Below are 510939 nucleotides of genomic sequence, written 5' to 3'. Positions count from 1 at the left end.
AATTTTACAGGCCGTGATGTTCAGCATATCAACACTTAAGTCCCTTCACAGATCATACATGAAGTACATGAGTAGTCCCATTGACTTTGGGCTACTTACGGGCTTATAGCTAGGCACATGCTTCTTTATCTTGATGAATCAGGGCCTTGTGGAACACTCCCAAAAGTGAATGTTGTGACCTTATAAAGAATTCTAAACGATGAGCTTCCTATCCAGGATTCTCCTGCTGATCATAAGATGATGGAATGCAGCCAAGCTAAACTCAGAGTTATAAAACAAACCCTTTCAAATTTGTATAATAAAGAGAAAGATTTTTTATAACAATTTGAGTTTCCTTAGAAATCAGAAAGTAAATTCTAAATCAAAATGAAATGGACAGTTGGCTTTGCTCTGCATCAGAATTCTGAATTATTTGTTACAGTCATAATAAGAATCCACAAGCTTTAGAAATGAAAGGCAGGCCATTACTCCTCAGATGCACTTAGCAGTTTGTATCCAAGTACTGTGATGAGCATAGCCTAGTTACATTTGCTTTTGTATAGAAGCAGCAAAGCTATTCTTATGCTCCCAGGTATCGCTATTTATAAACTTTGATACCGATCACTTTTCTGTATTTTGGTGACCATCTACCTGTTCAAGTAAAGTAGTCCATAATATATACATACACATTACTAAGGGGGAAAAAACAATATTGCTCTAAATCACACAAAATATATCTTTTTCTTAAAAGTACAGGTGACCTGCAAGGGGGAAAAAATGAGCTTGTACCCTTTTTGCTTTCTTTATAATGTATAAATAAATGGAGCTTGACTATTATGTTTTGTTTTTAAATTTCTACTAGTTGTTTACATGAGAAATTCAGGTTGTATCTGTTCTGAAAGACTCAATGGCAACTAGAGAACTAGAGAAATGATGATATCACAAAAGAAAAGAGTGAAAGCTTAGCCAAGCACTTAAGCTGGGAAAGAATTTTTAGACAAGACTGTTTAAAACTCTTTGGGTGTTTATTTTTTGTTAACACCAACATAACGTCAACAACTAATGAACATTTGGAGAAAAAGACTTCTTGATACAGAATTTTACACCTCACACATTCAGCTAGGGTGAGAGATCTTGCATGTGCTCCAAGACATCCAAGCAATCCTCCAGGAAGCCAGACTTGAATTCCTAATATTTCAATGGTTAAAAAAAATACTGTTCCATTGGAGTCCATTATCAGCAAGCACTCATTAGAGCAGCCTAAAATTGGACTGGATAGATTGTGCAGGACCCTGCTGGGGTGGGAAAGATGTCCCAAAGGATCAAGGCCATTATGCCCATGTTTATCTCTAGGTCACCCATGGTCCAAAAAGACCCTTACATTTTTTTTTTTAATTTATAGTAAGTTAAACCAAAGGCCACCAAAAACCTCAGATAATTAAATTATATAGACAGAGTTAATCAGGATTGTGTAGTGAAGGACACTTGTCTTATTCCTGAGGGCATTCTGCACCAAATAATTAAAAATTCTGTGCCAAAAAATAAAAACCCTGTACACTATATTTTAAAATTCTACAAAATTCTGCAAATTTTATTTGTCAAATAAATGCGGTGGCTCCAGCATGGCATTGGGGAGCACAGACCACTAGCTGCACAGAGGTGGGAGATCACTGTGCAGCTCCCCTCGGGACATGTACTCAGCAGTAAGGCTGCACCCAACCCTGACACAGCGCAAGGACCGAGCCTGCCCCAGAAACACCCCAGGGCCCTGCCCCTCCATGCCAGGTGGACCACGTGTGAGCAGGCATGCTCAGCAAGGCAGGATCCAAGTGTGGAGGGGCTTAGTATGGGGGGGATCCAGGTGTGTGTTAAGAGGGTTCTGTGTGGGGCAATCTGGGTGCGGGCAGCTCAGTGGAGGAATCTGGATGCAGGGGGGATCTGGATGCAGAGGGGCTTGTTGGGGGATTCTGGGTGCAACAGTAATGGGACTCTGCAAGGGGGTCCAGGTGCAGGTGGTTGGGGCTCAGTGGAGGGGTGGGGTCTGGCTGTGGGGGGCATAGAGCTCGGCATGGGGCTCTGGGTGTGGGAAGTCCAGATACTGGGGGAGTGGGGCTTAGGGGGTGGGGATCCAAGTGCAGCTTGTTAGGGGTCGGTGGGGTGGGGATCTGGGTGCAGATGGCTCGTTGGGGTGGTCTAGAGGCAAGGGGAGTGGGTTCTGAGTATGGGGGGCAAGACTCAGTGGGAGGGTCTGGGTATGAGGGGGTCTGGATGCACGGGGGTTGGGCAGATGGGGGAGCAGCTCCCTGTACAGCGATCCCTCCCCTGGCAGCTGAGGAGCAGTGGGTGCAGGAAGCGTGGTGGGAGGGTAGTTTGCGGAGCTTCCTGCAGCCAGGGGAGAAAGCTGGGGATAGGCATGTGACCCAGCCCAGATACCATGCAGGGGAAGAGGACATCATATCCTCCCCAGCCCAGCTGGGACTAGCAGCTGGGTCCGGTGCAGGGTAGGAGCCACCAGCCGGGTCTTTCCCAGTCCCGCCTGCTGCATCCAAGTGATTTACTTCTCTGCTGGAGTCCCAGGGCACCCGAAACATACTGCTGAGGAGGGTCATAGGACTGCTCTTGTGGCTTCCCTTTGCTTTCCTGTCAGAAAGTCATTTTTCTGTGGGGAAGCAAAGAAATTTGCAGGGTACATAAATTCTGCACATGCACAGTGGCACAGAATTTCCCCAGGAGTATTTTCTGTATGACCCCTGCTTTGTTTGTTACAGAAGTTGGAAGGTATGCTGTGAATGAGATAGGGGACTGTAGGATTGTCTTGTGATTATGATAGTTGAATGCTATCCTGGAAAAATGGATTCTATCCTTGCCTCTGCTACTGAGGTCCTGAGTAACACTAGTCAAGTCACTTAAACTAAAATTTTCACAAGTGGTCACTAATTGTGCATGCCTCATTTTCTGGGTGCCTGACTTGAGACGATCAGGTCTGATTTGTAGGAGTGCGGAGCACTCACAGCTGCAACTGAAGTCAATGGTATCACAGAAGAGTAGGACTGGAAGGGACCTCAATAGATCATGTAGTCGAGTCCCCCGCATTCAAGGCAGGACTAAGTAAACATAGAAGACCATCCCTGACAGGTGTTTGTCTAATCTGATCTTAAAAACTTCCAGCGATTTAGATTGCACAACCTAGCTAGGCAATTTGTTTCAATGCTTAACTACCCTGACAGGAAGTTTTTTCCTAATGTCCAACTTAAACCTCCCTTGCTGCAATTTAAGTCCATTGCTTCTTGTCCTAGCCTCAAAGGTTAACAAGAACAATTTTTCTCCCTCCTCCTTTTAACAACGTTTTATGTATTTGAAAACTGTGATGTCCCCCTCTCAGGCTTCTCTGCTCCAGACTAAACAAACCCAGTTTTTTCAATCTTTCCTCACAGGTCATGTTTTCTAGACCTTTAGCCATTTTTGTTGCTCTCCTCTGGACTTTCTCAAACTTGTCCACATCTTTCCTGAAATGTGGAACCCAGAACTGCAGACAATACTCCAGCTGAGACTTATCAACACAGAGTAGATCAGAATAATTACTTCTTATGTTTTGTTTACAACACTCCTGCTAATACATCCTAGAATGATGGTCGCTGTTTGTGCAACAGTGTTACAGAGTTGACTCATATTTTGCTCGTGATCCCCTATGACCCCCAGATCCCTTTCCACAGTACTCTTTCCTAGGCAGTCATTTCCCATTTTGTATGTGTGCCACTGATTGTTCCTTCCTCAGTGGAGTATTTTACATTTGTCCTTATTGAATTTTATCCTGTTTATTTCAGACCATTTCTCCAGTTTGTCCAGATCATTTTGAATTTTAATCCTATCCTCCAAAACACCTGCAACCCCACCCAACTTGGAAGCTGTGCTTTGAACATATAAAATACTATCTATTGCTACATACTCTGAAAAATCAGGTCCTAGACATCTCCGATTGGGCCCCCAAAATGAGTGGCTACTTTTGACCTTAGTCACTCTGTGCCTCATTCCCTATCTGATAAATGGGAATAATACTCTCTAATCTGACAGTGTGTTGTGAAAATAAATTCATTAACCTTTATGAAGCACTCCGATACTACGGTGACAGCACCACAGAACCAGAAGTTGGTCCAATAAAAGATATTTCTCATGAGAAAATTAATAATTCTGTCTTCAGAGTAGGGTTTGAATAGTGTGCAGGAAATATGGCATAAGGCCCCCCCCATTGAATGAGGAGAAAATAAAATACTAATAGCTCCTCATTAGGTGAACACTGTTCCTTTGGTGCATAGAATGAGGTGGGACCCTGTGGAAAAACAGCATATGACTATGTAATTAAAAACTTTATCATAATACATGTACACAAGGACGCTGAATTAAGGTTGCACTGGCACCTGTGACCCAATTTTCAAACATGCTAAACATCTGCACCTCTCACTGCCTTTAGTTGTGGGTGCTGAGCACTTCTGATAATCAGGCTGTAGGTGTTTCAGGTTGAACCCCCCCAGAACCTCCAAAGTATCCAAAATGTTTGGATCCATTTGAATATTTAGGCATATTATATACATTATACACAAATATCACATGTAAAATACTGAAATTTTTGCACCATTCCTGTGAGCTGTGCTTCGTATCATGTGACCTTTTTGCAGGTGTAGAAACAGTTGGAGGGAGTGGTGTGTGTGGACTGTGTACAGAAAGCAGGCTAGTTAACATGAACACACTAAACCATCTTGCCGGAACATAATGCACTAGGAACGCTTAGCTGTAATATTGTAATCTTGACATTCCCTTTGACTTCAATGGGCCCAGAAAGTCACCCTGAATCTTTTAAAACAGGTTTCTAATAATAACAGACCTGTCACCATTGACTGTTTTAAAAGGTATTTGGCTTGATACTCTAATACACTTTGTTCAGATTTCCTGGTAGATCCTACAAGCAAATGGCTGGAATAACCAGAGAAGATTTGAAGAAGTAAAAATTCACATAAAACAGATTCAGAACAGAATTCACATAGACAAAAAGCTAGACATATGCCCTTTGAAAGATTCAGTGCTAAAATAGGACATACTACAAACAAATCCATAAATTTGCCATGAAAAATCAGATACTAGCTCTAAAATACATACCCAAAACAAAATACCCAAACAAAAGACCACTGATTTTAATTTGTTCCTGTTCACTTAGCTGTTATTCATGTACTGCAGTTTTTGGGGTGGGATGTTTGTTTCTATGTTATGCATGTAAGGGTAGATCTCATGATAGTAACATGGGTGTGATTATGCCACGAGTTGTGTTAAATTTCTGAGCATACCCAGTGTGAACTAGACCAGTGGTTCTCAATCATATCAGGACATGTACATGGGGACTTGCATTCCCCTAGCCCCAGTCTAGCTAGGATCTCCCTCCTATTTAACAATATGGGAATAGCATGATAGTCACAGCCCCCTGACACCTGTGACTCCTTAGCAGAGAACTCTTGTACTAGAGGTTTCCACACACCTTAGCAGTCTCAATCTGAATTGAGTACTTGTGCAATTAATAAAGGTTCTGTGCCTTTTCTCCGAACAAATATGACTCATGAGGAGTGTTAGAGTAAGGAGAGCACAGATTCTTCCTCCCACCTCTGGAGCTCACTCTCTCCCTCTCCCCAATGACTCATCAGGCAGGGGACTATGAAGTGGGAGCAAGAGGAAAGCTAGTGCCTGGCTGAGGAGTTTCTGGGTCTCCCAATGTTTCCTGTTACTAGGTGGAGTAGTAGCAGCAGTTGATGGGGTAGGGGAAAATGAGTGTTCTTAGCCCTCTCCTCTGCAGAAAGATCTGTCCCTGTAGAAAGCAGAACTTTACCACAGTCACACCCCTTCACAGCTGGGCATAGCAGACTGTCTTCATCTTGTCCCTCCTGCCAATTATCACTCCAGTCCCTGAAGAGGCCTGCCTCATCTCCTTATGCAGTCAAGCAGCCAGGTCACATTTAGTCCCATCCCTTGTAGAGCAAGGGAAAAGAGTCCAATAAACTCAAATATCGCATTTCACTCCTATCCAGACTCCTCCGCAGACTCTTCACCCCCATCCTGGGCTCTGGGGGATTGTCCTCCTCTTCTTCTGTGGAGCAACACCTCTCAACACTTTGCCCCTGGAGGCCAAGACCCTATAGTCCTTCTCCCCCTTGCACTAGGGTATTTCCACACCACCTTCTTCCAGTGGCTGAAAGGAGAATCCAGGCCATTCTGGGTTCCAGTCCAGGGATCCTGTGGCAAACAGCTACGGTCTGCTTCCTCACACTCACTACCTCTCTGGACTTCTTCCAACCTTGGTTTTCCTTCAGACCCTTTTTCAGAGCCCCTCCCTGGGTTGTGTATCTATCTGCTCACTCTAGGCCTTTCCTCCACTCCCTAGCAACCAGAGGCACTGCAGAGTTCCTCTCTCTATAGCCTCCTTCTCATCTAGGCTTCCTCCCTTGATGCTCACCACTCATCTGCTCCCCCAGCTGGGCTTTCTCTACAGTTTGGCCTAACTCATCTTCCACGAACCATCAGATGCCTTAATTGAGCTCTCTAACTCCAGAACCCCTTTTAGGGCCAGGGTGGGGTTTATATCCCACCACAATTCCCCTGCCAGCTCCAAGGAGTAGACAAAGAAGGAAATTCCAGATGTCTTCCCCTAAGGGTGGGGGTGATAAGGGCTGAGGGGGGACAGAAACAGATAAATAATGCCTAATAGATGTGATTTTATGCAAAGTCTCTCTTCTAAAATGTCTTAAAGGCTTTTGAAATGCAAACAATTTCACTGAGTATTTATTTCCAAATTTTCTGGGGGAGGGGGGAAGAACCTCCCATTATTATTTGATTTTACAGCAGCAGAGATCCTCCACTCTGGTCAAGTCCAGAAAATAACAGTAGGGTTGGAGTGTAGCAAGACTGTACCTCTACACACTCCACATACACATGTACTTTTCATTTGGCTGACTATGGACCCTCTTGAGGACCTGGACCCTTTCAGATACAGTTTTGTCTTGTCTTCATTGTCATCTTTATGCGTCGTAACATTAGAAGAGGATGTAATGCCACATCTCTATATAACATCAAGATCTATGATGATGGCTCCCTTGACTGGAGGAGCTCTCCCTCCTATTTTGGTCTGCTTTAGCCACTGGCCATGACTACTTCCTAAACATAACAGTGAATGTTTGTTACTACCAAAAGTCAAGCTTATGTTTCCAAATGCCATAGCCTGCCAGAATTAGCCTTCATTGTTGCTCACTGAAACTCAGTTTTCTCAGCCTGTGATGTTTTGCTTCAGCAATCTCATTTAACTGTGTAAACATTAGTGAAAGATGAACATGAAAAGCTGAGCCGCTTGTTTGGTTTGAATAAAGATGCAAAAATTCAGATGCTAATATCTTGTGACATTTCCTGTGTCCTTTTCTCCTACCAGCCAGTTCTTTGTATCTTTCCCCTACCATTGTGTTCCCCAGTAATTTCCCAGTCCATTGAGCCCCGCCCCAGCAGGCCTCCTTCTGATCCTCCAAGAAGCATTCTCCCAACAGGTAAACAGACCTAGCTTCCACAATCTGACCCCATATAGGCCCTATCCATAAGGACTTCCCAAGTTCAGTTCCATCCATCAAACTTCAAAAGGCACTTGAGGCCCTGCCCACAATGCCTTCCCCAATTTCAACAGGCACCTGAAGCCCCACTTCCTCCTGACATCCAACCAGCCTCCCCCCATGCCCATAAAACACTGTGTCAGTCCATTGTCAAGTGTGGCACCATCTCTGCTAAGCTCTGAAAAACTGGTCTTCTCAAATCTTGCATTCTTAAGGGATAGATGTCAGAGATGCCTCAGAATATACCATCCTTTACCCCTTGCCCACAGTGATCCTTGGAACTCATGTGGTTTTAAAGGTAACAGTGGGAGAGACTGTCAGACATCCTGAGGCTCTAAGATAGCTTTCAGCCAATGAGGCCTACTGAGAAGGGGAAGGAAGCTGCTTGTTCAAACCTATCAAAAGGTTTGGGTTCAGGTTGAGATTTCAGCTGAGGTCTAATGCAGCTCTTATGTTTTTTGTCCAAATTAGTTTGCCTATCAACTTAGCCAACTGAGATAGGGACCCATTCTGCTAGGCACTGCACAAACACATAGTAAAAAACAGTCCCTGCTATGGCTGGGCAAAATTTTTCAACAGAAATTTTTTGCGGTGAAAAATAAAGATTCGTGACATCAAAACATTTCACTAATTTGTGCTGAATTGGTCACTTTATAAAAAGCGCAAATAATTCTGAAAAAGTGTAAATGTTCTGATTTTTTGATTCAAACAAACATTTTGGTTTTAAAATTTCCTTTAATTTTTTTTAAATTAAAAAGTTAAAAAATGCTCAAAAGAGAATGTTTTGTTTTGAATCTAACAAAACATTTCATTTGACCCAAAACATTTTTTGACTTCTTCAGAACGTCCAGTGAACCCAAAAATTAGTTATTCACACAGCTCTAGTCCCTGTCCCATGGAGCTTGCAGTCTAAATAGACAAGACAAAGGAAATATTATTATCCCCATTTTACAGGCAGAAAACTGAGAAAGTGATGTCACAAGAAGCCTGTAACAGAGCTGGAAACGGAACCCAGGTCTTGAGTCCCAGTCTAGTGATCTAATCACAAAACCAACCTTCTTCTCCCATAGCCCTCTATGGCCTTGTTACACTGTTGAAATCAAGCCCTTAATTCATCACCAGTGCAGCTCCACAGTGGAGGCAACAGTAGAAGTGCATTTCCCTTGATTTTTTTTTAGCAGGGATATTTACATGGAAACAAGGAACCAAAGTCATTTTTTTGGTTTAACTCCACCAAAATCAATATAATTGCAGTAGAAATTAATTGGCACAAAATATTATGCTCTTATTGCACTTGTCCATTCCCCAACAGCTGAAAAACAAAGATTCTGTTTTAAAAAAGCAGCTGTACTCAGAGACTGAAAAGTGAGGAAACCATAAAAAACAAACATGGTAGCAATTCCTTATAAACAGGCAGAGATATTTCTAAAAAGAATGCTTTTCAAATTTTTCTGTGACGTGTCATTGTCGCTTTAAATGCAATACCTTCTGGTGCTGTCTTCTTAATATCTGGCAGAACATCTTGTATGTAATCCAACACTGTTTTTAACATACTTTTTTTAAAATTCTGTCTTATCTGGTAAGTGTAGTGTAAGATAAATGTTAAACCTGTTAAGGAACTTCCTACACAGAAATTGAAGAAACATGTACATAACATTTTCTGTAGTTATCAACTTAGTCTCTCATTAAAAAAAATTTGCAAAGTAAAAATTTATATTTTAAAAGATAATTGTGTCTCAGTCTCAAATCCTTAGTTTGCGGGAGGGAGAGGAAAAAGACAGAACAATCAATCAAAAATAAAGAGAGACTAAGGAAAATAAAAAGAATAACGAAGGATGAGATTGGGGTGCTATGCAGTGTGGATGGGGGCAGGGGGAGATTTAAGATAACGTAAGTATGGCCCAAAAGTTAAATGAATCCATTGCTTCAGTTTTCAATAAGGATGCTAATATGGAACATCGGCATACAGGCAGGACAGCTGATGGAAATGCGTGTAACGAAATGGAAATTACCACATCTGAGGTGGAAAAAAAGCTCAAAGAATTTAATGTGCTCAAATCAGGGGAAAGGGGGAATCAGATAATTCTCATCCCAGAATACTGAAAGAACTGGCACATAAGAGTGCTGGTGCAGTAGCAAAGATTTTTAATCAATCAGTCTATTTGGGAGTAGTTCCATATGACTGTAGAATAGCTAATGTCAGACCTATATTTAAGAAAGGGAAAAAATCTGACCTGGGTAATTACAGACCTGTTAGTCTAACCTCAGTAGTATGAGAGATTTTGGAACAAGTTGTGAAGGAAAGAGTGATTAAATTCATGGAGGTAAATGGAAAAGGGATGTAACACAACGTGGGGTTTCCAAAAGTAGATGACGCCAGATTAACCTAATTTCCTTCTTTGAGAAAATAACTGAATTTTTAGATACGGAAAATGCAGTAGACCTAATATACTTGGACTTCAGTAAAGCATTTGAAACAGTAACACATGGAAAATTATTAGTTAAACTAGAGAAGGGTGTAAGTACAATAATTATAAAGCAGATAAGGAAGTAGCTAAAGGGGAGAAGGCCATGGGTTATGCTGAAAGGTGAACTATCAGAATGGAAGGAGGTAACTAGTGGAGTTCCTGAAGCATCAGTCTTGGGACCAATCTTATTCAGTATTTTTATTAATGACCTTAGCACAAAAACTAGGAATGTGCTAATGAAATTTGCTGATGTTACAAATTTGGGAGGCATTGACAATGTAGAGAAGGATCAGAATATTGTACAGGAAGATCTGGATGCTCTTGAAGACTGGAATCAAAGAAATGGCATTACATTCAATAGTGCAAAGTATAAAGTCACACACATAGTATCTAATAATAAGAATTTCTGATACAAGCTAGGGCTCACCTGGGTGTGTTAGTTGATCATAGGATGACTATCAGTCACTAGTGTGATGCAGCTGTGAAAAAGGCAAATGACATCTTAGGATGTATTAGGCAAATATTAATGCCATTATACAAGTCACTGGCAAGACCTCATCTGGAATACTGGACACCCATGTTCAAGAAAGGTGAATTCACACTGGAACAGGTGCAGAGAAGAGCTACTAGGATGATCAGGGGGATGGAGGGCCTGTTTTATGAGAGGAGACTGGAAGAGCTTGGTTTGTTTAGTTTAGCAAAAAGAAGTGTGAAGGGATATGATAGCTCTTTATAAACACATTGTGGAGTAAACACTAGGGAGGGCAAAGAGCTATTTAAGCTAAAGGACAATGTTGTCACAAGAACAAAAGGGTATAAACAAATTCAGGCTGGAAATTAGAAGAAGGTTCCCAACTATCAGATGAGCGAGGGTCTGGAACAGGCTCCCAATCGGAGGGTGGCCAAGGAACTTCATTCTTTTTAAGAGAGAGCTGGACAAATGTATGAATGTGATTGTATGACAAGCTTGCTTGTGATGTTGGGGGCGGAGGGGCAGGGCTCGGCAGTCCTGGGGCTCACTTCCAGGTTATGTCTTATGTCCCTAAAAGCTAATACTTCAGCCAACTGCTTGCAGGACTCAGAAAGGGATTCTCCCCCCAACCCAAGTGTGTTCTGAGGTTGTTGGGTTTTGTTTTTTGTCTCCTTCCTCTGAAGCATCAGGGATGGCCCTGTCTGGAGATGGGACACTGTACAGGTGAGCCAGTGGTCTGAGGTGACACCAGCATTCTCTCTCCCAGGTGCTTGGCTACATGGTTTTTGTTTACATGCTCAGGGTCTAACTGATTGCCCTATGTCGGCTCAGAAAGAAATTTTCTCCCAGCTCAGGCTGGCGGTGAACTTGGAGGGGTTTTGCCTTCCTCTGCAGCATGCAGGTATGGGTCACATGCTGGGATATCTCACTTAATCTATTCCTTGCCATTGCAGGGTCCTTGGGCACTGGTGCACCTCAGTTCCTCCTATTCTCTGCCTGTGGCACAAAATAATTTAGTCTCCTATGAGCTGTAATACTTTGGTCTAATTTTAGTTATTGGGTTTAATGAGCAGGTGCTGGGTGGTGTTGGTGGCCTCTGAGATACATTTGCCCCAATGATTGGATGATCTGGTGATCCCTTCTGGCCTTAAACTCTATGACTCCTGCTAAGCAACCAAATAAGTGCCAAACAAATAAAAACCACCTACCATTAGCCCTGAGCCCCCTCCTGCACCCAAACTCCCTCCTGGAGACCACACCTCCTCCTGCACCCAAATCCCCTGCCCAGTCCTGAGCCCTCTCCCGCATCCCAACCCCCTGCCCCAGTCCAGTGAAAATGAGTGTGAGTGTGGGAGAGCGAGCACGGAGGGAGGGAGGGGAGATGGAGTGAGCAGGGCCTTAAAAGGAGCGGGCCGGGGCGGTGGGGCAGGGGGCGGGTCAAGGGTGTTCAGTTTTATGTGATTAGAAAGTTGGCAACCCTAGCATAGCCCCTTTGCCTTCAGGGGAACTACTTGTGTGGACATGCATAAATGTTTCCAGGATTGCGGCCTAGTAAAGTAGTGGAAGAGAAAACCAGCAGACACAATATTAAGTGTGAAATTAAATTCCAACAAGAGTGTTTGTAAGAGATCTCCCCTGAAGCCACCACATCTTTGCTGGTAGGGGCAGGTCTCCCACAGGATTCTAACAATTTTTGCACATCATAATAGTCTTGAATATAGTGAAGCATGATCAGTGACTTGCAGCTCAGCTAGTTGGAAAGCAGAGGTTTCAGTACCAACATTAGCACATCAGATTTGCACCTTGTCAGTAATGATTTACAAGCCAGAGAACCAACCTAGTGAACTCTTGGCTCTCCATGAATTAAAAGAATAAGTTTAAGCATAGAAGTGCTGGTTAGCAGAGAACTGGGAGTATATACTGCACCCTCATCACAAATAGTTCAGCAGTGGTGTTCCCCCTGCTCTGTAGAGCTCTGAGTGGTACTGTGTCCCACTGTTATGTATAAAGGGGTATACAGCATTGGACCCACATCCCCAGAGTCCATTAGACAGTGAAGCTGAGGAATTGGGTTTGTTGTTTTTACTTATCTGATGATGATACAGCCTTTTTGGACTATATTTTCCTGCTAACATTGACACTAGGCTTCTTACACTCAGTGGTTCCTAAACATACTGCCTGGTTTGTTGGAAATCATGGTTTGGGCAATATCAATTTCATGCCATGTGTTCAATCAACTTTCTTTATAATATATGGTCTCTTGGAAAAATAAACATCAGTTCCTAGCCCAGTTATCAGGAAAAATAAAAATAAAATTGTTGTATCTACATGTTTCAACCTTTTCTTCCTTGACAACCCTCTTCCTGTTAAATCACCCTTTCTAGACAATGGAGCAATGATGTGTTTAATCATCTTTTTTGGGGAAAAAATTCTATCAGAAATAAAATCAATATTGAATGTGGCCTCTAACATTTTGTTACATTGTTAAGGTTGCATTGTGATAATCATATTTGGGATTGGAAATCACCCCTAACCCCACCCTTTGGTTTGTCAGAGTCTGGATTTGTTAACCTTCCAGGCACACTGTAAAGCCCATTGTCAGAGAGAGAACACCACCCAAGCACACACCTCCCCCAGCCAGAGATTATGCTACCGCACTCTGCCTCAGTTTCCCTTTTTGGACTCCTCAAGAACTCCACATCACAGTCCAAAAGGTAATGAAAACACTCCAATTTGTTTAGTCATTATACACACTGGCCCTCTAGGCCTCTATCCCAGTTCAGTGTACCTCTTCCCAAACCTCCTTTCTAGAACAGGGTTACAGTTTAATCTCTCCCACTCCAGTCAGGAGTTTGCCCATCCAAGATCCAACCCCAGTTCAATCTCTCCTCCTCTCCCACTTAGCTAGGGAGTTCCTAGCCCTCCTTCTCAGAGCAGGATCCCATTTACTTTATTCTCTGCTTTCTGTTGTCCTTCTCCCTTATAAGAAACTTGATAAGGTCACCTGATTTACTGGTCACATGACCTTCATTTCCCCCATCTGTAGAGGTGAGTTAAGCTTGTCACAGGTGGATTAAGGCCCACCTCCCCTGAAAGGGCCAGCCATCCTGTGACACCAATCTTTTGTCAAGCTGTTGAGGAGGAAGAAACCCTCCTGTAGCATTTGGTGTGTTTTAACCTATGGGATAGGTGACCAGGGCATAGGATGAGCACCTATCACTGTTGTGTTTTTGACCCTACTTAAATATTCTTAGTATTAAAACTGTGGCTCTGATCTTGCAACTGAAAGTGCCCAGGCAGACTGCAGCACCTGTGCACAGCCACATTTAAACCAAACAGGGTTGTATGGCTGCCGCAGTCTACCAAGCAACTATCTACTATGCTCCCAAGAGAAAGTGCAGGATACTCACCATAACACACTTAAAACCGCCTTCAACAAACAAGGACACTCCACCAGAGAAGTAGATCGCATCACGGAATGGGCCACCCAAATGCCGCAAGAAAACCTGCTTCAGCACAAAAATAAACCGCCTTCCGACCACACACCCGTGGTTGTCACCTACGACCCCACACTGGAACCCAAATGGGGTATTATTAAATAACCCATACTTGATGGGGACCACATCCTGAAATAAATCTTTCCCAAACTCCCTCTTCTGGCCTTCACCCCCAGCCTCTCCAAACTCATCATCAGAAGCAAGCTCCCCACAGACCAGGGCACACCAACTCAAAGCAGCACCAGACCCTGCCATAACAACAGATGCAAAATCTGCAGACATATCTCCACTGCTACAATGATCAACACTCCCCCATAACACACCTTTCAAGATCCTATACATGCCTATCACAACATGTGGTGTATCTCATCCAGTGCACTAAATGCCCCAACAACAACTATGTGGGTGAAACCAGACAATCACCACTCTCTCGAATGAGTTCACAGAGCAAAATGATAAAAGACAGAAACACCATATCACCTGTGGGTGAACATTTTTCACAAAACAATCACTCTATATTTGACCTCTCAGTCCTCATTCTCAAAGGAAATCTGCACAACACTTTCTAAAGATGAGCCTGGGAGTTAAATTCATAACGTTGCTTGACACTAAAAATCATGGATACTGGATTTATGGCTTAGTCTAGGGGTAGGCAACCTGCGGCACGCGTGCCAAAGGCAGCACGCAAGCTGATTTTCAGTGGCACTCGCATTGCCTGGGTCCTGGCCACCGGTCCGGGGGCTCTGCATTTTAATTTCATTTTAAATGAAGCTTCTTAAACATTTTAAAAACCTTATTTACTTTACATACAACAATAGTTTAGTTATATACTATAGACTTATAGAAAGACATTAAAATGTATTACTAGCACGCAAAACCTTAAATTAGAGTGAATACGTAAAGACTTGGCACACCACTTCTGAAAGGTTGCCAACCTCTGGCTTAGTCCAACAAGCTATAACCCTCTAACACCAACACTGCCCCCCAGTGCCTTTTTTCCTCTCTCTCCCTTCCATTCCCCACTACAACTAGAGAAATATTAACAGGCTGCTTCTCCTTGAATGGTCCCTTGAAATACCTGTTAGCTACTTGTGCTAAGCAATGTTCCACCTTGTATTTAGCTGTGATACTAAGTACATTTCCCAGACCTGAAGAAGACCTCTGTTCAAGCGTGTCTCCCTCCCCAAGAGAAGCTGGTCCAATAAAAGATATTACCTCACCCACCTTGTCTCTCTAATATCCTGGGACCAACACGGCTACAACCACACTGAATACAATGATTTATTATGGGTAGACAGGAGCTGCCTATGATGGTTCATAGCAATGCACAATGAGGTCTCTCCAGTAAAAAATAAAGTCTATCACAAAATAATTCATCTTGCATTTCATTTTAAATCTCTCCCACACAAGTGGCAGAGTGTGTCATGATTCATAATACTGCAGAAACAGCAATAAGTGGCATTTGTTAGTTTAATTGTTTTAAATGGATGATTTCTCTTCTTTTGTGGGAACGTGTCTGACTTCAGCTCTAGTCCCTTAAGCACCCTGGTGAAATTTACCTATAGAGCTCATCTTCATCAGACGCATAACAAGACCCACAATGTTCAGGGAAATACAGTACACTCTGCAGTGTCCAGACAGCTAAGCCATCATCAGTCACATCAGACATGCCATTTTGTTCAATCTTTGTTAAACATAAGAAGGAAAAGGAGGTGGGGCTAGAGGTAAGAAGAGAACACTGGGAACCTGGAGCCATGGGGTAGTGGGGCTTGCTGAGGGGCAAAGCCTATGGGGAACAGGCGCACGTGGAGACACTGCTGTTGGGAAAATAGAGTCAAGCAGACAATCATTCCTGTTCTTCACATGGTGTTTTAATCAGCAGCTTTAAGAAAGTGCTTCTGTTTCCTGGGAGTCTCAAGCTCTCATTAGCGTCAAACTTGGGGACAATTTCTGTACCTGTCCCTTCACAGTCCTGGGAGTTAAGCCGCCCTGAAATGGGGATGACAACAGTGACCCACCTCACAAACATGTTTGGTTTCCATTTTAATGAAGTTTTCTTGTACAAAATTACTGCTTGCTGGCAATACATTAAGCCAATGCTAAGTGGTGTTCAACTAGAAGTGACTTTCTAATAACTGGTCCTTTTACACAGAAATAGACAAACAAAATTTAAAAGAAGAAATAAGTTGAAATGCCACTTGGATTCAGTATGGTCTTTTCCTTCATATCAAACCTTTTCAGACATTTTAAGAGTCTTCCCTTTATCGGGCCAGATGATTAACCAAGGCAATATGCCATCCATGAGAATGTCCCAGTTTTGTTCCAATTAATTTTTTAATCTGTTCTGATATTATCACAATCTTATATCTTGAAAAATCTGGGTTGCCTGCATAAAAAAGCTTTTTAATGTCCTGTATTGATAATTTCATGGAAATTACACAAGAAAAATCTCAAACAATGCTTTCCTCATAATTCACTGTTTCCCCACCAGACTCAGCACTGTCATCTCCCCAGACATGCCACTGGATACTTCTCATTTTAACACTGCCAGATTAGCAGCCATCTGTAATGGCGGGCTCTGAGTATTTAAAGATGTTTCTAGAATCTGTACCTGTAATATTTCAGTGCATTCACCATGTAAACAGCTTTTATGTGGCAGTTTGGCTTTCTTGTTAGCAACAAGGTATGAATGGGTAGTTTAGCAATTACCTCATTTAAAGGTACTTAAAATAGATCTGAGCTCCAGCGTTATTTATTAAGAAATACATGTGCATGCATAGGAATATAATTACCAGGCATGCTTTTTAGCTTGTGACATCTAACAAGCTATCCAATGAGTTTTCTCTCATTTAAATTACAGTGTCCCAGACAGATACATGGAAATACAAACTGTGTATTAGAAACAGAAATAAGAGTAAAACCAAAGCATGTTTGTATGTTTCAATACATCAGTCTCACTGAATGGTTGGTTTATTTACATCATTCAATGGACTGCTATGCTGACCATAAAGTGAGTAGAATTTGATCCTAAATCACTGTTTAACCAACCCATATGCTCTCAGGGCACCAACAGTGAGCCTGGTAAATAAAGAAGGGGGAAGAGAATGTCGGAAGGAGGAAGCAAAAATGCTCAACAAATCATCCTCAAAGTGCTGTTGTGCACCCATTTGGTGATAAGCGACTCATCCAACTCCTGGGAGGTGAGGAGGGAATTTTAGTGCTGAGTTCAATAGGAACAGGAGTTCAATAGGAACATAAGTAATAATAAACCATTGCTAGAAATAACAGGCTTTTGCAATTCCAGTGATAGGAGGAGAGAGGAAGAAATGTGACATACATTTTCTGTTTTTGAAATACAGTGCAACTAAAGTAGCATTAGGAACTGTTTAATAAACAGAAACACATACAAATGCAATTCCAATTTGCCCTTTAGCTCAAGGTAGCCTTCAATTTTACTTTGGTAGGGAAGACCACAGACCACACACAAAATAACGAGGCTCCCCCGAGACCACTCAAATCCACTCAGAGTTCCCTGGCAAGCCTTCCCTTAACCATATTGTGTTGTGTGAAATCTACACTGCTAGAGATACGATGGGATTTTCCCTGATCTTGATGGAAGCTGTGTGGATCTTTGGAAATGATATTCATACTTTGCAGTTGTTTGCAACAAATTAACAGAGTTTGTCCCTCTAATGGCAAAACAGTCAGTGGTAAATATGGATGCATGAGAAGAAAGCAAAATGCAAGTGATTAACATAAACTTGAATATCATTGACCATATCCTGACTTCAGACATGTATAGCATGCTCTGACTCCATATTCACAGCCAAAATATGGCTCTAGAATCTCTAGATAATAACAATTTACTCCAGAGCTGGTTGGGAAATGTATTTTATTTTAAAAAAATATTTAAAAAACTAAATTTTTACAGAATTGGTCACATTTTTTTAAAAAAAAAATCCAGACAGCATTTTTTTTTCAAAAAAAAAAATTTTTTTTTTTTTTAAGGAAAAGGTCTTTTATGGTGTTTTTAAAGAAAACCTGAAATTCTCTCACTAAAATGGATGTTTTTTCATTCCAATTTCCATTGCAATAAAAGGGAATTTTTTTTGACCAGCTCTAGTTTACACACACAATTCTTCTTCTTATGCCTGGTCTACACTACAGATCTATATTGGTATAACTCAGTCACTCATGGGTGTGAAAAATCAACACCCTTGAACAACATAGTTATACTGACCTAATCTGCAGTGTAGACACCGCTATGTCGTGGGAGAGCTTCTTCCACCAACATAGCTACTGCCTGAGGGCTTGTCTACACTTACTAGAGGATTGATGCATCGGCAGTCGATTTAGTGGGTCTAGTGAAGACCCGCTTAATCGACCGCCGATTGCTCTCCCATTGACTCCTGTACTCCACCTGATCAAGAAGAGCAAGGGGAGTCGATGGAGGAGCGTCTCCCGTTGAGGTCACATAGTGTGCCCCCTGCAGTAAGTAGTCCTAAGCTACGTCAATTTGAATTACAGTATTCACATAATGTCCTCAAAGGAAACCACTGGTGCAAGTACGGTGGTACGGTCTGGTACGCTGTACCAGTAAGATATTTATAGCTGGTATGGCATACTGGAAAGACACCGGAGATGGCCCCAGCCCTTCCACGCAGCTGCGTCTCCTGAGTCCTCCTGCCGGGGTCTGTACAGCAGTCTTGTCAGAGAACAGGGCTGGGGGCAATACAGCAACCGTGCCGGAGGAGCTGCCGGCAGCCCCATGTTCTGCTCCTTTCCCTGCTGTGATTCTTGGGAGAGCCCTGAACCACAGGCCTATCCCTGGAACTGCAGCAGGGAAAGGAGTGGAACGTGCAGCTCCTCCAGTGCAGCTGTACTGCCCTGACTCCTTCCCCTGGCCCTGTCCTCCGGCAGGGCTGCTGTACAGACCCTAGGCAGGAGGACTCAGGAGACGCAGCTGTATGGCAGGGCTAGGGGCGGGCTCCTCCTGTGTCTATCCACTATGCCATACTGGCTATAAATATCTTACTGGTATGGCGTACCAGACCGTACTTGCACCACTGGTTTCCTTTGAGGATGAGGTCAGATATAGAATGATCACTTTGTGAAAAGTGTATAAACTTCAATAGTAGATTCCCAAACTCCCTTATCAGGAACAAAGGAAGGGAAAACATTGTGGGTCATGTGTGTTAAAGATGTAACTGGATACTAACTATCCCAGATGGGATACCTCCCCCTAATGGTCCAAACCCCCATATTAAGTTAGAATTTATTTCGGTTTATTTTCTTTATTGTTTCTTTCTTTTTTTGTCATGCAGTCCCCTCTGGATGTTGTGATTTATACAGGAATTGTTGCATGGACCAGCAAATGGAGCCAGACTGAGTCCATACTTCATTATGGGCAAGCCCTCTGGAATCTTTCAGTTACAGCCAGCAGCTGCCCAGAGGCTCCTGTCTGCATTAGTTACCAGTGATCTTGGATTTTGCTCTTCTTTAAATATGTGTAATAAACATCAACAATACAAATAACGAAACCCCTACAGCAGCTGAAACATAAATGAATAGAACCAAAACACTGAATAGTATGAAACCACCGCTCTCATGACGACATTGGACAAATATGCAAATGAAACAACCTTATCATGGCCTGTCACACCCTCATGTTAAAGGCAAAATATTTCCTTTGGGGGCTTGTCTACATGGTGCTTTATTCCGCACCAGAGGGTGTGTGAATTCTAGCGTAGCATGTCACGCACTAATTGGCCAGTGTGGACCTGTTGGTGCATACTAAAAGTTCCCTACTGTGCATAAATGTAGTGCTGTTTGAAATGGGACCACATTAACACACACTAGGGAACCTTTAGTACATGCCAGCAGGGTCCATGCCGGCCAGTTAGCGTGTGACACACTAATGTACACTAGAATTCAGACCCCCTCTAGTGCAAGGTAAAGCACCATGTAGACAGGCAACCTTAAATAATGCTGGGCTTTCATTTTAAAATATAAATCAAACAAGGGGGGAGGGATAGCTCAGTGGTTTGAGCATTGGCCTGCTAAACCCAGGGTTGTGAGTTCAATCCTTGAGGGGACCATTTAGGGATCTGGGGAAAAAATTGGGGATTGGCCCTGCTTTGAGCAGGGGGTTGGACTAGATGACCTCCCGAGGCCCCTTCCAACCCGGATATTCTATGATTCTAAGATTCTATGAAAACAAGAAAGTTGGGGGAAAAAACAAAACCAGAAAGTCAAAGTCAAAACAAAACACTGCATTTTGGTTTAGAATTGTTTCAAAATGTTACCATGGAAAATCATGGAAAATGTAATTAAAATTGATGAAATGGCGTTATCCAACAGAAACCTGTTCCATCAAAAATGTTTCAGCCAGCTCTAGCTCTAACAGTGAACTCTGCGGTCTGGAGCAAATTGGCCCATTGGATGATTTCCGTCATCACTCATTCTTGGAAAGGCCAGCCACTGACAGCAGCACTAGCCAGCATAGTCCCTTGCACGACCTGACCACAAGGACTCTCATTCTGCTCCACTTCTGCAGGGCAGGGATGGAATCCTTGTTTCTCCTCCCCTCCATTGCACACTGGCACAGGAGTTAGGCACAATCTAGACCCAAATGAGTAAAGAGGGAAGGATAACCAATTTACATCCAGAAAGGTAATGGTGGAAGAGGAATCAAATAACTTCACAGAATGTAACAGAGATGTAAGTTCTGCTGCCTGCAAAGCACACTGCTACAGATGATAAAAAAACCCAACAACCTTAGGGTCACTTGAAAATAATTTGTGGCAAATTCACACTATAAAAATATTTGGAACTAAAAGCTCATGTCAATTGTGCACTTGGCATTTCTAACACCAGCTGATGTACTTCCATCTTGATAAAAACTTCTCTTTCCTCTCCCTGTTTAAGATTATTATTTGAATTAAGGCAGCACCTAGGAATCCCAATCAAGACTAGATAAGTGCTGTAGACACAAAGAAGTCATTGCCTTCCCCAGAAAGCTCACAGACTAGGTGTCAGACAGGATGCAAGAGGTGGACAAAACAGGCTACTAGGATGTGGGTGGATGAGAAGACAAGGTGATGAGAAAATAACAGAATTTAGAAGGAAAGCAGAAGTCACATCTCATCATTTGCCTAACCAATGCCTTTAACATGAGGGTGTGACAGGCCATGGTAATGGACCGTGTTGTACAATATGCCACGGGGCATTTGTTTATCATTGTTAAGGCTATGTTTTAGTCATGCGTATTTTTAGTAGAAGTCATGGACAGGTCACAGGCAGTACACAAAAATTCACGGCCCATGACCTGTCCGTGACTCGTACTATATACCCGACTAAATCCTGGGAGTGCCGTGGGCGGGAGGGAGGGAGAAGCCTGGTGAGGCGCTGCAGGTGCTGGAGCAGGGGGCATGTGGCCTGGGGCCCCAGCTTGTGCTGGGGGCAGGAGATGGGACATTGGCGAAGCTGGCAGGCTCCCTATCTGGCTCCTTGCAGCTCCTGGGAAGCAACATGTCCCTCCCTCAGCTCCTAGCTCTGCATACTTACCCCACTCTAAACACCAGCTCCGCAGCTCCCATTGGCTGAGAACCACGGCCAATGGGAGCTGTGGGGGCGGTGCCTGTGGGTGGAGGCAGCATGTGGAGCTAGGAGCTGAGAGAGGGAGAGACATGCCACCACTTCCAGGGAGCCCCCCAAAGTAAGTGCCGCCCGGAGCCCTCATCCCCTCCCGTGCCCCACCTTGCAGCCCTGAGCCCCCTCCAACCCCAAACTCCTGCTGCTTCTCAGGTGGCCATGGGCCAGCGTACCGGCTGCTACAGAAGTCACAGAGGATCTGGAAAGTCACCGAATCAGTGACTTCCATGGCCTCCATGACAAACTCACAGCCTTAGTCATTGTCTACACTCACTCAAGGGAGGCGTTCAGCAGCCAGACTTTGTTGATGATACTTGAGAGTGTGAAAGAGGCTTTCTGATTTCTGAACCTCATTTAATATACAAGGATGTGTAGCTAAACTGGAAAACTGGAGAACCCTTCCCTCTTGTCTTTGTTTGAAGAGGTCACTGAGAAGAAGAAAGTCTTCATTTTACACATCTGGCTAAAAGTGCATCTGACCTTTTAATATTAAACTTGTCTAATACGTAAATCATCATAAAAAAGCAGTATTCAGTGCTATCACTGTAGGAGGTTCTATCTGTTTTTTGCAATTATTTCAAGTTAATATCTTCCTATGAGATCCCAAACCAATTTGCCTATGAATCCATCATCTCTCCTTTATTAGTATCAACCATTACTGCTTCATAATCAATTTTTCCCATTCTCTGGTAGATTGCTTGTCCTCTTTTTTAATCAGTAAACTCGTCCCATGAGTCAGAATCTGTATAAACAATACCTAACTTTGTTAAGGTTGATATTGAAAACCTCACCTCATAAAACAGACTCCATTTTATAGCCTGATCTCTGAGTCATGGTCAGGTGAGATGTGGGAGTGCTTAGAGAATCAGAAGGAATTTGTGACAATTTTTGTAAGAGAAAGGGTCACAAACCCAGTGGCCTGCCTAAATTCCAACTCAGGTAGTTATATGTTACCAGCCTAAATCCCACCTGCAGTAGGGAATGGATACAGTATTCCTATTTTATAGCTGTGTAGTGTGACTGAGCACTGATTTAAAAGAGTGCAGCAGCACTCTCTTTCAAAGGTGACTGCATTTTAGCAGGGAATGGTGTTGGGATTCCGTCCGAGAACTTTTCCAGTCCACTTATCCAGATCACCTTGTCCAGTTCTGGGAGAAAATTGCACCCGGTTCTCCGAGATCCCAAAACACTCAGTCTTGTCACTCAGGTTACTTTATTAGGCATGTAACAGTTCTTTTCCCATGCTCGCCAGGCCCAGACACACGTGGCTTAGGACGGGGTGATACCACAATTCCAGTTCATGTCATACACCACACAGTTACATCTTTCCTAGCTACTGACCTCTGTGGTTTTGCAAGTAAAGACCAATTGCTTTGCAGATTGGATAAGGCAAGCTTATCTCTTCAGGGTGTTTCTGCCTTCAAATCATATAAATCTTTCGCCTTTTACTAAAGATTTCCGTGGAGAGGAACATTTCCGAGTTTCTACCCAATTTTTTTGTTTGTTTACTATATACATACCCACAATAGTTAGTTGAGTTAATTTCTGCTTCCCCTATTTATTACAAACATATTCACAACAGTTAGTTATTTCAGCAATTACTTGTCCAGGCATGTCTTGTTTAACTTTGGCCTGCTCATGTCAGCTAAACCAGCCCTACAGGGGATTAAGTAATCCCTCTGCATCCATTACTGCCTGATAAGTGCTGTGAGGCTTTGAGATACTCTAGCATAGAATAGAAGAGAATGGTCATTAGTATAAATATTACCATTCACTTACCAGACAAATACCAGTTCCACTGAACAGACTGATAAATCATTTGATAATTTGTTCCCTTTATTAATAAAAATGGAGGTACTGCTTTTAACTACAGGATGTTTTCAGTCATCACTAAATATACAGAGATCTCCAACCATAAAGAGGCTATAGAGAAGGGCATGCCACTGTCCTTAGACAACTGTGGACCCTGAATGTGCATGGAGATCCTAACTTCCTGGGACCTCTAATGGGATTAGGGCTCCAAGTAGATATTGTTCTCATGATTTTGAGAGGGAATGATGGTCCCAGTTTGGTTGTCTGTAGGGAACTCCCAGTCTCTTATTGGAGCCTGCCCTGCTAGTAACAAAAGACAGGATCCAGAAGAGATTTAGGTGCCTAAACCAATCTGTGGCACCACTGCAGTTCACAAAATTTCAGCTGCCCCGGTCCTGTAGTTACCGATACTCTCTGGGAGCCTAACTTTTTGCCATCAAAGTTCCCTAGATGCCTAATTGAAAAAGGGGAAGATGAGGAAACAATACAACAGGGTAATAACATAAGCCACAAGCAACAGAAAACCTAGGTCAAACAATGTAAGCTTAAAAAAAAATTAAATTTCCACCTGGTCCCATACTCCAAGTTAAAATGCATAGCTCCATATTATACAGTTAAAAGGTGATACGTTAAGAGAAAAAATGATGTAGTTCACTCTCTTGGCATATGTTTCACAGTCGGATATTTGGGTTTGGTGGTCTTGGTCAACCCAAGAGAGGCGGACCCTGGTCAGTTCAAACCGTGGCCATCGGGCTGCTCATTGAGGTTCAGTCACTTCCCCATTGACGTAGGCCAACTGTTCACAGGCCTGGCTGAGGGTGGGGTCCTCTCTTTGGTCCCAACTTTGTCTAAGGGTGCTTCTTCTATGGGCAGCATGTGCGTAGCATCTCTCTCTGGCACAAATAGGCCCCAGGATTGGGCTAGCGGGTCCCCCAGCTTGGCCCTCCTGGGTCTCCCTTGAGGACCGTCTGGGCATGCAGGCCTTGGAGGCTCGCATCCTGCAGGATTCCAGTGAACCCTGGCCAGTGCTGCCTGAGAATGACTGGGTAGGGCAACTTTGGGGCTAGACCCACCATCATTAACCCTGGTCACTCTGTTCATGGTCACTGAGACCCAAGCACTGGGGTAGGACTTCACATCGCTGTGGATACACAGGAGTTGGATCTTGCCTAGCCAAAGGTCAGTTGGAGGGAACAGCCCATGGCATACATGACAGCAGCCCGAGTCCACCAGGGCGGAGACCTTTTTCTCGCCTAGGCCCACTGCGATGGTCAACTTGGCAGCAGGATGTTGACAGACACGGGACTCCCCCGTGCAGATCTTGCCAAAGGTGTAGTCCATTGCCTGGCATTGTCGCTGAAGGTGGTCGAAGTGGCTACAGGTGAAACCAGGCCCAACCTCTGAAGGGCTGGGCCAGGTTTCAGGGTTCCATGGATGATCCGGTGGGCTCAGATTCACAGCCCTCCGTCCCCTGCCACTACCCAGGATGCCAGGACAGTCCACAGAAGATGGCTGCTGGTATGACCCTCATCACAGTTTGGGTTGGATCGAGAATCGGCATTAGGGCTGGGGGGTCCTCAGCAAACCTAGAGGGTTCCTGGCTGGTGTCATAGCTTCAGCCCCCAGTGCAACCAGGGCCTCCACCGCCAGAAAGTATTCCATCAAGCCCACTGCCACCCTCAAGATGGCAGGTCGATGTCGAAGAACCCAGGCCCTCCTTGGGGCGGAGGCATGTGGACAAACTGCTCAAGGGTGACTTGCTCAGCCATGTCTGTCGTGGCATGCCGCTCAGGCTGGAGCCACCAGCAGCAGGTATCTTTAAGTTCTTGAGCCATGACCCGAGATCAGGCCCCCGACAGGTACGTCTTCACCAGAAACTGGAGTTGAAAGGCCTCGGGGGTAATGTCCAAGGCATTGAGTATGGACACCTTTACTTGCCCATAGTCTCGGGCCTCATCATTTGGTAACTCGCGATAGGCAGCCTGAGCTGTCCTCATCAGGTATGGGGCCAAGAAGGTGGCCCATTGGTCTGGCTGTTACCTGGCCATTGAGGTGACCCATTTGAAAGCCACCAAGAAAGCTTCCAGGTCATCCTCGGGCCCCATCTTTGTGAGCTGCCCGGTCATTGCTCCTTCAGGATTGGAGCCGGGGGGATGGGGGGCAGCCAGCTGCTGGAAGCACTGCCACTGCTGTTCTTGCCATTGGGCCCCGCCTCCTGGATCAGCTGCTGCTACTGGGCTTCTAATTGCTGCACCAGCTGCTGCTGGAGCTGGGTGGACAGCTGCTGCTGCTGGCTTTCTGCCCACCACTTCATCAGCTTGACCACCTCCATTCTAGCAGATTGGGCTGGTGGCAAGTTGGTAGTGCAACAAAGCCTCTCTTCTCAGGGGTGGGACACTGCCTGCATTCTCCACCATGTGTAGTGGTCTGTGGCCATCCCGCACTGTCAGTCTCAGAGGGAGGCCACACCCCCTCACTACATTGTACCTACAAGTGTAATGCTCAACAGGGGAATTGGCAGACTAACGTCTCTGGCCCTCTGGGCAGGGCAGAGCAATAAGCAGTCTATGGCCTAGCTCTCTGGCTGGGGCAGACAGTAGGCAAATGAAGACCATCCAGCCTAAGGTGAGTAGGCAGCCACCCCAGGGTTGGGGCTGACAGCAGGGGCTAGGGGGACCCTGTCCCACCCTACTCCACTAGGTCCGAGCCCAGGGACCTGACAGTGGTGGAGGGTTCTATCACTGGATCAGCAGGGATCCGTCACTGAACCCCGCTGACCTTGACTCTGGCAACACAACCTGACTAATGTCTGGTGTCTCTGGGCTATTTCCTACTACCCCTTCTGAGTGTTCCTCCATCTCCTGAGGTTCCTCGGTTTCCCTGGGGCACACGGCCAGTGGGAGTCCCAGTAGCTCCTCTGGGTATTGGTCAGTTGGCAGTCCCGGCACCTTCTCTGGGTCCTTGGCATTGTAGAGCTTGGTCTCTGGTGCAGAGCTTGGCAGCGGGCAAGGGATATCCGCTCCCTTCCCTGGGTTTCACATCCATAGCTTGGATGGGTCATTCAGTCCTTTGTTCAGAACTTCGTTTGTAGAAAAGTTACTCCAGAGGTAAGAAGCAGGAAAGAAGACAAAATGGAGTTGGAGACGATGCAGCTGCCCTTTATATTCCTCTTGCCATGTGGCTTATACTTCCTGTGTCCCAAACACAAGGTTCACAGCATGTGGCATGGAAAATTTAGAGTTCTGTCCATAGGCATGCCCCTACAAGTCTTGTGGACTCGTAAGGTGTAGTCCCTGGCTTTTTCAATGGGTTCATGGGCCATCAAGCAGGCTAGGCAGTGCTGATGCCAATCTGTCTGGGGGTGTCAAACATAGCACAAGTTTGGAAATACAGCTATACCATACGTATCTATAACTTACAATACAAAGGTGATACAAACATATAAACAAGATTATCATACTTGGCAAATTATAACATTTCCATAGACACCTTATATGGCATATATGGTCAGACTCATTGCAATTTTATAATATTGGTATCAACAATATCAAAGTTTCTCCCATATTCCATACAGCATCACACATCCAGTCTTGTAAAACTTGAGTGTATGTAAATAAGCCTTTCACATAGGTCTTTGGGAGTTGCAGGCTACAGCCCCACAGAATGGACAAGAGCTCCCACTACCATTAAAACAGGACCCCATGTTTGCTTTCGATAAACATTCTTTCTATTTTTAATGACTTTGTCAGCATAAAATGAACTGAAATGTGACCACTTATTACACTGAAAATCCTGCATTATTGGGCTGATTCCAAAGCCCATTCAAGCTAATGGGACTCAAGCCACTGATCTCAACAGGCTTTAGATTAGGATCTAGAGGGTTTATATGAGGAGATGGTGTGGTCCAGAGAGGAGGGTATCAGAATGGGACTTAAAAGATGTGGGTTTCCCCCTGCCTTACATGAAGTCACTTCAAGTCTCTGTGCTTCTGTAAAGGTAACTTTGTCTTGTCTACTTACATTGTAAATTCTTCTGGAAGGGGACAGTCTCTCACTGTGCATGTATCCTGGTAATTAATAACTGTACTTGCTAGTGTAGGAGAAATGGAAAGATAACTAAAAATGAAGGAAAAGGTCCAGTGTACTGGATTTGTTAGAGTGACAAGCAAAAGGCAAGTGGCATAAATCTTAAAGTCACTTACAAAACGGAATTCTAAAATTGATCTTCTGTTCTGCCATTTTTATCTTGACTTTGACCTTTCAATACACACACGAGTCTAAAAGAAAATGTTCTGATCTACTGAGTCTATGAAAGTCAAAAACTCCCCAGGAACACACATGAATTAGAATACTGTATAACTCTATGATTCCTAGCTTGCAAAGACTGTAATTCTACTCCCCTTTATCTTAATTTTTTTTTTAGGTGGTACCAAGAAAAACAAACATACATCTTATAAGGAACAGTTAACAAAGGGATGGTCTAGGTGATCTAATAGACCATTTGCATCCTTAATGTCTGATTCAGTGCATCCAGAGAATCATGACCTGTGACTCAACACAGGCCTCCACCCACTGAGCTGAGCAAGCAGCTTCATTAACGAAGGCAGTAAAGGTTTTAATCTAGATGTCTAAGAATTTCTAGTGTGCCCTGCCCCATATGGTAAACATATAAGACACAAGTACTTCTAATGTGTTAGAAAGAAGGGTAACACAAACCAAGGGAATATAAACTATAGACACCAGCTGGGTGTTTCTCTCCAACAGCTGACATGTATCAAAGGAGTTGGACTCCTTTAGGTATAATTAGTGACAGCATCAGCTGTTGGGCTGAGGAATACATAGAATCCTAACCACAGCTCTTTGCAGGTAAGTGAAGGATTTGATTTAAGTTGTAATGATTTGTAACAGCCTGCAGCAATGTTGCCACATGCTTTGGTTCAACTGGGTCAATATTGGGAATGGAAGACCACCAAGAAATACGTGCTGAAAGCAGGATGGCGTTGATGATGCAGTCGATGACAATGACTCTTACCTCTGAGTCAGGACTGAGAGAATACTTGAGAATGAGGCTTGGAAAGGGTCACTTTGATGAAGTTGCTATGCTTTACATGAGACAATAAACCGAAGACCTAGTGATTTGTACTCAAATTAAAGATTCCAAAGCACTTTTCATATTAATAAAAAAAGGAGTACTTGTGGCACCTTAGAGACTAACAAATTTATTTGAGCATAAGCTTTCGTGAGCTACAGCTCACTTCATCGGATGCATACTGTGGAAAGTGTAGAAGATCTTTTTATACACACAAAGCATGAAAAAATACCTCCCCCCACCCCACTCTCCTGCTGGTAATAGCTTATCTAAAGTGATCACTCTCCTTACAATGTATATGATAATCAAGTTGGGCCATTTCCAGCACAAATCCAGGTTTTCTCACCCCCCCCCACACACACACAAACCCACTCTCCTGCTGGTAATAGCTTATCTAAAGTGACCACTCTCCTTACAATGTGTATGATAATCAAGGTGGGCCATTTCCAGCACATATCCAGGGTTTAACAAGAATGTCTGACGGGGGGATAGGAAAAAACAAGGGGAAATAGGTTACCTTGCATAATGACTTAGTCACTCCCAGTCTCTATTCAAGCCTAAGTTAATTGTATCCAATTTGCAAATGAATTCCAATTCAACAGTTTCTCGCTGGAGTCTGGATTTGAAGTTTTTCTGTTGTAATATAGCAACTTTCATGTCTGTAATCGCGTGACCAGAGAGATTGAAGTGTTCTCCGACTGGTTTATGAATGTTATAATTCTTGACATCTGATTTGTGTCCATTTATTCTTTTACGTAGAGACTGTCCAGTTTGACCAATGTACATGGCAGAGGGGCATTGCTGGCACATGATGGCATATATCACATTGGTGGATGTGCAGGTGAACGAGCCTCTGATAGTGTGGCTGATGTTATTAGGCCCTATGATGGTGTCCCCTGAATAGAGATGTGGGCACAGTTGGCAATGGGTTTTGTTGCAAGGATAGGTTCCTGGGTTAGTGGTTCTGTTATGTGGTATGTGGCTGCTGGTGAGTATTTGCTTCAGGTTGGGGGGCTGTCTGTAGGCAAGGACTGGCCTGTCTCCCAAGATTTGTGAGAGTGTTGGGTCATGCTTCAGAATAGGTTGTAGATCCTTAATAATGCTTTGGAGGGATTTTAGTTGGGGGCTGAAGGTGACGGCTAGTGGCGTTCTGTTATTTTCTTTGTTAGGCCTGTCCTGTAGTAGGTGACTTCTGGGAACTCTTCTGGCTCTATCAATCTGTTTCTTCACTTCCGCAGGTGGGGACTGTAGTTGTAAGAATGCTTGATAGAGATCTTGTAGGTGTTTGTCTCTGTCTGAGGAGTTGGAGCAAATGCAGTTGTATCGCAGAGCTTGGCTGTAGACGATGGATCGTGTGGTGTTGTCAGGGTGAAAGCTGGAGGCATGTAGGTAGGAACAGTAGGTTTCCGGTTTAGGGTGGTGTTTATGTGACCATCGCTTATTAGCACTGTAATGTCCAGAAAGTGGATCTCTTGTGTGGACTGGACCAGGCTGAGGTTGATGGTGAGATGGAAATTGTTGAAATCATGGTGGAATTCCTCAAGTGCTTCTTTTCCATGGGTCCAGATGATGATGTCATCAATATAGCGCAAGTAGAGTAGGGGCGTTAAGGGACAAGAGCTGAGGAAGCGTTGTTTTAAGTCAGCCATAAAAATGTTGGCATACTGTGGGGCCATGCGGGTATCCATAGCAGTGCCGCTCATCTGAAGGTATACATTGTCCCCAAATGTAAAATAGTTATGGGTAAGGACCACTTTCCACAGTATGCATCCGATGAAGTGAGCTGTAGCTCACAAAAGCTTATGCTCAAATAAATTGGTTAGTCTCTAAGGTGCCACAAGTACTCCTTTTCTTTTTGCGAACACAGACAAACACGGCTGTTACTCTGAAACCTTTCATATTAATAGAATTTCCCGGTACCCTGGCCAAATTCCACCTTGAATAATTACATTCTAAATTCTCCCAGCAGTTTGACCTAGATATAGTATTGATGCTTTCAGCTGCATTATTCCCCTAGTATCATCCCATGGACTTTCTTCAACTGAAGATGCCATGGTGCAAAAAGGATCACATAAATTTGCAAAATCTTCTAACCTAACAGACAAACTAGGTCTGTGCAGATTGATTAATTGATTTCCAAGGGTCTTAAGCATGTGCTTGGGGAGTAGGAATTTCCTGAATTTGGGGCATCAATTAAAAATAAAATGCTAATAACTATTGCTAATTATGAAATTAAATAACCATGTCTACACACATATACTTCAACCAGTTCTGCCCATTTTATCTACTTAGGAAGGTGATAAAATTAGATGCAAACAAAATATAGCCATCTGCTTTGTGGCAAGGCACCTTCTTTGCCTCACCAGGTTCAGTGCTTCTTCCTCTGGCGGTAGGGGCTAGAGTAAATCAGTCCCATTCTGGAGAGCTTTTATTCTTCAATATTTACAAGGTGGGCCTCAGGGTAGGTCCCAGGAGCACTTTTCAGGCAAACAAAAAAAGTTAACACCACAAAAAGGGAATACTTCTCCCTGCCTGTGCCCTCTCTCGAGTGTTGCCTCATGGTGCTAGCCTCTCGGCCAGTCCCTCCCCAAACAGTCTGTTACCATGTTAGAGGGGAGAGCAGCCTTCCACCCAGGAAAAGCCTTTTCTCCCTGCTGCAGCTTACCTCCCATCTCTCCTCTCCCTTACCGCAAAAGGGTATTTAAAGATCCCAGGCAGACCTTAATTGCACTTACATGTCCCTAGTTAACCGGAGGTAACCTCTTTTCTGCTGATGGGAAAAAGGGTCGTTACCATTCTCGGGCTGATGTACCTGCCTTCCACCGCTTTCTTACAGTTGTCCAGTGTGACTTTGTCACACCTTGTTAGTGAAGCAAGTATCAAGTCAAATAGTCATTGACATGCAAAATACTCCATCAGGACAAAGACTAAATACTGCAGCAATAGCAAAGATGTCATAATATAGAGGGGAAATCAAACAACATCTTAGACTACGTCTACACTACCACTTATGTCAGTATAACTTATGTCACTCAGAGGGGTGGTTTATTCACACCCCTGAGTGACATAAGTTACATTGACCTAAGTGCTGGTGTGGACAGCGCTATGTCAGCGGGAGAACTTCTCCCATAGATATCACCACTTGTTGGGGGTGGATTAATGAAATCAACATGCTCTCTCCTGTCGGCTTAGAGCAGCTACATTAGAGAGCTTGCTTACAGCTCTAGTGTAGCCATAACCTTAAACGTCTTCATACTAATGCAAGTAGTATATGGAATAAACAGGAAGGTCTAGAAATACTAATGAATAATCACAATGACAACATAATTGGCATCACACAGACTTGATGGGATAATTCACACAACTGGAATATTGGTATAGAAATATACAGCTTAATAAGGAAGGACAGGCAGGGAAAAAAGGGAGGTGTTGTTGTCTTGTAGATCAAAGATGCATACACTTACACTCAGGTTGAGATAGAAGTGGGAGGCAGACCTGTTGAAAGTCTCTGAGTAAGGATAAAAGGGATGAAAAACAAGGGTTATAGTGGATCACAAAGTAATGAGAGTCAATGATGGCAAACAGTCAAGCTGGAAGGGTCTATCAAGTGGGGTCCCACAGGGATCTGTCCTGTGTCCAGTTCTATTCAACATCTTCAAAAATGATTTGGATAATGGCATAAAGAGAACACTTATAAGGTCTGCGGATGATACCAAGCAGGTGGGGTTGCAAGTGTTTTGAAGAACAGGATTAGAATTCAAAATGATCTTGACAAACTGAAGAAATGGTCTGAAATAAATAGGATGAAATTCAATAAGGACAAATGCAAAGTACTCCACTTAGGAAGGAATAATCAACTGCACAAATACAAAATGGGAAATGACTGCCTAGGAAGGAGTACTGCAGAAAAAGATCTGGGGTTATAGTGGCTCACAAACTAAATAAAAGTCAATGATGTGACCCTGTTTCAAAAGAGCAAACATCATTCCGGGATGCATTAGCAGGAGTGTTGTATGCAAAATACGAGAAGTAATTCTTCTGCTCTATTCAGCACTGATAAGACCTCAACTAGATATTGTGTCCAGTTCTGGTGGACATCTATGGACAAATTGGAGAAAGTCCAGAGGAGAGCAACAAAAATGATTAAAGGTCTAGAAAGATTGAGAATGACTGGAGGTAAGATTGAAAAAACTGGGTTTGTTTAGTCTGAAGGAGAGAAGACTGAGGGGGGCCATGATAGGTAAAAGGTTGTTATAAAGAGGAGAGTGATAAATTGTTTTCCCTAACCACTGTGGACAGGACAAGTAGTAATGGACTTAAATTGCAACAAGGGAGATAAAGGTTAGACATTAAGAAAAACTTCCTGTCAGGGCAGTTAAGCACTGGAACAAATTACTTAGGGAGGTTGTGGAATCTCCATCATTGGAAGTGTTTAAGAACAGGTTCGACATACACCTGTCAGGGATGGTCTAGATAATACTTAGTCTTGTCTCAGTGCGTTAGACTGGACTAGATGACCTATCCAGTCCCTTTCTGGTCTGCTTGTCTATGATTTCTATAATAAATAATATCATTCACCATTACAAGTGCTTCACATAAACACAATTAATAGTGAAAATAAATAGGACTTTGTGTACTTGGTTGAAACAGTGCAATCTGTATCAGTGTACTATACATTTCAATCCTGTGCAGAAAGACACCACAATGAATAAAGAGAAACCACCACCTTGTTAGATAATTTAATTAATCTTCTCCACAACAGATATAAACAAATATCTATACAAATATATCCTAGCTAATGAGGGAAATAATTATATGTGCCTTCTTAAGGATAAGGCAAATATTTTATTCAAGTAAGATTATTCAAGATAATTCTGGGCCAAATATTGTCCTTTGGAAGAAAATGGAAACAACCAAAAATTTGGAGCTTCTCTGTGTATTCTAAAAAGAGACCCCTTTGAAGAGTCCACTTAAGACGACCCACTGTGGTCAATGTGTAAATTTTAAGCTTATGTCAACTTCATCACATTAAAGTCTACTTTAAACTTATGCTTTAAATTAAGCATGCGCTTAACTGAATAAATCCCCATCCCCTCTAGACTAAACCAAAATCCCACCTTCAACTGCCTCAGCCTCCCATCAATGCTCACTTAAATAGATGGGCTTTGCATCATGCTCTCTTCAGCAGAGAAGCAGAGTTAGGGTCTTTCCTGTGTTTTTTATATAGAATGACAGTTGTCAAGATGAATTTTTCCAGGCAGTGTGGTATGGAATTTCACTAAGGCAAGAAGGCATTGCTATCTGCAGCACCGTGCAATGGTTTAGAGTGAGGATGTTGGTAACTATTAGCACACTGAAGTGTCTATAATGTAGGATTCTGACAAACTTTTTTTGTTAAGGACTATATTTTACATTTTTCAGTTAGGCTATCTATGGCTCAGATTATCCCTCCCTCTAAGGACACTTGGCACTAATGTACAGTGTAAAATGGCCTTAAACCAGCCAGAGAGCTGCAGGAAAGAATCCTCTCTGTGTAAGGAGAATCTTCACTACTGTGGAGCTGGTGGAGGCAGCTTAGCCAGCTCCTATGCTAGCCATCCTAGGATATGTCAGGGCAGGCTGGGGATGTATGTGGCAAGGGTATGGCTGAGCTGAGCTCCACCAGACTCAATCCCGCACTGGGGTAAGGACCTTATCCCTGCAACGTAATTAGAGGAGACACCCTCTTGCTCTAACTTGCACCAGGGCTGATTCAAGGAGATGCAGCTGTCTGCCAGTAGCCCCCCTTTCCACAGTGTCGGAATGTAGCTCTGACATAATGAGGAATCAAGGCCTGCCATAGTTCATTTTACAGGTTTATTTTCTAATGTACCATTGTTAGGAATCTAGGATGCTGTCAACATTAAAACCATGAAGAAATAAGCAAACAATTCAGTTGAAGTGTAAGTGAGTAAACTTCTGTTTCAGCTCTTTTTCAGCAAGACTAACAGGTATAAAACAATGACAAAAACTAATTTTAAACCACAAAATCAAAAGAGCCAAATTCCAGTCAAATACATATGTGCAAATTTATTGAAGACCTGGTCTGCAAAAATTGTAATTAATGGTGATACTCACTGAACGTAGGACAAGGAATAATCAGCTTAAGCTGAAGCAAAGGAGATTTAGGTTAGCTATTAATAAAACTTTCTAATTATAAGGATAGTTAAAAGCAAAGAGTTATGACTGAATACACACATTGAGAGCAGATCTGCTGATTGAGGACCTGATCCAAAGCCCATTGAAAACAACTGGAGAAGAAAGTGCCATTTTCACACTAGAACCTCACTTTAAAGCAGAGGAGATTTGCAGTTGAATTCAGGATTTCTAAATACAAACCCAAGACCAGAGTATGGTTCAAAGAGTTTTTACATTTACAGAAATATTGTTCACCTTTTCCTCCTTCTTTCCTCCTCATGCAAACACACAATATGGTGTCAGAAAAAAATGAAAAGAAAATGGATCAGTTAAAGCCTCCAGGAAAGATACCCTTCAAAGGAAATTTAGCGGAAAATTGAAGAAAATAGAAGCTGAGAGTTCTCTTGTACCTCTTGGCTACAGAAGCAGATAAGTAGAAGGAAAGGCTGCAAGCAGCATTGCTCCTTTCTGTGATGAGAGAGCGCGCCAGATGTATATAATCAATTCAAGAGAGAAAGATAATGAGAAATTAAAAATACTCATGAATAGGTTTGAAGTCTATTGTGCTTAAGGATAAATATCACTGAAGAGGACAGGAATTTTCAACTGAGCCAGGAGTGACAGTAAATCAAATAATCCATATGTGACACACACAAAGAATCACAGCCACACTCCCACGAACTTTTAACTAAGGAGGAGTTTATCAAACCACCATTAAACTTTCAGCAGCATTTCCCCACTGTTGCTGTTTATCAGTGTATTTGGGGGTAAATAAGAGATTTCTCCTTTATATAGCCAGACTCTTCTCCTCCTGCCTATGTCATGCAGAGATGCCACCATCACATTTGTGACCTATCAACTGCCTCCAGGGAGAAGATTTGATGTATAACTTCTGAAGCAACTCCCCTCTCTTCTCTCAACCTGTTGTCCATTGGGATAATTGGAGATATAAATACAGTACTATTTAACTGGACAACTATGCTGAGATGTGAATAAATGAGTTCCAATTGCCCTATTTTAGAGATGAAGAAACTGATGCCAGGAGAGCTGAAGAGCTGGGAATGGAACTCAGGAATTCCTGGCTCCCAATCCTGTACTTAGCTCCCTAGAACATCCTCCTCTAATACAAAGAGATGTATTTCCTTTTCAGTATCTGAGCTAAATTCACTTCCCTGTCATGACAGAGGACCCCAGAAACGGAAAATCTGTGGAGTGCGGGGGGGAGGAAAGAGAGAGAGCTTGCAGTGTTGCAGGCTTCCTCACAATGGGAAGGTTAAGGAATTGCTATAGTCCCAAAAATGGGTGGCACCAGTTTGTGAAGGCAGTGTGGGCAACACAGCAGGGGAATGTACGCATTTAGCACCCTGCCACTGCAGATTGTAAACAAGGAATTGTCATCAAACAGGTCTGTTTCCAGCGGTGTCCTACAGGGATTGGTTTTTGGTCCTACACTGTTTAACATCTTTATCAATGACCTGGAAGAAAACATAAAATCATTACTAAAGTTCGCAGATGACACAAACATTTGGAGAGTGGTAAATAATGAAAAGGTCAGGTCACTGATTCAGAGCGATCATTTGGTAAACTTGATGCAAACAAACAATACGTGTTTTAATACAGATTAAATGTAAATGAATACACCTAGGATCAAAGAATGTGGGCCATATTTACAAGATAGAAGACCATATCCTGGAAAGCAGTGACTCAAAGATTTGGGGATCATGATGGATAATCAGCTGAGCATGAGCTTCCATTGTGAAGTGGTGGCCAAAAAAGCTAATGGGATCCTGGGATGCATAAATAGGGGAATCTCAAGTAGGAGCAGAGAGGTTACTTTACCTCTGGATTTGGCAGTAATATGACCACTGCTGGAATCCTGTGTCCAGTTCTGGTGCCCACAATTCAAGAAGGATGTTGATAAACTGGAGAGGGTTCAGAGAAGAGCCACAAGAACGATTAAAGGATTAGAAAACATGTCTGAGAGTGGTAGACCCAAGGAGCTCAATCTAGTTAGCTTAACAAAGAGAAGGTTAAGGGGTGACTTGATCAGTCTGTAAGTTCCTACACGGTGAACAATTATTTAATAATGGGCTCTTCAATCTAGCAGGGAAAGGCATAACATGATCCAATGGCCGGAAGTTGAAACTCGACAAATTCAAACAGGAAAGGAGGCATAAATTATTAACTGTAATAGTAATTAGTCATTGGAACCGTTAACCAACAATCGTGGTGAATTTTCCATCACTGCCAATCTTTAAATCAAGATTGGATAATTTTTCTAAAAGATACATTCTAGGAATTATTTGGGGGAAGTTCTATGGTCTGTGCTACACAGGAGGTCAGTCTAGATCACAATACTTCCTTCTGGCTTCAGAATCTATGAATCTAAGTCCTGAATTAAAGGCCTCATATACTCCCCTGTGACCCCTGTTGAAATAAGAGTGTTATAGAAGGGGATAGAGCCTGGTGGTTCAGAAGGTTAATTCACTGGAGACATGAGTTCAAATTTGACACATAGGCAGAAGTGAAGTGGGTTTATGGCTCTTAGACCCTTATGGTATTTGTCATTATCACAGCACTGCTGCAGAGTGGATGTTCCCTAATGAATAGAGGCGCACAACTTGAAAAATGGATGTGCTATAGAGCAGGAATAATTGAAATGCAATGGTAGTGCTGTGTGAAAAACTATGCTCAGTATTTGCCTTGTCTCCCCTCTCAAAGGTATTTATAAAGTTCCTGTCATCTTCAAATCTAGGCACCAACTACAGCACTGAGTCTTGCATAAAGTTAGTTCAAAGTAGACCATACATTTGCCACCTCTAGTTCTGACCACTAAGACTTAGAGTTTTGTCTTTTTTCTTCTCATCATCTCTTTCTGTACTGCGCAGTGCACCTGGCTTTAAACAGAGCTATTAGCCCTCTCTTTCGGGAACACCATGTTTTCCCAGTATTCTTCAGACACACATAAACAGCATGAGGATATATACTATAATGGGGCATGGGAGGGGGTGCAAAAAGAAAGATATACCCTCCCTCACGCTGGAAAGTTTGACACAGAAAATGGGGATAGCTTTCTTTATACTGTAACTGGTGTTAGGTAGGGTGTAGCTTCCAAGGGAGCACAATTAGACAAGAAGCTGCTATCCTTCAAAGAGCCAGAGGACTCAATTGCCTGCATTACTGAGCTGCTGCTTTCAATGAGAAGCTTTTACGGTGAGAGAAGGAGTACAAGTTAATTTGCCAGTGGCCAGTCCTAAACCGTTGGTTCCTCACCGGCCCAAGCAAAATGCAGCATGGGGGGGAATCCAAATAGGGTTACAGGAGCAAATGGACACAAGGGCAGCGATCGGTGTTGCTCCCCCCACGCGCACAGACAGCGTGAGAACAGGATATTAGAGAGAGAGCTTCTCAGACTTGAAGAAGAGCTTTATAGCTCAAAAGCTTGTCTCTCTCACCAACAGAAATTGGTCCAATAAAAGATATTACCTCACCCACCTTGTCTAAAAATAAACTCAACATTATGGGTGCATAAATGCACCCCCTCCCCCCAATGACTGAAAATGAATCCAAATTAAATTAAGTTGTTTAAACAGTTTGCTACTTCTGGTTCCTCCATAATTACCATATTCTGAAATAAGTGAGAACAGCTAGTGTATAGTAATGGGAAGGAATTAAATTTAGTGACCCTATAACGATCCAGGATGAAGAAAATGCAATAAAGGAACCCACAGTACTCATTAATGAATAAGATCAGCAGGAAGGGAGGAAGCCAGAATTAACTTAATGAGCACACATCTGATTTAGATCCAGAAGCTGCAGGCAGAAGTAACCTGTGGTTTTATTCTGATAAAGGTCTGAATCATAAATTACTACATTGCACACACTCAATCAGCCTCTGAAAAATCTCCAAATTCCTCATGTACAGAATTTTGGACAAAATGTATTTTTTAAACCCTTCTGCCCTCCAAGTAAGATACAAATATATTTTTAGCCTTTACTCCGAAACACCATTTAGCTAAAAAACCTAATGTTACCCTCACCTAGTTTTACATTACCTACCTTTCTCTGTTTTCCATTGCATTGTTAAACAAGCCAGCCTACTGATTAAAATAAAGAAATCTCTTAGTCTTTCATTGACCTGGACTCTTTTTTTCCCACGCATTATTCTCCTGGGTCAACTGAGTGTTCATGAAAAAGCACAGGCCAACCACTGAGTGGACAGGATTTATGACTTAGCTTTGGGGTTTGAACAAATATAAGCCTAAGAGAAAAGGAAAGATAAAACTCACTCTCTATTATTATTTGATGTTTATAACATGATATCACCTGGATATCTCAGTTATAACTGGGTCCTTATTATGTTAGACATTGTGCTGCAGGCATGTATGAAGATGCAGTCCCTGCCTTCATAAAGCTTACCTGTGACCTCAACAAGCTTTAAAACAAAGCATCTTGCAGCGAAAAGTTGTTTCCATTAACATATTGTTCAAGTCTGAGAGAGAAATTTTGAAAAAGGCAGATTCCTTCTTTGCAGGTACAATTTGCACTAATTGAGTTGTGTCTGCAATTCTGGGTACTTGCACCTGCACCTGATTTGCACCCCAGAGAATCCAGATTGGTCTCAACAGTTCAATCTGCAGTGTGAAAATGTGGGCATAAAGATAAGAGAACAGGCCTCAGTCTGGCTGAAAATATACCCCTCCCTGATCATTATATAATGTAACATTGCATATGTGCTGGCTCTGTTATACTCACCTAGCATTCCTACCTTTGAGGATTAAATGTACACTTGCTTCTGGTGAACAACAATATCTGGTATCCAAAATCTGATTGCGTATTCCAGCTGCTTGATCCATCTACAGATACTATTTTCTTCAGAGCCAGCAGAGTACAGTATTATGTCCTTGTTTTGAGAACAGTGGATAGGGATCTCTTTTCTAAGTCAAAGGTTTAAGGGGTTAAATCCAAAATCAGGAATTATGATGCACGGTTAGTTTTGCCATTTCAGGTGTGATGACCATCATATATGGCACTATGAATTTACACAGAGGGTTACAACCGGTAAAGAAGGATTCTAGGTGGACTCCTCCTGAAGGTCGAGACAGCAGACTGGACTTCTACATAGAGTGCTTCCGCCGACGCGCATGGGCTGAAAGTGTGGAAAAGCAGAATCACTTGCCCCACAACCTCAGCCGTGCGGAACACAATGCCATCCACAGCCTCAGAAACAACTCTGACATCATAATCAAAAAGGCTGACAAAGGAGGTGCTGTTGTCATCATGAATAGGTCGGAATATGAACAAGAGGCTGCTCGGCAGCCCTCCAACACCACTTTCTACAAGCCATTACCCTCTGATCCCACTGAGAGTTACCAAAAGAAACTACAGCATTTGCTCAAGAAACTCCCTGAAAAAGCACAAGATCAAATCCGCACAGACACACCCCTGGAACCCCAACCTGGGATAGTCTATCTACTTCCCAAGATCCATAAACCTGGAAATCCTGGGCACCCCATCATCTCAGGCATTGGCACCCTGACATCAGGATTGTCTGGCTATGTAGACTCCCTCCTCAGGCCCTACGCTACCAGCACTGCCAGCTACCTTCGAGACACCACTGACTTCCTGAGGAAACTACAATCCATCAGTGATCTTCCTGATAACATCATCCTGGCCACTATGGATGTAGAAGCTCTCTACACCAACATTCCACACAAAGATGGACTACAAGCCGTCAAGAACACTATCCCCGATAACGTCACAGCTAACCTGATGGCTGAACTTTGTGACTTTGTCCTTACCCATAACTATTACACATTTGGGGACAATGTATAACTTCAAATCAGCGGCACTGCTATGGGTACCCACATGGCCCCACAGTATGCCAACATTTTTATGGCTGACTTAGAACAACGCTTTCTCAGCTCTCGTGCCCTAACGCCCCTACTCTACTTGAGCTATATTGATGACATCTTCATCATCTGGACCCATGGAAAAGAAGCACTTGAGGAATTCCACCATGATTTCAACAATTTCCATCCCACCATCAACCTCAGCCTGGTCCAGTCCACACAAGAGATCCACTTCCTGGACACTACAGTGCTAATAAACAATGGTCACATAAACACCACCCTATACCGGAAACTTACTGACCGCTATTCCCACCAAATGCCTCCAGCTTTCACCCTGACCACACCACACGATCCATCGTCTACAGCCAAGCTCTGCAATACAACCGCATTTGCTCCAACCCCTCAGACAGAGACAAACACCTACAAGATCTCTATCAAACATTCTTACAACTACAATACCCACCTGCGGAAGTGAAGAAACAGACTGACAGAGCCAGAAGAGTTCCCAGAAGTCACCTACTACAGGACAGGCCTAACAAAGAAAATAACAGAACGCCACTAGCTGTCACCTTCAGCCTCCAACTAAAACCACTCCAATGCATTATTAAGGATCTATAACCTATTCTGAAGGATGACCCAACACTCTCACAAATCTTGGGAGACAGGCCAGTCCTTGCTTACAGACAGCCCCCCAACCTGAAGCAAATACTCACCAGCAACCACATACCACACAACAGAACCCTAACCACATACCACACAACACTAACCCAGGAACCTATCCTTGCAACAAAGTCCATTGCCAACTGTGCCCACATCTCTATTCAGGGGACACCATCACAGGGCCTAATAACATCAGCCACACTATCAGAGGCTCGTTCACCTGCACATCCAACAATGTGATATATGCCATCATGTGCCAGCAATGCCCCTCTGCCATGTACATTGGTCAAACTGGACAGTCTCTACATAAAAGAATAAATGGACACAAATCAGATGTCAAGAATTATAACATTCATAAACCAGTCGGAGAACACTTCAATCTCTCTGGTCACGCGATTACAGACGTGAAAGTTGCAATATTACAACAGAAAAACTTCAAATCCAGACTCCAGCGAGAGACTGTTGAATTGGAATTCATTTGCAAATTGGATATAATTAACTTAGGCTTGAATAGAGATTGGGAGTGGCTAAATCATTATGCAAGGTAACCTATTTCCCCTTGTTTTTTTCTACCCCCCCACCCCGCCAGACGTTCTTGTTAAACCCTGGATTTGTGCTGGAAATGGCCCACCTTGATTATCATACACATTGTAAGGAGAGTGATCACTTTAGATAAGCTATTACCAGTAGGAGAGTGGGATGGGGGGAGAGAAAACCTTTTGTAGTGGTAAACACCCAATTTTTTCATGGTTTGTGTGTATAAAAAGATCTTCTGTACTTTCCACAGTATGCATCTGATGAAGTGAGCTGTAGCTTATGAAAGCTTATGCTCAAATAAATTGGTTAGTCTCTAAGGTGCCACAAGTACTCCTTTTCTTTTAACAGGTATAGAATGCAGCATAGACAGCAGCATGAAAGCAAGAGTAAAATCAGGAGTAGGCATCTGTGCAGTTTTGGGGATCACTCAGACCAGTAAGGGGTCCTAGTGACCATCTGCCCTGTAATCCCAGGAGCCAGCCCCAAAGCATAAGGTCTTATCCAAGCTTCCATCAGCCTAGTTACTCCTTGTTGGATGACACCAACAGGCCTTCCAGTCCTGAGCCTCCTCAAATCTCTTCTTCCCAAGTTCTTAATTACCAGACACTCATCTTTTCCCCCATCACCCCCAAAGGCGTGAATCCATGCCCCCAGACACCAGCTTACTTTGGCACACGCACCCTGTGCAGTTTTCACAACAGAGATCTGCTTGGGGTAAAAACAAACAAAACGTTTATTTAAGAGAAAAAACACAGATTCAAAAATGAAATAGTGAGGAGGCGCACACACATACAAGTTACAGAGTAAATATACATAAACACACAATGGCACAGGCTTTGCATTTCCATATTAGATAAACCCCTTTTCTAATGCATTACCTAGTGCCTTTGAACATTTGTCCAGCATACCCCCAAGCTATAGAGGGATCCTGCATTTCACAGACAGCTTCCTGCGTATAGATTTTCCCTCAGTTTCTGGATGAAAAACCTCAGACACAAGCCTGCTTTTAAATGGCATTTTCCCCCCTCTCCTTTTTTCTTTTCTTTCTCTCAGTCAATGGTGACTCATGTTTATTCAGGTTTCAGAGTAATAGTCGTGTTAGTCTGTATTCGCAAAAAGAAAAGGAGTACTTGTGGCACCTTAGAGACTAACCAATCTATTTGAGCATGAGCTTTCGTGAGCTACAGCTCACTTCATCGGATGCATACCCTGGAAACTGCAGCAGACTTTATATACACACAGAGATCATGAAACAATACCTCCTCCCACCCCACTGTCCTGCTGGTAATAGCTTATCTAAAGTGATCATCAAGTTGGGCCATTTCCAGCACAAATCCAGGTTTTCTCACCCTCCATCCCCCCATACACAAACTCACTCTCCTGCTGGTAATAGCTCATCCAAAGTGACAACTCTCTACACAATGTGCATGATAATCAAGGTGGGCCATTTCCTGCACAAATCCAGGTTCTCTCACCCCTGGATTTGTGCTGGACATGGCCCACCTTGATTACCATGCACATTGTAGGGAGAGTGGTCACTTTGGATGAGCTATTACCAGCAGGATAGTGAGTTTGTGTGTGTGTGTTTTTTTGAGGGGGTGAGAGAACCTGGATTTGTGCAGGAAATGGCCCACCTTGATTATCATGCACATTGTGTAGAGAGTTGTCACTTTGGATGAGCTATTACTAGCAGGAGAGTGAGTTTGTGTGTGGGGGGGTGGAGGGTGAGAAAACCTGGATTTATGCTGGAAATGGCCCAACTTGATGATCACTTTAGATAAGCTATTACCAGCAGGACAGTGGGGTGGGAGGAGATATTGTTTCATGATCTCTGTGTGTATATAAAGCCTGCTGCAGTTTCCACGGTATGCATCCGATGAAGTGAGCTGTAGCTCACGAAAGCTCATGCTCAAATAGACTGGTTAGTCTCTAAGGTGCCACAAGTACTCCTTTTCTTTCTTCATGTTTATTCAGAGTGTGGAAACCCCCTCTTAACTGAGAGCCCTGATGTCTCAATATCTTTCCATTAACTCTAATGCCCCATCCTGGTCTTTTCCTGGGCTGGACAATGGGTTGTTATTTGAAGCTAGTTACATGTAAACACCTGGCTTGGAACGTGTCCCTCCCTGTCTGATTGCTCACTGTTCTGCTGTGAGTTGGATCCTAAGTTCATAAGCCTAGTTCTTTATACACACAAATACATATAACCATAGCCTGAATACATCTCATAATGATTACATTTAGAACATTACATGCTTTTATAAAAGACCGTACTCAACTTATTTTACAGCACAATAACATTGCATACAGTCAGTTGATTCACCTGCTTATTCTTCAGGGTTCAACCCTCCTGTTCTCCTTTTGGGGTGTCTGGAACCTGATTGTCACGGAGATAAAGGGAGCAGGAAAAAGAGAGCGAAAGAGAGAGCTAAGTGTCCCCCAGAGATGTCCAAAAGGGACTGCAACCACATCACATCAAAACTATCGATGTCAAAGCAAAATTTCCAGTGCTCCTTAAACACACACTTCCAATCATCTTACGGAGGATGTGGTCTTTGGCTATAGTGAGACTGTACCTTCACCAGAAATCTGATGACGCCGAATCAGTCTGTGTTATTTTAATCTAGACATTTAATTTTGCCTCCATTTCTGTTGCTGTCAAACTCAGCCCCAGTTCTCCATGAAATTCACCATGTGCAAAGGAGAAACACAAGGCCTAGGCACCACTGAAGTCTCCATCTAACTTCCCAACAGTTTTACAGAATGTTTCTAAATTAACATGACCTGCCAGCTTTCACCCATTTGGGGCAATCTGAGAATCTATCCAAGGGTAGGTTTCAACACAACACACCTATGCAGGGGCATAGGGACTAGGAGCAGGTCCTTTTCCACCTCACTCTTTTGTGAAGCTGCAAGACTGTGCACAGTCAAGCCATTGCTCTCTCCTACTCAGTTTTCCCATCTGAAAAATGGATACGTACAATACTCGAGCTTCCACTGTGAAATTGTATTGCTCAATGTCTGTAAAGCACGTTGGAGAGCAAACTGTTGGTGGCGGGGGTGATCACTGGAAGTTAAAAGATAATTCATATAAACATTCAAATATATGACATGTAATAAACAGAGCTAGTACACGAGAAACATGGAAAAATTCACATTATCCAGAGTGCTTGGTTGTCTACTGTGGTTCTTTGCCATCAGAAACATCCAATTTCCCTGGGGTGGGGGTGGGGGGGGGAAGAAAAGGGGGACTCCCTATATTTGAAAGAAAAACTGAATTCTTATTACAGATAAGGATTTTGGCGGTTATCACAGACAGAAGACTTTGATTTGTATAGTGCTCAGGATTGCTTTGATAGCCAAAGGGGTATAAGGAGCATGGATCCTTTAGATGATTTTGAAAACGCACTTTTGTTCTACAGCTAATGCTACTGGCAGAAGTTAATGAATAGCTCAGTCACTCATCTCCTCTCTCAGTAAAGGGCTAGATGGCAAATGGCAAAGCCATTTATTTTGCAAAACACCATTAGTATTTGATAAACTCTTTGAGAAGAATGGTAATTTCAAATGATCCACCTGAACAAAACAATGAACCTGCATTTTTAAAATGCCATTGGTGTGAGGTCAGGCATGGAATGAGTCTGGCAGTGTAAATTACAACATTTGTCTTCTGTCAGAATCCTCCACTTCGAGCACATAAATTGCTTCCATTAAGTTATTAGCTTGATTGAGACTGAGAGCAGAGCGTTTTTCAATGTTAACAAGTTTTCAAAGGATCTGGAGAAATGGGCTCCTTTAAACTGCTTTCAGACACCACACAGGATTGGGGTATGTGTGTGTATATATAGATATAAGGGTCTGATTGGGGCAGGAGAACTAAGTACCACCTCCTTTAATGGATGATGCTACTTGATTAATTCAGGTCTCTCCCCATTCAAATAAAGCTATATGCATGGTATGACAATCAGGGTCCAGACACTCCAAAAGAGGAACAGTGGGTCTGAACCCCAAGAATAAGCAACTGATTGTATACCGTATTATTGTACTATAAAAATGTATGGAGTAAGGTCTTTTATGAAAACTGGTGACATGCTGGTCATGAATATCATTGTGTGATGTATGCATGGGTGGTGTATAAAGAGTTATGTAAGTGTGCGGGAAATAAGGCACCTCAAATAAGTTGTGGAGAGAGTTGACAAACAAGCCTGCCTTAAACAAAGGTGTGACAGACTGTACCCTTATAATCACCACTTTGACAAGACTATGATACATTTTGTACAAAGTATGCTTTGTGAGATATGATTTGAAAACTGATAATCTACTGAACATTACTGTCCTGGTAAAATGTGTGTCCGCAACACTGTATGTAAAGGTATAAGATTTTACTGTATTACATTGCTGTGACACATTTCAAGGTTAGAAAAGAAGCCCAAACCAGTTCCTTGGAGACAAAAGGCTAGTTAGCACCCTAGCCACATGTCAGCATAATCAAGTAGACTATCACCTGGGTAAATGGTCATTCTTTGACAGGAAGAAGGATGTGAGGGAGAAATTTACATTTTGGCAATGGAACAGTTGGGGGTTCCCGTGTGACAGACTGGCTGTCATCTGTATCCACACTGGAGATAATCCTCAAAGAGGAGAGAAAGGTGTAAGAATAGAGGACACGCAACACAAACAAACACTCTCTCTCTTCCATTCCTCTCTGCTCATGACAGCAACAATGCCTGAAGAAACACTGAACTGGGGAGGGGTCATGGCTGACAGGCTTTCAGCCAGTAAATACTGCAAAAAGCATGTGGTGAGAAAATATTTTGCTTTTAATTAATTTAGCTCGCTAAGGTAGATATTAGTTTGCGTTTTATCTTTTGTTTTCTTTGTAACCAATTCTGCCCATTGTGTCTTGTTATTTGTAATCACTAAAAATCTTTCTTTCTGTAGTTAATAAACTTGTTTTATTGTTTTATCTGAACTAGCATGTGTGTTTGATTGAAGTGTTTGGGAATCTCTATTTGGGATAACAAGATTTGTACATATCATTTTCTATTAATGAAATGACGGACTTTCTATGAGCTTGCACTACTGAGCCAGTGGGGTAACACCGTGGCTTACTGTTCTGGGCTGTCGTATGGAGAGTGTCACACCTGGTATGTACAGTTATTATTATAAGAGAGAAAGTCAGATTCATAAATCCAATATTCTTCAACTTCACTGCTTCCATCAGAGATCCCAAAACCAAATTGTCTTGAGGGCTATGCTATTCACCTCTAGAAATGGCCTTTCCAGAACTGAACACCACCTTCTATCACCACACACACACACACACCCAAAACAAACTCAACACTAACTATATTCCAAACGCAAACCATGTTATTTTCTTCCTTAGTGAGTCTCCTGCATACGGTGGTAAGTAAGGTGGGTTCTGAGGATGTCTGTGTGTACTTTGCAGCAGTGTGGTCAGTAATGAAGACAGTTTGCAAATGATAGCGAATATGTAACATGCAGACATTACGTAGAAAGCGTGTTTGGGTGGTGGTGGGGAAGTAATTTGAAAAGGTCTTGAGCTTATTTGATCTCCATTCTTATATACTATAGTGACAGGTGTTATAGAAATACCTGAAATAGAAGATGGACAGCAACATTGCAGTGTTTGTATTACAGCCTCAGGAGCAACCTCAGGACAACATCCCTTCATCACCTGAGTGTCAGTATAACTAGAGACAGCCCTTGAGCCCAGCACAGGAACAAAATAAATTAAACACTAAATATTGACAGCTGTTGATCTCAGTGCATCTGTGCACCAGGTAATAAAAACATACAGCTAAGCAGTAGGGCAGGCAAAATCAGTTGTCATTTGCCCTCAAACTCAGTCCCTGCCCTCTATTCCCATACAGCGTGAAACTCACCACATATAGAAGACCAAGATGAGTCCTATGCTTTGCTTCAGGCCCCATTTAATGTCTCAAAATGGGGCTTAAGTGGGACTTAAGCAAAGCTTAGGCCTTATGTTGGCCCAAGGTGAATGTCAGCCATGGTGCTCTATTGTATACAGTAGTCAGATAAAAAGTGGTGAATTGCCACAGGGCAATTTGTGAGATTCAGCTGGATTATTACAGAACTACACAGAGCACATCTCCACAAACTGCATCAGTTCAACACACTTTTCAGATGACAGAATTGTGTACTGCTAACACATAAGGTAGGTGATAGCTAATCTGAGAATGGAATCACATAAAACAAATACAGGAGAAGACAGTGAAATGAAGACAAGTGATTCTGACACTGACATCACCCATGAGAGCTCTCTTATGTGAGATGATGTAGCCCAGCTGCACAAAGTGATGCTGTGTATGATTAATCATTTCCATTTCCATTTCCTTAATATTTGTATCAGCTTGTCAGTGAAGAACTCAGTCAGCGAACAAGCATAGCCCAAGCTAGAGAGCAGAGTACTGGCTTCCCTAGTTTAACTTCTCTCCAATTATTGTCCCCTTTCTACCCTCCCAAGATCAAAAATTTATTTTAATAGAAAAATTATTTTTAAAAACTGTTGTCTCTGATCTCTATCTGGCATTAAGATTATGACAAAACCATATGGACATATTTGGGTTCCAAATAACTATGTTTAGTAATTATATACAAATATACAAGACCTAGCTACGTATATATACACTCTTACTGTGTACTGATCTGGTGGCTTCTGTAATAGGAGATGGTGAGCACCACTAGAGGGCTCTCAAACTATTTAAAGGGATATTTCCCAATTCCTATATACTACATAAACCCAAGGAAATTAGCAGAAGTAATTGATCTTCAGCGCCTAGTCAAACAGATCTAAGTCCGGGTCAGATAACTTGTTGCAATTCTTCCATTCTTTCTTGGGAAAATCAACTTGGTTTTCCTTCACTTTGCTTCTCCCTTATTTCTATTATTTTTCACTTGATCGTTTCATTCCTCACTCAGGCAAAACTTCCAGTTCAGTCAATGGAGTTTTGCCTGAGTAAGGAGGATAGGATTGGGCTCTGAAATTGATTTACTGCAGGTTGGAAAAAAACAAAGAGGCTTGGTGGTGGCTTTGACACTGTGGTATCCTGTGTTCCAAATATAGGCCCTGATTCAGCACCTTACTCCTAGTCCTTCTGCTGTCTTTTGTAGGTAGAATAAAGTTTATTAACATGAAAAAAAGGAGTACTTGTGGCACCTTAGAGACTAACCAATTTATTTGAGCATAAGCTTTCGTGAGCTATAGCTCACTTCATCGGATGCATACCGTGGAGACTGCAGACGACATTATATACACAGAGACCATGAAACAATACCTCCTCCCACCCCACTCTCCAGCTGGTAATAGCTTATCTAAAGTGATCACTCTCCTTACAATGTGTATGGAAATGGCCCAACTTGATTATCATACACATTGTAAGGAGAGTGATCACTTTAGATAAGCTATTACCAGCTGGAGAGTGGGGTGGGAGGAGGTATTGTTTCATGGTCTCTGTGTATATAATGTCTTCTGCAGTTTCCACGGTATGCATCCGATGAAGTGAGCTGTAGCTCACGAAAGCTCATGCTCAAATAAATTGGTTAGTCTCTAAGGTGCCACAAGTACTCCTTTTCTTTTTGCGAATACAGACTAACACGGCTGTTACTCTGAAACCTGTTATTAACATGAGTAATTCTTCTGACACTTGAACATGTTTCAGTTCACTTCCTATTGATATTACAAAGCCATTTTAATCTGATACGTTGCAAACATGACTGTAAGTAGGGCAAGAATTGTTTAAACTGCTTTACAGTAATGGAAAAATATTAGGGTGGATTAATACCTGCCATCGGGACTGCAATTGTTGTGCCTTTTTGCTTGTATTACCTGTATGTTAGTTCAGTTCTCAACATCTGCCTATTACAATCCTATTATCCAGTTTCTACCTGGAAACTCTGGCAGCATGTTGGAAAGTTAGTGGGCATCTGGTCTTCCTTATTCTTAATAATAAATAATCATTAATATGTCACAGCACATGCCAGAATGGGCAAGTAAATTTCCAACTATTGGGTGAATGTGACCTTCACAAAAATTTTGGCTGTTTTGATAAAAAGGTCCTATTCAGCAGATCATTAAGCAGTACTTGTCTTGTATGTCATTCTTCTCTACGTACAACTATGAAGGGCTTGGTTCACCCTACCAACTGTATTTTCCAACACTTCTCCCACTATTGGCAGATTTCCTCCCCCTTTCTGGGGCAATCAGCTCACTGTGGTTGTCATAGGGCAGATCAGCTGCCAGGTGATTTCAGCTACACTGTAAATAAGCGAGTCCCATGAGTCACTCATGATCTTTTGCCACCTTACATGGTAGTTGCTCGGAGTCAGTTCAACTGTTTTGTCTGACAGAACCAAAATTCAGGCAAATAATGTAACAATTTAACTATTCTTACCCCATCGGAACAAACAACATCCATTTGTCCAGCTAATCATTTAACAAAAGAAATGGCCATACCTTAACACACATCCAATCCAGACCCTGTGTAGGTCAGCTAAGTGATAGCACGAAGTATTGGTGTGGAGAAAGTCATGACGTAATGTCTTTCAAAGCGGATAGAGGGTGAGGTATTCACAGTGGTCCAGAACGGATTGTGGGTAAGGGGAGGTGTGGGGGTAGCACAGAATAACCATGTGCAATTTGCTTATTTAGTGCAAGTTCTTTATCCTTTATATCATAGAGATAAAACTCGCCAGTTAAGCACTAACACTTGGGTTGCTATGAATAAATGGAGAACTCCTGTATTTGAGACATGAGAGTGGTGGCTAGAGGGACTTCCGATACTTGAAAAAAAGTAACCCATACCTATTCATGGCATCCAGGTCTTGTAACATGTTGGGTTTTCTTAAATGCCTTTTCAAAAAGCCTACCCTTTCATACTCTGGAGGAAGCATTTAGCAGTGCTTATAAAATATCAGTGCTCCTCAAAGGGAAGATATCAGCTACATGGGGCACACCTAGAGTGCATTTTGCCCCATGCACCTGCTGAAGTGAGCTATAGCTCATGAAAGCTTATGCTCAAATAAACTGGTTAGTCTCTAAGGTGCCACAAGTACTCCTTTTCTTTTTGCGGATACAGACTAACACGGCTGCTACTCTGAAACATGTGTTAAGTGTTAAAAATAAAGATTTCTGTTTACTCTGGAGAGAACCACTGAAAACTAGTTCACAGTGGAAGGCAGTAATAGAATGCCACCCTCTCTATTCAATAATAGATATGGCCATGTCTATTAGAGTAAATGAGAAAAAACTAACAATAGAAAAAGAAGGCAGAAAAATATTTTTCACCATATTGAATATTGTGTTGCTCACTGATGCATAACAATATATTTTCCATTGTGGCTTCTAAGACCAGCCCATGCCTTAAAACCTTCAACTCCTCCCTCCACCCCCCGCAACTCTCAAGAGTTTTTCCACCTGTGGTTAGTTTCATTTTCTTTGCTTATTGAAAAACTAATCTAAAATGCACTAAATTCTCCCCAACTGGGGGGGCTGGTCCAGCTGCCTTTAAACAGCAGTGGGAGTACTGCTGACTGTTTGCATCCAAGAATGTCAAAGAAGAATCAGATTCTTGCTTTGATCAGAATTTACTAAAGCCACATTATAGTATGTCAAAAAGTAAATTTCAGACTAGGACCTTTTTGGCCATCCCTCCAACAACTGGATGTAGAACTCTCCCAAAGACCCCTCTCCCATCTGACTTACAGATAGCTGTTTTCTAGGGCTCACCCTTGGTGTCTGATTGGATCTCCAGTTCTGCCTTGCTGCACCAGACTAAACACCTGTGGGAGATTTGAGCAGAGAGAGTTAACTGTTGAAAATCAAGTAGGGATTCTGAGTAAAATTTTCAAAGGCATCTAAATGATGTAGGAGCCTAAGTCCCATTGATTTACATATGTTTCATAATATTTACCCTCTGTGCCCTTTCAAAGACACCGACAGTGCTAACTTCACAAAGAAAAAACATACAGCAACAGGAAGTGGTAGTTGTAACATACCAGAGGTAAGCAAATGCAAGTACAAATACAATGTTGCAGCTCAAGCCTCTTCTCTGCAAACCATGAACGTTGAAAAGCCTATACCTGCTATATAATTTTGTATGGTTCCAGAAAGCTGTTAAGGAATACTTGATCTTTCCACAACTATAAGGTTAAACAAGTATTTAGTCGGAAATACAGTTTGGTTTTTTAGTACGATACAATAATACACGAGGTATTTGCTGGAATTAATATGGTCCCTGATTTTTCACTTAATTACAAAGAAATTTCATAAAGTGGAATGTCTTAAGTCATTTGCATTTTCCATAAATAACCAGCTTAAGTGACTTACTGATAAATGTCTTCATCTGTTACTAGCGTCTGCATGCTGACAGAACAGGGTTCTTTGTCATTCCAACACATCATAATTACCTCTCTCAAAGTGAGGTTTCTATGGTAACATTTGCATTTATTAAGGCTGGATATAGTATTGTAGCTGGACTTGTATGACTCCTCCACAAGCGAGAACAGGCGTAGGAAAAAAAAAAATCCAAAACTGTTCTTATTTATGGACCAGGCATACCAATCCTGCAATAGTTATATCTGTAGTTAAAGATGCACTAGCTCAATCTGGAAAATACCATTACTTGACTCTCAAGAATTCCTATAGCATGAGAGTATTGCCTGGTCAGAGACTTTGGGGTTTTTTTTAAATGGCTTATTTTCTTGCACCTTTGAAAAGAAAAGCTGATGCAAGGGCCCAACACTACTTGGATTAATTTAAATAGGAGTTGAATTAGGCTCTGAGTGAATATTGTATTATGTAGGCAACCTGGACATTTTAACTATAACTGGAATTTACTAACGAGAAACTGAATTTCAGTTTTATAGCATACTTTACAGAATTCAAATATGTAAGAATGTAGTGTACACTAACATCATTACCTTAGGTTGCCATTATATATCATAGGTATGACACCCTGGCACCCCAATATTCACCACTGACATGTAATTAGGATATGTTTTGTACAAAGAATGCCTTATGAGGTATCATTCCAGAAGTCTTGATCAGCTAGACATTGATCTCGTTGGATAGTATATGCTATCGTTGTATAGGAAGTTATGAAGTTTGGCTGTGTACATGTTACTGAAACATGTTGTGAGGTTGAAAACACCCACAAGCAGCCTTTAAGGTACAACAGTAAAAAGGCCAAACAATGTTAATGGTTTATTGAGGAAATGTACAAGCACAGGGATTACCCCAGGAATTGTGTACAACAGAAAGCTCTCAGAGATAGCACTACACCATGGGAACTATTCGACCCAGGTCACAGCAAAAGACCTTTCCAGCAAGTGGAAAGAAGATATAAAAGGGGGAAATGACATCATGATGGTATTGCATTCTCCCTACAACTACACACCTGGAAACACCTGAGGGGCAAGGACTGAACTGCGGGAAGTGATGCTCCCAGGCTAAAAGGAATTTCTAGCCTGTATATAAAAACCTGGGAAACCCACGCTGCAGAGCCAAGGCAACTTGTGCCTTAAGAATCTGCCAGCTGGTTTATCACTCAGGGTGAGAATTTGCTAATTCACATCCTACCTATCTAGTGTGTTACGCTCAGTTTGTGGTTTTGTTTATTTACTAGGTTATCTGCTTTGATCAGTTCGCTATGACTTATCACTTAAAATCTATTCTTTCGTAGTTAATAAACTTATTTTATGTTTTAATTTAAACCAGTGAGCTTTGACTGGAGTGCTTGGGGGAAATCTCTGCATGGTTACCACAAGTGTGCATTGTTCTCTTTACATTGAGGGAGAGGCAGACTGGATATTAAACGTGTTTAGTGGCCAGATTTGACCAGAGCAGGACCGTACTGCTTTGGGCTCCCAGGCTGGGAAGCTGGTGGTTAGAGAGCCTGCGTGTAACTGCACCTGGGCGTATCCCTACCTGTGTGAATGCTGGTGAAAGTGCAGCCTGGAAGGCTTTGTAGCTTGCCACAGCAGTACAGTGTGAGAGGGAGCGAGGTTGGTGGGTCAGGGGTTCAGTGGTACCCCAATTCCAAAACACAAGAGAGCCAGAGCCAACCCAGAACAGCCAATAGATCAGCAGGCAGGGCAATGACCAAGGATGGAGGAGACCCACCTTCAAGTCCCTGTTCTGAATTAGGCAGAGCTGGGACCTGAACTTAGGTATTCCACACTGCCAGTGAGTGTCTCAATATAAAGCTATTGCTATTCTGACGTGGGCAATATGCCCCTTACTGATATTGGGTGTTCAAATGGACATCTTTCCACAAAACCTTTCAGTTTTGACAGAGAAATGTTTTGTAGAAAAGTTTTTGTCCAGCTCTAGGCCTATACACCACCAATATCTTATTTAAGCTCTCAAAATATGACTTGATTTAGCGGTAAGTGGTGCAGGGGCCTTCTGCACAGGGGCAATTTTCAGAGGGTGCATTTCAATGGCTGTAACTCAAAAGAATTTGGATCAGTAACTCCATTGTATGCAAATGTTCATGGAAAATAATGACAGAATTCATCTGAAAAACAAGCATAAAGACTAGTCAAGTGAGTTTCTATTCAGCATGCTATGTATGCTGGGACATTCCATGAAATAACATATCAGGTCATTCTTGTCACTGCCGTAAAAATATTCAAACCAAAGGAAGGAAAAAATCAGAGCTCAGACAATGCAAAGGCCATAGGGCATCCTATCAAAAGAGTAAAGATGCTGCATATGGTTAAACGCTTATAGAATCACAGAACCATAGGGTTAGAAGGGACCGCAAGGGTCATCTAGTCTAACCTCCTGCCAAGATGGATTGTTGTGTCCAAACCATCCAAGACAGATGGCTATCCAGCCTCATTTTGAAAACCTCCAGTGAAGGAGCTTCCAAAACTTCTCTAGGCAGTTTGTTCCATTGTCCTTCTGTTCTTACAGTTAGGAAGTTTTTCCTGAGATTTAATCTAAAACTGCTGTACTGTAGTTTGAATTCACTGCCTCTTGTCCTGCCCTCTGTGGCAAGAGAACAATTTTTCTCCATCTTTTTCATTGCAGCCTTCCAAGTATTTGAAGACCACCATCATATCCCCCCTTAATCTTATCTTTTCCAAACTAAACATACCCAGTTCCTTCTGCTTTTGCTCATATAACTTGCATTCCATCCCTTTGATTATCTTTGTCACTCTTCTGTGGATCCTTTCCAGTTTCTCTACCTCCCTTCTATACATTGGTGAGCAAAGTTGGACACAGTACTCCAGCTGAGGCCTAACCAGTGCAGAGTAGAGTGGTACTATCACCTGCCATAACTTGCATGCTATGCCTCCATTAATGCAATCCAAAATTGCATTTTCTTTTTTTGCAACAGTATTGCATTGTTGACATGTTGCAGTTGTGATTCACCACAACTCCCAGATCCTTCTCAGCAGTGCTGCTGCCAAGCCAGTTATCCCCCATTCTGTATTTCTGCATTTTTCTTCCCTAAGTGTAGCACCTTACATTTGTCTTTGTTGTCTCTAGTCCAGTTTTCCAATTTGTCAAGATCCCTTTGAAATTTAGCTTTATCCTCCAAAGTGTTGGCAACCCCCCTAGATTTGTGTCATCTGCAAATTTGATCAAAATGCTCTCTATTCCTACATCCAGATCATTAACAACGTTGTTAAACAACACCAGACCCAGAACAGATCTCTGTGGAACCCTATCTGAGATCTCCTTCCAATCTGAAATCATTCCATTAATAGTTCCTCTTTGTTTGCAGTTGTTTAACCAATTATCTGTCCACATAATGGTAGCCACCAAGCCTGCATTTCTCCAGCTCACTTATGAAAATGTCATGTGAGACTGTGTCAAAAGCCTTGCTAAAGTCCAGGTATACTATGTCCACTGCATTCCCCCTATCCATCAAACCAGTTACCTTGTTAAAGAAGGAAATCAAGCTGGTTTAGCATGATTTGGTCTTAGTAAATCCATGCTGGATGCAAGTAGATCACTCCTTCATCCTCCAGGTATTTGCAAATTGAATGTTTTACACATTGCTCTAGTACAGTAGTTCTGAACCCATGGCCTGCAGGCCGTTTGCAGCCCAATCAGCACACAGCTGCAGCCCATGTGACATCCTCAGGGCCATACAGTTATTATACATATTGTGTGGATGTGGCTCACCTAACAAATACAGAGTTGCATATGTGGCTCACAATGGTAAATGGGTTGAGAACCACTGCTCTAGTAGCTTTGCAGGTATTGAAGTTAGCCTGACTGGTCTAAAACTCCCCAGCTCCTCCTTTCTCCCCTTTTTAAAGTTGGGCACTATGTTAGGTCCCGGAGGACTGGAAAAGGAAAAGACTGGAAAAGACATGTCATCCATGAGTTTTCAAGTATTATTGCCAGTGGCGCAAAGATTTCTTCTGCATCCTGGGATGAAGAGCATCAGGCTGTGCTGACTTGAATTCATTCAAATGAGTCAGAAGATCTAGGACGTGTTCTTTACTTATCCTGATCTGCATCCCTTCCTCTTTATAGTCTATGATAACTGTGGCCAGACGACTGGCCACATTATTTTTTTGTGTGAAGACTGAAGCAAAGTAGGCATTGAGCAGCTCCGTCTCTTATCTTCCGTTGCCAGCTCATCTTCTCCATTGAGCAGCAGACACACATCATCCCTGATCTTTCTTTTTTGTCTGACATATTTGTAGAACCCTTTCTTGTTGTCTCTAACATTTCTTGCTCACTGTAACTCATTCCTTGCCGTGGCTTGCCTGATTTTTATCCCTACATGCTTGCGCTATTCCCATGGACACTTCCTTGGTGACATGCCCCTCCTTCTATTTCCTGCATGTATCTATCCCATTTGGTTTTTAGATAGCTAAAAAGCTCCTTGGTCTCCTGGGCCTCTTCTTCTCTTTCCTCTGCGTTGGAATAATTTGATATTGAGCCTCTAGTATTATACCTTTTAGGAACTGCCAGCCCCCTTCATCTTCTTTTCTTCCTAATTGGTCTTTCCATGGGACCTTGCCTACCATTTCTATGCATTGGTTGAAATCTTCCTTTATGAAGTCCAGTGTCCTTGTTTTGCTGTTCTCATGTCCTCCTTTCCTTAGGATCTTGAATTCTATTGATCATGATCACTTCCTCCCAAGTTCCCGACTACTTTGCTGTAATAGTCTTCCAACAGGTATCAGGGAAATTAAAATCTCCCATTAATACTAACTCATAGAATCACAGAACTGGAAGGGACCTCGAGAGTCATCCAATCCAGTCCCCTGTGTGTTAGCTAATCTTGTTACCTGCTTGAAGAATGTCTCATCCATTTCCTCTTCTTGATTTAGTGGTCTGTAATAGATCCCCACCATAACATTACTACTATGCTTTTTCCTTTTTATCCTAACCCAGATACTCAGTAGGGCTGCTGTTCACTTCCTCTTGGACCTCGGAGCCAGGGGTATATATTCTTGACATACAATGACAGTGCCATGCCTCCTCCTTTTTTCCCATATCTATCCTTCCGGAACAAGCTATATCCCTCAATGCTAGTACTCCGAACGTGGGAGTTGTCCCACCAAGTCTCTGTAATGCCAATTAAGTCATAAATTTCTTCATATACCGTGATTTCTAGTTCATCCTGCTTGTTCCCTATACTCCTTGCATTGGTATACAGACATTGAAGATATTTTGCAGACTATCCTGTTGTTTTTCTTCTTGCCTCTTTAATGCAGTTTCCAGTCCCTTCTCCAGAATTTAGCTCCTTCTCCTTGTCTTCATTACTTGAGCCTAGATGCGCATTGGCTGGATTTTTGTCATCATCCCCCCAAAGACTAAGTTTAAAGCTCTCCTTATTGTGTTAGCCAGACAGCATCCAAAGATTCTCTTCCTAATATTTGGTAGATGGAGCCCATCCCAGCACAGTAACCCTCTTTCCTGGAACATCAGCTCATTGTTGAAGAAGCTAAAGCCCACTCACAAACACCACCTGTGTAGCCACACATTTACTTCCACGATTCAATGGTCCCTGCCCGGGCCTTTTCCTTCACCAGGGAGGATGGACAAAAACACCACTTGATCCCTAAATTCTTTATCCTTCTTCCCAGGGCCACTCAGTCTACAGTGATCTGCTTAAGGTCATTCTTGGTGATATCATTATGTATTCTCAAGAAATAAATGGGCAGCTTAAGGACAATCCAGTGTATGCAGATCCTGTCTTTTAATACACCAATAATTGCTAAGATGAATGACAGGAAGCTATTTGGAACCATGGGAGATCAGAATAAAAGGGGAAAACACTATTTTTGAGATTCTAATAAATCGCATATATGAAGATTTGATTTTCAAACATTTCTAAATGTAAATCTTTCACAAAAATGAGAATGCATTTCCAAGAATCCTGTCAGTAAGCATGAACAAGAATTAGAAACCCAGAAAAAACCCCAACACAATTCTACCATACAGAACCTCAATTAGAAAGAGAGAGGAAAAAGTTTTTTAATCAAATAGTGTTAATATTACAATCCATCAAAAAAGTAAATGTATTTGTTCAGCTGTTCCTTGGTTAGTTAATGCTTTCATAAAAATGCCTCAAGTTTAAGACCTCTGGGTTATTTCCAAGAAATTAATAAACACAGTTTCGAGATACAGTTTATATGTGCAAAAGCTCTGTGTGCGCACTTGGGATCAGGATCCCTGGCTCACACAACTGGGATCCCACACCCAATCTTGGAATAACTAGGGGTACCTTAAAAATATTACTTATCTTTAACAAAATCAAGAAGCCATCCTATTACTAACTCTGTACACTTGGTGGTTCTGGACCGGAGATGGTCAGGAAATTTTTGACAAAACTATTTTAATCAGAAAATACCGGTTTATTAAAATCAAAATTTATTAGTTTCTATGAAACCTTTGTTGGGAAGGTTTCTTAGGTCCAGGACAGAATTTCTGGTCAGACAGAGAGAGAACCCCCTTCCCCAACGCAGATTAGCGTATAGCCTGGGAATTAGGGCACACATCAGGGATGTAGGATTCAAAGCAATTTGAGCAAAGGTCACCCACATCCCAAGTGAGTGCCCAAAGCACCAGGCTCTTGGCTGTTCTGAGGACGGGGTGTCTGCATCCATTCTCTCTTTCTACATTTTGAAAGGTCTTTGTTTCACTCTAATGCAAAATAAGAAAAACATCTGAAATCTCAATTTTTCTCATGATGGGGAAAAAAAACCATTTCCTGCACAGCTCTACTCTGGATCATTCTAGGTAATACATTCAAGTTGCAAACAATACACTAGAATCTGAGAGAGGCTAAAATATGCTATGCAAAATGGTCATAAAAGGGAAACCTCAGGGGACTGGGAAAAAGGTCCAGTCCAGTGAGATAAGTTATATATTTGCAGCTTTAATCAAACAAACAAAAAACTGCCCAGACCAGTGCTAAAATTTATGTGCAAAATGATGGTTAGGACTACTTAAATTTAATCTACATCCCTCCCCAATGAAATCATTCTCATACCCTTCATATATAAGATACTCCCTATGCCATATGTACACAATCAAACTATCTCACTGTGCTTCTGAAAAATACAATCTCTAGAGGAAATAGTCAGCTCTGAAACAGATGCATTATATTAAGCTGAGCTGCCAGCACCATCATGCACTGATTACACAGCCAGGCAACCTGCAAATATACCTAAAACAGTGAAAAAGTTCTAAACTATAGGGCAGATTCAGTCTCTCTCTGTTTCATGTCAAAAAACAAAACAAAAACCCACAAACATCCTAGATTTTAAGGGTATTTCCTTGATTTCTCTCCTCCTCATTAATGCTTTAAAGTACTAAATCACCAAATTTCAGACCAGTTGTAAGACAGCACCCTCTTGTGTAATGATATGTTAACTTTATAAATTTGGGGGTTGTATTTAGACTTTTTGTCATATGTATACACACATTCTTGCTTTTTTCCATACATCTGTGTAGCAAAACAGAATCATCATCTCTTGTCAGATATTGTTTCTAAAATATGCCACCGGCTTATAGCTGCTCCAGGTTCTTTCCTGAGTTTCACAAGCCAAGGCTCTAGAAGGCATTTACCTTCTGTAAGTATTTACTGTGTGGGAGTTATATAGTGTACACTGTTTCATGACCACCAGAACACGCTGCTATGCTCTGTGACGGGGCAAGGCCAGATGGCTATAGAAAAGTAGTGGGAGACAGATATATTAGCTCCAGGCTAAACAAATCCCTGGTACCAGGATAAGTGAAATGGCAGCTGCTCCAGGTCAATTAAGACACCTGGAGCCAATTAAGAACTTTCCAGAAGGCAGGGAGAATGCTAGGTTGATTGGGACACCTGAAGCCAATCAGGGGCTGGCTGAAACTAGTTAAAAGCCTCCCAGTTAGTCAAGTGGGTGTGCATGTCAGGAGATGAGGGAGGAAGTTGTGCTGTTGGAGAGACTGAGTAGTACACACCATAACAGGCACAAGGAAGGAGGCCCTGAGGTAAGGGTGAAGTGGAGCTTGAGGAAGTGGGGGCTGCTGTGGGGAAGTAGCCTGGGGAATTATATGTGTCATGTTTCTAAAAGGTCAGCTACCATAGCTGATACTATTAGGGTCCCTGGGCTGGAGCCTGGAGTAGAGGGCAGGCCCGGGCTCCCGCCTTTGCCACCTGCCCTCCCTCCCCGCCCCGGATTAATCACTGAGACTGGGAGACAACAGAGATGGTGCAAGGGAGGATAGCTTCTCCTTACCTCCTTCGCTGACTTATGATGAAAATGGCTCAGTAGACTGTGACCCTTGTCTCTAGAGAGAGATGGGTTACATGGAGAGTCACAGTGAGCCTCCGAGGCAAGCAAAATCTGCCAGGAAACGCGGGACCCACAAAGACAAGGACAGAGCTTTGTCACAGCTCCAATACTAGAGTTTTAAACAATGCTGAGTATCCACGTTCCAATACCTGCTTTGCTTAAATTTTACTTCAATTTAAAAAGTTGTATGTTGGGTGACTGGATCCTAAAGCATAGTGGTCTTCTTGATTTAGTAATTTCTCTATTGACAAGCAACAAAGGCTCTTGTAGGACACACCTAATTGAGATCTGGCAACCTATGACAAGGTTTGCGTGCCCATTAAAGCCCATCTTATATTTCCATACTAGTTAATCAGATTCATAGTCTCTTGCACCCCTTAGAACAGGAGTGGGCAAACTACGGCCCAGGGGATGCATCCAGCCCTTCAGACATTTTAATCTGACCCTCGAGTTCCTGCCGAGGAGCAGGATTGGGGGCTTGCCCCTCTCTGTATGTGCCGTGGCTCCCAGAAGCAGGAGCCGGACAGGGGACATGCTGCTATGTGTAGGGGCAGCCAGGGGGCTTTGCACACGAAAAGCTCACAAAAGCTTATGCTCAAATAAATGTATTAGTCTCTAAGGTGCCACAAGTCCTCCTTTTCAGTTTTCAAACTGTGGTCTATAGAATCTTTGCTGGTCACATGCTCCTAGCTCTCCTCATTTCCAGCTGCTAACTCACATTAAAACCAAAACAAAGCACATTTTATTTCTCCTTCTCCATACAAGCAATCGCTGTAGTTGTCACAAGAATGGTATTTGATTAGCAGTCACAGGGGAGGTGATCCACATAATTGTTAACGTGAGGAGAGATGGTCCACAAGACTCTCTCTCGAGATGTGATCCACCTCACAAAAAAGCTGGAGAACCCCTACTTTAGCCAAATCTCTATGATTGTAGTCTCAGACTCAAGAAACAGAAATTACATCTTCATATGCAGAATGGACCAAATGTGCGACAGTGAGAAGAATATATCTGCAAGAAATCAGTATCCACTTTTCAGGGTATATGAAACTATACTAGAGAGACGTATCATGAACCAAACATGGCCTGTACACTAGTTACTGGAAAAAAAACCCTGTAGCAAACCACAATGGGTTCTAGTAGCTGGAGGTAGAATACACATCAATGCACATCTGTCAAATATCCACGCAGCTCAGAAGAGCACCAAGGACACCTCCACATAGGACTCAGATTCCAATTCTACCACCAACTACTCCCTCTAAATTAATCAAGCTCATACCAAGGGATCTGTTAAACCAGAACAAAGTTACACTATTGAACTAAGGTTCCTCAAGAACACTACTCTTATGTACATGGTCCATGGCAGTGTGTTTTTAGAAGACAAACTTTGGCACCACTGTCTATTTCATGTTCTGTTTATTTTGGGGAACAATGAAAGTTGTGATACTTGCAAGAAAGGAAAAACCCAAAGGCACACCAACTTGTGCTGAACGTTTATTTTCATGCTCTTACACAAATGAAAAGCTTACAGCAAAATGTATTTCATGGCAGGTTAAATCCTATACTCCTTGCAGCACATTCACAAATGGCTCTGAGGAGCTCTGCACAGATAAGAATCTTCCACCAGGGTGTTCTATGGCTGTTTCTATAGCTTCAGGGTTACAGCTTACACCCGAAACAGGGTTTGGGCAATAAGGTGCTAGTAGTCACAGTTCAGGAGCCCCCCTTAGGTTTGGGGTCTGCAGCATACATAGGACGCAGTCTCCTTAAGCATGCTATACTAATCCTATCCCCTCAGGAGAGGTGAACACGTTTAACTGGATTCCCGGCTTTTCTTTGCTCACAAGATACGACTGTAAATGTTTTTCTAGTAATCAATTTATTGCCCTGAAACTATTGTTTTCATTAATGTGGGAGAAAAGTAGAATATTTTTCTGAATATGCACTATAAAAGACAATGGGTCATATTCTAATCCATTACATCAGTGTAAATCCAGCGTAACTCCACTACAGTCAATGGAGTTACTGTGGATTTTCACTTGTGTAGCCTGCACAAGATTTTCCAGAGTCCACTGGAAAGCATTTATTACATCAGAAATTCTAAGCAAAGCGCACTAACTTAAAGCATCAGACATGACAAGATGACGACTGACATATTTAAGACAAGTGATAACATGGACACCCCTCCAAAAGAAGGAGGGCGACCTAGAGCAGGGATCAGGAACCTTTTTTTCTATCCGGGACCACTGACCCAAAGAAAAAATCAGTTGCAGGTCACACACAGCCCCATGGGGGGAGGGAGAGGGCGCAAAGGCTCAGGGCTTCCCGCCACAGCGTGGTGAGCCAGCGCTCACAGCTCCAGCCCCATGTCGTGGGGGGCGGGGGGGAAAAGGTGTGGAAGCTCAGGGCTTCTCCTAGGCTCTGAGGTGGGGCCAGAAATGAGGGGCTCAGGGTTCGGGAGAGGGCTCCAGGCTGGGGTGGGGCTGGGGATGAGGGGTTTGGGGTGAAGGAAGGGGCTTCAGGCTGGGGCCAAGTTTGGAGTGTGGGGCGGGCTCAGGGCTGTGGGGTGGGATCTGGGAGGAAGTTAGGGTGTGGGAGGGGTCTCAGGACTGGGGTAGGGGGTTGAGGTGTGTGAGGGGGTGTGGGCTGCAGGCTCCAGGAGCCTCAGGGCAGGGGCTTGGGGTGCGGGCTGGGTGCAGGCTCTGGGAGGGAGTTAGGGTGCGGGATGGGGTTCTGAACTGGGGCAGGGAGTTCGGGGTGTGGGCTCCAGCCAGGTGGCACTTACCTCAGGCAGCTCCCAGTCAGCAGTGCAGTGGGGCTAAGGCAGGCTCCCTGCCTGCCCTGGCTCCACGCTGCTCGCAGAAGCAGCAGGCATGTCCGGCCCCTAGGCGGAGGCGCAGTCAGATGGCTCTGCGCAGTGTACACTGCCCACATCTATAGACACTTCCCCTGCAGCTCCCATTGGCCAGGGTTAACAGCAATGGGAGCTATGGAGGCAGCGCTCAGGGTGGGGGTAGCTCACAGAGCTTCCCTGATCACACCTTCGTCTAGGGGCCGCAGGGACATGCCAACCGCTTCCCAGAGCTGCGCAGAGCCAACTCGACTTTCAAAGGCCTGGCAAGCCTAGCTTCCCCCCACAGGTGGGCGAGCCAGTATTTGCACTGCAGCCCTGTGTAGGGCACTGAGGCTCAGGGCTTCTGGCCTATGGCACGGAGACTTGCTGCGGGCCAGATGAAATTAGGCATTGGGCCAGATCCATCCTGCAGGCTGTAGGTTCCCCACCCCAACCTAGAGAAACATTATTTAGAGCAATAAAGAAGCTAAATCCATCAACATGATGCTCTGAAACCTGAACAGAACAGCACAAGACCAAAATAAGTGGCAGAAACAGGTAGACACCCTATGCACCTGAGGGTGCAGGAGGATAAAGAAATGAAAACCGAATTCACAGGAAATCTATCATTAGGGCTGGACTGATTCTTAGGCACATGCCTTCCACTCCCTCTCTTGTGTCATGTCATGAGAGACATAGGAATGTAAGGTTTTGTTTAAAAGCAAAATGATGTTTTTAGTTCTCACAGTTGGTTGGTTTTTTGGTTTTTTTTTTGAAGAAGCAATTTGATAACTTGACAAGTGTAATCAATGCATTTTGCAAACAGCCTAAAACAACAGCTGATAGATGCAAGCTGTTCTAACCATCTTACCGGGGTGCTGACTTTGAAGCCCACTGGAGCAGAAGGTCTGTTCCACCCCAGGAGAGGAACTGGGGTGCAGGAGGGGTGGTGGGTGGATGACAGGGATTCTCACAGCCACTGCAGTTCATGCAGAGTTCTCCCTCTGGGTGAGTGGGAGCTGAAGATTGAACGAAAGTTTGGGAAGGAGGGAGGCTCAGGTTTCTCAAAAAGGAGCGGTGGGCTCCTCACCCACTCAGCAGACTGCTCCTGTGACTAGCCAATACCACTGTTGCCCAAGCAGGGGGCAAGGCCATGACAGGGGTGTACTTAGGGTCTTAAGTTACTTTAATATAGCTCTGCCATCTATAATATTATTGTATGCAAACATCAGCATAAGGATATGCTTATACCATCATTTGAATTTCCCCCCTAAACCTCTTCCATAATTTGTGTACCCACACAAACGCAGTGCAATTTATTGTTCAACTCATGATCACACACAATCTGAATCCTTCCTTGCTGATCTTATGAAGGTGGCTATGTGCACTGCATCCAGTTAAAACACTGCTTACGTTTCTACAGCTTAGTTCTAACACACCACTGCCCCTTTTTGGTATTCTGAGATGAGCAAAATATGCTACTAAAAAAGACTCATAACAGATCAAAAGAAACACCAAGATTTTCCTAATTCATTATTCTAATTTCTCTCAATCAGAATCAGCTTAAAGAACATGACTTAGTTTAAATTTCACCCATTGCTGGCAAGAGCTGGGATTTGACAATAGCAAATATTAGTGAAATATGCATTAGCTTTTAGTATTGAAGTTTTGCCAGTACCAGGTGATTAAATTACCAAAACCAATTGCATAAAAGATAGTCTCTGATTTAACTCTGAAGTTTAAGTTCCTTTAGAGACATCACAGTATTAGTTTAAGAGTCACATAGGTGCATATTTACAAACTTCAGGGCTATTCATTCACAATAAACATCGCAAGCAATGTAACTTTACTTTCTTGAAATATAAAAAGTAGTAATCAAATAATACTGAGTTTATCTGTAAATTAGAACAAAACCACCTGTCTTAGATTTGTTTATTGTACTGTGAAATAGTCAGCATACATTAGAGACAAAGTATACATGACTTCTAAGAAAAAGAGAAAAAAATAAATTGATGTTTTAAAGTTTTACTCGATATTGCTCAGAAGACTCTATAAATTATCCACTGGAAAGCATTCAGCACAAAAGCTCTGCTTCTACAATTACAGAACATGGAAGAATACAAGATGTTCTGAATCCAACAAGCCACATACCTAAAATTTAACTGTAAAAGCTCTGAAAAGATTAACTGTAAAGTTTATAAGCTTGTTTTCTTCTGAGACAGATTAATTTTATCTCCAAGACTTAGGGCCATTCCCTGTAAGGAAATAAAAAAAGGAAAGACGTTCACACCTTGGCTATTTCATAAAATTACTGTCATCTCAACGCCCCCACCCAAAAAAACCACAACACCACCTCTCCGTTACCAGTATTAACCTACAGTTCCATATATAAAATTCATGAAACTAATTCCATGGAAAAGAGAATATTTCTAATTCAACGACAACATTTTATTTATCTGTAGCTACAGTTCAGTACATAGTTTCCAAAAAGCATGAATAAGCTAGATTTGCGTATAATATCTTGCTGAAATAATGAACCAAAAATAGACTATATTTTTTGATATTAGAAAGCTGTACCACCACTCCAAAAGAGCAAGAGTCAAGAATTTTAACCCTTGATGTTGCACCATTTTAAAATGCGGTCAGTCCAGCAGTTACAAAGGTCAGTCCAAATGGCAGTAATTGAAATTAGGGCGTTGGAAAAGCTCAACACTAGCATAATACATACAAAATTAATACATTATAAATGCAGACACCATCTCTCAACATGCTGAGCCCCCAAAAATCTTTTCCACCTCCATAAAAAATATGAGCCCATAAACAGAATAATGTGTGTGTGTGTGTGTGTTTGTGTTTTAGAGTCTCAGTAAAATTAACAAAAATAAGGAAATTCAAAGTTCCAACTGCTACTCAATCAATAGTGAATTACTCCCTAGGTTAGACCAAGTTGCAGACTTAACTGAACATAGTGTCTTATGTAGGAGTTCCATTGACATTAACGGTTCCATTGTAAACATACTATCCACTTCTATTAAAACCATTTCAAAATTCTTCCAATAGCATCAAGTAAATGGTTCTTTTGAATCTGAAAGTCCTAAAGGAACACTTATGATAAGCTGTATAATATACTTCTAGTTATACATGAGTTTCTTCTTTATTCAAGGTTAAGTTTTATAAGGACCAAAAAATTCCCACAAAATCTCTTTTTTTGGGAAGTGAAAAAAGACAGTTACCTTTTCCGTAACTGGTGTTCTTCGAGATGTGTTGCTCATCTCTATTCCATGACAGATGCGCATGCTCGCCACGTGCACCGGTGCCAGAATTTTTTCTCCTAGCAGTACCCGTAGGGGAGCGCCCCTAGCGACCCGTGGAGTGGCGCCTCAATGGCATGGTATAAGGGGCGCTGTGCACTCCCCCCACCCTCAGTTCCTTCTTGCTGGACAACTCCGACAGAGGGGAAGGAGGGTGGGATGTGGAATAGACATGAGCAACACCATATTTAAGTAGGCTTTTTTTATATACACAGCAAATACATAGACTACCACAAGAATGGCCACACTGGGTCAGACCCAAGGCCCATCTAGCCGTGTATCCTGTCTTCTGACACCAGACAGTGCCAGATGCTTCTGGTGAAATGAATAGACAAGGGCAATTATTGAGTAATGCAACTATTATCGAGTCCCAGCTTCTGGCAATCAGAGGTTTAGGGACACCCAGAACATGAGGTTGCGTCCTTGACCATCTTAGATAATAATCACTGGTGGACCTGTCCTCCAGGAAATGATCTAATTCATAACTTTTTGCCTTCACAACACCCCCTGGTAACCAGTTCCACAGGTTGACAGTGCACTGTGTGAAGAAGTACTACCTTATGTTAGTTTTAAGCCCACTGCTTACTAATTTCATTGGCTGACGCTTGATTCATGTATTATGTGAAGGGATAAATAGCCCTTCCTAGTTCCTTTCTCCCACCATTCATGATTTCATAGACCTCTATCATATCCTTCCTTGGTTGTCTCTTTTCTAAGATCAACAGTCTCAGCCTTTTTAATCTATCCTCAGATGGAAGCTGTCCCATATCCCTAATGGTTTTTGTTGCCCTTCTGTATACCTTTTCCAATTCTAATATCTTTTTTGAGATGGGGTGGCCAGGACAGCATGCCATGCCATACTATGAATTTATATAGTGGCATTATGATACTGCCTGTCTTATTATAGATCCCTTTCTTAATGGTTCCTAACATTCTTATCCTTTTTTTTTTTTAAATAGGATCCTTTATTCCAACTTGAGATGAAAATTAAAATGGTTGTTTCAACACTTTGAGAAACAGTATGTCGGGCAGGTTGGTGGTACATTATGTTTTTTAATAACAAAAGAACATAAGACTGCAAATGGGATGTGTAAATACAGCAAAAATCTTGGACTATTATAATGCACTGCTGTATGAGGCACGTTAATTGTGTTTAAGGTACCCCGTTCCACCTAACTGTTGAAGTGCTCTCCCCTCCAAATAAAAAAAAATAAGTCAACAATCATGCTGTATAAGGGGAGTGGAGATGGACGCTTTTCATTCAGAAGAACCTAGTTTTAAAATTGAGACAGGGATTTTCTTCTTCACCTTGCCTGAAAGTTGCCAATCTAATTAAACAATACTAAAAATTAACCATAAACTACAATGCAAGCTCTGCAAATGTTTATAGAACTCAAATAAAAATTAGAGAGACAAAGCTTTAAAAAGAAACCATCATTACCTGACTCTTTGCACGAATTCGTATGTGGCCAGTGACGGGAGCATCTGGTCCAAGATGAATTGGCTTTTCAATGCTGACATTTGCAAGTGCATCTTCTCCAAATATGGAACGTGCATACAGATTGGCAGCCATAAAGCCACAGTAACCAGAAAGTGCCTAGAGAAAGAACACTTAAATTTAACTCTTACAAAAGGCTAATTGTCCTTTAACAGACACATTTTGATCCATATTAAGCACAACTCAGCAGGTTTTTATATTTAAAACCTATCCTTCTAAATACAGCATTTTGTAAGATACCTAAACTCCAGTTCTGAAGGAAACATTAATAGATCTTTCTAAAATGAAAACTGACAGAGATTTAATCAAGTCATTTAAACAAGACATAACTGGCATTTTCAGGCTCTGAGGTAATGCATAGCAAAAAGGCTTTAAGAAAGATTAATTCCTACTGAAAGGAAGGAAGTCTTGACCTATTGAAAAAAAATTGTGCTGACCATTCTGAAGCAGATACGTTAGCTGACATTTTATTAACTGCTTCTTGCTCAGCTAAAGCAAGAAACTATTTGAAAACGACCCAGTTAACATGAATTTCCTTTTAGCTTTCTTAGAGCATACATTTCTAAAGTGTATTAAATACTAAAGAATACTAACATCTTCCAGACTAAACAAACATCTATAAAATTGGTGGAGGTTTATAAATTTAGAAACTAGACCAGGTAAATAATCTAAAGAACACAAACTCCAAAAAGGGCACCGGAAAATACTATTCTATATAGGTTCCTACACTACGTTCAACATCATCAGTATCTGAGTGCCTTCCAGTAGTGAATTAAGCAACTGGACTACACATCTGTTGTGTAATGTTTGTTTTCTCATCCTCTCTCTAGAGGGACAAGTGTGTGTAGGAGTGAGTCTGTTTGTTAATTTTTTAAATATATAAATATATCTGATGAGAGTTCTCAGAAATTTATCCTATGCAACGTGTCTTGCAAAGTTAGAATAACTCTACATTATTCAAATAGTGCAATCAGTGCCCAAGAAGAATTCAAGAAGGGAGAAAAAAATGCTATATTTTGGAATCCAAGTCTATTTATACTTGGACAGTAATTTTACCCCAGTTTAAAAAGTGCTTGAAGAATTTTCAGCAAGTATCTTACCTTCTCTGGGGTAAGGCATTTCATGTTGGTTGATTTTAGTATGTGCTGTAAGTATTCATTTAGATCAATGATGTTTGTATTAACTGTAACCTTCAAGAAAAAGAACAAGGTGTGATCATTTTCATCAGCTTCTCTGACATGTTTTAAATAATTTTTCTTCTAGGACTATAAAAAAGAAAGCGTCACTGTCATTTATCCTGTAGTAGCATACTGTACTTGTTGATGGCTTTAAGTCCTTTTATATTGGAGAATCTTACATAAAGGTTTCATCTTCCACCATCCAGGGGTTAAACAGGAATGGCCTCTTACTTTCTACCACATATTTAAAAATTAGTCAGAATAAGTGTACATCGTACTTTGCTAAACATGTGGAAAGAGTCCATATCTTGAATGGTTGCTTCAAGTCTAGTTACAGGCTAAATGTGTACATTTGAATTACCACACCAGAACAAGTCAAAGATACATGTAGTCCAGTAGCTTTTCTCTGACTGACCAACGCTAGAGGTTACTTTGCCCTTCAATGAAATACAGCCACCCCTTGAAAAAAGCAGCCATTCAATAGTGTACTATGATACTGTTCAACACTGTACAATGATACTGAGACGGTTTAGGACAAAGTGAAGAGGAGTATTGTATCCAGCTGAAATTGCTAGAGAAATGTAGGTAGGATGATCGTAATTAGAGCAAAAATTTGGAAAAGACACAAAAACTTAATATTCTTAAAGTGGCACTGGAACTTCAATGACTACAAGTGGTAAGGACCTGTTTTATATGTCTGAGAGGCAAGATAGGCTTTAGGTGTTTACTTTAAACTCCTTGGGAGAAGGGGTTTACTATGCTAATTGGCCAACAGAAGCCTGGGTCAGGTAGAACTGCACAGAGGTCAAGTTACTGCAAGAAAGGTTGTGTGGGGCAGTGAGAGTGAGGGTGCATGAATGCGTGTGCATGCATTTTTCCTTTTTTCATTGCTAGAAGCTTTCCCATACCAGAATCAAACTGCCTTTGCTAGATCTCATATCTTGTAGATCCAGGATTACTCGAGACTCAAGACCCAGGGAAGGAACTCTCAGACAAACTGGATGATGAAGTCAAGGGGAGCGAGGAAGGGAAAGGACACAAGTACGGAGGGCTCTACGGCCTCAATATTCCAGGAAGCGCACCACACAGCCTCCTCTCAAGGATCTTTTTATGATGGCTGCCCTAGTACATCAAAGCTTACACAAAAAAATATGACCTTGGATCAAACCTTGCCAAAAGATCCACGTACTTGCTGAAAAGCAGTGCCCAAGGAGAAGGGTGCAGCTGGCACAACAGCCAAATACAGAAACCAATCGCTTTGAAGTTGCTCTTGGGCCAGCTCAGCCACTGCCTGTGCTAACAGAAGAGGGCTAAAGATCTACCATTTGCCTAGGGGAGTTCCCAGCCCCAGTGTTTAGACTCTTATTACCAGACAGAAGAAATTTAGAGGGAGTAGGGGGAAAAGAAAAAAACTGGGGAAAAAGATCTGCCTGAAAAGTATGTGAGCATTCATTTTAGTTGGGTACAATTGTAATTTGCTGTATTACAGACTGGGATTGTACAGATTTTTTCTATGTAATGACCCTAATGAGTTGCCCAATTTGATGTGCATATCACATGCAAATTAATTCCACTCTTTTGACAGGGTTACTGGCCTGTTGGATAGCAGTAAACAGGATATATTTTGATCTAAGCAAGGCTTTTGATACAGTCCCACATGATATTCCCACAAGCAAACTATGGAAATACATTCAAGATTAAATTATTATAAAATGGTTGGAAGATGTTTCTCAAAAAGTAGTTATTCATGATTTGCTGTCAAATTGGGAGGGCAAGTCTATGTGGTCCTGCAGGGCCAGTCCTGGGTCCAGTACTATTCAATATTTTCATTAATAATTTGGATAACGGAGTGGAGAATAGCCTTATAAAATAGGCAGGGAGGGGTTCTAAGTTTGGGGCCGGGGGTGGACAGGGGTGGACGGGGGTGGAGGGGTTAAAAGCACTTTGGAGGACAGCATTAGAATTCAAACCTGCCTCAAAAAATGGGAGAATTGGTCTGAAACCAACAAGACAAAATTCAATAAACAAGTGCAAAGTACGTCATTTAGGAAGGAAAAAATCAAATGCACAACTACAAAATGGGGAATAACTGACGAGGAAGCAATACTGTGAAAAAGGATCTGGGGCAGATTACAAATTGAATACGAGTCAACAGTGTGATGCCGCCGCAAAATAGGCTCATATTCTCGGGCACATTAACAGGAGTGTCATATGTAAGACAAGGGAGGTAACTGTCCCACTCCACTCGGCGATGGTGAAGCCTTACCTAGAGTATGACACCCAATTCTGGGCACCACACTTTAGGAAAGATGTGATCAAACAGAGGACAGCAACAAAAATGATAAAAGGTTTAGAAAACTTGACCTATAAGGAAAAGTTAAACAAACTGGGCATATTTCATCTTGAGGCAAGAAGACTGTGGGGAGACCTGACAGTCTTCAAATATGTTAAGGGCTGCTATAAAAAGGATTGTAATCTATTATTCTCCATGTCCACAGAAGGTAGAACAACAAGTTATGAGCTTAATCTACAACAAGGGAGATTTAAGTTAGATATTAAGAAAACTTTCTTACTATAACTGTACTTAAGCCCTGAAATAGGGTTCCAGGTGAGGTTGTGGAAACCACATCACTGGAGGTTTTAAGAACTGGTTGGACAAACACCTATCATGGATGGTCTGGATTTCCTTGTTCCTGGCTCAGCATAGATGCCTGGACTTGATAACTTCTTGAGATCCCTTCCAGCCCTATGTTTCTATGATTCTCTGAAACCTGAAATACGCTGAGCTTGTAAAGATTTCTGCCATGTCCACAAAAATACGTGACAGGCTTCATACACTATATTGCACCATCTCTGAGCCAATTTTTGCAACTGCAATTGAGTCTCCCTTGGATTGGAGGTAAAGCTCTACATGCGCCTCAGACATAAAGCAAGGCCTGGCTTCAGTAAACAAGTGACAGGAAACCAACAGAAGAATGAGACTTTTAAAACCAATGATCTACATATTTTACAGCTTAGAGACTTCCTTTCAAATCCTGGAGCAGCTTTTCAAATGATGAAGTTTGGCAGAAGACAACAGTACACTAACTTATATAGGGCAAGCTATCTGCAGAATGGAAACAGCTGCAACCTTCTAGTTTTAAAATGAAGCTTGGGTTAAGTAAAAATAACCAATATGTTACAGAAGCACCTACAGTAACAGAAATCATTTTTCACTGATGGTTTTAGTTGCAAAACTGTTGAGGTAAGGTACGAGTGTAAAGCTAGGCAAACAGATCACCACCAAAAGAACTAACTTTGTTTTCCCATTCAAATTCTGCCCACATCTGGCGGAACTCTGCATCAGTACAAGAAGCAGGCTGGATGTAATCCATGATGTCAATATGAATATCACTGAGGACAACACAGTTTCTGTCACTGGCTGCTCCAGATACATCATACACTACAAACAAACAACAAACCACAGGTTTACAAATTGAAAGTGGCTACAGAATTGTCAACACAAAATAAGCATTCAAGTGCGATCTGTCAGTATAACCAACACATGCAGAGTGTTAATCTCTGTCCTCTTCTAGTGGCTGGATCCCAGATGTTTCAAAATCTCCTACACCTTTTGAACTAACAGGTGTGGGTCTTTTAGCTCAGGCAGAAGAGGCTCATGCTTTTAGATCCAAAGAGTCTTAGGCTCAATCCCCACTACTGACCACCCACAGACATTGCGTTACACCAGCATGCTTTTTAAAAAATAGCATATATAAAAATATTACATTCATAATTTTTTTTAAATCCAGCAATAAAACGTTCCTATCTTGTAGAACACATTTCACTTATCTGTCAGCATTAAATGCTTTTTAAAACAATTCTACTTTTCTACAGAAAGTTCAGTATTCTAAATTTTTTAAGGTGGCACACAGAATTGTCTACTTACCAATATTACCAAAAATGATACCATTTTCTGTTGAGGCTACTTTGACATTAGCCTTAATGTTTGCAAAATCATGAGGAGCAAGCGTCAAAGGAGACGGTTTTTCCACTAATTTCAAGTCACCTGTTTAAAAAAAATTTGAAAGAAAAGTTTACGAACAGACAGAAGATAAAGTCCAATTAAAATTTGTTTCAGGACACAGCAGATTACCATTTCTGATCTGAATTCTAAAATCTTACCAAAATTGCCATAAAGTCAATAAATTGTAAACACATTGAACCAACATATTTGACAGCTGAAGCACTAATGAAATTGACATATTAAATGTAAAAGTTAATTAAAACATTAATGGCCTGATTCAAAGCCCACTGAAGTCAAATGACGGTGGACTTTGGCCACTGGGCAGGGAGGGTGGCCTCGGGCATAGGCACAGGTTAACTTCTATTTTTGGGAGTGGGCAGGGCCCACCAGGGCTTGGGCCAGCACTGCATGGCGGGGCCTGGGTAGGGAGCACCACCTCCACCCCCTGACTCACCTCAGCAGGCCACCCAGCCTGTCTGAGTGGGTGGGTGCACAACCAAATGTAACTCAAAGAGGGGGGAGCTCAGCTCAAAAAGTTTGAAACTGTGCACGGAGGGGCTAACTAGGGACTGTGTGCAAGCAGGGGTATAGCTCAGCGTGCAGGCAGAGGTGTAGCTCAGGGTGCATGAAGAGGGGCAGATATGGGCTGTTTGCTGGGAGGGCCTTCGCCTTCGGTCACTGCTCCCCGAGGGCTCTGCCAGCCATGGAGCTGGATCAACCGACTAGGTGGCTCTTACTGGCCGCATGAGCAGTCAGAGGAGGCTGGGAGCTGAGGAGCAGCTGCAGCCTCAGTAACCAGCAGGAGGAGGAGATGGGGGAGTGCCGTGGTTGCCTGCTCCATGGCACAAGCCAGACTTTGCTTCTTGACTCTGACCTGGCCAGGTGGTGGGACAGGAGGAGGAAGTGGGGAGGTGTGGAGCTGCCCCCAACGCTGTCCATGGGCTTGGAGCTTCTGCCCCGCAAGGTATCAGGGCTCGCGGAGCCCAAGTTGGGAACCACTGGTCTATAATATCAATATTGTATCAATATTCAATTGTATAAAACTGATGTGAAGGAAAATAAAGACAGAAAAAACTGCAGCCTCCATGTGATACACTGCAGCCTCCATGTGAAATTCAAGTCATGTGCCTATTCTGATATTTCTTTCAAATTTTAGTCTGAATTTCGTGCTTATGAAAGGTGATGGAACTGTCTAGGTCCCTTATTCATCCACAGAGCAGATAAAACGTGCAACAGCAGTCCAAGTTTCCCCACACTGCCTTAACCCTGACTGCGAAGCAAGCACAGAAAGAAGGCTGCCCAGAAGTTGGTTATAGTTCCCCAATTCTCTGTTCCAGTTCTGGCCCAGGGGCAAGGTAAAGCAGCCTTGGGGCTGCTCTATCATGCATCTGTGGTCAACATTCCCTAAGGGAACCCTATCAGCTGAGCAGAGCTGTAGCACGATGCTCTTCAGCCACTCCTCCTACCCATCTAGACACATTCCTGACCGCTCTCTGTACTTGGAGCTGGGAGGGAAAAGGGTTCAGGAGCCAGCTAGACTGGCTTTATGTATGCTCACTGGGGACTCCCCCATGCAGACAATGTTAGGCTGGATTCAGTGTCCTTAGCACCCTGGGAGCACCGCAAACAGAACGGGGCAGATCAGAGGAAGTGCTAATGTTTCTAGAGGGAAAAAACTAAATAAAAAATTAAGCTATTTTTCTAACTGAAGTGTGACAAAAGTAAGTGTGAAACCAGATACAGAAATATTTTGTGTAGAGGTACATGATCACATTATCAGTACCAGCAGAAAAAAGTTCACTTGGTCCATGAAAAATCAATTCTTTAAAGGCATTTTAAAATACCTTTTAAGATTGTAAGTAGTCAGTTTTATTAAACAATTCTTTAGGCATTTATAATATGAGATGCAACTTCTTGTACTTCAACAATGTCCACTGCTTAATTTCAGACCTAATTATATCAACAAATATTCTTGTTGCACTAGATTATTCCTTACCTAGTGTGGCTAGTTCTAATGTGCAGTTCTGCAAAGTATCACTGGTCTGGTTTACTACAAGCACATCCAATACAATATCATACTGGTTGACATGAACATATGCTTCTGCATAGACAGGATCTGAGAAACCTGTCAACTGAGTAACCTGTCAAGGAAAGAAAATTAACACAAATTATTGAAGTATCTTTCCCCATTCTCAGTTTAAAATGTTGAACATGGTCACACAAGTATAGAGATGGAACAGAAACAATATAAAAAGAGAAAAATATTGAGTAAGACAGATGAGAGTGGTAGTCTAAGACAAAACTGAAGATTAAACAAGAGATCTGTACAAAGAAGAGCTTTAGTTTTGTACTATTAGCTTATTATTTTTGTATTTAAACCCCTGCCCACCCCTGAAAAAACTAACTCTTCATCCTATCAACAGAAGCTTGGTCAACAAACTGATTAATGATTTTTTTTAAAGTAATCAATTTAAGAACCACTAAAAGTTCATAAATTTCACTGTTAAGAGAGGGTCTTCAGGTATGAAAAGATTAACTAAATAGGCAACAGACACCCCACCCCCACCATATGCATACACTTGATTTTGTTAAATGTAAGTTAAAGTTCAGAATACATATCAGACCCTTAAGGATTTAAAAAAAAACCTCTAAACCATAGAATCCCTGCCCTTCCAACTTACAATAATGTTAGTTATTTTGTAAAAAAGCAAACATTAGAAACCCAGGAAATGCTAAGTTATGATTAAACTGAACGAAAACCAAATATTGGAAAGTCGTTTTCTCTGGGAATTTTCTTAGGTTTTTTGTTCATTTTTGATTTTTTAAAGATATTTCTGCTTCCTAGTCCCCAGAGTGGGTAGCGAAGTAGGGGTTCTTTCCCTTGAACCCTCCTGAATGGCTTCTGGGGACTAGAAGGCAGGAAACTGAAGCAAAAAAATACTGCATGGAGCCAAAAGAGCCTCAGGATACGGGGAGGAAGGAACAGGTTCTTCACCCCATGGCACTCCCTGTCGTCATCCTCCCACCACTCTAATAAACCTTACTTGGCTCTTGAGCCATCCAACAAACATTGCACCACCTCACCGCCTCCTGGTTTCCCTTCTCCAATTCCCACCTTCCCCACCCTATGGGGTCAAGAGAGCATCACGAACCACAGGGACAAAAGGATTCATTACCTCTCAGGACCCCACGCCTTCCTCTCCAACAAGGAAACCTAACTGAACTTTTCAGATATGATGAGCTTAATTAGGTTCCTTAGCCCCCACAAACCCAACTGTCAACGTTTGACACTAGGTGTGAGTAATACCCTTACAGAAATAAGATACTGAATTATACATTACCTTGTTGAGTTTGGATGCCAAGGGATCAGCAGCTTCTTTTCTTTGCGTGGTCCCCATTGCTGCCAGAAGGCTCAGCTGAAATTGGTCTTCCTTTGAGTTCATTTCATTTTTAGCAGTAAGCTGCATGAAGGAAATGGGGTCATCTGGCTGAATTGTCACATTCCTCTTCTCTGACTCTTTCTGTGGTAAGAAAGCAAAATATTAATTCTATCTTCTAACGTACACTGAAGTATTGAACTTTATGCAGCTCCTGGAGTATTCCTAGATGTGAGCTTTCTTCAAAATTCAAGCACCCAAAAGTTTAAGATTACACAATGAAATTTACAATATCTCACCTTCTGAGAAAGTTTCTCCTCTTCTAGTTTAGCTGACAGCATATGAGAAAGGGACTGTCTGCATTCCTTGTTGAAAATATCATTCATTAGAGGAGAACACTCTGACAAAACCTTCAGACATAGGGAGATACGATCCACATCATCATCTGTAATTGGCTTCTTGGGAAGAGAGGACTTACCCAAATGGAGAATAGTGGCCATTAGCAACATAGCCTCAGCAATAAAAGACTAAAGGTGGAAAGGAGAGAGGAAAGGGGTTATTAAATCTTACATAGCCTTAAAAGTGTAGAAATATTTAAATTTGTATTCACCTTCAAGTTTAAAATATGGTTAAAAATTAAAACGATATCCCAATAGGTAAGATGATTTGTGTCAGCGACTCGTTGCTTAGATCCCAAGAGACCTGCCAGTCATACGAGTTGGAAAGTAGTAAGAAATGTTTAGTTGAGGTTGATGTTGCTTTGATTCCCAACTGATTTAGTTGGGGTTGGTCCTGCTTTGAGAGCAGGGGGTTGGAATAGATGACCTCCTGAGGTCTCTTCCAACCCTAATCTTCTATGATTCTATTTGGGACTAGATTAATTATTATCTATCAAAAACTCAAGGAATTTAGGCATTTCGTTTTTGGGCCTCTCTCAAAAGCTTATGATCAGATCTGTAAGAACTGCCAGAGGAAATATGACTTACATTTTGTTTCTTCTTTTCCTGAACAAGAGCCATATAGCGTAGAGCAATCTTAGTCAAAGTTGTGGCAAGGGAAGCAGCAACAAAGAAATCCCCATCCAGCAAAAATCCTCGTAATGGAGGTCTGCAAAGAAAGTCAATCATGAGGGGTTGGTTTTGGAAGACAATGTCTCCATCCTCCTTTTTTCCATACTTTACTTTAGCTCTCATATTATGAGATCAGTGTTGTACAGACGGTTTGGAAGGTCTCAACAGACTCAGTGAAGTTTTACATACACTGGCAGTGAGACGGGAAGTGGAAAGAATAAAGGATAACTTTTACTTTTATCATCAAAGGATCTCACAGCTCTATACCAGTATGAGCTACCTAAGCCACAAAATAACTGTGAAGTAGATAAGAGTAATCTTTTCATCCACCAGTGAGATAGAACATGCAACTGTTTAGCAGAGCACAGGAACATTAAGCAGTAATTTAGGTAACAAGTGACAAACACCATACACAATTAAAATCGATGGGGAAATTTAGGTAGACAGAATGTAATTTACCCAAATCGGAATTTGGACAGTACATCAGAGTTAACAAAGTAATTTTACAAGAAATGCCATGTGTTGACTAAAGATCATAAGTGGTCAAAGTATTATCTGGAAGATAATGGCCTTCAGTAGGGCAATGATCTTTACCATAAAGCTCAGGTATTAATTCAGCACCAAACAGAGGGAGAAACTAAAACAGAAAAGGAAAGAATAGTAAGACTCACGGATAAAATCATGGAGAAAAATGGAAGAAACAAAGAAAGAGAAAGAGAAGACAGAAAGTGGAAAATATAATAGAAGAAAAAACTCTCAGATTTCCACTGCCAGTCCACATCATAAAGCTACAGACCAACCCAAGATTAAAAGAAAATATTAAACTAGATCAGTCTATCACAGAAAAATGGATTCCAGAAAAATACACTGTTTTCTGGAAAAGTGGAAACAACTAGAAAATGGGGCTGTTGCTGCTACAGTACCACATTTTGGACAAGTACCAATCCACCCTGGTTTTGTGTGCACACGTAAGAACTAAAGGGGTGATAGACACAAGTTTGCTATTGGAGATTGACATAAGTAAGAAGGATATTGAGGGGCAATAAAGCAAATGAATGTTTCAAAACACACACCAAAACCCTCTCCTAGGAAGAAATGTTTAGCGAAAGAACACGTTCAGAAGTTCCTTTTCAGACGGAAAAGAATTCTGGAAAGGCTTTAGAGTTCTAACCATTTTTAATGTAGCTACCACTAGTAAAATATAAAATGCCTAGTTACCTATCTTCTTCCTTTTTGGCAGGTCGGGAACTACTGAGGGCACTCTGTGTAGCATAGGTGCCCATCTCCGTCACCAATTTTTGAGTTGGACCCACAGTCACCTCCTCTTCTGGTTTCAGTTCACCAGCTTCCTTCTTTATTTCAGATTCCACTATTGGGATCTGACAATGAACAGGAGACATTAAATATATGCTAAATTAACAAAGAATTCAGTAAAGAATTTGAATATAAAGACAATCTTTTTGTTTTAAGGAAAGCAGCCTTTTTTTCATACAAGTGTTGTCACTTTCCTCAGATTCTCCACCTTTTAAACAGGGAAAGGTCAATTACAGCATAATAATTTGGACAATTTTTCTAAATTTCTTCTTGAAGGGGGTGTTAATATACCCAGGAGTTCATCCCAAAACAGGAATAAGCCTTGCCCCCACTATACTGTCTTGGATGCCTTTTACAAATTAAAACCTCATGTACTCCCCATTTGTAAGCAGACACACACTAGTCAAGTTGTACCCTATAATTTCAAATTTGTCGTATTCTTTCCCAATAAGGATTCTTGTTTCCTGTTCTGACAATGAGATCATCAGATATTGCTTCCTCGGAGTATACGATGATGGTTTACGAGTTTATCAGAAGTAAATATTGATGCATGAGGTCATCAATAATTTTTGCTCTAGAGTAAGACTACACATGACAGAGCCTGCAAAAGTCTAGAAGTTCAAAATACTATTGCATCTTATATGTCTTTTTAAATCTTCTCTTGAAACACACATTACATATAAAAATAAAAGCAGAAAGTTTTTTAGACAATACACACATACCTCTCCCAGCGACCTGCGGACTTCTGTCATTACACTTTGTATATCTTCCTTTGTGCTGCAATATTCTCCAAGGATCCACAAAGCTCCCCTGTAAATCCTGAGGTAAGAAACATCATTAAGGCATGTTTTCAAGCACTGCTGAAACTAGCACGATGGGTAATGATTTTTCCATTGTGCTCTAATGCACAATGGGGAAGTGCTACACTGAACAGCTTCATGGGGCTATGAGTTACAGCATGAAGAAAAGAAAACACATTGTGCTTACAGTACGCAACAAGCTAAAAAATATATAATGTGACTGGTCAAGACAATCAGCTTTTTGGCACTGCTATCCTATCCCATTGTATAATAACAAACTCAATAGTCAAATTAAAATAACTATACAAGTAGAGTTTTCTGCTAAGGATTTATTCCCAGTTACATTCATCTTAACATCTGTAAATTCAATTCCAGCACTTTACAAATGCTTAGCTGAACCGCGATGTTATTATGAGGTCAGTTGTGATGTTTCTAATAAACCATACACATTGAAATTGGGTCAGATTTTATCAGGTCAATAAGGAAAAATATATTCTAGGAAGATTTCAATCAAAACAGGTATTGTGGATGAACAATCCCCAGTTGTTCAATTTAGTCCATCTCCTGCCCAATAGGAAGTTACAATTTGATCTGGATTGTAATGAAGTTATGATTCAGATGTGCATTGGGTATCACAATAATAAAAGTGGTATAATGTCATAGAAAAAAACGTGATTACTTCTGCTATGACTGAAGCTCTGCTGGTCCATAGGAATACTAAATTTTTAGTGCCCTGCAAAGGAAGCGTGGACTCCTTGCAGCCACCACTTATTTCATATTCTGCTATGTGGATTGGAATTCTTTTACAGGGAGTTCTCTGGTAACTTACAATAAGCAATTTCTAGTTACCTTCAAATGCATTTAAAATCATGTTGTGGTCATCCCTTGGCAACACTAGGTTATTTTAACAGACACAACATTTTAGATTTAGCCTTCATTATCAATTCTGCCGTCTAGTAAATGCAAAGCAAACAACTAACAACTGCATCATAAAAATGAGATTTATTAAGTCAATGTTCCTCACTCAATGAGATATGAATTCATTATGTTTTTCATAAAAATTTGGAGGGAAAGAAATTCCCCAGAAATAATTTCCTGGCAAATATAAATTCAATTTAAATAGGGATGACTCTACTCTGAAGTTTGCTCAAAATAAAATTCTCTCATCTAATTTCTCCTTTCAAACAGTTTCAAAGTGCATGAAAATTCTTAAATTTAGTTAAAGTGCAGTGTACTCTTTAAAAATATTTTAAACCTACTTGACAGTTTTAATGGCATGAAAGACTTCCAGCATCTTCTCAACAATAAGTAGTCTGAGATTATCAAACCGCTGAATTGCTTCACGCACAAATTCCAAGACATCAGCAGCTGCAGCTTCATTATTATCACTTAGGAACTCCATCAACTAGGATAAACAGGAGTGAACATGAGCTCAAACAGCACAGTTACATAACTTTAAATGGTCACAAGCTTTACAAGAACTATTACAGCACCCAGTGCTGAACAGCAACAGAAGGAACAAGGACAAGAAACAGAAGGGAATATAGTATTTTGCATGTCATTTGCAAACGGATGTCAAACTGATTTAAGGATGAGGTACCCTAAAGTTCTCTCTACTAATTCAGAAGAATAAAGAGTACGAACTATATATCTTTTATATTCATTCCCAGAGATCAAAGTATTCATGCTTTCATACTTTATTCAAACAAAACTTGTGCATTCCAATAAATAAGCACCTTGAAACATTTTTTCTATTTGCATGGGTTACTGTATACCGATAAAAAAAATAAAAAATTGCAGTTCGCGTTCATCAAGAACAGTAAAATGTTTTGGGTTTTTTTGGTGGTTTTTGTTTTGTTTTATTTTTTGCAAAAAATAAAACGTATAGAAGATGGGTAACCTGCAAATAACAAAGAAGCCCTAAACTTTTTAGGGTAATAAAAGTATAATTTACAATAGCACCATTACAAAGAAGATATTAAAAGGTAAGATCTCAGCTTCAGTTATTTTCTTGGAGAAAGTAGCAAGGATTTTGGAGATCACTTAAAACACATTTACTGTAAATATAATTAAATATTTGCATACCACAGGAATCACATTTGCAGCCATATCTGGAAACCGAACGCTGCAGGAATGCAGTGTCCGAACAAGCAACTGCCTGTATTTGTCAGTATCTTCATGCTCTGTCACATTGTTTGTTTTAATCACTTCTTTCTTCAAAACGATCACCAGCTATAAAACATATCAAATAAGTTTCAAAGGAATCATATGCTTCACTGAAGAACAAGCTAGAATGAAACCACACACACAAAAAATACGTATTTACCTCTTCCACATTTCTAGAAGATACAAGATCCAGAGCTAACTGAAGGGTTTTCTTGCGCACTTCTAAATCTGGAGTACTCAGCACTCTCAGTATGTCCATAACCAGATCCTGAAATCAATAAACACACTTAATTTAAGTTTCAAAACCAACATTTAGTCAGACAAAAAAAATATTTTTCTTGCTTTAATTAAGTCTTTTCTTTTTTGTGCAAATATACAAATTCAAATCTATAGTACAGAATTACTGAAGAGATAGTTAAAAAAGATGTGTAAGTTGTGTATAGCATATTGACAGAAAAGTATAATGGTAAAATGATTCTTAGTCTCCATTAAGATTTTTTTTAACTTTTTTTTCCTGTTTTGAGATTAGCATCTGAAGCCTGACTGTTCATGAAGGAAATACAAAATATTTGTCTAATATGCTGTAATTTTATGTAGCATTTTTCAAACAAACTGAATCATTGAAGTTTCCAAAAAAGTCACCCCTTATCACTGTTACTTCTCATGCTATCGAGTAAAACTAGACCTAAACAAAATACTGTGCAGCAGCGTTTCATAAACACACCAATTATTTTAAATGTTGAAAGTACATTATTTTTTCTTACCATAATGACAATATTTTATTTTTATTTTAGTTAACGTAAAATCCAGAATAGGTTTCCCAGGGCGAACAAAAAACAACGGTAGGGCACTTACTTGTAACACTCGTTCATGAGCAGGATGCTCTTTCAGCTCAATCAAGCGATCCAGTACAATCAGTTTCACATTGTTATCACTCTCTTTAATAATCAAGTCAATGTAACACTGAGCTGCTGCCTAAATAATAATAATAATAAAAGAGTGAAAGCATTTTTTCAAAATATTTTAGATACTGTGGGAAAGATAAGAACAACTATTTCTAGGAACCACCAATTCCCGGGGGGAAATCCAATGAAGGAACACACTCTAGAAATATGAGGGGTTATTTTAATGATATGTAAAAGAAACTAGGCAGCTGAACAGTTTTCTAGGATTTCACTGCTGGAACCGTTTTCCAATTTAGGTCTCGCCTGATGACACATTACTGGTAGCCTTTTGTTTGCTACAAGGCAGTTTTACCTATTGAGCAGAGACGCTGGCCAGAAATACCCAGAATTTTTTTTACACTAGCATCCAACTTCAGAAAGTTGCAAAGGCAATGGTGAGGTAGAAAGCTCATCTAAATTAGTTTTGTTCTTCCAGCTCCAAAGGAAATCTCACCAGCCATAACACATGATTTATACTCACACCACAAATTTTACAGGCTAAAGATAGGGTCTGTTTCTACAGTTCCCTCTTCCAAAAAAGATCAAATAAACAAAATATATAATGTGTTCAGCTGCACATTAAGGAGCCAATCTTGCAAGCTTTACTCAAATGAGTAACCCATACCTACACAGGCTGGCCTACTTCAAAGAAGCTACTTGTGTAGATACAGAACACTCACATAAAAATCATACCATTAGGATATCCTAACATGTTCTGCAAGTTCATGACAAAAATTAAACAACAAATTTAAAAAAAAAATCATGCTGATGACAGCTTATAGTACACAGACCTGATCCAAAGCTCAATGAAATGAACAGAAAGACTCCCATTGATTTCTACAAAATTTGGGTCTCCACAATAGACTAAAACCAAACCAGATATGCTAATAGTTGTTGCTGTTTTAAGTATGGTTTTAATTACACGGATTCTAACTATCATATCTCATTTAGCAAAAGTGACTGCACTGCAGCAAGAACATAAAAGAATGAATACTTCACTTGACTTTGAAACTATAGTAGAGTGACAAGGTTGGAGGGGTAATATCTTTTATTGGACCAACTTCTGTTTGTGAGAGAGATATGCTTTCAAGCCACACAGAGCTCTTCTTCAGCTCTGGGAAAGGTATGCCTAGGGTCACAGCAAAATGCAAGGTGGAACAAATTGTTTAGCACAAGTAGTTAGCACATACTGTAAGGTACCATTCAAAGTAGAGTTTTTTTATTTTTTGATACTATATAGTGTCAGGCTGACTGCCCTTTACATCACAGACTTCTGTTTACCCACAAAATGGGCTCAGAAAAGCAAGCAACAGCATAAGATTGCTCAAACCTTCCCTGTCCCATTAACAGACTTCAGTCCTGACCTAAAAGGACCACAACTATGGATGAGAGCGTAATTTAGTCTCTGTAACTATTCAGCATTTGGCTTCATTGCTAAGAGTGCCAAGAAGATTGCAAGTTAGTATCAACTGTGGAGGTGGTTTGTGTAATGTTTACATCTGTCCACTGACAATTGGATAGAGACCACCAACTCGTTTCCTACTGGCCAGTGACATCCAGAGGCTCACTTTAGCCAACCATTGAAAAGGGAGATAGTCACAAGATGGTTGAGTCATTTGTCTAGTGGCAAAACAGTCATGCGACAAAGAAAGTCAATCTTTCAGACATTACACATGTTAAACTGTAATGTATGCTAACCCAGTGTAATGTAGAGAAGTTATTAAAGCATTCTTAAACATCATAAATCACTGCAATACCTTGATTGCTGTTGGTGCACTGGAGAGTGTAACTAGTGTTCCTGCTGCTTCATATTTTACTGCAGGACTAGATGATTGCAATAAGTTGTAAATACAGCGTATAAATCGAGCTCTTTCTGATGGATTAGCATGGCAGACCTAGATGAGAAAACCATAGACAGAAAGCATACTGAAGAAAAATAAAAAGCTATTTTAAAAATACAAGAACTCTAGTTTATCTCCTTAATTGCCTCACTGCAGGAGGCAGTGAAAAGCAGGAATGACCTTGTTTGAGGATAAGAGCCCCTCAGTCTAGGTTGATTGGAACCAGGCAATATGAAGTAAGAGAGTATTATACACCTCTTAAAATCTCAACTTGTAAAGAATGTCCTGCACTAGCTAGTCGTATGGGGTACTCCATAAATAAAAGAGGGAAAAACACAGAAAACAAAAACATACTTATTCCCAGTCCAGGTTAAAGCAAATCAGATGTGTGCAAATTTCATTGCATTAGCTTGCACCTTCTAAGCTTGACCAGTCCATTGCTTTTAAGAGAAATTATATCCAGTTCAGCTAAACAATGAGTCATCATTCCCAAATGGACTAGCTGCTCATTTAAGACTAGATTTCTAGTTATGAAACATCTCACTATCCAGCCAACCTTTCTGAACTGTATTTTTTCAAAATAGAGTGAAAACACACATTTGTTTAAATGACTGCAGTCATTTCCCCATACCTTGTAAATTAGTTCAACAATAACCAGCTGAAGAATGTCACCAAATGTCTGGACTTGGTCTATGCAGGTACTCAAATAATCCAAAGCTCGATCCTATGGAAATAAAATAAAAACAAACCATTCAGATTACTTGAAAGACTAGAATCTGTATTAAAACTTAACAAAATGATCACAATATAAAAATAAAAAGCACAGATTATTCCTTCTGCTACATTCAACTTACTCTTTTAGAACAGCCCATAAAACAATATACAAAAATAAAATTACAAAATAATGAATTTATTTAGGCCCTAAAGAGCATTATCTTCACACAATTATTTGCCGCCAACCAAGCAAATAGGTCAAAACCCCTTATAACCAAAACATTATTGCTGCATAACAAATATTTCAATTTTTGAGCAAATGAGGCAAAAGGCTTCTGAGCCAAGATTGAAAATGTCATTTGAGAAATAAATAGCTAATATACGTTACAAAATGGTAGGTAATGTGGCAAATCTTCATATGGCTAAAAATGATTATGCCTCTCAGTGCCAGTGTATCTCCCTTCCACTTAAGGGGACTGCACCGTTTGAAAACAGAAAGGTGTTAAGGCCTCACTTACCTTCTTCTTCTTCAACATTTCCAAATACTTCCCAAATCTATGAACGGTCTTTAAATAAGGGAGGCAGAGAGGCATATTTGTTGTATTAAAACATCTGCCATATCAAATCGTTTACAAATAGCTCCATTAGCTCTATGTTTAGAGATTTCACACTCTTAAAAACCCTGAAAATCCCCAGCAAGACAGAGATGGACAGAACTGCAGAAGCCAGGGAAACTTTAATGCTTTACTTATTAAGCTGTTTCTGCAAAAATAATGTTGGAAGCCAGTATAAATTCATATTCTGAATAAGCAACCAGTAAATGATATACAGGAACCTATCTTCAGTCAAAATAGAACATTCAGCTACCTCTGCCCCAAGTTAAACAGCCAAGGTATAACCAGGGAAACGAAGCATACAGTACCTCTCAAAAATGTATTCTTTGGCATGACCTGAGAGCTTTCCTACCTCAAATTTCTGTACCATGTATTTTTTATTACCAATGAAACCTTTAAAAATATTTCAGTTCTAGTTTATAATTGTCATGGTTAACTAAATTGCACCTATTTTATGCAAAAGTGAAAATTGAAATTTACACCACTAACAAATCAAACAACAGGTTAGTCAGTCATTAACTAGATGTTCAAAAATAATCTTAAGGAAAATATCAGAACCATGAGAGAATTAAGACAACCAATTTTACCTGATCTGCATGAATTAGCATCATAAATGCATTTCTTTTGCAGCTTGCATCTTTCTCATTCACCAGGAAATCATGGATCAATTCAGGAGCATCAGGTATAAGATGTTCAAAGTTTCTTTTAAAAAAACATTTTGGGGGAAAAATGTAAGAAAGGTAAACAGAGTGATATAGCTAAATACTTAACTGCATGTGTTCTACATAAATGTTTAAAATGTGAAGGATCTGTATTTTTTTGTTCAAAATCCTTTGTGCACTTATGTTAAAAAGTGTGTATATTCCTTACATCCATTCATTCATATTTATTGAATTATTGCTTGTTACTCTGGTAACTAAGACCTCCCTCCCTCAATGGTTTTGGTTTAATTTTAGTTTATTTGTATCACACAAATACAGTTTTCATTTGAGAACAACTTTCACATTACTGCTACTGCATATATAACTAAATCATAAGGTTGTACTACTTAATTTAAAAAAAATAAAAATAAAATTAGCCGAAAGTTGTCCCACTTTCTATGTATTCACAGCAGCTGTACAATCTTCATTCCCAACAACCTAAACTAAGCGGATTTCAGTGGAGCTCTGGGCAGGTGCAGAGGTTTGCCCACTCAAAGTGGCTTGCAGGATCAGGGCCTTAGTTATATTTGACAAAGCTGTAGTGGTAAAAGGTACTATATATTCTAAGCCTACTGAATTAAGCAGGATCAAAAATAAAATTCCAATGAATCTCATATTAGCCTCCTTTTCTATCAGGACTTTCCAGGTGAAAGCCACTGACATTAGCCTGGGCCTCTTGGGTCCAAAGGTTTAAATAATTCACAGTTTTTACCTGTAAATTGTGTAGATTGCCAGGACTGCATTTCTGCGCACATAGCTGTGACGATGTTCTAAACATGCACGAATAGCTGGCATCAAAGGTTCCAGTAATTCTGCTTCTTTCAGCTTGCAAAGAAAACGAAGAGTAGAACCCCGGATAAATTCATTGGGGTGCTGAAGATCCTAAAACAAGAAAAATAAAGTATTTGTGTTTGCTGAAATACCAAGTTTTACCATTTTACAATTTCTCCTCTGAACTAGAGCTAAAATGACTGATAAACTCTCAACTTTGTAATTAAACTAGCAGCTATTGAGATATAGGAGAGATTATTTTATTTTACACCCTATATATGGATTTAGAACCATTGCCACATATGAGATAACAGATCTTTCTCTCTTCAGTGGAGAAAGTGGAATAAGGGAAATCTGTATGTCCAAAACCAAAACATAAAGACAGCTGAAGTCAGGTTTGGTACTACTTGTTATACATGGTAAACACCCAGACGCCTCGGTGGCATTGCTACACTACTTGGGCTCAAGTTTTTAAGCTTTTACTGCTACTTGTAGGGTTCCAATATAGTTATTTTTCCTTATCAACAAAAACAAGCAAATTCCTAAAGTGTTTCAGACCCAGTGGCAACCATGCTGAATGATTCACTACATTACTACATTATTCTGAGTTGAAAATGGCAATTAAAAAAAAGACTAGGAAAAGTAACTGACTATCCATATTTTCATAATTTGAAGATTTCATTGGAAAGAGTGTGGTCTAGCAATGCCATTGTATTACTCCAGACTGTCAACTAGATCTCAAAGTCAAATGTTTCTGATAGTGAAGTTCTCTCACCATTTTTCAAGGATAATGTTAATCAGATTCAGGACAGTCTCAGTGGCACCAAAGCAGTAACATCAGTGCAAAAAAAGAATGAATGGGCAGTCTCTTCCAACAGTTTCAGAACAGTAAATTTCAAATGCACTGGAAGAGAAATGCTCATTCAGCAAGCTGAAGTTATGACCCTCCAAGTGTAAAATGTTTGTGCTCTTTATTGATAGCTATAAATAATGTCTCCTTGAGGGAAGGCAAGTTGTGACCACCCTTAAACACAGGAGGATCTGGTCCCCGCTCAAACAAACTTGCCAATTTCTGAACTCTTTCTGAAGGATAGGTGACAGAATGCCAAAATCTAGCAGCATCCAATATCCTCCTTTTTGGACCATATTCAGTTGGGTCTCAAACCTGGACATGCCACAGAATCTAGTGATGTCAGCAGTCAGTCTCCTCAAAAAGATGGATAAAGGTCAGAAATACAGGTTGATTCTATTAGACCTATGCCACTGATCTTGAGATGGCATCCCACTTCTGCTCTGCCGATGATGCCAGCCTTCACTGTCCGCTCATTACATTTCTGTAAACTTTCATGCTTTCTCTCATGCTCCCACTTTGTATGGGAGGAGTCCCCCATAATGCCTTGCCTTCTTTCTAATCCCTTCTTAAAACTTTTTTGCAATGTCTATAAAAATGTTTTGACATTTGACATTGGGCAACTAATGTGCTGAAACCACTGTCTGTCACACTAATCAGTATTTTCTCATTGTTTCTCACCAATGGAATCCCACAGGGTGCAAAATTGAGGACTCTTTTATTCAGTGTTTCTCAAGCCACAGAGGGAAACATTAAAACCACTATGATGATCAGGTGTATGCCTCTTTTTCAATTATCTCAACAGAGCTATTTCCTGGAACTTCCAGTGAGTGGACAAAAACTAGCTCACAGGCTAGATCTGATTAATACAAAGGATATTAGAGACACAAGGTGAGTGAGGTAACATCTTTTATTGGACCAACTTCTGTTGGTGAGAGAGTGAAGCTTTTGAGCTTACATAAAGTTCTTCAGGTCTCTGTAAGCTCGAAAACTTGTCTCTCTCACCAACAGAAGCTGGTCCAATGAAAGATATTACCTCACCCACCTTGTCTCTCTAAAACCCTGAGACCAGCATGGCTACAACAACACTACATAAGACAAAAGATATCAGCAATGGCCAGAAACATCAACTTTTATCTGCAACTGGCCAAGAAATTACAACCTTTTGTCTCAGATGCAGAGCATGCCACAACAGTCCATGCCTTTAGCACTTAACTACACAAAAACAACTAACTCTATCCAGGGCTACCTGAATGCTCCAGCTAGACCAGACACATATGCCATCTTTTAGAAGGTAAGACAAATTGATAACTACGTATTACACATGGACATGTGTGCTGCAATTTCATGTCCAGGTATAACTGAAGGTGCTGGTTACCATCTGTGAAGTCCTAAATAGCATAGGATAGAGTTATTTCAAAGATAACTTATCCCTTTTATACTCCCTGATAACAATTGCATCAACACTGTTAATCCCCAGAGAAGATATCACAGGAAAAGGTAACAGGGTTGGTCCTCACCACTCAGCTCCACTCCTGCTGGAAAGCAGACAGTGCACATCTTTGTTTAGGCATAATTGAAAGTGTTTGTATTTTCTTGGCAACAGATCTTCCGGCTGGCAATTCCTCAACTCTGACCCATTAAGTTAGAGTAGTTAGGTCACTGAGGAAAAGAATGCAGTGCATCTACTCATTTGGATCAAAATATTATATTACCTGGATATGCTTTATGTAGAGATCGATCAGATACAAGGGTGATAGGGCATAAAAACACAGAATAAACAAATATGTTTACCTTTCTATAGGCATCACATACAAGGATCATTTCTTGCAACAGTTTGCCATCCGGAGTGGTCTTCGGAACTATCTCCCAAAAGACTAACAGCAGTTTTTTGATGGTATGATCTTGAAGAGGCAGTACAAAACGAATAATAGTCATCAGAAGTCCAGGTAGTTTTTCACCATTCAGGATCATGATAATTACTTTCTTCAAGGCCTCTGTTTTGGACTTTACATCTCCTTTTTCTGGTAGAGGGAAGGAGGAGTTCAAAAGCACAGCAATTACAGAAAGTGACAAAGTAACAGGCGCTCCCAGAATTACTTAAATAATCAAGGCTTGTTAAAACAATCTAACAGAAATATTGATCTCCAGCAAATATAAACCTTGCCCCTCAGGACACCACCACATTATTATTTTTTTTGTATTACCATAGCATCTAGGAGTCCTAGTCAAAGACCAGGACCAGACTGTGCTAAAGAGTACGCTAATGAATTCATACTCCTAAATTTAAGAGAATAAAAAACGAGCATGGGAGGTTTAATAAATACAGCTGTAATTTAGCATCCAATGAAGCTCAGTTAATTCCACTACACAGCTCTAATGAAGGGAATTTCATTACTGACAGACCATATTCACACCAGGAAATCACAAAGCATTATGGTGTTGCAGTCATTCTTGCATAGGCACCAATTACTTCTGGGGGAATTCTGCACCACTGCGTATGCACAGAATTTATGTCCCCTGCAGACTTCTTTGCTTCCTCACAAAAAAATGACTTTGATGGGGAAGCAAAGGGAAGCCACAAGAATGGTCAAGCAATCCTCCCCAGCAGTATGTTTTGGGTGCTGAGGGCAGCCAGCAGAGACTTAAATCACTGTGGGGCAGAGGGGCAGGACTGGGAAAGACTAGGCTGGTGGCTCCTACCCTGCACCAGGCTCAGCTGCTAGTCCCGGCTGGGCAGGGGAGGATGGGACTTCCTCTTCCCCTGCACGACATCTGGGGCTGGGTCAGACCCACCCTCAGATTTCTCCCCCAGCTGCCAGAAGCTCTGCAAACTGCCCCTCCCCCCGCTTCCTGCGCCTATCACTCCTCAGGTGCATGGGGAGGGATCCCTCTACAGGGAGCTGCTGCTCCATCCCCCGTGCATCCATATCCCCTCATCCAGACCCTCCTGCCAAGCCACATACCCCGCAATCAGAACCCCCCCATGAGTCTCACTTCCCCTGCACCTAGACCACTCTGACGAGCCACCTGCACCCAGATCCCCACCCCACTGAGCCCCAAAGAGTTGCACCTGGATCCCCATCCCACTGAGCCCTACTCCCCCCAGCATCTGGACCTCCCACTGAGCCTCCCACACCAAGACTACCTCGCTACGCCCAGACCTCCCCACCCCAAGCCTCACCTGGACCCCTCCTGCAGAGTCCCATTACTGTTGCACCCAGAACCCCTAAACAAGCCCCTGTGCATCGAGATCCCCCACTGAGCCACCCACACCCAGACTGCCTCACATAGAACCCTCTCAACCCACACCTGGATTCCCCCCAACACTAAACTCCTCGACCCTTGGATCCTGCCTTGTTGAGACTGCCTGCCCACACGTAGTGTGCCTGGCACAGAGAGGCAGGGCCAAGGGGTATTTCTGGGGCAAGCCCAGTCCTTGCGCTGTGTCAGGGTTGAGTGCAGCCTCATCGCTGAGTCCATGTCCCAGGGATGGGGGAGCTGCACAGTGATTTCCCACCTCTGTGCAGCCAGTAGCCTGTGTTCCACAACATCATGCTGGAGCATCCACGTTTGTTTAGCAAATAAAATTTGCAGAATTTTAAACTATTGTGTGCATAATTTTTAATTTTGGGGGGCAGAATGCCCTCAGGAGTAACCTCTGAGTTAGTAAGAATGCACTAGTACTGGCAATATGTACTGAACTACAAAGCAGCAAAAACTTAAGAACTCCAGTCGGTCAGTGCATTCCTTATTAAATCTACCTGAGCACAAACATGTATTTCCATATATAGGAAAAGAGAGAGAGAGTTAACAGACACAAAAAGACAGACTTGCTCAGATACAATCAAGATAGGATCTATATAAATGACAGGTCATTAGTGGACAGTTACTACCAAAACACTGTAAACAGAGGAAATATTCCCTCAAGTTTCAAAATCTAACATTAATCCAGCAAACCTAAATTCACAGATTGCTGTATACATCAGTATTTAATTAGCAGAGATTGCTAGGGCCATCAGACATTTATTTTGCAACGGACAGACTTCTGACCCAACACATACTAATGTAGGTACTCTTGAATTATGGGGAGGAAATGGTTATTGGAGTTCTACTGGCTTTGGAAATGTTAATTATTTCAAGTGGTTTTTGGAGGTATTCTACTCTTTCCTTTCTCTGCTTTCAAACTGGTTGAAGTATTCCAACATGTTATGTGGTAGAACAGAACTTGCAAACAGGAACTCTCCTTGAAATCTGCATTGTAGGACTACTTTGACTCTCACTGACCTCAATAGGAAGTACTATCTTTCTACATACATGAAATACAGAAAGGTATTACGTTTTACCTTTTTATGCATAGGAGACAGTTTACTTAGTGGATTGAATTTTTATTTGAGTGGCCAAAACGAAGGCTTTACCATGAAGTAACCTCTCTCTATTTCCCATCCTCAAACAGGTCTTAGGATACTTGAGAAGTATTCAAGTCATAAAACAGAATGATAACTTTGTCCCAAGATTTCTTGCTTTTAAATTGTAAGGCATATTCTGATAGGTGCTTTAGATCCTATATTCACCAACTAGGGCCTCAATTCAGCAAAGTATTTAAGTGAGTGAGTAGTCCCACTGAACTCCCATGCTTAAGTACAGGTCTGTATCCTGACTACCTTTTTACTGGACTTAGAATAGTAATGTTAAGTTATGGATAAAGGTTAAATTTTTCAATTACCAAATTAAGTTTATTTAAACATAATATTACAGTTATGTACTTTTTAAAATAATTATAAAAGCAATTAGTTTAAGAGAGATTGGTTTTATATTTTACAGTAAGTATTACATTAAAGGTTATCATATAATGAGAAAGAAAAACAAGTGTTAATTCAAGTAAAACTGAATAGCCTGTTAGCCATAAAGTACATTACTTGCCTAGGTCATTTTTTAAGCTGATTTCAGATGGTGGTTCTGAATCCATTGGAACATTAATCAACGTATAACATACATTCTCTGCAGCTGTCATTGTTCTTGGTCACAAATACTTTCTTAATAGAAGAACTACTTCCGACAAATATCAGGCACTCTAGAAAAAACAAAATGAAATTAATGGAACTTGTTAATAACTGCATAACAAACAGCACAAAAGTATGCTATTGCAATTTCCACAAAAATATTAAATACTCAATTTCTCTAAAAATTTGGATTTAAAGGACTTCTAAACTACATTATTCAAAACCTCTCCCCGAAGAGTTAGATCTCCTTTCACTTTATAAATGTTCTTATTAATAGTGTATTAAAATGTTAAAATAAGTATGCAAAATCCCCAAAGAAAAAGTAATATGCAAAATTCTAATGAACATGTGAACTACTTAGATATTAATGAACAAGTTTTATAGGGACAGCTAGGGTCTAGTGGATTGAGTATGAAGATGCAAAACACTTTCAGATCTATGAATGAAGACTGCTGTAAGAGCAAAGTATAATCGTAAATAAAATAGTAACAAATACTATAACTAAAATTACAAAACAATTTCCTTTAACCCTTTAAAGATTCATTTAAACTGAAACAAGTGTAAAGAAGAACTACTGAAACAAGTTAATTTAATTTAAACTGGAACAAACTGCTGAGGGCAGTTATGGAATCTCCGTCATTGGAGGCTTTTAAGAACAGGTTAAACAAACACCTGTCAGGAATGGTCTAGTTATTATGTACTCTTGCAATGAGTGCAGCGGACTGGACTAAATGATCTGTTGAGGTATCTTCCAGTCCCACACTTCTGTGATCACTGGAAAGAAGAGCCAGTCTTGTTTACTCTAGCAAAAAGGCGGCTGAAAGGTGTATGATTGCTCTCTATAAATACATTAGACAGGTAAATACCAGGGAGAGTAAAAAGCTATTTAAGTTAAATGAAAAATGTTGGCACAAGAATATTCATATAAACTGGCCATGAACAAATCCAGGCTGGAAATTAGAAGGCTTCTAACCATCAGAGGGATGAAGTTCTGGAACAGCCTCCAAATATGAATTGCTTTGCAATATGAAGCTCTCACTTGGGCTAAGCTAACTTGAGAGAAGCTAACTATCCTGTGAAGCTATAACCTTAAATTAGGAGAGTGAAACTTGTAATGTTTGTTAGGCCTTTCACAAAAATCAGAACACATATTGGAGATCACCCTGTAATAACTGAGCATTTTTGGTGTAAGAAAAGTCCTTTTCACTCGTTCTTATTAAGAACTCATACATAAAACAAGTTTGAAGCTTTACATAGTAATGTTTTAATTAAGAGATTCTTTTTAAATGAAAACTGTCACTTTTCCAATATTTTGTAACCATCTGTTCAATTAATTTCAAACTTAAGAATTCTCTGGGTAGAGATTACCCATGACAAATTTATGCAGAAAAGTAGCTTTTTTTTCTGGAAGTTGTATGCAAGTAGTTCAGAATTGGTCTCAAAATGGAAATTGAAATATACCCTTTACTATGGAGTTTTGTGACTGTCTATTTTAATATTTATTAAGCATGCTATACAGTATGAGATTTTTAGCCACTAACAGAGTAGTAAACTTGATCATTTGAGCCCCAAAGCATAATGTATCAGGAAGTTATAAATATGTGAAAACGTGTGCGAACGAGTCAGAGTTTAAGGGCAGAAGGATCATTTAGTCTGACTTCCTATAGCACAGGCCACCAATACTAACAAGCACCCCGCACACTAATCCAGCAACTGAAATGAAATCAAAGTATTACAGCCCATAGGTGACTAGACTATATTATGTGCCACAGTCAGAAAATAGGAGGGACCAAGGAGCACTCAAGGAAAATAAGGCCACTGCAAGAAACTTAATGAATTTTTTGCATAGGTCTTCATGACTGAGTAGGTGAGGGAGATTCCCAAACCCGAGCCACTCTTTTTAGATGACAAATCTGAGGAACTGTCCCAGACTGAGGTGTCATTAGAGGTGGTTTTGGAACAAATTGGTAAATTAAACAGAATAAGTCACCAGGACCAGATGGTATTCACCCAAGAGTTCTGAAGGAACTCAAAATTGCAGAACTACCAACTGTGATATGTAACTTATCATTCAAATCATCTTCTGTACCAGATGACTTGAGGATAGCTAATGTGATGCCATTTTTTAAAAAAGGCTCCTGAGATGATCCTGGCAGTTACAGGCTGGTAAGTCTAACTTCTGTACCAGGCAAACTGGTTGAAATTATAGTGAAGAACAGAATTATCAGACACATAGATGAACACAATTTGTTGGGGAAGAGTCAACATAATTTTTGTAAAGGGAAATTATGCCTCATCAAACTAGAATTATTTGAGGGGGTCAACAAGCATGTGGACAAGTGTGATCCAGGGGATATAGTTTACTTAGATTTTCAGAAAGCCTTTGACAAAGTCCCTCACCAAAGGCTCTGAAGCAAAGTAAGCTGTCATGAAATAAAAGGGAAGGAACTCTCATGGATCCGTAACCAGTTTAAAGATAGGAAACAAATGGCAGGAAAAAATAGTCATTTTTCAGAATAGACACACATAAATAGTGGTGTCCCCCAGGGATCTGTCCTCGCATCAGTACTATTCAACATATTCATAAATGATCTGGAAAAAGGGGTAAACAATGGAGGTGGCAAAATTTGCAGATGATACAAAACTGCTAAGGATAGTCTGCTTTGAATTTAACTACAAAGAGATCTCTCAAAACTGGGTGACTGAGCAACAAAATGGCACACAAAATTCAATGCTGATAAACTAAAAGTAATGCACACTGGAAAACATAATCCCAACTATACATATACAATGGTGGGGGTCTAAATTAGCTGTTACCCCTCAAGAAAGAGATCTTGGAGTCATTGTGGATAGTTCTCTGAAAACATCCACTCAATGTACAGCGGCAGTCAAAAAAAGCTAACAGAATGTTGGGAATCATTAAGAAAGGGACAGATAATAAGACAGAAAATATCATATTGTCTCTATATAAATCCATGGTACACCCACTTCTTGAATACTGAATGCAAATCTCGTCACTTCATCTCAAAAAAAGACATTTTGGAATTGGAAAAGGTACAGAAAAGGGCAACAAAAATGATTAGGGGTGTGGAACAGCTTCCATATGAGTAGAGATTAATAAGATTGGGACTTTTCAGCTTGGTGTTATTCACTCCTCATCATCACACAAGAACTAGGGATCACCAAATTAAATTAATAGGCAGCAGGTTTAAAACAAACAAAAGGAAAGTATTTCTTCACACAACGCACAATCAACCTTTGGAACTCTTTGACAGAGGATGTTGTGAAGGCCAAGACTGTAACAGGGTTCAAAAAAGAACTAGATAAATTCATGGAGAATAGGTCTACCAATGACTATTAGCCAAGATGAGCAGGGATACAAAACTATGCTCTGAAGTGCCCCTAGCCTCTGTTTGCCAGAAGCTGGGAATGGGCAACAGGGGATGAATCACTTGATGATTACCTGTTCCGTTCATTCCCTCTGAAGCACCTGGCATTGGCCAGTGTCAGAAGACAGAATACTGGGCTAGATGGACCATTGGTCTGACCCAGTATGGCCATTCTTATGTTCTATTGGCAGGGAAACTGTTGAGATATACCCAGATAGTCCTAGCAAGCGAGCTGCACCCATATGCTGCAGAGGAAGGCAAAAATCCCAATGTCACTGCCAATGTGACTTGGGGGGAAATTCCCTCCTGCTCCCACATCTGGTGATCAGTTAGATCCTGAGCACGCGAGCCCGAACCAGCCAGCCAAGCACCTGAGAGGATGCTCGATGTTATGCAGAACCCTGGACGACCCCCACCCCCAACGTCCCCTCTCCAGACATGGCCACCTCCTGATGCTTCACAAGACGATTTAAAAAAAACAAAACAAACCTCTTCCATAATACATGGGGGGGGGGGAGGAAGGAAGAGAGAGAGAGAAGAATCTCTTTCTGACCCTGGTGACAAGTTGAAACTCTTTAGGATAAACTTTAGGAATATCTGCGTGTGGGTGATGGCAAGGTGTGGGTGATGGTGATTGCCTGACTTTTTGGCCCTTGACTAGGTCTTTCCCATCACATATAAAGAAAAGTACGAAGATACAGATTTAAAACTTGTTTAAACTGATCAAATTCAACTACTCGTTAAAAAAAAACAACCTACTAATATGAGCATTCCTCCAGAACTTCAGCGTGCCAAATTTGCTAAGCTCTGTCAGAGCTCCCACTGTTATGTAAGCATTTAGTAATAAGAGAAAGGGAGCCTTCTTTGGTAGTTCCTATTTGGAGCACTAGGTTCCATAATGCATTAAGTCTGAAGGTCTGTTAACAAGTTAAAGCTACATCAGAACTATAATAATGGACTACATTAATGCCAACTGTCCGTGTGACCCTGTACACCCACTGAGTTCACCTGCTGGAACTTACTCATTTTGAGAAATTTGAAACATGGTGCTCATGGTCATCATAAGCTCCACAAAATATGCAGGCAGTGCTTATAACTTCTACGTGGTCTCTACAATGACTCTGCTCACACCAGTTACAAGCCTGTAAATGTCTTGAGAATCATGTGAGGCTTCATGGAAGGTATAATCAGGTATTGTTGATCAGTGTACATAAAACACTTTGCCAATATAAAACATTTCACAAGTGCTGAAAATTCTTAAGAGTTGAGTGTAAGAATCATAATCGTTGCACTTTTTGATTTTATTCATTTTAGGTTTTCAGTGTTAACATTTCATGAACACAGATTTTTGCATTTAACTTTTATTTTTAAACTGAGAACAAAGCTGCATACTATGGAGCTGTGCAATTCTCTTTTGCACAAATCTGTTAACTACAACTCTACACTACATACCCTAAACTAGGGGCTCCCAACCTTTCCAGACTACTGCACCTCTTTCAGGAGTCTGATTTGTCTTGTGTACCCCCAAGTTTCACTCACTTAAAACCACTTGCTCACAAAATCAGACATAAAAATACAAGTGTCACAGAGCACTATTACTAAAAAATTGCTTACTTCTTCATTTTTACCATGTAATTATAAAATAAACCTATTGGAATATAAATATTATACTTATATTTTTGTGTATAATATACAGAACAGTATAAACAAGTCATTGTCAGTATGAAATTTTAGTTTGTACTGATTTTGCTAGTGCTTTTTATGTAGCCTGTTGTAAAACTAGGCAAATACCTCATGAGTTGATGTACCCACCCTGGAAGACCTCTGCATACCCCCCAGGGATACACACACCCCTGGTTGAGAACCATTGCCCTAAACCAGGGGCTCCCAAACTTGGTTCACGGCTTGTTCAGGGTAAGCCCCTGGCGGGCCACGAGACGCTTTATTAACCTGAGCGTCCGCAGGTACGGCCGCTCCCAGTGGCTGCGGTTCGCCATTCCCGGCCAATGGGAGCTGCAGGAAGCAGTGGCCCAGCCCACACCACTTCCCGCAGCTCCCATTGGCCGGGAACGGCGAACCGCGGCCACTGGGAGCGGCCGTACCTGCGGACACTCAGGTTAACAAAGTGTCTCGCGGCCCGCCAGGGGCTTACCCTGAACAAGCTGCGAACCAACTTTGGGAACCCCTGCCCTAAAACTATAGAGCTGTATAACTGTGTTTTTCAGCAACTTCACTTATTTTAAAAGTCACTGCTCTGAAGATACAGGATAAAAACATCTATCAAGAATGCAAGGCAAATTTATAATTGCTTACAGCATCAGTTCAAAAAGTTCTCTTTTCATTTTTCCAAGTGACTATTCCTTGATGAGAATTAGCCACATAATTAGTTCAAAGTTTTAAAGTTCAATGTTTTTTATTTCACATTTTTCCTAATTTTTAAGGGGGGGGGGAGGAGAAGATGAACGGCTATAGCCATGGCCGCAAACCTGCAAACGCATTTGCCACTGACTTCAGTGGGAATGCTCCAGCACAAAGCTATACAAATATATGTCTACAAAATGAGAAACTTAAATAGTAAATAGAAATAAAGGTTTAATATATATAAATATAGCTTTTCATTGTCCTTGTATTCACATTGACTCCATAGATTTAACAATACTGCTAAATAACCATAACAAAAAAACCATAGGTTTAAGAACCCAGAAAGAAAACAATCAATTAGTGGAATGGATCTTTGTTGAAACTTTCCACAATTTTATTTGACACAGAAAGTTTCAGTCCAAAAAGAATGAGAATTTTTAGCAAAGGTGAAAAGAAATCATAAAGTAAAGCTGCAATCTCACACCCCGACCCTGCAATGAGTTTTGGGCAGGCAGCCTCAGCGCCCGCGAGTAAGGTGACCAGATGTCCCGATTTTATAGGGACTGTCCCGATTTTTGGGTCTTTTTCTTTTTAGTCTCCTATTCCCGCCCCCGTCCCAATTTTTCACATTTGCTGTCTGGTCACCCTACCCGCGGGAAACCCCAGTTAACTGTACTAGGAGTCCAGAGGGTCAAAGCCAATTGCATGGCGGCGGCCTGAAGTTTAAACCTCTCTGCATCACCTCCCCGGGAGCCTCCCTAGCACTGCACAGACCCGGCCCGATGGCTCCGCGACTGCCTCACAGGTCACGAAACAAATCGGTGGCGGACCGAGAAAGAGAACCCGGGGGTCCCGACGCAGCGGGCCGCGCTACCCGCTGACTCGTCGGCTGCACGGCGACCGCAACCCCCGGGGACCCCCAAGAGCAGGGCCCGGACCGGCTGCCCGCCCAGGGGAACGGCTCCCACCCCCGCAGCCCAGCCCGGACTGCCCGGGAGGCCGCAGGAGCGGCCCAGGGCAGGCTGGTGCCCGTCGAGACCAGGACGAGGCCGCTGGCTCCGGAATGGGGGCGGGGGCCAGTCTCCGGCCGCGGCCCCCAGGGCGACACGGGCCCAGCGCAGGAGTTCGCGCCCTCCACACTCCGCAGCCGCCCTAGGCGCTGTACCTGCCTCCCGTGCTGCCCGCGGCAGGCCCCCTCCAGCCCCGTCTCCCTCCCGGCTGTGCCCGCTGCTCGGCTGTGGCTGACGTGGAACCCCTCCGCGCGACAGTGACGGACCACATCGGTAGTACGGCGGCCGTAGTAGGACACGCCTCCTCCGTACGAAGCAGCGCACAACAAGGGGCTCCAGCGCGCGCACCCCGCGCAGGATGGGAGGGGCCGGCGCGTTTGAATGGGCTAGCCCCAGCCCCGCGCGCAGCCCTCACTCGCCGCGTGACGGTGACCCCTGACCGTCCGCGCCGCCGCCGCCGTCCTGGCCCTGGCAGGTGGCCACGAGACAGCCACGTCACTGCCCCCCGGGTGTCCTTGGCCGGGCTGGGCAGAGCGCGGGGCACGCCCCGGGCAGGCGGCTGGAGCTCACCCCCGCGGCGTGGAAGACAAAGGCCGCGCGTTTAGACCAGCCCGGCGCTGGGGGCGTGCTGGGCCCCGGCCGGCAGCTGGAGCCGCCGGCTGCTAATGAAACTCGTGAGTAGGCCTGAACGCCGCTGCTGCAGAACGGGGAACAAGCCCCGTTAGAAACATTGTGTGCGCCACACAGCTCGCCACAGGCGCCGGTCGGAGCTGGGCCAGTCGGCCTGCGAGCTAGGTAGCGCGCTGTCCGCGATGGCTGAGCCTCCTTGGGTCACAGGTCGCACGCACCCTGACTACTCCGTCTCTGTCAGCGATCAGATCTGCCCTGGGCTAAATCAGGAAGAGAAACATTTCCGGGAAAAACAAGGAGGAGGCCTTGTGGCACCTTAGAGACTAATTTATTTGGGCAGATGCATGGAGTGGAAAATACAGTAGCAGGTATATTTATACCTAGTACATGAAAAGAGGGGACTGACCCCTCCTGCCCCCGCAACCGGGTAAGGTAAAGATTTGTCATGTTCAGTGAGGAGGGTATTTACCTCTGCATGGAGGAGGCCAGCAACAACAGAATAGTGGATGAATCACATGGATCCAAATCATAGTAGTTAATACTGTGTGCATTCACTGTCTCTTACACCATCATACTATACTTCCCCTACCCCCCCCACCCAACTGCCTTCACCTGGACTCCCTTGCAGAGTCCCATGCCCCCTGCACCCAGAACCCCACACCGAGCCCCTGTGCACCTAGATCCTCCCTCTCAGGGTAGATCAATTTAAAAAAATATTTTACAAATCTGATTTTTTGGATAAAATGCTTTTTGAAGAAAACTATCTAAAGATTGTTTTAATTAAGATACATTATAGCTTAAAGATATTGCATCATGGAACAGGGATTATAAATTCTAATTCTATGCTATGAGACAATATATTCATGTAATGTTTAAGAAAAGTTTTGTAAATGAGTTCCAATAGTTCATGGATTAGGGACCCAATCTTATTGGGTTCCAGGGGCTTCTGTATAGATTATTTAGGTTAATCTTTCCATCTACCCACTGGCACTCAGTGCTCAGTCTAAAAGATACCATCAGAGATGCTTAGTTCTGCAGTTCTCAGACTGGATTTGTAACTCCAGAGATAACAGCAAAAACGTTTTAAAATAAATATATAGAGAGGTAATAGACCCCAACCCTACTGTCCCTCTGCCAATTTGTGTACCCAGAGTTAATCCCTGACCTCTCTCTAAAAGTGCAAAATTTCAAAAAGTTCCATGAATAGAAGATTGTTGGGGGCGAAATAGATCTGGACAATGAGAAGAAGTCTGGAGATAAATGTGAGAAGGGAGGGACAGGCAGTAGAAACAGAAGTGAAGCTGTTTGAGCAGCTTTCAGAGTAACAGCCGTGTTAGTCTGTATTCGCAAAAAGAAAAGGAGTACTTGTGGCACCTTAGAGACTAACCAATTTATTTGAGCATGAGCTTTCGTGAGCTACAGCTCACTTCATCGGATGCATACCGTGGAAACTGCAGCAGACTTTATATATACACAGAGAATATGAAACAATACCTCCTCCCACCCCACTGTCCTGCTGGTAATAGCTTATCTAAAGTGATCATCAGGTTAGGCCATTTCCAGCACAAATCCAGGTTTTCTCACCCTCCACCCCCCCACACAAATTCACTCTCCTGCTGGTGATAGCCCATCCAAAGTGACAACTCTTTACACAATGTGCATGATAATCAAGTTGGGCTATTTCCTGCACAAATCCAGGTTCTCTCACTCCCGCAGGACAGTGGGGTGGGAGGAGGTATTGTTTCATATTCTCTGTGTATATATAAAGTCTGCTGCAGTTTCCACGGTATGCATCCGATGAAGTGAGCTGTAGCTCACAAAAGCTCATGCTCAAATAAATTGGTTAGTCTCTAAGGTGCCACAAGTACTCCTTTTCTGTTTGAGCAGCATATTCTAGAAGTCTTGAGGTCTTTCTGAGTGCAGCCTTCATTGATTTGAGATCTACCATTCTCTCACTAGAAGGGAAAACCTATAATGGCAGCAGGCTGTAAAAGAGACCCACTTTGGGAGTAAGAACCATTCAAGAATTATATGTTTGCTAATGTTGTTTTAAAGAAAGTCCCAGTGAACTGGTGGAAGTCACTTAAGCACTTCCATTCAGAGACGGTTGAAGTGATAATCTCACTTTTAACAGCAGTAGCTTCTCCTCCCAGTGTAGGAAGAATATTTTCTTCCTTTGGACTAATTCATTCCAAATTGAGAAATTGTTTGGGACCTGAAAAAGCAGGAAAGCTTGTTTTTCCTTTTCCAGATTATGAACTAACAGGAAAATGAAGATGAAGACGACTGAGTTAGCTACAGAAGTCAATATTTTAAGTTTCTCGTGTTGAGCTGCTGCTGTAGTTGCTTTATTTTTTTTTAAATATTTCATTTACCTAGTTTAGTTTAAAACAATTTTAACAAAAACAAACCTGATTTTAAAAAACGTGAATGTTTAATTAAATTCAAAAATTAATATGCTTGTTTTGTTAAAATACGTTTGCTGTTGAAGAAAAAAATCCAGAATACATAACATTGTTTTAAATAAAACAATTTAAATGTCTGTCTGGTGATGTTCTCCTCCTAATACACCATGGCAAGAAAATCCTCCAAATATTAATAATTAACCTGTTGAATTGGTGATAGTTCACCTCCCAATGACTTCATATCTGCTTCAGTTACCTTTGGTAAATGAAATAACCAATCATTCATTTTCTGATACAGCTGTAAAACTAATCTCAAGAGTTTTCAAAATAAATCAGTTAAAAATGTATTGTGTGTACCTTCTAAAAATGAAACCTACATCTATCTGTGAGTTGTGAAGAATATGTATTAAGGTTATAACAACCAACAAGAATGCACTTTTATGTAGAAATCCATGATTAAATAGAGTCTTCCTGACTAGTGATTTAAATCAAAACCACCCTGCCTCTGTTACACTAATGAAAATGATACCAACAGGATTTTGTAAGAGGGACAAGGCAAATTGCCACGTTTCTGGCAATCTGATGCTCCTGGAGGGTGGTCATAGAACCAGACTCAAAGAACACAGTCCCTGGACCCAGTTGTAGCCAGACAGCCAGCCCCCACCTCAGACCAGCATTGCTGGGAACACAAGGGAGCCAAAACAACAGGGCACTTAACATCAATTCCAGCACAGCCTTTGAAGCTGTGAGAAGCACAGGTGTGCTGCTACAATGTGCCTCTGGGAACATATACAACGATTAGGCTCACAGCAGACAGAGAAGCTGTGACAGACATGGCTCTTAGCCCCTACTAAATAGCGGGATGCACACAGCCCAACATCCTAGGTGGGAAAATATTTACCCTAATAAAAGGAATGTCCAGTAGTCAAAACTTATTGTTTCTCTCCCTTGCAAGTGTAAACTACTCTTGCGAGAGCTGGCGTCGCCCACACAGACCAGCCCCAATTTGGCATAAGAAAGGAGAAAGAGAATAAAGGAGTACAGAGGTATAAGTACGGGACCTACAGCACCATGATTTTTGAGTGCTTTTCACTATCTATCTGCTGGTCAGATAAGTGACAGCCTCCCAAGGCTTCTGCAGCTAAGAGGGTCCCTAAGCCTTGTCCCTTATTCGTCTTTCCGTGGAATTGAGTGACCGATCCTGGCTTGGCACCGCTGGAATTGAGAGATGCAAGGAGGGTAAGAAGCACCCACATCTGATCTCCTATCTTTAGTGTACACATATTTTGAAATAGAGCTCTATACTTTGTTTTCTTTCTTTGGGATTGTGGCTTCAGTTTTGTAACTTGTTTGTGTGTGTAACATTTCTACATTTAAATAAGTAGGCACTAGCAATTTTGTAGCCACATGATTAGAATCTAGTTTAATAAATTTTGGTAACCATTTGTGCATAAGCCTGACTTGTTTCTCTGGTTTACTGTAAAGCAGCCAACACAATTAAAGAACCTCAGCCGTTTTGGCTATAAAGCCTGGCCATTAGGTGAGAGTACTAAGAGCCTAGCCTTGAGTTGTGCCGCCTCCACGGGGGCAAACTCTTGGGGCACCTGTCAGTCAATCCTGACTGCCCCCTGCGAAGGAGCTCTGAGCTCTAGCAGTTAAAGTCACGGGTGTGGAGAGGCTTTTAGTGCTGCCATTGGGGCACCTGTCAGTCAGTGTTGACTGCCCACTGCGAAGGAGCTCTGAGCTCCAGCAGTTAAAGTCACAGGTGTTTAGGACCTTGGGGCATCCGTCAGCCTAACCCGGGCTGCCCGCCGCGAAGGGACAGTGCGTCCTAGCGGTTAAAGTCACGGATGGTATAAAACGGGCATAGCTGGCACCTCACCAAACATCCTTGGCCATCAGCTAACACCAGTTTTTATAGGTCTCTGGTTCAGTACAAGTCTATGGAAGTTGCTTCATCATGCTGAATTTACAATTAAGATGACCATCAATCAGCAGGTGGTACATCCATGACGGCTAGGTGTTATCTTCTTGTTCTTCCTTGATGCGTTCGTTTTAGGTGGATTACGGTTCGCCCTCCGAGGGTCATCCGATTATCTCCACTTTGCATATTCTTCGGACCATCGATATCAAGGTTGAAATTCTTAGGATTAGGCTGGCACCATTTACTATCCAATTATTTCCCTGCTTCAGGCTCATCATTCATTCTTTTACTTCACAACACAACCTATGACTCTTGATTCATTTAACAAGTTTTATCCCACTATCTATTTTTCCCTCTTTGCGTACCAAGATTTACATAGGCATGACAAGGGGCCCCCCCGTGGGGAAGAGCACCAGGGTGTTGTTTTAGAGAACAGTATTGTTTCCTCAAAGTTCTTATCACTTTCCAGCACACTCTTAGTCCTGTACTGGCCTGAAATAATTAGCACTTTGGCCTTGCATTTGTTACAGAGTGAAATTCAACAGCATGGAACTGATGTTCATACCTTTTTACAATACCTATATACTCTTTTGTGTATCTTTATTTCTACTACTACATAATTATAATTCTATCATACTTATTTAACTTTGAGGGCAACCCAACACCTTCACCGAGCTGTCCACACCCAGACTGCATCACACAGAACCCTGGTACTCTTGAGGGAATTCTATACTAAAAATTTAAAAAAATAAAAGTCTGCAAATTTCAGTTTTCAAAATTATATAATCACACCATTTTCAATTATTTGCTAACAAGTATTTTGAAGTAAATTACCAAAATAATTGAAAATAGTGATTGTTATTTTGACAAATAAAATTTGCAGAATTTTAAAATTTTGCGTGCAGAGTATTTAATTTTTTGGCACAGAATTCCCTCAGTAGTAGTACTATTATTGTTGAGGAAATGCCTGAAAAATCACCATGAGATCCTGCAAGCAGTTGACAAAACAGAATACCTTACTTCTTGTGTCTCATGAATTAAGTTATGGATTTTTACTGGACCATCTTCTGTTGGGTGGAAGATACAACCTAGTTCAGTGCTGCTTGAAAGCTTGTACCTTCCACCAGCAGTTTGTCCAATAAAAGGTATTATCTTACCTTCCTTGTCCCTCGTATCCTGGGACCAACAAGGCTACAATACTGCAAACATCTTAATTCATAGCTATCTAATGAATTCTTGTTTTGTATTGCTTCATGATGGCATAGGTTCCTTTAACCAGTAACTTCTCTCATACTTAAGAGGTCCATCTCCCACAGTAAAGTACTAACTAAACCCAAAGAGCGCAGAAGTGCAGGTTTTCTCCAAGGAGCAGCAATTTTTACTTGCTGATTCTTTCAATTCATCTTGAGTGGAATGCTTAGCCTACCTTGCTGACATCTAGACATGTTGAACTCCACTCTTCCGGGCTGGAATATGAATGTACTATCCATGCATAACAAAGCAGAAGCATTCAATAGGTATTTTGGAAATTGGTCTTCTGAATATGAAGAGGAGACTTCTAGTAATTTCCCCTTGTTTCAGATTTTGAGAAAACAGAGAAGCCAACTTGAAAGCACCCATAAATCCGGCAACTGACTTCCACAATCCAGGAACTCAGATATTGGCTGTCTCTGAATTGGCACCATTTAGCTTTAGTTGCTGAAGTTCGAAAGTTCACATTTCTGTTACACCTTTCTATTTTGATGAGTCTTAGCAAAAGTAAAAACGAAATAATTACCTAAAAACGATTGCTCCAGTTCAAGCTTGTGCATAGCATCTTACATCACCAAAACAGTCACATTAAATAGGGGTTTAAAAATGCACTTTCTTTAATTAAAATTTGATTTAAAAAATTTTGTATTTAGCTGATTCTGTTATGTTTACAGTTACAAAAATTTGCCTGGTTAGGATTGGAGGTCTTGAAAGTGGGTGGATTGCACAACAATTTTGAGCCAGATGTTGGGTCTATTAGTTTAGGGAACTGTGCTCTAAATGTAAACCACTCTCCTTCCTGGGTAAGGGCCTGGAAAGCACATATGCATCCTGCAAATGAATACGTGGCTGCGTAGATGGTGTTGATGGGAGGTGTTACATTCCCCTCGTATTATCTGGACCAGTGATCTGCTAGGTCACTCCAATTCTTGAAGCCAGCCTTACCCTGCTCTGCTGTGAGAACCCCCACTCCTGGGCTGTTCACGTGGAGCCTCTGGCATGTAAGCTCCTTGGCTTGTACAACTGAATGACACTAGCCAATATCTCCGGTCCCAGACACAACCCTAGGAACCTCTGTCTTGCAGTGTCCAGTTATGCCTGCTGGACGCTGCAAGCTTATATGAGTTTGTCAATTTAACAAAGAAGTTTATATGTACCAGGCTTGTTATCCAAAGCGGAGTCTCTGACATGCTTCAAACCGAATGCACTGCTTCAGGTAAAACAAACAAATAGCTTTATTAACTACAAAGACAGATTTTAAGTGATAGGCAAAAAGTCAGAGTGGTTACTAAAATAAACTAAAAGCACGCAGTCTAAACTTTCAACACTATTAGACTGGGCAACATCTAGATTAAGCAGTTTTTCTCATGCCACTGGATATTACAGTCCTTAATCTACAGGCTTGTTCCTTAAACCTGGGCCAATCTCCTCTGTTGGAGTCTTGTCTTCTTCTCAGTGTCTTAGTTGCTTGCAGCGAAGGTGGGGGCAGAAGAAGGAACCAGTATGTGTTCACTCTGTCTGTTTTATACCCTCAGTCCATGTGCTTGGGGAGCACAAGTCCAGGCATGTCTGGGGGCATTGCTGAGTCTCTCCAAGCAAGGCTAAGCAATTCCCCTGGTGTGGCCTCATGCAGGTGCATCACTGCATTGTAGCTCCCTTGCTGGACAATGGCTGTTGATAGGTTTTTTGACATCCCTGCCCGGACATTGGTTACTTTCCTTGCTGTTGCCTCTAGGGAGCTAATATCTGGCTGATTCCCTAACTTACAGCATGTTTTAGTGACCTCCATACAATAGAATTCTCATAACTTCATATGCACTAATGATATGCATATATGGATAGAGAAATGACTTTCAGCAGATCATAACCTTTCCCCTGATACCTTGCAAGGCATGCTTTATATGTAAGATCACGCTTATATGAAAATGAGGACTATGGGGGTTTCAGTACACTCCTCCAAGGTGTAGAATGTCACAGGAGGGCTTTGGCTTCCTCAAGCATGGAGTACTGTTCTGGGAGGGAGAACTGCTCGGAAGAAAAGGGGGTTTACCTGTCCAAGAAGGGGGAAAGCATCTTTGGACAGTCACCAGCCTAGTGAGAATGGCTTACAACTAGGTTCAAAGGGGGCAGGTGACAAAAGCCTGAAGGTAGGTGTAAAAAATAGGTGACCTTAACAGAAGACTAGAATGTTGGGGGTGAAATGGAAATTAAAATATGGTCATAGGAGCAACAAGAGGGAAAATGGTGGGGGAATCCACTCAACATCTTAGATGTCTATATGCAAATGCCAGGAGTACAACAGGGAATAAAGCAGGAAGAACTGGACATTTTAGTACAAAAGGTCAGTTATTTAATTGGCATCAGGGAGACTTGGTGGGATAAGTCTTATGATTGAAAAAATGGTAAAGTGTGTCATAGCTTGTTTAGGAAGGACAGGCATGATAAATAGGGAGGTGGTGTTATACTTGTGCCAAGGGCCAGAAGGAAGTAAAAGGCAGCCCAGGTGAAAGTCTCTGGGTAAAGACAAAAGGAGTAAAAAACAGGGGCAATGCCATGGGAGGGGTCTGCTGTAGAGTACCAGATCAGAAGGTGGATAAGGCATTTCTAGAACAAACAGAAATATCCCAAACACAAGACCTGGTGGTAATGGGGGACTTCAGGTACCCCAACATCTGTTGGAAAAATAATATGCCAAAACACAAAGTGTCCAATAAGTTCTTGGAAGACAATGGAGACAACTTCTTGTTTCAGGTGGTGAAGGAAGTAACTGAGGGACAGCCATTTTAGACTTGATTCTGATTAACAGGGATTTGGTTGCAAATCTGAAAGTGGAAAGCAACTGATGAAAGTGATTATGATATAGATTTCATGATTTGATGGAAAGGAATGGGTGAAAGTAGGAGAATAAGGACAATGGATTTCAAAAAGCAGACTTACCTACCAGTTCTGAGATTAAGTCCCATGGGAAGAAAATCAAGGGAGTAAGAGCTGGGAGTTTCTTAAAGAGAAAGACACAAAAGCTGACAATAAGAATAGTAGGAGGTCAATATAGCTCCATCAGGAGCTCTTTAATGAGCTGAGAATCAAAAAGGAAGCCTCAAAGTGGAAACATGGATGAATTAATAAGGTGTACAAAAGAATAGCACAGGCACACAGGGGAAAAAAAATCAGAAAGGCTAAGGCATAAAATGAATTACAATTGCCAAGGGACATAAAAGATCATAAGAAGATCTTCAAATAAATTAAGAGAAAGAGAAAGACAAAGGAAAGTGCAGGTCTTCTACTTAGCAGGGAAGGAATGCTAATAACTGCTGACACCAAGAAGGCTGAAGTGTTTAATGCCTATTTTGCTTTAGATTTCACTAAAAAATGAAATGGTGACCAAATACTCAACACAATATTAGCAACAAAAGGGAAGGAGTGCAAGCCAAATAGGGAAAAAATATTTAGATACATGGGATACACTCAAGTCAGCAGAGCCAGATGAAATTCATCCTCACCTACTTAGGGAATTAGCTGAAGCAATCTTGGAACTCTTAGCACTATTTTTGAGAACGCATGGAAGATGGGTGAGGTCTCAGAAGGCTAGAGAAGGGCAAACATGTACCTGTCTTTAAAAAGGAAAACAAAAAGGACCCAGGGAATTATATACCAGTCAGCTTAACTTAGATACCTGGAAGGATTCTGGAACAAATGATTAAATAATCATGTTATAAGCACCTAGAAGAAAACAGAATTATTAGGAAAATAGGAATAGCCAGCAGAGATTTGTCAAGAACAAATCATACCAAACAACCTAATTTCCTTCTCTAACAGGACTACTGGCATAGTGGATATGGGGGAAGCAGTAAACATGATGTACCTTGATTTAAGTAAGGCTTTTGATGCAGTCTCACATGACATTCTTATAAGCGAACTAGGGAGATGCAGTCTAGATGAATTTTCTATAAGGCGGGTGCCCAACTGGTTGAAAAACCTTATTCAAAGAATAAGTTATCAATAGTTTGCTGTCAAACTCAGAGGGCGTATGTAGTGGGATCCCTCAAGGGTCAGTCCTGAGTCCGGTACTAGTCAATATTTTCATTAATGACTTGGATAATGGAGTAGAAAGCATGCTCATGAAATATGCAGATAACACCAAGCTGGGAGGGGTTGCAAATATTTTGAAGAACAAGATTAGAAGTCAAAACTACCTCAACAAATGGGAGAATTGGTCTGAATTCAACAAGATGAAATTCAATAAAGGTAAGTGCAAAGTACTTCACTTCCTAACTGAAAAAAAAAAATCAGATGCACAACTACAAAATGGGGAATAACTGGCTAGGTTAGAATGAGAGTCAACAGTGTGCTGCAGTTGCCAAACAAGCTAATATTGTTCTGGTTTTCATTAAAAGGAGTGCTGTATGTAGAACACGGAATGTAATTGTCCCACTTTACTTGGCACTGGTGAAGCCTCCGCTGGAGTAGTGCATCCAGTCCAGTAAAGGAAAGAGATGGATAAACTGTGAAGAGTCCAGAGGAGAGCAACAAAAATGATAAAATGTTTAGAAACCTAATCTATGAGGAAAGGTGAAAAAACTGGGCACGTTTAGGTTTTGGTTTTGTTGGTTTTTTTTGGGGGGGGGGGGAGGGGGGAGGGGGATGAGGGAGGGACCTGATAAGTCTTCAGTATGTTAAGGGATGTTTTCAGAATGACTGATCAGTTGTTCCCCATATCCACTGAAGGCAGGACAAGAAGTAAATGGGCTTAATCAGCAGCAAGGGAGATTTAGGTTAGATATTAGGGGAAAAAAACCTTTTTAACTATAAAGGGAGGTAAACTCTGGAATAGGCTTCCAAGGGAGATTGTGGAATCCCCATCACTGGAGGTTTTTAAGAATGGGTTGGACAAATACCAGTCAGGAATGGTCTAGGTTTACTTGATCTTGCCTCAGTGCAGGGGACTGTACTTGATGACTTCGAGGTCCCTTCCAGCCCTACATTTCTGTGATTTTATGAAAATACAAATCCCACTAACATTTTTGAAATAAAAATGTTTTCTTAAGTATTTAAACACTCTCATATAGTGTTTGCAACCCAACATGACAGCATTGTGCGTTAGTGCAAATAACCAATGTGAGATTAGTAACTTACACAACAAAATTTGTTAAAGAACATATTTTTAACCTGACATTTAAGACACAATGAATCCATGCCCCCACCCATTTATATCTTACAAATACCTTTCTTACAACACTAAACGCTAATACAAAGGATACGAGTGTGAAACACGGTGGAAACGAAAATAATGCTGAGTTCATTTGCTTATCACATTTATTGAGCACCATTGTGCTAAGTGAAAAATGTATTTGAAACTCACTAACTTCAGTTGGCATATCAGAATCTATAGCTATGGAATCTCAGTAAGAAACTAGATAAGCTGATCTGTACAACTGTGGCATGGAAAGTCTTGTTATTAAAGGTAATTTAGATTTTATAGCATTCAACTTAAACCCAAACTGTGGCTAAACACGGATTGTGTCATGTGCTGCAGACTGAGATCCATAAAATGCACATAGTTAATAAGTCACAACACAGTCAGGATGGCTTTGGGGCTGGTAACGTCTCTCCTCCCAATCCCACAACTCACCATTTATTTGGTAGAAGAAATGGCCTGTTTCAGGAATAGGAGAATTACGTAAGTTTCCTTCATCAGTTCATTTTAGCCCAGTTAGTGCTCTGAAAGTCCCTACCGACCTGATGATTTTTAGTGGCTCTTGTGAAATGAATTTATTGACTCAGTTCATTTTTAAATGAGCAGGGATCCAACATCATTAAACCACCATCAATAAAAGCTGAGATCATCAAACGGAGGCCTCACCAGAAATGCCAAGAACTGACAGCACAGAGAAGTGAATAACCCTCATTACTAGACTTCCAGGTAAAGGTTGAGACATTGATAAGATGCAGAGAAGCTTATGCTTCTGGATCTGTTCTGAAGATACACAGACCTTAATTTTCCATTTGTCAATTCAGCACCTTTCAAGAGCACTAAATTCATTTTAAAAAAGTAATGAAGCCCACTGATCAGCTACTATTTTAGTAGTGTTAAGGAAAAGTTAGCACATGTGACTCCATTTTGGTTTGGGGCCCACCATTGTTTAAATGCCAGCACATCATACACCAGGAGGAGTAATCCTTAGATATTGAATCCCTGTGAAAATCCTCCTCCTTGTCTCCAGCCTGCCTTGACTCCCAGTATCTGGTTTTTGTCAGTCTCTAATTCCCTGTCTCTTGGCCTTGATGTGAGGCCTCCCATCCTGATAATAAAAGTTACTGATGCATGGCTTTAGGACCATGCTGTGTAATTAACATACTGGTATAGCACGAGGAATGCACCAAGCAGGGATAGGTGGTAGATAAGACAAGGGTTTGTTTATTGGCTAAGGTTTCCAATGCATGAGGGCAACATGCTTTGCTAAAAGGTATATAACCTTTGTATAATCTGCATTCAGGGTCCCCTCCTGGCTAGCAGGGGGGCACCACGCTCGAGCGTAATAAACTTAGTGTCTTTTGGGAACTCTGCAGTTGTGGACTTTGTTTCTGTGCCTCAGCCTAGATTCGAACTGTGCGTGTCCTACCAGGTGTAATTCGCAGCACTGGTGTGCGTGTCCTACCAGGTGTAATTCGCAGCACTGGTGTGCGTGTCCTACCAGGTGTAATTCGCAACAGTAGCTAATCTAACACATGGTCAAATATCTATTGGTACCTAGACACCACTCTGGTGTGTGCCTTGAAAATATATATGAAGAGATAATGCAAGGAATTTGACCAATTATTCTTCTGTGTAACAGATTTAAAACAAATCAATACAGCAAGTTTCAAGAAAGAAAAATTTATTCCAGATGTCCTTGCAAGATAATATGCTCTTCATACAAAACAGATTGTATTTTGGTACTTTAAAAAAAAAAAAAAAAGATTATACCTTTTCTCTGAAAGGAAAGGTATGACAACTTTGATGCCAGTTTAGGGATATTTGAAAATACTCTAGGACTAATTCCCCTAATTACTATAATATGCATTTGGTTCAGGGTAAAGATTACTGGAGGAACATTCCTATATTGTTATATATAGGTTAACACATGGGCTTATCCACAAATATTAGTGTTCCATTGGTTCTTCTGCCTTTTCTGCAGGTTCCTCAGCAGGTGGAGCAAGCTTAAGGAGAGGAATACAAAAAATGTATTTATTTTATTTTATTTTATTTATTTATTTTTTTTACTATAAAAGGGCAGAAGTCAAACAGGAAAGAGACAGCTTTGCACAGGAATATAATACTCCACCTTCATCAGAGGCATGGCAGAACTGCGTGTTGGGACTTACACTATCTGTAAGCTACATCTTTGAGTTAAAAGGTCAGGGTAATAGTATTTTACACTTGTATAGAGCTTGACATGTTCAAAGCACTTTACCAACAGGGTAGAAGCAATCTGCTCTATTTTATGCAAGTTACAAGTGATTCTTCAGCTTCTATCAAGCCTCCATTACCTCCCACTGTCCAAATAATGGACTAAGGATTTAAGAAGTTTCATGCAAAAATACATTTTTTGAAACAGAAGTGTTTCAGCCATCAGAGTAGTTGCTGTGCATCTGTCAATTATGCAAATCCAGGTACTCTAACCAAGGGTCATTATAAAACAATCAAAGAACAGGCTTTTACACAAATCCTTTTAACCCTACACTGATTATGCAAAACTCTGCACTAAGAATTCCCATTCACATACCTACAAAAAACATGCAGCCTCAGCTTCTGATCACCTCCCTACTCCTCCATCTAGATACAAGAGAGATTTAATCTAGAGCTAGCAGGATTAATTAAGGTATGAATGGAGGAGAAGAGTTATGTTAGTTTCCTCAAGAGGTAATGAGTAGACAGCTAATACCGAGACTGGGATTAGGAGGGAATTACATAAGGGGATGGGTTTCAGAAGCTGAGATATCCATTTTTGTTGCAGATATATGAGTGGGAGTTCTGACAGCAGTAGCCAGGCACAGACAAGGTGAGAAGATGGAAACAACTTGAGAGAGCTTTCTGCTAATTCAGACTAGTCTGGTTAAATAGACTTCTTGGCCTTCATCTTCAGTCTTATAGCAGAGGATTATAGATACCACCTCAAACAGGAAGCAACTCAAACTATTTTAAAGATAACTAACTAACTAACTAAGTCACATACCTTCCTCTGTGGTCTTTCTTCAAGTCCCTCCAGGAATGGCGCCACATCATCATCATCATAGATAGTAAACTCCATTTCTTTGCCAACAATTCCAATGGAAACATTCTGTTAAGTACAATGTTAAAAGAACTGAGAAACTGTCTCTTGCGAATCTCTAACTTTATGCAGCTTTTACTTGGGAAATATATCAACTACAGCTTCCTTCTAAGATTAAGATACATTTGGCATAGTGAATCAAATTAAGGAAGGAAATTCTGTACCAGATTTACTTTATGGCAGGCTTCCTTAGAAAAAAGAAAGTGAGCGAGGCTCACTCTCTACAAGGATGCTATCATGTTCCAAAACGTATCAGCCAAAAAGGCAGTTTGATTATTTCAGACAACAGGTTCAGCTCCCTTCGTTTTTTGGTTGTGTTTCAGCATTTATAAACAAACATACCATATGATTTTTTAAAAAGACTGGTTTCAGCATGTATTTAGAGTAAATATTTTAAACAAACAAAACTGTCTAAGATGAAAAGCTTTTATTAACCCTGACTCAAAACCCACTAATGTGCATGACTCTTCCTTTTGGAATTCAATGGATTTTGGTTCAACCCCAAAGAATACCTCAGGAAAACATTACTGTATTAAGTTTCCTGACACCAAAAACAAAATGCAAAACTTATCTTAACATAAACTTTAAGATAATCAAACAGACCTAGGGCCAGATTCTGATGTTAGCAATGCCAGTGTAAATCCAGAGTAATCCCAATGCATTAAACAAACTAGATTTCATTTCAATTAAAATTAATGGAATTTCACGTTATTTATCTGATTACCCAGAGTATCAGTCATCTTCCATAAATCTTTATATATTAAAAGTTGCAGCCTTCTCTCATTGTCTCTTATCCTATGCGTGCACTTGAGTTTCTCAAAGGATATGGGAATGTGATCTAAACATATACTTTAAGAAAATAATAGTAAAAACATATTGGACTATATTATAAGATTGCTAGTAAGGCTAAAATTAGTAACAATTTTAAATTATGCATAGAATTTACTGGACTTCTGCACATCTGATTTAATAAATGATGTCAGTGTGGAACTAAGTATGGTTATTTCACATTTTATTTGGCATTGCTCTAATATCAGATATTTCCGGTCAGGTGTTAAGTTATAGAAATACTGTGGAATCATATTACCTGCCGAGCCAGAATTATATCATCATTTTTATCAGTACATGGAACTACAAAGCCTCTTACGGAATGGACTAAAATTGTCCTAAGTTCTGCAAAGAGATGGGTCCTTAGAAAGAGGCATGACACTTAAAAGAACGGTAAATTAACATGGCAGAACTGTGTAAAATGAATGATCAAACTGAAGAACTTAATGTGATATGGAAACAGAGTTACAAGGTATGGCTTTTTGGTAGAGGTAATAACAACAGGTGTGGAAATTGGCCGAGAAGTTCAAGACTTTGTAAAATGTTTGTTGTGTGTTCATGGTTTGTTATTCACATGTGTAGGTTTACTTATTTAATAATCCACAAAGACTTTTCTTTAAGTCCTCCATATGAGGCACAACGATAACCAACACAAATCGTGTCTGCATCCCTGTGCATCCCACCGGCCATATGCATTTTATCAATAGCCTTGTACTGTACCTGAATAATAATATTGCTAGACATGTAAAATATTTAATGAATACTTGGACGTAGGCATGAATGAACAAACACATTTCATTACTACTTTAGAAATTTTAAGATGCAACTCCAGGTATTAAGTATGTGAAACTCAAAAAGTGTTAATAAGAAAAAGCACATCGAACACAAAGAAAGATGACCAACATAACCATCTGGGATTCCACTGAGCTTGGCATGTGAAAGTGTTGGAAGCACAATTTGCTTCATATTATGCTCAAGGAGCTCTGCAGCAGCTCCAGAATGTGCAAGACTAGGCTAGGCCAAACAAATAGTTTTGAATGGGGGCTAGTAGCCAGAAAGGGGATAAAGAAATTACACAGTAGAATTAAAATAGTTTTTTTTTTAAAGTGACCTTAATATAAGTGTTAAAAAAAAACTGGTTCAGATGAAAAATTCTCATTGACAGTATTTTATGAGCCCCATAGAAAAATTTTAAGATACTAAAATTTCCCTTATACTGAAAAAACATATAAAACCTATCTTATAAACCAAAGGACAAGGTCTCAGGGTCAGAAATCATGAGATAAGACTCAGTGCTCCAGCCCCCTTTATATTGTTTCTAGGGGGAACAGTACAGTGTATTTCAAAAACCCACAAACATGAAGGTAAATACTTTATCTCGAAGAAACCAACAGCAGATTCCAGTTAAAAGTAAATGAACATTTAAGCATGAAGCTGAGTTACTCTATGCTGTAACTAATTTTGCTATGTTCAACAAATCTTAAATAATCATCAATAAAGTTAATAAAATAAAGAAGAGCTATTTTACACAGAAATTTATGAGACTTCACTAACAAGGGAAACAGTCTTTATTTAGCCATAACATTATTCTGTTAAAGTCAAACACCAAAAGTTCAGAAAGTTACACTGTAATCGATAAGATTAAGACTCAGAACTGATAGTACACTGATAGTATATGGAATTAGACTCACACTTAAATATATTGTACCTAAATACTAATATTTGACTCCCACACTTAAAAGGAGGATTACAATACACACCCGTACTTAACATCAACTGTGTCTCGGTAATTTCTAGTAAGGAGGAAGATCCTGGTGTTTACCTTGGTAGTCAGATCCTGTTCTGCAGGAAGGGTCTCTCTGAGAGCCCGCAGACCATGTTTAACTAGCTCATTCAGGTTACCTACAAACAATACATTGTCATCAGAAAAACAGTTAACTGTACAATATTGTTTCCTGAGACCCTTCCCTCCCCCACCTTCCATTCCTAGCTGGAAAAATAGTCTGGCTAGCTCCGTCCCGAAATTGCTTTACTCATGTTGCTTCTTTGATAGGTAACTGGAAATCCAAGTATGCCCATAAGGAACCAATCCTTCCCTGCATTCAAGACAATTAAATCACAAAAGTAGTATTACACTCTAAGCTAATGGCAAATAAATCCATCTAGGTACTTATATGGTCTCTGGGCCATGATACCTGAGCTGCTTTACTCCCCCACAGCTCTTCAGTTACCTCTGATAATTATTAAAAATAAAATTAATTTGGGATTTAAAATCCACTTCTTATTTACAGATTAAATATTGTGCAGACAAATAACATGCATATCTTGAAATACTATCCTCTCTCTGAAATGGAAGGAACATCACTTTCTCTAAAAACAAAATTCATTCTTCCTGTTTAACTCTCTCTCAGGTTCTCCAGGCAGACACTTTTCCTCCATTTGGCCTGCTAAACAACTGAAATAAGTTAGACGTGAAAACCTGCAGTGTTTTGAATCTCGTTTCTTTCTTCCTCCTGATTTACATTGGTTATTTCTATTCAACTCTTATATCTTCGCCTTCTGCACAGAAGTAAATAAATATTACCAGATAAGATGTGATATAAATAAAACAAGCATATATTTAAAGATCATTAGAAAATATAACAGAAGAGTCTCATCACTCACAGTCAACAAACTCAGCCATGTGTCTCTCCAAATAAGTTCGGGCGGACTGTGAACGAGCACCAATGGACATAGCTCTGCAGTCAAAATAGTTTGCAGAAGGACAAGTTTGGAAGATGTGAGGACCCATATCCTGGCAAAAAAGGTGTGAATTTTATAAACTGTTCACAGGAAGGCATGCAGTTTTCTAAAATATTTTTTAGCACTAACTCTGTTACATGATGTTTGTGTCATATATGCATGAAGGTATGTTTTTATACTGTGCTTCACATCGCAGTTATTACATAGTTGCTTCAAGCCTCAATTTTCTAAATTTCCCCTTTTCACTATGTCTTTTAATCAGACGTTTTTATGTAAGTTCAATGGATGGCACTGAAAACCCTGTTTCTCTGTAAAATCCTATAAATTGTACTGATCTTATATTATGAATAGCTCCCATTTTATGACCTATTGAACATATTTCTCAGTGCTTCCCACGTGTACAAATGTACAAACCTGTTCAGGGCTGAACCCTGGCATGCAAGATTCAATCAGGCTGCCCACTACCTTCAACTTGCTTAGTTTGTAAGATCATCAGAACAGTGACTTGTCTGTACTATACAGAACAAACTGGATAACCAATTCGAAACACCTTAAAGGGGCCCTGATTTTCAGAAGTGGTTAACACCCACCCTCTGAAGGTCAAGTCCCCTTTAAGTGTCTCATTTTGGGCCCCAAAATCATTAGCCATTTTTTAAATTCTAAGCCACATGGGTTTAGGTGTGTATATGTATACATATATGCATCAATACCCACTCCAGGGACCTGCAGAAAAATTACCTTCATTTAACATTTATGAGAATTAAGTTTCAGGGTCTAGAAAAAGAGAGGTTCCTCTAGCAAGATGATTATTGATAAGTACTGCTATAGTCAGCCTCCCTCTCAACAAAATGTTAGTTGCTATAAAAGTGAAATATTGTACTGGCTGCATTTTTCTTTTGGATAAATTGAAACGGAAACACACACACAGTGTACTTACATCATAACCTGCAATGAGCAGTCCTACACCATATGGTCTTCTGCCATATCGCTGTGTTGGTATCTGGGTTTCTTAAACAAGCTAAGGACTCTTCACAAAGAAGAAGTTAATACCTTTTAAATGTTATTCTTAATCCAAGTAAAACTCCCTCAGAACTGCTATATGGTTTGTTAGCCATTTCCTGTGGTGAAAAAACTTGTTCCAGAGAAACAGATCTCATCATCTGTCTTGAGCACCAATGGTAAGGTCTTCTTCACCTCCAATCAGACGTATAGCAATTAGTTTCCCCAAACAAAGTGACTGGAATATTCAGGAAAGTAATATGAGTGACTGATTTTATGTTAGTCTGGTCAATTTCATCCCTGTTCCCTTTGATACACTTGCTTTTATCAGGTACAATGATGTACGAAATGCTTAGTGTGTTCCAGAGATAGGCAATTAAGGCATGTAAGTAAGGAATGAGGCAGTAACATTAAATGTGCTCTTTCCATCAGAAAGTGACATTATCTGGGGCTTTTTAAGTGATCCAGAAAACAAGTATTCAAAAAATTGTTTCCAGTTCTACAGTAGGTCTCCTGCACGGCACTTCATTGCCTTGTCTACTAATTCCATGGATGAGGAAAGGATGTCCTCCCAAAGAACAAACAAGATCCTTGCATCTATTTCCTGTAACTTTCAAGGTAATCTTTGCTTGAAATAAAACAAAATAAATATTTTGGTATAAAAGAGTTCTAAACACATCAACAAAGTGAAAACTGAACTGAATTTTAGAAAAGCATGGAGTCATTACATGTCAAATACAGTATATATATAAATATATATCTAAAACATAAAAAGGATACTGCTTCCAATTAGAGACACTAGACGGGACACTGGGAGAGGTCTGTCAAACACAAATCTAGAATCCAGACACTCCTGACGCATGAAATTACTATAAGAAGAGAAAATAAAAATACATGGATCACAAACAGAAGGAAGCTCCTCCAACTTGACATTTTCCTCTTTAAGCTTGTGTGTGTATTTTTATTACGGTTTCAGCATTGCCTATGAAGACCAAAAATGCCACTATAAAATTACATTTTATGAGCCATCATTGTATAGAAGACCACATGCCTGAAAGAATATTGTACAGATGAAACACTATGAATGAAGGTAGAACAGATGTTTATAGAATATGCAGTGAAGAGGGGTTATTTGGATGAAAATGAAAAATGAATAGGAAATACTCCTTTGGAATGTTATTGCAATGAATATGTAAGTGGCTCTTTGTATACCTTTTCTGTCCCTTTCTACCCAACCAAGGAATCCTTCTTGCTCATTTTATATTTATCTCGTTTGCCAGAACCACACAGCCAGCTGAGAGTTCAAAAGAATACCTCTCTAGAGTTGATCTACATCACTAGCTGAAGGAATTGTTAGTAGCCAATGTGTGATGTACACTTCTGAGACTGCTCAGTCTCAACCAGCTTGGGGAAGCAAGACATTGGACAGGGAATAAAGCCGAGCAATTAAACCCTGGCCTGACTGAAACCCATGGGAATTCTGACATTTACTTTAATAGGACAAGGATTTCACCCCTGGTCTCTTGCATATTAGCGCAAGACTAGTAACCATAGGCAAGTTCTCTTAGCTGGCCCCATTAAATGACAGTATGAGAAGTCTGTTTTTTTTACTTCATTGTTACTAGAATACTGTACACATTAGTCACTAAGGGCTCGTCCACATTACCTGCTGGATCGACAGGCAGCGATCGATCCAGCGAGGGTCGATTTATCGCATCTAGTCTAGACGCAATAAAGCAACTGCCTTCCCGTCGACTCCGATACTCCACCAGGGCAAGAGGCGCAGGCGGAATTGACGGAAGGAGCGTCAGCCATCGACTTACCGCAGTGAAGATACCGCGGTAAGTAGATCTAAGTACATTGACTTCAGCTACATTATTCACGTAGCTGAAGCTGCATAACTTAGATCGATCCCCCACCCCCAGTGTAGACCTGGGATAAGAAACTCACCACAACAGTCTTGCATCAGCAGTAAGCCCAGCAATTGAGATGCCAATATGGTTGTCAACATACAGGATTTTTTTCTGATGAGCTGCCAATTCAGACTGTGCTCTCTATACACAAAAAAACCATATTAGTCATACAAATTATTGCAGCACACTTTAAACAATGTGTCAGTCAATAGGGACAATGCTTAAAAAAAATTGTGAGCAACTATCAGTAAGGACTGAACACTTACAGCCCCAAATCTGTAACCTTGCAATAGACATAAGACATAAAGGGCTGATCCCACCCCAATAAGAAATGTACTGAGGAAAAAAAAGCGGATTGTAAATATTTTATATGTATTTATTTCCTCTTTATTTGGGAGGGTCAGTTGAACCAATATATATTTGGCTTTATAACTCGACAATTTCATCAATTTCTTCCATTTCTACCACAGGATTAAGACCCATTTTATCACAGATTAATCAAAATATTAGTAGTTCTACACCAGTGCTAAAACATATGAAAATATGTAAATCTTACTTTCTAATGTATAAAAGAAAAAGAGTTATAAAATTCACCTGCCCCAAACCAGAAATTTACCTCCCCTTATCTGACATTTTAATTGAACAATGATAAAAGCCTTGGATTTACCATGTTTGCGCTTGCAAGAAGAAAAAAGTAATTCCAATGTTTTTTCTTAAATTTACCTTTAGAGCAACCAGAACAGCATGGGTTTTTGACTTCAGCCCCACCGTAGCTGAGCCTTGCTTGACAGCTTCCATAGCATATTCTATTTGATGAATTCGGCCCTACAGAATGAAGTAAATTAACAACTCTAAAATTGATTCTCCATATAAGAAAGGTAGAGACTCTGCAGTAACTACACACAAAGGGTGAAATCCTGGCCCTATTAAAGTAAATGAGAATTTTGCCATGGACTTAAGTGGGCCAAGATTTCACTCAAGATTAATTAAGAACAGAGTTTTCAGTCTCAACTGAAATCAGACCTTTAACTGATTTGTGAGTTTGTTGGTTTTACATTTATCACAACAGTGAAAGATCTACCAGAAATATCTAAAACACTCTTATTTTCCACTGAGATAAGAAGGAATTTCAGTAATAGGGGATAAGACATTTCCTGTCACAGAGTACTTTGAAACCATTATGGGCTGTCCCATATACATCTATTTATTGACTAACAACTGCATGGTTGACACAGAAGATCACAAGTCATGTGTCAAAATCCTTTCCAATCTTTGAAATGTATATTCTTGACTCTAATAGAAAGATTGACAGCATGCACCATTAAGGCCTGATTACTCCTTTATGGTACCATAAACAGCAACAGATCCAAAAAATAATATTATGGTGTCACACCACTGCATCTGCTGCACCACTGCCTTAAGTCCACCTACTAATTTTTATTTGTTTATTTTTTAAAAAACAAGAGTTTGTGGAGAAGTAATTTCAACCTGTGGAGAATAGCTATTTTAATTGTCCTTTTTAAACACATTTTTGTCATAGTATCAAGGTACAACAAAGTATAAACAATATCAGATAAAAAATAAAACTGAGCAGTAGTTAAGGCAGTAATTAGGCACCAGTAACGAATATCTTAAGGAACATTACAGTTTTAAAAATAAAACAGATGTATACCAGGAAATTCAAAGTTAAAGTCACACAGATGAAAAAGTTGGAAAGAACTAAAATGCAGAATTCTGGTACCTAGAATGTGAACTCTGCACTTATATCTCACCCCATATAATGTTTGTATATCACTAACAAGTACCATATCTGATTAAGAGCAATTACTTGGCTGTTCATCCTAGAACACTGGTGCCTGGGGGCATATTAAATCCCGCATGCTTCAGCATTTCACATGCAGCTTCAAACCATGTTTGCTGCAGTTTTCATATGGCTTAGTATACGTGGCATAAACATAAGGGCATATCAAGTTTAAGGTTTCTTCTGTGGATAGTTAAGTTACAACACAACACCAGGGTTTTATATCAGACAGGCAAGATAGGAATTGGTTAGGCCTTTGGCAAACATAGGAGTATAGCACTCACATACTATGGTGATGGGCAACCTTACAGAAGACACAGTGCAGTAACATAATACCTTTCATTCAAGGATCTCAACACCATAGTTTGAAAATTGTACCAGATGTACCAGTCTGCAGTCAATACTACAGAATAGGGAAGGCCCGAGGGCAAACTTGTAAGATTGTAACTGTGGCAATCTGGCTTCTTGACACTACCAAACACACTGCCCAACTGGTTAGCTGCTTTGAAATGAGATCTGTCACTCATAACAGGGCACATGATCTCACAGTAAAGATCTGTGAAGGCAAATCTAAGCCTCACGATTTTGAAATAAACTTAAAACCGAATAAAAAGTAAAACAGACAACACTGCATTGCTTTATGCTCAAGTTTTCAAGGTTATTTTCACGAGAGGCTAGAAAACATTATTAGCTGAAATTTTATTTTCCGGAATTTGTATTTGATTAAAATCTTCACTAATAATAATTGCCATGCAGAAACAGTAATTTTTACAGTTTACACTAACATTAATAAACTTTAAAAATAGCTTACATCTCTGATTTTGCTAAAATCTAGAAGTGAGTCAGTTTTCAGATCTCAAAATTTCTGTAATTTGCTACAAGTATCAGAAAAAGATTGGACTCACTAAAAATTACGCAATTAAGAGGTTTGCTTGTTAGTTTTCAGAAGATTCATTCTGCACTCAAACACTAACCTCTAAGTTTTGAAAAGGTACATTATTCATATCAAATGGTTTAATTCCTGCTACATGTAAATCTCTATGCAGCCTTAACTTGGAGCCATTGTGAGGCCTCCATAATTACATATTGTATATTACAGCAGATACCAAGTAAATACATAGAAAATTGACAAGGCACTGTAACTACAGAATGTTAGTGCATCACAGAGACATCTTGTCCTTTTGTAATTCAACTCTTCAATTCTTTGCATTTTCCCACTCTCCATTTTATGTTTGTAAATATCTCATTCGATATATTAATCAGGGTGGTTAAAAATCAATGATTTTTTTAATCAGATTTTTTAAATTTAAATCAGATTTTTTTGATAAAATGATTTTGAGGAAAAACCCTATCTAAAGATAGTTTTAATTAAGATACATTATAGCTCAAAGATATCCCATCATAGAATAGGGATTATAAATTCTAATTCTATAGTATGAGACAATATATTTATGTAATGTTTAAGAAAAAAGTTTTGTAAATGAGTTCCAATAGTTCATGGATTAGCGACCCAATCTTATGGGGTTCCAGGGGCTTCTGTATAGGAAGATTAACCTAAATAATCCATCTACCCGATGAGACTCAGTGCTTAGTCTAGAACGTAGGCGGGAAAACTACGGCCAGCGGGCCACATCCGGCCCGTGGGACCTTCCTGCCCTGCTCCTGAGCTCCTGGCCCAGCCCCTGAGCTCCCAGCCCCTCCCCCACAGCCTGAGCTCACTGCACAGTCAGCGCAATGCTCTGAGTGACAGAGCTGCGAGCTCTTGCTGCACAATGGCATGGCTGGCTCGGCTGCCTGTCCTAGTGCTCTGGGCAGCGTGGCTGCAGCGCCACCAACCACCGGTGCTCCAAGCAGCACGGTAAGGGGGTAGGGAACAGGGGGGATTGGACAGAGGGCAGGGGAGTTCGGGGTGGTGGTCAGGGGGGTGGATAGGGGTCGGGGCGATAAGAGGGCGGGGAACAGGGGGGTTGAATGGGGCCAGAGATCCCAGGGGGCAGTCAGGAAGAAGGGGGGGGGGTTGGATGGGGCGGTGAGAGCCAGTCAGGGGCAGGGGTTCCAGGGATGGTCAGGGAGCAGGGGTGGTTGGATGACCCAGGGGTCCTGGGGGGGGGCAATCAGGAATGAGAGGAGGGGTTGGATGGGGCGGCAGAGGGCAGTCAGAGGTGGGGGTGGAGTCCGGGGGCAGTCAGGGAACAGGGAGGGGTGGATGGACAGCTGGGGGGAGGGGGGGTCAGGAATGAGAGGAGGGGTCGAAGGGGTGGCGGGGGGCAGTCAGGCGCAGAGGGTCCAGGGGTGGTCAGGGGACAGGGAGGGGTGGATGGGGCAGGGGTCCCGTCAGGGGGCAAGAAGCAGGAGGTTGGGGGGGGGGGGTCGGATAGGGGGCCGGGCCATGCCTGACTGTTTGGGGAGGCACAGCCTCCCCTAACCGGCCCTCCATACAATTTCAGAAACCCGATGTGGCCCTCAGGCCAAAAAGTTTGCCCACCCCGGTCAAAAAGATACCATCAAAGATGCTTAGTTTTGCAGTTCTCAAACTGTGGATTTGTGTCTCCAGAGATAACATGCTTGTTAACAGCAGAAATGTTTTAAAATAAATAAATATAGGAGGTGAGAAATAACAGACCTCAACCCTATTGTCCCTCCACAAATTTGTGTACACAGAGTCAGTCCCTTACCTCTCTCTAAAAGTGCAACGAACAGAATATTGTTGGGGACAGAATAGATCTGGACAAGGAGAAGAAGTCTGGAGATAAATGTGAGAAGGGAGGGACAGGCAGTAGAAACAAAAGTGAAACTGTTTGAGCAACATATTCCAGAATGCACTTTTATGTAGAAATCCAAGATTAAATAGAGTCTTCCTGACTAGTGATTTAAATCAATTTGATTTAAATTTGATTTAAATCAAATCCACCCTGATATTAATTGATGAAGTTGCTTGTGTACACTGATTATATAACTGAATGTTTGTACATTTCACATTACAAAAGCAATCTGAAGTGTTGGATAACTGCCTCTCAGCAATACTCCAACATTAGGGTTTAAAATGAACTAAACATACTCCTGCAGAACATATCTAGTAAATAGTAATATATCTTCTGTACACAAGCAAAATGCTGGTTAATAAAATTATTGTAAAGTCCAATTATAAAAACAAAAATCAAAATTCATCCTCAAAACTGCATATTTAACAGTTCCCTGGTGTGTTAAGACACAACATTATTCATACAGTGCTTTAAAACATCCAAAAGTTGCTTTATGGAGCAGCACCCGCAGCACTATACTCTTTGAGCTTCGAGAACAGGACATCCACTGCCTTCATGCCACTACCATAATAGTGAGAAAAGGGAAAATGGAAAGCAAGTAACACAATTATATTCTTTTACCTGAGGGCTCCAGACAGTGACATCATTGTCATACTGGTTGCGAAACTGTGAACAAAACCAATTCATTAGTATGAAAATAATACGAAACTGGGAAAAGAAAGCCTTTGAGCTTTCAATTATATTAATTTTCTTTGCTTAATCCAACATACACAATTTCTCCAGTCTGAAACAAGAGCTTGACCACAATATATTTTTCTGCACATTTACCATCATTATTTAGTAAACACAACATTACTGTATCAGCATAATACTTACTGTGCTCTGAATTACTTTAACATGAAATGACACCGCAAAACATTTTCAGCATAAGATTACATAGTATACATTTGACTTGCATTGTGAACCTAAAACCTAACTACACTACCTTGGCAACAAGAAATTATGAGACAAATGCTTTTTAAAGATATTTAATCCAAAAGCCATCACCAGCCTGTTTACACACTGATGGGTCTGCATCTGAGCAGCAATCTTGATATAGCTAGTTTGGAGGCAGTGGAAAGCTTCACTGCACTATAATCCCCTGAGAAACATGCAGAAATTCCTATTAATTTCCTGCATGGGTTAACGATAATCCTGTCTGCATTAACTAACACCAATTCTAAATTGTCTACCTATTTTTTGGGTGGGAAGCCAGAGTGTTCAAGCATGGGCAGCCAATCAATGATACCAAAGCTCTCTTAGGAGCCATGTTACTGGTGAGGAATGCCGAGCTGCAGCAAAAAGAAAATTGTTTAGTCTTCACTGCTAGTATTCATTACACAGCGGACAATTGTGAACCTGTCACAAATCAGGTCAATTTCATTCTGCTGTTGCTTGAAAAAAACTAGTACCCAGGATAGGCCCTGGAGCTTTTAACTGTGGTGAGGAGAAATATTTACATAGAGCTTGGGGGGAGGGTTGAGTAGAAGGTGTCCCCTTTCACTTCCCACCTATCAGAATGTTGCAGAAGTTGAAGCAGCAGACACAACCTTAGGGCAGCAACAGGAGGCTGGGGTAGGTAAGTGGAGTCCTCACTCACCCTAGCTACAGACAAGTGGCAAGGAACAGGGAGATGTGGGGTAACAGAAAATACTCTTTTCTACGCATCTAAAGGAAGAAGGGCTTCACATTTATCTTGACACCAAGGTCTTATCTATATTCCATAAATTTATTGTGCTATGAACTTTGTAGGTCCTCTGTACACTTGTAAAACACAGTCGATCCACTCACAAAGATGTTACAAATGATTTACAATGTGACTTATACATTTTGGATTAGACTTTCTTTTTCCAGGGGGTAAATATTGATTTATATTTCAGCCTGCATTGGTTTAGTGCTAGCATGAAGAACACTAAAACAGTTGAAACTAGAGCAATTCAGTCCTCCCACTACTGTTCCACATATGGCCTTTCAAAATCCCCCAGCTCAATTGTTCTGTTCCAGTTCTGTCCACACCTTATTTTTGGTGAATAGAGATGCTGTAGTCCCAAAAATAGACTATACACTCTGACTGAACTACAGCTATTCCTGTCATCTATGCTATAAGAGACTATAGCATAGGATTCCATTGCTATACAAGATGATTTGTAAAATACAAATGTGTCTTACACAGTGGCAGTTTTCTACTTCATTCTTGATGGGTCAATTAAAAGATACTGCCTAATGAATTGTAAGTTTCTAAAGCCAACTGTGATTAAGCTGATTGGCAATGCTAGCTTGCCATGTAAACATTAAAACTTTAGGCCCCTTTCCTGAAATAAGCACCCTACACACAGAATCCTGGGCCTGTGGATAGTCTCAGCAAAATCAAAGGATTACTGTTTAATGCAGGCACATGGACCCATTAACCCAACAGTTCATTGTTCCTAAACTTTAAAGCCCCAGTTCAGCAGGGTACTTAAGCATTTGTAACTTTAAGTAAGTAATGGGGCTACAAACATGCTTAGTTAAGCACATGCTCAGGTACCTTGTTGAATCATTCATGGCTCAAAACTCTGCAATTGTTTCATTTTCTGTGCTCTGATTTTTGTTCTACTGAAAAATAAGTGTTTGTTTCTCCTTACAGGAAGTTAGTTAACTAATGATTTCAAAATGCACTGAAATAAAGAGTTTGTTTGCATTTCAAACAATTATAAGAAAATTATACAACAGCTACAGGTATGTAATTTCCTTATAATGGCTTCTTGTACACAGCTACTATGGGGATTAACCTGAAATGACAGCAAAACGCTACTATTCACATGGCATAAAACATCATAAACGCTTGGATTTACATGATAACTCACACCACTAGCACATAACATAATACATGTACATAATGTTAGGCCCAAATATTTGCACTTGTATTTTTTCTGTTTATATATAGTGACTTGTAAAATATTCTCTCTTATTGCACAGTAAAGCATATCTAAAGTATACAGGGTTTGATTTTATGTTATCTGTTATTCCACTTGTCTTTTCGGAATTAGAAATTAAAAGCTATTATAATTAAACTTGGCTCATGGGGAATGGACTCAGATGGGGAAACAGATTCGGCTTGTGTGGGCTGAGAACATGGGAGGGTTATAGGAGACTGGGGTAGACCTGTGTCTGGGTGTGTGTTGGGCGGGGGGGGTGGGGTCTGTCTGTCTCTGAATGGAGGAAGGGTTGCTGTGGACAGCAGAAGATCTATGTGAAGCGGGAGGTCAGACTGCAGGGAAGGGGGCTGCTCGGGGAGTCAGTCTCTCTGGGGGATGGTCTCCGAAGGGAGGCGGATGCTCTATGGTGGGGCAGGCCGGTCTCTGAACGGAGGGAGCTCGGGGGGGGGGGGGGGTCGGTTGCTCTGTGAAGGGCGGGGGCGGGTTTCGCTGGGCTCGGGCCGGGCGGAGGAAGCCGCAGGACCCGCTAAGAGCGAAGCCGAGCCAGGTTGTCCTCGCCGGTTGCCGGAGCGGCGCGTGGACACCCCCCTCGGCCTGGCCCGGCCGCACATGGGAAGCGCTGACTCACGGCCCCTCCCACATCCCGCCACCGGGTCGGCCCGGGCTCGGCAGCGGTCCAGGGCTCGACGGGTGCCCGCGCCCTGGCCCTGGCCCTGGCCCCGGCCTAGCGACCCCTTCCTCACCATCTTCCTTCCCCCAACTCCGGCGCGAGCTCCTGACCGGCGAGCTGCTCCGCGAGCGATAAGTCTGGGCTGAGAGACTAGAACTTCCGCCCTCTCCCCAGAGAAGAGTAGCCGCTCCCAGATTCATCGATCGAAGGGCGGATGGGGCTCTGCCTCCTGCTCCAGCCGAGGCCCTGCGGAGCCGGAACGCTCAGCGGCTTACGCGGACTGCGCGTGCGCACTGCGTAGCCGGGGGCCAGACCGGGGAGGGGCGAGAGACGTCAGCAAAGCCTGCCTGTGAGGCGCGGGCCGTCTCCTGGGCGGAAGCCCGCTGCTCTCTCCGCTGGGCGGGCAGGTGCTCTGTGCCTGCGCCAGGGCCGACCCGTGACTGGGCCGCGAGCCTGCGCAGACACCGTCACTGCCCCGTGTGTCTGGGAAGCGGCAGTGAGAGGCCGCGTCGCCGGTCTAGCCCTTTTCGTTGCAAAATCACCCGTGACCCCGCTGCCACCCACCCACCCGCCTGCCTTGCCCGGTCATGTCATGTCAACCAGCCAGGGGCCGTCCGCGTAAAGCGTGGCTGGGCCGCCGCAGCGAGCCGCACTCTCCGGGGCGGGCCAGCTCCCTGAAACTTCCTTTGGCTTCTCACCCAGACACGGGCAATGGGTGAGAAAATGCCTGGGGCTGTGTACGCGTCACTGAAAATGAGGTGCCGGCTTTTTCTAAACGGTAGCAGAGGCAGTGCATGTTCTTTGCCAAAAGCAGAGTTGAAGATTTTTTTTTCCCGGATGCACCATTTCCGCTGGGACGTTCTCTCTCAGATCCCCAGGAAAGCAGCATCCAAATGTCTACTTCTCAATTTCTCAGGCTCCAGCGTGACATACCTTAGAACCAAAGGAAACATAAAACGAATGTCATTAGTTGCTTTGTAGCAGCCCTTCAACTCACGGATAACATGGTCCAAAATGGCATAGAACACATTCCTTCTGAATAAAGGCTTAGAGTCATCTGGGGTGATAGAACATGATTCCTCAGGTGTCTCATAATGAAATTGTTTCAGTTTCCTACCTCTCTATTGCCATAAGGGTGGCAAAATTCCCATACCTTTTCTCACAAGGCATGCTTCCAACAGAAGTATGGGACACTGATCTTGAAGTTGCATTAATTCTTCAGTAACATCAGCAGTGAGAAATTACTTTGATCAAGACAGGTTTCAGAGTAGCAGCCATGTTAGTCTGTATTCGCAAAAAGAAAAGGAGTACTTGTGGCACCTTAGAGACTAACAAATTTATTTGAGCATAAGCTTTCGTGAGCTACAGCTCACTTCGTCGGATGCTGCATTGATGGGCTTCTGGCCGGTGCCTACCTTAGGCTAGGGCAGGGGTGGGCAAACTTTTTGGCCTGACGGACACATCTGGGTATAGAAATTGTATGGCAAGTCATGAATGCTCACGAAATTGGGGGTTGGGGTGTGGGGGGGGGCGGTGAGGGCTCCGGCTGGGGGAGAGGGCTCTGGATGGGGATGAGGGATTTGGGTTGCAGGAGGGTGCTCTGGGCTGGGACCGAGGGGTTTAGAGGGTGGGAGGGGGATCAGGGCTGGGGTGCAGGGGTGGTTGAGGCTCTGTCTTGGGGTGCAGGGTTTGGGGTACCGGAGGGTGCTCCAGGCTGGGACTGAAGGGTTTGGAGGGCAGGAGGGGGATCCGGCTTGGGGCACGAGTTGGGGCTCAGGGATGCAGGCTCAAGGCAGCACTTACCTCAAGCAGCTCCTGGAAGCAGCGGCATGCTCCTACGCAGAGGAGTGGCGCCAGCCAGGTGGCTCTGTGCACTGCCCCATCTGCAGGTGCTGCCCCTGCAGCTCCCGTTGGCTGCAGTTCCCAGCCAATGGAAGCTGCGGGGCGTGGGACAGCATGCAGACTCCCTGGCTGCCCCTACATGTAGGAGCCGGAGAGGGCACATGCCACCGCTTCAGGGAGCTGCATGGAAAGCCCCTGATCCTGCTCCCCGGCTGGAGTGCTGGAGCAGGGCAAGCCCCTGACTCAAGGGCCAGATTAAAAATTCTGACAGACCAAACACGGCCCACAGGCCGTAGTTTGCCCACCCCCGGCCTAGGGCCTGGGAAAGTGTATCCATTTTCTACACTTTACTTAGGGCCTGTGTGAGACTATAGTAAAAGTGTGACTGGCAGCTGTGAAATTCATAAATATTTTGTAATAACCAGACAATTTGTGCAGAGTGAATAGTATGCAAACAGTCATGCTGCTTTTATGTATTGTGTGCATACAAGAATGAACACGCAGTTCTGCAGCACTGTTCATATATACTGAAACAGAAGAGGGTGTTAAAAGCTTTTACAGTAGCACTCTCTGGACTGAATTTATTCTTATTTCTCATGTCGAATGCTTACTTTCCATACTCATATTTAACAGGTTCCCACTGCAGAATTCACACCCCACTCTCAAACATTTAAAAATCATTAAGATCTAGTAAGTGTTTGTTTTTTGTTTTGTTTTTTAATTGCCTTATGGTTTCTGAGCCATTAGGGTACACTCAGGTCATGTTTTCAGATTTTTCTCTGTCACCATCAGAGGTAAAAACCTACTTTTTAAAAAATGGAAGCTGAGAATCTCACATAATCACTTTACTCCAGGAGCTGGACCATTAATTAAAAAAAAACAACAAATATCATGAGACATGATAAAATTACAAGAGTTGGCAACACTCTTGTGCAACAGCACTATTGCTCTTGCACAATATTGAAGGTAGCGGGGAATATCTTAGCCCCTATACCCTTACACACTGCATATCCAGGGCTTGGGGTGAGTTTCAGAGGAACAGCCTGGATCTTTGAACTCACCATGTCCCTCTCAAAAGCCTCCATGCCCTCAGCATTATGATCCTTTAGAGATGCCAGTTCAGATCTTTGTTTGCTCCCCTACAGTTGCACCAAGCCCTCTACTGGTAAGCTAAAAATATGCTCTATTATACATCTCCATGGACGGATGCACAGTGTCCATCTTTACTATAAAAAGTATTTTGGATGTTTTTTATAAGAAATTATTGATGAATTGAAATATTGCTTGTTTGTCATGCCAAGGCTTTCTCATGGCCTTCTTTCCATGCAGGCTTTTAACATGATAGGCAGGTGTCACGGAGTCACCGGGCAGTGCTCTGAAACTACTCCATACGAAGCCAGTCAGGACTCTGGGGGAGCATGCCTCCTCTTTGTGAGCATGCTGTCTCCAGGGCAAGAAGCTTACACAGCTTTGACCTTCCTGGGGTTGACCTCAGAGCATCCAGCATCCCCTTCCACACCGTGCGCTTCCCATAGTGAGTCTGCACAGGCGGGACTCCTGGGGAAGCCACAGGGCCCTGCACCCCAATTCCGCAGTCAGATGTGACTCTCAGCCAGCCAATTAAACAGAAGGTTTATTAAATGACAGGAACATGGTCTAAAACAGAGCTTGTAGGTACAGAGAACAGGACCCCTCAGTCAGGTCCGTCTTGGGGGCAGGGAGGCCAAAGCCCCATCTGGGCCTCCTTTCGTTTCCCCAGCCAGCTCCAAACTGAAACTCTCCTGGCCCTCCTCTGGCTTTTGTCTCTTTCCCTGGGCCAGGAGGCCACCTGATCTCTTTGTTCTCCAACACCTTCAACTCGTACCTTGCAGGGGAGGGGCCTAGGCCATCAGTTGCTAGGAGACAGAGTGTCAGCCAGTCTCTGTGCAGACACCAACACACTGGCCCTCTAGGGCTCTGCAACAATCACACACCCTTATCCCACCACCTAGATACTTAAGAAATGCCTAGGGGAAATTGAGGCACCCACCCAGTATTCAGAGACAACATTAAGAACATTCCCACTTCGTCACAGCAGGGCTTATATTCAGCCAGAGCTGTCTGGAGCAGACCTCCGGTAAATATTTTCAGGTGCCTCCTGAAGGGTAGAAGCCCCGGACCCCAGTGTGTCCTGTAGGACAGAAGCCCCCAAGCCCTGGCACACCCTGTGGGGCTGAAGCACTGAGCCCCAGCATGCCTCATGGGGCTAAAACTCTGAGACCCACCTGCCTTGCAGCTGAAGTCTAGATCCCCAAATGGGGAGGAGGGTGTGTGGTGGGCTCCAGAAAATACTATATGAGAATTTATAGGTGTATCTGATGATAGGTGTATCTCTTAAGAGTTATGGATTAGGACTAGTATGTCTACTTTATATGTTCAATATTTTCTGTGCTAAAAGTATGACCTATTCCTTCATATCATGCTTCCCGAGACCAATGCTGCCTGCTGGCTTCCCAGTAAGTTTCTCTCTCCAAAGCAGGGACTCTCCCTAAGAGAGAACTACACAAACCTGGTTCTATAGTGATGAAAGATTGGAACTTTTAACCAGGAATGGTTGCTAATGTTTCCTTTTATAATCACCCCCTTTTGCCCACAATATTGTCTGATGGGGGGACATCCTTCGTCATCACATAGGTGATTTTACAGGACCTTCATCGCTGTACCTCCAAAATTTGCAGGCTTGTCCCAGATGCAATACCTCTAGTTGCTGCTAGGTGGCAATTATTGCCTAGAAAAGCAGATTTATTTAAACTATGATATTTGTTATGCCTTTGTTTAAGGTATATGGGCACCTAGAATCAGTGTCCTCTCTCAACAAATAATTTTTCCATCTTTCCTATCTTGTTTCCTGGTTATGTTTACTAAACCATTTTTTTTCTTTAGTTGTCAAGCAACAGCCATCCAATCTACATCCTTTATGCCAGCAGCCGCCTAAGGAAGAAGAGCAGATGGTCTAGTTTCAGAAACAAAGAGTGCTTTCATTGTTTATGAAACCCTTTTACTTATATAACATTGTAGTGGAGTGTTTGACCTTTGCAAAAGATTAGAGGCAATAGTGTTTGTGTTGTTCTTTAACTTTAAAAAATACTTGTTGATGTCCTGGTTACTTTTTAAAAATACTTGGCTCTTACTATTATGACACATATGTGTTCCCTTTGAGGTACTCCCATCATTTATTACAGTGTGTTACAGGTTGTCAGGATTTAGGACTCTGAAGAAAGAGATAGGCAGGACTATTCTATTGACTCATGTTGGAAGCCACACCAGGCAGGACACATAAGTTCCAGTCCCAGGTATGAGAGTGATTGTAGCTCCTTGAAGAAGGAAGAAGGAAGTAGATGCAGGGAAAAAGCCTAGGAACAAGCCACGCTTAGGAAGTTTTGTCATTCAAGTTAGCTATAAAAGCAAACCTCAGGCAAGAGGTAAGTTCTCTACACTATCACAGTGTGTGTATATAGTGTGCGGGACTGTTCCCAGCCATATAAGGTTTTACAAATTAGTGAATATCTGTCACAAAATTACACATGCATGCGCTTTATTTCAAACTATTTTACAGCCTGAATATTTTGCTTTCCATGAAATGGTTTCAAACTGACATTCCCAAATTTCTGAGTTCAATATGAAAAATGATCTGTTTGGAGGGGAAAATAGTTTAGAATTCAAAAATATTGATGTTTGTGTTGAAAATAGAGCAGTTTTTAAAATTTTACCAATTTGTAAAAGCTGAAAGAATTAAAAACAATGAAGGCATCCAGATTTTGTAATAAAAATATTGCACATCCACTACAATACACCCTCGCTATAATGCCCTTCATAGTAATGAACCTTCAGATATAATGAACCCAGTGCCTGGATCCCACCTCCAGCCCTGCCGCTGCAGCGGTGGCTGGCAGAGCTCTCAGCCCCCAGCACAGCTACGGAGTGCTCCCTCCCCCACAGTGGCTTTCTTGCTATAATAAACCCCTGGCTATAATGAACAAATGGCTTGGATCCTGAGGGGTTTGTTATAGGAAGGGTGTACTGTATTTGCTTTGTTCTTTGTTGTCACATATGTACTGTACTCTGAGAAAATTCACTGGGGCACTTTTCACTTTCTATCCCCAGGACATAAGGAAAGTGTGAGAACAAACCAAAGGGTTTTTCCCCCTAAAGGCATTGTCTAGTTTATATAAAAAAGTTATCTAGTGCTGGTGCTATCATACGTGCATCAAATAATTCAGGTCTTAGTTAGTCTTTTCATTGAACTCTGCATATTAAATACCGCCAAACAATCACCTCAAAAAGAGGTACAAGCGTTTGCTCACGAAAGTCTTAGATTTCTGTGTACACAAATCAGATAGCCATTTAACTATTCGATGGGCATTCACAGATTAGAGTTTTTACATTTTGGAATAGCAACTTTTGTAGAAAAAACATATTGCAGATTATGAATAAAATATTCAGGGCAAAGCCACATAGAATCAGAGAAGTTAAAGTTTGAAAAGATCAGTTAGGTTATCCATTCCATCCCCTGCTGAATACAGGATTGCTACCTCCACTAATGTTTTTCCCAAGCTAGTGTCAAACGTCTCATGTGAAGGTGCTTTCACCACTTTCTCATCTATTAAAAGAATATCTATTTAATGTAGCAGATGTTTATATTATTTAGTTTTTATTAAAACCTTTGCTTTCTTCACTGAAGGGTTTTTCAATCTGCAAACTAATAAGTGCACGCCAGATGTTTCACAACACGGATGTCGACTCAATTGCAACCTCTTCCACACATTTCCTGTGTGACTTCAGGCAAGTCATTTTTTCTTTGTGTCTCAGTTCCCGGGTTGTAAAATTGGGATAATAATGCTTTCTTTCTCTCATCCTGTGTCTTAGTCTGTAAATTCTCAAGGCATGGTGTATCTCTTACCTACCTGCAGCACCTTACACAATGGGGCATTGATTTCAGTTTGGACCTGTAGGTACTACCGCAATATAAATAATAAACAATGGAGTTATATCAGAAATGGATTTTGTTCTTTCATTGTACCATTCTACTGAGACAGTTCATGTTTCTGTCTTTACTTTTATTTCTTTTCTAGTATGAACATGGCAGGTAACCATACTTTTTCCCAGAACTGAGTAGTGACTTTGTGTATTGCTTGTCAGTGGGATGGCTTCTAGATTTGCTATCAGTAAAACTTAGACCACATTGGAGAAGAAACCCATTACTTTTTTTAAAATATAGAGATAAGGGAAGTCAATAAGGGAGTCAACAAAAGAGGACAAGTAGAAGGAGAAGGGGTAGAGAGGAAACAGTAGCAAAGGGGTGGCAGAGGAGAAAAATGGAAGAGTAACACATTGCAGAAATAAGGCTGGTCTCTATTTATCAAGATTCCATTTAAAAAGTTACACATTTGGACTTTGGGAGGTTGAAAGAGACATGATGTCAACTTCCAATTCAGACTATCAACACACAAGTTGAAATCCACTTTTGTGTAGATAGCCAATGTAAAACCTATGTACCACTTAAGTCCTCTTGAGAGGACTTATTATAAGAGCTCAGTCCTGATTGGCAGGCTGTAAAGTTAGAGGGTTCTAGCTCTAGCTGCATGCCAAAGTGGAAATATCTTCTTTTATTGTGAGTACTCAATTTGCTAATTATTGTATCTGCCAAATTGTAATTCAGCTTGAGTTTTCATACAGTATGCTGCTCAGCAAAGAGTATTAAATATACAGGAAGTCAATGACAAAATGGGAAAACCATGAAATTATGTTAAAATTTAATAAAGTGTCGTTGTTAACCAAATGTAACAAATTGAGAATCACACAATTTTTCTGTTTTGAAATTTGGAAAGAAAATTCCAGTTAACAATAAATCCCAGGAATTATATTAAACATTAGTGCAAATTGGTGTTAGCAATGATGTTGGAATAATATTTCAATTTTGTCTTCATTTCCGTGGAGGAAAAATTTGTTTCCTGTATGCATTGTGAATTGGATGCCAAATTAATGATTGACTGAAAACTAACACTGCTGTTGGCATATTAGTTACCACATCTTAAGATATAAATTAGTTTGTCTATGAAGAGTTTAAAAACATTTACATCCACAGCTGAGAAATAATTGCTTGGATGAATGTATTTGGCTCAATGGTGTAATCACACTGTATATGGGACTTTCATTAAGTGGGAGCGCTGCATCTGGAAGAGCCTCAGCCATCCCTGATTATGGGCATCTTTTTGATATTCCAAATTCTGGACCTGACCCTTCTGGGTGCTGGCAGAAATTAATCAAAGTAATCCCATGGTGATGGAAATTATATAATCATTGTGTCAGCATTATGTAATAATCACATACATTCTTTTATTTGTAACAGGTTTTTAAAATGTTTTTGTATGAATGCAGTGTTTTCACAAGGTGCCTCACTGAAGACCTTGAAGACACAGCACAAATAGACCACCAGTACAAGGTCCTTCACACTGCCTCATCAATATGCCTTTAATCTATCCTAGAGGGAACCTCCTGAGGTATATCTTTATGCCCAGTCAGTCCTTGGTGTCTCTGCTGAGACTGTGAAGTAGAGCTAATAATGGAGGTGGTTTGAGATTTGCACCCCTGTCCATTGAGAACTAGATTGAGACCATCAACTCTGCCAACTGTTGTGTTCCTTTAAATGAATACTCTCTCTCTCTACATCTCAAAAGTGGTTCAGAGAAGGCTTATATAGTATTTGTAAATCAAGTATGTCAAGAGAGACAAATAAAAATACTGTATTTTTTAAAAAAGATTAAAGAAGCATATGGCTGCTACAGTGCCAGTCACTCAAATCAATAATAATATTCTATCGGCTCTTGATTATTGTACTCTAGATGGCACATTTATTTATTTTAACATTTGACATTTTTTCTCTTCTATATAACTTGATACTATAATTACAGATTCATCCATAAAAGGTTTAACACAGATCTGATTACAGTAGGCCTAAGCTGTTTGGGGTTTTTTAAGATTTGTGATTAATAAAATTGTATGTGATATGGAATAACTTCCTGTATTCAAAATTGTTTCATCTGCATTGAAATGGAAGCTGTAAACATTTTGATAAGTGGGCTGAAAAGCTTTCAAGTTTTACTCATTTCAGTAAGTACTTCTGTAACCTTTGCTGTAATGCCGTTTTGTAATAACTTCCTACAGCAATAAATGACTTCCAACAGATCTCCCTACACCTCCTATAGTAATAGAACAATAGGCAGATACTTCCCCTCTTTTGACAAAAGCACATTAGTTCTACAAAATGCTATACTATGCCAAGATTATCCTCTATTCATCTCCGTATTGATAACATTATTTCCTGTGCATAGGAAGACACATGAATGGCAGTAAAAAAAAAGCATTATTAAACCTTTAAAGTCCAAACTTAAAAAGTGATAAATTGAAGGTAAAGTTACATAAATAAATATCTTTTGGAAGTTTTTTGAACATAACATAGGTTAATTGGACTATGATTTTAAAATTACATGAGCTTGTTTCTTATACATGAGTGGAAAAAGGACAAACATAAACTAGCAATAAGTCCACCTATTAAAATGCTCATTTCTGGGCGACCTGTGACCCAGCTAGCGTGGGGGCTTGAGGGGGTGCAATGCACCTACTTATGCTCCTATGCAAGCTACTCACATAACAGATAGCAGCACAGGAGGAAAGCAGACTCCATGGAGCCACTATGTCCTCCACTCTCACTGGTAGGCTAGAACAGGCAACCTAACCAGTAGAGCAGAGACTTGGTGGAGTTTGATAGAGTTGCCAACCGTCCAGGATTGTCCTGGAGTCTTCAGGAATTAAAGATTGTGTCACGTGATGAAATCTCCAGGAATTTGTCCAAACCAAAGTTGGCAATCCTAAGCCTTTGACTAATTCCCCAAACACTCCAGCTAACATAACTGCTTCAGGTATAGACCCGGCAGCAGTGGAGAAGAGACTTAGAGGCAGAGACAAAGTTTAGGAACAAGACATGTTCACAGAATCACAGCCTTCCTCCTGGATTTCTCCTGAGACAGTGCAGATATACACTGCAGCTCACTCTGGGCTTCTGACAGCACAACAGTTGAGCTGTAGGGTAGGCCTGTGCAAACATGGCTGAAGCCAATTTATAGGTATTGTATTTCTACACTGTACTTAAAGCATTGATTTAAAAAATTCAACATCTTTATTACTGATACACTCAAATAAACCTGGCATTCAACTCTTAAATACAAAATAAGAAAGAGGCAGAGATGAACAAAGAAAAACAAGACTTGGGGCCAGCTGCATGCAGGCAGACCCTTTGAAAATGTTCAGAGGGAAGTTTGTCTTCTTCTTTCACCAGGAGATGCAAGGGTCATGCTGCTCCTGCCAGATGACTCCAAGAATCATTGAATTGTAGCACTCCCAATGACCCTGCAATTCGGCCTCTAGGGCTACTGTTCCTTGCATCACTATCCCCAAGGACAGGAGCAACACATCTATCATCTCTATGAGAACTAATGTAGGTTTTAAGTGGAGAGGGATTTGTAGGGCTTGAGAGACTTCAGCATCTATAAAATTATCGGCAACCCCCGGAATTGATCAGGGCCCACTAAGGGGAAAATGAGCTTGGCCCCATCCATGGTACATAAATGTAGCTGTACTTGGAAGTGTGGAGAGGAACCACATGTCCTGGATCAGGTTTCCCTCAATGGCTTGGGAATAGTTCAAGAACATAGTGCCCTGGCGGTGCCAGGCTGCCCCCTGGGCTTGCTTATTTCCCAGTTCCTTGCTGATCAAGGTCTGCAATGGGCAAGAGGCAAGGGCATGTCCTGGTGCTCTGCAATAAAAGCAGATTTCAGAGTAGCAGCCGTGCTAGTCTGTATTTGCAAAAAGAAAAGGAGTGCTTGTGGCACCTTAGAGACTAACACATTTATTTGAGCATAAGCTTTCGTGAGCTACAGCTCACTTCATCGGATGCATTCAGTGGAAAATACAGTAGGGAGATTTATATACAGAGAGAACATGAAACAATGGGTGTTACCATACACACTGTAACGAGAAAAGGAGTACTTGTGGCACCTTAGAGACTAACCAATTTATTTGAGCATGAGCTTTCGTGAGCTACAGCTCACTTCATCGGATACATACCGTGGAAACTGCAGCAGACTTTATATATACACAGAGAATATGAAACAATACCTCCTCCCACCCCACTGTCCTGCTGGTAATAGCTTATCTAAAGTGATCATCAGGTTAGGCCATTTCCAGCACAAATCCAGGTTTTCTCACCCTCCACCCCCCCACACGGCCCAACTTGATTATCATGCACATTGTGTAAAGAGTTGTCACTTTGGATGGGCTATCACCAGCAGGAGAGTGAATTTGTGGGGGGGGGGGGGGGTGGAGGGTGAGAAAACCTGGATTTGTGCTGGAAATGGCCTAACCTGATGATCACTTTAGATAAGCTATTACCAGCAGGACAGTGGGGTGGGAGGAGGTATTGTTTCATATTCTCTGTGTATATATAAAGTCTGCTGCAGTTTCCACGGTATGCATCCGATGAAGTGAGCTGTAGCTCACGAAAGCTCATGCTCAAATAAATTGGTTAGTCTCTAAGGTGCCACAAGTACTCCTTTTCTTTTTGCGAATACAGACTAACACGGCTGTTACTCTGAAACTGTAACGAGAGTGATCACTTAAGGTGAGCTATTACCAGCAGGGGTATGTGTATGTGTGAGTGTGTATGGTAACACCCATTGTTTCATGTTCTCTATGTATATAAATCTCTCCACTGTATTTTCCACTGAATGCATCCGATGAAGTGAGCTGTAGCTCACGAAAGCTTATGCTTAAATAAATTTGTTAGTCTCTAAAATGCCACTAGTACTCCTTTTCTTTTTGCAATAAAAGCATAAGTTATTGCACCATTGCCATTCCTTTTCTTCCAGGGTCAGGAATCGGCAGACCAGGTCAACCTGCATCAGTTCATGGGTGGGCCCTGCGGTTTTTGACATGGGGTGTGGGCGAGGCATCAGCAATATTCCCATCGCTCCTCATTTTGCACACCCAGATGGTTGTCGACGTGGAGTGAGAGGTCAATAAAAACATCGAAGTTGGTCAGAGTCTCATACGCTATCCAGTGAGAAAGAGAAGTATATTATATTTCTAGTTCAATATAAATAAGATATGGTGCTTGAGCCATGGAAAGCACTGTTATGCAGGAGTTAAAATAAGAGGCAGTGGGAGGTAGGAGCAGTTGCTGCTTCTTTCCTTGTTTAGGGGAAGCAGCACTTCTCCACAGCTCCCAGCCCCCTGCAGCTGGTGGGCTCAAAGCTCTCCATTCGTATTTCAGTCTCCTTGAATCACTTCTCCTATGTATTGCATTTCTGAAAATCTGTGGAGATTTTGGGTGAAATCCTGGCCCCACTGAAATCAATGGCGAAACTCCCACTGATGTCAATAGGGCCATGTTTTCAAATTTTCTCAATAGCCTACCATGATGCCTAGACTTGTGTCATAAATATAAAGGGAAGGGTAACCACCTTTCTGTATACAGTGCTATAAAATCCCTCCTGGCCACAGGCAAGACCTTTTCACCTGAAAAGGGTTAAGAAGCTAAGGTAACCTCGCTGGCACCTGACCCAAAATGACCAATAAGGGGACAAGATACTTTCAAATCTGGAGTGGGGGGGGAACAAAGGGTTCTCTCTGTCTGTGTGATGCTTTTGCCGGGAACAGATCAGAAATGCAAGCCTTCCAACTCCTGTTAAGTTAGTAAGTAATCTAGCTAGAAAATGCGTTAGATTTTCTTTTGTTTAATGGCTGGTAAAATAAACTATGCTGGAGGGAATGTATATTCCTGTTTTTGAGTCTTTTTGTAACTTAAGGTTTTGCCTAGAGGGATTCTCTATGTTTTGAATCTGATTACCCTGGAAGGTATTTACCATCCTGATTTTACAGAGGTGATTCTTTTCCTTTTCCTTTAATTAAAATTCTTCTTTTAAGAACCTGATTGATTTTTCATTGTTCTTAAGATCCAAGGGTTTGGGTCTGTGTTCACCTGTACCAATTGGTGAGGATTATTATCAAGCCTTCCCCAGGAAAGGGAGTGTACGGCTTGGGGGGGATATTTTGGGGGAAGACATCTCCAAGTGGTTCTTTCCCTGTTCTTTGGTTAAAATGCTTGGTGGTGGCAGCATACTGTTCAAGGACAAGGCAAAGTTTGTACCTTGGGGAAGTTTTTAACCTAAGCTGGTAAGAATAAGCTTAGGGGGGTCTTTCATGCAGGTCCCCACATCTGTACCCTAGAGTTCAGAGTGGGGAAGGAACCTTGACAACTTGCGAGCTCACAGAGACGGGAGGCAGAGGGCAAACTATTATGCCTGAATATGATGCAGATTGAATTAAGTTGAGAATCCCAACCCCGAGTAGGTTTTTGAGTCTTTCCAGACTCAGTACTTTGTAAAACAGATAAAACAGATATTCTTATAGGCAGGACACAGTTATTTCCAGGCAACCACAGAAGAGCAGTTGGCCTTCAGCAAGTAGGAACTGTTATACTGCTAACAGCATACAGTTAACCAACTTTTAACTTTTGTAACATATATTTCATCACTTATAATAGCACAGCTTCCACACCAAAAGCTGCACCTGCACACAAGAGTAATCTATCTCTTCCTTTCTAAAATAAAGAACACACTATTTAACTTGCAACTATTATTTAGATTTGACTGTTAATATTAGGGGGAACAAGTGCTGACTGTGCCTCAGGAGACTAGAAAGGCTCTGCTTTCGGGGAAGAAAGAACACAGGTGAAGTCCACCACCCTAACAATGTCACAGTCCTTTCCAAAGAAAGGTCCCACAGACAGGTGTCTGTGATGGCATGGAAAAAACCCTATTACATCAGTAATATTGCAAGAAGATACTATGTATCATAAGATACTATGACATTGTGTGTGTGTATATATATCTAAATCATGTGTTCTTCTATTGTAACTAATATGTCGTATAAGGCATTGAGCTTTGACAGACCCTGCCATCTGTTACGTTTTGTTTTCCAGTCTTTGGTGCACCCTCTGTTGCATTACATCATATTAGATAAACAGTGATACAATAACAAGCTATAAAGCTATAAACTTTAAAATACTTTAATAAAATTAAACTTCTGAAGGGAATAAAGCTGCTGTGGTAAGGTCCATGGCTGTATGCCAGTGTCACTTGCTATGCATACTTAAGAATGAAGTGTGTGACAATCTAGTAACCTAATGATGGTACAAGCCTGAGATGTGGATGATTTAGTTCATTCAAAGTTTGACTCCTTGTGTCTGAGTCCTGTGGAGAAAGAACCCTCAGACTCTGAGAAATGAAGCACCTTCTAGGTCAATACTAGATGTGACAATAACATTCTCCTTGGATGAAGGGTAACAGGGTCTTTTTTTGCAATGAAGAAAGGGAGTGAATAAAGAAGAAGAAATCTTAGAAGAGTGGCTCTCAACTTTTTTATAAATAGTCCATTACCCATCATATTCCACAATCCTTTGTGGACAGAAATATCAGTCACAGTTGAAGAGCCTTTGGTTTGGTTTGACTCTTCTAGTTGGATTAGATTCAGGCCTAATTTAATTTTAATGAACCATTGTTTCTGACCACCTACGTATTCTAGTACCACCTAACATTAAGAGCCTGATACTCTTCAGGTCAGTGGTAAGACTCTCTTTGACTTCAGTAGTGCAGGATCAGGGCCTTTATGCCTAGAGTATGGTTGGGTTTATAAGGAGCTAAGTGTCCTCATCCCTGTCTGAAAGAAAACATTCTAATTTTTTCCCAGGGGGTGGGATGGGGTGAGATGGGTGCGTTGGGCTTTGTCAAAATAAGATTGAGGTTACTGAAGACTTAAATCAATTGGATGTTGTTATAATATATTCAGGGTTAGTCATTCAGACCAAACAGGTTTTATAAAAGGCCAATTTTAATTTTTTGACCATGTGAACAATCTGTATTTTGATAAAAGAAGCTGATGAATTCCCTCTCCATTAATGGTTGTTTTTTGTTGATGTTGTTGTTGGGTTTTTTGTTTATATGTTTAGTTTTTGTTTTTGTAAATGTAGAAAGAGCATTTCATTCTAAGCATCTGTGTAGGACATTGGTCATATCTGATAACACTTGCATTAACTGGATTAAGGTCTAGGGCAAAATTTACAACAGCTCTAATAACAAATAGTAGTCGACCTTTAAGATTGTTTAAAGGTAACCTGCAAAAGCTCTTAAAAGAAAGAAAACACTACACTTTTGTATTAAACATTCCAAATAGCAAGAGAAACACTGACTCCATAAATGAGCCTAAACTTTTTTTCCCTCTTTTGCAGGCCCCCATAGGGACAACAGCCAGCATGTGTTCCATTGTGACTCTCAGCATATACCTTGCTATAGTTTTGAATTGAAGATGATAGATAAATGCAGTTTTAAAGAGTATACTTTATATTAAAAGAAGGTATTTGTAGCATGCAATATTTACAGTACTGTGTGTAACAATAATCATAACATGTTTATATATATTGCAAGAGGAAGGACTTTTGCATTTGCTGTATGTGTTATAGCAGAAAAATACTTAAAGACACAAATATAAAAAGTTTGGCTTGGATGTTCATAATGCGATAAAAAAACAATATCTCCATAAGGAAATATTTGGAGGCCTTGTGCACACAAATGAATCAAGAATAGTTAGCTTCAACCTGTGTGCTATAGCCCTTCTTTTTAATATTTAATGAGAACCTGTGAAGCTCCAAAGAAAAGGAATGACAATCATTATTTTAAAGTCTTGTGCACACTGGTATAAATGGTCATAAACTCCTAACATGTACATAGTCTTGGTAAATTAATTTTTTTTATTATGAATGCGATAGGATCACTTTGGACATGCATGTTGAATGATTTTTCTCCCGTAATTGATACAAGACCATGTTTCATCACACACTCAACAAACACAGGATGTAACGTATCTTGAGACTGATGATTCAGACATCAGTTCACAGTTCAGTGATACAGTTCTTAGAAGAGACAGTTGTACTCAGCCATGAAACTGAAATAATTTGTCATAGTAGTCAGCAAGGTTGAAGCTGTAATGATGTAATAGTCTTTGTAATTCATGAGGCTGCTGATGGAGCCCATTTCCTTACTACATAGACATTCTTACTATACTGAGCCAATGGGTAGACAAGTAGCAAAGTACTACCTTTTTAACTGCCCATAACTATCCTATAACTATCCTACCAGTATGCACATATGTGTAGTTCAGACAATGAGGGGTTCACAGTGTTTTTCTATTACTGCCAGAAGTCCTGGCTTCAGAAGGAGGGAATACATTCACAACACTGAATAATCAGCTTTGCCTTTATTCTGTGAAACCTGCACCAAGTACATGCACATTTTTTAAAGAGAGAAAACTTCCAGGAATAATGTAACAGTTAAGAAGGCACTTCATGCTGTTTCAAACTATAGTAATTTATATTTGTATAGCATCTCTCAACCAAATATCTAGAAGTGCTATAGAAATAGTATAGTTGTGGACAGTCAACTGCTGTTTATCTAGATGCAGGTTCTCTGGTATTTGGAGATACCGAAACTTTTCAGAAAGTAATTTGGTCCATTTCTTACCACATATTCAGTTTTTAATTCGGAACAACGCTAAGGTACAATTACCGTACAGGAAAAAAATATTAATCTGAATAAACTTTAGTCTTGGAAAGTCTAATTGTCATCGTTCAGCTTTTCATGGTGTTTGACAAGTTCCTGAAAGATTTTGCTACTTTGACTTTAACAGCTTTCTTCTCAAGCAATTCAGTATTTTTACAGGACATGTTTTATTTGGCACTGCCATCCACGTCACAAATGCTCCAAGACTGTCAGCACTGGGAGCAGATATCTGAACCTGTTTTGAGAACAGCAAGATAGCTTCTGCCAATGTAATGTTCTTCTCCTTCAATTGTTTTGACAGATCACAGTGCATCATACATGATGCCTAAATTATGAACAAATTCCACTGATGTAAAGATATTTTTAAATCCAGCATATGTGGCTCAATCCTTGTTTTCTCAAAGTCCTGCCAATGGAAGATTCAGAGAAGTGCCTGCAGGGCTTTAAATGAATTCCGGACAGCATTCCTAGATCCCATACTTGAAACTACCCAGTGAATATCCAAAATATTTGTGACAGCTTTTATTTTTGTCAACATATTTGCGCAGCTGTTATTGATTCTTGGAAGAAGTATACTAAATAAAATACAGCTTTTACAGTAAATATGCAAATTATTAACCTAATTCCCAATGGCTACTGTGTCACCAAACAACAATACTGCCAAATGAAGAAGGACCAGTATATCTGCAGGAAATAGGCCTCATCACCAGACGCTTTGCACAGCATGGTGAAGACATCACTTGAACAACATTTCTAGGAAGATTCCACAGGGGAAAATGTAATTAATAAAAAAATAATACTTTTCATGTGTATTATACCTTTCATCTGACCATCTCAAAATAATTTATAAAGGCATGTAGCCATTATCCCCATTTTACAGATTGGAAAATAGACACATGTAGGTTAGGGCTAAAAATTTCAAAAGTGACTAGTGATTTTGAGAAGCCTCAAGTTTTGATTGCCCAACCTGAGACACCTTAAAGGGCTTGGTTTTCAGAAAGCCCCGAGCACGTGTGTCAAGTTGGGCACCCAAAATGAACAGTCATTAAAAAAAAAAAAAGGGCAAATCACTTGGGCAATTCACAGCAAGTCACTGGAATACGTGCAGTTCTTGTGGCTCCAATTTCTCCGCTCTAATTACTAGTCTTCATTGTCTGTCAGCGTTAGAGAATCCTCAGCAGATATTTGTTAGTTAAATGAGTTTCAGGAAAAAAGTGGTCCTAAAGACTCTCCTGTCAGCACTAATGCAAATAGTGAAGATTACTTGTTTACACAGGGCCTTATGCAAAGCCCATGGAAATTAATGGGAGTATGAGCTCAATACTGCTTATTTATCAATGATTACTAATAGTCTTGCCACAACTTCTCTTTTTTCCCTTTATGTGGCTTTTTATTGAAGTTATATCCATACACCTTTCTTATGCAAATCAGACTAATACTATACTTTTGCAGGATATATTCAACTTGTGTGTCAAACTTGAATTTCTTGTGAGTTTTACCATTAACTTCAATGGAGCCAGGATTTCACGTATAGTTTTTCCTTTGTCATAATACCGCTGGTCTGTATTTATCAAAGAATTTAAATGAAAGCTCAGAATATCAAACACATTTTTCAGATGAAAATGTATTTTATCTACAGAGGCTTATTACACTACAGTGTATTACACCTCAGGTATTCCGTTGATCCATTTAGGTGCTGTGTGTCAGCAGCCAATGACAAATCTCTGAGGGTATGTCTACACAGCATTTTGGACTGAGTAGGAGAGAGCCTCCCAGCTTGGGCCTACAGACTGGTTTGTAGGACTCATACTCATACTCTAAAAATAATTGTATAGACAGCACTTTGAAATTGTAGCTTGGGATGGGGCTCAGGCTCTGAAGCCGAGGGATCAGGGTAGGCTTCCGAGCTGCAACTTCAAAGTGCTGTTTATACGGCTATTTTGAGAACACTAGCATGAGCCCCACTAACCTGCGTCTGTTGACCTGGGCTGAAAGGCTTGCTCCCAGTTAGTCCAAAATGTTGTATTATCATATGAATAGTCTTTTGTTTCCTGGCCCCAGTCTGTTCAGCTACAGAAAAGATCAGCAACTCAACTGCTTAAAAAAAATCAGACAAAATATCATCAGTGGGTGTATGCGTCCATATTTGTTTTTAAAAAAAAAAGGCCAAGAATATCATACCATTGTGTTGTGTGCTGCAGTATGCAAGCATTTGTGGTAGCTTGATAACGGTACTTTTCATTTCTCAGATTCAGCAGTGATTTCACTCTCTAATAAATGTGTTCATTTGTTTTTTATGGGCAGGACATTTAACATTTAACATTATTTGATAACCAATTTACAGCAAAACTAGATGACAGTTTGGCCATGTTTCTTCTGTTTCTGATTAGAAATAAACTCACAGCAATATCAACTTTCTAATAGCATGAGGCAGATGGGAGACATTCATAAAATGCTCCTGGGTATGAGAAAGGTCGCAGTTTAAGTGCCATCAGTTTCTAAGCATCACTGTTTTGCTGTTTTTAAAAATCAGTCAGTAACAGTTCTAATATACAACTATGCTTGCCTGTGGGCTTTTTCTAATTTTCCACAGACTAAATGTGGGGTTAGACTAAGGTCTGGAGGACCTGCTTTAGACATTCACAAGCATTCTGGAGTCTATACACAACATTTGTCCACTCAGATGGGCATTTATGTGCTCAAAACAGGTGTTTGGGTACTGAGTGACCAAATTCATAGGCATCGACTCCATGGGTGCTCCAGGGCTGGAGCACGCATGGGGGTGCTGAGTACCCACCAGCAGCCCCCTATCAGCTTCCACCCCCCCAGCACCTCCCGCCCACAGGCAGGCCCCACAGATCAGCGCCTCCCTCTCCCTCCCTGTGCCCCCACTCACTGCAAACAGCTGTTTCACTGCATGCAGCAGTCTGTGAGGGACGCAGGAGGAGCAGGTACGCTGTGTACTCGGGGGAGGGGGCAGAACTGGGTGGGAAGAGGCAGGGTGGGAAGACATGGGGCAGGGTGGGGCCTTGGGGGGAAGGGGTAGAGTGAGGGTGAGGCCTGGGACAGAGCCGGGGCATCGAGCACCCCCTGGCACTTTGGCAAGTTGGTGACCAAATTAACACCCGCATGTGGTGTTTTGGTTTCCAACTTAGAAAACAGACCTGTAATGATCTTGGGGTTCATTAAATAACAAACCAGTGAATGGCAAAGGAATAAAACTTTAATAAAACAAACTGGAGAGTGTCTCTGGTAAACTGCTGCATACAGCCAAGCAGGGTTTCCAATCCCTACCTCCAGGGCACAGCTCCAAATTCCCACACTCACAACACATTCTCTTATGAGGGAGTGTCTCCAAATCACAATCTTTCATAAAAAGAAAAGGAGTACTTGTGGCACCTTAGAGACTAACCAATTTATTTGAGCATAAGCTTTCGTGAGCTCCAGTTCACTTCATCGGATGCATGCAGTGGAAAATACAGTGGGGAGATTTTATATACACAGAGAGTGGTCTCTTTGGAGAGTGGTCAGTTTGGATGAGCTATTACCAGCAGGAGAGTGAGTTTGTGTGTGTATGGGGGTGGGTTTTTGGAGGGGGGTGAGGGAGTGAGAGAACCTGGATTTGTGCAGGAAATGGCCTAACTTCATTATCATGCACATTGTGTAAAGAGTTGTCACTTTGGATGGGCTATCACCAGCAGGAGAGTGAATTTGTGTGGGGGGGTGGAGGGTGAGAAAACCTGGATTTGTGCTGGAAATGGCTTTTAGATAAGCTATTACCAGCAGGACAGTGGGGTGGGAGGAGGTATTGTTTCATATTCTCTGTGTATATATAAAGTCTGCTGCAGTTTCCACGGTATGCATCTGATGAAGTGAGCTGTAGCTCACGAAAGCTCATGCTCAAATAAATTGGTTAGTCTCTAAGGTGCCACAAGTACTCCTTTTCTTTTTGCGAATACAGACTAACACGGCTGTTACTCTGAAATGAATCTTTAAGGCAGGGGGGATGGGGGGGAGAAGAGACTGTTCTAAAAGTAGTAGTCAGGGAAATTTCTTTTCCTTTTGCCTTAAAGGAAAATCCTGTTGGCTTTGCTGGAGCCCAGCTAGAGCTGGCAAAGCAGACTTCGACATGGAAATACAGGAGGGCTGGGCTTTGTCTTTCACTGCGCTTGGCTCTTCCATGTAGCTTTTTTGCTTTGTTAATCTTGGAATGTTTCTTTTGAGACCTGTGATTTTGACCATAAGATCACTTTTAGGGAGCTGGCAAATGAAGCCTTTCTGCATCATTTACGTATTAATGAAGCTCTATTGTGTACAGAAATAGCTTTAAAATATAATGTAGCCTGCTTCTGGCAGTCACCTGTGAATAACTCAGGTTTTCAATCTGTTGGTATCTATATTAAACACCATAGACAACATGAATGTAGATTCTACAGACAGTCTGTTGGAAGCATGTTAAAGTGAGAAGGATGCAATTAATGGGCCACTACCTAGGCATAAACTATTTCCCCATGTTTATTTCCCCCCCCTACTGTTCCTCACACATTCTTGTCAACTGCTGGAAATGGCCCACCTTGATTATCACCACAAAAGGTTTTTTTTCTTTTCTTCTCGCCTGCTGGTAATAGCTCACCTTACCTGATCACTCTTGTTAGTATGTATGGTAACACCCATTGTTTCATGTTCTCTGTGTATATAAAATCTCCCCACTGTATTTTCCACTGCATGCATCCGATGAAGTGAACTGGAGCTCACGAAAGCTTATGCTCAAATAAATTGGTTAGTCTCTAAGGTGCCACAAGTACTCCTTTTCTTTTTGCGAATACAGACTAACACGGCCGTTACTCTGAAACCAATCTTTCATAAACATATCTCTACAAGGCTATGAACATTTAACTTTGGGCCAGATTTTCATTCATACTAAAGCCCTTTTACACTGTTCTATACCCACGTTAAAGTCCTTTTACCCTGCTAGAACATAGTTTTCCTTAGTTATATTTATTTACAGTCCAAAATTTTTAAAAGTTAGTAGAATCATAGAAATGTAGGGCTGGAAGAGACCCTAAGGGGTCATCTAGTCCATCTCCCCATGCTGAGGCAGGATCAGGTAAACCTAGACCATCCCTGACAAGGATGCTTGTCCAACTTGTTCTTAAAATCCTCCAATGATGGGGATTGCGCAGCCTCCCTTGGAAGCCTATTCCAGAACTTAATAGTTAGAAAGATTTTCCTAATATCTTACCTAAATCTCCCTTGCCGCAGATTAAGCCAATTACTTCTTGTCCTACTGTCAGTGTACATGGAATACAACTGATCGCTCTTCTCTTTATAACAGTCCTTAACATATTATCAGGTCCCTTCTTAGTCTTCTTTTCTCAAGACTAAACATGCCCAGTTTTTTTATCTTTCCTCATAGGTTATGTTTTCTGAAATCTTTTTTGCTGCTATTTTCTGGACTCTCTCTAGTTTGTCCACATCTTTCTTAAAGTGCATCATCCAAAACTGGACACAGTATTCCAGCTGAGGCCTCACCATTGCCAGCTAGAGAGGAACAATTACCTCCTGTATTTTACATACAAGACTCCTGCTACTATACCCCAGAATGATATTAGCCTTTTTTTGCAACTGCATCACATTGTTGGCTCTTATTCAGTTTGGAATACAATATAATCCCAGATCTTTTTCTGCAATACTACTGCCTAGCCAGTTATTCCCCATTTTGTATTTGTGCATTTGATTTTTCTTGTGTGTAATACTTTGCACTTGTCTTTTCTGAATTTCAACTTGTTGATTTCAGATCAATTCTCCAATTTATCAATGACAGGTTTCAGAGTAGCAGCCGTGTTAGTCTGTATCCGCAAAAAGAAAAGGAGTACTTCTGGCACCTTAGAGACTAACAAATTTATTTGAGCATAAGCTTTCGTGAGCTACATCCGATGAAGTGAGCTGTAGCTCAGGAAGGCTAATCCTCAAATAAATTGGTTAGTCTCTAAGGTGCCACAAGTACTCCTTTTCTTTCTGCCAATTTATCAAGACTGTTTTGAATTCTAATCCTGTCCTCCAAAGTGCTTACAACCCTTCCCAGTTTGTATCTTCCACAAATTTTATTAACTTACTCTCCACTGCATTTACTCCTTTAAAGTGTATTCAGAAATGTGTTATTTGTTTGGACCCTGATTATGTATGATGATTTGTTGGGATGCTATTGAATAGGAAGAATTTCTGGATGGATGCTGATAAAAATCATAATTGTTAAAAATGCATATCAGGTATTCCATCAAAGCAGGGCTTAAAGTATTCAGCACATAAATTAGGGTGATTCCTAGAGAGTAAGAATGTATTCTTTTGTTACATTTTCTAAGCTTCCTTGAATTGTCAGATTTCCTTTATTTAACACCAGAATGCTGCTTTTCTCCTCTCTCCACTCTTTCCAAGATTTGCATGCATAAAAGAGATGTGTCCATTCATGTGGGGAAGGGATGTGTTAATAAATCAAATAAAAACCTACTTTATATGCAGAAAATGGTCACTTTCAGTGTTAAAGAAAGCAAACATACCAAATATATACATATTTTTCATGAATAGGGCCATTTATTTAGAACTCCACAGCGGGTAAACTATGCAAAATTAAATAACATAAAGCCTAGATTAAGTCCAACCTTTACCAATATTACCTCATATTTGACAGCCTATTTTAAATGAAAAGTACTGTAGAATTTACAGCACCAATTTGAATACACACTGTAAGAAGCCCTCAGTCAAAGTATGTCACTCAGTTCCTTTGGTATTTGGCTAATCCCCAGATACATGGCTGCTTCTAGAGTTTTTATATATCAAATAATGAAGGTAGTGTGTGGTGATTTTAAATCCCAGAGGCTATCTGCATCTATGCGAACTACATTTGGAAAACGGCTAAATTTTAGTAAGCCTCACAACAATAATGGTTCGTTTCAGAGTAGCAGCCGTGATAGTCTGTATCCGCAAAAAGAACAGGAGTACTTCTGGCACCTTAGAGACTAACAAATTTATTAGAGCATAAGCTTTCGTGGGCTACAGCCCACTTCATCGGATGCATAGAATGGAACATATAGTAATATATATATATATACAGATAAGTTGGAAGTTACCATACAAACTGTGAGAGGCTAATTAGTTAAGATGAGCTATTTTGAGCAGGAGAAAAAAACTTTCGTAGTGATAATCAGGATGGCCCATTTAGACAGTTGACAAGAAGGTGTGAGGATACTTAACTTAAGGAAATAGATTCAATATGTGAAATGACCCAGCCACTCCCAGTCTCTGTTCAAACCCACGTTAATGGTATCTAGTTTGCATATTAATTCAAGCTCAGCAGTTTCTCGCTGGGGTCTGTTTTTGAAGCTTTTCTGTTACAAAATTGCCACCCTTAAATCTTTTACTGAGTAGCCGGAGAGGTTGAAGTGTATAACAAAATGGCTTTCAGCGAAACAGCGAAATCATTGGACACCATTATCCTCTAGGAGTTGTAACCTAACCAATAATTTATATGAAAGTCTATTTTAATTACTATAGGACCTTCAGAGTAGCAGCCGTGTTAGTCTGTATTCGCAAAAAAAAAAATATGGCACCTTAGAGACTAACAAGTTTATTTGAGCATAAGCTTTCATGAGCTACATTGTTATATGCTTATACAGTGTCTATACCAATGGAGCCCTGACATTTTAGCTTTGAATACAATACAAATAATAACATATGGCAAAGTTATTATACTATAAATTGGTATGTAACAGTGAAAGAACATGTAGAACTTGGTACAATCTCTGCTGTTTATCTAGGTTCCAACCCAACTCTCATTTGATATTCTGGACTTCACTGGGAACTGGATCAGTCTTCTTGTTTCAGCTAGTTGTAATGAATGTTGAAAAATCTATAGCAACTCAAAGACATGGAGAAATGAAAAGAGTAGAATGAAGGAGAAGATGGGAGTGCAAATGGTATAACTAGGCCAGTGTTTCCCAAACTTGGGACGCCGCTTGTTCAGGGAAAGCCCCTGGCAGGCCGGGCCACTTTGTTTACCTGCCGTGTCTGCAGGTTCTGCCTATCACGGCTCCCACTGGCTGCGGTTCGCCGCTGCAGGCTGATGGGGGCTGCGGGAAGACTAATATTTTTGCTGTCACGGCACAAGCAATGAAGATATTGAGCATCAGCAACTTCACTTGACTTCAACTGGAGTTGCATGTACTCTGTCCTCTGAAAATCAGGCTGTAAGTTTATTCTTCTGGTAAAGTAAAATAGAAGATGAGTAAAAATGTGACCTTTCCACTTTCTTCTTAAGTGTTATGTTCAAGGCCTTGCTGTGAACTTTTAAATTCACTTTGATGCCCTGTCAACAGTGAAGATTTGAATGTGTTTAGAAGTGAGGTTCAACCTTTAAACTATTTTTAACACAGTTTGGCTGACCAGTGTGAATGAGATCAAACAACTCTAAAATAATGTTTAAAAACACTAGGAGGTAGGGAGAGAGGAGCCAAAACTTTACCTAGGAGTAACTTACCTTGGAGAGAATGCTTAGGTTTAATATTATGGTGAACTTTTCAAAGTTAAAAATATCAAACTCAGAAAGTGAATAATTTTGTGTGTACTCTGTTCAGAGAAAGGCAGTAATGGCACCTTCTTACAGGATCTCTGTTGTAAACCAGTGGGTTTCAAACGTTTTTTCTAGCGACCCAGTTGAAGAAAATTGTTGATTCCTGTGACCCAACGGAGCTGGGGATGAGGTGTTTGGGAAGGCTCAGGGCTGGGGCAGATGGTTGAGGTGGTGGGGGTGAGGGCTGCGGGGTGGGGCTTGGAATGAGGGGTTCAGAGTGTGTGGGAGGGGGCTCTGAGCTGGGGCAGGGACTTGGGGTGCGGGAGGGGGTCAGGGCTCTGGGCTGGGGGTGCAGGCTCTAGGGTGGGACTGGGGACGAGGGCTTTGGGATACAGGAGGAGGCTGCGGGTTTGGGGGGATTCTGGGCTGGGGCAGGGGACAGGCACAGGGTTACCTCAGGTGGCTCCTGGTCAGCGGCGCAGCAGGGGTGCTAATGCAAGCTTCCTGCCTATCCTGGCACCGCAGACTGCGCTGCACCCCGGAAGCAGCCAGCAGCAGGTCCAGCTCCTAGGTGGGGAGTAAAAGTAGGAAGATAAGAACATAAGTTGCTGCAGTATGGAGGCCTGCAGTCACTCTCTCGCCTGAGAGAGGGAAGGGAGGAAACCAGGAAGGGAATAGAAGCTCCGGGATCCTGGCTCTGAGGAAAGGGTGTACCCAGAGGAGGGTGGAGAAAGACCCTGATAAAGGTGAAGTAGGAAGCAGCCCAGGGAAACAGTAGCAAGGTTTGGGACAGTGTAGATCTTGGCTGCTGGTTGTAGGTAGGGTCCCTGGGCTGGAACCTGGAGTAGTGGGTAGGCCCTGGTTCCCCTACCAACAACTGGGAAAGTAGCACAGACCTGGCAGTGGAGCAGAAGACTGCCTAGGAAAATTGTCCAGTGGGACTGTGGTACCTGGGAAGGGGAGAACTACAGTGATCAGCCCGAAAGGCCAAGTCACTAAGAGAGAGCTCCCTGAGTCTCAGAGACAGAGGTGGCAGGCTGCACGAACAAGTGACAGGAGGAGGTGTCAGACCTTGAAGGAGCTAATCCCCAGAGCATCTAGGAGGAGGCACCCTAGTGGTGAGTGTATCCTGTGACTGTGTGCAATTTGCTTGTGAAGTGAATTCACATTCTCACTTGCCTTAAACCCATAGTGAGCAATAGATACTGCCCCTGATAAATTGTGTACAGTGTAAGAGAGTGGAAGCTTCAGGTAGTCAAAGCAGAGGAGAGCTAATATTCCCTGATAAACATTAGCAACAGAAGAATTAAAAAGTAAACAGAACACTGATTAAGAATTTTTTAAATAAAATATGTGCACTGGAGCCTGTGAAGGGGAGAAGTTACTTTTAGCTCAGTCCATAGATTTAAAAAAAATAAATTGGTAGGTCATGGAGTCAAATTAATTTAGTTTCATATACCAGTTTGTAATGGAATTTTTGAGTTTTGAATTAGAACCAGTTTTGAATTAGAACAATGGCTGATCAGAGGATCTGCATGCCCAATGACATAAAATTATTTCCTGGATCTAGGATATGGGTGGTGAGCAGCTGGGTCATAACTAAGGTTTAAAATTAGGTTGATCTAAAAAAATGGGGGTGGGCTTTCCAGGTGTCAGAGCATAGACATGTAGCACATGTACCTGTCATTCTGAGGCCTGTTGATTTTTTCCCCCCCGCTCACAATTTATTTCCATTCATGCTCTGAGTTCCTCCCTTGGCTGGAAGGATGAAATGTATAACCCCTCCAAGACAAATACCTCCCCATTAATGAGCTAACTTGCATTAAAAATGGTTTCCCACCTGTACTGTAACTGTTGTTCTTTGAGATGTGGATGCAGACGTGTATTCCACTCAGGTGTGCATGTGACTAGCGCACCAAAGCTAGAGAACTTTGTCAAGCAATACCTGCAGAGGTAGGGCTCGCACCCTCTGGCCCTCAGGCTCTCTTGTGGCTATATAAGGGTGGTGGCACCCTGACTTCCTTCAGTGCCTTTGCATTGAATGTCAAGAGTAGAGACTCTGATGCAGGAGGGATGTAGGGTGGGTCATGGAATACGTCTGTACCCATCTCTTAAGGAACAGTTACAGTACAGGTAGACAACAGTTTTTAGTTATTCAAGTGGTTCCAGATGCTTATTCCACTCAGGTGACTTACAAGCAATACTCGTAGGAAGTAGGCTTGTAGTCTAGTTAAATAACGACAGGAACACTCTTCTCCCCAAGTCTGCATGTGACTGGATGTCTGAGCAACAGCATAATGCTTGGTAAATCTGTGTATGGAGTACCATGCAGAAGCTCTGCAAATGTCCAAAATTATAACATCATTCAGAAATGACACTGAAGTCGCTTGAGCCCTTGTTGAATGAGCCCGTACAGTTTGTTACAGTTGAGTTACTCTGTAAGCTGTATTAATGCAGGAGGTTATCCATTTGGAAATTGACTGTGCTGACATCGGCTGACCCTTCATCCAATCTGCAAAAGAAACTAAAAGCTGAAGTGATGAAGTGATAAAAGCTGAAGGCTTAGACCTTTCCAAATAAAAGGTCAGACGTTTTCTGATGTTTAAAGTATGTAGCCGTTGTTCATCAGGATTGGAATATGATTTGGGAAATAATATGGGTAAGAAAATAACTTGGTTTAGGTGAAATTGCAATGCTACTTTTGATAAAACTTTGGATGTGGTCTCAAGGATAATTTATCCCTGAAGAACTGTGTCTACAGAGGTCCTGCCATAAGGGTATGCCTTTCACTGACTCTTCTTGTGGAAGTTATTGCAACAAGAAAGGCAGTCTTTTGGGAAAGAAGGGAAGAGTGGGTTGCTATCAGCTCAAATGGAGGACCCATGAGGGCTGCCAGAACAGTATTAAGATCCCACAATGGACCATTTCCTTCACTGATGGGAACAGGTGGATGATATCCTTCAGAAATCTCCCTACCATAGGATTTGAGAAAACTGACTTTCCTTGGCTAGGATGGAAAGCTGAGATCACCCCCAAGTGAATACTTAACAAGCTAAGAGCTAGCCCTGAAGACTTCAAATGTAGCTGGTAGTCTAAAATGTCCTGAATAGGAGCTGACCTGGATTGGAGTCCTTTCGACATTGCCCAGATCAAAAAAAGGTTCCACTTGGCCAAAGAAGTAGACCTAGATGATGGTTTTCTGCTATTAAGCAAGATTTCCCAAATTCCTTGCAAGCATCACCCTTCTTCCTCATCTAGCCATGCACCAACCATTTCATGAAGTGTAGACGGCTCAGCGCCAGATAGGTAACTTGACTATGGTGTTGATTCAGTAATTTGGGCAGTGGAGGAAGGGATATGGAAGGTTGAACTGACCAACTGAGGTCAGAGAGCCAGCACTGACTTTGCCAAGCTGGCACAAGAAGAATCAGCTTCAGCTTGAGAATCCCCTGAGATATCGGTGAGGGGGGGAGAACAGGAGAGAGAGCCCCTCCGCAGCTCAGAGGAAAGGCATCGGTTAGAGACCCTGGACTGTATCCTGCTCATGAACAAAATCAGTGACACTTCCTGTTGCAAAGTGTTCGACTGATGGAATTCCCCATTCCCTGAAGATGGCCTGAGCACCCTTCATTTATTTCGTGGACCACCCATGGCTCTTGGAGAAAGTCCTGCTGAGACGATCGGCAAGCTAGTTTTGAGGACCTGGTAAATGTGATGCTGTAGGCCTGATGTCCTCGCTGATGCAGAAGTGCCAGAACCCTACTGGGTTCTGGTAAAGTTGACTGGAGCAGGCTCCCCCCTGTATTCACTTAATACATCAGAGTAGGGTTATGGGAAGACATGCATTCCATTCCATTCCTTCTGAGATAGGCTGCTACCACTGGCATGCATTTGGTGAAGACACGTGGGACTATGACAGTCTGAACAGGAGAACTGTATACTGATAATGTTGATCAGTGACTAGGAATCTCAGGAACTTCCTGTGGCTTGGGAGAATCACCATGTGGAAACTGAGAGCAGCAAACCAGTCAATGCAAGGCAGGAAGTGTCACAGATACAATAACTATGTGAAATATGATGTATTTGTTGAGATCACAAAGATCAAGAATAGGTCTCACTCCTTCCTTGGACTTGGTTATCAGGAAGTAAAGGGAAAAAATCCCCTTTCCTATTGCTACAGAGGGACCTCTTCCAAAGCTCCCAAAATATGCAGGGTCTGGACCTGCTGAAGTAGCAATGACTTGTGAGAAGGCTCCCTGGAAAGGGCCAAGGTAGGAGGGTGGGAAGGAGAAATGGATAGGAATTGAATGGCATAACCTAGGTGAGGACCACTTGTCTGAAGTTATCGAGCCCCAAGCACTGAGGAAGTGGGACAGCCTGTCCCCAAATGGTGGGGGAGGGGCAAATGCCTAGGACTAGTGCGCTTCTCTCAATGGGCAAGTCAAAATGGCTGCTTGCCAGCAGCTGATGGAGGACATGCTGGCCATTGAAAGCTAGAACCTGAGGGTCATCTCCTATGAGGCTTATGCCTCCTCTTCAAAGAGTCTTGTTGTCTCCTGGAGGGTTGTGTAAAATAATGCTGGGTACTGGCAGAATTGTTGCTGTTGTTGCTGACCCCTATAATGGCATCTTTATGATCCCTAAGGTACCTAAGGATCATAAAGTAGCCATGGAGTCTTTAAACTAAGGTAATGCCTCATCCATCTTATCAGAGAACAAAGATCACCCATGAAATGTTACGTTTTTATAGTTTGCTGTATCAGGAGCAATGTCAGATTTCTGCAGCCAGGACACCTGCTTCATGGTTATAGCAGAGACCATAAGCCTGGATGAGGTGCCCACTACATCACGTGCTGACTGCAGCAAAGTCTTTGTCATTAGATGGCCCTCCGCCAGGAAAGCTTTAAACCTTCCTAGCATCCTCTAGCGACTTCTCCATACATTTGGATAATGTGTTCCAATTAACAAAATCATATTTAAACAAGAGCACCTGCTGATTAGCAGTAAGCATCCGCAAGGACAAGATGGAATAGACTTTTTGGCCCTTTCAATCCAATTTCTTGTCCTCTTTAACCTTTGGGGGAAACTTATATCTGCGTCAACACATCATTTCATTTGCAGCAGTTACCATAAGTGAATTGGGAGCTAGGTGTGAATAGAAACACTCAAATCCCTGCATGGGAATATAGTAACTCTTTTGTTGGTATGTTTTGGCATAGGCAATATTGACGCTGGCGGATTGCACAGGGACTTTACCAGAACCAAGACAGCATTGTTTATAGGGAAGTCTACCCTTCTATGAACTGGAGATTGCAGAATGTCCAGTAGTTTGTGGGCATTCTTGTGGACAAAATCAGCTTGGATACCCCAAACTGATGACGGGGTGGAGGAACAAAAACCTCTTCCTAAGGCAATGGTTATTCCTCCTGCTGTATTGGAATTTCTGCCATTGACACATCAGTCTGTACCTCCCATCCAGGTGGGGCCAGGGTAAAACAACTGGATGGCTCAATCTCAATATCGAGTGAGTTTTTGACCTGGATGTCAAAGAACACAGTGCAACTCATGGATCTCAAAGAGGTAAATGTGGAAGTGAGTATGGCACTGAAGGCCAATAAGCACTGGGTTAAGCACTCATGTCCCCAGAACAATTTCTTTCCTTCAGTCCTTCAAAGGGGATCTAGAGGATCTGTGAGATTGGTCTCTGGAAGGAGACAGAGAAGAAGAGGCTGATCTTGAGCTTGAGTATGATGAGCCCACTGAATAGCCTGCTGGTAATGGTGGAGCTATCCCTGCTCAGGCTACTACATACCCCATCTATCAGCAGTCCAGTGCTGCATCGGAATTTCAGCTGGTATAGAAGATTGCGCAATCACAGATCAGCTACTTGAAGTCATAACATTCAACACGGGGAAAGACATTGGCACCAGAGTCACCATTGGTGCTTTTGGAGATTAAATTTATTTTTAGTATTCAAGATACTGAAGTTCTGATGGCACAGTACACAATTCCCTAACCTTCCTTTCAATACACTTTAGTCCTGAGAGATCTGGACCCTGATCTTTAAGGAGAAAAATTAGCCTATAACTATACTTCATATTATGAATTAAACAAGCAGCACAAATATATTAACATTATTGTCCCTTTAAGGACATTTTTCTGCATAGTGCTTTTTTGTGCCAGTTGTAGCATATTATGAGGCAATGAAAACATCAAGGCACTTAAGTGTTTTACAGGCATAACTGAATGAAAGTAAATCAGCCAAATATAATAGCTGAATTAGAGGTGAGAATGTACAGAATCACGGGACAGATCCTCAATTGGTATTATCAGCTCAACTGCATTAATATACCAATTTACAACAGCTGAGGGTATAGCCTATGATGCTGTCAAGCACATTAATTTTTAGTGGAGAATTATTTTGACAGACTTCAAGACAGTGTGGATTACCAGGAACCCATCTTAACAATTTAAAAGAGTGCCAGAAAGATCTAGAGGAGTTAGGGAGGGCGATTGAATATCTCACCACAAAACTTATGTTCCCCCTCAAATAAATGATCTCTTAAGTTGGACTGCTCATTTGTGCTTTTATGGAATATAATGATGAATCTGGTACTTCTGTGGCAAGAAAGACCTCCATGGCAAACAGAAATGAGACAAAGCTGATCCAACGAGGAGTCCTTGTGGCACCTAAGAGACTAACAAATTTACTTGGGCATAAGCTTTCATGGGCTATAACCCACTTCAGCAGATGCATCATAAATTTGTTAGTCTCTAAGGTGCCACAAGGACGCCTTGTTGTATTTGCTGATACAGACTAACACAGCTAACCCTCTGAAAGCTGATCCAGGTATTTTAGCTATATTTAATCTTCAGTATTACCGATGAATGGATTCCATGAAATGTCTCCATTACAATTTGAAACTGTAACTTCATTTTACAAATTAAAGAATGAATCACAAAAGTATTATTACCATGGTTTCTCATATGTAATGGTAGTTCACGACAAGTGTGGAGTTCATAATTAAACATGATTCAAAATACTGAAAACTCTTAAGACTAATGGTATGTAACATGCAAGCCAATGAATAAAGTCACCTATTCTATATTTTATTGGTAATCTTCAATTCTATGCATACATTGGTTTATTAAGTCTACTTAAATGGTCAGTTTTCAAAAAGTGGTAGCCTGGCAAACATTTCACTGCTACAGAAGCAATTACTTTTCAGTGGTTTATATGTGTGTGGTTTTTTTTTTTTTTTTTTTTTTTTTACTGTCAAGTAATTATGCCACGTCTTTATTCTCCAAATGAGCTCCAGTACAGAAAACGCATCAGCCATAATTAAATGTTAATTCTTCAGATGTGATTTAGAAAGCTAACTATGAAATTTGGATGCCTCATTAGTCTTAGCTTTAAGTAAGTTAGAGATCCAACTCCATCAGCTTTGAAAAAATCTCAGCCTAAGAATTTTTATTTAGTGTCTTCTGAACAGCATCGAAAAAAAGTCATTTATGGAGAGTTTATACTGTTCTCAAGATAATCAAAGTGTGTTATGGTTAAAAAAACCCTTTCATTAAGCCAAATTAAAATATTACAGAGGTTTAAGGGAACACAGAGGCCATCTGCAACCTAACTCTGTATTGCCGTGACAATAGGACTGATGGATTCTGTTTACGTGAAGGAAGAGGACTGAAAAATCAATTATTTGCCCAGCTCTGTTAGGGAGAACCTGGTTTTTTTCCCTGCTGAATAGGAAAGTTGAAAGACCAACAATGTCCTGGGTAGTTGGTTCATAGAAATGTAGGACTGGAAAGGACTTCAAGAAGTCCTCTAGTCCATCCCCCCCATGCAGAGGCAGGATTAAGTATACCATTTTTGTCTCCTTTTATTTTGTTCTGAATTGCAGGTTTATTTAGGTCAATTATAACCTTTCTATTCCAGGCTCCAGTGTTCCTGGAATAAATCCTTGTTGATCTGCAGTTTAGAGATTGCCAGCTCAATGATGTTGCCTCCACTAGAAAAGGGAATCTTCATCCACTAATTGGATTTCATACCTGCTTTAGCCTTCCAGCCTCATTTTAGTCACACCATAGTGCTCTAGTCACTCAAGAGATACACTTGCTTTCTGAACTAATAAAAAACAAGAACTACTCCCCAGTTGTAGGAACATTCTTTTCGCTCCCTTCCCTTCTTTTTCCTGCCTCAGTTTTCTTCACACTATGCTTGTTTTGGGAAAATTGGTTAACAAAACTGAAAGCATGAATAAGCCACTGGTTTGTTATAATTTAGTGTTTCCCATCACATAAGGATTACATTTTGATTTTATAACTTGCAATCGTTCCTGCACAAAGGTCAATGAAGACAGAGGTTTTTAACTATTTATTTAGGAAGTTAACAGGTTTATATAAACCTCTCCCACAAGAGGAGAGGCAACTCTTGATTTAATCCTGAATGGAGCACAGGATCATGTTCAAGAGGTTTTTGATTTAGTCCTAAGTGGAGCACAGGATCAGGTTCAAGAGGTGAATATAGCTGGACCGCTTGGTAATAGTGACCATAATATAATTAGATTTAACATCACTGTGGCGGGGAAAACTCCATAGTGGCCCAACACTGAGGCATTTAATATCAAAAAGGGGAACTACACAAAAATGAGTTAGTGAAACAGAAATTAAAAGTACAGTACCAAAAGTAAAAGCCCTGCAAGCTGCGTGGAAACTTTTTAAAGACACCATAATAGAGGCTCAACTTAAATGTATACTTCAATTTAAAAAACATAGTAAGAGAACCAAAAAAGAGCCACTGTGGTTAAACAACAAAGTGAAAGAATCAGTGAGAGGCAAAAAGGCATCCTCTAAAAAGTGGAAGATAAATCCTAATGAGGAAAATAGAAAAGAGCATAAACTCTGGCAAATGAAATGTAAAAATATAATTAGAAAGACCAAAAAATAATTTGAAGAACAGCTAGCCAAAGACTCCAAAAGTAATAGCAAAAAATTGTTTAAATACATCAGAAGCAGAAAGCCTGCTAAACAACCAGTGGGGTCACTGGACGACAGAGATGCTAAAGGAGCACTCAAAGACAATAAGGCCATTGCAGAGAAACTAAATGAATTATTTGCATTGATCTTCACTGTTGAGGATGTGACGGAGATGCCCAAACCTGAGCCATTCTTTCTGGGTGTCAGATCTTAGAAACTGTCCCAAATTGAGGTGTCATTAGAGGAGGTTTTGGAACAAGCTGATAAACTAAACAGTAATAAGACTCCAGGACCTGATGGTATTCACCCAAGAGTTCTGAAGAAACTCAAATGTGAAATTACGGGACTACTAACTGTCATCTGTAACCTAGCATTTAAATCAGCTTTTGTACCAAATGACTGGCGGATAACTAATTTAACGCCAATTTTTAAAAAGGGCTCCAGAGGTGACCCTGACTACTACAGACCAGTAAGCCTCACTTCAGTACCAGGCAAATTGGTTGAAACTATCGTAAAGAACAAAATTGTCAGACACATAGATGAACATAATTTGTTGAGAAATAGTCAACATGGCTTTTGTAAACGGAAATCATGCCTCACCAATCTACTAGAATTCTTTGAGGGAGTCAACAAGCATGCAGACAAAGGAAATCCAGTCGATATAATGTATTTAGATTTTAGATATTATTTAGACAAGGTCCCTCACCAAAGGCTCTTTAGCAAAATAAGCAGTCATGGGATAAGAGGGAAGGTTCTCTCATGGATTGGTAACTGGTTAAAAGATAGGAAACAAAAGGTAGGAATAAATGGTCAGTTTTCAGAGTGGAGAGAGATAAATAGTGGTGTTCCCCAGGGATCAGTACTGGGCCCACTCCTATTTAACATATTCATAAATGATCTGGAAAAAGGGGTAAACAGTGAGGTGGCAAAATTTGCAGATGATACAAAACTACTCAAGATAGTTAAGTCCCTGGCAGACTGCAAAGAGCTACAAAAGGATCTCACAAAACTGGGTGACTGGGCAACAAAAAGGCAGATGAAATTTAATGTTGATAAATGCAAAGTAATGCACGTTGGAAAACATAATCCAAACTATATATATACAATGATGGGGTCTAAATTAGCTGTTACCACTCAAGAAAGAGATCTTGGAGTCATTGTGGATAGTTTTCTGAAATCATCCACTCAATGTGCAGCGGCAGTCAAAAAAGCAAACAGAATGTTGGGAATCATCAAGAAAGGGATAGATTATAAGACAGAAAATATCATATTGCCTCTATATAAATCCTTGGTACACCCACACCTTGAATAATGCATGCATATGTGGTCGCCCCATCTCAAAAAAGATATATTGGAATTGGAAAAGGTTCAGAAAAGGGCAACAAAAATGATTAGGGGTATAGAACAGCTTCCGTATGAGGAGAGATTAATAAGACTGGGACTTTTTAGCTTGGAAAAGAGGCGACTAACGGGGGATATGATAGAGGTCTATAAAATCATGAGTGGTATAGAGAAAGTAAATAAGGAAGTGTTATTTACTCCTTCTCATAATACAAGAACAAGGGGCCACCAAATTAAATTAATAGGTAGCAGGTTTAAAACAAACACAAGAAAGTATTTTTTCACGTAATGCACTGTCAACCTCTGGAACTCCTTGCCAGAGAGTGTTGTGAAGACCAATATTATAACGGGGTTCAAAAGGGAGCTAGATAGATTCATGGAAGATAGGTCCATCAATGGCTATTAACCAGGATGGGCAGGAATGGTGTCCCTAGCCTCTGTTTGCCAGAAGCTGGGATTGGGTGACAGGGCATGGATCACTTGATAATTACCTGTCTGTTCATTCCCTTTGCGGCACCTGCCATTGGCCACTGTCAGAGGACAGGATACCGGACTTGATGGTCCTTTGGTCTGACCCAGTATGGCTGTTCTTATGTTCTTATGATGTAAATATCAGAGACAAAACAATCATTACAGTGCATTTTTGTTTATTATATTTGTATATTATACAGTAATATAATCAGATTTCTATTTAATAGGGTAATACCATATTATAGAGTGAACATCTTTACCACAACATGTTGTTTCTGGTGATTTTTATTAAAGTGAGGGAAATCTGTGATTACACATTTAACAAACTAGAAATGTCTATCAAAATGTTAATATTTAAAAATTAGACAGGGGTGCAGGTTGGTGGTTTTTTTTTTTTTTTTTTTGCAGGTGAATGTACTTTGTCTGGGTATTAAATAAATCTCTTATGCCTCTCTATTCTGTGTGGAACATAGAACTTCACTACTGCCTTTCATCTTTGCCAGTCTCCTGCTGCAGTCTGGGCTTTTCCCCCATGTTATTTTAATAGCTTCTTTCAAATTCTGCTTCTATTGTGTGTTTCCATGTTATTCTTGGTCCACCTTGTTGCCTCTTGCCCTGGGAGTTCCAGTCCAATGTTTGTCTCATTATGCTATTTGGATCCTTCTTCCAGGTTTCGTTGGAGCAGAACATTGAATAATGGACACTTTCTGGAAGTTTGACATATGCCCTCTGATACTATCAGACCCATGCTATTTCTGTGTACATTACTCCTTTCACTTAGGTCTAGTATACTCTAGTTTATATCTGTCCATTTCTTTTATTACTTTTGACCATTTTACCAGGTTCATACAGCATCCACACATTCCACCTATCAGGTTTGGTAATGGATTTAAGACAAAGTATATTCATCAAGCTTCTTTGTGAGTTTGGCCATTTCATGTCATCATCTCTCTTCTAGGTCTGTCTGAGTTGAGCTGGATTGCATATGTTGTACTAAGCAGTATTTTAGGTTTCCATAATGACTGTTGTTTTTTTTTTAACAGGAGCAGGTTGTTAGTGCACTCCCAACCCCCTACTAGGAGGGCCTGTGAACTGGCAATAGTCTGGCTTCTACCCTTTGACCTGTCTGGCACAAGTGATCCTACCAGCAATGATGGTCTTGCCAGCATAGCTCTCAGGGGCACACAAGCCTTCCCACCATATCGAAGTGCCCACCATGGGGAAGGATTGACTAAATGGTAACCAAAGTATCTATTTATCCTCTGTATATTTTAGTAGGTAAGTACGTGGTACATCATTTTTCCATAACAACGTCCGTTATTTTTTTTTAACCATTCTTCTATTGTTGGAATATTTTTCATTTTTCCACTGAGAGGCTACATATAGTCTAGCACAGGGGTGGGAAAACTATGGCCCGCGGGCCAGATCCGGCCCATCAGGGCTTTGGATCCAGCCCGCGGGATTGCCCCCTGTGGTGCCACAGGCCCCACGCTGCTCTCAGAAGCGACCGGCACCACGTCCCTGCGGCCCGGGGGTGGGGCAGGGGAGGGGCAGGCACAGAGGGCTCCGTGCATTGCCCTTGCCTCCAGGCACTGCCCCCGCAGCTCCCATTGGCCGGGAATGGGGAACCGCGGCCAGTGGGAGCTTCGGGGGAGGAACTTGGAGGCATGGAAAGGGCAGTGCGTGGAGCCCTGTGGGCCCCCCCCCAGGGGCCACACAGGGATGTGGTGCCAGCCACTTGCCAGAGCGGCGCGGAGTGGGGCCAGGGCAGGCAGGCAGGGAGCCTGCCCTGGCCCTGGTGCATGCCGCTGCCACCCCAGAGCCGCTTTAGGTAAGCGGCACTGGGCTGGAGCCTGCACTCCAAACCCCTCCTGCAACCCACCCCCCAACTCCCTGCCTTAAGTCCCCTGCCTACACCCTGCACACCTCCTGCACTCCAACCCCCTGCCCTGAGCCCCCTGTTGCACCCCAACCCCCTCCCCTGAGCCCTCTACCACACCCCGCAACCCCCCTGCACCCCAACTCCCTGTTCTGAGCCCCCCATCGCACCCCACACCCCTCCTGCACCCCAACCCCCTGCCCTGAGCTCCCTCCCACAGTCCGCACCCTTCCTGCACCCCAACCCCCTTCCCTGAGCCCCCTCATATACCCTGCACCCCTCCTCTGCCTCAATCCCTTGCCCTGAGCCCATTCCTGCACACCCATCCCCTCCCACACCCTGCACTCCCTCCCGTACCCCAACCCCTTGCCCTGACCCTGCATACAATTTCCCTACCCAGGTGTGGCCCTTGGCCCAAAAAGTTTGCCCACCCCTGGCCTAGCAGCTAATAGAAGATGAGAGATTAATTCTTCATTTCCTTGTGTGTGACCATTTCCCCTAGTAAGCCACAGGAAGATTACCACAAGATCATTTGCAGAGGCTGCAGAGCACCATTTAAAGTGTGAGTGTGGGAGGCCACCTGGGGAAAGGTCAACTCCTGCTACCAAAGCACATGATGCAGAGTGGTTGGGACCTGCCCCCAGGGTGTGGAAGGTCTCCACAGGTTGGAGAGTGACCCCACTCCCCACTCCCCCTGCAGTAGCTCCTGTCCCACAGGGGTGGCCCAGCTCCATACGCTGGCCCATTGGCTCTCACCACAATGTGCAGGCAGGGCCTTCCCCCAGCAATATCCAGCACTGATCCCTTTCTAACAGTCATTGCCAGAATGCCTGCTGGTCCCAGACTTGGCTGGGGTGTCCCAAAAAGTGATTGGGCCATGGCCAAGCAGTCCCCAACCACCTCACCAGACCTATGCTTTGGTAATAAATAGCCAACAATTTGTAATATTTGATTACTAATTCACATCTGATACTCTCTAGTGATTGGACACGTCCACTATATATGCATTAAAATCTTCTTTTACCATACTTTCTCCAACAGTCATCTCCCTTCACGCTCTTTCTCTCTCTCTCTAAACCTGACAGGAGCCAGGTACCACTGGAACAGTATCTTCAAGAAATTTTCTTTTTTCATGCTACAGACAGGTTGGTAGCCTTCTTTTCCAGATCAGATCTCATTCCTCTGGTAATTTGTCTATCCAGCTTCTTTACCCAGAATATCCTATATGGACTTTTTTGGTTAGGAAAGTTGTCTACAATGATTGATTAGTTATAATTTTTGTTTCTTACTTGACAAGATGCCATCACTTCTATTAAAGTTAGCATTCTGTAGAAGAACATTTCTTTGAAAAGTGAGAAACATAATGCCTAACTTGAAAGTATTGAAACCATGAGAGAGAGGGCCAAATTTCAGACAAATATTTTAATACCTTGTGTTATTAAGGAGTCTAATAGGGTTTGTCCCAACTGCCCATTCTCTGGGTGCCAAAACACCTGTTCCACTCCTTTCAGATCTGGCAAAAAGCAATAACAAAACCCACACACTCTGTAACAGTATTTCCAAGAAGTTCACCATCCCAGGATCTGCTTTATTATCAAACCAAACGTATATCTCAATACTCTTACGGGACAATGCTCCTATCCATATCTTGACATCCATAGGCTTCTGGAGCTCTCTCTCTAGTCCTTCACAACCAAGGGCAGCAGGTTTGTATAATTTTTGGTGGTGTCCAGAACGGGTCCAAGTCCCGCCCCCCCCACCTGCATATTGGTGCACATAACAAAACTAATGGGGTGCGGCCGAGGGGTTTGGAGAGTGGGAGGGGGCTCAGGGCTGGGGAAGAGGGTTGTGGTGTGGGGGGGATGAGGGCTCTGGCTGGGGCTGGGGATGAGGGGTTTGGGGTGTGGGAGGAGCTCAGGGTTAGGGCAGAGTGTTGGGGCGAGGGCTGCAGGTTGGGGCTGGGAATGAGGGGTTCATGGTGCAGGAGGGGGCTCAGGGCTGGGGCAGAGGGTTGAGGTGCAGGGGGGTGAGGGCTCTTGCTGGGGATGAGGGGTTTGGGGTGTGGGAGGGGCTCAGGGCTAGGCCAGAGAGTTGGAGTGCGGGGGTGAAGGCTGCGGGGTGGGGCCAGGGATGAGGGGTTTACGATGCAGGAGGGGGCTCAGGGCTAGGGCAGAGGGTTGGGGGGCAGGGGGCTGAGGGCTCTGGCTGGGGGTGCGGACTCTGGGGTGGGGTGGGGCTGGGGATGAGGAGTTTGGGGTGCAGACAGGCTGCCCTGGGGCTGGGGCCAGAGAGGAGGACTCCACAGTCCTCCCAGCCCTCTCCCCGACCCCAGCAGCACCGTCACTGCAGATGCTTGTAGGGGCTGGGCCCTTCTCAGGTCCAGAAAACCCCCTTGCCTCCCCTGTGGTGGGTGGGTGGGGCTGCCATCACATGTGCGCCTCCTCCCCTCTTCCCTCTGCAGGCAGCACTGCTCCCTTTTGTAGCCAGCAGCGGCCAGCGAGGGAGCGCAGCGCGAAGCGGCAGGGCAGTCACCCGTTGCTCAGGGTGCAGGCAGGGACACTCCAGGGGAGACCGGCGGGCAGCAGGCAGGGCCAGGGAGAGACTCAGCCCTGAACATTGCTGGAGCCGGGCCCCTGTGTCCTGAATTTGGTGAACCATGGGCCCATATAACTCGCCTGTTCACAATTCAAGTCTTGCAAGTGGCCTGACAGCTGCTGCCCCTTCCCAGGCTATTTCCTCTTAAATCTTACCACATAGTTCCCCCCTGACAGAGGGGGGAAAATGTTCCCAGGGTTCTCTATCATTGGAGCAGGGCACAGGCAGTCAGGCTTAGAGGTCACAGTCTGATTGCCAGAGACAAGGAACGAGACAGGACCAGAACAAGGGCTGAAGATCAGAACCACTAGGGTACAAATGCCAGACCCAGGGTCAGAACTGGATTACCCAGAATCAGGGAAAGCAGGAACAGGGCTTGTTCTGAGGCAGGAGCAAGGCTAGTACAAGACTGGACGGGAACAAGGCTGGGTGTAGAGCAGGATCTGGGCTGAAGCCATGGAGGAACAAAGCAGGAGTTGGGCTTGGAGAGAAAAGTACAGGAAATGGGAGTGGGGAGGGACAGAAAAGGCATAGGCATTGAACAGCCAGTGAACTACTGCTGTTGGGCTTAAGAACTGGTCTGCTCAGACAATCCAGCAAGACAGTTCATCAGGCAGCCTAGCTGACTCATTAGGGCGTCAGCAGTACTGAGCAGGTGCAGCTACAACGTTTTACGCCTGACACCAACACAGCTTTCTTCTCCCTTTTGCTCAGAGGAATTGAAAGTTTTTCCTCCCTAGAAACAGCACACCTCCCTGTGTCAAGCCCTTCCCTTCCCAGAACCTTCTTAGGAGTTTTCTATATATCCCTCTCTACAGGGAACAACTTGCCCTGGGAGATCTTCCCAGTTAGCTGATGCTATCATCAGAACCTTCCTCACTCCAAACACTGAGAACTCCTGTAGCCTGTTTCACAACCCCCAGCCAACCTTGCTTACTCCTAGTCACATAAGCCCCCTCAGTCAGGTGCTCCCTCAGGGGACTACACCCAGCCAGGGTGTGAGGACTTTAGGGAGTCAAGACCCCAGGTTACACCTGTTTTTAAAGGAACAGAACATGCTGTTATATGGAGTTAAGTCTGAGATAATCAAAAGACCCTGTCTAGAATTACCTGTGGGGTGAAATAAGTATCATCTAGCTATTCAATAAGTAATGACAGAGTGTGTTACCAGATAGTGTAGGCCTGTAAATATATTTAGGCATGCTTGGGTTTTTGCCTGCAGGTACATACTCTGAAAAACTGTGCTGAATAAGCAAGAATTGGTACTTTTGGAATGATTTAAGATGTGCAAAACCTGATACTCATAAGTACAACAAACTTGCTTTTTTTCCTGATGTTTGGAGTTGTAATATTTTTTAATCTTGCTGCTTAATGATTAAGTTATAATAATTCAGTTTATCTTTACTTATTTTTATACAACTGAAAATGTCAGTTACACAAGAGAGATAAGGTGGGTGAGGTAATATATTTTATGGGACAACTTCTGTTGGTGAGACAGACAAGCTTTTGAGTTTAGTTAACTTTAGTAGGCCTTTAAATCTTGGGACCAACATGGCTACAACAACATTGCATACAAGTTACACTAGAATTGGTTCTACCTGTTGAAATATCTTAGTGCACATCTGGAACAGGTGTTAAATTATGTTAATATTAGCTTCTACACTGAACAGAAAAGTTTAAAAACAAAGGCCCAGATCCACAAAGGGATTTAGGCACTGCGATGCAGAGAGTCATTTGCGCCTAACTTTTTTTTCAGGAGTCTAGAAAAATCACAGGAACAAGAAAGCCTGAGTTAGGCCTGGTCTACACGAGAGGAGGGATTGATCTAAGTTATGCAACTTCAGCTACGTGAATAATGTAGCTGAAGTCAACATACTTAGACCTACTCACCGCGGTGTCTTCTCTGTGGTGAGTCGACTGCTGCCGCTCCCCCGTTGACTCTGCCTGCGCCTCTCGCGGCGGTGGAGTACAGGAGTCGACGGGAGAGCGCTCGGGGGTCGACTTATCACTAACCGCCGATCTGACGGGTAGTATAAACATACCCTTCGGTGCCTAGGCTCCTGTATAAGGAATAGGGAAAGACAGACACCCTAGACTTTGATCCACAAAGCCAGAATGCTAGGCAGGGATAAGCTAAGCTAGCCACTGGGAAACACTGAACAGACAGGTGTGTGGTAGGCCCCACCTCTCTCACAAAGATATGTACCAAAATCTGGGCTGCAGGGAGGTGCCTTGCTTTGCTTGTTATCCACAAACTAGGGGAAGATAGGTAGCAGAATGCCTAAATCCCATATGGGGCCTGAAACAAAACAGCCAGAAGAGGATGACCACCTCCCTTATAATCTTTAACTAGTGCGCAGGGTACTCATGCAGGATATGGGAGACCCCCACTGTCTGATAAAGAGAAGCGATTTGAAGAGGGATCAGCCACCTCTAAAGTGAGTGCCCTGATCACTACTCTATGGAATATTCTGATTGAGGGCTACCTCAATCTCTCCTATTGAAGTTGTTCCACTTCAATTAAGTAACTGAATTATTAACTATGAATTGGGCAAGCGAACGTGTCAGAATGATTCTGTAGCCTTGGGGTTAGGACAGCTCACTTTTGAAGTAATTAAACCCTGTTTAAATTCGTTCAGATGGTTTGTGCACAGAAATCTCACTGTAATCAAGTTTAATTATTCCATGGGTACACGTAATAGTTACAAAACAAGCCCATGCAGACAAACATGTAAGTAAAATAAATATTTTATATTGATTATACTATCTAACTTTATTTCAGTAAGAATGCCCTTCCATGAGTGTCTACTTAAAGCTGAATTAAACAGAACCTAATATTGAAGGATACTTGCATAGTAAGAATGCAGTTCACTTTATAATATTAGCCCCCGGTCATGCCAACATTTATGCAGATGCTTAACTTTACTCATGAATAGTCTTATTGATGTTAATAGTACTACTCATGTGAGTAAAGCTAAATGCAAAAATATAACATTGACTAGATATGTGTTGGGGAAAGTATTTTTTCCCTTATTTTTAAAATATTATTTCCAGTATGGGTTCTGAAGAATGATACTGATAACATGTATACTAACACAGAATTTAAATCCTTCTTTCAAGGAAATGTTGAGCTTTCCACAAGAAAGCGATGGTACAAGAACACTAAAGATTCCACCAATTTGATTTGCTTTCTGGAAAGCAAAGGGTTGCTTCTTTCCAATTTCTTGTGAACTCCAGTTATTCTAAAAGTAAGATCTTTAAAATGTATTTGTAATTCAGTATTGTTTGTTATTTCTGATTAAGATGGTAAATATCAGTTTCTTGCCTCTGCTGTACTTTCCAAATTTGAAACTTTCATTTTGGTTACATTGAATGCTGTTGTAGAACTCTTCAATCCCTTCAGTAATTCTGCTAGATGACTTTTGTGCACATTATTGAGTCATAGGCCCTTATTCTGAAAACATTACTTCATGTGTACAGCATATATGTAAGCATTTGCAGGAATGGGTCCTAAGGCCTTGTCTACACACAAACTGCACTGGTTTAATTAATTTAGGTAAACTGGAAAAACTTGTGTGTGTAGACAAGGCCTAAAGGACAAAATTTTAAAAGTTGCGCTTTTGAAAATCCCAGTAGATGCCTGTCAGTACCTTTTAGTTGCCAAATACTTAAAATCTTGCCCTAAAAGTAATTAATTACATTCACTTCTGAAGGACTAGCCACGTAAGTAAGACTTTTGGTATTGGGCCCTAAATCTGTTCTTTCCAAGAATTTAATTTGCAAGATAGTTTATGTAACTTTCAATCCTAGGTGCACATCTGTGACTTCACAACATCATCAACATTTTACATGTAATGCATAGACTTATACTATGAACACTTCTGACTGCACACTTTGCTGAATACATATTTAAGTAAAAAATGAGAATTTCCCCAACTTAAGAAAACATAATACCATTAACGACTCAGTTGAACAGTAACTGTGTTCATTTTTAAAAAATCCTTTTTTCTTTCAATGTCACCAAGGCCCTGATTCTGCTAGTTGTTGAACCTGGTCAGATCTTTGTGTTTGTGCAAAGCCCCAATTATAGGATCAGGGCCATAGTACAACCAATGGGAGTTAAACAGGTATAAAGGTAAGCACATGTGTAAATGCTTGGAGGATGAGGTCTTCAAGGATTACTCAAATGAGGTGCAGGATCATGTCCTTATTGTTACAGTATTTAATTATAAAACATTACCACAGCTAAATTATTACAGGTTCTAGACAGGTTTTATGGCCATCTCATAAAAAGAACTGAAAAGGAGATCAGAGACAACTGTCACCAGGCAGTCAGCTGAGAGGGAAAAGAGAAGAATGCTTAGTTGCTTGAAGTATTTATATTGTTTATTGCTTCTAGGTACTCGAGTACTGATGGGGAAGCTTCATATGAATTTTTTAAAAAGTAAATTAAGCAAACTTCGTATTATGGCTCTTCAAGCTTGGTTTAACAATTTAATGTCACCTGTACATGTGTAAACATTTTGCCAAAAACTGAAAGAACCAAGAGAAGTTACTGTAAGCCAAACCTCCTCCTCATGTATTTTTATAGCAAAGAAAAGCCTCTAATTCTCTTTCTATGCATGCCAACTATTTCCCGGAGCCAATACATTTTAAAGCAAATATATACCACTTTCTCACTACCTCCCCCAAAATCTATTTGAATGTCCCTACTTTTTTGCCCCAATGTCCTTATTTACAGCTTCAGGCAGTTGAAAGATTATAAACACCTTCAATTTGTGCTGGGAGTGAGGCAAGCAAGTAAAAAGAAAAATAGAAGCGAGAGGAAAGGTAATGTTCAAAGGCAAGAAGAATAAAAGCTGGGTCATCTGTCCAGTTCACTCCAAACCTGTGTGGCCACCGTTTTTAACAGTGGCTGCCTAAATATGCCTGTCTAGATTTTTATATGGGTGTGCAGAACTCCTCACAGCCCTGTTTGGGGGTGAAAATGCTGCTCTCTGTGCCCTGTGAGAGGGGATTCCGGATCACGGGACCAGCCCCTGCAGGCGGGGGGCCCAGTCCGAGTAAGAGCTACGAGCCGCGCGCACACCTCAGGCCGACAGCTTGTGTAAGAGTCAGAGTGGGGGGAGGGGAGTCCGCAGAACAACTCTAGTTACTAGTTAGGGGTGCCAGACGCTGCCCAGTGGGCGCTGTAACCCACCCTTGGGGATTCGCGCGCTCGAGCACACCCCGACACTGGAGCAGCCACAACTAGGGCTAGCGGCGCGCCCCCGCGCGCGCTTCCCCTTCCTCTGTGCGGCGGCCGTTAGAGTCCAACCGCTCTTTCGGCGCGTGCCGCCGCTGCTTCCGCGCACGCCGTGTGCCGTTGCAGGAGGTAGCAGCAAAGGCTCTGTCCCGTTCGCCCCCTCCCCCTCCAGGGTTCTGCCAGCCGCCGCCGTTGCAACCGGTGGGCACGGGGAGGCGACAGCGAGTCCCCACTGCCGAGCCGCCTCGCGCAGAGACTTTTTTTTTTTTTTTTTTTTTACCTTCTCTCGCTTTCCCCTTCGTTACCCACCATGCTCCGGACTCCGCCGCTCAGTCGGCGAGAGGTGCCCGCGGCTGACCCGAGAGCCTTTCCCGGGCGGAGATGAGGGAGGCAGCGCCAGGCAGGAGGAGACGGAGCTGACGAGACCCACGCTCTCCCCAGACCACCATGAGGGAAGAGAGAGAAGCAGCCGCCGCCGCCTCCCAGCATGGACCTAGCAAACTCCCCCAGCAGCCGCCGCAGGACGGCGGCGGGGTGGCTGCCCCCCTCGCTCGCCCCGGGGGCGGCCCGGAGAGCCTGCGGAACGGCTATGTGAAGAGCTGCGTGACCCCCCTGAGGCAGGACCCCCCCAGGGGCTTCCTCTCCCTGCTGCTGCTCCCCACCGCCTCCCCCCGGGCTCTGCTCAGCCTGGGCGCCCTGGCTGCCTTTGTCCTTTCGCTCCTGCTCTGCTACGGCCGGAGCAGCCCCTGGGGCCGGCAGGGCGAGAGCGGCTGGTGCGGCCCCTCGGCGCTGCGCACCCTGCTGGGACTGTCCCACTGCCTCAGCCCCCTCTTCAGCATCGCCTGTGCCTTCTTCTTCCTCACCTGCTACCTGGCCCGGGACAAGCGCGAGGAGCCCGGCGGCGGCGGCGGCACCAGCCTCTGGTGGCTGCTGGCTCTGCCCCTCTGCTGTTACTCGGGGGATTTCGTGGCGCTGCAGTGGCTGTTACCCACGGAAGGGCACCGAGGCTCGCCGCAGGGCCCCGCCGAGCTGCAGATGGTGGCGGGCCGGCTGCTGACCGTGCTGGGCTCGGTGGCCGTGCTGACCCTACTGCAGAGCACCCTGAAGCTCCGCCGAAGCCTCCTGGTCTTGGTCTTCTCCAGCCTGGTCTGGCTGGTCTCGCTCACCAGCCTCAGCTCGCTTCCCCCAAGCCTCAGACCGCTGCTGGCCGGCTCGGTCGGGGTGGCCGGGTGCCTCCTGGCACTGCTGGGTTGGCAGCGCGGCATCTTCTCTGCTCAGAGCCGGGGAGCGCAGCACCAGCATCAGCAGCCGCGGCTTCCCAGCGTGGAGGAGAAAGTGCCTGTGATCAGACCCAGGAGGAGGTCTAGCTGTGTGTCCTTAGGGGAAATGCCAACCAGCTACCACAGCAGCTGCAAAATGTCCAGGAGACCCTCGTTGCCTTGTATTTCCAGAGAACAGGTAGGTCCCCCGAAACTAGGGGGAGGGAGAGGGCAGCGCTGGCGGGGAGTGGGGCGGGGGGAGAGGAAACCAAACTTCAAAACTTTCCGAGGAACCGGTGTGTGTGTGCGCGCGCGCTCGCGCATCTACTGGTATGTGTTTGCAGGGAGACGTGTCAAGATTCCCCTAAAGTAGTAAATTGAAAGATACGACGGTAGGCGCATATTAGTTCATCTCTGCGCTTGTAAGAGATCGTTCTTCTGTGCATCCCTTAAGATTTAATTTGTTACTAGACGCAGTGATGTGTTCCCTGCAGGATACACGCCTTAGACGTTGTGCATCAAGTTGGCAGACCGTACCTCTTTAAAAGTAACTTTTTTTTTAAAGCACAGCCCTCTTAGGTATCAGGTGCCTTATAATTATTACTTTGATTGTGATGTTTCTAAAGTCCTGAGCCACCTCCTCGGCTTCCGAGAGACTACACTGGAGAATAAAACTTTCTAGTTGCACAGCACTTAGTTTTTTCCCACCTTTTTTGACCTGGTGACTGCAAGAACCGGGGGAAAACCAGGTTTTTGAGGATATTACTTTCAACTGGCTGGCGTATAGATGTGTACATGACGAATGTCTGGTTTTTCTACCAAGTTAATGTTGTTTCTTTCCAAATAAGGCAATATTGAGCTTGGATTGATTTGGTTTAGGAGCCGTCCTACGGTTAGAGAACTGTTGAGTCAAGTATGGAAAGAAGTGTAAACCATTCAGGTTTTTTAAGGCAAGTCTTGCTAGTTTCTACTTTGGGCAAACCCCTTTGCAGTGCAAATCTTATAGTGCAAATTCCGTGTGGGGGTTGAGTCTTTTTGTATCTTGGAAATTGCACGTGAACTCCAGGAACACTGAGTTGTGTTGCTGATGGAATTGGCTTGGGGCTACCTGAAGTGGAAAATCATCCAGTCCCCGAACTGAGAATACAAATGTGTGTGTGTTTAAATAAACGCCTAAACGAAGCCTGGCTTGTAAGCCAAGAGGCTGTTGTTACAGAAAGTCCCGTCTATTGCTGCAGCTGAGATACAGAGGTTCTAAATAAATGAAGCTTGTCTAGTTTTTTCTCTCGTATGTATTTCCTAATGCATCTGGTGTGATTGTTTCTCAAAGCTCCCTCCCTTACTGTAATTTATTCAGCGAGTCTGAAGCCAAGCAGGGGAAAGATGAGCCAAGCTGAGTGAAATCCTTGACTTGGGCATTTATGTTGCAGGGGAATACAGCATTAATAGGTTTAGAAATAGGTTCTGTATCAATGTTATAGGGTCATTTAAAAGTTCAAGTAAAGGTTTCAGAAATAGTTTTATGCAGCCAGTTTTAAGTTTGTAAATTGGTGGTGGTAATCATGTGAACAAGCATTTAAACACTGTATCATGCCTTTCAAATATATAGGGAATATAGTATAGTAATTAGAAGTTTACTTGCCTTTCCCTCTTTTGTTCTCCTTACATAGTAAATATAGTACTTTACTTCAGATGAGTAGCTTCTGTGTCAGAGGAATATCTGCAGTATAGGAAAAATACAAATTGTGCTAGTAGGTTTTTTTTTTCAAAACCTTTTTATAGATGGTAAAGGATAATAGTTTTAATTTAATCAAATACTGCCTTAGGTATTTAGCTGACTTTTTAAAAGTTTCTGTGAACTTCAAGCCAAACTATAGGTATTTAGTGTTTGGAAAAACATAATAAATGCCAGCCTTAGCAAAATACACTGAATGTTCAACAAATGCTGAAGTCATGGGTGTTTAAAAATATAATTGCTTGTAAACATCCAGGTTTCAATGTTTTCCATTTCCATAAAAGTGAATAAAAACAGTATGTTGTAGACCTTTTAGTTTCCTACATTTTTGAACAGTAGATTATGCTTTACAGTAAATATCTCTTTTATTAAGGAAAATTTAAATAGTATTAACGGATCTTTTTTTGCAAATTTGGAGTACTCTGATTTAGAAATACATTTCCTTCTGTACAACATTTTATTAGTGCTGGTGTAAAGACAAAGCAGTTAAATCCCCTTATTTTGCATCTGACTCAGAGAAGATGGTCATTGCAGAGCTAATAACATGTCAGATGTATCCACTTAAAAAAATCAATACCCTGAGACTTTTATCTGAAAATTTAATAAACACTGTATGCTTATTTGGAATGTTTTCGGTATTCTACTACAGTGCTATTATTGAAACAGAGGGAACACATGGAATCAAAATATAACACATTCTGGAGAGAATTAAGATCTCTTAAAGAATTGTGGTTACATGTTAAAACATTTAATAAAGATCTATAATATGCATTTTTTTGCAATATTAACATTTTCAATTAGTTAATTTACATAGGGATTAATGAGTACTGTTTAAAAAGTTCAGAGGAACACAAAGAATGCAGTATAAACCCATAATGGTATGAATGTGTTTTGGTAATCTGAGAGAGCTAAATTACTATGGTGATATTTTGTAAGAATATTAATATAGTATACTGAAATTGTACAATGCGAGAAAATTAAGCTGCTGAGAGTTGACTAAGTCTGGAAAAAATTGCGAATAGTTATGTTTGACAACCTTGGATCTGCTTAGTTGGTAAAATCCTGTGAGAAAATAATTGTATTGGGCTCATATTCTGTTTTTTCAGTAATAGGCGAAAGCTAATACTCGGAAAGAGGTCTGTGTACATGGGGGGGGGAGGAGGAAAGCAGAGGGGAGGAGAAACAGCTTCTTGTGTATGGATCCTGTCTACTCCAACAGAGATCAGTTTGAGCAGTCTTTGACTTCAGTGGGAGCAGGAACAGGCCCTATCAACCTGATTCTATAAATGCTTACGAACTTGAGTAACCCACGTAGTAAACATCTGTGGGATCAGGCTCTGTTTTGTTCGACTATGGGAACCAAACTGTTGAAATACGCTTAAAAATTACATATGCTTTTGCTATTTGACAATGAATATCCATGCTGTCTTTAGATATATTCTACAGCATTTTGCCTCCTGCATCTGCTGTAAATATAGCTAACAACATAGTTCTGGAAAACTAACAACTCATGTACTTGTTTTCTTCATTTAAAATAGGTTATACTGTAATGGTTTATTTTTAGAAACCTCAAATAAAACTTAAACACGTTATTAAAATGAATAAAAATAAATACAAAGCAGCAAAAGGGGGTTATGTAATTTAATTTTAAGTCTAAATTTCAAATAAGCACAATTTTTTCAGACACTTGTAGCACTGAACATCTTAGTGTTTTTCAACTCTTCATTGAAATAAATTAAACATTTTTTTTAAATCCTGCACTTATAGTAAACAAACTTCATGTAACTATTTCTGTTTTCATCTTGAGCCCAATGTTACAGTCATTATTTATTATTGTTTGGTGTTATAAAATAAATATTTACAGAACAACTAATCAAAACAGTTCCTATCCTAAAGATATTAATCTGGTAGTCCAGTTCTACTCCCACTGAAGTGAAAGGGAGTTTTATCTTGTCACTACTGGGAGCAGGATTAGGTTTTAAGAGCTTGATCCTGCAAACAATTGCAGGACCACTCCCATGGACTTCAAAGGGACTGGTTGCCTGAGTATAGTATAATATATTCCAGCTCCAGCTGGGATCTGTGGAAACATGAGGAATTCAGAGTTGGGACCGTCAATAGTACTGGACAGTGCTACTGGTCTTGTAAATATCAAATATGTTTATGTGGCTTATTGTTCTGAAAAGTACTAGAATATGTGGTTGCTTGTCTTTAACCTATGTATTAGGAAGAAATACACTTACCATCGAAGATATGTGTATGGGGCATGATTGGGCTTATTGAGTAAACAAGATGTACTGTGCAAAAGATATTGTCTTGCAGGAAAGGAATTTTTTCCCCCTGATTTTTATGTCTGGGTCAGGCGTGACTGAAATAGTGAATGCTTTAAAAAGTGGAGCTAATTTTTCCTGGCTATTTGACTTGTTCAGATGTTCAGGAAGCTTAGCATGTTTCACAGAAGCAATTACTTCCATTTCACCCTATTCTACTTAGACAAAGGGTAGTCATGTGGTTAAAACACTGCCCTGGAGATCTGGGTTCAATTCCATAGACTTTCTGTTTGACCTTGGACAAGTCATATAGGTCCCAATACAAGTTTAAATAGATAGGTAACCTGAAGTTAATGGGATTACTCATCTACTTGAACACCTTGTTGCACTGGGCCTTAGTCACTATGCCTCTGTTTCCTGTTTGTAAAACAGACATAAAAAAGTTGACATTTTCCTGACTTGCTTGTTTAGATTGTAAGCTCTTTGGGGTAGGGTATATCTGTTACTATATATTTTTACAGTGCATTTTAAAAACAAGTAGAACACTGAAATCAATTAGAGCCCATAACAATACAGTAATACATATCATAATAATAAATGACATTTAACCATTTGGTGCAATTTTAGAGGCTGGCTTTTTAAAATGATTGCAATGACTGAGAGAGCAGGGGTAATTATACAAAAAATATTTGTGATACTGTCATTAACAGGAGCTGTGTATTAAATTATTTTTTCTTTTGTACATAAAACCAGTATTTACTATCTTCATTTTATATTTTAAAATATGAGATTAGCAGTTGGGTACAAATGCACACACTGTCTACTCCAACCAGCAAGGGGAGTGTTCCCATATTTCCCTTTGCTTAGGGACAAATTGCATTATTTCTCATTTTAACCACTTAAAGATAATATTTACATGGACGTACTGTTCTGGTATGAAGTCAAATTTGTTATATTAAGATTAACAATAAAGCAAAGTAATGAGATGAAGCCTATCTACTCTTTGCTGGCGTTGTTGCTTGGTCAAATAATGTAATGTGTATTTATTTATTTTCCATCCTCTTCCTTACATTTGTACACTTCCTCAACTTTGTGGCCCAGAGATGTCTGACCTCTACCACCTATCCCCACACTAGTACCCATTTCTCTAAACTCTGCTTGCCTGTTATGCTCTCAGAATAGCTCCTCCTCTTCCCATGCTCCCTGGTAGTGCTATGTGAGCTCACTTTCTTTTTAAAATTGTCCTCAATCACACTACTTCTTGTTTAATATTCCAATTCTAACCTCGGCCCCACCCTCACAAATATGAACATTAATATACTAAAGAGAAAAGAACATTTGACAGACTTGTATATAACAATGAATATTTCATGCTAATCACTACTGTAATCCTCCATTATATAGTACCTCCACCCACTTATAATCCTTTGCTTTCAAGATCTGGTTTAAACTGTAAGCTTCTTGAGGTGGGCTCCTGTCTTTTATTCTTATATACGTGTGCATATATTCATAATTTGTATTATTGCAGTGCTTAGAAGCCTTAGTCATGGACCAGGACCCCATTGTTCTAGGTGCACTGTACACCTAGAACAATGTGCACAGAACAAAAAGATGGTCCCTATCCCCAGAGGATATATACATATAGGACCAAAGACAACAGATGGATATAGAAAGTCCAACGGGAGTACAAGAAACCCCACGAGACAGTATTGGTTAGTATGATAGGCAGTGGACTCAGAACACCAGCAGCCTAACCATTGTCAATTTTTTTTTATAGACTACCTGGCAGAGGAGAATTTTAAGAAGTGATTTGAAGGTGGATAGTGAGGTAGTTTGTGGTTGTTTACAGGGAGCACTTTCCAAATGTGTAAGGCAGTATGGGAGAAAGTACAAAGGTGCTTGTTTGAAAATTTAACAAATGGACTGTGGAGGCTGTAATCGTAGTTCGATCAGAAGCAAGCACTGATGGCTTGATAATGAATGAGAGATGATAGGTAGGGTGGGGATTGACTGTGAAGAGCCTTGAAAATGAACACAAGTAGCTTATGTTTGATACAAAAGTGAAGGAGGAGCCAGTGGAGGTATTGAAAAAATGGGCTGACCTGGTCAAAGCATTGAACTAGGAAAATGACGTTTGCAACAGTGCTCCGAATGAATATGAGTGGGGCAAGATTGCATTTGTCAAGGCCAAGAGAAGAATGTTGCAGTAACTATCATGAGTATTTGGATAAGAGTTTTAGCTGTGTGGATGGATAAGAAAGGGCATATCTTAGAGATGTTAAGCAGAAAGAATTGGCAAGATTTAGATATAGCCTGGATAGGAGGACCGAGAGAAGGGTCTCAGTCAAAGATAATGCCTATATTATGGACCTGAGTGACAGGCAGGATGGCAGTGTTGTCCACAGTGATTGAAAAAGGAATTAGGGGGAAGATTAAGAACTCTGTTTTAGCCAGGTTGAGTTTGAGCCGATGGCTAGACATCCATGAGATATCAGAGAGACTGAGTGAGATTTTAGTTTAGACAGAAGGAGATAGGTCTGGACTAGAGAGGGTAGATCTGTTATTAATCAGCATAGAGATTATCCAGAGATAAGGTGTAAAAGGAGTGGAGAAAGGGACCAAGGACAGAGCTCTGTGGAACCCACCCAGAAAGTTGGAAGGGGAATGAGGAAGATCCTTGGAAGGACACATTGCTGTATGAGCAATTAGAGGTAGGAACAGAACCAGGAGAGGACAGAGTAATGGAAGCCAAGGGAGGAGAAGATTTCAAGAAGAGCATGATCAAAGGTGGCTGGCATGTCAAGGTGGATGAGGATGGAATACTGGTTCTGAGCTTTGGCCACGAAAAAAGAGGCCATTAGAAACTTGAATAGAGGGGTTTCAGTGGAGTACAATGGGCAGAAGCTGGATTAGAGAGTCTCTAGGATGGAATTAGAGGAGAGGAACCCCAGACAGCAATTATAAACAGCACAACCAATAAGTTTAGAGATGAAAGGAAGAAGGGAGATGAGTCTGTAATTGGAGAGGCAAGTAGGGTCAAGGATGGTGCTTTTTAACATTGGAGAGACTAAAGTTTGCTTGTATTGTGAAGAGAAAAAGCCAAAGGAGAGTGAGAGGTTAAGAAAAAGAGTAAAGCAGATCAGAAGATAGGATGGGGTCACTGGAGTTAGAGAGGGGTTAGAGGAGGAGATCAGACAAGAAACATCTTTGTCTTTGCCAAGGGAGAATGTGAGAGTTTTAGGAGGAAAAAGGAAGGAAAGCTGAGGGGCAGGATAGTTTGTCATATTTTATCAATTTTTTTTTTTTGAAGAAATCGAGATACTCTGTGGAGAGAGAAGAGGTGATGGGAAGAATTTGAAGAGCGAATTAAAGATGACAAAGTGTCTGTGACTATATAGGGTTCAGTTTAGTTGAAGAAGTCAAGTTGTTTAGCTAGGAAGATGGCAGAACTGAAAGAAGAGAGAATGGAGGAAGTCATCCTGGTCACGGAATTTCTGCCAGAGAGGGTCCACAGCATGAGTAGAAGAAGTGAATGTTGGTGGGGTTAGGGGAGCAGGGCTCGGGGAGAGTGGCAAAAGAGTCAAGGGTGGCGGAGCGTGAAACACAGAGAATCAACCACTATATCAATGGAAGAAAGAAAAGAGAGGGCAGGAAGGAGATATCCGAGAGTAAATGAGAAGTCAACATTGGGGGATTGGGAGGGTTGCTCAAAGGTCAAATGAGAGGGCCTGGGTTATGTGTGGTTGAGGGACAATGCTGAAAGAGAACAGGTGAGGGTCAGGGGGGGAACTCAGCAAAAGAGAGATCTGATAGAATGCAATGCTTGGTGAAGACCTAGTCAAATGAACAGCCTTCTGGTGAGTGGAACACTTGAACCAGGCTACAGGTTGAACAAAGAGGTTAGGGCAAGGAAAAGTTCAACTAAGGGGTTGGATGGGTCATCAACATGGAAGTTGAAGTCATCAAAGATGTGTGGCAATTGTGAGTACAGGAAACGAGAGAGAGCAAGCTAGAGACTGAAATCAGAGAGGAAGTCTGATGCAGGGGAGTTGGGTTGATGGTAGATGACAGTGACTTGGAGAGGGAGAGCGGAGGAGAGTCAGATGGAGTGCTGTTCAAAGAGGAGAAGAGTAGGAAGGGGAAAGAGGCAGGAGTTGTAAGAGACAGGAATGGGGGAGGAGAGAATCCCAGTACTCTCACCATTGTCTGATCCAGAGTGGGGAGTGTGAGAGAAGGAAAGGCCTTGAAAGAGAGGGCAGATGCAGAGGCAATGCCAGATGAAAGGATCCAAGTCTCTATGAGAACCAGGAGCTGGAGGGAATGAAATATGAAGAAGTCATGGGTGGTGTGACCTTTTTAAAGAATGAAGTGGGCATTCCAGAGACAGCAAGAGGGGGGGAAACAGAGGAATGGGTGGGAGGCAAGGAATGGTGGCATGAAAGGAACAGGAATAGTAGTCAGGATGGGAGATGGAGAGGGAAGGAGGGCCAGGATCGGGGTGAGGGAGACACTGGGACAGGAGCCATTCAGTGCTTGCAGTATCTCTCCTGCCAAGCAGGTCACTTGAACAGCCATAAACTTAGACAAATAATTCTATATACATGTAAATAAAATAAATAGTAGATATAATTCATACAAGTGTATCCACTAAATGGTCCTTCAAGAGATAGAACACATGGATTGGTCTCATCATTAGAATCTGCACCTACTTTCCTCATTTCTGGGCAGAGGTTGCATCCAAAAATAGGAAAGCTGAATTTTCATGAATTGCCCATCTATAAATGTGGGTAACATTTGTTTACTGTCGTTCCTTTATGTTAAAGTTCAGTTCTTCCTTCAGAAAAAGGAAGAACTGCTCCTGGAATTTAGGGGAAGAAAAAGCCTATGTGAACTTTGTCTGCAATACAGATTGCTGATTCAAATGGTCAGTACTGTACTAAGAACAGGAGTACTTGTGGCACCTTAGAGACTAATAAATTTATTTGAGCATAAGCTTTTGTGAGCTACAGCTCACTTCTTCGGATGCATGCAGTGGAAAATACAGTGGGGAAATTTTATGTACACAGAGAACATGAAACAATGGGCGTTACCATACACACTGTAACGAGAGTGATCAGGTAAGGTGAGCTATTGCCAGCAGGAGAGGGAAAAAAACCTTTTGTAGTGATAATCAAGGTGGGCCATTTCCAGCAGTTGACAAGAACATGTGAGGAACGGGGCTGGGAGGGGGGGAAATAAACATGGGGAAATAGTTTTACTTTGTGTAATGACGCATCCACTCTCAGTCTTTATTCAAGCCAAATTTAATGGTGTACAGTTTGCAAATTAATTCCAATTCAGCAGTCTCTCGTTGGAGTCTGTTTTTGAAGTTTTTTTGTTGTAATATTGCTACTTTTAGGTCTGTAATTGAGTGACCAGAGAGATTGAAGTGTTGTCCGACTGGTTTTTGAATGTTCTAATTCTTGACATCTGATTTGTGTCCATTTATTCTTTTATGTAGAGAATGTCCTGTTTGGCCAATGTACATGGCAGAGGGGCATTGCTGGCACATGATGGCATATATTACAGACTAACACGGCTGCTACTCTGAGTACTGTACTAGAATCCTAGTCTGTATAGTGACAATCAATGCTAATGATCTGATATTCAGTAAAGGGGACACAGAAAATCTGAGTTCCATAAAAGAAGTAAATATCTTAAACTTATTGCACATTTTTCATATTTTTCTTTAAAAGGGGCACTGGCAAACCATTTAGGCATGTACTTGACTCATATTTGTTGTAAGTTTAATTCCCTTGTGTTTGCTTATAGGCTGCAATAGTATAACGTTTACACAGGCTTTTCATTATAAGAAAAACCACAAAGTGAAGTCCAAACTCAAACAAAAGAGTTACATTTTCATAGATAAATTCAGCCTTACAAAGTTGTCATCAAAATGTACTACTCAGAGTGCAAAATCTACTCAGCCCCCTCATCATTCCTTACCCCACATTGGAGTACAAGTTGAGTTTTGTCAGTCTGGATAGAGCATGTTTTCTGTCACTCACCGTCACTGCGGCTGTTGTGTCCTGGGTGCTGCTGTCAGCAGACGGTGCAGTAGGACTGCTAACCGTCGTCATCCACCGCTTCCACTGCAACTCTGCTCTTCTGCTCTCTTGCCGACGCTATACCACGGCAAGCATGGAGCCCACTCAGCTCACCGTCACCGCTGCTGCTGTGAGCATTGTAAACTCCTCGTGCGTTATCCTGGAGTATATGCAGAACCGGGCTAAGAGATGCCAGCACGAGGATGATTTTGATGAGGACATGGACACAGGTGTTCCTGAAAGAACGGGCTGTGGCAATTGGGACATTATGACGGCAGTGGGGCTGGTTGATACAGTGGAAAGCTGATTCTGGGCCAGGCAAACAAGCACAGACTGGTGGGACCGTATAGTGTTGCAGGTATGGGATGATTCACAGTGGCTGAGAAACTTTTGCATGCGTAAAGCCACTTTTCTGGAACTCTGAGAGTTGCTTTACCCCACCATGAAGCACACGAATACCAAGATGAGAGCTGCCCTGACCGTTGAGAAGCGAGTGATGATAGCTCTGTGGAAGCTTGCAATGCCTGATTGCTACCGGTCAGTCGGGAATCAGTTTGGATTGGGCAAGTCTACTGTGGGAGCTGCTGTGATCCAAGTAGCCAATGTAATCACTGAGCTGTTGCTATCAAGGGTAGTGACTCTGGGAAATGTGCAGGTCATAGTGGATGGCTTTGCTGCAATGGGGTTCCCTAACTGTGGTGGGGCGATAGACGGATCGGCACTGGCACTGGACCACCTTGGCACTGGACCACCTTGCCAACCAGTACATAAACCACAAGGGGTAGTTCTCAATGATGCTGCAAGCACTGGTGGATCACAAGGGACATTTCACCGACATTAATGTGATGGCTGGGAAAGGTGCATGACGCTCGCATATTTAGGAACTCCAGGCTGTTCGAGCAGCTGCAAGAAGGGACTTACTTCCCAGACCACAGAATTACCGTTGGGGATGTTGAAATGCCAATAGTTATACTTGGGGACCCAGCCTACCCCTTGCTGCCATGGCTCATGAAGCCTTACAGAGGCAGCCTGGACAGTAGTCAGGAACAGTTCAACTATAGGCTGAACAAGTGCAGAATGGTGGTAGAATGTGCTGTTGGATGTTTTAAAAGCTCGCTGGCGCTGTTTGCTGACCAGGTCAGATGTCAGCGCAACCAACGTTCCCATTGTTATTGCTGCTTGTTGTGCGCTCCATAATATCTGAGCGAGTAAGGGGGAGACGTTTATGGCCAGGTAGGAGGTTGAGGCAAATCGCCTGGCATCCGATTTTGAGCAGCCAGACACCAGGGTGATTAAAAGAGCACAGCTAGACATGCTACACATCAGAGAGGCTTTTAAAACCAGTTTCATGACTGGCCAGGTTACGGTGTGACCGTTGTGTGTTTGTTCTCCTTGCTGCAAACCCTCCCCCCTTGGTTGATTTTAATTCCCTGTAACCAAACCACCCTCCCTCCCCCCTTTGAAATAAAGTAACTATTGTTTTGAAACCATGCATTCTTTCTTTATTAATTTAAAAAAAAAAGTGAGATAAATGACAAGGTAGCCCGGGTGGGGTGGGGTGGGGAGGAGGGAAGGACAAGGCCACGTTGCTTTTTGTAACTACACTACAAATCAACTGTTTGAATGACAGCCTTCTGTTGCTTGGGCCATCCTCTGGAGTGCAGTGGCTGGGTGCCCGGACCATCCTCCCTCCCCCACGTTCTTTGGCATCTGGGTGAGGAGGATATGGAACTTGGGGAGGAGGTCAGGCGGTTATACAATGGATGCAGCAGGTGTCTGTGCTCTTGGAGCTGCAGGAAAGCCAACACCAGATGCTTCATCATGTCTGTTTGCTCCCTCAGTATCCTCAGCATCGCCTCCTGCCTCCACTCTTTGTGCTCACTTCATGCTTTCCTGGCTTCTAACACTGAATACCTCCAGGCATTCAGCTGTGCCCGATCAGTGCAGGAGGACTGCATGAACTCCGAAAACATGTCATCACGAGTGTGGGTTTTTTTGCCTTCTAATCTGCAGTAACCTCAGGGATGGAGATGATAGGGGCAGTGTAGAAACATTTGCACCTTGGGGGGAGATAAAAAGGGAGAGTAAAATTTAAGATGGTCCTTTTTTTCTCAGAAATGTGATACTCTTCCACAGTGAATCAAGCAATTCGCAGCAAACAGCACATGTGTGTTAGGTACAAAGTCACATTTTGCCTTTTATATTGAGCGCCTGCCGGTATGGTGACACCCCACACACAGCTGGGCAACAGAATTCGGTTTCCAGGCAGCTATGGTAAGGCACAGGGTATGCAGGGTTGGCTTCTTACACAGAACATGTGGGAATGGTTTCAAACTGCAGCGCTATCCTTTCTCATAGCAAGCAATGGGTTGGGTTTCACATTTAAAAGGAGCGGTTCTGGTTTTCGGGTGGATGTGCAGCACACACCTACCCCCCACCCCACCATGTGGCTATTCTTTGGGATGATCCCTTCACCCCTCCCCCTGCCGCATGGCTGTTCTCCGGGATGGTGCAAACAGCCCAGCACGAATGGGGTCCTTTTACTGTTCATTACAAAAATTTCCCTATTTCAACCAGGTGACCATGAATGATATCGCTCTCCTGAGGCTAACACAGAAAGATATACACCGAATGTTGCTTGAATGCGACCAAAACCCAGGACCATTCGTTGCCATGCTTTGTGCTGCAATGATTCCAGAATACTTGTTACTGGCTTGGCGCGGTAGTGTCCTATCGTGGAGGACGAAATAAGGCAGCCCTCCCCAGAAACCTTCTGCAAAGGCTTTCAGAGTACCTCCAGGAGAGCTTCATGGAGCTGTCCCGGGAGGATTCCTGCACCATCCCCCAGACATGTGAAAAGACTTTTCCAGTAGCTGTACTGGCTGCGAATGCATCCCAATTTTTCAGGGCAAATCAAACATTAAACACTATTGCTCTTAAACCCTGTACTGTAGTTAGAAATGTGCACTCACCAGACGTGCCTTCTCTGGCTTCAGGGTTGGGGATTCTACCTTTGGAGGGTATTGGGTTCAGGGTGATGAAAAGGTCCTGGCTGCTGGGGAGAACGGATTCACCACTTGCCTGCTACGCATTCTTCTTCTCCTCCTCTTCATCATCCACAAAATCCTCCTCCTTGTTGCATGAGACTCCCCCCTTGCAGGTGTCCACAGACAGTGGAGGCGTAGTTGTACGGTCCACCCTTAGAATGCCATGCAGCTGATCATAGAAGTGGCACGTATGGGGGTCTGATCCGTAGCGCCCGTTTGCCTCCTTTGTCTTTTGATAGGCTTGCCTGAGCTCCTTAACTTTCACTTGGCACTGCTGTGTGTCCCTGTTGTAGCCTCTCTACATCATGCCCTGTGAGATTTTGGCAAATATATTGGCATTTCTTCTTTTTGCTCGGAGTTCTGCTGCACAGATGCTTCTCCCCATACAGCAATCAGATCCAGTGTCTCCGTTTCGGTCCATGCTGGAGCTCGTTTGCGATTCTGGGGGGACTGCATGGTCACCTGTGCTGCTGAGCTTGCCATACTGATCAAACAGGAAATGAAATTCAGAAGTTCCTGGGGCTTTTCCTGTGTACCTGGCTAGTGCATTGGAGTTCAAAGTGCTGTCCAGAGTGATCACATTGGAGCACTCTGGGATAGCTCTCGGAGGCCAATACCGTCGATTTGCGTCACACACTACTCCAAATTCGACCTGCGTCACACACTACTCCAAATTCGACCCAGCAAGGTCAGTTGCTTTCGTGCTACTCCTCTCGCTGGGAAGGAGTACAGAAGTCGATTTTAAGAGCCCTTTAAGTTGACGGAATGGGGTTGGTTGTGTCCATGCATCCATTTTTAAAATTGACCTAACGTGGCTAAATTCGACCTAACCTGGTAGTGTAGACCAGGGCCTAGTTTGTCTACAAGGAGATGTTACGTTGGATTAACTTTGGTTTGTTCACATTAAAGTACCTTGAATCCACGCACATTTTTTACACTGAATTATTTGGTGTCTTAATTCACAGTAATTAATCCTCTATAGAACAGAAGTAAATCTCTTTCTTAGTGCATTTATTTGCTTTAAGGGTAGTGTGGACACATTCCTAGGTACTCTATTGGCAGTCCTGCTATCTTACTCTGCATTGTTTCGCACCTGGATTGTGCTGTTTGTGTACTTGTGTTCCCTCCAGTGCTCTGGGATCATTTTGATTGGATGTCACCTGTTTTAGGGCACACCTGGCTGCATGCCAGCATCTTTCTCGATACCAGATAGTAGTGAGTTCATGTACCCAGAGTCATATACCCATTATATCAGCTGTGCTTTTGTGTGGACCCCTTCTAAGCTTCTTGCCTTGATTGCTCTCTTTGGAGAGCTGCATGTCCAGCCCCCGTCTGGAGAAGAGTCACCTGAATGCAGACATCTACAAGACCTTGTCAGAGCAAATGAAGGTGGGGAGATGGTTTTCAAGCTGGTCTCTGCTGAATGAATGTAGCAAAGGAGCTACATCAGAAAAACCTGAAGACCAGGGACAAGAACAAGACCTCCCATAATGTTGCCCCTACCTGCCCATACTATAAGCACCTGGACCACCTTTTTTTCTTTGTTTGTTTTTTAAAAGCTATGATACCACTTCATCCAAGAATGGTATAGTAGACAGTTTTCCACAATGCAGCCATGTCACCCTGGCAAATGCCCTGGACTTACATATAATATTCAGTCTGATCAGGAGGAAAATTTTCCAGACAGCGAGGAACTGTATACTAGCAGTCAGCCTGAAATTGCAGTGGAAGGGAACTTTTAGACTACCTGTTAGTATTAAGTGCTATAGTGCAAAATAAGGGAATTTAAACTTTTTTTTGGGGGGGAGGGTACTGGTTGCATGCTTCCATGTTGGGCTGAGCTACTGGTTTCTTTCTAACTGCATGGTTATTAACACCCTCCTCCCGAGAGCATACTCAGATTGACATCTGCACTGGACACTTAAAGCTATTGAGATTTTATTGCCTTGTTGTATCAAATGCCATGACCATTGGCCCCACGTTCCCCCTGCCCGCCCCCTCGGGTTGCCAGGCATCTGGGTTTCGACTAGAATGCCCGGTCTGTTAAAAGTCTGGTCAGCGGCGCAACAGGGGCCTGGGGCTAAGGCAGGCTCCTTGCCTATCCTAGCTCAGAGCAGCTTCCGGAAGTGGCTATTTGGTCCTTGCGGGCCCCTAGGCGCATGGGCGGCCAGGGAGGCTCCGCGCGCTGCTGTCAACCCAGGTGTCGGCTCTGCAGTTCCTTTTGGCTGGGAACTGTGACCAGTGGGAGCTGCGGGGTCGGTGCCTGCGGGCATGAGGGCAGCGCGCAGAGCCTCCCTGGCTGCCCATATGCCTAGGGGCCGCAGGGACCTGGCGTTCGCTTCCTGGGAGCCATGGTAAGTGCTGCCGGGACCCCACACTCTCTCCTATACCCAGCCCCAGCCCGGAGTCCCGTCCCCCACCCAAACTCCCTCCTGGAGCCTGCACCCCCACCCGCACCCCAATCCTCTGCCCCAGCCCAGAGCCCCATCCTGCACTCCAAACTCCTCATCCCCAGAGCCCACATCCCCAGCTAGAGCCTGCAGACCCTGCTGCACTCTGAACCCCTTGGCCCCAGCCCAGAGCCCCCTCCTGCATCCCAAACCCCACATCCCCAGCCCCAGCCCAGAGCCTGCACCCCTACCCGGAGTCCTCACTCACCCCCGTACCTCTGCCCCAGCCTTGAGCCCTCTCCTGCACCCTGAACACCTCATTTCTGGCCCCACATGGAGCTTGCACCCCCAGCCCAGAGCCCATACCCTCTGCACCCCAAATGTAGTCTGGAGCCCTCTCCTGCACCCCAAACTCTTCATCCCTGGCCTCACCCCCTTCCTACGCTCCAACCCTCTGCTCCAGCCCGATGAAAGTGGGTGAGAGCTAGTGACGGAGGGAGGGAGGGTGGAACGAGCAGGGTAACAGTGTCCAACGTAAGGACAGTCTTCAGAGGTACATATGCAGTTACTAACCTTCCTCATGCTGGCTGCCCCCTACCAATCTTACAGCTACACACCCACCTATCCACCCACCATTGGTACAGAGGTCCAATACAAGGAGGAAGTAATTTGGAAAATGTCTGTCCTCTTGAAGCGAACCCTAAAGGGGAAGAGAAGATGGGAGTGGCATTCCAAAACTGGAAAAAGCAAATTGTTGGCATGGAGACTAGCATTAGGGCAATAGGTACTTGTGCTTTTTTTGGTTTTCCTTCGCTTGTGCAATGCAATGAGCTGGTTTTATAAGAGCCATATCTCCCACTGAAAGGCTGGCAAGCCTCTGAAGGAAACAGAAAAAAGATGACAGTGTCAGGAGGAACATAAGACTGGAAGGGACCTTCTGGGTCTTTGAGATGTTCAAGGAAGTAGTAATTGCATACATGGCCCCAGAGAGAGAGGGCCATGAAGGCAGAAAGTTCTGAGTGCCCAACCTACAGGCATTTGTGAGCACTCCACTGTTTGCACATGCCACACTTCAATGGTCTTAAGTTTGCACTATGCTATTAGCAAACTTTTTCATTCAAGTACCATTATTTATTATGTATGTTTTTTGTTCACGCAATACCCCCCTTTTTTTTTGTACAGCTCCAATGAAAAATTTCATTGAGGAAAGCTTCTCCCATCAGTATCAGTTACAAAACATCTCCTCTCTCCCCCCCCCCCCCCCCCCGTGTCAATTCCTAGTAAAATTAATAGACACACACACATTAGTCATTTCCTTGGATATTTTCTTTGTGGTTGTTCACAACTATATCCTGTCCTCAAAAGGAGGAGCGCAATACATCCCTGACCCTGTTTCTCTGACCACTTTTAGCATTTTTCAGAAGCAACCTCTACAGCTGTCCGTGATATTTAGAAAGTCTCTCTATCTCCTCCTCCCACCCACCTGTGAGGCTCTCGCCTGTGCTGTCGTAGATATGGAAAATATACCAAGCAATTATAACACAAGGCGCACAATGATAAGCATATGGCCTTGTCATGAGTCACCTCCATTTCCCCTTCATTCTTCCAAATGCACATGCCACTGTCATTCTACAACTACTCAAAATATAGTTAAATAGTTCTTTTCTCCTATCCTAGTGTCCTGTAAAAGGCTTCATAAACCAGGGAAGTAGAGGGTAAAATGACAGGAGGAATTGTAACTCTCGTAATGTCCATAACGGGGAGCAAAAACTTCCTTGCTCATTCTAGAAAACATGCCAGAGTTTCTAAAGATTCTGGCTTCATAGACTTTTCCAGACCACATCGTATTAATGTTTGTTGAACCTTCTATGCTGATCAACCAGGCCTTGCAGTACCATGGAGAAATACCCCTTCATGTTGAGTCTCTCACTTTGTGTGTGTGTGTGTGTGTGTGTGTGTGTGTGTTGTAAAAATAGGTATGTGTATCCTATCAGTAGCCTCTGTACAGTTCAGGAACCCTACCCATGCAAAGCTGTCAATAACGTGTTGTGTACTACCAAGCCTTATGAACTGGCACAGCAGCACTGCCTAAATAGTTGATCTATCAATGCCAAACAAGTTACTGCAGACCAGTAGCTATTGCACTTCCAGATAGTAAGGGCCACATGCTTTTCCATGCTGAATCTTATGTTGGTGTTCTGCTATTGCAGCTTTAGGGTGAGTTCTGCACAGAGCTCTAGGAAAGTAATCTTCTGCAGCTACTGCTGACCATCCTAGTTCTGCATCACTTCCCTGTCCCATCAGTTGCTGCTAGTTGACTGTGACCAGAACTGGTGCTCCATCAATTGAAGTAGCTCCAGATAAATGCCCTGTGGAGGGAACTGCTTGATTTAATTCTTCTGTAACGCCTCCATCTGTGGCTTTACTGGTGTGGTATCTAAAGCTGTCTGAATCTGGCAGTCCAAACTCATCTGTCTGCATGACTGCCAATACATGTGCATTATCCTGCTCATATCAATGCCTGTCATGATTGTGGCAGTCAGCAGTGTGTCCTCTGTGCTGCCTGTCAGCAGTTAGAAAACAGTTCTAGCAAAATATAGATGAGTTAATGGATGCCAGAGAGGAATTATGGAAGTTTTAGTTGGAGCCCAAGTTCTAGAATTCCTGTAGGTTAGAGTAGGCATGTCACAGTGCGCTGTTAGAAATCCCAGAATGCACAGAGCTGAACAGTGGATATTTGAACCATGGGATATCTTCCCAGCATTCTGTGCAGTTAATTCAGAGATGTGCAGAGCTGGTTAACAAGGGAAAAATGTTAAGGTGGCATAACATAGCTGTGGGGACATACTTCAGCTTCATATAGTTAGTTCTCTGCAACAAACTAATCCAATTTAACAGCCCCGCGTAACCATGCACTTAGACTCCCTTTTCTCCCAAAGAACATGCATTGTATTGATTTTCCCTCTGTCTCTGGCTGGGAAGACTGGATGTAGGTTCTTAAAATCATGCTTTTCTTTCAGCTGAGCAAAGGTGGTTGATAGAGAGCAATGTGAAATACATTTTTTTTCTTAAGGAGCAGAATGTATTTTTTCTGATGTGCACATGGCCCTTATCTGTATGGAGACTAAGCTTGATATTGAACATTGGAATTATCTAAGTAGACTATGGGCCAGCCTCTTACTATTTGTGTGCCTGTCCTTTCTTTTTTATGTCTTGGCTCACTTTCTATTCTTGTCTACACTGAGAGTTTTAAAGACTTATCCCAGCCTTGATTTGACACTTCAGGTTTACAGACCAGGTGCTTGCATAACTACTATTGTCGTCTGGATCTGCTTTGAATTCCCTAAAGTTCCTAGTATAGATATAGACATTTTCTCTGTTTATGCACATAGTCCTCTCCAAGGGCAAGAATCTGGCAGGAAGGGATTGTGCCTCTGCTGTTCCTGAATCACTGAAGTTTAGTGGGAGCAAGTTTAAGAGCCATAAAGCTTGACCCAGGTTTGAAAGAATGAGTCTGGCCTGGGAGGTTGGGTTGGATAGAGGCTTACTGCAGGTTTGGAAAATTTAGCTAGTCTGGGACTGAAGTTAGTCTGGAAGTCTGGTCTACCTAGCTTGAAAAAGTTGCTCCAGCCCTAAAAGACTTAGGGTAAAAATTTCAAAAGCATCTAAGGTGACATAGGTTGCTAAGTTTCTTGAGTTTCAGTGGAACTTAGGGCTTGTCTGCATGGGAAAGTTTTATATGTATAACTGGTAATAGTTTAACTAGTATAGTTATACTGGTATAACTCCCTGTGTGGATATTCTTATTCTGGAATAAGAGTGGGTTTTTCAGTTTTTCTTAAACCCATTCTAAAACAACATATGCTAAACCAAAAAAAAAAAAAAAAAAAGGCATTCATATACTGGAATAAAATTTTCTCATAGAAGCCTCAGAACTTGTCTATAAGTCATTTAGATTCTTTTGAAAAATTTATCCTTACTCTGGCTTGAAGTGTATCTTAGACAGAAGCCTGCTCCGGCTTTGGAAGAAATGGTCATTGTGAGAGCCTGATGTAGATAAAGACCTAAAACTGAGTTTAGCCTAGTAACCTGAGAGTTTTGCACTAGACCAGTAAGACTTTTGATTAGCCTTAGACAAAGTTGTGTTCTAACTTGGTGGATTTTTATTTTATCTGGGACCAGTATAATAAAGTTGCTATGGGAATTTTTGTAACTGTTATTTCAGTTCCTCTGGGACAGAAAATTTAAAATATGTATATTTTTTTACCCTAAATCTTTGTAATGTTCCTAAATCTTTCCTGCTGTTTTCCCCCTCCCGTGTTGATTTTGAGTCTCCCACTAGAATTTACACATTTCAGACCCCTTGTGACATATTTTATTTTCAGATCAATTTTACTTGAGAGAGCAATACTGGACAGTGGCTGCTTACTGCATCTGGAGTGTAGTTGTGATCCCCCTCTCTGGGAGAATCCTTCAGGGCCATTTTTAAAAATGCATGGGGAATTTAAAGTGTTGTGTTGGATAGTAACATGACTTTGAGTACTGATATTGAACGTTTTTTTTTTTCTAACAACTTTGGTTTTTCTGACCACTTTGTATCCTTTCATACAAACTCAAACCTACCTGCTTTTTCTAACATCCAGTGATTGATCTACCTTAGATATAGAAGAAAAGAGGTTTCCTTTTCTTAAAATGCTAAACATGAATGAATAAAATGGTGGTAAGGATTCTATAGTGTACTTGCTTTCCAAAGGTGTTAGACAGCCTCTTAATAATAAGGTTGTAACTGTTGCAAGCAGTAGAAATGAGAACTATTTCTATAGTTTTGCGAGTATGCTCTGGAACAGGAATTGTTTTTGTATTGCTAGTGCTTAATAAATGACTTCCACACTAAAAAAACCCTCAATGATGTTAGAGTTAAGAAATGCACTTGAGCAAACTTTAAACTCAATGTTGCTTTATCTGAGAGACAAGGTGAGGTAACATCTTTTATTGGACTAGCTTCTTTGATTAATGTCCATATCAACCTCAATTCACATGCATTACTGTCCAAATGTACTCACAGACTCCTCAGCTCATCCACACATGCGCTTGCAATTCCAGTATATAATCAACCTCATGTACACATCCAATTCCTCATAACTGCTCTCAAATGCGTAACTTGAGTTTCAACTTCATCTAGATTAGAAGACATTCCATATACACAAACAGGTAAGGTCTCTATAATGTACTGTTTGTACATGGTGGGTGCTGGTGGGGAAGGAAGTATGAATTGAGGTTCAAAGGTCGTTTGCCTGACTGGAATAGGGCACCAAGCAGCCTAAACTCTGCACTGTAATGTTACCATGATTGAGGCATTTTATTGTTTGTTAGTCACAGATTAGATTAAACTTTTTTTAAAGACACATTAGATTCTCTCCTCCCCCCCACTCCGATACTTTTCCTCATGGGTAAATTAAGGTTGGGTGCCCTAGCTGTGTATTTCCATACCTTGGCTTAACATATTGGATTTCTTTCAAGTTTAACCTTAACTCTGAATTTTCTGGATTTATAATGTTTATTTTGGGGATTAAAACCAATAGGGTAATGGTTTTTACCCTAAATTATCTATATGCACATTCTGCCTTAACTCCATTTTAACATCCTTTTTTTCTGGGAATTTGCTTGGTATTTTTTTTAATTATTAGAATCCAAGAGAGAATATTATGTTGGGAGATCTCTAAAGATTTGAAGAAATGTAGTATCAACATTAAATTACTTAAGGTCGTATTACCAGTATGCTTTGTTTAGATGCTTTTATGCAGCTCTGGAGCAGCACAAAGTAGCCAGAGTGTACATGCCAGTTGCCTGCTACCTTCTTTCCTCGACATTACCCTGTCTGTGCACACCACAGGTTTTCTGTCTTGTCTCCATCCTTCCCATGTGCACATACACACAGACCCTATCTTCCCATTCACTTCTGCTCTCCCTGATGAGCATATCTGGTACAAATGGGAAGATTTTTTAAAAAAGAAATTAATGGTAATTCTTTTGCTGTTGTTTTTCATAACTGAAAGCTTGTCTGTCAGCAGAGACTGAAGAATTAATTCTTCAGAGAAACTCATAAAGAATTGTCTTCTTTTGAAATGTCACTGCTTCCTAGTGTTTGCAGTATAAGAGCACCCAAGCTGCTCTCATGGAAGAAGGTGGCTTCCTATGTTGTTGAGAGAGAGAAGAGCCCTATGAACAGATAAACGGAGTAGTCATTTCTTTTAAGGGTCACCCATGGTGGTCTCAGCAACATAGTGACTAATAAGAGACGGCAGCCGCTTTGAAAATTTTTCATGGAATTCTCAGAAGTAGAACACAATTCTGCAGCCTCCCATCAAGAAGAAACTTCCGTTATATAGAATAATGGCAAAAAGATTGTTAATCCTTAAAAAAATCAAACATAGGCAAAACGTAAGATTTTAGTGATTTTTAACTACAGAGGAAGTTCTGAAATCTCTTATCCATTGGGAAGATCATTAGAACAAAAGAGCCTGATACAAGGTGCTAAATTTCTTAAGACATTTTAACAAAAATGAACATTTGTAAATACTAAATAATTATTTTTACTCAGAATAAGTATTGTAAGTTTGGGAAGGATATGCTTTATTTTTCATATGTAACAAAGACCTGGATTACCTGCTTCAACTGCAAAACTCAATTCATTCTTAACAGTGGAGCTGTGACTGGCACTTCCATAGTGTTAAGTTGGTACATGGTGGCTCTTACCTTACCTCATTTTCTCTCTTGGCTTTTAGTTGCTGTTAACATCTCATTGTTAAAGATTTGTGAACTTTCTATACTTACCTAAAAATTTCTTTTCTTCTAGTAGGATAGTCCACCCAACCTAATTGCATCATTTTAGCCTTCAGGTAGAAGAGAACATATGTTTTGATATGTTTAAGATATGTTGTTTTTTAAAAGTGTACAAGGTTTAATGTAACTAATAATTCTAACACCTGGTACTACAAATCTAACTTATCACAAATAATGGGTTCTTAGAGACTGTCAGTTCCCCTGTGCGAGTGACTGGCAGAGCTAGTTGTGCCACCTAATGTTTAAACTTCTTGCTTGACTTTTAAGTATATGTGGACCTTTCAAGTAGAGTAAAGGAAATTTTCAGGTAAGCTTGGGTAAAAGTTTAACCTAAAAATATAGCCCATCCTGTCTCTTTCTTTGTTCTGAATGTTCCCTTGTTTTTCCATTTTTTTGTCTGTTTAGCCTTAGCATTTCCTAATTTTATAACTGTTTTTTAACTCTTGCTCTTATTGATGTAAACCATGCCTCTTTCTACATGTTGCATTATCAGTAATCTTGTTAGCTGCTATTGCTTGTGGATCATTCTGTAAAACTGCTCTGTGATTGTGTTGCAGCACAGTTATCAGCTTTTGTGAAAGTTATAAAGCAACATTATAAAGCTTTATCTGACTATCATAGGGTGGTTTAGTAAACGTTATACACACTCATTCATAAAATGGAAGAATCAAAAACTTTCTGTGCATTAACAAAATTAAAACATTACCAGGATCGTCTCATTTGAATTCTTCCTAACTGCCCATTAATATAACATTGCCTACAAAAATGTGTGTATGCTATATTTAAAAGAATAAAATATCAAAACATCCAAGGTGTATATATTCTTAAAGTGAGACACTGCAAAATCATAAATCCATTACCTATGTCCTTCTTCACCCTTCCCCTTCTTGGGGTATGTTAAAACAAATGTCATTTGTCTGAGTTAGTCATTTAGGACCCAGTGCTGCAAAACAACGGATGTGAGAGAACCCTCAAAGTCATGCCTACTCATTTGCTCCACTCTGCATAAGGGTCTATCTGTGCACATTTCTTTGAAGGATCTGTAAACATTTCTGGGTGGGAGCCTGTTCTGGAAAGAATTTAGTAAACCTGTGGGGCTGTAAAACAGTTGTCCAGAAAAGTCCAGCCTTTTCTTGGTTATGAAGGGCAAGATTGTGTCTAGCTCTTTCTTGGCCTTTCAGGGGAGTAAGGTCTCCTCCACCTTGCTTGATGGCTTGCCTAATATTTCCCCAATGTGAGCAAGTGGAGAAATGGTGAGGAGTGGGAGCTTTGCTCCACCCTTGTTCTTGCCGGCCAGAGTTGCTCTTCCCTGTTGCAGAGCTTTGGGGCAAAATTCCAAATATTATTTCAATGTTCTGACTAACATTTAGGCCCAATAATCTAATTCCTAGCTGTCTCCAAGGCCTGCACTTGCCTTTTCATAGGTTGTCCTGTTGGCTCCACTTCCCTTTTTGAGGCTTTTGCAGTGGCTGGTGCCCCTGTAGGCTTCAGGGAGAGAACAAGGTCAAGAAAAGCCAGAGACAAAAGGAAGGCTCTGTGTCTCCTCCTTTACCCTCTTATTGAGTGAGTGTTTCATTAGGGAGCTCAGACAGGTTTGGAGCAGAGTACAGTTTCCTCCTTGCATCCCAGCCTGGGCAGGGTCACCACAGCCCCCATCTCCGTCGGGCACGAAAGGAGGCAGGCAAGGTTGGAAAAACAGTGCACCCTCATGGTAATAGATTCGCAATCCCCATTCACTAAAAGTCCAGGGGTCACCCTCAGACTTTTTCTGGACCAGGAAATGGTAGTCTGTAAAAGACAGAGTCGTGAATTTCATTTTGTTGGAATTAATTACTCTGGTGTGAGAGGATGAAAGATTCAGGTGTCTTCAAAGTAGGAAAGAACATATTTGTGAATTTCCATGAAGCTGATTGGAATTCTGATTGTCATCTTAAGGCAAAAAAGCATTTAGATCAACACTACGTGGATGATATTATTGGCAATAACCCATTAATACAAAATGTCTTTTCTTCATACTGATTGGACCACTCAAGTACTCAGGATCAATGGCTTCTTTACCCATTGGTTTTACAGAGGAGCTCCTTGGTGTCCACTGAGGAACTGGCACACCATTTGTTATTCCACCAGACAAACTTGGTCCTAGTCCAGTTGCCTGAGAGAATTTCAGCAAGGGAACTCATTCACAGCCATCATATACTAGGTCTCCAGTTGGTCTGTGTGATGATGACTTGGTGGAACTGTTCTGTGTGTGAAGCTGCATCCCCATATTCTTCAAACTTTTATGTTTTATTACTTGAATCATAGAATTGTAGGACTGGAAGGGACCTGGGGGGGGGTGTATCTTCTAGTCCAGTCCCCTGCACTCAAGGCAGGACTCAGTATTATCTAGACCGTCTCCGACAGCCTGCTCTTAAAAACCTCCAATGTTGGAGATTACACAACCTCCCTAGGCAGTTTATTCCAGTGATTAACTACCCTGACAGGATGTTTTTCTTAATGTCCATCCTAACCTGCCCTTGCTGCAATTTAAGCCCATTGCTTTTTGTCCTATCCTCAGAGGTTATGAGAACAATTTTTTTCTCTCCTCCCTGTAACAACCTTTTATGTACTTGAAAACTGTTATGTCTACCCTCAGTCTTCTCTTCTGCAAAAACAAAACAAAGAAACCCAAAACTCAATTTTTTTCCATCTTCCCTCATAGATATGTTTTCTAGGCCTTTAATAATTTTGTGGTGTTCTTCCCTGGACTTTCTCCAGTTTTTCCACATCTTTCCTGAAATGTGGCATCCAGAACTGGACACATTACTTCAGTTGAGGCCTAATCAGCTCAGAGTAGAGTGTAAGAATTACTTCTCATGTCTTGCTTACAACACTTTTGATAATGCATCCCAGAATGATGTTTGCTTTTTTTGCAGCAGTGTTATGCTGTTGATTCATATTTAGCTTGTGATCCACAATGACTCCAAATCCCTTTCTGCAGAACTCCTTCCTACGCAGACTTGTTCCCATATTGGTTCCCTGATTGTTCCTTCCTAAGTTCCTTATTTGTGTGTCCTATGCTTATTCCCATTTGGATTGTGCCAGCTGGTAAAGCTTAAGCAGTGAAACTTTCTCTCTGCAGTGCTCATTAATGTGTTCACATGCCGCATCTACCCTCTCCTGAATGCTCTTGAACATTCTGAGGTCAAGGCTATAAAAGGTGGCATGACATCCTTCACTGCCTCAGTTCCTTCTAACTGCAACATCAGATAGATCTGAACTTCTTCAGATATTAGCTCCTTAAAGCATGTAAAGTAACATCAGAATAGAGTGCAAGCTCTCCTACTTCAGAAAGCTTTAGCAGCAAAACTTCTGATCCAATGTTTTTAAAGGTTCTGAGTACAAGATGAAAGGACCTGTGTCAGCTCTCTCAGAACACTGCTTCTCTGAAGGCTTCAGATTCAGTGCCAGGGTCAATTTCCATGCCTGCCTCACACTTAGCACACAGGACATTGGATTTGTTACAGTGGAAAGTCACTAAGGTTCTGTCAGCACCAACCTCTGAAACAAAACTGAAGCCACGGGAGAAGCCATCAAAATATGGAAGAAGTTAAAAGAGCTCCTGTTATCAGGGCCATGTTCCACGTGGGAGATTCATTAAATACTTCAGATCTGGATGTACCTACATTGGTTACAAAACTGAAAGTTAAGACAGTCCATCAGGAAGAATCTTGCAATAGATTGAAATTGGTGGATCCATTAATAACTCTGGGCCTTGAGAATACCAAAGATACTGCCAGAACTGACAACAGGTCCTTCATCACTGTTGCATACAACAACCACACTTGTGTTCATGTACAATCATCACACAGATCCAGAGGACCTACAATCTAAGGAAGGGAAGAGAAAAGTTCCCTCGGAGGTTGCTACTCAGATCTCCACCTCCTGAAAAATGAGCTTTCTTATTTTTCTTCAGAGTTTTATGTACCTCTTCTTAGTTTCCTGTGAGCCTGAAGGAATTTTATCTTACTATTTACTGTGTTACACTTTCTGGGTCCGATGTCTCCTCTGATTGTATCTGCATTTGATCAGAGGTTGGATTTGCAATCAGAAGAGCAACAGGATTTGGCTAAACTACGGGAACCACTTTGATTTCAGTCTCAAAAGTTGACGTATACTCCTAGACCTGATGTTTTCAGAGTTCCTCACCCTCTGGGCTATGAATTGCTACCAGACAGCGATGCTGCAAGACTGGCCACTATGGGCTGTGACCGCATTGGCCATTGTCTAGATACTGTACGGAGACTTCTCAGTATTTTTTTGAAACAGGAATAATCTTTTGAGTAAGAAATGAGAGAAGACTCATCCATTGGATTTCCAGACATGACTATTTCTGTTTTTCTAAAGCACTCTTCTGCTATTGTGCCTGACGCTGTTTTAGTGGAACTAGTACCTCGGGTGGAGTACTAATCACTAGAAACAGAATTGGAAACAGATTCATCCCTATATGAGAATGTGGAAATGACATCTGCTTCCTTTCATTCTGAGGATGAACTGCAATTTCATTAATTTGTAGAAGGGAATGCCATAAGTTTAAAACTTTCATCTCTGGCATCAGAGGAAACCTTCCATGCAGTTTTCAGCATTATTAGTGTCCCATCTAAGAATAAAGTCTGTCTGTCCTGTCCCTGTCTTGGACGGATTGTTGCAACATGCTGTGATTATTTGGTCTACCCTGGCATTCTCAACCAATTTCTAAAAAGGCAGACAAATTATCAGTTACATATGGAGGATTCTCCTTTTTTCACATGCACCACAACCCAAATTCTCTTGTTGTTGCAGCAGCAATTAACAGATGCAGTGGAGGACAAGCACATTCTATGCCTTGTGATAAAAACAAGAAATTGGAAGCATTAGGAAGAAACGTGTTTTCTACTACATCCTTTGGAATGGACTGGCAAATTACCAGGCAGTAATGTCACTATCAATTCCGTTTATGGGAAAAGTTTTCTAATTTTGGTAAAATACTGCCAGGAGCCAACACTGGCTAATGCTATAATAAACAAGGGTCAAAATGTAGCAAAACATGCCTTCAGAGAATCATCTGACACTTCAGATTCCTCAGTTGGAGCAGTAGCATCTGCATTCACATTAAGAAGGCATGCATGGTTGAGATGGCCTACTTGTCTTCCTGAAACAATGTTTAGGATGGAGGACCTCCCATTGGAAGGGGTTAGATTATTCAGTAATAAGACCAATGAGGTACAGAATTTACTGCCCAATCTTTGAGTATATTTCCATCTATGAGGAAGACCTCCCCAGGTCCTACATTAAGATACCACAAACAATTTATCCACTGTTGTCTTTATATTATTTCTCTGAGACTGTTCCACCAGTAGCAGTCTGTTCCTTCACAAACACAGCAGGGAAGGAAGTCTTTTCAGCCATGAATAAAAGGAAGTAGCTTTCAGCCTCGACTTCTGCTTGAAATCCCAGACCATGACATGTGAATCGAGATCTCCAAACCAATCTACGCAGACCCTCTTTATCGATTATTCAGGAACAGACTATCTTGATTTTTGCCAAAAAATATAAGTCCACAATATGAGACAAGTGGATCCTGGAAGTAACAGAAGTGTAAAAAGTTCAAGTCTATGCAATTCAATTTGAAACCTTGCCTCTACCCATTCCCCTGCAACTGTCCCTAGCCAGAGACTCATGAGAGTCTGATTAATATTAGAGGTCTGATCTCTGCTATTAGCAGGAGCAATAGAGAAGGCTCTGAGAGAAGTTAGGGATTTTACTCAAGGTATTTCCTCATATTGAAGAAAGATTAGCGCTTAGACTGATTCTAGACTTAAGGAAGGCCAGTGCCTTCATCAGGAAATTTTGCATGTTGACAGTAACATCCAGTATACCCTCACTTTCCAGTCTAAGTTCGTTTGCTGCTCTTGATCTAAAGGATGCCTATGTTCATATTTCCATAAGGCCAAGCCATTGCAGGTACCTCTGCTTCCTGATGGGTCAAGAACATTTTGAATACAAGATCCTTCCTTTTGGCTTTTCTTCTGACCTCACATTTTTTACAAAGTGCTTTTTTGATGTAGCAGCTTACCTACGGAGATGGGGCATTTTTGTTTACCCATATCTAAACGGTTGACTGCTCAAACTGACATCACGAGAGCTTTCTCAATGACATTCAATACGTGTGTCCCCTCGTCAAGGACCTGGGGCTTTTAATAAATGTAAAGAAGGAACGTCTGTGCTCCACACAGAAAATCTTATTTATATGGGTAATTCTAGATGCTGTGAAAGGCAGGTTTTTCTACAAATAAGAGATTTGGGAAACTTCAGGTAATTATAGGTATGCTTCATCATCGGTGTATTAGAAAAGTAGTCTCCCCCCCACCTCCCCCAGCACTTATGGGCCTAATGGTATTAGCAACTTATGTCACACTTTATGTTCATCTCAGAATGGGAGCTCTACAGTACTTGTTGGCAGTAATTTACAGACCAAGTATGGACTGTGCAAAAAAAATTCTAACCATCCCAGAAAATGTGCTGACTTGCTTAACATGGGGGACTCAGAGTGCAAATAGTTTAAGAAGGAAGTTATTCAGCCATACAGCTCCATCACTGATGATCCCATTAGAGGCATCCAGCAGTGGATGGGGGGGCTCATTTCATTCACATTTCTCTAACATTTTGAGGACATTAGAACTCTCAGGAAAAGAGGGTACACATAAACATAGTTGGGGTCAGAGGGATTCATCTGGCTCTCAGGTCTTTTTTCTCCTTCACATCAAAGGGAAAGTAGCTCAAGTTGCTTTGGACAACACAACTGCCATGTGTTACATTAACAAGCAACACACAGCCCATTCATTCATCCCAGTTGCATGCTGAAGCAGTCAAGGGACTGGTGTATTCAGCATGATATTTATCCCATAGCCTTTCACCTGGCAGGAAAGGACAACAACCTAGCAGATGAGTTAAGAATAAATGTGATATACTTATATGAATGGTCGATAAAGAGAGAAATAAGATATCTTCAACATCTGGGGATTTCCAGATATAGATCTGACTGTCATCAACCGCAACGCAAGATGTCGCCGATTCTGTTCTGTCCATATCAGAAGTTTTTCTATAAATTGGGCAAAAGGCCTGTTGTACACCCACCTTCCCCAACCCTGCAATTGATGCAAAAGGAGGTGATAAAGATAAGACAGGATGGAGCCAGAATGATTTTAATTGCTCCTGCATGGCAAAGACAACAATGAATAGGAATATGCAGTGGACGCGTGAAGAAATTAGGGTTACTTACCTATAACCGGAATTCTTTGGACTCTGCATATACATACTGCTTGCCCACCATCCCCTCTTCTTGGAATCCTAATAAATCTATCTTCTGAGTCTGTGGTGGAAGGAACTGAGACAGCAGAGGGCACACCACGCCCACTCAGAACATCCAGGAATGCTGAAAGGAGGCTAGAAGGGGTGCATGAGTGCTCTAACAGGCACTACTAGGAGGAAGTTCCACTGTCTGCGCTGGGCCGGTTGATGCAGCCCATGAGTGTGAATATGCAGCATCCACCTTAAAAAAATCTCCAGTTACAGGTACGTAACCTGTATTTCTTTTAGATGAGCTCTAGTTGGATCTGAGCACAAATTTCCTGAAGGCACAAGTCTGAATTAGGAGCTGTGTGGCTTATTCCTAGTACTTCTAGCTCTGTTTTTGTTGATCATCATATATCTTGGTTCCATAGATCTGCCTATCTGCAGGGACTTCCAGCCAGGAGACCAGCATAATGATTCTGTGCTACAAGCTGTCACCAAACCTACTTCAGAATGTCTAGGGAAGGCTTCCCCATACAATTTCTGTTAAAGTGGTCTTCCCATTAGTAATTACATCAGTCAAAGCAATTAGTGAACGGGATTGGTGTGTGTGTGTGTGTCTGTCTGTCTGATTTTTGTTATGCTTTACATGCTTTTTTCCTAGGTAAAATGGTTTTGAGCCCTGCACCAGAGCTTGTCCCCTCAAAATATAGTTTTCCATTTGAACCAATCAATTTCTTTGCATTCTCTGTTCCCTTAAAGCCTTCCATAATATGGAGAAACAGGTAAACATTTCAAATGGGATTGAAACAGTTAAATATTGTTTATAAAGTAGGCAAGGTGGAAGTTGGGTATATTTTATTTTTAAATTTTTAGAGGCCTAAAATATCGAAATCCATGTTAAATTTTAGAATAAAAACCCTCAGCAACCTTCACAATGGTCATAGAAAACTTATTTCAGACAAGGAAAGAAGTATATAAATGTTGGTTACTTTGTTTGCCATTCTAACATGGCTTTAGAACTCAACAAGCATTTATCTTGGAATGTAGCTCATTGTGGTTTGGACCATGCTCTCAAGAGTTTTCGGGACCAAATATCAAAATATCCAAATTATTCAGGTTTAGAGAAGTGTACTGTGCATTCACAATAACGATTTAGAGGATTTTTTCAAAATATGTATTTGGTTTATAAATCCTTGTGGATAAAATATGGATATTAGTTTAATAAAAAATACATTAAAACTTTTTTTGCAGGTTTCTCTATAAGGTTTGGCAGACCCTCTCACAATCTGTATTGTGAGTGCATAGTAGGACTAATATGTAAACTTGAGAAATCAAGGAATTGCACAATTAAAACTGAAGCACTATTGCTAACTTTTTTTTCCATCTAGATATTACAGGGTATTCTGAATGTTAGGAACGTTGTGTATGTTACATATTCTGCAGTACATACACAGAAAAAAACATATTGTTCTGATAAATTTATGTTAGATGTTTGCTGTAGTTTGCTGTTTTTGTGGTTTAAGTACATGTGTTGGGAGAGTTATAATCAGTTATTGACTTTACAACTGTTTTCTTGTATTTTTCTTGTGGATACAGTATTTCGTTTTAAAATATTTATTATCTGTGCATGCATTTTACCTCTTGCATGTGCCTGTGAGAAAATAAGAATATGCATAAAATATTGCTATGAAAGATGACCTACAGCAGCAACTGTATGTTAGAATAAGTGTAAAGATGTTTGTAAAGGGTTAAGCTGTGTTCTTGGTATGTTTCGGTGGCTGCTGAGTGAAACAGGATGCAGTGACTACATTGTCAGACTGCTGGTGTGAGTGCAAACAGATGAGGAAATGCTGGAACAGATACTCCAGAACTTGGGCCGTTGCCTAGGAAACCGCTTGCGTCATACTTGCTAGCAATTAGCCTACAGTTCTTTTATTTTTGATAGCTGTGCAAGCTGAACTTGACTGTAGTAAAGAAAAAGACTGGCCTCAGCTCAGACTGTTAGTGCATGACTCTGTAGCTATGGTGCTTGTGAGACTTGGATGTTTGCAAAATACAACTCCGGATAACTTGAAAAAAGATGGTAACTTTCCTTCACCACCATCTCAAATAATCCTGTAAATGTGTGTCATCCTGAGAAGATACATAGAACTTCACTAATCTACACAAAACAGGTGGTCTCTGCCCAATTTTCAGAAATATTAGCAGAATGCTATAGTAAGGTCTGTCACTGGTGTTGAATTCCAAATTCTACCCATATTTATTGTGGTAACCATTCTCTGCTTGGCCTGGGACTTTTCCACAGGACACTTGCCTCATTTATTGCACAGGGTAGATTATGCATAGAAAATGAATGGGGTTTGTGTAGTGAATGAACCTGTTGACTATATGGCCCCAGCCTCATTTGTTGCAGAAGTTGAAATGTGTCTAGTGAATGAGGCAATGAACGGCCAGAAAAGATGAGATTTTTTTCGGTTAAAACAGCTTTATGCCACCCCAGAGAATTGGATTTTATCCCTGTCAATCCCACAAAGTTCCTCTGTGATGCTGGGCAAATTACTTCAAGTAGTTTTTTCAAATGTGATTACAAATCGTGTGCTCCTCACTTTCTGGGCACCCAACTTCAGATGCCTCAGTTCTGCAAGTGAGGCCCCAGCTCTATAACTTCAGCTGAAATCAATGGGGACTGGACTTTGAACCTATAAAGTGCTAATAAACTACTATGTATTCTGAAAAAGCGGGACTTAGACATTGTAAGGAGAGCACCCAAAATTAATGAGTACATCTGAATATTTTTCTTAATCTCTCTGTGCCTCAGTGTTCCCCATCTGTAAAATGGAGATAGTGCCATCTTACCTTACAGGTATGTTTATAAAAATAAATTCAATAATGTTTGTGTAGCACTTCAATACTCCATAATGGATGCTATATGAAGAAATCAATAATGTATTCAGAACGACCTGTAGGATATGCAGTAAATAAGATGGGGGCCACACACTGAATGAGAAGGGGAAAAAATTGAATAGTTACACATTCAGTGAGCACTGTCCATCCTGTGCACTGAATAAGGCAGTGGAAAAAACAGTTTGAGATCATGTAATTAATTACACTATCATAATGCATGCACAGATCAGAGCCAAATTAAGATTGGCTGGCTAACCTTAATTTCTGGCCCCTTTTGAAAAAAAATGAGTAGATCCAATAAATTGTTACAGAAACATTTTTAGAACTAATTCTAAAAATTCTCTGAAGAAGGTTTATGTATAAGTTACAATACATAAGCTGGTTTCAGAGTAGCAGCCGTGTTAGTCTGTATTCGCAAAAAGAAAAGGAGTACTTGTGGCACCTTAGAGACTGACCAATTTATTTGAGCATAAGCTTTGATGAGCTACAGCGCACTTCATCGGATGTGAGCTGTAGCTCACGAAAGCTTATGCTCAAATAAATTGGTTAGTCTCCAAGGTGCCACAAGTACTCCTTTTCTTTTTGCGACTACATAAACTGGCCTTCTGAAGTCCATAACACTAGAGGGCGGTGGCTGGCTAGGAAGGTAGCAGTTTAACGATTTCTCCCATCCTCAGTATTCAAAAAAGTCCTCAGTCTCTCAGGTATCCTGGTGGGAGATGATTCTTTATCAGTGAATTTGAGGAAATTCCACCAGGTTTCTAGATAAATATATTTTTCTTTCTTCCCTCTAGAACTCTGACTTGGTGGGCCAATTTTTTAAATATTAGTATTTCCTGTAATTTTTAAAGTCAGTCAATTGATCCAGGAGAGTCACATCTCTTCAGCTACCTTGTGATGGTGATTCTTGCTGCAACAAATGAATACTCTGTTCTTTGTAGTTCTTATACACCACCTAATTTTCAGAAAAATTAAACACAAATACCAATGGTGTATCTGACACTGGCAAACCATCATCTCCTTATCTTGTCTATAGGGTGGAAATTGCTAACTGTCGGATTACTTTGTACCAATAAATGTTTGTGTCAGTTAGTTTTGGTTCCAGTGTCTTCAGTATTTACAATATTATTTTTCTGATTACATGGTTGTTCCCCTAAAGAATCTTAATATTTTTTTCAGATCGTGAACATCATTTGGCTTGTACATAACAACATTCCCGTTCTCTGTTTGCTTGGATCTGTATTTTTAAAAAACTTTTTACTCCCCCAGTCTGCTGCCCCTGCAAATTTATTTTTGTTTCTCTAGTTCCTTCTCAACAAAATCATTATAGGTAATAGAAAAAACAATGCAGTGTTCTGTTTTTGTTTTGTTTACCTGGACTTCCCCCCCTCCCCGTCCAAATCCCTAAACAATCCATGATATAAAATTTACCCCTCCCACCTTTTCCTACAATGTGGAGTTTCTGTATAGCCCTAGAAAGAGCGAGGTGGTTAGCTCACTCTGCTAGTGTGGTGAACTCCTTCAAGAGAATCATGACTTCCTGGTGGTGATATGGTACTCTTTTCTTTAGAGAACAAATACAAATGCCTTGGAGGAGTTGCTCACAGCCATATTTCAAGCTCCCTCCCCCCCCACTTTTTTTTGACCTGGCTTAAATCATATGTATATGGGAATGTTGCTCAGAGCCCACTCCCCTTTATATCCTGACTTGAATCACATCTCTGGAACCACCCTTTCTTCACCCCTGTTCATTGTTATCAACACACATTCATATTCTTTCCTCTCCTTCCTCCTTATGCTTCAATTCCAATCCGTAATACCATTTCCTTGAGCTTCAGGGAGTCTTAGATTTAAAGAGCCACTCACTGATTTTAATGTTTCCTCATGACTTTTATTTTCCATTCTTGAATAGCATTTGGAAGTGTAAATTGAAAAGGATACTCCTGGATATTTTTCTCAATTGGTAGAGATGGCTGAAAACTTTTTTGCTTTCAGTCTGCTTCTTCAGATTCATCCTTAGTGTCAACGTCCTTATGGTTCTGTTTCTCTCTCTTATTTGCTGCTTTCCTCTGTTTAACAAGTGGCCTTTCTGCATTTTGGGTCACAAGCTGTGTCGGAATCCTTTTAGGTTTCAGGGCTACTTTCCATTAGATTTAGTTTCTTGAGGGTTTTAACCCATTCACTTTCTTCCTTTTGATATATTACTGTCCTTAATGAGTAAAATATGGGTATGAAGGGGAAGCTCTATCTGTCTTAAAAGAGCTTCCCAAAGGCAAGCTCTAATTTCAGTCAGCCCCTTCCTTTCTCTAAAGCTTTAGCTGCTAACTCTTGAAAGATCTGCACTTTATACCCTCCTGGACCCACCAGAGAGAGTTCTCTGGTTCTTCTTAAAATATGCTCCTTTTGCTTAAAGTTGTGTAGCTTCTATCATGTCTCCTGGTCTGTTGGTGTTAGGACAGGGGTGGGCAAACTTTTTGGGCTGAGGGCCACATCTGGGTGGGGAAACTGTATGCAGGGCAGGGGGTTGGGGTGCGGGAGGGGGTGCGGTGTGCAGGAACGGGATTGGGGCAGAGGAGGGGTGTGGGGTGTATGAGGGGGCTTAGGGAAGGGGGTTGGGGTGCAGAAGGGGTGCGGAGTGCAGGAGGGGGGCTCAGGGCAGGGGTGCAGGAGGGGTGCGGACTGTGGGAGGGAGCTCAGGATGGGGTTGGGGTGCAGGAGGAGTGCAGGGTGCGGCAGGAGTCTCAGGGCAGGGAGTTGGGGTGCAGGAAGGGTGCGGGGTGCTGCAGGGGTCTCGGCAGGGAGTTGAGGTGCAGCAAGGGGCTCAGGGGGTTGGGGTGCAGGGTGCAGCAAGGGGCTCAGGGCAGGGGGTTGGGGTGCAGGAGGGGGGCGGGGTGCAGCAGGGGGCTTAGGGCAGGGAGTTGGGGATAGGGTGCAGGAGAGGTTCGGGCTCCGGCCTGGTACCGCTTACCTAAAGCAGCTCCGTGGTGGCAGCAGCATGCATCACAGACGGGGCCAGGGCAGGCTTCCTGCCTGCCTGCCCGCCCTGGCCCCACGCTGCGCCGCTCCGGGAAGCGGCTGGAACCATGTCTTTGCATGGCCCCTGGGAGGGTGGGGGTGCAAAGGGCTCCGTGTGCTGCCCTTGCCACGCCTCCAGGTACCTCCCCCGAAGCTCCCATTGGTTCCCCGTTCCCACCCAATGGGAGCTGTGGGGGCGGTGCCTGGAGGCAAGGGCAACGCATGGAGCTCTCTGCACCTTTCCTCCCCCCCGCCCTGGGGCCCCAGGGATGTGGTGCCAGCCACTTCTGAGAGTGGCGCGGGGCCTGCGGCACTATGGGGGGCAATCCCAAGGGCCGTAGTTTGCCCACCCCGTGTTAGAAGGAGAGAGATATATATAAATAAAAAATTGCTTTGTGAGCTCCATCATTAATTATTTCTAAGCCCTCTCCTATGTTTAAGAAGATACAGAAGACATGCTTTAGAAAGTGAACTGGTCCATCTTTTTCTACACCTCCAGGGAGATCCCTAATTCTTTTATTACTACTACTTTCATGATCCTCTACCTTCTGTTTTTTTTCTGCAATATATTTTTATTTTTTCCAAGCAATTCAATTTAATTTAGTAGCAATACTCCTAATTCCACACTCTCCCCCAGGTCTTTCCCAGGTCAGTTACTCTGTTGTCTATTTCTTCAGTGCCAGCCTGAATCTAATTCAGTTTGTCATGCATGGAGGATTTTAGGGATCTGAATTTAGAAATCAACTCACCAAAAATCTTCCATTGTAACCTGGGCTCCTGTGTCCTTCTTTGTCTTAATCCTTCTCCCAACGGAGTGACCTTTGTGTAGTGGGCATCATCTTGGATGGCTTCTCTGAATCTGTCCTCTTGCCCTGTTGAGAAAATATCTTATTAAATTGCTACTCTTGCATGTAATAGTAATTTATTAAGTAGAGGAAGTGATTTTGGGGTGCTGCAGGGACTGGTTGGAAGCAAAGTACATGGAGTACACTGGCTTCGCTTCAGAGCTAAGGGATCAGGTGGCCAGTAAAATGAGGTGATGTCAGCACCACCAATTTACTAACTGTAGAGCATGTGACATAGCAACCGTAACATTCTTTACACTTAGTTGTTTTCAATGTAATTTCCCACAGTCTTAAGAAAGCTAACTGAAAAACAGAAATTATGTCATGTGGAACCATGTTGAGGTCCCCATAGATCACCAGGAGGACTGGAACCATTTTATCCACAGCACAGACCTTTAACTCCTAAGCTAAAAGAGTAACCGATAGTGGTAATGGACAGTTATCCTTTATGTGGACCTGCCACTAGAGCGGTGTGGGATAAGACACCCACTTTGCCAGTGGGTTCCACAGCTATTTGTTAGACAGCAGAGGAATGCTGGGACTTGGAATCTTGGGTTCTAGTCCAGGTTCTGGAGTGAGGAATATGCTTTAGTAATCACAGACCCTTCTGTCTGTCATGCTCTGCTCTTGTCTGTTCCAACCTGTACACCTTAGCTTGTTCTCCTTCTGTTATTCAGCCTTCTGCATTCAAGTAAGGCTCTTTTTGACTCCATGCTGATTGCTCCCCTTGGTGATGGTGGTCGTCGAGAAAATAAGAGAGACAGTTTCCCTGCTCTCAGTTTTGGTGCCCGGTGCCCCAGGTACCCAGAAGAGCAATTTCAGGGAAAATCCTGCTTGGCTTTAGCACTACTGGGCTTGGAGCATGTTCAATGCAGAATCTAACAAACCTCTGCTGAGCATATGCAGATGACGGTTTTCACAGACTCCTAACACTGCCAGATTTGGGTGGAGTTTCATGGAGATAGCAAAAGAGGAACCTCTTTGACCTCAGGCAACTCCTGTCTAAAATTCAAATCCCTACTTCAAAAGCATGATGGTGATAAAGCTTATTAATGAAGTGGTTGTAAGAATATGTCAACTTTGGCAAATAGCGTTTCCCCCAACTCGCTCTGTGAAACAGCTTGAACCTCATTTGCTGAAAGTTAAAAAAAAAAAAAAAAAAATCAAACAAAGGCTGGCAGCCAGCATAGAAAAGTTCAGTCTGAATAGTTAAAATTTAGCTAAGTTTATAAGCAGTTGAAAATGGAAAGTGTTAAGCGACTTCAACTATATGCATTGCTGCCATTTCTGTTACATGTAATATTACATACAAAAATTAAATTAAAAGAACTTTGATTTTGGTTGCAAAGTCAAACACTTGAAAGTTAGGAAATGCCAGACTTACGGTTGCCCGTGCATCCTTAATATTGCTCCCTTGTGCATATTTCCTATGACCTCAAAGGGGTTCTGTGGAAAAATATTACATGATTATATAATTAAAGACTGTATTTTAATGCATATGCCCAAGGAGGCAGAATGAAGGTTGCATGGGTAACTGGATATCTGGCACTTCTTAACTTTTGAGTGCTTGACATTGCAACTTCAATAACATTCTTTTAATATAGTTTTATTGTATATAACTTCCTAATCTTAGAAGAAATAAAGTAAAAGCAAATTATATTGTGTACAACATCAACAATTCCCCCATCATGAATCACCTGCATGGTTTGTATTTTCCTGCCGGGACTCCTGCCCCATCCAACCCCTCCCGTTCCCTGATGGCCCCCCCCCGGGACCCCTGCCCCCCCCCGCTCCCTGTCCCCTGACCGTCCTCGGACCCCTGCCCCTAACTGCCCCCCCGCTGCCCCATCCAACCCCTCCTCTCATTCCTGAGTGTCCCCTGCCACCCCATCCAACCCCCCGTCCTTCCTGACTGCCCACCCCCGGGACCCCTGCCCCCATTCAACCCCCTGTTCCCGCCCTGACCCCTATCCACACCCCCACCCTCCGATCACCACCCCGAATTTCCCTGCCCTCTATCAACCCCCCCCCCGCTCTGTGCTCCCTTACTGCACTGCCTGGAGCACTGGTGGCTGGCGGTGCTACAGCTGCACTGCCTGGCTGGAGCCAGGCCACACCACCACCACCACACAGCACAGAGCAACGGGTCAGGGTGGCCTCTGCAGCTGTGCTGCCCCAGGAGCTCACAGCCCCGCTGCCCAGACCACTGCGCCAGTGGCGGAGCCAGCTGAGGCTGCAGGGGAGGGGGGACAGCAGGGGAGAGGCCAGGGGTGAGCCTCCCCGGGCAGGAACTCAGGGGCCGGGCAGGAGGGTCCCACGGGCCGGATGTGGCCCTCGGGCCGTAGTTTGCCCACCTCTGATCTAGACCATCCCTGACAGGTGTTTTTCTAACCTGCTCTTAAAAATCTCCAGTGACAGAGATTCCACAACCTCCCTAGGCTAGTTATTCTAGTGCATAACCACCCTGACAGTTAAAAAGTTTTTTTAAAGTCCAACCTAAACTGCCCTTGCTGCAATTTAAGCCCATTGCTTCTTGTCCTATCCTCAGAACTTAAGGAAAATAATTTTCTCTCTCCTCCTTGTAACAATCTTCTATGTACTTGAAAACCGTTACGTCCACCCTCAATCTTTTCTTCTACAGACGAAACAAACCCAATTTTTTTCAATCTTTCTTCATAGATCATGTTTTCTAGACCTTTAATAATTTTTTGTTGTTGTTCTCTGGACTTTCTCCAATTTGTCCACATCTTTCCTGAAATGTGACACCCAGAACTGGACACATTACTCCAGTTGAGGGCTAATCAGCACGGAGAAGAGCAGAAGAATTACTTCTTGTGTCTTTCTTACAATAGTCCTCCTAATACATCCCAGAATGGTGTTCTTTTTGTGTGTGTGTGTGTGTATGTGTGTGTGCGCAACAGGATTACGTTGTTGACTCTCATTTAGCTTGTGATCCAGAATTACCCGCAGATTCCTTTCTGCAGAACTCCTTCCTAGGCAGTCATTTCCCATTTTGTATGTGTCCAACTGATTGTTTCTTCCTAAGTGGAGTACTTTGCATTTGTTCTTACTGAATTTCATCCTGTTTACTTCAGATCATTTCTCCAGTTTGTCCAAATCATTTAGAATTTTAATCCTATCCTCCAAATCATGTGCAATCCCTCCTAGCTTGGTATTGTCCTCAAACTTTATAAGTGCACTCTCTATGCCAGTATCTAAATCATTGATGGAGATACTGAACACAACCGGAATCAGAACTGAACCATCTGGGACCCCACATGATATGCCCTTCCAGCTTGACTGTGAACCACTAATGACTACTCTTTGGGAACTGTTTTCCAAAGTGTTATGCACCCATTTTATAGTATCTCCATCTAGGTTGTATTTACCTAGTTTGTTTATGAGAAGGTCATGCGAGACCATATCAAAAGCCTTTCTAAAGTGAAGATATACCACATCTACTGCGTCACCCCTATCCAGAAGGCTTGTTAGCCTGTGAAAGAAAGCTGTTAAGTTGGTTTGATACCATTTGTTCTTGTGTGCTTAACCAAAGTATTTCTTTATCTTGTATAACATTCGATGAGGATTTAAAACAAAACCAAACCAAAAATGGTCAGTAAGATAGTCATAAACTGAAAATTGTTATTTAGTTAATCTGTTCCAGATATGGTTTCCTAAGCAAATTATCTTTTCTAATTTGTCTGACATACCAATATTAAATATTAAAACAAAATTTAAAATAGAAAAGAAATGGCAGAGAAGTGAAAGGAAAGATGATCAATAAATTAGGGAGAGATTTACTCTTTCAAGGAAGAGATAAATTTGGATAAATAATAAGCTTTGAGCACTTTTTTAGATGTGTTCATAATTATAGTTAAGATTTGTTTAGTCTAAAGTAATAAGTAACTTACATGATAAATTATTTTTTTGTCTTCTATGCTAGTTAATCCCAACCAGAAGATGGAGTCAGAACACTGTCTTTTGTATTCCCCCCCCCACCCCAACCCCCCCCCAAATCCTCACATAAGAGTTGATCGGTCTTTCAGACTTAAGTTGGGACAGTCTCCAGCAGGTGGAGAATCTATATTCTTGTCAGTGTCATATGAGGCACTAACAGCATCCAGATCCTGTTCTTTAGGCAGTTGAACCTTCCTTAGTAGGCATCCAGTGTGACTGACTACTGCAGGGACCCCAACCCAGTTCAAGACAAATAGGTGTATGTGCTACTAGGCCCCATCCTAGCTTAGTGTTGCCTTGTTTGTGAACTGTGAGTTTGATTCGTAGTCTGAAGAAGGGGTGAGCTGGGAGGTGTTTATGGGAGCCCCAGCATGGTAGGAAAATGTCCCTTGGAAGGTCTCCACATGTAGTCCTTGCCTCTCCTCACAATATCAGAATGGAGACCCACCAGCCACTTGAAAACTCCACAGCCCCTGCCTCGGAGATCAGTTAGGCTCACAGCCAGAGATGGAGCAGAGGAAGAAAGAGAATGGGGGAATTCACAGCCTTGCTTTTGCCAAATACCTAACCTTGGCACTGAAGCTGTATAGGGGTGCAGAGAACAACACTCATGAGGGAAGAAAAAGAGCTTTTGATGTCCTAGCCTCTTCAGGAATTGGGTTCCTCCTCCACCTTTCTTCTTGGAGTTCTAATGGGAGATCAGAGGAGCTGTTATTGCTTCTGTAGCTCCTTAGGAAAATTTATCTGTGGAGAAGGAGGTCACACAATGCTGACTTAAGGCTTGTCTACACCAAGAGCTACCCTTTCCTTGTTGTAGACTGCAAGGTGCAAATCTGTTATCTTATAGTCTGGGCTAGTTCCCACCCTCTCCTCTCATATGACCCTTAGAAACATTTTCAGTGTACAACCAGTTCCTAGCATTTCATTTTCAAGTTTGGCATGATTCTACAGAACACTAGGGATGAATAATAAAAACTTGTACCACAAACTTTGAACAAAGAAAGACGTGCAGAAATAGGGGAGGCTTACTCATTTAGAGAGCCCCTTCTACCTTCCATGGAACATCAATTTTAAATAAATAAATTAAATAAATAAATATATTTTTAAACAACATTAGAAAATATCTTTTCAAAAAATCTTGAAATGTTTTAAGATAAATGACCACCCCTGTTTTTAGAACCAGAAAGGCAAGCTCGTGATTGTGGATGATGATTTACGCTGCCATTAACTGAAGTTTTCTACTCCAAGATAACTCCCTTCCCCATGAGGAAAGAGTGGCAGCTACACTAAAAGAAAAGGAGTACTTGTGGCACCTTAGAGACTAACCAATTTATTTGAGCATAAGCTTTCGTGAGCTACAGCTCACTTCATCGGATGCATACTGTGGAAAGAGTAGAAGATCTTTTTATATACACACAAAGCATGAACAAACACCTCCTCCCACCCCACTCTCCTGCTGGTAATAGCTTATCTAAAGTGATCACTCTCCTTACAATGTGTATGATAATCAAGGTGGGCCATTTCCAGCACAAATCCAGGGTTTAATAAGAACATCTGGAGGGGAGGGGGTAGGAAAAAACAAGGGGAAATAGGTTACCTTGCATAATGACTTAGCCACTCCCAGTCTCTATTCAAGCCTAAGTTAATCGTATCCAATTTGCAAATGAATTCCAATTCAACAGTTTCTCGCTGGAGTCTGGATTTGAAGTTTTTTTGTTGTAATATCACAACTTTCATGTCTGTAATTGCGTGACCAGAGAGATTGAAGTGTTCTCCGACTGATTTATGAATGTTATAATTCTTGACATCTGATTTGTGTCCATTTATTCTTTTACGTAGAGATTGTCCAGTTTGACCAATGTACATGGCAGAGGGGCATTGCTGGCACATGATGGCATATATCATATTGGTGGATGTGCAGGTGAACGAGCCTCTGATAGTGTGGCTGATGTTATTAGGCCCTGTGATGGTGTCCCCTGAATAGAGATGTGGGCACAGTTGGCAACGGGCTTTGTTGCAAGGATAGGTTCCTGGGTTAGTGGTTCTGTTGTGTGGTATGTGGTTGCTGGTGAGTATTTGCTTCAGGTTTGGGGGGCTGTCTGTAGGCAAGGACTGGTCTGTCTCCCAAGATTTGTGAGCGTGTTGGGTCATCCTTCAGGATAGGTTGTAGATCCTTAATAATGCGTTGGAGGGGTTTTAGTTGGGGGCTGAAGGTGACCGCTAGTGGCGTTATGTTATTCTCTTTGTTAGGCCTGTCCTGTAGTAGGTGACTTCTGGGAACTCTTATGGCTCTATCAATCTGTTTCTTCACTTCTGCAGGTGGGTATTGTAGTTGTAAGAATGCTTGATAGAGATCTTGTAGGTGTTTGTCTCTGTCTGAGGGGTTGGAGCAAATGCGGTTGTATCGCAGAGCTTGGCTGTAGATGATGGATCGTGTGGTGTGGTCAGGGTGAAAGCTGGGGCATGTAGGTAGGAATTGCGGTCAGTAGGTTTCAGGTATAGGGTGGTGTTTATGTGATCATTGTTTATTAGCACTGTAGTGTCCAGGAAGTGGATCTCTTGTGTGGACTGGACCAGGCTGAGGTTGATGGTGGGATGGGAATTGTTGAAATCATGGTGGAATTCCTCAAGGGCTTCTTTTCCATGGGTCCAGATGATAAAGATGTCATCAATATAGCGCAAGTAGAGTAGGGGCGTTAGGGGACGAGAGCTGAGGAAGCGTTGTTCTAAGTCAGCCATAAAAATGTTGGCATACTGTGGGGCCATGCGGGTACCCATAGCAGTGCCGCTGATCTGAAGGTATACATTGTCCCCAAATGTAAAATAGTTATGGGTAAGGACAAAGTCACAAAGTTCAGCCACCAGGTTAGCCGTGACGTTATCGGGGATAGTGTTCTTGACGGCTTGTAGTCCATCTTTGTGTGGAATGTTGGTGTAGAGGGCTTCTACATCCATAGTGGCCAGGATGGTGTTATCAGGAAGATCATCGATGGATTGTAGTTTCCTCAGGAAGTCAGTGGTGTCTTGAAGGTAGCTGGGAGTGCTGGTAGCGTAGGGTCTGAGGAGGGAGTCTACATAGCCAGACAGTCCTGCTGTCAGGGTGCCAATGCCTGAGATGATGGGGCGCCCAGGATTTCCAGGTTTATGGATCTTGGGTTGTAGAGAGAATATCCCAGGTCGGGGTTCCAAGGGTGTGTCTGTGCGGATTTGATCTTGTGCTTTTTCAGGGAGTTTCTTGAGCAAATGCTGTAGTTTCTTTTGGTAACTCTCAGTGGGATCAGAGGGTAATGGCTTGTAGAAAGTGGTGTTGGAGAGCTGCCGAGCAGCCTCTTGTTCATATTCCGACCTATTCATGATGACAACAGCACCTCCTTTGTCAGCCTTTTTGATTATGATGTCAGAATTGTTTCTGAGGCTGTGGATGGCATTGTGTTCCGCACGGCTGAGGTTGTGTGGCAAGTGATGCTGCATTTCCACAATTTCAGCCCGTGCACGTCGGCGGAAGCACTCTATGTAGAAGTCCAGTCTGCTGTTTCGACCTTCAGGAGGAGTCCACTTAGAATCCTTTTTTTGTAGTGTTGGTAGGGAGGTCTCTATGGATTAGAAATTTTTTTCAGAGGTATGTTGGAAATATTCCTTGAGTCGGAGACGTCGAAAATAGGATTCCAGGTCACCACAGAACTGTATCATGTTCGTGGGGGTGGAGGGGCAGAAGGAGAAGCCCCGAGACAGGACAGCTGCTTCTGCTGGGCTGAGAGTATAGTTGGATAGGTTAACAATATTGCTGGGTGGGTTGAGGGAACCATTGCTGTGGCCCCTTGTGGCATGTAGTAGTTTAGAAAGTTTAGTGTCCTTTTTCTTTTGTAGAGAAGCAAAGTGTGTGTTGTAAATGGCTTGTCTAGTTTTAGTAAAGTCCAGCCACGAGGAAGTTTGTGTGGAAGGTTGGTTTTTTATGAGAGTATCCATTTTTGAGAGCTCATTCTTAATCTTTCCCTGTTTGCTGTAGAGGATGTTGATCAGGTGATTCCACAGTTTCTTTGAGAGCTACACTAAGGAAAACTGTACTGCTTTGACTGGGCAAATCCCGGCCTTCCCATGCTCTTGTAGCATTATGACTCTTCTTGCTGTCCCTTAGTGAAAGACGGCTTCTCTGGGACTGCATAGAATATAAATATTGTCCTCCCCTCAGGGGTGCTGGAACAATTTTTATAATGGGAGTGCTGCTTGTGTATTTGGTGTTTTGTTATTGCTACTTCAAGCCAAAGGGTGTGGTAGCATCCATGTCTTCTCTGCCCCCAGCTGGGCCAGCTGCTTCCTGCTCCATCCCCAGTCTTTCCCTTTTCTCCTCCTCTGCACAGGGAGCCCATAAAGGGGCAACAACCTTTTCCAGTCATCTGGACAAGGACCCACTGCATGCAGTTGCAGAGAGTACATTGTCTGAAACAGAAATAATATTTTGTTATTGTGTCAAGTAGTGTTAAACAAAGTGGTACCACTTCTGGATTTCCTCATGTTTCGTTATATGGAACAAACTTATATTCTTTCTATTTTCATACATTTTACATGCTTAGCAGAGGGTTCATGTACATGCTTGAAATAAATCATGAAAGCCTTTCTCCTTACAAGAGGAAAGTCTTGTGAGAAAGCTTTCTACAAACTACCGATAATGTTTCAACTTCTCAATATGAAACCTTTGACTGTTAAGATTTTCCAGAAATTCTGGAAAGTGCATTTACACTTGAGTTTCTCACTCCTTAGCATGCTTTTTTGTGCCTGTATGGCTTTTTTGATTTTGTTAACTTTATGTAAGGACTTCAGTAATATCCTCTGCTGGTTCAGGTTGTTGGTATTTTTAAAACGCTCTCTCTTAAAGGTAATTTTGAAATGTTCTAGAAATTCATTCCAAATTAAAACAAAGTCTCTTATCCAGTAGACAGAATTGTCCAGATAGAATTTCTAGTTGTCCCAAGTTGCACTCAGGTCTTTGGATTGAATTGCTGATTTATTCTGATACATGTCAAATATTAAATGCTTTCTTCATTTGAGTGTAAATTGTAATAATTTAGAATCATTTTAAAAATATACTTTTTTTTTTAATTTAAAAAAAGGGATACTGGCAGACATGGTTAACATTGATAGAAACTTTGAAGAGGACAGTCAGAAGGTTAAACGTACAACTTTTATCTTTGACATTTAGAACACATTGCTTAATATTCTGTTTAGTTGCATAATCTGTGTAAAGTGTATACACTCCTTTCACTTAAATGGTTTAATAAATTACGTGTTGAAAATTATTACAGGTGGAAATACTACATACTCTAGTTTTTTGTGTACTGAGATAAAGTACCTTTCCTTTTCTTACTATAAAGTAAAACTGGTTACATGTAATAGACTGATGTGCTAGGAGTAAAACACTTCAATTTGATTCATAGTTTTTGCAAGGAACTGATGCCAATTACCGGTTATTGGCAGAATCAAAAATGTATCAAAAAACTTCTGTTTAAATCTCTCCAGTATGCACACTTATATTGTCTTTAAGATGGTTTTTCTGTGAATGATCAGCTCAGCTTTGCAAAACTCCAAGGTGGTGTCTTTAGACTTGTTCTCTATCCCTGAAGTTTTGGATGGGATCTTGAAATGCTTTCAGGAAGCAGTCTTCCTATCCCATTGTTCTAATACTATTCATCCACAGGAAAAGATATAGCATATTGTAGCTGTGTAACAATTTCTCCAAACTTACCTGACAAGGCAAATCTTTGAAGAAATCATCTTCTCTTTGTCTCCTATTGTTAATAAATAAAAGGCCATGCAATAGTACTGCAAAAAAAGATTCTTGGGGATTATAGTGGATAACAAATTGAGTATAAGCCAACAATGTGATATAGTTGCTTGAAAGGCTAATATAATTCTGGGGTGTAGAAACAAGAGTGCTGTATCTAAGATACGGGAGATAATTGTTTCTTTCAGCACTTTTGAGGCCTCATCTGGAATATTGTTTTCAGTTCAGTTTTGGGCCCCACATTTTAGGTAAAATGTGGACAAATTGGAGAGATTTCAGAGAAGAGCAACAAAAATCATAAAAGAATTAGGAAACTTGACCGATGAGGAAAAGCTAAAAAAACTGGGTCTGGATCACCAAGGAAGGTTGTGGAATTCCCATTGTTGGAGGTTTTTAAGCACAGGTTAGACAAATATTTGTCAAATATGGTTTAGATTAATTGGTCTTGCCTTAATGTGTGGGGACTAGATGCCTCTCAAGGTTCCTTCCAGCCATACATTTCTGTGATTCTACAATTCTTTTATCTCCTCCCTACCTATCCAAGATAGGTTTAGAGTTCTTGATTTCCAAGATGCATATTTCCACATTGCTATCAGACCTTCACACTACAAATACCTTTGTTTTGTTGTGTGACCTGATCACTACCAATATAGAGTCTCCCCTTTGGTCTCTTAGCCACTCCTTAAGTATTTATAAAGGTGTGTTTGCAATAGCAGTATAACTAATATGATAGTGTATCCATATATAACCTTATTTAGACAACTGGCTCATCATGGTATCTTTATGAGAAAATCTATCCACATTTAAGTCTTAGACATGCTCCCTACTCCAAAAACTGTGACTCAGAATTAATTTGAAAATATCTTACATAGTTCCTGTCCCTATGACTCCATATATTGGCACAGTTCTAAATTCTCAGAGGCAGAGCCTTTCTCCTGGAAGAATTTTTTTTGAAAATCCTTGCAACATTAGAGGTACTTCAGGAGAACTCGTGTCAAACAGTGATGTTCATCAAGCTGATGGGCCCCAAAGCTTCAGCCACTTATGTAACCCTATGTGCTTGCCTCAAAATGAGAATGTGTCAGCATTGGTTGGCAAAGCACTACTTGTCGAGCACAGACATGTTTGCAAAATTTACACTTTCCAGAGAGGTAATCCTATCACTCAAATGTAGGTACTTCAGAGACTGATCAAGTCACCCCTTACCTTTCTGAGTGCTCCAACCTGCTTACAACTTGCAGGCAAAACCAGATCTGTTAGTCACTGGCAGCAGGAGAAAGTCCCAATCTCCAAAGTTCCCTCTAGTTTTATTTGCCTCCACAGTGGCAAGCAGGCTCTAGTAGATCCCTGTATTGCATAGATTTTTCTGTAGAAAATCCCAAGCTTTATTTCGAATTTCTGAACGTATTGGGTCTTCTAATTCCTAGTTGTGTCCCAAGGCTTCATTTGCTTTTTTTCATTTGCTTGTCCCCTTAGCTCTGCTTTTTCTGAGATAATTGCAGCAGCTGGTGCCCCTGCAGGCTTCAGAGAGAGAACACTAGGCTAAGAAAAGCCAGATGCAAAATAAAGAGTCTGGGTTTGTCATCTGACATCCTAAATGCCTCCACATGCTTTCACAGGCAATGCTAACATGGGTGGACAGTATGAAAAGTATGGTCTTTCTCAGAGTAAAAATACATGGCCTGAGAAAAAAGAGTGGGATACAAATCCAGTTTCTTGCAAGATGATGGATCTTTGGTCTTTGAAAGCAGATGCTTAGGCAAATCAGTTCCCAGTTCTCTTTGGCTAGGTCTATACTACAAAGTTTTGTTGGCATAGGAATGTTGTTCAGTTTTGTGTTTAAAAATAAATAAATACACAGCACCACACATGCTTTTGATGACATAGCTATGCCAACAAATCCCCCTGGTGTAGAAGGTAAAACAGTGCTTTTGTCAGCATAGCTAATATCATTTGGACAGATGGTGTCACTCTACTGGCAGAAAAAACTCCTTTTGGCATAAGCTGCAGTTACACTAGGGGGTTCTGCAGACATAACTATACTGACAAAGTATTTGTAGTGTATACAAGTAGAGCCTTGCGCGGATACAAAATTTGTATCTGTATCCTAGCTGCAAAAATGGTCCACGGATATCTACAGATTTGCAGGGCTCTATATACAAGGACATATATATAAAAGGAAACTTTATGGAAAGTTGAGGCAATTCAGAGTCACTGGAAAAGTTGATTTACAATCTTGGATCCTATGCAGTGTTGTTGTAGCTGTGTTGGTCCTATGATATTACTTCACCCACCTTGTTTCTCTAATATCATTTATTGGACCAACTTCTGTTGGTGAGAGAGACAAAACGAGGTCATAGAACGTTGTTCAGAGGAGGTGCATTATTCTTGCTCTCAAGCCAGGAAATGCCACTACATAAATTAAATCAACTCATTATTTACTTCAGATCAGAGCAATACAACCTGCTATCCATCCTGTTTCTACCCTCAAAATGAGTAAATAGAGGACTCCATTTGAAAAATCTAAATAAGTCCCTAATGGGGTTTATCCTCACATTTGCATTTTACTATCCCACAGATATTTCTTCCATTTTGCATATGGATGGCAGCCTTTCCCCCCAAATTTTGATCATTGCCCTTTGATCTGGCAAGTGTCCCCATGTCTTTTCGAGGATCATGGTTTAAAGGAAGAAGGTTAGCTTACAGGAAGAAACTAATATTTGTTTCTTCCTAGACAATTTTTCTGATCAGTGAGAAAGCTGAAACAAACACCAGTGATATGGCTTCTGGAGTATCTTGGAATCATAATAAATACAGACACATGGAGCTAGGGAAGTGAATCATAGGCCAGGACTGAGGGTAAAAATACCATCAAGCGCACGTTTTCACCTCAGAAAATGTTTTATAACTTTTGCCAAACTTCAACTCTGCAGCCTGTGTCTGTCATTCTAGCTGCTTCCTCCAACTCCTTCTCCTTCATGCTGCCTGGGTGCCAGCAGGGTGCCCCAAGATCCTTGGAAGAACAATTTCAGGAAAAAAGACTGCCTCAGCTCCTGTAACCCTGAGCTAGAGACCATCTGGTACAGATGGAGTCTTTTGAGAAACTGCCAGCCTCTGACCAACTTCTGCTGAGCATGTGCAAACTATGATTTTTTCCCCAGAGGCTTTTAGCTCAGGTAAATTTGGGTTTTCCCCAAGTTTCAACTAAAATGGCTCAGCTGTTTCTGAGAATGAGATAAGGGGAAAATGCTGTTTTCTCCACATTAAAATTTCTTACAACAATTTTATTGAAGTGCTCTACTGCCTCCATGCGTTGGTGCAGGTCCTTGAAATTTGGTGGGAGCAGAGGCACTACCTTGCTGTCCGGGATGATTCTTTTGCCACCCTCATGAAAATCCACCCAAATTTATCTGAGCTACAGATCTCTAGTAAACAGCCAGCCTGGAAAGTTTAATCTTAAATGCTTTAAAATCTGGCAAAGTTATAAGCAATTGAGTACAGGGTCTTTAGAATGGAAAGTGTTAGGTAACCTTAATCTCAGGCTTTGCTACCAGCTCCACCTACAAAATTATGTGTCTGTGTCTCTCGCATGCGTGCATCCTTACTAGCTTGACGCTATGTAACTTTAAAAATGTTAATTTTAATTTATATTACAGATTTATTTTAGTACTTGATGTATTTGACAAACCTTCCAGTAAGTTAACAACCTGTGTAATGGTGTAGCAACACCAAATAATTCAAGTTGTTTTATCATTGAAGTTTTTGAAAATACGTTTTATACTGTATTACCTAAATGAGTACAATAATACCATTTCCATGAAATACTTGGCATTTTGAATGTTTTACTGATAAGAAAATAGTGACAGAAACAGGATTATGATTTCTACTGCTGCAGGTTGTTTTGTGAGCTCTTTTGTTGTTTCCTGCTGTGGGAAAACAGGGCTCTGTGCCTTTAAATAGTTACTTGATGAAGTTGTTGCTGGATTTGAATTTTTCTTTACATATTAAACGGGAGTGATAGAAGCTGAAAGTTTACATTCCAAAACTAATGGCTTCTCCTTTAGAAAAATAATTCTATTACAAAAAAAGTCTATTACATTACTCATGGTGGAGCAATCACTGCAAGCTATTTAGGAAGAACAACATTCTTTGAAAATTTAATGAACCTTTTGGAAAGGAGCTTCTGTAGTTTTTGTTTGTAATTTTGTAATTCGTACTCTGAAGATATGGTCAAGCCTGCATACTGTCATTCTTTTTCAATTGTAAACACGGTTTCAGCTTTACCACTCTTGCACCAAATGCTGTTCCTTAGCCACTGCTGACGTCAGTGGGTGCTGCACAAGAAGGCTTGTGTGTTTATCTGCTGAAGGCAGACTCTCGGAAAAGGCGGAAGTATGAAGCTCAGTTAGTCCAAAGAGATTTATTCGTTTAATAATCATTTGTACTACCAAGTTTTATTAATTTTTGCTAAATTTTGTTTTGGAAGTAATTTTTGCATCTTCCATTATCTGCACCCTCTCTTTTAGTTAGCAGAAGAACATAATAAAAAGGAATTCTGTTTTTTCTGGGGTTTTTTGTTTGTTTGCTTGTGTAGCACAGTTAGAATGATGACTCGAGTGTAAATGTTTTAGCAGAGTGTTTTTAGACTTCCCAAGATCTGAAAATTATTAAGGGAACATTTGGGGGGAAAGATGGGGATGCACCTTTTAACTCCAGTAGAATATGTTCTAACAGGAGCGGTTTTTGCTGAGATAAACCAGTATAAAAACACATTTTAGAAATATTAGGAATAAGACCTCAAAAGTATGGTTTAATTGGTATGTGTGCTTTTATATTGAATAGAATTGGAGTTAAGCTTGTTTGATAATTCTTCTAAACCATTTTTTGTCTCTGATAATATTTGTATTTATACTACATGCACCCTTTTGCATAAACTTTTCATTAGTAGGTTAGGAAAGGGCGATGCAGTGATTCGAGCCTCCCATTACAGTAAGGAAACAGCTAACAGTTAAGCACATGCTGAAGTTTTTGCAATACCGGGGAATTAATGTTGCCAAAGGAAAGACTACTTCCATATGGGTAGCTCTTGCTGAATGAACAGTTTACATGAAAAACAATTGTTTGTGCTAGGGATATGCTTGGCAAAAATTAATGAATAAAAAAGGCATCTGCCCTGCACTCTGAAATATTTCTACCCAGCTATTGTGACTGCTTAGTATGTGGGTCTATGTTTGTATTTAAAAAAAAAAAAAAAAAGGCACTTGCACAAAAAGAACCTAAAGCAAATCTTTAGAGAATAAGACCAGTTTCCATGTTAAATATTGGTATTCACCATTCTTTCAATGGTCTGAAAAGGGAGTACATTTTCCCTTGGCTTTTTTTCCTGATTGTTTATTTCCTGTAGTTTATCTGCCTGTGCTATAGAAGGAGGATTATGTCCCTTTCTTCTGTCTATCAGGCAGGTGGTATCCATTCAGGGTACAGGAAATTTCACTCCTGTCTTTGAACCTTCTGAGTTCTATGCAGGCAAATACCTAGTTGTTTCCTGGTTAGCAATGGAAAAGCAGCTGGTGTTGTGGGCTGAAGTACTGTCTTGGGATCTTTTTGCCCCATCTCAGTCTTCAGGATGAAAAAGTAGGAAAAGGAGCTAGGAAAAATGCAACTCCATTCTCCAGCTTTCAGTTGTGGGCCCTGCATGCACACAATGACTGGGGGTACCCACTACTGCAGGCTGCCACTAGGGCAAGCAGAAGCAGGAGACCAAACAGGCTGCAGTCATCCCGGGTTTCTTTCAGGCTGGTTTTTATAGGGGTTTAACAGGAGTTTTTGGATCTAGGTATCAGGTTTTAGTTCCCCTTGGGATTAGGTAGATTGGTTTCCTGTATCATCTGTAGATTCTATAGATGTATTTTACCAATGTCTTCTATTAAGAAATTAGCTCATCCCTGGGATCTCAGTGTAGTGCTAAAAAAGTGTGTTTGTATCCTTTTGTATCTGTGTGGCCTGTCCCTTTCTTTATCCTCTCCTACAAAGTCTGTTTTGGTGCTCATCACCTTTGTCTGCAGAGTTGGTGAACAAGGTGCCCTCACTTGTGGGTTACCTAGTTGTGTGGTTTTTTGGTTTGTTTTTCACCCCAGAAAATCATAAACCTTCATAATCAGTCCAGAATTGTGAGCTTTTCATGACATCCAGGAGACTTCTCTCCCTTGTCTCTGTCCCAGTCTTACTTGAGGATTCCACAAATGAAGACACAATCTCTAGATTCATACTCCCTTGATGGATTAGATTCTGTAACCATGCTTATTCAGGAATCTCATGTCCTCTCAAGCTCCAGGCCCACTTTACTAGGGCAGTTGCTGAGAAATCCTCAGTGGCTGAGTTGTGTTGTGCTTCTTGGAAAAAATATGCACAGAGCACTAAGCACTGCCACGGGGATTTCAGTATATTGGTTGATGCAGTATTTGGACAGCAAGAACTTAAAAGAAAAGGGACATAGTAGTGAAACACTGGTTCATCTGTCCCTCCCCCCCCCCCCCCCCCGGTTCTCATCCCATGTCAGCTCAACAACTACATTACGCTCCCTACCTTTAGGATACTTCTAGTCAGACCTATTTTCCTATAATAGTGGCAGCTATGCTACAGGAAAAACAAATTTCTTACCTGTTTTTTTCTGAGCCACACCCACACAGATACATACAGATGTTGAGCCTGAGTTAAGTGACTAGAGGTAGGAAGATAGGATAGACTAATCAATATTTTGCAGCTATGAAACTGCAAATTCTGACTGCAGACTTCAGAGGAGTGAGGAGGAGGGACAAGATTCTGATTTTATATGCTCTACATTGTGACTGATGGAGACTGAGCACACCCACTTGTTTTTTCAATTGCCCTTATTCTGTGGGTTTTAAGGTATTTTAACCATTATTTTGCATTTTATAAGTAATATCTTTTGTCCTCCTTTCTACAGATAAGTATTTTTTAGCCTTCTGTAGTAGCTGTTCCTAGATTTCAAGGCTACTTTGTTTTAGTTTTTGCTGCTGTTATCTAGTGCAGTTTCCTTTTATACTTTATTTTAGACATATCCTTCAAATTTGCTAGTTTTCCAGAGTGAGAATCCACTGCTGCTGCTATCTTTGAATAAATGAAAAATATGTACCAGTAACTGCTAGAATAATTCAGTCATCCATCCCTCAATTTGGAGGGTTCTGTAACTTTTTCTGCTGTTACACTTTTCTAATCCTGTGGGAACACTGCTAATTTTTATTAGGGGGAAAAACAATTGAAAGTTTAGCTAGTGCAGTAATTTAGAAGAAACATGGCTATCTTCTTTAAATTTTACTGTAGTCTGTAGCATTAAGTGTTTCTTCTCCGTGATCATTCCCATCCTTTACTATCTCATTTGACAAACACAATTTTGAAGAGTACTATAATATCTACTAGAATTAGGCAAATAAAATAAGAAAGCAAAAATTTTAAATAATCATTTAGTTTCACCACAGCTACTTCAATCTCTAAGACAAAGGAACATACTTTTATTATATTAGGTATATTTCCTAACTGCAGTACAACCTTCAGTAACGACTCTGAACTATTAGGTTTCTTAGTAATCATCCTGTATGCTTTATCAGTTTGTATAGCCATAGCTGGGCTCAAATTCAAAACCCCTCTAAGTAAATTTATTACAAACAGACTAAGAAAATTTCCCTCAAGACTAGGGAGGAGTCCCATTGCCAGTCCTTTTTTCACTTTTTTCATTGTTATCCACCGGATTATAACTGGCAATCTAATATTAAACTTTTTTAAAAAGTTATGTATTCAGTACTCTAATCTTTTTTTAATACTATGTTATTTTAAAATGTAATCTTTTTTCACAATTTTCAATTATTTTATCCTAGAAAATTGGTAAACATAACTTTTAAAGTCCATTAACTCCACGTTTCTTCTCAGTATTTACTTCAGAATTGTGGTTTTTTAATCTGGCTAGTTTCCATTGGGAGAGTTAGTTGTCCTAACATAAGAAATAGAACAGTCCAGTACTGACCCTGGTTTAATACAAGGCTTTTGATCCTTTGCCTATTTATAACAAAGATGATTCAGAATAATTTTTATCTTATCCTTTTGGTTTGTAAATTCCATCCTCACCAGCTTGGATTGATTTTAAATCAAAGTGACTTAAATCAACAAGAAGGAAACTTGATTTGAATCACTGAATTTTAATCTTGTTTTGCAGTTCTACTTTTGTTATCCTAAATTCATGGAGTTTAAGGCCAGAAGGGAGCACTAGACCATCTAGTCTGAACTCCTGCATATCACAGGCTACCAACGCTACCCAGCACCCGCACACTAAACCCAACAACTGAAATTAGACCGAAGTGTTACAGTCGATCGGAGGCTAAACTATTGTGGGCCACAGGGAGAGAACAGAAGGATCTGAGGTGCACCAATACCTGAGCAAAACCTGAGGTTGTTGAATTTGAGCAAGAACCAGTCAGCCAAGCAGCTGCGAATGCTTGATGCCACATGACAACACTGGCAAACCTGTTCCAGTGTCCTGTCTCCAGCTGTGGCCGTCTCTGATGCTTTAGAGGAAGGAGACCTATCCCAAGAACATACTGAGGTGGGGGCAGGGGAGAGGGAATCCCTTCCTGACCCCTGCAGGTTGCTGTCTGAAACCCTGAAAGCATGAGCTTTTAGGTACATAAGACATAAACTGCAAGTGAGTCCCAGGGTTATTGAGCTCTGCCCTCACTATCACAAGCAGCTCCATCATACAATCCCACTAATAAATGTGTCCAGCTTTTTCTTAAAACTAATTATGTTGTTTACCCCCACAATTCCTACTGGGATGCTGTTCCTCAACGTTCACCCCTTTGATGGTTAGAAACCATCTTCTAATTTTCAGTCTGTTCATGATCAGTTTATACCTATTTATTCTTGTGCCAGCATTGTCCTTTAGCTTAAATAGCTCTTCACTGTCCCTGGTATGTACCACTGGATATATTTGTAAAGACCAATCATATCCCCACTCAACCTTTTTGAGAGACTAAACAAGTTAAGCTCCTCTCATAAGATAGGCTCTCCATTCCCCTGATCATCCTAGTAGCTCTTCTCTGCACCTGTTCAAGAAAGGTGAATTCAAACTGGAACATGGATGACCAGAATTTTACACAATAGTCCAGATGAAGTCTTATATCTACGGAAAATGCTTTGCCTGATGAATCTTAGTATATGCAGTATTGTAGCTATATTGGTTCCAGATATTAGAGAGACAAGGTGGGTGAGGTAATATCTTTTATTGGGCCAACTTCTGTTTGTGAGAGAGACAAGCTTTCAAGCTTACAGGAGAAAGAAGAGCTCTGTGTAACTGATGATACCCCAGTTCGCATTAGAAGTTGTTATTATTAGACCCTAAGTGCATGACCTTACACTTTGTACTATTGAATTTCATCTCATTTATACACATTTATTTATTTGGTTATATAGATTAACACACATTTAGTGAAATTCTTAATTTTTACTATTTTATTGTGTTAGAAAATGGTGAATGACTCCTTATTTAATAGAGGATTTTTCTTTACTTGTGATTTGTGTCAAGTGAAATTTGGATGGAAATTGGAATTCAATTAAAATGCACAAAAAGCATTTTAAAGTAGCTTTTATTAGTTAAATGAGACGACTTTCAATGTTTTGGATACATAAGAAAAAAGTAATTTTATCAAAACATTTTGTGTTTAAAAGTGAAATATGAAACAAAGGAAGTTTGTTATCTGTAGTTAGTGAATTGCACTGATTCTGGTCAGCATGTCCTTCAAGATTTTAGAACGTAGATCTAATCCTTTTACATGTTGTTTTTATTCATAGATTATAAGAGGGCAAACAAGCTTTTCTGTTTTTTTAACTTGCAATCTATTTTTCAACTTTGAATGAGCTAGTCATTGAACTGAAGTAGTTTAATAAACAAAGAAAATAGTCTGTTTGCACCTGCTGAAGAAGATACTGCTGTCAAAAGCTGGCTTACTAATTCAACAAACTGGTTCCATGTGCTTAGCCAGTGATTGTCACCAGTTCAATGGTTTGACTTCCTTTAAAACTTAGCAGCAAACAGGTACTGCTTAAATGTTATTTTTTTAAAATTTAATGTTAATAGATTGTGGTAAATTCAGGCCTTAATATAGGTTGTCATAATTTCAATTTTAATTTTGAATAAATTTGTTTTTAACAATTAAATGTATTTAAATAAAATAAATCTGTTTGAAATTAAACATTTTTTCTTTTCAATATCAATTTTTATCTACCCTACCTTTCACAATTTCTCTGCAACTTTCATGCTTTTTATAGAAATAGTGCTAGCAGCTTCAAATATATATATTCGGAATAGTCAGACTTCTTTCACTCCGTTCCAATTGAAGATTTTTCACTAAGCTTCCAGTTTAGTCCAGATTTATGCATATGGCGCTATAAATAATAGGGTGCTGTGATACTTATCAGTGCTTTGGCACACCAGATGTCTTAATGCTACTTAGTAGCACACCAGGTATAAATAAAGACATTTTTCAGAGGCAAGCACTGGAGGAACTTTACGTGGTATGTCCAGTAGGCTGTAGTCCTAGTGGGTCTCAATAAGCATTCTTTCAGACAGATGGCTAACAGGAAGGAGGAATGGTTTGCTAGGACTGGCAGAACAGAAAAGTTTGCAAATACCTTAAGTACAATGGTTTAAGCAGTTACACTTTAAGGTAAACCTAGCCATACATAGGTTTGTCTCTGGAGCACTCCAATAGAAGATTAGGATTCTTGAGACTTAATACCTGGGTGTCTTTTCTAGACCTTGGAGTCTGAGGAAATAAAGTAACCTGTAGTTACCTATTTCCCCTTGTTTTTTCCTACCACCCCCACCCCCCCAACCCGTGTTCCTCAGGCGTTCTTGTTAAACCCTGGATTTGTGCTGGAAATGGCCCGCCTTGATTATCATACACATTGTAAGGAGAGTGATCACTTTAGATAAGCTATTACCAGCAGGAGAGTGGGGTGGGGAGAGAGAAAACCTTTTGAAGTGATAAACACCCATTTTTCCATGGGCTGTGTGTATAAAATATCCTCACTGCATTTTCCACTTTATGCATCCGATGAAGTGAGCTGTAGCTCACAAAAGCTTATGCTCAAATAAATTGGTTAGTCTCTAAGGTGCCACAAGTACTCCTTTTCTTTTTGCGAATACAGACTAACACGGCTGCTACTCTGAAACCTCTCCATTGTCTGCCTGCTGTTCCCCTGTTGCCTTCCCAGAGAGAGTTCCCTTCTCCTTTGAGTGAGTGTGTACATATATACTATTTTATTTCTTAGAAGTCAGAATGATGACACTCAACAACCCAAAACAGAGAGAGAGCAGGCTACTTCATAAAGTAGAGAGGCACATCTCACCCCACTCTAATCTAAGCTGCTGTCTGCTGACTGACTCTGATCATGGGCTTTCTCACAAAGCCCCTTGCCTGCAACCAGCACCAGGAAAAATCTTGAGAATTTAAAGTGATCGCAATTTCAACACTGGTTTCAGAGTAACAGCCGTGTTAGTCTGTATTCGCAAAAAGAAAAGGAGTACTTGTGATTTCAACACTGTTTTAAATATATCACAGAAGTTCCATCCCTATTGGCTAGAAGAGGGAACTTTGTTCTTTTACACTAGAGGGTATTCAGTGGGGGTGGGGGAGGAGAAGAGTAAGCTTGTTTCTCAACAGACCCATCACAGCACAGTAATCTTTATCAGTAGTTCTTCCTTATTAGTTGAATTTGTTCACAACTTTATACTTCATATGTTGTTTCTTTTCCTTGATTTAAACTTTTTAAATACTTTAGAATTCCTGATTGACTGAGTTTACGTATCCAGTACTTCAAATAACCCCTTCACTTTCTATATTACCATAGACTTATCAGTATGCACTTAAGCCGCAAAATAGAAAAAGAAAAAAAAGAAAGACTGAAGATTTAGTGCTTTGAACCATTTGTTTTAGATGGCCCACAAAGTGCTCTGATTTCAAAGCAAATTTCCATGTCATGCCAGGAGTAGGAAGCAATAAATCATATACATGTGCAAACTGCACTGCATATAAGATAGAGGTAGGGCAACCTTGCATCTATCTAATCAAGGGGTGTCTTACTGTAAAGGGCCAATTACTATTTTTGATAGACTCTATGGATCAGGAATAAAATGTTACCAGTCTTGTCTGACTGCAGAATGAGCCTGTGATGTTATCTGATTAAAATATGACCATGTAGATCATTGTTGCTACTGCTGTTGAATAATTACAACAAATCTTGTACAGGGTATGTCAAGTAAGGTGTCTATGGAAAGGTTATGATTATGCTACTTGAATGCATGTATCCTTTTTGTATCTGATATTATGAATATTAACTATATACCTGTATTTCAAATGTTTGCTCATGTGGTAACATCCACAAGGTATTTAGCCTGCACATCTTGAAGTTGAATGGCCCATCAAAGAACACTTAACTCACAGTGGAAGATGCCTATCTACACTTAATGGACTTCCCTGTGAATGTTCTAGGTAGAGTATGGGTAATGGCCTCTGCTGTGACAAAGCAAAGCATGCATGAACATGTGACTTGCCATTGTGACTCCAAACACCATTTTGTTACCTGTAATTTTGCACAAAGTAGAACAATGGGTTTCCCTTCAGTTGAAGCTATAAAAGGCCCTGGAAACATCTCCATTTTGCCTCTTTCCTGCTCAAACCTCTGGACTGTGGACGTATATGAATGGGAGCATCCTAACCAAAGGACTGCGGACCTTCCAATGAATTGGAAGCAACCAGAGACTTAACAAGCCTGATCTAAGAACTTTGCAATTATTATATGTATTTGAATCCTTTAACCAATTTTAACTGTCACCTTTCTTTCCTTCTTTTTATAAATAACCTTTAGATATTCAATACGAAAGGATTGGCAACAGTGTCACTGTTTGGTAAGATCTGAGTTATACTGAGTATATTGGTCTGGGTGGGTGGCTGGTCCTTTGGGATCAGAAGAACCCTTTTGTTTGATGAAATTAGTTTTAAATAACCACTCATCATTAAGTCTAATGCCTGAGTGTTGAATCCAGGACTGGAATACCTAAGGAGGCTGCATTTCTGACTTGTTGTTAGCCAGAGTGGTGAGACAGAAATTTTACTTTTGTTGCTGGTTTGGTATATCTTATGGAAGAATAACCACCAGTTTTGGAGTGTGTCTGTCCTTTTCCCCAGCAGCTTGTCCTGAATTTGGTATTCTCAGTTGTGACCCACAGAGGCATGGTGACAGAGCCTCTTTGGTTAAGCATTGTATTTAAAGACAGTCTTTTTTAAAAAGAATGAATATATGAAACCCTTCTCTGTCTGTAAACTTATCCCTCTGTTTGTTCCCTTCTATGGCTATCTCCCCCGGCATGCCACCATTTTGTGGATTTTCTTTATCTCCTCTTCTCTACCATCACTTGGGATTTCTCCCTGACTCTCTCCTTTGGGATTTCTCTATGTGTGTCCTGTTTTCTGTAGGTGGTAGACCTTTAAGGAGGGGAACTGCGGCTTCTCTGGACCTGGAGCCACTTTTTAGTGGCTGTGAATAAGAAAAGCAAGGAGACTCAGTCTCTTCCCTGAGTCTTTTATGGTATTGCCAACGCCAAGCATTAAAATTAATGAGTCAGGCCCCTAAAAGTGATAACTTAAAAATGTTTAGGTCTTTTCATTTGCTTTCTGGTTTCTGAGCTTTTAGGGTACACTCAGTTCATGTTTTCAGGCTTTTCTCGTTAACCATGAGGACTAAAAACATTTAAAAAAATAAAAACAGATTCTAATATAATTAGTTACCTCTGGAGCTGGTACTTAAAGAAAAACACCAAATATTGTGAGATTCATGATAAAGTGATGAGATTTGGAAACAATGCAGGATTCAGTGGTGACAGCAGGCAATGGGAGAGAAGGAAGCGGTCTCTCCTCAGAACTCTGGAAATAGTGTTAGCAGCAGCAGTTCAAAGACCTACTGTTTGGCTGCAGGAGAGGTAGGAAAGGAGTCCAAGGATTCCATATTACTGGCATTGTATTCCTAGATATCTTAGTTTCTTCTTGTGGTTTTATGAATTATAGGTCATGTCAGGATCCCAATACAGGCAGTCAGGGGACCAAGAGTCAGAGCAGGGACAACCTGAGGCTGGAAGTAACAGAGGAGTTCCTAGTCCGGTTCTAGGCCTGGGTTGATACCAAGGATAAGGTCCAAGTCAGAAAGCAAAGTCCAAATCAAGCTGAGGTTGAAGCCAGGAACAAAGAGTAGGAATGGTTGTGGCAGCTATAGGAAATCTGAACAGTTGCCTGGATGTTTCCTGGAACACCCTTTTCGGTTGATATAGGTAGGGCCCTATGAAATTTACGATCCATTTAAATCAATTTCACAGCCATAGGAATTTAAAAATCGTAAATTTCTTTATTTCAGCTATTTAAATCTGAAATTTCATGGTGGTGTAATTATAGGGGTCTTGACCCAAAAGGGAGATATGGGGGGAGGGTCACAAGGTAATTGTAGGGGTGTTTCAATACTGCTGCCCTTGCTTTTGCGCCGCTCCTGGTGGCAGCATTGCCTTCAGAGCAGGGCAGCTGGAGAGCAGCGGCTGCTGGCTGGGAGTCCAGCTCTGAAGGTAGAGCTGCTGCCAGGAGCAGTGCAGAAGTAAGGATGGCATGGTGTGGTATTGCCACCCTTCTGTGCTGCTGCTTGCAGAGCTGGGCCCTCAGCTCTCTGGCCGCCCAGATCTGAAGGCAGCAGCACAGAAATAAGGGTGGCATGGTATGGTATTGCCACCCTTACTTCTGTGCTGTTGCTGGTGGGGCACTGCCTTCAGAGTTGGGCTCCCAGCCAACAGCCGCCCCGGCTGCCCAGATCTGAAGGCAGTGCAGAAGTAAGAGTGGCAATACCATAACCCCCCCACTCCCTGAAAATAACCTTGTGACCCTCCTTGCAACTCCCTTTTCGGTCAAGACCCCTAATTTGAGAAATGCTAGTCTTCCCCCATGAAATCTGTATAGTATAGCGTAAAAGCCTGCAAAAGACCAGATTTCATGGGGGCAGGGAAAAGGGTACATCTGGGACATGTTTTTCATGGCCATGAATTTGATAGAGCCCTATGCATAGGGCTGGAGCCATGCAGCTGCAGCCTGTTAGACCCCATGAAGTGGTACTTTTTCCATGGTATGTGTAGGGTGGCCAGGTGCCTGGTTTTCGACTGGCAAATACGGTCCAAAAGGGGACCTGACTGTGTCTGGTCAGATCTATTGACAGGATACCCAAAGTCTGGTTACTGCGGGTGGAGGAGGCAGGGAGGCATCACCACCAGCCCCTATTCAGGCAGGACCTCCTCCTAGTTGCATGGGGCGGCTGCAGCTCCCAACCCTGGCTCCACAGGCAAGTCCCTCCTGACCCGGGCAGGGAGGGTGGGAAGGGAAAAGCAGCTAGTGAAGGGGTGGGGGAAGAGGAGTAGATGGTGGGGGGGAGTGCCTTGGGGGAAGAGGTTGGGGAGGGGTGGGGCCTTGTGTGGAAGAGATGTGGTAGGGAAGGTTCTGGCACACCTGCTGGGGTGTCTGATTTTTAAATACTACCAAGTTGGCAACCCGAGGTATGTGTCCGCAGTGGAGCACAGGCTGGTTGCAGTGCGTACTACGTGGCAGCATGGAGATGTCTGCTACCTGGCAGCTCTGCAGGCCTGGGTTCTAGAGCTGTGGGCTTTACAGATTGGTAGCTATGCCTGTTGTTGAAGATGCCTAACAATTTCCCTTATAACATGCTGTGTTCAGTTGCTCTAACTTCACCAAACTTTTTCAGCTGAAATTTTCTATGCCAGGGGTCTGCCTCAGAATGAATTTTTTTCCAAAGTTTTAGCAGGAATGCTTAAGCTATTTCAGAGAATGAAGGAAAAAACTGTAGTTTTGCCAATGTTAATTGTGTGGTTTTGTTTTGTTTTGTTTTATTTTTTTTTTAAACTGTTGTAGTGATTAACTTTAGTGCCCTCATATTTTGACTCAGGGACTTGAAATTTAGCAAGGTGCCCTGGGGTCAGAGAAGTGGCTTTTGCTGCTGTTGTGAAAATCCACCCACATTTGACCAAGCTGTAAGCCCCTGAGAATTGGTGTTTGCACATGCTCAGTAGACTCTTGTCAGTTTGGCTACAAAACCCTGATTCTCTCTGTAATGAGTTTGTTGCAGGAGCTGGACAAGAATTTTCCTAGAATTGTTTCTCCTGGCTGCTGGGAGCTGTTGTGATACCAAGCACCCGAACTCAGAGCAGGAAGACTCTCCTGTGCTTTTAATACTCACTGTTAGTACCCAGGCAGTGTGGAGAGGAAGGCAGGGGGCGAGGAGCTGTGTGCGGCTGAGGCAGAAGGGGAGAGGATGGGAACAGCGTGGGGGTGACGGGGTGGGGGAAGGAGGGGAGAAAGCATAGGAACAAATGGGAAGGCACAGGTCACAAGGCTAGGTAACCATCATGCTCCCCTCCCGAGTATGGAATTGGCTTCAGGATCTCTAAGTCCCAGCATTCCTCTGTCATCAGCAAATATCTATAAAACACACCTGCGAAATTTCTCACGTCTCCCTCTACTGGATGTTCCACATACTTATTAGTGCTATTAGTTACTCAGTTCAAGAGGCAGATGTCTGTACAGTGCGTTCCAACTCTGCTAATGATGGATGTAGGGAATCACTATGGTTGCATTTGATGACATTTGTTATTTCAATTAGTTTTTTGTGTGCATTTTCCTAAGTTTCTAGAAAAACAAAATTAAAAGAAAATTAAGGTCACAGATCAAGCACTCAGAAGTTAAAAATGCCAAAGTTAAATTTGAATGAACAGGGCTCCAGCCTCTATCAGTGCACAGAATGCGCAGTATTCAGTGAGTGAATGAATAAGGGATGCATAGTGAATGTGAATGTTGTCTGTAGGACACCTGCCTCATTCATTGCATAAGTTGGAATGTGTGTACTTATTGTGGGTATTGGAAGGTGAATGAGGCAGGGGACTACAAGAAGACAGCTGCAGCGGCACAGGAGCTAGCAAACAGAGCTGTAAACAGGGGAGTTTGAATGGGAGTTCTGTTGGAGGAGAAGGTATTTGTGTTTGTTTTTTTGTATTGGTAGTATTTGTATGTGTAGAGGCTTGTAGGGGCTTTGTGCTGGGAGAGAAGCTGAGCCCTGATTCAGGGGCGGGGCTTCTCTAACTAGGGGTCCTAAAAGGTAGCAGCCAGTCAGGCAGTGGCACAGACAGCTGCAGCGGCACAGGAGCTAGCAAACAGAGCTGTAAACGGGAGTTTGAGTGGGAGTTTGAAAGGGGAGTTCGTCTTGTGGTGCTTGTGTTTTGCTGTGGGTGGTGGTGTTTTGCTGTGGTTTCTGTTTCCCAGATTAACAGGATTTAGGTGGGAAGGCAATGACAGATACAGAGGTAGTAGTGGGAGTGACCCATGTAGTGGAAGACACAATGAAGATGACTGGATGTGGAAGCTGTGGTATGTACATGATCCTGGAGGGGGCACCTGGTAAGAGTTTTGTCTGTATGAAATGCCGTCTGATAGAGCTGTTGGAGGAAAAGATCCGAGGTTTGGAGATGCAGGTGGAAAGTCTGGTAGAGTTTAGGAAGGGGTTTGAGCAGATTATGGAGCAAAGACCTGAGGTATCTGAAGGGAAAAGCTCAGACTTGCAGATGGAAGCAGGACTGGGGAATTCTGAGGGGAGACTGGGTGAGGAAAGTGGTCAGTGGAAGCATGTGACTAAAAGAACCAGGCAGAGGAAAAGACGGGCTAGTGAAGGAGAAATAGAGCTCAGGAATAGGTTTGCAGAGTTGGAAAATGAAGAAGGGGCTCAACAGGTAGTCACTGAAGGTGGAAGGACAAGGAAGAAGAGAAGAGCAGCTAGTCCTATAGGAAAAGGGGAAGAGTTAATGGAGATTACACCAAATATGAGCTCCAGGAGGATACAGGTTGGGTTAAAGAGGATTACAAGGGAGAATAGGAATGGAAAGAACTTGCAGCCAGAGGGAACAGGGGATAGACTGGAGAATAGCACCGTCACTAGGAAAAGACCGGTCTATGTGATTGGGGACTCTTTACCGAGAAGAATAGATAGGCCTGTAACCAGAGCTGATCCAGAGAATAGGAGGGTGTGCTGTCTTCCAGGTGCTAAGATACGGGATGTAGACCTGAGGTTGAAAAGGATTCTAAAGGGAGCGGGAAAGAATCCCCTAATTATCATTCATGTGGGAACAAATGATACGGCTAGATTCTCGCTGGAAAGTATTAAGGGAGACTATGCTAGGCTGGGGAAGACGCTTAAGGAAATTGAGGCTCAGGTGATCTTTAGTGGGATTCTGCCTGTTCCTAGAGAAGGGCAACAAAGGTGTGACATGATTATGACTATCAACAGATGGCTTAGGCAGTGGTGCTGTAAGGAGGGCTTTGGGATGTATGGCCACTGGGAGGCATTCATGGATAGAGGACAGTTCTCTCGGGATGGACTTCATCCGAGTAGGGAAGGAAATAGACTTCTAGGATGGAGGCTGGCACAACTGATTAAGAGAGCTTTAAACTAGGAATTAGGGTGAGATGGTTGGGAGATGTCCAGGTAATCTCCACGCCAGAATTTAGCATTGAGAGGAAAGAAAATGAAGTAAGAGTGGATACAGCCGTGAGTAGGAGGAAGGGCAGTGTAGACACAAATCTAATAGGTTGTACTGGTAGTAAAATGACTGTGCCTAATAGGGTATAGAATGTGAGTGAGGCCAAACAGCAAAAATTAAGATGTTTGTACACTAATGCGAGGAGCCTAGGTAACAAAATGGAGGAACTAGAGCTACTGGTGCAGGAAGTGAAACCAGATATTATAGGGATAACAGAAACATGGTGGAATAGTAGTTTTGACTGGGCTACAGGTATTGAAGGGTATGTGCTGTTTAGGAAAGACCGAAATAAAGGTAAAGGTGGTGGAGTAGCACTGTATGTCAATGATGAGATAGAATTTAAAGAAATAAGAAGTGATGAAATGGATATGACTGAGTCCGTCTGGGCAAAAATTAAATTGGGGAAGAAAACTATTAGAGCCTCCCCTGGGATAGTGCTTGGGGTGTGCTATAGACCGCCGGGATCTAATTTGGATATGGATAGAGCCCTCTTTAATGTTTTTAATAAAGTAAATACTAATGGAAACTGTGTGATCATGGGAGACTTTAACTTCCCAGATACAGACTGGAGGACGAGTGCTAGTAATAATAATAGGGCTCAGATTTTCCTAGATGCGATAGCTGATGGATTCCTTCAGCAAGTAGTTGCTGAACCGACTAGAGGGGATGCCATTTTAGATTTGGATTTGGACCTTGGATTTGGTGAGTAGTGAGGACCTTATAGAAGAAATGGTTGTAGGGGATAATCTTGGCTCAAGTGATCATGAGCTAATTCAGTTCAAACTGAACGGAAGGATTAATAAAAATAAATCTGCAGCTAGGGTTTTTGACTTCCAAAGGGCTGACTTTCCAAAATTAAGGAAATTAGTTAGGGAAGTGGATTGGACTGAAGAATTTATGGATCTAAAGGTAGAGGAGGCCTGGGATTATTTTAAATCAAAGCTGAAGAAGCTATCGGAAGCCTGCATCCCAAGAAAGGGGAAAAAATTCATAGGCAGGAGTTGTAGACCAAGCTGGATGAGCAAGCATCTCAGAGAGGTGATTAAGAAAAAGCAGAAAGCATATAGGGAGTGGAAGAAGGGAGGGATCAGCAAGGAAAGCTACCTTATTGAGGTCAGAACATGTAGGGATAAAGTGAGACAGGCTAAAAGTCAAGTAGAGTTGGACCTTGCAAAGGGAATTAAAACCAATAGTAAAAGGTTCTATAGTCATATAAATAAGAAGAAAACAAAGAAAGAAGAAGTGGGACCGCTAAACACTGGGGAAGGAGTGGAGGTCAAGGATAATCTAGGCATGGCCCAATATCTAAACAAATACTTTGCCTCAGTCTTTAGTAAGGCTAAAGAGGATCTTAGGGATAATGGTAGCATGACAAATGGGAATGAGGATATGGAGGTAGATATTACCATATTTGAGGTAGAAGCGAAACTCAAACACTTAATGGGACTAAATCGGGGGGCCCAGATAATCTTCATCCAAGAATATTAAAGGAATTGGCACAAGAAATTGCAAGCCCATTAGCAAGAATTTTTAATGAATCTGTAAACTCAGGGGTTGTACTGTATGATTGGAGAATTGCTAACATAGTTCCTATTTTTAAGAAAGGGAAAAAAAGTGATCCGGGTAATTGTAGGCCTGTTAGTTTGACATCTGTAGTATGCAAGGTCTTGGAAAAAATTTTGAAGGAGAAGGTAGTTAAGGACATTGAAATCAATGGTAAATGGGACAAAATACAACATGGTTTTACAAAAGGTAGATCGTGCCAAACCAGCCTGATCTCCTTTTTTGAGAAAGGAACAGATTTTTTAGACAAAGGAAATGCAGTGGATCTAATTTACCTAGATTTTAGTAAGGCATTTGATACCGTGCCACATGGGGAATTATTAAGTTGGATAAGATGGGGATCAATAGGAAAATTGAAAGGTGGATAAGGAATTGGTTAAAGGGGAGACTACAACGGGTCCTACTGAAAGGTGAACTGTCAGGCTGGAGGGAGGTTACCAGAGGAGTTCCTCCAGGATCGGTTTTGGGACCAATCTTATTTAATCTTTTTATTACTGACCTTGGCACAAAAAGTGGCAGTGTACTAATAAAGTTTGTGGATGATGCAAAGCTGGGAGGTATTGTCAATTCAGAGAAGGAGAGGGATACCCTACAGGAGGATCTGAATGACCTTGTAAACTGGAGTAATAGTAATAAGATGAAATTTAATAGTGAGAAGTGTAAGGTCATGCATTTAGGGATTAATAACAAGAATTTTAGTTATAAGCTAGGGACGCATCAATTAGAAGTAACGGAGGAGGAAAAGGACCTTGGAGTATTGGTTGGTCATAGGATGACTATGAGCCGCCAATGTGATATGGCTGTGAAAAAAGCTAATGCAGTCTTGGGATGCATCAGGAGAGGTATTTCCAGTAGGGATAAGGAGGTGTTAGTACCGTTAGACAAGGCACTGGTGAGACCTCACCTGGAATACCGTGTGCAGTTCTGGTCTCCCATGTTTAAGAAGGATGAATTCAAACTGGAACAGGTACAGAGAAGGGCTACGAGGATGATCCGAGGAATGGAAAACTTGTCTTATGAAAGGAGACTCAGGGAGCTTGGCTTGTTTAGCCTAACTAAAAGAAGGTTGAGGGGAGATATGATTGCTCTCTATAAATATATCAGAGGGATAAATACCGGAGAGGGAGAGGAATTATTTAAGCTCAGTACCAATGTGGACACAAGAACAAATGGATATAAACTGGCCATTAGGAAATTTAAACTAGAAATTAGACGAAGGTTTTTAAACCATCAGTGAAGTTTTGGAACAGCCTTCCAAGGGAAGCAGTGGGGGCAAAAGATCTATCTGGCTTTAAGATTAAACTCGATAAGTTTATGGAGGAGATGGAATGATGGGATAACATGGTTTTGGTAATTAAATATTCATGGTAAAAGGCCCAATGGCCTGTGATGGGCTATTAGATGGGGTGTGATCCGAGTTACCCAGGAAAGAATTTTCTGTAGTATCTGGCTGATGAATCTTGCCCATATGTTCAGGATTTAGCTGATCGCCATATTTGGGGTTGGGAAGGAATTTTCCTCCAGGGCAGATTGGAAGAGGCCCTGGAGGTTTTTCGCCTTCCTCTGTAGCATGGGGAACAGGTCACTTGCTGGAGGATTCTCTGCTCCTTGAAGTCTTTAAACTACGATTTGAGGACTTCAATAGCACAGATATAGGTGTGAGGGTTTTTTTTTTTTTTTTGTAGGAGTGGTGGGTGAAATTCTGTGGCCTGCGTTGTGCAGGAGGTCAGACTAGATGATCATAATGGTCCCTTCTGACCTAAATATCTATGTATCTATGTAAGAGAAAGGATGGCTTTGTGGTTAAAGGAATTGAATGCCACCCTGAGAATTGGGTTTTCTCCCAGTCTTTGTTTTGCAGTTCCTATGTGTTGCGTGGCAAGTCACATAAACCATACTTTCCATAGGTGACCACTAATCATATGTTCCTCATTGTCTGGGTCCCCCACTTGACACCTTGGTTCTCATTTGGAGAATTGCTGAACACTCTCAAATGTGATTTGAAGTTAATGAGAACTGTGCTCTGAACTTATAAAGTGTCACAAAAAGCGAAATATTTGGAACATGTGGGTCCTAAGCCCACATTCAAATTGAGCACCCAAAACTAGTGGATAATTTTAACAATTTTGGCTTTAATCTTACTGCCTCAATTCCCCTTCTATAAAATGGGGATAATATCTCCTTACTTCATAGGGGTGTTGTGAAGTTACATTAATTAGTGTTTATGAAGCTCTCATAATGTTAATAAATCTGTGTTCAGTGCAGAGTTCAGATTGTACGCAGTAAGCAGAGAATAGAGCCATACACTGAATGATAAAGTGAAAAGAAATATTGAATAATTACCCATTCAGCTAGCACTGAATGAAGCCAGGGTCCTGTGGAAAAAATAATATATGATAGTAAAAATGCATATGCATGGAGGTGAGGGGGGTCCAAATTAAGATTATTTGGGCTATTTTAATTCTGACATTTCCTAACTCTTCATTGCTTGCCTTTACAACCTTAATGTTCTTTGAAGAGAGTTTTTTGGTATGTAATAGGTTAAATAGAATGGGAGATGTATAGTGCAACGTGGAGATGTAGCTGCCCATCATGACTTCTGCAACCGGGCTGAGAGAAATTATCTGAGTCAGATCAATGTTATCATGTTCAATCCTGCCAGATCTCTACAAAATTAGAACCATCTCATGCATGGGTGGCGTTTGACTCCCACATTTGGGGAGGCTGGGTATGAGCACTGAAGCTCCCTAGAAGTGTGTGTGGGTGGAGAACTGATGCCTGGACCATGGCTCCGCCCAAAGGCCCACCACTACTCGGCTTCCTCCCCCTGAGGCCCTGCCCACACTCCACCCCCACTTTGCACAGGCCCTGCTCCAGCTCAGCCCCCTACCCCTGTCTGTGCCTCTCTACTCCCTCCCCTGAGGCCCCCCTGCCCACTGCTCTTGCCTCTTCACCCCCTCCCTGCCATGGCCTGGCCGTACTTTTGGGGGTGGCACTCCAAAGGCAGCAGGCCAGCATGCCTCCAGAGGCTTAACCTGCCCTGGTCTCTTATATCCACTGCCCATGATCTCACAAATGGTTATGCTGAATGTTGTGAAGAAAGTCAGTATCGTTAATAGCTGATTGTGAGATATGTAAGATGTTGGCTTGGTCAAGGTTAGTTGGAGAAAGCTCTTAATTCTTGGAGGTGGTTTTTCACCAATATCTTCATTATTGTGCTCAGGAAAGGGAGATTGTCCAGTAATTAGCAATGATTAGCTATATCAAGTTCCTTAAGTACTTGCCAGAGCATTGCCTAGTTTATGATAGGATGCAAGACTTCCTGAAAGGACATTACCTATTAGCAGCGAGTCTGGGCACTTTAAAATTTCTGTCAGCTAGCAGAGTTGGAATGTGCAAGTTATATGTAGTTGCTCGGATTTCCTTCAGTACTTTTAGGACTTCCTGTTATTTGAGGGGGCCAAAATCTGAGAAAGCAGCTGTTAAAATCTTAATATGGCTATTTAGGTATGTGGATGACTCCTATTAGTTGTCTGTTTGCTGAAAATGAGCTTTAAATATTGTTCTGCATGCATTAAGAGACAATGGGTAAACAACAAGCCATTCATCTTGCACTGGTAAATTTTTAGGCTATCCATAGGGTTCACCAATACGAAGCTTAGTATTGACAACAATATATTATTGGGTGAACCACCAATGGCTAAGTTTTTTGTATGGAGAAAATTTGAATAATTTCTACTGCTATCACTACCTTTCTTTTAAAAAGTGAAAGCTTTTAAAGATTTTTTTAAAAAAACAAAATTGTTTAAAAACATGAATAATATAAATATATTGATTTCTTTTTGGACAATATGTATTTGAATTGGGAAGACTTTAATAATTCATTTTTAGTTTAATTACTTTTGGTTATTAATCAGGTACTTGTGAGAACAAGTTCTGTGTTTCACAAGCTTGTGATAAATACCTATCCTTAAAATATACCAAAGTGAGAAGTGGAATTTATTTGTTCTTCCTGCTCACGAATGAGTGCAGAAGCTATAAATTATGAAGCATTGCACTGTGAGAATTTTCATCATCTCATAAATATAAATATTCCAGATTAAATATTGTGTACTGTACTACTTCCCTTTTTGTCTGTCTGTTTATTTTGTTCTAAACTTGCCTTACATTTTGGATTTCAACTACTCAGAAAATATTTATCAGCTAATTATTTGCCAAAACACTGGTACAGAAGTTAACACTTTGTGGCGGGGTCTCTGGGGTTTAGCCTGGATCGTGGGACCACTGAGCCCCTCTGTCCCACCAACCTGGGTTGCCTCTGACACTTTGATGCTGATGTTAAACTAAGTTAAGTTAATCTCTGATAGTCACTGCACTTACACAGACATCCACTGACATGGACACCCCCACCTGAGTTACATGAATGACCTCCCAATCATTCATGAACTAACAATAGAGAGGCTCTAGCCAGTTCCCCCCACTCCCTAGTCTTGCACCCCAGAACTGTACCTCTTACAGTGCTCAAGGTTCCCTTGGGCAGTGCAATTTCATTAAGTAGTTTGCCAGTCCCTCAGTGTGGAATGGACACATGCTAGTCTTTGTAAACTGAGCTGAGATTTGCCAAGCACTTCAACCAAAACACACTCTTTTCGATAAAATATAAAACAGATTTATTAACTACAGAAAGATAGACTTTAAGTGATTATAAATAGAAAGCATAGAGATCGAAGTTGGTTACTTAAGAAATAAAAATAAATTAGCAGTCTAAGTTCTACAAAAGAAAGAGGATTTGAATTGAGCAGTGTCTAGATGGAACAAGCAGGTTACAACTGCTCAATTCAAATCCTCAGTACCCAGGCTGGGACTGCCTTCCAACCTGAAACTTCCCTTTCCCAGTTCAAAGTCTTTGTCTTTCAGAATTCTTCTGCACACAATACTTTTTATGGTATAGCTTATTATGGTGTAATCTTTTATATTATTTGTTTTGTTTTTATTTAAATTATAATAAAAAATTGGTACAAAATGTAAGTGTGAGACACAAAATAGGCTAACTAAATAATATTTTGGGGGTTAGAAATGGTTTGGGTTTTTTTGCTACTATACAATGCTTGTTATTACTAGCATAGGCAGTTTTTACTTTACTAATGTTTCAAGCATTTTAACTGTACTGTGCAATTTGGAGATTTTTTTTTTAAGAGTGAATTTACATGCCATCAATTTTGTCTATAAGACATTACACTTGCATGTGCAAGTGTTCCCCAGGTGCAAATAGTGGTATAAGTCTGGGTGTCTTTTTAGACCTTGCATTGTCTTTCAACAGTATTGGAGGAAGGAAAACAAACTTTGTTATACTGTAGGGGTAGCAATGGTTTTACATTTAGTTTTATGGTATTGGACTTTTGCTACTTTTTTTTTTGCATTAACTGGTGTTTTTTTTGTACTAAATTTTCAATTTTTTTTGTTGTGATAGAAGGCAAAATTTTTTTTGCTTTATATTACTTAAGGGTACATTCCCTTCATATAGCATGCATTTTTTACATATTATACATGATATTATTAGAAGACATTGACTTAATGCCATACTTTTTAAAAAGCAGTTACAACATTATGTATGTGATGTACAGTTAACAAAACCTGGTTTTGCTCATTCAATGGATGCAGTATTTTCGCTGCTGTTTTTTTGTTGGCTTCCTGTCACACTGCCTGTATGTTTCCTTGTTTTGTATCTGCTTGATACTTTTTTATGCTGTTTATTTTTTTATGCTTTTTGGGATTATGCCTTATGAAGTATTGAAAGTAGTGCACTCTTTTGCGCTGGCAAGGTAGTGTTAATGCTTCGTGGCAGAAGGCTTACACTACTGACTTCAAGGGGTTAACCTGAGATCTCAGTAAATGATGTGTCAGTGACCTGTTTTAATTCTGGTACTAAACATGGTTTTTCTGCCATTGCATAATGTGCTAGCTGTTGCTTTCCTAAAGTTGTATTAAATCCTTAAATTGTATTGTATTCTTTAATTGTATTATTTTGTGTCACAATTATTTTATCTGTCCTAAATGGGCTGTTCCGGTATTAACCTTACTCTGAGTACGTCTTGCTTCATTATGTAATGAAACGTATGGTTTTCAGAGGAACCAGAATTATTCATAATCTGGCATGTGGGTCATTAGCTGTTAACAGACAAAGCTGAAAGAATATAAACATTTCCCTTCAAAGAGAGAGTGCCAAGAGATAAGTGTACTTTTAGGGGAACTTAGTGAGCTAATAATAATTCATGAAGCATGGTAATAAAGAATCAAAAATACAAAACCTTGGGTAGATTCAGATTTGAATATAATGAAAACTACTTGCTCTGAACATGTATAATTTTTTCCTCCGGAAATGTAAAGCAGTTTTATTTTGCATTGGATATAGTGCTTTGAACAGAAATGGTAATTCAGGCTGTCAATAAATCAGAGTTAACTCACGCGATTAACTAAAAAAAATTAATCGTGATTAAAAAGATTATCGTGATCAATCGCAGTTTTAATTGCACTGTTAAATAATAGAATACCAAATGAAATTTATTAAGTACTTTTGGATGCTTTCTACATTTTCAAATATATTGGTTTCAATTACAACACAGAATACAAAGTGTACAGTGCTCACTCTATATTATTTTTTATTACAAATATTTGCACTGTAAAAATGATAAAAGAAATATATTTTTTCAATTCACTTCATACAAGTACTGTAGTGCAATATCTTCATTGTGAAAGAGCAACTTGCAAATGTAGATTTTTTTTGTGACATAACTGGACTCAAAAAAAAACCCCAAAAAGCTGTGTAAAACTTTGAGCCTATAAGTCCACTCAGTCTTACTACTTGTTCAGCCAATCGCTGAATTATGATTGAGAGATAATGCTGCCTGCTTCTTATTTACAATGTCACCAGAAAGTGAGCACAGTTGTTTGCATAGCACTTTTGTAGCTGGCATTGCAAGGTATTTACATGCCAGATATGCTAAACATTCATATGCCCCTTCATGCTTTTGCCACCATTCTAGAGGATATGCTTCCATGCTGATGACGCTTTATTAAAAAAAATGCATTGATTAAATTTGTGACTGAACTCATTAGGGGTAGAATTGTATGTCTCCTGCTCTGTTTTACCCACATTCTGCCTATATTGTATGTTATAGCAGTCTCGGATGATAACCCAGCACATGTTGTTTGTTTTAAGAACACTTTTACTGCACGTTTGAAAAAATGCAAAGAAGGTACCAATAGGAGATTTCTAAAGATAGCTACAGCACTCGACTCAACGTTTAAGAATCTGAAGTGCCTGCCAAAATCTGAGAGGGATGAGGTGTGGAACATGCTTTCAAAAGTCTTAAAAGAGCAACACTCCAAAGTGGAAACTACAGAACCCAAAGCACCAAAAAAGAAAATCAGCCTTCTTCTGGTAGCATCTGACTCAGATGATGAAAATGAAAATGCGTCAGTCTGCGCTGCTTTGCATTCTTGTCGAGCAGAACTATCGTCAGCATGGACAAATGTCCCCTGGAATGGTGGCTGAAGCATGAAGGGACCTATGAATCTTTAGCGCATCTGATGTAAATATCTTGCGACACTGACTACAACAGTGCCATGTGAATGCCTGTTCTCACTTTCAGGTGGCTCTGAAAACAAGAAGTGGGCAGCATTATCTCTTGGAAATGTTAAACAAACTTGTTTGAGTGATTTGGTTGAACAAGAAGTGGGACTGAGTGACTTCTGGGCTCTAAGGTTTTACAATGTTTTTTATTTTTGAATGCAGTTATTTTTTGTACATAATTATACATTTGTAAGTTCAACTTTCATGATAGAGATTCCACTACAATACTTGTATTAAGTGAATGGAAATATACTGTTTCTTTTTTTTCTGTGAAAATATTTGTAATAAATATAAAATGAACACTGTACACTTTATATTCTGTGTTGTAATTGAAATCAATATATTTGAAAATATATCCAAAAATATTTAAATAAATGATACGCTATTATTGTTTAACAGCACAATTAATCATAATTTATTTTTTTGTAATTGCTTGACAGCCTGAGGTATAATCTTAGTATTTCTGCCAGTCAAGCCTGAATTGAGGCAGGGGTTCTTTGTTTTTATTTTTATTTTTTAATTTAAATTGAAAACTACTATTCCTCCTGGCACATTTCCTGACCTGACCATGTACTCCCCACTCTCTCTGCCTCTTCAGAGGAGAACAGATGTTTCCTCTTCTGTTTTGTTGTTGTTTTGCAAGCATTTTTTGTCTCCTCCCCTCCATGAAACAAATTACTTTTATTTTTTCCAGAAATTTTGCATTTGGGAATGCCATTTGGGTAGTTTTCTGCAAAGTGCCCTATTAAGTCAATTTTCTCCCCTCACCTGTGCTAGCTTGTAGTTTTGTCATATTATGTAGACTCTAGTGTGGGGGTGTCACCATGCCTCAGTGGGTCACAGATGAGAACACCAGAGTCAGGAGAAACTGCTGAGAAATGGGGCAGATCCACCCCAAACTGTTGTTCTTCCATAAGATATATCAAGCCAATAACAAAAGTAAACTTTTGTCATGACACAAATTAACAAGAAGTCAGAAGTGCAGTCTCCATAGGTATCCCAGCCCTTGTTTCACCACTGAGATACTAGAATTTATGATGAGTTATTATCTAAAACCAGTTACATCAAACAAAGGGTTCTTCTAATCCCAAGACATCAGGCACATAACCAGGGGAATATACAACTCAGATCTTACCCAGTAATCATGCTGTTGCCAATCCTTTAGCATCTAATAATTAAAGATTTATTTGTAAGAGAAAAGAAAGAGGAGAGAGTTAAAATGGTCAAAGAAATCAAATAAAAGAACTCTGCAATGATTGTATGTATCCGGTTTCAAGCAATGATGCAATAAACTCTGGCTTGTAAAGTCTCTGGTAACTTGCAAAAGATTTGAAAGATCTTCAGTCCATTGGCTGGAATGCTCCTTTTAGTGAAAGTCCAGAGATCAGAGCAGAAAAGACGCAAAATGGAGATGCTTCCCGGGTTTTTTATACCTTCTCCCATGTGGAGGGAATACTCTCAGTCTGAGTCCAGGGTCATATGCCCAAATCACATGCTCTTGCACACTTTGGTGAGTCATAGGAGCAGCCATAACCCATATTCTGGCTAACACGTCCTCAGGAAGGCCCAGTGGGCGGGGACAGGCTTCTTCTATGGTTCATTGTAAGAGTTAATTCTTCCTTTATGGGCCATCAACTTGAATAGTTCATTCACAATGTGCTGGTCAGACTGAATGTAAATTATCTTGTAGATGTTACCCCAAGACATCCCAGGAGCAAACAGATTTGAAATACTGGTACATAATCAATATCCATAACTTTAGATACAAAGATGATACATGCACACAAACAGGATAATCATATGCGATTGTAACTTTTCCATTGATACTGTATATGACATACTTCATATAAAATTTGTTGCAATTATATAACAGTGGTAGCAACAATGATCTATATGGTCATATTTTAATCATACAACATCACAGGGGGGAAGCGTGCTCCCAGGTTTTGGTTGAAAAAGTGCTTTAATGCTGTCCTGCAGGTGTTTTCAGATGGTATAAATTGGAAGGCTGGCTCTCTCTAAAAGCTTGATTGTGCTTCTGAAGTGGAGGCAGATCCATGGTCAGGTGCTAATTCTGACTTGAACTCCCTACGTCTGGGGAAATCCTGCACCACTGCACACATGCAGATTTCCTGTACCCTGCATATGTGTTTTTTTCCCAGCAGAAAATATGTTCTGCTGGAGAGGCACTGCAGTTGTGCCTTTTGCCCACCAGTGGCTGCTGTGGCACCGGAACAGAGGCAGCTAGCTCACTGCTCACTGGCCATGGCAGTCAGCAGATGATGGGGAGGATGAGAGAGCTGTGTTCTTCATAGTGCCCTGCCTGCAGGGCCATGTGAGGAGGCATGAGATAGGCGGGGGACAGACAGAGCAGAGCACATGGGGCTGCTGGGGAGTCACATAGACTGGGGTTCAGAAGGGCTAGTAGGGGCACCGATGGGAGCGTGGGCTGAGTGGGGGTGCAGGGTCACAAGGTGATGGGAGGTGGAGAGTGTAGGGACACATGAGGTGGAGGGTGGCTGAGTGGGGGTGCAGCACCACATGGGGATGAGGGATGTCTGAGTGGGGATGCATGGAGACGCTGTGGGTGCAGGGACACATGGGGACGGGGCAAGTATGCCTGACTGATTGGGAGAGGCTAAGGGTCAGCCAGGGTCTGCATGGGGGAGGCTCCCCAACTCCCTAACAATCACTTTGCTCCCCTCAAAGAATTGTTCTATGCTTCTCCCACCCACACCGAACATCCATCCAGTTTCACTCCCAAGCTCCTTCCCTGCAATTACTTCCCTCTCCCTCAGCTCTTCTGCTACCCCTGACTCCCCCAAATCTTTGCACTGGTTCTGAGAAGTGTGGGAAATAAGTTTCTGTACTGTAGTTTAAATGAATTAGTACTCAAAGTTCTATATTAATATGCTTAGTAAGGAATCTATTTGTCAAAAAACATTTTCTGAATGTTTTTTGTTGTCTGTATTGTTACAGACATACTTGTTGACAGATATTTTGAAATAAATTACCAAAATAATTAGAGCTGTCAAACAATTTAAAAAAAATCAGTCATGATTAATCACAAGATTATAAAAAAAGTCATAATTAATTGCAGTTTTAATTGCACTGTTAAACAATAATAGAATACCATTTTAAAAAATATTTTGGATTTTTTTTCATTTTCAAATGTATTGATTTCAATTACAACACAGAATACAAAGTGTACAATGCTCACTTTATATAATTTTATTACACATATTTGTGTGTGTGTGTTTTGGGGGAGCATAGGCACCAAGTTTCTAATCTGCAGTGGGTGCTCCCCCCCAGCTCTGCCCAGGCCACCCCCTTCTCCCAATGCCCCACTCCCACCCTGCTTCTTCTGACCCCCAGCTCTGCCCCTGCCCCGCTTCTTTACACCCCACCTCTTTGTCACCCAGTTCTGCCCTCTTTCCCGAGTGTACTGTGCCCACACTCCTCCCCCCCATCCCACAGCGCCTCCATCCTGATGCTGTGAAACAGCTGATCCGCAGCAGGTGGTAGGTGCTGGGAGTGAGGGGGAGGTGCTGATCAGTGGGGCCCACTGCGGGCAGGAGGCACTGGGGGGTGAGGGAGAGGTATTGATGGGGGGCTGCCAGTGGGTGCTCAGCACCCACCATTTTTTTTCCCACAGCACCCATGCAGTCAGCGCCTATATGTGGGAGTATGGTCTCTTTCAGCAGAGCACGCAGGAGCCTGAATGCTTTTTCAGCCAGCAGCTGTCTGCAGCACTCACTCCTGAGCCAGCAGCAGCAGACAGGCTTATCCTGTTCTCTGACCCCAACTCAGTGGTGACCAGGTACATGGGTAGAGAGAGAGGAACACCCTAACATCAGCTCCCCCACACCACCCTGCCCCCACTGTGTGCAGCAGACAGGAGGCAGGCTCTTGGTCTGGAGCAGCTTGTCCGGGGCAGCTCCATGGGTGAGGAGGCAGAAGCAGCAGTGAAACAGAGTGATGGGAACGGGGGTATCCCGCCCCTGAAGCACACACCAGCATCCTCCTGAATATGGCGCCTGGGATGGTGGCCCCCCTCACGCACCCATAAGGCTGTCCCTGTCCAGCAGGAAGGGGATAGTGCAGGTGGCCGGGGGCTGAGCTCCCTGATAGGTGTTTAACTGGCTTTCCTGGATCACCCACAATTTCTTGTCTCTGGACACTCACTGCCGCAGCTGGTGCCTCCTTCCCCACCTGGCTGCCTCCAAGTCCCATTTTCCAAGGTGTGTGCTTAATGCTCATTTAAAATTAAAAAAAAAGTGTTAATTTGTTTGAGTTAATCAAGTGGGTTAACTGTGATTGACAGCCCTAAAAATAAATTGGTATAAATTCCTACCCTACTCAGAGTTCCCATTGGACAATGGTGGATTAGCCACTAGCCAACGGGGCCCATGCCCAGGGACCCAGGCCCATTGGGGACCACTGGAAAAATGGGTACCCCTGCATCCTGACCCACTCCCCCTGCTTGGCACTCCTGCCAGGGAGCAGTGTTTGGGCGTGGGGGCTTGCCCTGCTCTGCTCGGTGCTCCAGGAGTGCCAGGCGGTGTGGATGGAGCAGGGCAAGTCACTTAAATCTAACCTATTACTCATCTGTAAAAAATTAGATAATTTCCTCTTTGTGTTATGAGGATAAATCCTTGGGTGATTGTGTGGTACTAAGATACTATGGTGATGAGGGCTGGGTAATTAGGGATGGTAGAGTTTGTCCTCAACAGATTCAGTTATCAAAAGCCCATGGACCTTTGGAAATCTGTGGGAGGCCAAGCCATCCAAGAGGAGGTGCTGTGCCTCCATCTTGGCTCTTGGTCTCTTCTAGCCCCATAGCAGTAAGTTTCTCCTAGAAACGGTGCTATCATGCATGCCTTTCCCATGGGCTATTTCAAGGGTGGTAGTGGTGTTCTCTTCTAGTTGGGAAACATATCAATTTCCCTCCTGTGTGTGTGTGTGTGTGTGTTTTTTTTAATTAAACTAACTCATACCCTTTAACAGTAGTTATTTTTGAAAAACCAGAAGGCCTTCAAATTTGTTAGGAAGGGTGGCCTTTTTCACCTTTATAAAAATCTGTGTGAATTTGGCCAAGTTATAAGCCTTTCCTCAGTCGAGATTTTCTAGATTTTTGCAGCTAAAATTTCTGTAGAATGGAAACCGGGATGAGGAGTCAGGGGTGAGGGAGAGACAGGACGGAGAGGACAGGCAGAAGAGGTCGGATTTGAGGGAAATTGACAGAAAAGTTTGTGCCCACTAGAGCACACACTCCTCCAGAACCTGGAATAGAACCCATTATCCCTGAATCTTACCATTCCTCTGCTGTCAGCAAATGTTTGTGAAATCCACCAGCAAAATGGTCCATCCCTCTCCAGCGTTGATCCCCATAGAAGATGACAACCTACTACTGATCTCAGTTACTGCATTAGCTCAAGTGGCAGAGGTCTGAGTGGTAAATCTAAAGGTTTCAATTTTGCTGATGACATGTGGGCATCAGTGTGATACTACATGATAAAATCTTTAGTCTTTCAGTTTGTTTTTTTTAAATGTAAAAAATTACAGACAAAATTACATTAAAAGAACATAATTGAGTTGTAAAGTCAAGCACTCAAAAGTCAGGAAATATCAGAATTAATGTTTCCTGTTCATCATTAATTATATGATCCATACTATTTTTCACTGCAAGACCTATGCCTAATTCTGTGCACAGGAGGGATGCATGTACTGAAAGAGGCTCTTGTGTGTGGGATCTCCAGTTCTTTTGTTGCAGAAGCTTACAGGTATATAACAAATGAGCCAGGAGATTGCAGGAAGAGAAAGGATGGTCTAATAGTTAAAGCAGTGGAATTGTTCTTTAGAAAATTAGATTAGAAAATTAGAAAAACTCTGCCACAGTGTTTCTATGTGGTGCTAGTCAAGCCACTTAAACCAAATTTTTCACAGATGGTCTCTAATTGTGTAGTCTTCATTTTTGGGTGCCTTACTTTGAGACCTGGAGGTCCAGTTTGCAGAAATGCTGAGCACTCAGAGCTGAAGTTGAAGGTAATGGGAGCTGTGCTTTGAACATAGAAAATGAAATGTAATGCTAAGTACTCTAAAAAATCAGGTCCTAGACGTCTCAAATTAGGCATCTACAATTAGGGGATATGTTTGATTTTAAACTCTCTGTGCCTCAGTTCTTGATCTGTAAAATGGGATTAATATTACCCCATCATCTCATAGGAATAGTGTGAAAATGGATTGTTCGTGTAACATTCAGATTAGTGTTGAACACCATAGAAAAGCCTATGATGAAATGAATAATTCTGTTTTTAGAGTCAAGTCTGACTAGAATGCAGTAATGAAGCCTTGGGAACCACACATTGAACAACGAGGAGAAAACAATATATTTAATTGTTCATCAAATTTATTCAGTCTGTCTGAAGACGGGTCACAGGACTTGATGGACAATGAGTCTGTTCCAATCAGGCAATTCATATATATTATATTTGTAGATGAGTAACAAAATGTCATTTTCAGAAGCTCACTTGCATATTGTTGTCTATATACCTTTTAGTTGAGAGTGTTTAGTATATGGACAGATGTGCATGTATTGGTTGCTTTGTATTTGTAGTTTTATACTGATATGCCCATAAGACAATTGCGGTGTTGTGGTTACGTGTGATGCTCTCTTATGAGGCTGAAAATTTCCACATTGTGGGATAGCATTTATATCAGGTATCCATTTCATGAACTGAATCTTTAAAAGTGCCTTCCATTCCATTAAGTCAGTGACGGAGAATGTGCTTACAAGAATCACTAAAAAGGAATGTCAAAGGTAGTTATCCAGTTGTTCTTCATCATTCCTTTATCTAGTGAAAAAAAATCCATTATCCATGTAATTGAAACAATTGTTGTGTTTATAACACATCAGCATGTGATGGTATTACTATGTTCTAAAGTACTAACTAAAGCGTTTTAGTACTTTCATTGTGGACACTTTTCTTCCATCGTAACTGTCTTATGTATATTGCACTTTAAAGAATAATCCCTGGTACAGTAAACAATGATGTAATTTTTAATAGATGTTAACTATGCATAAATTATGTTTAAAATAGTTTTGCAATACCACTGAACTTTTGCAGCCTTAAAAGATTTAGAAACCCTGACCTATGAGGAAAGTTTAAAAAAGCTGGGCATGTTTAGTTTTGAAAAAAGAAAACTGAGGTGAGACCTGATAAGTCTTCAGATATATTATGGTCTGTGATAAAGGGGATGGTAATCAATTGTTCTCCGTGTTCATCTGTAGGTAGGAGGTGAGACAAGAAGTAGTGGGTTTAATCTGCAGCAAGGGAGATTTAGTTTAGATATTAAGAAAAAACTTTCTAACTATAAGGATAGTTAAACTCTGGGATAGGCTTCTAAGGTAGGTTGTAGCATGGTTTCTGGACCTGTAAAGGTAGGTGTGGTAATCTGTGGGTTTCTTGTACTTAGGTGTTTATAGGGTTCCACTGTTGAAGCTGACTGTGGTAGCCAGGAAGTTGATGCTAATGTGGGAGCGTTCTAGAGAGAGTTTGATTAATGGGTGGTGGTTGTTGAAATTGAGGTGGATATCTGAGGGAGGTTAGGTCTTTTGTCCAGAGGATGAAAATATCATCATCATCGTCTCAGGTATATCCTTGGTTTCATGGTGCATTTGTCCAGAAATTCTTCCTTGAGGTGTCCCATGAAGAGGTTGGCATATTGGGGAGTCATCCTAGTGCCCATGGCCATTCCCATGGTTTGGACAAGGTGTTTGTTGTTGAAAGTAAAATTGTTATGGGTGTGTTGTGGTGAATATCTGAATGTTATCCATTGTCTTGTAGATGTTGGAGGCAGGCAGCATTGTTGTCATTGTGAGGGATGTTTGTGTATAGGGAGGTGACATCCAGGGTGGCAAGGAGGGTGTTCTGAGGGAGGTTATTAATGTTGCAGAGTTTCTGGAGGAAGTTGGTTGTGTCTTGTAGGAAACTGGCCCTTTCTGTGGTGAGTGGTTTGAGGATGGTTTCTGTGAGTCCTGATATTCCTTCAGTAAGAGTGCCATGGCCAGGTATTATGGGTCTGCCTGGGTTCCTTTGTTTGTGTAGAACATCTCTTGGGTAGGTTCATGGCTATGAATTTGTAGAGTTTCTTTTGAAGTTGTTTGGGGAAAAAATTGGTGATCTCCTTAAATTACCGTGTGAATGTTGGTGTGGTGTTGTCTTTGAGTTCTTTATAGTAGGTGGTGTTGGAGAGTTGTCAGTTGGCCTTGTTGACGTAGTCATCACAGTTGAGGATTATGATGGCGTCCCCTTTCTCTGAGGAGCAAGTCTGGGATACACACCTTAACACACTTAAAACTGCTTTCACCAAACACAGACACTCCAACAGAGAAGAGATTGCATCATGGAACGGGCCATCCAAATACTCCAAAAGAACCTGCTTATATGTGGAAAAAAAAAATCCAGCTGTATAGCCCTAGTAGTCACCTACCACCCCACACTGGCCAGAGTCAGAACTCTATTCATTGCTTGCTAAGAGAACTTTGTCAGTTCCTACTACTTGTATATAGTTTTCTTGCGTTTTAGTTGTATATAGTTGGCTTTGCTACAATCTTAGTTGGTTAGACTACCCAGTCAGATTTCTTCTCCTGGCAGTGAGGCCTTGTTCAACCTTCCCAGAGGTTATGCTCCAGCAAGCCAGCTTCAAAAGCTGTTCCAAACACTGGTGTTCAAGATAAATGTGAAGAAATCACATTTAACTTCCATCCCAGTCATATATTTTATTGGAACAGAGTTTCGGATTTTTAAAAAAACTCCAGAGAGTTTAAAAATCCAGAACTTTTCTTCCTAAAAGTTCTTAAAGCAATAGAAGTACTAAAGGAGAACTTGTAGCAAGCAGTGGTGTTCCTCCTCTGGCAATATACATAACTCCATATGCATATCTAAAGATGAGATATCTATAACACTGACTAGCAAGGCGCTTGATACTAAATACAGACAGCATATTTGTCTAAAATTGGCACTACTCATGGATATTTCTTTCCCTCATGTAATGGAATCAACATCACAGTATCCTCAAAAGAGTTGCATTCAATCCCACAGCACCACCAGCTATGCTTGCTTCCTGTGCTTCTAGTCTGTGCTGGAAGTCAGTCACTGGAGTTTTTGGGAGAAAAAAAAATCTATATCAGAGTTCTAAAATTAAGAGTAATATGTTGCCCTCTCAAGTCTTTCTCCCTTAGCATCGTGGCGGAGTGGTCCAAGTAGTTGCCAGCAGTACTATGGTGATGTTTTATGTGAACAAACAGGGGAGGAGCATATTTCAGCCTATTGTGCAAAAAGCCCATAGATCTATGGGCATAGTACACCAAAGTTATCCAGTAACTCTCCACCTTGCAGGCAAGGTCAATATACTGACCAGATAAACTGAGCATGAGTGATCACTACGCTGTAGTGATTGGCGTTTTCCTTTGGGGGTATCTGTATATAGACATATTAGCAAGAAGATTCAACTCCATATGTCAGACGTGTGTGCTCCAGAGCAGGCAATCAGTCCCTCTGGGATGTTTCTTTCCTCCTCATCCCCCCACCCCCACCCCGTTAAACTGAAAGGTAGGTCTTGTCTGTGTGTCCTCCTTAGCTGTCCCGTCCCAAATTCCTCTAATTCAGAGAGTTCTTAAAAAAACAAAACAAAACAAAGCCAAGGTTATTCTGACTCCTTTGACCTGGGTGAGACAACAATGGTTCTTGGATCTACTGCATCTGTTGCAAGGAGTTTATCTGTCCCTCTCCAGAATTCCAGACCTATTGATCCAGCGGAGGGGTTAGATTCGTTATCTGGATCAATTTGAGAGCAAGGGTTGTAGTACTTTGACAAAACTGGAATTGTCCTGTTCAGAAAAAGTACAATAGTTTGTATTCAATTTCAGGGGAGCAGTGAATTTGCCTTTGTTATGATTGTAAGTGGAAAACCTTGTCTTTGTGGGCAACTAACAATAATATAAATCCAGCATCAGCTTTTATTCAATCCATATTAGAGCACTTTAATTTATTTGAAATATTTGGGACTCTCCATATTGTCTAAAATAAATCTCAGTCAAATACACTTATCACTGCTTCATGAAGCAAAAGACTGTATTTATCCATGATACAGTGAAAAGATCCCCGAAGAAGTTAATGAATGTCTGTCCTTTGGTTAGCAAACCCACACCTACTTTGAACCTCACTCTAGTACTTCTTCATCACATGAAATCTCCCTTTGAACCCATGGTGAGAGAGTGTTCCCTGTTTATCTCTTAATTAAGATAGGTTTTACTGTAGCTAGTACATCCTCTAGAATTGTTGAGCATACTCCAAATTGTTGTGGACTTCTCTTATGATCTTTCACTAAGATTTTCTATACTTATAGGTCTTTTGTCCATACTGGAAATTTCCCACCAATGTGAGAACATAATTCCATCTTAACTAGTTCATAAGTATGACAGTATTTTTTCCTAGGCGTCATTCTCACACCTTGACTGCAAAGAGAGCATTAGCCTTCTATTTGAATAGGTGTGAGGAATACATAAAATTTGAACTGTTAGCTCTTATGGGGAAAAGAGTAGAGATTAGACAATCACATCCCAATGCCCTTCTAAGTGCTGAAATTCTGCAGTGAAGATTATAGTAAACACACTGATGTTTCTCTGTCAGAGGTGCTTAGAACACACTTGACTAGAGTGAAGCCCACTTCTATGGCCTGTCTTAGACATATTCCCGTATGAGAACTTTGTAGAACTGCCACTTGGAGCTCATTTAATAGTTTCCTTAGATCTGGCAAATAGATTTGATATACAATTCGGAAAAGTAGTATTAGAATCTCTATTTAACTGGGCCTCATTGTCCTACCATCTCATAGACTCAGATATTAAGGTCAGAAGGGATCATTATGATTATCTAGTCTGACCTCCTGCACAATGCAGGCCACAGAATCTCGCCCACCCACTCCTGCAATAAACCTCTCACCTATGTCTGAGCTATTGAAGTCCTCAAATCATGGTTTAAAGACTTCAAGGAGCAGAGAATCCTCCAGCAAGTGACCTGTGCCCCATGCTACAGAGGAAGGCGAAAACCCCCCAGGGCCTCTTCCAATCTGCCCTGGAGGAAAATTCCTTCCCAACCCCAAATATGGTGATAAGCTGAACCCTGAGCATGTGGGCAAGATTCACCCGCCAGATACCAAGGAAAGAATTCTCTGTAGTAACGCAGATCCCATCCCATCACAGGCCATTGGACCTATTTACCATGATATCAAGATCAATTAATTGCTAAAATCATGTTATCACATCATACCATCTCCTCCATAATCTTATCGAGTTTAATCTTTTGCCCCCACTGCTTCTCTCGGAAGGCTATTCCAAAACTTCACTCCTCTGATGGTTAGAAACCTTTGTCTAATTTCAAGTCTAAACTTCCCGATGGCCAGTTTATATGCATTTGTTCTTGTGTCCACATTGGTACTGAGCTTAAATAATTCCTCTCCTTCTCCGGTATTTATCCCTCTGATATGTTTATAGAGAGCAATCATATCTCCCCTCAACCTTCTTTTGGTTAGGCTAAACAAGCCAAGCTCCTTGAGTCTCCTTTCAGAAGACACGTTTTCCGTTCCTCGGATCATCCTAGTAGGCCTTCTCTGTACCTGTTCCAGTTTGAATTCATCCTTCTTAAACATGGGAGACCAGAACTGTACACGGTATTCCAGGTGAGGTCTCACCAGTGCCTTGTCTAACGGTACTAACACCTCCTTATCTCTACTGGAAATACCTCTCTTGATGCATCCCAAGACCGCATTAGCTTTTTTCACGGCCATATCACATTGGCGGCCCATAGTCCTCCTATGATCAACCAATACTCCAAGGTCCTTCTCTTCCATTACTTCTAATTGATGCGTCCCCAGCTTATAACTAAAATTCTTGTTATTAATCCCTAAATGCATGACCTTACCCTTCTCACTATTAAATTTCATCCTATTACTTTTACTACAGTTTACAAGGTCGTCCAGATCCTCCTGTATGATATCCCGGTCCTTCTCTAAATTTGCAGTACCTCCCAGCTTTGTATTCTCCGCAAACTTTATTAGCACACCCACTTTTTGTGCCAAGGTCAGTAATAAAAAGATTAAATAAGATTGGTCCCAGAACCGATCCCTGAGGAACTCCACTGGTAACCTCCCTCCAGCCTGACAGTTCACCTTTCAGTATGACCTGCTGTAGTCCCCTTTAATCAATTCCTTATCCACCTTTCAATTTATCCCCATCTTTTCCAATTTAACTAATAATTCCCCGTGTGGTGCCATATCAAACGCCTTACTGAAATCTAGGTAAATTAGATCCACTGCATTTCCTTTGTCTAAAAAAATCTGTTACTTTCTCAAAGAAGGAGATCAGGTTGGTTTGGCACGATCTACCTTTTGTAAAACCATGTTTATTTTGTCCCATTTACCATTGACTTCAATGTCCTTAACTACTTTCTCCTTCAAATTTTTTTCCAAGATTTTGCATACTACAGATGTCAAACTAACAGGCCTGTAGTTACCCGGATCGCTTTTTTTTTTCCTTCCTTAAAAATAGGAACTATGTTAGCAATTCTCTAGTCATATGGTACAACCCCTGAGTTTACAGATTCATTAAAAATTCTTGGTCATGGGCTTGCAATTTCATGTGCCAATTCCTTTAATATTCTTGGATGAAGATTATCTGGGCCCCCCGATTTAGTCCCATTAAGCTGTTCGAGTTTCGCTTCTAACTCAGATATGGTAATATCTACCTCCATATCCTCATTCCCATTTGTCATGCTACGATTATCCCTAAGATCCTCATTAAAGACTGAGGCAAAGTATTTGTGTAGATATTGGGCCATGCCTAGATTATCCTTGACCTCCACTCCATCCTCAGTGTTTAGCGGTCCCACTTCTTCTTTCTTTGTTTTCTTCTTATTTATATGGCTATAGAACCTTTTACTATTGGTTTTAATTCCCTTTGCAAGGTCCAACTGTACTTGACTTTTAGCCTGTCTCACTTTATCCCTACATATTCTGACCTCAATAAAGTAGTTTTCCTTGCTGATCCCTCCCATCTTCCACTCTCTGTATGGTTTCTGCTTTTTCTTAATAACCTCCCTGAGATGCTTGCTCATCTAGCTTGGTCTACAACTCCTGCCTATGAATTTTTCCCCCTTTCTTGGGATGCAGGCTTCTGATAGCTTCTGCAACTTTGACTTGAAGTAATCCCAGGCCTCCTCTGCCTTTAGATCTGTAAGTTCTTCAGTTCAGTCCACTTCCCTAATGAATTTCCTTAATTTTTGAAAGTCAGCCCTTTTGAAATCAAAAACCCTAGTTGCAGATTTATTTTTTGTTAATCCTTCTGTTCAGTTTGAACTGAATTAGCTCATGATCACTTGAACCAAGGTTGTCCCCTACAACCATTTCTTCTATGAGGTCCTCACTACTTACCAAAACCAAATCTAAAATGGCATCCCCTCTTGTCAGTTCAGCAACTGCATGATGAAGGAATCCATCAACTATCCCATCGGGAAAATCTGAGCCCTATTATTATTACTAGCACTTGTCCTCTAGTCTATATCTGCGAAGTTAAAGTCTCCCATGATCACTCAGTTTCCATTAGTATTTACTTCATTAAAAACATTAAAGAGGGCTCTATCCATATCCAGATTAGATCCCGGCGGTCTATAGCACACCCCAAGCATCTGGCAAGAGTAGTACTGGTTGCCAAACTCCTAAGTGTGGGAATTTACAGAGGCCACCCAAAGAAGAAATGAAGGTTACTTCCCTGTAAACTGGAGTTAGTCAAGATGACTTTTGTACACTCAAACTCCCTGCCTACCTTCTCCTCTTGCTGAGTGTATTAATTTCAATTTTTGGACTTGGGGAATCCGTGAAAGGAACAGAGGTTGTTGATCTGCCATGTCCCTTTTTATAGCCCTGTCTTTTGAGCCTTAGGAGGCACAACAATACTGCTACTAGAAGTTTCCACCAGTCCAACCTGTACTGCTGGTGCATCCCAAGATTGTGACTGTGCAGTGGTCATCTTAAAGACCTTTGCTCACAGTGAGTGATTTCATTTCTTGAACATCTGCAGCCATATCCTGAATGTGTCAGCTAGTTATGTCATTGGAGAGGGGAATTGCTTTGGCTTGACTGGCAATAGCAGATCCCAACCTCACATTAATGATTTTTGAGACCCAGGGCATAATCAGTATTTCCCCAATTATGAGGCTTAGCAGCTTTCGCTATTCATATTGACATCAGTTATGATGCTTCAAGGACTTTCATGTTTACAGTATTGTCAGTCACGGCTCCTCTTAGCAACGTTCGCCACTTGCACGTTGGAAAAATGGAAGGCAGTGACCATTTTGAAAGGGGGAATGTTAACTGTGAAGGCCTGTGTGGCCTGAATCCAATTAAGAATGGTAGACGTGACAGCGATTTTGAAAAAAAACAGTTCATTGTGAAATTGTCTGTTAAAGGGCATTATTCGTTGGCCCCTGCCTAAGAAGAAACTTTTAGTTATGAAAATAATGGCAAAAAATAACCATGAATCCTAAAGTAATGTTTTGAATCAGGTGTACTCAACAGGGAGAATAATAAGAAAGTTCAGGTGTGGAAGGGAATTGAGGGGATCAAGAGGGAGGGTGAGAATTGGCTCTTGTCACTTTGTGCAATTTGAGAGTTGGGTAATGCAGCTAAGAGCACGCTGATGAATCTGACGCTAAAAGAATTTTTTTTTTTTTAAAGTCTGTACTACATATCTCGAAATCATGGCAACATTTTGCTTGGGTTTAATGTTTAGTATTTATTTATGTAATTTTTAACTCAAATAAGGAAATTCCCAAGCAAAAACAGCATAAAATTGGAGCTAAGCTTGAGTGCATATCGATAATGTAATGTTTTTAGCCTTAAAGGGATGATGTAATTATCCCCCAGACAAGCATTACAAACTCAAACAATTCAGAGTTTAATTTTAACTTAAAGGAAATTCAAACATATTTTTAAAGTTTTGGCATCCAAACCATTGTAACTTTGCCATGAAATAACATAATGAGTAAAAAATGGAAAGGAAAGTTTGTCTTTAAAAAGCAGTTTAATCCAGTCTGGGACTGCAGTCACTGTTATGTACTAATCATAACTCCATGGTTAACTCAAGGTGTTTTTTTAAAAAAAAAAAAATCTGGGAATTGGAAGAGTGGGAGGGCTTTCTTTTGTAACTGGCAACTGATTTTCACAAATTCTTAAAAGAAATTCCTAGTGACAGACTGCAATTTTTGTTCTGTTCAGTCATGACTTCACTTGAAGGAAAAGAAAAATCATACTGTGTGTAGAATGTTAACATTATTAGTAATATTTTGCGGTCCTGCTAAATATTTGGAACCTTATTTGAAAAATTATTAAAGTAACTTTTTTAGTAACCTGAGTAATTCCTGACTGCATTTTAGGGAAAATTGTGCCGGTCACAAAGTACAAAAAAGCTACAGCTGATGTATGAAAAGGATAAAGATTTTTTTCATATTACGCTGAAAAACTGGTTGATAAAAATTTGTTAAACTGCTTTCAATTGAAATGTGGTGTTCATGCTTGAAATGTGCTATTATGGAACAAAGTTCATCTCTGACGTAATACTTACGACTTTCCTCAGCTAATGGCGTTTTTATTTTTCCTGCAAACGTGTGTTTGTCATTATGTTGACTATATTTTTTTAAACATGCAAGCACAAGCCAGAAAAACAAACTTCTAGCTCAAAAACTAGCCTAATGTTACAGTAGATGAAAAATATTGGCTAGGTTTATTTTACTCTAGTAAGAACTTTTAAAAAATCTTGTATTTTGTTTCAGCAATTTTTATTTGCATGGCTGTTGCTATCTCCTGTAAATCAAATAGCAGAATTCTGTTTCCTTCAGTGAAAGTTAGTTTAATTAAAGACTTCATTCTAGGAGTGGAATTTACTATACTGAAACTGCAGGATACTACTGTTTCATAAAACTTGGTCATACACCATATAAAAGCCACATATATATTCAAGGGACACCATTATAGGACCTAATCACATCAGCCACACCATCAGGGGCTCGTTCACCTGCACATCTACCAATGCGATATGCCATCATGTGCCAGCAATGCCCATCTGCCATGTACACTGGCCAAACCGGACAGTCTGTACCCAAAAGAATAAATGGACACAGATCAGACATCAAGAATTATAACATTCAAAAAACAGTCGGAGAACACTTCAGCCTCCCTGGGCACTCAATTACAGACTTAAAAGTGGCAATTCTTCAACAAAAAAACTTCAAAAACAGACTCCAACGAGAAACTACAGAACTGGAATTGATTTGCAAACTGGACACTATCAAATTAGGCCTAAATAAAGACTGGGAATGGATGGGCCATTCCACAAACTCAAAACTATTTCCCCATGCTAATTTTTCCCCCTACTGTTACTACTTATACCTTCTTGTCAACTGTTTGAAATGGGCCACCCGGATTACCACTACAAAAGTGATTTTTCCTCCTGCTGATAATAGACCACTTTAATTGAATTGTCTCATTAGAATTGGTAAGGCAACCCCCATCTTTTCGTGTACTCTGTAATATATCTTCCTACTGAAGTGGGTTTTAGCCCACAAAAGCTTATGCCCAAATAAATTTGTTAGTCTCTAAGGTGCCACAAGTACTCCTCGTTGTTTTTGCATATAAAATATGTATACCATACTGTAAAGGAGTGCAGACTTAGCGCTGAGGCACCTCCTGCTGGTCATTGGGAATTAGCTCTTTTCCAGTCTGGAGTGCCCTCTGCAGGCCAGTGATCTGCACAGCTCTGGACCCCATGTCCCTCTCAGACCCCAGGGCCCCTTTCTCTAGGGTTCTGCCCCCTGGCACTACCCCCACACTCTATCTCTGGGTCTTCCCTTCCTGGGGAACCCCCAACCCACTATTCCCACCTTGCCTCAGTCTGGGCTACTGCCAGTCATCACCAAGTCCCCGCTCCCTGTGGCAGACTGCAGCATAAAGGTCACTCATCAGAGGCAAGGGGGTTCAGACCTGTTGCCTTCCTCTGCCTCCCAGTATCTCTGTGGGCCTTGGACCAGGCCCTACAGCCTGCGGAGTTGCCAGCCTGGAGCGTCCCCGCTCAGTCTGCTCGTTCCCCAGCACTGCACGACAGTCAGTACCCTGTCAGGCAGACAGCCAAGCCCTGCTCTCTCCCAGCCTGGAGAGAGACTCCTTGGGCTTCTGGCTCACAGCCTTTTTATACAGGCCAGCAGGGACCTGATTGGGGCGTAGTCCAGCTGTAGCTGCTTCCCCAATCAGCCATCCCAGGGCTGCTTTTAACCCCTTCTATTTTAGGAGCAGGGTAGCCACCCCACTACACATACTCATCACAGTAGTAGCTGAGCTCCTACCAAAAGAAAAAGTTATTAAAATGAAGATTTGTGGCCACATATTGCCCTACATTGTGACCATTTTGTGCACCAGAACATTGCAAAGTGTACCAGAGCAATGCAAAGTGACATTAGGGATGTGCTTGGCTGGAATAAGACCAGTATAGCTGGTTCCATGCTTTTTTCTCATGGCCCTCCAGCACTGGGGTTTTCTTGGAGGCTGACAGTAATGATTTCTTACTGAACATATAATGTTAGGAACACTGGCTTGAAACAAAAGTGTAATTAAGCAACAATACCACAATGTAGGATGTTTTTTTCTGTCCTCACGCTGTTATTTGTTGGCGTATGTCTTACAGCATGAAGGTTTATATCCTTTGTACATACATATCCTATCTAATTCTGATTATTCATAATATCCATCTAAATATCTGATCCTTTTTTTGACAGAATTGTTATTTTGTCTTCATCAGCTTAAATGTGGGCAAGTAGATTTTTGTGCCTCCGTTGTCAAAATTTGACAGCTTTGCAAGGCTAAATTTATTATAGGTGGTGCAGGTAACGATGGCAATAGTTAAGATCACTTTACTTTTGTCATCATATAGCATAGTTTCAGGAAACATACAAACTCTGTTACTCTCACTGTTTTCATATGCAAGAACTCACACACTTTAGGTGTTCGTGAGGCCCTGTGCTCGTAATCTGAGATTTTTGCTGGCAGTGCCTGGTTGGGTCGCACATGCGCGGTCCCTATCTCCCGCCGCTTCAGGCAGTTAACTGGCACTGTGCAACCAACCCCTCCCCCTCAGTTCCTTCTGTCTGCCTTTGGCTTCAAGTTGGAGCTCCAGCAGTGCTTGCTATTTAGTTCTACTTAGGCTACTTACTACGGTTATTTAGTTAGTATAGTTAGTTAATTACTTTTCTTTGTCCCAGTCGCCCATTCTTTAAAATATATAAATATATATAAAATTTATTGCTGCTATTCTCGTTAGAAGCTCGGTTTTTTATCTGCCCTTTTAAGCTAGTCAGCCTCTTTGAGGGCAACAGTCTTCCCCGACGGGAATTCCTGGTTCGCCAGGCTTTAAACCCTGCCTCACCTGCAGGCTTTCTATACCAATTTCAAATGGACACGATCAGTGTGTGCGCTGCCTAGACGAAGCACACATAACGCAGAAGTGTCCTCATTGCCACAAGCCAGCGGCCCAGACAAGAAAAGTGAGAGACTTACAATTAAAGCTCCTCCTCCTTGAGAAGTCTCTCAGACCAGCTTCTGAGCCGAAGCCCGGACACCACCTAGACAAGCCTCCCCAACCACGGCTTCTGACAAGGGTCCATCCTCTACCAAGCAGGCTCTGGCTCAACCCGCTAAGAAGATATCCAAGAAGCAGATAACTGCTTCCCCACCGCAGCAATCAACCAAAAAGAGCCATTCCGCGAATGGGCAAACAGCATCGCCGCCAAGCTTAAATCTTAGGTACCGGGACCATCCGGCACCCATGGTACCGCAGGAGCTAAGGAGACTAAAAGAGTCAGCACACAGGCTCTAAACACCATGCCTTGGCACCAGCACAATCAAAGCCGTGATCAAAGCACAGCGACTCAGCACCGGCTCATACTGTGCCTTATTCATCAACACCCAGTGCAGGCTTGGCCACCACTCCGGCACAACCCACGGCACCAACTTATGCACCACTGCTCGTGGCACTGATGATCATGCAACCCCTGATGAAGATCATGCAAACACTGCAGCAATTTCTACGGCACAAAGATCTTTTTATTAGCTCTGTACCTGACTCTCCCATTCTTGGCACCCACGCAACCCCAGCATGGTCAGCACCATGTCGGCTTGCGACTCCATCATGTTCCACTCCATCTCTTTCAAGTGATGAAGAAGAGGAAGGGCAGATAGATTCTCCTCCACAAACACCTCCCCACCAAGAACTGCCCAAATCAGAGCCACCTCAGGGGCTTTACTACACTGCTCCCACACATTCACAGTGGTATGGTCAACCACCTATGCCTCTTCCACCTCAATGGGCATACTGGAACCACTCAACAGGGACTGTCCACCACACTTGGATTAAGTGTGCACCAGTTACCTGCACCTTCAGCACCTGGATCTTCAGAACAGGCAGGACAGGGGGAGGATTTTTTTCTCTGCTTGTTTTTACATTAGAAATTAAGGTCTTTTCTAGCTTGGAACATTCGTCATATGATAGATAAAAAGCTAGTGAAATGATATCCCCAGGGCCAAGAAAATGAAAGCTGAGTGGTTTGAGAGAAGTAGTTTTTTGTGAGACTTTACAAACTTTACATTTGTTGTTTAACATGTATTTAACTTCAATGCCTAATGAATATTTGGAGAAAAGAAGCCTTTGTTAAAGGTTCAGCACACCCACTACTTCCAAGATGTGAGAACTAACAATATACATTCTAAGAGATTCCCCAAAGTCCTCCAGTAAAGTCAGAGAGAACCAGATTTTTCACTTCAGAAATACATTTCTAATCTAGTAGAAATATTCATCTTTGGCCCCAGACCTACCCTATCAATTTTGAGGCCAATCTGATTTTTTTGTAAATTTTGTGAGGGGCTTATAATGGTCACTCATTTAAGACCACCCCTTAAATTCCTTGGGAATTTTGAAAGTCCCCTTCCTGTTTGCTTGGTGACACATGCAGTGGTCTCAGTGCGTCTTTCCAGGTGACCAGGCTTTCTCCACGCACCAGGCGATCTCCTGCTTGGAGCAATGACAAGCTGTTGGATCTCATCAGCATTTGGGGAGAGGAGGCTGTCCAGTCCCAGCTGCGCTCCAGCTGTAGGAATTATGATACCTATGGATAGATTTCATGATGCATGACAGAAAGGAGCTATTACCGGGACACACTTCAGTGCAGGGTCAAAGTGAAGGAGCTGCGGAACGCTTACCACAAGGCGTGGGAGGCAAACCGCTGTTGCGGTGCTGGGCCCATGAACTGCTGGTTTTACAAAGAGCTGGAGACGATACTTGGTGGCGACCCCACCTCCACTACAAGGGCCACTGTGGATACTTCAGTGATTCACATGCCAGTTGAGAGTGGACTGAGCCAGGAGGAGGAAATCTTGGACGAGGATGTGGAGTGGGAGGGGGAGGCAGAGGACGACTCGGAGGTCAGAGATGCATGCAGCCAGGAGCTCTTCTCTACCCTGGAGGAGGCTAGCCGTCACAGCTGTCAGAACTTGGCAAAGCGCAAACAGGAGAGGAGGCCACTGGTAAGTGACTTTGATTTTGGGAATCGCTGAAGCGAGTTGTTGGGGGCAGAAGGGTTGCAGAACGCAGGCTTATGTCTGTATGATGCACGTACCACCACTTGCCTAGTCTGAGCGGTGGAACAGGGTGCTGATTGACTCCATCACTTCACGGGAATCTGCCTCAGGTCTCGAGGAAACTCTCCTGGAGATATTGGGCAATCTGCTGGCACAGATTCTTTGGCAGAGCTGCTTTATTTCTTGCACCATTAAGGGTAACTTTCCCGCGCCATTCTGCCATTACTGCGGGGCTGGGACCATTGCCGCACATAGGTGAGCCACATAAGGGCCAGGGCGGAAGCTGCAGTCTTGGAGAAGACCCTCCCTTGAGTCCATGCTCACCCTCAGCAGTGAGATATCTTCCATCATGAACACAGCCTGTGGAAAATGTGGGGGCAGTAATGATTATAAGGCCCCTCCCTACAGTGCTGGCTCTCCCCAAGAGCTACCTGCCCAGTGTACAGTATGGTCCTCGAACACTGATTTCCCCTGCACCTGCGATTACTCACCATTTTGGGGGTCTTGTGGCTCATGTGTGCTTGCCTGGGGTTAGCCAGTTTGTGACAGGTATATGGATAATGGCTGTGTTTTAAATCACTGCATCAGTGGTCTCTGTGTTGCAAACAACACTGCTTCTGTAAAATATTGCATTTTGGCTTCACAGATGCGACCTTGGGAGCTCAGCCTCCCTCTTTATCGCTGGCTGAACGGTTGCACAGAATTAGAAAGCGGCCATGAAGAACTGAAGAGGACTTTCTGCGTGAGGTCATGATGTACTCCGCGGCCGAAAAACAAGAATTGAAGGAGCGGCGGGACAGCGAGAAGAGGAACTGAAGGGAGAACGCAGTGCCCCAAAACAAAGCCACGGAGAAGCTTTTAAATGTTATGGAGCACCAAGTGGACATGCTACAGGCGCCACTAGCACTGCAAAAGGAGCAGCTCTGTGCTCACCCTCCCCTGCAGTCACTGTTGCAAAACTCTTTCCCATGCTTCCACCCCTTCCCCCGATACTGCCAACACACTCTTATCAACCTCCTGGCTCCAGTCTGTACCTGCTGCATTCCATTCCTGCCCCGTCACAGTCCAGTCCTGCGGACTCCCAGTACTCACTGCACTCAACACCCGTCCCTCTGCAGTTTAGCCCTGCTGAAGTACAGTACCTGCTTCACTGCACTCAGAGGACAAGGTTGCATATGATACCTGGACATATACGAATCTTAAACCGTCCCGGGACCCCATCTACTTCTGGGACCCTCCCTTTCCCCCTCCCCCACAGTGCTGATGTGGTTTTTTTTTGTTTGTCTCTCTCCTCTAGTGGTTGTTTTTTAATAAAATAATTGTTTTGGTTTGAAAGCAATCTTTATTCCATTAATTGAAACCTTCATAGTGCATCGTCTGCACCAATCACAATCACCTCCTAGCACTACAAGCACTGCACTCCCAAGCATAGCAACAAATATTAGTGGCTTTCAACTTCAAATGCTGCCTCAAGGTATCCCTGATCCTGATGGCCCCGCGCTGCGTCCCTCTAATAGCCCTAGTCTCTGGCTGTTCAAATTCAGCCTCCAGGCGCTGAGCCTCAGCAGTCCAGCCCTGAGTGAAGCTTTCACCCTTCCCTTCACAAATATTATGGAGAGTACAGCACGCGGCTATAAGCTTAGCAATATTGTCATCGGCCAGGTCCAGCCTCCCATATAGGCTGTGCCAGTGGGCCTTTAAATGGCCAAAAGCATACTCTATTATCACATAAGATTGTGTTTTGTTTGCTCTAAAAGGAATTTATAAAGGTATTGGGTTTTAGTTTACATGTGGTGATTTAAGTAATTTATTACTAAAACTTTTCCCTAGTAGCTTTAATACGGTCACTGCAGTTATTGTGTTTATAAGTAGTAATAATGTTTTGTAGGTAAAATGCATATTATTGCAACCTTATTCTTGAATAAAAACTGATAAGAAGGAAAGGTTATGTAGTATAAGAGCATACTCTGTACTTGTGTACTGACAGTTCCTTCAGACTGTGTCATACTGTCTAAACCCTGTTTGGAGCCCCAGGATTCAAAAATGCTTGCATAATTGGGTACCGTTTTGTGACTTATTAATTGCTCTCTTGGGTATGCAGCTGTATGTGAGCCAGACTGGCTACTTTCCCAGGTTGCGTCATTGGCAGCTGTTTTGCTTTGAGGCAGATGGCCTACCAGAGAAGCAACCATAAATTAGGGCTACTTTTCTGTGATGTTCTTTTATAGCATTTTGTGGCAGAGAACCGGTAATGATGCAGTTTTTAAGTCTCAGTGTTTCATGTAGAAACCAGCAAATTTCACATTAATATTAAATATTAAACTTTTTTCTTTTTCATGTTTACACATTTAAAGTAGCAATCAAGTCAACAAGGAAAATGTTAAATTACATTGAACAATCATTGATGTGTATCTTGTAGGAATGAGAAAGAAAGAGGCAGGTGTAAAAGAGAAATTAGTGCCAGGAAGAGGAGACTTTAGAGGCTTTGGGACAGAAGCCAGAGGATTAGGGGGGAAAAAAGAACAGAGACACAGAGAATAGAAAATGACTTAATAGGTTCACAGGCCATGCCTATATGTAAAATCTTCTTTATGATATTGTCTCCCCAATATCAAAAGAATCACATGCCTGGCCACACATCCACAGAATCATGTATCAGCGGTAGCTGGATATTGGGGTGTCTGGGCAATTTCCTCAGACTCACCATTCCATATGTCATGGTTATAAATCTGCTCCCTCAGTTCAACTCTTTGCCTGTTGAAGCAGTCACAGAACTAAACTCTTCCTTTCTCTCCCATAGTGGTTTGGATAAAATAATTTGTAATTGTTCATAAGTAGGTTAGATAGCTAGGTATTGTATAGACTTAAATCTTAGTTTAATTTTTGTAATTTTCAGATATAGTTTTGGTTTTAGATTTGCCCATTTTTTAAAAAATAAGAGAAAAAGGGGTTGAGATTTAGTGGTGGTCATCGCCTTGCACTGCTAAATTCCCTGCTTCTGATAGGCATAAGTGCCTTTTATGCTTCAGGGAGGATCTGTTAGTCAAGGGCTGTGTTGTTGACAAGTCCTTCTCAAGAAGAGTCCGTAAGGGTTGAGGGACTAGTCCAGAACATGCACCTGGCAAGAAGCTCTTTGTATTATAATACAAGAGTCTGGGATACATTTTAATTTAAAGGTCTACCTAAGTTGACCTAGGTCTCCCCATGTTGATGTATGCCTTATACATAAGTAACTGTCTCAACTGATTTCAAAGGGCTCAGTATAAGTGTTCTTTGGAAGTAGCTGGTTAAGATCTTTCTTGTGGTTTTGATGCTTTTAGAGACCACAGTGCAGATAAAAATGGTTCTGTTAGAGATCCTGCTGTTGGATCTGGTTGAACTGCAATGCAGACAGGTTCTTTGGATTGCAGAGGCTCTTAGGAAGAATAGGGTCAATTTGGAGTATGGTTGGATTAGTCATTTGCATTTGGATACCTGCCACAATAATATGGTTAAATCCTTAGGAGACAGTCTTTGGTGGGGTTGAAGGGTTGTTTGAAACTCTGAATAACCAATTGTGTTTTGTTCTAGTTAGTCCCCTATAGCAGGGGTTGGTAACCTTTCAGAAGTCGTGTGCCGAGTCTTCATTTATTCACTCTAATTTAAGGTTTTGCGTGCCAGTAATACATTTTAACGTTTTTAGAAGGTCTCTTTCTATAAGTCTATAATATATAACTAAACTATTGTTGTATGTAAAGTAAATAAGGTTTTTAAAATGTCTAAGAAGCTTCATTTAAAATGAAATTAAAGTGCAGATCCCCCCGGACCGGTGGCCAGGACCCAGGCAGTGTGAGTCCCACTGAAAATCAGCTCGCGTGCTGCCTTTGGCACGCGTGCCATAGGTTGCCTACCCCTGCCCTATAGTTTCTATTTGACTGGTTATTGGTTCATCTGAGATTCTCCCTAGAACATTCATCCTTAGAGCTGTGGGAGCTCTTTGGCTTCTCAATCTTCTGGAGCCTCTAGCAGAAACCCTTTCCTGAGATCAGCACACATTTCACCGGCTTGCTTTAGTGATAGGAGTCATCCTGGAAGATAGGCATCCCGCCATCTCCTCTTCAGAGATCATGCACCAGAAACTCCCTGTGCTTGTTGGATCCCAACTCCTTGGCTCAATATGCCATATAGTTACGCATTCCGGAGCTTGCCATGTTGGCCATAATGGGGTCCGCAGACTCAGTATTCTGGATATTTTCATCTTCATTCATCCAAAGTCATAGCATTTAGGCCACCAGAGACCATCAGATGATTTAATCTGACCTCCTGTGTATCACAGGCCACCCACACCACCCTCACCCCACACACTAAACCCAACAATTGAAATTAGACAAAATTGTTGTAGCCTACAGGAGAGAAGACTATTATGTGCCACAAGCAGAGAATAAGAGGGACTGAGATCCCCACAGTGGTAGGGAAATGATTGTGAGATACAACCAGATAATCCTGACAAGTGACCTGTACCCATATTCTGCAGAGAAAGATGAAAAACCTTAAAAGGTCACTGCCAATTTGATGTGGTGGAATATTCCTTCCAGACCCCCACATATGGTGATCATTGAAACACTGAGCATGTGAACAAGAACCAGCCAGCAAAGCACGTGAGCTAGAAATGCTTAGTTCCATCTCAGAGCCCTGGCCATTCCCATCCTATGTCTCATTTCCAGCTATGGCCATCCCTGATGCTCCAGAGGAAGGAGATTTAAAACAAAACAAAACAAAACAAAAAACCCCAGAATACATTGAAGAGAGAGGAGGGGGCTAACGTCTTTTCCTGACCCCTGCAGATGGCCAGCTGAAACTCTGAAGCATGAGCCATTTGGAACTTAAGACATAAACCAGAAGTGAGTCCGATTGCTGCTGAGCCCTGCCGCTTACCATTACAAGCAATGCCATCATACAGTCACACATATAAGTTTGTCTAGTTTTCTTTCAAAACTAATTAAGTTGTTTGTCCCCAGAACTCCTATTAGGAGGCTATTCCAGAACATCAACCCTCTGATGGTTAGAAATCTTCTAATTTACAGCCTGAATTTGTTCGTGTCCAGTTTATATCTGTCTGTTCTTGTGCCAACCTTGTCCTTTAGCTTAAATAACTCTTTACCCTTCAAGGTATTTACCCCTCCAGTGTATTTCTATAGAGTAATCATATCCCCCCTGAGCCTTCTTTTTTTTTCTTTCTAGGCTAAACAAGCTAATCTCTTCCAGCCTCCTCTCATAAGACAGGCACTTCATGCCCTGGTTCATCCTAGTATCTATTCTCTGACCTGCTCCAGTTTAAATTAATATTTTTTGAATGATGGCTCTCCATCAGCTTAACCTCAAAGAATCTTCACTTCTCCTCCTGAGGAGAATGTTCTTCCAGAGGAACAGAAACTGCTGCGTGAACGCGAAAATGCAGAAGTTGAAGAAGACCCTCCAATGCCTTTGTGTGTTTATCATCTTCTCCAGATGAAGCGCTAGTAGTTTCAGTACCTGCCACAATTGATGACTTCAAGACCTTTCAAGAACTTCCCATGAGATTGACAGGAACCCTTGAAATTCCTTTTGAAATGGTTCAGGAGACATGATGTAAATTGATATCCTGCATCTAGTCTCACGGGATTGTTTGTTATGCTCACATATAAGGAAATTTTGGATCCAGCAAGGGACTTATAGGCTACTCCAGCTTCTATCTCAGTTACATTGAAATGAGCTGATTGGAGATATCACATCCCCTCAAAGGGTTGCAAGTATTTTTATACTCATCCAGCACTGCCCTTCTTAATAGTAACAGTAGCTAATGAAAGGGTAAGGTAGTCTGGTCAGCCAAATCCACGCCGAAAGACAAAGAACCACAAGGAAGAAGATGCCTTCTTCTGGCTACAGGAAGCCAAATTCCAGACTCTTTTTGCTGCTTGTTCAGTACAGGAGAGGGAGAATGGTGTCTTCTCCCTTCAACACAGAGTGGAGCTGCATCTGGGGCCTCTTCTTCCTCGAGAGCTACTTTCCCTCCAGACTGACGCAAGGAGACAGGTACAAAGATTAGAGGTAAGCCAGCTTCTGCCAAGCGCTTTCTGGTACCATATTATAGAGTACCAATGTAGAGTCATTAACTCGGCACCTCATGAAGTACCACTGAGACTGACTCTATTGCTGGGTCCTAGAATGGCATCGATTTTTCTGTGTGATGCACACTGCTACATTGGTACTGACTACGCCTGAGGCATATGTGGCAGCCAGGGATCTTTTGTGCCTGTGGATGCCAACTCACTTGTGATGCAGGATGAGGTCCAGGTACTGACTGTTCCTTCCACACAAGCACTGGGACGAGAACCTTCCTTGGCATCAGTACATTTGGAAACTGAGCATTCTTCTTCGAGTGCTTGCTCATGTCCATTACATATTAGGTGTGTGCGCTTGCCATATGCACTGGTGCCGGAAGTTTTTCCCTTAGCAGTATCTGTAGGGGACCAGCTCTGGAGCCCTCTGGAATGGCGCCAACATGGCCACAGGGGCACGACCGGCCATCTCAGTTCCTTCTTGCTGCTAGTGATGGTCCTGGAACTTCTGCTACTTCATCTAGCTTTCACTTAGTTCAGTATGTCTCACGAACGTTTCTTTGTAAAATAGTTGTATATAGTTTAGTATTTATCCTTAGTGTTCGTTCTAGTTAGTTGGTCCCGGACGGGACTCAGTCTAGGGATGGGGCATGCCCCAGTCCCCAGGCTTCAAACCATGCCATCCTTCTAAGTGGGCCTTGCCTATCAGCAACATGCACGTTAACTGTTTACAGTGTCTAGGAGAAGGGCACATAAGCGACAAGTGTTGCATCTGTAAGTCATTCAAACCCAGAACAAAAAAGGAGAGAAACATCTGTCTCAGGGCACTCCTGATGGAGTCGGCACTGACTCCAGCACTGGAGCAGAGGTCCGACTCGGCCGTGAGCACCGCAGCATCGGTACGGAGTGCCCCGCCAGTGTTGTCTGTGAGCCGACACCGATCCCCCTCCCCAGCCAAAAAGCCCAAGAGGTCTGCAAGGGGATGATCTCCCACTTCCCATAAGGGAAAGGAGAGGGCTGGAGGAGAGCCAAGACCCGTGCTGGGTAGCTCAACACCTCCATCAGGGAGTCAGGTCCCAGCTTATGTTGAGCGGTTGAGCCCCTCCTAAACTATGCCTGCCACACCAGACAGCGACGAGGATTTCTAGGCAATCCTCGAAGAGGGCATGGCTGCAGCAAGAGCAGCCCTCCAAGCAGCCTCGGATGCAGCAGACTCCCCGGCTCGCACCATGGCCTCGGCCATCTCCATGCAAAGGGCGTCCTAACTGCTTCTCTCGGGTATGTCAACGGAGGCTCAGCAGTTGATGCAGGACCTCCCCTTCGATGGCCAGGCCCTGGTTGCAGAGCAGACGGACAGTAAACTGAATGGCCTTAAGGACTTCCACACTACCTGAAAACTCTGGGGTGTACGTTCCTGGTCCAGCCCATAAGCGGTTCAAACCACAGCAATCTCGGGGCCAAGGGAGACAACCCCGCCAGGAGCCTCCCCATAAGAAGAGTAGGGGCTACAAGCACCACCCAAGCCTCCACCCTCTGCCCAGTCAGGCTTGACCCACAATAAGCAGGGGGGAGAGCGAGCATTTTGAGGGTGCGCTTGAGGACAACCTATCAGACTATATCATGGATCCGTCTGTCTGGCTGTTCTCCAATTGCCTTTCTTTTTTCCTCCCTGCACGGACCACTATAACTTCAGACCACTGGGTCCTCAATACTGTGACTGTGTGTTATACCCTACTGTTTATTTCTATTCCCCCCTCTCCCCCACCTCACTTCCTCATCCCTCTTCAGGAACCCTTCTCACGAGAGTCTACTTGTGCAGGAGGTAAAGGGGTTACTGCAATTGGGTGCAGTGGAAGAAGTTCCTTTCAGGTACAGGAACTAGGGGTTCTATTCCCATACTACTTAATCCCAAAGGCAGTCTGCAGCCCATCCTGGACCTGAGGGACCTCAAAAAGTAACTAAAGAAGCTAAAGTTCTGCATGGTTTCCTTGGCTTCTATCATCCCCTCCCTGGATCTGGGAGACTGGTATGCTGCCCTCGACTTGAAGGATGTATGCTTCCACATAGCGAACTTTCAAGGTCACAGACGCTTCCTCCAGTTTACGGGGGCTCCCAACACTACCAATTTGCAGTCCTCCTGTTCGGCCTGGCGACAGCACCAAGGGTCTTTACCAAGTGCATGTCAGTGGTGGCTGCTTACCTCAGGCATCGGGATATCCAGGTCTACCCATACCTTGATGACTGGCTAGTCAAGGCAACTCCAGCTCTCAGGTCCAAGAGGATGTTGTGGTGCTGCAAGCCACGTGCCGCTCCCTGGGCCTACTGGTGAATGACAAAAAGTCTCCGTTAGTTCTGGTGCAAAGGGTAGAGTTAATCAGAGCAGTGCTCGACTCGACCTGCGCCAGAGCGTTCCTGCTGCTAGAAACGTTCCAGACGTTGACGGACCTCATCACGGATGTCTCTGTGTTTCCCCCTGACTACAGCCAGGGTTTGCCTGTGCCTGCTGGGTCACATGGCAACATGCACATATGTTGTCCACCGTGCCAGGCACCAGATGCGGCCCCTGCAGGAATGGCTGGCGATGGTCTATTCCCAGTCCAGAGATCACCTGGACAAGGTCGTTACCATTCCCCAGACGGTACTCACCTTACTGTGATGGTGGACCGATTGCACGACGGTCCTAGAGCGGGTTCCGTTCTACACTCCTCATCACTCAGTCGAGTTGGTATCAGATGCCTCGGACTTCAGCTGGGGCGCACACCATGGTGACCTCCAGACCCAGGGTATGTGGTCCCCAGAGGAGATGACGTTATACATAAACGTCAAAGAACTCAAGGCGGTCTGCTTGGCATGCGGAGTCTTCCTACCTCACTTGTTGGGCAAGGTGGCGAGAGTCCTGACGGACAACACAGCCTCAATGTTCTACATCAGCAGGCAAAGGGGAGCATGTTCGTTGACTCTCTGCCAAGAAATCCATCTGGAAGCTTGTCACCTCCCTGGCATCAAGAACACGCAAGCGGATCGCCTCAGCAGGGACTTCTCCTCTCACCATGAGTGGTTGCTCCACCTGGAGGTAGCCTGCATGATCTTCCAGAGGTGGGGAACACTCCCCATGTGGACCTACTAAACAGGAAATGCCAGCGGTTTTGTTCCCAGCAAGGCCTGGGCAAGGACTTGCTCGCCAATACTTTCCTCCTGTCATGGTTAGGATACTTGATGTATGCGTTCCCTGTGATTCCTCTCATCAGCAGGGTCCTAGCAAAGATCAAGAGAGACAAGGCACAGGTTATCATGATTGCCTTGGTGTGGCCTTGCCAGCACTGGTTCAGCACGCTCATGAACCTGGCAGTGGGCCTTCCCTGGCCAACCAACCGGACCTGCTATCACAGGACCACAGTCAGCTTCTGAATCCCAACCTCATGTCCTTCCACCTCTTGGAGTGGATGCTGCGTGTCTGAACCCAGAGGAGTGAACCTGCTCGGATGAGGTCCAGCAGGTCCTCCTGGGAAGCAGGAAGCCCTCAACCAGACTGACTTACCTAGCCAAGTGGATAAGGTGTTTTCCTGTTGGGCGTTCGATCATGGCATCTCTTCCTTGCACTCTTCCGTACAGTCTGTCTTAGACTATCTGCTTCATCTGAGGAACCAGGGCCTGGCACACTCTTCCATTAGAGTGCATCTCGTGGCCATCTCCGCTTTTCACCCACCGATCCAGGGCTAAATGGCGTTTTCTCATGACATGAGGGTCAGGTTATTGAGAGGCCTCGAGAGACTCTTCCCGCAGGTACAGACCCGTCCCACAGCAGGATCTTAACTTGGTCTTTTCCAGGCTCACGGGCCTGCCCTTTGAGCCACTGGGCTCCTGCTCCCTTTCCCGGCGGTGGTGATATCAGTGAGGCGAGTCTCTGAGACTAAAGCCTTGACCTCAGAACCACTGTACACGATATTCTACAAAGACAAGGTCCAGCTGAGGCCTCACCTGGCCTTCCTGCTGAAGGTGGTATCTACCTTCTCTATGAACCAGGACAGCTTCCTCCTAGTGTTCTGCCCTAAGCTGCACAAGACCAGTGAGGAGAGGTGGCTGCATGCCCTGGATGTGTGAAGGGCCCTGGCTTTTTACCTAGAGCGTACCAAGCCTTTCCGTAAGTCGACTCAGCTCTTCATCGCCATAGCAGATAGGATGAAGGGCCTTCCGGTATGCTCACAGAGGATTTCCAACTGGATCACCTCTTGCATATGGACCTGTTATGATCTGGCAGGGGTCCCGCCCCCACCGATTGTCAGAGCCCACTCGACTAGAGCTCAGGCATCCTTGGCGGCCTTCCTGGCGCACAACCCTATCCATGATATCTGTAGAGCAGTGGCGTGGTCCTCTATCCACACGTTCACGGTGCATTATGCCAACACTCAGCAGGCCAGAGACGATGCTGGGTTTGGCAGAGCTATGTTGCAATCTATACATCTGTGAATTCCTGCCTGCCTTCAGGGATACTACTTGGGAGTCACCTAATATGGAATGGACATGACGAAGCACTCAAAGAAGAAAAGATAGTTACCTTTTCCGTAGCTAGTGTTCTTAGAGATGTGTTGCTCACGTCCATTCCATAACCAGCCCTCCTTCCCCACTGTCGGAGTTTCCGGCAAGAAGGAACTGAGGGTGGGGGGAGCCAGTGGCGCCCCTTATACCGCGCCATGCGGGCGCCACTCCATAGGGTGCCAGAGCCGGTCCCCTATGGATACTGCTAAGGGAAAAACTTCCAGCACCAGTGCATGTGGCGAGCACACACACCTAATATGGAATGGACATGAGCAAGACATCTCTAAGAACACCAGTTACGGAAAAAGTAACTGCCTTTTTGTCAATACTGTCAGGATCTGGATGTTCCGCAGTGTAACAGACCAAGGGCTTCCTCCGCTATCATCCTCCGAGTACTGGTCTAGATCCAAGTCTCTCTGGCTGCTCTGCCTAGAACTGTGCCATGTTCGCATTCGAATGCCGACTCTTCCTCAGACTTAAATGTGGGATATCATATATCGAGATTGAATTAAAGGAGTTCTTGTCTGTCTCCTTAGTCTTTGTCATGTGGGTCAAGGCTTCAGAACTGATACTCTGGCAGGAACAGATCTGGGGATTGGTTGCCTTGGGATTGATCTCCAGTACCGTATCAAACACAGCAGGGGCCTTTCTGGAATCCATGAGGGGTTCTTCCAGACTTCAGATCATCTTCTCCTAAACATTGCTCTACTAGGTCCCCATCCAGGTGCTTTTCTCTATCCGGGACCGAACAGCTGAGAGGGGAATGTGACAGAGTGCAGGCTGTAGCATCCCGGTCACTTAGGTCAGTGGCTCTCAACCTTTCCAGACTAATGTACGCTTTCAGGAGTCTGATTTGTCTTGTGTTACCCCCGAGTTACAAAATCTATTTGCTTACAAAATCAGACATAAAATACAAAATTGCCATAGCACACTATTACTGAAAAATTGCTTACTTTCTCATTTTTACCATATAATTATAAAATAAATAATTTGGAATATAAATATTGTACTTACATTTCAGTGTATGGTACTTAGAGCAGTATAAACAAGTTGTTGTCTGTATTAAATTTTGGTTAAATAGTTAAATTAAATGGTTCTTATTCCCAAACCTGGTCTCTTTTACAGCCTGCTGCCATTATAGGTTTTTCCTTCTAGTGAGAGAATGGTAGATGTCAAATCAATGAAGGTTGCACTCAGAAAGACCTCAAGACTTCTAGAATATGCTGCTCAAACAGCTTCACTTTTCAGAGTAACAGCCGTGTTAGTCTGTATTTGCAAAAAGAAAAGGAGTACTTGTGGCACCTTAAAGACTAACCAATTTATTTGAGCATAAGCTTTCGTGAGCTACAGCTCACTTCATTGGATGCATATTGTGAAAACTGCAGAAGACATTATTGTTTCTACTGCCTGTCCCTCCCTTCTCACGTTTATCTCCAGACTACTTCTCCTTGTCCAGATCTATTCCGCCCCCAACAATCTTCTATTCATGGAACTTTTTGAAACTTTGCACTTTTAGAGAGAGGTAAGGGATTGACTCTGTGTACACAAATTTGCAGAAAGACAGTAGGTTGAGGTCTGTTATTTCTCACCTCTCTCTCTCTCTCTTTCTCTCACTTTAAAAACATTTTTGCTGTTAACAAGCATATTATCTCTGGAGACACAAATCCATAGTTTGAGAACTGCAAAACTAAGCGTCTCTGATGGTATCTGAGTACTGAGTCCCATTGGGTAGATAGAAAGATTAACCTAAATAATCTATACAGAAGCCCCTGGAATCCCATAAGATTGGGTCCCTAATCCATGAACTATTAGAACTCATTTACAAAACTTTTCTTAAACATTACATGAATATATTGTTTCATATATAGAATTAGAATTTATAATCCCTATTCCATGATGAGGTATCTTTGAGCTATAATGTATCTTAATTAAAATTATCTTTAAATAGGTTTTTCCTCAAAAAGCATTTTATAAAAAAAAATCCTATTTAAATCCAAAAAAATCAAATTATCCACCCAGTTCTTTGGCACGCTTCCTCTTCTCTGACACTCACTGCCAAAAGAATAGAGAAGAGGTGGCAAGTTTCATCTCAGGGTCACTAGTATTTTTTTCACATCCAACCCCAGGTTTTTTTGCGATGGTGGCTGTGAATGAGAAAGTGAGTGAAGAGCATTCTAAATCTGCGCACAAAGATAAAGATGCAAAAAATGTGGACTTACTTGTAGAAAGGTTTATTCATTTTCAGGACTCCCAGCCAGGATTGCAAACAACTAGGTCCTCCAACTAGGACTCAATGCTGAAATCTGCAGACAAGCTGCCAGACGATGCCACAGAGGAATAAAAAGCTCTTATAAATGAAGGTTACCTGGTTGCAAAATCATCTTTAAAGGCAGCTCTGGAGAAGGTTGATTCAGCTGCTTAGGTAATAGCAATGGAAATCACTATGTGTTGTGATTCTTGTCTGTAGTCATCAGCATACAACAAAAGTCCAACAAAAATTGGTGTTTTGAGTGGCCAGATTTGTTTTTGGAAAAGGTAGATGAAGCTCTGCATTCTCTTAAAGATTCTAGGGTGACATTAAACTTTTTGGGTTTGTATACTTCTGTGCCCTAAGAGAAAGCAGTTTTGCCCTCAAACCTTCGGAGGTACCTGTTTTATCCGGTAAGACACCAGACCAGTCCAAGAGACTCCATAAGTCTCAGAAAAAGAGAGCTCTATCTTCCGCTACGTCCAAACAATGTGGAGCATCCAAACAGTTTATTTGACTTAGTCAAGACCAGCGAATCAATAATTCCCTTCTTTGGCAGCAGGTTATTGAACTTCCAAAATGCTTGGAAGCACATACCAGCATATTGATAGGGTTCTAAGCATGGTGGAACTGAGACAAAGACCTCAAAATTCACTTTTGACCCTCCTTTCAGCCTCCCTCGCCATTCCTTTTCAGGTGGCTTTCCCCAGGTGGCCATTACTTTGGCCAGGTTGGTAGCTAAACTTCAGGCTTTAGTTTCTGACCCTCCTTATACAGAATTTTACAAAAACAAAAAGTTAGTTTGCGTCCACACCCCAGATTTCTCAATAAAGTGATGTCAAACTTTCATATTACTCAGACTATATATTTACCAAGCTTTTTTCCTGAAACCTTACTCTCACAAAGATGAGGAAAAGCTCCCATCTTTGGTTGTTTATAGGATAATTAACATTTTACAGGACTAAGGAGTTTAAGGTGTTTCCACAATTATTTGTCTCCATTGGTGACAGGTTGAAAGGACAACCTGTCACTTCATATAGGATCTCTTCCTGAATTTCTTCCTGGGTTTGTTCTCCATTAACTCAAAGGGAACAGCACAGGCTGCTTTCTAGGGTCATGTTCCCATCAAGGATATTGGCAGGGCTGTGACTTGGTTGTCGCTTCATACATTCACCACTCATTATGCTCTCTCCCAGGCCTCAAGAGACCTGTGCTAAATTTGGGTGGTGCTGCAGACCTTGTTTAGGTAGACTCCAATACCCTCCTCCATCTGGAACTTCTTGTGAGTCACCTAAAGTGGAATGGACATGTGCAAGCGCTCTAAGGAAAACAACCAGTTACATATCTGTTTAACTGTTATTCTTTGAGATCTGTTGCACGTGTCCATTCCATGACACACCCTCCTTCCCCTTTACATCAGAGTCACAGAAAATAATGGCTTCCAGTGTGAAACTGAGGGGAGTCGGGGCAGTTCTGTCCCTTATGCCCTCAGCTGGCAGCACAAGGAGTCAGAGGGCACAAATTCTCTGATTTTGGTGCACTGGCATGCACACATCTAAGTTGGGATGGACATGTGCAACGCATCATGAAGATCAACAGTGACCAAACAGGCATGTAACTCTTTTTTTCCCAACCTTGCTGATGACACATGAGCGTTGATATGATGTTACAAGATAGAATTTTTCTCATTTTTTTTAAGCCTATAAAATAATACATTAAAAGAACTTTGCAACTTTAATTGCTGAAAAATAAAGAATTGCCAAAATTAAGGTCAGCTGCTTAACCTTAATTTGTCTACTTGAATGCATGCATTATGAAACAATCTTTAGTTATATGATTACATACTATTTATTCCACAGGACCACTCCTTCATTCAGTGCAGAGGATGGGTCTGCTCCCGGGATAAACCAGCGTTGTGTAGCAAAGGAGACTGTGTTCTGTAGGACCCCCTGTTTCGTTTGTTGCTAAGATTGGAAGGTGGATAGAGATGCAGGGGATTCTAAGAAGAGAGGCTGGTCTCATGGTTAAGACAGTGGAGTGCTGCTCTAGAGAATTGGACTATACCCCTGCCTTTGCGCACTTTATGTGATGCTTGAATCAAACTCTTCACAGGTGGTCATTAATCATGTATTCCTCATTTTCTGGGTTCTTGCTGAGCATTCACAGCTGCAACCAAAGTCAATGGGAGCTGTTTTGAACTTATAAAGTGCTAAATAATGCTCAGTAACCTCATAAATCAGGTTCTGTTTCTCAGATTGGACACAGAAAATTAATGGAAACATTTTATATTAATCTCTCTGTGCCTCAGTTACCCATCTGTAATATGGGTTTAATAATATCCCCATATCACACAGAGGTGTTGTGAAAATAAATTGTTTGTGAAGCACTTGGACACTATAGTGATGAATGCCAAAATAAACCGTGAGGAAATTAATAATTCTTAATTCAGAGCAGGGATTGAATAGTGTGCAGTAAATAAGGTATGGTGTCACACATTGCACAGTATATTAAGAGCTGTTCATTAAGTGAGCACTATCCATTGTGTGCATTGAATTAAGCAGGGTTGCTGTGGAAAAGATGGTGTGAGATCATGGAATTAAAGATGTTACCATAATGCATACACACAAGGGGGACAAATTAAGGTTGCACTGACAACCTTAATTCTTGCATTTTCTAACTATTGAGTGCTTGACTTTGCAACCTTAATAATCTTTTAATGTAGTTTTTTGTTCGTAATTATTTTTATTTTGAATGGTACCTAGGGTATTAATCTAGGAGATTGATTTAAGCCTATATGCCAGCAAATTTCCTACTTTTCCTTCTGATGCTTTGCCTGAAGATTGGGAGTTTAAATAAAGCAAATGTAGCTTTTGTGGTATACAATTTATTCATCTCATATCTAGTATAGATGACTTGCTGTAATCTAGTTGGTGGGGCGGGGGAGAGAGCATTTCTTATCAAATGTTGTTAAATGTCAGATAATTTTGTGAGTTTATATTAGTGTTCATTCTTTTTTGTTAGATGCATAAATACGAGCTTTTGTATAGCTGATCTTCTTTGCTTCCCGAAGATACATTTGTGAAGGAGATGATTGGGCATTGGTTTCTAAACAGAAATTTCTTCTTCTTCCTTTAAAAAAAAAATTGCAGACCTTATTTTCCATTGCCTTGCACTTGTACAGTTACTTACACCTGCGCAGAGGGAGTACATTGTAAAATGCTAAGAAATCAAAATGCTTGGATTTTATACCCACTTTCTTCTCACCTTACATAGGTATAAGTGACTACGCAAGGTGCAAGATGGGAGAGTCAAGCCTTGCAAGCTCTTTAAAAGTGAAGTTCAGTCACCACCACTTAATATTTCCTGGTGGCTTCTGTGACAAGGTGGTGGTGAATATAGCAAGATCAGTTATTTCAGTTGTGCCTACCTCAGTATTTAATATTGCACCTATTTTAGTTGGAAAGATTAGGAAATAATCTAATCTACAGTGTGTGGTTAAGAAGAATAAATAGTATCTCCTTGCAGAATTTACTAATTTCCAGATGTCCTAATATCTTAGGTAGATTTGTAAACAGACTTTAAAGCTACTCTGGAGGGAGAGCCCTGTAGGGTAAGCTGTTTGTTGAAAATAGGGAAATTTTATTTGATCTAAAATAGGGATAAGGTGTAAGTGTGTGTCACCTATGATAGCGGTGAATTGTGAAATCAAGTACTGTAGAAGGAAAAAGCACGGAGGAAAGCGTCTGGGTGGTGTTTTGGGGGGAAGAATAGTGAAAAGAGACAGACAGGAAAGATGAGTTATGAGCAGCTAAAGAAAAGCCTGCTGGTTCAGATATGCAGACAGCTAAACTCACAGGAGCTGACAAAGGCATGGTTAGTTGACCTGTTATACCCTTAGGGCCAGAAAACAAATGAAGGTCCAGGACCACACTGGACACTCAGATTACTTGCAGAGAATCTGGTGGGTGGGGGAAATTTTAGCGACGATTCACTAGAAGGAAGCAGGGAAGAGGATGACAGAGTCAGCAGCAATTGTGTTTCATCCAGAGTTCAGTGGCTTTCATGGAAAAGTCTACACGTAGAAGAGAAGAGGTTGCAGTGGGAGAGAGACAAACTTTGCTTGGAAGCCCAGCAACTTGCAGACTAGAAGCAAGAGAGGGCAGACCAGGAGAAGCAGCAGTATCATAAGAGAGAAGGGAAGATGTGACACGGCCCCTTTCAAGTAGTGGTGAAATTCACATAGAGCGTCATTTATGATACAGCACTTTTCAGACCACAACTTCATCGTATCAATCCATGGTCTAGTTCAGTATGTGGGTACCTTAGACCAGGGCTTATATGTAAAAGTTTGAAGGTGTGTAGAAAAATGCAGGTAAAGCATATACATTGGGAAGCTACCTCACTTTGTAGCTTACTTTCCTGTTAGATTTTCAGAGCATGGGGTAAGGTATTAATTTTAAGCTAAGCATTTGATTGGTTAGGAATCATCACTGCATTACCTACAGTTTGTTTATGATGTCTAGGCAGTTGAATGTATTATTGCACTTAATCTTTATAATGTGCTTAGATGCTCCAATTGTGGGCATATTTGAATATAATTTAAGAAAAAATAGCCTGCCAAAGGCGGTAAGTAGTGTAACAGAGCTATTCCCCATTTCTTTGATAGTTTCATATCTAATTGGGGGACACATAGAAGAATCAGTTTGAGGAGGCAATGGTGTCAATTGATCCTGCAGCACTACATAAGTTATCTTTTCCTATTTGATCCCTAATAAGCAATAATATGGGAAAGCTAGCTCCCTTAATAATTCTAATACTCTGGATGAGATACTCCATTAAGGGAATGACCAAGAGGCTGTATTTAAATCAAAGCACAGAGCTCAGTTTGGAAAAATAAACAAATGGTGCTCAGATGAGTGCATTCTTTTATTCTTATGACATATAAGTCCTTGTCTAAACACAAAGTTGCGCTAGTTTAGCTAAATGTGTTGTTTTTTATAAATTCGCTTAGTTAATCCAGTGTGGACACTCTTATTTAAATTTAAACCTGGCTTATATTGATTTAGTTTAAGTTGATTTAAGAATGTCCACACTGGAGTCTTGCACCCATTGGTCTAAATAGTTTTATAAACTGATTTCAGTTACTCCAGTTCTGCTTTGTGTAGACATGGTATGAGTTAGTAAAAGATGGAGGTTAAAACTAGAACTTCTGTATATCTCCACTGTAACAGAAACTGTGACTGCATCTATATTTGGAGCTGGGAGTCTGATTCCCAGCTTGAGTAAACATACTTACGCTAGCTCTCATCAAGCTAACTCAGGTATGTCTTCTTGAGCTGGGAATCTTATCTCCAGCTCGAAGTGTAGCTGTAGCCTGTGAGTTGGTCATTTTGCCCGCTATGCTTTCGTACTTTTTATGTTTCTCAGAGGCACCTCTTTAGAAGCAGAGACTACAAAAATAATTAGAATGTCACTCGGACTTTTGTAGCTACTTCAGGAGCAAGGCCCAGGATTATCATTCTCTCAAATATGTTAAGACAGTACTTGAAAAATGATATCAAGTGCTGCAGGCACTTTTAAGTATATAAATAAAGAAATATAAAATAAACTATAATTTAGAAAACATACAGAAATACATTATATGTATAATATTAAACAATATCTATATAACTTTTAAAACTCATATTACCTACTCCTGTTTTTTACTTACTTAGGAAAGCAATAGCACCATGTAACTTATTATAGAATCATAGAATATCAGGGTTGGAAGGGACCTCAGGAGGTCATCTAGTCCAACCCCCTGCTCAAAACAGGACCAATCCCCAATTAAATCATCCCAGCCAGGGCTTTGTCAAGCCTGACCTTAAAAACTTCTAAGGAAGGAGATTCTACCATCTCCCTAGGTAACACATTCCAGTGTTTCACCACCCTCCTAGTGAAAAAGTTTTTCCTAATATCCAACCTAAACCTCCCCCACTGCAACTTGAGACCATTACTCCTTGTCCTCTCCTCTTCTACCACTGAGAATAGTCTAGAACCATCCTCTCTGGAACCACCTCTCAGGTAGTTGAAAGCAGCTATCAAATCCCCCCTCATTCTTCTCTTCTGCAGACTAAACAATCCCAGTTCCCTCAGCCTTTCCTCGTAAGTCATGTGTTCCAGACCCCTAACTATTTTTGTTGCCCTTTGCTGGACTCTCTCCAATTTATCCACAACTTAAATATTGGAGAAGCTGTTTCCTGTGACTCAGCTGGTCTCTTGTCAACCCAGACTTAGCACTGACAATCTGCTTCCCACATGCACAAAGTGCTTTCCACAAGCAGCTGATTGCACAGTTTAGTGTATTTTCCTTTGTATCCTTTATCTAATTATTAGTTGTTCACAAGTGTCATTGGTGACACTGTGGAGGGGACCACAGGTCTTGCTTTAGTTTGAGAATATCACCACCTTAATACTGAGTATAGAAAAAGAAAAATAATAATATTCAAAATCCTTTAGGTACATGTTTTATTTTTCTATTGTCATTCTATTTTATTGTACTTATAATATACATAGAATATTAGAACAGTTATACCAGGCTTTGGTATAAATTGTGTCCGTCAGTATTTGTATTATGAATTTCAGTTCTCCAGGAATCTTTAACTACTGTAAAAATCACTAATTTTATTTGGAGTAGAGATGAGATAAAATGGGATTTTCACTGTCTGTCTTCAGACCGTTTAAATGTCATCCTTTATCTACAATGGTTTAGTTTTGAAAAATACAATTTATTAAAGACATTAGTTCCTAATACAGATTTAACCATTTAAGAGATTTATATATGAACTTATCTTTTTCTCCAAGTTGTTCCTAGTTTAGATAACTTTCCACTTTACAAGAATATATGATTGCCTTCATATATCTTGATTATCATGAGTTATCTGCGAGAACTGCTTCCCTTCTACCGCGTTTTAGTTCTAAGTGTCACATTTCTATGTGAAAAATTACAATTAAGACTGTGGAAGATAATAATTTTATTGGTTTAATACTAAAAACAATTCTGTAATTGTTTCAGTTATGAAGACTTCATGGGTTTTAATGGATTTGCTGTGGTTGTACTATAAAGATGTAATAATTATACAACTGTTTACCTTTTTAATAAAGTGTTTATGAAACTGTTAATCTTAATATAGTGTTTTATTGTCTAATAAGTATTCCTTCTGTATAAACTTTTCTATGTAGTATATAATTGATAATTTGTTATTCTCTTCCGACGTTGCTGGGAATCTAGGCATCCCATCTTTTTTTTTTTTTTTTTTAATATATAATGTTGATTTTAAATTCACTTTTTTTCTCTTGTTGTGTAGAGCTAGAAGGAAGTTTGGCTTTCTTAAAAGTGGAGTTTCAAATAGGAACAGCTAGTGGAGCATATAGTCTGGTGAAGAGAATATGAGACCAGTTACATTTGAATATAGCTGTTATGGTTAAACAGCTTTTGTTACCTGCTTTCTTGTATAGTTCAGAAATGTGTTGCATGACAGAAATGAAAAGGTCAGAGATGAGTAAATAGAGCTTGCTATGAATTTGTTAGTGTCCTGCAGGAAAACTCAATAACAAATATAATCGACTAAAAAAGGAAGAAGCAAATGCTATATATACAGGACAATTGAGTTTTTACTTACTTGTAATATTTCTGTATCTCAGATATACCAGTCTGGAAACTTTGTGTCAATAACTCTTGTCCCAAGTGGCTTGCTCTCTCATATCTTTCTAGGTTATTTGTAACATACTGCCCAAACATCTACAGTGCAATTAAACAGCCCTTTAGCCCTAACCCTAGCCCAAGTCAGCTGTCATGGGCCAGCTGTGAGTGTCTAATTGCAGTGTAGACATTCCCTTTCTGGTCTACTGAACGGGTCTAATTACATTGAAAGGTTTGGTTGCAATGAATCCTGGTCCCACCCTGTTTTTATAAAATTCCCCAGGAAAACTTGCCATAGTACTCAGATAATAAAGAAGAAAAATAACTTTAAATTAGTCAGAATTACTTTTTGTATTATGTGTACAGGTTTTGTGATATGTATAATTTAAATGTAATTTCTATTCTATGATCGCATAATGCTGTAGAGAATCAGTCAAAACAGTGAAGTGTTAACAGGCTTTGAACTGAATTCCTATTAGCCTTAAAATGTGTAGCAGTCTCTCCTAGTGCTGGAACATCCTGTTCTACTATTCGCCTGAAGCTCAGTGTTTTCCCCTCTAGAATTGCCATTCATTCATTGTCAACTTGAAACTCCTGAAGTATATGATGAAAATTAGTAATCAGACTGTGATCGTTGAACTGAAGAATGGAGTATAGGTGCATTAGGGTTGCCAGTCGCCTGGTTTTTGACTGGAATGCCTGGTTGAAAAGGGACTTTGGTGGCACTGCCGACTGGGTCATTGAAAGTCTGGTCAGCGGCGCACCGGGGGTCAGGGGCTAAGGCAAGCTCCCTGCCTGCCCTAGCTCCGCACAGCTTCCTGAAGCGGCTGCCAGGTCCCTGCAGCCCCTAGATCCCTGGGTGGCCAGGGAGGCTCCAGGCTCTGCTCTTGCCCCAGTGCCGGCTCCGCAGTTCCCATTGGCTGGGAATCGTGACCAATAGGAGCTGTGGGGGCAGTGCCAGAACTAGGGTGACCAAGTGTCCATTTTTTTTTTTTTACCAGAACACCTGGTCAAAAAGGGACCCTGGTGGTTCCAGTCAGCAGCGCTGACCAGGCCGTTAAAAGTCCATTTGGCAGTGCTGCAGAGCCAAGGCAGGCTAGTCCCTACCTGTCCTCAGGCACTGCGCTGTACCCTGGAAGTGGCCAGCAAGTCTGGCTCCTAGGCGGGGGGCGGGGGCCCAAGGGACTCCGTGTGCTGCCCCCACCCTGAGCACCTGCTCCACACTCCTATTGGCCAGTTCCCAGCCAATGGGAGCTGGGCGGGGTCTGCGGGCGAGAGCAGCGGCACACCACGGCACCTCCTCCCCCGCCTAGAAGCCAGACCTGCTGGCCACTTCCGGGGTGCGGCGCGGTGTCCCAGGACAGGTAGGGACTAACCTGCCTTAGCCCCACTGCACAGCTAAGCGGGAGCCACCCAAGGTAAGCCTGCGCTCCAACCCCAAGCCCCAGCCCCGAGTGTGACGGGTTGGATCACAGAAACCTCCTTGGGAACTGCCAACTGATGTGCCAAGACTACTTCTGCCCCTGCTTTCCCTGCCAGCTTAAGACTCCAGTACCTTGTCTTGCTGAGCTAGACAAGCCAGTCTGCTCCAGCACAGACCCAGGGTCTGAACCACGTGCCCCAAAGCTGCAGACTTAGCTGAAAGCAACTCAAGAAGTGTTCCTGCCTTTAACACTCAGATGCCCAACTCCCAATGGGGTTCAAACCCCAAATAAATCTGTTTTACCCTGTATAAAGCTTATACAGGGTAAACGTATAAATTGTTCACCCTCTGTAACACTGATAGAGATATGCACAGCTGTCGTCCCCCCTCCCTGATACGAATACATACTCTGGGTTAATTAATAAGTAAAAAGTGATTTTATTAAATACAGAAAATAGGATTTAAGTGATTCCAAGTAGTAACAGACAGAACAAAGTGAATTACCAAGCAAAATAAAATAAAACATGCAAGTCTAAGCCTATAGATGTCAAAATAAAATAAAACATGCAAGTCTAAGTACAATAATAAAACTGAAGACAGGTCAAATCTTACCCTCAGAGATGTTTCAATAAGATTCTTTCACAGACTGGACACCTTCCTAGTCTGGGCACAATCCCTTCCCCGGTACAGCCCTTGTTCCAGCTCAGGTGGTAGCTAGGGAATTTCTCATGATGGCTGCCCACTTTGTTCTGTTCCACCCAGTTATATATGTTTTGCATATATATCCTTTGTCCCTCTGGGTTCCCATCTCTCCTTCTCAATGGAAAAATACCAGGTGAAAGATGGATTCCAGTTCAGGTGACATGATCACATGTCACCGTAAGACCCCAAGCCTTCATTCCTCCCAGCCTGACTCACAGGGAGGCCTGCCTGCATCCACAGTCAATTGTCCTGGTTGATGGGAGCCATCAAGATTCCAAACCACCATTAATGGCCCACACTTTGCATAATTACAATAGGGCCTCAGAGCAATATTTCATATTTCTAGTTTCAGACATGAGTGATATATTTATGCAAATAGGATGACCACACTCAGTAGATTATAAGCTTTGTCCTACATCAGACAGACTGTCCTACATCTATGTATTGAGATAGATACAAAGTACCACACTTCATTCCTCTCCAAGGAAATATATGCCAGATACCTGGCTGTCATTCATCAATTTCAGTCGCTTTTTCTTTGAATATCGTTCTATGCCAGGTTGAGTCAGTTGGGCACAATGGTGTTGTGTACGGAACTTCTCATGTGGGTGAAGCTCCACTTGAGACCACTTCAAAAGTATCTCTACATGCCCACTCCTAAAGCTTTCAGAAGTTCCTGTCTTCATTAAATTTAAAGAGCACTGATCTAGTTTTAGTCCCCAGAAAAGGTCAGTTATTATAGGTGCTGGCCTCTTTAGGTGGGGAGTACAGTCTTTTAGCCACATGATCTAGGGGTTGATTGTCTTCCAAAAATCATCGTAAAGAATATATTGAATGGAGGACATACTGAAACATCATTGCATTTTGAACATGACATGGTATATGTCACACAATGGGGGAATCAAGTCTTTCACTACTTGCCAAGGAGGAGCTGTGCCAAAAGAATATTAGTGTCTATGCAGGCACTGTATGTCAAAAAAAAAAAAAAAAAAGCTTAATTGAACTGCAGACTGAGCATATGGACCAATCTAATTGGAGTCTTAGGTAACTTGTGTGCCTACTGTTTACATACGTTTTTGGTGCACCAATGATTGCTATATCGTCCAGGGAAACTTGCAAGACAGATTAATCTATCTCTAGCCACCAGAATCAAGGAGCTGTAGTCCTGAATGCCCTCTTTTTATTCTGACCACATGGGCTCTCATTTAAATGGGCTGTCATGTAAATGTCTCTCCACTCCCTCTGTTATCCAGAATGATGTAGAAGGTCAGACAAGAAAAAGCATCAATAATCTTAGTGTCTCATGTTAATATTGCAGGCTCTGGTTTGACTCTGGTTCATGGAGATAACTATTATGTCCATACAGCCTTATCTTGTCCTTCCTCTACTAGAAGATCTGTTGGCCTATGAAAATATAAAACATCCAGACACAGGATATTTCAATTTAGTGGCTTGCACTTAGAAAGGAAATAAAAAATATAGAAACACCTCTCGAAAAACAAGTTACCAGTAAGTAACTTTTCTTCCTTCTGGAATGGGTCCGCAAATTTATACTACCCTAGTAATTAGCATAATTTCTCACTTTGAACTACCAAATACATCAAGGCCAACAAATTCTGGATTTTTTAACGGGAATTGAAAGTAAGCACTATTATGCTATCTTTCCATATCATACAGGAGAATAAAACAAGAATGATCATTTCACATTCTTATGTAAAATGCTTCTTTAATTTCTTTCATAGAGCTCTAATTAAACCCGAGGAGATGCACAGAGTGGCACCATTGAAGATCTTGATTCCAAATGCCTTAACGCAATATCCTTGTTGAACCATTTCCTTTGGTATCCTTGTATTTCCTTTCCATTAAGATAGCATGCTTACTGGCATGTTACCTTGGTCCACAGGATTTTGAAACTGGAGGCATTGGCCGTAGAATCAAAATCTGTGCCTTTCACTTGGACAAAGGATTCTTTGTCAAGATATATCCTTTAACCTCAAATTAAATATAACTTTTAATAATTCATCAGTACTACATTCTGTCTGTTCAAAATCTGTACATTCTAAAAAGACAAAACGACACTTCCTTTAGATACATGGCAAGCAATTAAAAAAAAATCTGAAAGACCAGGGCATTCTTATACTTATTTGTCCTTGTATCATTCAGCTACAGAGGGTGAAAAGTCTAGAGGAGATAGACAATCATAGCAATAGAATAAATCTTGTGTAAAAATAAAAGCAATAAATAAAATTTAGCATCAATCTTGGTGAAAAATATTCTTGCAATTATTAATAGAAATGCACTTGTAAAGCAGGATTTTTATGATTTCAGAAAAAATTTAGAATATTAATTTCTTTCATCTGGTTGTAGAGTTTTTCTTTTGAACAAGAGGATTTCTGCAGAGTTGATTTCGGAATGAAGTTGCTATGGTGTTAGTATCATTGTTTAGTTAATTCTATGCTGGGTTGCTATGGAAATGCTTATTTACTGAGTTAATGCCTAACAGTGTCAAACAGATGCTGCTAGCAGCTAGGAATCATTTTCATTTGTTCAATAAAAGACTCCGACTGAAGTAAAGATTAATTTTAAAAGAAAAAGTGATATTGAATAGGCAAACTTTTTTGGATCATGTCTGTCTTAGAATTTTCTATAGGTTTCCGTTCCTTAAAGAATCAAAACAAAAACAAATCATCCTGGGACTCCTGAATAGTGTTATGAGTCAAGTATTTTGATTACAGGTGAATTTCTTAGCTGTGTCTGAAAGAACATCATTTTCGAAATTCACATCTTTATTATTACCTATCTTTTAATTTTGTGTGTGTGTATGTGTTTTACTGTATGTGGATTGTACATTTACTTTAAGATACGGCTGTTGAATCGCTTTACTCCACACCTGTTCAATTTTAAATTAGTATCAAAGTAATACTGCTATGTAATATTATGTATCTGAATACATATACCCTTAAAATACATTTTTGAAATGGAATATTTTGAAGTACCTGGCTATAGCCAATCTGCTTTTTTAGTTGCATAATTTGGGAGACTTCAAGGTTCTGAAATGAACAAAAATGACTAATTCTCAAGTACTGAACATATTTAGTTTTTGTCTGAATTTTTTGTCATTCTGAAAATATTAAACAAATATTACACCAAATTTATCTTGATTGTGGCTGAAAAAAGTCTTCTCAGAAAATGAGTGGGTTTTAGAAATGTTAACATTCCTTTTGTACTATCCTCAGTGCTATACTGGAGAAAAAATATATTTAGGCTTTGTTCATGCTAACTTCTAGCAGTATTTGTAAACATTTTCACACCTGATTACAGCCAAGTGGAATAACACCCTCAGTGACATGGTTCAAAACCTCTCCACCTTCTCCATTGTCAAGCATCTCCTTTATAAATACATTTCTTCCCAAAGACCCACATCCCCTCTAGCCCTATCTTCATAAAAATGCTAGCAAAATTTGTTACAAAATCCTAAAAAAATTCAAAAGGCTAGTGAAACTGACAAGACACATGCTAAGCTTTGCAACTTACGCATTCTGTCTTTTGTTGCATCTCTTTCCCCATCTTCCATCTGTATATTGTCTATACAGACTTCAGATTTCTCACGAAAAGGCCTTTCTTCTCTTTTCTCTAGTGTGAATAATAACATGTTTGAGGCTACAAACTCTTGCAGGATTGTGGCCTGTGTTACTACACCACAGTATAAGTTTGCTAAAGAGGTAGGTTTGGAGATTTTAACACGTGCTATCTTAGGGTGTCTTGTTAAAATTCAGTAATTCTCAAACTGTTCTAATGTTAGAACCACCTCACTACCTCTTTTTTCATTTAAAAACATAAGAAATGTTGCCCATGCTAGACACTTAAAATTATTCATATTTGTACGCTGCTATAGCTGTGCATGCTTTATAAACGGAGTATCCTGCCCTGAGATGAGGAACTTGCATTTTAAAGTAATGATAGCATGATATAGAGAGAGTTTCTAGAGTTTTCCTGTGATAGAAAGAGAATTCAAATTGCAGATTAAAAGATGGTTCAGAAAAGGGTTATGAGAAATGGCTTAGGAGCATGAGAAAGCTCTCGTATAAAAAAAGGAGTACTTGTGGCACCATAGAGACTAACCAATTTATTTGAGCATAAGCTTTCATGAGCTACAGCTCACTTCATCGGATGCATTCAGTGCTCAAATATGCTCAAATAAATTTGTTAGTCTCTAAGGTGCCACAAGTACTCCTTTTCTTTTTGCGAATACAGACTAACACGGCTGCTACTCTGAAACCTCTGATATGAAGAGAGTTTGGGAATAGAAAGGAGAAGAACAAGGGTGTGTTTACACTGTCAGTTTTTTTGCCAAAAGTTTTATTGATGATCCAAAAGTGCTAAAAGAAAATTGTTGTCGCATGTTCACACAGTCTTGCCCTATGTGCACCCACACCGTGGGTCAGTAGCATCGCCAGTGAGAGCAATGCACTGTGGGAAGCTATCTCACAGTTCAGCTCTCCACCTTCTCCCACTAGGTCTTGTGGGAAGGCAGAGTGGATTGCAGCACATCATGGGTTTGGGCTCAGTGTCCCATGATGCATTGTGTTCTGTCCTAGCATTCCATGTGTTTCTGTCTTCAGTTCTCAGCATTTTTCAATGTCCTTTGTTTTCTGCTCACTCCACCATGGATCCTGTGCTGCTGTCCCATGCTCTGCTGGCATGTCGCAAATGGCAGTGCAGTTAATCTTGAAGTTCAAAAGTCAACAGGAATCACGGTTGCCTGATGTGCTGTCCAACAGCAATAGGATCAACATTAGATTGCTTTTGGCATTTATGGAGCAGCTGCACATGGTAGACTGTTGCTTTTGGGCTCATGACACAAGCACTGAGTGATGGGATCACATTGTAATGCAGGTATGGGATGACAAGCAGTGGCTGCAGAACTTTTGGATAAGGAAAGCCACTTTCCTGGAACTGTGTGCTGAGCTCGCTCTAGCACTGCGGCGCAGGGACACCCAAATGAGAGCTGCCTTCTCGGTATAGAAGTATGTGGCAATGGCAGTGTGGAAGTTGGTGACTTGAGACTGTTACTCCTCGGTCGCAAATCAGTTTGGAGTCAGGAAGTCAACTGTTGCGGCTGCATTAACGCAAGCGTGCAAGGCCATTAATCGCATCCTACTGCAAAGGACTGTGACTCTTGGCAGTGTGCATGAAATAGTGGATGGCTTTGCAGCAATTGGTTTCCCTAACTGCGGAAGGTTGATTGATGGGATGCATATACCAATTTTGGCACCCGACCACCTTGTGACGGAGTACATCAATAGGAAGGAGTACTTCTCCATGGTGTTGCAGGTGCTTGTGGATCACTGCAGACATTTCACTGACATCAGCCCAGGGTGGTTGGGAAAGGTGCATGATGCTCGTATCTTCAGGAACACTGGGTCTGTACAGAAATCTGCAAGTGGGGACTTTCTTTCCAGACCAGAAGGTTACAGTAGGGGATGTTGAAATGCCCATAGTGATCCTGGGAGACCCGGCGAACCCCTTAATGCCATGGCTGATGAAGCCTAACACAGGAAACCTACGTAGCAATAAGGAGCAGTTCAGCAATAGGCTGAGTAGGTGCAGGATGACTGGAATGTGTGTTTGGCAGATTAAAGGCACACTGGTGATGCCTTTATGGCAGATTAGACCAAAATGAGGCTAATATTCCCATGGTCATAGCCGCCTGTTACATGTTGTACAATATTTGTGAAGGCCAGGGTGAAAAGTTTGGTCAGGGGTGGATTGCTGAAGCAGAACGCCTGGCAGCTGCTTTTGAGCAGCCAGCTACCAGGGTTATTAGAGGAGCACAATAAGGGGCTATTCGAATCAGGGATGCTTTGAGGCAATACTTTGAAGATGAGAACCAATAATGAATGTTGCTACGCTATGGATTACAATGCTTAATGAAATCGATGTTTTCAAGGCAGCACTTGTGATTTTTGTGGCCTAGGATTCAATGTAAGCAAATTATTTCATTGCTTGTTTATTTGTTGCTGGCATCTGCTATCCTAATTTCCTGGGAAAAATAGAGTTCTTATTAAAAAAAATTGTTTATTGCACCACAAAATACATCACTTCACACCACACAAACAAATACTTGGGGGGAAAAAGGGGTACCAGGGGAGGGCCAACTTTCACGGCTGTGCATAAGTCTAGTTCTCATTTACAAAGCTTTCCGTGGGGGTGGAGTGAGTGGGATAGTGAGAAACGCCAGACTGTGGAAAGGAATTTGCAGGTGGAGTTGGGGAGGGCATGGAAGAGAGTTTTGAATGTACTGAAGTGGAGGGCAGGCACACATCTGCTCAGTCTGTAGCGTTACGAGGGCCTGCAGCATGTCTATTTGCTTTTCCATCAGTTTAATCATCTTTTCTGCTGCGGCCATAGAGTAGGCCTCGTTGTCTGCTCTTGCCCGACTCTCTCTTTCCTTCCATTGCCTGTGTTCCCTGTTTTCGGCATCCGAGCATTGCATCACTGCCAGGAATATGTTTTCCTTGCTCTGTCTGGGGTGCTTTCTTAGCCAGTGGAGGTGCTCTGCCAGTGTGTAGGGGGTGCCTGTCAAGGCCATATCTGCAGAAGCACAAAGAACAATACACAGAGGCATGATTGTTAAGTATGTGCACAGCATTGAAACAGGACAGTAAAATACACCTCTACTAACATACCAATCACTTTCACACTGAACCTTACAAGCACACATGCTGGCGAACACCCCAGCATGGTGAGTTTCCCCCACAGTGGGAGGCATTGTGTATGGGGATAAAATCAATATAAAAGGGTCGTGGTGCAGTGGTCTATGGACAATATTCTAAATTTTCCCATCCTTTTCAACAGGTGGCATTCATTGTGCCAGATATTTCTCTTTTGAGGGTAAGCAGGGAAGAAAGGGAGTATCTGCTATGTGCTTGTGGCTTCCACCCTGACCCTTATGCTGTTCGCCTATGTGCTGATTTGGTCCTTGCACAAGTGATTGCAGAATGGCGCATGAAAGTTTCATTCAATGAGGAAGGAACCAGGGCAGCTCTGCCAAGGAACCTTTGGCAGAGGATTGCTGAGTATCTTCCAGAAAGTTTCCTAGAGATCTCTCTGGAGGATTCCCATGAAATCTCAGGGTGCATAGACACCCTGTTCTACCATACTGCCTAGCTGCACAGGGAAATGTCCAGCACAGAGAAACACAGCCAGCCTCGTACATTTCTACGTCCTCGACCCACCTCCTTACTTCATAAAGATAAACCACTTACCATGGGTCTCCTCTCCTGCTTCTGGATTGCCGGATTGTGACTGTCAAGACTGGATAGACACCTCCAGAGTTGAGAACAGCTCCTGACAGGATGCACCACCAGGCAACCCCGCTGAGGGCTCCACATAGTCCTCTGCCTCCACTTCTTCATTGATGACTTTATCATCACGGTTAGGTCCACCTACTGCTCTAGACCCACTGAATATCCATGGGGCTCTTGGCAGTGGAGGTGGGGTCGCAGCCAAGAATAGCGTCCAACTCCTTATAAAAACGGCAGGTCTGGATCACAGCACCGGAGTGACAGTTTGCCTCCCTTATCTTCTGGTACGTGTGCCTCAGCTCTTTGAACTTCGCTCTGCACTGCAGCTTGTCCCGATCATAGCCCTTTTTACGCAAGACATGATAAATCTGCCAGTAGGTGCTGAAATTCCTATGGCTGGAGCGCAGCTGGGACTTCACAGCCTCCTCTCCCAAATACTGAGCAGATCCAGCTGATCCCTGCATTGGTCCAAGTGGGAGACCGTTTGCTGTGTGAGCCACCATGATCTGGAAAGATGAGATGTGAGCTCTCCATGCCAAACAAACAGGTAGTGGAATTCAAAAATTCCTGGAGCTTTAAAGGGGGAGGGGCAGAAGGTTGCTTATCTGGCTGCATGGCAATGGAGTTGGAACTGCTGATCAGAGCGGTCAGGATGGGCGTTGTGGGATGCCTTCGGGGGGCCAATTAAAGCGATAAATTGAAGTGTGGACTCTGCACTGGCAATTTGTTGACAAAACTTTTACATAAAAAGCCGTATGTCTCTTGTCAAGGTGGTTTTATTTTGTCAGTGAAACAGAGGAATTTTATTGCCGAAAGTGGCATTGCAATGTGTACACCTCCACTGTTTCATCTACGAAAGTTGCCTTTCACTGAAACAATTTAGCAGTGTAGCCAAGGCCTAAGAGGTGACATAAAAGTATATAAAATAATGGATGGTAGAGTATTGCAAGAGATACAAAACATCATGCTTCAGGATTCAAATGAATCTCTAATAACTAGTATGGATTGGGATGAGACCTTCAAGGGGTGCAGATTAGCCTGCATCTGCTTACTTTTGGATTCTTTGGACATTCCTCTGAAGATCTGGTGCTGGCAGAGACAGGACCATATGGAATACAGGCCTGATCTGGTATGTTGGTTCCTAAGTTCCTATATTCAAACTGCACACACGTTACACTAGAGATAATTGAAATCTTTGAACATTTTCTTCATTATTTGAAAAATCCCTAAATTAGACTTTAAAAAAATCCTGCCTGACACCTCTTTTATCTCAATGTCTAAGCCTGTTTACCAAGATGAAAAGTACTCGCGCTCTTCACATGCTGACTCTCAAAGCCATGCCTCCTTTCTGCAATTTAAAGGAATGAAACCGTTTTAGACCGTTTACTTTCAGCTAATAAGCTTGTGACGGGTTGGATCACAGAAACCCTATTGGGGCTGCCAACTGATGTGCCAAGACTACTTCTGACCCTGCCTTCCCTGCCAGCTTGGGATTCCAGAACCATGCCTGGTTGTGCCAGACATGCTTGCCCGTACAAACACAGACCCAGGTCTGAACCACGTCCCACAAACTGCATGCTTAACTGAAAGCAGCTTAAGAAGTGTTCCTGTCTTTAACACTCAGATGCCCAACTCCCAAATGGGGTCCAAACCCCAGATAAATCCGTTTCACCCTGTATAAAGCTTATGCAGGGTAAACTCATAAATTGTTCGCCCTCTATAGCACTAATAGGGAGAGATGTACAGCTGTTTGCCCCCCCCCCCAGGTATTAATAAGTTATTAGGGTTAATTAATAAGTAAAAAGTGATTTTATTAAATACAAAGAGTAGGATTTAAGTGGTTCCAAGTAATGACAGACAGCACAAAGTAAATTACCAAACAAAATAAAATAAAATGCACAAGCCTATGCCTAATACAGTAAGAAAGTGATTACAGATGAAACCTCACCCTCAGAGATGTTCCAGTAAGCTTCTTTTACAGACTAGCCTCCTTCTAGTCTGGGTCCAGCAATCACTCATACCCCTGTGGTTACTGTCCTTTGTTCCAGTTTCTTTCAGATACCCTCTCCACCCCCAAAGGATATCTCTTGAGCCAGCTGAAGACAAAATGGAGGGATCATCCAATTTAAATAAACTTTCTCTTGTTGGTGGACACCCCTCCCTCCCCCTGTGTAGAATCCAGCTTCAAAATAGAGTTTTGGAGTCACATGGGCAAATTACATGTCCATGCATGACTGAGTTCCTTACCAGCCGAGCCACATTCCTGAGAAAGCTCAGATGTGGATTGGCATCTCCAAGTTCATTGCTGGCTAAAGTGTTTCTTGACTGGGCACTTACTGAGAATAGTCTTTTCTCAGGAAGCTGATTAACTGTTTGACTGAGGCTACTTAAGATTAATCAAGTACATAGCCAATATTCATAACTTCGAATACAAAAATGATACATGCATACAAATAGGATCAATAGATTCAGTAGATCACCTTTACAGAGATATGTTACATTGCATATGTAGCATAAACCATATTCCAGTTATGTCATATCTACATTCATAAGCATATTCCCATAAAGCATGATGGGGTGCAATGTCACAAAGCTGACTTTAAAATAGATTCTATAGTATAGGCCTAAAGAGCTTCTTTTCCTTTTCCTTTTCCTTTTCCTTTTCCTTTTCCTTTTCCAAAGTCTTAATAAAACATAAACAGAATTACAGTGCACAAACTGTAAAAAATACATAATCAGCAATGTATGAATTTGAAATACAGTTTAAAAAAGGAAGTATCTTTCCAAGATTTTTCTTAAACTGCGTGTCACAAGAAAACAAAGATTGGCAAAAATGTGTAATATACACCCAACGAAAGAATGAAATGGGTGAGAAATGGCGAAATGAGGGGGGGAAAGGACAGGATGGAGAAAACGAGAACCGTGGGGACAGGCAATGAAGGAAAGATTTAGAACCTGCTGGAAACCTGTTCTTTTTCTCATTTCCCATAAATCTATTTATTTAGATAAACTTCCCCAAAGGTTTTTTTTTTTTTTTTTTTTTTTTTAAAATCAGCCTGTACCTGAATCAGGAAGTTTCTGAAATATCATTTTAAAAGTCTGAAACATTTCTTGGAAACTTTTAAATGTATTTAAAGCATTAAACTGTGGTTCCTTTTTGAAAAGAAGCTATTTAAAAATGACATCTTTATTACAACATGGCCTGGTGTTACACTGATGCCACTGAATACAAATTCTGCAATAGCTTCACCTAAACTTAATGATTTTATTCATTACCTGTGAAATTGAGTAATACAATAAATATAATCGTCCCTATGTTGTTTATGATAAAATTAAGTTGTTTTATGTCATCTTTACATTTTCAGTTTTTAAATTGTCCATATTTTTATTGATGATGCATAATTACATCTTAGAAGTCTTTGGGGCAAAACTGGAGATTTTAGCAGTTGCATATAGGGTAGTTTGGGCTTTTAGCACTCAGGACAGCAATTTGGCATTGTGGGATATGAACATTAGCTAAATGTTTCTGTTAAAATGAACAGTGGTGACACAGCCCATTTGGATATTTAAATTGTCATCTTCAGGTAGGCTTCACACTTAACACTCCATTAACATGAATTTAGCCATTTCTCAGAGCTATTATTTCAGGTTTTATGTCCATGGGGAAAGTTTCACTGGTTTAAATTAAATTGTTTTTTAAACCATCTTCGTTCAACTGAGACAAATGCATATGGATACTGTTATTTGTGTTTAAGTGGCTTATTTGTTTAACCTAAACCTGTTACCAGTCGACTTACGCTAAATCAAAAAAGGCCACATTTATACCAAACTAAGAGTGTTCACACAGTGGTTTGCACTGTTTTAACTATATTGGTTTAAATTCACTCCTTAGGTTAAACTGATGCAACTATCCCAGGTAGACAAGACCTCATGCTGTCTGCAGACCATATAGACAAAAATCTAGTGATCTATGTGTGGTTCACATTTTCAAGTTTTTCCTTCGTTGTAACAGTTTGAAACAGAATTTTTAAAAGAAGCGAAGGCTTGGATTCTGGAGTACAGTTCTACTATAAGGGATGTTTTTTGCAGAAAATTTCATGGCTACAAATCCATTTTGAGGCCTATCTGTTAACTTTACAGACTGAAGTTTTACTCCTGTTAGTGTTACAAAGTCAGTGCAACTCTCGGAGAGTGCACTGGATTTTACTATGAACATCTTCAACAGAACTGTTAACTTTAACCTTTAACCTTTAATTGCAGAATCCGTATTGATGATGGGGGAACCAAAAGGAACATTTAGCTTTCATCTTCCAGGTTGAGATTGTATGGCTTGCACTTAAACTAAGTAGATTTGGTCTGGATTGGGAATTATTGAGAAACAAAATGCAGGTCCCCAAGATGCCTTCTTTACAGCCTGTTGTCCAAGAAGAATCACAGTTTAAGAGCTAAAATGGGCCCTATACTAAGCAGGTGCGCCAATGAGCAAATCTTGTCAATCATATTTAAAACTCAACCACCCACTTTTGTCCCCAAATAGATCCTGCCATGGAGTTGTTGCAGTTGAAGCTTAATATTTCTACCTAAAGGGTATACTCTGTGGTATTCTGCTTTTTTTTCCTCAAAAAGGCAAGTGCAAGATACTAGCACAAGCAAACAACTCTTTCTTTGCAGTTCTAGATTTAAGTGCCACCTTGTGGACTGTTAGAAGCATTGGAGAAAACGAAATAACCACCCACACCTCTCATGTTGAAAAATCATCAAGTAAGGGCCTGATTGAGAAGAGATTTATGTAATAGTCATATTTTTCATAGAATTGACTTAAATAGAAGTAGGACATACACAGAAAAATATGTAGTGTGTGGTGACCTGTATTTTTCATTGCTGGCTGGCAAGAAGATTGTAACTTTCTCTTTCACATGATCTCACCATAGCATTTCATGCCTTTGTTACTTCACTTTGATTATTGCAATGTGTGCTACTTGGTGTTAGCCCTGAAGATTATTCAGCTAGTGTAGATTGTGGCAGCCTACATGTTAATTTTGCTTCTCCTGGAGAAAATGTTGCACGTGTTCCTCTAATCAGCACTTTCTAGTTAATTTTTAATGTATGATTTCAGTGGTTGGTTTTTGACCTTTTGGAGCCACGTGGTTTTGAGGTCCTGGTCCGTTTAGAAAGTCACTGTCTTTTAGTTTTGCTACTGTGGCAGTTGAAATCAGCTGAGGAGCTCAAGTTTATATCCAACAAGTTAAATGGCAGCAGAATGTTTTCTTTTATGGGTCCTGGGCTGTGGAATGTTTACTGAAATAATTTGTTCATTCAAATAATACTATAAAGGAAAATGTACACTGCTAACTTATAAATACCTAAGTCAACACATGGATTTCATATTGTGCTCTGGAGGTCAACTTACTTTGTCTTTATCAGATCAACATAGGAAATAAGTTTAGCCCGAAGGCCTTGTCATTAAAAATGCCTCTCCTGCAGTTGAAGGAGTGCACAATTGTATCTCTCCTGCAATAGCAGTGCAGAAGAAAAGAGGCACTGACTCAAGTACCTAGGACCAAACCATATTGACTTTATAGAACATCTTGAATTATATCTGGAAGCAAAGAGCACTGGTACAATACACTTCCTATGGCAAAAATGGACTAATCGTAATTTCTCACTACTGATGAGGAGTAGCCTCAACTGTGGAGGTATGATAACCTGCCCTGGAAGTTACAAAGGCCTGGATATCCCACAAGGTGTTTTTCAGAGAGAGACCATTTCATTTGCCATACCAAACATAGCTTAAAACGAAAAGGTATTGAAGTGCAATCCTGTCCACCCCTTGGAGGGTTTACAGGCAAGTCAACAGAACCTCAATGCCGGCAGTATCAATGGTAGCTGATTTATCTAACTAAATATGGACATTTGATCTTTTTGAATTGCTAGTTGGGTCATCAATCAGCCAAACAAACCAAGGGAGTCTCCATATCATGCTAACTATCCATGTTCTGGAAAGGAGGAGAAGAAACCTGTGATTGCAGCAAATCAGATTATTTCTCCCCCCTCCCCACCCGCAAAAAAAAAAAAAATTTCCCATCCCTCACCCAAAAAAGACTTCTCACAGTCAGAGGGAGGAATCTGCTACTGACTAGAAACAGAAGCCTAGATTCACCAAGCTGTCCACAACTCAGAACAGTTCAGCAGGACTGCTTATATAGTGGCTATTGTGGAGAAGAAAACTTTCACTTTTACAATAGCCATGGCGTAAGATTGAAAACATTCTATACCACAATCTTTAGACCACATAGCTGAGGTAATGACCACCAATGGCATGCCAACCTTCATTCCATAGTTTTCATCTGTTATAGGTCAACTGTATAGCAACTTGATCTTTGAGGAGAATATGGCGAAATGATCAAGAAACTTCTTTGTGTCAAACTTGAACATTAGGTCCATTACCTTAAATATTATGGGCTCCAGTTCAGCAAAGCATGTAAATATATGTTTAACTTTAAGAACACAAGTAAGTCCACTGAAGTCCAGTTAGATTAGAATTAGAAGTTAGCACTGAAGTTAAGCATATGCTTTATGTTTTCCTGAACTGGGGCCTATGTGGATGTCTCAGGAGGGAAACAAACAGAACATGAATAGTTTGTATGATATGGAGAGTCCCTGGTTGGTTGATTGATGTCCCAGCTAGCAATTCAAATGCTATCCTTGCCTGGGATGTTTAGAGCTGCATTTTTTTAAGACTACAAAGTGGGGGAAAAACTCTTTTCTACTTAAAAATACAGTGAATTTTACAAGAGCTACTGTATAACTTTGTTCTTGGGCAGATGGGAAAAGTCTTGTTGGGAAAATTGCAAGATGGAAAGCTAATTGTCATTATGCTATTTCACCAGTTATATAAAAATTGATTATGGATGTACCTTTTGGAAGCAGAGTGAACAACATAGTGATTTCCATACAACACCTCCCTTTTTCTTCATTAATTAATTGCTGACTCTGACCCATAGCTCTGTATTGGTACATCTAAAAGTATAATGTTATTTTATTAGTGTTTCTTAGTATATGACATCCATCCAGGATAGTCCCTCCTTCCATGCTCTTTCTTTTTAATTTAAATGTTGTGTGTGTCAGGCCCAAAATAGTTGTTTGTTTCCCTCCACACAGTGGATCTAGTTTGTAAGGTTACAAAATCCAAATAAAATATTTATGTGGTTATTGATCTCATCCTTCTCTTTTTGTTAAACATGAGCATTACATTTGATCATTAGATAATAATTTTTGTTGTGTGGCATGTGGGGGGAGCACATTGATTAGACAGTCGTTGCAGGCTGCTGCTCAGTGTCAGATCTAATCCTCTACACTTCTTATACTTCCTTCCCCTAGTCAACCCTCCACCCAACCTCATTTCACATAGGCACTGAATCATCTGTTCCACTGCATTGATTGGGTCAGATGTCAGGGAGACAGACCTGGGCATTATCAGCATACTGAAGACACATCAGCCAGTGTCCTTTGATTGCCCTTTCTTGCAGTCTCTGATACACGCTGAACAGAGGGGGAAGCCAGGTGTGAACCTTGTGCACTCTTCATGAGATAGCCCTCAAGTTACAGGAGCAGCCACAAAAAATAACTCAGATCTTTCACTGACTGAAAGGAGTAGAGTAATTCTAGAACTGCAGATGTCTGAATAATCATGCAGTTATATCAACATCTTATTTTTGGATTGAAAATAGAGAAAAAGAAAAAAGAGCAGTGGATTATTCTTTTCTGTAATTTGTAGATCAATTAATTTGCATAGCCTACATTTCTCAGGGAAAAAATATAATTAGAAATATAACCATAACTTCCCAGTTACAGTGATATTACTGGGTTCGCAAGGTTTGAACATCACTAAAATGTAACAGCAATTCTCTAAATTTCATTTTTCGTATGTAGTTTTTATTTTTGGTCTGCAGTAAGAACAATGAATTGACGTATTTGTACCCGATAGCATCTTCCGATTGCATTGCTGACGTATCAGTGTGGTTTTGGTGGTTTTGTAAAGCTGTTCATGACATGTAGGCTTGCAACCATATTCACACAATCATATTCACACAGTAACTTCAAACAAAACTTTTGAAGAAGAAAATATCATGTTTTCCACAGACATTTTAGCAGATTTTATTTTTTCACTTTAGCATTTATTTTGGCTTTTTGAGTTAGTGCTGTTAGTCTAAGTCCTTACTATAAAGTATTTACAGAAAAAAAATGTTGTTGGTTGGTTTTGGAACAGAATTAACTACTTGTGGGCAAAAAAAATCATATTAATAAGATGTATCATATTTTAAAGAGCAGTGAGTATTAATATTCTTGTATTATGAGAGAATGGCACAAAGAGGAAAATAAAAGACCCAAGCATTTTACAATGACTTACAAATAATTTGTCTTAATTTTTCAGAAGCATTTTATGGACTATATGATTTAATATGTCAAGTAATACATTATAATATTTTGTTAATACCTGGAGCCCAAGCACAGTGGAGGCACGTTCTTTTGAATACAGAATATCTAAAACGTATAGCGGCAGATCTTCAGCTGGTGTAAAGTATCACAGCTGCTTTGAAATCAATGAAGCTATGACAGTTTACATCAGCTGGGGATCTGCCCTGTGACCCATCTTCTTTCTATTTTCAAACTTCCTAAAAAAATTTAAAAAAATATTTTTTTTTCCTCATTTAATGAGTTGGAAGTATAGATGTCATACTCCACTAGGTTACGGGGACAGGGAGAAGGAAGTAAGATATAAAGCCATCTGTTTTGTGCTTAGACATAGATAACTCTTTAGCTGTTGTAATTTTGAGTAGCTAATTACATAGAATAGGGTTTTCTGGTAGAATTGTAAAATTTCTGAATGAAGGGAAAGAGTTAGATGCAACACAGTAGAATTTTAATAAAGTATTGGCAACTGTCTCACAAAATCATACTAGATATGAATTCAAATCGGCTTGGATAAGGACATTGTCATGTGGAATGCTAACTTGTTAGAATTTCTAAAAAAAGCTTAGTGATAAATGACAGTTTATCAAGATATACACATGTGAAAGAAGTGATACCACTGCTATCTTTGAGTTTCTATCATAAGGAAACTAACCTATAGAGACGCTACCAAGTATAGTGTTTACTACTGAAATATCAGTGGAAATATATACCTTTTTCAACCCCTATTTAACATCTTTATTAGTGTTTGGGAAGAGGCAAAGGGTATGGATGAGAGCAAATTTGCTCAGATTCAGACCAGAGAAAACAGCAGTGATGTTGGTGAGTTGAGGAGAGCAACTGGACAATATGACACAGATTGTATCTGCCCCACACCTTGACTGAAAGTGTGTGTGTCTTCCACTTGTTGCAATTTGAGAGTCTGGTTAGATTTGCAATTACTATTGAATGGTAAACTTTCAACAATATCAAGACAGATTTTTTATATTTGCATCTGGCTAGGAGGTTATGATCTTTTCTTACCAAAAAGGACCTCATTGTAATTCATTCTTTTATCGATTTGTTACTTGATTACTGTACAGGAATATGCTCCACTTGAAGCTACATCTTGAATCCACTTGAAAATGCACTGGTATAGAATGTGGCCTACCACTTGTTAAATGAAAGATGAAGCATAGAGTAGGTCTCCTATTTACCAGGGAAGAAGGGCTAATAATTGATGACATTGAGAAAGCTGAGGTATTTAATGCCTGTTTTGCTTCCATCTTTGCTAAAATGATTACTAGAGAGCAAATACTCAAAATAATTCATATTAACAAGGGTGAGGGAGCACAAGCCAAAATAGGGAAAGATCAGATTAAAGAATATTTGGATAAGTTAGAGGTATTCAAGTTGGCAGGGCCTGATGAAATTAATCTTAGGGTACTTAAGGAACTAACTGAAGAAATATCAGAACTGTTAGCAATTATCTTTGAGAATTCATGGAGGACAGGTAAAGTCCTGGAGGACTGAAGAAGGGCAAATATAGTGCCTATCTTTAGAAGGGGAACAAAGAGGAATTGGGAATTATGTACCACTCAGCCTAAATATGATACCTGGAAACATACTGTAACAAATTGTTTACAAATTAATTGTTTAATACCTAGAGGATAATAGGGTTATAAGGAATAAACAGCATGGATTTGTCAAAAACAAATCATGCCAAACAAACATAGTTTCCTTTTTTGATAGTTACTGGCCTAGTGGATAAGGGGAAAGTAGTAGACATGATATATCTTGATTTTTAGTAAGACTTTTGACACAGTCCCACGTGACATTCTCATAAGAAAACTAGGGAAATGTGGTCTAAATGAAAATACTATAAGGTGCATGCTTAACTAGATAAAAGACCACATGTAGAGATTAGTTAGAGGGACTATCTAGTGGGGTTCTGCAGGGGCCAGTCCTGGGGTCGGTACTATTCAGACTGTTCATTAATGACTTGGATTATGGAGTGTAGAGTATGCTTATAAAATTTGTGGATGACTCCTTGCAACCCCTTCCAGCCTGTACTTTGGAGGACACTATTAGAGTTCAAAGAGACCTAGATAATTAGAGAATTGGTCTGAAATCAACAAGATGAGGTTGATAACGACAAGGCCAAAGTATTTCACTTGAGACGGAAAAATCTAATGCACAACTACAAAACAGGGATTAACTGGTGAGGTGGTCGTACTGATGAAAAGGATCTGGGAGTTATAGTTAAGGCTACAATTTAGTCATGGATATTTTTAGTAAAAGTCATGGACAGTTCATGGCCAAGATACAAAAAATCACAGAAGCCGTGACCTGTCCCTGACTTTTATTAAAAACATTCCTTGCAAAATGGGGAGGGAGAAGGGTCCAGCACACTGCCCAATCTCCCTGCAGCAGCTGGGAGCTACAGGGTCCCCATTGCCCTGCGGAGCCCGTTGGGGAGCTTTGGGGGGCCCCCTCCAGCAGCCGCTGAGCAGCTCTGGGGTCCCTCTGCCATGGCCGGAGGCAGCTGTGGGGGGTAGGGGTAGGGGCTGAGCAGCGGCAGGGGGGCCCCCTGCCAGCCACGACAGCTGGGGAGCTGTGGGAATCCCTTGTAGCTGCTGAGCAGCTCCGGAGTCCCTCTGCTGCTGCCGCCGGTAACTGGGCAGCTCAGGGGTCCCCACTGGTGGCCAGTCAGTTGTGAGAAGGTCCCACTGCCACCATTGACGATGGCTGGGGAGCTGTGGGGTGGCCCCTTCCAGCAGCTGCTGAGCTGCTCCAGGATCCCTCTGCCTGTGGGGGGGGGGGGGGTGGAGGGGAAGGGCACGGGGACCGGCTGCTTGCAGCTGCTGAGCAGCTGCAAGGCGGACCCTGCCAGTGGTGGCAGCTGGGGAGCTATGGGGTCCCTGCCAGTGCTGGCGGCCGGTCAGTTGCAGAGGTTGCCCGCAGAGGCTGGGCTGCTGCAGGGGTCCCTCGCTGCTGGCTTCAGCAGATGTTACTGAGCATGCTCAGTATACCCTAAGTAGCACATTCAGTCAGATAGCAGTTTTTCACACTACAGGGCGGCTGGTCAACTGTGTTTATAAATTATTTCCAGGAGTGCTTAGAGCTTAGCGTAGGTGCCATTTTATTTGCCTTTATAACTATATAAATAAAAATAGAAAAGCAACATCACCACCCACTGCTGTGACCTGTCTGATGGATGACTTTTTTACTGTTTGCAATCCAGCAGGATTAAAAAAAAGACCATATAGTTACTTTATCAATAAATAAATTGCATTGCTGTTAAAATTTAAATCTTTTACTGACAGTTATTGCTATACGTGGTTTTCATACTTTATCATGACTTTTGTTTTAATGTCAGCAATTGAGACAATTAAATGATCAGCTGAAAATTAACCTTTCCCACCCACCAAAATTTGGAGGGAATTATTGTAAATAGCATGAACTGATCAAGATGTATTCTATTAATATACACTTTTTGACTATTAACATATAACTCATTACTATTTATTTTGTCTCTTTTACAGATGATTCTTTGGGACTGGGATTTGAAACAGTGGTATAAACCCCATTATCAGGTCAGTCTATTGTATCTGCATTGGGAAAGCTAATATTAATCTAATGAAAATGCACTTTGAGATTAAAGGATTCCCTCTAGAATGGCAGATTTAAATTTTTCCACTGGAGTTTTATAGCTGTCTAACTTGCTGGTATTATTTCTTCAGTATGGTGATTATTCCTTCTTCCAATTTATCCTCATTTTCAGGTTCAGTTCTCTCTAATTCTTGACTGCAGTTGCAGGTTTGTGAGTGCAGGTATTGCAGAGTCAGTACAATGACAATATCCTGATATTGGTTCATACTCAAGGTGACTTGCTGGGCTTGTTGAGACCTCTATTTTGGTATTTCTCTGTGAAAGTAAATTCTTCCCAATAAGGCACATTCCTGGGATAATAGTTTAAAAATGCATAAAATTAAGAAAGTATACTTATTATTTTATGCAGAGCTGATAGCGATACATGTAGTTAAGATTACCTAGCACTTTCTATTATAAGATCTTGTGTTCAGTTGCTTATAACTTTATCAAACTTTAATCATTTGGACTGAAATTTTCCATGCTGGGCGTCTCCCTTGGACCATTTATTTATGTACTTTTTTAAGATTTCAGCTAAAATGGTTCAGTCATTTTTCAAAAGAAGGTTAGGAAAAAAATGTTTTTTTCCCATGTTTAAAACCTCATATATACATACATACTTCATTGATAAATTCCAGTGTTTCAATGTGTTGGAGCAGAAACTTGAAATTTGGCAGGGGAGTTGACCTGGTATCAGGGGGTGTGCTTTTTCCCATCCCCATGAAAACCATCCCAAATGTTAGGCCAGTTGGAAGCCTCTCTAAAAACATAGTTAGCATGTGCTCAGTAAAGGCCTGCTTGAGTTTGGCAGCCAAATTATCTGAACTTTCTTTCTATACTACTTGTGCTCCATCCCACGGCTGCAGGGGCTGAGCAGAATTTTCCCAGTATTTATTCCTCCAAGCTGCAGTGGCTCTGGGCATAGGAACTGAGGGCATAGAGACTGCCTCTCTGGTGCTCTCAGTGCTCCTTGTGTTGATGCCTAGATGCATGGAGGCAAAGGAGGAAGCAGCCTAACTGGACTGCAGAGGAATGGGGGAGGCAAAGACAAGTTGTGGAAAGGTGATAGGAACAGGGAGGGCAGATGGAGAATACATGTCAGATGTGGGGCAGAGACAGGCTGAGGGGATACATGCTAAGGGTAGAGGGGGCAGACATGGTGGACAAGGTTAGAAGGATCTGTAGCCAAGAGAGTATGCTCCCTTTTAGGACCTGGACTGGAACCCAAGATTGCCGAGTCTGTGTCCTCTGCTGTCTGATAAATAGTTGAAAAAACCTACTTGCAAAGTGTGCGTCTCATCCCCCTTTAGAGACTGGTCCACATAGCAATAATAGCTCTGATTCTCTCTCAGTTATTCCATTAGCTCCAATGGTAGAGGTGTGTTTTATATCTAAAGTTCCAATAGTGCTGATGAGACATAGGATGGTCAATATCACTTCACTTGTTGGAGTTTCATCCATTTAAAAAGAATCTAGGAAAATATATAAACCAAATTAAGTTTAACGACTGTTTATATTGCAAAGTCAAGCACTCAAAGGTTAGGAAATGCCAGAATTAAGGTTGCCTGTACAACCTTAATACACTCCCCTTTGGTATAGTCATTATAATAATCTTTGTTTACATGATCACATACTATTTTTCTACAGAACTTCTGTCTTATTCAGTGCCACAGGATGGACCATGCACTAGGATAACTAGAGTTGTCTAGTAAAAGAGGCTGTTGTCTTTTGCACCTCAGTCTCATTTGCTCAAGCAGCTGAAAGATGTGGAATGAATGAAGCAGAGGTTTGCAGGTAGAGAAAGAATGGCCTCATGGCTTAAGCAGTTGAATGCCACAATAGTGAATTGGGTTTTATTCCTTCTTCTGGTGCAGAGTTCCCATCTGATTCTGGGAAAGTCACTTAAAATAAGCCTTTCACAGGTGGCAACGATTGTGTATTCCTTGTTTTATGTGTGCCCAATTTGAGACACCTGCAGTTGGTTTTGCAAAACTGCTGAGTGCTCACAGCTGTAGCTGAAGCCAATGGGAGCTGTTCAATGAACTTATAAAGTCCATAAAAATGTGTAGTATTCTGAAAAATAAGGCCTTAGATGTCTCAAAGTTGGGTAACTAAATTTAGTGGACAATTGTGACTATTTTAGCTTTTATCTCTCCGTTCCTTCTTAACTTAGAGGAATTTTGTGACGATATATGAATTAATATTTGTGAAGTACTAAAGAATCATAGAATATCAGGGTTGGAAGGGACCTCAAGCGGTCATCTAGTCCAACCTCCTGCTCAAAGTAGGACCAATCCCCAATTTTTGCCCCAGATTCCTAAATGGCCCCCTCAAGGATTGAACTCTCAACCCTGGGTTTAGCAGGCCAATGCTAAAACCACTGAGCTATCCCTCCCCCCATAGTACTCACATACTATGAGGGTTAGCACCAGAGTAAAGCCCATCATAAAGCTTTTTTCAGTGCAGAGTTGCATGGTGTGCAGTAAATAAACCATGGAACAACACTTTAAATGATAAGGATAAAAAACAAATTGAATAGTTACGAAATCAGTGATCACTTTCCATCCTGAACACTAAGTGAGGCGGAGATCCTGTGGAAAAAATAGTATGTGACCATTATACATACACACAAGAGGACAAATTAATGTAGCATGTACAATCTTAATTCTGGCATTTCCTAATTCTTTGTCGCTTGACTTTGCAACCTTCACTTCTTTGAGTGATATCCCTGTGGGTGCTCCACTTCAGGTGTCGGTGTGTCCCAACGCGTTGATTGGAGATTTTCAGTACCAATATCCATCCAGGCTGCATGTGAACAATAGCTGTCTTGCAGCATCGTTGGTGCCTCATCCAGCATGTATGCAGCCTAACCCCCTCAGTTCCTTCTCAACCATCCTTGGCCTGAGACAGAGCTCTGTGGTGGGTTCCCAGCGTCTTCCTCTTAAGCCTCGAAAAATAGAATTAGAAATAGTTTTAGAGTTTTCTATTATGTATTCTATTCTATAGCTAGTGTTTGTTTACTTAGTTTAAAAAAATCCAACTTTTTCCCATTAGTTCCCTCAGAGCAGGGAACACTTAACCCATTCAACAATGCCTGGTTCCTCCGGCTTTAAGAGGTTCAGCTCATGCCATGAAGCTATGCCTGTCTCAGATGGAAACCTATGTGTTCGCTGCCTCAGTGAGTCGCACATCCCCCAAAAGTGCACTAACTGTAGCAACCTGAAATCGAGCGCCAGGCATGACCGAGACTTCCACCTAAAATTGATTTTAATGGAGAAATCTCTCAAACCAGTCTCCGTTCCAGGACAACAGACCCCTTCCTCATGTGGCTCCCCGAGAAAATCCACTTTAACTAAGGACAATGCTCAGTCCTCTAAAAGATCGAGGAAAAGAGCCACGCTGTTTTCGCAGAGAGAACCACATAAAAAGAAATGGTCTCCTGCCAGGTCGCTGTCCTCGAAGCAGATCATCACTCGGGTGAGCGCCTTAGAGGCACCGGGCACCTCTGGCACCGTCTGCACTGGGACCTCTGCCAAGCCCCGTTGGAAAGACAAGGAGTCGAGGCACAAATCTAAGAGTGCTTCCTCCTCTGCAGCACCGACCATGCCAGTGAGAGAGACAGTGCAGAGACCCTTACCAGTGACCTCCACCACTGGCACTGATGACTCCATCAGCACTGAAGGACAGAGCCAAGATAGCACTGCCTGCACCAAGCAAGTAGGTCTTCAAGCATCTCTTTTTCCAGTGGTCTCTACACTGCACAGGAATAATGTCTCTGTCTGACATGTCCAAAAGAGCAGGCAGTAATCTGGTACGTACTTCCATCCTGACATGGAGTTCCTACTTCAACTGTAAGAAATCTTTCTGTGTGATTGGATAGCTGCTTTTGTGTGTTCTGAGCTTTTTCCAGATGTTCTTTTACTTTACTCAGGTTCTGAAATCTCTATAAGGCTGCTACCACTGGGATTCTCCTTCTGTCCTCTGAGCAATTTTCCTGTTAATATTTGGGTTGATGAGTATGGTTAATTATGTGCCAGTCACTGGCACATTGTGGTATTCCATAATGACCAAGTGTGTGTTTGTCCCTGATTCCCCTCCGTTTTTGAGCAATGACTGTGTGTCTGCAACACTTGTTTACCCAAATTCCACTCCTTTGCAGACATTTGGAACTAAAAGGTCACAAATGGGACGCTGTCACATATAAGTGGTCACAGTGCGTCATGCCAGATAAATAGTGCTTTTAGTTTAGCAATAATTGAATTGGCAGTTTTATCAGGGATCTTTATCAGTCCTTAATACTTTGAATGTAGATCTTGCCATTTTTACATGTGCTTCAGTATTTTTCTAACAAATACATATTTCCCATTGTTGGAGACCTCATAAACTCATGACAGCTCTTTTGAATTGCTAGGACTTCTACGTGCACACCTTGAACATCCTTTTATTATCTTCTCAATATCGCCAGACATGCCAGTCCAGTATGTTGTTGCTTTCTCTGTCAGCCTGGTTCTCTGCATGTCCTGGTAAGCTTCATGTAACAATACTGAAACAATACTACGTTAGATACAGCCACCTTTTCTCCTACAAATAGGGTTCTGTCCTGACACAAAAGCAGATCCTTCATAGGCAAGAAGGATTTCGTAGCAGGAAAAACATCTCTTTTGTGTCTTGACCATTCTTTTTGCATCCATGTCATTACTACATGGAGCTGCAAGTTTCTTTTCCTGTAGAGCCCTTTTTCTTCAAAAGATCTAACTCAGGGGTAGGCAACCTATGGCATGCGAGCTGATTTTCAGTGGCCTGGGTCCTGGCCACCGGTCCCGGGGGCTCCGCTGCTGGCCTGGGTTACCAGCCGCTGGCCCCCTGCCAGCTGGGGTTCTGTCTGCCAGCCCTGGGTCCCGGCCATCAGTCCCGGGAGCTCCACTACTGGAATGGTGTACTGGCCGCCGGCCCCCTGCCAGCCGGGGTTCTGGCCCCACTCAGCCTGCTGCCAGCCTGAGGTCTTGGCCACCGGCCTGGGGCTCTCCAGCTGCCCCCAGCTGGCCCACTGGCCCCAGCCTGGGGCAGTGAGGGGTGCAGACAGGGGCAAGAGGGGGCACAGCTCAGCACCCCCACCTTAAAAATTGTTCCAGTGCTACTGTACTGGGATATTTTTAAGTCCTGATTTGCTGCTTACATCACTATCACGCCACGTGGAACAGCGCACTGCGTTTGACGATGAGATTAGAATGTACATGCAAGAACTGGAATCAGAATTTTCTGACAGATTTCAAGATTTCCAGCTATTTGGCCCAATGCTTTCTTTTCTAATTAAACCTGAAAAGTTCAACGAAAGCGACTTGGATTTGTCTGTATTTCAAAGGATGGGCGTTGAAGATTTCGAAATGCAGCTCATTCAGTTAAAAAGAATTGTGGGCATCAAAGTTTGGAGATCTGCGGAGTGCACTTGAAACTCTGTTCTGAACTGCTGGACATCCCTGCCAGTGAAATTTATCTGTTTGAAGAAAATTGCGTTTGCATTTGGATCCACATGCTTGTGTGAACAGGTATTTTCACACATAAAATCTGTCCTCTGTCCCTCTCGGAGCCGGTTAACAACTGATCACTCAGAAGCCTGTGTGCAGCTTAAAGTATCCAAATACGTGCCAGACATTGGAAAACGCAGCAAGGAAAAGCAAGGGCAAGGATCACACTAAACTGATAAGATCTGCATTTTAATGTAATTTTATATGAAGCTTCTTAAACATTTTAAAAACCTTATTTACTTTACATACAACAACAGTTTAGTTATATATTATAGATTTATAGAAAGATACCTTCTAAAAACATTAAAATGTATTACTGGCACGCGAAACCTTAAACTAGAGTGAATAAATGAAGACTTTTTTGAAAGGTTGCCGACCCCTGATCTAACTCCTTGCACTATCACTGTCTGTCTCACTCTTTTTATAAAAATAGTTTAGAATTGAATCATTTCTTTATTGAACTTGACATTTTTTGGTATATGCCATTCCTGTCAGCTGGGTGCAAGATCTGGTCATGCAGCTCTGTTGTTTCTGCCATAATGATAATATAATTGCCATAATAATTCCTTGAATATGGCCAAAGATCTCCTGATGTTTCTGCTGGAATACCTGGTTGCAGACTTGATTCCACATGGCAGGTGGCATAAATGGTATGTTCCCCATAGGATTATTGAATGTGCAGATACACAAGGGTAACTTATCCAACCCTATCTGCTAACTTCCATCCTGTTAATCAAGAATAGTATCAGGTGGAGACTATTGTCTTTCCTGACACAGAGGTCAAAGTACTGTGTGATGAGTATGATGTGCTGTTGTCTGTGTACTGACTTTCAGGCCCATGAGTCCAGACATATCCAGTGTGCCATTCTTCTGTATAATCACAAGGCTGTTAAACCAGTTCACGAGTCCTTGAACTCTGCTTACAAATCCTATTTTATAAATTTTGTGCAGAGTGCCTTTCATTGTGCTAGATAGGCTTAAGGATATCTTCCAACATCTGCAGACAACAAGTAAGCTGTATGTTTATGATGCTGTTACTCAAGCTCCCCGAGGTCTGAAATACATCTTTGTATCTGGCAATCAGGCTTTCCTTGGTGATAAAGGTCAGTTATTGCTAGAATGTCAGTTGAGCAGGTTAGATTCCATACCTCACAGCTGCTCTGCCTCTTATCAGGATTGGTGAAATCTGAAGTTTTTTTCAAGCGTTTGTCTGTGTGTTCCACTTATGGTTACTTGCACACCATGCACTAGATATCAGAATGCTTTAGCCAGCAGTGTCCATTGATGGCACCTGCTCCCTTGATGACTTTGAGTCCCTCTTCCTTCAAAGGTATAAAGGGGGCAGAGTGACAAGCCAACCCTTGGTTCCTTTCCACTGCTTTTTTCTGTGACAGATACCCAGCTGTACTGTCCACTTCCCCTGCCCCCCTGTCACATATTTGATTAGTTTTTTTTAATAAATAGTTTATTGGTTATTTAGATTTAGTAATTGGTGTAATAATTTAGAGGGTTTTAGCTTTATTTAGTTTATTTTCTGTCCTGTACAGGGGCGTCTGACATTATGTTGGGACTAAGACCCCTGGGCTTTAAATTTCATGAGTCTTGTTGGGTAGTTATGACCATTAGTGGCACACATTTATACTGTCTTGACCTTTTAGGGGAGGGCCATGTAAAAGAGAAATGTAAGAATTGTAAAGCCCTTACTGAAGGGGCAGCTAAATCTAGGAGTAATAGGAAGAAGTTATTTCTTTTAAAGAAAGGTAGGAGGCTAGTCTCTGAACTAGATGGGAGTCAGAACCCACTAGTCAGCACAATCGTCAGTGAAAAGTGCCCCAACGACTGCCTTAACCTCTGGGACTCTGGTCATTCCTGCCATTGCAGCTGTGAGCAGTGACAAGTATCACTCCGCAGGAGTGCAGAGGAAGATTTCCTGGCAAGACTTCCTCCAAAAGAAAGAGCTGGTTTTTTGCCGGGGTGTGTGTGTTTGTTTGCTTATGCCTTTTGCTGGGGGATGGGAAAGGGGTGGTGGTGGTAGTGTACAAAAACCATTTTCTGTCTGGGGCGGTAAAACACGTAGACCAGCTCTGATCATGTGCCTCAGATGCTGGCACACTTATAATCTTCTGCAGTGTTGATTTGTTCAGTGCAGTCATTCTCAGCACAGCAGCTGTCAGGCCCTGTGCATTTGAAGCCAGTTGCTGCTGCTTCAATAATCCCAATTCTGACTCCTCTGGCAGCAGTGCTACTGCTGCTGGTATTAGTGTCCCCAGTGTGGGCTTCGTCATTACCAGGCCAACCTATGCCGCAGCACCACCTGGTGCCAAACCATATGGCACACAATGATTTGACTACTTCCATGCAGCCTAACTCCCCCTTATTAGAGGTTTCTGTCATTCAGGAGATGCTTTTTAAGTCACATGGGAGTTATGGTGGTAAGCCCCTTTCAGGGGGCAATTCTCACGCTGCCTTGCAAGCAGGTCTCTTGGAAGAAGAAGATGAATATTCCTCTTCATCTTCTATTAGTGGAGGTGTTTCACCCTCTTAGCCTTTGGGATACCTCTCATGACTGACTTATTTATTTATTTGAGAGTCAGGTCAGGCATACGGGTAAATATAGACATGTTCAAAAGTCCCCAATGGGTATGCCCACCCTGGCATACCCATATGGACAAACTGCTTGGCCTGAGTGGTGCCCATGGGGCCCATATCCTACATTGAAGCATTCTTCAGCTTCTGGTTCCAGAGCTAGATCTCCTTCTCCCTAGGCCCACCTCTACAGCAACAGCAGCTATAACAGAAAAGTACTCATCTTGCTGACTGAAATCTTCTCCACATCAGATTCTGTGAATATATACCTCAACAAGTTCCTGAAGCTGTCCCAGGACACAGTCACCAGATGAGGCCCAGATGTCTTTGTCAAATGATTATGGAATGACTTACAGCAGGGGTCTCAAACTCAATTTACCTTAGGGCCAGTGAAAGTCCTCAAATCCTCCCAGCGGGCCAGTAATGTCACTGAAGATGGTGTTCAGAAAAGAAAATGTTTATATTTTTTATTTTGAATTTCTTAGAAATAATAAAACTGTCATACAACTTTATACAACTCTTCACCTGCAGAGAGTTTTTAGTGTTTGCCAGACACCAGCCAACGCTTCAGTTCTGTCAGTTTGTTGATGTTTGGCCTCAGTGACTGATCAGTTGAAACCTTCAGGATTGCAGCAAGGTGTGCATCAGATAGTTGTGTTCGGTATTTTGACTTGTTTATATTCATTGTGGAAAAAAGTGACACTGCCTCCATGGCTGACTCTCCCTGGTGACTAGTGATGGTATCTCTGTCCCTCTCCCCCAGCCAATGGGAGCTGCGAGGGCGGCGCCTGCAGCGGACATTGGGCAGCATATCTGCATGCGTCTCTCCTCTGCGGGCCGTAGTGGGCAGGTTCTCGGGCTGCAGATGGCCCATGGGCCAGGACTTTGAGACCCCTGACTTGCAGAGTGGCAGAAGTTGTGGAAATGCAGTTCAGCCTGTCCAAGAGAAAGAGTGTAAATTGTTGAACTTATTACATACATCCACTACAAAGGGGCTTGTGCAATATAAATGAAGACTTAGTTATGTCAGACTCCAGCCTCTGTACCACCAACCTCTACAAAATTTGAAAAAAACTATTAGGTTCCTTTAGTGGGGTTTGAGTATTTTCTACATTCATCCTTCTCTGTGGTCTTTAGTTGTGACCATGGCACAAGAGAAGTCAAAATATCAATATTTTAGAACTACTCCAAAGGAAAAGGAGTCAAAAAGATTGGAAAAAGAGTTATTCGTCAGGTAGCCTTCAATTTTGCATAGTGAATTATCAGACCCTTCTTTCACATTATGATTTCCATGTGCTGAGCAAGGTTGCTTAGTTCCTCAAAAAACTTTCTTCTGACTCCAGGGAAAAATTTAAATCTTGGAGGGTCCATTAATACTGAAGGCCTCCCTACAGGCTTCAACTGATTCTTCAGATATGGCTTTGCAATTGATAGCGATCGTCATGCAGCATGTCATGGCTCTAGTCATTTGGATTGCTAAAGAAGGTTCAAACTACACTAGAAGACCTTCCTTTTGAAGGAACATAAGAACATAAGAATGGTCATACTCTCCCTCCCATGAGTGCAGCATATACTGGTAAGAAATGAATTCTACTTGCTCCACTGTATAGCAGTCCGCCACTACTCCATTATCAGAGAACATCAGATTTCTCTAAGAACAAATGGTGATTCTGTAAGAGGAGACCTTTGTCTGCATTTACTAAGATGAATGCTAAGGTGCTGTATGGCTCCAAGTGCAGTCATTTTGACATGTATATTGAGTGCTGCCAACCAATCCTGGAAGATCTTTTCACTTTCCTTACCCCTTTTTGGGACCATTCCAGGAGGGATGGAGGAATAATACTACAGACCAATATGTACTGGAAATAATTCAGAGAGGTCACTCTATGCAATTCCAAGAAATTCCTACCCTAATCCACCTCTTTAGGGACCCTTGTCATAAGAGTCTCCTTCAGCGGGAGGTTCAATCTTTGCTGGCTCTCAGTGCTATAGAGGAGGTTCCCCTTCAGTATTGGAGGGAAAGGGTTCCATTCCCAATATTGTCTAGTTCCTAAGAAATCAGAAACTTCGTGTTCAATTTTAGACCTGAGAAATTCCTTTGTTTGCCAGTTCAAATTTCAAATGGTAATCTTGTTCTCCATACTTCTTCCCTAGATCCTGTAAGTTGGTTTGGAGCTTTCGATCTACAAGACACATATTCCAGCCAGCCAGCAAACAGGAAATATTTTCCTTTTTCAGTGGGATAAAATGCACGTCATCAGTAGAGAGTCCTTCCTTTTGTGTTGTTGATGACATTGAGAACCTTCATGAAATTTCTGGCAGCACATGTCGGGAAAAGGAATGTGTTGGTTTACCTGTATCTAGATCAGTGTTTTTCAGCCTTTTCAGGTTGGCAACCCCTTATCTGAAATCAAACATTTGTGTGCCTCCCTTACTTTTTTTTAAAACTCTTATAGTAAATGTTTCAATTACAATAGCGACAAGCCTATAGAATTGGTTTGTGTGTGTATTTCGAGAGATTGACGGGTAACACTTGACCTTGAAGAGGAGTGAAATTTTCTTTGCTTTGGCTGTAATAAAAATTTAACACCTTGTGATCCCCCACTTGCCTTTTGGGACCTGCAGAGGACACAATCCGCAAGTTGAAATGCAGTGATCAAGATTACTGGTTGGAGAGCGGGTCTTTTCCCAAACAGGTGATAAACAGTGTTCAATACATCATTCATCTGTTCTGCAGGCTGGAACTGAATAAACAAGAAGTCTCAGTTAACCCCAGATCAAAAGGTAGAATTTATTGGGGCTGTAACGAAATCCACAGTGGCTCAAGAATAACTGCCATAGACTAGATTCAACAACATGCTAGAATTGATTAATCAGTTTCAGAATAGCATACATACTAAAGTGAAGACTTGTATTTGGATTTTAGGTCACATGGCTTCATGGTCTGCCATCCCACTGTGTGATTTTTTTCAGAGAGATAAACTTACACTCTAATCACACTCTAAATTTCTCCCCAAAGTGAACTCTGATTTCCACTTAAATCAGACTATAAACTTACCTGTTTTTTTCACAAAGCCACATTCATCCAAGGGTAAAGCTGTGTTACATACTCTAGATCAGTGATTCTTTTTGGGCTCAGGACTCATTTGTCGTTGGCTTACTAAGTATTTCTTACCCAAGATATATAATACACGTATTATCATAATAAGTACTAAATAAGTACACCGTGCATACCATAGAGGCAGCTCCTGTCCCACAAGGCTGGGGTGGGCTTGGCTCCCCGCTCCAACCATTGTGAACTCTGAGGTTGCAGCGCTGCCCAGGTTTGGTCCAGCCACACTGTTGGGAGCCAGCCATGCATTGCAACCTGGTGCATGGGGTCATAGCACCACTCACTCACATTTGGCCCATGTGGTTCCTTGTCATCATGACAGAATGGCAGCTGGACCAAACCTGACTGTTTGCTGCAACCCTGAGCACCAGGTCACAATGCCAGGAGCCAAGGCTGAGCCCAGCCAGCTCTGTGGGACCGGGGCTGCCTCTGCAGGCTGTATGTGTGTTTGCGGAATACGATCTGCAACACCCACCCCAAAGGGCCTCCCATGTCCCCGAGGGACAGGACACCCCCCCCACACGACTCTTTGATACGTTCTGGGGCCCCAATTTTAGATCATGACCTCGGGTTGTGAAACTGTGCTTTAGATATTCTCTGAGCTGTTTTTTGACTTAAGTAGAACAAAACCATTCAGGAATTTTGCTAGTCTATTTGTTTCTATTGCTGAGAAATCCGAAGGTCAGGCAGATTTGACCCAGAGACTCTCTAACTTGGTGACAGGTTTCAGAGTAGCAGCCGTGTTAGTCTGTATCCGCAAAAAGAAAAGGAGTACGTGTGGCACCTTAGAGACTAACAAATTTATTTGAGCATAAGCTTTCATGAGCTACAGCTCACTTCTCACGAAAGCTTATGCTCAAATAAATTTGTTAGTCTCTAAGGTGCCACAAGTACTCTTTTTCTTTCTAACTAGGTGGTGTCAAATTCCATAAAACTATGTTGTGAGGTGACCAGTTTACAACTCCCAGATAACCTTTCTTCTGACTTGATGTTCAAAGTCAGCAAATTCTTGTAGTTTTGTATTTTTTGTCTATATAACAGGGGTGGCCAAACTTACTGACTCTCCAAGCCGCATACAATAATCTTCAGAAGTTCAAGAGCCAGGCGTGTTTGCCAGGGCTTGGGCTTGTGCCCTACAAGGGCCTCTTGTGGGGCAGAAGCCCCTAGCCCTGCCTCCCTGCTAGGCAGAAGCCCCTAGCCCCCACCCCACCACAGGGCAGAAACCCTGAGCTCCCCTCCCGTCAAGTCTGATAGGCGAAGAATGTCGGGGGGCACCGCAAGCATACTTCAACTGTAAAAGAGCTGCATGTGTCTCTCAAGCCATGGTTTAGCCCCCCTGATGTATAAGAACATTGAGCATGGTCTCATAGGCAAACATTGGCCTCTAGTCCTGTTTCTACTTTGAACTTTACAGAAAGTCCCCCTACCATTAGTTCCAGCACCCAGACATTATCCTGGGATTTGTTCTGCTTGGTCAGGCCTAGATCACCATTTCTAGGAATAAACTGATCATATCCTGCTCATGTACAGGCAATTTTCTTTTCCCTTTTTACTAGTTAATTGGTGTCTCCACTTTTATAGTTTAGCCAAATGGTTTTTAACTACTGTTCATTTGATAAGACTTTCCATATGCTGTACAATCACACAGGTCCACATTGCCAGCATATTTTACTGAAGTCTGGTTTGTGTCACTCTTTAGGCTTTGTTTTGATAATTTCTAACTTCCTCATGTTCATTTCTTGTGGAACACACTCACATTCAGCTACTTTAGCTCCTACCAGTATTCATTCAACCACCATCGCTGCTGTCCTATCTAAAAGGTTCCTCTCTTTAGATTAGAGCCATTGGCAATGTACTAGCTCCAAGGTCTGCAATACTCCATTCCTCTCTCCTCAATCTCAATTTATTCCTGCTCCTCTTTCTGCAACACCTGTGTTCCTGCCAGAGTTTTATCAAAGCCCTTCTAGAAAGAGGGCCCATAAAACTGGTTGATTTGTTGCCAAGAGCTCTGAGGATTAGGGAAATTTCTCAAGCGACATCGCTTTAAATTCTGTCCCTGATCACTTTCCCTCAAGAGAAAAGCACCTAGTAGATATAGGCTCTCCACTACTTCATTTAGGACCAAGGAGATCTACTCTGTTTTATGCTAGCAAGATGAAACCCAAGAGTGGTAATCCTGTCAAATATGTCATAGGAAACAGAATTACAGGTAAGTGTATCCTTTTTGGCGCAGTATATCCAATTCACTGGACTATATTTAGGATGTTCCTCTTATTCCAAGTTCATATATTGCTATGCAAAGTTTTTCCGCCACATGGTTATCCGTTTTCCTCTGCTTAATTCTTCTGCTTTGAAGGCCTTATTTTAAAACCACCATGCTTTCACCTCAGAAGTGACTGGTACTAGGAACATACCAATACAACTTCTTAGGGCTTGTCTATAGGAACACTTAAAGCTGGGGCATAAATTTATCCCGCCTGCTAGTGTGCCACTCACTAAGTGGAGTGCTAATTTTTGTTCTGAACTATTAGTTATTGTATAGGTTTTACTGAATAAGCTATACTACTATACAAAAGTGCACAAAGTGATTTATGCTTAAACTATATTTTTTAGAAAACCTCACCTTAGCTAAATACCAGGGCATACTAACTTTCCATCACAAGGCCACAGTCAGAAACCACACAAATATTTACAGTGATAATTATGAAAACTTTTTTTTATTTGATTTTGATTTTTTAAGCAGTGGGGATGGGAAAGGCTATTCTTTTTTGGAAGAGGAAAAATAAGAAAAGATATTAAATGTCACCTCAGAATTCCTTGTCCTTTGAATTTTTGCAGATACTTTCTCACTACTTGTTTTTCTTTTCTTTGTTCTTCTGTTCTGTTACTCAGTTCAGGTATTTCAACGAATCATCAATTCCAGTTCTAAATTTCTTGTTGCTTGTAGCCTCATTTGCTTTCTTTGACTTCTGATTCCATACCCTAAATTTTTTTAAAAAGAGAAAGCATTCTAATATGAAGTTAAAGCTTCTCCTTTCTGAATGTTAGTTCATGTCCATCCATTTACTAATTACTATTATCCTGTAATAAAACCAAATTAATTATGAAAGCATTTTGTGGCCTTCATATGAAATTTGAGTCATCTTTCAAGTACATTATTTCCAGAGTAAACAAATTCAATTCCTTATTGGTTTCCTAACAGGACAATCTGCCAGTGCTGGAAATGAATCTTGTAGCCCTACCTGTCTTTTTTATGCTTTGAATATTTTTTTTTAAATAGTAGATGGTCAGTATCTTTTAATAATGTCACAGATTAAGACTATGTATTCACTTTTGTTTGTTCTAAACATATGAATTACTTCATATTTTAAGACATTAGCCACTGTTCACTCACTTCTTAGTTCTATATAGACCTTTTTATAAATTGCCTTACTTCGCTGATTCTTCATTTCTGAGTCTGCACACTCAAAGGGTCTCATTGTGGATGCTGAGTGAAATACAAATAGTAATAAATAGTAATTATATCTTATGTCCTAGGTTGATAGAGGCTAAGTGTGCAGAAAGTAGAACTTACTGGAGAGTGATAAATTTTGTGATTAAGGTCCACTAGTTGAGAACATCCCAGCTGACTTCTTTTTAAAATAAAATTTGCTTGTGATGCTATGTATGATAGTTCATACTTTTTGTACATCTCTGGTGTAAACTTTGAAAAGCGATAATAGAGGGGGTAGAAGACACCAAAAGTATACACTGCTATTAGTTATTGCTGCTTCAGAATTAATTTGAGAAGCACGAATCATTTTTGGACTTCTGAACCTTAAATGCAGAAACATACCTCTTTGGGGCACAGACTTTCATTTACCAGCAGGTTTCTACTGTGTCTACCACAATCTGGCCTTGACCTAGCTGAGGCCTTTAGACAATACTACAGTGCACACAATAAAAAAAGTCTACTTTTTAGCATCATTTATAGGAGTCAGATAAGTTAAATATCATGTATAAATATTACAGTGAATGTTTATAATGTTTGTAGATAAGATGCAGCATCAAATACTTCTTTGTTTTATACCTTGAAATGAAACTGAAATACAATTTTGAGAGATTGGGCAGACTAGCAATCAAATAAAAGTACTGAAAAATTAAGGAAATTTATACATTACCCACTGTGACAAAGTTCCTCCTCTGCCTTGGTGGGTCTTGCACTTATTGGCGGATTTGCTCCCCTCGTCAATTCCTCCTGTGTCTGATCAGGGGTTGGGTGGTTTGGGGGGAAACTGGGCCCGCCCTCTACTCAGAGTTCCAGCCCAGGGCCCTGTGGAATGCAGCTGTATAGAGTGCCTCCTGGAACAGCTGTGCGACAGCTACAATTCCCTGGGCTACTTTCCCATGGCCTCCTCCCAACACCTTCTTTATCCTCACCATAGGACCTTCCTCCTGGTGTTCGATAATGCTTGTACTCCTCAGTTCTCCAGCCTTTTCACTCTCAGCTCCTAGTGCCTCTTGCTCCCAGCTCCTCGCACGCATACCACAAACTGAAGTGAGGTCCTTTTTAAACCCAGGTGCCCTGATTAGCCTGCCTTAATTGATTCTAGCAGCTTCTTGATTGGCTGCAGGTATTCTAATGAGCCTGTCTGCCTTAATTGTCTCCAGAAGGTTCCTGATTGTTCTGGAACCTTCCGTGTTACCTTACTCAGGGAAAAGGGACCTACTTAACCTGGGGCTAATATATCTGCTTTCTGTCACTCTCCTGTAGCCATCTGGCCCGACCCTGTCACACCATCTGTAGGCCCAAAACCTGAATTAAAGGTGGAATATAATTTCATTTTATCGTGGTCTTGCTAGGGTCTCCATTTTTGCCCATTACACAAAAATTAATTGATTTTTATTAACTTTATCAACTTTATTAATGAAATAAACTTACAACTGTAAAAATATCATATGATCTTAACCTTTTTGGCAGCTTGCTATTCACTGGTAAATGCACTGCTATAAAAATTAAATTATGCCAACTGAAAAAAAAAATTAAAAGTTGGATTGAAAATTCTTAGGATATAGTCTCCCTTCAGTTTTTATGTAAAACAATACTGTTAATTATGTACATGCTTATTTAAGGGAAGAAATGATGCCTGATCTTTAATGTTAAAAATAGAATGAAAGCAAAACTGACAGTTCTTGTTCAGTTCCAAAATACACCCTGATGGTATGGCTGAATTTGGTGAGGTAGCCCCCCTTCATCTTTCCTTGACCAAGGAAGGACTAAATGTTTACAAATCCTGAAATCTAAATTGCTTTGTAATGATTTAAAGAGATTTTTCACATAAGAATATGTTGATATAATTATTACAAACTCCTGGAAGAGTTGTTTGTATTGACTCAGGTAAGTTTAGAGAACACTATGCAATATTTATATGGGCCTGATTTTGACTGATTCACAGTTAACTTCTTTCTCTGAAAATATACTGTTATGAAAGCTATGATGTTGTATGGGTGCTTTTTTTATACATTAAAGAGAAATGTTCATACGATTAATTCCCTCCTGTTTTAATGTGAATTATGAAAGATATAGCTGTTTTGTTAATATTTTATATACCAAGTGTATAATTAAATTAGTGATTTACAATATTTCTGTCTATTTTAGAATGCTGGCAGTGGAAGTGGAGTTGATCTTTCAGTACTAAATGAGGCTCGCAACGTGGTATCAGACCTCTTGATCGATCCATCCCTTCCCCCACATGTGATTTCTTCCCTTCGAAGCATTAATAGTTTGATGGGTGCTTTCTCTGGCTCATGCAGGCCAAAGGCTAACCCGTTCACACCATTTCCTGGCTTTTACCCATGCCCTGAAATGGAGGACACAGCTGAAAAAGGAGATCGAAAGCTGCACAAGGTCAAACGATTGTATAATTGTAATTAAAGTGTGTGTGACATTTTGAGCAATGTATCAAAGAGAATACTTTTGCAAAGAATACTTCTGTGTGGATGGTAGCTTCTTCCATCTTGGGTTTAGGCCAAGATTTTAAAAGATAAGAGCCTAAAGGTAATCTCCTAAACCCGTATTTAGACAGCTGTTTGATTATTAAAAGTGCTGCGTAGCCACAAACTACAGCTGAGCTCAGTGGAAGGAGTTGCATGCTTAGCACTACGAAACTCAGACAGGTGTCTAAATATGGAGATAGGAGACTAACTTTAGGTTCCTATTTTTTAAAAACCTTAGCCTTTGTGTTTTTTGTAGTGTGACAAAGTTCCTCCTCTACCTTGGTGGGTCTTGCGCTTATTGGCAGATTTGCTTGCCGTGGAGCTTCATGGCAGCCCTCAGCTTGGCCATTTTTCTGAACCCACAGTCCAGGTCGACTCCTCCTGTGTCTGACCAGGAGTTGGGAGGTTTGGGGGGAACCTGGGCCCGCCCTCTACTCCGGGTTCCAGCCCAGGGCCCTGTGGAATGCAGCTGTATAGAGTGCCTCCTGGAAAAGCTGTACGACAGCTATAATTCCCTGGGCTACTTCCCCATAGCCTCCTCCCAACACCTTCTTTATCCTCACCATAGGGCCTTCCTCCTGGTGTCTAATAATGCTTGTGCTTCTCAGTTCTCCAGTCTTCTCACTCTCAGCTCCTAGTGCCTCTTGCTCCCAGCTCCTCACACGCACGCCACAAACTGAAGCGAGGTCCTTTTTAAACCCAGGTGCCCTGATTAGCCTGCCTTAATTGATTCTAGCAGCTTCTTGATTGGCTGCAGGTGTTCTAATGAGCCTGTCTGCCTTAATTGTCTCCAGAAGGTTCCTGATTGTTCTGAAACCTTCCGTGTTACCTTACCCAGGGAAAAGGGACCTACTTAACCTGGGGCTAATATATCTGCCTTCTGTCACTCTCCTGTAGCCATCTGGCCTGACCCTGTCACAGTAGGTATTTTGCAAAATCCCACATTTACTTGTATAGTACAACAGGGACACCTTTCATTTTCCTAGCTGTCAAAGGTTCATGTTCTCATCGTGTTGAAGCAACTATCAATTCTAGATAGAATTATGTTGAATTACTGCCTGGTAGCGTAGCAAAATGTGCAATACTCCAAATCATGATCACTATGAAAGAAATGCAGTTTATTTTTGTACTCTGTGTGTATTGTATTTTCAAAAAACAAAGCTAGTAATACTCTCTCTGGGGCAGAGACTGACTTTTTTTATTTGCTTGTATAATGCCTAGCACAAGGGAGCACCTGCCATTACATTATTTGCTATAATGCAAATAAATAATACAGTTTCTTTTTCAAACTGGAACATGTATAGGACATTATCTTTTTTTGCAGGTGAAGATACAAGACATCCAAGTTTAGCAGTTCCCATTTCTTTTCCTGGATTTACTATTCTTTCAGCACAGTATGCTGTTTAGGTTGCTGTTGCATATATTGAGGATGTGATTTTAGCCAGTAAGGTGCAGTTAGCAACTGTTTCTCTGCTCATTCCAAGATGTCACTGGTCTACAAATATTTTAATGGTATTAACACATCAAGGCGGGAGAAGAATTTAATGTGAACCCTCCCTCTCTGTTCAGTTAGGTTTAATGGGGTAAAACTAAGGCAAGGAAAATGTAGATGGAATATTTGGAAAGATTAATGAAAATGAGGTCTGTAGGCTGATCCTTAGTCTCCTAAGGGAAATGGTAGAAGCCTCATTGCCAACATTATGAAATTAGATGGGAGGTAAAAATTTCAAGAGAGCTTAAGTTACTTAGGGTCCTAAGTCCCATTTTGCAAACTGACTTAGGCACTTAAGGTATGTCTACACTGCAATGTATGCCTGGGCTCAGACTTGGGCTTGAATCCAAATCCCCCCTTCCATCTACACACAAATCTCTCAGACTTGGGCTCAGACCTAGGGTCCTAGGACTCTGCAATTATGGAGGGTCTGAGCCTGAGTCAAGCTGGGACCCAGAGTTTGAGCCCTATTACTTTGCAATGTAGAGACAGCCCTTCACACCAACTCATATTCTGAGGGTCTACCAAAAAGTATCCAACGGGCCAACTTCCTTTGTTCTCTCTGTCCCAAGAATCTCCAGTTGACTCCAGTGAAAGCAGAAGCAATCCCCATTGCTGTAATGCAGCAGCTCAGTGAGTCAGCATTAACCCTTGCATTGCCTTCTGACCACTGAGCTGCAAACACCATCAGAGAACCTTCAGTGTTTGCAATGGAAACTGAATAGAATAAGCTTTCTGCAAAGTGCACTGCTTCATTGTCATGGGAGCACATCCAGATTTTGGTAAATCTCTGGTGCCAGGCAAGCAAAACAATGGATTTTAGTAAGAATTTCAGGAATGATCGTGCATACCAGCAAATAGTGAAGAAACTGACAGCACTGCAAATATACGGGACTGGTGACAAGTGTAGGGAGCAGATGAAGCATCTCAAGAGCGAGTGCAGAAAAACCAGGGACCAGAGCTTCACCTCAGGCAACTCACCGACATAGTATCCATTTTGTGAGGAGTTTAACAGGGTGCCAAGCACAGAGCCATCAGTGATGCAAGATGACCTGGTCAGCCAGGATGGCATCCCACTGGCCCCAGAGTACAGCATGGGGAGTGATGGGAGCCAGCAGCGATGCTAATGAAGTGACTCTTACTGAAACCAGTCCCACAGGAGTCTCTGCAGCACATCCTGGAGTTGTACTCAGAGGAGCTGTTTGATGCCCTCCTGAAAAACAGGCCACTGCGGAGCCTGCAGGAGACACAGGTGGGACAGAAACCTCCCTGGAACCTGGTAAGTTTGTGGGTCCATTATAATGTTTATTAATATGGGAATGGGAGAGATTTCCATTCTATGAACCAATGCACAATTTATTAGAAGCCCCAGCTAGCAGCATTTACCCCCTAATGGCAGAATGTATCCCCGTGGCTTGACTCTCCCTACCTCCCCCCCCCCCCCCACCACCACCACATAGAGCTTGTAGGTGGCAAAAGCATTTGTCCCAAATTTGCCTGGGGTTTGAAAGTGCATCCAGAAATTTGCTTGGGGGAGAGGGTTTAAATGGGGGTGGCCATGGAATTAAATGTTTTTGTATGTAGTCATAATCAGCTAAGCCATGTGGAAGCTAATGCAGCATTCTGTTGAATCCCTCAAAAATTCCAACCCAATCCCAGGTGTTGATAGATGCAAACTTTTCCTGAAGCACGAACTCCAGATAAATAGTGACATTTCAGGAAAGGGTGTATTTACCAGCGCCACCTTGGTAGCTGATCAGGCCAGTCCACTCATAGATGTGCTGGTCAGTCACTATATGCTTGAATACTTCGGAGGAAAACCCTGACGTTTTCCCACCAGCAGGTCGGAATAACATCTCCCTTCGCCAGTCAGCCAGCACAAGAACTGTACATCCTCCAAAATGTAGAAGGCCTGAAATGACAGAAAAAGCTTTTGTCACAAGGACACAGACAGCCCTCCCTCCCCTAGCCCAAGTAATTCTGCAATTTAAAAACAAACAAAAAAAGCTTTGAATTTTTAACTTTTCACTGTGATTATCCAGGCTTTGTCCAGGGAGCTTCTGTGGACAGAAACATTCCTCTCACGATATATTGAAGTTTAGTTTGGAAAAGTAACATTTATGTCCTTGAAATTCCACAAAGATTTTTTTCTGTGCTCCTGCACTGAGCTATTTGAAACAATATACCTCTGTGTCTTGTCCTGTTCCAGGCCTCTCAACCTCTATTAGCTGCAGTACCTGCACAGTTCACCCACAGTATAGTACAAGCCTGGCCCAATATACCTTCACAGACTGTTCCAAGAGGAAGAGTTTCTGTGGTGAACTTATGATTGAACTTCTGGACAGGGCCAACAAGCAGGTCCAGTACCAAAAAGAGAGAGACTTACAGCTAGAGAAAAGGCATGCTGAGAGGCAAAAGGAAAGGCTGAAGCTGGCTGCACACCTTGAGGATAGGGTTTCAGCATTGGAGCAGGCTAAGGGGGAAGGACAGAGAGTTCAGCAGAGTTGAGCAGCTGATATCAAGAATGGCTGTAAGAATATTGGCTCCTGCTGCATCATCCACACTGTGGCCTGAGTCGCATCATCCACACTGTGGCCCGAGTCGCATCATCCACACCGTGGCCTGCATCCCTGCACGGTACCTTGGGATGCAGTCCAGAAACAATCTGTAAAACTCCGTGGCCAGTGGCCCGTGCAGTTGGGCCCCATGAGTTGCTGGGCAGGGCAACTTTGCCCCATGCAGTCCTCTGAGTTAACCCTCTCCCCTTTGGATGCCTGCAGCCCCTTCTCCTGGCACCAAGCACAGAGTAAATGGGATAAGAAGAGAAAGGAGAATAGAGGGCTGGGGACATGCGATGGTAGGGGGTTTACGTCTTGATCATGGTTTTACTGTTTGCACTTGTTCTTGCTCATTTTTTAAAAGGTTCTGTTGTTACTGGTGTTTTGGTGTGGTAATGGCAACTGCCCTGCCTGGTAATGGGTGAATTTTGTACTTTTATAATACATGTTTATAAATAAAGCTATTTATGTCAAGAACATTTATTATTATCACTGTATCACATCATACAATGTGTATTTAAAATAATTAAGATAAACACATGATCAGGGACTATTAGGAATTAGTAAGCAAACAGTATTCCTACGTAAAGTTAGATACATCAGTCCACACTTCAGTCACTTCCTTATATGAATCCATACTGTGAATCATCCATTACCCCCCATTTCATAAGTGGTCATGCCGTTCATAAGTGCAGTGCCTGGCAATCAAGCCCCACCCTTCCCCAAGCACTGAACCCCATCCTCACAAGCAAATTCATAAAGATACTACTCCCTCTTCCACTGGGACCATAATGTGGGAGCACAAAGCATCCCTGATTTGTGTTGCCCGGGCATATCCAGCTCCAGCTTTGGTAGGTGCACTTTCTGGCTTAATGAACTCATTCAGCAGCTCTTCGCTGTCATGGCTCCATTCAGGGGGAAGTGGCTCGCCTCTGAGATCACAAAGATTGTGAAGAGCACAGCAAGCCACACTAACGCAGACAGCCTTGATTTCACTGGCATCCAAATGTGTCTGTAGAACTCTCCAACAGGATTTCAATCTGTCAAAAGCACATTCAATAACCATTCTACAATTTTGTAGAGTGTAATTAAACCATCTCTTGCAAGGGACTCTTAAATTAGGTATGATTTCATAAGCCAAGGCAAAAGGGGGTATGCAGGGTCCCCCAGAATAACAGTTTCTGTTATTCTGTTATAGCAACCCGCGTATTGACTGGTAAGGGTTCCCTCATGCATGTGTCTTGATGCTGGAGGGTTGGGGCAAGCTGCTCACAAGGCTCCAGAAACATAGCTTTCTTCATGTGAAAGTTATGGACGCACTGATAATCATTCCAGGTCTGCATGACAATGTGATCCCACCATTCTGTGCTTGCGGCCCTGCACCAGAAGCACCGGTCTACATTGGGAGCATCGGCGGCTATACACAGTGTCATGAGCAGCATCAGTCAGTTTAAGTCTGCCATGGTAGGGTCCTCTTCCTCCTGCTCCATCATAAGCTCTGTGAGGTGCTTTTGGTGGGTCAGAAAACACTGCTGAAATGCTCACCAGCACCTTGCAGAAGCTCTGCCCATTTTCTGACACAGGAGTGACAATGCAAGCAAGAGAAGTTATTGAAAAGGTGCTTGTTTCATGTTGCTGGTTCTAGTAGCTGGGAGTGTACAGACCAAAATGATTACTCAGCAAGATGGGTTGGTGGACTGTTCCAATTTCCTCTAATATGCAGCGTGGGAAATAAAGTTTTCCCACAGTGCACCATGGTCAAAGGGCTAGAGTGGACATATTTTGGAAGTGCGCTAAAGAGTCTGGTATATGGCTGGTTTGACTCGGGTCTGTACGCTACAGTGTGGATGCCAGAGACCCAGGTCCTAACAGGTTAGAAAATTCATAACATAGGGTTAACAATCAGTGGAGACTCTCAAGCTCTGGGTTCTGTAACCCAGGGTCAGGTGACTTGAATCCCATTAACTCTGGGTTTACATTGCAGTGTAGACATACCCTTAGAAACCTATTTTACTTTTGAAAATGGGACTTTGGTTCAGAAGTCACATAGGTGCTTTACCTAGGAGAAGAATATTAGAAAATGTACTGTAAGGAGCAATCCTATATTTGCAAAAAGATAGTCTGGATAATAGATCTCTTCCAGCTCTAAATTACTTGACTTCATGTGAGGAATAATAGCTGGAACAGATGAATTCCCAAAGACAAATATCTTTTTTTTTAATTATTATTATGGGGTGAAGAGAAGATGAAAAATAAAATAGATCTTTCTCTCGAATAGAATATTCCTAAATAAGCCTTTTTCAAATTTTTGAGATCAGTATGTTTCTAACACAGGATACTACTGCCTACTTCTTTGAACGTGATTAGCTATACAAATAATTTCATACACTACCTGAAGAAATAATAAATCATAAAACTATTTTCTTTCAATAAGAGAAATTTTAACTGTTGTGAAATTATTCAACAGGGATTAAATAGCAGGAATAGTTTACCAACGCCACAGCTGAGACGAAGTTCAGGAGCTTCTGGCCTGCCACCTATTGAACAGTCATCTTCTAGGTGGGAACGCAATAATGGCAAGAGACCTCATCAAGAATGCAATACTTCAAGGTAAACCTCCGATTGGTACATTTACATTTAGTTTACCATTGTAAAATAACCTACATTTATATATCTATATACATTTATATATTTATATTATTACTCTTCCACATCAGGCAGAGTAAGGGACTGAACCCAGCACTCCCTAATCTTGGTAGCTCTAACCAATGGGTTAAAGGTTACAAGGGGGGAAGTAGGAGCAACTCTATCGCCAGCGAGAGAGGTTTGAAGTCTGGAGAGGGGGGTTCAGCTCCCCAGTGGTCAGAGGAACAGACTCTTCACTGGACTCGGAAGTTGGCTCCTTTGTGTCCTGAGCTGAACATATCCAGTAACCCGATGGAAGTTGCCTGCCTGTCTTGGTACCAGCTTCAGCATTCTAAGAGCCAGTGGCCAACACAGAGCTGGGTCTCACCTTCATACCAGTGGCCTTTCCGGGCCCATTGGGGCTTCCCTCCATATTCCAGAACCTCTCTGCTCCCTTCTCACACTTCTACATCAACAAAGTACTGGGAACATCTGAAGTAAGGTCACCATCTTCCTTCTCCCGGTACTGGGATCAATACTGTGTAGGTGGAGCTGCATGCCCAGGAATCCCCGATAGAAGAATTGGAGGAGGTATGTCCTCAGCAACTTTTAGCCTCTTTTTCTTAGTCACCTGATGAGGCAGCAACAGCCTAATCTGTCTCTTTCCCTCCTGATGACTTTAGAGCTCATCAAGACTTGTTGAGAAACATGGCTGTAGCTCTAGATATCCAGCCAGATACAAGAAAGATCACACAGGTTTGTGGACATTTTAGCCTTGGTAGGTCCCGTCTAGGGTAGCTCTTCTTATTAATGAGGCTATCCTGGAGCCTGTCAGGATGTTATAGCAGACTCTTTCTTCTCTTCCCCCTATTGCTGAAAAGGGTGGAGAAGAGAGATTGTCATTTCACAGGGATTAACACACTTTTACAACAACCCTCCTCCAGGCTCTCTGGTAGTTGCAGTCACCAACAAAAAGAGAGGCAAGGATACCAGGTCTCCGCTCCAAAGGGAAAGGAAGGAGGAAAAACTAGATCTGTTTATCAGGAAACTATTCCACAAGAGGTTTACAGCTCAGGATTATGAACTAGCAACCTCTGCTGGGTCATTACAATTTCAGCCTGTGGGATAATATCCTGAAGTTCAAAGACAAACTTCCTGATGATGCAAAGCTGGAGTTCCCTGCTTTTATGGAGGAAGGCAAACTAGTTGCTAGAATGGCATTGCAGGCAAGCCTGGATGTGGTAGACTCTGTGGATTGAGCTATGCCTTTTGCCATCACAATGCAGCGTTCATCTTGGCTGTAGGCATCAGGCCTCCCCCCAGAGGTGCAACAAACAATTCGGGGCCTCCCATTTGAGGACCCCTTGCTGTTTTCCAGGAAAAGTGATGACAAACTCCACAGCTGTAAGGATTCAAGGGTGACCCTTAAGTCTTGGGGAGCTATACACCCATGGCAAAAAGAAAGCAGTTCTGCCCACAGCATTCCCAGGGGTTTCAGCCCTTCTTGCCATGTTCCAAGGACCTGTCCAAAAAGAGGAGTAGGTGTTACAAAAGGCATCCTCTGCCTCCACCCTTCTCTGCAGCTGCCAGCTCTTCTAGGGATCCTGGATCATATAAGCAATCATTTTGACCTGTGGGATGAGAGCAGTATACCACTCCCCACAGTGCCATCTTTCCAGAGCCCTATTTTTGCCAACAATCTATCCCACTTCCTAAATACATAGACCTTCATCACCCCAGATCAGTGGGTCTTAAGCATGGTGGAATTGAGATACACCCTATAATTTATTTCTGACCCCCTCCTTCCCACCACTATTTCCCGTTCCTCTTGAGGGTCTGCTCTCACAAGAGCATGCTACTTCAGGAGGTCCAGTTTCTCCTTCTTATGGGGGCCATACAGGAGGTTCCCGTGTTCTTCAAAGGGAAGATTTTATTCACATTACTTCCTAATCCCAAAAGAAAAGGGAGTATCAGGCCTGTTTTATAGATTTAAGGCTGTTAAACAAGTTCTTGAAGAAAATGAAATTCCAGATGGTCACTCTACCATCTATTATCCCTTCCTTAGATCCAAGGGACTGGTATGATTAGTCCTGAGGGCATTCTGTGACAAAAAATTAAAAATTCTGTGCACAATATTTTAAAATTCTGCAAAATTGTGCAAATTTTATTTGTCAAATAAATGTGGTGTCTCCAGCATGACACTGGGGATCACACGCCACTGGCTGCACAGAGGTGGGAGATCACTGTGCAGCTCCCCCTCCACGAGACACAGATTCAGCAGTGAGGCGGCACCCAACCCTGACACAGTTCAAGGACCAGGCCTGCCCCAAAAACACCCCGGGGCCCTGCCCCTCCATGCCAGGTGTGGGCAGGCATACTCAGCAAGGCAGGATCCAAGGGTGGAGGGGCTTAGTGTGGGGGGATCCAGGTTGAGAGGGTTCTCTGTGGGGCAGTCTGGGTGCACTGGGGCTTGTTGGGTTTTTTTCGGTGCAATGGTAATGGAACTGCAGGGGGCCCAGGTGAAGGTGATTGAGTTTCAGTGGGGGGCGGGGTCTGGATGTGGGCGGGTAGAGCTCTGCACAGGGGTCTGGGTGTGGGGGGGCTCAGTGGTGGGTCCAGATGTTGGGGGAGTGAGACTCAGTCGGGTGGGGATCTAGGTGCAACTGGTTGGGGCTTGGTGGGGTGGGGATCCGGGTGCAGGGGGAGTGAGGCTCATCAGGGGGATTCTGAGTGTGGGTGGGTGAGGCTCAGCGGGAGGGTCTGGGTATGAGGGGGTCTGGATGCATGGGGTTGGGTGGTACTGTAGTCTCTGGAGCCTCTACAGCACTTCTTGGCACTAAGGGGTACTGCACACCTCCCCCTTGTTGGGTGACTTGGGCTTCAGAATCGGTGGTTAGCTTATATGTGACTCAATCTCGAGATAGGAGCTGTCACTCTCCAACAACCAGGGCTTTTTGCCCTTTGCCAGCAGAGGTTCCACATTGGTTACAGGACATGGATCCTTGGTCTGCAAGAGGTTGAAGTCCAGTGCCCTACCAGTGGCCATATTGGAACATGTGGGGGTTTCCTGCCACCACCAGATCCTCCCTTCACTCTCATCCCTTTATATCCCTGAGTAAGCACTGGGATGGTTCATATGAGGAGGCTCATTAAGTCATCCTTGGCACCAAGTTGGCTGCCAAGTAGGAGCAAACTGCCCTAGCAGCACTTCCATCAGAGGAGTTACCAGCGTGGAGGGCTCAACCTCAACCTGCTTTGTGTTCCTACTCATCATTTGAAAAAGTGGTGGTGTCCAGTGTGTCCTTGTCTCTACAAGATGATTACAGAGTCTATCAGGACCTGTTGAAGAGGGTGGCTTCCTCCTTGGATGTACAGATGGAGGTAGTTCAGGAGAACTCACATAGTTAGCGTACATTTTAGTTTCAAGAGGGTCTTACCAAGTAGTTCTCCCTATAAATGAGGCAAACACCATCTTCTCTGCCTCCAACAGATGAAAAGATTGGCTAGAGATGCCATGTCCCTTACGGGGATCTGAGTATTTTTACAGACACAAACTCCTGGGGACCTTTGTCTTGGCAGTGAACAGAGTGTCAGGGGAGCCCACGCCTACCAGAAAGTAAAGAGAGGCAAAGAAACCTGGTCTTTTTGGTAGGAAAACTTATTTGACTGCCAAACTACAATTTTGTGTCTTGAATCAGCAAGCCTTGTTGTGAAGATTCAACTGCTCCCTCTGGGACAATATTCTCAAATTTTTGGACAAGTTACCAAAGAATCCAGCAAGAGTTTCAGGCCATAAACTAGTTGCTAGGACCTCTTTTCAGGCTGCATTGGATAGGGAAGACTCTGCAGCCAGGGCCATGGCATCTGTTTTCTACAATATGTAGGTGTTCATGGCTTCAATCATCTGGTATTCCACAGGACATCCAGCACACTATTCAGGATCTCCCCTTTGAGGGATCGAACCACTTTTCCAGCAGACTGACGAGTTCTGCAGTCTCAAGAACTCCAGGGCTACGTTGAAGTCTTTGGGGATTTATACTCCCTTCCCTGAAAAGAAGCAGTTCTGCCCTCAATCATTCCACCATTTCCAGCCCTTTACACCTAGGCAACCAGACCAGTCGAGGAGGAGGAGAGAAGAGGGAAGAGTCAGAAGACAAGATTTCCTCCCCCACACACACACTTTTTGTCTGCAATGAGCTCATCTAGGCAGTGTAGGAATGTCAAGCAGTCTGTTTGATTGCCTTGTCAAAGGCAGCTTACCAGTTTGCATTACACCAGCTTCTCCTCTCCCTCTTTTTTTCCAGCAGGTTATCCTACTTCCTACATACTTGGCCTCTCTCAACATTGGAAAAATGGGCCCTGAACGTGGTTCAACATGGTTACCTCATAGAATTTTCAAAAATTCTGAAAAGTCACTTTCTCCACTATCCTCAAATCCTCAAAAGAGGCAAAATATGCAGAAGGCCAAAGATTGTCTTTTGTGAATTGTGACACACACAGAGAGTTCTCAAGGCGGAGATGTTCTCCGGCCATTACTCAGTCTTTTTCCTGGTAAACAAGATATCTGGGGAAGATTGAGCAGTGTTAGATTTAAAACATCTGAAAAGTGCACTACGAGGACCATATTCAAAATGGAGACCTTGAAGCTGACAGTGACAGAGATTTGCCTGGGGATTACCTTATGTCAATCAATGAGGCCTACTTTCATGTACTAGTTCAACAGGTGCACAGGAGTCTTCTGTGATTTGCTCATGAGGCCTATCATTTTCAGCACGAAGTGCTGCTTTTCAGAGTGTGATCCATGCCTCGAATGTTCGCAAAAGTTCTTGTCTTTTTGGTGGCTGTTCTCAGGCAGAAGCGGATACAGTGACACCTTTTCCTGAAAGATGTTCTAGTTCAATGATAGACTGTGATAAGGTGGTTTTTTGAACAGATCCCACCACCCCATGCACCTGGACCATCCCAGTGAGAACACCCCCCCCCCCCCGGACTCCCACCCCACTGAGCTCCAAAAAGCTACAACTGACCTGCACCCCACCAACCCCCACTCCTCCAGCACTTGGACCGCCCCCCGCTGAGCCTCATACCCTCACACTCAGACCCCACCAGCTGAGCCCCAACCACCTTTACCTGGATCCCCAGGCAAAGTCCCATTGCTCCTGTACCCAGAACCCCAAAACAAGCCCTCGTGCATTCAGATCCCCCACTGAGCTGCCAGCACCCAGATTGCCCTGTACAGAACCCTCTTACCCCACACCTGGATTCCCCCACACTAAGCCCCTCCACACTTGGATCCTGCCTGCCCACACCTGGTGCACCTGGTGTGGGGGGGCAGGGCCGCACAGTGTATCTGCGGCAAGTCTGGATCTTGCACTGTGTCAGGGTTAGGTGCAGCCTCACTGCTAAGTCCCTGTCCTGAGGGGGCTGGGGACTGCAGGGTGAATTCCCACCTTCTTGCATCCAGTAGCCTGTGCTCCCTACTATCAGGCTGGAAGCTCCACATTTATTTATTGACTTTTAAAATACTGTACATAGACTTTTTTAAATTTTTTGGCACAGAATCCCCTCAGGAGTAACCTGCCTGGGAATCAGAGGGAGAAACTGTGCAGCTGCTCTTGGTTATTTCAGCCCTTCAGATGAGCGTGAGAGGCTGTGAAATCTGAAATCTTCATGCCTAACATTTTGTCACCAGTTAAAAATTACTACAAGTACGGCAAGAGCAACCCTATTTAGCAGTGACAACATAACTTATTAGTTGGACAGAACTTCCATCCAGGAGTCTGTATAATCACTCACTTCCCAAAACACTCCATAGCCTCTCATGAATGTCCAGAATTTGGATACCGGCTAGGAGAAGCTGCAGAAGCAGGCTGCACTTGCCTGTATTCCACCAGCAGGTTTCCCTATTGCTCTGTCCCTTCACTGCCAGTATTACGCATACCCCTCAGCCTTCAAACATAAAAGTGTGGGTTGCCTGTAAGTATAATGGCCTCCATGTTGGCCAGTACCCATGATTGACCCAATAATCTCCAAAGTTGAAGGCATGAGCCTTTATAGCTTATACTAAAGAACTTGGTTCTCAAACTGGGAGTTATCACAAACATCCTCTAGTTTGGGTACAGAGGGAAACACAACATATACACTGACCAGAGGGTTACACAACAAAATATATAAAATATGAATCACACCACAATTTACAAATTCTTAATTTATAAATATTAAATCTGTTTTAAAGAGGTTTCTTTACTGTGTGAGTCACATGCAACTATACCATCCCCCTGCATGAATTAATACATATACAGAATTATTGATATTAATATATACAGAAGTAATTGCTAGCCCCTTTGTAGACCAGTCACTGGAGAACAACTTGAGACACGTGTTCCCCGTGGATTACACAACTGTTATTTACCCATCAGCAGTCTCTTGTCTTTCTGAAAGTGAATAACTGTGTTTATGGCTCACTGTGATGGGCTACTCACCTCCTGAGTGCCTCCTATCAGCTAGATGTGGTACTGCAATCTTTCCCACTCTTGAGGCCCCATGTAGATTTCCAACCTCACTAGGCAATTCTTCAGTGGCTCAGCCCTCCAGCTAAGTCACACCATGAAAAGTGAACCCCTTCCGGGGTAGAAAAAAATTCTCCAAACTATCTGTCATCATCTGGGTCTTCAGCCCTTTCTCTGGGCCCTTTAAATCCACCCTTTCACTTGAGCTTCTAAAGGAGCCTTGTCCCCTTCTTGGGGCTTAGGCCACTTTATTAGTGGCCAGTGGGGGAACCCAAGCCCTACAACTACTCTGGGTTCCATCCCAGGGACCCTACAAACAGCAGCCACATGTTGCTTCCTTTAATTAGTGCCTGCTGCATTTCCTGGGTCTCTTCCTGGTCCCTTTACCTTCACACATTACCTTAGGGTTAAAGTTCTCAGGTCCTCTCTCTCTCCCCCACCAAACACAGCCCACTGAGCTCCTGGGGCCAGAGTGGAGCACCCTTCCTTGACTGTCTTGCCCCAGCTGGGAACCCCCTGCTAAGGCCCTGCAGTTCCTTTTATATGAGCCTGTTGGGCTCTGATTGACTGTTTCCATGCAGCCTTTCTAGGCAGGCCTTCGCTACTCATATCCAGGCGTGGGATGTAGCAGGATCACATGGCCTCCAAGAGGGAGCCATGAAGGGCCAGGTACACCCCATCACACAATTTTTGTTAAATTAAATTTGTTGGATTTAGATTGGCTATTATGGCTAAAAACTTCTAAAACACTTTATAGACAATCACTCTTGATATATAACTGATATTCTAGGAATCACAAGATTAGGAGCAATAGTATGGCCAAAGGTCAGGTCCCAGAGCTTTTTAGATTTCTTGCAAAATGAGTACTTAGAAAAGAGTGAGACGCCCCAGCAAAAATGCAAAACCACCTGTTTTTTCAACAGCTTTTTATAAATGTTTCAGAACTTGTAAAAAGAAAGTTGTAGAATCAATACATCAAAAATACATAATTCAATAAGGATTATAATACATTTTTTCCTTTTACCAAAACTCACTCAGTTATGTTTACTATTCTTGGCTCTGTTAAATTAAAACTATTTAATGGTACCTCTGCACCATAATAACATAATTTATTGGAAGGGTTGTTCCATGTAGCACTTAAATTGCTTGAGGTAATTGATTTTGTCTTGATGGTTGCACCAAGTAAAACTCTGTTTCTTTTTAGGAATGCTCTTAATTGTGCTATGAGTACCACGGCGTGGACATATTCATTTAGCTGCCCTGGGGGTATTCTCTCTGGTGCATGTTTCCTTCTTGATTTAGGATTGGAATCTTGAGTCATAAGCTCTTGGGACCTCTGGTCCAGTAATATCATCTGTACTGTATACCTGTGACAAGGGCATTCTTCATAGCCATACCAACAAACTTAGTGAGATACAGACCAGATGGCCAATTTTCTATAAACTGTAGTTCATATGGGAAATATGATTTGGTCAGTATCCCCATTTCTGAATCTACCCAAAAATTTCAGCACCTGGTACTGGAGGGCTCCTCATCAACATCAAAGAGGTAGCAACCAAAGAAGATGACATTGCTCAAAGGCCTTTTTATCTGCTACGATGACACTACCTGTGAACAAAAGCAGCAAGTGTGATTATCATCAAGAGTTCAGTTGTCAGACAAAACATATCCTCTATTTTCCCTCTCTGAGGGCAGACTTTTTTTCTATGTGGCATAAAGTAAACTATCTCAAAGTGTTTGGGTTTAGAAATCAGGAAAATTATATGATTCCTCTTCATACCACTTTTCAACTTCCTTCCTCCTCCTTTTTCAGGGAAAACTCTCAAAAAAACCTCCTATGGCAGGAATCCATTAACTTTCTACAATTGCAAAAAAAAAAGAAAGAAATTTCTCAAGAATATCTGGAGAATTCTACTTGTACTTTCTTTACTGCTTAATTTTGAAAAAGATCCTGCTTAATTTTGAAAAAGATCCTGGATCTATAAGGGTTGAACAAATAGATCAAAAGGTTCAAATGCCATATGGTGATTCTGGCCTCTTTTTGTGCAATTGACAGATTTGGGTCTTTCAGCCTGAAAGATATGTACTTTGACATCGCTATTAAGGCTACTCACAGAAAGTACCTCAGATTTTGTGTAAGATCCAATGACTGGGAGTTGAAGCTAGACAAATTCACACTGGAAATAAGGTGTAATTTTTTAACAGCAAGGGTAATTATTCATTGGAACAATTTACAGAGGGTTGTAGTAGGTTCTCAATCATTGGCAATTTTTAAATCAAGATTGGGTATTTTTCTACAAGATATTCTCTAGTTCAAACAGGAATTTTTTGGAGGAAGTTCTGAGGCTTGTATTATACAGGAGGTCAGACTTCATGATCACAATAGTCCCTTCTGGCCTTAGAATCTATGAATACTTAAGTGATCAGTAGAGAAAACAAGATTACATGTAACTATGCTATAGCTAATAAGATCAATTCACTTTGCTTTGAAATTAGTCCTTGGCTCACTGAATTCAGGGATTGTATGCTATGGATTTTCCTGGACAGTATTGTGGCAATGTCTTAAAGAACAGGATGAAAGCTGTTCCCTAAAGTTATGTCAAGAACCTGTGAGACTGAGGGAGCAATGGCAATAAAGTGGATCTTCATAGATTCCCTTTACCTTATATATAAAGGATGGTTCTCGGACATTATCTGAGCCACAGGTGACTGGAACAGCATGAGTGTATCCTAAAAGGATATGTAGCAATTATCATAATTTAAAAACGGGGTCTTATTGCCCAAAGGGCAAACAAGGGCTGGAAGAGATCTAGTCTCAGTGGAAGATGTCTTCTTGGTGGATTTGAATCAGTGATTCTTGCATGCACTTACTTCTCTGACATTTCTTCACCATTTCATCAGGAAGCTCAAGATGAGAGAGCCCACATAATTCTCATGGTTTAAATTTGGGCTTATCAATTTTGGTATTTAGTAGTACTACACATGTTCATATACTGCCAACAGATCCAGACCTACTGTTTCAGAACCACTGGTAACTTCAAGTCTGATCTAGAATGGTTCCATCTGGCATCTGGAACCATCAACCATGCCAGATGGAATGGTTCCATCTGGCAAATCCTATTAAATATTGATACTGAAGACTGGAATCTTTTTCTAAACCTTCTGTGTACAATCCAGTTCAGGTATAGGGTGTCAAGGTCTTGAATGCACCTTTTATGCATCATCTCAATCTTATAGTTTCCAGTCTGGTCTTGAAGAGCAAATTAGAGCAGCAAAGATCACTGGAGCCCCAAATGCTCAAGCCATACCGTCTTTTCCTTACCAATATTCCCTGTGCCATGGGTCAGGATTGGGGCAGGTGTAGAAGTACCTTCAGTGCTCAAAGAATCTCATACATTATGGACATCTTCAGGCAGCCAGATCCACCAACTTAGTGATTGCTTTGCACATGCAAATATTCACTAAGTTGCTGCAGTGAGGGTCAGGATCTGGCACTGAAAATTCAGGAGAGGTTCAATAGATTCTTTTGTAGCCCAAAAGAAAACCCAATTACGAATCAGAATGGAAGCTCTGATTTAAAAATCTCATCAAGAATGGAACTGGAATAGAAAGAGGAATCAAATTCAAACATTTCTGGTAATATTTCCACCTAAAGAAGTTAGGCTTTGCTCTGTCTATAGTCACATCTACAATGGCTATCAAATGAATAGGGTCATACCCTATATAGTCAAACTACCGTGATGTTTAAAGGACTCATTAATGTTGTATCTCCATTTAGAAAACTACGATCAATTACTTTTGAATCTAGTTCTGCAAGACTGATAGTGCATCTGCTTAGCCAATGTAGGGATGGGCTGTATATTACCTGTTTCTGAAGATGTAATTACTAGAAAAACTAATAGAAGAGTGAGCGAGTGAGCTACAGGCTTTGATATCTGAATTTCACAGGGAAAAGGAGGCTCTCTACTTCTTCACTCAAATTTTATTCTTAAAATAGTCAGAGTTTCATTTAAGTCATTCTATTGCTTTCTTGGTTTTCTTGCTAAAAGTTCATAATGCACATGGGAAAGACAGATTACCTAACCTTTACCTTCCTGTTAAAATGGGTTTAAACTACTGCTCAGAGAGGAAAAATATTATCCTGGTCTCTAGTTTTTGTCCTCTGATTTATGTAGTGATGATAGCTAGTATACTATTCCAGTCAACTACCATTCACTCTCTCTACATGATATTTGAGTGAACAGGTGTGAGATTGAGTAGTTAATGTATCCGGAGGAATTTCATGTCATTTCATCTGATTTTAGACAAAACATTCAACTAATCTCTGCTTGTTGAGTAAATAAACATTTTATTGTATTTGAATTAAGCAGTTCTACATGCAACATTTCATAGGTTTATTGAAGTGAAAAGTTATTTTTCAGTTACACAGCATATCAAATATATGTTCACGAAAGAAAAGTATGTTTTATAATAAATGCATGATTTGAAATTTTGCTATGCAATTTCACACTTATAACAGTAGATGGCACAGTTTAACAAGCTTATGTTCTAATAAATTTGTTAGTCTCTAAGGTGCCACAAGTCCTCCTTTTCTTTTTATGGATACAGACTAACACGACTGCTATTCTGAAACCTGTCATTTAACAACATAGTTACTCATTTATAGTTAATTTTCTAAAGGGCAATATAGGTACATGAAACTTCAAAACCAGTTTTTGGATTAAAAATATAATAACTGAAATAGATATAAAAGCTTGGTGACTTGAGAAGAAGGCCAGAGTCACTTAAGGCTCAAACATCATTTCCAACTTAAAAGATCTATTAAATGTTTTCAGATGTGGATCTGTAAGAATATAGTCTGCTTCATTAAAACACATAATTTAGCATTTGATATTTACCACTAAAGAAGCTTTCTCTGGTCCAAAGTTGAGATCATTCCAATTCAAATCTATGGAAGCTTAAAAATATAGAAATTTGGGCATACCTGCTTTTGTTTTTAAGGTATAAAACAGTATCTATTATAAGCCTCTCTTTTCAGCTGCATCTAACTTTGTGAAACATTAACTCCTTGGGACCGAAATATTTCAGGCTTGGTCTCTGCCCAAACATGATTGTTTTGGAAAGTTTCAGCAAACTCCCTGTGGTTATGTTTGAGTTATGACTCTGGTAGAAAGTATGTCTTTCTGTCATAAAAAGGTGCAATATTTTCCTCTTCAGCATAACTAAAAAATAGTTAACATTTGAGATTTGAAATTTGGAATGTATATAGTCTCTGACAAGTAGTACATGATTTAACAATTTCTTAAATTTTGTGTTGTGAAAACAACAATTACGAACGTTTGAAAATGTATCCTGTATCAGGATTATTAAATTTCATTAATGTTTATGCTACACTTTAGTCATCGTGTGCACCTATGTTGTGGTCTGTGCAGTGGAATACATAGCGCCCATTGAGATGATCTCAGCATGCTGGGAGTTCTGTTACAAGAAGCGTTATTCTGGTTTACCCAAAACAGAAACACCTGCTGCAAAAGCTCTCATTAAAGATCCCATAGCCAAGTGGATTGAGCACAAGATTGAAAACGATACAGTCTTGAGTTCTTTTCCCCTGACTTGATTTAATAGTAGTTTGCACTTATGTAAAAGTCTATAAATATTATTTAGTTAGGCCTCAAAACATTCTGTGAGGTAGCAAATCTGTATTTTACAGAGAGGGTAACTGAGTTACACAGAGATTAAGTGTCTTTCCCAAGGTCATACAGCAAGTCGATAGGAGGATCAGAACCAGTCTCCTAACTACTAAGTCCTTACTTTATCCACTACACAGCAGTTTCGTTCAAGGGAAATGGCTTAACCCGTCTTTGTTTTAGTTATTGCATTTGTAAAAGCCAGCTAAGAATTTTGCAAAGACAGATGAGATTTTTTTAGTTCTACAGGTGAAAAATAATTATGGATACTGTCACAGATCTCGTTGAGCTCCACCTTTTGGAAACTCATACTGCTATGAGGGGATCCAAATGCTGAATCCCATGCATCCTTAGCTTTCTGGGGTTGGGCAGAGTCCCTTGCTTTGGGCCTTTAGGCACGCACCTTATGTCTGATACCCTTCTGGACAGTGGGGATTTCACAGTCAAATTGCTTAAGCCCTGAAACTAGTGCCATCTCCCCCACGCCTATCGAGCAACTATTGGACATTCCCTGCTTTTTGTCACCTGTCTCTATTCTGTCTGGGGATTCTTCTTCAAGTGTTTGCGTGCCCAGTGCATTGTCATCAGAGATTTTTCTCACAGCCATATTCCACTGGGGCTGTGCGTGTGCCTTCTGCTGCCTCACACTATTGCATGATGGTATAAAGGGCAGAGCTGCCCCCAACCCCAATCAGTTCCTTTCTACTGCCCATGATGGTTGTTAGTTCTATCTTGCTAACGCAAGTTTTCTCTTGTTTGGGTATTGTATATAGTTGGTACTCATTAATAGTTAATAGTTTTAGCGTTAAGATATTTTTAATAGTAGGTTTTCTCTATTGGGCTACTTTTTTGTATTCTGGTTTCTGCCATTTGGGTACTGGGTGTTGGGACATGCTTCAGTTCTCAGGCTTCAATACCTTCGAGAAGCCAGTTAGTGAACCTGCACTCCAGGTGCCTCAAGTGCCTAGGAGAGGCTAATGTCAGAGACAGGTGCCAAATCTGCAGGGACTTTAAGCCCAGAACTAAAAAGGATAGGGAGGTCAGACTAAAACAACTTCTGATGGAGGCAGTCCAGCTCCCACGCTCAGAGACTCTCTGTTCGGATAGCTCCTCCTGTATTGGCAGAGTCTCAATGCCGATCTTCTCCAGTACCGAGGAAGAGGCACTGGAAGACAACACTGAAGGACTAGTATCCTGGAGATCAAGGTCCGTGGCACCAAAGTCCATCAAACATGCTGGGAAGGAGGATAGAGTGCACTCAATCCAAGGCACTCTCCAATACAAATAACTTCTCAGACAGGGTCATTGACTCTAGCACTGGTACCAGTCCCGTTATGATCGTCCCCTAAGGTGGCACCAACTGGTTCGGGGATCCTGTCTTTGTTGGTTTAGTGGCAGCAAGAGGCTACCCCGATGCCGTCAACCCTTGAAGCATATACTATGGCATGTGACCTGCTGAATCTCTCCATACTGGTTATGCCATGGTTCAAAAATCATCTTGCCTGGTACCGACAGTTACTCATCAAGATTTGTCAACTTCAGTTCGGTGTCTGGTACTGTGGGCACCTCCGGACACACTACTGCCTCTCTGTATGGTGCTGTATGGTGGTTAACTCTCAGCCAACCAGAAATTTTGACTAATTGGCACCCCCCATTCTCCCAACATGCTGAATAACAAAGCTCTTACTGTACTACTATCTATTACTCAGCTTAAGTTGCAAAGGGATGTGTTGTGGAACTAAAGGTTTAACTCCGCAGATGAACCATGTGGGGTCAATATGGTTCCACTTCATGGAATTTGTATTTTCAATTTTCTTTTTAAAAACTCAGTCATATTAAAATATGTTAGAAGATTAAGGTCACAAAGTAAAGCATTCAGAAGTTAGGAAATTATACAAATAAGGTTGCCTGTGGACCCTTAATTTAGCCTCCTTGTGCATGTGGATTATTACAGTCTTTAATTACATATGATCCCATATTATTTTTTCCACAGAAATCCTTCCTCATTCAGTGCACAGAGAAGTCAGTGCTCAATGAAACAGGGTTGTATAATGAATGAGTCTTTTGCTCTGTCTCATTCATTGCGGAAGTTGAAAGGTGTGTAGCAAATGAGACAGAGAACTGGAGGAAGAGAAAGGGTGATCTTGTGTTTGAATTATCCAAAATACTGAACAGCTGCTCATTCAGTGAACTGCATACATTCTGTGCACTGAATGAGGCAGGGGACCTGTGAAAAACTGAATATGTGATCAGGTCATAGAGCGTATGCACCTTCATATATAAGGACAACTCAGATTGGTCTGCAGGTTGCAAGATGGATTTCAACCCTTGCGCTTTCATGACAAAATTTCTGGCCATGGTATCACTAACATTGTAGTGGTAGCATGCCCCTCCCCCTTTACCTAATAGCATGCCAGTGTGTGTAGCTGAATTTGAGGCAGTAATGTGTAGAATCTTTCCCCTCTCCTCTCCTCTCTTTCACCAGCCCAAAGTGTTCCAATATTCTTCCATTCTCCAGATGGGATTTGTTATTGTTGACCCTCTCCCCACAATTGCAATAGAGAAAGCAAACAGATTCTTCATCTTCGAGGTGGTACTCTCAGGAGACAAAGAGCAGTTGTGTGTCTATATAAATAAATATATATATAAGATGCATGCACCACTACATTTGTAGTTTATCCTTAAGTGGCTCCCTGCACAAAGGTGAATGTCATCCTTGGATTCTAAGCTCTGTTGGATGGTCTTCATACTTTTCTGTAAGGTGCCCAGCATGTTTAAGTCCAGTAGACTACTTGTGGAAGTAGCTGCTCACCAATTGCATAAGGAGTTCATCGTCTGGTCCTGAGTGAGTTGAATATACTGTACATTTCTATCTATTTAGTATTTTTATTGCCTCCATTACCAGAGTGTCTGAAAGACCCTCACAATCTTTAATGTATTTATCGTATCCAACACTATTATAATGGGGAATAAAAGTCTATTAATACTATTGTCTACATTTTATAGATGTGCAGCTGAGGCCCAGAGAGACTAAGTGACTTGCCTAAGGTCATAGAGGAAGTCTGTGCCAGAGCAGGGAGTTGAACCTAGGTCTCCTTAGTCTTAGGCTGGCACCTCAAGTGCTTGACAATCCTTCTTTTTTACATGGAATTTCTACCTTCTCAGGGCCAGTCTTTTTTCTGATGCTGAAAAGTTAATGGAAGAGATTAGGAAAACATCTTTGCTATATAAGTTAAAATTTCTAATACAGCTGTCTTTCACCTTTCCCCACCTCTCTTCCTGAAACATAGTCACTATAATAAAGAAATCTTTTATAAAGCCAAGCGTGCAAATGGCTGTCAACTAATTTTTCCCCCACTTGTAATAAACTCACTCGTTCCTGTAGCTAAGAAGACTTGTATTACTACTCTGCTGTAGAAAATCAGGTATTCTCCCTCTGCCTCTGATGTTTTGACTATATTAACCTCAGTGTCTCTGCAGAAAACTATGAAGAGTTCTGCCTCAGTGAAGGGAGAGGTTACTAGCTAATGCTTGTCTTTGTCCTTTTGAGGTGACAGTGGACACTACTCCACCCAATTTGATTCAAGACACTGATTTGTCTGAGGCAGAGGAAATTCTAAAGGAACAACCTGGCTCAAACCTCTCAATGTTTTCTGCTAAAAGACCTACCAAGCCTATGCCAGAACTGTTACCAAATAACTTAGAATTATGCCATCATTTAGTTGCTTCAAAAGAAATATGCCTATTGATGATAAGAAAAGCCTGATGATGCATTTACTAATTACAGTATGTCAGCAACAGTTTTTTGGTGCCATTTGTAGCTCTGCCTTTTGCTCATGTGACCGTAGTGGACACAGTAGCCATTCCAGACTGATTATAGAAAATTCAAGGCCATTTTACAGAGGATAATTCTAATTGTTTATTTTCAGGTTTAAATAAATGTGATGTGGATTTATTTATTTACTAAGAATTGGTATATATGTAGTGCTCAGGAAAATAGCCTCTAATGTCTAATTAGTGGTTAGTGAGCATAAAAAGACTTTGCAGTTCACATAAGCAAACAAATAGCTTGCTAGAACTTTGTTACAGCTGCATCTCCCCTTCCCACTATAGCATCAGGTATCTTTACCAGGATGTAGTTGTCCATAGTGTGCTTTAGCAGTCAAAGCTGTATTGGTGCATATCAAAATATTTGAGTAACCACTCTGGAGAAATTCACTTTTTTTTTTTTGTAAATGAAATTTCATACTATTCAGGGACTTCCCTGTCACACACTGCATTCTGGGGAACCACTAACTGGCTGCCAAAAATTCAGATTAAAAGAAAGAAAAATACTAGAGTGACTTTTTACTAATACCAAGTCTTAAAATTGACTGAAAAGGTTTGCCCATCTCATTAGTCCAAAGTTGAATTAAAAGATTTTGGCATTGCTTTATTACCAATACTTATGAAATTAATGTATGGGCAACATAGATTTTATGCGATCCTGCTAAGCCAAACCAAACTAAACCCAATAATGCTAATATTGCTCTCTAGTTTATCCATAATTAGGTAGCTTGAGGAAATTTGTCAGGCCAGAACATTCCTTTAAAAACTTGACTATGTGGCATTTGGCGGTAGGACTCAAAACAACTATTGGAGAAGGTAAGGTACATTTTCTAAACAATACTAAGGAAAGGTAAAATGCAGTGTTAGGTGAGTATATATCTTCAGCCTACTTGCCGCAGCTTTTATGTCTTTTTAGAATTACCTAGGTGTCTCATGTCATACTCAAAGATTTATGTTCTATATAATAGACAAAAACTAATGGATATTCTGCGCAAACTTGTCATCTTGTTCATTTTATTTGTTGAAGGGTAATGGTACTGTATAAGTTATTATATCCTACCCATTTTGCTTCAGTGTGTCTAGATTTGTGTTACTACACTAAAATGAGCTGATCTACATATGCATTTTCCCTGACAACTGAATAGAAAGCAAGAAAGCAAAGCAGATTAAAAGAATGCTTGATATTTTCTTATTGTTTTTTATTTTAGCCAAGGATCCCATCCAAATGGGCCTTTCAGTACAAACCTACTGACAATACCAAAACAAAGATCATCTTCGGTGACGTTAACTTATCATATAGGTCCCAGACGAGCTGGTAAGATAGCAGTCTGTTATTCTACACACCTTGCAGCATGTTGCTATGATTATGAGAAATTTGATTTAAATTAAACCCTCTTGTTTATAGGTGGGACTCCACACATTACAATATTTTTTGACATATTATTTTGTACATTATAACATCAGTGTAAGTTAGCATCAGTATGTAGCACATGCTTGAAAATAATTTTAATCTAATTTACTTCTAAGAATATTCAGTGGACATACTGAACATTATCTCAATACAAATCTAAAATATTAATACAATACTGTATAACTGGACAAAGTCTCTCTGCTACTGTATTAGCATACACACCTGCAGGCTTGTTAAGAGAGAGAGATATATATATATACACACACACACACACACAATGGTTGTCACGAAATTTTTTTTGCAAAGTTACTGTACTGCAATAACTATTATGCCAAAATTTTTAATTCTCAGAATTATATTGCTATTGTTATTTGTATTACAGCACTGCCTAGAGGCTTCAGTTCAGAAATGGTCCCCATAGTACTGTGATGTGTACAAACACATATTAAGAAACTGTCCCTACCTAGTAATGGAGCTTACAGTCCAAGGCCCTGATTGTGCTATAAGCACTATGTAGGCAGACTCCTGTATCCATGGGAAGCCCCAGTGAAGTCATGGAATTCGTTGCATGATCAAGCCTGATGAAAAGAGATTTTTAGCCTAAGAATGGAGTTTACATGTTAATAATCTTCGTAGAATATGAGAAAATAGAAATAGCAGATGCTGCTATGTTGTAGCTTAGTAAGTGTTGAATTCAGTAATGACCAGTGTGTATATAATGTGTATTCCGTATGCCAAAGATTAGAATTGGTCTCTTTGCCCATATGAAATTGAAGCCTTAGTATGCTGTTATTCTGCCAATTTCACTCATGCATCTTTGATTTTAGCATAATTTCAATAAGATATTAAACTGTGTAATGTAATTTTTAAAATAGAGATTTAATTGCCTGTTTAAAAATAAGTATACAAGTTTCATTGGGGATGCACAGCTACTTTTTTCCTTAAAAATATAATTATTTCTCAAATGTACTGTATATTTGTAAATCCATTCTTTTCATTGGGTTTGTCTAGTTTATTGACTGATTTTATGCTCATTTCATTTTCCTAAACCCTAAGCAGCATACAAACTCAGGCCCTGCTCCTGCAACTTGTTGCATGTGGATAGACCCCTGTGTCTCTTATGGGGTCAATTGCAAGATTAGCGCCTTGGTGACATTATATACAGCATAAAATACTGTGTGTAATCCAGTATTTTAAAAATATAAATATAAATTCAAAATACACTGAAACCTGTTAAGAACCACTCAAAGGATTGTCAAAAGTTGGTTGCTTTGCAAAGATGGCCTTCTAATAAGGGTGGAACATCATAATTTATGGTGCAATCTGGGGATTCTTTGTAAGTCTGTTAAAACAGATTACTTGAGATGGGTGTTCTTTTACACAGATTGAACATTTACCCATTCAAACATTGTGGTTTTAACATTATATCAGAGAAAAGAAAATTGTACTTTAATGTATAAATTGAAAAAAAATTCAAATATGGCTGAATATTTACTAACTAAGTATCTCAGTGATAATATAGAACATTAAATGCATGCTTAATTAAGGAAAACAGAATGCAGTATTACCCAGTGTGGGAAATATGACATGTTTAAATATACGCAGTGATGTCTTCGGTCATATATTGTAGTCTATTATATATGTATAATTACACTAAAAACACAATTAAGAGAACATTACTAAGGTTGCAAAATCAACCACTCAAACATTAGGAAATGCCGGGATTAAGGTTGTCTACGCACTGAAAGAGGCAAGGGTTCTGTGGAATAAACAGCATACAGTAACTCCTCACTTAATGTTGTAGTTATGTTCCTGAAAAATGCAACTTTAAGTGAAACGATGTTAAATTAATCCAATTTTCCCATAAGATTTAATGTAAATGCGGGGGGTTAGGTTCCAAGGAAATTTTGGGGGGGCAGACAAAAGGCATTATATACTGTACAGTACTGTACTGCGGTGGGGAGGTGCCCCGGCTTACCCAACACAGGCACAGCCCGCTGTAGACAATGAGGCACGCAAGGACGCTAGGAAGCACCTTGTGCAGCAGCAGCTTCCCCACAGAAGAACAGGCGCTGACTTTGCCAGGGGATGCTCCAGGCCCACCTTCCCATCCCCGCTCCAATCCAGACCCGCCTCTTCCCATCCCCACTCCACCTCCTCCTTGGAGGATGCTGCATCCCCGCTCCTCCCCCTTCCTCCCAGCGCTTCCCTGCTGCCAAACAGCTGTTTGGCAGCATTTAGGACTTTCGGAGGGAGAGGGGGGAGGAGTGGAGACGTGGCGGCTTCCCCCCTCCTTCCCCTCCCTCCAGTGGCGGATTTAGAGTTAGTGGGGCCCTGTGCATTCTCTCTTATCTCCCCTCGCCACCCCCGTTTTTCATTCTTTTTTTCTCCATTCTCCTCCTGGGGCTCAGGGCTGGGGGTGCGGGATCTGGGAGGGAGTTAGGGTGCGGGAGGAGGCTCAGGTCTGGGGCAGACAGGAAGTGCAGAGCACTTACCTGGGGCAGTTCCTGTTTGGTGCAGGGGGTGTACAGGTGGCTCCGTGCAGTGCGGCATCACCCCCGTGGCTGCGATTTTGGGAGCTGCCCTCCTCCCCCTGCCCAGCCAGACAGGGCCACCCAGATCGCATGGGCTTTAGGGGTTGCAGGGCCCCCGGCTAAGCCCTGGGGCCCCAGGTTGCAGCTCTAAAGCGCCTTTGGGAATGCGGCGCTGCAAGCACGGGCCAGAGGACTCAGGAGGAGCAGGGGCAGCCGCGCAGCCAGCTGGCCGGAGAGAAGCAGCACTCCCCTGCTCCTCCTGAGTCCTCCAGCCCATTCTCGCAGGGCTGCATTCCGAAAGGGGCTTTAGAGCTGCAGTCCTGGGGCCCCCTTAGCCCAGGGCCCTGCAACCCCTAAAGCCCCTGTGTTCTGGGTGGCCCTGCCTGGCCAGGGGTGGAGGGCAGCTTCCCTGCTCCCTCCCTCCCAGAAAGTCCTAAGCGTTGGGACGGAGGGAGAAAGGGAGGGATAGGAGGCAGAGAAGAGGAACTTGTGCAATGCTCCCTTGTAAAGTCGCTGCTCTTCCACAGAATCCTACAAGCAGTGGACAGAGCAGGCAGCCAAACGACGTTATAAGGAAGCATTGCACAACTTTAAATGAGCGTGTTCCCTAATGGAGTAGCGATGTAACTTGGAAACAACGTTAAGCAGGAGGACATTAAGTGAGGAGTTACTGTATAATTATGTAATTAAAATCTGTTACATAATACATACATACGGAGGGGGGATGGTGGGAATTAAGGTTGCACATTGCATTTCCTAACTGAGTGCTTGATTTTGCAGTCTTAATAGTGTTTTTTTTAATATTGTGTGTACATGTGTGTAATTTCCTCGATCTTTAAAAAAGCAAACTGAAAACACAAAAATTCTATCTTATATCATATTGATATTCACATGAGTCATTAATGGGGCTGGAACCTTTAGGTCCACTACACAGACCTCTGCCACTTGAATTAATGGAGAAACTGACAGAAGTAGTAGGTTGTCATCTTCTATATCAACCGGCACTAGAGGATGATGGAGTCACTTTGCTAGTGGATTTCACAGATATTTGCTGACAGCAAAGTAAAAGTGAGATTCAGGGTCTTGGGTTCTATTCCAGGCTATGGAGGGAAGTGTCCTCTAGTATGTATGGACTCTTCTGCCTATCTTCCCCCATCTGACCCCCCCTACTGCCAAATCCCCTCCAACTTGTCCTTGTCCCAGTCCTGTCTCTTCCTCACATCTGGCTCCTTGTCCCAGTACCATTCTTCTCAGACTTCTCGTCTCAGTTACAGTATCCTTGTATAGTAAGTCTTAGACTCAGCCCTCTAGACTCGCTGTTGCACTTCCAGTTTCCATGTCTCTACCTCCTCCCAACTCCCATTCTTCTTGTCCAGCCATTCCCAGTCCCCACCCCACTTTCTTATTTCCTTGGCCCCAGTTTCCTTATCCAGGCATTCCCAGCCCCCTCTTCCATCTGACTTCTAGTAATTTCCCTGGTTCTTCCAGCCCATGTTCCCTGTACCTACTGGCTCCCTGTCCCAGTCTCCCAATCTGGGTTTCTTGTCCAATCTCAATGTCTCTGCTTCCTCCAGCTCCTTGTCCCAGTCTCTTTGCTTAGCCAGTCCCTGTTCTGCCCCTATACTCAATTCATTCTCACATCCATCTGCCCTTCCCCCAGTCAGCCCCATATCCCCCCTGTTTTTAATTCAGTCTCAATTATCACCCCCACACCCCTCCCCCCCCCGCCACACACAAACTGACCCTCCCATGTCCCTTCATGGCTCCCAGTCTCGGTGTCCCGCAAACTTCCAGTTTCTATCTCTCCGCCCTGCCAGCCTCCAGTCCCAGTTCGCCCTGCCTGGCTCCTTGTCCCATATACACCTTTTGCCCTTCCACTTAACTCCCCAGATCTGAATCTTGCCCTTTTGTATTCAAGTCAGGCGGTTTCCTTCTCCATGCTGCGTGGGTGCCAGCAGGGGGTTATTGAAAGTAAAGACTCCCTGCTTTGCCCCTGCATCCCTAGGCTGGAAGGAACATGCTCAGTCACACTGTGCAAATGGCACATGTACAATCTGATCAGCACTAGGAGCTGTGAGAGGCTTGAGCATGCTCAGTGCACAAAGAATACAGAGATTTTCGCTGCTAAATCTAAGAAATCTACTGATCATATGGAAACTGCAGTTTTTCAAAGGCTTATAACTTGGCCAAATTTTGGCACATTTTCACAGGAACAGTGAAAGGCATATCTGTGACGCAAAGCTACCTTCCTGCCAAATTTAAAGTCTCTGCTCCAAAGCATGGAGATGCTAGAGTTTTTAAAGTAAAGGTCACCAGAATTTTTTAATGTTGCAAACAACTTATTTTTTTCTAGCATTATTCTCAGAAACAGATGAACTGTTGTGGCTGAAATTTTCCATAAAAACTCAGCCTGAGGCAGACAACCAGCATAGAAAATTTTAGTGCAGACAGTTACGGTTTAGCAAAATCACAAGCACCTGAAAACAGGGTCTTATAAAGGTAAGTGTAGGGGAAACTTAATAATCAATGCGAACAGCCCCTCCTAACATAAGTATTAAAACCACATACATTAAAACCAAGTTACTAAACAAAAAGTTAGGTTTTACACATACTTTTTCACTGGGGATCTCATATGTAAGTGTGAAGTTCAAATCTCTTCCAGAAGCTGATATACAGTTTTTATATGGAGAAGTTTAAACACTGAACAGAGCATGCACTCAACAAATCACTCAGATGTGCAGCCTAACCTGTATTGCTTGTGTATAAAACCAAAACAGTGAATAAGTCTTGATGTCTGATATGTATTTAATAGTTTGATCCATCTGTAGTATTTCTTTCACCTATCACTTTGTTCTTATTAAGCTGTAGAATTTTCTTATTTTTCATTTTGATCTTTAAAAAACATTATTTTTTGTGCTTTAAAGAAATACTCAGGAAATTATTATATGTATGTTTTTGCAGGTACTTCCCCTAGCTTGAGTCCTGTTGGTTCATCTAATCATGGGTCTATCTCCAGTGGGTCCCTTGTCAATCGATCACCTGTAGAATTTCCTGATACTGCTGATTTTCTTACTAAGCCAAGTGTTAATTTACATAAACCTCTGGGATATACATTTAGTTCTCCAGATTTTCAGCAGCAAGTTAAAGCTTCTACAAGCTATACTTGTAACAGGTACTGTAAACCCTCAGAAGTATTCAAAAGTATAAAAGCAAATTATTATATGCTGTAAATATCAACACTTCTATATTAAAAATCATACTGATTTCCTTTTTTCCTAACCAAACTTGATATATCTGTGAAAGATAACTTCTCATACTAATTTATATCCAATGTATATGTAGCATCTATTATCGGGAAGGGCTGTAAATACACTTTACATATTTCATTGCTCTGTAATTGAATGTGGCAACCATTCTGTACTAGGAGTGCTATACTTTATGTTTTAGGAGGGGAAGGGAAACCCCATGTTTGGGAATTAATTCTATTCTGATTCAGTCACCTTTCAAATGACCAACACTACTTCTGATAGCACATTGAAGGTTACTTATCTAAAGTATCCTGCTAACATTATGAGATTTACCAAGGTGATATGGCTGCAGGTATCTGAATAATAGCATAGTAACTAGTATTTATACAGCAATCAGAAGTGGGAAAAAAAGAAATAAGCTAATATTGTTTCTTGTCTTGTTTATTCTGTAAGCTGTGGACATAAACTTCTCAAGCATATTTCAACATCAAAGTCAGAATCTGGTGCAGAATATCAAGGTAGAAAATCAGGTAGGATTTCAAAATATGCAGGTATTTGCTAGTGCTTCACTATGCTTTCTCAATAGTCAAATAAGCAATTTTAAAAGTCCACATTAAAATTTTTCCTATACTTCCAAACAATTCATACGCATATCTTTTCAGTAACCATTTTAGTAGATCCCTAAGTATCTGGTTTATTATCTCTCAATTTCTTGAGCTAGGATAGGAGATGGCATAGTCTTATGTGTATCCTGTTCACTAAAGTTATGTTTTCTAACAGATGCCTACTTCTGGCTTTATAATTTTGCAAGCAAGTGGAGTTTTTAATGCTCTGTAGCTGGTTTTCTGAACTTTTAACATGTCACACAACAAAATGTTCTTTCCTACCTCCTGACTAGCAGTCACTGTGTTGTAATAATTCAATTTCTATGAATAATAGGTTAAAATTCTACAGTGTAGCTTTTTCCACACACTCTCCATCAGGGAAGTTATTTTTGTCTTATGAAACTCTCCTGTTAAGTCTTTGAATGAAAATAAGATCAAAAACAAACAACTGATTTTCATTATGAAGAACCTGTCGAGGCCATCTGAAGAATTATTGGCCAGTTAAACTAGAGTTACATCTTTGCACTGCTGGAGTGGCACAAAGCAGCCAAAGTGTACCAGTGATCTGGCCTGATTTTTGTGAAAATGGATTACTTTAAATTTTTTCTGCTACCAGACTTTAACCAGCTACCGTACTTCTCAAGGGACCAAACGTCAGTTGGGGATACCAGATCACATTACTCTCTGTCCATTCCCCCTTTCTACTCCACTACACCCTTCACCCCTGAACGAGATGCTGAGGGAGGGGATTCATAGGAGCCAGCTATATCAGCTGTACTCCCAATGGCGGTTCATTCGTTCCAACCTCTTTCCGCGATTCAGAGTGGTTTCCACTCCCTTTGCTTGAGTGCCTACAGAATTTAAGAATAGCGTGAATTCAAACTTGAAGTGGACTTGTGCATTCTGTTCTTGACATACTGGTTTAGATGTTTATATCAAGAAAAATCTGTTTGGTTGCCCTCTTCTTTCACCTCTTCCCTTTCTATTATTCATTCCTCGATTTCTGTTTTGTGTAGACTACTATAAAAAAAAAGTGGGATTTACAACTGAACTCTGAAATCAATTTGACTAGAACTCATTCTGATACATCTTCGCCTTAGTGATAAAATGTTCCACAATAATTTGTGTTTCTGATAAGTTCAGTTGTCTTCATGGATCATGAATGGAGAGACAATCTGAGGGCTTGTCTTCACTACCTGGGAGATCGATGCTGCTGCAACTGATGCAGTGGGTGTTGATTTAGCAGGTCTAGTGAAGACCTGCTAAATTGACGGCAGAGCCCTCTCCAGTTGACTCTGGTACTCCACCTCTCCGAGAAGAGTAAGGTAAGTTAAACAAAGAGTGTCTCCTGTCAACACAGTGCAGTGAAGACACCGCGTAAGTCAACCTAAGCTACGTCGACTCCAGCTATGTTGTTGTTCACGTAGCTGAAGTAGCATAACTTAGGTCGACTGATCCTGCTAGTGAAGACAAGCCCTAAGGTATCCTTTTCATATTTCTTTAGGACCAGTTTCTTGAGTTGGATTCAGAAGTGAACTGAGAACCATAGGAATATGCAGCACACATACATCTATGCTACTTAGAAAAGAGCTTTGGTCACTCAGTCTTTCCCCTGTCCCCAAGCACCCAGCCTGGAGAGGCTGAGCACCACACCTCTCTGTCATTCCAACTCCCTGAGCTGGGGGAAAAGTCTGAATGGCTTTTTGTCTCTCTGGCCCCAGAGCAATTTTTTTTTTGCTGACTTTTTAGATTTGCCCCCAAAAAATCAGAATATTTGGTTTTATTTCAGATTGAACCAATTTTTTTGAACTGCAAATGAAACAAAAAATCTATTGTTTGTGAACTCTTTCTAGACCAGGACCATATCTTTCTCTGTTGACAGTAAAATACCTAGCACCCAAAAGCATGCTGAATAGTGAACCATATATCTGATTCTGTAATCTGTTTTCATTTACTTTTAGAGAAGAGAGCATTATCTGCTTGTAATATTTTAATTCTTTTAAGATTACTGCTTTTTTAAAATAATCTCCCAGTCTTCTCCACTAACTCTGTAGAGTATTTATTGTCACATTTATTTAAACTCTTTAATTTGTCAGAAAGGAAGTGCAAAAAGTGAAGCATTTAGCCACTCATGTTTCACCAAAGGAGACATATAAGTATCTACAATGATAAAATGTAACAGTTAAGGAGTTTGATGCTGGAGTATTACAAACTTATTTACTCTCATTTAATAAACAAATGTGCATCCAATAAACAGGAAGATGCAATAAGCACAGTATGGTACAGTACAATGATTTTCCATCCCCTCTTTTGCAATGTGTCTAATGCATAGAAGGATATGGAAAGGTTGGTTTGAGATTTTAATGAATGTGGAATTGTAAAATAATAAATGCTGTATTGTAAAGGACACAATTTGAGCTTAAATGACAAATTTATTTGGGGGAATATTTATATAAAATATTAAAATTATTTGAATATATAAAATACATCTTATAGGCATCCATAGTGTCCTCTTAGTTAAAACACAGGCTGATGAATGTAACCATCCCCTTCTTCAGGGCACTCTCTGCTTAATAGCTTGAGAAGAGAAAAGAAAAGGTGGACTTTGCAGAAGTCACAAGGCAATAAATCTAACTTCTAGTGGGTCAAGGGTGGGAGCAAGTAGCAATTAATTAAAAATCTTAATTCCTGAATTGATTTATGAATAAGTTATTGATAGTAATTGTGCACTTGTTATATTTAAGGTGAAGATGGAACCACGGGTGTTTCAGAAGAGTCAGTCCACCATGCAGAGGGATGGAAAGATGAAAGAAAAGAAAGCAGAGACTGCAGAAAAAAGTTGATAGAAAGTGACAGTCAGCAAATGGATCAAACACAGTATAACCAGCAATCTGATGTAAGCATATAATTGCAGTAATACCTGCAATGTTGTATATTAATGTATTTCTCTGTGGGTTTTAATATAATATTCTAAGGAGGTCCTTACTTTACATTATAAGAGCCTTTGGAAAACAGTGCATCACTGGAATCCAGGATTCCAAATACTGGTTAAGTTTAGAAGTAAAATTTCAAAGTATACAAATTACACTAGCACCCAGCATGAATATGGGTCCTGTGAAAATGCATGCTTGGATTAATTTACTTTGTTAAACATAATTAATGTGCTGTCTTATAAAGACTCACTCTGAAAACGTGACTGATCTGCATGTGTGTGTGCAGGTATCAAACTGTGAAATAAAAAGTAGCAAAATAGTACAGTGATACTTAGTAAGGTTTGCTAATTTTTCTATTTTAAATCTCATTTTCTAGTTGAAACCCCACTTTTTATCAATTTCAGCTGGTTCAAACTATATTTAAACAAAAATTAGGACACAGGTTATGTTAGCTTGTATACAAAATGTTTGTGTGGTTTTTTTTATTTCAGCATTGATTTAGAAAAAAGTACAAAAACTTAAGTCCAGAATGAAATGTTGGCAGTCTTTACATCAAAGCCCAGCAAGGCATGGAAGCTCTTGGGCCATTTAAAATAAATGAATTGTTTTTAGTATGCTCAAAAGTATACAAAGTGAAGTCTTGAACTATTGTGTTACGAATTGAGGGTTTTCTCATGGCTACAATTTTTACATGCTTTTAGTTCATCAGCATGTATAGTAGGTGTAAAGACCAACAATATTGTGTCACCATTTCAAGGCAAAAAGGTTGATGGGATAAAATAAGTGCACAGAATAACTACAGCAACACAGTGAAATGTAAAAAGTTCAACAATACTTTTCCATTTTAACGTCTATTTAAATACAAGTGACAAATTGGTTTTCATTCTCATTGTGGAAATGATTCATTCTCTCTTACACAGATGGAACAGGATCCTTCATTAGAACTGATGATAACAGAAGATCATGAATCATTAATGGAGAAGATGAACAATTGGAATTTCCAAATTTTTGATCTACTGCAAAAAATGGGAGACAAATCTGGAAGGATCCTTAGCCAGGTTTGTTGCTGTTTTTGATGTATGAGCCACAACTGAGGTGCTGTTTTGCCAGTCTGTGTATAAATTAAGAATAGCTTGAAAAGTAGCAATTTTATTTTCTTCTCATCTACCCTTCCATGTATGTAGACAGTAAGAATTGTTTATTTTGTGGGAAACTTACCTCAAACAGTGGGATTTTTTGCATTTTATTTTGAATACTGTGAGAGTATTGATAATTCTTATTTTATATGGGAGTGAGTTCTGTAGTCTTTAACTCCGGTTGCAACAAAGGACTATGTCTCCTGTCAACTGTTTCATGTTTTTTGGTGGAATGTAGCGTCTCTTGTCAACTGTTTCATGGATTTTGGTAGAATGTAGTTGTCATTGAAAGTCACAGCTGAGGCGGGAGAGGCAATCTTTCTAGTAGCCTTTTCTGTTTCTCCCATAAACAACGCTATTCTTTCTTCCATGCTGCCTCTTAAATAGAATGCACTCCCTGACCTAATTCGTAAGGCTACTACTCTTTCTTCAAGACTCCACTTCCACTGTGAAGTTTACAGGAAGTCTGCCAGCCACTAATGGCTAGGCTGAAGGACAGTCGGGGATAGCTGATAGCAGATTTTATTTATTCTCTTATTGATGTATTTATAAAAGAAAAAAAATCTTTCAGATGATTTAGTACTGTCAAATTGTGCATTGGTTAAACTGTGGAACCATGTAATCTTCTCCTAGTTATTCTCCCCTCTCCCCTTTTCCCTCCTATTGTTTATAACACCCATTTATTGTATCTTCCTTGCATTTGTTTCAAAGATAAGCTCTTTAAGATAGGGATTTGTGCTATACTGTGCATTTGTATAGCACCTAGCATCATAATAATAATAAACTATGTAATAGCGCCACAGTAATGGCACTGTCACTCTGTTCTAAACCTCTGAGAGAGTCATAACTTTCTTAGATATTTTCCTTTTAGACTGAAATTGGCAGTGCAGATCTTTTGATGCCTCAGAAATGTCCTCACTGTTCTAATTTACCTTCATCCCAGTTTCCCTAATGAAGGAAGTTGGTATCAGCCTACCTATAGAGACAAGAGTGCCCTTGGAGAAGCTATAATTCAGGGGGAATTTCTTGCATAGCTTCTTGGGTTAGGATGAGGACACTGGAACCACTTGAATGTGATTATTTAAATGTATATGTACTGCATTCCTAAAAGAAAGTTCCAGTGAACAGTTTATAGGGGGAAGGAAGGCTGCAAGAGGAACCTTTATCTGTTTTCTCCTAGGAAGCCTGAGAATTCTACTTTGACAGATCTCTTAATCAAGTCTATACTTGAAAGATTGTCTAAAGCATTGGTGGGCAACCTGCAGCCTGCGAGCCGCAGGTTACTCACCATTGGTCTAAAGCTTTGGGATAGGGGCTGTTTGGCAACTCTGCTCCTCAGTAATAGAAAACAGCATAATTCTTCTAGCATAGCATGCGTAAAAGATTAAAAACAGGAAAAGAAAGTAAGAAGGTGCATTGGGGTCATTTCAGTAAAGAGATTTGCAGATTTTTTTTCATTTTGATTTCAAGAGAGTGGTAAGATAGTTGTCTGTTTAGATGGAAAGAATTCCTGCAAACTGTATTAATAGCACATCAGTGCTCAATGACTCATTTTTAATGAAGCATCAACTAAATTTAATAATTTAGCAATTTTAACAGTATACTTAAATAAAAAATATAGCAGAATATTCTTAAAGTTGAATGAAGCTAAAATGATTAAACTTTGACACTTTTTAAAACCAAAATTAATTTTAATGTGTGTTTAGGTGACATACACCTTGTTCCAAGACACTGGCTTGTTTGAAATTTTCAAAATCCCAACACAAGAATTCTTGAATTACTTTTGTGCACTAGAAAATGGCTACCGAGATATTCCCTGTAAGTAATGTTCAACTACACTATATACATTTATTCCTTTATAACAAAACATGTAAGTATGTTTACTTATTATTTTACCCATAAAACTACAGATAGTGTCTAATCTTAATGTTACAGGTATGATAATTGGATTGTTTTTAATAAACCTCTTTTCTCATAATTTATGAAAAATTAGACCTACAACAAAAGATTTGGTGGACTCCAAAATTGAGACTGCTCATATTTAGTTTGAATATAATCTGGTAAAATGTGCATGAATAGTTCAGGAAGTTTTCAGATTGAGCCTGTCCAAAGTCTTTTGAAGTCAGTAGGAGCCTATTAATTGACTTCAGTGAGTTTAGATCAGTCCTGTTAGGAATATAAATGCTTATTTATTATGCTAACCCTTATTTAACGTTGCTATTCTTTTGTAAAAAGAAAAGTTCCTCCATACAATCTAAACTTTTACTCTATTCGGTGATTTGTTCAAGACTATTAAACTTTTTTTCCTGTGCTTTATACATGTCACGGCTGGGGTATCAGTAAGTGGTCACAGCAGCTGGAATTTCAAAATTGATTAACAGTCATTTAATGTGTTTTAAAGATATTAGCACAAGTTTTCTGGTCTTTCTGTTTATAGATGCCATTTACTTCAAAGTCATGTTGTTCTTTGAATCTGTGTGCATGTGGATCCCACTGGCAGTGTGCATTCAGAAGTTTTATCAGCAGTGTCCACTAGGGGTTGAACATGCACCTTCACGCCCTCCCCCTCCTCTCCTAAGGCAAAAAGGGAAAGCAACCTTGCCCACCGTTCAGTTCCTTCTAACCACTCTTTGGCAGAGAGTTGAAACAACAGGATCCTTCCTTAGAATAATTAGTTTGTTGTTACTGTAAACTTTTGATTTAGTTTTAGCAATTGTATTTGATAGTGTAGTGTTTGCTCTATACCCTGTTGGCAAAAATAATAATCACCATAATAATAATTTTTAACTAAGATAAGCTGCTACCATTGACTGCAATTTTGAGAACACTCCAAGTGTAGTTGAAGGGCCAACAGAAACACTCTCAACTAATCATGATTATTTGGTATAGCGAAGCAAAGAAACTTCCAGGCAATGGATGTATCAACCAGAAAGTACGCATCCTGCAAGCTGAGGGTACTGAAACAGTCTTAAAGAAGGTATGATAGATGTGGGAGCCGCCATGTGAAATTTGGCATGGACAATATAAACACTGAAAAACCTAAGCTGTGGTACAGGCCACCAACTCCCTTTCTTTTTCTGAATAAGGAAAATAAAATCCTTTTTCCTTGAAGCCAGAGGCACTGGCTCTGTTGTGCCCAGCTATAGTAGAGATTCTGTTTCTTTCTGCATGGGACTCCCATACGAGTAGTCCCTGAAAAGGGGAATGGGTGGGTGGGTGTGGGGAGATATATTATAGAATTGGAGGGTGTACCCCTCTTGGATCACCTGAAAGACCCAGCAGTCTTAGGTAATTGCAGCCCAAGCCTCCTTGAAGAAAAAGAGATGGGAACCAAAAGGAAGGTAGGAAAGGTATCGATCCACAGAGTCTAGAGCAGTATCCTCAACTGAAGCATTAAACTCTTGTTTCTGAGACTGAAATGGCTGTGTAGAGGACAATGGAAATGGCTTTCTCTTTTGATACCTTGACCTCTTTTTCATCTTATTTGGTGGTAAAAATAATAATAAGAGGTGTAAAAATAAGAAGAGGTAGCTGGTTGAGATCTCTGTGTAGAAGAAAGCTGATATTTATAATGCTTCCTTCTAAAATTGGAGGTATATAGTCCCAAAAATCTAAGTGTGGTTCGAGAGTCCTTCAAGGAGTGCAATGTGTCATCCATTTTTCAATTAAACAGCTCTTTTCCATCAAATGGTAAGTCTTGCAGTGTTCTTTGCACCTCCTTATGTGGACCCAAAGTAGATAACCATGAATCTCTCCTCATGGTAACACCTGTAACCATCAGTCTTGGTCCTGTGTCAGCTGAGTCCAAACCTGCCAGAAAGGAGGTCTTCGCAATTAGTTGTCCGTCTAAACAAACTAATTTAAATTTCTCTTTGATATCTGATGGTAGTTTGTCCATGAAATCTGCTGTTCTGCACCACTAGAAATAATTATACTTGCCAGCCTAGCTTTATAGTTTGCAATTCTGACCCAAAGACAAGCAGAAGAATAACCTTTTGGCCAAATACATCTTTTTTTTTTTTTTTTTGTTCTTTTTCTTCTCAAGTAGACCTTGTTATCTGTTTGTTTTTTTCATTAGCCACAGTATCTACTAAGGATTTTGGTGCCAGGTACATACAGAGGTACTCAAATCCCTTTTGTGGGGGACTTAGTATTTATGTTCAGCCTTCTCTGAGGTCACTAAAAAGAAAAGGAGTACTTGTGGCACCTTAGAGACTAACCAATTTATTTGAGCATGAGCTTTCGTGAGCTACAGCTCACTTCATCAGATGCATACCGTGGAAACTGCAGCAGACTTTATATATACACAGAGAATATGAAACAATACCTCCTCCCACCCCACTGTCCTGCTGGTAATAGCTTATCTAAAGTAATCGTCAGGTTAGGCCATTTCCAGCACAAATCCAGGTTTTCTCACCCTCCACCCCCCCACACAAATTCACTCTCCTGCTGGTGATAGCCCATCCAAAGTGACAACTCTTTACACAATGTGCATGATAATGAAGTTAGGCCATTTCCTGCACAAATCCAGGTTCTCTCACTCCCTCACCCCCCTCCAAAAACCCACCCCCATACACACACAGACTCACTCTCCTGCTGGTAATAGCTCGTCCAAACTGACCACTCTCCAAGTTTAAATCCAAGTTAAACCAGAACATCTGGGGGGGGGGGTAGGAAAAAACAAGAGGAAATAGGCTACCTTGCATAATGACTTAGCCACTCCCAGTCTCTATTTAAGCCTAAATTAATAGTATCCAATTTGCAAATGAATTCCAATTCAGCAGTTTCTCGCTGGAGTCTGGATTTGAAGTTTTTTTGTTTTAAGATAGCGACCTTCATGTCTGTGATTGCGTGACCAGAGAGATTGAAGTGTTCTCCGACTGGTTTATGAATGTTATAATTCTTGACATCAAAGTAGTCACAAGTCCTTTGTGGGTTCAAAAATTCTTTCATTAATAAGGTGAGCTATCCTGTTTTATGCAACTGGTTGAAGAATATCAAACAGTTTGTGTGTTTTCTAATGGACCAACTCCAAAGACACTTCTGCCATTCTCTTTAAAAGCTCCTGGTAAGCTTTAAAATAATCTGCAGTCATGTGAATGGAGGAGACAACAACTTCATCCAGGGAAGATTAGAAGCCCCTAAGAGATGGATTTTCTTGTGTTGTTGTAGCCCTGTTGGTCCCAGGATATGAGAGAGACAAGGTAGGAGAGGTAATATCTTTATTGGATGAACTTCTGGTGGAAGGTGCAAGCTTTCAAATTACACAAATTTTTTCTTTAGGTCTGGGAAAAGAAATCAGAGTGTCTGAGCTAAATACAAGTTGGGACAGATAGTTAAGCATACGAGATAAATTTTATAAGGGGTCACTTGAGATGGAATGGGCAATAAGGGTTAGATTGTTATGCAAGAGGGGTTGGATATGGACCATTAAGGGTTAGCATGCAGGTGCATGTGTTACAGATTGTTGTAATGAGCCACGAAACCAGTTTTCCTGTTAAATCCATGGTTTTTAGTGTATAGGAGTGTTATGAATTTAAGTCCCCAGCCTTGCCATTTGAAGATGTTGTGTACGTTTCCTTTGAGGACAAGTATTGAAAAATCAGATATGGAGTGATCACTTTGTGAAAAGTGTTTGGCCATGGGTGATATAGTATTTTTGTCTTTTATCATTTTTCTGTGTAAGTTCATTCGAGAGCATAGTGATTATCTGGTGTCTCCCACAGAGTTGTTATTGAGACATATGATGCACTACATATGGTATTCCACATGTTGTGATAGGCATGTGTAGGACCCATAAATCTTGATAGGTGTTTGTGGGAGATATTTATCATTGTAGCAGTGGAGGTATATCTGCAGATTTTGCATCTGTTATTCTGGCAGGGTCTGGTGCTGCTTTGAGTTGGTGTGGCCTGGTCTGTGGGAAGCTTGCTTCTGATGATGAGGTTGGTGAGGTTGGGGGTTTGTCTGAAAGCCTTGAAGAGGGGTTCAGAAAAGATTTCTTTCAGAATGGTGGGTGACAACTAGGTGTCTGTGGTCAGTGGGGTATTCTTTCCTTTATTGAAACAGGTTTTCTCAGTTTACGGGCCCATTCCATGATGTGATCTACTACTCTGGTGAAATGTTTGCATTTCTCCTTCATCCTCTTCAGAAAGTGGTTATTGAACTTCGGAAACAGCCTGCCCTATGGGAGAAGGGACAGACCTCTGAGGCCATTTAAATGCTGGTCTTGTGTGTGAAGCCAAATGATGACTTTGTGTTAAGGACAAAGAGGCGAGCATGGCCAATGTTGAAAAGCATATGGGTAAAGCATATTAAACCAAGATGATGGAACCCAAAGAACAAAAGATGGCTCTTGTGGCAGAGCCCAAAATGCAGTGGTTTTAGAGGCACCTCCTCTGTTACATTCACTGTCCCTCGATGGAGCCGATGAAGATGGTTGATGCTCTGGGGACTAGCCTCTACTGGAGGCCTGTGATGACGAGGAGGAAAAAGAACCTTCTAAAGACTATCTGGACCTGGAGGTGCTATAACTTGCTGAGCTGTGGAAGGATTTCTCTGATCCTCAATGTGAGGTCTCAATGCAATCTTCATGACAGGCATTCGGTGTTCATGCTATGGTGGACATTCTGACTTGCTTAATGTAGGAGAGAAGTACGATAAAGGAGACTCTGGTATCAGCTGTGTCTATAAAGGAGACACTAGCAGATGATCCCTGTACTGAGTGTAGGTAGCGGATATCTGATTTCCTTTTGCCCATAACCATGTACCTCGGTACTGTTTGAATCAGCGCCATGCTCTTTAATGCCTTTTGAGCTGGTGCCAAGGAGTCAGACTCTGTTCACATCAGTGCCAGGTGTTTTGCTGGTGCCAATGTATAATGCCGCTTTGACTGCAGCACTATGCAGAACAGTACTGAAAAATCCTTTTGACTGTGTTGACGAACTCAGGCACTCGAAAAAGCTGAAGTTGCACATGGTTCTTTCTTGCTTGTGGCCACTTTAAGTGAGTTCCTCGGTACCTGTACCTCAGATTTCTTGTGTGGTACTGGAGATAGGGACTATTGCCAAGAAGATGGTTTGGCAGTATGCGCCTTACTCCCACAGGCAGCCATGGTGTCTGACTGCTCTAGTGGTTTTGTAATCTGAGATTTAGGGTTCTTATTAGATGAATGAGTTCTCTTTGAGCCTTTGGAGCCAGAAATAACCTCCCTTCTTGTTAGGCACTAGAAGTCTGGCTCTTTGGCAAAGCAACCAATGGCATCTTCAGCGGGTCAGTGAATAAATAAAATGCACTATTGGTCTGCAGCTTCACACACCTCAGATCACCTCTGAATCTGATGCAGCTGTCATGGATTTCTCTGTGAGAAAGTTTTTTCATCTTGATTCCCTGGATTTTTGAGTGCACTTTTTAAATACTCTACAGATTGTGCACTTAGATATGACTCTCCCCTAAATAATATAGACATTTGTCATGTCCATCCTTGAGGGGAATTACCACTCTACATGATAGGCATGGCTTAAAGCAAGGTGTTTAAGGTTCAGGCATAAAGACTAGACTTGGTACCGCAAAAAGCCTAACTAAAACTAAAACTAAAACTTGCTAAAAAAATGTTGTTGTTGTTTGCTGACAGGCTATGAAGGGACTACTACACTATATATTAAATACAGTGGATACAATTAAATGAAAATTAACCATAAACTGTACTAAGGAAGGACACCATGTTGTTCCAACTGCCTGCCAAAGGGTGGTTAGAAAGAACTGAGAGGTGGGCAGGGTTACTCAGCCCTTTATGCCCTCTGAAATGGAGCATGAGGGCATGAAGACTACATGTGCAACCCCTAGTGGACACTGCTGATAAAACTTCTGAACATCTGTGCAAAGGGCATATGCACACCATGAATGGGATCCACATGCATGGAACATCTCAAAGAACAACAGTTATGGTAAATGTAAATAATCTTTTGCGGGAGGTTGAGAGGGGGAAGGGATTTTCTTCTATCTCTTGATAAATAGGAAATAAAGCATATTATTATGAACTAACAGTGGCATATTGATTCTGCAAACATCTCTCTTCCATAGTTACCCTTCTTATTAGGTTAAGATGAAAAGAGCCACAATCCCCAGAAACAAATGAACTTGCGTGTATGTTTGAGATAGGTAGCTCTCAATAATAAATGCATCATTTGATTTTAGAAAAAGGTAATTGAGTAACTGTTTTTGTATTTTTATTGTCTTTATAAATAAATTTCTCGTCCCAGCACTAGACAATTAAAACACAAAACACAGTTCACATCAGTTTTATAGTTAATTTAACTGTTCCCCATATATAGTCAATCAATTTCTCCTACTGTATGGGTGTTTCACACAACAGAGGAGATGACATTTTTAATAGAATAATGTAATTTTAAAACCATAAACTACACACACAAAAAAAACCCAAGATAATTCTGAGGTGAAAGTACTTGTTCTTTTTTGAATGATTGCACATGTCCTTTCCACTGTCAGTACATGCACGTCTTGTGCACAATTGTTGAAGATTTTTCCATCAGCAGTACCCATCAGGGCAGCATGAGTGCCCTCTGGTGCCTTGCACCAGTGCACACAGGTATAAAGGGCCATGCTGCCCTCCCAACGCCTCTCAGTTCCTTCCTATCACTGGTGATGGTTGTTGGATCTGTGATATTTGCATTTGCAAGTCTTCCTTCCCTTCTTGTGTGTGTGTGTATATATATAGTATTTGTCATGTTAGTTTAGTCTAGAGTATTGTATTTGGTACACAATTAGTGACTAGAGTAAGTTTAGCTTACTTCTTAGTGAAGCTCAGTCTCCAGTACTCATTTGGGTACTGGGTCTGGTATCGGACTCATGCCATGTTCTGCCAGCTTCAGGGCCTGTCACTACTGTGGCAAACCTATGCCGGTGAGTGATCCTCTTCCCAGCTGCCTTAAATGGCTGGGGTAAGTGTATGTTGGTTACAAATGTCACATTTGTAGAGGGTTCAGACCTCATTCGATAAAGGACAGGGCTGTCAGGTTCATGTACTTACCCATGGAGTCTGCATTTCACCCTCCAATGAAACCTTCCTGCTGAGAACAGATACTGGGCATGTCTGAGTCTGCCAGGAGTACTCTGTCATTCATTTTGAATCTATAGGCAAACATTCCTCACTGATACCAAAGAAAAGACTTAGTAAGTCCTTGAAGGACTCAGTACTGGGGCCTTTGAAATCTTCAGGCCAGGCACCAAGTGGAGGCAAGGCACTGATGGGCACTCAAAGAAGAGGCACTCACAGATACAGTCTGTGTGAAAAGAGTGATTGTTGACTCTGGAGCCCGGGAAGGGCCCACTGAGACCTATCCCAGGACCAGCACAGCTAGCAGTACTGCAAGGTCAGGAGCCTTTGACAGTGCCTTGCACACCTGAGGCATTTGGGGCAACATAGGAACTACTGAACTTCTAGATACTGGTTTTACCCACAGTGCAAGACTCCTGCCTGATACCGGGATCGGATGTGTTAGATTCTACGGTGCCAGTTCCAGCCCCGGTGCACCATTTGCCACTGGTGGCTGTGGCTGTTGGTGCATCTCGGTGGCTTCCTTAAAAGGGGAATCAGGCAATGATCTTGCTGGTGCCTCCATCACCAACCTCGCAACTGGTCTCTCCAGTACCAAGGGAGGCAGTTCCCCTTATGGCCAGAGGAAGTGGACTCTTCTTCCTTATCGAACTTTGAGGTCTGTTCCTATGCTTCCAGACCCGAGCAACCTCAGCAGCCCTAGTGAGGTGCCTACCCTCCATGGTTCAGATCTCAACCTAATGACCAATGGCCAACATATAGGTAGGTCTTGCCTCAGTATCAGTGACCTTTTGGAGCCCTTGGGGCTTCCCCCCGTGCTCTGTGACATCCCCGCTCCCTTCCCACCCTCCCACATCAAGTAAGCACCGGGAACATATGCACCAGGATCACCACTCCCACTCTTCCGGTACTAGGACTGGTACCATGCCAGGGAAGTTGCTTACTCGGGACTCTCCTATGCAGAAGTTGGACTAAGGACCTCCTCAGCAGCTATTAGCCTCTTCATCTTTGTTTCTGGATGTGGTGGTAGTTGCAGAGTCTACCTCGGCCTGTCAGATGACTTCAAGGCCTGTCAAGACTTGCGAAAAAGGGTGGATGCATCTGAAGGAGGTGCAGAAAAAGGCTATCAGATTGGTGGACATTTTAACCTCTACAGGTCCCTCTAGGTTAGTTCTCCCTATTAGTGAAGCTATCCTAGAGCCCATTAAGAGTTTTTGGCAGGACTCCATCCTCCCTTCTTCCCACTGCTAAAAGGGTGGACAGGAGATGATATGTCCCTTCCCAGGGATATGAACATTTTTACCACCACCTACATCCTGGTTCCCTGGTAATGTCTGTTGCAAACATAAAGGAGAGACAGGGACATCAGGCCTCAACCCCGAAAGGCAAAGAAACAGCTGGATCTCTTAGGAAGATTTATTCCACAGTTTACAACGGAGAATTGCAAACAAGCAGGCTTTTCTGGGTTCATATGGTTTTCGCCTGTGGGATAATGTCTTGAAGTTTAAAGACAAACTTCTGGATGACACTAAGCAGGAGTTCACTGCTCTGGTAGATGAGGGCAAATTAGTTGTCAAACCAGCTTTACAAGCGAGCCCAGATGTGGCGGACTCTGTGGTTTGAGCTATGGCTTCTGTGGCATTCATCTTGGCTGCAGTCGCCATGTCTTGGCACCAGATGTGAAGCAAACTATACCAGACCTCCCATTCTAAGGTCCCTCACCCTTCTCTGAAAAGATGGAGACTTCATAGCCTTAAGAGACTTCATAGCCTTAAGTATTCAAGGGTGACACTTAAGTCACTGGGAATTTATACAGCAACGATGAAGAGAAAACCATTCCATCCACAGCAGTCCCAGTGCTTCCACCCTCTCAATAGCTCGGAGACAGGACCTGTCAAGAAAGATGGGTAGACGTTATAAGAGACGTCCTCCACCTCTCTTCTCCTCTACAGCTGCTGGTTCTAGGCAAATCAGATCTTCAAAGCAAACATTTTGTCCTGTTGGTCGAGAGCAGCCTACCACTTTCCAGAGTACCATCTTTCCCTTGCCCTATTTTGCCAACTGCCGATCCCACTTCCTAAGTGCTTGGTCTTGTATTACCACAAATCAGTGGGTCCTAAGCATGGTGGAACTGATATACACCCTTCAATTTATTTCTATCCCTATTCCACATCCCTCTTCAGGGACCACTTTCATGAGAACCTGCTACTACAGAAGGTCCAGTTTGTACTCCTCATGGGAACCATAGAGGAAGTTCTCATGTCTTCCCAAGGAATGGGATTCTATTCCTGATATTTTCTAATCCCAAAAGCAAAGGGGAGAGGGGCTCAGCCCTATTTTAGACCTAAGGAAACTGAATAAGTTTCTGAAGAAAACGAAATTCCAGATGGCTACTCTGGCTTCTGTTATCCCCTCCTCAGAGACCAGGGACTGGTACAGTGCTCTCAATTTAAGGGACACTTACTTTCATATGTCAATTCATCAAAGCCACAGAAAGTTCCTCAGAATTATATTCCCACTACCAGTTCTGCCTTTTGGCCTGTCAGCAGCACCTTGCATGTTCACAAAATGCATGTCAATAGTGGCAGCGTTCCTGGGAAGGTCAGTAATCTGTGTGTTCCCTTACCTAGATGACTGGCTAGTGAGAGGCCCATGCAGGTACCATTACTCTCCAGAATAGCTGCTATCCAGTCAATCTTTCACATGCAAGGTCTTTAATCAATACAGAGAAATCTATCCTGACTCCAGTTCAAAAAATAGAATTAATTGGGGCAGTCCTGGATTCTGTACAGGCCATGGCATTCCTGCCACAGCAGAGGTTGCAAGTGATGCAGCTCATTGCACTAGATCTAAAGACACATTCTTTGACTACAATTCAGTATTGCCTCAGACATCCAGGGCACATGATGGTGTGCACTTACGTGGTCCAACATGCCAGAATGCGCTTCAGAGAGCTTCAGCGTTGGCTCACCTCATTGTATTCTCCAGCACACCATCGTATGGACAGCAGGTTCAGGTGCCTGGTTGAGTCTTGTCCTCCCCGGACCGGTGGATAGACCTATTAATTGTTTGCGGAGGAGTCCTGTTTGCTCCTCCTTAACAGACATTCACCTTAGTCACATATGCATTGGATCCGGGAGCTCACTTAGGCCCCCTTCAGACTCAGGGGCTTTGGTCTTCACAAGGTCTAAATCCACATATAAATATCAGGAAGCTGCAGGCCATCTGTTTGGCTTGCATGGCATTCCTCCTGCATATCACAGGGTGGAATTTGTTAGTGCTCCCAGATAACACAGCAGCCATGTTTTATGTAAGCAAACAGTGGGGAGCCCAGTTGACGAAGTTATGCCTAGAGGCGATCTTGCTTTGGAACTTCTGCATAGCCAGGTCATAGACTCATAGACTTTAAGGTCAGAAATGACTATCATGATCATTTTCTGATCTCCTGCACGTTGCAGGCCACAGAATCTCAGCCACCCACTCCTGTAATAGACCCCTAACCTCTAGCTGAGTTACTGAAGTCTTCAAATCATGATTTAAAGTTATACTCCTGGGGGAATTGTGTGCATAGAATTCCTGTCCCCTGCCGATTTCTCTGCTTCCCTGCAGAAAAGTGACTTTCTGATGGGTCATGTGCCCCTCCCCAGAAGCGTGGGCGCATTGTTTCAGGTGCCTAGAGCATCTGATGGAGAGGTAAATCACTTCCGGGGAACAGCAGGGCTGGGGACACCCTGGCCATTGGCTTCTACCTTGCACCGGGTTCAGCTGCTAGTCCCAGCTGGGCTGGGGTCTGGGGAGCACGGGACTTCCTGTTCCGCTGCAAGGAACAGCCGGAGCCGAGTCAGACCCACTCCCAGAAAACTGCCCTGGCTGCAGGATGCTCCACCCCTGCTTCCTATCGCTCCTCAGCTGTGGGGGAAGGGGTCACTGTACTGGGAGCTGCTCCCTTGCCCATCCAACCCCCATACCTCTGGACATCCCCATATCCAGATTCCCCCTGCCATTGAACCTCACCCTCCCTGCACCCAGACACCCCTCTGACTGAGTACCCTGCACCTGAACCCCCATCGCCTGTGTCCAGAGCCCTCCTGTACCCGGATCCCGCCGCTGAGTCCCACGCTCTGCATCCAGAGCCCCTCTTCACCAGACCCCCTCACCAAGCCCCACCCCACCCTGCACCTGGACCTCCACCACTGCACCTGGATCGCCCCCCACCCTGATGAGCCCCAATCCCCTGCACCTGGACCACCCCAGTGAGCCCTCGCATCAAGATCCCCACCATACTGACCTGCAACCAGCTCCATCCAGACTCCCAACACACCAAGTCCATTCCCCGAGCTGAGTCCCTCACACCCAGACCCCCCTGCTGAGCCCATCCCCCCACATCCAGGTCCTCTCTGCTGAGCTGCAACAACCTTCACCCCCCTTTAGAATCCCGTTGTCCCTGCACCTGGAACCACCCAACAAGCCCCTGTGCATCCAGATCCTCCCCACAGCCGGACCCCCCACTGAGACACCCACACCCAGATTTTCCCACACAGAACCCTCTCACACCACACCTGGATCCCCCCACACTATGTCCCTCCACACTTGAAACCTGTTGGACAGAGCCTGCCTGCCCACACCTAGTGAGCTTGCACTGTCAGGATTGGGTGCAGCCTCACAGCTGATTCTGTGTCCCGGGGGTAGGGGTGGGCTGCATGGTGATCTCCCACTTCCATGCAGCCAGTGGCCTGTGCTCTCCACTGCCACGCTGGAGTCTCCCCACTTATTTATTGACAAATAAAATTTACAGAATTTTTAAAAAGTTGTGTGCAGAACTTTAAATTTTTTGGTGCATAATTCCCTCAGGAGTAAAGAGAATCCACCATTTACACTAGTTTAAACCTGCAAGTGACCCATGCCCCATGCAGCAGAGGAAGGTGGAAAACCCCCAGGGTCTCTGCCAGGTTGACCCAGCGAAAAATCCTTTCCCAACCCCAAATATGGCAGTCAGTTAGACCCTGAGCATGTGGGCAAGACCCACCAGCTAGGCACCTGGGAAAGAATTCTCTGTAGTATCTCCGAGCCCTCCCCATCTGGTGTCCCCTCACCACCTATTTCCTGCTATCCGATCACCAGATATTTGCTGCTATCTGTCGCAGATCGGCTACATGCCATTGTAGACAGTCTTATCATACCATCTGCTCCATAAACTTATCCAGCTCAGTCTTAAAGCTGGTTAGGTTTTTTTTGCCCCCCACTGCTCTCCTTGGAAGGCTATTCGAGAACTTCACTCCTCTAATGATTAGAAACCTTTGTCTAATTTCAAGCCTAAACTTGTTGCTGGCCAGTTTATATCCATCAGCCTGACAGTGGCTTACCTTCCAGAGGTCCAAAACACTCTGGCAGACCACCTGACCAGATTGTTTGCAGGTCACCACAAGTGGTCCCTTTGTCCAGATGTGTTCAAGGCCATTTTCCAGTGGTGGGGAACTCTCCAAGTGGACCTGTTTGCAACAAAAGAAAAAAAAATCATCTCTTTTGTTCCCAGGCGTGTCACGGCCTGTGGTCTCTGACAGATGCTTTCCTTTTGACCTGGTTAAAAAAGGCATGCTGTATGCCTTTCCTCCAGGTCTGCTCTTGCCAAGGTCTTGTCCAAAGTCAAGCAAGACTGTGCTCACATTATACTAATAGCCCCAGTGTGGCCTCATTAACATTGGTTTTCAACTCTATTGGTCCGCTCTCCTCTGTTGCTTCTGAGAGATGCAGACATGATCTCCTAGAACAAAGGCCACCTCCTCAATCCCAACTTCCTGGCCCTCCACCTGAGAGCATGGCTGCTTCCTGGTTGACATCCTCAGAATGAAATTGCACTAAAGGAGTACAAGAAATTCTCCTAAACAGTAGGAAGTCTTCAACTTGGTCTACTTATCTTGCAAAATGGAAGAGATTCTCCATTTGGTCTATGCAAATAAGTGTCCACACAGCCCAAGCTTCAATTCCCCATATCCTGGACTATCTGCTGCTCCTGAAACAAGGACTAGCCTGTAGTTCCATCAGAGTCCATCTGGCAGCTATCTCAGCTTTCCACTGTCCAATGTTATAACTGATGGATCTTTTCAATCTTTTTAAGTCTATCAGATTTCTAAAGGGTTTGGACAGGTTATACCCACAGATCAACAGCCTGATTCCACAATGAAACTTGAATTTAGTTCGAACAGAGTTGATGGTTTCCCCCCTTTGAACCACTAGCAACATATTCCCTATTACACCTACCTATGAAAGTGGCATTCTTGGTCACTATTACCTCAGCCAGGAGGGTAAGAAAATTGCAAGCCCTAGGGCATGGCTACAGTTGCGAGTTAGAATGCATTAAAGTAGCCCCGGGTGCCCTAACTCACTGGCAAGGCACTGTGACAAAGTTCCTTCTGTACCTTGGTGGGTCTTGCGCTTATTGATGGATTTACTAGCCTTGGAGCTTCACGGCAGCCCTCAGTTTGGCCGTTTTTATGAACCCACAGTCCAGGTCAACTCCTCCTGTGTCTGACCAGGAGTTGGGAGGTTTGGGGGGAACCTGGGCTTGCCGTCTAATCCAGGTTCCAGCCCAGGGCCCTGTGGAATGCAGCTGTCTAGAGTGCCTCCTGGAACAGCTGTGTGTGACAGCTACAACTCCCTGGGCTACTTCCCCATGGCCTCCTCCCAACACCTTCTTTATTCTCACCATAGGACCTTCCTCCTGGTGTCTGATAATGCTTGTACTCCTCAGTCCTCCAACAGTACCCGTTCTCACTCTCAGCTCCGAGTACGTCTTGCTCCCAGCTCCTCACACGCACCACAAACTGAAGTGAGCTCCTTTTTAAACCCAGATGCCCTGATTAGCCTGTCTTAATTGATTCTAGCAGCTTCTTGATTGGCTGCAGGTGTTCTAATCAGCCTGTCTGTCTTAATTGTCTCCAGAAGGTTCCTGATTGTTCTGGAACCTTCCGTGTTACCTTACCCAGGGAAAAGGGACCTACTTAACCTGGGGCTAATATATCTGCCTTCTGTTACTCTCCTGTAGACATCTGGCCCGACCCTGTCACAGCACGCAGAGCGCCCAGACTCAGCAGCTAGAGCGCTCCTGGTAATCCACCTCAGTGAGTGGAATAACATTTGATGCGCGCCCATGTGGATGCCCTGGTCTGTTAATTCACTCTGATCAGCCTCCAGAAGTGTCCCACAATCCCTGTTCTATCCACTCTGGTCATCACTTTGAGCTCTACTGCCCTGCCCTCAGGTGACCAACCGTCAGACCCGCCCTTTAAATTCTCTGGGAATTTTGAAAATGCCCTTCCTATTTGCTCAGCCAGGCATGGAGTGCTCCCAGCAAATCTTTCCAGGTGACCATGCCTCCACAAGCCAGACAATTCCCAGTATGGAGCAATGGCAAGGTGCTGGACCTCATCAGTGTTTGGGGGAGGAAGCTGTCCAGTCCTAGTTACGTTCCAGCTGCAGGAATTACAATACCTTCGGGCAGATATCAAGGGACATGATGGAAAGAGGCCATGACCGGGACGCAGTGCAATGCAGAGTTAAAGCGAAGAAGCTGCGGAATACCTACCGCAAAGCCCGCAAGGCAAACGGTCGCTCCAGTTGTGCCCCGCAACCTGCCATTTCTACAAAGAGCTGTATGCGATACTTTGGGGCGACCCCACCTCCACTCCAAGAACTACCATGGACACTTCAGAGCCCAGTTCAATAAGCAGGAGGAGGAGGAGAAAAGCAGGAGCGAGGGTGCTGAGGAGGAGGAAGACACCCCAGAACCTCATGATGCATGCAACCAGAAGCTGTTCTCAAGCCAGGAGGAAGGTAGCTAGTCGCAGCAGCCGGTGTTTGGTGAAGGACAAACACCAGAGGGGGTCCCTGGTAAGTGGCTTTTATTTTGGGAAGGAAGTTATTCGGTACAGGCTCTTGGGGTGAGGAGGGTTAGAGCCGCATGCATGCCTAGATGCGGAATAGGGCATTGATGTGCTCTATCACATCGCGGTAATCCGCCTCAGAGATCTCTTCAAAGGTCTCATCCAGAAGTTGGGCAGTGCGCTTGCGCAGGTTTCTTGGGAGAGCCACTGTGGTTCCTGACCCAGTCAGGCTAACATGTCCACGCCACTGTGCCATGAGGGGCGGGGGGACCATTGCTGCACACAGGCAAGCTGCATATGGGCCAGGGCGGAAGCTGCATTGTAGTAGAAGACCCTCCCTTGCTTCCCAGGTCACCTTCAGCAGCGATATATCTTCCAGGACGAACTCCTCTGAAAAATGTGGGGACGGTGTTCAGTATAGGGGCGCCCTGCAGCTGTTGGCTCTCCCCAAGGCACAGAAACCCAGAGGACAGTACGGCCATGAAACAATCAGTTCCCCTTGACCCTGTGCTTACTCACCATTTTGGGGCTCCCGTGGGTTATGTGCGCTCGCTTTGGAATGGGCAAATTATGCTATTGTGTAGATCGTGCTTGCCCTTAAGTATGGAGAAATCATTGCTTTGTTTGGTGTGAACAATGCTGCCTCTGTTAAGTGTTGCATTTTTCCTTTACAGATGCAACCTTGAGATCTCAGCCGTCCATGTTATCACCGGCCGAAAGACTCCAAAGAATTAGGAAGAGGCCATGTAGAAGCAAAGAAAACATGCTGCATGAAGTAATGCAGCAGTCCCTTAACGAGAATCTAAAAGTGCAAGAGTGGAGGGAGAGTGAAAGGAGGATCCATCAGCAGAATGAGGAGCGCCGGCACAAAAGCGTGGAGCTCCGGCAGCAAAGCAAGGATCAGCTGATAAGCATCATGGAGCGTCAAGCAGATTGGATCCAGGCGCTTGTAGCCATGCAGGCAGAGCACTATCACGCCCACCCCCCGTCCCCACCCACTGCAGCCCTTGTCCCGAAACTCTTTCCCTTGTGCCACCATGTCACTTTTCCCAACATCCAGGTTCTTATCGCCACCAGCTGCCTCCAACACCTGTAGCTTCACCACCCAGTCCTGAAAACTACGACCCTTACCCATTGCACTCAACCCCCATCACCAGGCATTATAGCCATCCTGAAGTGCAGCACTCATTGCACAGCACTTCAGACAGGCAGGCTGAGTATGATAACAGGACATATGCAAATCTGTGATTGTACCATTCCTCACACCACCCCCTTGCTTTTTCTGTTTCCCAAGCAGTTCTGTTTCTTTTCAATAAATGGATATTTTGGCTTTGAAAACATTCTTTATTATTGCATAAAGTAAAAGATACCTTAGCCCAGGAAAGCAACAGGCACTGCAAGTCAGTGTAGCAAACACAGATTCCGACTAACATTGGAACCACTGCACTTCACTCCTGTGCAGGGCACCAAACATTACTGGTGGCTTTCAGCCTTAAATTGCTCCTTCAAGGCATCCCTAATCCTTGCAGCCCCGCGCTGGGCCTCTCTAATAGCCCTGCTCTCTGGCTGTTCAAATTCAGCCTTCAGGTGTTGAACCTCCAAGTTCCATGCCTGAGTGAATCTTTCACCCTTCCCTTCACAAATGTTATGGAGGGTACAGCAGGCGGATATAACTGCGGGGATGTTGTCATCGGCCAGGTCCAGCTTCCCATACAGAGAGCACCAGTGGCCCTTTAAACAGCCAAAAGCACGCTCCACAGTCATTCTGCACCGGCTCAGCCTGTTGTTGAACCGCTCCTTGCTGCTGTCAAGGCTTCCTGTGTAGGGTTTCATGAGCCACGGCATTAAAGGATAAGTGGGGTCTCCAAGGATCACAATGGGCATTTAGACTTCCTCTATGGTGATCTTCTGGTCTGGGAAAAAAGTCCCGGCTTGCAGCTTCCTGAACAGGCCAGTGTTCCAAAAGATGCATGCGTCATGCACCTTTCCGGGCCAGCCTGCGTTAATGTCAATGAAATGCCCACAGTGATCCACAAGCACCTCGAGAGCCATAGAGAAATACCCCTTCTGATTAACATACTCGGAGCCTAGGTAGGCTGGTGCCAGAATTGGAATATGCATCCCATCTATCGCCCCTCCACAGTTTGGGAAACTCATTTGTGCAAAGCCAGCCACAATGTCATGCACATTACCCAGAGTCATGGTTCTTCTGAGCAGGATGGGATTAATGGCCTTCCAAACTTGCATCAACATGATTCCAACGGTCGACTTTCCTACTCCAAACTGGTTAGTGACCAATCGGTAGCTGTCTGGAGTTGCCAGCTTCCAGATTGCAATAGCCACCCACTTCTCCACCATCAGGGCAGCTCTCAATCTCATGTCCTTGCACTACAGGGTTGGGGCGTCCCATGAAAGTGGCTTTTCTTATCCAAAAGTTCTTCAGCCACTGCTCGTCATCCCTGACTTGCATGACGATGTGATCCCACCACTCAGTGCTTGTTTCCTGAGTCCAAAAGCGGCGTTCCGCGGTGGTGAGCATGTCCGTGAATGCCACAAGCAAATCTCATATCATATGCTGTCAAGGTTCCTTCCCCACTCTGAACTCTAGGGTACAGATGTGGGGACCTGCATGAAAAACTTAGCTTAGGTTAAAACTTCCCCCAGGTACAAACTATTTTACCTTTTTGTCCCTGGACCTTATTGCTGCCACCACCAAGCGTCTAACAAAAATAACAGGGAAAGAGCCCACCTGGAAACGTCTTTCCCCCCAAAATCTCCCAAAGCCCTGGGGAAGGCTTGATAAAAATCCTCACCAATTTGCATAGGAGAACACAGACCCAAACCCTTGGATCTTAAGAACAATGAAAAAGCAATCAGGTTCTTAAAAGAAGAATTTTAATTAAAGAAAAAGTAAAAGAATCACCTCTGTAAAATCAGGATGGTAAATACCTTACAGGGTAATCAAATTCAAAACATAGGGAATCCCTCTAGACAAAACCTTAAGTTACAAAAAGACACAAAAACAGGAATATGCATTCCATTCAGCACAACTTATTTTATCAGCCATTTAAACAAAACAGAATCTAATGCATATCTATCTAGATTGCTTATTAACTCTTTACAGGAGTTCTGACCTGCATTCCTGCTCTGGTCCCGGCAAAAGCAACACACAGACAGAGAGAACCCTTTGTTTCGCCTCCCCCTCCCTCCAGCTTTGAAAGTATCTTGTCTCCTCATTGGTCATTTTGGTCAGGTGCCAGCGAGGTTATCTTAGCTTTTTAACCCTTTACAGGGGAAAGGGTTTTTCCTCTGGCCAGGAGGGATTTAAAGGTGGTTACCCTTCCCTTTATTTTTATGACATATGCGTTATGTGAGTCGATATAATCATCGAAGTTCTCACTGTCCGTTTGGATCTTAAGGAGTAACTCGACTGTCAAATGTGACGTGCTGGTGAGAGTCGTCCGCATATTCCTCAGCAGTTCGTGCTCCATTCCCGCAGACCGAAAGGGAAGACAGAGCACGCAGTACAAAAAAGTTGAAAGATGGCGCCAAATGTGGATGGAAGCACAGGGATTGCTGGGGTGCAAACCAATGCATCACGGGGCGTTGGGACAGGATCCAGAATGCCCCGCACCCCCACGTCCTCTTCCCACAAGCCACAGTGCCAGAATGGGAAGAGGTGCTCTGTGGGATAGCTGCCCATAATGCACTGCTCCCAATGCCATGGCAAGTGCCACAAATGTGGCCACACCAGTGTGCTTGCAGCTGTCAGTGTGGACAGACTGCAGCGCTTTCCCTACTGCTCTCTCCGAAGTCTGGTTTAACTCAGAAGTGCTCTACATCTGCAAGTGTAGCCATGCCCTTAGCGTTGGATCCTCCTTATACAGTATTCTTCAAGGACAAGGTTTTCCTTCAACCTCATCCAAAGTTCCTGACTAAGGTAGTTTCCGATTTTCACGTTAATCAAAACATTTACTTACCAACCTTCTTTCCAAAGCCTCCATCAAGTAGGTGGGAAGAGATACTCCATTCTCTAGATGTTAGAAGTATTTTGGGGGTTTTTTTATCTGGATTGGACTAGGCCTTTCAGGTCATCCTCACTGTTATTTGTCGTGATTTCAGAAAGAGTAAAGAGCCAGTCAGCGAATATCCTCTTGGATTTCCGGCTATATTCATTTATGCTACTGTTTAGCTGATATGGAACCTCCAACTAAAGTGGTGGCTCCCTCAATTAGATCACATGCAGTTTCTGTGGCCTCTCTGGCTTGTGTGTCCATCCTGGACATTTGTAAGGTGGCAACCTGGTTTTTGAGCCATGCATTTACTTCCTGCTATGCCATTGCTCATCTGTCTAGAGATGATGCCTGATTTTGATGGGTAGTCCTACAATCCCTATTCAAGTACAGTCTGAACACCACCTCCAGCTCGAACTGCCTGTAAGTCTCCTACAATGGAATAGACATGAGCAATCACTTGAAGAAGAAAAAACAGTTACCTACCTTTCGAAACTGTTGTTCTTCAAGATGTGCTGCACATGTCCATTCCACGACCCACCTTCCTTCCCTTTCTGGTAGGAAGAAACTAAAGAGGGTTTAGGCCAGTGTGGCCTTTTATACCTGTATGCAGTGGCACAAGACATCAGAGGGCAATCATGCTGAGTGGGTACTGCTGAGGGAAAATTCTCCAACAATTGTACACGAGGTACATACATCTACAATGAAATAGATATGTATGATACATCTCAAAGGAAAGTACGTAACTGGTTTGGGGAGAGAGTTGGTTTTTGTTTGTTTGTTTTTACAACTGACTAGATTTTTATTTTGACAGTGGTCAAAATAAATCAGACTCTGGAATTCTTACTGGTTTCAAAATAGTTTATTACACGTTCTATAACATTTTTGATCCTTTACAGAAAATGAAATACAAAACAAAAGCAGTTAGGTAAGTGTTAAACAAAATAAGGACAAAGGCAACAAGTTTGAAATGGATAAAAGTTTATATTAATCACAATTAACCTGTGGAACTCATTGCCACAAGATTACACAATGGAGTCTTGGTCCATAACTAGGACTTTTAAGTGCTATAGTAGTAGTAGTAATAATAGTAATAACAATTATAACAACATTTAGACCAAGAACTTTGAAGGCTGCAAATCAAGGAGATAGGGATTGCAAGAACATTAACTATTATATTTGATAGACTTAGAAAAAAGTTTGGAAGAGATATAAATACTCAAGTTTCAGGGCATAAACCAACTCTATCTAAGAAGATTAGAAAGAAACTTTCCCTGTGAGTTAGCAATTTAATAATTTCTCATTTCTTTTCTTTTTGCGAAGACAGACTAACACGGCTGTTACTCTGAAACTTGCATTTGTGTGTATCAGACAGAATACTTGGCGAAGTGAACCATTGTTTCTGTTTTTCATCCTTTTTATATTTCCTGCTTTTAATGTTGTTTAAGTATAGATCATTGTTCAGATGAATTTTATTTAATATTGTGATGTTCATGGATTAAGTTATTTTTAAATTCAAATGGTAGTTTTAAAAAATATAAAAATTGTAAATGTGAAGCATGGTCTCTTATTTTCCTTTATGTGGGCCTGGATCTTCAGAATATTAATGTTCAATTATTATTTTGGCATGCTGCCAAAATTGTCCTCAGGAATGCAAGCAAGAGACGGGAAATGACAATTTGACATTTTATAACTCAGCCAGATCTGAATGAAAGTTAATGGAAGAAGCAAAGGGAATTTCTGTGAAGCTTTGTCCTTACCAAATTTCAAAGGCCTGCTACAAACAATGGAGATGTTAGTTTATCAAAAAAAAAAAAAAAAAAAGGCACAAGAATCTTTTATGATGGAAACTGTTTGGCAACCTAAATATGGGAGTCCAGCTCCTCCCATAATACTTAGAGAAAACAGTAGAAAGAACTTGTAGTTCATGAATACTTTGTTGATTTTTAGATCACAATCGTGTACATGCCACAGATGTTCTTCATGCAGTATGGTATCTCACAACACGGCCCATTCCTGGATTTCAGCAAATTCACAGTGATCATATAATGGAAAGTGACATGGGTATGTATCAATATTAATTTTTATTTTTGTATCTTCAGTAAATTTTTCAGAATATTTTACTCAAACTAGAATAATTACCATGGATAAATTGAACAGTAATCTGAAAAAAATCCTTCAATAGTTATTAAATATTTTAAAGTTAAAAGATAAGACAGTAGCAATATATGCCATTTGCAAGCAGTGTGTACCTGATTTTAGGATAATTAATTGATTGAATAGTTGCTGGTATGCTTGGCTCTTGAGCCAAGAATACTGTTTCACTGAGATAAGTTTCTTCTTCTGAATGAGACCTATATCTTCTGCTGTAGTCAGCATATTTCTAGTAATTGAAATACATTAGGCTAATATTTCTTTAATTAGTAAATTAAATATCTCAAACTAAAAATGCCTAAGATTAAACTATTTAACATAAATGGAGCTCTGCTTAATGATTCCAATGTAAAAATGAAATTGTCCTGAACAACTGAGGGTCCTGTTTTGTTTAGCATATACAGGTATTTATCTTTTCAGTGAAGCTCAGTTGAATAAGATTTGTTGTTGTTATGCTAAGCAGTTTCATACAACAACAACAAAAATAGAATTCTTAAAGGGAAGAATCAGGGATGGTAAATCCAGAATTTGAAGTACCTTTGTTTTTCTAAATATGTTTGGTAAATCCATATAATCCTTTGTACTGCGTCTTACATTTTGAAGCCAATTTTTTATTGTACTTCGTTTAAAGAAAAAAACCTCACTGGCAACACTCCTGGAGAAGTCCTACATCATAATAATGAAAATAATAATGGCTGGTTCTTCATAATAGATCTTAAAGCTCTTTACAATCTTTGAATGTATTTTTCCCTTACAACACCCCTGTGAGGTAGAGAAGCACTGTTATGCCGTTTGGAGATGCTAAGCAATTTACCTAGAATCACATAGGCAGAACAGAGAATTGAACCCAGGTATCCTGTTTCCTAAGGAAGGGCCCTAACCTTTGGACCATCCATTCTGCAAATACAGTGGAGTAAAATGTATTTGTAATCATAGGTTTATAGTATCCAAGTTATAAGCAAGTGTGTGAAAAAGTCAGATTAATAAAAATACTATTATATTCTCTTAGGATTGTGAGATCATATTCAAACACTGAATATTTATCAGATCCAACATATCTTTGAAAAACTTCTTGAATGTGCCATTGCAATACTGTCTGCATAAGCCAACCAGTGTAAATGTCTGTAGAATGGGAAACTGGTGGTTTTTTTGTATTTAATGTGTACTGAATGGAATAAACATACAGAGATATCTAATATTTAAATATAGTGCTACTTCGCTTCTAAGTATCTAAATCCATAGAATACATTTGGTAAGATGCCAAATATGTGTGTTTTATGAACTGCTGAAATGTAAAGTTGCTTTTATGAAAGTTAAGAAAAGGATATTGCCCACAGATTTTTATACTTACATTCATACCTAGATGTACAGAGTATCCTGGCCTGTTTGAAGTCAGTCGGTGTTTTGCCATTGACTTCAACAGGACCAGAATTTCATCCAGAACCATAAAGGCCAGAAGAGACCTTGTGATGATCTAATCTAACTCCCTTTGGAACTGCCAACCCCCACTTCCTGGCGAACATCTGGCTCCTGTATCATGGGATTGTAGCCAGGACTTTCTGAAAAAAGATAGAAAGTGGCAAAAATATCTTCCCTTCCCCAAAGTAAAAATGATAAAATTATTGTTTTACTGCCCTTGAGCACCCCAAATTTGAAAAGTATTATTATTATTATTTGAAAGGATTAAAAATAAACTAATCACACATCAAGACTTTCCTATTAATGGTCAGATGTGTAATAAATATATTAAAGCAGTAAGATCCACCTTTTATTATGCAGTGTTGAAAAGACACATTATAGCATCCTATGTGAAAAGATAGCAACTTCAGACAGGAAAAAATTGTGTGGAGAGTTCCATATCATACAGATTTCCCTCTTCTGGCTGAATGGGGGGAGGAATCTCCCTCTGCAGTATCTCACACTTCCCACAGAGGCCCCTCCAGGCTGGGGGAGGGGGGAATGTGGGAGTTGCATATTGTTCTCCTTTTGGGCTGGTTGAGTTTAGGGAGGAAAGGTAATACACCCCCTACTGTGGTGATTCTTGTTTTAAGAGGGAGAAAAGTCCCGGACTACCCATAGCAGCAAGGGAGTAGGGTGGGCTGTGGGGAAAGAGCGATGTGGGGTGACATGCTAGGTGACTCAGTGCCAGTGGGGGAAATAGCCTCTTTGTGGATCCTTGGGATCTCTGGAGTTTAGTCCAGACCTGCACCTGCTCACCATGCTGGTAAACTCGCCCTCACAATGAAACAGGTTTCGAGGTGGTAAGTTAGTTGGTATGCCTACATAGAAAAAGCTGTACATGGGCTAGCCTACCAGAGCCATCTTGAATCCAGCTGGCACAGGTAACAAAGCATTGAAGAACACAGCACAGCATGGGCTTCCTGTGGGCTAGTAAGCAGAATACATACACAGGGTCTATGCTGGGCTGGTACTACCATCATTGAAATTCTGGATGATTGAGGGTGCCCTGGTAAGTAACATCCCAGAAATCTGGCAAATGGACATCTGAAGAGGTCTGTGGAACCATGGGCATAGATCAATATAAGATAATCAATATTACTGTTGCTTGATATTCTCTTATCTTCAGCTTCGACAAGTCTCCCAACTTGAATTTTTTTTTCATAATTGTCAAAATGGCAAAACAAAAATTTCTGGTTTTCCAGTTTGAAATGACTTTTCATATAGAAAGTTAAGCTACCAAGAAAACAAAACATTTGTAAATTATCAAAATAAAATGTTTCAATTGACCCAAACTGAAAAGCTTTTCCCTTTTTTAAATTTAAAATGTTCAAGATTTGGACTTTTTGTCCCAATTAGGCACAGAAAGTTTTTGAATTCTCAAAAATATTCTAGAGACAGGAAAACAGTTTCCAGCCCAGGTTTAGTAACCACATCTTTGGTAACTCAATGAAAGACCCCCCCCACTTTTTTTTAAAGTTTTCCTGCATCTGCTTAGCCAAGTGAGTCTCATTGTTGTTTTTACCTTGGATACATGTGACCTTGACAGATCCTAACATTCCAGGAGTAGCAGATCATAAGCTCTTACTTCATTATTTTAGGCCTTTATGCTGTGGCTACCTTGACACCTGGGTTATGTTGTCATTTTCTGTGTGTGAAGATGGCTTTTATCATCTATTAATTTGAATCACTATTGAGACGAGACTTGAGTGCTCAAGAAGTTCTCAATTAAATTCTGCATCTCCTGGAATCTTTCTTTGAGCAACAGAACAAAAATAGTTCTTCGTCCAAAACAGAGGTCCCAGACAAATGAGTTGTTGCAGTTGGATGGTGCAACATTTCTGATAACTGATCATGAAACAGTGGTTCTCCAAGTCTTGCATAATCCTGTGGGTCTGAAGAGCACATGTTTCAACAAGAAGGTTGTCGTGGTAAAATGCTTTTCCCACCCTTGTCTGACAAGCCTCACTCTCTGATTGAGTGCCACACTTTCAAGTTTCAACTTCAAAAGGCAGCATTCCACATGTAATAAAAGTGCAAGAAATTCAGTCTAACTAGCATGATTGAACTGAACTTTATATGTGGTTGTTAATGTTACAGTCATGGCTGTACAGTGGAAATAGTGCTATAATACCTGCTTTTAGGATCACAGGCATTTAGTGAAACACTGAAAGTACCAATTCCAGCGCACACAGATAGGACAGAACTTCCTGCTTGACCCCTCCCCCAGATCAAATACAACAATATAATGACATACAAGACATTGTAACACTAAGATAAAGATAGAGAACCATCTACTGGTGGAGGTGCTGTCTGCACTAATCTGCCTCTACTACAATTTTCTCCATCTAGCTGAATAAGAATTTAAAACGATAACACCAAAGGAATCCAGGTGGTCTGCCATCTTCGCAGTTTCTGTGTTGGTCTGTCTGCTCAAGTCCTCTATTCAGTCATGGAGACACCACTCGTAGTTGGATATCGATTATCAGTGAGTGCAGCTGAATTAGGCCTATCCATTGTGGACATATTTTCTGTTGAAGACTGCAGTGTGTTGAGGGCTTGAGGATACTCTGGAAATTCTTTCCCCATAACAAGTCTCCCATTAAAAGCCACAAGAAACTGCTAGGGTATCACCAAATACTCCTCTACTTCCCTCTGGGATGGTTGTTGAACACTGTGTTTGCCCTCCCCTTTCTTTCAATGAATCTGTGCACCAGTTCTCAATGCACTATAAAGGAGTGAGTTCTTGCTTTTTGTATGAGCGAGGATAGGTTGCTTAGTTTTTTAATTACCATGTAAAATTCCCTCCGAAAAGGGCTAAGATTGGGATGCGTTTCCAGTTGTCACCCACTGTTGACTAGCCATACCTTCTTTCCTTCCTGGATGAGCATGTAATTTTCCTTTTTTTTTCCTGGCATCTTGAGCCAAAAGCAAGCATGCCAGGCCCATTTATTCTTCCGCCTTCTGGAATGGTGTCCTCAGGTCACTGATACAAGACTCCACCATGTGTAGGCACAGGAAGCCTTGCTAGTTCTTCAAGTCACAAGGAAGCATGGGTTTGCAGAGTTCAAAAATAATTTCACAAGGAGAGTAGTGGACAATTTAATGCCAGCTGGTATTATGTGCAAAAATGACAAAAAGTATGTTTGTATCCCAGTCTCGCTGGTCTTCACTGACTAAGATGCTAAGTATGAAACCAATGGTACAGTTTACTCTCTCCACTCCCACATTACTTGCAGGGTGGGTGACCCTGGTCCTCACCTTGGTTATCTGGAGTTGTTTGCAAACCCTGCGTAATAACCAGGATTCAAATTACTTACTTTGATCACTGCAGATGCTGCTTGATTGGGCCAAACTGCAACATTGCATGTTTAATCAAGGCAGCTGTAACTGTCTGAGTCCTTTTATCCTTCAGTGTCTGTGCCACACCATACTTTGAGAAGGTGTCATGCACTACCAGCAAATACTGATTTTCAACTGGCATTTCTCATAGTGGGCCTTCAAGTCAATCTATATGAACTCCCAGGGCTTACTAGGTTGGAACATTTCCACTAAAAAAGTACATCTCTTTTCTTATGCTTTCCTTCCTTTCCAGGTAAAACTGGTAAGTACCCCATCCTTAACATCTGCAGCCATGCCTAGCCAAAAAAATCAATTGGATACCCAGTTCAATGTCTTTTCATACACCAGGCGGCCTATTGCTTTGTTGTCATGAAGGCACTCCAGTACTGTTCTCTGAAAACTTGCTGACAAAACAATCCTGTTATCTTCATACACCAGCAAGTTGGTAGCCAGATCAATGGATAATCATTCCTGAATGCCATTGAGCTTCCCCAGTCTGTCTCTACTTTGGTAAATGTATTGGTGCATGGAACATAACTCAGGGTCCTTAGGCTGTTCTTGCAAGATGTCCTCACAAGATCAGGTTGAGTCTATTTTCACTGTTCTCACACAGCTGACAGCGTACGTAACCACATTTTGCTTTCCAGGTTTATGGTGAACTGTTAATATGTATTCTGACGGTTTGTAAGTCCTTCTGCACAAGCATTGAGTTGTGCTTTCTAAGGACACTACAGGGCACTGTGGTCTGTGTACACTGTGAATTGCATACCTCATAAATAGGAATGATAGGCCTTGACACTCCAGTTCTGGCACAGTAGCAAGAAACTCCAGTTCTGTAGCTGAATACTAGGATTTCCTCTTGTTTAATTTGCAACCTTCAAAAGCCACTAGTCTGTGCCTACCACGCTCATCAATTTGTTAAAGTGCAAATCTGACCGCAATCTCTGAGGCATCACAGGTTACTGCAAATGCATGGAATGGATCTGGGAATTTAAGCACAGCGTGATTTAGATGTCCATCCTTCAGTGATTCAAACACTTTAGGATATTACTCTGTCCAGACAAAGTTGGTCTTAGTCAGCTGATATAATGGCACTGCCCACTCTGTGGTATTTTTTTTACAGTACCATATTGTCTTCTGGCACTACCAGTTTTCCTGTCCTTATTTTGCTAACTGTTATAAATGTTGGATTTCTAATGACTTCTGGATTGTGTCCTGGCTGCTGGTTTTTCCATCTCTTAACTGTTGGATCTTATTCTCTTTGCTGCTAGCTATCCCATCTCCTGACTACGTCCTGGATCTTTTCCAGTGTTGTGAAGTTTCAGACATTGGGTAGAGTAGATTTGGAACTTACATTTTCAAATCCATTTGACCAATGGCATTGTGCTTTGTTGCATGCTGATATCAGCACAATGGATATTGCAGTAATCAAAATATTAACAGCAGCAGTGATTTGATGTCAGTATGCTAAATGTTGCTAGTTGGAAAATAAAATAATGCCATTTTAGCAAGTTTGTAAAAGCATAGAATATCGATGTGTGTCTGAAAATACTGTACAGAGACTACTGCCTTCTGATTAAAATAATTGGTTTCATATGCCCCTATGCATACATACCATGTGTATATATGTGATCGATATGCAGCTAAATATGTATACTCAATTCAAAAGCAGCGTTGTACTCACAGTGGTCTTGTGAGTTTCATTTAGATTCTTGAAAAAGTAGCTAAATAATAATATTAATATATTCTTAAAAGATTATAGATAATGAACTATCCATTTCAGTTTTCTAGGGGGTATACAGTAGAGTTGGTCAAAAAGTTGGGGATCGCTTCCTGTGAAAATTTTTGAGGTTTTGCGAAAAAGGTTCATTCTAAAGCAGGCCAGAATGTTAAAACAGAGACAATTTTTGCAGAAATGGATTTTAAAAGAAAAAATCCATTTTGGGGAGCCTAAATGGAATTTTTTGGCTTCCTGGCCACCCTGAGGGAATGTTCTTATTGATTTCACTGACGTTGAGAAGAGCCTTCTAGCCCCACTGCCAAAGAGGCAGAGAGCCTGGCCACTTTGTCTTCCCATTAGCCACCCAAGCTCTGGGAGCCAGAGAAAACTGGAGCTACAGAGGCAGGGAGTCCGAACACCCTTCTCTGTCCCTGGAGCTAGGTGGGAAAGTGGTGTTTGACAAAGACTTCATTGAATCTGTACTAGATTTAGCAAGTCATTTTGTTCTACAAATCAGTATTTTCTAATGAAACATAGTTTGGAAAATTTTCAATCACTTCTAGTCTATAGTCTAAATTGTGTAAATCTAATAGGCTTTTTTTTTAGTAGCTGTGAATTCTAGCTTCTTTTCACCCTTCTAGCTCTTTCTACACCTTTAACAGTGAATATTGATTCCCGTACCTTTAAAGTATGTAGCCTTTACTGATTGTGGAACAAACAGTTCCTAACAGCTGTCTTTGTTCTGTTGCTGTTTATTTGATGAGGCTAGAAGTTTTGCCAGAGCAAACGAGTCCCCAGGGTCATTTAATTAGATACCTTTTAGCAGCAAAATTGTTTATTAGGGTCAGATTCTTGACACCCTTATTCATGTTGAGTAGTACCTTACTCCACAGATGGTCTCACTGATTTCAGTAAGGTTCTGTACTACTTAATGTGAGTAACAGTGTCAGAATCTGTTCCATAATTAAATACATTTTTCTGTGAATATATACAATCTTATTTTTCAGTTGTGTGACATTCTGTTGAGGTCGTCAAACAATTTTTCATTGGAATGATCAGTCAACTGCACAGTCATATCTGATACTTAGATTCTGCATTTTACCATTTTTGCGAGATTTTCTAATCTGAGATAATGAGAAAAAACATTGTTTTCTTTCATATTAATATACCTCACTCTATTTATAAAGAATGTTTTTAAAATCTACAATATGGTTGTATGTCTTCTCTCTAGGACTAAACAAACACAAAGTAAAGAGAAGGTTCCTGCCCCAAAGATCTTACAATCTAGTATAAAGCCTGATGGTAAATTAGTGATGTGGGAGCTGAAACTGGGACTGGCCCAACTCCTCTAATATTTGGGGGGCTATTGAATATCTGTTTGATGGGAACAACTTTTAATCCCTGCTGAGCTGAACAAGATTCAGACTGGTGATCTACAGTTGAAAGGCTCCGTACCTTATTAACAGTGCCCCAAGACATCCATTTTCCGTAATCACTAACATTACACCACTTGAGAATGAAGCTTGCTTTCTGGAAAGAGATGTTTGTTGTTCTGCCTTTGTTTGTTTGTTTGTTTGTTTGTTTGTTTGTTTGTTTGTTTGTTTGTTTGTTTGTTTGTTTAACATGTGGGAGCTTTTGCCCATGTGCTGAGTGGAAGACTCTGTATAAACATAAAACATAAACACTAAAAATCCAAATTCACTTGTAAATATGCTTTGCAATATAATTCTACTGTACAATAAAACAATTGTAATTTCTATAATTACTCCAGTGTCCTTTACACTAACTTTTATACATATATGTATCTTATTTTTTTCACCTCCTCCTCCTGGATCATTAGAAGGATTTGAACCCACAAGCTTCAGATTCCGCTGCACAGACCTTCAGCTGTAGGAGAGGTGGTATATGGATCAGCTCATACAGGGAGATGCAACAAACACGTTGCCATTGGGTCTCACAAGTATTTGAGACAGAAGTGGCACACTTGGTATCGGTATTGTTGGTATACTACTGTCTCAGAGAAGATTATGATCTAGTGGTTACAGACAACATAGCCAAATGTAACAACACCCCTTTGTGGCTGAAGTGATCTTGTGTAAGCTCTGACTTACCTTACTTGTGAAATAGGTGAATGATAGTTACTTACCACCATTACAGTATGAGACCTTGGCTCATAATAAGGGTAGTGAAGAGCCGAGAAATATTAGCAGCAGTCTAGAAGAGATGGGGATTCTAGGCTTCTGGTTTAGTGCAGCTGCTTATAAGTTACAGAGCATTATGTTGAAGTGTCTCTCCCGTCTCCCACCCTGCCAACATCTTGTGAGAGCCAGAATTTTTGCATGCTTGCAAGAGTTGGAAATGCTGAATCTTTCCTTCTTGAGAAGCTGTATTATGATGATTACATCACTTCACTACACACTAGTCACATCAAAATCTCTTCTGAATTACCTGTTTATGTAGAAACACATAACTGATTGACTGCAATACATCCAAATATTTATACGTTAATAAGCAATTCATTTTAACTATAAAATATTTTAAACAACAAAATTTACTCCAAAAAGCACAAGGATGGTTGTGAATCTTAATATAATTTATAGAATGTGTTTGTATAATGAATTTTAATGTAATTTTGAAAATACTAATGAAAAAGTTATTCCTGAATAACATTGTATTTTGATGCTTTCATTTTTCCTAGATGCAGAGAGTGATATTGCCCCTGGTCGAGTCAGTTATATTTCTTCAAAGAGCTGCTCTGTTGTTGATGACAACTATGGATGCATGGCATCAAACATTCCTGCCCTGGAGTTGATGGCTCTGTATGTAGCAGCTGCCATGCATGATTATGATCATCCCGGTCGTACAAATGCTTTTCTAGTGGCTACAAATGCACCTCAGGTAGGAAATGTTTTACTGGAAAGCAAAAATTAAAATTTCTAGCTTTCTGATACATAAGAGAAATAATGAACATAGATTTTACTCTATAAATCTGCTACTTTTTGTGTAGGAGTTGGTTGCCACATTTCACAAGACCATTCTTTTCCCTTAATAGGTGAGCAAGGAAACTGCTTTGGGGTTACCTTTATAACACCTTTTAACTTGAGAAATCCCAAAGTGGTGTGTGGGGGTGTGTATAAAATAATTTTCAAGTAACAAACTTGTAAACAATAAAATAAATGAATGCAACTAAGCAAAGGACATGTTACAGATAGGGCTGGCCTTTGGGACTTGCCAAGCCTATGATTATGGATATTCCAATTTTTTTAAACTTTCCAGTGTCAGTGGTGCTCTTTGCCATGATTTCAAAACAAAACAGCCTAGTCTAGCCTTTTGTGTTGCATAGGTAGCCTTTTAAATGTAAACTGATCAGTGAATTTGAAGAGCAAGCTGGGGAGATGCTAAAAGGAGAACATAACATGAGAGAGAACAAAGATGCCTTGACATCTGAGAATAGAGATGAAAGGAAAGGAGATGTTGCTTTTTAAAGAAACTGAAATGCATAATAAAAGGAAAGAGATGAGAGAGAGAGTAATAAAACAAATAGGAGACAGGAATAATAAAAGGAAATATATTGTGGAAGAAAAAATGGAAGAAAGGAAAAAAGCAATAAACTTTTAAATTAGTTAATTATATTTATTTGTACGTCTTAAATTTTACTTTATTACCCTGGCAAATGTCCTATAGACCTGTTAAGGAGGTGGGATCAGATTGTTATTTTGAGTACTTACTTTGTCCAACAAGAAATTGGAGAAGAACGTTTTGTTTTAGAAAGTAGTTTTTGTTCTAAATGTTTGTTTTTTGACAGGTGAATGCATCCAAAAAATTATCCCCTTTATAACAATCAAATATTTCCTTATTTTTAACTGTTTCATAGAGATGAAAGAAACATGTTATACTACTTAGTTTGCTTTTGAACTATAAACAATACATTATATTTTGATTTATATATGAAGTGATTGTACTCTATGTCAATGTTAATTAAGTAACAAATTCTCTTTTCTGTTATCTGTGTCAGTCCAAATGCCAGGGCATAGTTTTTCTTTGCCAGCACATAGAGACAATACACTGAGTCTTTTTGCTGATGTCATTGCCTCTTATATTAAGAAACTTGATGTCTCCCAGGCTCAACTGTTTAAGTCTTGAACAGATCAAGAAAACAGTATTACAGTATTTGCCATCTTATTGGACAGACACTGATCAAATTTCATACTCTCGCTTTTGGGATCAGGAGCATATTATGTTTAGTAGTGGTAGCCACAGTTCACATGCAAGTCACCTAGGACTTTATGGCATGTTGGTATATATATGGCATATATACTAGGCCACACTTATGTCAGGTCCAGCATAGCTGATTCCCCTATGGAAAGGGAATGGGACAACTTCTTGTGGATGTTGATAGATATTTCTACAGTGGGATCTTCCACCTTAGAAAATGTGGACATCCTTCAAGTTGGTTTAAGCAAAAAGAGAGACTCCCAAGTGCCCTATAGAAGATAGGGAATTTGGGACCTTGGCAAGCCAGAGTAGCCCCCCTTCCTCCAGAAAGTTATCTCAAGAGTGTATTTACCTCAGCTTCAGACTTTTCAGACACTCCCCTCTGTGTCTTCGTCCTGCAGTCTGAACATAGTATGATTCAGTTTGTATTCAGGAGCTAGATTCTTGGAACAAGTCATATTGTAAACTTTGGATGGGGTTTTTAGGATGTTATAATTTTGAATTCTTCTTTCAGCGATTGTCTATATGTATTCCACTCTTGGTGTGCAGGTGTAACCCATACACCTTCTGGGTGTGGTGTTCCGTCCCATCTAGTGGCACCGAGACCACTTAGAGAGATAAAATAAGTCTGCTCTACAGCCTTAGCTAACAGCCAGTTAGCTTTTAGCTCATGCGGAAGAGGTTCATGCACTAAGCTCCAGAGGTCCCAGGTTCGATCCTCCCTGCCGACGACCGGGGTCTTTCGGAGTTACATGGGCACCCTCTGAACCAGAGATCAGAATGTTTCGGCCAACACTGGCCATTTGCCCACGTCTTTGCCATAGCTTCCCTCACACATAGCCCCCTGCCCAAGTGCATAGAAGGATGCAGCAGGGCCAGCCACCTCTCAGTTCCTTCTAAGTGCCCTAGGTTGAGAGATGAAACAATTAGCAGCATCCGTACTCTATCCACTTTTCATACTGTAAATTTGTATATCATTAAATTTTATATTAGTGTTAGAATTTGGTTTCAGTTGGGTAACTTTTTATATTGCTTTTGGTTACCTGGCATACAGACTTCAGTCTTCGTGACTGGTCAGAAACCCCCTGATTTTGAATACCGTCACTCATATGACATCATCATTCCTCTGAATGATGGCCATACTAAAAATGTTTGTTTTGTGTAGGATGGGGCATATTACAAGCAAATCCTCTATTTGTTGCTCATTTTCAAAATTAACACAAAAAGTGAGAAAGGAACAGACTTCCTCCTCTAAAATTGCACCTGCAGCTACCATGCCTTAGGTGTCTACCACTTGTACTCTTTCAGCAAAGGCTCTTCTCCAAAATAGTCATCAGGCAAGGGTAGGATTCACTATCACTCCTTAAGGAAACATAAGGAGTGGCCACCTTCTCAGAAAGCCTTCGAAGAAAAGGAGAGAAAAATCTCCTTATCAGGTCTCTGCTAAGGGTAGTTCAAGGCATAAATATAGTCCTGTAAGGACCTGGGACCTAGAACCTGGGTCTGCAGAGCCTGCGGTGGCCAATATTCCCACAATGCCACCGGAACACCCTGCAGAAGTACAGTCAAGGAGCACTGTGGAGAATAGGCACCACAGGAAGTACCATCCATAATACCCAGAAAGACAGTACCCTGCAGCCCTCTGATTGGCCAAGTGCCCCTACTTAACCCCAGGTGTTGTCCCAAGAAGTGTCTGGGCAACCACACAGACCTTGGCCTGTTACTAAACTGGACTTTGCCTCATGTCCTGATCTCTGGTCTCTGACTCCAGCCTGACTTCAACCCCGATTCCTGACTCTTGATTCTAACCTGGTACTACCTCTGCTATCTGGCCTCCGACACCAGCCTGACTCTGATCCTGACTCTTGTTTATGGAATCTGGCATTGCGATTCCTCTGACTCTGGCCCGTTGATTTCCATCCCTGGTGGGCAGACTTCAGCTCAGCTGCGACCACTAAGCAAGACTGCCTACACCCAGTCCCTTACAGGTCCTTCAGCTGACAACCTAAAGCAGATAGGTTTGCACCCTTTGGTAATGTTATCCATACTGAGTCTGCAGTACAGTAACTCCTTGCTTAACGTTGTAGTTATGTTCCTGAAAAATGTGACTTTAAGCGAAACGATGTTAAACTAATCCAATTTCCCCAAAAGAATTAATGTAAATGGGGGTATTAGGTTCCAGGGAAATTTTTTTCACCAGACAAAAGACTAGACACACACATACAGAGAGAGAGAGTGAGTATAAGTTTTAAATAAACAATTTAATACTGGTACACAGCGATGATGATTGTGAAGCTTGGTTGAGGTGATGAAGTCAGAGGGTGGGATATTTCCTAGGGAATGCCTTACTGCTAAATGATGAACTAGCAATCAGCTGAGCCCTCAAGGGTTAGCCCATTGTTATTAATGTAGCCTCACACTCTACAGGGCAGCAGAAATGGAGGAAGGGGAGACAGCATGGCAGACAGAGACATACACCGTGTGTGTGTGAGAGAGAGAGAGATGCGCATTGCCCCTTTAAGTATGCTGATCCTATTCTAAGTACACTACCTTTTTAAGTAGGTCAGCAAGTTGAGACAGAAACTGCTGCCAGGAAGCTCCCTCCGTCCTGAGCCCTGTTGTGTGTCCACTCCCTGCTCTATGGAAATGGGGTAAGCGGGGTGCAGGAGTAGGTGGGAGGGGGACACCCTGATATTAGGACCCCTTTTTCTCCTCCCCCCTCCTCCCGCACAGCAAGCAGGAGGCTTTGGGGGCAGCTCCAAGGCAGAAGGCAGGAGCAGCACATGGCAGCACATAACTTTATGGCACCAAGGAATTTAATACTGTCAGATTTCCCAGAGTCCCACACTGGCACAATAGTCATAATACTGCTGTCAGTACTGGGTCGGCTAACAAGTCAGTACAAGGCATTTCTTCTGGTCTATTGTTGAAGGATTCAGGAACAGACCACCCTGGGACTCCTGTTAAAATATCTCCCCCTATGAAGAGGGGATTATTCTTTTTCTTCATCACCCTCAGGGGAAAGTAAAGAGAGTTCTTCTTTGTACTCCCCAGCCTTTTTCACACCTGGTGGGGTTTCTGTGGCTCAGGCAGAAATAAGGAAGACATATGGTGATACTCACATTGGTATACCCCTCCCTGGCCTCCCAAGCAGTTTGCCTGTGATCCACACTCATGGCCATATTGGGTTCTGAAAATCGAAGAAGACGTGTGTCATCTACACAGCCCAGAACAAGGTCACTTTTTTCAGTAGAATCTACCAGACCTCATGCAAATCAGCAGCCTCCTGTTTCTCCTGTTCAGCAGCAGCTCCACTATTCTGAGGAGGAACAGGTTCATCGCACTGATGTTCCTCCTCCTGCAATATCATTGTATTCACCTGATGAGGCTGTAGATTCATCTTCATCAACTCCTCCAGATGACTAAAGAACATTTCAGAAGCTTCCTAAGAGGTTGACTGAAGCACTTGGTGTGTTTCATCTGGCATGTTCTGCATTCTTATCTCTAATCCAGAGCAATTCTATACAGGTCATGGTAGACAACACCGTTATAGTGTTCTATATAAACAGGCAGGGAGGAGCCAGATCATCTGCTCTACGTCAGAAAGTGATCCAGCTGTTGGAATATCCATCATCAAGTACCTGTCACTGCTGTTTATCTACCAGGACTAATGAACACCCTTACAAATGGTTTATTAAGAACTCAATTATTCAACAGATTTTCCAGAAGAAGGGTCACCCAGTCATGGACTTGTTTACCAAAGAAATGGGGGGAGTGCAGGAAAGGAGAAAGCAACATTTTTTTGATGAAGAGGGCGTCAAGTCAAGGGTCTCTAGCAGGTGCTTTCCTAATACCATGGTCTCAGGGCCCGATGTATGCTTACCCACCAATTTTTTTTTAATACCGTGTACTCTGAGAAAACTCAAGCAGGATGGAGCAATGTTGATATTAAAAGCACCAGACTGACCCAGATAATTCTGGTTCCCAGAGCTACTGAGGCTGTCGATACAGACTTCAGTAATGCTTCCACTAGTTTCAGATTTGATCTCTGAAGACAATGGGAAGACCCCTCATTCAGGCCCACAATCTTTGCCCCTTGCAGCTTGGATGCTAACTGCTTAACTGATGTTAAGATGCCTTGCTCTAGATATGTCTAGAATATTTTGATAAATAGTATGAAGCACTCCGTTGAGACTTACAATGCCAAATAGAAACAATTCCCAATTTGGGCAAACAACATTATGTCTCAGCCTTTCTAATGGACATTCCATTCATTGTGGACTAGCTGTTCTCACTAAAATCATCTGGACTTTCTAATTGGTTCTATGAAAGTTCATCTAGCAGGTATATCTCTGTCATCCTCAAATTCAAAATTGCATAGTATTTTCACACCCTGTGGTGTCTATGCTTTTGAAGGAGTTTGTGCATGTATTCCCTACAATTAGAGAACCCCCTCATCCTCAAATGGCATCTTAATGTGGTATTAGCAGTGTGATGGGGTCTCCCATTTTAATCATTAGCATGTTTTTTACATCATCTTTCCATGAAAGCATAGTTTTTGGTGGCCATTATTTCTTCTTGTCGGGTAGAAGAAATTCAAGCTTTAATGCAGGTCTACTATACACCATCTTTCATAGAGATAAGGTCTCTCTTAGGCCACATCCAAGATTCCTACGTAAAGTTCCATCTGACTTACATATTAATCAGAACATTCATTTACCTATTTTCTTTCTCAAACCTCATGCTAGTGATTCTGAAAGAAAATTTCATTCTTTTTATTTAGATAGAATCATTTAGTCTCTACTAGGTTATTTATAGTCTGTGCTGAAAGAGTAAAGGGCAAATCAGTTTCTTTCTAGGTTTCAGAGTAACAGCCGTGTTAGTCTGTACTCGCAAAAAGAAAAGGAGTTCTTGTGGCACCTTAGAGACTAACCAATTTATTTGAGCATGAGCTTTCGTGAGCTACAGCTCACTTCATCAGATACATACCGTGGAAACTGCAGCAGACTTTATATATACACAGAGAATATGAAACAATACCTCCTCCCACCCCACTGTCCTGCTGGTAATAGCTTATCTAAAGTAATCGTCAGGTTAGGCCATTTCCAGCACAAATCCAGGTTTTCTCACCCTCCACCCCCCCACACAAATTCACTCTCCTGCTGGTGATAGCCCATCCAAGGTGACAACTCTTTACACAATGTGCATGATAATGAAGTTAGGCCATTTCCTGCACAGATCCAGGTTCCCTCACTCCCTCACCCCCCTCCAGAAACCCACCCCCATACACACACAGACTCACTCTCCTGCTGGTAATAGCTCGTCCAAACTGACCACTCTCCAAGTTTAAATCCAAGTTAAACCAGAACATCTGGGGGGGGGGGGGAGGAAAAAACAAGAGGAAATAGGCTACCTTGCATAATGACTTAGCCACTCCCAGTCTCTATTTAAGCCTAAATTAATAGTATCCAATTTGCAAATGAATTCCAATTCAGCAGTTTCTCGCTGGAGTCTGGATTTGAAGTTTTTTTGTTTTAAGATAGCGACCTTCATGTCTGTGATTGCGTGACCAGAGAGATTGAAGTGTTCTCCGACTGGTTTATGAATGTTATAATTCTTGACATCTGATTTGTGTCCATTTATTCTTTTACGTAGAGACTGTCCAGTTTGACCAATGTACATGGCAGAGGGGCATTGCTGGCACATGATGGCATAAATCACATTGGTGGATGTGCAGGTGAACGAGCCTCTGATAGTGTGGCTGATGTTATTAGGCCCTGTGATGGTGTCCCCTGAATAGATATGTGGGCACAATTGGCAACGGGCTTTGTTGCAAGGATAAGTTCCTGGGTTAGTGGTTCTGTTGTGTGGTATGTGGTTGTTGGTGAGTATTTGCTTCAGGTTGCGGGGCTGTCTGTAGGCAAGGACTGGCCTGTCTCCCAAGATTTGTGAGAGTGTTGGGTCATCCTTTAGGATAGGTTGTAGATCCTTAATAATGCGTTGGAGGGGTTTTAGTTGGGGGCTGAAGGTGACGGCTAGTGGCGTTCTGTTATTTTCTTTGTTAGGCCTGTCCTGTAGTAGGTAACTTCTGGGAACTCTTCTGGCTCTATCAATCTGTTTCTTTATTTCCGCAGGTGGGTATTGTAGTTGTAAGAAAGCTTGACAGAGATCTTGTAGGTGTTTGTCTCTGTCTGAGGGGTTGGAGCAAATGCGGTTGTATCGCAGAGCTTGGCTGTAGACGATGGATCGTGTGGTGTGGTCAGGGTGAAAGCTGGAGGCATGCAGGTAGGAATAGCGGTCAGTAGGTTTCCGGTATAGGGTGGTGTTTATGTGACCATTGTTTATTAGCACTGTAGTGTCCAGGAAGTGGATCTCTTGTGTGGACTGGACCAGGCTGAGGTTGATGGTGGGATGGAAATTGTTGAAATCATGGTGGAATTCCTCAAGGGCTTCTTTTCCATGGGTCCAGATGATGAAGATGTCATCAATATAGCGCAAGTAGAGTAGGGGCTTTAGGGGACGAGAGCTGAGGAAGCGTTGTTCTAAATCAGCCATAAAAATGTTGGCATACTGTGGGGCCATGCGGGTACCCATAGCAGTGCCGCTGATCTGAAGGTATACATTGTCCCCAAATGTGAAATAGTTATGGGTACCCGCATGTTTGGGGACAATGTATACCTTCAGATCAGCGGCACTGCTATGGGTACCCGCATGGCCCCACAGTATGCCAACATTTTTATGGCTGATTTAGAACAACGCTTCCTCAGCTCTCGTCCCCTAAAGCCCCTACTCTACTTGCGCTATATTGATGACATCTTCATCATCTGGACCCATGGAAAAGAAGCCCTTGAGGAATTCCACCATGATTTCAACAATTTCCATCCCACCATCAACCTCAGCCTGGTCCAGTCCACACAAGAGATCCACTTCCTGGACACTACAGTGCTAATAAACAATGGTCACATAAACACCACCCTATACCGGAAACCTACTGACCGCTATTCCTACCTGCATGCCTCCAGCTTTCACCCTGACCACACCACACGATCCATCGTCTACAGCCAAGCTCTGCGATACAACCGCATTTGCTCCAACCCCTCAGACAGAGACAAACACCTACAAGATCTCTGTCAAGCTTTCTTACAACTACAATACCCACCTGCGGAAATAAAGAAACAGATTGATAGAGCCAGAAGAGTTCCCAGAAGTTACCTACTACAGGACAGGCCTAACAAAGAAAATAACAGAACGCCACTAGCCGTCACCTTCAGCCCCCAACTAAAACCCCTCCAACGCATTATTAAGGATCTACAACCTATCCTAAAGGATGACCCAACACTCTCACAAATCTTGGGAGACAGGCCAGTCCTTGCCTACAGACAGCCCCGCAACCTGAAGCAAATACTCACCAACAACCACATACCACACAACAGAACCACTAACCCAGGAACTTATCCTTGCAACAAAGCCCGTTGCCAATTGTGCCCACATATCTATTCAGGGGACACCATCACAGGGCCTAATAACATCAGCCACACTATCAGAGGCTCGTTCACCTGCACATCCACCAATGTGATTTATGCCATCATGTGCCAGCAATGCCCCTCTGCCATGTACATTGGTCAAACTGGACAGTCTCTACGTAAAAGAATAAATGGACACAAATCAGATGTCAAGAATTATAACATTCATAAACCAGTCGGAGAACACTTCAATCTCTCTGGTCACGCAATCACAGACATGAAGGTCGCTATCTTAAAACAAAAAAACTTCAAATCCAGACTCCAGCGAGAAACTGCTGAATTGGAATTCATTTGCAAATTGGATACTATTAATTTAGGCTTAAATAGAGACTGGGAGTGGCTAAGTCATTATGCAAGGTAGCCTATTTCCTCTTGTTTTTTCCTCCCCCCCCCCCCCAGATGTTCTGGTTTAACTTGGATTTAAACTTGGAGAGTGGTCAGTTTGGACGAGCTATTACCAGCAGGAGAGTGAGTCTGTGTGTGTATGGGGGTGGGTTTCTGGAGGGGGGTGAGGGAGTGAGGGAACCTGGATCTGTGCAGGAAATGGCCTAACTTCATTATCATGCACATTGTGTAAAGAGTTGTCACCTTGGATGGGCTATCACCAGCAGGAGAGTGAATTTGTGTGGGGGGGTGGAGGGTGAGAAAACCTGGATTTGTGCTGGAAATGGCCTAACCTGACGATTACTTTAGATAAGCTATTACCAGCAGGACAGTGGGGTGGGAGGAGGTATTGTTTCATATTCTCTGTGTATATATAAAGTCTGCTGCAGTTTCCACGGTATGTATCTGATGAAGTGAGCTGTAGCTCACGAAAGCTCATGCTCAAATAAATTGGTTAGTCTCTAAGGTGCCACAAGAACTCAGTTTCTTTCTAGAAACCGTCCAAATGGATTGCAGAACGCATCAGACTGTGTTATTAAATAGTGAAGATTGGTCTCCCAGTAACATTAAAAGCTTACTCCACTAGAGCTCAAGATGGATCTGTAGTTTCCTTCAGAAATGTCCCCATCTCTGAAATTTGTAGAGCACCACCTATGGTTCAATTCATATATTCATAAAACACTGTGTCATTAGGGACGCTTTCAGAGCTGACACTTACTTTGGCAAAGCAATTCTTCAGTCGTTGTTTGTATAGGACTCTGATTATCCACCTCCTAGCATGTGAGCACTAGTTAGGAATCACTAAGAGTGCAATACATATAGGTAATCACTCAAAGAAGAAAAAGCTGTTACTTTGCAGTAGCTGGTGCTCTTCAAGGTGTGTATCTGTGTGGATGTGGATTCCAGTTGGCAAAGGAGCTTGAGAGCTAGTTGGTATTGTTCCACACTTTTATGCCCTTGAAGGAGTGGCAGGTGCGAGGGCAGCTGGGATGCAGTCATGGACCAAAGGATTCCAATATCTGGCATAGAGGATGAATTCACACCAAGAGTAGGGACCCATTGTGCTAGGCACTATGCAAACAGAGGAACAGATAATCTCTGTCCTGCAGAGATTACAGCCTAAACTCTTGTTTTTATGAACATGAGTGTATCATCTGAACAAGCTGCACTGGATGAAGCAAAGCTGCTGAAAGATATATGTAAAAAGCATTAAATAATCCAAGATTTACCAAAGAATAAATCAAAACTTGGCTTCTATTTCATTAAGCATGAACATCAGCTTGGGCTCATTTCCTAGGTAAAAGATCAGATACTATTATTTATTTAAGCTCTGAATCAATGTCCATATACTCCTCCAAAATGTGAGATAATAGAAATGATGGTAAACTCAAGATTGTCTAAATTGTGTGAAAGAAATGGAAATCAACTGGAGAGATTAGTAGTAATTCAGTTTCGCTGTGATTGATGTCTGTTGGTGGCTTTGTTTGAATATCACCAAGGGAAGAATTCAGAAAAAAATGTCAGAAAATAGAGATATCAGTACAGCAGAGTACACATGACAAAGCCTATATTTACATAAAATTTCAGCTAGAGACAACATATACATATATATAAGTGAACCCTGAATAGAATCAAGAGACTAACCAGAAGATATTTGAAGCTAATAAATGACATTCATTTGTTTTCAAGATATTAATTTAATTCAGAATATTTTCATTCCAAATCTTACCATACATCTATGTTGCACACTATTGATGGTGACATAGAGGGTATGTGTAGTTACATGCCACAGCAAAAAGCAAGCTGTGTCCACGTTGCGGTGCATAGCTTCACATGGCAGTGAAAGGTTCTAGCAGGGAGGAGGCAGTGGGGAAATGCTTTGGAAGCTCCCCATTGCCAGAGCCTTTCCCTGCTGCTTCCCGCACAGAAGCCTATCTCTGCTGCCAGAGTCTTTCACTTCAGTGGGGAAAGGCCCAGCAGTGGGGTGGCAGCAGGACATTACCCTGCTAAAAATAGCCATCTAGATGGGGGTGCACTGTTTGGGCATATAGAGCACCAAGCAGGGTGCAATATATGTAATCTTAAAGTACCAGATTTTCACAAAATCTACCACTGACTGCATGTCACAAGAAGTAGAGCACCATGCTGCCATCTACAAATTAAGCCACTGCCTTTCTAATAGTTGATATGCCACTGGCCAAAAGACTGTTTAAAACTTTTTTTTCCCCTTCACCCATTTAACTCCATTGACTGAACATGTTGAGGTAACAAAGCCTTTGTTGAAAACTCAGCATCCCACCCCTTCAGTTAAGTTGTTAGAACTCATTGCACATGCTTGTGGGAACCTTTAGAAACCTTTAGCAAAATTAAGGAAACCTGACTTGATAGGTTTGATATTTCCAAGATAAATTTTTTTTCAAATCTTCTTTATACAATTTACAGAAGTAAATTATGGGGCAAGCCCAAATTTTAAAAAATTGCATTGCATATTACCTTATATCCTTTGCTAATTTAGTTCATATAAATGTGATTCAACTATAGAAACTTTACTCTACTTGGTTTTGGGAGAATGATTCTTTGGTCCATACAACAGACTTCACATTGTTAAAATGAATTAATATGTCTAGTTGCTTTCCTATAGAGGGCTTTGGCTTTTTCTTGAACTGTATTTATGTACATGTTATTAATTTAATTAGTTGTGGATTGGTTACAGTTATGCTAGCTCCTTCATTCAAAAATGTAACATTGCCTGTTCAGAATTTGACCACTACACATAAAGCTTGTCTTGCCAGAATATTGATCCCCCCCCCCTCCCAGCTAAGCTTCAATTTTAGTAATTGCTGGCTAGGGATTAAGCTAGAGCATAAGCAGATCGTCTGATCATTTTTTTTTTTACAAATGGTAGTTATTCTATAAGGAGGCACCAGAGAGGACTATTGTAAACTGGCCAATAATTCATTTAAAAAAGCCAATTAATCACCTTTTCACTTAGGAGTACTGTTTTAAAGGTAAAATAAAAAAAATTAGTTAAAATATAAAACCTAAATGTAAATATATTTTAAAAAAATGTTTGCCTTGATATATTAAGCTTTTGTTCTGCATCTTCTTTCACACCCTCGTCCACATCAGGCAGACATATTAGTTTATATTCACTGCAGCAACAAGTGGAGTGACATATGAAGCATATTTTATATTTATATAAATGTTTTTCTTAGTAATAATTTTACAGTAATATTTTCAGGAATAAAAATAAGACTGGTCTGATTATTTTTTCCCTGTGCATTTTTTTCCCTTCCCTACAAAGAAGACTTTTGTTCAGTTCAGCCTTCAGAACTAGAATGCAACTTAGTGTTTTAGTTACCACCCATGTTAAACGAAAATGTCATTATTTAGCCTTTACACTTTTCCTCTTTTAATTTTGAATCTTAAATCGCCTGTTTGTTTTTCATTTCTTTGTAGGCTGTGCTCTACAATGACAGATCAGTCCTAGAAAACCATCATGCTGCTTCTGCATGGAATCTCTTTTTATCTCGACCAGAATACAACTTTCTACCTAATCTTGATCATGTGGAATTCAAACGGTTTCGTTTCTTAGTGATCGAAGCAATCCTTGCCACAGATCTCAAGAAACATTTTGATTTCCTTGCTGAATTTAATGCCAAGGTTTGTTACACAAGTTAATGCCTGCGCATAGCTGCTTATGAGATCATACTATTATCAGCATTGTTGCTCAATGTTTATTGCTTTTAATAGGATAAATTTAAAGAACTTTGAACTGTAAATGTCAGCACACCAGTAGGAAGACCTAGCTAAAGCATGTGCTACATAATTGAGGGTACTTACAACCTTTTAAAAATCAAACTGGTGAACATACCCTAAAGTACGAGTATAGAATCCACTCTGACACTTAATACATCCCATTTTTATATTTCCTTTATCAGTAGGAAAAAAAGGAGCACTTGTGGCACGTTAGAGACTAGCAAATTTATTTGAGCATAAGCTTTCGTGAGCTACAGCTCACTTCATCGGATGCCAGTGAAGTCCGATGAAGTGAGCTATAGCTCACGAAAGCTTATGCTCAAATAAATTTGTTAGTCTCTAAGGTGCCACAAGTACTCCTTTTCTTTTTGCGAATACAGACTAACACGGCTGCTACTCTGAAATTTATTGGTAGAAACCTTCAAAACTGTTATTCATTAAAGTATTAGTTTTTAAGAATCAGAATATCCTCTGCATGCATGTATTTAATACCCATTACAGTGTCTCTGTTTTGCACATAATAGGAGAAATAAACATCCTAAATTAGCATTCAGTCATGAAATAAGGTATCCATTTTCTAGATTTCAACTATAGATTGCCAGTAGATTAAGAAAAGAATTAAACCAGTTCAGTCTATATATATGAAAATCATGATCTTAAGTGGAAAATATCTTTTAAAGATTGAAAAATGGGGAATAAAGATAATATACTAATTACTGTTAGTATTACAGTGCAATAACTGTGCACACTTACTGCAGTACAAACCTATAAAGAAGGGAAACTGATAGCACATAATTACTGCTTTTTCAATTAATTACAGTTTCTTTAAACCTCAAAAAAGTTATCTCCCATCTAGTTATCTGCTTGTGGTAACATCTGTTATCTTCATTTAAAAAAAAAAGCTCTTTGTGATTACACAAGACAAAGTATTACAGAAAAATTAACACAAAAGGGTAATATTCTGCAAAGACTTAAAAGTGTAATAAAGTGATATATAGATTTTCTTTACAAGAGTATCCAACATTGTTAAAAAATTATGTTGTTCAAACAGGCCAATGATCTAAACAGTCATGGTATAGAATGGAACAATGAGAATGACCGCCTGCTAGTTTGTCAAATATGTATCAAATTGGCAGATATTAACGGCCCTGCAAAAGTTAGAGATCTGCACCTGAAATGGACAGAAGGCATTGTTAATGAATTCTATGAGCAGGTAGGTATGGAAAGAATTATTTTTAAAAAAATATAACTGGTTGTTGATAAATTATAAATTTGGGGGTTACAAAGCATTTACTATTTGGGGGTTATTCCTTCTGTTACTGCTTTAAATTATTTTGGTTTCTAAAGGATGAATCATGTTGGGTAAGCTTGAGCGCCGCCAACCACCAATCCTAACATCTCATGACACTTCCACTCTCTTTGGGGGTCATTTAGCGCTTTTTTTTCCACACTTAAAGTCTATAACAACAGACAAATAGGTGCTGAATATCATCAACCCTGGCTATATGATCGAGTTTGTAATACTACCTCCTCCAAACCTCTCGCCCCCTTTCAGGGACCACTCTCACAACAGTATTCTTGTCCAAGAGGTGAACTCCTTATGACAGCAGGGAGCAATAGAACACATTCCTCTACAATATCAAAGAACAGGGTTCTACTCAACTTACTTCCTGATACCCAAGAAAAAAGGTGGTTGGAGACCAATCCTCGATCTCTGCCACCTCATCGCATTATCCATAAACTCAAGTTTCGTATGGTCACTTTGGCAGCAATAATATCATCCTTAGAGAAAGGCATTGTGGTTCATGACACTCAATATGAAATATGCTTACTTCCATGTAGATATTCACACCACCCACAGATGTTTTCTCAGATTTATGGTGGGCAACAACCATTTCCAAAACAGGGTACTTGCCTTTGGGTTAGCTACCGTTCCCAGAGTCTTCACTGAAGTATTTTCCATACTAGCAGCTCACATCAGGTGTTAGATTTTCTGGTTTTTCCGTACCTTGGCAACTGATTCTTGGCTGCCAGTTCCCAACAGGAAGCCCACACATCAGCCTCTCTGTTACTCAGCCACCTTTTTTCACTGGGAGTCAGCATCCACATCAACAAGTGATCCTCAACCCACGCAATCGCTAGATTTCATAAGGGGTACCCTAAACCATGGCACGAGCATACCTGTCCATAGACAGGTTTCAGGCAATGAATATAATAGAATCATAGGGCTGGAAGGGGCCTCAAGACGTCTTCTAGTTCAATCCCCTGCAGTCAAGGCAGGACTAAGTATTATCTAGACCATCCCTGACAGGTGTTTGTCTAACCTGCTCTTAAAAATTTCCAATGACTGAGATTCCAAAACCACCCTAGGCAGTTTATTCCAGTTTTTAACTACCCAGACAGTTAGGAAGTTTTTCCTAATGTCCAACCTAGACCGCCCTGGCTGCAATTTAAGCCCATTGCTTCTTGTCCTATCCTCAGAGGTTAAGAAGAACAATTTTTCTCTCTCCCTCCTTGTAACAGCCTTTATGAACTTGAAAACTGTTATCATGTCCCCCTCAGTCTTCTCTTCTCCAAACTAAACAAACCTAATGTTTTCAGTCTTTCCTCATAGGTCATGTTTTCTAGACCTTTTCTCTTCTCTGGCCTTTCTCCAGTTTGTCCACATCTTTCCTGAAATGTGGTGCCCAGAATTGGCACAGTTGAGGCCTAATCTGTGAACCACTGTGAACCACTGATAACTACTCTTTGGGAATGGTTTTCCAAACAGTTATGCACCCACCTTAAAGTAGCTCCATCTAGGTTGCAATTCCCTAGTTTGTTTATGAGAAGGTCATGAGAGACAGTATCAAAAGCTTTGCTAAAGTCAAGATATACCATGTCTACCATTTCCTCCCTAACCACATGGCTTGTTATCCTGTCAAAGAAAGCTATTAGGTTGGTTTGACATAATTTGTTCTTGATAAATCCATGCTGACTGTTACTTATCACCTTATTATCTGTGTCTGCAAATTGATTGCTCCATTATTTGCTCCATAATTTTTCTGGGTATTGAAGTTAAGCTGACAGGTCTGTAATTCCCCGGGTTGTCCTTATTTCCCTTTTTATAAATCGGCACTATATTTCACCTTTTCCAGTCTTTTGGAATCTCTCCGGTCTTCCATGCGTTTTCAAAGATAATCACCAATGGCTCAAATATCTTCTCAGTCAGCTCCTTGAGTATTCTAGGTTGTATTTCATCAGGCCCTGGTGACTTGAAGACATCTAACTTGTCTAAGTAATTTTTAACTAGTTCTTTCCCTATTTTAGCCTCTGTTCCTACCTCGTTTTCACTGGCATTTCACCACCAACCTTCTTAGTGAAAACCAAAACAAAGAAGTTATTAAGCACCTCTGCCATTTCCACATTTTCTGTTACTGTTTTTCCCCCCTCATTGAGTAATGGGCCTACCCTGTCCTTGGTCTTCCTCTTGCTTCTAATGTATTTGTAGAATGTTTTCTTGTTACCCTTTATGTCTTTAGCTAGTTTGATCTTGTTTTGTGTCTTGGCCTTTCTAATTTTGTCCTTACATGCTTGTGTTTGTTTATATTCATGCTTTGTAATTTGACCTAGTTTCCACTTTTTGTAAGACACTTTTTTGATTTTTAGATCATTGAAGATCTCCTGGTTAAGCCTATCTTTCCTACGCAATGGGATAGTTTGCTTTTGTGCCCTTAATGTCTCCTTTGAAAAACTGCCAGCCGTCTTCAATTGTTTTTCTCCTTAGACTTGCTTCCTGTGGGAACTACCAACTCCCTGAGTTTGCTAAAGTCTGCCTTCTTGAAATCCACTGTCTTTATTTTGCTGTTCTCCCTCCTACCATTCATTAGAATCATGAACTCTACCATTTCATGATCACTTTCACCCAAGCAGCCTTCCACTTTCAAGTTCTCGACCAGTTCCTCCCTATTTGTCAAAATCAAATCTAGAACAGCCTCTCCCCTCATCCTCACACCCTCCTCCAACTTAGGTACTGCTTGTCAGTCACCCTCTGTGGAGTACATTGGGGATCATCACTCGAAGAAGAGGAGGTTACCTGTAACTGGAGATTCTTTGGGGTGTGTGGTCCCTATCTGTATTCCACTTTCTGTCCTCCTTCCCCTCTGCTTCGGTCGGATCTGTCAAATTCATGGTTAAAAGGAACTGGAGACTCAGTCAGACTGCCCTACCCTTTATCACCTTGGATAGAAGCACGAGGTGAGCCAGGGCACATACATGGACCAATGGACATTTCTTTCAAAATTCTCCGACTACAGGCACATGGTGTGTATATGTAACCCTCTCTGGAATACAGAGGGAACACACATCTCAAAGAACCTCCAGTTACAGGTAAGTAACCTCCTCTTCTCTGATTTCACTCTGAAGTCCACCATTTACCTGTGCATCATCAACACCTCTTCAGGACCTGAGCTCTCATCATCAAATGGAAAGCAAGTGTGCTCTGTATTCAGCACTTCATCTGAGTTAGATGGTAACTCTGCATCATCTTTGCATCAGACTGCATTTCTTCCCTTTCAGATTTTAATCACATATCTGGAGATGTTTACTTGAACAGTTCTGGTGAAGCTATCTGGTACTTGAACCATTCCCTTTGGACTAAAGTCTATAATTTCCACCTGGTGCTCTGCTATATCAAAGCAGTGAGCTCAAAGGGCTTCTTCAGCACCTGTTCTCCAGTGGTTCCTGACATTCTCTAGGTAATTGTCTGGTTTGGGGGAAATGTTCAGCTAATCCACTCCTACGAAGCAAGTAGTAGGAACTGGGCTGCTTTTTAATTTTCTTTTCTTTTTTAATTCTTATCCTTGCTCACAAAGAGTGAGGGAAGGACATCAGCATTCAACTGATGAATGATGAGTCTCAAGCTTCAGTTTACCTGTAGGTCTGCCTTACTAATAAGAGTTTTTAGAAGAGCAGATGATGTGGGGATTCAATTCATTTATTATCTATTAAGTCATTAGGAATTTTATCATTGACTTTGGTGGGAGTAGCATTGCGGCTTTAAGGAGCTAATACAGTGCCTGGCATGGAATCTGAATATTCTGTTGTCTTTTATCCAGGAAAAATTCTATCAGCTGTTAGATATCATGCAGTTGCAACACACAGGAAGAGTGACCCTTCTTATAACCTGGCACTTGAGGAATCCCCCCTATGTATTTGTAGGCTCAACCAGCCTGTGCTTGGAGGTGTAGCTACCTTTATTAAGTAACCAGAAATCAGATGGTAATCCCTTGAATCCTATGATGAATATGGGTGGAAAGCCCTTCAGTTTTGCCTCATCCTAATAAGTATGAACAGAAGCTGGATGAAAAGGACATGAAATCTTAATTAGCAGAAGTTCTAAACATGAGCTACTACAAAGTTGTAGCCAACTGTAATTATAATCTCTGGAGTAACATACTTTCTGCTGTTGACCAATTTCTAGAGGCTAACAAGTAGACCTTTTAATCTATAGTCCAAAAAGACATGGAGTTGGTGAAACATGTACTTATAGCCACATAAATTATATTTCAGACTTCAATTCAACAGGTGTTTCATTAACATCAGTGACAGTGTTGCAGAAGCTGCATACCTGGGACCCCGCCCAAAAATACAGAGAAAATTGCTGGATTTTGTCTCTGAGTTCTGTTTGTTTAGCAACAACAAAGATGACATACAGGTCATAATGGAAACCAGTACCCCACAGAACATTCACATGGACTCACCCAACTCTTTACTGCTATGCGGAATCAATTGCAGTACTCCTATCTGCCTCAATAGTCATTTTTCCAGTTCCAGCAGGAAACTTGAAAAATGTAATTGTAAAACTACAAAAATTGGCAAGGTTTTTGGACAGAAGTTAAAGACCCTATTGGCTAGTTTGTGCCATTAGGTATAGTCCTGTGTACAAAAACAATGCTGCTTCAAAAAAGAGCTAAGGGAAGAAACTGTGCCTTAGAGTTACCTGTTTGCCTCTTTGTGGATTGTTCTTTTCTTCAAAATGCAAAATTACAAGAATCTTTCTTTTCTTTTGCAGAGAGTCACAATTCCTTTTCTTCTCTCCCCTGCTTCTCTCCTGGGAGGAAGTAATTTAGTACTATTTTTTATCAGTAGCAGATTATCTTCCCATTTCCTATATACATGAGCTAAGCAATTGGAGTCAAAGATCTGCCCCTCTGTGCCCACCTATACAGGGGGAGAAGCAATGACCCCTCAGAGCCACATCTCCCCATTATGCCAAGAGCAGTGACCCATTGATGCCACACAGGAAAGTGAAGGGAGAATTTACTCCCCCTTATTCTCATGCATGATAGTGCCCAGATTGTCTAGTATCTGTCCATATTTATTAAGTAATCTTAGCTAAAGAGTAGCTTTTCAAAAAATTAATTTCTCTTTAAGAAAAGAAGACACCATCAATTCAGTGTCTAGTCAGTTTTTAAAAACTGAGTTTAAAAGTAATTTTGAATTTCTAAAATTTTCAGGGTGATGAAGAAGCAAGCCTTGGATTACCTATTAGCCCCTTCATGGACCGTTCTTCTCCTCAACTTGCAAAATTACAAGAATCTTTTATTACTCACATAGTTGGCCCCCTTTGTAATTCCTGTGATGCAGCTGGCTTGCTTCCAGGCCAGTGGCTTGATGAAGAGGAGGATGATATAGAAAGTGCTGAAGATGAAAATGGAGAAGAATTGGAGAGTGAAGATGAAGAAATGGAAGATGATTTTGGTCAAAGTAAGTTAAGATACGCATAGGATTTTTTAATGGATTTGGTTGAACTTATACATCATAATTATCTATTTTTGCCCATTCACTTTGGCTACTTGTATGAAAGCAAGAATAAAATTATCTCCTGCAATTAATGCTGAATTAAAATTAGAAAGGGTTTTGCAACCTCAGATAGAAGTTACTTAATTCTTCCAATTTCTTTAGGGACTTGATATTAAAGATAGAATGTCAATATTTGCTGTGATGGAGCATCCGTTTCTTTCTTGCTATGTTGAGTTCAAACCTACACCTGGTTTACAGAGTAGCATCTGGGTTTGATAAACAGAGAATATAATTATCCTGTATTTGATTGTGGTTAGCAAATGAAAAAAGTATGTTTGTAATTTTACAGAACTACAAAGAAAAAAAGGCAGAAGGCGAATATTTTGCCAACTAATGCACCATCTGAGTGAAAATCACAAAATATGGAAGAATGTGATTGAAGAAGAAGAAAAAAATAAAGCTGAAGGGAGTAAACTGCAGCCAGATAACTCATCCTTACCTCAAACAGATGAAATTCAGGTTATTGAGGAAGCAGATGAAGAAGAGGAACGACAGTTAGGAGAGGAGAAATCATGTTGAGAAGACTTCAGACTGATGTACAGTATAATAGCAGAAAGCATATATTCAGTTTTCACTGTGCTGACTATAGACTAACACAGTTAACATGCAGTTGAAAGGCCTTAATACTGTGAGAGGATTCTTGCTGCTCTAGCAGAATCTCACTCCTATGCACTTTCACCACATGGAATATAAAACTTTATTCAAAGATTGAATATCGTATACCATGATGCAAAGTTCTCCCTGCCCTTCTTGGTGTACAAATACCTTGATATAATGCTGCCTTGCTGAATTCAGAGCTCTTATTTTCCATGAGGTACCTCCAGTTCTAAAAAAATTCAGTAACTTCATTTACCAAAGTGGCCAGAACTTTTTGCTTATGTGGAAATGTTGGGTAGATCCTAATAATATTTTGAGATTTGTACTTCATGTTGTTTTTGAACATGAATATAAAAAGGAAGTCTGTGCCTATATGAAAACCAATATTAATGTTGCAGTACAAGCCTGATTGGGGGTCTCTACTCAGTGCAATGGTTTACCTAATGCAGTTATCTCAGATTGGTTTAACCATTTGATGACTGTGAAACAAAAGCTAAATTCTAATTTTTGTGGTTAAAAAAAAAAATCCCAGGTGCATCTATTTCTGATGCTTTTTACTGTTGTGCATAATCTGCCATTTTATTTTTGCTGAAAATATTCAGGTTTGCAATGGGTATTCATGACATTGTTGAATACAAGGCTCTCGTTATATATTGCCTTGCTGTTCTGTGGTAGAACATAAAAACTGTTCAATTTTAATCATGAAGGGATTTTATTTTTAGTCAATAATGCTATATGTTCCACTCTTACTCAGGATTCATGTTAAAAAACATGTTAATTTACCACACAGCAGATTTTATATAATTTAAAATCCTGCACCAATGTAAGATGTTAATTTTTTGAGGAAAATAAGATCATAATTCATTTATTCTTTGTATGTAAAACTTCAGGAGAATTAAAGTTTGGGTTTTTTTTAAAAAAAGCTATTGTTTCAAAATGGCAAGCGTACATTTTCCCTGCCCTTATAAATCATGCATAAATACATACCACAACACATAGTGTAAACCACTCATGCTAGAGATAAACAACTGAAAAACTTTTTACTACTGTTTTGAAAGAACATGTATACATTGAATAAAGAATGTATTACAGTGTTGTCATTGGAATGTCACCATCTCCATATGTCCCATATTTTAGTGCACTTTAATCTTTCATTTTCCATAATACACACATCATAATACACACGTTTAATCAGATTTACATCCTGGCCAGTACATATAGAATGCAGAACATGACTACTATGTATTTGTAATACCCCACAGCAGTGTAAATACAGTTACTGTATTACAGAATACATAGGGGTTTAAGTTTTTTAAGTGAGAAGTCTAAACATTCCACAGAAGTTATTATCAGGACAAGTATCACTGTAAGGATAAGTGCAAAGAAACTGCATAAACTAGTTAAGCTGCAAGTATGTAATTTTCTTATGCAAACAGTAAACTACACTCATTTTAAATGAGTACCTTTTAATACCAAACAAGTCTTTACATTCTGCACAGTGAATAAATCCAGACATTTGGTTTTTGTTGATCTTGCAGACTGTATCTACATTTATCTGTGTTTATACCTTCATCTCAGTTGGGTAAAAAAAATGTAATCTTTTAAAGATAAACTTAGTGTAAACCATTGTTACCAAGGATTTTTAATTTAATTTTGTACAGTTGGCCAATCTAAATGACTAGAAATGGGAGCTCTGAGCTGTTTTTGTCTCAGACACTTGTGTTATTTATTATACAGAGTCAGTGCCAAATTCCCCTGTGACTGCCATCATTGCTACCACCACATCTTTTGTAACACCTAAGCAGTGTTCCCACCAAATATTTCTACCGGTAATAGAATTTAGCAAATATAAGTTGACATTTATTGATTGTGCATTTACATTGTACATTCTGTTCATAGATTTCCAAAAAAATATTTTGATTACTGAGATCAGGAAACAAATGGAGGTAATGACATCATTACTAAAGGCCAGATCAAGTCATATTTGCAAGCATGGCTATAATAAAAAGTGAAGGACGTGGTTTTACTCACCCAACAAAAGGAGGAATCAGAATACTGGCTATGCTGCCATCAGCAATAATAAATGATCAGGTAAGGCAGGCTAGGCTAGTATGAGCATAGCATTCTCACATTTCATTCCATCCTTCAGCTCCCAGTCCACTTCTGGTGTCGGTTCAAGGCCATCAATTAATTACAACCCAGTAACATTTTAATTCATGACCACCAAGACAGCTGTGCTGCTCTGATACAGTGCAGCTCACAAAACCCAGTACAAAGCACATAATAGCTAGATTGTCATTTGAGGGAATCCTAATTATGAAGTGAGGTCCCCATAGGAACTTGGACCAAGGTGGAGGTTACCCACCTTTAGGGAACTCTTCAGATTCTTTTTCTTTGAGAAAGCTTTCCCATCATAATTGCATAGATGTAAAACAAACAAACCTCTAAAATACCAAAAAGACATCAAACCAACTCTCCCCAAATATTTATTTAATCAAACCAGAGTCTCCTCCAACCAGGGAAGAGGAAAGTGCAGATATTTCCATGAAGCTCACTAGGATCCTCACTATGTAAATATTATTTACCTGGGAATCACTTAGCCGCTACTGTGCTGGATGTTGTACAAAACGTAAGATGAAGAACATTTTATAGTGTTATTTCTGTTTAGCAAAGCCTTCATTTTGAACAGATGGGTTCTCTCTCTGTTTGAAGACAGGTATTCTAACCAAACAAATTAACAAGACTCTTTCCTGCCAAGTGGTTTCCCATAGTCTTTCTCTTCACTGAGTTCTCCGTTTTCCTCACTGCCTGCCTTGCATTATGGATGGAACCAGGCTGTAAACTCTGCTCCCTCAGTGGACCCATTTCTTCCTTTGACTGTGGGAGACATCAGGGTATTATGTCGGTGCATCAGACCTAGTAAAAAACAACGAGTGGCATTCTTCTCCAAGCTCCCTTTCCACAGCAGAGCTAGACAGATGAGTCCAGGACTTACGAAGGCAAGATCAATGCTGCAGTCCTTGAGGTAAGTGCCCACTCAACAAAGCTGCTCCCAGAAATAATTGTTTACCTGGGTAAAACCCTATCTGAGAAGTGTATTTATGTTCCTTGCATTCAACCTTCCTTCTCTAAGAAATTTAATATAAAGGAGATCTTTTATTCTGTCACTTCATCTGAGAAATTGGCAGCCAGGTCCACCAAAAGCAAATAAAAAACTGAGGAAAAATCTTGAGAGGATTGAAACATTTTTGAGATCTTATTCTGAAGAAGGGTCAATTTCTATTTCTTCCCATTTGGAAAATGAGAAAGATATGCCTTCTTGCAGGCATTGCAATCCACAGGGACAAATTTAGACATATTATTTTAGCCCTTTCCAAACAAACATAAAAGGACTTGGGTGGTGATGGAGAATGATTAGCTGATTCTTCCCCCGATACCACTATTACTACTGTTGGAGTGTTGCCTGGGCCCTGCTGATTGGCTCTGCTACTGAAGTGATTTCAGGAGCAGTGCAAGTGTGTGTGTGGGGGGAAGTGTGGTTCATTTTCTGCATCCCTCACCAATGCAGGTGGTGTCAGTTACTGTTTTAATGTCCTTTACTCCAGAATAAGTTTTTAATTGGTGAATAATAATTTAGTGTTTGCCTTTGGGATTGCTGTATAATATATTTTTAAAGTGTATAATATTCCATAGCTATGGTACTGAGCTAAAATAAATCTGGTATATTTCAATCTTTTGATACTTAGCATAAAATGTTGCCTGTTTTTGCAGTAACACTTTTTCCTTCTTTGTGGGCATTTAAAGCTATTAGCCTTTTTCAAAGCCTTGAGGAAATATATCCTTACCTCGCCCTTCTCCCCCTCCCCCCGCCCACGCCACCTCTTTGCTATCATACTACTAATACGTAAACAAAAAATACAGGGGGGTATCGTGGTAAAAAAAGAGAGGACATTTCACTGATCTATTAGGAATACCCAAAGAGTTTTAGGACCACAGTAATATGGAAACTTTCATATATCAGTTCCTATCAGAGTCTTCCTTATTTTCTGTGGCCATAGAGGCTACTCAACTTCCAGAAGTAGTATCTTCCACTAGACAAACATTCTCCTTCCACAATTATGTTGGCTTTTGGGGGTATGGACTGTCATTTACAATATGTTTTCATAGTGCCTAGTACAATGGGCTTCAAGCTGGTTGGCCACTAGTGCCACCACAATATAAGTGTTTAATAAGGAGAAGTTATTTGGGGGCAATTCAAGACTTAAATTATTCTTTTAAAATTAGGTTAGATTTTATGTTTTCAAAGTTAATTGGTTTTAAAAAACACAGATTGTGCAGAAAGAAATATTAATTAAGCAAAGGAAAAGATAGGAAGGAACCTTTGAAACTGGTTGAATTTTCAATAAATGTTTTTCAGTATAGAAAGAATTTTCAGAAAATATTATTAAAAATGCTCAAATCCAAGATCTAGATTTTGCTGAAGGATTTATCTTGGGTTTGTCTGAAAGACTATGTAGTTCTATGTCACCATGTTTGTATTTAATTAATAGTTTTAATCCTCCTCTTCAGATCTCTAAAAATCTGAATCCCTAATAAAGACTCCTTTTTCACTGCTTTTGCTAAACCTGTTTCATACACAATTACTGTCACCTTTAATATCTCCCATTGACTAGAGAGACTAATTTTCTCTGGAAAAAGAAGGGTAACATAATTAACATCAGCAGCCCTGTTTCCCCATATGGGGTTGATATAACTAGCTACGTCAAAGTAAAAACAGTGCTTTGTCTCCACTAGGGTTGTACACTGAGACAGCTTATCTTCATGTAAAATCACATCTTTTTAAAATGAAGATGTAGCCTTAGATACTCTATTTTTCCAAATTTTTGTAAGTCTGGCATAGTTTGCTTGAAATTCCATGATGTTAACCATATGTTAATCCTACTGGGAACATGTTACTTCAATTCAGCTGACACTGGTCTAGGTGACCTGCAATTCTTATGTGTAGACAAGCTTGGGGAGAAGTCTTGAGTGGAACGGTGTTGTTAAGAAACCTAAATCCCAGGAAGTGGATGATTTTTTGATTCTACATAGCATTTTAGAGCACATTGGGAAAGGAAACTTCTTACAGTTGCATTTCAGCAAAGATCAAAAGAATTACTTTGAAGTAAATTTTCTTTTTTTAAATCTTAGATGACAACAGATATAGACAGCACATTGTTGTACATGTAATTCGAAAACCTGGACCTTTCCTTATAATATCTAACACATTCCTGAAGACCTAGGAAAATAAGGGAAAACATTTCAGTATGCCACAAAAGCAGCTGCCTAATCTGTGGCATAGATAAGAATCTAGTTTACAGATAATGGTATTAATTGTGGTCATTAGATTATCTGTGTGGCTTTTCTCCTTGGCAGGAGACTCTTCCTCAAAACTAAGGCTCTTGGGCCCTCTCTTTTGCAGGCTATTTTTGGATCTTATTGTAAATGAGGTAGCTGGCCCTAAACCTAAAGCAGTATCATCACCTTCCAACATTTGTGAGAGAGAAAAAGAGTAGAAAAGTCGGTCCATATAACAGAAAAGTACAAAAGTATTCTTTTCCTACCCTCTAAAGCTTTAAGTCCAGAGGGTGCTTTTTCTCCAGGACACAACAGAAGCCAGGGTTCAAATCAACTTTCCAAGAGCAATATGTGACTCTTTTCCACAAACTCTTTGCCGCCTTCAAGGGGGAAGACTGTCTGCATTTAGGAAGGAGTAGGAGGACGCAACATCAGACCACTAGATCTTTCAAATAATAGTGCAAAGGCACAAGGTATAACAACTTCTCATATTACCCCAGCTCTCATCTTGTGTTTTTTCCATGTTCTAGATATCCTGCCAAAAAACTCAAACCCTTGACTCATGTCTCCAGATCAGCCCTATCCTCAGAATCCCTTGCCACCTTTGATGAGTTCAGGCAGAAAATCTATTCTTTCTTCTTCATTATCACAAAAGAAGGGTTTGAAATGTATGTGTTTATATAAAAAATTCAAACGGGAATAACTGAGATCAACAATAGCAGATGTGGAATCAGACTCCTTTCTAGCTTTCATGGATCTGAAAGACAAGTATTTGTGAAAACCAATTCAGATAAAATATCAGAAATTCCTCCAGTTTGTGATTGATCAATCAAGGAATTGCATTACTCGTCCTTATAGAATGGCATTGTCTGTACTGACCTTTACTAAAGTTCTAGCTATGGAACAGCCTCACTGGCAAGATCCATGTATTACCCCACCTATATGACTGACTCATAAATTCACCAAACTTTTTCACAATCAAGGATGTGGGCAAAGAAACAACCTAATTATTTTTGAGAGTGGGGATCATGGTAAACCAAGACCAAGAAACTACACTGGAGAAAAAACTTGGATGAGGGCATAAGTACGCTTTATCTTTAAAGAATACAGTATATGGTGGATCAGATGTGAGGGAATGCAGCTGGGAGACCCTTCTGACAGAAGTGATAGCAGTTATACAAATCAAGTTCCATGAAAGGTGTAATAAGGAGCACGTTGCTGAAGGCTCAAATGGTGGTCCCATAAGCTTGGACAAAATCAAGTTCAAATGCCAAAGGGGAATGGGCTCCCTTAATTTAGGGTACAATCTTTCCAGGCCTTTATAGAATCTAATTGTTATGTTGTTAGAAAAAACAGTTATCTGCACAAGGGTGGAAAGCTGATATTGCTGCCCAATGAACCTTGATAGAGGAAATTGCTAAATCTTCCTGTTTTAGGTTTAGCAGATAGTTGCATATTTGTTGGATGGACGAATGCATCAGCGAGACTCTGGTTTGACAAGCCCAGATGGAGAACTGCCTCCATTTTGACAGATAGATGGCCCTAGTGGAGGGCTTTCTGCTACTTTAGTAAGATCTGCTAAACTTGCTCCAAGCAAATCTGCTCTTTGGGATTTAATCATGGAGCTTCCAGGCCATTAAATGAGGGTATTGCAGGTTCAGGGGGAGCAGCCAAACATGGTCCTGAGAGATCAAATCCAGGTGCAACGGCATTGAGATTGGAGTTGCCACTGAGAGGTCCAGTAGAGTGGAGAACCAATGTTGACAGGCCATGCTGGGGCTATTAATATAACCCGAGTGTGGTCCCGCTTGATCTTTAGCAGCACTCTGTAAGAGTGGGATTGGGGGAAAAGCGTAGTAAAGCTTTACTGTCGAGGATTGCAGGAAGGCATCTGTGATGGAGCCCAGATTGTGGCCTTAGAGGAAGTAGAACTGTTGACATTTGTGTTGTACTTGTTCACAAATAGGTCTATCTGGGGAGTCCCCCACTGCTAGAAAATGCATCTGGCTGCATCTGGGTGAAAAGAGCACTCATGGTGACTGGGAAAAGACCTGCTCAGGCAGTCAGCCCATTCTGCTCACTTGGAAGGTAAGAGGCCTTGAGATTGATTGAATGGATTGTGCAAAATTGCCACAGGTGAATTGCTTCCTGACACAGGAGGGATGAGCGAGCTCCTCCCTGCCTGTTGAGGTAAAACACTGCTGCAGTGTTGTCTGTACAAACAGGTTTCTCCCCCTGATATGAGGTAAGAAAGCCTGACAGGCAAGATGAATCTCCCTGAAATCTCTGACATTGATATGAAAAGTGAGTTCTGTCAAGGACCAAATACCCTGAGTTAGGAGGGGCCCCAGGCGAGCTCCACACCCTAGAGCCAACATATCTGAGTCATCAATGGTTGAGGGCAGAGGAAGGGAACACCCAGATAAATATTGAGAGGATCTAACCACCAATTCAGTTAAATTAGAACCCACAAAGGTACCATGAGCAGTGTCCAGATGAAGATGGATTGGCAAGTACACTGAGGCCAGTCACATCTGGAGGGGTTTGAGGTGCAGCCTTGCATGTTGTATTACATATGTGCACATTGCCCTGTGCCCTAGTAACCTCATACTGTTTTGGTCTGTGATTGGATGAATCTTGAGGTTTGTCACAAGAGATCAAATAGATCGAAATCTTGACTTCGGGAGAAATACTCTCACCTGTGTAGAGTCCAACACAGCCCCTATCAACTCTGTCCTCTGTACTGGGCAAAGGATAGATTTGTCTGCATTGATCAGGAGGCCCAAGGCCTTGAAGGGTGACTGAATGAGTTGAATGCTGAATATAACCTGAGCTCTGGACCAGCCAGTCATCTATGTAAGGGTAAACCTGCATTCCTAGTCTCCTGAGGAATGCTGCTACCACGGCCATACATATTGTGAACACCCAAAGAATTGCAGGTAGGCCAAATGGAAGCACCATGAATTGGTAATGTGAGTGCTTCAGTAGGAATCTGAGGAATTTTCTCTGCTGTTGGTATATCAACACATGAAAGTAGGCATCTCTTAAATTGAGGGTCTCCAGGATCCATGTAGGTAATAATGGATGCCAGGGTGACCATGCAAAACTTTATTTTTTGAGATAGTAGTTGAGCTGACGCATGTCTAAAATAGTTCTGAGACCTCCCTTGGCTTTCAAGATTAGGAAATATTCAGAGTAAAAACCCTTCCATCTTAAATTCTGCATAACATCACCTATGGCTCACATCTGAAGGAGAGATTGAACCTCCAGGACCAAAGTTCTTCATGAGAAGGGGTCCCTGAAGTGGGATGGGGAGGCAGGGTGGGATGAAGGGGTACAAATAAACTGGATGGTGTATCCCACTTCTACAGTCCCAGATATGGGACTAAGCACTACAGAGATGGGAAAGGTGGTTTGCAAACAAAGGAGAGTCTGAACTGAGGCCAGGCACTGTCCCTGTGTTGGGGTCCTAAGCACACTCTTGGGATGCAGCCCCTATATCTAGCATCCTCTCTAGAGTTGCAACTACATTATCCAATTGCTCAGCCCTTAGAACCAGTGCTGAACTCTCCCATACCTCAAATACAACCTCTTCTTGAACTCCACCCAAAGATGTGAGCCTTGTGGTTCACCATCTCAAGGGGCTATGTGGTTGGTGCAATTTATAAAACACAGATTCTTTGCACAGGGTTCTTACCCATTAATTTTTCTTACTCACATAATAAATACATAGATCTTTACAAAAATCATAAACCCTGTGTGCATTTCCCTGCCTCAGTTTCCTCACCACTCCAGAGCATTCTTTGAGCTGGAGTCAAGGTCATCTGTGTCCTTTTGTTACAGAGCATATTTTGGTTCTGAAACATGGAGCCTTCTCCCCCCACCTCACCTTGCTTGACTTGGCTGATTCATCCCCTTCCCCTCTCCTGCCCAAACTTTCTTTGTGTTACTCTAAACTGTCCCTCCTGCTTTGTCATTTCTGTCTCTTTGCCTTTCTTGGGGATCTTCCACTCTCTGCACTTCCCCCACCCCCTTTACACGAGTGAAGGAAATACCTTCTCCCAGGCTCCAGCAAATCCATTGTCCCAAAGTACTTCACTCTGAATTAGATAGTCATTGACTTCTAGTGACCCACCAATATACCTGTCTGGGAAATGCTTAAAACTTGTCAGCACTGGTGGATACACAGATAGACGGGTGTCAAGGTTCCTTCCCCACTCTGAACTCTAGGGTACAGATTCGGGGACCTGCATGAAAAACACCCTAAGCTTATTTTTACCAGCTTAGATTACTACTTCCCCAAGGTACAAACTATTTTACCTTTTGTCCCTGGTCTTTATTGCTGCCACCACCAAGCATCTAACAAATATAACAGGGAAAGAAATGTTTCCCCCCCCCAAAATCTCCCCAAGCCCTACACCCCCTTTCCTGGGGAAGGCTTGATAAAAATCCTCACCAATTTGCATAGGTGAACACAGACCCAAACCCTTGAATCTTAAGAACAATGAAAAAGCAATCAGGTTCTTAAAAGAAGAATTTTAATTAAAGAAAAAGTAAAAGAATCACCTCTGTAAAATCAGGATGGTAAATACCTTACAGGGTAATCAGATTCAAAACATAGAGAATCCCTCTCTTGGCAAAACCTTAAGTTACAAAAAGACACAAAAACAGGAATATACATTCCATTCAGCACAACTTATTTTATCAGCCATTTAAACAAAACAGAATCTAATGCATATCTAACTAGATTGCTTATTAACTCTTTACAGAAGTTCTGACCTGCATTCCTGCTCTGGTCCCGGCAAAAGCAACACACAGACAGAGAGAACCCTTTGTTCCTCCCTCCCACCCCCAGCTTTGAAAGTATCTTGTCTCCTCATTGGTCATTTTGGTCAGGTGCCAGCGAGGTTGTCTTAGCTTCTTAACCCTTTACAGGTGAAAGGGTTTTTCCTCTGGCCAGGAGGGATTTAAAGGTGTTTACCCTTTCCTTTATATTTATGACAAGAGGCATTTGTGATACAGCAATTTTCACAGTAACAACTTCAAAATAACTTCATGATATCAACCATAATTCATAAGTTGTACATATGTTCCCCAAATCATCACACAGAAACAGTAGGTATACTTGGAGCCCTTATATTTGAAGGCTTCCGAGGTATCCGTGAGTTTAACAGTCTGAAGCCAGCCCTAAGGCCATCATCTCATGGGTCAGTATACGAGACTCCAGTACCGATATGTAGTCTCTGGTTGCCATAAATGCTTGGGGAGTTGATTTCAAGAGTACTGATGTCGCAGTTATTACCACCAGGCGTGAAGATTTCAACAGCATTGATACCAAGATCATGGGTATCGGAGGAATGGCAATGTGTACCAGCTTCATTGGTACCAAACTTGGTTCTTGAGGAGCCTTTCTAGTCTTTAGCTCCCTATGAACACTACAGAGCTGGAAGTCTTAGGGTCCTTTGACTGGCCTCGGTATGGAGAACAGTTCCTCTTTTCCCTGGGAGTCTTATGAGGTTTTCTGCCCTCTATTACTGGTTGAGGATCTCAGCGACAGAACAGTTGAAATTCTAGCTGCCGAAGTACTTCTTGCAGAGGTGTATTCTGCTTAATGAGTCCTGGGCTGGCCTGGATCAGAGGCTGGATACCTCTCAGAGGTAATCTCAGAAGGGCTTCTCTGGATTTTTGCATCGTCTTAGAGAAAAACTTACAAATAATGCATTTGTCCCTAATGTCCTTCACCTAAATAGATGTGCATCCAGTAATGCCCATTGTTAAAAGGCATGAGGGCCTCACAGTTTTTAAAACCTGGGGACTAAGTATTGCTTCCTCTTCCCCTGCAAGGAGTGTCTGGGACTGTGTCAGACCCATCCCCATAAACTCCCACAGCTGCAGGAAGCTCAGCATTCGCCCCTGCTTCCTGTCCCCATCACTCCTCAGCATCACAGGGTCACTGTACGGGGAGCTACTCCCCCATCCACCCAACCCCCCTGCATCTGGACCTCCCATACCCAGATACCCCCACCAAGCCTCACCCCATACACCCAGAACCACCCTAGCCCTCCACACCCAAACCCCACCCCACTGAACCTCAACCCTTGCATCTGGAGCCCCCATACTCCTGCACCCAGACCACCCCCCACTGAGCCATCTGCACTAAAATCCCCACGCCCCTGCACCACCCTGGGTTCCCACATCTAGACACCCATCTAGCTGCACCCAGACCCCCCTGCTGAGCCCCAACCACTTTCACCTGGAAGCCCCCGCAGAGTCCCCATTACCCCTGCACCTGGAAACCCTCTCCCCCCCCCCCCCCCCGCAACGAGCCTCTGTGCATCCAAATCCTTCCACACCTAGACCTCCTTACTGAGCTGCTTGCACCCAGATTGTCCCACACAGAATCCTCTTGTCCCACACCTGGATCCCACACACACACACTGAGCCCCTCCACACTTGGATTCTGCCTAGTGGAGCCTGCCTGCCCCACACCTGGTGCACATGGTACAGAGGGGCAGGGCCTCAGGGTGTTTCTGGGACAGGCCCAGGCCTTGTGTTGTGTCAGGGTCTGGTGCAGTCTCACCACTGAGTCCGTGTCCTGAGAGGTGGAGAGGCTGTGGGGTGATTTCCCACCTTTGTACAGCCAGTGGCCTGTGCTCCCCACTGCCATGCTGGAGCTGCTGCATTTATTTATTGACAATAAAACTTGCAGAATTTTAAAATATTGTGTGCTGAATTTTTAATTTTTTGGCATAGAATGCCCTGTAATAGTAAGTACGTAAGTTTAAGACAGAAATGTGATTTTTCAAGTTGACAAATGTCCCTTTAAACAATAAACAGCTGATACTGAGGCCTGGTCTACACTGGGGGGAGGGAGGGGAGAATTGATCTAAGTTATGCAACTTCAGCTACATGAATAACGTAGCTAAGTCAACATACTTAGACCTACTCACCACGGTGTCTTCACTGTGGTGAGTCGACTGCTGCCACTCCCCCGTCGACTCTGTCTGCATCTCTCGTGGCAGTGGAGTGCAGGAGTCGACAGGAGAGCACTTGGGGGTCAATTTATCGCATCTAGACTAGATGCGATAAATCGACCCCCGCTGGATCGATCGCTGCCTGCCGATCCAGCGGGTAGTATAGACATACCCTGAGGCTGAATGACCGTCTCAGATTAAGGAACATCCTCTGTTTCTGTGGTAGCCTGTGATGCTCAAAAGGTGAAATCTTGTCCCACTTAAGTTGATGGCAAAAACTCTCATTGACTTCGTGGCATCAGGATTTTACCCAGAGTCTCTACTGAGGATGCTTTCTGATGGACTGGGACCTTTAATAGCAGTACATTTTCATTATCTATACAAAAGATTTAACTTCTCATTTCAAAAACTGCAAACCAAATTGTCTTACATTTTAAGTATATGGTTTGAAATGCAGTAATCCAATATAACCCTCCTCCCCCTCCCAAAAGGCATGTAGCCTTTTTAATTAAAAGAACAAATTTAAACTTTGGACAATTTTAGAGTGAAACTGGCAGGCTCTTCCAAAATTGCACTCTGGCTAATGTTATCTGTTTTTACTGCAGATTCAACTGTTTTTATCTATGGCTCAATCAGCACTTAGTCAGTTTTAGAAATTCTACATGGACTCTTCAGTAAGTAAATTATAACAACCCAATTTTTAATGTGGTCATTTCCCCACATATTTTAACCCTATTCAGCAAAGATAAAAATAAAATAAATTGCACATAGGCAGGCTGCTTGCCTTACTCTTGGGGCTTCTCTGTTCTAGAGAACTTAACTGTTTATAACTGAACCAGTTGTATTTTATACATTTAAGCACAAAATGTTCAGTGTGTCTGCACTAGCAATGTTCAAAGTTATTTTGATTGCGATGTTCTCTGGTTACCTATCCCTCAGTTCCCAGCACAGCTCCCAGAAGCAACAGACCACTATCCTGGGAAGGACAGACAGTTGGAATGCTTCAAGGGAATACTTCACAGAGACTGGTAAAGACTTATGAATCTGCGGGAATGACTGTCCACTGGGATGAAAATGAACTCTCCAGAGGACAGTCTGCAGAAGGTAAGGGCAAATAGCTACAAACCTTTATGCCCCTGCTTGGGAGCTGAGAGAAAAGATTAGGGTTTCATGTCAGGATTATTTGTGGGCAGTTGGTTGTGGGAGGATCCCAGTTATCTGTGATCTGAAATCTGGGATCAGATTTACTAAAGATTTCATAAAGAAGTGACTTTTCCCTGAGGAAGAGAACTTAGGTCTCCTTATCTGGGAGGCTGGCACAGGAAGAGAGAGGCTTTAGTATGTGACAAATCAAATCAGAGTGACATCTTGCATTTCCCTACAGAACCTATCCCTTTTGAAGGCAAAGGCTATCTTCTAAATTGACAAGATATCCTCCACTCCATCTATGGCCTAATGCAGGGGCTCTCAAACGGGGGTTCAGGACCCCTCAGGGAGTTGTGAGGTTATTACATGGGGGTCATCCCAAACCTCACTTTGCCACCAGTATTTATAATGGTGTTAAATATATAAAAAAGTGGTTTTAATTTATAGGGGGCGGGGTGTCACACTCAGAGGCTTGCTGTGTGAAAGGGTTCACCAGTAGAAAAGTTTGAGAACCACTGGCCTAATGCATATGCTCTGTGTGCCCCTGAATAAACTGAAAGTTAACTTGAGGGAGCCTTGGGCAATTACACTAAGGTTGTTGGCAGCCAAGAGGATTCTGGGTAGGTTTTTCCTTAACTTTTAGAGATGGACTAAATGAAATATAACTGCTATAACTGAAATATTCCTGCTATAACTAACAGCATCTGACAAACCTGGACATACAGGAAAGAATGCTGCAGAAAATTGTGCAGTATGCAGGTCAAAAGAAAAAAATCCAGGGACTGCCTCCACTTCCCTATCCATGGGGTCCTTTTAGGCTAACATTAGATCCACAAAGATATCTCTCTCTCTTTGTGTATGACATAAGATTGTTTTGTTTGTTTTTTTTTTTTTAAAGTCCACTCCACTTATGGCCTGATGCACTTCTCTTTTAAAAAAAGTCTTAGCCAAAAAAATAAAAAATGGCTTGATACATTCCTTCTGAGGATCTTTGAATTTCATGGCTGCAGAACCCTGCGTCAACAAATGTGACACACACCAAGTGAAGTCTGGGGCGCTGTCCTTGAATTTTAAGTAATAAGAAACTCTTTTCTCTGATTTTAAGCCTTTAGCTTCTTTTCAGCCATTGAAACTGTGAGGAGCCAGGGGGCCAGGGTCAGCAGTATTGCCAGTGCTTGTATGACAAAGCAAGTAAGAAAGACCCACATAAGGTCTCTGGTGGAGCAGACTGAGTCATTGAATTACTTGTACCCATAGTAATATATAGAAAGATGAACTGGTTGTTATGCTGAATTTGCAAATCTTATTGAAATTTTTGGCCCAGTCTTGCTCCAGTGAAGTCAGTGGCAAAACTCCAATTGATTTAAATAAAAACTGGTTCAATGCCCAGATAGTAGGTACTACTTATAGTAGCTGCATTTATCTAACATTACTAGTAAGTAATCCTACATGCTGCTCTAGAAAAAACCTGCAGCACCCCATCCACACTCAGACTACACTTCATAGTCACTGCCACAAACCATTCTCAAATATCATCTTTCAGCCTTTTAAACTTTACAAAATTTTAGTTGTAAAGATAAAGTTGTAAAATATTGTGGGGGGGATTAAAAGTTGAGGAAAACTTGTCAGCTTTTCAAAGTAGTACATATTTTTCATTAATAGTGTGTTAAAAGTATGCATAAAATGCAGGATTTTATGTCAGTTTGTGTTCTGTCTCAAGTACAGAATTAAGTAAATTTGATATAAACAGCACAGCTATAGTTGTATAGACTTGTCCAGATGAAATATTTGTACTACAGAATGTTTAGTAGTAGTAACGTATGAAAATTAAAGCAATTCCTATGAGTTTTATTTCCATCTACTGTATTTCTTCACCTTTTCAAGGTTTCCTATTTTAATAATCTTTGCTTTACATTGAAGATAATGTGTTTGATCCTTTGAATAATTATTATCTGGAGGAAATAACTGAAGGATTATCTATAAAACACCACCATACCATTTTAAGTTAGAATAAGCCATATTTTCAAAATAAAAGACAGTAGTTTTCACCTGATCTTAGCCCTATTTTATCCTTAATAAAATTTGACTACAGTCAGTTTCTCTGTCTTCTCCGTACATTACTCAGTTAAAGATGGCTTAACTGTGGTATCTGGCAGGAATTTAATCACTATTAGTGTATATTGCAAATCACAGAAATAGTATATTTATTATTATACATTTGTAATATTTTGGGGTGCAATCCAGATCAGTAAGAGGTTATGTTACGACCTGTCCTATAACCCTGGGTGCCTTAAATGCTCTGCTGCTTGGCTCACAGGTGAGACCCAAACAGCCAGCAGACAAGCAGGCAGTTTCTTGAGTGTCTGGGTGCTCCACAGCCTCATTGTTCAGTGCCCTGACCCCAGCTGCCTGCTGACAATGGAAGAGCCCCACCCTGGTATCAACCAGCCTTGCAAACCCACCACACTTCCAGTCCCGAATTTCCCCAAAACCATCTGTCCTGAAGTGTCTAGCCCTCTCCTGGAACACCCAGAGAAGTAATAAGATTCGTGGCTTCTTTAAAGAGAACAAAAGCAAAGTTTATTCCTTTAAAAGGAATTAACAATCACTTCGATTCACACACAGCATGGGGGTGGTTTAGATTAAAAGTAAAACAAGTTCATTAACAAAAAGAAAGAGGTTTTAAGTGAGTTGAAGCAGGGCGGTAACTAGGGTGGGGTGAGAGGGGCAGTTGCTTAGCATGCAGAGCTGGCAGAGACACAAAAATTGGACAGCGCAGGTACATTTCTGAATATAGCTCTGTAGAGGGAGCAGCATGTTCCCTCAGTGTCTTCAGAGGGTGTCTTGTAATAATTAAGATGGAATAAATAGACCAAAGATGTTAACATAACCCAATCACTGTCCAATATTACACAAGGTTTGGAGTTTCATATACAAACACCCCATAAAAATCCTTTTAACCTTTTATTAAAGATAAAGAAGAGTAGGAAAAACAGTTTACATTTAAAATGCTGAGAGTATTAAATAATGCTTTTATTTATCATCATCCTTTGTTCACTCTCCTTTTAGCTGAAGAGAATTTTTAGAAGGAAACCCCCCTTTGTTTGGCAGTCTCTTAGGTGGTATCAAGATGATAACTGTCCTTTTGGGAAAAGAGAAGTTGAGATGGGCTGGAACTGTTGTTGCTGCTAGATTCCAATCCCATTTCATCCCCGATGGTGGTTGGGATTCAGTTGGTCCCAGTAGAGGTGGCGATGTCACCTGGGTCCCTCTTTCTGGCCCAGTCTACTCAGGACATCCCTCAGGATCAAAATGACAAAGGCTCAGGGTCCTAGGAGACAGTAGGGGTGGCAGCCATAATAGTGAAGCTCGCTCCAGTAGCCAGTTTTTCTTCCAGAGTCTCTTTAAGGACTCCAAAAGGGAGTGGTGGGCAGCCCATCCCCTCATTCTGCCCACCTATTAGGCCTTGTTTCCAACACACCAGTTTTGGTTCATTGATTTCTCGTTCCATACTTTCCTAGTTTACCACAGTCCTTACTTAACACAGTCCTTGAGTTATATGAGCAGGCCTTTTTTGTTGGACTAATTCAGTCTTTTAGTCTTGCTTTTGCACCTTTTCCCATCAACGTTTGTTGTTGTTGACATCTTATGAACTTACATTCACTTTTTACAGCTGAGCTCACAATTAGATTAAATTTATAGGCCCAGTTATCACAACATAAGCTCTCTCTTTTATCAATCAATTCTGCCAAGGTCAGATGTTTGTTCACAAAACCACAATTAAAAAAAAACCTATCATTTCAAGCATATAGAAAAAGGAAAAGAAAAAGGTACTTGGTTATCTTTTACAATTTGCAAATTTCTTATCCCAAAAATTGGGATTTAATCAGATATTACAAAAATGACTGTTAAACCTTTCAGATGTTAACAGAGCTTAAGAACTTACAACTCACTTCACCTATAGCTAAAACAAAATTCAAAACTGCTGCTGTTGTTGTCCAGCTAGACTAAAAGATATAAGGCACTTGGCATGGTTTTAATCAGGCCACAACTTTATTATTAGGTGTCTGGGTTGACCCAGAAGGTAAGTGTATAGTGCAGGTAACCCCGTGTTCATTCAGTAATTACCTGGGGGCTTCCATCAGGTCCCTCTTTTTTCATCCAGGTCCCCCAACCAACCCATTGATGGGATCTTACCATCCCCCCCCCATAGGAGGGTTAAAGTGTGCTATAAGAAAGGGGGGCTGGCTCCCTGCCATACCATTCATAGGAGCCCCAACCACTCCCACCATCCCCAATCCATTCCTTTAACCAGCACCACCTGATTAAGTCATTTTCCAAGCCATTATCTCGTCACTGTATCCCTTCCCCATGGAGTACCTGCCCTGGACATCCGCCCCACACTTACATGAGTTGTGACATAAAGCCTAACCCCTTCATGCCACACATCATCAAAGCCCTCCCTGAACCTGCTGTGGGGGAGGCAGAGGGAAAACCCCCACTCCACCAGGCCAATCTGGTGGTGAGGGAAAAATTCCTTCCCAGCCCCCCTGAAAAGGGGCAGCTAGTGCAGTGCCCACATAGGTCTTGACCAAACCTGGTATTTTACCAGCTAAGGGGGAGGGAAGGTGGGTGTAGCCTTAGCCTGCTCCATGTAAGAGGGGCTTCACTGCTCGGGGCTGTCCCTTTTAAACCCTTCTGCCCTTCCAGTTCCCAGGGGATGAGTCAGTGACCACGCTGATCCGTCCTCCCCTTTTGCAGCAGTTTCTGACCTCTTCCCCCAACTCCCCAGCAGTAAAGCGCTGTTCCCTTCATTTGGCCAGCCAGACAAAATCCACCCCTCTTGAAGATGCAATGCAGTCATTTGTAAGATGTTTAAAAACAAACTAGTTCTTGTCACTTCTTTAGCTGTATGTCCCAAATGGATAAATGGGGGAGGGGAGATAGAGGAGGGGCTGTTTTTGCCTCTTACACAGTAAAAGCTGCACATTTACACAAACCATGAAAATTGTATATAATAGTGGTTAAGCTTGCTCTCTTGGAGAAAAACTTTAGCCCTGATGGCATTCTTACCCAAGTGTGTTGTCTTATTTAAAAAGAAGCAACAAAATGATGGTTTTTGGGAATCACTTTTGCATTCATGAGCAATTTGCAACACCCAAAGGAGTAAAAATTCAGACATTTGTAGTTCATGACAGACTTAGCCCACCTGTTTTGCCACCAACATTTGTGATGACAGTATGACCATTGTGGCAACATAGTCTATCACAAGGATCTAAACTGCAATACTAACACTAACCGGTGTCTCATGTCCAGAACAAAAACAAACACAAACATTAAAAAACGTAACTGGAATGAAAAAAAAAACCCACTGCAAAATCCAAAAGAACAAGAAAAAAACACATACACTCCGCAAAATCCAAAAGGAAAAAAAATTGCCAAAACAAAACCATCACCAAAAAATGTGGTGGTGCAAAAGCTCCTAGTTCTGGTTGTTTGAGATTTAATTCATATTTAATGCAGTAGCAGCCTTGAATTAAAATGGCATTTTGTTAACAAGAGGGTTACCCAAGATGTTACTTTGATAAAGTGTGCATTAGTAACTTAACCTTCAACTATTTAAATCACTTCATTTTTACTTTTTCTTAAAAATACCTTTTCAGTAAACCTTCAAAATGATTACCAATCACAGAAACTATAAACCTCAAAAAAGCATTTAAGATTTTAAAAAAATAGAATTTTAAAAAAATTGCCAAACCTCTTTTTAAAAAAAAGCAAAATAATTAACAATTTACTTGGCATGCTTATCTCAAACAAGTTCAACACATTTAAGAATTTTAAAACAAACTTTTGTTTTAAACTAACTTTGAAAACAATTGCTTGTTTGCCAAGGTGGCAGCTTCTGAGTGTGTATTTAGGCCCCATGTTGGGATGCCAAAAATGTTGTTTGGACTAATTAAGTCTCTGTCTCACCTTTGCACCTTTTTCCTGTCAACATTTGTTGCTATAGGTTATTGTGACATCCTATGAACTTTCACTAGATTTTTACAGTTAGCTTACAATTAGGATAAATTTGTACCCAATTATCAGAACCATGCACAACAGGAGGAATGGCAGCTGGCCCCTACAGGTGGATGTTGTGGCCCAGGCAGCAGCTCGAGCTAGCTACCTGAGCTTGGACCCAGCTAATCAGTGGGGCTTGGACTAGGGTAGCTAGCCTGAGCAGCTGTCCTTACTGCAATGTCCACACTGCTATTTTTAGCATGCTAGCTCTGCTGGAGTAGGCATGAGTCTGTCTACGCTGCTAAGAATATCACCTCCCAGCTGCAGGCTAGACACACCCTTGGAAGAAAAAAGGACTCTGGGGAGGGAACATTGAGGTAGTAGCCAGAAGAAGTTCACAACTTTAAAGGGGACAGGAAATGAGTAGGGCTGCTAGATCAGCCACCTTAATGCACAACCTTGCATTTCAAAGCTGGAGGGGATAAGGGCTGGTTGTGTGCACCAAAGCTAGGAGGCTACCCGGTTGCTCAGATCCTCTGTACCAAGTAGAGGAAGAGTTTATACTGCCAGGAAAAATCACAGTGAAGGAAGAGAAAAAACACGAAGAGAAACCCCACATTGCACTTGCAGCCCTAGATAAACAGTAATGGGAGGGGGAAAGGGAAGTCAGGATTAAGGGCTGTGACAAAGTTCCTCCTCTGTCTTGGTGGGTCCTGCGCTTACTGGCAGATTTGCTTGCCTCAGAGGTTCACAGCAGCCCTCAGTTTGGCCACTTTCATAGCTCAAATCTGCTGTTAACTCAGTTAGCCTCATCATTGGCCAGCATAGGGAAAAGGAAGAAGAACAATCCTCGTAGGCTCTGCTGATCCACCGAGTGGATCGGGGAACAGGCCAGAGACCTTCCCCTCTGGTGGAACCCACAGTCCAGGTCAACTCCTCCAGTATCAAGTAGGGAGTTGGGGGGGATGGAGGGGAACCGGGGCCCACCCTCTACTCCGGATTCCAGCCCAGGGCCCTGTGGATTGCAGCTGTCTACAGTGGCTCCTGTAACAGCTGCGTGACAGCTACAACTCCCTGGGCTACTTCCCCATGGCTGCCTCCCAACACCTTCTTTATTCTCACCACAGGACCTTCCTCCTGAGGTCTGATAATGCTTGTACTTCTCAGTCTTCCAGTAGTACACCTTCTCACTCTCAGCTTCTTGCACCTCTTGCTCCTCGCACGCGCACCACAAACTGAAGTGAGCTCCTTTTTAAAACCAGGTGTCCTGATTAGCCTGCCTGTCTTAATTGATTCTAGCAGCTTCTTGATTGGCTGCAGGTGTTCTAATCAGCCTGTCTGCCTTAATTGTTCCCAGGAGGTTCCTGATTGTTCTGGAAACTTCCCTGTTACCTTACCCAGGGAAAAGGGACCTACTTAACCTGGGGCTAATATATCTGCCTTCTATCGCTCTCCTGTAGCCATCTGGCCTGACCTTGTCACAGAGCATTCCCCAAGTGCTCCCTTTTTGAGGAAGAGATGGAGGTAACAGTGAATGAGCCAAGGTGAAGAAGTAGAAGAGGACAGTACGTGTAGTAGACAAAAGAAAGCTGTTATATCAAGGAAACGGGGATGGCTTGCCACCAGAAAGGACCTGCCCTTTAGGGTTCAGTTGAGAAGTTATTGCCCACAACAAGAAAGGACCTGCCATTTGTCACCCACGTTGGTGGTGGTGATGAACTGGGGCTGGTAAGCTGCCAATCATCAGAAAGAGGACCTGTCATGATTGAGACGGAAGAGGGAGAGCCCAGCAATCTGAAAGATTGTACTAAAATCTCTTCCTCTGAGAGCCTGCACTTGAAACAAAGTGTTTTTCTTTATTTTCAGGTGGTGTTCTTCTATAACTCATTTTTCTAGTTGTCATTGTACTCTTTCTTGGCTTCTTTCTTCTTGGGCCAGAGAACTGGAATGAAAGAAGGAACATTGCTAACAAGGGACTGCAGGATTCCCCTTGCGACAATGAAGACTTCCTGGGTAAGGTTAAGCTTGGGTTTATATACTCCCTGGGAGATATAACTTCGCTTCTTTACCTCCTTGCTTTCAGAGATGCAGTGATAATCCTTCTTACAGAACGGAAGAAAAGGGACCATACACTGTAGTGGTATTCCTTGGTACAAATACATCTACCAGAGGAGATTAAGCACAATAATGTATCTTTCCACAATGATAAGTTGGCACTGAAAAAGGCACAATCATAATCAAATAATATACTCATGTTCACAGATCACAAAGCACAATCCTCCTATCCTTCTGTCCAAGCTCCAGGTATGCCAAGGAGAGGCAGTGGCAGAAGTTTAGGATCTCAACAGTTTACCAAGAAATTACTTCAAGAAAACAGAAAACTTTAGAAAAAACAAACTCATGGTCCACCTTTCATCTTTCAAAGGTACAGAAAGCAAGCTTGTTATCTTTAATAGCAGCATAGAGACCAAGACATGTATGCTGGAAAACCAGTCTTCCTCCCTGAGATATTACAGCATACTAGACTAAGTTTGTGGATACAATGTAAGAAATTCTAGGTCTCATGAAAAGACAGATCTCCTCATCCATGAATGAACCATTCAGGAGAACAGCATTGTAATCTGTAGTCTCTTAGTAATGCAAATTTCTTCTAAGATATTTTTGAGTCAAAATGGCTCCCACCTTTGTGATATTTCAGGAGTTTGTATCACAGAGTAAGGACTAATATATGCAGAAACAGAGAGCAAACACATTTTGGGGTCTAATTTCTGTTCTCCTGATTTCTGTATTTTCTAATTCCATATTCCAGACATAATACTGATTTGGTTTCTCAAAAGCTCTTTCTCCCTTCTACTGTAAGGTTAACATTTAAAGAAAATTGCCAAATTTTAGTTAGTAGGTTTAATATTTAGTAATTTTTCATGATACTGTTATAGCTTTGGGAATACAACCATCTGGTGGTTTAAGTGGAATGGTCCATCCCAAATATAGGAATGACAAATTGGGTTGTGCCCCCTAGTTTAAAGGAGATGGGTAACCCACAAAAAGACTGTTAAGCACAGAACTGAGGAAAAGCAGAAATTTTCAAGAACACTTGAAATGTGCAGCATCAGCTTCTGTTTTGGCACACACAATTAAGAGTAATACCCACAGAAAATCTGGCCCCAGCATTCATCTATAAATTAGAACTAAAATAAGAATTTAACTATGCATGTATTTAATTACACATTCTTATTTATATTTTAATAATTGTGTAGTTTTTCAGTCTTCCAACCCAACAGTTTTTCATGTGATGATAATGCTAATGTAAAAAGTTATAATATGGTTAAACACAAAACATTCATCCAAACACACAGACACTGTGGATATAGAGACCTTTATATATACTATATAAAATTTATAATTGCATATGAGAACAGATAATGTGGGGAGACAGACCTAGTGGTGATAATGGACTGCAATTTATATTACAGTAGTATTTAGAGGCCCCAATCAGGGACATGTGACCCATTATGTTAGGTCAGGGGTAGGCAAACTATGGCACACTGATTTTCAGTGGCACTCACACTGCCCGGGTCCTGGCCACTTCCCTGCTGGTCTGGGGTACCGGCCACCAGCCCCCTGCCAGCCAGGGTTCTGCCCGCTGGCCCCCGGCCACCAGCCTGCAGCCACCCCCAGCTGTGGCCCACTGGCCCCAGCCTGGGGCAGTGAGGGGTGCAGACAGGGGCAAGAGGGGGCACAACTCAGCACCCCCACCTTAAAAATTGTTCCAGCGCCACTGTACTGGGATATTTTTAAGTCCTGATTTGTTGCTTACATCACTATCACGCCACGTGGAACAGCGCACTGCGTTTGACGATGAGATTAGAATGTACGTGCAAGAACTGGAATCAGAATTTTCTGACAGATTTCAAGATTTCCAGCTATTTGGCCCAATGCTTTCTTTTCTAATTAAACCTGAAAAGTTAAATGACAGCAACTTGGATTTGTCTGTATTTCAGTGGATGGGTGTTGCAGATTTCGAAATGCAGCTCATTCAGTTAAAAAGCTCAGAATTGTGGGCATCAAAGTTTGGAGATCTGTGGAGTGCACTTGCAGCTACCGAGAGAGATCACGGGACCTCTGTTCTAACCTGCTGGACGTCCCTGCCAGTGAAATTTAACTGTTTGAAGAAAATTGCATTTGCAGTGCTTTCAGCATTTGGATCCACATACCTGTGTGAACAGGTATTTTCACACATAAAATCTGTTCTCTGTCCCTCTCGGAGCCGGTTAACAACTGATCACTCAGAAGCCTGTGTGCAGCTATAAGTATCCAAATACGTGCCAGACATTGGAAAACTCAGCAATGAAATCCAAGGGCAAGGATCACACTAAACTGATAAGAGCTGCATTTTAATGTAATTTTAAATGAAGCTTCTTAAACATTTTAAAAACCTTATTTACTTTACATACAACAATAGTTTAGTTACATATTATAGACTTATAGAAAGAGACCTTGTTAAAATGTATTACTGGCATGTGAAACCTTAAATTAGAGTGAATAAACCCACATCTGAAAGGTTGCCGACCCCTGTGTTAGGCACTGTAACAACACAGGAAAGATAGTCCCAGCCCTAAAAAAAATGAAATTTAGGTTAATGACAAGATATGAGGAGTGCCTGAACAAACAAAGAGGTAGGGAAGGGGAGAAGGAGGATGAGGTAACTGTAGTACGAGCACATTTTCATGTAGACTAGCTGTAGCAAAAGTAGCGTGCTATCTGCCTGCTTTTGTCAACTGGCATCTGTGGATATGGCAGGGCCAAACTAATGGAATATTGGGCTGAACATGAAGTAGCATTAAGTCAATGTGGCTCCTGATAAGACTACACCTACGATACTGATTTCAATTCTGGGCATCTCAATAGTAGAAACAAAGAAAGAAAAAATAGTAGATGGAATTCAGAGAAAAGCCTGCATTAATGGAACTACTTACATGAAGAGGAGTAACAGGATCTGGCCCTCATTTACAAACGCTACTCAGAACAGAGAAATGATACAAGGTATACACAAGAGTTTAAACTAATCCATAATCTGGGGGAAATAATTTTTAAGAGATACTCAATAGGAAAGAGAAACCTGAAAAGATGTCATACTAAAAGTGTACTAGGAATCATAGTAGACAACCAATTACACAAGAATTTGCAATTTAGTTTTCCCAAGGCTATTTTTAATTGCATATGCAGGGGCAGCACATTATGAGTGAAAAAGGTAATAGTTCCCTTCTCTCTGGTTCTAATGCAACTGTATCTGGAAACTCTGCCTTCAGTTCTGGACACCTCAATACCAGAAAGATATTAATACATTGGAGAGAGTCCAGAAAAGAGCAACAAATGATCTGGGTACTGGATTTTGAGGACAGATTTAAAAAGCTAACGATATGTAAATTTAGCACAAGGATGGGGAGCATATAAATTTACAAATATTTGAAGGGAGACAACATCAAAGGGGAATAGGAATTGTTTGTTGTGGGATGAGGGAGGCATAGCTAAGGGGAGTTTAGCTAAGATTAATGTGCTGAAATTAAGGAAGGTAAAATTTAGGATTAATCTAAGAAAGATTCCCTATACTGACATCTAAGGCTCCATAATAGTCTCCTATGGGACACTTAAAACTAGTCTGGACAAACATTAGCAAATTCACCATAGCGAACAATTTTACACGGAGGGATTTTTTTTTTCATTCTTACATTCCGTGATGAGAAGAAAAGGCTATCCTGTCTTGAAGGAGAAGTGAGGGCAGTTACATTTTTTTAATGGAAAAATGGGGAAGCTGACAGGAATGAATATAATTTAGAAGTTAGGAACTGCAGAAAACTAATAAGGGAAACAAAAGGACACAGGAAGTGTCAACAATCACGAGTTTACGTATATTAAGATTACAAAGAATCCTAGAGTTGGTCCATTACAAGATGAAAATGATAGGGTTGTCAATAATAAATGCAGAAGCTGTCAAATATTTCTGTTCTGTATCTGGGAAAAAGCCACATGATGATGACATAAATACTTTCCATTCTAACAGTAACTCAGGAGGATGTTAAATAGCAACTATTGAAGTTACACATTTTGATATCTGCAGGTCTGTGTAAAATACATCCAAGGGTTTTAAAAGTGTTGGCCCAGGAGCAATCTGGATCAGTAATGTCCAGTACCTGATTTTTAGTAACTCTTGGAACACTGGCGAACTTCCAGAGGATTGGAAGAAAGATAATGTTGTGACAGTATTTTAAAATAGTAAATTCGATCACCCAGGTAATTACAAGACTTTACAGAATGACAATGATCCTGGCAAAAATTTTGGAACAGCTGATACTGGACTCAATTAAGAATTAAAGGAGGGTAATATAATTAATGCTGATCAAAATGGCATCCGCTATGCTGTCTGGGGCCCCGGAAGAAAATAATTTATTAAAATGGGGTTGTGCTGGCAAAAAGTCTAAGAACTACTGGGCTAATGTGATTCTTGGATATATAAACAGAAGAATATGGAGTAGGAGTAGAGAGTTTATATTAACTCTGTATTCGGCACTGATCTATCTCTACTGGAATATTGCATCCAGTTCTGATGTTCACAATTCAAGAAAGATGTTGAAAAACTGGAAGGGGTTCAGAGAAGAGCCACAAGAATTAAAATAATGGAAAAAAAACCACCCCACTTTCCAGTGAAAGACTCAAGGAGCTCCATCTTACCAAACTGACAATTTAGGGGCAACTTGATCATAGTATATATGTACTTATTTACATGAGGAGCAGAAATTGATAATAGAGGGCTCATCAATCTAGCAGAAAAATGTATAACAAATCCAATAGCTGGAAGTTAAAGGTATGCCAGCTTAAACTAGAAATAAGTCACACATTTTTAACAGTAGATAGGATGGCATGGGGAGCCACAAGAAGGTGCTTGTTTGAAAATGTAACAAATGGGCAATGAGGGCTGCCATAACTGTCAGAGCAGAGGTATGATTCAACATTCTGACAGCATATAAGGCATGCTGGATAGGGTGGGTATAGGCTATGAAGTTCCTTAAAAGTGAAGACATGTAGTTGTTATTTGATGCAGTGGCAAACGTGGAATAACCAGAATGATGTAAAAAGAGGGGTGATATACTTGACGTGTCATGCCAGAAAAATTATCTTTGCAGCAGCATTGTGAATGAATACAAGTGGGCAAGATGGGATTTGTCAAGGAAGAATATATAGATAGGATTTATTACAACATATTTCAAAAAGGGTTTTTAATGAAAAATGGGGTTAATATATTTTAATGAAGTACTCTAAAAATAAGTTTGTTTGGGGCAGTTTTTTATTATTTGAGATTTCATGAGAGGACTCTGACTGCAACAGGTTTCATCCAAGCTCTCCAAATTTATCAGAACATTCTCCCAAATTAAAAACAGTTTTCCGCTTATGTTAAAAACTTTAAAAACTATTTTTCTCAACGTTATTTAAATATCATGAATAATAGAAAATATTGTGTGTGGCAGTAGCTGAATTTTTTAATAATCTTTAAATAGGGTGTGACAAAGTTCCTCCTCTGCCTTGGTGGGTCCTGCGCTTATTGGCGGATTTGCTCGCCTCAGAGATTCACGGCAGCCCTCAGTTTGGCCACTTTTGCTAGTGGCTCAAACCTGCTGTTCACTCGGCTAACCTCATCACTGGCCAGCATGGGGAAAGGGAAGTAAAACAATCCCCACAGTCTCTGCTGGTCGACCTAGTGGGTCAGGGGATAGGCCAAGGACCTTCCCCACAGTCCAGGTCACCTCCTCTTGTCTCAAATAGGGAGTTAAGAGGGATGGGGGGAACCCGGGCCAGCCCTCTACTCCGGGTTCCAGCCCAAGGCCCTGTGGATTGCAACTGTGTACAGTGTCTCTTGTAACAGCTGGGTGACAGCTACAACTCCCTGGGCTACATCCCCATGGCCTCCTCCCAACACCTTCTTTATTCTCACCATAGGACCTTTGTCCTGATGTCTGGTTAACGCTTGTTCTTCGCAGTCCTCCAGCAGTACGCCTACTCACTCTTAGCTTCTTGCGCCTCTTGCTCCCAGCTCCTCGCACGCACCTCACTAACTGAAGTGAGGTCCTTTTTAAAACCAGGTGCCCTGATTAGCCTGCCTGTCCTAATTGATTCTGGTAGCTTCTTTATTGGCTCGAGGTGTCCTAATTAGCCTGCCTCAATTGGTTCCAGAAACTTCCTGATTGTTCTGGAACAGCCCATTATCTTACTCAGAGTAAAGGGATCTGCTTAACCTGGGGCTAATATATCTACCTTCTATCACTCTCCTGTAGCCATCTAGCCTGACCCTGTCACAAGGGTAATTCAATGAAATCTTGAAAAGTTGAAACGAGAAATGGAACCTGATCTAGATTTTTGAAGTGAGAACAGAATCTTTAAACACATGAAGAGTATTAATGCCTTTTTTGTGAAAATTACATACAAATACATTAAATACCTAAAACCTATGAATAAGACAAAATTTGTGTGTAAGTCCTTTAACAGAGAGTGTTTAGAATTCTTGTTCTTTTGACAAGACTACGAACAAGATAGTTATAAATAAAAGATGGGGCCAGATACTCAGCTGCTGTAAGTTGGTGCAGCTCCATTTATTCAGTGGAGCTATTCCAATTTACACCAGCTGAGAGTTTGGCTCATATGCTTTAACGTCTTTCAGCACAGATGAGATATGGCTGTGGTTGTAATGTCATGCCTAATTTTGGCTTCAGATTGGGAATCAAAGCATGTGGAAAATGCAGGTGAAATCGCTGAAGTAATGAAGTAAAAAACAAAAACATTTCCATCCTGGCCAGTTGTTCTCCAAGACAATGTCTTCTTCCTGAATAGAAAATATATATATATTTAATGTATTTATGTTTGCACTTACATTTCAAAAAAGAATGGTTATTTCTGCTTCCAGTCTAAGGGGAGCTGTTTGGACACAATACTGGGTTTGATTCATAGGAAAGGATATGTGCAAATTATATTAAGGGTCATATTTTAAAAACATTTGTAGTTTTGACAACACAAGTACCACTGGATCGAATCCTGCAGTCTTAATTTAGGCAAAACTGCTAATGAGATCAATGGGATTTTTGCAAAAGACAACAAAATTGTGCCTACTGTCATCAATGTTCGTCACTCACTAAATTTCTGCACTTGTTTAAGTCTATTGCCAATCATCAGTTGGTAATTAACCACAAATATCACAGTAAAAGTGGGACTTTTGGAGGGATCTAAAATAGGATAGTGTAGTGGCTTTATCCACAAATTCTCATTCCATGCATAATAGGCAGCCTGGAAGCATAAAGGTGCTTGTGGGAGAAGCAGCTAAATAGACAGTCAAAGCTAGCAGAGTTGATAAAGTACAGGAGGCAAGAAGCAATGTTATAAGATACTAGAGCAGATAAATAGGAAGAGGTTAAATTACAAGTAACACATTTAATTTATTTTGTTCTAAAGCTTGAAAACACTCTCCAGATTCTTTAAGATGAAAGCCTTAGTCTGAAGGGTTTGAGGGTTTTGATATTTGCTCAATTGATTTAATTTAAAAAACCCATGTTATATGATCATTTGAATAATTAGAACACTCTATTCAGTAAATGCATCTGCAGCATCAATTAAGGAGTTCTAAATACTCTAGATTTCTGCTCCAGATCAGTTGTATTTATTCTCCCAAAAAGTGATCAATCGGAAAAACAACATTAGCTGACGTCCTAAACCCAAATTTAAAATAAGGTATTCAGATTTTACAATATCAAGTGTTCAAAGATGGAAACTGGATTATGAAAAATTGAGCAGACACCAAAATCTAAGCAGCAAATGATTGCTTAGCCTAGCTGCATCAACTGCCAAACAAACAAAACTCAGTTAGAAACCACAATGACAGAGGCTGTGTAAAATCCTCAGATAAAACATACTTATAAAACATTAAGATGACATGATCAGTTTTTGTATCAAAATGTCCTTTAATTTATATAAGCGACAGCATTACATGACATTGCCAGTGTTGCTGGAACAATTTATATAGTGGGGGTGCTGAGAGCCATTGAACCAAACTGTAAACTATGTATATAATGGAAACCACTTCACGCCAGGGAGTGCAACAGCACCCTTAATTCCAGCACCTATGGACATTACTAAGCCTCTGATGCACTGTATTAAATATAACTTTACAAACAATTGTTTTATCGTAAGTGTAGCTTTTTTACATCATGCTGTCTATTGTGGATCAGTTAACACTATTGTATATAGATGTATGAATAGGCATGAGCTCTTACCTAGTGAAAAAGGAACAAATGCATCTTTCTTGATGAACTGCCCACTGCTGTCCAAAAACCGTTCAGGATAAAACACTTCTGGGTTACTCCAGTACTTTTCATCGAAGTGTACAGAATAGAGGTTTGTAATTATTGTAGTGCCTTCAGGGATAGAATAACCACGCACAACTGTATCCTTAGAAGTTGCATGGAAAATACCTAATGGAGCTATATTACAGAACCTTAAAATTTCATGTAGAACTGCTTCAGTGTAAGGCATTTTGCATTTCTCTTCTAAAGAAGGTGTTTTGTTTGGACCCACAACCAAATCAATTTCTTTATGAACTTGCCCTGTTAGAGAAAAAAACCTTTAGTTTATTGTGCAATACTTTAAAATTTAACTGTAAGGAATAAATACATAAATATTTTGTGTTAAGACTAGAAATGTCTTAGTACTGAGTGCAGCACCTAACAAGCCGGTATGGTAGATATTTTCAATTTTTAATTTCCTCTGGTACTCTCATTCCACTCCTGACAGTTTTTTCAAGCCCCAAAGAAATAGTAATTTCGCAACAAACTAGGGCCATAATCTTGATTCCTATGTTTTTCTTCACTCAATAAGTTTCCCCTCTCAAGGAGCTCATCAGAATTGGGATAACTAACATCACATTCTAGATAGCTAAGATGAAGTATATTAAATGCAAAAAGAAAAAAATCAAACACAAGAGCAGATCATGTATAGAAAATTCAGAATTAAGAGCTACTTAAACTTTAATCTATCTAATTATCCCAAGATAGTACACCACATATGTTGTGTAAAATCACCCACTATTTTAAGAATCTTGAAATAGTTAGGCACAATATGGTAAAAGTAAGAGGAACAACTCAAGCTGGATTCCTGAATTTTTTGACTTTTTGGGATATGAATTTAATTACTTCTCTTTCAAACTCTCTTTTAAAAATGAAAAAATATAACTGGATCCTTTAAATCAACTGCACATTGAAAAATCACACAATAGTTTGCTCAACAGGGCAACAGCTCCTTTACTCTTTTTTTCTGATGTACTTTATCAGTGTGTTTGCTAATGCCATTATACAGCCCCTAAATCACATAAAATAGCAGTGATATAGCTTGAATGGCGTCAACACAGTATATCTAGACAATGAAGAACTATTACCAAGTTCTTAAAATGAAACTAACCTCTCCCATCCCAAAGAAAGTGCATGAGATAGATCAGACCAGAACCTTAGTGTATTTCGTAGTTGACTGGTATTTTTGATACAAGTTGAGATCCTCATGTGGAAAATGTCTGCATAAATGCAGGGTATTAATATTATTTACTGCTATGTAAAGAATCTGAACTTGAATCCTGAGCTTATTTTTCTCCCAAGAGCTAACAGAAGTTGAGATCACAGGAGAATTTTAGGAGAGAGGGATTACTTTGTGTTTTAACAGTACAGTGCCTCTTGAATGATCTGGCTGAGAGACAGAACTGCAAGAAGTGCCTAGTTTCTGTCCCCTGTTGGAAGATGATGATTTGCGTGAAGACCTAATGCAGAAGGGAATAAGAATATTTCTTTTTGTAAGGCCCATAAGTTGCCAACTTAGCGACTTTGTCACTCGATTTAGTGACTTTTTGCTTTCCCTTGCAAGAAAATAAGTGTCAAAGTGACCAGTGATAAATCTAGCGACTTTCACTGCCAATTACAGTGACATTCAGAGAAAGAAGTCACCAATATCTAGTCACAAAATCATTCACAAGCAGCTCAACAGTGTTAAAATCCATTCCATGATCTTTTTACTACATTCTGTTGCACACCAAGTCAATGTCATTATGTCTCAATTGAGTATGTCCTCAGAAGGAATCACATTCCAGGGCTTCTTCGGCTTAGATCACTATAATCTACAGATGAGGAAAATAAGTTTGTGGAGGCTAATTAAATACTTTGCTAAGAGAGAGCAGCACTTTGGAGAGAGCAGCTGTCATAAATATAAAGGGAAGGGTAAACCCCTTTAAAATGCCTCCTGGCCAGAGGAAAAATCCTCTCACCTGTAAAGGGTTAAGAAGCTAAAGGTAACCTCGCTGGCACCTGACCAAAATGACCAATGAGGAGACAAGATACTTTCAAAAGCTGGGAGGAGGGAGAGAAACAAAGGGTCTCTGTCTGTCGGTATGCTCCTTTTGCCGGGGATAGACCAGGAATGGAGTCTTAGAATTTTTAGTAAGTAATCTAGCTAGGTATGTGTTAGATTATGATTTCTCTAAATGGCTGAGAAAAGAATTGTGCTGAATAGAATGACTATTTCTGTCTGTGTGTCTTTTTTGTAACTTAAAGTTTTGCCAGGGTTTGTTTTTAACCCAGATGTGTTCTTTCTTGCTACTCCACAGTAGGTATCACACCCTGTGATGCAGGGAAAGATGCCTAATGAAGTGGGTAGGGTGGGGGAGGCAGGTTAGCCAGCGAGGAGCGCTGCACGGATAGAAGATGGGGTGGTATGAGACAGGGGCACCGGGCCTCCAGGAATGAAGCCCTTACTACAGGATCAAAGGTGGAACTAGCTTGATTTCAGTTCCCCTTTACTCCTTCCCCTGGCTTGGCCTGGGGTTAGCTGCCCAGCTGTTTTCAGAAATGAAACCCTGGAAATAGGGGGAAGGGGTCCAGCTAACGGATTTTTGTTTTTAAATCTACTTTCTTGGCTCCCTGCAGTGCCGAGCTCAGGTCAGGTGAATGACCTCTTCCCCCTGGTTCTGGGCTCTCCCTTTCACTAACCTGTTGGCTCAAATCCAGGCTGGCAAGAAAGGAAGGCTCAGCTGAAATTAACCAACCTCAGTCAACTTGGGCTGCAGCGTACAGAGTGCCCTTCCTAATGAACAGAGGGCTGCAGTTTCCTTCCCAGTGAGCAGAGGGCACTCTCTTTATGATAACAGTGTACTGTTGTAGTTGCTTCTCGTATGCAACAGAATGTAGTAAGAGCATGGGATGGATTATATTAAACCCTGTTGAGCTGCTTGTGAATGATTTTGAGACTACTTTGGGAGGGGGGTGTGTGTATACATATATATATATATAATTCTCTGGAAATTTTATGTGACATTTTTTACTCCTTTTGAGTGCTTAAACAGCTACATCTAGCGACTTTTCAGGGTTTGTCTGGTGACTTCCTGTATGTGGAGTTGGCAATGCTTTATGCTGCTTGTAAGGTGAGAATGATCCTGTATTATGAGGAAATTAAAAGAGTAAATATAACTAGTTATGAAGGTAATTATTAGCCTTCAATTTTTTCCCTTTTATCTCATGCCATATACATACATACAAACATATATTGCTATCCCCTGGCCATATAAATTTGGAGTTCAGGAAACCCTTTTGATGAAATAGAGGCCCTCCAAAATGTATAAGATATTTTAAGTGATGGCCCCCATGCAATAACAATCACAATTTCTGTGGAATCACCAAGATGTACAGGAGAGCATGGTTAAACCAGTTAAACTAATGTATGAAAATTAAACACTGAGCAGAAGTCCCTGCTGGTGTTAATAAGCACAGTTTCATTGAGGTCAAGGCAGCAGCATCCATTTACATGAGCAGAAAATTTTGCCCATCATATATAAAATAGCAACTTTTCACACATTAATATTTGAGACACTTAACTGGCCTCTTCCCCTAAGTATTAAAAAGTCTTAGTTCAACCTAAGCACTTACAAGGTTGTGATATGAAAAAAATCTTTTCTCAGAAGGTGTGTGAACTCATAAAGGAAGTTAACTAATGATATTTAATGTCTAAGCTTCCACACTAAAACTTCAATGTGACCATTTTCAAAAATACATGTTAGCATTGTACTTCAGAACTAAGCTAACGCTGGTTATGTTTTAAAATGCTCATATTGTCTTTTTTCTCCCTAATGATCAATGTAAATATATATAAGTGTATAGAACATAAACCTGTCATGGATTGATGCACTTAAGGATTAAAAAATGGTTCAGTTACCCAAAATCTGATTTACACTTTTTTGCTGATTGTGTTCTTCTGCCAGCCAGTATTCTGAGTCGTCATATTGTTCAACCTACACATAATAAAAGTAAATCTCTCCTTATTAAAAAAAAAAAAAGTTCACTGAAGTGCTTACAAAAAAAAACCCCTTAAAATGTTATCCTAATGGTAACTTGATACCCATTTTAGCTGCAGATAAAAAAGCATTGGCATGTCTGTCTGCAATACATTAAGAAAGGGACATAATGGCGTAATGCGCACGAATTTTTATTTTTACTAAGGATTAGTATTAGCAACTCCAACACACCATGTTGAAAATGCACTCTAAATTCTCACCATAAAGGCTACAATATCAGTTCCTCAAAAATGACAAAAATTCTTACCTTGAATGTTCGGATAAAGAGCCATAAACAATACTGCCCATCTTAAAACATTAGTTGTGGTTTCTGTTCCAGCTATGATGAGTTCTCCAACAGAGAAAATTAAATTTTTGGTTGAATATGTAGACTCTGGATCATTTTCACTTCGATCCATTTCATCTAGATATGCATCAATGAAATGTCGAGGTGACTGAGGCTTCCTGTTTTTAGAAACACGCTCAATAAGTTCAAGCAAAAAGTTATAGACTTCAGCTGCATTCTTAAACAGTTGTTGATGTTTTCCAAAGGGTAATATGCCAATCCAGGGAAAAGAATTATACAAGAACACTGAAGCACTAGCAACTAATTCAATGTTTTCACTAAAAATCTCTATCATGTGCTGAAATTCAGTGTCTTCATATGTAAAACGTTCTCCAAAGATAATCAAATTAGTAATGTTTGAGACTGCATTTGTTATCAAGTGTTTAAGATCAAAGGGTCTGCCTTTGTATGTATCAATGGCATCAAGAAAAAACATGGATTCTTCTGAAATTTTGTGTTCAAAGGACTTTTGACCATATCCAAAACAACGAAAGCTGCTTACAGCCAACTTGCGATGCTCTGTCCATCCTCTACCATATCTGGAGTTCAATAAACCTGAAAATACATTTTAAACAGTATTTTATGCACAGCTCTATATCCTTATTCAACAGATAACAAAACTATGAAAAACAGCAGTCCATTCTAAAAGTAAATTCACAAATAGAGATGCCCCAGTGTCTTGGTTAGTGGTAATGTTCACTCCAATGCAGGAAAGATTCAGAAGTCTATTTCCTCATTAACGTATATGAATATTGTGACCCAAAGCACCTGTGTATTCCACAGCCTACACAATATTGTAATAATATGCCTTGTGACATATCATTTGAAAATAAATAACTAGCTGGTCAATAAAGTTATTAATTCCTTCTGTATGATGTTATTAAGAAATGTTCAAAACCAGACCACTCTGCCTAGGAAAAAGTTGTTAAACAGGTCTGTCCTGAAACAAAGGAATGTGTGTTTACCCCAGTTTACATGTAAGTAGTAAACAGGACCATCAAGACAGCCAGGGGAGGAGATGGCAGGAAACAGAACAATTTGCATTTCAGCAAACACAGAAGGGAGAAGAAAGAGCATGGAGCTTCCTTCACCACCAGACTCCATGTTGCCTTCCTCACAGCTTGAATAAACTTTACTTTGAGGGGTATCGTTCAGGAGAATCCACTTCAGAGATTTAATGGACTATAAACAAAAGGGTCAGAGAACCCCAAGTTATCACTTTCACCTAAGATGACAAAGGCACCAGAACCTCTAGCCTCTGGAAGAGATCCTGATCAAGGAGAGGGTAAGTCACCCTCTTGCTAGAAGGCTGAGAGTGATAAAGGCCTTCTTGAACAAAGCCTTCAACCAAAACTTGCTAAAATAAGTTTTAGATCTGTGTTTAAACTTTTATTTCCTCGTGGCCATATCTAACTTTATCTCTTATTCTTGAACTCACTTAAAATCTATTAAAAATTATTAATCTAAACTAACAGTGCCATGTTTGTACTAAAGTGAATGTCAACTCCAGTTAATGTAGGAAACTGGTGTGTTTTGTCTCCTTAAAGAAGCAAATTAACTATATTATTTCTTTTAACTAGGAGAGAGCTGAACATTATAGTGCACATGATTTTGGGAAGTTTCAGGACTGGAAGTGTGTTGGGTTCACTCTGCAAGTAGTAACCAAGACTGGTGAAAACCAGAGTGGGGCTATACACAGGCTATGATGGTCCGAGCTGCTAAACCACGGGTGTATAGCACACAGACACTCAGGGTGTGACCTGCATGATGGTAGGTTGGTAGTGAGCTACAACAACAAATATTGCAAAACACCCAATGTTGCAGGTCAGGCAGTGATAACCCCTCATTAGTCTGGACTGCACTCCAGAACATGATGTGTATTTATTAGTAATTACCTCAAATCCTAATGAGAGTTATGTACATCTCTGTGAAAAGATGGGATAATAGACACTTTGTCTCTAAGACAAAAACAAAAAAACACACACACCAGCAAAACAAGAAAAAGGTTAATCGTTTCAGTCTCCCAGTGATAAGTTGCACAGTTGTATATGCCAATGAATAAAGGATGGCTCTGGATACGGATAGGTAGCACCTTTATTTTCCCACCCTCACCTATAATCTCAGAGTGTCAGGCACTTGGCTTCTTAATTATACTATAGCAATTCATGTTTTATCTAATATAAAGGCCTTCCTATGTGTCAGGGTTCCCTCCCCACTCTGAACTCTAGGGTACAGATGTGGGGACCTGCATGAAAGACGCCCTAAGCTTATTTCTACCAGCTTAGGGTAAAACTTCCCCAAGGCACAAACTCTTTGCCCTTGGAGGGTACGCTGCCACCACCAAGTGATTTAACAAAGAATCAGGGAAAGGACCACTTGGAGTTCCTATTCCCCCAAAATATCCCCCCCAAGCCTTTACACCCCCTTTCCTGGGGAGGCTTGAGAATAATATCCTAACCAATTGATTACAAAGTAATCATAGACCCAAACCCCTGGGTCTTAGGACCAGAGAGAAATCAGTCAGGCTCTTAAAAGAAACAGAACTTTATTAGAAAGAAAAAAGGTAAAAGAAGCTCCTCTGTAAAATTAGAAGGGAAGCTGATCTCACAGGGCAATCAGATTTAAAACACAGAGGATTTCCCTTTGGGCAAAAACTTTAAAGTTACAAAAAGAAAACCAGGATTACACCTTCCTCTCAGCACAGAGAAAATCACAAGCCAAAACAAAAGTAAACTAACACATTTCCTTGCCAGTACTTACTAATTCTAATGGAGTTGGATTGCTAGCTTTCTTGATCTCTCTCCGGCAAGCACACAGAATAGACAGACAAAAGCCTTTTCCCCCCCGCCTAGATTTGAAAGTATCTTGTCCCCTTATTGGTCCTTTTGGTCAGGTGCCAGCCTGAGCTTCTTAACCCTTTACAGGTAAAAGGATATTGTGCCTCTGGCCAGGAGGGATTTTATAGTACTGTATACAGGAAGGTTGTTACCCTTCCCTTTATATTTATGACACTATGTAATACAGAATGGGGTTGGGGTTATGCTCTTATTTTTTATATACTGACACACTTTTAGCTATGGGAGAATATTTAGAAGAGAAGGTTACTCACCTTGTGCAGTAACTGAGGTTCTTCAAGATGTGTCTCCTTGTGGGTGGCTCCACTTCAGGTGTCAGTGCGTCCTGGCACCATCAATAGAAGATTTTCGATAGCAGTGTCCATCAGGGCCATGCATGAGCAGTAGCTGTCTTGCAGTGCCATTGGCACCTTGACTAGCATGTGCACAACCCAACACCCTCAGTTTCTTCTATACTGTAGAGTCCCTACTGCAAACTCTGAAGCAGAGGGGAGGAGCGTGGGTAGATAGTGATCTTGTTGAATAAGCCCTGATGCGGGTTCTATTTTGAGTTGGTCGTAACCCATCTAGATGCAGTTGGAAATCCATTTCGATAGTCTCTCTGAGTGGATACCGCAGAGCCTTTGGAACACTCTGTCTTTGAAACAAAAAGCCTTGGAGACTTTCAGAAGGGCTTTGTTCTGTCCAAGTAAAATGCGAACGTGTGTCGGATACCCAACATATGTAGGACAGTCTCTTGTGTATTCACATGAGGTTAGGGATAAAACATAGGTAGTGAATCGGTTAATTGAAGTGGAAAGAGGATGATATTTGGGATATAAATTTTGGATGTGGTCTCAATGTGACTGTTCTGGAAGAATATGGTGTATGGGGGATGAGCCATAATAAGAGCCTCTATTTTGTTTTTGCGTATGTAATTGTGACCAGGAACACCACCTTCATTGATAAGTGGAGAAGGGAGCGGGTGGCTAGTAGCTCAAAAGGGTCTCTGGGTAAGGCTTTTGAGCACCAAGTTTAAGTCTCATGGGTTCGCCTATTTCTGGGTACACATTTTATATGCCTTTGAGAAAACGTTTTGTCATCAGGTGTGCAAATACCGATATGCCATCAACCTTATGGTGAAAGGTGGTAATTGCTGGTAGGTGTACTCTAGCCAAGCCTGTGGAAAGCCCTGAGTTCTTTAGTTCTAGTATGTATTCCAAGCCTAATGGGAGTGGTGCCTTAAGTGCAGATACATGCTTGTTCTGGCAACATAAGGAGAATCTCTTCCATTTTTGGACGTAAGTGGTACGTGTGGTTGGTTTTCTGCTGTTTACTAACCCCTGTTTTACTTGTTCCGAACAGGTTAATTCATCATGGAGGAGCCACATCCTTGTGAAGTTTCTCCAGGCTCGGATGGAGGACCTGACCTTCATCTTGCGAGACAAGATCCCGTTGCAAAGGGAGATTGTGTGGCAAACACATTGCCATGTACCTCAGGTATGGGTACCAGGTCTGCCTGGGCCATGTCAGAACTGTAAGTATGACTTTGGCTTGTCGATCTGTATCTTGTGTATTACTCTGAATTTTAGTGGTATCGGTGGGAATACATACAGGAGAGGAGCATCCCATCTGATGAGAAAGACGTTCCCCTTAGGGATTGTGGTCTTAGGCCTACTCATGAGCAAATCTGAGGACATTTGTTGTTTCATGCTGTCGCAAATAGGTCGATGCAGAACCCCCACATTTGGAATATGTGTTGTACGATACTGTCATTTGGTTCCCGTTCGTGGTCTTGGGGAAAATATCTGCTTAATGCGTCTGCCTTTGTGTTCTGGCAGCCCGGGAGGCATGAAGTGGTAATGGTGACTTTGTGATTTATGCATCAGTTCCATAATTTTATGGTCTCTGTGCATAAGGAATGAGAACAGGCTCCTCCCTCTTGATTTATGTAGAACATACATGCAATGTTGTCTGTCATGACTCTTACTATTTTGTTTTTTATCATTGGGAGGAAGTGATCACACACGTTGTGAACCACGTGCAGTTCGAGCAGGTTGATGTGTAAGTGTCTCTCTGAGGGAGACCACTTCCCTTGGATTGTATGCTGATTCAAGTGTGTGACACAGTCGATCTGCCAAACATCTGTTGTGATCACTATGGATGGTGGATCCTGTTGGTATGGCATCCCTGAGGGGGATAGCGTAACCCAACTGTATTATTTCCAAGACCCATTGATTCGTAGTAATGGATGCCCAAGTGTGAATAGAATGGGCGCAGTTGGTGACCAAAGATCTGGGTATGCGTAGATGGCACTGGTTGGTGGGAGAGGTCGTTCAAACCCTTGATCAATGTTTCAAAATTGTGTCTTGCCCGATGGAGTCTGGGTCAGTAGGCTGAGACTGAGGGGTTCAGCGTCTCTGTGGGTGTTGTCTCTGTCTCTGGGAGTCACAAGGTCATTGTCTTTGGAAAGTACTCTTGGCCACGCTGGTATGGTTGATATCTCCTATGCCTGTTCGAAGGTGTGTATGTGCCTAAGATGCAGAGAGTTGTCCAGGAGTCCTTCATGGAGTGAAGGACCTTGCCTGTTTTGGCCAAGAACAACTTGTCTGTGTTGAAGAGGAGATCTTCTACCTTTGTCTGTAAGTCCTTTGGATTCTGGACAAGTGTAGCCATGATGCTCTGTGCATGACTATCGCTGTGGCCATTGTTCGAATAGTTATGTCCGCCATGTCAAGGGATGCCTGTAGTGCTGTTCTTGCCATAATCTGTCCCTCGTTAAGGATTGCCTTAAATTTGTTCCGTCCTCTCCTTGGGGATGTCGTTAAGGACATCTCTGAATTTTGCGTAATTTATGTAGTCCTATTTCATGAGGAGTGCAGCATAATTAGTGTGGAATTGTAGAGTCTCAGATTAGTATACTTTGTGACTGACTAGATCTAGTCTCTTCCAGTCTTTGTCTTATGGAGTGGACCTGTACTGGGGTTGTTTTCCTCTTTGACTGACCACATCTACCACTAATGAATTAGATTGAGGGTGTGAAAAGAGGAAGTCCATTCCTTTAGCTAGGGACATACTACTTCCTATCAGCTTTTTTACATACCAGGGGGAATGATGACTGGTGTTTGTCATACCATTTCTGCTGGCTCCATTATAGCATCACTAATTGGCAGTGCTATTTTGGACGTCGATGATGTTTGGAGGATCTTTCAAAGTTGATGCTGGGTCTTGGTCACTTCCTCAAATGGGATGTTTTGGCTTTGTGCTTCATGCTGGAACAATTCTTGGAATTATTTAAAGTCATCTGCAGCTGTAGGAAGCGGTGGCATGACAGCCTCATCCAGCGATGATGATGAGTAATGGGCAGGTGACATGTCTTGTTCTGTGTCCACTCCTTTGTCGTCCTCCATTTCCTCAGGGGCCACTGATGACTCCTGTACTGAGGTTGTAAAGGAACATGTGTGTCTCTTTTGAGGTCTGTTGTACTGATTCACGTAGGCTGCCCCTGGGTCCCATTACAGCCATTGCATCGGGAATAACATAGGTGGGCACACCCATGGGTGTCTGAACCATGGCTGTATGTTTCAGTCTCGGTGGTCTCTAGATCTCATATGGCCCAGCATTGGCCCGGGACCGGTCGGTGAGGAGTGGCACAATGAAAAGGTGCTCTCCTCTAGATCGTCCTCTAGAATGGTGGCACGATGGGGGAGTCAGGTTGCTCCGGAGTCGTCAGTACCAGTGACCCCTTGGTACAATATAGTGGTGAGCATGGGGTGGGAGATACCGCCTTGTCCTCCTGATGCATAAATTGGTGCGGTGCTGTCAGGGTTCCTTCCCCACTCTGAACTCTAGGGTACAGATGTGAGGCCCTGCATGAAAGACCCCCTAAGCTTATTTCTACCCCAGCTTAGGTTAAAAACTTCCCCAAGGCACAAAGTCTTTGCCCTTGGATTAGGTAAAATGCTACACCACCAAGTGTTTTAGACAAAGAACAGGGAAAGGACCACCTGGAGTTCCTATTTCCCCAAAATATCCCCCCAAGCCCTTACACCCCCTTTCCTGGGGAGGCTTGAGAATAAACAAGATGAGCACAAACCTCTTGGATTTTTAAGACCCAAAAAACCCAATCAGATTCTTAAACATCAGAACTTTATTAGAAGAACAAAGAAAAGGATATGAGAACAACTCTGTAAGATCAGAATGGAAGATGATCTTACAGGCAGTCAGATTCAAAACATAGAGAATCCCTCTAGGCAAAACCTTAAGTTACAAAAAGACACAAAAACAGGAGTACACACTTCCTCCAGCACAGCAAATTTACAAGCCAAAAAACAAAGAAAACCTAACACATTTTCTAGCTAGATTACTTACTAACATTACAAGAGTTGGAAGGCTTGCATCCTTGATCTGTTCCCAGCAAAGGTATCACACAGACAGATAACCTCCCCCCCACCTTCCAGATTTGTTCATTGGTCATTTTGGGTCAGGTGTCAGGGAGGTTACCTTAGCTTCTTAACCCTTTACAGGTGAAACGATTTTGCTTCTGGCCAGGAAGGATTTTATAGCACTGTATACAGAAAGGTGGTTACCCTTCCCTTTATATTTATGACAGGTGCCACGGACTTCAGTGCTGTACCCTTTGGTGCTGACGTTTTTGAAGGTGCTGTGGTCAGAACCGATTGTTTATGAGTTACCACTGGTGCCAATACTGTTGCAGACACCAGAGGTGGGGGTATTGGCATTAAAGGCTGTGGTACCGTCGCCTTCACTGTGTTGTTGGTACCGTGGAGAAGGAGTTTGGCTTTTGTTTGCCTCTCGACTCCTTAACCTTGCTAGTAGAGGTCCCAGTGCAGGTGGTGCCGGAGGACCCTGGTGCATCAAAGGTGCTCACTCTTGGCGTAGTTGGCACTGAGGATAGCAACCTTGCAGGAGACTGTTTTCTTTTCAATGGCTCTCTCTGCTGAGATGATGTGTCTCTTCTCCTTGCTTTCTTGGAGGAGAGAGTCCCTGGTTGGGGAGTTCTGCTGTCCAGATTCAGAAGCTGATTGAAGGGATTTCTCCATGAGAATGAGTTTAAGTTGGAGATCTCTGTCCTTTCTGGTTCTGGCTTTAAGGTTGCTTCAGTGAGCGCACTTTTGTGGTATGTGTGACTCACATAAGCAATGGACATAGAGTGAATGGCCAACAGAAATCGGCATTGCGTCCTTACACAAGGAACATCTTTTGAAACCTGGTGAGCCAGGCATGTTTTAATGTCCCTTTTTGATGTTATTTTTAAATGAAATAACTAAAGATTTCTTTTAAGGGAAACAGAAAAGGGGATGAGAAATATATAGACTGGTAACTTACTAAACCTAACTAACACTAATAACTGCTAACTAATTCTAATTATTTTCTTTAGGTTGTCTTTCGACATCGCCATGGGGCTCTGTCTCAGGCAGAGGATGGTTAAGAAGGAACTGAGGGGCAATCAGGTCATGCGTGCTAGTCAAGGCGTCAACAGCACCATGAGACAAATACTGCGCACGCGCGGCCCTGACAGACACTGCTACCGAAAATCTCCAATTGACGGTGATGGGACACATCAACATCTTAAGTGGAGCACCCACAGGGACAGCACTTGAAGAAGAATTATTTCTTATGGACACAATGATTGACAGTGATTTCCTCCCCTCCTTTTTTCACCAACTGATTTCTTCTGATACGGAGTTTTGTGTTCCACACTGCTTATCTCAGAGTACGTGTTATACCAGTACCCAATAATCTGCACACCTAATAATACATTTTCAGGTTTAGTTCAAACTGTTAGTTTTTAGAGTCCTGCATGGTTTGAAACCCAGTTACTTGTGAGACTGCTTCTCTCTGTGTGTGATACTGCTATACTAGCTATCAGAGAAGACACGCAAGTCAGAGATCCCTCAGTTTAAATGAGAAACTGATGGCAGGGCATTCTCCAAGAAGAGACCTTACTTGTACTGCTTGGTCCACCAGTGTGTATTGTTAACCCTTTGTGTTCACTACAAAGCCCATCTTTTCTCTTGGGTATCTAGGAGGTAGTCAGTTGATGGGACAAGAAATATTGCTTTAATGGTAAGGTTATTATGTGACAACTACATTTTATTATACTTCTAGGCAGTTCAATAGGTTAAACCAGTGGTCCCCAAACTGTGGGGCATACCCCCTGAGGGGGGCATGGAGGAACATTCGAGGGTAGGGAGGGCGCCTGGCAAGGCCCAGGTTAGCCCAACAGGGAGTACGGAGGAAGCACCACTCTGCCCACAGTCGCAGCACCACTTTGTCCCCTGCTCTGGCCCCAGCTGCAGCTCTGCTCCAGCCCCAGTTCCACTCCACCTCCAGCTAATCTCCAGTTCCAGCCACAGTTCCACTCTGCCCCATCCCCAGTTCTACCCTCACTCCCTCTCCCTCCCTAGGCCAGCTCTGCCTCTAGCCCCAGCTTCTCCCCCATCCCCAGTTCTACCCCCAGCTCTGCCATTAGCCCAAGCTCTTCTGCTGAGCCAACTGTGCAGTAATGGAGGGAGGATGCGGATAGATTCCATTACTGGTAAGGGGTGTGTGTGCAACAGGAAATATTTGGGCAGCTCTGGGTTAGACATTTAAAAAAATGTACTAATGTTGTTTTTATACTGAATTTTAGACTGACAATGAATAACAAAAAAAAAATAACCAAAGTGAACTCATATGACAAAATGTTGAAGCCACAGTACTATAGTGAAAAGAAAAGGAGTACTTGTGACACCTTAGAGACTAACAAATTTATTAGAGCATAAGCTTTCGTGAGCTACAGCTCACTTCATCGGATGCATAGAGTGGAAAAGCTCACAAAAGCTTATGTTCTAATAAATTTGTTAGTCTCTAAGGTGCCACAAGAACTCCTTTTCTTTTTATGGATACAGACTAACACGGCTGCTACTCTGAAACCAGTACTATAGTGGTAGTCTGTAGTGATTTCTATAGTTAAGTGAATTCTAACTTCTGTATAGGCTACCATTTTTCAGATGCTCATGTTTATGTCCATGTCCACGATTTAGCTGTGCAATACTCGGAAAAAAAAAAAAAACATACTGTTGTGGATTCTATTCTATACAGATTATTTGATGTCCCTCATCAACATAGTAATCACTGAAGTGCTCTGAGCAACCTGACTAGTGTTTGTTCCATGTAGTTCCTTCTTTCTCTCTTCCTCTCTCGAAGGAGAAATTGTGTGGGTTTTTAATAAATAATTTTAATATATTATATGTGAACTCTGTGTTTATATTAGCAAAACGAAGTTATGGTTTGCACTTGGAACTAAAGGTGGTGAAGTCTGTATGATGCCTCATATTTGACAACTGCTCCCTTTTCTCCTGTTTTATCTATGTCAGTTGCAAAATATGTACACAGCCATGCTTACAAGGCCAGTTGCCACAACGAGGTATTTACCTTGTGAGAATTCCCTCAGGGAAGAACAACTTTAAATTCCAGCTGAGCTTCATAGGATTCCCACCAGTGAAGGCTGCCCCAGGAGAGCTGCTAAATCAGCACATCTCCTGGCTAGTCTGGGCCAGTTTTGCCAACTTGACACTCATAACCTCTGGGTGGAGTGAGATTCAAGGGTGGTTTGTACCACTACATCACTGCTTCTGGTGGATTTTCTGTTGCTGGATCACAGAATCCAGATCCTACATCCAAAAATTAATCTAGACTATTACTTCTTCACCATTACACAGAGAGGGTCCGCAGTCAAAACACTTCAATTGTGGACAACTCAAGGAGCCTAAAGGTTTAAAAGACCCTATTTGTCTTTTACCTCAATTATTATATTGGAAAATTGATTCTACATGAATTTAAAAGGTGAATTAAGAGTTTCAAAATTCTGCCTTTGTCTTTCTCAAAAAGATCAGTTCATTTCTTTAATGCGTCTAGGTTTGGCATAGGCCCAGGAAAAATTAATGAGCAAACTTATAACAAGATTATATTTTGAATGACAAAGCATGAGAAGATTTTTTGATTCTACTTGAGTTGGGAAGGACAGCAACAGAGCTCTGAATGAGAGTCAAAATAGTCTACAGCCATGAAGATTTTAATGCAAGGTCCAACTATATCTCAAATGAAAAGTAAAATTTATTGGCATCATACTGCCTTCTTCACAGTTGAGATGGAACAAAAGGCCACTCATCCAAAGAGAAGCAAAGCTCTGCATTCTAAGAATTTTAGTCTTTATTTTGCAAGAATGCATATATATGATGTGTGCACACAAAATCTGGTTTAGTTACTCTTCTTACTACTTAAATATGTTAGTTAATGTTTGCCCCCAGTTCACCTGGAATGGGGGAACGGAGGAATGGCAAAATTACCCAGTCCAGTGACCAGAAAGTAGTATAGAAGAGAAAATGGGGAAGAGAGAAGCAATCTACGTTAAGAGAGCTAGCTGGACTTGAGTAATTAAAGCCTGAGGGAAAATATTCCTGAGTCCAAGACACTGGCAATCAGCATTCCAACTCAATTCAGTGAAATGCTATTTCTTGTAAAATGTAGAATAATTCATTCTCCTGGACTGTGAGGTCTAACAATTTTTTTTTTTTTTTTGGTTATGGCAGCGTGAGACCACCTTCCTATTGATCATCCCGGATCCACATTGATGAAAAACTCATAGAAAACAAATTAACACACAAAAAGGGCTAGACCTGCACAGGAGGCAGGAACGAACACAATAGCAAAAGATATTCAAACAAGATCAACACTGAGCAACTGGAAGACTTGAAGTGGCAGATGAAGAAGTGTAGCTTCTGCATAGACTTCTTTCCCTGACCATTGTCAAAAAAGTGACTGAAAAGTTCCAAAGTCAACAGTGCCCTGGGTTGTGTGTGATCACCAGTGAGGAGGGAGGGGACTCATGCTGCAACCTGCTACCACAGACCATAGGAACGTTAACTTTAGAGCTTAAAGAATTCTACTTCCCTTACTCAGGCGCACAGCCCAAGTATGGGACTCTTTCCCAGACACTATCTTTAGAAAAGTGTCAAATATTCTGGAATAGGAGATGAAAAGATTGGGAAAGTAATCTAAAGCAAGTATCCAATGTAATAAGAAAATATCTTCTCTTTCATGACAGCAGCACATACCTCCCATATTTGTCAACTTCTTGAACAAAGGAAGAGATGGTCTGTCTGCAAAAACTTCACTTTGATGAACCAGGCATTCTTTTACGGCATCATAACCATTCAGTACAATAGCAGATATACCTCCAAGATCAAGACTGAAAATCTTTGAAAAGAACAAATGAACAAAAGTGCACTTGTAAAATTAAAATGCAAGTCATTTTCAAGAATAAGTAATGGAGACAATACTGGAAAAATTAGAACTAAGCATCACTACCATAAATATTTCGTAAGCTGTTTCCAGATTGCAAGTATAAACATAGTTCAGAATAATCTTTTCTCCATAAACTTTAGATTGTAAAATCTTTAAGGCTGGGACCATGTCTCTATGTATTTTTTGAACAGTGCCAACTACAATTCAGCCCAAATTCTGTCTGAGGCTTTTGAACACTCCTGCAATAGAAAGATATTGAATTGACAGTTCTATGAAGTCCTCTGTTTATTATGAGTATTCTTTATCCACAGAATAGGTGTGCCATGCAAGCTTCATGAAACTATCTCCTATTCTGATTTGCAGGGACCAAGTGAGAAGAAAGTTTCATCACCATGCCTATGTAACCCCAGGTCTCTCTCACTGTTGAAACTGTCAAAGGTGCCAATTGTGTTAGAAGAGTTTGGCTATGGACACCTGTACCCTAGTAGTGGACTGAAACCACTAGCTCATTCCACACTGACCACCAAAAAGCCATCAAATGATGACAGCCACAACAGTTGTGCCAGCATGACAACCATCAAATTATGAGATGGTCCATCTAGACCCATTTCCTGTCTCTGAAATTGGCCACCAACTCATTTCACATAGGCCACTAAAGAATCATCAAATGATGATACCCATGACGACAGCCAACAAACGATAGCATGGTCCATCTAGTCCTGTACCTGTCTCCAGAAGTGGCCTAGATGCTTTAGAGGAACATGCAATAAATCCTGTTGAAGGCAGATATGGGATAATCTGCCCCCAACTAATGTCTTGTCCTAACAGCTAATAAAGATTAGCTTAACCCCTAAGCATGAGGTTTTATATTACTTTCAAACCTTTTTTTAGTATTATAACTGGATATTCTTATTACCCATATGACTAGGGCCCTACCAAATTCACAGTCCATTTTGGTCAATTTCACGGTCATAAGATTTTTTTAAAAACTGTGAATTTCACAATTTCAGCTACTTAAATCTGAAATGTCATGGTGTTGTAACTGTAGGGGTCCTGACCCAAAAAAGAGTTATAGAGGGGTTGCAAGGTTATTGTAGGGGGTTGCGGTACTGTTACCCTTACTTCTGCGCTGCTGCTGGCGGCAGCACTGCCTTCAGAACTGGGTAGCTGGAGAGCGGCGGCTGCTGGCCGGGAGCCCAGCTCTGAAGGCAGAGCCACCGCCAGCAGCAGCACAGAAGGATGGGATGGTATGGTATTGCCACCCTTACTTTTGCACTGCTGCCCACAGAGCTGAGCCCTCAGTAAGCAGCTGCCACTCTCTGGCTGCCCAACTCTGCAGGCAGCAGCGCAGAAGTAAGGGCGGCATGGTATGGTATTGCCATCCTTACTTCTGCGCTGCTGTTGGCGGGGTGCTGCCTTCAGAGCTGGGCAGCCAACAGCCACTGCTCTCCGGCCACCCCACTCCGAAGGCAGCGCAGAAATAAGGGTGGCAATACTGCAACCCCCCCTGCAACTCCCTTTTTTGGGTCAACACACCCAGTTTGAGAAATGCTGTTCTTCCCCTTTGAAATTTGTATAGTATAGAGTAAAATCACATAAAAGACAAGATTTCAGAGGGGGAGACCAGATTTCACACTCTGTGACTCTTTTTTCATGGCCATGAATTTGGTAGGGCCCAATGACTGTCATATGACCGTCCAATCCCACTTTGAAACTTGCTGAGCTCTTGGCCTCCATTACAACCTGTGGCAAAAAGTTTCAAAATCTAATTATGCTTAGTGTGAAACAGTATTTCCTTTTATCAGTTTTGAATTTGCGGCCTTTCAATTTCTTTGGCTGTCCCCCTTGTTTTTCTTTTATGAGACGGGGAACAGAAACTCTTAATTTACTTTCTCTATACCATTCATCATTGTGCATACTTTTACCTTGTTCCTACTTACTTATTTTCTTTCTAAAGTATACAATCCCAGACTTTTCAATCTCTCTTCAAAAGTTTTTTTCCAGGCCCCTAATCATCATCATTACCCTTCTCTGAGTCCCCCACAATTTTGCAAAATCCTTTCTGAGATAAATTGACCAGTACTGCATACGATATTCCAGGCAAAGGCAAATTATTGATCTATATAGTGACATAATATTTTTCATATTATTTTCCATCCCATTTCTTATGCATCCTTAAATTTGGTTTGCTTTTCTGACAGCAGATAAGGCAACCATAACATTTTGCCATTATGGAAAATTAACCATTTATTCCTACTCTTTGCTTTCTGTCTCCTAGCCTGATTTTAATTGACAATACTTTGCCTCTCACCCATGACAACTTAGTTTCTTTAGTAGTCTCTCAATAAAGAAACTTGTCATAGGTCTTTTGTCAGCCAGTTCTTCTTTATCCATTACTATAGTGATATTCAATTATAAAAGGCATAATTCTCCTTGAGAAACCACCATGCTTGTTGGACCCTATCAAACCACAATCTTCCACACATTATTAAATATTAATTATTGTCTTGACCTATTTACTAGGAATAGACATAGGTTTACTGGTCTGTAATTCCCTGGATCACTACTAGAACCCATTTCTACCCCTGCTAGGTAAGAGATTGAAGTCCAGGACCTCCATGGTAGCATTCTCTGAGATGCTCCCAGTTCCACGCGCAGGGCCGGTCAGACAGACAGGCCAAACTGCAAGGTCTCAAAGCAGGGATGAGACGATGGTGTAGGGAGGAGGGGTTTAGATTTATTAGGAACTGGGGAAACTTTTGGAAAGGGGGGAGCCTATACAGGAAGGATGGGCTCCACCTAAACCAAAATGGAACCAGATTGCGGGCACTTAACATTAAAAAGGTCGTAGAGCAGTTTTTAAACTAAGGACTGGGGTTAAGCCGAGAGGTGTGGAGGAGCACATGATTCGAACATCCCTTAGGGGAGGATCTATTAATAGAGAATCTCTGTGCCCTAGTGAGGACCAGAGGATGGAAAATGATAAAAACCAGGTAGGGTCTGATCAGAAACAGTCAAATAAAAAAGAGTCCCATTCAATTACATTGTGTAATGGCAGACAGCTAAAAGGAGACAAGTTCTTAAAGTGCTTATATACCAATGCTAGAAGTCTAAATAATAAAATGGTGAACTAGAGTGCCTTGTATTAAATGAGGATATTAATATAACAGGCATCACAGAAACTTGGTGGAATGAGGGTAATCAATGGGATACACTAATACCAATGTTCAAAATATATCGGAAGGACATAACAGGTTGTGCTGGAGAGGGAGTGGCATTATATGTGAAAGAAAGCGTAAAATCAAATGAAGTAAAAACCATAAATGAATCAAACTGTACCATAGAATCTCTACAGATGGAAATTCCATGTTCTAATAATAAGAATATAGCCATAGGGATATATTACCAACCACCTAACCAGGATCGTGATAGTGACTATGAAATGCTCAGGGAGATCAGAGAGGCTATTAAAATAAAAAACTCAATAATACTAATGGGGGATTTCAATTATCCCCATATTGACTGGGTACATGTCACCTTAGGACGGGATGCAGAGATAAAGATTCTTGACACCTTTCATGACTGTTTCTTGGAGCAGCTGGTCCTGGGACCCACCAGAGGAGAGGCAATTCTTGATTTAGTTCTAAGTGGAGCACAGGATCTGGTCCAAGAGGTGAATATAGTTGGACCGATTGGTAATAGTGACCATAATATAATTAAATTTAATATCCGTGTGGCAGGAAAAACACCACAATAGCCCAACACTGTAGCATTTAATTACAGAAAGGGGAACTACACAAAAACGAGGTGGTTAGTTAAACAGAAATTAAAGGGTACAATGCCAAAAGTGAAATCTCTGTAAGTTGTGTGGAAACTTTTTAAAGACACCATAATAGAAGCTCAACTTAAATATATACCCCAAATTAAAAAACATAGTAAGAGACCCAAAAAAGAGCCACCGTGGCTAAACAACAAAGTAAAAGAAGCGGTGAGAGGCAAAAAGACATCCTTTAAAAAGTGGAAGTTAAATTCTAGGGAGGAAAATAGAAACGAGCATAAACACTGGCAAATGAAGTGTAAAAATACAATTAGGAAAGTCAAAAAGAATTTGAGAAACAGTTAGCCAAAGACTCAAAAAGTAACAGCAAAAGAATTTTTAAATACATCAGAAGCAGGAAGCCTGCTAAACAACCAGTGAGGCTGCTACTGGACGATCGAAGTGCTAAAGGAGCACTCAAGAACAATAAGGCCATTGCAGAGAAACTAAATGAATTCTTCGCATCGGTCTTCATGGCTGAGGATGTGAGGGAGATTCCCAAACCTGAGCCATTCTTTTTAGGTGACAGATCTGAGGAACTGTCCCAGATTGAGGTATCATTAGAGGAAGTTTTTGGAACAAATTGATAAATTAAACATCACCAGGACCAGATGGTATTCACCCAAGAGTTCTGAAGGAACTCAAATGTGAAATTACAGAACTACTAACTGTAGTCTGTAACCTATCACTTAAATCAGCTTCTCTACCAGATGACTGAAGGATAGCTAATGTGATGCCAATTTTTAAAAAGGGCTCCAGATGTGATCCCGGCAATTACAGGCCTGTAAACCTAACTTCAGTACCGGGCAAACTGGTTGAAACTATAATAAAGAACTACAATAAAGAACAATAAAGACATACAGATGAACATAATTTGTTGAGAAAGAGTCAACATGGTTTTAGTAAAGGGAAATCATGCCTCCCCAATCTACTTGAATTCTTTGTGGGGGTCAACACGCATGTATACCAAGGGGATCCAGTGGATACAGTGTACTTAGATTTTCAGAAAGCTTTTTACGAGGTCCCTCACCAAAGGCTCCTATGCAAAGTAAGCTGCCACAGGATAAGAGGGAAGGCGCTCTCATAGATTGGTAACTGGTTAAAAGATAGGAAACAAAGGGTAGGTATAAATGGTCAGTTTTCAGAATTGAGAGAGGTAAATAGTGGTATCCCACAGGAGTCTGTTCTGGGACCAGTCCTATTCAACATATTCATAAATGATCTGGAAAAAGGGGTAAACAGTGAGGTGGCAAAATTTGCAGATGATACAAAATTACTAAATATAGTTAAGACCCAGGCAGACTGCGAAGAGCTACAAAAGGATCTCTCAAAATCGGGTGACTGGGCAACAAAATGCATTTATCAACATTGAGTTTCATGTGCTAAAGTAATGCACATTGGAAAGCATAATCCCAACTATACATATAAAATGATGGGGTCTAAATTAGCTGTTACCGTTCAGGAAAGATCTTGGAGTCCTTGTGGGCAGTTCTCTTAAAAGATCCACTCAATGTGCAGCAGCAGTCAAAAAAGCAAACAGAATGCTGGGAATAATTAAGAAAGGGATAGATAATAGGACAGAAAATATCATGTTGCCCCTATATAAATCCATGGTACGCCCACATCTTGAATACTGTGTGCAGATGTTGTCGCCCCATGTCAAAAAAGATATACTGGAATTGGGAAAGGTTCAGAAAAGGGAAACAAAAATGATTAGGGATATGGAATGGTTACCGTATGAGGAGAGATTAATAAGACTGGGACTTTTCAGCTTGGAAAAGAGATGACTAAGGGGAGATATGATTAAAGTCTAAAATCATGACTGGTGTAGAGAAAGTAGATAAGGAAGTGTTGTTTACTACTTCTTATAACACAAGACCTAGGGGTCACCAAATGAAATTAATAAGCAGCAGATTTAAAACAAATGAAAGGAAGCATTTCTTCACACAACGCACAGTCAACCTGCGGAACTCCTTGCCAGAGGATGTGAAGGCCAAGAGCATAACAGGGTTCAAAAAAGAACTAGATAAATTCATGGAGGATAGGTCCATCAATGGCTATTAGCCAGGATGGGCAGGAATGGTGTCCCTAGCCTCTGTTTGCCAGAAGCTGGGAATGAGCGACTGGGGACGGATCACTTGATGATTACCTGTTTTGTTCATTCCCTCTGGGGCACCTGGCACTGGCCACTGTCGGAAGACAGTATACTGGGTACATGGACCTCTGGTCTGACCCAGTAGGGCCATTCTTATGTTCTAAATATAGGTGGAATATTTGCTACCCTCTAGTCCTCTGATACATCAGCTGTTTTTAATGACAGGTTGCATATTTTTGCTAGCAGCTGGACCACTTCATTCTTAAGTCCCTTCAGACCTCTTGGATGCATAACCTCTGGGCCTAGGGACTTACCGCTTTTTAAATTATCAATTTGTTCCAGCACTATTTCTGCTGACATCTCAATCTCTATTAGTACCTCACCTGTGTTACCAAAAAAGAAATATTAATTTCAGTTTTTAAAAAAATGCAAGACAATCAACATTTGCCAAGTGAGAAAATACAATATTGATGAAACTGGAACATATGTCCTTTATCCCCACAGGCATAAAATGCTAGAGAGTACACAAAACTGAAAAATATAATTACTTTTACCTTATTTTTATATCATTGAAAAATTCTGATTTCTCCTAACCAATAAACCATATGACAAACCAAAGTTTCTATTCATCTTTGAGTTCAGTAACTGGTCCAGAGCAATCGCTACTCAAGGACTGAATCTGAGAATTACATGTGCTCAGTGTCAAAGTCAAGCTCCAGTTAAGTTTGTACTACTAAATAAATCTTTGCACACTTCCCAGTTCCTGGTGAACTTGCCAGGGCCAATTCTGTGGTCCACAGTTACTGGCTTCTGAAACCCAACTTTCTTACTATTTAAGCAAGAGTTTCCACAGCCAGTGGCTCTATTGGCCAGCATACCAACAGAGCATGCAAAGTTAAAAAGACTTTTATTACTAGCATTTAAACATTTTTAAAATAACATACTGAGAAAATTAAAATAAAGCTTTAATGTCATTAAACTAACAGACTGTCTGCTTCAGTGTAATGTATTTTTAAGATACTACACATCTGAATGTTCAGAAAGCATTGTTGGGGGAAAAAAACACCCCAAAACAATCAAATGGAAGACTGTTTTAGAACAAAAAGTAAAGGAGTACTTGTGGCACCTTAGAGACTAACCAATTTATTTGAGCATGAGCTTTCGTGAGCCACAGCTCACTTCATCAGATGCATACCGTGGAAACTGCAGCAGACTTTATATATACACAGAGAATATGAAACAATACCTCCTCCCACCCCACTGTCCTGCTGGTAATAGCTTATCTAAAGTAATCGTCAGGTTAGGCCATTTCCAGCACAAATCCAGGTTTTCTCACCCTCCACCCCCCCACACAAATTCACTCTCCTGCTGGTGATAGCCCATCCAAAGTGACAACTCTTTACACAATGTGCATGATAATGAAGTTAGGCCATTTCCTGCACAAATCCAGGTTCTCTCACTCCCTCACCCCCCTCCAAAAACCACCCCCATACACACACAAACTCACTCTCCTGCTGGTAATAGCTCATCCAAACTGACCACTCTCCAAGTTTAAATCCAAGTTAAACCAGAACATCTGGGGGGGGGGGGTAGGAAAAAACAAGAGGAAATAGGCTACCTTGCATAATGACTTAGCCACTCCCAGTCTCTATTTAAGCCTAAATTAATAGTATCCAATTTGCAAATGAATTCCAATTCAGCAGTTTCTCGCTGGAGTCTGGATTTGAAGTTTTTTTGTTTTAAGATAGCGACCTTCATGTCTGTGATTGCGTGACCAGAGAGATTGAAGTGTTCTCCGACTGGTTTATGAAAAAATGCCTTCAGTGAAACTGACACTATATTCAAGTGCTGCTATTTGTTATAATGTGCTTCTCTTAAATAAGAATATACTCTGTTGTGCCTCTATAACTTGTGCATATAAAAAGGTGGCTTAGCTATCTCTGGGGCAACATCTCCTCCCTTCTCCCCACTACTAAGTCTGGGGATCAGTGAGTGGGAAGCTGAGGGTGTGAGCAGGCCAACAGATAGGTCATCCCAGCTGTATTAACTTTCTGCACACCGTGCCATGGGGCTCCCTCTTTAAAGAGTATCCACAAACCACACCTGCAGCCATGTATGCTCATCATCTCGGGTGTCAATTACGGCAACATCCTTCTCTCTGGCCTGGGCAAATGCAATTTTGCCCTGCTCATATCCATTCAGAATGCTGCTGTAAAGATCATTTTCCTAACCTGTCACTTCAGCCAAGTCACCCCACCCTTTGAATCCTTTCACTGGCTCCCCCTTCAAACATAAACTGCTTGTATCAAACATAAACTGCTTGTACTCACTTTCAAGGCCCTTCACGGTCAATTCCCACCATAGAATCACAGAAGTGTAGGACTGGAAGGGACCTCAACAGGTCATCTAGTCCAGTTCCTTGCACTCAGGGCAGGACTAAGAAATAACTAGACCACTCCTGACAGGTATTTGTCTAACCTGTTCTTAACATCCAATGATGGAGATTCCACAACCTCCCTAAGCAATTTGTTCCAGTGCTTAACTACCCTGACAGTTATAAAGTTTTTCCTAATATCCAACCTAAACTTCCCTTGCTGCAATTAAAGCCCATTGCTTCTTGTACTATCCTCAGAAGTTAACAAGAACAATTTTTCACTCTCCTCCTTGTAACAACCTTTTATGTACTTGAAAACTGTTATGTCCCCCTCTGTCTTCTCCAGACTAAACAAACCCAATTTTTTCAATCTTTCCTCATAGGTCATGTTTTCTAGACCTTTAATCATTGTTGTTGCTCTCCTCTAGACATACTCCAGTTTGTCCACCTCTTTTCTGAAATGTGCACAGAACTGGACACAATACTCCAGCTGAGGCCTTATCAGTGCGAAGTAGAGCGGAACAACTATTTCTCATGTCTTTCTTAACAACACTGCTGCTAATACATCCCAGAATGATGGGCACTGTTTGTGCAACAGTGTTACACAGTTGACTCATATTTAGCTTGTGGTCCACTATGACCCCCAGATCCCTTTCCGCAGTACTCTTTCCTAGGCCGTAATTTCCCATTTTGTATGTGTGCAATTGATTGTTCTTTCTTAAGTGGAGTACTTTGCATTTGTCCTTACTGAATTTCATCCTATTTACATCAGACCATTTCTCCAGTTTGTTCAGATTATTTTTAATTTTAATCCTATCCTCCAGAGCACTTGTAACAACTCCCAGCTTGGTACTGTCCTCATACTTTGTAAGTATATTTCTATGCCATTATCTAAATCACTTAAGAAGATACTGGACAGACCCAGGACCGATCCCTGTGGGATCCCACTCAGTATGCCCTTCCAGCTTAACTGTGAACCACTGATAACTACTCTTTGGGAATGATTTTCCAACCAGTTATGCACCCACCTTATAGTAGCTCCATCTGGGCTACATTTCCCTAGCTTGTTTATGAGAAGGTCATGCAATACAGTACCAGTAAAGTCAAGATACACCACATCTACCGCTTCCCCTCATCCACAAGGCTTGTTACGCTGTTAATCTATTATCTTCTAGGTGTTGCAAATTGATTGCTTGATTATGTGCTCCATTATCGTTCCAGGTACTGAAGTTAAACTGACTGGTATGTTATTCCCCGGGTTGTCCTTATTCCCCTTTTTATAGATTGGCACTATATTTGCCCTCTTCCAGTCTTCTGAAATCTCTTCAGTCCTCCATGAGTTTTCGAAGATAATCACTAGCGGCTCAGATATCTCCTCAGTCAGCTCCTTGAGTATTCTAGGATGTATTTCATCAGGACCTGCCAACTAGATTTTGTCTAAGTAATTTTTAACTCACTCTTTCCCTATTTTAGCCTCAGATCCTACCTCCTCATTTTCATTGGTGTTCACTAGACATCCAATCGCTACTAATCTTTTTGGTGAAAACTGGAACAGCCACTTAGCACTTTTACCATTTCCACATTTTTCTGTTATTGTCTTTCCCCCTCACTGAATAATGGGCCTACCCTGTCCTTGGTCTTCCTCTTGCTTCTAATGTATTTGTACAATGTTTTCTTGTTACCCTTTATGTCTCCGGCTAGTTTAATCTCATTTTGTGCCCTGTCCTTTCTAATTTTGTCCCTACATGCTAGTGTTGTTTGTTTATATTCATCCTTTGTAATTGGACCTAGTTTCCACTTTTTGTAGGACTCTTTTTTTTGAGTGTCAGATCATTAAAGATCTCCAGGACAGTCTCTTTCAAAAACTGCCAACTTTCTCAAACTGTTTTTCCTCTTAGAGTTGCATCCAATGGGATCTTACCTACCAATTCCCTCAAATTCCTAAATACCTATCTCATAGCTCTCATTCACTATTGAGCGGTCAGTGCTTGCCTCCATTCGACCCACAATGCCAGCCTCCACTGCCCACTTCCTAAATTAAAAAAAAACAAACCTTTTCACATTCTTTCATGCTACCCCAGATGCTTGTGAGGGCTCCCCATACACATCCACAAAACAACCTCGTTACCCACCTTCAAATCCCTCCTCAGCCTCTCCTTTGCTATGATGCCTACAAAATATATGACAATGCTGTCGGTGCCCATTATGCTGACATTGTTTACTTGTACTCCCCTCTGTCTATATTTCCATCTGTTGTCTCTTGTGTTATGCACAGATTGTAAGCTCCTTGGGGCAGGAGATTGTCTTTTTGTTCTGTGTTTGTACAGCACCTAGTACGATGATATCCTGGTCCATGACTAGGGATTCTAGGCACTATGGTAACACAAATAATAAATAATAATATTGTCAGGGAATTAGGGATGTTATAGTGTGTCCTCACCACCAGAACACTCCCCTCACCTGTGTCTGGACACTGCATTGCAGGGACTCATCCTCTCCAGTATCCCCCTGAGTCCTGGTTCCTCCAGCCAGCCTAGCTCTCAGTCCAGACCACTTCCAGGGATAACAGAAAATCTCAACTCAAAATAGACACCTAGGCATTTAAGTCCATAATATAAACACTAGCCCTTCATAGAGATCCAAGGCCAGTGCTGTCAAGGTTAGGTTACTTGGGTTACAGCAGGGAGAGTCTTCCTTCCCTATCCTGGCTTCACCCAGAAATGGCCCCTAGTAGAAGAAGCCCACCCTTTTCATCTAGCCCACTCAGCCCCTTCTAGATGCCGGAAGAGCAACTCTCACTGGTTCTGCTGCAGCTATCATGAGAGATTTCTTTAGTCATCTCCGAGAGGTATGAACTCACTGCTCTTCCCTTCCAGCGGGACATCTTCTCATGGTGGGGTGTGCCAAGGCTTTGGGGGCTTCAACATGGGGCGACGAATGCTTGGTACACCTCATCCCACATGGATCCATAGGTCTCATCTCCTGTTCCTTCTTGTGAAAAGAAATCTGTATTTCCATGTTGTATTCCTGACGGTGGCATATTTGGAATGCACAGGGCTGTAGCGCCAGGTACCATCTTGCGATGTGTGGACTGGTGTCTTTCATCGCTTGCATCCACTTTAAGGGAACATAGTCACCATATGTATTCCTGAGCCCGGGTTCCCCGACCAGCCATTGGTGACGTGGCACTGAACATGCAGAGGACAGTGGACTGCCTGGGATGATTTGTTCTGGAAAGACTTTGTTACACCTCCCAGAACGGGGAACCATGGAGTGACCTGGCTGGAGGGCTGAGTCACAGAAAGGAGGCTGCAGTTCCTGGAGCAAGAAGGATGAGAGGATGATGAGAGAGATACGGGCAGAGGAGAGTGCAACGCCAGTTGAGAGCTATTCCCAGAGCGACCGGGGGAGGTGACACTAGTGGTGAGTGTACCCTGCGACACACTTTTGGGGAGTTGTATGCTAATACTACTACTAGCCCAACTTCTGACACATCTGTTTGAAGAATAAATGGTAGCCAGAAGTCTGGGTACTGGAGAATAGGTTGCCTCCATAAAATGTCCTTTATCTTTTCAAAGACTTCCTCACAATCTCTTGTCCTCTGTACCACTGGTGTGGATGCCTTTGTAAGTTAAGTCAAAGATGTTGCCAGGGTGGCAAATTGTGGAATGAAGCAATGTGAATAACATGTCTGTCCTAGTAACCCCCACACTTGCTTCTTGTTCTTGGGGACCAGGGTTTTCTTCAAGGCTTCTATCTTGTTCTCAAGGGAATGGGTTCAGCCATTTCTCATTAGCTATACAAGATATTTAGTTTCTTGCATGCCAAATTTGTATTTTGGGGGTTTGCTGTGAGTCCAGCCTCCCCCAGCGACTAGTACAGATGCTACATGGACCAAGTGTGACCATCAGTCTGTGCTGAAAATAACCACATTGCCAAGGTATACTGCTGCAAACTGGTGGCAAACCACATGGTCCATGTGTGGCTGGGGCCCCATGCAAACCAAAGGACATGGTGGTGAACTGAAAAAGCCTCAAAGGCATGGCAAACACTGCTTTTTCCCTCAAATCTAGTGTAAGGGGTATTTGCCAACATCCTTTTGTCAAGCATAGGGTTATAATATACCTTACCTTCCCTAAATGATCAAGGAGCTCATCTACCTGGGGCACTGGATAAGTATCAAACTAGGATAGAATACAGAAATCTGTGCAGGACCAAATAGTGTTGTCTGGCTTAGGTACTAGCACCACAGGACTGCACCAGGGACTTCTCAGTGACTCTGAGTTCCAGCATTAACTGTACCTCCCACTACACCACTCCATGAAGCTTCTTAGAGATTTGATGGGTTTATGTTCAGGCTTTGTCCCTTGGATTGTCAGAATTTGGTGTGCCAGGAAGTGCCTGGCAGGGAGGAAAACAGTGAATAGTCCTCCAAGAGGTTCTTGGCTATCCGGAATAAATGTGAGGCAAGATCTGCTGCTACTGATATATCAAAGGGGCCCACTGGAGCCTGTACCTGTGGTACAGGAGAACAGGGAGATCCCTGGGATCTATACATAGGTTTTCTTGGGCTCACCATGGTTTTAACAGATTAACATGATAAATCTGATCTCATAGTCCCCCTTGCCAACTCGCCAGATGACCTGGTATGGACCATGACATTTGGCCAAAAGTTTAATTTCCAAATTGGGGACTAGTACTAGATCCCTGGGCTAATAAACCCTCTCGAGCACCTTTACTGTAGAGTCAGACCTGGGTTTGCTGGGCTCACAGTAGATTTTCTTGAGCAAATTATCTCTTGAGACCCAGCCATTCCCACATCCTCATGACATCATGTAGTACATTTTGGGAGTGGGACAGCTATTCTTTCCAAGCTTCTCTAAGGATAACTAGAATTCCCCGGGACTGTCAGTCATACAATAATTCAAAGGACAAAAACCCCCTTGATGTAGTGTATAAAGTGTCACAAGCAAAGAGCAGGTTGACAGAAGCTTGTCCCCACAGGAGCCAAATATCCTCATGTACGCAGATAACCTGCGCTGAATCTTCATATCAGAGAACTCTGGGTCACACAGGGTTTCCAAGACTAAAGACTTGGAAAACCCTGGGTCCATTAAGCCCAATGCTGTTTGCCTGCCAAGTTGTACTGCGACTATGTATGCTTGTCAATTGCTTGATCAGAGCTGCCACAAAGTTCTACGATTCTAGAGCCCATGAGGTCACATTCCATCAGGGGACACGAATGAGTGATAGGTCCTGGCTTTCCACAACAAACACAATCAATGTGATTGCCAGGAAAGCCTGCATTACCAGATGTTGATTGCAACTCTGAGTAGTCCTCTCCTGGAGATGTGGTCAACATCCCCTGTTGCAACAATTTGGGTTGCCTTGTGGAATCCATTAGCTGGCCTCCACTTGCTCCTGAAGTCTGCTGGGGGCTCCACAGTGCCTTTCTCATCTTAGGGCTGTGTCTGTGGGCCATCTGGCCTGGAGTGATTAGTTTTACTGGGCCAACCTTTAGCCAGATAATCTGCAGTGATCTGGATAGCAACTGCTATTGAGCTGGGGTTTTGCCAGTGAACTCAGGTCTGAATTGCAGTTGGCAGAACTGTCAGTTATTGCTCAACAACTGCTGAGTCTATAATGTCTAGTGCAATGCAGATCTCTGGACGGAGCCACTGGATAGCCCAAGCCCTCAGGCACTGGGCCACAATGTGGGATCATGATGCAAGAGAAAAAGGTTCTGTCCAGAATCAGTGTTGATATGTCTTTGGGGATACACCCATCTGATGACAGTCATTATGGTGTCATAGTCTTTAGCTGCCTCATTGTCAAGGACCTGGCAGGTGGACTGGTCTTCCCCAGACAACAAAGGCAAAAGCCAAGCACCCCAGAACTCTTAGCCCATTGGGCTACCCACTCAAATATGACCAGGTATGCCTTTGGGTCATCATCTGGCCCCAACTTGGCAAGGTCAGGCCAGGCCTTAGTGATACTGCTCCAGACAGGGCTAGGCTGGCTATCCGCTGGAGAACTGATTCCTGAAACTCTCTGTTGCTGTTGTTGCTATAGTTGATGTTGCTCAAGACTGCCCATTGGGCTTCTTGTTGCCCCTCCAGGAACAGCCACTGAGCCTCAGCATGCGCTTGCTGTTGTCAAGTAAAAAGCCTTAACAAATCTTCCATTGTCCCCTTTGAGGACCATCACTGCTTCTGGTTTCATGCATTATAATGTGCACTCACCACAAAAATGCCCCTCCATGTCAGGATGCAGAATTTCAGGGACTCTTCCCCTCTGGCACATGCCCTGAGTCCTGGTTCCGCATTGGTCTGCTGCGTCTGTGTCCTAGCCCTCTGGTCAGGCCAGCTCTCAGTCCAGACCCCTTCCAGGGTTAACAGAAAGGAATTAAATCTCAACTCAGAATAGCCATCTGGGCATTAAAGTTCTTAATATAATCACTAGTCTCTTACAGAAATCCAAGGCCAGTGTTCTCAAGGTTAGGCCCCTGACTGAGCCAGTTATTGGGTTTACAGCAGGGAAAGACTTCCTTCCCAAAGAAAGACAGCCCTTTTTATCTGGCCCACAGAGCTCCAATTGGCCTCCGCCTGCCCCCGGCCTTTCTAAGTGCCAGAAGACCAACTTCCGCTGGTTCTGCCTGTAGCGGATCATGGGAAGCCTCTCTAGGTATCTCTATAGGTCTGAACTTGCTGTTTTCCCCTCCAGTAGGACACCTTCTTAGAGCACAGTGTGCAAAGATGGAGGGCCCTCCAGCAGTGGTTGGCAAATGCTTGGTATACCCTGTCACAAGGGAGCTATTGAGGACACAGATGATTGGCAGAGCATGAGAGAGAGACTTCCCTCTGACAGAACAATTCAGGAGAGATCTTTAGGTTTCACTCTCTTTAATCCTCTCCTACTAGTTTTCCACTGGAAGTGTGCAATAAAGTCCAATGTATGTAATATATGTAACTTGTTTTCTGCTTAACAAGATTACTTGTGTCTTAGTCATAGGTGCTGGAACTGGGGGTGCTCCTGCACCCCCTGGCTTGAAGTGGTTTCCATTATATACAGGGTTTACAGTTTGGTTTAATGGCTCTCAGCACCCTCACTATAAAAATTGTTCCAGCACCCCTTGTCTCAGTGGTAGATGGTGACCTTCATTTTAGTCAGTATTTTCCTGTAAATTCAATAGTCTTGATGATGTTATTAAATGTCTCAAAGCTGCACAGTAAGGCAGATATCACGATATTTTTAGCAAACAATAACATGATCCACAGAAAATACATGGAAGGGTTAAGTACATCCAGGAAATACATTACATATTTAAAAACAAGAGTCACATGGTTACAGGGCAAGGGAATGGTGGGGTAGTGAGGGAAAGTCATTGCTAATACCCACTATAACCTTACTTAAATAATTATATATAAAGATATGTATAAATGTATGACTCACTTTATCTGCTCTGTAATTTTTCATCTTAATTTTTAAAATACGAATGGACTTGATTCGCCTAAGTAAGCAAATAAATCATCTCCTTCAATAACATGATAGTCGATTATTTTGGGAATTCCTAGATTAGGGGAGGGGCAACCATACAAAGTTCTCAAAATTGCAGATCGAGAGAGATGGTGTCACATGATATAACTGGCAAAAGTTTCAAAGTTACAGGTGAGAGGTATATGGTACTTCACTGGAATACATATATTGAAACGGTCTTGATACTGTGTCAAAAGATTTAGCAAAGGTTTTAAAGCTACATGGTGAGCTACGTGGTCACCTTATGCTTATTTTTTGCCAAGGTCTTCACACTTGCATCAGTGCATGCTATGTCCTGTGTAAAGTTATGCTGCACCATCTTGTGAATAATGGATGTCTCCACATACTCCACTTAGGTATTCTAGTCCATGTATCAAAACATCTTAGTTACATGTAATATGGTGCGTGGTCTCAATACTCTATACTGTGGTGTACGCATCATGTTTAGCAGTGGTTTCAGTGCCCAGCCATGAGCCAGGCTACGTCATGTTTGTTGTTGAACTGGATGGCCCCCAGCAAGGCGTGCTGCCCTGTGTTTGATTACAGTATTAATGCCAGAGATAGAAAAAGTTTGCTGTGCCATAAGTAACAGTGGTACCTACATACCCCAAAGTTGATTACTGTGCTGTGAATAGTGGTATCCTCAACACTCCCTACCCCAGGGATAGACTTGTGACTCTGCTATAGAGGCTTGTGACTCTCCCCAGGGGCATTCTGCACCATGAATAGCGGTGGTCTTGACAACCTGGGGAAAGACATCCTATATGATAAATAGCAGTGCTCTTGACACAACTTGGATAGGCATCCTGTGCCATGAATAGGGACATCTGTGCATTAACATAAGAATGACCGTACTGCATCAGACCAATGGTCCATCTAGCCAAAGACCCTGTCTCCTGACAGTAGCCAATGCCAGATGCTTCAGAGGGAATGAACAGAACAGGCAATCAACAAGTGATCCATCCCATCATCCACTCTCAGCTTCTGGCAATCAGAGGCTAGGGACACCCCTGACCATCTTGGCTAATAGCCATTGATGGACCTATTCTCCATGAACTTATCTAGATCTTTTTGAACCCGTAAATAGTTTTGGCCTTCCTAACATCCCCTGGCAACAAGTTCCACAGGTGGACTGTGCATTATGTGAAGAAGTAATTTATTTGTTTTAAACCTGCTGTTAATTTCATTGGGTGACCCCTAGTTTGTGTTATGTGAAAGAGTAAATAACACTTACTTTCTCCACATCAGTCACGATTTTATAGACCTCTATCATATCCACTCTTAGTCATCTCTTTTTCCAAGCTGAAAGTCCCAGTCTTTTTAATCTCTCCTCATATGAAAGCTGTTCCATACACGTAGTAATGTAGCCCTTCTCTGTACCTTTTCCAATTCTAATACAGCGGACCCTTGCTTGAGCACACATCGCTATAGTGCGGATTCACATGTAGTGCAAGCGCGGCGATGAACCCCAAATTTAAATTGGGATCCATGGTAATGCGGTCCCCGCGTTAACGCTGTACTGCGCATGGATCCCAAACCCCAAGTTCTAGCGAGGGTGCAGTGTATTTCTTTTATGAGATGGGGTGACCAGAACTGTACACAATATTCAAGGTATGGACATACCATGGATTTACACAGTGGCATTCTGATATTTTCTGTCTCGTTATCTATCCCTTTCCTAATGGTTCCTAACATTGTTAGCTTTTTTGATGGCTGTTGCACATTGAGCAGATGTTTTCAGAGAACTATTCACAATGACTCCCAGATCTTTCTTGAGTGGTAACAGATAAATTAGCTCTAATCATTTTGTATGTACAGTTGGGATTATGTTTTCCAATGTGCATGACTTTGCATTTATCAACATTGAATTTCATATACCATTTTTTTGCCCAGTCACCTAGTTTTGTGAGATCCTTCTGTAACTCTTCGCAGTCTACTTTGGACTTAACTATCTTGAGTAATTTTGTATCTTCTGCAAACTTTGCCACTTCACTGATTACCCATTTTTCCAGGTCATTTCTGAATATGTTGAATAGTACTGGACCCAGGACAGATCCCTGGGGGACACCGCTATTTACCTCTCTGCATTCTGAAAACTGACCAATTATTCCTACTCTTTATTTTCTGTCTTTTAATCAGTTACAGATCTATCAGAGAACATTCCCTCTTATCTCGTGACTACTTACTTTGTTTAAGAGCCTTTGCTGAGGGACCTAGTCAAAAAGGCTTTCTGAAAGTCCAAGTACACTATATCCCCTGGATCATCCTTGTCCACATGCTTGTTGACCCTCTCAGAGAATCCTAATAGATCAGTGAGGCATGATTTCTCTTTACAAAAGCTGTGTTGACTCCTCCCCAACAGATTGTGTTTGTCTATGTGTCTGATAATGCTGTTCTTTACTACAGTTTCAACCAATTTGGCTGGTACTGACATTAGGCTTATTGGCCTGTAATTGCCAGGATAGTTTCTGAAGCCTTTTTTAACAATTGGTGTCACGTTAGCTATCCACCAGTTATCGAGAACAGAAGCTGATTTAAATGATAGGCTACGTGCCACAGTTAGTAGTTCTACAATTTCATATTTGAACTCTTGAGTGAACACCATCTAGTCCTGGTGATTTATTGTTTAATTTATTGTGAATTGTGAACAGTGGCATTTTCGACAGCCCCTGCGTGTGTTCTGCACTGTGAATACTGGTGCTGTCACCACTAAAGGAGAGTCCTGACCCTGGAATAGTGGCTTTCTTGACATACCTTGGGAGGCGGGGGAGGAGGGCATTCTACAACCTGAATAGTGGCACTGTTACCTCAATAGTTACCCTGTCCCCTCAATGGGGCATCCTAAGCCATGAATAGTGGTGCTCTCAACATCTCCAGGAGGGATGTCCTGCACAGGTTCTAGGAATGGGTCACTCTGGGTGCCAACTTCAAGCTGGCACTGTACTGCTCAAATTTTTTCCATTTCTATTAATTGGCTTGCCTTTCCCCCATCCTCTGCTGATTGGCTGGCGGTGGGTTTGTTTCTTTTGTGACTTGGTCACTACCATTTTCCAACCTGCCTGGCAAAAAAGCTAGGGCCACTCCTGATCCTGCACTCTGAACAGTGGTGCTCTTGACACCTTCCAGAGTGCCATTGTGTGTCACAAAGAGTGCATGTCTGGACACCCACTGGAGGAGCGTCCTTCGTGGGGTGCCACAGATGTGCCCCTGCGCCAGAGCATCCTGCACTGTGAATAGCAGCGCAATGGCAGCTCCCAGGGATGGCACATCCTGCACGGTGACTAGCAGTGCCATGGACCTGCTTCTGGGACGGGGAGTCCTGCACGGTGACTAGTGGCACCAGGGATGTGCCCCTGGGATGGGGCGTCCCGCACGGTGACTAGTGGCGTCTTGTGCACCGCTCAATGCATTTAGCACTTGGCTGGGGTGTGGGGGATCGTCCCTGCTGCCCCTCCCCCCTGCACTCCCCAGGCTGGTAGTCGGCAAGGAGATGCTGAAATACCTGGCCATGGACTTGGCTCTGCCTCTTCATATAGACATGCGGCTGGTCCGCGGCCAGCGAGTAGATGTTGCCGATGAGGGGCAGCCCTCGGGGCCCCGGCGGGAAACCAGGCGGCCGCCTCTGCTTGAGCAGCTGCCTCACCAGCAGCGAGAGGAGGAGGAGCAGGAGCGCGGCAGTGCCCACCGCCGCGAGCACCTGACCCCGGGACCACATTCCCGCTCTCCACCGCTGCCCTCCGCCAGCGCCCGACTCCCCTTCCCCCGCCCCTTCACACAGCCACGTGGCCTCTGCCTTCCCTCGACCGCCCTGATTGGCCGGCGGCCGGGCGAGTCAAGAGACTCCAAATGTGATTGGCGGAGTCAGTCCGGCGGTCGGCTCTTTCCCGGCCTCTCCTCCCCCCTCTCAAGTTCTCAGGTGGGGCCGTTGGGATTTCGGTCGTTGGAGGGGACGGTTGCGGCTCCTCAGCGAGTGGCCATTACTCCTCCCTCCCCTCCCCAGTGCCCACTCCGCGTGTAACCCCGTTCTGCCCGGTTTCACTCAGCCAGCGGCGAACCGAGGCAGGCTGGTTACATAACTGACCCTCCTGCAGCTGGCAGCAGAAATATGTGCTGGAGAGTTGCCCCCCTCTCTTCCCCATGCCAGCTGTGAACCCGTACTTCACCCAAGGGCCCCAACCTCCAGTCTCACAGTAGCGTGACTGGTTTCAGAGTAGCAGCCGTGTTAGTCTGTATTCGCAAAAAGAAAAGGAGTACTTGTGGCACCTTAGAGACTAACCAGTGAGCTGTAGCTCACGAAAGCTCATGCTCAAATAAGTTGGTTAGTCTCTAAGGTGCCACAAGTACTCCTTTTCTAGTAGCATGACTGGGGAGATTAGTTGACAAGGCCCTTATGGGTTGTTTCAATGAGGGCTCTCACTTGTGCTTGCAATAAAGGTCGCTGCGGGTTACAAACAGGCCTGTGGTGCAACATGTGCAGCTTCCTCAGAGAAAGTCCCAGACGGGCACGAATTAGTGACCAGCCCCCCATATCCCCTGCAAATGGTAGTGAGGAGCATACAGAAATAAAGCACCTCACTAGGAAGAGAGGGTGGGAGGGAGGCAGCTTGAAAGCGGCAGGCAAGCTGTCCGGGTTTGGTTCGTAACTGCTTTGGGGAGCTTTGTGGGCCATCTGTTTCTTACTAAGTTGTATGAGCAGGCTAAGATGCACTGCTTTAGGAATATGCTTCCCCTAGACGGAAAGAATCTTCTGCTGAAGTCAAATGGCATGCCAACCTTCAGCACCAGACAGTAACTCCATAAAGGGGGCCTGGGGAAGACCTTCTGAGCAGAAGTTTTCAAACCAGGCTATGTGGAAACATTTCAGAAGTAATTAAGTGAGTTAGGAGATTAAATCCTATTGAATTTCAAGAAGACCTAGGCTCCTAAATCACATCGGAGCTTTAGAATAGTCTACCATATGTGATTGTTTTATTGGTTTGGAGGGAAGGGTATGCCAAGTGATTGACTTTTCCATCTAAAAATCAAAAAGATGACTGTTCTGAGTAAAATGTTATGAACATGTTTGAGGCAGGAAGCCATTTATTATTTAAGTCATTAATTAACAAAGGGATCTTTAACTTTGGAAAGTTTTTCAGTTTTATTTTGCTACAGTCCAAGCGTGCTCCTGTGAGAGACAAAATGCAAACTGTTTGAATTGCTGTCCTGTGGCACCAAATTATATTATACCTGCCCATGATTGAGGGGTTTGAATATATTTCCAATGAAAGGTGATTAAATTGGGAGGGGGAAGTGAGAGAAAAGGAGATCAAAAACAAGTGTATTCCAAGGATGAGGTTGACTGACAATAAACTCAAGGTTTTAGTTTTTTACACTAGCTTTTTATTTTAAGTCTGGATGGGAGGTTATAAAAAAAGCATACACAGACAGGCCAAAACACTGTACCATTCCTGTTCTACTTTCCCCTCCATAACTATCCTCTCTTCTGGCCGCTCCACCATTGTGTCTTTGAAATGTGAATTGCAAATCAAAATTTAATAAAAGCACTCCATTTTACATTCTTTAGCAAAGACATTACAGTGACTGAAGTGTTTGGGAGAAACTGGGAGTGTCCCAAACACTGGTTAGACTGTATTCAGCAGCACTTTCTTTGAGAGAGCTAAGCAGATTGTTGCTTAGGGTTGTGCCATCTACTCCCAACATTGCACGATAATTTCAGTTTGTCAGCTTTGATCCTCTGTGCTGATGATAGCTTTTGCAGGATACAAGGTGAGAAAGGTATTAAAAAGATGTAATCTTTTTTCAGTAAGTAATCATACAGTGATATGATATGGCCATATGATCATCTCGGAAATTTATAATCAGTAGAGCATATGTACAAATTTGAAGAGCATAACCAGTATGCTGTTTTAAGGCCTAGGTGACTCCTTCCAATAAATGATTTACTAGGGTAGTAAAGGATCAAAGAAATTACTCACCGTGTATTCCAGAAACCCTTACCTTATTGTAGCTCTAGGCTGTCTGCAAAGACTCCAGTCTTAATTGTGTTACATTTTCAAAAAAGTCAACAACGCTGCTTGTGCTGCTCAATAACACTGAATTCAGCTGGCAGAGCTTTCCAGGGATTTCACATATTTTCCACTTTTTATCAGCCAAACTATTTGCAATATGCAGAAGGGTTATTTTAAATTCATTTTCGTAGGGTAGCAGGAAGAGGCAAGTATTAAAGTGGAGGCAAGAAGTAAATATGAAATCAAAATTCCACAAACTGAAATAAAAATATGGTAAAGAACTATACACATAGATCTTGTTTTCACTAGGGAAAAGAGATATGTTCATAACTCTAGTTAGTTGTTTTGAGTTAATTAACATGAACAAAAATCCTGTTGAAAACAAGTTAGTTTGTCATTTTCATATGAGTTAGCAGGACAAGGTAAACCCTAGGATCTCCCATAGTCTTTACTTTGTCTTAAAAAGAAAAGGAGTACTTGTGGCACCTTAGAGACTAACCAATTTATTTGAGCATAAGCTTTCGTGAGCTACAGCTCACTTCATCGGATTCATACTGTGGAAAGTGTAGAAGATCTTTTTATATACACACAAAGCATGAACAAATACCTCCTCCCATCCCGCTCTCCTGCTGGTAATAGCTTATCTAAAGTGATCGCTCTCCTTACAATGTGTATGATAATCAAGGTGGGCCATTTCCAGCACAAATCCAGGGTTTAACAAGAACGTTGGGGGGGGGGGTAGGAAAAAACAAGGGGAAATAGGTTACCTTGCATAATGACTTAGCCACTCCCAGTCTCTATTCAAGCCTAAGTTAATTGTATCCAATTTGCAAATGAATTCTAATTCAACAGTTTCTTGCTGGAGTCTGGATTTGAAGTTTTTTTGTTGTAACATAGCAACTTTCATGTCTGTAATCGTGTGACCAGAGAGATTGAAGTGTTCTCCGACTGGTTTATGAATGTTATAATTCTTGACATCTGATTTGTGTCCATCTATTCTTTTACGTAGAGACTGTCCAGTTTGAACAATGTACATGGCAGAGGGGCATTGCTGGCACATGATGGCATATATCACATTGGTGGATGTGCAGGTGAACGAGCCTCTGATAGTGTGGCTGATGTTATTAGGCCCTGTGATGGTGTCCCCTGAATAGATATGTGGGCACAGTTGGCAACAGGCTTTGTTGCAAGGATAGGTTCCTGCGTTAGTGGTTCTGTTGTGTGGTATGTGGTTGCTGGTGAGTTTTTGCTTCAGGTTGGGGGGCTGTCTGTAGGCAAGGACTGGCCTGTCTCCCAAGATTTGTGAGAGTGTTGGGTCATCCTTCAGGATAGGCTGTAGATCCTTAATAATGCGTTGGAGGGGTTTTAGTTGGGGGCTGAAGGTGACGGCTAGTGGCGTTCTGTTATTCTCTTTGTTAGGCCTGTCCTTAGTAGGTGACTTCTGGGAACTCTTCTGGCTCTATCAATCTGTTTCTTCACTTCCGCAGGTGGGTATTGTAGTTGTAAGAATGCTTGATAGAGATCTTGTAGGTGTTTGTCTCTGTCTGAGGGGTTGGAGCAAATGCGGTTGTATCGCAGAGCTTGGCTGTAGACGATGGATCGTGTGGTGTGGTCAGGGTGAAAGCTGGAGGCATGTAGGTAGGAATAGCGGTCAGTAGGTTTCCGGTATAGGGTGGTGTTTATGTGACTATCGTTTATGAGCACTGTAGTGTCCAGGAAGTGGATCTCTTGTGTGGACTGGACCAGGCTGAGGTTGATGGTGGGATGGGAATTGTTGAAATCATGGTGGAATTCCTCAAGGGCTTCTTTTCCATGGGTCCAGATGATGTAGATGTCATCAATATAGCGCAAGTAGAGTAGGGGCGTTAGGGGACGAGAGCTGAGGAAGCGTTTCCACAGTATGCATCCGATGAAGTGAGCTGTAGCTCACGAAAGCTTATGCTCAAATAAGTTGGTTAGTCTCTAAGGTGCCACAAGTACTCCTTTTCTTTTTGCGAATACAGACTAACATGGCTGTTACTTTGTCTTACTAACTCATGTGAAAACTACAAACTGCCTTGTCTTTCATTGCTTAAGTATCTTCTGCAGCTATCCCAAAATTGAATTCAGGCCATTTCCCTACATGGAAATTCCAGAGTAGTTTGTACTGAACCTCCATGCACAGAGATGGAATTTCTTTTATTAACTTGAATCTTTGGGTGGACAAAAATAAACATTAAGTATATAGTGCCAGTGCTCACAAGTACTTTCCTGAATTTTCTCTACAATATTTGGTGATTTCACACTTCTCACCACACAAATAAGTTGGAAAAGTTATAACAGGTTAGAGTTTTCTCCCTGAAACTCCAGGATTGTTTCCTGAATGATATATACTAGTGCTCTTGTCTAGTCCATTCATACCATAATTTATAAATAGCATACTCTACAAGAAAACATTTTTATATCCTAGAAAAATAATGTTAGAAAAAATTTTCCTCATTCCTTTTCCTTTGAAAGAGAGAGATCTGTAGAAACTGTGCATGAGATACACATGCTAATTACTCAGCAAAATGAAATATGAGAAACTCATTTAATAAATCTGCTGGCAAACACAAGATTTTATCTATGGTAGTTAAATAACACTTTCTTAACACACCCATAGAAACTGGTAATTATTGTGTTTTTAAATTACAGTCTCTGGCTAGCTAAACCTGCAAGAGCTATGGTATTTTGTAGATATGTTAAACAGGAAAAAGTAGTATCTCATACTTTCTCTTGCCAGCTTGTTATTCAGAAGCTGAAAATTTGCACTTTCTCAGCCACAGTATTGCCAACCCTAAATGTTAAAAAATCATGCATCAGGCCCCCAAAATTATGAGATTGGCTTAAAAATTAATTGAGATTTTTTTAAAATACTCAATTTTGGGATCTTTTTGTTTGCTTTTGAGCCTTCAGGGTACACTTGGATTACATTTTGAAGCTTTCCTCTTCAACCATGAGAGTTAGGAATTTACTTTAAAAAATGAGATTTTCAAGGAGTCACTTGTTTCCACCAGAGGGGGTTTAAGTAAAACAGCAAATATCACAAGAGTTGCAATTAAATCATGAGAGTTTCCAACACTCCAGTCAAATGAGTACAATACTTACTAATACTTTTGTTCCAGATGTGTAGCCCTCACCTTGACTTACTCTTTATCAGAAATACTGTACAAGGAAAGAGATCTTCTATGGAAGCTTGATGGAAAAGACTAGACTAGGTTTTTGGCCCTGCATTGTCTCCTTTGCAACACTCTGGCAACACAATTGTGATGAAAAGCAGTCTTAAAAAGCCAACTGGGGCTGGCTAACTGCTCCCAGTCCACCCAGTGTAGAGGGCATGTCAGAGCAGGTAAGGATGTAAGTGGGTGTGGTCTGAGCATCTTGTGCTCTTGTGATCCTGGGTCAATTGAATGGCTCCTATTGGGCTATCAGTACCAAATCAGCTCCTGCTGATTGCTGGGAGTGGGAAGGCAGAAGGGTTGTGTAGCCTCTTCCTTCTTCAGCTGAGCATACCTTGGCTGAAACTGAAGACCTAGTCTGTAGTTTCTCCACCTGACTTTTGCTGACATTCCATTAATGTATAGGGCACAATCATGTGACTCTCACTCGTGCAAGCAATCAAGTCCTCTGTGTGTGTGTGTGTGTGTGTGCGTGCATGCATATGCATAACAAGATTAATTGTCCATTCTGATCTAACTTTTCAAATAGAAATGGAGAAGGATATTCACCCCCTATCTCAAATGCAGAATGTGTAAAATTAAAGATATCTACTGAATTTAAATTAAGGTAAAGTTTCTGGACCAGATTTTCTCTCATCAATCTGTCCCCTTTATGCTGCTCCAGAGGTGTAAAGGGGCCATATACTAGCCATATTTGGTGAGCTGAGCATTCGCCTTGTTGGGTGAGCCCTCAGCTGGTATAGGGCCAGTATAACCACCTCCTATGTCACTCTCCCTCTCTATCTCAGAGGTATGGCTTGGGACAGAGGAGGGCATGCCATGGATTTGGTAATTTACAGCTGACAGGAGATCCTGATGGGGCCCATTGCCAGCTGACATGAGTTAGGGCCTAGGGCTTGCTCAAACCAACAGTAGGGATGGGACTGGAACTGTGGAGGGCTGAGAATCAGGGAACCATAAATGCCTCCCTGACAGTTTGTCCCTGTCTCCTGTGCTAACCAGATCTCAGTGCAGACTAGAATCTGACCCCCTACTTTTAAAATTTTTATATTTCTTAAAAGAATGTGTTAAGTTAAATTTGTTCTCAAATTTAGATTTTATAAAAACAAGCTTTTACAAAACCCAAGACCAAAGGAAATGTTTCCGTTAAGTTAAAAATAATCCAATGTAAACAGTCTTTTAAACAAAACAAAACAAAAACCCACAAAAAAATTACTCTAATGCTTGCAACCAGCTTATTGTAGCTTTGTGTTTGCATGGGAAATTGAAATGAAACTGGCTAGCTTCTTTCCATTGTGAAAAAATGCAAGCCAGTGAAAAGAAAGTTATATTTTAAAAACATTCTTTCAGTTTAAAAAATGTATGGTGATGATAATATGCTAGACAAGAGTACTTGTTTTTGTTTTTAAAAACAGCGTGCCATTCATTTACATTGTTTTAATATCAGAATCATTTTTATTTAGGTTTGAAGAATAAAAGATATTCAGCCTTATAATTTGTTTTGTAATATTTACGAAGAGCTATCTGATCACCACATTACAACACCCGATGGTGTGTGTCCTCCTGGAATATAATCACTTACTGTGTATTTCCAGCACTTTGCCTTCAGCCTTAAGCCTAACAATACATCCAAAGCACGATCATATCTTAATGTGACTCATACACATATAAACATATACACACCTTATTTCTTAAATTTAGATTACCATTCGATAATCTGCAGATGTATTTTCTTTGGAGTGAAGGAGTTGTATTAAGGGAGAGATGAACCAATTACCTGATGGCTATAAACAAATACGGACCCAATTTCAGTTCATGATGTCATGGTCTTCTGAGACATACAAGCCATAGAAAGTTCATAGTTTGTCATAAAAAAACAGTACCAAACATTCATTGCCCATTATACCATCCTCTTGCCACAACTATATAACCCATTTGAGTTACTTCAGTGCTGTTAGTCACCAGACCTGCCCTGTTAGTCATTGTGATGGGTAATGTCCCCTTTTATCAATGGAAAGCCCTATGCGAACTTCCCTTTTCTTCCTGATCTCTATCTCTGTATTTTTTCCCCAGGGGGAGGAGGTTTGCAAGCCCTGTGTACCCCTTTGCTTCCTTTCTCTGGGTGACAGAAACAGCTAGGAAGACTATTATAGATTAGATAGGGAGGCCACACTCCAAATGTATCTAATTAATCTGTCTAACCTATGTGGTCACTCCCCTTATCCCTGTAGTATCTGTGTTAATTTTATAAAGTTCTATAAATTTGTATGAGTTAACTACACATAAAAGTGCATTCTCTCAATCAGGTAGAAAGATCTTCATTCTTCTTACGCTTATCGTTTTCTCCACCATTTCAAGAACAAGGCAGAATGTAGCATATATTTTAAAAATATAATTCTCAACAGTGTTAATATATTGGCCTAGAAAAAAAATGTAAACATCTGGGAAAAATCCAACCTGCTCACATGCTCATTGACTCATTTATGCATTCTCAAGAGACCAACGGGTTAGTGGACTTGTTGGACTCACAGATTGAGCTCTTGAGCAAGCAGTGGCTGAAGAATGCCTGATTCAGCTTTCCATGGCAGTTAGAAAGAAAATACTTCTACACTGTGGTCAACCTTAGTGATTATGTAGCTCAGGAAACTTTAAGAAATTTTGCCGGGCAGATGCTTATTTAATGACAAATTGAGATCTGGTTGTAAGTAGGTGAAACTCTATTTACTTTTACAGACTTGATGCCCACTTACACCTGTTCTGAATCTGGCCCTTCAACTGGACTGGACAAGCAGTACTTAAAAAAGAGATTTGACATTTATATGGTTAAGAACGTACAGAATTATAGTTAATGCTAACAAAAAAAATGGGAAATATATAATACCTCATTTTCAGAGTTTAAGCCAATGTCCATTGGGTATTAGGATGAGACCTACTTGGAAGGCTACTTATCCCACATCTACCTTCTGTAAGGTTTTTTGCACTTTTCCTGAAGCATCTGGTGCTGGCCACTGTTGGAGGCAGGATACTGGACTAGATGGACCATGGTTCTGATCCAGTATAGCAATTCCTATGTTCTGTAGGCTTCCCTTTATAGAAAGGGACTGTTTAATTCTATAGACACACTCATATGATGTAATTTATTCTACCTGCATAAGGTTCAGTTAGACTCTGTGCACCCCTGCATTCTGTGCATGGAGAGGGTGAGGCATGAATTCAATTCCTCACAGGTCACTGGATCTGTATGATAAATGTGGAGCTATGGCACCATCTCAGTGCATGCCTATTGTGTGTGTCTGTGGTGTTCTCTGTGGAGCCACTGTGGAGAGTGACTGTTCTCCCTGTGTTTCCTTCATGTGCAACTCCTTTGTGCAGTTTATATGCTTTTCTATGTTGGAAAATTACTTTGTGTTAGAACACGTTAACTAACATCATACTAAACACACAGTGTAAACATTATTATTTTGTTTAACATAATTTCAGCTGGTGGTGTTTAGCAGGGCTAACCAGGATCAGAAGACACAATGGGAATGTCTAGAGTAGGGAAAATGGTTAAGTTTTAAAAAGTGTCAGCTAAAACTTTTTAACATTAACAATTTTAAACAGGACTTTGCCCCGAGTCTAGACAGGGCAAGTCCTGTTAATGAGAAACCTAGGCTTCTCCCTATGAACATAAATAAATGAATTAAATAGAAAATCTGTTCATTGAAGAGAAAATTGCTTTCTAGATTTGCATCTCTAACAAAAACGATCAGAATGTAGCTTTTTAATTATGCTACAATGAACCCAGCTCTATCTATATGTTTGAGAGAAAATATTAATGTGGATGTGGAAAGCTGGATTTCTTTAAGCAAATATATTTTATTGTAATGTGAATAACTGTACAGGCCATGTTGAAAAGACTAAAGTAATGACTCTGAAGCAAAGAATTAACTGTACATAATGACAGACTGCTTTAAAGACAAGAAGTTGGTCCAATGAAAGAGATTACCTCATCCTGTCTCTGCTTCAAAGACAATTATTTCTAATTTCCAGAAATAAGGATACCAAAGAGGCAAAACACATTAATTCAGTCTTCCAATAGAGTGTTAGAAATTGCCTTGGTGAAAATAAACATTCTGAATGGGTTATTTAAAATCAAACTTCCATTAATCTGGTAGAAGGAAAAAGCATAATAATAAAAAATAAATAAAAACTTCAAAAACTGTTCCCAAGGGAGTCTACTGAAATGCAAGTCACAATTCTGCATTTCAGGTTAAGATACTCTCATTTCTGCAGATTGATCTTTAAATTCGTTATGGCTTTTAGCAAAGTGATCGTGCTATCATTGTGCTGGCATAAATTCAGATGAGTTTGGTGAGTGTCCTACATTTTCTTTTAGAAAATTATTTCAATTGCAAATAAGTTGTTCCTTGTTTCTGTAGATGAAATCCATATAAACGCACGGTGAACCTTCTTGTAAAAAAACGCAAGAATTTCATCCCTGTGGCAGCCCTGAACATCCTTAGCAAAGCTTTGAAATAGTCCAAGTGGTAGTCTGCAGTCCACTAATTTCTGTATCCCTTGAAATTATGATAATTCTTTTAGATTAGTTTTCTTACATGACATTAATTCGGTGCGCATGTAAGATTGCAAGTACAGGTGTGGTAAAATGTTAGTATACCTCGTGTAAGAAGAGGAATAAAACTTAAATATATTTGGACACTTTCATCAAAAACTGAAAAGTCGAAATTCTATATATAAATATGGAGATATCTTGGGGAAATTATAAACCCAAGGTAATTTACAGTTAAATAACAACATCTACAGCATAGTTGTGCATTTATATAAAGCCATTTACTGCGTACCGCACTTGAAGTCGGAAGCCTGAAAATAAAATTAACCATCGAAGCCCCCTCTGACCTGTAACTGTCATTAAATCCTGAACCCAGGGAAAATTTTAGAGAGTTTAGAAAGACATGAATTCCTGGTCATCTGAGGAAACCTGAGGCTGATTTACAATCATCCAAGGTGTGCGGCTTATAAATGGATGTATTACGCAACCATTATTACTAAAGTGAACCGAAGAAGTTTGTAATGGAAAACCAAAAATGATAGAAAAAAAAATCAGCAATGCCTTTTTTAGGTAGCCAGTGAATTGTGCGCGTCTTTTAACATGTTTTCACTATAATCAAGTATATTTATGCTTTAGAACTAAATATAACATGAACAAAACCAGCATATATTTTGCATTCATCTTGTTGCTTCAAACTCTATCAATAGGGACATAAATATTTTTACTACAACAGGAGCAATCCCTGTAATCATATTTTGTGTACAGGTCAAATTATAGAAAGTTAGGCTCGTAAATCCAAATTTAGGCAGCTAAATGAGTGGCCTGATTTTTAAAAGCGCTCCGCGCAGCTGCTCCCCTCATGAATTACAATTTTAATCTCTTAAATGAGGATTTGGGAACCGAATTACCCATTTTAAAGTGTTGTTAGCCATATTCTGTAAAATGATTATGTAATTTCACCAGTTTTTCAGAAATGGAAGGTTGCAGTAGAGTGTTAATGTAAAGTTTCATTATCAAATATCAATTAAACCTAAAATAAAAAAGTCACACATCTGATGTTCAAGCACATGTAGACGGTAGTTTCCAACAATGAGAAACAATGAAATAGGAATTAATATATCTATATATGATTCTTTTAAGTAAATGGAGAAATCATGATTATATATGGGTGTATATCGAATATGTATTGGATAATATTTCCGTACAGGAATAGTCTCTTTCAGTTTTTGAGATCATTCTTGCAAGCTTTATTATTGTGGTCACATGGTATGATGGCTTTGTGTAGAAGCAGGACTCAGCAACCCTTCTGTAGGTTTTTCCCTTCCATCTGCTTGATGTCAGAGGCAGTGGGTCTTCTTCGGAATTTCGCAGGGTCCAAAGCTGTCTGGGTTAGGAGAGAAATAGTTTGGCTTCTACCTTAGTAATTATGTCCATGGGTGATCAGTTCATATTATATGTCTGCAGCGTATCATCTCTACAAACAAATTGAAATGCTTATGAAAGGCTGAAAAGGTTTTCAGTGTAAGTCTCCGGGGTGCAATAAAAAGGCTTTTTCTGCTTTAAAGCACAGAGACGCAATCAGCCTGATGCAATTCTTTTCTCCCTCTCCAGCGCTCCCAGAGGGGGATTTCTCGGTAACCACCCTTCTCACTGTCCCTCCAGACTCCCGGTATCACCGTTATACAGGAATCAACTCCCGGATCCCTGCCAAACGCACACTGCCAGAAAGGCAGCCACATGGACCTCATGGCTTGTGCAAAGGCTCCCCTTCAGCAGATGAATGAGAGGGGAACAATCTGCTTGCAAAACATTAGGGTTTACTCTTGAACCCCGGGTCCGCGACGAGCTACAGACTGGTATGCTCTGTTTCTCGTTAAGGAGTAATTCTATTCCCTCTCCTATGAATCAATGTTATTAACAGAATGTATTTGAAATCCGGTACTTGGATGGCTTCGCACGCGCCCACTTTGGAAAGCAGAGTAAAAGAAAAGCATTATACTTACCCCCAGGAATATTCTCAAGAGCACAATGGAAACTTAACTAAAGTGAGAAGAAAATGCAATGTTTATTATGGTGATGCAAACAGAAAGTGGTTTATCCCCATTTGTTGTTGTTGGCAGAACCTATTTCTGCCCTTTATAAAGAGCTTTTCTGACACGAAGAAAAGACCCACCGAGAAAGTACACACCTTATTGATATTTTCCACAGGAAAAACTACTTGCTGTCCGATCTTTTCCTTTGGATGTGTTTGTGTCAATGTGTGTGTGCAAAACAGCTTTACAAACATACAGTAAATCCAACCATCCTGTAATGGAGCAGGTGTGCAAACTCGAGACACGTCTACCACGCCTCTAGACAGTGACTAAGAGACCCTTTGAGAGTGATTCATTTGACCCTATAGCTTGAGCCGGTTGGCTCGGGCAGAGGCTTCTCCACTGCGGATGTAGCTCTTGTATCTCTAAAGTGCCCAGGAAAGGGAAGCAGCTTGGCAGCTGCCGGAACGTGGCCACTTCAACTCTGGACGAGGGGGTGAGGGGGAGCCGCGGATGGGAGGCAAACTCCAAACACTCCCAGCTGCTCCAAGCAGGCTGCAGAAAGGAAGCTGCCACTATAATAGTATTTATGGCAATCAATAAAGACAGGGCTCGTAGCACGAAATGATTGAATCACGCCGGCTACAACATCTGCTAGCAATCCCCCCTCTAAGAGACGATGGTCGAGCCTGTCCCACTGTTCGTACACTTTCTGCGGACAATTTGCTGCGGATTAGAGATGGGTTCTTACATTATTTCTCAATATCAGGTGCTACCGTTGGTAACATAGTAGTTCAGTATGCAGTTTCCCCTGGGTTTATATTAAATAAACTATGAGTCATAATTGTGTGTCACAGAAGACAGTGCAGTTATTTTTATTTTTTTTCCTGCACGGGAATTCAAATTCATACTGTGAACAAGAATTGCGTTCGATTCAGTGGATGTAAACGGATTTCAAAGAATGCATACCAAAGACCAGTTTAAATCCGTGCTGTTCAAAGGAGAAACAGAGACGAGTAAATGGTCACAATTTAAGTACTGACTCTGAATAGAAGTCCCTGTAAAGAAGAAAAGTAGACTCCAATCCCTTCCGTCTTAACCAGCATCTCTCTTCAGACCTGCTTTCCAAACAACTGCCTACCCCACTAGGTTGCGCTAATGCATCCGATGAAGTGAGTTGTAGCTCACGAAAGCTTATGCTCAAATAAATTTATTAGTCTCTAAGGTGCCACAAGTACTCCTTTTCTTTTTGCTAATCTTCAGATGACTCCGGAGACTAATGTTATTCTTGTTTCTCAAACCCTATGAAAAGTGAATATAATAGCCAGAGAGAAAGACTTATTTTACAAGATGCTTGACCTTTAACTCGGAATTTAGTTTACATTAACAATAAAGAATGCGAGGTATGCTATGTGGAAAGACTTCAGCATGGTCGATAGTTGTAGAAGAGAGGAAAAATGGAAATTGCTCTTCTTGGTTGACAGAGGAAGGGGAGTCATTTTTGTTCATTATAGACAAAAGGCCTGATCTAAAGTACATTGAAATCAGAGTGAAGATTCACATTAATTTCAATGGGCTTTGGGGCTTTCCATGAATGTTTTGGTATTTATTTTCAGTTATTTTAAATTTCCCCTTTCCCCATATACTTGGCCAAATGCAAATGGATACTAGATACCAGGAACTATGGGAAAATGCGTAACCTGGCAATCCACAGGCTGGAACCTCAAAATTTAGTCCCTTTGAAGTCAGGGGAACTACCCAAGTGAGTAAAGGTTTGCAGTATCGGGCTTCAAGGTACCAAAGGAAAAACTTTTCTAATATGTGGAGAATAACAGATTTATTTGCTCCGGATACTATACTCTTAACGTGATATAATTAAACTTATTTAGTAACATAACAATTCCCATTCATCAGGAAAATAGTGAAATAACTTCTGCATTCATGTTTTAATTTGTTACAAAACAAAAAACTGTACTATTAGAAAATATGTGTAAAAATACTAAATACAGTTTCCCATGTATGCAGTTACATTACTATAGCCACTCATTTGCAGACTATAAAAATAATGATAATCCGCCGTTGTCAAGGTCCTTTTTTCTGTCTGCAATGCGGTATTTTTTGCAGTAGATGTCGCTTCTAATAAGTAAATAACCTGTCCTTTGAATTTTTCATTAAAAAGATATGGTACTTTTTGTGAGGGTAAGGGGCGGACTGTACATTATTAATGACTCGAGACGATTTCCCTTACTTGTCATTAATCGTCTGATGCGATCCGTCTTTTTTTCGTTCAGTGACCTCAGTGCAAATAAACCTATCAGATGTAGCCAACTGACTAGCAAATTTTGTGAATGGAATACTCAGTGACTGGAAGATGACGTAATTGGAGAGCAGTGGGTTTCGTGCCCGGTTGTGGATTGGCTACATTTTGCCAACAGACCTTATGATTGGCTGGCCAGTGCCGGTCAAACGCCTACACACTTTCACCCTGGCGGTAGATATAAAAGGGGGGTACTTAGGCATTGAACAGCATCACGATTTAGAAACATATATTGAGGAAGCCTTTACTGTTTCTTAAGAAGCTTTGCATTTCAAGGTAAGCATGCTCTTCCTTGCTTTTTCTTTTTCTTTTCTTAAATCTAGAGTTGGTGAGCTTACTTCAGTGCAGCAGAATTTGCAGTGCTTGAAGCTGTACCTGTACCCAGGAAGGTCTTTAACTGGTGCCCAGTTATAGTTTGTGTTGCCTTTCTCTGTTTTGATTTTTCTCTGTGCATTCAGAGAACGCATAATTTGTAATTAGCTAGATTTCGTATGGTCTTCTAAATTACACGTTACTGGATTCCTCAAAATAAAATAAAACAAAATAAAAATAAAAAATACCAAGGTAAAAGAAGGAATACATAATCCCCTTAGAATAATTGAAAGCAACCGATACTGCGTAGTATATTATATTTTGTATGGAAAAAACACCCTAATCTCTACATTATTGGGCTGCATAGCTTGATTTATTTTGTAATCATTTTGAGTTTTTCACAAAATCTGTTATAAAATGGTAAAAGTGTAAAGAATGACAACCTTCATTGTATGTTAGCTAGCAATATATGCTGTAGGTAGTAATAGGTGTTCTAATTTATGAGTGAAAAGGTTAAGTTAATCTAGAGATATTAATTAAAGCTGTGTGTCAGAGAGAGGAATTCTTCAAGATATGATTTTTTTAATCTTTCTGCTGTCTTGACTTGAATTCATCGGATTTATTTATCTTTGGTCATAATTTTGGGATTTTTTAAATTAAAATTAATTGAATGGACCTGTTTTTATAATTTTATCTAATTTGTATTTGAGTTGGAAGACTAGTATGTAAACTGTACCAGGAAGTGAGCACTCTTTAATATAATGTACTGATTTCTACACAAACAGAATTATTTTTAATTTTTAAATTAAACATTAAAACGATTAAAATGTATTAATATTCTGCAAAAATGAGAATACATAAAAATAGTGGTCATATTTCATATTTTAAAAATAACACTAGCTTTAGCTTTCATGCTTTTTCATAAGATTTACTGTACCTGAAGTGCCATTTTGTCCAGTTCAGATCCGACGCATTAAATGCATGAAATTATGTGTAGTGCTTCAACTACAGGGGAGAAGAGACACGTTTCCCATCAGTTTATAGACAGATCTACATTAATTTAAATCCCATTTTAGTTACATCTTGATAGTAATCCTAACTCTGAAAATACTCCAAAAATTACAATTTGGTCATATACAAAAATTCTGAAAATTATTTGAGAAAACTAAAGCAAGAGACCAAAGCAAATTAACAATAACAACCTATTACCAAGTTTCAGAGTAACAGCCGTGTTAGTCTGTATTCGCAAAAAGAAAAGGAGTACTTGTGGCACCTTAGAGACTAACCAATTTATTTGAGCATGAGCTTTCGTGAGCTACACGAAAGCTCATGCTCAAATAAATTGGTTAGTCTCTAAGGTGCCACAAGTACTCCTTTTCTTTTTGCTAACCTATTACCAAGTGTGCCTAGAGAGAAAGACTGCATCTTTAGTAGATCTGATAAGATTGAGGAGGTTGGAAAATGGCCATTGTTTGATCTGAATCTTTGTTGTAGAGAGGACATTATGGTTATGCTGAAGATTTCATCTTTCCTTGCTGTTTATGCCTTGGTTATGTGCCAGATGGATCGCTTCCAGGCAACCCCACTCAGGTAAGAAGCAGAGAGCGGTGGAAACTCATGAGTTTCGGAGCACTGAATCTGAACGGAATGGAGACATTTAGTTTTCGTTATGGCTGCATATAGGAAGTGGATCATAGTAAAGGAGAAAACTTAGATCTCCTAATACTATTTTTTTGTAATGTTCATATTTTAACATGCAATAGATTACTTACCTAGTGTGTGAGGGAACGAGTAGTCTTTGTCTTCAGTTTGGTATACATATGGACACTAGTGACAAAGACACGCTCAACTGTGTTGAATAGTGTCTAAAAGAACTCAGCTGCCTAAGTGCACAGAGGCAAAAGTCTCTGCAGCAGTTAGCCTTGTATTCATGCTGTCTCGCTTGTCTCCACCTAGACCTGGCTTAGAGTCTATAACAGATCGAGTGACACTCAGTGATTACGAAGCTCGGCGATTATTAAATGCGTTGGTGAAAGAATTTGTTCAGATGACCGCGGAAGAACTGGAACAAGCGACTGAGGAGAATAGGTAAGGGCTACAGCCCCGGGGATATGCACAGATGCTGGGGAAGCAGGACCACTCTGTGTGTCCATTTGATTTCCCAGCAAGAGCCACCTCAGCAGACGCTCGGGCAGGCTAAGATTTTCCTCTCCCTTGGGACTGCGGATGACCTTGTACAATACTTGGGAAGGGATGGTACTGCAGAGATGTTTTCCAGTGTCAGTATCAGGTGGATGGTTTCCACATAGTTAACCTGCTTTTATCTTTTTTTTTTACAACCGAGAGAAAATAAATAAATAAAAAAACCATTGGAGGGTGAGTTGAACTTCAAGGAGGGGGTTGTATTAAAATATGGCAGCAAGCGGTACGTTTTCCCGGTGGTAATATTGAGGGCTGTTCGATCGCTCCTGGATTCTCTGTCGCGATAGTGCATGATGCTGTCGTGAGGCATGGAAGGCCACTGGCTGAAGCGGGGCATCCTAATAGTGCACGCAGCGCCACCCTCTCCCTCAGAGCCAAGGCATGCAAGTACATTTGCATTAACCTTAATGAATTCCTATTGCAAAGCATGTTGATGAATGAGAGACTGAACAGCATGTCTAGTACATTGGAAGACAACCCCCCTCTCCTTTGACTACCAGCATCCCAAAATCTAATCAGTTTGCTTGATCAAGTAAACAATATTCATTTTGTTCATGATGGAACTCTGTTCTCCCTCTGATTTCAAGTGTGCCCCCCCCCGCATGAAATGAGTGTGAGGGGATTTTATCCTTTTCTTTTTGTCTCCTACTTATACTTATTTATCTAGGAATGTAATGCATGAATGTGCATGATTTATATTACTTTTTTGGCATGTTTTTTTCCCCCTGCAGCCTGGATAGACCTATTTCCAAACGCTGCGCCAGTCTGAGTACTTGTGTGCTGGGCAAACTGTCTCAAGAATTGCACAAATTGCAAACTTACCCTCGTACTGACGTCGGGGCTGGAACTCCTGGCAAGAAAAGGAATGTGCTGAATGACCTGGAAAATGAACGCTATGCAAACTATGGGGAATCCCTGGGAAACAACTAGACATGCTTATTTCCACCCTTCTCCCTTTTTTTTTTTTTTTAACTTGATGCATGTGGATCTAACCTTGATTGCTAACTTTGCTATGTTGTTTTGATTCTGTTTTCAACAGAGAATGTTTGAGATGGACTTAAAGTTAGGACGATAAAGAACACAACACACATACCAAGTTAGAAAAAAAAACCCCAAATAAATTAAAAAAGAATGAACAGCACTGCCTTGAGACTTCAACTGATTTTCTTAGACATTTATTTTAAAAAAAATCTAAACAAAGCTTTTCATTTCTAGCTATTACATGTACAGATAAACTCTTCTTTCATGCCTGCTCATGCACTTGTTCAATAAACCTATTTTTCTATGAGGATTAGGTCTGTTTTGATTAATTGTGTTTGGAATAGACAAAGCCAGAAAAGTTTTAGAAATCTTTTCAGAACTAGAGAAGAGCAGAACAATACAAAAGTTGTATAATAATTTAACTCCAGAATAGCTGAACAATTTGACCATGTTCATATACACTGGGAGAACTCCTAGACCCTTTTAATGCTTTCTATATGTATGTGTGCATACATAATCAGTCACACACACAATCTTAGTAAAAAAATTTGTATGAACTTTTGAAATGGCTAAGCATCAAGCAATGCATGTATTAACTAGTGTGAAAACACTAGAAATGTAATCCAGGTTTAAAACTGTTCTCATTGAACTCATCCAGGTAAGAACTTTAATATTCCTTTTTCATTTTCCTTTAAATTATTTACATGAAGCTTCTTTACAGTGATATATTACCATGAATAACTGGATTTTTTTTTTACATGTATCAGTTTTAGAAATAACCTGTGAGGTAGACTTGTATATTAAAAGATTGAAAAAGGGGGGGCTTTCATATCTGGGTAATTTAAAATCTTGTTTTCTGTTAACCCTTTTACTTTAATACAACAGATTTAGTGCTACTTTTGTGCCTCTAACTTTTTTTTTTTGTCTGTACAACATATATCTCATAATATGGGAACTGTTCAAAAAACAATTGTCATGTTACCAGGGATGTTTTCTATGGTACTGTCTCTGGATTTGTCTATAGTCCTAACTCGGGAAACATTCTCATTGAGTTCAATAGAAGATTAGCTTGAACAAAGACTATAGAAGTATGTACTCTAAGGCCCCAGTCCAGCAATACACATAAGCATGTGCTTAATTCTAAGCAAGTGAGTAGTCCCATTGAAGTCAGTGGGATTGCTAAAATGCTTAATGTTTTGCTCAGTGAAGGCCTAAATAAAGAAGAAAGCTGTTTAAATAGTGCAATCAGATATATGGAAGAAGGAAAATGACTATGTGCAGTTCAACTCTGAAAAATTACTAAAAAATCCCTGGCAACTTCTTACTCTATAGATTTAGTTCCTGGATGAAATCCTTGCTCCATTGAAGTCAATGACAAAACTCCCATTGACTTCAGTGGAGCCAGGATTTCACTGCTTTTGTGTGTTCGGACATAGCTGCTGATCTGAGTACCTAAAATAGGTTTTTTGCTACTATACTCCATCAGCACCACAGAACCAACTCAGGTGAGACTTAGCTAAATTCTTTTACTCCTTATGCATTATCAACAGTTGTCTGTTAAATTTCAATTATTTGCTGGTGGGAATGGAGTTTATCAAATATTATTGAGGAGATAATTTTGTCTATGCAACCTTAACTATTGGTGATGATGTGCAAGAAAGAAAGAGCCCAGTTTGACTTTCACAACCTGAGTTGAGTCTGTAGCACCTGGTAGCTAGAAAAAGAAAAGTATTTTTTAACTTATAAACTGAGTGAACAATATGTAAATCCTTGAAACACAATAAATATGGAACTTCACAATACCATTTTTATAGATGTACTTTTCCAGGTAGAACCACACCTTATTGATATAAACAAAGTATTCTTTACATTCTCTCTATGTAAAATATATGTTTTTTATTTTGAAAAGCAGTGTAACAGCACAGAAAAGGGCATGTAACACAGCAACCTGTGTGACCCATCGTCTGGCAGACTTCCTGAGCAGGTCAGGAGGAGTAGGCAAGAACAACTTTGTACCTACCAATGTGGGATCTAAAGCTTTTGGGAGGCGAAGAAGAAATGCTCAAATATAAACATCTGAATGACGCCTGGAATATGGTAAACACCCTGCAATAAATGGAGAATCTTTACTTCCCTTGGTAATGTTACCATTGCTAATATCTTACGTAGAACTCTTGTTTGGATGGAAAATAGATTTATGGTGTCTAGATCCTAGAAAGAAACAGTAATAGTTAATCCAAATGTGTTACAAATCCAGTTATACATTTAAGTAGAACATGTATTGTAAGGTCTCTTTTTTTCAAAGGAAAGTGAAAAGTTTAAATAATCAGTTGTAATGAATGCTAGATCACCTTGTAAAACAAAGCTGGTTGGTTCAAATAATAGTTTCAATCAGTGGATATTCTTGCGTTATGCTAAAAGTAATATTTCAGTATCAATATTTTGATAATTTTGGATTTCTTTCTTTCAGATTGCCATGAAACTGAAATGTTAACTCCCTTTTGTTTCTAACGAAAGCAACTCTTCTCCATAAATCAAGAAGGCCAAACAGAAGACTCATTTTTTGCATCCTTCTAATATATAAAAATGTTTTGTTAAAAACAAATGAAAGCACTTCTGTTATGTATAGTACAAAACAATCTAATTATTCAAATTAAATTATTGTATATTCTTTTTATATGCAATTCTATTTCAAATAAAATGTGATAGCATCTATTATTTATTTATCTCCTAGCATATATGTGAAATCTGACCCATGCTATTGTATCTGGGCAATGCTGCCAAATCTCGGGGATTACACTAAATTGCTGCCTGTCAAGGCATATCTGTAAAATATGGTGTGCTGTGCCTTGATGTAAAACATTTAACTAACATGATTGTACAGTATGTTTAAAAACACTTCAGTATTGTATCATTTGTGAATTTAAGCAAAATTAAAAAAAGTATTTTAGATACATTTGGATTGAGAAACTGATCTTTCATTTAAACCAATTTTATTGTTAGTTTATTGAATAGTTGTTTTTTTAAACATCTGGCATTAATCAAATGTGGATATCAGATTAGAAGGATCATTGGCCTGCTCCCATATGGTACTTCCTATGTCTTATATAACTACAGGCTCTAGAGTGGTTCTTGAGAACTAAAGTTTGAATGTTCAGAATAGAGAAAACATTTTCCCTTTTACAAACTCATGAACCAGTAGCTCAAAAATAATTACAAAATGATTCAACAGAATAACCCCCCACAGTTCCTGGTAGTAACAAATGTCATAATGTATAGACCAAGACAAAAGTTTTGTATAGCCTCTTTCATACAATCTATATTCCAAAATGGTTTACAGAGTTAAATAGTAGGGGGATGGACAAAGGAGAAAAGATGTGTTCAGCTGAGATTGAAATGAGAGAGAAAGAGAAGAAATGAGAGAAAGAGATTCAGGATGGCAATTACAGACTGAAGGAACTGCAAAGAAGCAGTTTCTTTGATTAACCAGTGTCTGAGACTGTCTATAGAGGAGTTGAAGAACAGAGAGTGGAGTAAAAGGAAATTGGAGAAAATCCATGGGTGGTTTTAAAACCAAGGAGGACACCTTTTAACCAACACGGGTCCTTTCTCCTACAGAAGGAAATTGCTGACTTTTCAATATACTGGCTGGGCTAGATACTCTGGGTTTACCCTTCCCTACACTGCACACTTGTTATAGCGGTGTGTACAGTAGATACATGGCTAGCCCACCTAGGTTCGGTATAAATAGCAGTGTAGGTGGTGAGGCACCGCTTAGGCGAGTAAAGAGACATCTGAAGCTTATGGGTCTGTGTCCTACACAGCTTTTCACTTGCCCAAGCAGTGCCCCCATATATACACTGCTATTTTTAGCAGCGTAGTGTCCTGCTGTCTCCCTGCTGCTGGAGCCTTTCCCCACTGCAGGAAAAAACTCTGACAGGGGGGAAAGGCTCTGCCAGTTTTCTGCAGCTGGAGCCTTTCCTGCTTTAGGGAAAGACTTCAGCAGCAGTGAAAGGCTTTCGCAGATGGGAGGCAGCAGGGAGAACCTTTCCCCACTGTCTCCATCCCCCCTCCACCCCCCCCCCAAGTCTTTCCTTGCCGCAGTGTGCAGCAAGTGTGCAGTGTAGACATAGCCTCTGAGTCTGTTTTGCTCTGCACTGCACTGCCGGTGCAATCGGACTCTAAAATCAGCTTCACCAGTCCAGGGAGGATCATTCCACTGAAGTGTCGATCATCTCATGGTGCGGAGAGGTCATTAGGGCTCTTGCACCACTGTGGCAAGGGTAGGGAAAAGGGGCATGATTGGAGGAAAGGCTACGTGGTGGGGACACTCCTATATCATGCCAATCCTTGGCTACGTTTATGGCTTTTTGGGGTAAATTAGAGCAGCTTTAAGATTGTATGATTCCCACACAATCTCTGGTGGGATTTAAGTGGTATGGAGGGCTGTGGCGAATTTCATACTACATACTATGTTTGAAATTAACTTCAATATAAATAATTTTTTCTCTACATGCAGTGCTTGATACTTTTTTCTTAGCTAAACACAAACTGCATTTGTTACCACAATAATCTAGAATTCTGCAATGCCTAGAATTCAGGTGTATACAGTTTCTAAGAAGATTAACCTATATTACTCTACAGTGATATCTTTGGTCCTCTTACTTCAATAATACAGAGGAGCACATCTGTCATTATGTACTCAGTAATAGCTCATACATAGCTTTGAACATTAGAATACATTTTATTGAGATATAACATTGGTTAACAACACTAGGATTATGTCCTACTGCTTTAGAAATGTGACATGTGCATTGAACCTGGACAACTGCTGGAGTTAGGCGGAAAGGTGAAGTTTGTTAATAAGACATTAATGTGAAAAAACTAATCTCTTAAAGAGACGCGGGCTCAGATTAGTAGATTAGTAGTAAGAAAAATCATTTTAGCGTGTACTTTAATTTTTTCCATAAGTTTACCAAAGAAACTAGAATAGAAAATAAATTAGTCTGGTTTTGTTTTCTTTTTTAGCTTCAAATGAACAATATTTATTTCACAGCAACAGATAGTTGTACTGGTCCAGATAAATGAAAATACTTTGCATGTGTACAGTCTTGTTTCAACAAAGAATATACTTATTTAAATGACCAGTGGAGAAATAGCACTAATAGCAAATTCAGTGTTTATCTTTCTCATGGGAATCTGTTGCTTGAGCTTTTCCACTGTTTCAAATTCTCAGAGGCAGGCAAGACATTGCTCTCCTTTTTTTTCTAGTGCAGTATTCCTGCCAGTGCCCTTTACAGGCAGGCCTGGTTAACTGCACTGATGTTGATCCACAGTGTTCTGCTTCTATATGCTGAGGGAGGAGTTTCCTTAGTAGCTGTCTGAGAGCTCTTTTCCTCAGATACTTTTGGCAAATTCTTCATCTCCTTCCCAATTTAGCCTTCCCCTGGAAGAGACAGAGTGTTCAGTAGAGGATTTTGATGAAGTCTGGGGACTCCTTTAGCCCAGCAGTAAATCCTCAGCCACTTCAGTGCTTCTGCTGTTGATCAGGGCCCAGCGGTCAGCATCAAAAGGCACAAGTTCCTGCATTCAGCTCCCCATGTTGGCAGTGCCCCTTCCTCGGTCATTTTTCTCCACTCTTGGTTCTGTTCTTTCTTGTCCTCCTGCTGCAACACCAAACCAGTAAGCCTCACATTAGTCAGTGCAGGAAGAAGTGTGGGTCGTGTTGGACTGATTCTTCAAGCTACTGTATTGAATGGTTCTTACTACTCACAATGTCCCAAGGAAGGGCTTAACACCAGTCTCCTTTTCCTACCTCAGTCCCTGCAAGATTTCTTTTCCAGGTTCCCCTATGCACTCCCTTTCCAGAGACAGATCCTTTCAAGCTGCAAGTGATCCACCACCACCTGAATAGCTTGTTTGAATCAGAAGATGATCATCTCAAGTACCCCTTCCCTCCTTCCTAAGTGCTTTAAGATTCCTGCTCCATTCAGTCAATCTTTACTCACTTCACATTGCTTTCAGCCAATTGTCCACAAATCTAAACCATGCTCTAAGTCATGGTTTCTCCTTGTCTCCTTAGATAGCTTCTATTTCCCCTTCATCCTAGTCTAAGCACCAAGGATAGGACACTACTTCCTTTCAGGACTCTCAATGCCAGCGCCATAAACCCCATCCCCAAAGAACCAAACTGAGGATTCTCTTTGCTGTAACAAGCATCTGCTCCAGTCTTCAGCTGATGAAAGGGAATTTTCTTCCTGCTCTGAGCACTCTGAGTCACAGAATGCATTGAAATTTAGTTTGAATTGATCTATTCCAATATGAAGATAGTCAAATCATCCAGGCAGTGTCTCACACCCAGGATGCCCTCAAGATGAGGTGTAGGAAAAAGCAGAACTGTTTTCTCATGTCAGAATCTCATAAGCCTACTTGTGATTCTGAGTGATCCAACCATGACAAGTAAAGTTCCATCAATAACCGTCTCTATGAAACTGTACCAAGTCACATCTAATATTGCCAGCAGGTTTTTTTTCTGTCTTGACCATTGACTTGTCTTAGTTAGGATCATTCTCAAGCAAAAAGATTTTTCTCCCAGCTAATGGATAGGTTCCCCAAAGAACTTTGTGGACCACAGGATTAACATTTTTTTGAAAGAGGCTTTGAATCTTCTTCCATTTGTTCATATGCTGCATATGCTTTATATACAACATATATGGTATCAGGTCAAATGGCACTGTCCATTCTCTGCTCCTTTTTGTGGTCTCAGAAAAAAGTTCCCCCCAAAATAATAAGAGGTTGACTAAAGGAAGCTGTATTCTATTTAGATTATGTCAGGGTTTCTCTGTGATTTCTCCCTTCTGTCACAGCACCAGATTGTCCACTATATCTGTTCTCTGCAATACCCTGGCTCAAATACGTGGCTCCAGGCTCGCGATATACAGATTTCCAGAGGCAGTCTGGCTCAGGCACATTTTGACAAGGTGAAACTCTTGTGACAAGTTCCTAGTAAAAGCCCCTAAGGATTAACAGACCCAAATAAAGATATGCCCAGCCATCCATTATTGAGAGGCATTCAAGAGAGCTTCATGTAATTTTACTGCAACCATAAATTCCAGCCATACGAAAACTACCAATTGTTCTGTCCCTTTCAATCCACAAGGGTTAGCAAATTCTTCCTCACTATCAGCCAGAGGCTGCCAGAGCCAGACAGAAATTTTACACAAGAAAGTGAAGTCCTGCTAGCTTAGTCCCACCTTCTTCTAGAAAAAGAGTCAAGAATTTCTTCTCAGCTTGTGGCGGTACCCTTTCTAATACATAAGCTCTCAAACTTCTCAGGCCTGGCTTACCCACATACTTTCAAAAGCCTCTTCCTGTCCTTCAGGAATGGGTGAAAAGCCAAGGCTGTGTAGCAAATCTTTTCTTAGGAATATGAAAAGAGAGGTTCAGGTTTCTACTCCAGGTTCTTCATGATGTTAAAAAGTTTTGTCAAACTTCATCCAGTTCCATGCTTAACCTTTCCATGTGCAGAGCTAATTTCAGGTTGGAGACTTTAGATATCTTCTTCAATTCAATAACTTTAGGGTATTTCTACTTGAGTGTTCTGATTGGAAAAAAAAGAGATGGTATATTTTTATTTCTCACTTCTTTTTCTAAGGGAGCAATATTTAGTCTGATATCTCAGTTCAAATCTGCTTCTTCTACTTTTTTCTCTCTCTTATGGTAACTCAGGGACCAATGTCAGTATAATGCATTAGAGGGCAATGGCACCAAAAAGCATTGCTGGCGTTGGGGCAGGGGGAAGAAAGTGCTTTTTTGACTTGCAAGAGATGAACAATACCTACACATTTTAAGCCTGATGGAACAGCAGGTTCCCATTCAAGGGAGACAAAACTACATGTCAGGAAACTAATGCAGGTTTTTTTTTTTAAACTTAGGGTCTTACCCTGCTCCTTTTGCACCCAAATGTTCAGTGTATTCAATCCATTTTTGGGTGTACAAGGAATACAGTATTGATCAAGAGTTTGTGGATAATTTTGATTATTTGACTTCATGAGCAACTGGAGAAAAAAATCTTGTTTCATTTTTCATGACTGTCTCTGTTGATGAAATTGCCAAAAGTCCTTAGCTTTTTTAAAAAAATTAATCCCAGGGCTTGGTCTTTCACAGCACAGGTGCAGACTGTATACTATACAAAATATATTTAGAAATTAGCATTTAATAAGGGAATGTGCAGTTTCCATTGTACTACCTTTTCATTTTTTAATTACACTGCCATTCTAAGCAGGGCTGAAAGTGGACAGAAAATAAAATGTTAGTGCAGTATAAATGGCTTACACTTTATGGGCAGCATCCTATCTAAGTTATTTAGTATTCAATCAGGCAACATAATACAGATTAGTCATATACAAGTGTTTGTATTAATGTTGAAGAGGATATATAAACCATTTTGGTTCTAATGTTTTAATAAACTGTCAAAACTGTTTTTCTTTAACAAATGGTTATTTTAAATTTGCATAACCAAAGCCTTTGTGAGGTGACGTGTATAGTTGCTCACGACACATCTCGCTGTTATTGCAGACTTCTTGGGCCTTCATTTTGTACATCATTGTGTGGTGGTATTGAGCTCCAGTGCAAATGTGAATCAAAGCAACATGTGGGCATGAGAAAGGTTATGCTGTGCACTAGGCGCAGTCCTCTGCACTGACTCAGAGTAAATCTCTGGCTCTCCAGAGTACAAAATGAAAAAGCACCAGGGTGTGGACAGAGAATGAGTATATCAGAGGAGATGGTGATCCTGAGCATGCAAATATGGTGCTTAATTATGTGCTGCTTCTTTGGCTTGACCTCTACAGGTAGGGTAATGGTGGCTGTAAAACAGTACTTTCATTATTACAGGGCATGTTTCCCTTCTGTCCCTGGCTATGCTTATCACTTTTTACATTGTTCTTATACATGTGACAGTCTGCACCTGTGCTGTGAAAGACCAAGCCCTGGGATTCAACTTCACTGAAAATGTAGTAACTAGACATAATTTTAAAATAATGCAGGTAGATTTACGCAGTAACTCTGTCCAGTTATTT

General features: G+C 41.6%; 6 protein-coding genes and 1 non-coding gene across 14 annotated transcripts; 3 read left to right on the top strand and 4 right to left on the bottom strand.

Moving 5' to 3' along the window:
• The first annotated feature begins 23109 nt into the window (after window positions 1-23109).
• Window positions 23110-23220, top strand: LOC144267180 (U5 spliceosomal RNA). Its single transcript, XR_013346551.1, has one exon. It is a non-coding gene; the product is annotated as a U5 spliceosomal RNA (small nuclear RNA).
• A 295-nt stretch (window positions 23221-23515) lies between these two features.
• LOC144265614 (uncharacterized) lies at window positions 23516-65222 on the bottom strand. 2 transcript variants are annotated; one of them, XM_077818380.1, is made up of 5 exons: window positions 64335-65222; window positions 51596-51648; window positions 42493-42531; window positions 27532-27601; window positions 23516-26867 (listed from the first exon to the last, which is right to left on the bottom strand). In XM_077818380.1, exons 1-5 carry the CDS (start codon window positions 64451-64453, stop codon window positions 26843-26845), a joined length of 306 nt encoding a protein of 101 aa, XP_077674506.1. In that variant the 5' UTR covers window positions 64454-65222; the 3' UTR covers window positions 23516-26842. The 2 variants fall into 2 exon arrangements, 1 of the variants encoding a protein (XP_077674506.1); XR_013346324.1 differs by lacking the exons at window positions 23516-26867; window positions 27532-27601; window positions 42493-42531; window positions 64335-65222 and adding an exon at window positions 44196-44893 and having other exon boundaries at window positions 51596-51624.
• Window positions 65223-65365: 143 nt separating this feature from the next.
• On the bottom strand, window positions 65366-100628 carry COPB1 (coat protein complex I subunit beta 1). 2 transcript variants are annotated; one of them, XM_077818378.1, is made up of 22 exons: window positions 100537-100628; window positions 93542-93692; window positions 90413-90642; window positions 87710-87879; window positions 86884-86998; window positions 85600-85692; window positions 84885-85022; window positions 83039-83158; window positions 82344-82451; window positions 82103-82249; window positions 81277-81422; window positions 79940-80036; window positions 79122-79282; window positions 77820-77940; window positions 77133-77360; window positions 76798-76977; window positions 75453-75597; window positions 73379-73498; window positions 72747-72892; window positions 69373-69462; window positions 68216-68371; window positions 65366-65718 (listed from the first exon to the last, which is right to left on the bottom strand). In XM_077818378.1, exons 2-22 carry the CDS (start codon window positions 93630-93632, stop codon window positions 65659-65661), a joined length of 2862 nt encoding a protein of 953 aa, XP_077674504.1. In that variant the 5' UTR covers window positions 93633-93692; window positions 100537-100628; the 3' UTR covers window positions 65366-65658. The 2 variants fall into 2 exon arrangements, with proteins under 2 accessions (XP_077674504.1, XP_077674505.1); XM_077818379.1 differs by having other exon boundaries at window positions 100541-100611.
• Window positions 100629-113449: 12821 nt separating this feature from the next.
• PSMA1 (proteasome 20S subunit alpha 1) lies at window positions 113450-129846 on the bottom strand. The gene is made up of 10 exons (XM_077818377.1): window positions 129646-129846; window positions 126567-126611; window positions 122106-122207; window positions 121420-121523; window positions 120250-120338; window positions 119408-119478; window positions 118393-118522; window positions 117551-117630; window positions 114805-114909; window positions 113450-113788 (listed from the first exon to the last, which is right to left on the bottom strand). The coding sequence occupies exons 1-10, from the start codon at window positions 129646-129648 to the stop codon at window positions 113732-113734; spliced, it is 786 nt and encodes a 261-aa protein (XP_077674503.1). The 5' UTR covers window positions 129649-129846; the 3' UTR covers window positions 113450-113731.
• A 45455-nt stretch (window positions 129847-175301) lies between these two features.
• PDE3B (phosphodiesterase 3B) lies at window positions 175302-464701 on the top strand. 6 transcript variants are annotated; one of them, XM_077818371.1, is made up of 26 exons: window positions 175302-176659; window positions 313248-313298; window positions 330215-330463; window positions 337070-337212; window positions 354460-354566; window positions 360158-360368; window positions 360898-360974; window positions 363794-363945; window positions 364903-365040; window positions 366825-366936; window positions 388038-388151; window positions 397460-397659; window positions 410343-410546; window positions 411694-411855; window positions 417140-417389; window positions 417775-418021; window positions 420795-421107; window positions 425386-425507; window positions 430999-431067; window positions 431333-431497; window positions 439409-439555; window positions 439805-439967; window positions 453870-454059; window positions 456489-456623; window positions 460525-460860; window positions 463721-464701. In XM_077818371.1, exons 1-16 carry the CDS (start codon window positions 175649-175651, stop codon window positions 418002-418004), a joined length of 3411 nt encoding a protein of 1136 aa, XP_077674497.1. In that variant the 5' UTR covers window positions 175302-175648; the 3' UTR covers window positions 418005-418021; window positions 420795-421107; window positions 425386-425507; window positions 430999-431067; window positions 431333-431497; window positions 439409-439555; window positions 439805-439967; window positions 453870-454059; window positions 456489-456623; window positions 460525-460860; window positions 463721-464701. The 6 variants fall into 6 exon arrangements, with proteins under 6 accessions (XP_077674497.1, XP_077674498.1, XP_077674496.1 ...); XM_077818372.1 differs by lacking the exon at window positions 463721-464701 and having other exon boundaries at window positions 439481-439555; window positions 460525-461939; XM_077818370.1 differs by lacking the exon at window positions 463721-464701 and having other exon boundaries at window positions 439841-439967; window positions 460525-461939.
• CYP2R1 (cytochrome P450 family 2 subfamily R member 1) lies at window positions 446239-483972 on the bottom strand. The gene is made up of 5 exons (XM_077818375.1): window positions 483760-483972; window positions 464246-464387; window positions 452212-452844; window positions 447856-448185; window positions 446239-446414 (listed from the first exon to the last, which is right to left on the bottom strand). Exons 1-5 carry the CDS (start codon window positions 483970-483972, stop codon window positions 446239-446241), a joined length of 1494 nt encoding a protein of 497 aa, XP_077674501.1.
• A 14629-nt stretch (window positions 483973-498601) lies between these two features.
• Window positions 498602-501808, top strand: LOC144266670 (calcitonin). The gene is made up of 4 exons (XM_077820130.1): window positions 498602-498640; window positions 500171-500266; window positions 500633-500764; window positions 501610-501808. The coding sequence occupies exons 2-4, from the start codon at window positions 500181-500183 to the stop codon at window positions 501806-501808; spliced, it is 417 nt and encodes a 138-aa protein (XP_077676256.1). The 5' UTR covers window positions 498602-498640; window positions 500171-500180.
• Window positions 501809-510939: the final 9131 nt, after the last annotated feature.

This window comes from Eretmochelys imbricata, chromosome 6 (assembly GCF_965152235.1).
Source record: "Eretmochelys imbricata isolate rEreImb1 chromosome 6, rEreImb1.hap1, whole genome shotgun sequence".
Lineage (NCBI taxonomy): Eukaryota > Metazoa > Chordata > Testudines > Cheloniidae > Eretmochelys > Eretmochelys imbricata.
This window is presented reverse-complemented; position numbering and strand designations above follow the sequence as displayed.

What these genes read in the sequence shown, in the direction of transcription:
- LOC144265614 (XM_077818380.1), bottom strand. Translation starts at nt 64,453, where the DNA reads ATGAACTGCAGTGGCTGTGAGAATCCCTGTCATCCACCCACCACCCCT. An exon ending in CACAGGGTGCGTGTGCCAAA is followed by an intron (nt 27,602 to 42,492) that starts GTAAGCTGGTGT and finishes CTCCTACACTAG; the next exon opens with CAAGTACAGTTATTAATTAC. An exon ending in CTTCCAGAAGAATTTACAAT is followed by an intron (nt 26,868 to 27,531) that starts GTAAGTAGACAA and finishes TGACACCCCCAG; the next exon opens with ACAGATTGGCATCAGCACTG.
- COPB1 (XM_077818378.1), bottom strand. Translation starts at nt 93,632, where the DNA reads ATGACAGCTGCAGAGAATGTATGTTATACGTTGATTAATGTTCCAATG. An exon ending in CATGCCATTAAAACTGTCAA is followed by an intron (nt 80,037 to 81,276) that starts GTAGGTTTAAAA and finishes TTCTTACCTCAG; the next exon opens with GATTTACAGGGGAGCTTTGT. An exon ending in TATCATTTTTGGTAATATTG is followed by an intron (nt 72,893 to 73,378) that starts GTAAGTAGACAA and finishes GTTTGTTTGTAG; the next exon opens with TGTATGATGTATCTGGAGCA.
- PSMA1 (XM_077818377.1), bottom strand. An exon ending in AGTGTCTCTAATTGGAAGCA is followed by an intron (nt 119,479 to 120,249) that starts GTATCCTTTTTA and finishes AGCTTGTTTAAG; the next exon opens with AAACCCAGATACCAACACAG. An exon ending in AAGAAAGACCACAGAGGAAG is followed by an intron (nt 113,789 to 114,804) that starts GTATGTGACTTA and finishes CCTCTCCTTAAG; the next exon opens with CTTGCTCCACCTGCTGAGGA.
- PDE3B (XM_077818371.1), top strand. Translation starts at nt 175,649, where the DNA reads ATGAGGGAAGAGAGAGAAGCAGCCGCCGCCGCCTCCCAGCATGGACCT. An exon ending in GAGATCGAAAGCTGCACAAG is followed by an intron (nt 330,464 to 337,069) that starts GTCAAACGATTG and finishes ATTATTCAACAG; the next exon opens with GGATTAAATAGCAGGAATAG. An exon ending in AGTATAACCAGCAATCTGAT is followed by an intron (nt 363,946 to 364,902) that starts GTAAGCATATAA and finishes TCTCTTACACAG; the next exon opens with ATGGAACAGGATCCTTCATT.
- CYP2R1 (XM_077818375.1), bottom strand. Translation starts at nt 483,972, where the DNA reads ATGTGGTCCCGGGGTCAGGTGCTCGCGGCGGTGGGCACTGCCGCGCTC. An exon ending in GAAGTTGACAAATATGGGAG is followed by an intron (nt 452,845 to 464,245) that starts GTATGTGCTGCT and finishes ATGTATTTTCAG; the next exon opens with GTTTATTGAACTCCAGATAT. An exon ending in ATTTGTTCCTTTTTCACTAG is followed by an intron (nt 446,415 to 447,855) that starts GTAAGAGCTCAT and finishes TTTTCTATTCAG; the next exon opens with GAAGAAGACATTGTCTTGGA.
- LOC144266670 (XM_077820130.1), top strand. Translation starts at nt 500,181, where the DNA reads ATGGTTATGCTGAAGATTTCATCTTTCCTTGCTGTTTATGCCTTGGTT. An exon ending in TTCCAGGCAACCCCACTCAG is followed by an intron (nt 500,267 to 500,632) that starts GTAAGAAGCAGA and finishes GTCTCCACCTAG; the next exon opens with ACCTGGCTTAGAGTCTATAA. An exon ending in CAAGCGACTGAGGAGAATAG is followed by an intron (nt 500,765 to 501,609) that starts GTAAGGGCTACA and finishes TTCCCCCTGCAG; the next exon opens with CCTGGATAGACCTATTTCCA.